The following is a 529,039-nucleotide window of genomic DNA, read 5'->3' as shown; positions in this document are numbered from 1 at the left end:
CTCACCGAGTCACTGAGTGCCTCCGGCAGCGCTGACCCACCGGTCCGCCCTCCTTCCGCCCAGAGGCTCCCTGTCCCTCGGCCCCTAGCACCGCCCACCCCGGGGCCCCTGGGACGCAGGCCCCAGTCTCCGTTCAGTCCTCGCTCACGCCCCGTGACCTCATCCGTGACTCTAGACATCCCGCCGTGCCAAGGACGCCCACACGTCCTGCAGGACACAGCCCCTGCTCTCCCAGCCTCTTCTTGGTTGACCCCCAGACGTGTCCCCCCACACCCATCCGGAAGTGACCTCTGGACCTGCCCTCCCCACTCCCACCCTCCCGCAGCAAATGGGCACCTCCCTTCCCAGCAGCTCCGGCCAAGCTCCCGCCTCACCTCTTCCCGACGGGGCTCCTGCGGGAGCCTAGACGCTCCACTCCCCGACAGCTGCGCGCCTCCCCCCCCCCCACCTCCACCCTGAACGCCCGCACAACCCGGGTCCCCGCAGGAGGCGGCTGCCTCTTCGCTGCTTTCCTGCCCCCGGAGCAGCCAGGGGTGGCTTCTCCCAAACTAGGGCACGACTCCCACCGCCCTGGCCTCCACCCCTTGCCCCCTCTCTGACCTCCCCCCACCCCCCCACCCCCGCCCTCCTGATTGTCCCTTTTTCTCTCATTCTAGCCTCCGAGGCTCTGCACGCGCTGTTTCCTCTGCCTGGGCTGCCCCCTCCTCCTGGTGATCACCTCTTGGGCGAGGGCCTCCCTCCAACCCCATCTGCAGGGGGCCTGGGACACTTCTCTGTGTCCTGATCAAGAGGCAGGATTGCCTGGTTAGCAGGGCTGTTCTCGGCTCCCCCTGCGCATAGTACATGCTCAGTAAACACTGCCTGAACAGATGGCCTTGAGCGGCCCTGTCCTGAGCCCCTCCAGGCTGGTGGGCAGACAGAGCTGGACCGGCACCCCCGTCCCTGTGGTCAGGGCCGGACACCCCACAGCCGGCTTCCAGGAGGCGGGGGGCAATCAAGCTGAGCGTGGGCTTGCCCAGCGAACGGCGGGGGGGGGGGGGCAGGCTGTTTATCGACCCCTCGGTGGCCCCATCTTCTCGAACCTGTTAGGAAGCCTCATGGGCAACAGCAAGGAGGCAGGGGAGGGGTGAGCACAGGGCCCCTGCTGCCTTCCTGCATGGGCAGGGTGAGGGGTCAGTGTGCCCATGATAAGCTGGGAAAGGCGGGGGTGATGAGGAGCCCTAGGGGGACCCTGTCCTTGCCAGTCCCCGGAAACAGCTGAGGTCCACTTGGAAGTGTCTCGGTGAGGAACCCTGCAGACCCCACTGTCCGGATGGGAAAATAAGTCACGGGGCGGGGGCACGCCCCTGTGCGAGAGGGTCTGGTTCCAAATCGCTGCTCAGCCTGGGAGGGCGGAAGGCAGGGTGGGGCACGTCCTCTGGTGACAGCAGTGCCCGGGAATGCTCCTGGAGGGGCTGGAAGGGGGCTCTCCGCCCCCCACGCCCGGCCCCTCGAGCTGAGCTTCTCCCATTGCATTGGGGCCCTGCTCTGGGGTGGCCGGGACCCGGAGTGGGAGCCTCAGGATTGCAACCGGGCGCGCGGGTTCCTCAGTAGGGTAACCTTGAGGGAGGCTTCGGGGGGCAGGACCAGGGGAGGGAGGTACTGACCGGGAATGGGGACCCTCGCGGGGACGCGATCTGGGCGTCGGTGGAAACGGGACAGCGTCCCGGACTCCCGGAACCACGGCAGGGCCACCTCGGTTCTCGCACATTCCCGGGCCCTGAGCGCGACGCCCGGAATAGCAGCCCCGGGGTGGAGGTGGGGGGGGGGGGTAGAGGCGGTCGGTTCCCTCACGTCTCCCCCGCCCCGGGGCTTTCCAAGGTCACCGGGATACGGACTCTGGAACACCAGGCCGTGGTCTGAGGCGCCGGCGCCCGCGCGGGGCAGTCCCCTGCCGTAGATCCGCGCCGAGGCGCGCAACCGCCGCGCGAGGGCGCACGGGGCTGCCCCTCAGCCGGACCCCGGCCTGGGCGCGCCCTGGGAGGCCGGGTGGGAGGGGCTGCTCGTGGCTCCCCCCGCCCCTCCCCGCGGGCCCCGCCGCTTCCGCCTGTCCTGCGGCCGCCCGGGGAGCCGGGACGTGCCGCCTGGGCTCTCCGTAGCCGGTAAGTCCCTCTTCCTATCCTCCCACAATCCCGGCCGGCGTCTCCTCCCCGTCCCCGGGCCCGGGCCGGTGAGGGGCTGGCCTGGCAGCGATCCCAGGGTGGGAGAGAGCTCATCCCCGCCCCCTCCTGGGGAAACTGAGGCCTAGAGGTGGGGCTTGCTCCGGGATCACACCTGCAGGCTGGGGCGCGGCCAAAACGGGATGTGTCATACTCCTCCGGGAGGGTTCTCTGGGGAGCAGAAAAATGGCGCTTCCAGCACCGGGTTTGGACTCCCACCCCAGGGGCTAGCGCTCGGTGTGTGTGATGCGAGGGGGCTGCGTGTGAAAAGGCCAAGCCCCCCCCCCCCGCCCCCATCTGAGCTCTCCAAGGCCAGCCCGGACTCGGGGTTCAGAGGGGCACAGATACAGCCGGCTACACAGCTCTGGGCAGAGAAGGGCCCTGCCCAGTGGTCCCCAAGGTTCTCAGCACCCGGGGCCACCATGCGTCCCAGCACCTGATGCCCCAGGTCCGAATGTCAGAGCCTGAGAACCAGGGAAACTGAGGCTGGAGAGGGTCCAGAGTCCATTGGTACAGGACCAGGGCCCTGAAACTCGGGGCTGGAAAACTCCAGCTGGTTCTTTCAGTCCTTTGGGCACCCTGGCCCTGGCCTGAGAAAGGACTCACGGGGTGGCCGCTTCCCTCCGCCTTTCTCTGGCAATGCCATGGTCACGAGGAGGGTATGGATGGCAAGGGACTTCACCCTTTCTCTGACAGATGGGGAAACTGAGGCCCTGGGGGACAAGTCTACCCCCAGTCCACGCACCCCCAGAGGCCTCCCTCTTTCCTGCACCACCCTCAGCAATGCCTCCTTTTCCTCTGCAGGCTGCCCTTGGTGGAGCCCACATCCTCTGCACATGAGGTCACGGGGCACTGGCTGGACTGGGGCCAGGTCAACCCGCCTTGTGACCTCCAATCCAGGGGCTTCCTGCCACCACAGGTCTGGGAGCCGAGGTGGCCCTGGAGGCCCAGGTGCAGCCAGGGGGCCACTGCCCGGGACTCAGCCCCGAGCCAGCCCCACCAGGCGCGCCTTCTCCACAGTCCCTCATACAGCGCTGGACTGAGACCAGCTGATCCCCAGTGTACAGATGGGGACACTGAGGCCTGGGGATGTGGAGTGGCTGGCCCTTGGCCACACAGAAAGGTAGACGCATTGACGGTGGGGAGAGTGGTGATGGGGTCCCGACGCTGGAGATTCGCGTGCACAGTCCTGGAGTGATTCCTTCCAAAATCAGACACAGATTCAGCACTTGCTGTGTGCATGTAATCAGACGACAAACAATAGCAATAAAAGCAGATAATTCTTCGAGCTCTCCCTCCCCCTCACCAGGCTCTGTGCAGCCTGCTTTTCTTATCTGGTCTGACGGACCCCTCAGATTTTCCTGTAACGGGGCCCTGTTATTACCCCACTTTTCAGAGACGAGAACAGAGGCCCAGAGAGGTTAAATGACTGCCCCACATCACACAGCCAGTGGGCACAGAGCTGGGGTTCCGACCCCGGCCTGCTGGCGCCCCCACTGCCGCGCCCTCTCTGCTCCCCCACACCCCGCCCCCTCCAGAACCTGCTTCTGCTGTGGACCCTCCTGAACTGTGGTTTAGGGGGCAGTGCCCAGGTAAGGGGGGACACGAGTCCAGGGAGCCAGTGGGCTTGGGGACCTGGCCGGCGGTGTGGGGGCCACTGGCTTCTCTCCAGGCCGATGGTGCCTCTCTCTCCCCAAGTAGGGTCCAGGTGAGTGGACCCCCTGGGGTTCCTGGAGTCGCTGTTCCAGCTCTTGTGGGCGGGGTGTCTCTGTACGCAGCCGTCGCTGCATCTGGTGAGCGCAGAAAGCTGGGGCTTAGCAGGGTGGGGTGGGAGGGGGGTGCCTGCCCCTCCTCTCCCGCCAGCCCGCCCCACTGCTGGCCGCACCCTCTGCCTGCCCACACATGCTGTGCCTTCTAATCCCACTGATCCGGCTGGAATGTGGGTGGGGGCGGCCGGGCCCCAGGGTGGGCAGGCCAGCTCTGGAAAGAGGGTTACTGGGGGTCCTGACCACACTCTGGCCCTCTTGTTCCTTGTAGGCCTCCCGGGTTAGACACATGCTGGGGAGACACCCATGAGTACCGCCCCTGCCATTTGCCGGTAAGTTCTGTCCGCCTCCGGGGCCCTCGGGTGCGCCTTGGAGACTTCCTGCTTCCCCACTCGTGCCCCCCAAATACACCTGCCACCCTGCCAGGCTCTCTGGGCTCCCCTGGGGCTCCCCCAGCCTCGGACCTACCCATCTTTGTCCTCAGGACTGTCCCCCAGGGGCCATTCCATTCCGAGACCTCCAGTGTGCCCTCTACAATGGCCACCCTGTCCTGGGCACCCAGAAGACTTACCAGTGGGTGCCCTTCTACGGTGGTGAGTAGCCTTGCCTCCTGTTGGTCCACAGGAGGCAGGGAGGAGGGGCTGCTGAGAAAGAAAGACGACCGGAGGACTGCAAGAGAACATCAGCACTGGGGCTTTGAAGGATGCATAGGAGTTGAAGTGGAGGGGAAACCACAGGGAGGCAGGGTTTGTTCTGCACGGGGTTGAACACAGCCTGAGGATTTGCGTGGAGCCGTATCCAGAGGCCAACAGTTCTCAAACTTATCCCGGTGGCAGGAATTGTTGCCGCATTTAGCTGAAAATAGCAAGTTATGTAACTGTGTGCCCGGGGCAATGTGCCTCCGCATTTAAGGGAAACGGACAGCTTTAGACACCATAGTGGAAGCAGATACAGATAAGAAAAGCTGACAATGGAGAAGATTCCATCGGTCAGCCTCGTGGGTGTTTTGGTTTTTTGTGTGTTTTTCCCCCCTAAGAATTAGAGGAAATTTGCCATGATCCCCCCCCCACCCCCCCCAGAGGCCCTCCAAGGCCAGCTTGGGCTCTGTGCCAGGCAGGGTCTGCCAGCCAGGCTCAGAGAAGTGGGAGCCAGGAGGAGCACGGATCCCTGCGGCTGTGAGCTTGAGCCTGTGACCACACTGTCCACTGTGCCCCACTGCCAGGCAGCCGGGAAACTGAGTCCGGGGGAGGGCCAGTGACACACCCAGCTGCTCCGCATTCAGTCAGTACTGAATACTCCTTTTTTAAAATTCTTTTCCCCCCAATGTTTATTTATGTTTGAGAGAGAGAGAGAGAGGAAGGGGCAGAGAGAGGGGGGGACAGAGGATTCAAAGCCAGCTCTGTGCCCACCGCAGAGAGCCCGGTGCAGGGCCCGAACTCACAAACTGTGAGATCATGACCTGAGCCGAAGTCAGACACGTAACGGACTGAGCCACCCAGGTGCTCCAGCACTGGGCACTTTTTACTGGACACATGCTGGGTGCAGGGCCCGTGTGCTGAGTGACTTCTGCCCACTGCCATACCCCAGAGCCTGGAACGGTGTCGGGAAAGTAGTAGGCGCTCTGTGAATGTTTGCAGGACGAAAGTATGAACAATGGGCTCCCTAATGTTAGGGCTTGACAGGAATGCACGCATGCATGCATGATGCGTCGGCCCCGGGTACTTGCCCCGGGTACTTGCTTGGGAGGGTCTGGGAGCTGAAGGCAGACGCCACCTAAGTTCCAATCCTGGCTCTAACCAAAGCCTCCAAGTGTGGCTTTGGCTGAGTCCCTGGGCCTCACATGCCTGAGGGGGAGGAGGCCAGAAGCCCCGACAGACGTCCTGGACTGGCCCAACAATTCCTTCTGTCCCCAGCGCCCAACCAGTGCGACCTTCACTGCCTGGCCGAGGGGCACGCCTTCTACCACACCTTCGGCCGCGTCCTGGACGGCACCCCCTGCAGTCCCGGGGCCCAGGGGCTCTGCGTGGCCGGCCGCTGCCTCGTAAGGCCTCGCCGGGCCCCGCCGGGCCCCGCCCCCCGTCCACCTCACATCCAGGCCCTGGCCACGGACCCCACTCCTTTCTCTCCCGGGTCCCGCCCCCTTCTCCAAGCCCCGCCCCCAGCACCGCACCCCCCCCCCCCCCGGCCCCCCGCCCCGTGTCCCGCCCATGCCAGGCTCCACTCCGCCCCCTTTCCCCTTAGGCCCCGCCCCGGCCCCGCCTCCTAGGGCTGTCCCAGGCCAGGGGCTGTCCGCGAAGCCGCGCTCGTCCTCCCCGCCCCTGTAGAGCGCCGGCTGTGACGGTTTGCTGGGCTCGGACGCCCGCGAAGATCACTGCGGCCGCTGCGGCGGCGCCAACGAGTCGTGCCTTTTCGTGCAGCGCGTGTTCCGTGACTCCGGTGACCGCCCTCCCCGTCGTACCCGCTTGCCCAGAGCGGGCCCTTTAACGAGCCTCGGGCCCGGAAGCGAAATCCCGAGCTGATTGGGCAGTCCGTGGCCCAGCCCCCTCCCTCTCTTCATTCTGACTGGTTACTGTCAGATGGTCCCGCCCTTCCCGGAACAGATGGGGTTTTAACTCTTTCCCAGCTGCACTTAAGCGAGAATAATCTTACCTCCAAAAGTTTACCGAGCGTTGTGGAGGTGCCAGGACCCTGGCTAACCTGCTTACCGCAGTATCTCATTTAATCCTCAACTCATCCCTCAAATACCCTCCCACTCGCGCCCAACGCCCTCCTTTCCTTCCGCTCAGGTGCCTTCGCTGGGTACTGGAACGTGACCTTGATCCCCGAGGGCGCCAGACACATCCGCGTAGCCCACCGGAGCCGCAACCACCTGGGTATCGCAGGACCCGAAGGGGGAGGCGTCTTGCTGGCCGCCTCGGATACAGCCGGGGAGGCTGCGGCTGCGGCTGGGGGGGAAGGGGTGCGGGAGGCGGAACGGGCCGGTTCCCGGAGCCCGGGCTGACCTTTCCCTTGCAGCGCTGGTAGGGGTCGACGGGCGCCACGTGCTCAACGGGAACTGGGCGGTCAGCCCACCCGGGACCTACGAGGCGGCGGGCACCCGTGTGGTCTACACCCGCGCTGCGGGGCCAGAGGAGACGCTGCGCGCGGCTGGGCCCACCTCCCAAGACCTGCTCCTGCAGGTGCGGCCCAGGCTCTGCGGGGGCAGCTGGGAGACGGAGGGGGCGGTTGGCTACTGGGTGGGGGCGGGGGGACGGGGGCCAGAGGGCGGAAGCTGGGCCATCGGGTCCGAGTGCGGCTCCCTCGGCGTGACGCCCCTCCAGGTCCTCCTGCAGGAGCCCAACCCCGGCATCGAGTTCGAGTTCTGGCTCCCGCGGGAGCGCTACGGCCCCTTCCAGGCGCAGGCGCAGGCCCTGGGCTGGTCCCTGCGGCAGCCGCAGCCTCGGGAGGTGGAGCCACAGCCCGCTGAAGCCCCCGCGGCCCCAGCTGCCGTTTCCCCGAGGACCCCGCCCCCCGCCCCAGGTGAGGCGGGGACGGCCCGGTGGGAGCCAGCAGGGAGCTGAGGTCCGTGCCCCTCACCGTGCGCCCCCCACAGACCCCTGCTCACCGTGCCCAGACACTCGAGGTCGCGCCCACCGGCTGCTCCACTATTGCGGCGGCGACTTCGGTGAGAGACTCCTAACCCCAACCGCTCCCTGACTCCTGGTTGACCTGACCTTCAGCCCTGTCCTGCTGACCCCTGACGGCGATCTGACTTTACCCTTGACTCCTTGACCTGACTCCAGCTTGACTCCTTCTGCCCCTAATGGGACTCCTTGATCTGACCCTTTGCCCTCATCTGAACTTGGACCCCTCATTGATCCCAGGCCCCTCTCCACAGTCCCCAGGGACCCCCAGTGCTCCATCTGGCCCCGGTTCCTTTCTCTGGCAACGGGGTGCACCTGGGGGGGGGGTGCCCAGGGTGGAGTGTCCAGTCGGCCTCAGCAAAGTCCTGCCCACAGTGTTCAGGGCCCGAGTGCTGAGCCGCCTCCAACAGGCCCAGGAGATGCGCTATGAGGTTCGCGTGCAGCTCATCTATAAGAACCGCTCGCCACTGCGGGCCCTGGAGTACGTGTGGGCCCTGGGTCGCTGCCCCTGCCCGCGGCTGGACCTCCATCGCGAGTACCTGCTGGCTGTCCAGCGCCTCATCAGCCCTGACGGCACTCAGGACCGGCTGCTGCTGCCCCACGCTGGCTACGCCCGAGCGTGGAGCCCTGCCGAGGACAGCCGCGTGCGCCTGGCTGCCCGACACTGCCCCGCCTGAGCCGCGGGACCGGGCCCCCGCCACCTACAGCAACAGAGGCATGCCTGACCGGGCTCAAACTCAGCATATTTCCCGTCTTGCCCCGGCTGCCAGGGGCTTCCCGCCTACTACACATGCTTAGCTGTCCCTGCACCCAGTCAGATCCACTGTCATGAGCAGGAGGCACTGGTGAGGGAGGACACACTGAAGAGACGCTCTTATTTCCTCTCTCACTCTGGCTGCCAGGAAGCTCATAGATGATTTAGACTTAGAAACTTTGTGTCTGCTTTTATTTGCTTTGCCCCATGCTCACTTTCGTAGAGACACTGTCACAAACGAGCATGGCCCAAAGGAAGACTGCCCAACAAGACCTTGGAATAGAGCAGTTTCCCCTCTTGCCCTGGCTGCCAGGACGTTCACTGCTGTTTACCTCCCTGACACTCTGTGCTCTCTCTTCTCACTGACACACGTACGCCTCATGTGTTCAGAGACACCGTCTCCAACAGACATGCTCCCTAGAAGACACGCCTACCCAGGCACTGTAAGGTACCCATTTCCCCTTTTGCCCCGGCCACCAGGAACTTCAGAGATAATCTTGAGCGCCTCAGCAAGTCTGGCTGGGTCTTTCTTTCTTTCCTTTCCTTTTTTTCCTTTTCTCCTCCTTCCTCCCTTCATCCCTTCGTCCCTTCCTTCCTTCCTTCCTTTCGATTTTATTTTTAAAATAATCTCTACGCCCGATGTGGGGCCCGAACCCACAACCCGGAGACCTAGAATCACATCCTCCCCCGACTGAGCTGGCCAGATGCCCCTGGCTGGGTTTCTTTCGGACAACACTGCTATCCATCCCTGTTTCTCCCTATTTAATCTTTGCGAGCCCTTTTACGACAAGGACAGCCCAGTGACACATACGCGGCTGCAGAAATTCCAGGATGTGCTGGTGGTCAGACCCACGGTCACGCTGTCACGATGTGTGCACAACACTCTCACGTGCACCCCAGCCCTCCTCCTCCTGGTGCCCCCTCCCCACGCCCCCTGAGGGCCACAATGCCATCTCATGCCACCCGGGGCCCTGGTCCCTGTCCTCCTGTGTTCTCCTGGATATGTTCTACTCATCAGTCTTCTGGGGCCAGGAGGGCAGACCTAGGCCAAGTGTGAATTGGAGGCACCTGGAGGGTGTCACCCAACAAACCTTCTGGGGGCACTCTGGAAGGGCCACCCTTTACCTTCTCTCCCTGGATGGGACACTCTGGTCTTCTGTACCGTCCGTGGTTGTGTTTTCCTTTAGGACACAGGACGCTCAACTGTGGGTCTCAGGCTCAGTGCCTGACCTTGCAGGTGACCTGTGGCCGGACCCTGCCCCTCCCTGGGCCTCAGTTTCCCCATCTGCGAGTATCCTTTCAGCCCCTCGCAGCTCTGAGCATGGGAACTGCATCCCTCGGACTCCTTCCCCTGCCTCTGGGTCCCAGACCTGGCCCCATCCCCCCACCAAGTACTGAAGCTGGGGCCCCCCTGGGGCCCCCCCACCCCACCCCCGCCGGTGTTATACGGGGCACAGCGCTGGAGGGTGGTGTGGGGCCTGGGCGCCCCCTGGTGGTAGGACGGGAAAGGAAGGGACGCTAGGCACCTGGTGATGCCTGCACCCAGAGGGCCCCTGCCTCTCCCCTGGGTGCTAGCCTTCCTCAGCAACACCTCTCCCCACACTCTGGCTTCCTGACACTGGCACCTACACCCAAGGCCCCTCTGTGCCCGTCAGGGCTGCCCGAGGTTGTCCCTGCACCTCTGTCACTGAGTAGGCTATGTCGGGGACTGGGGGGTCCACGGGGCAGCCCTGCCCGAGCTCCCGGACCGGCTGGCCCAGCCGGTGGAGCAGAGACCAGTGCGGGATGCGCCCTGGCAGACAGGACCCCTGAGTGGCACCCCGCTCTGTGAGGCAACATTGTTTCCAGGGCCGATCGCGTACCAGTCGCCGTGGACGGTCCCTTGATGTCCTGATTTGCTCTTTCGCTTTAAAAGAAACACGAGGGGGCGCCGGAGGGGCTCAGTCGGTTGAGCGTCCGACTTCGGCTCAGCTCATGATCTCACGGTCCGTGAGTTCGGGCCCCGCGTCGGGCTCTGTGCTGACCGCTCGGGGCCTGGAGCCTGCCTCGGGTTCTGTGTCTCCCCCTCTCTCTGCCCCTCCCCTGTTCATGCTCTGTCTCTCTCTGTCTCAAAAATAAATAAATAAATAAATAAGCATTTAAAAAATTAAAATAAAATGAAATAAAACAAACACTTGAACACTTGAGAGAAGACGCCGCTGGAATTGTACAGATGTTCAAATCCCGCACACGAACACGCACTCCAGGTGGTCAGAGAATGACAGAAACGGGGTGGCCCCAGGGCTGTGTCGTCCTCTCTACAATCCCCGGTCTCGGTTTTTAGCAGTCCCTGTGTCCCCATGGGGATACACAGTGCCCATGTGGTCGCCGGAAGGGACCGCGAGCGAGGACAGTCAGACTTCCCTGCAGCGAGCTCCCTTGGCCGCGACAGGTGGGTCATCACTGGGGCTTCTCTGAACCCACAGGGTCTGTTAAAGGGTAAAGAACACAAACGCGAGTTCGAAGCTTGCGTCCCGTCAGCAACATAGCGATTCTGGCAACGATTGTTGCCTTCGCCCCCTGAAGTTTTCCCCACGACATCGCAGAACGCTGGCTCTGGGGTCCTGATGCTTTTCTTACTATTTGTAATTCTCTGCGGCCAGCACCCCCCTAATGCCTGCCCCGGGCCCGCCTACTCTCTCTGACTCTGAGCCAGGGTTAACCCCATGGAGGGCCTGGGCCCCCACCGCTGCTGAGAGCCCCGGGCCGTCCTACAGCCCACAGGGTTACATGCGGGTCACAGGGGGCACTGGGGGGACCACTTTGGGGTACAGCTTGGCCACATCTGCTCCAGATGAAGGTACGTGCACAGTGACGGGCTGAATCCTCGTCTCCGGAACCTGTGACCAGGACCTTGTTTGGCAAAAGGGCCTTTTCAGACGTAACTAAGAGTCTGAAGACGAGATCATCCTGGATTACCAAGGTGAGCCCTAAACCCAGTGACAAGTGTCTTTGTTAGACGGAGACAGAGGAGACAGCCACATGGCCACAGAGGCAGGCACTGGAGGGACGCGGCCACGAGCCCAGGGACGCCTGGGGCCTCCAGGAGTTGGGACAGGTGGACAGGACCTTGCCCTGGAGCCTGCCGAGGGAGGAGCTCGGTCCTGCCACACCCTGACCTCCGCTTCCAGAATGTGGGAGAATAAACGTCTGTGACTTTTTTTTTTTTTTCAACGTTTATTTATTTTTGGGACAGAGAGAGACAGAGCATGAATGGGGGAGGGGCAGAGAGAGAGGGAGACACAGAATCGGAAACAGGCTCCAGACCCTGAGCCATCAGCCCAGAGCCTGACGCGGGGCTCGAACTCACGGACCGCGAGATCGTGACCTGGCTGAAGTCGGACGCTTAACCGACTGCGCCACCCAGGCGCCCCAAAACGTCTGTGACTTTAAGCCTCCCAGCGTGCTCGTGGCTCTTTCCAGCCACCCCACGACACTCGGAAACGCTCGCCCTGCACTGACAGGTGTGCGCCCCGAGGAAACCAGAGCTCTGCTCACCGAAGGCCGGTTCTAGAATGTTCCTGGCAGCTTGAGTCGCAGTAACCACAAGCTGGAGACCATTCCATCGACGGTGGATGGTGCGCACGAGCCAAATGAATCCTGTCCACCAGCCCCAGACACTACCGTGTGAGCAACCCCTCCAGCGACGCGGTGCGTCTGATGGACACGGCTCTGAGCCGGACAGGGAAGCACGTGGCCACTGCCGGGTGGCTGGGAGGGGCCATGTTGTCCCCGAGTCACTGCTTACACTCTTCCGTATGTTTAAGTGAAAAACAAATCAAGTCCGAGGGGCTAGATGTCATTGTTCCCACGTGGGGAGCTGACCCTGGGTGGGCCGGGGACCATCTTTGGAGGGACGCCTCTAGAGCCCATTGTGCTGTCCCCCTTGGATGGCGGGGGACAGTGCCAGGTGCAGAGAGAGCCCGGTACTGCCACCCTTTCCCCGGACTACGGCCACCCCACGTTGTTCAGACAGTTGGGCCAGTGAAAAGCAGTTTCCCAGATCCCTGTCCCCAAAACCCGTGTGGACCTCTCAGCAGGGGGGGGGGACTCATTAATGATTACCCTCGATCCCAGCGAAGCCTGCGTCCCCAAGCAAAACCCAAAGTCCTCACCATGCCTTCCGGGTGCCCGTGTGCTCAGGCTCACCCCAGACTCCTCTCCCTTCTCCCCCTCATTCAGCTCCATCCACGCTGACCACCCCACTCTTCCTCTAGCCCGCCAGGCACAGTCCTACCTCAGGACCTTTGCACGTGCTCTTCTCTCTGCCCGGATCACTTTTGCCCTGGCTTTCGCAAGACTCGTGCCTCTGACCTGACTTTCCTGTCTCCTTCATGCCTCTACTCAAATGTCACTCCCGCAGACAGGTCCTTCTCTGACTGTTCCTGATATTGTTGCCGCCACCCCCCACCTCCCCACTGCATGTTTCCCCAGAACATTCGCCTCCCTCTGACATCCATGTTTATCATGCTGATTGTCGCCTCCCCAAATCCTCAGGAGCAGAGATTTTTTCTCTCTCTGGGCCATCACTCTTCCCTTGACTGTTGGAACAGTGCCTGGCATACAGCGGGTGCTCAATAGTTGCTGAATGATCAAATGAATGAATCGGACCCATCCCTCGCCAGTGGCCACCATCAGCTGCGGACAAGCTGGGACTGCCGGGGCAGGGAGAGGGATTGTGGGACACGGCACAGACACCTCAAGTGTCTCCACATCGTCTGATGCCCCTGGGGCAGCATCACCCCCAGCGGAGCGCCACGGAGGTATAAGCCTTGTGAGCATCTGCCTCGTTCATCCTGACGCTCCTCCGTGTTTCTCCCAGGGCTGTGACCAACTGGGATCTTGGGGCAGCAGTGAGGGGCTGACCGAGCTGGACGCTGCGGGGCCCCGGGGCCTTCCTAGTGTGTCTGCAGATGTCTGGCTAGGGACTTGCCTTTGGATGGGACGAGCCATGAGCTTACAGCCCCCTCTCGGGTGGGGCTGAGGCTCTGCAGGAGACACAGGTGACACCCCGCCTGCCTCGGGCCGGAACTCCAGGGTGCACCTCCGGCTCAGGGTCGTGTCTCCCAGCCGAGACCAGCTCCTTGCTCAGCGGCCCCCCCACCCACCCAGCTTCCGACTCGGGCTCTGCTTCCAGGAACCCCACCTCGAATGGGGGGTGTTCGATTGTTTTGAAGACGCCGTTGGATTGAGTTTGCCCTTTCTTAGACTCTTCGCGTCTCTATCCACACAACGGGCTGGGCACCTTCCTTCCTTGTGTCTCTGCCTGGTTTTACGATCAGGGTCATGTTGGTGTCGAAAAAGAAACCGACTAGGGGCGCTGGGGGGGCTCAGCCGGTTAAGCGTCCAGCTCTCGGTTTCAGCTCAGGTCACGATTTCAGAGATCGTGAGTTCAAGCCGCGCGTCAGGCTCTGCGCTGGCAGCGGGGAGCCTGCTTGGGATTCTCTCTCAGGAGAAGTAAACTTTAAAAAAAAAAAAAAAAAGAAAGAAACCAACTAAAGACAAAACGAGACAGGAGAGGGGCCACGGGCTGTAGGAGGCCCTGCGGGCGACACCCCCTGTCTTCCCCCAGTCTCCGGCCCCCCACCTTGGCTGGAGGCGCCCTGTGGTCCCGGGGCCAGGTGCTGCTGGCAGGGGGCGCGGGCTGGAGGGGAGGACCACTGCCCCCCGGCCACCCCCGGTGGGACGGGGGCAGGGAAAGCCTCAGGCGTGTCTGTGAGCCTGGCCCCCAGAGCTCCTTTCTCCCCCCATCGCACACCCCGCCCCCTTCCGTCCTTTCCCCAGGACCCCCTCCCAAATAAAGGACTCAGATGCCAATTCTCTCCCGAGCTCTCCTCTGTGATCCTTCTCAGCCCCGTGGCAAGACCTCAGGCAGGCGGGGGCGCCTCTCCGGGCCTCAGTCTCCTCGTCTGCGAAGCGCGGCCCACGGCGTCGGCTCCGGATCAGGAGACGCCGGCCAGGAGCACCCCCACCCCCGAGGACATGGCCGGACGGGTCGTCGGATGAGCTTTATTGAGCGCCCCTAGCAGGCCAGATGCTTCAGCCGCCAGCAGTGCTGGAGGCAGCGAAGCTGGTGTCTGAGGTGGGGCCAGCTGCACGTGACCTCCGTGGTGGACTCGGACGTGTACTCGGCCGAGGACCCGCACGGGCAGGGGGCCGGCAGCTGGGGCGCCGAGGTGCTGCTGGTGGGCGGTGGGCTGCCCTTGGAGGCCTGGGGGGCCGGCTCCCCCGGCCCGTCCGAGGCCTTCCCGGGGGGCTGCGCCACGGGGGGACCCTGGCTGGGGGAGGTGCTGGTGCGCTGCTTGGGGCCCGCGGGCTGGGGGGCCGGCTGGGGTTGGCCCGAGGAGGTGACAGATGACGGGGGGCGCGGCTGGCCGGAGGAGCTCACTCGTGCCCGGAGCCGAAGCTGGCTCTGGGACTTGGAGGGCAGCCGGGAGCCGCCGGCCGGGGGGTCCGGCGGGGACTGGCCCGAGGTGGTCTGGGAGGCGCTCCCAGGGAGCGGCTTGCTCGGGGAGGCGGGACTGGCGGGGGGCTCCCCCGAGGCGTCAGTCGAGGAGTTCGTGGAGGGCTTGGGGTGTGATGTGCCCCCCCGCTCGCCAGGCGGCAGGTCTGCGTAGCGGCTGGACGAGGGTTTCACTTGTCCTTCTGGGGCTGGGTCACGCTGGCTTGGGCTGCAGAGAGATGGCCGTGAGGGGGTGAGGCAGGCCCGGCCCCGGGGCCGCAGGGAGTCAGTCGGGGGCGAGGCGGCCGGGGCCGGGGCCGTCTTCCCACCCTCCGTGGGGACAGCGCCCGCACACGCGGGCCTTGCCGCCCAGGCCCGGGAGTACGTACGCTGGGCTCCAAGGGCAGCGGCGGGGGTGACGAGAGCCCGGCCGCGGGCCAGGGTCTGCATGACTGGTTCCCGAAAGCGTGGGAGAAAGAGGCTGACAGTGAGGGGGTGCAGCCACACGGAGGCCAGACGGGGGCCGGGCAGGGGCAGGAGGGGAAGTGGGCAGGGGCGGGCGGGCGGACAGGGCCTGCGGCGGACCGACGCCCCCGCACCCTGCGAGCACACACCGTCCCGGGTTATTGCCACGGCCACGTCCAGGGCTCTCCCGCCGAGGTCTCTCACGACGCTGTCCACGGCCTCGTGGTGCTTTAGAAACAGCGGCCGTATCGCGCGATGATACAGCATGTGAGCCCCGTTCCAGGGCCCGGGAACCATGCAGAACAACAGGAAGGCGCACTGCGGGCACGGGGCGGGGGTCAAGACCCCGTGCGGGGCAGGCCTCCCCCACCAGATGGACCGCCTCCATGAGACGCCCCTGGGGGGGGGGCGGGGGGCTAGTTCCGCAGAGAAGGGGCCGGGTCTCCCCCTCACACCCCGGGCCTCCCGGGGGCCACCCACCTTGCCCGCGTAGTAGAAAGGGAACCAGGACAGGAGTAGGTCGCTGAAGAACTCGGCCAGCCCGAACAGTCCATACACCACCCAGTAGGTGAGCCACACCGTGTCGTCCTCTTTGCTTGGGCTCTCGATAGCTTTGATTCTGGGGGCGGGGAGGCGCGCAGAGTCAGGGGCCGTCCAGAGCCCCCGACACCCCCTCCCAGCGCCCGGACAGCCAGCGGGCACTCACGAAGCATATGCTGGGTACACAAATCCGATTACATTGCACAGTAGAGACGCCCCGAAGCCGAACAGAAGATACAGGCTTAGCAGAGTGGCGGCTCCTGCGGGAGGAGAGGAGAGGGTGTGGGCGGGGCGGCGCGCTCCGAGCCGACCCTGGCACCGGAGGCCTCCTCCTGGCCTGGCAGACCCAGGCTGCCACACTCGCTACGAGAGACCCCTCCGGGATAGGCCTGCTGCCCCCGCAGCGCCCCGGTGACGCCTACTATGGCCCTGAGCCCCGTGTCCCCTCGTATATGCAACCAGTTATCAGTCGGTCCCCCCCACCCCCGAACGGTGAACTCCCCAAGGGCAGGTGGGGACCTTGGCCCTGATGGGTAGAGTAGTTAGTTGCCCAATGAACACGTGTTGAATGAGTAAGTGACCACCTGCAATCCTAACTGCCTTACTCTGGGTCCCGAGGGGAGGGCCGGGCACAAAAGCCCAGCATTTGAATGCAAACAACGGGAGAAAAACCTAGAAGTAAGGCTGCTCATTCCTTCATTAAGATGTGATTCCCGGAGGCGCCTGGGCGGCTCAGGTCAAGATCTCGCAGCTCGTGAGTTCGAGCCCCGCATCGGGCTCTGTGCTGACAGCTCGGAGCCTGGACCCTGCTTCGGATTCTGTGTGTCTGTCTTTCTCTACTCCTCCCCCGCTCAAGCTCTGTCTCTCTCTCCCTCTCAAAAATAAATGAACATCAAAAAAAGAAGACTTGATTCCCAGTGAGCAGAGAAAGGCAACATTGGTAATCTTTATCTCAATACGGTTTTTCATCCTGGCCACCGCAGACGATCCGGGCCAGAACATCTTTCGTGGGGGCGCCCCGGGAACTGCGGGGGCTGAACAGCATCCCTGGCCCCCACTCATCCGTGCCAGGAGCGCCCCCAGCCGCGATGTCCCCAGACGTTGTTCAGTACCCCGAGGGGGACAGCATAGCCTCAAGTGAGGGCTGTTGTCTTAGTGGGAGACAGCTGAACGTGGCAGTGTCCCCCAGACCCAGGAGAGCCCTCTGCCTTTCCACTCACTGCGTGACACCGAGCAAGTCTTTCTCGCTGCTTGGAGCCTCAGTCTCCCCATCTGTCAATGGGGTGGTAATGACCCTGCCTCCTCAGGCGGCCTTGGGGATAGCTAATGCCACCCAACAGAGAGAGCTCCTCTCTTCTACAGGTTTGCTGAGCACCTTCTGGGGGGTACAAACACATTCCCAGTGACGGGCACACACTGCTGGGGGAGGTGGGGAGCCAGGAGTGTTAGCTGCTCTGCAAAGAGTCCTCGTGAACCCTGCCTTCATAAAGTGCTCAGGTCTCTGTGCTTCCCTGCTGTGTCTCACTCACTGGCCAGAACAACAGGGCAGCTGGGAGGAGGGGGGACCAAGGTCACTCAGAGAGCCTCTGGGCTCCTGGGAGCATTTTACAGCCTCCGGCCTCCTCCCCAGGCGGTTATCTGTAGAGACAGAGGTCACTTGCGTCCCAAAGGGCACCCCCTCCCTTCCCTCCACCTGGGTTAGTCTTTATCCCTCGGGTCTGGGGTCAGGACAGGGAAGGGGGCCTCCCCAGTTGGCCCCAGGAGGTCTGGTCACTGCCTCATCTGGGTTTCCTTTGTTACCTGGGCTGGGGATTTGACCATCTGGGGCGGGTGGGGCCCAAGGGGGATGTCACCCCCAATTGCTAGTTGGGGGGAGCAGGTTTCCCAGGGCACCTCTCCCTCAATCCCTATTCCTGCAGCCTCAGCAATGGGAGGATGAGCTTGGACATTTGACGGGGGGGGGCACCATCCCAGAGATCAGCAACAGACAGGGCTCAGGGAGGGGGGTGGGTAGGGAGGGGCGAATGCTCCAGACGGGGGGGGGGGGCAGAGGCAGCCTTCCACAAAGCCCCTGACTCTCTGGGCCTCAGTTTCCCCCCCCCCCCTGTGCCTCCCAGCTTCCCCGAGAGGCCCCTCCTCAGGGCTCTATGACTAAAGCCCCGCCCACGGGTATCAGGGATGTGGAAAGTCAGCAGAGAAGTCAGGGCCTGCTCCCAGGGACAGGTTCCTGGCTAGGCTGACATGGCCTGGGCACTGGAGGCCTGGGGGAGTAAACTGTGGACCTTCCCTGCCTGGCACGGATTCCCCAGCTGGGGGAAAATGGGAGGAAAGTGGACTGCTGGGATCAGTACATATGTCCCTGTCCTCACCCAAACCGCCCCCCCCCCCCCCACTTCTGGACAAAGTGTTCCTGGAATTCGCTCCAGGGGGCTTCCTGGAAGAGGTGGCATGGGGCCTGGGACATGGAAAAAGAGGGGAGGGAGCGTTTAAGGAGTACTTACTAGACAGTTTGGGAGAGTGGCAGGGGGCATCCAAGGCCACTGAGGAAGAGGAAGAGGAGGGGGACTGGAGGGGTAGCAGTCAGAAGGGCTGGCTCCCCGCTCTGTGGCCCCCCAGCCAATATTTGCCCAACCCCACCACAGGGTCAAACAACCCAGCCCAACCAGTTAGGCACAGTGGGCCAAAGCACAGGGTGGGAGAGGGACAGGGCACGCCAAGGGGAGGTGACTGGTAGGAAAACAATGGGGGGAGGGGAATGGGAGTGACCCTTCTCCTCCTGGCCTGGAGCATGGGGGGGGGGGGGGATGGAAAAATCTCTACACTTGCTTCCAGGCTGACGTTCCTGTGGGACGGGGGTGTGGCAAGACTCCCAGGGCGCTGGCTGTCTACCCGCCCGCTCTCCCCTCTCCCAGGGTGGACGGAGCAACTGGAAGAACCGGACTTTGGCCTGGAATTCACCCAGGGCCACGACGGAGGGGGCAGCGAACGGTCTCCGACCTGAGGACTGGAGTGGAGGTACTACTGGGCCCGAGAGAGGGAGTGACACTAGCCAGAGGTCGCAGGGCGGGGGCAGAGGAGGGGCTGCGGGCAGACGCAAAGTCCTGGTCCATGACCCCTCAGGATCTGTCTCACCAGGGGGGTGCTCCCCACCGTCCGAGCCCGGACCCTGCAGAAGACGCCGGCCGGAAGGGGCCAGGCCCGGGACCCCGTTGCCCCAGGGCCTCAGTGTGCCCATCGGCGAAATGGGACAGGAGCCCAGAGCGCCCCGGACTGCTCACCCGTGGCTAAGTACCGCTTGTCGACACCTGTCTTGGCTTCGAGCGCCCTTAGCGCTTCGGTGGCCAAGTTCCTTTGTTCCAGAAAGTGCTCGAAGCGCTGGCGCAGGCCGTCCATGACACCGGCGAGCCGGGGCCTGGCAGCCCGAGCTCGACCGCGGCCCCGCACACCTGCCCCGCAGCGCGCGTGCCGCTTTACCCAGGTGCGAGAAGCCCCGCTCCGCCCCCGAGCTGGTCTCCGCCCCTGCGCCGGTCTCCGCCCCCTGCCCCCCACTCCGGCCAATGGGAGGGCAGGGCGGACAAAGGAGGTGGGGCCTGCCCCTTCTCCCCCGCCGCATTGCCCTCTGGCGGGCCGCCGGCCGCCCCAGCTGCGACGCCGGGGGCAGAGGGCGGGGCGCGGGGGCCGAGGGTGCCGATTGGCGGAGCGGAAGCGGGACGTAGCTGATTGGAGGGGTGGGGTCATGGCCGGGGATTATTGGCTGAGCCGTTGCGGGGGTGGAGCTGGGGGAGGAGGAGAGAAGCGTGCCGAGGGGCGGAGCTGGCGGGAGGAACTGGAGAAAGACCAGAGCTGATTGGCGAGAACAGAGGAGGGGCGGGGTTGACCATAAAGGGGCGGGGGACAGGCTCTCGGAGGAGGGGGGGGAATGGGACGGAGCTAAACTGGGGAGGCGGGACTTACTCAGAAGAACAATTCCGGTTGGGCCGGGTAGGAGGCAGGACTAATTCTAGAGGGAGGGGTGGGCAGGCAAGGGGGCGGGGATAAGGGGGCGGGCCAGGGGTAGCAGCCTTGAACACTCTCCTCTAGGTCGGTCGGAAGTTTTGGTCACTGTACAAATGAGGGAGACTGAGGCTCCAGAGGGTTTGGATCTGTGGAAGACCAGGGCGGGGGTGTTCCCCGCCCCCCCCGCCCCGTCTTCGGCCGGATCTTCGCGCTCCTTGAGGTGGGGGGGGGGGGGGGAGAGAGACAGCCGCAAGGACCCCTGGGAGTTGACGCCTTTCAGGGGTTGCTATGGCCCCGGGGGCGGGGCGGGCGCTTGGGCCCACTCGGCGGTTTGGCCAGGGGGAGGGGTTTCGGAGGCCCCGCCCCGGCCCCGCCCCCCGCCGCCATGCGGCCCGCCTGGATTGCGCTCTGGCTGCGCCTTGCCTTGGCTCTGGGCCTGGCCCTCGTTGGCCCCCTGCCTGTGGGGTGGTCCTCGGCCCGGGTCCCCATCTATGTCAGCAGCTGGGCCGTGCGGGTGTCCCAGGGTTACCGGGAGGCCGAGCGCCTGGCGCTCAAATTCGGCTTCGTCTACCTGGGGCAGGTGGGTGGCACCCGAAGGGACAGGAGGGGCAGGGGCTGGACACCCCTCCGGCAGACGGGAGGGGTACCCAAGATATCAAGGACCCCCAGCTCACCCAGGCCTCGACCAGCTTCAGACTCTGGGACCCCCAGAGGGCACCTGAAGCCCCCAGCGGCGCACCTGGTTGGGGGAGGATGGTGGCCACTGTCCTGGGGACTCCGCCTCCGAGGCAGGTGCCATCGTTGTGGATGATCCCTCGCGTTCCCAGATCTTTCCTGACGGGCAGTTCTTCCACCTGCGGCACCGGGGCGTGGTCCAGCAGTCCCTGAGCCCACACTGGGGCCATCGCCTGCGCCTGAAAAAAGACCCCAAGGTGAGCCTGCTCAGCCACTTGTTATCCAAGCCACCTGCCCTCTCTGAGTCTCGGGTCCACTTGGTCCCCCAGTCTGTACGATAGGGACCATCCGTGGACAGCAACAGGGCACGTGTGCGTGCTGAGCTCACCTCGGGGCCTTGGCACACTGTCAGCATTTCTTTTTGGCCCCCCCCGCCCCCATCTTCTCTCTCCCCCTAAAGGTCAGGGTTCCCACATACTCTGTAAAGACGGCAGATAACGTTCTAGTTCACGGGATGGAGAGAAGGGAATTGGTCCTTTTTATGACCGGGAGTAGGAATCCTGCCTGAAGTCAGCCAGTGAGGCTGTGAGATGCTCAGAGAGGTGCCAGATTGGGAAAAGGCTTTAGATGCCAAGCTGGGGACTTGAGGCTGAGTTTGTAAACCCTCAGGAGCCCAGATGGGGTTTGGGCTGGGGGGGCTGATCAGCATGGAGGCGAGAGGCTTGATAACTTGAAACCCACTGGGAGCACTGGGAACGGGGAGAAGTTGCCAGTTCAAGGTGTGGTTTGCACGAGAGAGGCCAGGGCTTGCCAATGGATTAGACGTGTGGGACAGAGAGAAATTGGGGCCAGCTCCCGAGTCTGGAGCTGGGCACATGGGGAGACAATTGCACCATCACTGGGATGAGGGTGAGGGCACAAGAGCTAGTTCAGGGCGGGGCAGGGCGGGGGGAGGGAGATCAACAAGGAAGAAAGAAGGACAAAAAGGTCTGAGGAAGACCAACCTGGGGCGGGCAGAATGGCTGTGTGCAAAGGCCCTGGGGTGAGGCAGCCACTGTCACTGCAGCAGAGGGAGGCTGGTGGGGGCCAGAGAGGCAGGGCTTTGTGGGCCCTGGAGAGGGGGGCAGCATGGGAGGGGCTCTGCAGAGGGCGATGCTACTGTGTTGTAGAGAGGCAGGGGGGCAGGTGGGGAACCAGGGCGGAGGCAGGTATGGCCATCCAGGGATGTCTTACGAGGGGTGGCCGCTACAGCAGGGAGATGGGCAGGTCTTGGGCCGAAGGACCTAGAACAGGGACTGGGGAAGGGATAGGGCTGGGCCTCAAGAGCAGTGGGCCCTGGGGACTGGTGCTAGGGCCTTGGCCCCTCTGAAGGCAGAGCCCCAGGCACACGGGGACCCCAAGGAGCAGCCTCAGCAAGCACGAGGTCCCGGGCCCCGTCCCACACCATGACGGACCCAGGACAAGCAGCGGGCGACCCAGACACAGCCCCGCTCCAGCCGCGGCCCACACAGGGTCGTCCCCTGGTGGGCCTGGGGAGGAGACCTACGCAGGCCCTGGAGGCAGACTCGGGCCCCGCGGCCGGAATTGGTGGGAAAGGCTTGGTGGAGCCGGTCAGGGCCCCGCCAGGTGCGCGGGTGTGAGAGCCGCACCGGCGGGTGGAGGGGTGGGGGGCGGGCTGGCTCTGGGGGCCCGGCGCCCCCCTGCAGTGCGCGTCTGTCTGCAGGTGCAGTGGTTCGAGCAGCAGACGCTGCGGCGGCGTGTGAAGCGCTCGGTGGTGGTGCCCACGGACCCCTGGTTCTCCAAGCAGTGGTACATGGTGAGCGGGCCGGGCCGGGCGGTGGGGCGGGGCGGGGCCGGGGCCCCGCTGACCCCAGCCCCTGCCTTGCACAGAACAACAAGGTGCGGCCGGACCTGAACGTCCTGCAGGTCTGGAGCCAGGGGCTGTCGGGCCGGGGCATTGTGATCTCTGTCCTGGACGATGGCATCGAGAAGGACCACCCGGACCTCTGGGCCAACTACGTGAGACCGTGGGGACTGGGGTGGGGGCTGCGCCAGGTCCCGCGGCCTGCCCCCGTCCCTCACGTCCCCGCTCGGCCCCCAGGACCCCCTGGCCAGCTACGACTTCAATGACTACGACCCAGACCCCCAGCCGCGATACACGCCCGGCGACGAGAACCGGTGAGGGGCGGCGTCCTGCGGGGTGTGTGAGGGCGGCGCCAGTGCCTTGTGGGGAGCCGGGGGGTGGGGGGAGGTGTGGGACTGGCCGCCCTCTCTGCCTTGGCGCCAGGCACGGGACCCGCTGTGCCGGGGAAGTGGCCGCAATCGCAAACAACGGGTTCTGTGGAGCGGGTGTCGCCTACAATGCCCGGGTCGGAGGTATCGGGGCCCGGCTCCCGCACCCCGGGGACGGAGGGCGGCCCGGACGGCACGGGGCGCCCAGGGATTGCGGGCAGAGTTAGGCGGCTCTGGGGGATGCAGGGCCCAAGCTCAGGTAGGGGGAGAGCTGAGCCCCGCGCAGACGCCCCCGCTCCAGAGGGGGCCTGGGGGGGGGGGGCGGGACTGACCGCGGAGGCCGGACGCCCACCTCTGCAGGCGTGCGCATGCTGGACGGCACCATCACGGACGTCATCGAGGCCCAGTCGCTGAGCCTGCAGCCGCAGCACATCCACATCTACAGTGCCAGCTGGGGCCCCGAGGACGACGGCCGCACGGTGGACGGCCCGGGCGTCCTCACCCGCGAGGCCTTCAGGCGCGGCGTGACCAAGGTGAGCCCACCCCGGGGGCCTCGGAGGGCCTGGGCCGGCCCTGGAGGCCGACGCGCCCATCCGCTCCCTCGTGCCCACGTGCAGGGCCGCGGTGGGCTGGGCACTCTCTTCGTCTGGGCGTCGGGCAACGGCGGCCTGCACTACGACAATTGCAACTGCGACGGCTACACCAACAGCGTGTACACGCTCTCCGTGGGCAGCACCACCCGCGAGGGCCGCGTGCCCTGGTACAGCGAGGCCTGCGCCTCCACGCTGACCACCACCTACAGCAGCGGCGTGGCCACCGACCCGCAGATCGTGAGGGCCGGGGACGGGTCCTGGGGGCAGGGGGAGGCCCCCCCTCCGCGCCCGCCTCCCCCTCCCCTCCTCCCCTCCCTTCCCTCCCCCTGTCTCCTTTCCCTTCCCATCTGTCCTTGTCCCACCTTCCCCCCACGACCCTGTTGTCTTCCCCCTTGGCGCCTCCCCTCCCCCACCCCTCCCTGCCCGTCCCCTCCCCCCACCTTCCGTCCCGCCCCCCACTTTCCCCCCTCCCAGGGCTGCCCTGTGGCACCTGGAACACAGAGGGGTCCCAAGACCAGGCCCCAGTGTCCTCACCCCTTCGTCTACCCTCCTGTCTCTCTGGCGGGGCAGGCTCCCCAGCTGTGTGACCTGGGTGGCGCTCAGGGCCCCGTGCCTGGAGGTACCTCTGCGGCACCTTCTTGAATCCTTGATGCATTTTGCACAAAGGCCGGGTCTCCCTGTGCACCGGTCCCCCCCAAGCCCCCGTCTCTGCCCCTAGGTCACCACGGATCTGCACCACCGGTGCACGGACAAACACACGGGCACCTCGGCGTCGGCCCCGCTGGCCGCGGGCATGATCGCCCTGGCTCTGGAGGCCAAGTAGGTGCTGGAGGAGACCCCGCTTACTGCGCTCACCACCCCCCCCCCCCCACTCGGCCCGGCATGGCCCCAGCTCACCTACCCTCGCCTGCCCCCAGCCCGTTCTTGACATGGAGGGATATGCAGCACTTGGTGGTCCGTGCGTCCAGACCCGCGCAGCTCCAGGCTGAGGACTGGAGGACCAACGGCGTGGGGCGCCAAGGTGAGGCGGGGCCGGGCGGAGCGGGGGACGCCACGCCCCCAGGGCGAGTGACCGCCGCCCGTCCACGCAGTGAGCCACCACTATGGCTATGGGCTGCTGGATGCCAGGCTGCTGGTGGACATGGCTCGAACGTGGCTGCCCACACAGCGCCAGCAGAAGTGCGTCATCGAGATCGTACACACCCCCACGTGAGCAGCCCTCCGCCGCCGCGCCTCCGCCGTGTCCGCCTGTCCTCTCCCCGCACCCGTCATCGCCGCGGGGGAGGGGGTGACAGACGCGTGGGGCCCAGCACCCGTTGCCTCACTTTCCCCATCTATAAGATGAGAAAGAGGGTGGGCTCCACGACGTGAGCCCAGACCCCGGTGCCCCCCCCCCCCGCAGGCCCGCAGAAGGGGCGCTCACAGCCCGCGCCGCCCCCAGCCCCATCTTGCCGCTGACGCAAGTGAGGAGGAACGTGTCGGCGTGCGCTGGCCGAGCCAACCACATCCGCTCGCTGGAGCACGTGCAGGTGCAGCTCTCGCTGTCCTACAGTCGCCGCGGGGACCTGGAGATCTCGCTCACGAGCCCCATGGGCACCCGCTCCACGCTCGTCGCCATCAGGTGCAGGGGTGGGGTACCTGGCCCCGCGGCAGCCGCTCTGTCCTTCCCCGGGTGTGGGCAGTGCGCTGTGGGGTCGGGGGCGGGGGGGGGGGGGTCTGCTCAGGCCGGACACCCGGCGCGCTCCCCCCCTCGGGAGCCCTGCCAGCAGCCGTGCTCGGCCCTGCAGACCCCACTGTCCTCGGGGCTTTGAAGCCCCCCCTCCACCCCCGCCCACCCTGCCTCCTGCCCCAGACCCTTGGACGTCAGCGGCCAAGGCTACAACAACTGGATCTTTATGTCCACCCACTTCTGGGACGAGGACCCGCGGGGCCCGTGGACGCTGGGCCTGGAAAACAAGGGCTACTACTTCAACACGGGTGAGAGTGACACCCAGGCTGGGGCCTCGGGCCCTGGACCGGCCTGGGATCCCCCCCTGCAGAGGGGTCCGGGGTCTCCCTGGGGCACTGAGCGGGTATTTCGGAGAATAGTAGATGCCAGTTACCGGCGCCCGGTGGGCGTCCGGCCTGGGGGCCATCGGCGTCTGGGACTCCGGGGCGGGGCGGGGCGGCCGGGGAGAGGAGCCAGGAGGGCGGACCAGGTGCCGACAGCCTGTCCCCCTTTGCGCCGTGCCCCCCGCGACCCCCGCCCAGGGACGCTGTACCGCTACACGCTGCTGCTCTACGGGACGGCCGAGGACATGACGGCGCGGCCCCCGGGCCCCCAGGTGACCAGCAGCGCGTGCGTGCAGCGGGACACAGAGGGGCCGTGCCAGGGTGAGTGCCTGGCGCGGCACGGCCTGCTCGCTGGGGGGGCGGCAGCAGCGGGCAGTGTGCGTGTGCGGCCCGGGGCGGGAGGGCATACGGGTCAGCGGGCCCTGGCCTCACACCCCAACGTACGTGTGCCCCGTGCAGAACGCCACGGCCCCGCCCACGTCCTGGGCCACCTCCGCCTCTCCTACTGCCCGCCCAGGTACTTTGGCCACACCCGGCAGCCAGTGACCGCTCGGCCCGGCCGCTCCCGCCCTGTGCGTCTGCTCGAGCCGCCGCGCCTCCTGCTACACCTGCCTCGGCCGCTCCCCGCTCACCTGCACTGCCTGCCCCCCCGGCCTCCACACTGGACGAGCGTCGCGGCTCCTGCTCAGGACCCGTCCCTCCCAGCGGCCTCCCCCAGCCCGCCGCAGTCGCCCACCCCGGCCGCCACCGCGGCCGAGCCTGGGCCGTGGTACTGGCCCCGCTGGCCGTGGCCTTCGGGAGCCCCTCACTCCGCAGCGTCCTCGCTGTAGGCTGCCCACCGCTGTGTGCGGGGGCCCCCCCGCCACCACCCCAGGTCCAGCTGCTGGCCGGGACCTAGAGACACCTGAGTAGGGGGCAGACGTGTCTGTGCCGGCACTGCCATCCTGCTCCTTTGCTCCAGACTGGAACCTGGGCTGGGGGGTGCAGGGACCCGCCCCCGGAGGCTCTGGCTAATCACTGAGGCCCTCAGGCCAGGGGCGGCCTGCTGGAATCCCGAACCCGAAATTGGCAAGTCGCGGTGAAAGAGAGAGAGAGAGAGAGAGAGAGAGAAGTCTAGCTACACGGTTTGGGGTGGGGGCAGGGTGGGATGGGGCAGAGGCTGGGCTGTGACAGCCGTCCCTTCCCAGCCCCAGAAGTGGGGGGAGGGGCAAGGGGAACCAATGACAGCATCCAGAGTCTCTGGCACCATGTCAGACCTCGGAGTTTGCAAATAAAGGTTGAAGAGGAGGTGCCAAGTCTGTGGTCTCCTTTGGGGCAGGGGCAGGCCCCCGTCCCCGTGGCATGGTTGGGGGTTCCCCCGCACCCCGCTTGGAAACGGTCTTCTCCTGGAGGACCCTGTGGCCCACAAGGGAAAAGGGGCAGCTGGGACCCGGGGCCCCCAGTCTGCTGGGGGCAGGAGTGAAGTGGGGGGGTTCCCAGGGCGGCACGCTGCATTCCTAACTCCTCCTAAGTTTCCCTCGTCCTGTTGGGGTGTTTCTCTTTGACGCTGATCATTAAGAGAAGCATGATTCCCTTGGGGCGCCTGGGTGGCACAGTCGGTGAAGCGTCCGACTTCAGCCAGGTCACGATCTCGCGGTCCGTGAGTTCGAGCCCCGCGTCGGGCTCTGGGCTGATGGCTCAGAGCCTGGAGCCTGTTTCCGATTCTGTGTCTCCCTCTCTCTCTGCCCCTCCCCCGTTCATGCTCTGTCTCCCTCTGTCCCAAAAATAAATAAACGTTGAAAAAAAAATTAAAAAAAAAAAAAAGAGAAGCATGATTCCCAAATGAGCATGCGTGTGGCTGTTCCCCGCCCCGCAGGTAGGTCTGTGGAGTTATAACAATCGTGCTGCTTCTCTACTCCCCGAGCGAGAGTCGTGGGGAGGCCGAGGGAATTATGGGCTGGAGGCATGTTGCTTTCACTGGCCCCCAAGCTGGATTTTCCCGTTCTGGACGTTTCACACACGTGGACTCACACCCTGTGTGGCCTCTCGTGTCTGGTTCCCTCCCTGAGTTTTGTGTGTTCAGCCCTGAAGACGGCGGGTGTCCTCGCTCCTGCTCGCGGCCGAGTGGGCGGACAGTGTGTTGATCCATTCATCCATCCATGCACAGTTGGGCTGTTTCTACATCCCGTGAGTTGTGAATCGTGCTGCTGTGAGCGTGTGTGCGGATCTGAGCGCCTGCCAGGGCCGGGCCGTGCGTCCAGGGGTGCTTGGCCGCCTTCTTGCAGTTTTGGTGGCCTCATCTGTGCAACAGCACCAAGCCTAGCGCTTGCTTCACCCAACGTAAGATCGAGAGAGGTAGTTTTCCCACTGGCACACAGCAAGCACCCAAAATGTGCCCGCCGGGGGCAGACGCTTCGGGAAACCAGTTCTGTAAACCATTCATCAGAGTTGCCGTATGACCCCGCTTGGCAGAGTTGCCAAGTTCCGCTTCTAGGCATGTCCCCAAGAGAAACGAGAACATATATCTGCACAAAACCGTTACAGGGATATTCTCAGCAGGAGGAATCACGACAACCGAAGATGGAAACAACCGAGATGCCCATCAAGCGATGGACGGTCAATGTGCCCATCGCGCACGCGCACGTCACTCAGGTGTGTCCACGCACGCGCACGTCCACAGATAAACGTGTCCGCCGTGCACGCGCACGTCCCACGGCCGCCAACCCGCCGCCCCGCGCGGAAGGACCCTGAACACACGACGCTGAGGGAGGAAACCAGACGCGAGAGGCCACACGGGGTGTGAGTCCGAGTGTGTGAAACGTCCAGAACAGGCTCATCCACGGACACAAGGGGGGGCTCGTGGGGGCTGGGGAGGGGGGAGGTGCTAACTAATGGGGATGTCTTTTGGGTGATGGAATGTTCTGGAATTAGACTATGGTGGTGGTTGTACATCTCTCTCAAAACCATTGAATTGCACACTTTAAGCAGGTGGACTGTGTAATGTGTAGATAACATCCAGTAAAGCTGTTAAAAGGCACAAAGCCAGCCCTGGTCTCTGAGCCTGTCTTCCCGCCCTAGCTGTCAGGGGACGAACCAGGCAGGGCAGAGGTGGGAGGTGCTACGGACCAGAGGGGCAACTGTGATGGAATCTAGCAGGCTGAGCTCCGTCCGGCGTCTCTGGCCACCTCCCGGGGAATTGGCGCGGCCAGGCCAGCCCCCTCGAGAGGGCAGTTAACTTTGTTCCCACGGCAGCCACGTGGGTTGGGCGCCCTGCCCACTTTGGGCAGAAAACCGGGACTTGGGTGCTTTGTTACGCAGCGAGGGGAGCCGGGACAGGACCCCCTGCCCACCCCATGCTCTTCCAGGCCTGGCGCGCCGGGGAGGTTGAGGTCACGTACTTCCCAGGTCCAGTCAAACCATTGAGGACCTTTAGAGGCGCGGCGCCTTTAAGAGGGGGTGTGGCCTCCTGACAAGCGGCGGGCAGGTGCCGGAGGAGGCTCGAAGTACGCGTCACGTGCCTGCTGGGCGGGGCCGGGCTGCGACCGGAAGCGGAAGTGGGTTGTCGGCGGGGCCGGCGGCTCAGCGCGCGCGCCTGGGTCAGGCGGTAGTGCTTTCGGGGCATTAACGGGGAAACTGAGGCGGGGATGGAGTCGGATGCGGAAACCCCTGGCCCCAAGTTGTCGGTCGTTGGGCGGGCCAGGGGCGAGGCGAGCCCAGCGGGGCGGGGCAGGGTGGGCTTCCCCGGGCACGGGGCTCTGATGGGTGTGTAGGAGGAGTTCACTGGACGGAGGAAGGGCCCAGGGAAACGCCGAGAGGGAGACGCCCCCGACAACTGCCTTTTCTCTCGCCTCCAGGGATGGGTTCCAAGGCCAAGAAGCGGGTGGTACTGCCCACTCGCCCAGCGCCCCCCACGGTGGAGCAGATCCTGGAGGACGTGCGGGGTGCGCCCTCCGAGGACCCCGTTTTCACCGCCCTGGCCCTGGAAGGTAGGGGGGAGTCCGGGCACGAGCGGGGGGGGGGGGTGGGTCGACCCTGAGACCCCAGCGGCAAGGGGCGGGGAGAAGCGCTGTGCGGCCGAGGAGTTAGGAGCTTCGATTTCAGCGCGGTCCTTACCCTTTCTGAGCTTCCGCGGCACGTCTGTAAAGTGGGGCGCAGCTGCAGAGGGGCGTCTGGAACGGGGGTCCGCAGTCGGGTCCGCCGCCACATCCCGGTTGTCGCCTGTTCTGGTAAAAAGCCAGGGAGCTAGAAATGGATTTTTGACTCAGCCCGCGGAGCGCGCGGACTCTGGATCTCGGGGTTGTGGGTTCCTGCCCCACGCCGGGTGTGGAGATTATTTAAAAGTGAAATCCTAAAATTAAAAACACGAACAAACGGATTTTTCAGTGGCGGTGGGGGAGAATACTCGGTGAGAAGGGGAATGGCTTGAAGTTGGGATTTCGGTGGCCCTGTCGCTGTACTGGCACAGAGCCCGCTCGCTTAGCTGTGACCCTGATGAGGTTCGTTTACTCACTCGTTCAACCTTCCCGAAGAAGGTACCGGCCTCGTGCCAGGTGCTGCTCTGGGCACTGGGTCGGGACGTGAACAAAGTCGAGGCCAGTGCCCGCCCTCGGGCTGGTCTAGTGGGAGGAGAATTCACCCTTAAGTCTTGTGAAGCCATAGATGGTGAGAAACGTTTTGGGATTTTTTTTTTTTTAAGTTTATTTACCTATTTTGAGAGAGGGAGGGAGGAAGAGAGAGAATTTTAAGCAGGTGCCATGCTCAGCGCGGAGCCTGACGCGGGGCTGGAACTCTGGAACTGTGAGATCATGACCTGAGCTGAAATCAAGAGTTGGACGCTTGACCAACAGACTCATCCATCCGCCCCTGCTTTGGGAATTAAAAAAAAAAATTAAGAAGTAGTAAAAATTGGGTTCTTTGCTCCGTGTGGCCATGCTTCAGGTGCTCGAGAACCACTCCTGGCTGGCGGCTGGTTCTGTATTGGACAGCTCACCTGCAGGGCATTCCACCATCCAGAATGTTCTGGAAGGTGGGGCACAACTGGTGTTTATCCCTGTCCTGCAGCTGCTTCTTGGAAGGCTGCTTGAGCCCAGGGCCCCCAGCATCCTGACGGTGGGGAGACTGAGGCACGGGCTGCGTTCGGGCTCACTGAAGGGAGAGGGGCTCCCCCCGCTGGCGGGGCTCCTGTCCGAGACCACCTGCAGGCACGTCGGGAGCATCTGACATTTCTCTAGGAGACCTGAGCCCTGTGGAGTCTCTGCTGCTGGCCGGGCGTGGGCTGTTTTAGGAAGCGCCCTCGCTGGGAAACGCGTGTCCCAATCCTCCTCCCAACCCCGGGTCCTGGGTCTCACGAGGTCTCGAGAACGGGGAAAAGGTTGCGGGACGAGAGTGGGGTGGGAGCCAGCCTGCCCTGTGGCTCTGTTGTGGGCCCCCGCCCTCTGCGGGCGGACGAGGAGGCCGATCCCCAGGCAGGGCCTCAGGACAGGGGTGTCCCGCCCCTTCTGTGATCCGTGCCCCCAGCCGGATCCTCTCCCTGTCGCTCCCTGACTGGGGTGCTGTGTGCTGTCCCCAGACTCCCCAGGCCTCTCCGGGAGGGCGGAGGACGTGGAGGCCCAGCAGCAGCAGCTTTACCAGCAGAGCCGCGCCTACGTAGCCATGAATCAGCGTCTGCAGCAGGCGGGCGACGGGCTGAAGCAGAAGCGTGAGGACCTGTGGCGGGCTGGCGAGGGGCTGGAGCGGGAAGTCCGCCTGCTGAAGCAGGGGGCGCCCCCAGGGGCCGTGGCTGCCTCCTTGGGCTGACTGGCCCGCCAGCTCGCCTTAGCGCGCACCCCGGCAGGGCGCCCCGCGGCTCACCGGCACCTTTGGTCCCCCCCCCCCCGAGACACCTGACCCGGCACACCTCACACCTGGGCCCCTGGGTCGCATGGCCTGGGCTCGCCCCGGGGCCCGGAGAACCCGGGGCCCACAGCCTGCGTGGGGGGTGACAGACACAGCTGCCTCGCCGGGCGCGGGCCCCTTTCGAGGGGCGGGTCTGGGGCAGTGTGGGTGCCGCCCGCCCTGGCCGTGGAGCCCAGACCGGGCTTCGTGTGGGGTCCCCAGCACCCGAGGGCCGGTCCGTCCAACCTCTCTTTGCCTCTCGCGACCCTGCTTCCCCGCGTCATCGCAACGGAGATGGAACCCTGTGGAACCCCGGCTGTTTTCTCTCTCCGCCCATCTCTGCATGAAGTGCGGAGGGGGGGCCCCCAAGATTCCGGCAGAGCACCCCGTTCCCTCCAGACAGTGGCCGGCTGCTGGAGGAGCGCTTGCCCAGCAGGGCCCGGACCAGAGACGGGGCCTCTGGTGGTGCCCCTACCGAGCACCCTGATCCGAGGCCTGGGCGCTCCTGCGGGGCGGGTTACCCGTCGGGGTGCGGGACCCACCTGGGACTCACCCCATCACAGGGGTGCCTGGCCTGGGCTCCCGGGAGGGGACAAGCTGGCCAGTCTCCCACCCGAGCCCTCGCTGGCTGCCTTCATCCTGGAAGGCTTCGTCTACGGGCAGGTGTATGGAACAGGAGCGGATCTTGAAAAGGGCTTTTGACTCCAAAAGAGCAACTTTCAGGAGACTGGAGCAGAGGCGGCTGGCTGCGAGAGGCGTCCCAGAAGCCAGGCTGCTCGTGGCTGCGCGTCCGGCGCTCCGTGGGAGCTCCGAAGTGCCACAGCAGGACCCTGACACGGGGGACCCCGAGCATCCCCGGAGGTGTTTCTCTTTCCCTGAAGAAGGGGAGCCTGCTTAACCCTGAGACGCCCCAAAACCAAGACCCAGGAAGGGGGCCTTGGGGACGCTTGACCATCGCACGCCCGCCCCGCTGCTCGCGGCACGCCCTTGGTGAGAAGTTCTTCCGCTTTCCCTGCCTGGCCCTGGTCTCCAGCGCTTCCTGACTCCGGGGTGCTGTCCACTCGGAGTCCCCTGGGGTCAGGCAGGGGCACACCCGCTGGCCTCCCGGTGCTGTCGACCTGGGACCCCGGCCCACGCTCAGGCTCTGCGTCCAGGGACCTGCCCAAAGGGGCATCTGCCTGCTCCCGGCAGAAGCCAGGCTGGGCCATCACCCGGACCCCAGAAGGGGTGGGCAGGACAGAAGGCCCCGGAGTCCCCTCCTGGCCCCCCACCCCTTCCTCGCCCACTTGGAAACGCAGCCACAAGCAGCAGAGCGCGATTCAACAGCTGTTTATTAAAGGTGCATGTGAGACGCCTGGTTCCGTGGCTTCCTCCCGCCAGACGCCGGCTGCGTGGTCAGTGGGGGTGGATGGGCCGTATTTACACGTGGCCTGTGGTGCTGCAGAGACCCGGGACGGAGACACGAAGGGATGAGCCGGGACAACCACGCTCGGGCTGTGGGGTGCCGTGGCCGCCAACCGGGAGGCCGGCGGGGGCGGCAGGGGTGAGGTAATGCTGCGCCAGCGGGTGCGTCCGGCCGGCCCTGGGCCCGAAGTCACAGGCCTGGGGTCACAGTTGTCCCCCTCGGGCTCACCCCAGGAGTGCCCCAGAGGCGGATGGGTCCTTGACGTGTCCCCTTGGCGGGTGGCTGGGTTGGTCCTTTGGGTCCTGAGACCTTAGGTCTTCAGCCCCCGACTCAGGTCGATTGTCCGGTGACCGCCAACCGCCGCCTCCAGAAATCTGTGCCGCCAGGGCCCCTGCGGCCCGCCCAGGCTGGGTGATGAGGTGTGGCTGTGCCCCCAGTGCAGGGGGTTGGAAAAGGCAAAAGTGGCTGCCGGGCACGGGTGGGGAGGGAGCGCCTGTGTGCTGGCCCGCGTGGGGGCTGCCTTCCGGCCCCGCCCGTGGAGAGGCAGGCAGGGGGCGGCAGCGAGGTCTCTCCCCCAGTCTTGGTGGTCTCTCCGCTCGCCCAAGAGGTAGCTCTGGGAGTTCTCCCCACGGCCCACGTGGGGAGACTGAGGCACAGAGCGGCGAAAGCAGTGCCCAGGGTCTCACAGTGCGTGGGTGCTCGAAGCCCCGGGCCCTGTGGCTGGACGAGCCGCTGGCGGGCCTGCTGCCGCCCCTTCCCTCCCGCCAGGCCACTTCGGGGAAGCCTGGCCCGCGGGGACCGGAAGCACAGACAGTGTTTGGCAGTCCCCAAGTCCACAAACGAGCCGGGCGACCCCCAGTCCGGGCCCCACGGGCTACCGCGGGGACGGGGGCCGGGGGTCTCTGACACAGGCCTGTGTGGCCCGAGGGGCGGCCGAGGCCTTACGCGGGCTCACACGCCATCCCTGCCTGCCGGACGCTCAGGTCGGGCCCGGCTCCCGTCCCACGGGATGGGGCATCTGGGGGTGCGATGCAGCGGGGTGCGTGTGGCATCGGGGTCAGCATGGCTCCCAGGGGCTCCCCGAGCCGAGGGTGGTGGCCACTGGAACCCCTTCTGGGTGACGGGGAGGGTCAGTGGTGCCCGCGGGCGGGGGCTCTCCACTGCTCTTCAGAGAAGGGACTTGCGGCAGCCACGCTGTCTCCCCTGACGGCATCTGCCCCGGCGGGGGTGGCGCTCCGGCGGGGGCGGCTGTCTCAGCAGATCCGCTCGCCAGGATCAGCTTCTCCCCGGGGGGCCCCCGCGCCGCAGGAAAGAGGTCGCCGGCTCTCCCTGCAAGGAGGCGTTCTCGGGGCTGAGGCTGAACACGCGCGCACCCGGGGGCCCTGAGCTGCACGTGAGAGGGGAGAAGTGAGGCCTCGGGGCTCGCCGTCTGCCATCCGTCCCCCCCGCCCCCGACCCGGGGCCGGCATCTCCCGCAGCTGTGCCGTCCCTGGCGCGAGGCCCGTGGGGCCCAGCGCTTCGTGCGTGGCGAAGGAGAATGGAATAGAGAAGCGCGGCGGCGGTGGCCTTCGGGGGCGTCCCTCCACACGCTTCCTCCCGCCCGTTGCGGTCGCGCGCCCCCGCCCCAGCCGGGCTGTCTGACCACACCGTTGACCGTCCCCATCGTCCGGGCACCAGTCTCTCCCTGCAGTTCCCGGCCGCCCGGCGGCGGGGCGCTCCCGACTCGCTAGACGGCGCTGTCTGGGGCTCAGCCGCGCCCGCCCCCACACCCCCAGCTGGGGCCGAGGCGGCAAGCGAACCGGCAAAGCCATCATTAACCAATTACGCGGCCTCCGACGCTACAGGCTTCATCCCGGCGCGCGCTGGAGGGGGCCACCCTCCCCGCTCCGTCCCCCACCCCGGGCGGGTTGCCACTTCCCTGCGCCTCCCGAAACGGGAGGGTCTTGCCGAAGCTCGGGGCCACGAGCACACTGCGCAGGGCAGCCCGAGCTGGGAGGGTGGTCTCTGCGTGGGGGCCAGGTTGGGACCGCAGCTCCGGCCCTCAGCTCCACCTCCTTCCAGAGCCCCCGCGGCGCGGAGCAAGCATCTGTGCGTGAGATGTGAGGCCGATTCAGGCTGCAGGGGGGCTCCAAGGGCAGGGGCTCTGGAGGGTAGATGGACCGTGGGACCACCCCCTGGGCAGCCAGGCCAGCCCTCCACCGGGAGAGGATGTTCCAGAAGGCCAGCCCCGGCCACTATTCCAGAAGGCTGGCGGGGGCAGCGGTGGGGGCTTTCTCTGCGGCCAAGTCGGCGGCGGCTGCCACCATGGGGCTGGGCACATAGTTGAAGGGGGGCACGCGGGCCGCGCGGCTGGGGGAGCCGTGCCGGCTGGTGGGAAAGCCTCCCACGGCCACCCCCAGGCCCTCATGGACGAAGGGGGCAGAGGTGGGCGCCTTGGGGGGGCAGGGCCCATCCACATCGCTGCCAGGGAAGGGTGTGGGGCCGCCGCCCAGGGCCTGGGGGGGCCCCCTGCTCTCCAGGCTCGGAGACGTGCTGGAGTTGGTCTTGGCGGCAACGAAGTCCTCGGTCTGGACCACGGCGTCGCTGGTCTTGCGCTGCGGGGGCCCGCCGGGGCCCTCCTCGGGGGAGGCGCCCACCAGGGGCAGGGCGGTGGCGGGCAGCGTGCTCCGAAGGATGTGCGGAACGTCCTCGTCCCGGATGCGACGCCACGTGGTGCCCGGGGCCGCCACCCTCGGGAGCGGCCGGGCCTCCCCGTCGCTGCTGCGGCGGGCGGCGTCAGCCGCGGGCCCCGGCAGCGCGCTGATGTGCGGCAGGGAGGCGTAGCGCTTGACGGCCTCGGGCCGGGCGGCCGGCGTGCGGACGGGCAGGCGGGACGGGCTTTCGGAGCTGGGGCGCCGCGGCGGCCGCTCGCCGGGGCTGGGCCTGGCTGCAGGGGGTCGTCGGGGGGCCGCCCGCAGCTCGTCGCAGCGCGAGGAGCACAGGAAGACCGCGGGCAGGGCGGGCCGACCGCGCCGGGGGGAGCCACCCTGGGAGGCGGAGGTCGCGGCCTCGGGCGCGGCCACCTCTGAGCGGCGGCGGCGCGGCAGGCCCGCGGACTCCTTGACGAAGGTCAGCTGCCGCCGGAAACCCGAGCGGTCGGAGGACTCGCTGCCACTGGAGCGGGCGGAGGCCACGCGCACCAGGCCCAGGCGGCCCCCTCGGGCGCCCGGGCTTCCCTCGGCTCCTGCCCGGCCCCTGGGGCCCGGCTCCGGGGCTGCCCTGGCCAGGGCTGGCGGCCCCCGCCTGGCGGGCCTCTGCATGAAGGGGATCCGCACGGGTGACTTCTGCGTCTTGTGCTGCTTGGACAGTAGGGCCCGCGCGGGCGTCTGGGGCGCCAGAGACGCCCCGGGACCAGGTAGGGGCCCCGCAGCCTGGGGGCCCGAGGGCGGCCTCCTGGGCGGGGGCTGGGAGGCCGGGGAGGCCGGGGAGGAGCCGGATGAGGGGGCCTTGGCCAGGCGGGCGGGCGGCGTGGCGCTCCGCTGGGGGGGGCTCAGTGCCGCCAGCTCCGAGATCTTGCCCGGCCGGTGTAGGCTTCGAGACCGCTGCTGCTGCTGCTGCTGCTGCTGCTGCTGCCCGGGGCTGGGGGCTTTGGCCGGGGCTGCGGGCTGCGCAGGGGCTCCCACCTTCCTCGGTGCCACACGGGTGCTGGGGTTGCCTCTGGGCTGTGCCCGGGGGGCCGGGCTGGGCACATAGATCACGGTCCGTCCCCGGAGCACGGCCGGCACCCTGCACGCCGTCTTCTGAGCACCACGCGGCTTCTCGGGGCCACTGGGGCCGTGCTGGGCCACGGTTGAGTCCCGCTTCTCCGGCCTCGGCCTCGCGGCACCGCCCGCCTGCAGCCGCTGGCCCTTCCTGTGCACCGGCGGCTGCAGGGTGGAGCCCGACAGCCCCGACCCCGACAGGATGGAGTCAGAGCCCGATGAGGCCTCGTGGGTGGCCGCGGCCGCCGCCTGGTGCAGCCACGTGACGATGGAGTTGGCGCCCTCTTGGATGGCGCGCCACTCGACGCTGTCCAGGTCGGAGGCCTGGTCTGAGCCCGCCGCCTCGTCACCGCGCTCCTGGGGCCGCTCCGCTGGCCGCTTGTCTGGCCGGGCGGCCTGGGGCTTGCGGCGCCTCGGGCCTGATGCCTGGAGCCGGCGCCCGGGCACGGCTGACCCGACACAGCGCCGGAGCGGCCCCGGCCCCGGCCCCGTCCCCGCCCGCGGGCTGGGAGCGCCGCTGCACCCGCCCCCCGGGCCCACGACTTTGGCGACGGCCGGCTCGGGAGCACGGGGCCGGCTGGCCGGCTGCTCGGGGGGCTCAGGCTCGCTGAGGGAGCTGGCGGAGGAGCTCAGGGAATAGCATGGTGGGGTCTCGTCGGCGATGAGGCTGGGCTGGGCGCGGGCAGCGGGCAGGGCCTTGGCCGCGGCCTTGGGTGTGGCCTGTGCGTCCTTCCTGCCGGCCGGGTGCTCTCTCTTCACGGCACGGGGGATGGCCGACGCCCGCCGCGGGGGCGCCACCGCCTCGGACGGCTCTTCATCGGAGTCGTTGTCGTAGAAGCAGTACACGGCCTCCTCGGTGGGCGTCGTGAGGCACAGCGACTGCGGTGCCCCGCCCCCACGTGCCTGGCTCGGGCGGGGGCCGTCCCTGTCCGTGCAGGCGCTCGAGGGCTGGCGGAGGGGCAGCTCCAGCCCCGCCCGGCTCGTGCCCGCCCCCCGGGCCTGCTCTGCGCTCCGGCCCCCGCCCCACGCCCCGTGGCGGTGCCCGGTGGCCTGCCTGGCGGCGGCCTCCCGACCTGCGGTCTTCCGGCCGGCTGCCTGCCCGGCGGGTGGGTCCCTGGGAGGTCCCTGCAGCGTCTCGTCGCTGAGCGAGGTGGCACTGGAGAAGGTGACCGGCGTGCCCTCGGCTGAGTCGGTGCATGAGTCGTCCCCCCGGGCGGGGGCGGGCACCAGCATGTACACGGGCACGGGCAGCGCGCGGCGGCCGGGCACCAGGGCCGAGGCCACCTTGCGGAGCCTGGCGGGCACGGCTGCCCCCAGGCACTCGCGCAGCAGCTGCAGCTCCTGGTCGGCGGCTGCCGGCCCCTCCAGGCACCCAGCGGCCTCGTCCCGCCGGCGGTGCCCCGCGAGGTGCGGGCCGGGGCCGGGGCCGCCGCGATCCGGGCAGGCGGGGGGCAGCAGCCGCAGCTCCACATCCTTCTGCACGTAGTGCTCGTGCAGGGCCAGCGCGCTGAGGCTCGAGGCGCACGAGAAGTTCTCGTCCGGCTTCTCCACCGTGAAGCGGACGCTGCCGGCGTCGAGCTCCGACGGCAGCCGGCAGCGCTCCCGGCGGTCGGCGATGTCCAGGAATCGCTTCACGTAGCTCTCCCACTGCAAGCTGAACTGGGTGCTCTCGCGCTCGCCGGGGGGCGCAGGGGCCAGCGGGGGCGTCTTGCTGCGGCTGGGCGGCATGGTCTGCCCGGGGCTGTCGGGCAGCTCGCTGGGGCTGACCGTGCCGCTGCCCAGCCCGCTGCACGGGTCGCTGGGGACGGAGCTGGCGATGGACGGGCTCTCGAAACTGCTCAGGGAGCTCACGGAGCTGCAGCGGCTCAGCACCAGCGGCGTCTCCTGCACGCAGTTCTCGGAGGAGCTGGACGGCGTGGTGTCCTCCGCCCCCAGGCCGCGGCCCCGGTGCGGCGCCGGGATGGCCACGGGCAGGGAGGCGGCCCCAGGCCCGAGCCAGGCTCCGTCCAGGTCCGCCTGGCCGGGTCCCGCCTCCTCCAGTGCCTCCAGGGACGAGTCACTGTCCAGGTCCCCGGCCTCACTGGGGCCGGGGCGGCCGGCCGAGGACAGCGAGGACAGAGAGCTGCAGCGGGACAGGCGGAGGGGCGCCGTCTCTGCCGCCGGCTTCTCGGGCAGCTGGCTCAGGCCCTCCGTGGGCAGCCAGGCCTGCTTCCGGGCCCCGGCGGCCAGGGGCCCCGCGCCCGCCCCCGCCCTGGGGTGGCCCTCGAAGAGCGGCACGTGCTGGTAGGTGGGCGAGAGCTTGATGGTGCGCACGCAGGCGTCGGCCGCGGAGCCGTCCCTCCCGGCCGGCTCCCGGCCGCCCGGCAGGCTGAGGTCCAGCCGGCTGGGCCGCGCCTGGCTGCACGGGGCCCCCTCGTGGTGCTCGGCCAGCACGGCCAGCGGGCAGGGCCTCGTGTGCTCGCGGGGGCAGCGCCCGTCACCGGCGCTGCTGCCGCTGTTGAGACTGTCGTTGGACAGGCTGGCGTGGGCGGCCTGGAGCCGCAGCAGCGGGTGGGCCCGGCCGCCGGCCTCCTGCCGCCTGCCCTCCGGCCGCCGGCAAGGGGAGCAGGACTGGGCGCGGCCCTCCCGCGGGGCCTCCTGCCCGGGGTCCCCGGAGCTGAGGCTGAAGCTGTCGTCGGACGAGGTGTGCAGGGCCGAGATGTCCTCCACCAGCCGGTCGATCCGCGCCACCGCCAGCGCCAGCTTGGCCTTGGCCCTGGCCGCCACGGCCGCCTCCCCGCCGGCCTCCTTCTCCGCCTCCGGGCCGCTGCGGCGGGCGGGCGGGGCGCGGGCCAGAGCCTGTCCCTGCAGGAAGGGGCTGCCCAGGAAGAGGGACAGCACGGCGGGGCTGGCGGGCTCGGCGGTCGAGGCGGCAGCGGCCAGGGAGGGCGCCTCGTCGTCGTCGAAGCAGCCGGAGTCGGAGGCGTAGTCCCGGGCCAGCCCGTCCAGATGCCGCAGGGGCGGCAGCGGCTTCTTGGAGGCGGCCTCGGCCTCGGCCTCGGGCAGGCCCTGCTTCTCCAGGTGGTCGAGCGCCTGGGCCAGATGTCGCGTGTCCAGCTCGGCCTCCAGCGCCCGCTGCTTCCTCACGTACAGACTGGGTGCGCACGCGCCGGGGGACACGGCGGTGGCCGTCGCCTGGTACTTGGCGGGCCGGTGGGCCAGCAGGTTGCGCAGGGCCGCGGCGCTGCCCATGGCGATCATCTTGTGCTTGGAGTGCACCAGGTTCCGCAGCATGCCCACGGCCCCCAGGTCCCACAGCAGCTCCTGGTCGCGCGGGCTGCGGGCCGACAGGTTCCAGAGCGTGCCGCATGCGTTGCTCACGATGGTCAGGCTGTGGGACGTCAGGTGCTGCAGCAGCGTCTGCAGACAGTTGTGGTCCCGCAGCACCTGCCTGTGGCACGAGGGGGCGTCAGGCCTGCGCCCAGCGCCCGCCACCCCCCCCCCCCCGCCCCCGCAAATACGAGTCCGGGGCTCCCCAGGCGACTTTGCGTTTCAGGACACCGAATAAATACGTGGTGCGACGTCACATAGTGAAATGATAATACTTTCTTCTAGGGGCGCAGGGGGGCTCGGTCAGTTAGGTGTCCGACGGTTGATTTTGGCTCGGGTCACGATCTCACGTTTCATGGGTTCGAACCCAGGGTCGGGCTCTGCGCTGGTAGCATGGGGCCTTCTTGGGATTCTCTCGCCCTCTCTCTCTGCCCCTCCCCGCTCACATGCACTCCCTCAAAATAAATAGAGGGGCACCCGGGTGGCCCAGTCGGTTAAGCATCCGACTTCAGCCTGGGTCATGATCTCACAGTTCGTGGGTTCGAGCCCCACATCGGGCTCTGTGCTGACAGCTCAGAGCCTGGGGCCTGCTTCGGATTCTGTGTCCCCCTCTCTCTCTCTGCCCCACCCCTGCCTGTGCTCTCTGTCTTTCAAAAGTAAATAAACATTTTAAAAAATAACATTTAAAAAATAAGTAGACATTTAAAAAAATACTTTTTTTAAAGTGAACTTCAGTTTGACTTTACCTCATTTTAGCACAACTACATCTCATGATATTTGGGGTATACTTACGCTGAAGATAAGTTTTATCTGTTTTTAAAAATATTAGAGTGCCTGGCTGGCTCAGCGTGGTGAGTCTGAGCCTCATACCGGGTGTAGAGACTACTTAAAAATAAAATCTTTTAAGAAAAAAACCCCTAAGCATTGTTAATGATTAGTATTACCTAGTAAATAAGTGTTTTATTGATTTAATAAATAAAATCTTTAGCACAAGTAGAGCCCATGCAATATTTGGGATATACTTATATTGAAAACAAATGTTTTGTGTTTTCTTACATGAAAAACGTTACTGATTATCATCCAATAAACAATACTTTATTTTTATAAAGAGGAAGCATCGGGGCACCTGTGTGGCTCAGTCGGTTAAGCACCCGAGTCTTGCTCTCAGCTTGGGTCATGGTCTCGTATTCGTGGGTTTGAGTCCCACGTTGGGCCGTGCCCTGTCGGTGCAGAGCTTGCTTGGAATGCTGTGTCTCTCCCTCTCTGCCTCTCCCCTGCTTGCACTTTCTCTCTCTTGCAAAATTAATAAGTATTTTATTTTATTTTATTTTATTTAAAAAAAAATTTTTTTTAACGTTTTATTTATTTTTGAGACAGAGAGAGACAGAGCATGAACGGGGGAGGGGCAGAGAGAGAGGGAGACACAGAATCGGAAACAGGCTCCAGGCTCTGAGCCATCAGCCCAGAGCCCGACGCGGGGCTCGAACTCACGGACCGCGAGATCGTGACCTGGCTGAAGTCGGACGCTTAACCGACTGAGCCACCCAGGCGCCCCAATAAGTATTTTAAAAACAGGTTTTAATATTACTTAGTTAAGATTGTAATAAAGAACAAGTATTTATTAACATTATCTAAAAAATAATACGTTTTATTTTTATTTTACTTTGAAATGTTTATTTTGAGAGAGCACCTGTATGCGTGCGCACAGGGAAGGGGCAGAGAGAGACGGGGAACCCCAAGCAGGCGCCGTGCTCAGCACAGAGCCCGATGTGGGGCTCGATTTCCCGAACTGTGAGATCACGACCTGAGCCCAGATGAAGAGTCAGACGCTTAAATGACTGAGCCACCCAGGCGCCCCCATGTTTTCATTTTAATAAGTTAACTAAACGTTGATTATACGAGCACACCCCACACAAAATTTGGGGTATACTTATGTTAAAAAAAAAAAACCTTAGTCTCCAGGGACAAATCGGGACCGTTCATTCACAGCACAATCAGGGCTTGTCCTCGGTTCCCAGCAGAGTGGGATCTGCCAGCCCCACCCCGGTCTGCGCCTGGGGCCCAGCTGGGGCCCAGCTTCCCCCAGTGCCCCCCCCCCCCCCCGCACCCGTCCCAGAGCCCCGGCGGGGGGAGGGGGGGCGACCTGTAGTCCTCCCGCGTGGCGATGAGGCTGGACACGTTGCGCAGGATGCCGCCGCCACTCTCGATGACGGCCAGAGAGTTGCTCTGGCACTTGTAGGTCAGTGTCCTCACCAGGAAGCCCAGGGCGCCGTCCACCTGGCAGATGGCCGCCTTGTTCTCCGTGCTGTGCGCCGACAGGTTCCACAGGGCGCTGAGCACACTCTTCAGGGTGGACTCCTGGGCGCCGAGCGGGGCGGGGGGTGGGGGGTGAGCGGCGGGGGCCCAGCGAGCCGGCGCACCCGCCTCTCCCCCACCCCACCGAGCTGCGGACCCAACGCTGGCACCCAGACACGCCTTCGAGTGCGAGCGAGAAGCAATCACGTTGACCGTCACCGGGTTCTGAGACGCGGGGCCGGGGGCCCCAGGGCTGGGCCACCCGCTCAGCAGCGCTCGGTCCGGCCGGGCCCACCCCACGCCCGCGCCCGCCCCCACCCCACGCACGCGTCCCCGCCCCGCCCCCGTGCCCACCTTGGAGGCTCGAAGGACGCACCGCATCAGGGCGGTCATGCTGCCCACCTCCCTCAGCACCTTCTTGCTGTGGATGTCGGCCCGCCAGGACAGGTTGCGCAGGATGCTGGACACAACCTGGGGCGGGGCGGAGCGGGCGCGGTGGACCTGGGGCCCCGGCTCCCCGGGCGGCCGCAATCGCGTCCTCACCCCTGCGCCAGGCGGGGGCGCCCACCACGGGAGCCCCGTCACACCCAGAGGAGAGGGGACTTGGCCGGCAGAAAGGCCTCGGGCGGTGAGCCGCCCTGTGGGCCTCCCCCCACCCCCCCCCACCCCCCCACCCCGCCACGCCGCCCCCTGCCCCCGCACCTGGTGCAGCTCCTCGCTCTCAGAAGCCAGCTGGGCCACGATGGCCTCCATGCAGCCCCGGCGGGCACACAGTGCAGCCTGTTGACGTGACGGAGGAAAGTCGCGCCACAGCGGGCGGGGGAGGGGGGGGGCGAGAGGTAGACCTACTGTGTGCAAGGGCCCGAGCCCCGCCCCTCCTCACCCAGCGGCTCCAAGGAGGAAAGAGGCTCAGGGCGGCGCCGACGCCACCCAGCCTCCCCCAGCCCCGAGCGTGGCGGCCCCGCTGGCCACGTTCGGACACCAGCCTTCTGGGCCTCCGCCTGGAATTCGGGGACAACTGTCTCCCCCCTCAGGACCGTTTCAAGGCTGGCATGAGGTCGAGGCAGGCCCGGGCCTGGAGCGCCCTGACCCTGCCCGCCCTCCGGCCGGCCCCAGACACCTTGTTGGCGACGTCTCCAAAGGTGAGGTTGGTGAGGGTCATGCCGGCGTATCGACGGAGGGCGAGGTTCAGCGGGTCCCGGGTCATTCTGTGCATCTCGTAGTCAACTTGCAGTAACTCTGCCACGGCCTGCAGCCCACCTGCAGGGGTGCGGAAGGGGCACGGTGCGGCCCGGACAGGTGGTGAGCCCCGCCCCCGGCCCCCACAGCCCACCTGCCTTCTGCCCCCCTGGCCTCGGCAAGGGAGCGCCCCCTGCCCGGACGCCCTCGGCCACTTCCCGCCCCACCTCCGCCCTCGGCAGGTCTACCTGTGCAGCCGGCTCCGAGGGTTCTGCCCCAGTACCGAGCCTTCGCACAGCTGTTCCCTCGGCCCGAACGCTCTTCCCTATCTGCCCAGACTCCTGCCTGTACTCCCAGCGCCGGAGTCACGGAGCCGCTTTCGCAAGGACGCCCTCCAGCACCCCACGTGAGAATTCCCTCAGGACCATTAGAGCAGGAGCCACTGAGGGCAGGGTCTGCACGGCTCGAGCCCAGGAGCCACCGGCGGGGGGCCAGCGTGCCCAGCGTAGGGACGGGCGGACGGCCCTGGGAAGACCGGCCCGGGAGAGACGGCGGCAGGCAGAGAAGGGGCAGTCGCGGCACAGACTCAAGAAGCTTCTCCCTCTTCACGCAGCAAACGTGTGGGAGGCAACGTGCTCATCCCCGGGCCCGGGGCAGGCCGGCCGGGCACCCTCTGGGGACGTCAGCGGCCCGCGTGCACCTGAACACCCCGACGTCAACAGGCCACGTGCTCCGGCGCCACGGTCACAACAACCCGGGTGTCCGCCAGGGGACCAACCCGAGACCACAGTGTGTCCCGCCACTGGGGCAGCGGTGCTCAACCGTGACCGGGAGCCCTGCCACCTGCCGCCACACCTTGTGGGCACACCTTGGAGACATTCTGCCCGAGTTTACTTGTGTGACAGAAGGCAGACACAGGACGACACGTCCTGTGACCCCACGCACAGGGGGTCCCCAGAGGAGTCCCGTCCACAGAGACAGAGAGAGTAGACGGTGGGAGCCAGGGGTGGGGAGTCAGTGTTTCATGGGACAGAGTCTCGGTCCGGGGAGATGGAAAGTTCTGGAGACGGGTGGTGGGGGCGGGTGCAGGACAGCATGAGTGCCTGACGCCGCCGAGCTGTGCGCTTAGAGACGGTTACGATGGTGAATTTCAGGTTGTGTGTATGTTACCACAATTTAACTTTCTTAAGTAGGCTCCACACCCGATGTGGGGCTCGAACTCACAACCCTGAGATGAAGAGTCATGCGCCTTTCCAATGGAGCTGGCCTGACGCCCCTAAAAAATTTGTGATGTGTAATTGTAAGTTATTACAGGGGACACTTCTCAGGCCTTCAATGCTCCATAACGTGGAATTCTACGCTGCTGGAAACCCGCAGGACAGAAGCAAACAGGAGGAGGGAGAAAGGACTGCGAACTCGGCCGTGGGTGGGGTGCTTGTGCTGGGAGTGGGGGACCCCCCTGCTAGGGGGCCTCGGCGGACAACAGCGGCACGCAAGTGTTTTGGCCTCAGACCCCTGCATCCTCTGAACTTTTCTGAGGACCCCCAGAGAGATTCTGTTCTTGTGGGTGAAAGCTGTTCCATGCTAGAAATAAAAATGAAGCGTTTGGGGAGCCTGGGGAGCTCAGTCGGTTAAGGGTCCGATTTTGGCTCAGGTCATGATCTCACGGTTTGTGGGTTCGAGCCCTGTGTCAGGCTCTGTGCTGACAGCTCAGAGCCTGGGGCCTGCTTCGGATTCTGTGTCTCCCTCTCTCTGCCCCTCCCCTGCTCACTCTGTCTCTGTCTCGCTCTGTCTCTGTCTCTCTCTCAAAAATAAACACTTTAAAACATTTTTTTTATTAAAAAATAAAAAGAAGAAGCCTTTTAAACCCAAGAAGGTACAGCCCAGTGGTCCTCAGAGTAGGAGCCTCTGGAAACCCCACTGAACACACGCACGCACAAGAAAAAACGGGGGTGGCAAAGGCAAAAACAATTGCGACCTTGTGGCCCTCTGAGAAGGATCTCGGGAACCCCCAGGGGTCCCTGTGGGCCACACTCTGAGAACCAGTTTTATATGAAGTTCCGCCTGTTCATAGTACAAACGTTCACGGTCAGAAGGAGACAATGAAAACTGAAATCCTCCTTTTCCTGCCTGGCGTTGGCTGGGGGAAGTGTAGCCCAGGGCCACTCCGTTCTCCTGTCTACACTGCATTCCGGGCACATGTGTGCAGGTGCGTCGTGTAGAGAAGAGACCTTACCACCTCCTCCACTTTCCCCGGACGACACGAGGACTTACACAACAGGACTTACTGTTGGACACAGGCCGTTTCCGGGTCGGGGGTCCCGCGGGTTGCTTGCTGCCCGCCTGCCTTCCTATTTCTGTGTGTCTTACTTTGTAAATCCGGCCACGGGGCGCAGGGGTGCCCCAAAGGTGTGCACACTCCTAAAGAAGCCGCTGGTGCCAAAGCCCCTCACCATGTGCCCCCCTCACCAGGGCCGTGAGCCCCCCCCCTCCACGCAGCCAAACCGCACGGGACCTGACCCAACCTTGGGGCGCTCTGACCACCGGCTGGGTGAGAAGCAGTGTGTTTTGTAACCCTTACAGCCAAACTCAGCATATGGATGTGATGTTTGGCCTTTGCTATTTCTTTTTTCCGTGTTTTGATGACTTTTATATGGAAAAAGAGGATACTCGTAACGCCCCCCAACCTGAAACTTCACAAGGTCGAGCCCCCCACCCCCCCCACCCCCCCACCCCGTCCCCAGCCCCTCCACGAAACACAGAGGCATCGGGGCCCTCCTGCGGGAGGCGAGGGGGCACTCACCCAGCTCGTTCATGGCTCGGCGGTATTCCTCGTCAAAAGACAGCTTCATCACGGCACAGGTGGCCTGGCAGATCTGGGGCTCGATGGGGACGGGAGCTGTGGGCCAGGGGACCAGGTCAGCGCCCTCCCACTGCCGGTGGGTGCCCGCCCCGCCATGCCTTCTGCATCCCTGCGGAGACCCCAGGCCTTTTCAAAGGGCTGCACGCCTGGCTCGCAGAGCGGTGGGGCTCCTTCCCACACCTCCCGCCAACCCACGCAGGGGGTGCCACCTCAGCCGGGACGGCCAAGGGAGGGGAGGTGACGCCTGCGGCTTCTGTCATAAGGTAACTGCAATCAGCTGCAAACACCGGGAACCTCACTCTGGTCTCTGGGGACCCACGACCTATCCCTGCATTCGGCGGCGGTTGCCTGAGCACCCACCCCGTGTCATCAGGTGTCGGGGGCCACCCCTGTGCCCATCCGCCAAGACAACGTTCCCACAAGCCTCGCCGGCGCAGGCCACCGAGCAGGGGCCCGGCGGCGGCCCCCGTCGCTGGCTCACCGCCGCTGGCGCCGCCTCCCTCGGCGCCGTCCCTGGCCTGCAGCCAGTCCCAGCAGGTCTCACAATAGGCCCGGATCTGCTCCAGCACGTGCAGGACGCGCATCTCCTTGCGCGCCAGGCCCTGGTCAGGTTGCGAGAAGACGATGTTGTGCAGCGCCGCGTTGGCGCGCATGCGTGCGTCCTTGGCGCCCGTCGCCCCGGGGCTTCCGTCGCGACCCCCAGCGCCGGCCTCGGTGCCGTGCAGGATCTGCAGCAGCAGCGGCAGGCACCCCGAGCGGCGCATGGCCACGCAGCTCTCCGGCGAGCTGGACATGGCCAGCAGGGTGCGCGCCGTGTCCTCCTGGTCACGCGTTGCCAGCATGGACAGCAGCCAGAAGACCACCTCCACCTACAAGGGGCAGCGGACGGGGGTCAAGGGGGGCGGTGAACCACGCCCGGCTCACCTGGCCCCAGCCAGTCCCTGAACCCTCGGTGGGCCGCCCAGACACAGTGAGCGTCTTGTGACCCCAGCCCAGGACCGTCACTTGCTCACCCCCGACACCCTCACCCTGCATCTTCCTGTGGGCAGTGGCACACACCTGGGGAGGGCACTGGGGCGCCCCCGGTTGAGGAGGGCCAAGTTGACTGTCGTCCTCACGGGGTACTCCCGTGGGTGACCTCCTACCTCTAAGTCTAGGGTGCCGTCCCAACACACAGGACAGCTGTCCCCACCCACGTTCTGGCCCTGCCAGCGTCAGCACACACCCCACCCCAGGGTGGCCCTTCCACACCTGGGGCCGCTTTATGGAGACGGCGGAGGGAAGGCCCCCCACATCGGACAGAGAGGCAGGACCCAGGTCACCATGCACCTCAACCCAGCTGGCCATCTGCACCCCTTGCCTCAACCCACCGGCCTCCTCCCCCACAAACCTGGACGCCCCCTCACCTTGCTGTTGCCGGGCTGAGGGACACCGTCCTCAGGGTGTGTGGGGACTTCAGTCTCTGGATCCTCGTCCACCGGCACCGACTTCACCGCCAGCAGGGCCTGTGCGGAGAACGCCAGATCTGGGGGCTCTGTTGGGGAGCACCCCACAAAGCGCCCAGGCTGCTAATGCCGGCCACACCCCCGTGACGATGTGGGTGGGGGCTGCAGGCCCATTCCTGGACCCGGCAGAGCCCTAGCGGTCTCTTCACTGCCTAGACCCGTCACCACCCCAGGACCCTGGCGCCACCCCTCCCAGTACCTGGGGCTCTGTCTGTTGCACCCGGTCCTGTGCGGACAGCAGCTCCTGATCGATTTGCTCCAAGCGAGAAGCGCGGATCTGAGCCAAGAGAAAGATGCTCTGAGCCAAGAGAAAGATGCGCGCTGGGGCTGACCCCGCCCCCGGGACTGACTCCGCCCACTCCTGTATGACCCCACCCACTTCTCCATCGGCATTCTGCTTCTGCCCCACCCTGGCCCCACCCCCATTCCTCTGTATGGTCCCGCCCACCCTAAACACCGTCGCTGCAGTATCTCACTCCGCCCACAACCCGGCCCCACCCAGGCGCTGGCTCCACCCACTCTCTTGCTTGACCCCGCCCCACCCTTCCGGACCCGCCCACTCCCTCATCTCGTCCGGCCCACGGACCGCGGCCCAGGGCTGGCTCATACTCGGTTCCGCCCACTGACCGTCCCCTAACCCCCACAGTTCTCGGACCCTCCCTGCCTTCGGAGCCCGGCTCCGCCCTTCGCTCCCTCTGGCCCCACCCACAAAGGGCTCTACCCCTGGCTCCGCCTCCCGATCCAGACCCCTCCCACAGCAGTCCCTGCGCTCCGCCCAGTGACGCGCTCTTCCCCGGAAGAGCCTCCAGCGCCCCGCCCCGCCCGCCGCCTCACCTGCGCGCGCTGCACCATCTCGTCCGAGGTGCCGAAGCGTTCTTCCATCAGCGAGCGGATGTGCTGGGCCTCGAACTCCAGCTGCTGCCGGATCAGGTCCATCTGCATCGAGAACTGCTGGGAGGGGCGGGCGGGCCGCGGTGAGGGGGCGCCCGGGCCCGAGCCCCTTCCCCCCGCGCCGTCCCCCGCGCGCTCACCGTCTCCACGTGCGGGAGCTCGTCCAGGCGCTTGGACAGGCCCTGCAGCTGTGAGTAATACCAGAGCTTCTCCTTCTCCTCCTTCTCGATCTCGTTCAACAGGAAGCACCTGGGGAGGGGGCGGGCAGTCGGTGGGCGCAGGCTCGCAGGGCGGGAGCCGTCCTGCATGCGTTGTTTATTTTGATTTGTGTGATCACTTGTTGGGCGCCGTGTGCCAAGTTGAACGGCGTGGCAAAGTCTCGCCCTTGGCGCTCCCGGGACTGGGGTGGGGTGCAGAAAATCAATTCAACTTTATGAGTTGTGGTCCCCAGAGAAAGACCCCAAGGGGGCTGTGCTAACACCTCTCCCACGCTTGCTCATCTCCCTCTAGCCTACAAAGACCAAGTCAGGCTCAGGTTGCTCCGGGCGCAACAGGCTCCCTGTTAACCCTGTGCGGGGCGATGCTGCCATTCCCGTTTTACAGAGCTCCACGTTCAGGCTCAGGGTCTTTTTCTTTTTTCTTCAAATAAAAATTTATTGACTTTAAATAATTTTGTTACATAGAACTACAGAGCGGAAGCCTGGGGCTGGGAGGGGTGAGGAGACTGGCCTGAGGTCCTACAGCACAGCATGGCCTCAACTCCAAGCCGCTCTTGCACTGCCGCATCCGACCCCACACAACCCGGCCGAGCCGAGCTGGGCGCCCAGACCCTGCTTTCCTCTGCTGGCCCCCGGCCCAGGTTTCTTGGGCCACAGCCCTCTCTGCACAAAGGCTGCCTTGAGCCCTTCTGGCTCCAGTCCTGACCCTGGCAATGGACACAGCCCTGTCCCTCGCGAAGCCTGCATGCTGGGGACCCGTGGGGACATCTCCCAGGAGCCTTGCCCTGTGCCGGGGACTCCCCCTTCCTCTTCGTCCTCCAGCTGAGGTCCACTGGAGCCACGTGGAGTGGGCGTGGGCAAGGCCGACTCAGGAGGTGGGTGGAACACGTGCCGGTGGGCCAATCAGCGGGCAGAGGTGCTGGGGCGGAGCCGGCTGGGGGCGGAGCTACGTGACAGCTTCCAGCGGCCAGGTCCCGCCACCTGCCATCTCACCTCTCCCGGTCCAGTTCCTCCAGCAGCCGGATGGTCGCCCGGCTCAGCTCCCCAAAGCTGTCCTTAGAAGGCCCGGAGCCGTGTACTGGACTTCCTTCGGGGGTCCGGCCAGTGGGCTCAGGACCTAGGGCTGGGGGCTGGAACTTGAGGTTGTACAGGCTGGTGATGTCCATCTGCAGGGCTGCATGGGCGCGGAGGGAGAAGGCAAGGTCAGTGCCCCTTCCCGCCCCTCCTCCCAGCAACCTCTGGGGGCAAGCTGGGGATTGCCCCCCCGTGGGCCCCTCACCTTTCAGCTGTTCCAGCACCTCCGTCTGCCCCAAGGACACCAGCACTCCGGCCTCCTGCTCCAGCTTGCCTTGTAAGTGCTTCAGGACCTCCTAAGGTGGGGGCGGGAGAGGGTGTCCGGCAGCGTGAGCCTGCTGCCCCGGGCTGGCCTGTGGGTCTCTGGGTCCAGCACCCCGGCGTCTGTCCCGTAAGGGCAGCCCGAGGCCTCTGCCCAGCCCCACCCTCACCTTCATGCCGGACGTCTCCGTCTCTAGCTTGGACAGGTGGCTCGAGTTGTCTCGCAGCTCCTGCCTCAGGTGACTGTTCTCGGCCTTCAAGGCCTCCACCTGCCGCACCAGCTGCTCGTAGGGCGCCACGGAGCTCGTCATCTTCAGCTCCTGCAGCGCCTGGGGCCACAGGTCAGCGGGTTCACCCAGGGGTCTAGGGAGGGTGCCCTGATCTAAGCCCCAGCTCTCCCATCTGATCTTGGGGATGAATCCCAGCGGGAGCGCCAGGTGTGGACCGCTGCAGGCAGAACTCTGGCGTCCCGGAGGACAGGCACGGGCAGGGCCAACGGGAGGCAGAGGGGCAGAGCCCCGGGATGGACGTGGAGACACGCAGCCCCAACGCCCAGGTGGCCAGCAGACACGAGTACATGTCCACCCTCACTGCCGGGCTCCCAGACACACAGGCGGGCAGCTAGACAGACACACGGACATCCGAGGCCCTCTCCCACAGCAACGCAGCTGCCCCGAGGTTTGGTGGGCAGACCGCCAGCGGGCCCAGCCCAGGACGCTAGAACTGCTGTGGAGGCCAAGAACACGGCTCAGAGAGCCAGGGCCAGGTGATGGTGGGGCGCCCGGAGCTGGGCAGCCGGGCCGGCAGACCCAAGCCCACCACGGTCACCCCCCGCCACCCCCACACCCCCTCCACCAACAGCTGGAGCCCAGCAGCCACCTGCCTGGCCCGGCTCCCCTCTCGGCAGCCCTGCGCCAGCCCCCGGGCTCTCCCACTGCCACCCGCTTCTTTGTGTGTGGCTGTCCTCACTCTGGCCCAGCCTCCTCGGTCCAGCTGGCTGGCAGCTCCTCCTCTCTGGGCTTGGCCCTCCCCGGAGCTGTCCCACCTCCTCCCCACCCCCCCTTCCCTCTTTGTTCCCTTCCCATCGGCCCGCGCCCCCTCCCTCCGCCTTTGTCTGAGGCGCACCAGTGGCAGGCCGTGGTCTCCTCCACCTCCTCCCCACCTCCTCCCCGGAGCCCCTCCCCAGATCCGCCCGCCCTCCCCAGCCCACAGGGAGACACTTGCTCTCCGCCCCCCAGCCTGGCCACATGCACTCATTCACGTGCCCCGTCACTCACTGTCCGCCCTCTGCTCCTGCCCCCAGAACCCTCCCCACCCCACCCACCCTGGGACCACCAAGGGCTCGCTGGGCCTGGAATAAGCGTGGGGTGATGGGCTTGGGCCATCCTGACCCTTTGGGAGGACCTGCTGTATGCCTGACCCATCATCTGGCTCGCTGGCCACAGTCCCGAGCCTCAGGGACCGCCACTGGGCTGTGCTCAGAGGAAGAAACAGGCCCGGGTGACCGGCAAGGCACGACCGGGACCCGACACTGGGAGGACTCAGAAGTCCAGGCAGTGCTTTCTGGCCTCTGCGGGCCTCGCTTTGCCCATCTGAGGGTTGAGAAGAACTCGGCCCTGCGGGTCGGTGGGAGGGTCGGGCGTGGGAGGGCAGACAGGACAGTCAAGTGGGAGCAAATGTGTCAGGTAGGGAAGGCTGAGGGCCTTTGCCTCCCACCCCAATATCGACCCTGCCCCGAGGCTGGGGGCAGGGGGGGCGGGGAGCTCCCAGCTGGGACTCAGGCCCGGGGCTGTGGCAAGACTGCTGGGGTCCGGCTGCCACGCCCAGCACAGCCTCAGGGAAGCTCTAGGTGGTGTAGGACCCTGTTGAGTGTCCCTCCCACTCCCTAAACCCAGGCCGGCTCCTGGAGCCCCACCCAGGGCTGCCCATCCCCCCCACACACACACACCAGGTTTCCCTCGTCTTGGATGTTCCAGGCTAAGCCTGGGACACCTTCACTCCCCCGACGCCTGGTGGTCACTGCTGTATCCTCATCGCGCTGAGCTTGGCGGTAGGGCCACCCACCAGACTCCCCTCATTCCAGCCTGGCCTCCCCAACTCCACACTCCCACCAGCCCCGCAAGCTTTGCCCAGCCAGGCCCCCTCTCCCCCAGGCCCCCACACCCTTTCCATCAGGGCAGCCTCGCTGGCCTCCCACAGTCCACTCTCACGGAAAGCCAAAAGGAAGCTTGAAAGTCACGATTCGATTCCATCCCTCCCTCGCGCCAGTACCGCCCATGGCTCCCCAGTGCCCTCAAGACAAGAGCCAATTCCTCCACATGCGCCCTGCCTCGCTGACACCCAGCAGCCACACTGCAGTGTCCTTCCCCAGGCCTCTGCACGTGCAGTTTTCTGCCTGGAGCACCTTTCCTGACTCCTGCCACCCTTCAAGGTGCAGCTTCCTCCAGGAAGCCCTCCTGCCTGGACTTCATCCCCAGGCTGCGTCAGGGGACTCCTGGGAGCCTCCCCGAGAGATCTCCATTGCAGAAGGGAAGGCACCAATAGCTGGCAGTTCCCCTGGTTGAGCCGTGAGTGGCCAAATTTCAGGGGAGGACGGCAGATGTGGCCCAAAGGGGCCCTTCCTTCAAACCCCACGTTACAGAGAAGGGACCTGATGTCCAAGGAGGAGGAGCACTACCCCCCAAGCACACAGCAGGCCTGCCTGCAGACTGGGAGGTCCGAGTGTTGAACCCCGTGGGTGGGTGTGTGCGTGGGCCGGGCAGCAGCGACGCAGGGGCCCAACCTCCCTGGTTCTCAGTTTCCCTTTCTGGCTCCGCCCTGGAGAAACGAATTGTGTGCTGACAGGTGAAGCAGAGAGAAGGGGATGGCGACACCCCCGACCCCCCCACCCCCGCCCCCGGCTGAGGCGGAGGACGCGCCCCCTGCCCTCCACCCGGGGAACCGGCTTACTCTATGTCGGGCTGGGCCGGGCTGGCGGGGGCGCCGCGGGGCGGGGGCTCCGGGGTCTCGGCGGCGCAGGCAGAGGGCTCTGGGGCGGACAAAGCCCGGTCCCGGCCTGGCCAGGCGGCGCCGCCGCTCCCGGAGCTGGGCGAGACCACCGCGCGCGGGGGAGGATGCGGGATGCGGGATGCGGGCGCGGCGGCCAATTGCGGCGCGGGAAGACGGACTGGTGCCATGGCAACAGCCAATGGCGGCCCCGGGGCGGGGACCAGCGGCGGCAGCCGGACGTCGGGCCTCCGGGCGGGTTCAGGGACTGCGTGTGCAGGGCTTGCGGGGGGGGGGGGGGGGGGCGCCCCGAGGACGAGGACGAGGACGAGGACCCTGTGCCCTCCACCCGTTCCGGGGTAGAGCGATCAAGAACCTCCGGCGGCTGGATCCGGAGAATTTGAGAGTAAAAAAAAGCATGCGGTCTCGGATGTTACATCAGAATGGGGCGGGGGGGGGGGCAAGGGGGAGGCCAGCCCCTCCCGACGGATCCAGCCGAGCCTCGTGCGGACGGGTGAGGGCGGGGCAGGGCTCGGGATCCAGACTGCACTCCCCACCCCCTGCCAGCGGGGTCACGGCCAGCATGAAGGGGTGGGCGTGGGGGATGGGCGGGCAGGCTGAGAGGCGCTGGGGACCCCGGCGCCTCTGTCTCCCGCCTGACAGAGCTCTTCCAGGGGTGTCTGCCGCGACTCCCTGTCCACCCCATGTCGCTCGGTCTCTTTCAATCTGTCTCTCTGTCTCCCATTACACTATTTCACCCTCACAGAAGGTAAGCCCAAGAAGCCTGGGGTCCCAGCTGTCTCAGGTCCTCGGTGGGTCCAGAGAGCCAGAACTTTGCAGCTGGGGCCAGTCTTTACTGCCTCCGACACATGCACGCCCCAAGGAGGAAGGAGGCTCTGGGCCAGGAGACGTGGTTTAGGGGGCCTGCCTCTGTCTTTCCTGGCTGGGGGAGGGGGGGCCGTGGCAAACGTTTGCCTCGAGAACCTTGTTCCCCTCCCCCTCCCCCCGGTTAAGTGGGGTGGGGGGTGCAGCCTTTGTAAGGGCTGGTGCAAGGCAGGCAGCCAAGGGCACACACACCAAGTTGTGTTCTGTTGGGTCTGTGGCAGGAGGTCCCGTGTGCCCGCCCTGGACTAGCACTGCCGGGGGGGCCCTGAGAGGGGGCCTGGCAGTCCTGGAGCCTCCACGGCCAAAGGCAGCAGTCCCCAGCCTGTGGGCCCTGGGAAGGGGGTGTGGGGGGCAGCGGGGCTCTTTCTGGAAGCTGGGAAGGCTGCACAAAGGGACACCAGTGCTTGGCCTCTTCCGGATGAGTAAGAGTTGGCTATGGAAGCAAGGAGGGGAAAGGTATTCCCGGGGGCTGAAGGAATGACATGTGCCGTCCCTGGAGCTGAGTGGCCAGTCCCCTGTCAGGGGGCCTGGGCTTCTGGCGGGGCCGCGCCAGCTCACTACCAGGGGTTTAGAGCAGGGGCAGTCCAAGCTGATCACCGAGAGCAGAGCAGACTGGCCAGAGCCGGAATGGGGGCAGGGAGAGGACAGAGCCTAGGGCTCAGCTTCACCGTGACCTTGGCCGTCTCTCTCTTTGGCCTCAGTTTCCTGTTTTGCTGACTGGGAGGTGGGTTGGAGAATCCTTGCCTGCACAGAACTAAGTCCTATCCCCCCACCCAGTCTCAGGTGTGGCTGCTCCCCAGACCCCTCTCAGCCTGTCTGAGTGGTCTAATGGCCAGCCTTGCCCTCGTATGTGTGAGGACACTGAGGCTTAAGCCAGGGAGCACACTGCTTCAGTTCACTTGTGAGCCTCACCAGCCTTGGGCTTCCCCCTCCCTGAGGACCAGAAGGCTGAGGACACCAGGCACTGAGACTACAAGACAAGATGCCCTTGTCCCCAAGCCTCTGGAGCACCACATCTCTGAGACACCCTGTCCCTCATCTCCGAATATCCCTGACCCTTTAAATTCTTGAGCCACAGTCAGACTCAGGCATCACTGGAAATCCGAGAACCACAGAGCCTCGGGAAACCCCATGGCACCCCAGGACCCCAAGCCCAGTCTTGGGGGAATGAGGAGCCCCTCAAGGCACAGTACCCAGGCCTAATGGGGGGTGGGGGTGGGGTCCTCCCCAGGCGCCCTCCCTGGGATCCTCTGCGCTCCCTACCGCTGCTGGGCTCTCAAGGGGAGAGTTGAATCGTGGGGCTCGCTTATCCACATCCTCACCCTGAGACCATCCCTTCCCCCTGCCCCCGCCCCCCGCCCCATGCCAGCATCTGGCCCAGCACAACAGGGTCACTCAGAGGGCCTTTGAGTCTTCTGAGCCTGACCTCAGTGTCTCTTCCCACTTGATGGCCCGCGCTCTTCCACTGACCATCCACTGTGCTAGGGGCTCCGGGCAGAACCATGGGTGTCCCTCCCCCCACCCCGCGCCCAACTCGGAGCTGGGGTGGGGGTAGAGGGAAGCAGAGAGGCACCAGGTTGTCATGCGACCACAGAGATGGGGCGCGGGCTGGGTGACGGAGCAGAGCCCTGATGGAAAAGGGAATACTACTGGAGATGAGGGAGTGGTGGCGCCGTGCCCCCGAAACCGGATCCGGGGTGGATCCCCTGCCAGGTTTCCGGGCCTCAGTTTCCCGGGCAGGGAGAGGGCAAGAGAGCGTCCTGTCAGCACCGCGGACAGCTCCCCTCGGCCACCGGGCCTGGTCCTTTGCTGGCGCCTCCGCCCCGCGCTCAGGCTCCAACCCCGACGAAGGTTTGGGCTCCTCGCGGCGCCCCCAGTCTCAGTTTCCCGTTAAATCGGGAACGTGAGAGCCCCGAGGTTCAGAGCGATTACGGAGGCCGGCAAAGCTCTCAGGCCCGGTGGGATGCATATTGTGAACCTCAACGTCGGTGAAGGTCGGAGTCGGCCCTGCGCTGGGAGCCCAGAAAGGGAAACTGAGGCCCGAAGAGGTGCAGGGTGTGGCCCAGCCCCTATCCGCCAGTGCGGGACGGAGCCTCAGCTAGACGGTCCCCCGTCGCAGTCCCCATCGCCCCAGCTGCTCTCTGCGTCCGCGCAGTGGGGAGGGGTCGGGGGGGGGGTGGTCTTTCTCCGAGGCTGCGCTTGCGCAGACCCGGGGTGGGGGGGGATCCGCGGCGACGCCGGGGAGGGGCTCCCCCCCCCGGAGCACAGCCTGAAGCGGTTGCCCTGGCAACGGTCTCCGCGGCGACTGCGCGAGACCCCAGACCCGTCCAGCCCCGTGCGCGTGTCGGAGTGCCCCCCACGCCTTACCTGGTCCCCGAAGAAGGCTGAGTGCAGCAGGCTCAGCAGCCCCAAGAGCCCCATGGAGCCGCGGCCGCCCCGGACCAGCCTGCGCCCCGCCCTCAGCTGCTCGGGTAGGGGGGAGGCTCGGCCGAGACTCCCTGCGCCTGCGCGGAGCGACTACGGGGAGGGCTCGCACCGCGGGGCCGGGCGGGGACTCCTCCGGGAGGCAGCGGACGAGCGGGTCTGCGGGACTTCGCAGGAGCGGGGGGAGGGCGTCTCGTGGGACTGAGGACTCGGGTGGGCGGTGTGAGGAGGGGGACCTGAGTGAGCAGACGGGGGAGGGGGGACGAGGGAGAGCGGGGAGGGGTCCCGAGGAGAATGGCGATCTCGCAAGGATGGAGGGAGGCGCCGCCCTGTGGCCGCAATCGGCTGCCGGCCTGGATCGTGGGCCCGCAGCAGCCAGGCTCCGGCTGCGCGCTCAATCCATTAGTCATTCAGCAAACATTTGCGGTGCGCGTCCAGTTTGCCGGACTCAGTGATGGGACTTGTTGGCTCACACCACACGTCGACAGACATCCCTCCAAGTCATTCAAGCAGCCTCTGTTAAGCACCTACTGTGTGCCGGGCCTTGTGCAGTAAACAGTCGTTGCAACAGAATGCCCGTGGGAAACTAGCACACTGGGAGGAGAGGGAATGGCCGCCGACAAGAGGACAGTAACTTGGCCCGCGGTGAGCGGTGAAAACAGCAGGGAGGTGGGAGCGTGGAAGGCTGCTGGGAAGGACACTTAATAGACCCGAGTAACAGCATCCCGGTACATGTAACAGCCAGCGCAAAGGGAGGAGGTGTGTGTGTGTGAGGCGGGGGGGGGGAGGGGGTTGTGCAGGGTCCCAGGAACATGTGACGACCCCTGCGAGCCTTGGGGGGCGGTGGGCAGAGCAGGGACTTGCCGGACACGGTGCTCACCGGCGCCCTTTGGTGGCAGTGGGAGACCAGGGAGGAGGGGACTGTGTTAGTCCGGGAGGGATGGGGGCAGGGGTCGCGGAGGGTCATTTTTAGGAACTGTGCTAAGTCCTGGAACAGCAAAGGACAAGCAGCGAGAGAAAGGGGGCGCTGCCTTGGCCTCTGCAAGCAGGTGGCATGAACCAGTGGGTAGGTGTCCGGCAGAAAAGGCTGGACGTGAGAACAAGTCAGGACTCGGGGTGCTTTCTGGAGCCTAGGGAAGTCAGGGGGTGAATACTTTTTTTCAAATTGACCAACAGGTGAGAAATAGCGACCTGGCCAGATCTGGGACAGGCTCTGAAGGCAGCTGGCCCAGTTGGCTTGGGTGGGGGGGGGCGGGGGGAGAGGGGAACCCAGCACCAGGGTGGGGGCTGCCTGTGTGACTGAGGTCCTGGGGATGGCAGGTGGGTGCGAATGTGGGCTGCAACCCAGTGGACTGAACCAGAGCGTCAGACGCAGAAGGAAACAAAGGCAGGGATGTGACTGGGGGTCTGAAGGCAGAGCCTGAACCTCGGGCCATTAGAGGGGCCCGGTAGTGAGACAGCCCGGATGACTAAGGCCCCTACCCCACAGCCTGGGCTCTGGAGAGTGCATCCTGGCCTGGAGTGTCACTTGACGGCTGGGGTGGGCACTTCGGTCTGAGTGGGACACGATTGCTTTCACTTGTAACACTAATATGCATTGCCCCCCAATTACACGTAAGTGGTTGATAGAAATTCAAACTGCAATTAAAGAAAACAGTAATCGCTGATCCTTCCCTCCCTGAGCCCACCCAGGCCCACGGTGGCAGAGCTGGAAGCTTCCAGTGAGGGTTCCAAAGCCCTAAAGGGGGTGACGGCAGTATTACTGTCGGGGAGGGTCCTGCTGGTTTTTGTAGAACAAAATCTGTTATAAAGGCCCAACTGCGGCTGCACGGGCTAGTGGAGTGAACGCCAACAAAGGTTTACCCACAAGAACAGATGGCAAGCCCTTTGGCCTGAAGTCTGCCCGTCACTGGGTGCATGAGCCTGAGCCCTGGTTGGCACCCACCACCATCTGCACCAGGGATTCTCCCGTCCTCAAACAACGGTCTGCACGTGCACGTTGCTCCCCCAGGGAGGCCTAGTGCCTTAAAAGCTGTGTTTTAAGCAGACTTCATGCCCAGTGCAGGACCGGAACTCACAACCCTGAGACCCAGACCTGAGATCGAGTCCGATGCTCAACTGACTGAGCCACCCAAGCATGCTCTGCCCATTTTTATGGCTTTCCAAGCTCAGGGTCACAACCCACGTTCCAGTAAAGGGGCACAGCCGCCCTGGGCATTCTTCTCCCCGAGGCCAATCTTCCATGAAACAAGTTTCTTGTATTTTAAGGTGTTTTTTTTTTGTTTTGTGTTCGAGAGCATGTGCACGTGTGAGGAGTGGAGGCTAAACACTCAGTGTGGAACCGGACACGGGGCTCGATCCCACAACCCTGGGACGTAACCTGAGCTGGAATCAAGAGTCAATTGACTGAGCCACCCAGACACCCAACAGTTTTATTCTTTGAGGAGTGACACAGCGAACCCTCCCTCTTCTTGCTGGGCCTCGTGGGCAGTTTGCTAGCGGAGGTCACAGAGGCTTCTGCTGTTCCAAACGAAGGGAGTGTGGACAGCGTTGACCAGATGTCAGTCAACAGCTCTGACCACGGCCTTTAAACTGCAAAGCACCCAGTCACCTCAATTAAGGTCCCATCTAACGCACCCCAGTCATATTCCAACTTCACATGGTGAGTCGGCCTCTCTGCAGCGCGGCCAGACTCAGGGGGCTGTCCAAAAGGACCCCCGAGTCCCTGATCTTTGCCCCGATCAGCATCCCCACTGACAGCTCCAGGCCCCTCACATCAGCCCACGCAGCCTCCTGTGGCCTTGCTTCCTGCCACACCAGACACCCACCACTTGTGGCCCACGTCTCCCGGGCGACAGGGCTGCCTTATCAGGGATGGTGCCACACAGGCCACAGACGTACTTCCAGATCATCTGGTCCCAACACTGGTTCCTTCTGCCCACCTGGGGGAACCCGTTTAATCTGGTCACGCAAGCTGTCCGGCCGTTCCCCGTACTGCCTTCTGCTGTGGATTATAAACACAGCCCCCCACAACCCAAGAGAGAACAGCGAGCAAATCAAAATGCAGAGGAAGGAAGCCCGGAGGTGGTGGCAGTGGCCGCTAGGGGGAGGGCAGGGAGGCAGGAGCGCCTTTCCATTCCGCTGTCTCCCTCCCTTCCCCTCCTGGCCGGCCCTCACGGCCCCAACAGAGGCGCAGACATTGTGACCACTGTCACACATGCAGCAGGCAGCCAGCTTCACACTCTCCTGCTGACCAGGGTTCCCACCTCGACCATCCCCCCACACTATCCATCAGCGAGCCAAAGGGGCCACTGCCTGGCCAGTGCCTACCGAGGAGTCGCCCACCCTGGTCTGTAGGGCTTCCTCATCATGGAACAAATCTCGGCAGAAATACTTGAGGGGAGCAGGGTTGGGACCCTTCATCAGACCCTAGGGGCTGGCGTGACCCTGCCCCTGGAAACCGCATGAGACCCAGACCCGGACAGCACGTGAGGGTCACCGGGCTGGCGTGTGCAGACGCAGGAAGGGAGCGTTCAGGCTGCGCAAGGCCTCCTGCGGGCTGTGGACATCACCTGCGGGCACGCACGCCCCCAGGACCGGACAACAAGGGAGGAGGAGCCCTGAAGGGCATGGTGGCTCCAGGGGAGACACTGCCCCGGACCCAGGGGCGACCACCTGTATGGGCTGAAGCAGGCCTAGGGAAGGCCTGTGGCTGCAACTGTGCGATTTCGGTTGAAGGGTCCAGAGGCACAGAGGGGGCACAGACAAGACCGCGCAGAACCTGCACTGGTCACGGGGCCGAGGTCATTCATGCGGAGCCCCTACCCACAGAGCGCTGGGCCCTGCTGTTAGGCGGGGCCATCCCTGTGTCCACAGCAGGAAACCAGGGCCACCTGCTGCCCAGCCCTGGCCCAAATCACGCACCACCTGAGCCTCCGACTGGTGAGCAGGCCCAGCCCCACGGAAGGGAAGGAACAGCCAGAGTCGCGACCAGAAAAGGCTGCGTCTTTATTGGCCGAGCGGGCTACTTGAGGGGGATGAAGCGGGACGAGTGGGTGGCCCCTATGCCGGGCCTGCCGTGCTTCACCGGCTTGTAGGTGATGGAGAACTCGCCCAGGTAGTGGCCAATCATCTCGGGCTGCAGGGGGGAGGAGCAGGGCACGGAGTCAGGCCACCGTGAGCGGACACGCCCCCGCTGCCCGCCCCGCCCCTCCCCGCCCCGCGGGTACCTTGATTTCCACCTGGTTGAAGGTCTTGCCGTTGTAGACGCCCACCATGCTGCCCACCATCTCGGGCAGGATGATCATGTCCCGCAGGTGCGTCTTCACCACCTCGGGCTTCTCCATCGGGGGGGCCTCCTTCTTGGCCTTACGCAGGCGCTTCAGCAGCGAGTGCTGCTTCCGGCGCAGACCCCGGTTCAGCCTCCGCCGCTGCCGGGCGCTGTACAGCTGCATCAGCTGCTCGCTGGGGGGCAGGGCGCGATGGCGTGAGCGGCTGGGCCGCGACAGTCCCCAGGGTCCAGCCGCGAACGTCGCTGCTGCCCTGCACCGCCCCAAATCTGGGGAGAAGCCCCCAAGGTCAAGAGCTGCAGATGGGGAAACTGAGGCAGGCGGATACGTGGCCGGCACCTCGTGGGCAAACTGCTGCACCTCTAGCCAACTAGGCCTCTGCCGACCTGTGTCCCCGGAAGGTGGGGGGTGGGGGGGGCGGCCCCTCACGGCCCCGCTGACCCAAGCTCACGCTCAGGAAGGCTGCGGGGAATCCGAGAAGCCCGTGTCCCCTCACCCAAGCCAGACCCCCGCCACCCTGCCTAGGAGCTTCCGGCCACGTGCCACACCCCAGCCCGTTCTAGCTTCCCGCGTTTTCGGCGCGTGTAAACAGTGTCACGAGGGGACACCAGCAATTAGGTTCGACCCAAACGTCGCTGCGTCCAAACAGCGCCCCGGCCCCGCCCGGCCCCCTTACTAGGACATGTCCAGCAGCTGGTCCAGGTCCACGCCGCGGTAGGTGAACTTGCGGAAAGTACGCTTCTTCTTCTGTTCCACTTCCGCCTGCGCGGGCCCGGGGCGCCGGTCAGAGGGCGGCCGCAGACTCGCCTCCGACCCCCGCGGCCGCCCTCGGGCGCCCACGGGGGCCCGCGGGGACACACGGCCTCTGGCCCGTCCCCGGGGAGCGCGGGCGGCCCCGGGTCGCTGGGGCTCCGCCAGGACACGTCGGCCTGCGCGGGCCTTCCCCGCCCCGCGCCATCCCGACACCAGCCCGGCCCGCCCCGCACCCCGATAGGCGGCGGCCCCGGAGGCTCAAGAGATGGCTGCCGCAGCCGGGCGGCCTGACTCCGGCCTTCACGGCGCGGCCAGACCGCGGATGGCGCCCGATGAGTCGGGAACAGCCGCGCCAACCCGCGGCACTCACCATCTTGTCAGCTCTTCGGAAAAGACCGCCCCTCCGCGCCTGCGCGATTATCACGAGGTCGCCCATGAGCCCCGCCCCGCGCCCGACAGCTCGGACGCGCTTCCGCTTTCTCGGCTGATGAGCGCGCCCTCTGCTGGCGGGAGGGCCGAGCGCAGGCGGCGCTCGCTAAGGAGACGCTGCGGCTGGGGCCTCGGACACATCGCCGCCTCTCTCGGAACGTCGCGCGCCTGCGAGCAGCAGGTGCTCCCCGTGGGTTCGGGCCCAGCGCTCCGCCGGAGCTGGCGTCCTAGTGCGGGCGGCGGACAGCCGGGAGGGGCGGGGCGCTGGCTCCGCACAGGTGCCCCGAGAAGGCGGCCCTGACGGGGACCCGCCGCCTTTAACGGAGGGCCTCAGGTACAGTAGCAACCGTAGCGATGCACTACTAGGTTTCTGTAACGTCTGTGCACGTGACGTGTATAACGATGACAGAGAAAAAGGGACAAGGAATTAGAGCTATATAGTACTGTCCCACTTCTGGGTGTACACCCCAATAACTGAAAGCAGGGAGATTTACATGTCCACAGCAGCATGATCCACTACAGCCCAAGTATGCATCCGCGGACGAAGAATAAACACGATGTGGTCCATCCACACGCCGGAGTAGGATCCAGCCTTAGGAAGGACCACGTGGACGGACCCGCAGGACACTGTGTGCAGTGAGAGAAGCCAGACACAGAAGGACACGTCCCGCGTGACCCCACTCACAGGGGGTCCCCAGAGGAGTCCCGTCCACAGAGACAGAGAGTAGACGGTGGGAGCCAGGGGTGGGGCAGGGGGCGGGGAGTCCGTGTTTCATGGGGACAGGGTCTCAGTCTGGGGAGATGGAAAGTTCTGGAGACGGGTGGTGGGGGCGGGTGCAGGACACTGTTGAGTGTGCTTGATGTCACTGAGCTGTGCACTTAAGAGATGGTTACAATGGCAAGTCTTAATGCGCATTTTGCCACAATAAGGAAACAACCTGGCGCCTGGGTGGCTCAGTAGGTTAAGCGTCCGACTCCTGACTTCGGCTCAGGTCATGATCTCCTGATTCCGGAGTTGCAGCCCTGTGCCGGGCTCTGTGCTGACAGCGCAGAGCCTGCTTGGGATTCTGTCTCTCCCTCTCTCTGCACCTCCCCCACTCATGAGCTCTCACTCTGTCTCAAAATAAACATTAAAAAAAAAAAACAAAAACGGGGTGCCTGGGGGGGTCAGTCGGTTGAGCGTCCGACTTCGGCTCAGGTCATGATCTCACGGTTCGGGAGTTCGAGCCCCGCCATCGGGCTCTGGTGCTGACAGCTCGGAGCCTGGCGCCTGCTTTGGATTCTGTGTCCCCCTTTCTCTCCGCCCCTCCCCTGCGTGTGCTCTGTCTCTATCTTTCAAAAATGAATAAACGTAAACAAATTTTTAAAAAAAGAAAAAAAAAAAAACATGGTAAGCTCTAGAACAGCCTCAAAGAAAATAACTAAAAAAATATGACAAAAAAAATCATTAAAAGAAATAAAACGCTACCTTAGGAAATACTCATTTAACGCAAAAGCATGAACAGAGAAGCGTAAGAACAAAACAAGGCACACAGCACAGAGAAAAAGCGAAACGGCAGGGGTAAACCGAGCACCACACTGAACACCAGGGGATGGGAGAGACCACTGGCTGGAGGGTGAGTTCCGGGAAGAGGGAGCCAGCGTGCAAAGACCCTGCGGTAGGAAGGAGGTGGGTGCTGCCACCACCGCCCCACCACCCAGCTGACTCTACCGTGCCCACGGCCGCTACTGAGGCTTCAGCCCCTTCCTGGCCTCAAGCTGGATTGCTGGGTGGGGTCTGGCTTAGACCAGTGGCTTTGTGGGGAGGTGGGGCTGGCCTGGGGGGAACAGGAAGTCTGGAAAGAAGCTGGGCCTCCTCAACCATTTCTACAATCCTGTGGGTAGAGCCAATTAAACCCTCCCAAAGAAGGGGATGTCCCCCCCCGTCTGCGACGCAGCACAAGCACGGTGTTTGAGGGCTACGGGCTGTGTCCTTCAGGGTGTGAAGGGGGCTCGCCCGTGCCCAGCAGAGCGAGGTGGGGGTCCCAGGAGCTCCTGGCCAGCTGGAAATCCGTGCGCCGTTTGCATGACGGCCTCTCACCAGGGAACCCAAATTTTACAGAGAATTTCACAAGTGAAAGGAGCTCATGTTTAACGTCGCGATGGCACGCGGTGTGGATGGAAGGCCCAGTCCTGCTCGTCTGTAAACCGGCCGTGGCGGCACCTCCTGAGGGCAGGGAGAAGACTCTGGCGGGGGCGGGCAGGTGCGGCCCCGCAGGGGCATTCTGAGGGCTTCTCTTCGCCTTTGAGCTGAGGCACCCTCCCTGCCGCAGATCGAGGGCGGGCTGTGGGCGGGGACGAGGGCTCCTGGCTGTTTCCTTCAGTAGTTCATCTCCAGCCCCACGCACTGTGGTGGCACCCGGTGCATCTTGGACCGATCCGTTCTTTTTACGTTTTCAAAGCTTCATCGCGGTCTTTAGAATGAGACAATAACGGCCTCCAAAGACCCCAGACCTGGTTCTGGGACCAGGGATCTGTCACCTCACGCGATAGAGGGGACCTTAGCAAGGCCTGAGGCGGGGGTGACCCTGGGTACCCAGCGTCCACACGAGGTCCTCGTGAGAAGGGGACAGAGACGGGCGGACCCCGCACTGCTGGCCGTGAAAACGGAAGAGGGGCCTCTGGAAGCCGGGAAAGGTGGGAGACGGGGATCCCTGGGGCCCAGAACTGTCAAAGACAATTTGTGAGCGGCTTTCAGCCCTAGGTGGGTGGTGATCTGTCACAGGGGCCCTTAGACACCCCCCACATCAGAACAGGGGAGGACTGACCCATTTGGTTCATAGCGGATCCCCGGGGCCAGCCTCCCCCAGACCCAGGAGCCCCTCCCCACTCCCACAGGAAGTGGGGCCCAGAGCAGGAAGCCCTGTGTGCAGGCCAACGGACTCCCCCTCCCGTTGGGGCTGCAAATAGGGCCTTCGCCGAGCGTCAGCCCCTTCTCACTGGGGAAGGAGCAGTCAGGAAAAGGGACAGAAAGGTCCAGATATCCAGGGCTGGAAAGGCCTGGCAGACACCTGGTGGCCGCCGTGGGACGCTGGCCAGAGCTCAGCCCTCCCCACCTCCCGGCTCAGGCTTCCCTCCTCCCTCACCTCCACCGTTGGTCCTTGAGCTCTAGGAGCCGGGGCCATCACGCTGCCTCCCGTCCCGGCCACAGGACGGCCCCCACCCACCCGGACCCGTGGCATTCGGCGGGTGGCCGCTGCGCCCCGGGAGCCTGGGCCGGCAGCTCGCACCAGGCCCCCGGCTCCCCACTCCTCCCCACTCGAGCAGGTGGGGCCTGGCTCCTGAGCCCCGGGAGGCGGGGAGGGCCGGCACAGGTCTCCCGCGGGGACGGGCTCCTCCTGGACACAGAAGGGACGCACGGCCGACAGCAAGGAGGGAATAAAAGCACAAACGTGGGTTTCTAATCCAAACGCACTTCTCTTTATTCAAACCAGGGTCAAACTGGTCGGTAGGGACGCCCTGAAACCACGCGCGCGGGAGAGCGGCTGACAAGGCCTCCTTGTCCTTGCTGCCGGGGCGGGCGCGGCCCCCACGGCGCACCTGCGGGCGCTGCCAGGCAGGTCAGTCGACAAAAGCAAGGAAGAAACAAAAAACAAAACACGCTCAGTAGACTTTTTCTGTAAGCTCCCAGAGTTTCTGGACCAACAAGCCCCGACCCTCAAAGCCAGGAGTGAGGCACTGGAACGCCCCTCACTGCCACCAGTGCCGACGGAAACCCTGCTTTAAATTAAAAAATAAGCCAGTATACATCGTAGAAAATTTCTCTTAAAAATCTCACAATTTGTAAATGTATATTTTTTCTTTAACATAAAAGTTTACAATATACGGTAAAACAAAAGGCTCAGGAAAATAATTTCAAAAAAAAAAGGAGAAAAAGAAACCTGAAGTTCTGAATTAAAGCTGAAGACATTTTTTTTAAACCCTGTTGTTGAACCAGTGACTTTGTTTTATTGTGCTGATGGGTTAGAGAAAGAAATATGTTTAAAAACTTCAGTCCAGACACCCACAGCCGCCTCCAAAAGCCTCTCGCCCCCCTCCCCCCAACGGTGAGCCGCTATTTTTCTGCCAAGTTTGTGATTGTCACGAGTTCACAAGTTTTAAATCCTGGGTCTCGGCCGCCCTGACGTCCACACGGCGCCGGCCAGCTAGCGTCGGTACGGGTGGAATCCTTGCACGTTGTGGTTCTGACCTCGTCCAAAGCCACTTCCGCCGGCGGGGGGGCCCCCCGAGCCCGGCACTGAGGGGCCCCCATACGAGGGGGGCTGCTGGCTGGGATCTGAGAAGCCCTGTCCGAAGCCGGCCAAGTCCTGTCCGTAACCTGCAGGGAAGGAGCCCGGTGAGCTGCGGCGGGATGGCAGCTCTCGCCCTAACGGCCAGGGAGCGGTCCGTGCCCGCGGAGCCCGTCCCGACCCCCCGCAGGGCCCTGACCACGGTCTCTGTGCAGAAGGAAAAGCAGCTCAGAGACTTGGAGGACCCCACAGCCTGTCCCATCCGACCTCGGCCTCACCTCCCCACCCAGTCCCAAGGACCTGGGGTTGGGCCCTGGCCACTGGAGACCTTTGAGCTCAGAAATGTTAAGAAGACCCGGCCCGGCTCAGTAGACTGAGGGTTTCTAAAAAGTGTAATCTTCAGTGTGATGCACCTGGGTGGGGGTGGGGGGGGGGGGGAGGGGTGCAGGCAGGGAGCTCAGGCACAATTCCCAGCGATTAAGAAATGCAAGCCTAGCCCAGGCCCCTCCCTCCCGGGTGACGCCCAGACCCGAGACAGTCCTCTCTGCAGAGCTGACCCCACCTGGGATCTTCCCTAAGACCGACGGGGGTGAGGAAAGACTGTGTGCCCAACCCAACGCCAGGCGTAAGCGACTCGGCACCGTGCCTACAGAGCCTGCCCCAGGCGGGCCAGGGCCCTCCTCCGACCAGGGCCTAGAGCCTGCAGCTGACCTCAGAGTGCGTGGGAGGCACTCTGGAAAGGGGACCGGCACCAGCCTGCACACCTGGGGTGAAGGCGTGCCCCAAGGCCCCCGGATCCCCAGTAGAGGGTGCACAGGGGGCGCCGACGCCTGCTGCCCGCAGAGGCAGAGCTCTAGGGCCCACGGGGCTGTGGCCAGTTGAGGTCCTCACCCCGGCAAGGGCCCCGTCCCAGAGGGCACCGCCAGGTCCACCCCCGCCCAGGACGGCAGAGGAGGCCGTGCCCGCTGCCCGGTACAGGCAGAGTGGGGACCGTGGATGAGAAGGTGCCACCTACCTAGGCCACATCACTGCTCAGCCTGACCATAAGAGTGTAAACAAAGTATGGGCCCGAAGCCTGACGGGTCTTGAGAATAGGTAGCCAGGCCTGGCAAGAGACGAGACCAGGGTGACTACCCCAGGGCAGCCTCGGCAGAGGGGCGGGGCGGGGCCACGCTGGCGGTCAGCACACCCCCGCCCGGGGCTGCTCGTGCACCGGACACGTGTTCTGCTGGGGTGGGGGGTGGGGTGACAACCCACGCACTCAGGGACCGTGGCGTGGCACGGCGCCAAGGGGCCAAGCTGCTGCGATGCCGGGCTACTGGGAGCAGCCGGCCGACAACGGCAATCGAGGGCAAGGACACTGCAGTCTTGGGCGAAACGCAGTGTGAACAACCACGTGGGAGCAGGAGAGCCCCAGGCGGGGAGACGTGGGCCGAAGCCATGGCTCCCACAGGAGCCCCAGGAGCCCCCGAAGACAGGCAGCCCGCCTGCGTGGCCCCGCAGAGGTGGCAGGAGGCCCCAGGATGGAGGCCTGCTCTACCCAGGACACGGGGCCCAACCCCGTCCTCACGAGCCCCTCCCACGCAGGCCACGGGCCACCACCTCGTAGACCCCGGGGCTCAGAGGCACCTAGGCCACGGCCAGCCCCTCCGGTGAAGCATGGTGACGCCCTCGCCAGCGCCCACCACAGACCAGAGCCACGAGCCCACGTGGCCATCAGGTGCCCTCCCTGCACGCTGCACTTGGAAAACGAGACCACCAAGGAACGGTGCCTGCTGGGGGAGCCCCACTGAGCCCTTGCGCACCATCCTCCCGGGGGCCCGGTCACAGCCGCAGGCTCCCCAACCCACAGGCCCTGGGACTCCTGCCGCTCACGCGATGCGTTTCTCAGACAGCTCCCTAGCAAAACCCCAGGAAACCAAAATCCTTCTTTTCATTTTGCCGGACGCTCTCCGACAAGCCCCAGCAGAGCGGGCCTCCGTCACAGACGCTGGCAGGGAGGAAGGCGGAAGGTGGCGGGGCCAGATCCCCGGCCCCAGGCCTCGAACGCAGGTCTCCAGCGCAGGCGAGAGTTACAGCCACTCACCGTACTGGCTGTAGGGGAAGTCTGGCTGGGCCGTCGGGGGCTTGCTCATGTCGGGGGCGGCCTGAGACGGAGGCGGTGGGAAGGCCAGAGGTGCTGCCCCTGGAGTAGCAGGTGGAGGAGGGACCCCAGGTGGGGCAAACTGATCCGGCGGTGGAGGCGGGGGCCCGTAGCCAAAGCCTGCGGGCAAACAGGAGAGGAAGACACACACCCAGTGCACGACCGCGGCCCAGCCTACGGGAGCTGCCCGCGCCATTTCCTGCCTAGACGCACCAAGTGGCCAGGTCCTGGGGATGTGCCCCGGCTGGGAGAAGGCGGCATGCGGACTAGCGATGGTCTGGAAGGCTGGGGTGCCCGGGTGGGCCTGGGGCAGCCTGTCACCGCACCTCTGACAGCGAGTGTCAGACAGGAACTCCACAGGGAGTAACTGCACTGAAACACTCTTGAAAAAACCAAAACCAGGGGCGCCTGGGTGGCGCAGTCGGTGAAGCGTCCGACTTCAGCCAGGTCACGATCTCGCGGTCCGGGAGTTCGAGCCCCGCGTCGGGCTCTGGGCTGATGGCTCGGAGCCTGGAGCCTGTTTCCGATTCTGTGTCTCCCTCTCTCTCTGCCCCTCCCCCGTTCATGCTCTGTCTCTCTCTGTCCCAAAAATAAATAAACGTTGAAAAAAAAAAAATTAAAAAAAAAAAAAAAAGAAAAAACCAAAACCAGTTGCCTAACAAAGCACAATCTGTGCTCTGAGAAGACAAAAAGAATCACAGTGAGCCTTTCACGAGGGCGGGGGTCATGCCTGTCCACACTCTGTCCTGGGGGGCTCTAGAAAACCGGTTTCTATCCACCTGTGTTCTTGTTAGAAATAAAAATCTGGGGCACCTAGGTGGCTCAGTCAGTTAAGCGTCCGACTTAGGCTCAGATTATGATCTCACGGTTCGTGAATTCAAGCCCCACATCGGGCTCTCTGCTGACAGCTCAGAGTCTAGAGCCTGCCTCGGATTCTGTGTCTCCCCTTCTCTCTGCCCCTCCCCTGCTTGCACTGTCTCTCTCTCTCTCTCTCTCTCTCTCTCAAAAATAAATAAACATTAAAAAGAAAAAGAAAATCTGATGTGGTCCGGGCCACGGGCAGCCGTGGAGCCCGAAAAATGTGACTGACCCAAGCCTGTGGTGCATCCCAAAAGCAGAACACGTGTGGGCGCCCAAGGTCTTAACGGGAAGACCGGGGGACAGTCTGTGTGGGCCGCAGGGCAAGAGCAGTGGCCAGCCACACTCGATCAGGTGAGGGTCTCTTCCCTGCTGAAGACCCAGTCACCAGGAGTGGCCACACCCTTTTCTTTTTTCCTTTAAACACTCCCCCCCCCCCACCCCCGAGAGAAAAAGAAGCAGGGAGACAGCACACACGCACGAACAGGGGAGAGGGGCAGAGGGGACGAGAGTCACATGCTCAACCGACTGAGCCACCCAGGCGCCCTGGCCACACCCCTTCCTACCAGGGACGAGCACTGAACCTTGCAGGCCTGCCAGCCGCCAGCCGCCCGGGCACAAAGCAGAACAGAGGAGGACTAAGACTCCAGCTCGTATGCCCTCTAGCCCTTTGCTGCTTTGTTACAAGTTACAAGGTCAGGTCCAAAGGCCCCGTGCTGCGACCACTCGCAGGGCCCGCCCCAGTGACGTGGCACACTCATCTTGGACGACACAGGTGTCATCCACACGGCCCTCCGAGCAGAGGGGCATGGACACGCGGCACCCCAGCCTCCCTCCTGGGGCCCACAGGACTTACTGAACTGTGGAGGGGCACCGTAGCCCTGTGGGAAGCCCTGAGGAGGGGGGAAGCCTCCGGGAGGGGTGGACACAATGTACGAGGTGAACGGTGGCGGCGGTGGGGGGGCTCCTCTTCCCGCAGGGGGTGGTCCATAGCCACCTGTAACACAGGACACAGAGGTGAGGGCAAGGGCGTGGCACACGAGGCTCTGGGCCGCCCTGGCCCGCCCCATTTCAGACCCTGTTCCTTCTCAGTTGCCCATGACGAGGACTTACCGATTGCCTGTCCGGCTGGTACCCACATTCCTAAACAGGAAAACAGAGAGGGTGGTTGGTGCCCGTCAGCTGAGCCCCGCTCCCCTGACAGCACTGGCTGTGCCGGTGAGAAGCCCTTCTGGAAACGCACCCGAGGGGCCTGGCATCCTGTTGCACTGTGGGCACCAGGGCAGGATGTCCCAGCCCCGAGGAAGGCGTCAGAGGAGCCCGTGGTAGACCGGGAGCACAGGCGTGACCCCCAGAGCTTCTCCAGCACCTGGGTTTGGGGAAAGAGCTACCACTCGTGTCCTGCTTCTATGGGATGGGGGCCGGGGTGGGGGAGGGGCTCCCAAGAGAAGCCTGTTGGGTCAGGTGGCCCCGGCCCTTCCACAGAACCCACCAGAAAGGGTGGGAGGAACACCCACAGATCAGGGGCTGGGAGGCACAGGTGGGACCTCAGGCTGGGCGGTGGGGGCTTCGGGCCGGCCACCAGCCGAGCTAGTGGGCACGCGGGATAACTGGTTTTCTAGGGCTGTGTGTTCTTTTGCAATAAAGAATTTTTTAAAAGACGACTCTGTGAGCCCAGAGAGGGGGCGCCAGGTGCCTCTGGATGCAGACAGGCCCACCTGACCTCCTTCTGCCCCTCCTTGGACACTAAAGGGGGTAGAGGCTACCAGATCCTGTCCTGGAGCCCCTAGGCACCCCAATCCTTCTGCCAAGCTGTCCTTAACCACTCTGCTGATCCATCACGAGGATGTGACAGCCCAAGGAGCAGCAGCAGACCGAGAGGGTGAAGGAAACAGGACTCTGGGGCAAAAGTCCCAGTCTCCCTAAGAGCATCTTATCTTATCTGGGCCCCCGAGAGGGCCAGGCCAAGCCCACTAGAGGAGGTGATGGTGACAGTGACGGACTCTCAAACCCACCAGGTCCTTCTGCCCATCCCCCTACCCCCAAGGCACTGCCACAGACCCCGGGGACAGCAAAGGTGTCAGCACGAGGCATCGAACTGCTCCCTCAGGCCTGGGAGGCCCTCCTCCAGAGCACGGTACTTGGGAGTAAAGATGCTCACTGCCCTCTGCCAACTACGGTTGAGACTCATCTGCCCAAACCACAGACGGGGACTCAGCTACGGCCCGGACACACCACCGTCCTCCACACGGACCAGGTGACGACCTGGAACCTGGCCCCTTTCCCGTCTGCGTGCCGACCAGAAGGTGCCCCTCTAGGGGCGCGCGTGCCATCGGGGACCAGCATGGAGCCCGCACGCCAACCTGCTGGGCAGGAGACCCTGGGGCCGGACGAGCAGGGAGTACCACCTGTGCCCTCGTGGACCCACCACACCGCGGGCTTGGGACCCCGGCCCCCCGAGCAGAAATCCGAGGCGGCCACCTGGGGGCCCGGCCGGTTGTGGGTGCTGGGGCCTCACCTTGTGGGCCGTATCCTTGCTGCCACGTGGGTGGGGGCTGGCCTGCCCAGCCATTAGCAGCACTGGGCACGACCCGGCTGCCCCACTGGCTGGCACCTGGCTGTCCCGGCGCTTGGCTTTTGCTGTCGCGTGGCTCGGCCCGTTTAACTTCCACCTAGACAAATGGAGCTGTGGTTTAGGGAGATGCCGAGGGTCCCGGACCCCCTTCCCTTCAGACACACCCTTGATAACTTATGACTACACTTAGCATCTTATTATGACTTAAAACTAAAACTTAACTATAAACCTTAGGCCAGTATTCTCTTTTTCTTTAAAATTAATTTTTTTTTTCTTTTTTTTGCTTAAAACATGTTTCTCAGGTACAACAGATGCAACGTAAGACGTGTTAAGCCCCACCCGCTGCGGGGCACCGAATGAAGGCCAAGAACCCTCAAGAGTTCTGGGTAACAAGGGGTCTTTCAGTGAGGGTAAAATGACAGCTTTCTCCTTCGGTGGCCTCCTCATCCCAGGGACACAGAGATCAGGACCGCCCGGACAGTCATAGCCCTCTCCCCGGGCCTCCCAAGGGCCCCGGCGTGGCAGGAGCCCGCCGCTACGGGGCACGTCGGGGAGCAGCCGGGCCCACACGCACGAGGCCTCTCCGGAGCCCACCCGCCCTGCCCTGTGCCGTGAGCTCATACCTGAGAAACACAGTTGGTTTCCTTAGGTTTTTTATTTAAAATGTCTAATGGAGGATAAGGACTTACCTTCCCCAGGCTAACGCTTAAAGAATCTCAATTAACTCAAAATAATGTCAGAGGGAATGGATGTGATAAAGAGAATCTTACATTACATCTAACAAAAAAAGTAAACGAACATGCAATAAAATGGACATTTGAATCAGTAAGCAATCTTCATACTGTGTTAGGTCAGCAGCCCAGGACCCTTCCTCTGTCGGGTGTTGTCAGGAGCCACAGCAGTGGGGTGGGGGTGGGGGTGGGGGGACGGGGACCCAGAGGTGCCCTACCTTAGTGTCCTACCTGCACTAGGCGCTGTGGCCACCACACAGCACCCTCCCTTCCGCAGCCTCTGTCCCCCAATTATAGGGCTGCCTCGGCAGTTGAGAACCTTGAAAAATTTTTTTTTATGACAAGTTTTAATGAGAAGAGGCAATAAAGCCACTTGGAGTCCTCCTTGGAGTCTCATCGTCTGATGAGCTAATAAGCGTATGTATTCAAAGTTCCATCAGTGGCGCCCTAAGACCCCTTCCTGTCTAACACACAGGGAGTGGGACAGAGGCACAAAAACGCCACCTTCCTGGGGCCCCAAGGACACTCCACGGAGAGGAACAAAATCCCCGGTAGCTCAAGGCGATGTGACAGCAGGACCAAGGGACCCTTTCGAAGAACTCCCAACTAACGAGTCTTCACGCACCCTCCTTAGGGGAATTTGGTTCCTGCTGACAAAGCGAAGCAGCCCTCGTAATTTTTGTTTAAAAACGTCTGCCGTCCTCCTGTGGGAACGTGGGTGCAGTCACTCACCCTATTGCTTCTAACTGGAGGGACCCCCACTAAGGAGCCAGCCCGCCAGTGAAGGTCGGGCCGTGGGGACAGGGCGAGGGCTGGGGGCTCCCGCCCGTGTGCACCTTACTGTACAAGTTGAGCCCCACACCGAGAAGCCACCTCAGTCTCCGCTCTGTGCTCCGTGCAGACCAGACTCAGACACCGATGCGTCCTACAAAACCGGGGCGGGGACGGCCGCCTGGAGACGGGAGCAGATCCGTGCGCTTATCGGCCTTTCTGCCCCTAGAGTGGGCCCAGGCTCCGTCCAAGTTTTAAATGTCACGGTACCTTAAAGTATTGAACGCGGACTCCTTTGCACTTGTGTTCGTAACTGGCATGCGTCCTTGAGACCTGCATGCAAATTCTGAACTAAAAGCTTCAATGGACGTCGGAGCGAGACTTGTGTGTGCTCGCTTGGTTCAGATGGGATTAAGCCTGCGACAACACCTGCACTAGCCTCCTTTGGATGCACACAGCTGCGCACGCGGCCGTGCTTATCAACTTCCGGGGAGCGGGCTGCGGGGCTGGGGCGGGGGGCGGGGGGCAGGAGGGGCAGGAGGGGCAGGACCCCGTGGTGCCTCATTCCCCGCACGCCATCTTAACTGACAAAAACAGCCACGGCCCCGTCACCAGGCCTGGGCTTGGTGGCCGAGGGAACGAGGAAGTGCCGGCTTCGTGGCACCCACGTGGCCACCGGGCTGCACAGAGCAGGTTCTGAAAGGCCCGAGACGGGAGTCCTGCAAAGCCTCTGCTAACGCTAAGGGACCCCACGCTGCACAATTTCTACCAGCGATTTATTTGAGTGAGCACCCCCCACCACAGCTCCGAGCCGCCCGCGTCCGTGGCAGCAACACAGTATGAAGACAGGACAACCAGAGGTCACTTGACTGCACGGAGGTAAGTACTACCGAGAGCATGTGCTTGGGGCCGGAGTTTCACAGTAAGTGACCCAATTAAAAACAACCAATCCTTCAGGATGTTTACGTCTCTTTCGGTTTCACACGGAATCGGTTTTCAAGGGTTCGCCACCCCTCACGTTACGGGGCGGCTGAGACAATCGGAATGCGGGACAGACATCTGAAGGAGTGGTCACTGAAACCAAGCCTGAGACAACCTGCGATTTCACTGGAGGCCAGCCCACAAGACCCCCCCCCCTCCCCCACCGACTGAGCCCCTTGGCCGGGGCCCACCCCGCCCACCGGTCCCAGGGGGATCCAGAGCGAGGGGTGCCGGGAGCAGAGCCCCTCGGGCAGGATGGGCCCCCAGCTTTGGCAGACCCCCCCTGCCCCCCCCCCCCCCCCCCCACTGACTGACCCAGCCCCCTTTACCGTTAAGGAATCTGTGTTTCCAGTGAAATCCCTAAGTTGCCTAAGACTTGGTTTGGTCTTAAGGTAAAATAAAACTACAACTACACACTTTTTTGCCCATGATGTCGTGAAAATGCATGTTGACAGCCTGGTCCACTGATTGTTCGTCCTCGAAAGTAATAAATCCAAAACCTAGCCAACGACGAAGAGTGAATCAAGGTAGCAGGGCGTTGTGACACAAAACAGGGTGATGAACAGTATCAGGGCCGGGCCGAGGGGTCGCCCCAGGGTTTCAGGAAGCCGAGTGTGTGCGGCTGCGGTGACGCAGGCGGGGCTCCGTGTGGAAACACAGGGGGAGCCATGGGGGGGGGGGGGGGGGCCGTCGCGGAGCGCGGCAGCCCGAGTGGTAAGACGGCGGGCGCCGGGCCGGAGCCAGAGCGCACGGCGGAGGGGGCCGCCGTGCTCCCCCGGGGCAGGGGAGCGGGCCGAGAGCTCCGCCTCCGTCGGGGGGTGTGTGTGCCGTGGGTGCGCGTCTGCTTTTCTGAAACCCGGGATTCTCCCCCTCGGCTTGCAATTTGCTTTGCAACTAGTGCTGACAGCAGCCATATATCGTTCTAGCGCGTTAAACAGAAGTACGGTCTCTACACAGTTAGTGCCTCGCTAAGCTTATCCAACGCTGTTGGGTAAGCCCAAGGAGTCCTCTCGAAGTAACATACGTATGTATACAGGTGTCTATCTGCACGTATCTACTCAAGTAAAATACACAAAGATACAGGCCACAACGGGTTCCAGCAGGTCAAACTCTGCTGTCAGCAGCAAGGGCAAGAGGCACCGTGTCATCAAAGAGAGAATTTTCACGGGAAAAAAATTTGGCGTTTCCCAAACACGACAAAGTGGCAGTATAAACGAAGTTTGGTTGGTCTGGGTGAGTGTGACCGCCCGGCTAACGTGGCACGTCTGGTCCTTGGTCGACTGCACTGTCTCCCCCGGGGCCCGTCTGCTCTGAGCACAAAAGGACGCGTGCGGCACAGAGCCGCCAGAAGACCCCGGAGAACAAAAGGCAGCTGAGGGGAAGGGCTGGCAGCCGGACCGGACGGGCAGAAGAGGGGCGTGGGGCGGGGGCGGGGCTGATGGGAAGAGCCTGGGGGGAGGGGGGGGGAGTGCTGCCTGCCGCCCAGGCCTGGGCTGAGGAGTCAGAGCAGGCAGGGAGGGGGAGTTGGGGAGGAGCGGCCAATCCCAGGGCCCCTCAAGCTGATGGAGGAGGGACTCTGAGCTCTGAGGCTGCAGTGGCTGGAGCCGGACCAGGTGGGACCGGAGACAAAACCTTGCTGGAGAGGATGGGGGGGGGAAGACAGCTCAGAAACTTGGATGAGGCCGGAAGAGAGTGACACCCAGGATTCAGGAGGCTTCTGTGTCTGCACACGCGTGTGCCCGAGCGTGACTATGCACACACTCACACAAGAATCTGCACACGGCGTGCGAGAAGGAGCGGAATCGCGGCAGCGGAACGAGGACGAAAGACAAACAGGGGGAGCTAGAAGCTGGAGCGGGGAGACGCCGGAGAGGAAGGTGTGAGGCGAGCAGAGGCAGCGGCCGGGACCGGGGGGGGGGGGGGGTGTCAGAGTCTTGCTGCCCCCGGTGAGACACATGCAGAATCCCCCGGACACGGACAGGGATAGTGTCTTAAATGAGCAGAGAGGGAGGAAGGAGGCAGAGCCTTGGAAAAGACCTAGGAAGAGGAGAAAGCAGGATGGGCTGTCTGGGGCGCCCCCGCCCAGCCCACTGGGGGCTCCTGCGGTCGCTCCCGCCCTGTGCTGCCCTGTGCTGGTCTGGGTGCTCGCAGGGACTCAGAGCCTGATGCGGAGGAGGGCAGCGTGAGCCTCCACGGGAACGTGGGTCCCAAGGCCAAGCCCGAAGCGCTCTCCCCACCACCTCCTCCTGCCTGCACCCCCAGCCCACGGCAGCTCGGTGTGCTCCCTGGGCCCAGGGCCAGGCCTCAGGGGACCGACCAGGGGGTAGGAATCTAAGAGCAGCCCTCAGGATTCCACGTCCTGAAGTTTCACAAGACCCGAGGCAAATAGTGGAACACAACATGGGTGATGAACAGCAGGTTTAAAAATTAACATTTTCCCAAAGTGCAGGAGTGTCTGCAACCACAGGGCTGGCGTGGTCCGTTATAGCGCAAGAGGCGGTGAGTCTTGGGTAAGGAGCCCCGGGGCGGGGCGTCTAGGGACGCATCTGTCTGTCAAGAGGCGACATCACCACTGAGGAAGCGGACAGAAACACACTGAAACTTCGTTTACACCCCACTGGAGCAAAGCCCGTTCCCTCCTCTGACTGCGGGACTGGCCTGTACCTGTGTGATATAATTTAGCACCTGGAGAAGAGAAATCTAAAGAGATATCGTTAATCACAAACAATTCACAGAGAGAAAAGGAGAACAACTTACTTAACGTTACTGTACTTCACTATGAGACACTTAAGTACGTCACTAAGCATGTACGTCTACGTTAAAATTAAGCTAAGACTTAACAGCTTAATCGACATGAAGTGAGGATACGTCACTTATCATGGAGGAAGAGAAGGAAGGAAGTTCAAATGGCAAACTATTCTCCAGCATGGCGGGCGCATGCTGCGGCGGCGCCGGCTCAGTGCGCTAGGGGGGCCTCCGACGGGGCTGGGGCGCGGGCTGCACGGCGCCCAGACTGGCAGGGCAGCTCACACAGCCGGTCCAAAAGCGGTGGATGAACCAAATCATACGGGCGGGCAGACAGCAGCAGCCACAAAAAAAAAAAAAAAAAAAAAAAAAAAAAGAAGAAAAGAAGAAAAAAAGGGGGAAAAAAAAAGAAAGAAAAAAAGGAAAAGGGGGGGCACAGAAATTGGGTGCCCGCTGTCCCAGCCCCAGGAACCTCATGGGGATGCATTGAGGCAGCTCCTCACCCTCCTCCCGCTGCCCCAGTCTTAGGGGAACAGGGAACAAGAAAAACAACAAAAAAAAAGCATGGGATGAGTAAAGTCAAGTCACGTTCAAGCCGAGCTGGGGCAGACCTAGCCTGACGCCATGGAATGAGGCCTGCCGGGGCGGGGCGGGGCGGGGCGGGGGTGGCGGGGGGACTCCGAGCAGGACGCGGCCCTGAGTGACGAGCGCACCATTTGAAAAAAAGCACCGATCTTTCTGTACACATTTAAAAACAGAAACCGTGTTCAAATTCATGTCAAGTTGTAAAAACTTCAAAAGAACGAAGCAAAAAAACCCTAGGACGTCTGACCTCGGGAAGCAGACAGGCTGGGGCTGCACAGGAAGGGCCTACGTTTTAACCGTGTCTCCAGATCACCCTGCTACCACCAGCACCTCATCGCGAGATAGTTTGCCATCTGAAGGGGAAGGTCAAGGACAAACTCCATGTCTTTTACCTCGAGGCCTCTGCTTCTCTGCGTCGTAGATCATGACCACTTCTGTGACCTGCAAGAGAGACGGTGTTCGGGAATCCGGATGCCACGGGCGGCCACGAGCACAACTCCCGAGGCAACGGCAGCTCGGGGCTGCGTGCGGACACTCCCCGGGGAAGTCCAGAGGCCCCGAGGCCGGCCCGATGGGCTTTGACGCCCGAGACTCATGGGACCCGAGACAGGGAAGCACAGGCCACCTCTGCCCCAAGTGCTCACGCGGAGCCACCGGGACACCAGGGACCCAGCCCCGCACGCCAGCTGGAGGTGGGGGGGGGACCACAGCGCGCCTTTCCCTTCAGAGACCAGCCCAAAGGCTCAGGCGCCAGGATAGAAGGGCCCGTGTCCCGGTCAGCTCAGCTCAGCCCTCCCTGACAGACGCCCACCAGGACGGCATCTCTTCTCTCTCTGAGTGCACGACGCCACATGCTCTGGCGCCCTTCGTTCGGGGCCCGGGCCCTGGGCACACTCAGGTGCCCCCCCCCCCCCCCCGACAAACAGGCAGTAGGGAGGGCAAGGGGACTGCCCACCAACAGGGTGTGCGGCCCGTCGGGGTCCGGGGTGACCCCATGCCTTTGCTTCGGGTGACTGGGACGCCCCTCCTCCTCCCCCCACGAGCCTGCATGCTGTCCGTCTCCTCTTCTGCCTGCCCTACTAGAACCGAGCGCAAGTGATGCTAACCCCCCAGGAAGACTCGAATGGATTTCAGCCTCTTCCAGGGACAGAACCGGCCCGGGGAGAAGGTCTGCTGTCACTGAGGAAAAACCGAGCAGGTGACAGGTTCAAGAATCTCTCACGACACCTGGCCAGGGTATGAGTGCCCGGCGGCCCACAGGACGCGCGAGCTGCCGGAGCAGGGCAGCACAGGGCCCGAGGCGGCGCCCTCCCAGATGGCAGGGTCTGCACGGCTGCTCTGAGGACCTGGGCTAGAACATTCCTCCCGTGATGAGACACAGAAGTCTGGCTCCCACCGCCAGACCAACCCCTGCTTCTCCCCAACACTATCCTAGCACTCTACACTGTGGCACCTCCAGCTGACCGGAAGGGCCTTTCGGGAGGTCGGCCTGGCGAGCGACTGTGCACCTGGAAAAGCCGCACATCCCCTCTCCTGGGCTCGGGCCCGCTCTGGGGAAGACACAGGCCCCGAGGAGACAGCTGCCAGGCTTAACCTCTGTGGACACTCGGCTCCACCACTCCCGCCCCGCCCTGCCGTGCTCCGGCCCAGAACAACTCACCACTCCGAATTTCTTGAAGTATTCCCTGAGCTCTGTCTCACCGCAATTGTGAGGGATCCCACCGACAAATATCTTATTTGATTTGCTGTTGTCGCTCCTGGGTCCTTTCTGCTGTTTCAAGAGGGAAAAAATGGTCAGTCCGTGCAGGGAACCCTCACAACCCTCTCTACAGTGCGTACGTGAGCTACACTTGGCATTGGTTTTAGGAACCAGCGAAAAGCCAGACCCAAACAGTCCAAAACCCCACTAAATCCAAAGAGAATCACAATTGGCAAGCCATTGTAACTTTTCCCATTTTCCCAGGGAGTCCCAAGGTGACAGGGACCCGGCAGCACGGGCACCACTGCATTTCCAACGCGTGTGCACGGAGCGTGTGGTGGGTTCCGTGCCTAATTATTCCGAACGACAACGGCTGTAAAGCGTAAGGCTCTACGATCTGAAAAGCAAGGCCTCAGGAGGGCAAGGTGGCCGCGATGATGAAAACTAACAGCTTTCCAGGTTTTTAGTGGGTGACCGAAGAGGACCATGGGAAGTTGCAGTAACTGAGAAGCCACTTGCCTCAACTGACCCCAGCGATCCCTCCCTCTCTGCAGACAGCCTCACGCCTGGGAGGGAAGCGTTGCACTCCGGGTGGAGGACCAGACCTCAGCCCCTACTCCTAGGGGGCTGCCTCCCCACCGCATTCCTCACGTGCCCCTCATCCTTCCTGGCCACGGGGCTCCCAGACTACGTCGTCCTAGCCGCTCTGGACAACACGACTGAACTCTGGGGGTGGGCGAGCTCTCACAGGTCCACACAGGGCTCAAATGCCATCAAAATGCGGTTACCCTACGTGACCGTTCCGTCTTAGTAAAGAACACGAGTAACCAAATGGAATGTGAACGTGGCGGCCTCGGTTCCAGTCTGAAGACAAGAGGTAGGACAGCCACCTGTGGAAGAAGCCCAGAGCCGCGAGAGCACCGTCTGGACACAGGTGGCCCTGGGCACCACGGCTGCCGCTTCCGCTGTGGGGGTGGGTGTTCTGCGGGAGGACGTGCTTACAGGAGCTGCACGCTCCAGAACTTAGGAGCGGGAGATACAGAGATGAGACAGAAACACAGGCAACTTCAGGAAAATATTAACAACTGATGAAGCGAACAGATACATCTGACGTACTACTCTCCCGATCTTTCTGTAAAGTTCCTAGAAAGTTTCCTGATAGGAAATTGGGAAAACAAAAACTGTTTCAAGGGTCTGAAGCCCTTGTCTACAAGCAGCAATTGGACTCTGCTAGAAATTCAGGTTCTCGGGCCCTGGCCCAGACATGCTGATCAGATATGTGCCCTCTGCCTCCGGCCCGGCTCTGGCCAGGCCTCTCTGCTCGGACAAAGGCTTCCTGGATGACAGTCTTCTGAGACCTGCTGGGTGGTGGAAGGGGAGGTACGGGTGACAGTGGACGGAGGAAGGGTCTGCTCCAGTTGGCCAAGCACCAAGGGCCACACGCCGCTCAGAGAATCCCTGAGGAGCCGCCACACTGGTGGATCCTGACTCAGTTGTTCGAACAACCGGCAAGCAGGCTCTTGGACGCGGGCAAATGGCCCCTTGCCCCTGAGCCGCAGCACCTGGGCAGGCACGGCCAGCAAGCAGAGGGGGTGGGGGGCAGCTGCAGAGGGCGCTCTGACACGGGGTCCCCCCCTGGGGCAGGCGCGGAGCCACCACCAGTGAGGAGAAAACGGACCGTTCCGGATCACAAACGGGTGCGAGCAGTCTTTTTCCTCCCGTTAAGACAGACTAGTAAGAGCACTTCTCTCGGCTATGAGATGAACAACGTGTGCCATTGGATGGATCCGAGCAACCCTCGGCTGCTCAGATACCGAACTGGGCCTCTGTTGCTCTCAATCGTAAGGAGCAAAGACACCAGATCGGAGGTGTGTATTTCCTTCCGACTGTGGCCACGAACGCACACGACACACCGAGAGACCACCTCACCCAGCCCGGCCCCTTACCCATCCTTCCTTCGGCCGTGTCCTCTCCGGCTGCATCCCCCGAGGTGTGCATGGCTTTGGGTCGATCTGTAGAAGTTTCAAACGAGCCCATCGTGAGCACGAAGCTATTTCCTCCAGAAAAGGCGCCGGCACGGCCAGCAAGCACGTGCCCCCCGTCAATTCACCCCAAGTCCACGACCTGCTCCGTCATACAGCCTCAGCCCGGAGCTGCAACCCCTTAAGTCAACCCCGCTAAAACACCCCTTGGCGTGAGCACCTCTCAAGCCCAGCGGCAGACGCAGCTGAAGGGGCCACGCGCAGCAGGGCCGGGGGGGGGGGGGGGGGGGTTGGGGGGTAGACTCTGAGGAAGGACACTTACGTTTCGGCCGTCCAGCGTGTGTGGTCTGCTGGCCAGCACCGTCCCCACACAGTTTGGGTCTTTAAACTTGACAAACCCAAAGCCTCGAGACTGGTTGGTGGTTTTATCTTTCATGATCACGCAGTCTACAACTTCTCCATATTGGGAAAAGTAGCTGCGTAGAGTCTCTGCTCAGAGATTGGGACAAAAGCACAGACACACACACCAGGGCGTTAAGCACAGTATCACAGCAGTGTGTAAGCACACACGCACACGTGCTCCTGGCCCTTCGGCTGACCTGGGAAGTGCAACCAGCAACTTTTAAACTGGCACATCCGTGGACAGGGGTGGTTGAAGACGGAAAGGGCAGGAGGCCCCGGGGGAAGGACTGGGGATCCTAGACACGGACGCACACGTCTCTGCGTGAATTAGCGGGGGTGCGACTGACAACGGCAGTGGCCAAAGGCAATCTGAAAAGTGAAGTGTGAGGGGAGCCAGGCGGCCACCGGGAGCGTGGACTACCACAAGCTGCTTAGGGCCCCGCACGGGGCCTGAACTCGGCGGCTGCGCCAGCAAGCCTGCAGACCTCCACACTCGTCTCCTGCCCTCCACGTCCCTCCCCTACCTCTGCCAGGACTCCAGGACGACTCCCGGTCCAGCGCCCCTCCTCCCCGGAATTCAAGACAGTAAGCTAACCAAGAAGGAAAGAAACCCTTCCCCGCCAAAAGTAGGAGCTAGACACAAATTCACACGCGTTCACGACCAAGGGGAGGTACGGTGCCTGGCATACAGGCGGTCCCCGCCACCTACCTTGGGTGGTGCTCCAGTCAAGACCGCCCACGAAGAGCTTCCTGCAATTCAACAAGAACACGTTCAGGGTCAAGACAGTCCTTGCCTCAAACGTGTCAGCCACCTGCCCCCTCCTCAGATGGCAATCCACGAGAAGCTGGTGGAGACGTGCCTACATGTGCCATGTGATCGTGGCGACGTGTGTCCACCGTGGCCACCGCCCGGCCTTGCCAGCCGTAGACAGGAAAGACGCCATCAAGACCTACCAAGACGACGGGGAGCGAGGGTCACGACGCGTCAGCAAAGACGACACATCCAGAGCCACACACCGTCACTGACCAGACCGGTGAGAAAACGAGACCTCGCAAAATGCACCAACAGGAGCCCCCAAACTGCAGAGGATCTGGGGTGCGGCTACGGGGCACACTTCCCCACTGCTCTTGCAGACACCGTGGAGTTAGAAGCCGAGGTCTGAAGGCACACTCAACAAACCAGGGCGGCAGCAGGGGTGGGGGCTCTAGGTTAAAGCCTCAGGTATTTTCCACGTGGTCGTGAGCAAGGACCCACAGATCACCCAGTACTGGAACCCTGGCCCATACTTCTCGCCCCAAGGCAGCCTAGGCTGGAACCTTCAAGAGGAATCGCACTATCACCTACCTGCCTCTTCTGCACACCCCACCTCTAGCGGGGTCCAGAACGCCAACAGGCCACAGGGTGGTGTCCGCTGTTCCCAATGCCCCCGGGCTGGCCAGGCCTGGAAACTGAGGCACTGGGGCACGTCCCAGGACAGGCCAGCGTGCTACAGCTACTCCAGCCCTTACTGGGGCAGAGCTCACACGTATCTCCAAGACCCACAGGCCCCTTCAGGCACCACTAGGGCCCCCCACGAACCCAGAGAGCGGGTTCGGCAGAGGAGGGGCTTCAACTGCAGCGGTGGCGGCTCTGTGCTGCTGGCGTCCCCCAGGAAAAGGGGGCATGACCACTGTCACCCTCAGAGTGGGACCTGGATGCCGCCTGATTGATCTTCAGATGCCAGCAGGTGGCCAAGGCTCAGTCCGCATCTAGGACGCGGGGCTCCGCGGTCCCGGCGTCTGCAGCTGAGCGCGAGTTGAAGACAAATGCACTCCCGAGCAACCAAGAAGGGCTGCCAGACAGGGTGCCCCATCCTGCACCCCAGGACAAACCCCCGCGTGCCCGCCCTGGGCTCGTTCCTACCGTGGCCTGTTCTCTGAGAACAGGCAACTCACGCACGGTGCGTGAGAAACCATTCCCACCACCAGACAGGTACCCAGTGCCAGCCTCAAAATGCCCACAAGCCGGCCGCCACGGTCCAGGGAGGGGGGCACCGGGCAGGCACATCTGGCCGAGGCAGCTCCGTAAGGGGCAAGTTTCAGGGAACGTGCTGATCAAGCAGCAGGGGGAGGCCTCCATTTAGGCCTCATTAACTTAAGTCTGTGTCTCCTAGTATCCTTCAGAGCCAGGCCAGGCTCCTTCCCACCTCCAAACGCTCCCAGGGGAGGGAGGCCTCCCCAGAGGCCCAGGGCACTGCCCAGAGCAAGCCGGGACTCAGGACGGCCCGCCCTCGCAGGGCCCGGCTGGATGTGAGTGGCTGCAGGCCCCCAGGCCGGCTGGCACCCCGGAGGAGGAGCCGCCTCGGAGCCGCGTGCCGGCCCACCCCTTCCACACAGTAGCGAACAAGGGTTTGCTGTGAAAACGCAAATTCATGCAGGAAAAAGAGACCTCGAGCATTCTTCAACAAAACAAAACAAAACCTAACTTTCTGAGCCACACACCAGCCTCTATCTAGCATGCCTCCAGCCAAAACGGCAAGGTCATAAGCAGGTATCCTTCCAAGCAACCCAATCCTTCACCACCGGCAGGCCTAGGAAGGAAGGAAGGAACTCGTCTGACCAGTCTTGGTTCCAGCCCTTATTTAAATTTCAAAATCAGACATTAAGGAGAGAAGACCAGAAATACCATCACCCACACAACTGACAACCTAGACTGCCCTGTGGACCGGACGGTAAAGAGGCATCAACGCTGTGCTCTCGTTTTCTTGTGCTGTGCTGATTTCAGAGAATATTCTTGTTCACAAAGGGACACAGGGCTCTGCTCACTCCCCAACACTTCACAAAAGACGGACGCGGAGTATGGGAGGGGACGCACAAATGGGGCAAAATGTAAGCCTGGGGAGTCTGGCTGGGAAAGAGCATCTAGGGACCTTGGTGACCATTTTGCAATGTTCTGCAAGCTCAAGGTCTATAAAACCATGAGCTCCGAGAGACGTCCCTCGCTGCGGAAACAACAGGACTCCAGATCTCCCGGCTGCAGGCTCTAGGGGACCTGCCCCGACAGGCACAGCTGGTCACTCAGGGAAGAGAGCTCCAGGCTTCAGCACTAGCTGCTCTCTGACTTTCTACTTCCTCTCCTCCTGCTCCGAGGGCATACTTTCCCTGGTCCGCAGACAGAAGGTGCCAACAGGTTCCGGAAGGTCCTGCGTAGGGCCCCTCTAGAGCCCCAGCACAAAGCCCCAACCTCTGAGCCTCAGAGACCACAGTGCGTTTAGCAGGCCCAGCCGGGCCCGGCCAGGCACGGCTCCACTGCTGCCCGGGCAGCAAAACCCTGACCGGTCGACACGGATGTGCATGCACGCCTGGCGCCGAGTGTGAGACCGTTCGCCCCAGCAGCCATCCCGGGGCGGCCCAGACACGCTCACCTGGCAGCGTGTGGCTCTCAGGTGTCAACGGGTGCTCACACACGGGACCCTGCAGACGAAGCGGACGGCTGTGTGGTTCCCCCTCCAGCCCTTCCCTGCTCTTAAGCGCACGAGGGTCATTACTCAGCAGAAGCGGGAAGTCAGGGGCCCCCCACAGCCCCTGAACCCCGCAGACGGCCAAGGGGACCTCCTGGCTCTCCCAGGTGACCGAGAGTCAGGTTCTTGAGGGGGAATGGGCAATACCACCACCCAGAGAGCCAGGGAGAGGCCGTCCGTGCCCTCCTGCTGACCTCCTCTCGGAAGGGGCTCTGCAAGGGTAACCCGGGCACCAGGCCCTGGTGGACTCTCCCCCTTGCCCACCCACTGAGACCGAACCCTGCTCTGGAGCACGGCCCCGCTCCAGCTCCGTGTACTTAGGGCAGCCGCGTGCTGTTTCTGCCAGGAAGTAAATCTTCGGCAGCTTCCCCTGGCCCAGGCCAGCCACTGCAGGCTCTGCCCCTCGGCAGCACGCGTGCAGGCTTCAGAAAGTGCCACGGGGCCTGGTGAGACAGCCACCAGTAAGGCAGCAGTGCGACAGAGCTTAGCTCAGCTCTGGAGGGCGAGAAGCAGAGGGCCCAGGACTCATCCTGGTTGTTTAGCAACAGCCCTTTCAACTTAAAGACACACAACCCAGAGCCCATGCTCGCCCTTTCCTGCTCCTCTGGTGCGGTCACACTGGGACCCTGTGTCCCTAAGTATGTCCTGTTTCCCCATAGGGAGGGAAGCAGCCCGAGGAGGAACACACAGCACCGGCCCCGACGCCAGGGGGCCACCCCACTTCTGGCCTTCCCACTGCAACAAAAGACCCGGAAGGCAACTGTTGGGGCTCAGCCCTTACCCCAGAGCCTGCCTCTGCCGGCCCTGCCCTCAGCAGCTCAGGCTTCCCTCCTGCCAGCAAAGTGAGATCACCCCCCCTCCCGACCACTGTGGGGGTCGAGTGACACATTCAGGAGAGAACCCCAGGACACCCCCCGTGCCTGGCATTAACTCCCGACGCCTGCAGCCTTCCACTGTAAGCTCCTCCCCCGCCACACACCCTGGTACCCAGCAAGAGCCTCAAACAAGTGACCTCCTGCTGAAAACGCTACTCGCAATTCTGACAGGGTGTGACACTGTGGTGGAGACAGTCACCCTGTGACGACAGCACCACCTCACTGAGGGACAAAATGTACACATTTGGGCCTGGCCCCGATCCCTGCCATTCCCTACAAGGGCTCTCCTGGCTCACCAAGAGCACGGGACTCCCAGCTCTGGCTCGTCTTAGGGGTCCCTGGGCAAGTCCCCTGCCCTTCTAAACCTCGGTCTGCCCTGCAGAGGAAAGGGCTGGACCTGGGGGACAAAGTTCGGGCCCAGCTCCCAGCAGGTGCTCTCGGAAGGGTGTCACTGGTGAGGTACTCTGGGTGAGTTTCTGCTTGGGAGGAGGGCGCACCACCGGTCAAGGTGCTCGACCAGATGCGAACCCTGAAAACAGAACGAACTCGACCAGAGTCTCCCAACACCATGACCCCCTCTACAGGCGTCAGACTAGTTCCCACTGCGGGAAACGAGAGCTAAACCAGGGGAACAAGTGGCAGGGACACACTGGGAACCAGGCTGAAAAGAGTAGACATCAAACAGGTGTCTCACTTAGAGTGATCTTGCCCCCAGGTGACACTGCGCAATATCTGGGGACGTCTGAGATGATCACAAGCAGGGGTGCTCCTGGGACTGAGTGCGTGGGGGCCAGGGATGCTGCTCGCCCCCGCGGTGCCCAGGATGCCCCAAATGGCAGCAGGGCTGGGGAGAAACCCTGTCCCAGAACAGCTCCAAAATGCCAGTGGGAGCATCTCTACCCTCCACCCGTTCAGGTCTCGCCGCCCCTACGTTGCAAGAAATGGCCCCCTCCCCGAGCACGACCTCTCTGACCAGACCATCAGGACTCTTCCCACCTCCCAGGCGCTAGTGAAAGCGGGTAGTTAACGAGTCCCTGCCCCTCAAGGCCCAGGCCTCTGGCCCCATCCTGCCAGCACTCAGAGGATCACTGGGCTGCTGGGGCAGCTGGGGTCACCCACTTTCTGTGCTTCTGGCTCCAGCGGCCTCGGCCTCCCGCTGCCTGCCCGCACCACCTCTCAAAGTGACCCGGACGCCACTTTGCCTTCTCTCCCTGGAGTCAGTCCTCTCCCACAGACTCTCCCCTTGAGAGTGTCCAGTTGGCCCCGTCCTACTAGTAAGACACGCACCAGATGAAATCCTCCCCGGACCACTCTCCAGTTCCACCACACGAGCGGGCTCTGTCCTAACAGGAACCGACCCCTGCCGAGCGCTCACGAGCACCCACAAGATCCCAGGCGCCTTCGGGGTCCCTGAAGCCTTGTGCCCGCACCGGTTCCAGAGTCAGAATCGCGAGACCCTCCACGAAACCAACTTCCTGAGGTTACGGCAGGGGAACGAGGGCTCAGTGCCACCCCCAGCAAGGTGAGCGTCCGTCCCCGGGTCCCTGGCTCAGAAGGGAGGCTATCAGCCCGTCACACATCTGCTCCATGTGGCCACACGTGACGCTGCTGCTCCTATCACCCCTCTGCCCTCGAGACCCGGCCCTCCCTCTGGTCTGGCTGATTGGGACAGTCGGGACCCCGGTTCTCACCAGCTTCCTCTCTCCCCACAGCCTTCGCTTCAGAGGAACCTGAGCCAGCTCAGGTACGGTCACCACCTGGTGGGGCTGTCTTTCGTTGAAGACTCAAACTCACGAGTACATTCATACGCTGGTGGGCGCCCCACACACGGGGCTCCTGTTAGCAAAGGGGGAGCAAGCCCTTCCCACCTACCAAGAGCTCCCCCAGTACGAGGCTGGCCAAAGACCAGAGCAGAGGAGACTGGAGATGAAGATGCAGCTCACAGGACATCACTCAGACCTGTCACGTCCCGGTCACATCTGCCATCACCATCACCTGGCTCTAGGCACAAGAGGAGCTCCTGCGTGGGAACCACCCCAAAGCAGGCAGGTGCGGTCCCCTCACGGGAAACGGCATCAGGGCTCGTCAGGGGGCCCAAGGGACACCCACCCACCCCCCCCCGCCGCGGGATGTGATGGCAAGGAGACCAAAGCAGACCCCGAAACCCCACTGGACGGAGTAGACAAGCATACTCTGGGAAAAGAGACCGATCGATACTTCCTGGCAACAGATTTCCACTTGCAAAACACAAAGAGATTTTGGGGACCCCTGTCTTGACACCTTTCAAAGGTGGGCGATCGGGGTGGGTTTTCGAGGGGAGAGGGGAAGGGAACCAGGCCCACTGGCCCCCGGCCCCACCGCCAGCTCCACGGCCTCGGCAGACCCGGGCTCGGGCCCTGGCAGCACACCCGAGGGCAGGTCTCGGGGCGTCCAGGCTCCCTTCCCTCCTAACCGCCGCTGGCCCTTGTGAGGGACCCCGCACTTTGGGCAGCGCTCTGGAAGGCCACGGCCATGGGGAGGTGACAGGTGCACACTCTCTTGCGTCAGACTCTGCCCCATCTCTGGAGCACGGTGTCCCTGTTCCCTGGTTTCCAGTCGGACACACTGCGACCCCCCCCCACCTACCACCACCTACGTGGACCCGAAGAACACAGGTGTCCAGGCCCCCCCCCCCCCCCCCCCCCGACAAGCTCAGCGGGGAGCTAAGGGTCTCCCTCCTGGGCCGCTGCGGTGCTTGGGGGGGGGGGGGGGCACAACATGCCTGTCACGTCCGCCCCTGTAACCTGGACCTGGAGGCCGCACAAGGACTTACCGAACCCAGCGCTTGACCACAAACCCGCGCCTCTTCAAAGCTCCGGCCGTGGGGACACGCACACCCGCCCCGGGGCCGCCGGAGAAATGTAACCGAAAAACCACGCCGGCCGGGCAGGAGCCAGTGTCTGCAAAGAAAACCAGTCCGAGCCCCGAACTAGGACAGAAATGGATTTCCGAGCCCCTCGGGGATCTCGGGCTCCGCTCCGGGCCGCGTGAGCATCACACGGGCTGTAATTGCGACACGAACTCCCCACTAGTAGCTGCTCAAGCAGAGGCCCCGGGAAGCGGGCCTCTGCTGTCCACCACCCGGCACGTCTGTCGCGGGGCGCGAGCCGCAAGGGGCTCCAGCTGCAGACCCATCAGATGGCGCGGGCGCTCGGAGACGGACACGCTGCTGCCGAGGGCTCCGGCCCCGACCGCCCCCCCCCCCCCGGTGACCTTCGCCCCCGAGCCCTCGGTCTGCGAACCTTCCGCGTTCTTAGCACTTCGGGAAGGGGCCAAGAGCGGAAACGGGGCGAGCCGCCACCCCGAGTCCCGGCTGGAACAAGTTCTGCGCGGCGGCAGAACTGGCACTCCGGGGCCGGGCCCGCCACGTGCGCCGACCCGCCAAGTTGGTGCGCGGGCTGGGGGGGGGGGGGGGAGCCCCGGGCGCCCCAGAACCCTCCCGTTTCCGCTCGGGCTCCGCCACCGGGAAGTGCAAGCGAGGCGGAAGACAAGGCGCCCCAGACCCCTCCGGAGCTCCCGTTGCGGGTCCCGCTCGGCCAGGAAGCAGCGGGGCCCCTGCGGACGCTCCCAGAGCCCCGTTCCGGGTCCCCCAGCAAAAAATCCAGGCGCGGGGGGCGGACGAGACGACCCAGATCCCCAGTTTCCCGCGTCCGATCCCCCAGCGGGAAAGTCGGGCGCGGCGGCGGCGGCGGCGGCGGGGACGTCCTGACACCCCCCCACCCGCCGGGAGCTCCCGTTCCGAGTCCACCTCAGGCAGGAAGCAGCGGGGTCCCCCCCGACCCTCCCAGGGGCGCCCTGGCCAGGAAGCGGCGGGACGCCGGACTCCCAGGATCCCGCTCGCCACCCCCCCCCTCGCCGCGTCCCGGGTGCGCGGACCCCCAGGCCACCGGGCCCCAGCGCGGCCCGGCGGCGTGACCTTGACGGGGGCCGGGGCGGCGTCTGGGCGGCGACGGCGCAGGCCGGCGCGTCCTCACCCGATCTCGTCAGCGCCCGAGTTGTTCATGGCGGCGGCGCTCGGCGTCCCGGGCCCCCTGGCTCGCTCCCGCCTCCGGAAGGTCACCGGCCCCGGCGCCCTCCCCACAGCCGCGGCCCGGATCTGCGCAACGGCGGCGGCCGCGCTGCCTCCTCCCCTCAGCGCCAACGGTCACCGCGCGCCACCGCGCCCGCGCCGCCGCCCTGCGCACGCCCGGGCGCGCTCCCGCACGGGGCCTCCGGGGGCGGGGCCAGGGGTGCGCCCGCCTAAGTGCGTGCGTTCCTGCGTGCGTGCCTTGCGTGCGGTAGCCACCACCGCGCGGCGGCCTTGGTCCTCCTCGGCTCTCGGCGTCGCCGCAGGGTGTTCTGGGAAGTGGAGTCCCCCCCGCGCCGGCGTCGGCACCACCCCGCGGAGGGGGGCTCGCGGGCCGAGCCGCGTGCGTGCTGCGTGCTGCGTGCGTGCGCGTTCACGCTTAGGCGCTCCGAGCTAGGCACCGCGGGGCGCAGGCGCGGCTTGGCTTCCTTGTTTGAGTTCAGGTCGGAAGTGGCGCGCGGGGTCAACAGTGGGCAAAGGCCACGCCCGGCGCGGGGTCACGCCGGGTGGAGGCGCCCCTTCCCACGCCTGCACCTCCGCTACTTCCCGGAACTCGTCTCCCCGGAGGGGATGGCGGCTGCAGCGGTGGCTGTCGGCAAGACCGCGGTGACGGTGGGTGGGTGGGAGGGCCCGCCGGGCCCCGTCCGCAGATGGAACCGCGGGTGGACGCCGGGCACGCCCGTGAGCGCCCCGCAGGACGGCCCTGCAGCCCGGAGCTGGGCGCCCGGCGCGCGACCACGGGCGCTGGGGACAGTCGGGTCGTTCGGGTGACCTGTGCCGCGGGACTCCGCTTACTCCCCGCCTGCCATAAGTTCCCTTACTCGTCGTCGTAAAATTAAGTGAATGGAAGGAGTGAAGGAACTAGGTCGCAGGCAAACGGTACAAAACAAAACGTTTAAAATACAACTTCATCTCGCCCACTTTATAGTTTGCAAGGCATGTGGGCATCGGTGTCAATTTCAGTAGTCACCCGCTTGGAGTAGCTCAGTCCCCATTTGCAGATGGGAGAGGGAGGCCAGCAGGAGAGAAATGAGTGCGTGGTCCCAGGTAGCATCAGGCAGGCGTTGTGTCCCCCACCTGGGAACTGTCCTCGTGCGCGGTTTTTGTTTTGCTTTGCTTTGCTTTGCTTTTTTGCAGGTCGAAAGAAATCAGTAGCACTTGGCAGGGACCGGTAGCCCATTGTGGGGTCCCTGGGGAGCTGGACGGACATATCCAAGACATGTGGACATGAGTGCACTGGGGACAGGTGACGGGAAAGCAAACATGAGAGGCAGGGTGGCATTGTCCTTCCAATGGGGCCAGCTCCACAACCCCACTTTGAGGAATTTATCCCCCAAATGCTGGCCCCACTGTGTGCACAGAGATGTCCCAGGAAGCTAACAGTCTGCTATTAAAATCAGAAAACTTGGGGCGCCTGGGTGGCGCAGTCGGTTAAGCGTCCGACTTCAGCCAGGTCACGATCTCGCGGTCCGTGAGTTCGAGCCCCGCGTCGGGCTCTGGGCTGATGGCTCAGAGCCTGGAGCCTGTTTCCGATTCTGTGTCTCCCTCTCTCTCTGCCCCTCCCCCGTTCATGCTCTGTCTCTCTCTGTCCCAAAAATAAATAAACGTTGAAAAAAAAAATTAAAATTAAAAAAAATAAAAATAAAATCAGAAAACTTGAAGAAAAAAAAAAAAACCCCACATGTCCATCTACTGGTATCTGGATAAATAAACCATGAAGGGCATGAATGAAATACACAGCAAGTGGTTAAATGAAGGAAGCCAGACACAAACTTTTGAAAATAATATATTTTTAAAAATACAGACACTGGGGTGCCCAACTGGCTTGGTTGGTAGAACATGGGACCCTTGAACTCAGGTTTGAGAGTTCAAGCCCCACATTAGGTTTGGACCCTAATTAAAAACTACAACAAAAACATTAAAAGTACAGACACCAACCAGGAATAAAATAACTAAGACCCACGTATCTGCCACTGGAACAAATATATGTTAGTGTTACGTTTGCTTCCTATCTTTTTAAACTGAACTAGCCAGCTGGATTTTTCCCTCCTTTCTGACTCATTTCCTCCCTCCCACCCCATAGCAAATGCTGTGACAAAAATGGGTACGTGGACACTTCTGAATTTACTCCTATGAAAATGTGCATATTGAAGACACAAAATATGGTTTGGGTCCCTTTTTTATTGTAAAATACACATAACATAAAATTTAGCATTGTCACTATTTGTTTTATTTATTTATTTTTTTACGTTTATTTTTGAGAGAGAGAGAGATACAGAGTGCCAGCGGGGAAGGGGCAGAGAGACAGAATCGGAAGCAGGCTGTAGGGTCCAAGCTGTCAGCACAGAGCCCCATGTAGGGTTCGAACTCACCAACCACGAGATCATGACCTGAACTGAAGTCAGACATTTAATTGAGCCACCCAGGTGCCTCTAGCATTGTCACTATTTCTAAAGTGCACAGCTCGGTGGCACCAAGCACGCTGTCATGCAGCTGCCCCCACCATCCGTCTCCAGAACTTCCCATGTCCCCAAACTGAGACTCTGTCCCCATGAAACATGGACTCCCCACCCCTGGCTCCCCCCATCTACTCTCTGTCTCTGTGGACGGGACTCCTCTAGGGACCCCCTGTGAGTGGGGTCATGCAGGACGTGTCGTTCTGTGTCTGGCTTCTGTCACTGCGCACAGTGTCCTCTGGGTCCATCCACGTGGTGGCAGGCGGCAGGATGTCCTTCCATTTTATTTTATTTTATTTAAAAAAGTTTTACTTAGGGGCGCCTGGGTGGCGCAGTCGGTTAAGCGTCCGACTTCAGCCAGGTCACGATCTCGCGGTCCGTGAGTTCGAGCCCCGCGTCGGGCTCTGGGCTGATGGCTCAGAGCCTGGAGCCTGTTTCCGATTCTGTGTCTCCCTCTCTCTCTGCCCCTCCCCCGTTCATGCTCTGTTTCTCTCTGTCCCAAAAATAAATAAACGTTGAAAAAAAAAAAATTAAAAAAAAAAATAAAATAAAATAAAAAAGTTTTATTTAGGGGCACCTGGGTGGCTCAGTCGGTTGAGCGTCTGACTTCGGCTCAGGTCATGATCCCACAGCTTGTGAGTTCGAGCCCCACATCGGGCTCTGTGCTGACAGCTCAGAGCCTGGAGCCTACTTTGGATTTTGTGCTTCTCTCTCTCTCTCTGCCCCAACCCACTTGCATTCTGTCTCTGTCTCTTTCAAAAATAAATAAAAACAATTTTTTTTAGTTTTATTTATTTTAATTTTTATTTATTTTTGAGAGACGGAGACAGAGCGTGAGCGGGGGAGGGGCAGAGAGAGAGGGAGACACAGAATCGGAAACAGGCTCCAGACCCTGAGCCATCAGCCCAGAGCCCGACGCGGGGCTCGAACTCACAGACCGCGAGATCATGACCTGAGCTGAAGTCGCTCAACCGACTGAGCCACCCAGGCGCCCCAACGCTTATTTATTTTTGAGAGAGAGAGAGCACGAGCGGGGCAGGGGCAGAAAGAGAGGGAGACACAGAATCCGAAGCAGGCTCCAGGCTCCGAGCTGTCAGCACAGAGCCCGACGCGGGGCTCCAACTGCGAAATCATGACCTGAGCTGCAGTTCTCCCAACCAACTTACCCACCCAGGCGCCCCTGGTCCCTTTTCACTTAAAAAGTATAATTTTGTATATAATACTCTACGCACACACAAAAATACGGTGACAGGGACATTGCCTGGTAAAGCAGCTAGGCATGGGCCAGGAATCACGGGGAGAGTCCTGTCACAGCTGCCACGTGGCTTGTAGTAATCTCATTCACATATTGCTTATTTTTTACTTTAACTTTTTATTTTTTATTTTTTTAATTTTAAGTAGGTTCCATGCCCAATTTGGGGCTCAAACTCACGACCCTGACATCAAGAGTTGCATGTCCCACCGACCGAGCCAGCCAGGTGCCCCACTTATCCCTTATTCTTGTTCATCCCCCACAACGGGCTGTGAGCTCCAGGAGGGGCAGGATGGGACCACCAAAGCAAGCTACTCCATGTGTGTTTGACGAATGAATTTCGCTTCCCACGACCCGTTACTCTATAATGGGGCTGGTAGACTTTTTCTGTACAGGGCTAAATAGGAAATATTTTGGTTTTGTTGGCTGTAAGATCTTCATGGCGATGACTCACCTGTACTGTTATAGCCAGAAAACTCCCGAGTCCTAATTCTAACAAGCGGAGACGGCTATGTGCCAATGAAAGTATTTACCCACACGTAAACGTGAACGTCGTATGATTATCATGTGCTGTAAATTAGTCTTGTTTTGATTTTTTTCCAGCCATTTAAAAACACAAAGACCATTCTAAATTGTACCGAAACAACAGCAGGGGGATGCAGCCTACAGGCTGATGCCAACTCTGTAACTTTTTTTTTTTTTAATGTTTATTTATTTTTGAGAGAGACAGAGACAGAGTGCAAGTGGGGGAGGGGCAGAGAGAGGGGGAGACACAAAATCTGAAGCGGGCTACGGGCTCCAAGCTGTCAGCACAGCAGAGCCCGATGTGGGGTTTGAACCCGTGAACCATGAGAAAATGACCTGAGCTGAAGTTGGAGGCTCAACTGACTGAACCACCCAGGCGCCCCCCCGACTGTGTAACATTTGAAGGATTTGATCAAACATGTTACTTTTCTAGTCAGAAATATATATACTTCATATGTGTAATCTTTTAAGACTGCGGTCTGGAGTCAGACGCATCCCTCCTCCTATCGTCTCTGCCACTGATTCGCTGTACGGCCTCGAGGACGTCACTTTCCCTCTCTGATCCCAGGTCTGCAGGCTGTGAGATGCAGATGAGAACAGCACACCCTAGGGTCTCCCACGAAGAGCGGACACAAGGAATGACCATGTGTCATTCACTCACCCACATGAGAGGGAACAAGCATGGCCACCCCATTTGGGAGGAGAGGAAGGTGAACTTGGAACAGAAAGCACTTGGCTAAGTTGCCAGGCAGACCGTACTGGGCCCATGGCCACTTTTGGGGATGGAGCTCAGGTTGCATCTCGGTGACCCCTGGGAGGTCCCTCCTCTCTGGGGACACTGAAGCCACAGGGGAGGCTCCAAGCAGACTGCCTCTCATTGCTGTCACTTAGGGTCTGTGTAGGCAGCAGCCTCGGAGAATCCCCCCGTGATCCCTACTTAGCATTCGTGGCCTTGAGTGACCCCTGCCCTCGTGTGCCTGACTTCTAACCAATACAGTATGTCCGGGTGAAGAGATACGGCTTCTGTGACTAGATTCCAAGCAATTCTGACATTGCAGATTCTCTCGTTGGTTCTAATGAAGCATGCTGTCCGGTTGGGGAGGCTCATGTGGCCAGGGACTGAGGCCCTCCTACCAACAGCCCCAAAGGAACCGGCTGAGGCCAGCAGCCAGTCAATGAGCTTGAAAGTGGATCCTTCCCCGCATGAGCCTTCAGAGGAGCCCCCGGAACTGGCTGGCACCTTGCCTGCGGCATTGTGAGAGGTCGTGAAACAGAGGACCCGCTGAGCAGCACCTGGGGTCCTGACCCACAGAAACGGAGATAATAAACCCGTGTTGCTTGAAGTGGCTACGTTTGGGGTAATTGGTTATACAGCAATAGCTAGCAAATAGTAGCCTGCTTTCTCCTGCCTCAGGCAGGCCATCCCAGGGCATCCCTTAAGCTGGGTGACATTTAGGGGCACCTGGGCGGCTCAGTCAGCTGAGCGTCAGACTCTTTCTCGGGTCAGGTTATGAGTCGTGGGATCCCGCGGCACGAGCCTCTCTCCCTCCCTCTGCCTCTCTACCTCACTCACTCGCTCTGTCTCCCTGCCTCTCAAATAAAAAAGAAAACAAAACTGGGTAACTATTAGCCAGTGCCATCTGTTTTCACAGGATGCACAGGGCGCCTTTGGCCCAGTGGCCGCTAGAGGCCCATCAGACCTCCGTGCAATCCGCTCCCGGCTCCGCCCACCTGTCCCGGCCCCGCCCCTCCGGCCTGCGGGCCGCCCCGCCCCCTCTGGCCCGCGGCCCCGCCCCTCTGGCCTGCGGCCCCGCCCCGCCCCCGCCCCAGAAGGCCTCGCAGGGATCAGGCCCACGCGTCGCGAGCGGAGTCCAGTAGCTCGTCCCCGCCGCAGCATGAGCGTCCCCGCCGCGCCCCCCATCTTCGCCCCCGGCGAGAACTGCAGCCCCGCGTGGCAGATGGCGCCCGCGGCCTACGACGCGGCGGACATGCACCTGCAGATCCTGGGCAAGCCGGTGATGGAGCGCTGGGAGACCCCCTACATGCACGCGCTGGCGGCCGCCGCCTCCTCCAAAGGTAGCCGGGCAGCCACTTGTAACCCGAGGCCGCAGGACGCTCGGATCCGGGGTCCAGCCGGTTCTCCAGCCGGTGTGCATCGGAGCCTCTCCGTGTCTCTGGTTTTCCCGCCCGTAAAATGAGGCTAGCGGGGAGCAACGGGGGAAGTAAAGGGGGTGCTGCAGGCACGGGCTTGCACGCAGAAGGCGCCTCCTAAGTACCAGAAACTTCCAGATGGGGAAGGGTCTGGGTCGAGGGAATGGGCCCCACCATGACGACCTCGGGCGGAGCTCAGCCGCTGTCTTCCCGTGAAGTCGGGGACGCGGTGGGCTATCCCCCCATGAGGTCGGGGACGCGGTGGCGGCCAAGCGAGGGGGGGTGGGGGAGCGCTGCCCAGGAGTTCCCAGAAGCCCCGCCCCGGCTACGAATAGCTCTGGGAGAGCTGAGGCTGCCAAACAGCTGTCCCGGTGGCCCTGTGCCTCGTTCAGAGCCTGAGGGGTGCCGAGGGCTCCCCAGGTCCCCAGGGGCCAGGCATGGGTCCTCCAGGCCTTTGCACAAGCAGTGTCCCTGCGTGGTTGGGATGTTTCTATCACCCGTCTCTTGTCCAGTGGGGACCACTTCCTCCCCAACTGTTGCAGGCCTCAGGCCTCAAACTCACCCCCCTTCTCCTGCAGAAACTTCATTGCAGGGGGCAGGAGGGGGGAGGCCAGAGAAAAGTAACCGAATCAAGAGATAAGCACCACCAGGGATCAAAGTCCAGGATCTGACCTCCCCCCTGGGGCTGGGCCTAAAATCCGCTGCCCACGCCTCCCTGGCTTGCCACCCTCTCTGGCCCCTGGCCAGAGCCCACGCTGTTCCCTCTCAGGGCTAGTGTGTTCTGTGTCACCCTCCGCCTCTGCCCCACTTGTGCTCTCCTGTCCTTGGGGCAAACGTTTCTCTCTGTAAAGACCCTGCCCTCGGGCCCCCTCCTCCAGGCAGCTCCCCCAGCCCCAGCCCGGCGTGTGATGCTGGGATCTTTGCCCAGGGGGCCGGGTCCTGGAGGTGGGCTTCGGCATGGCGATCGCAGCTTCCAGGGTGCAAGAGGCCCCCATCGACGAACACTGGATCATCGAGTGCAACGACGGCGTCTTCCAGCGCCTTCAGGACTGGGCCCAGCGGCAGCCACACGAGGTGCCCGCCTCTGCCTGCACGTCCCCCCTCAGCACTACCCTGTGGGGTCGAGGCCCTTTCCTGGGAGGGGCTGGGGGCCCCGGGCGGTGCAAAAATGGAGGAAGTGGTCTTCTCCCTTGGGAGCTCCTCAGCCCTCTCCCTTGCAGCAGGTGGGAAGATCCCGGACCCCTGTGACTCCCGATCTGTTTTCTGTTTCTCCCCCGCCCCAAGGTGGTTCCCTTGAAAGGCCTGTGGGAGGAGGTGGCCCCTACCCTGCCAGACGGCCACTTTGATGGTGAGGGGGCTTGGGGGCTGGGGGGGGGGAGCCCATGCCTCATTTTCCACCACTAGCCCCTTCCTTGGCCTGCAGAGGGACCCTCTAAGGAACACACGCTGCAATGTTTCACTTGGGGGTACAGATCCGAGAGCCAGGGCCTGGCACTTGGCAGGCGTGTGGACAACTGAGCAGGACCCCGTTCCCAGAGGAGGCGGCACACTGAGCGCTGGGTGAAGCCTCTGGGGTCTAGTCTCCCTGTGCAGACACCGCTGGTGAGGCTGCACCCGGCCCTGACCGCGTAGCCTGTGACTTCCTATGCAGGTATCCTGTATGACACCTACCCCCTGTCCGAGGAGACCTGGCATACCCACCAGTTCGCCTTCATCAAGGTAGGACCCGCTGGGTGGGATGCTCACCCCCCAGGGCTGAGCGGGGGGGGGGGGGGCCTGCCATTTGCACACAGGACACTTCTTCCTGTCTCTCTGACCTGCTGGGATGCAGGAGGCCGCCCTGGGCGATCCCTCCTGATCGCTGTCCCCTGCCCAGGACCATGCCTTTCGCCTGCTGAAGCCCGGGGGCATTCTCACCTACTGCAACCTCACGTCGTGGGGGGAGCTGATGAAGTCCAAGTACTCGGACATCACCACCATGTTCCAGGTGCGGCAGCCTGGGAGCTCCCCGTGGGTCTCTGCCCCACCCCCCGAGCCAGGCAGCAGCTGGAGTAGCTTGTGACCTAGGGGGTGGTTCTTGACCTCAGGGGCTGATCTCTTGGGTGGAATGTGAGCTCCAGAAAGAAGTGTGTCAAGACTCTCCCCAGCTATGACACCTTCCTGGCTCCCCAGTGCCCTCAGGATACAGGGATATGGCCCAGCCTCCCCACCCAGGCATCCCCCTCCCTCTGCCCTCCTCCACCCAGCGTGTCTTTATTGGTTTAGCCACGCTGTCTCCGGCCTCGGCTCACGTTCTCCCCGCTGCCTGAGAGGATGTGCAGTAGGCAGCGGCTGGCACCCCATGACAGCAGGAAACTGCTGCCCGAGTCGAGACCCCTGGAGATGCCCCCCCCCCCAGACTGGGGCTCCCTCCCGGGGGCCTTGGCAATTACAAACGCTGTGCCAGGAAGAGTGGGTGCCGTGTGGGTCTCGTGTGGCCTGGTGGCTTGCAGTGACCTGGCCTGTCTCTCCCGCCGCCAGGAGACGCAGGTGCCGGCCCTGCTGGAAGCGGGCTTCAGGCGGGAGAACATCCACACGGAGGTGATGGAGCTGGTCCCGCCGGCCGAGTGCCGCTATTACGCCTTCCCTCGGATGATCACGCCCCTGGTCACCAAGCACTGAGCCCGCCTGGGCCTCCGGCTTGACCACGGGGGGGCCGCAGTCCCATCCCCGTGCCCCGCTCGGTGCCTTCGCAGTCGGGAGTGCAGGCTCTGGGCTCTCGTGGCCCTGGGTTCAAGTCCCGGCCCACACCCGCAGTGGGACGCAGGGCCAGCTTCCCTGACCTTCCCTGCGGGGGGATACCGCTACCTTCCTCTCAGGGGCACCGAGGGTGAAATAAACACGAACACTGGGCTTGCCCGGCACAGTGCGCCGCACCCGCACTTTCGTTTCCTTCTGCCCCCCAAGACCAAGAGCGGCACGTGTTAAATGGGTTTCTGGGGAGCCCCCGTGTCTCTGGGCCAGCACGTGAGCCTCCTGGCGCCCAGGCCGGTGGGCCGGAGTAGCCGTCAGAGCCCGTGAGCCCCTGCCTCCAGTCAGCAGCGGGGGTACAGACGGGGTGCGGAGCCGCATCAGGGCCACCGCGTCTCTGGTCCCACCGTCAGGCGGGGCCTCCGAGGAAAGCAAACCCTGGAAGCCCGGCCTTGCTGGCGAGGACCCACACCACGGCCCAAGGCGTGCCTCCCGAGGCTGGCCGCGCCCGCGTGGTCACCCGCTGCCCTCCTCCGTGCCCCTCCGCAGGCTCTCGGGCCCGTCCGCTCCCCTCCGTCGTCGGTCTTGGGGAGGCCGCGGCGCGGCCGGGGCAGCTCCTACACCTCCCCGAGGCCCCGCCGCCCGCACGTGGCACACAGAGAGGGTGGCGGCAAGGTGGCAGTAGCAGGTTTATTGGCCTCGGGGCCGCCGCAGGGGCCGGGGGGGGGCCGGCACTACCTGCGGTACCAGATGCGGAGCCTCTTCTCCCGCTTGATCTTCTTCTGCAGCTGCAGGATGCCGTAGAGCAGGGCCTCAGCCGTGGGCGGGCAGCCTGCGGGGGGGGGGGGGGGGGGGTGCCTCAGTTTCCCTGTGGCAGGGAGGGGGGCCCCTCGGCCCTAGGCTATCCTGGACCGGCGACTGCATTGCAGACCCCGTGCCCGTCCTCCCTGCCGGGGCCGCCGACCCTCATTTTCTGCCGCCGCTCGGCAGAGGGTGCCTGAGCCAGGATGCAAGTCACGGGGCCTCGCCGAGGGCTGCAGAGCCGGCTCCAGTACCTGCTTCCGTCGGTACCGCCTGGGTGGCGGGTCGGGCCCATCACGGGGCAGGAGCCAGCAAGATGGGCGGTGCCCGGGTCCTGACCCTGGCCTCCAAGCCCTGGGCAGTGGGGGGGCCGAGGCCACCCCTCCTGGGCCAAGCCGCCCTGCCCGCCATTGCCACGACCCGGCTCCGAGACCCCTGGCGGGACACGTGCGGCCTGCCTCCTGACCCTGGGTCACACTCGCCTGGTGGCGGGCCCTTCAGAGAGCGGGTGGGGGAGTTGAGGGGGCAGAGCGGCTGGGGGCGGGCAGGGAGGCCCATATGGTCCACAGACCAACGGGCAGCCCTGGAGAAATGCTCCCCTACAGTCCCTGTCCCCAGCAGGGGGACTGACCGGGGTCTGGCCCCTGGCCCGCAGGGGGGTCCTACGTGCCCTCCCTACCAGACCGGCTCCGTCCCCCTGGCCTGGGGGCGGCCCGGGGCCCGGCGTGGAGATCCGCAGAATGCGAAACGAATCAACACCATGTTACGGTGAACTCGACCCCAAAGTCAAAACCCCTTCCTCTGCCTCATGAGATGCCAGGCGGGACTTCGGCTTCTCGGGGGACGTGGAATTGCGGCCTTGAGCACCCCTGCTCCGCGGACACTCGGGTCGGGTGTTTGGCGCCGGCACTGAGAGCCCGTCCGCAGGCTACGCACCGACCCCTGACCTCCAACCACTGGCGGGGCGGATGCCTGGGGCCCACGGGTGGCAGGGTAACACACAGGACGCCAGTTACCGTGCACTTGAGACAGTCAGTGCTTCTCCAGTGTCCGTGTACCACACGCGTCGTAGGAGATGTATTTACTTACGCCAAGAAAACTATTACTCGTTTCCCGACAAATGTTACGGGGGGAGGGGGGGGGCCTGGATTTTTATTTCCTGAATCTGGCCACCCCGGCAATCTGGGGCCAGGGGAGTCTCGCTCTCCTTGGCGAGAATGAGAACCGTGCACACGGTTCCCTTATTTTTGGCTGTTTTTTTTTCTGGTTTTGTACACGAAACGTAGTTTAAAGCTGGCAGGTGCCTGCAGCCCCCCCCCCCCCCCCCCCCGGGCTGAGGCCAGGCTTCGGCAGCAGCCTGCTCCAACATCTGGATACAAGCTAAGACTCTTCGGGTGGGGAGACCTTCGAGGGGCAGGGGAGGGGGAGGCCGGGGATTCACCCTTCTGCCTGGACCGAAATCTGACCCTCCTTTTGATGGGGGGAGCCCACGGTCTCTGGAGTGCCGGCGCCCCATGGAGCGGGAGGGTGTGGGCAGGGCTCTGCCGCGGGGGCCGCGCGTGCCTACCTGGGACGTAGATGTCCACGGGCACGATGCGGTCACAGCCCCTCACGACGGAGTACGAGTAGTGGTAGTAGCCGCCTCCGTTGGCACAGCTGCAGGGGGGGCACGTGAGGGCCACGCTGGCCACCCCGGCCTGCCCTCCCTACCCGCCCCCCCAATCACGGCGGCCTTCCAGGGCACACAGGCGTCAGGAGCGGGCAGGTGCGCGGGTGGAGGCACAGAAAACAGAACGGCCACCTGACGCCTTCTGTGGGATCAGGCAGAGCAGAAGCAAATGGGCGGACCCCGAGCCCACGACGCTCAGGGAGGGAACCAGACGCGAGAGGCCACACGGGGCGTGAGTCCGCGTGTGTGAAACGTCCAGAACGGGCTCGTCCGGGGACAGGAGAGGGGCTCGTGGGGGCCGGGGGCCGGGGAGGGGGACAGGGTTTCCTTCTGGGATTAGAGAAAATCACGGACCCGCGCACGGTAACAGGATGAACTTAAGGCGGCTCGACACAAGAGCTGAGTGACGCGACCGCCTGACGACGCAGGGAGTGTGGTGAGTTGGCGGCACGCGGAGAGGCGAGGAGACAGAGTGCGCACGGGGCAGGCCGAGGCAGGCAGGCAGAATGGGAGCGACTGCGCGGACGGGAGGGACGTTCTGGGGCGGGCAGCGGACGCAGACCCGGGGCTCCAGGACCGCGACGGCGGGTAGCGGGCACAGGCCGGCGGGAAACGCGCCGGCACATCACGGGCGTGTCTGTGGCGGGCCCGCCCGGCACTCACCTGCCCATGGACACGACGTAGCGAGGCTCGGGCATCTGGTCATAGACCTGGAAGAGACGGCGGGGTCGGGGTGCGGCTCGGGCCGGGGCGGAGGGCGGGCCGCGGGGCCAGGCCTACCTTGCGCAGGGCCGGGGCCATCTTGTTGGTGAGCGTGCCGGCCACGATCATGACGTCCGCCTGGCGCGGGCTGGCGCGGAAGACCACGCCGAAGCGGTCCATGTCATAGCGGGGCGCCGCCATGTGCATCATCTCCACGGCGCAGCAGGCCAGGCCGAAGGTCATGGGCCACAGGGAACTCTGCCGGGGGCCAGGGCGGTCAGCCAGCCACGCCGCCCCCCTGCCCTCCACCACGTGACCTCTGGTGCCGGTCACTGGCCCAGTGTGCCCTCCAGGAAGGTGAAGTGAGCTACCCCGGGGCGGGGGGGGGAGGGGGGCGCAGCACTTCCTCCGTCTGGCAGTCGGGGACCGGGACGTGGCCCCCACTGCCCGCTTCGTGCTAATACAGGTGGCAGGGCTTAGGCCACACGGCAGGCCGACCCTGACAGCATCTCGGGGTTCCACCGCCACGAGCAATGCCGCGCGGGGCACCTCCGTGCTGTGGCTGCAGGCCCTGGCAGAATGTTCGCCGTGGCCCCACTCTTACACACAGACAGAAACAGCGGTGGCCGGCCCCTGGACACCCCCAGCACACCAAGAGGAGCTACTGTCCTGCGAAACAGGTGGTCAGTGGGCGGCGCAGACGCACACGATTCGAGGGAGGGAACCCAACACGGACTGCTCTGTGGTCGGTCCTGGGGGCGGGGGAGGGTGTTCAGGCTTTTCCCAGGAAGGAGCCCCTGTTCTTGGCCTGCACAACGCTCCCAATTACAAAAATCACTCCTATATTAGAAGAGGAAAGAGGGAGGGTGGGGCGCCCGGGCAGCTAAGTCAGCCAAGAGTCCAACTCTCGCCTTCGGCTCAGGTCATGATCTCAGTTTGTGAGTTCAAGCCCCGTGCCAGGCTCTGCGCTGACAAGGCGGGTCCTGCTTGGGGCTCTCACTCTCTGCCCCTCCTCCACTCGGTCTCCCTCTCCGTCTCTCAAAATAAATGAGCTTTAAATAAAAATTAAAAAAAAAAAAAAAAAAAGAAGAAGAAGAATGAACAGAAACAAAAAAACTACAGAGGGCAGGCAGGCCATCCTCTCTGGGGGCCAAGGGAGGGGCCAGGAAGCAGGGCAGGGGCACCGAGAGGACATCAGGGCCAGGAGCAGCCAGGGGCAGGTGCGCACGTGTGCACGCACACGCGGCAGGAGGCCCGAGGGACGGAGGAGGGGGCGGGGGCTCACCCGGCGGGCCCAGTTGATGAGGTCGTCCAGCTTGGCCACCACATACTCGCCCCGGCTGCTGGGAAGCGCGGTGGGTTTGGGGACCACGGCTCCAGCCTTGGACACAGCGGGCTGGGTGCTGGACACAGAACACAGAGTGCAGGGGAGGGAGGGGACGTCAGCCAGGCGGGCATCCAGACAGCCTGCAGCCCAGAGCAGCCTCTCAGAGGGCAGCACCAAGCTGGCCCCCAGCATCCGGGCAGCCAGGCCGGGGGCAGGACGTGCCTGCTGAGCGAAGGAAGGAAATGAAGGGCCCTTCTGGTCTGGGGAGGCGCAGCCGGAGTCTCAGGCGCGCCCTGAGGGCGGGGACCGCGCCGTATGACCCTCCTGGGCAGAGGGAGGGACTGGAGTCACCACGGGCAGCTGCCGTGCCAAGGGGAGGCTTTCGGGTGTGTGCAGGGGCCCAGGAAGGCTGGCCTCACCTGCTGGGGCTGTCAGCGGCCACGCTCGAATGGACACTTCGACCCTGCAGAGCCACGCCCACACCGGAGCTGCGGGGAGAGGGGGTGCACGTGAAGAGGAGCCTGGGGTGCCCCGCGACGCTGTCACAGGGGCCACACTAAGGGGGACACTTCACCCGGGGCCAAATCTGGCCCTCTGCCTGTTTTTGTAAATACAGTTTTATTGGCTGGCCACCACATCCACCCATTCCTGCTTTTTCGCAGCCCTTTTCACAAAGGCCGAGCTGAGTGGTCTCCACAGACACAACCTGGCCCTTCGTGGAAAAAGTCTGCTGAGCCCTGGGCTGCAAAGTATGTGGTTTTCGTTTTATAATTCTCTCATTTTCCCCTTTACTTCACACCGAGTGTGTATTTTATCCCCAGGAAAAAGTCCTTATCAAAACAGGGCAAACTCAGCCCAAATCTGTGTGCTTCTCCAAGCCTCCCAGCTCCCTCCATTAGGAAGAGCCTCTCCTTAGACTGGCCATGCCCCGGGTCCCATGGCACTGGAGGTTTGACTTCCGGGCTCCGTCCACCAAGAGGGCACGGTGGCCACCTGCCTCCCTGTCCTAAGGAGGCCTACCCGAGGCTGCGATCTGAGCAGATGCGCCAGACGCCTTCCTGCAACAGGCAACAAGCGAGTTGTGAGGGAACCCGGGCAGGCAGGTGCGGGTCTGAGTGACGGCTCTGCCACCACGTGGACGGTCCCCACTAAGGGGCCTGAACCCCACCTGCCGCGGGACACCGTCAGCCCCAGCGCTGCCCGACTCACTGTGTGACCTTCAGCAGCTGGGCCCCCTGCCTGATGCTGCTGAAGGGCCGGCCCAGCTCCGAGGTGCTCTGACCCACCCCCTGCCCCTCCCCTGGCCCCACTGTGCCCTCCGTGTCAGGGCCCTGAGGTGGGGGAGGGACACACAGACACTCACCGCAGAGCAAGGATCTGGCGGAGAAGGCCGGGAGCTGCGGAGAGAACCGTGTGGTGGAGGCGATGAGCCCAGGCAGCAACACTGGCAGTAAACCCGGGACCTAGATGGGCCTGCAGGGTCCGGCCTCCAGGAGCTTCCCCACAAGTTCCCCCCGCCTGGCATTTCCTTCCTCCTACCCTTGGTCTATCTAAATTCCACTTAACAAACCCTTGCGAAGAGAGGTCTTTCAGAGTATGAGCCACACGGTGTCACTGCCCTGCTCGATACCCCAAACCCTGAACGAAAAGCCAAACCACACCAGGACCATCCTCCCTTTCCTCAAGCAGGTCAGTGTCCCTCCTGCCCCAGGGCCTTTGCACTTGCAGCTTCCGCTGCCTGAAGCACCCTGCCCCACACGTGCACTTGGCCAGCGCTTCCTACGGGCAGGCTTCAGGTCTACACCAGCCCCCCAGACTCCCTAGATCCTGTCACCCTGTTGCGTCCCCATGTATGTGTTGTGCGGTGCCTGTCTCTCCCAAGATGCGGCTTCCCTGGGGTCCTGTGACTTGATGCCCCACAGGTGTGCGCGAGTAAACAAATCCGCAGACACCAGCGAGGCTCCGGGCTCCGGGCCCCGGGCCGGGGCTCTGAGGTTTCGGAAGCTGGGCCTGAAGACCAAGCTAACCGCCGGGGCTCCCCGGCGGGCCGCCTCTCTCTGTGCCTCGGTTTCCTCAGTTGGAGACTGAGGGCTCTGGATAAGCTCACAGCACAGTAAACGCCCTTCCCCCCTCAGGTGCCGCCAGATCTCGCCGCTCGGCCCTTGGACCACGAACGCACCACCCGGGTGTCGAAACAGAGTCCTGACAACGGTGTCTCCGCGCAACCGCCTTCCTTCGCGCTATGACTTCTGTCCTGCGCGTTCAATCCCTAATCCGGGGACGGGGGTCTCTGCAGCGGGACGGGCTGGACACCGGTCCCCGCCCGGCCGGACCGCGTGCCTGTTTCCTCGCCGTCCCCGCGCCGCTCCCCTCCCGGGACGCGGAGGGGCAGCCCCGCGACCCCGCGACCCCCGACGCACTCACCCGCCAGCGCCGCCATGTTGCCCTCGGCCTTCAAACAACCCCTGCGGTCCGTCCGCCTTAGCGCTCCGGGTCTCCAGGGCCGTCTCCCAAAGCGGCTCGGCCGGGGCGCGGAAGCGAGGAGCCGGGCCTGGGACGTTCCGCCCGCGCGGACTTCCTCCTGACGCGTGCCGCCAGACACCCCACGCGGGACGGGCTGACGCGGGTGGGGGGGGGTGTCGCGAGGAGCGTCCCGGCAAAAGAAGGGGGGTCGCTCGCCGTCTCCTTACCTCAGGAACAAAAGTCCAAAAGTGCGTCCCTGGGTGGGCTCGAACCACCAACCTTTCGGTTAACAGCCGAACGCGCTAACCGATTGCGCCACAGAGACGGCGCTGCCGCCCGGCGCCCCGCGAGGCTTTATGAGGCGCGCGAGGCCGGGACGCAAGGCGCCGGCCCAGGCGGCGCGCGGGCGGCGCGGTGCGGCGCGGCGCGGGGGAGGACTCCGGGTGAGAGCGGCCCCTGCCGCCCCGCCGAAATAGCTCAGCTGGGAGAGCGTTAGACTGAAGATCTAAAGGTCCCTGGTTCGATCCCGGGTTTCGGCAGCCGTTTTGACGCCCCTGCAGAGAGGGAGGGCCCCCCTCTGCTTGGCGGGCGGGGAGCTGCTTCCGCCCACCACCACCACCCCAAGGTCACCCCGGGCCAGCGTGGGTGGGACAGAACCCAGAACGGGACCCTCACAACCCTTGCCCCACCCCCTGGACCATGATTCCAGCCCATTCGGTCAAAACCCACCAAACAGAGTTCGCAGAAACACTTGCCGCTTGCGTGTCGCTTAATTCTTAAGATCCTTCTGCTGGATTTTACACTTGGGGACGAAGGCTCACACCTGCAAGCGCAGGTGAGCAGCAGGCTGGCCTCCAGGCAGGACAAGTCGGTCGGGTCCCGGAGCCCCCGCTGGGGCCGGTCAGGTCTGGCTCCAACGAGGAGCTCCAGGCCCCTTCCCATTTCCTTCCCACTACCCACTAGCCTGTGGAGCTGGATTTCTTTTTAAATTTAGATAAACGTTGCACTTCAGAATAATTTTAGGCACGGAAAAGTCGCCAACACAGAATTCCCATGTACCCAACACCCAGTCCCGTCTTCAGCACCTGCGGCAATTCGCGAACCAAAGTGAACATAGATAGTTTTAACGAAGTCTGAGCCTTATTCACCCTTTTCATTTTCCTGGGACGTCCTTGCCCCGTGAGCAAGGAGAGCAAGGGAGGAGAGCGAGCGACCCGGAGCGGAGCCCCCAGCCCATCTGACGGCTACCCCATGAGACGCCAGAGTCGTGGCCAGCCTGCTCTTGGGTTTCCAATCCACCGCTAGGTCCTGGGGTACTCCGTTATTCAAGAGAGGGCACCCGCAGGGGCAAAGGGCATGCGAGGCTGGTTGATGGAGGGGGAGGGGAGGTGCCCTCCCCCCGGAGCCTGATGGAGAACCCCCCCACAAGGGCAGGCCGGCTGGGGGAGCAGAACCCGGAGCCGGGACGGCACGCATCCGGCAGGGAACTGTGAATTGGGGATCGGGGGACCCGGGACGGTGGGGGATGGGCAGTTTCTTGAACAGATGTTCAGATTCTTACCCCGTACACGGTACATGACTTTTGTTTTTTATAAAGTTTGTTTTGAGAGACAGCGCCAGTGGAGGAGGGACAGAGGCAGAAGACAGAGGATTCCAAGCAGGCTCCGTGCTGTCACCTCAGAGCCCCACACAGGGCTCGAATCAATACGAACCTTGGGACCGGGCCTAAGCCAAAATCAAGGGTCAGATGCTTAACTGACTGAGCCACCCAGGCGCCCTGCTTCTAAGATTTTACTTTGAAGTAACCTCTAGTGGGCCCGATGGGGGGCTCTAACCTACCAAGAGTCAAGGCACTGCCTGGGCCAGCAAGGTATCCCCACCCCCACCCCCCAGCACCGAAATAATTCAAGATTCTTTTTTTAGATAAGCAGTAGACTTGAAGAGGTGCCGAGGTGCGTGCAAGGACATCCCCATCCCAAGAAGTAGGCATGGGGGCGAGCGGTGACCACAGGAAGAGGCGGGACCGTTGCTTTGCGCCTCCGGGCCGGGGTTTCGAAACGAACCTCCCCTCCGTGGACTTCCAAGTACAACCTTCCGTCCACTTACAGTAAATAATTCATTTGAGCACGGCTGTGACAGGTCGCCAGATGTCTGGGACTCTGTGCAAGGCCCGGCCAGGTGAAACTAAGTCAAGATCCTTTACGTGGCAGGTCACCAAAGGTCAGGGTCCCGAGCTGGGGACGCTCAGGCCATCGGGGTGACGAGACCCGCCTCCTTTCTCCTTTCTTTGTGTCGGGGCAGGAACGGGAGCCTGGCCTCCAGACGAAGGCCGTCGTCTGCAGGAACCGGCCGGGCCGGAGTGGCACTCGCGGCCCCCACGGCGCGACCCCACGGCCGCACACACAACGACCTCTGCCGTTGCGAGTATGACATCACAGTTCTCCAGGCAGATCAGCTCCCCCAGGGGCCTGCTGGTGAGACGATGCTCCGCGCCAGGCCAGACGCGGCCACGCGTGAAAATGCACGCGACGGGACGCTGTGGTGGCGGGCTCGCACTGTGACGCGCGCCCCACACGGGGACGGAGCGGAAAGAGGCCGTCGCCAAGTGTACGTTCCACGTGTTCTCGTGCACGAGGAGTCACAGAGAATGCGACAGCACGAGATACCGGAGCGACGCCGTGGACTCAGCGCCCACCTGGGGACAGACACAGGCGATCTGGAGGCAGACACGCACGTCGGGCTGTTTTAGAACTCTTTAATACCGGATACAATGCTTTTTAACATAAAAAAACAAATGTGCACCTTATGTTAAACAATACAGCACAGCACACTCACAAATAATAATAGGAGGGAAAATAAAAACATTTGCTTCAAAAACCTTTCAGGAACTGTACCTTCCAAAAAAAGCCAGGAAAACAGAAGCCACAGATGAGCAGCACGCACACTCCAGCCCCCGTGAGGGTGGCACGGACCCACCGGCCACAGGACCCGCGCAGCAGCCCCTCCAGCGTCAGCACCGCTGACTCCTTTCTTCCAGGAGCTGGTTATCAAACATTTCTTTTTCCCTTCAGAAAATAAAAGGAGATAACCTCATTTTAATAATTCATTGTGTCTTTTTTGTTTTTGTTTTTTTTTTGTTAGTGTTCGTTTATTCTTCAGAGACAGAGCGTGAGCAGGGGAGAGGCAGAGAGAGGAGACACAGAATCCCAAGCAGGCTCCAGGCTCTGAGCCCAACGCGGGGCTTGAACCCACGAGCCACAGGATCATGACCTGAGCAGAAGCCTCAGGCTTAACCGACTGAGCCACCCAGGTGCCCCAGGAATTCATCGTGTCTTCAAGAGTGGGAAAGAGTCGGTGTTCCATGGGGACAGGGTCTCAGTTTAGGGAGACAGAAAGTTCTGGAGACAGGCGCTGGGGGCAAGACAGCTGGGGGCAAGCCGCTGAGCTGTGCGTGTGGAGACAGTTGAAGAAGGCAAATTCTGTGTTATGCGCATCTCACGATTTTTTTTAAATAAACTCTTTAAAGAAAGTGAAATATCAGACTGTCCTCGCTAAGCACACCCTGCCGAGGAATCACATAGCCGAGGCACGGCGTGTCACACTTGTCCGGGTGGCCACAGTGACAGAAGTCACGGACGCAGACGGCGCCTAGCAAAGCGCCCGCAAGTCCACGTGAGCACGCGGCTCCGGCGGAACGTGAGGCCGCCCTGCCCTCGGTTCGAGGCCACGTCCCTGGGGTCCGTCATCGGCACGGCCAGCGTCATTTCCGTGGTGCCCGACACATTCATGGCAGGTAAAGGGTGCGGATGCTCCTGACGCTCCGACGCTGGCGACCCAGGGCAGCAGCAAAGCGTGAAGACGGAGCCGTCCTCGCCGGCGGAGCGGCCAGTCCCCGAGAGGCGCTCCGGACACGGGCGCCCCCGCCCCGCTCGCCCGAGAACACCGTTCCCTACTTGCGTGTGGCGGGCGCCACACTGGACAGAGACCCAGGGCCAGAAACACCGAGTTTCCCTGCTCCCAAAGGCCCTACTTGCTCTGCTTAGTGCGGCCGGGTCGACCCTCCCGCACACAGGGCCACGCTGGCTCTTCCGTGGACAGTGACGCAGGAGGCCTCCCCACCCACCGAGGCGCACACCAGCAGCCCGGGGCAGTGTGCCCAGCTGGCCCCGGACAGAGACCCTGGCCCGTGACTCTAGTTGAGTCTTCAGCCTGTCCCAGCCACGCGGGCCCCGCCTGTTCCCAGCAAGGCCTGGCAGCAAGCCCAGAGACAGGATTAGGGGCTCTGGGGGCCAAAAATCCAAGGGCGGTGAACTATGCCGACGGAAGAGAAACATCTTGATCACCACATTCTTCTGACCGGCTAGGAGTGGGCCAGGGCGAGTGCCGCCACGTAATCCTACTGTGTTTTCTCAGCGGCCACGGCATCGGGGCAAGGGGGAGAGGGTTTGAAATGAGTGACTGCAAACCGCGATTAGGCTCAGCAAGGCTGGCACGCGTCCAGGGAGCGGGCCCGGCGCACGGCCTGCGGACCGTGGCGCGGGCCTGGGCTTGGGTCCAGATCTGCCTGCCCTGAGCAGCTCGGGGACCCCGGGCCCCTGTCCAGACTCGCTAGCGGGGAACGTCCACCACTGGCTTCGCTGGGTCCCCCCGGCAACTCCCGGCCAAGCGCTAACGTGCATTTCGACCGTTCACGATTCATTCCCCCACCGGGAACCTGAGCCAGCGTGTCAGGAAGAGGGCCTGGGTCACAGCCGCCAGCGAACACGAGCCCTTCCAGACTCGCTGCCGCCGGTCGGGGTGGCGCCCGGAGCAGCCTACCGGTAGCTGAGCGAAGGTCCTCGGAGGTACTTCGCCTCGGCCGTCTCGTAATCCACGGCGTCCACCGCGGCGATCGCACAGATGATGGCCTGCAAGAGGGCAGGGGGCGTTCAGCCACGGGCGGTAGGCCCACGCCGCACAAGGGGCTCGAGGGATGGGCGTGGGGCCCGGGGCAACTTCGGACCAGCCTCCACAAACGCGCACAGATTCCCTGAAGTCTCTGGACGTTTTTGAATGGCGTCAGTAATGCCGTGTCTTGGGGACGAGGGAGAGAGTTCGTGTCACTAGCAGCAGAGAATGGAAGGCGGGACCCAAACCAACCGGGATGTTTTAGAAAAGTTGTAAGCTTACTGTTCACACCACAGGGAAAACTACAAGACTGATGGTCCGAGCACGCGGTACGTCTGGTGTTCAGTCCTCGTTCACTTTGTTAGATAACGGAATTGTGGTTACGTCAGAAAGCCTTTTCAAAAAGCCTGTACGGGGCGCCCGGCAGGCTGGGCTCGTGGACACCGTGACTCTTGGCTTCTGGGCCCCGAGCTTAGGCCGCCGTCAGGCATAGACGCTACTTGAAAATACAATCTTTAGGGGCGCTGGGGTGGCTCGGTCAGTCGAGCGTCCGACTCTGGCTCACACCACGATCTCGCGGTTTGTGATTTCAAGCCCCACCTCGGGCTCACTGCTGTCAGCGCAGACCCCACCTCGGATCCTCTGTCCTCCGCCCCTCTCCTGCTTACACTCTCCCAAAAATAAATACTGAAAAAAACCTTTACAGCCCCCCACCCCCACCCGGGCACTGCTGACGTCGGGGCACGTTACTCTTGGGGGTGTCCCGGGCACTGTGGGGGTGCAGCAGCATCCCAGGCCCCACCTGCTGGGTGGCTGGAGCCCCCTCAGCAGGAACCACAGCCGTCCCTGCACGGGGACCAGCATCTCTGGGGCAGAACCACCCTATTTGAGACACACACTGAAGTACTTCAGGACCAAGAACTGGAGATCTCCCCCCGTAGTTATGTGAAGAGAGAGCTACAGGTACAAACGGAGAGAGGCCACCATTCCGCACGGGCTACATGACAGTGTTTTACTTTTATACCAATCTGAAAGCTTCCCGTTTGTATAAAGTTACGGGTTTTTGAGCACGGTAATTTTCTGCACACACACGTACGCGTGAGCAAAGCCCCTGACCCTCCAGATAACCGGCGGGGTCTCGTGTGCTCCTGCCCGGCAAACCCCAGCTGCCGCATCTTCCCAAGCAGCTCCCGTTCTGGAAAAGTCCTCGCATGCATACACGGACAAAGCACTCAGCTCTCGTTCTCCCCTTCCCTCTCCCCCCACCGGCCATGAGGCTTAACCACAGAGGCCGTCACACCACCCACAGACAGGAGCAGACAGGGCGGGTGCCTGGCTCCACACCACGATGCCCCGCTCCCCCGCCCCCAGCAGACTTCCGGAGACCCCAGCCCCGCAGCAACCCCCCCCCCCCATACACTGTGGACGGCGCCCCGGCTTCCGGGCAGAGCTGGGAGGGGCTCTCGCCGGGCGCCGGCTGCCGACCCCCCACCCCTCACCGCACGGAACCGGCCTGCGGCCACTCACTTCAGGCAGAAGAACGTCCAGGACGAAGCGGATCCTGTCGGCGTTGATCCGCGCCAGCGCCCTGCTGCCCGTCTCCTGGTAGACGCCCTGGAGGTATTTCACCACCAGGTCCAGCTGCTCCTCATCCTCCAGGTACGTCTCCACGCAGGTCACGTACTGGCCCGAGTTCAGGAAGGTCTTCAGCCACCGGGACGGCTTCCTGTTCCTCAGGATGGCTCGTAGGTGGCCCTCGGCGCCCCTGGCCTTCACGATGTACTCCACCAGCTTCTGGTTGGCCCGGTCCCGGGCAGCCCGCGAGCGGTCGGGGAGGACCTTCCTGCGAGGCCGCCTCCTTCCCTGAGGGCTCCCTGCCACAGGCTCCTCAGGGTCCCCCTTGCTCAGCTGGGGAAACCTGGTCCCCAACACGTCCTGCTGGATGGACTTGCGGACAGGGTAACCTGCGGAGCACCGACACGTCCTGGGACCGCCGGCCCGGCTGAGAGGACTTCCCGCCACCTCCCGTCGCTAACTGTGGCGCCCGGGCTGCGGGGGAGAGGCCCCGGGCCCCCGGGGAGGGCCCAAGGCAACACGCACAAGGCCTCCTCCTCTGACGGGTCCCCACATCCCTCCCCAGCTCGGCCCGAGCTGAGCGTGGCCCAGGAGAGCGGAGCCGAGCGGAATCCCCGGGCCCCCCGAGGAAGCACGGACTCCTCCGGCCCCACACCGGCAGCCGGGGACAAGGGGGTGCGGCGTACCCGTCGGTTAACCGAAGACCCGGGCCACGGGGAAGGCGGGCGCGAAGCACCGCCAGCCACGCTTTAGAGGCGAGGCCCGGTGCCCAGCGGACAGGGGGCAGGAGGCACGGCGGGGCTTGCCCCTGGAGATCCAGGCTCAGGCTCGGGCTACGGCACGGCCCATCCACCCAGACATCCCCTCCCGAGCTTCAGACGCCAAAGACAGCTGCTTCGCGGCTCTGAAGAGGAGTCGGCGGACTTACTTATATCAGCCGCGTAATATTCCAGGAAGGAGCCAGCAAAAGAGCCACAGCCTGCAGAGGGGGCAGGGGGGAGCCCGGTCACCATCAGAGGCGGCTCTGGAAATGCCCCAGGGTGGCTGGGTCAGGACACCTGCGTCACGTCGGCACCACCCAAGACCGCTTCCAGCTGACGGAACCCAGCATTGCCGTCAGGGTGCCTCATGGCGCAGGGGGTGCCCAGAAGGGCCGCCGTCTAGACTCCCAACAACAGAACCTGGGGCACACAGAAGCCAGCTCGCCACCTCCCGTCCGCACCTAGCAGCTTGTCCCTCACCTCTGCCTGGGACGAGGCTGCCCCGGGCCCAGGCAGGGAACCCACGGAAGCAGGCCTGCGCCCCGGCGCCCAGGCCGCCCCTCTGCCTGAGGGCTCGCGGGCCCACCTACCAAGCCGGACCCTGTAGTCCGTGATCAGGGAGACGCACCAGCCGATGGCCTGGTCGAAGTCCTCCTTGGCTTCGTTCTGCAACGACAAGGCCCGGACGCAGACGTGAGCGGGAGGCCACAGGGGCTCCTGCGCCCGACTCCACGCCCCGGCTCCCGCGTCCGGTCAGCAGACGCATGCCAGGTGCGGCAATGCACGTGGAGGCCCAGGTCTGGGGCCCGAGCTGCTCGGAAAGGGGTCACGTGTGAGCTGAGCATTTCAGGACAGGAGAGCTGGGGACTCTACGGGACAGAGGCGGACGCCCCCACACGCGGCTGGCGTCACCCTCACACGGGCAAGACTTAAAAGTCACACAACGTAAACCTTTCCAAGGGGGCTCTCGGCGTCCTCTGCTCGGGACGGCGCCGGGTCCGTCGGGAGCAGGGCCGCCGGAGGAGGAAGGACACTTGGCCACCGGGGGGGCGGGGGGCGCCCGCCTAGGCCTCGAGGTTCTCGCCTGCCAAGCGAGGACCTCTGAGCCGGGACGGGGACCCACTACCTGAGCTCCACCTCCCGGGCCACCTCAGCCCGGCCTCCTCCTGTGGGACAGAGGCAGCGCAGGCGGCTCTGGAGGGAGGGGGGCTCTGGGCTCGGCTGGGCTTGCGGAGCGGCCCCTGGGACGGCGGGCGCTCATCAGGGAAGCACAGGGCACGGCCCATGGCCTTGACACCAGGGCCAAAGCGGTGCAGAGTCGCTCCAGGAGGGGGCGCTCCTTTGGCCAGACCGGCCTTGCGGAGACCCCGTGCTCCCACCCCACAGGTCAGCAGGAAGACAGGGAACAGGCACCATCCCAGCGTCTGGATCACGCGAGGCCACGTGCGATCTTTGTCACAAAACACAATTCTTCACGTGGTTAGAGCACGCAGCCCTCAAAGCAAGACTCCCATCCTCCTCTCCAACTCCTCCGCCCTGGGAAAGCTCCCGGAGCCCCGGCGGGGGACTGTGTTGCAGGGGGCGTGGAAGGTCCTGAGGCCACGGCAGGCCCCCTTAGAGAAAGAGACCCCGCCGACGGGCACCCGGACAGGGACAGGGAGCCCAGCGCAGGCTGCTGCTCAGGGGCCAAAGTGAGGTCACAGCAGATAGGACAGACGGACGGCAGGGCCACGGCACAGACATACGCCCATCAGCGGGAGGAGGAGGAGGAGGAGGAGGAGAAGGGTGCCACCTTCCAGACGCCACCCACAGTCCTCAGAACCACACAACCCCTGGGGGGCCTCCACCCTTGAGGCCCCGGGAAATCCTGGCAAACAGCGGGGACGAGCCGCTCCCCCTACAGGAGGCTTCACCGTGACCTGAACTCCAGGAAGCCGCTCCCCAGGCTGGGAAGAGACCGGCACCCGAGGGAGGCCAGCAGGCCCCTACCCCCCGCCCCCCAGCCGGCCTCGCGTTTTGAAAGCTGGCGTCTCAGAGTCAAACAGACCACGTGTTCTATGGACACGTGGCTCGTGGGCTCGTTGTACAATCAAGAGTCGACCACGGCGCTTCGGCGCGGGGTCTCGGCCACCGGGAAGCCCAGGAAGCCCCTGTGGGGCACCGTCGCGGTCTCTGTCACACGGGCAGCCTCTGCACGACGGCCCGCGGAAGGGGCCGGCCTCGCACCGGGCAAACTGTCCTCTGTGCCAAAGCCCCACCTGTACGACGAGGGGACGGCTGGCAACCTCCCCTGGGACCGTGGTCCCCACCAGGCACAGCGCCACGGACCAGATCACGCGGGGAGCAGGGCCACCAGCCGCCAAGGGAGTCGTTTATAGAAACGCCGACAATCCACCTACCAAGAGTTCCTGTTTCTCTTTGCAGTCAAAGTGCTTCAATCTCCGGAGAGACACGGTGATGCTAGAAGCAGACGAGCAAAGCTTCACACGAAGGAACCCGACCTCCCGACATGAGAAAACGCCTCCCTTTCCTCTGCTGAAACCAGTCAGGGCCACGGGGGCCTCTGCCAGCACCGGCTTCCGGATCGAAGGCCATCGCTCTCCGGGCTGCCCGAGGAAGCCCCTCAGAGACAGGCCCCGAGAGGACCCCTAGGGGACACAGCCGAGGACGCCCACGGGAGGCGGAGGCGGCAACCCAGGGCCAGAGGGTCAGAGGCCAGCTCTACGTGTTCGCCTCCAAAACGTGTTTCTGAAGTGCCCTTTGAGCAGAAGGGGATGTTCGTGTGCATTTTCATCCCGGGACAGAGGACCAGTAGAGGGTGACCAGACAACCAAGCAGATGGCGGAAGTCGGGGAGGCAGGCCGCCGCTCACGGCACCCGCCCGAGTCACAGTACGGTTTGTGGGGAATGGCGGGATCCAAGGGGTGTCCGGGCCTCACTTCAGAGCCGGCAGATAGAGCGCGGACAACTGGACCGTCTGACCGGTCCCTCTGTCTGGATTCCTCCCCCGGGAGCTGGATCACAGGGCCCGCCCGCCCCCGACCTCAGGGCCCCCGAGCGGCCAGGCCTTCACCGGGGAACCGTCTACAGAGAGCAGAGAGCTGGGTTACCCTCTCCCTTTCGGGTCCATGTGCCCCTCGATGAAGAGCACGCTGGCTTTCTTCTCCCTTCGCCGGACGCTCTTGACCTGTTGGCAAATCCGAGAAGACAAAGCATCAGGAACCCAGAAGAAGGCCCGGGTCTGAAACATGCTCGTGACACGTTGCCGTCGTGCAGACGGACGTGAGCGGCGCGTGGCCAGGAACGTGGCCGGCCGGGAGAACGGACCAAGTCCGCGTGGGACACGCTCAAACACCGCCCGGCCGTCAGCGCTCACAGGGGAGCAGGACCACGCGGGCTTTGCTTTCTTTCCTTTTGTGACACAGAGCGCGAAGCCCGCTGCTTCTGGCCACCTGTGTGTGTGAGACGTGGACCCTCCCCTGCCTCAGCAGGGCAAGCTCATCCTCATTTTCAGGACGAGAAACGTGAACAGAGAGAGTGGCGACCAGCCGAGGACACAGGGAGGCAGGGTGCCTGACTCTGGCCAGCCTCCCCACCCCCCCGGCACCCCTCCGGGTCCCCGGCTCAGCCATAAACCGAGGGCGCACCCCAGGAACCTGTGAGCTTGGAGATCCGCTCCCCAGCGGGGCCCCCAGGGCACTGGCGAAAAGGAGGAGGTCCGGGAAAAGGTGCCAATCGCAAGGGGCACGCGAGTGCTGAAAGTAAGCCGAGGGGCCCCGATCGACGACTCCCCACAACTGTGACAAGACGCCGACCCGAGGACCACCCCCCCCCCCCCTTCTACCTGAGCCTGTGCTCGAGCCACACATTCTGCCCGTATGCGAACCACACTTGCTGCTACGGCCAGTCAGCCCCATCCGCGGAGGCCAGCCTCGCAGCAACGGGAGCGTCTCCCGACTCCGGCAAACGTCTTCCTTATTACACGTCACTGTCTCCGACCGCGAGGTAAAGAGCTACAGCTAGCATTGCAGGGTCCCGTCCACACCGCAGGGGCACGGAGGAGGATACGGGATGGAGGGGCTGACAGCCAGGATGCTGCCTTTGCCCAAAAATAAACGGACGGCCTGCAGCGTCCCGGCCCGGAGAAAGCCAGGAGTTCGCTGCGCTGGGGCTCAGTCACCGCACGTGCACAACCGGCCCCTGCCCCAAAACCTCATCCAGCTCGACGCTCCCGCGGGGGAAAGGTTTCAAGCGCACAACGTCAGAAATGAGCAAATCGCAGACCTCCCTTCAGGCAGGTTTTCCTGAGCCTGCCCGGCAGAGACGGGGCCCGGGACCCTCACACTCAACCGCGCCCAAATGATCAAACACCCCTTACTCAGGCAAACGTCTCCAGAAACCTTGCTCGTAAGTACAAGCCCATCGGCTTTCCCCGGGGCAAATATCTGCCGGCGTCCAAGTGACAACCGCAGAGCGCGACTGAGCCGAAGGGTGGGGGTTGCTGCGGCGGCCCCCGGAGCCGGCCCCATGCTCACCACTGCTGGCCAGAAGGGGTACTTCTGGTGTTTCAGCCAGACCAGCATTCCTACTTCAAAGGAGCGTGGTTCTAGAATTAAAAAGAAACAAAGACAAAAAGAACATTAAGTCAGCTCCCTATCATGCACCAAACTCAACAACTTAAGAGAAAACAATTGTTGGGACTTGGTCTGAATCTGACGCGCCCTAACTCCGGTCAGAGACCCCAGCGGCTGGGACGGCATCCAAGGGCCAGTTGTGAGCACGCCCTGTGGTTAAGAGCTGGTTTCTTCACGGGACGATACGCCTGGTCACGCAGGTGGTGACGCAGGAAGGTGCCAGGCAGGGGGCACTCAGTACTACCTTTGCCACTTGCCTGTAAATCTCAAATTCTTCCAAAGTACAACATTTTTTAAAAAGCGTGGCACAGGGGAGCCTGGGTGGCTCAGTCGGTTGAGTGTCCGACTTCGGCTCAGGTCACGATCTCGCGGTCCGTGAGTTCGAGACCCGCGTCGGGCTCTGTGCTGACAGCTCGGAGCCTGGAGCCTGTTTCTGATTCTGGGTCTCCCTCTCTCTCTGCCCCTCCCCCGTTCATGCTCTGTCTCTCTCTGTCCCAAAAATAAATAAACGTTGAAAAAAAAAATTAAAAAAAAAAAAAAAAAAAAAAAGCGTGGCACAGAAACCCCAACGCGAGAACCAGATTCCTAGGAAGCTCCTCAGTCTGAAAAACGGGACTCTTAAAAAGCAAAAAAATAAAACATAAAAAAAAAAACCCAAAAGGAATCGCTGAAATCATCATTCGCTAACTCCGTGTTTGTGAACAAAGTTTGACAGGATTTCCGGCCCCCAACCACCACACTGCAGAACAGAATCACAGTTGGAACTGAGACAATCAGGTCACAAAACCCCGCAGACACGAGGCCGCCCTTCCCTGCCTGCGGAGCCGCCCCGGCGACCAGCGGGCGCAGCGACGGGAGCACGGCCGGCCGGCGAGCGGACGCCTGGCATCCATCTGGCGAGAAGCACCCAGTTTCTGAGAACCGTCAGGGCCCCGGGAGGACAAACAGGTCTCGGGAAACACCCAGACGGACGTCAGGCTGCCGGGGGGGGGGACGGGGAGAAGACCAAACCAGATGGAAGCACAAAACAGGGCCGAGAACAAGCTGTGGGGACCCGGCAACCCCCTCCGCTGGCAGCGGCCCAGAGGAAAACGCCCTTGAGGAAGAAGGCCCGGTGAGCTCTGCCCTGCTCCCTGCTCCCGGGAGCCAGGCCTACACAGAGCTCCCTCCCAGAGGTTTGTGCCCTGCAGGCTGCAGCCCCCCATGGTGGAACTATCTAGATAACTGAAGGTGGGGGAGGGCTCAGTAAGTAACAAATCGTTGCCATGAAGAGTCATCGGAAGACCATGTGGAAACGTAAAGCGTGTCCGGTCAACAAGTTACAAAAAGGAAAACCGCGCGGAACGGGGCATGTCTGGCGAAAAGAGCCGAGTCATAAGAGCGCGACCGGCACGGTGGCCTCCCGGGGTACGGTGGGGGGCGACCCTTGAAGGAGGGGTTCCCCCACACTGTACTCTTTCTGCGACATCTTGTGAATCTATAGATTTCATGACGAAAAGGCTAAAAAATATCGGACTACGTTCAAACAGATAGCTCAGGAGTAAGTCTAAACAGAAAATTCGTTCTGAACGATTTACTCCAGGAAACAGACTAACGTGCTGTCGGTCGCGGGTTCAGGATCCAGGTCCGTGCCTCCCACCCTTCCACAGGGGGCCAGGGCACCTCCCCGCACGCATGTTTGCCGGGGGCGCGCAGCACGTGTGGGAGGGGCCCCGGGCCGGAGACCCTGCGTCTCCGGACACGCGTGCAAACGCCATCCCCAAAGGTCCGCGGGCGGCACCGGGCCGCCCCCCCCCGCCGGAAGAGTGGCGACGGACCCCTCTCTCCACTTGGCAGTCCTTCCTTCCCACGGAGGGGACGGAGGGGACGGGACGACACAGAAAGGAAGCAGCGAGCAGGCAGGGAGGGCTGGCCCGTCTCCTCCCAGGGAGTCGCCCTCCCCTTTGTGTGGTGACCCTTGTCAAGACAGAGCGCGCAGAACGCGGCACTTCTGAAGCTTCCGAAGCTGTCAGTGCAGCAGGAGGAAACTGAACTGGCCGGGGGCCGTCAGCCCCCGCGCCCCGCGCCCCACGCCCCGCACCTTACCGTGGTACAACAGGATGCGGGGGGGCTCCTCTTCGTCATCCTCCTCCTCCAGAACAGAACGGATGGGCGCACGCTCCACGGACTCTCCCGAAGTCGGACGGGCTGCCAATGGCATCAGGTTACTTACTTTCATCTCTACCGTCCCAGGAACTCATCCCCAGAAACCGTGTCGGGATACGAGACCGTAAACGCAAAAATGAAAGGTCCCGCGTCACGCACGCTTTCACCTTGCCGGATTCAAACAGGGCTCACTTTGACTAACGTACGTTCCAAAGAAAAACAAACGAGAGGGAAAGGGGGTGGGGGAGAGGCAGACAGACCGAGGGACGGGAGAGGGCTCTCGGGCTCCGAGAACGGCCGGCACACAAAGCAGCGAGCTCCGGCAAGGCGAACAAACAGGGGCGGGGAGAACGCAGGGTCACAGGGAGAGGGGCGCAGCGCCCGCGGCCCCCGTAGGCGCTGGGACACGGCCTCGCCGAGTTTAAACTCACAGCAGAAACCCGAGTGTGCAGCCAGGGGATCTCGAGGTACCGAACCACGCAGAAATCAGTGGGATACCGCAACGGAAAGACCGGAAGGAGCCACGGTGCGTGACTGCACACACACACACACAAAAGTGTGTCTCCACAGGAATTCTTAAAAAGTCAGGAGCCCGGGGGCGCCTGGGTGGCTCAGTGGATTAAGTGTCCGACTTTGGCTCAGGTCACGATCTCACAGTTCGTGGGTTCAAGCCCCACGTCAGGCTCTCTGCTGACAGCACAGACCCTGCTTTGGATTCTGTGTCTCCCTCTCTACTGCCCCTTCCCCGCTTTCTCTCTCAAAAATAAATAAGCGTTAAAAAAAAAAAAAAGGTTGAAAGCGTTCCGAGTTAATCACTTCTGAGGTTCTCGCCCGTTCAACGGGACCGGCTCCTGCAGGTTTGAGCATCAGAGAGCGTGCGGGGTGCGGCCACAGCGTCCCTCAAGCACCAGGCCCGGCCTCCAGTGACCCGTCCCCTCTCCGGCTCAAAACAAAACCAAAAGCACAGGGATTTGGGAGGCGCTGGGCTAGTTACAACCTGGTGGGAAAGACCACCTAAACAGGAACCAGGAAACACCTGCCCTGCATTCCGATCTGCTCTCCGTAAGCTCTAGTTAGAAATACACCAGCAGCCGGAGCCGGCCCCGCACGGACCGCGGGAGAACCCCAATCCGCCCTCTGCCAGCACAAGGCGATTCTCGGCCACAGACCTTTAGCTTCCTCCACGAGGACTCCAAGATCTCCCGTCTCCTCCGTGGACGCCCGGGGGGCAGGCAGGTGGAGTCTGGCAGCGCTGGGCAGAGCCCTGCATTTCCCGGGCCCCTGCCTGGGGGACGCCACTGCCCCCGGCTCCAGCCGCGCCGCGGGTGGCCTCCGGCCACTATCGGGGCAAGGCCGCTTGGCAGGGAGGCCTTGGGCATCCGGGCAGGCTGGGCGCCCGGTGGGGCCAGGCAAAGGTAAGCTGGGGTCTCGTCCTTTGGCCCAGAGACCCTCCTCCTTCGCTGTGGGAGGTGAGCCGGGGGCTGGCAGGCGGCTTTCTTCATCGTCTCCCTCCGAGACGGAAGGTGCACTCTGACCCACGGTGGGCTCCCGAGCTAAGCTTCTTCCCCTTTTACTAGGGGTCGTCCGACTTGCACAGCGCGTTCCCGACCCACGACCCTCCTGAGAACCACCTCTGGCTGGTGGGACTACCAAGGCCTGTGGACTTCCACCTGTCCTGAGCTCCTTCTTGTGGTCCACCTGGCACTTGGGGTCCTTTTGACAAGTGGGGGAGCCCGACAGCCTCGGGTGGACACGTTCCCTCCTCTCGGGTCCAGATCTGCCCGGCACAGCCTCCTGGACGCAGGAAGAGGCAGGGTCACAGAGCAAGGAGGCCAGTTCCATGGGCTTCTCTCGTGAACACAGAGCAGTTCTTTCTTCCCTAGAAGGGCTTTCTTGAGGCAGACCTGTGCTCTCTTTCAAAACATCCAGGGCCACTCGAAGCGAGCGTCTGTAGGCCAGCTCCTCTAGGGGTTCAGCAGGAACCTCATCCTGGGAGGCTGCAAGAACGGGAAGCAGACAACGCCTGGTGACGACCGAGCCACCGGTCACCCAAGGTCCTCCAGGGTCCTCGGTGGCTTTCACACCTGAAGGGAGGTCTGCCCCTCCTCAGCCACATCTTCCCCAAAGGGGGACAAGGCCACAAAACAACAGCTATTGTTTGGGGCTGCGGGGGGGCGGGGTGCTCTGCTTTTCCAAAAACAACCTGACTGACCCTAACCTGCGTGGCTTACAAAGATAAATCCCTCCAGGTCACCAAACAATGCAGCCAGCTACTCAGGCGCTTCCTGCTTCCCGAATTGGCTCAGCCTCACAACTGCAAATTCAATCAGGTCAAGAAAAACCCTCGCCAACCCCACAAAAAGAACTCGCCAGCACCGAATTCTTGGGTGGCGCCCGTGAAAGGGACCCATTGTGGGCTGGTAGGTTTTCCATACTTCTTTGCAAAGCATTTCAAAGCCAGAAACGAGCATCACGAGCCTTGAGATTTTAGCCTGACCTCCCGGCTGCAATGGTTTTATTTATTCATTCCGACACACAGACCCGGACTGCTTATTTGAACAAGATGACGGGTGCGATGTCACAACTCAGCGGGCACAACACCTATTGGCACGGTATTTTTCCCTGTTGAATATTAAAGGCTCCTACAAATAACCGGCCCCCGACATGACTGGAACAAATGACGAGGAGCGTCCGAGAGGTGATGGCCAACGCCACCTAAGATGTGCCCAGTGGACGCTGCTTTGAACCAAAGCAGTTTTTCCAACGACATAGGAAAATAGATCCTATTTCCTAAACACCCCTGGAAGGACTCCCGGTCAGCCTTTTCACGAGACCAACAGCTCTCGGTATAGGGGGTGCGTGCCCCCACTCCAAGGCGACAGAAAACACTTCTGCTTGGTCTGCCGAGTGGCCACCAGGTGAGCAGGCACTCAGCCCCAGCACCGCGAGGCTCGGGTGCTCCCACCTAGGAAAGGCGAAGGGGTGGGTGTCGGCCTCCCATCTCCCACCGGCCTCGCCCCCACCCAGGAGGGCACTGGCACACGGGGGGCGTCCCACAGTGATGCTGGTCACATAGTCCTTTCTCCCCAGAGCCCAGCTAGGGAACGTAAATACGCAATCCACTGCGCTCAACCCCCGGGCAGAGAAAAGAGCCGCGCCAAGACCATTTTTGCAGTCTTGCTATGGGATGGGGGCGGGAGGAGAAAGGACGCGTCTTCCCCCCTCTCCTCGCGGAGGCAAACGCACTCCGGGTCTCATTCTTATGTACACCAGAGGCCACGGATGCGACCAGCAGATCCCAACGCTCGCAGACGGCCGCGCGGGGAGTTCCGGAACAGGATCGGTCCCAGGGTGGATTCTGCAAGGGTTTAAGACAGTGGATCCATTTTCTTCTCCTCCTTCAGCTCAGGGTCCCCTGGGAAGCGGGGTCTTTCCATTCTCCCACGCTGTCTCTGTTACCTAAAGACGTGCTCTTACCCAACGTGGAAGCGATTCGTTCGATGTGAGCCACCTTCAGGGCCTCCACTTTCGTGCTCCTCACCTTAATCCTGCGGGGACAGAAACGCCCGTTACCTGCTACCGGCCAAGGCCGCGAAGACATTTTCAAACGTGTTTTTCTTTCGATGACAAAAGAGTTACATTCATTTCCTTCCTTCTCAACCTTGCGCTTAAACCAAAAGTCGCGGCCAACTAGGAATTCACGTGCCTGGGGTTAGAGGCAGTAAGGACCCTGGTGAATGTGGCTTTTTTGCTTTTTTCCCTTTTAAGGCAGAAAAGGTTGGCTGGATTTAAGAGTAAAAATGAATTCAAATTGTGACTTTTATGAGGCAAATCCTACTTTCAACTACACAAACGACGCCGTTGTTAGGTTCTCAGAGTAGAAGATAATGTCACTAAAAGCTGTTTACAGCCCAGCAGGTGTGTTTTAGTTTAAAAGGATGCGCTTTCCTTTTAAACACGAGTATTCAATTACCTTCCCAGCCGCAGGGAAAGTGTGAGCTGGGGACCAAGTGAGCTTAGGAGGCGGCTCTGAAGAGGGATGGGGACCTGGGGAAGCTGTAACCAGAGCGGACGAGGTTTTATTCTCTCTGAATTGGGAATTCTCCCGTTAGACACAGCAATACCACAATCCTACGTGATCTGGGCATTTTAATCATTCTGGCCGATATTTTGTTCTTCTGTCACCGGATAACAAAGGACAGTAATGCTGCCCCGTAGCCGAGCATTTGCCGTCTGAATGCTAAATAATAGCTTCTTCCTGGACGGACAGGCTGAAACAGCAAACACGTCAAAACTGACAGGGGCCCGTCACACAAGTTTCTGAGAAAAACACACGCAAATCCACATGCGAACCCCAACAAGAGCTTCCCCTGCGTGTTATTTATGCTTGTTGTTTCTGTACCGCTCTCTCTCACACAGAGCCCTTCGTATAAATGTTCATTTCCAGACAGACGTAAAAAAAAAAAAAAAAAAAAAAAAAATCAGCGTTTGCCTCTTAAGGGTATTATGAACACAAGTCAGTTACAGTAACTAAAGAGTTAACAAGCCCTTAAGAGTTTACTTCACTTTTTGGCAGGGAAACAGTAAAAGAAATCCCATTCAGAAAAAAAGGTAACATTAAAAAAAAAAAAAAAAAAAAAAGACCCCACAACACTTAACTTTTCATCTAGGGAGAGTATTTGAACACTTAGAAAAAATTCCTTTTTCCTCTTATTTTTTGTTGCCACCTCCGTTCTGGCCAAAACCTGTATTTAAAAAATAAAGCAAAGCAAAACAAAACAAAACAAAACCAAAAAAAAACAAAATCCTTGTTACTAAGACACAACAAACAGTCGACGCAAAGCAGCACTGGGCAGCACAGCCGCAGCCGGTGACTCTTAAAATATACCACCCCCAGACCTCAGCAACCTCCTGTCTAATCCTGTCCTTTTACGGATGGGGAAACCAAGGCCCTCGAGGTCAGGGGCTGACCCAGGCGGGGAGCGGGGTCCCGGCCTGGCAGTGCAGCACTCTCCCTATTGCGTTGCTACAAAGTGTCCCCGAGGCACTCCCATCATTTACTACCACAAGGCTCCCTTCCAGATATTTCCTGGAATTACATACGGCCTCACAGGCCTTCTTAAAGCAGCGTCTGTTAATTTTCCTAAGTGTAGAAAAAAAGACACTTCTGGAAGCGTAACCTTGTAAGCAGCAGACCAGAAAGAACCCCATTAACCGGGGAATGCGCGAGGTTCGGTGCCAAGAGATCCGAGCGCCAACTGCTTGGGCTCAATTATTTCACCGAAAGAACTCCTAGCTTCCTCCCGATGAAGATTTTACTTGTCACCCAAAAGTCACTTCTAATTCCTGAAATTACGCAACAACGGCTGTCACCTTTGCAGGCCATAATCGCTTTTCCCATCTGCAGAGGACATACTTGGCGTCGGTCATGACTTAGACGCATGTGGCAGGTGGTAGTGATTTGGCACAAAGCACTTGAAGGTCTGACTCGATGTGCCCCTGCAACAAGATTCGCACAGTGGTTCATAAAAGCGATAGCTGGCCACGTTAGCACCGACGGCACCCTCAAGGGCAAGGGTCACTGGGGCTTCGCCTCGAGTTAAGAGGGTCACTCCTGTAATCTTGCGCGGAGATGCTCAGCGTCAAGAAGAAATGGCTGGCCGGGGTACCCGGGGAGGCGCCCGCACTTCTCTTGGAAATAAAATGCAGCCGCCGCCCCCCACCCCCAGGGTCTGTCTGGCTTCTGCCTAAGAGGCTCCCGAGCAACTCTTCTGCGTGAAGGCCTGCCTCCCCCCTTCGTACGGAAAGCGATTTACACAAAGCTTACAACCCTCCCCCGTTTGGGGAGTGAACAGTTGCCCCCAGTTGCAAAAACAATAAAATGGGAGGAAACGACCGCTCTTTTCGCCTGCTCTGGCCCTGGAAGGACGGGGACAGCTGCGGGCCGCTCGTCACCGCAGGGGACACACAGGCCTGGCTACGCACGGAGACCAGAGGGGGGCTCGTTCGCGCACAGAGGGGCGCAGGCTGCGGGCGAAGGCGGTTGCAGACAGGGACCCGGGGAGGGACGGGGGCGCACGCAGCCGACGAGGGGCCGCGGTGAACAGAGAAAGGGGCGAAAGCGGCGGCCCCCTCCCCCCGCGCTCAACGCCCCGGGGAGGGCCTCCTTTGGGGGTTCGCTCCTCCCCCCCAGGCCCGGCCCGGCCGCCTCAGCCCCCGCCCGCCAACCGCGGGCCGCGGGGCTCACCGGGCGGCCGGCCTCCCCAGCGCGGTGGCCCCGAGCCCCGAGCGGAGAGCGAGGAGGCCGTGGCGGCCCAACGGCGTCGGCACCCGAGCCTCCCCACCCGAGCCCGCGCTCACCGCCTCCGCCGCCGCAGCCGCCGCTCCCCGCGGGCCGGGGGCGGGGCCGGCCTGGCGGCGCCGCCAAGCTCCACCCCCGCCGCCGACCAATGGGGCGCACGCACCCGCCCAGGGCCCCGCCCCTTCCGCCTGGCGGGGCGTGAGCGCGCGGTTGACCGACAGGAGCTGGGCGGGCAGGCGGGCGCGCGCGCGCGCGCACGAGAGACAGAGTGACTGACGGGCGCCTGAAGGGCGCGCGGGCGCGAAGCCGAGGGGCGCGTAGCGGGCGGCGAGGGCGGCCGGCCCGGCACGCGAGCCTGTGAGAGGGTTCGGCCGAGTTCTCTTTGTGAACCCGCCTCCGGGCGGCGCGGCCTGTCGAAGGCGGCCTCCCGTGGCGCGAGAGAACCTTCCAGAGCCTTCCAGAACCTTCACGTTCCTGAGGCGCCACGTGCTGCCGCGGTTCCCACGGCGCAGCCTCGGGAGCGGCCCGGGAAGCAGGTACCAGCGCGTGGGCCGGGCCGCGGGGTCGCGTCGCTTCTCTCCAGCTTCATCCCCGGCGCTCGGCGAGGCATGACCCTCAGCAAGACGACCCCGGGGACCGCCCCCCCCCCCCCTCGCCTCACGTCCAGCCGCTGTCGGGGGCGGGGGGTGAGGGAGGAGGGGAAAGCTGACGACGGCGGGGGGGGGGGGGCAGAGGGGGAGGGGAGTGGACGCCCGGGGGGGCGGGGCGTAGCGGGCTGACCCCGGGGGCGGGGCTGCCCCGCGGGCAGAGGGAAGGCGCTTCCGGCGGGCTCCCGCCTGCGGGCGCGGGTCGTGCTCTAGGGCTCCGGGCCCCGTGCCCCTTCCAGGCCTGACCGGGGCTCGAATGGACTGAAACTCTGCTCGAGTGTAGCTTCGGAGGCGGTTTTGGAACCGCGGTCGAACCGTTTTAGGAAATTCGGACTCCGCTGTGGTTTAGCGGCTCGCCCCTGGGCTGCGTGTGTCCGTCGTAACCTTGGGTTTCGGGCGCTCCCGGCCCCCCGTCACGTTCACGGGGACGAGAGGGGTCGTCCCGCCGGGCGGGCCGGCCGCCGGGCGTTAGCGGGCAGTGCGAAGTCGGGGCCGCGGGCCTGGAGAGCCGCTTGACCAAGTTCTCGTCTGTGCCCTCCGAGGGTTCGGAGCCTCCAGCCGGGGTGAGTCGTGAGGATACGGGCGGATGTGCCCCAGGACGGATGGTTGTGCCCCAAGACGGGCGGATGTGCCCCAAGACTTGGGCGGAGGTACCCAAAGACCTAGTCGGATGTGCCCCCAGACCTGGTCAGATGCGCCCCAGGACGGGCGATGTGGCCCCAGGACCAGGTCGAATGTGCCCCCAGGACCTGGTTGGATGTGCCCCCAAGACAGTCGGATGTGCCCCCAAATCTGGTCAGATGTGCCCCAAGAGGGGCGGATGTGCCCCAAGACCTGGTCAGATGTGCCCCCAAGACGGGCGGATGTGGCCCCAAGACCAAGTCGGATGTGCCCCGGGACGGACGTGCTGCCGGTTTCGCCAGGGAAGACCTCGCGAGGCCCCTCAGTTTCCGGCAGCAGAAGCGTGGTTAGCCTTGTGTTCTGAACGCACGGAATAAGACAGGTGTTCGAGACATGGTTCCAGTAGGAGAAGGTTTTTAATTAAAGCCTTAAGTGATTCCAAGAAGGATATACCTTGTTAAAGAACGTTCTCTTGGCACATGTGCTGCTTTAGAAGCAGACCCTTTTATGCAGCTGTGAGTCTCAGGGATTTGGGTTGTATGTTTATTTTTTTTTTATTATTTTAATTTTTATATTAGAGCGTGTGGGGGACTTGGGCGGAGGGAGAGAGCGACACAGTCCCAAGCAGGCTCAATCCCTGAGGTCACAGCCTGAGCCAAAATCAAGAGTCCGACACTCAACTGAACCCCCCCCCCCCCCCCCCCCCCCCGCCACGGCCCTATGTTTTTATGTTTTATTTTTTTTTTAATTTTTTTTTCAACGTTTATTTATTTTTTTGGGGACAGAGAGAGACAGAGCATGAACGGGGGAGGGTCAGAGAGAGAGGGAGACACAGAATCGGAAACAGGCTCCAGGCTCTGAGCCATCAGCCCAGAGCCTGACGAGGGGCTCGAACTCCCGGACCGCGAGATCGTGACCTGGCTGAAGTCGGACTTTAACCGACTGCGCCACCCAGGCGCCCCTGTTTTTATGTTTTAAACAAGCATATGAGTGACTGCTTGGTGACGGGGACTGGGCATACGATGGTGAGGAAAATAACACTCAGGAAGCTCACAGGGTGACGGAGAGACATGTAATAAAGTAGTAACAGCAGGGGCGCCTGGGGGGCTCAGTCGGTTAAGCATCCGACTTCAGCTTAGGTCATGACCTCATGGTTCATGGGTTCGAGCCCTGCATCGGCTGTGTGCTGACAGCTTGGAGCCTGCAGCCTGCTTCAGATTCTGTGTCTCCCTCTCTCTCTGCCCCTTCTTGGCTCGCTCGCTCTCTCCCTCAAAAATAAATATACATTTAAAAAAAAAATAGGGGCGCCTGGGTGGCGCAGTCGGTTAAGCGTCCGACTTCAGCTCAGGTCACGATCTCGCGGTCCGTGAGTTCGAGCCCCGCGTCGGGCTCTGGGCGGATGGCTCAGAGCCTGGAGCCTGTTTCCGATTCTGTGTCTCCCTCTCTCTCTGACCCTCCCCCGTTCATGCTCTGTCTCTCTCTGTCCCAAAAAAAATAGACGTTGAAAAAAAAATTTTTTTTTTAAATAAAAAAAAAAAGTCTGACTGAGCCAGCCATGTGCCCCAAGTGTTTTCTGTTTTTGTTTTCTCATTTATTATTTTAAAATAATTATACATCCACGGAAATTTGCAGAATTAGTCCAGAGAGGTCCCTGGTACCTTTCTCTCTGCTTCCCCCAATGGTTATATTTTGTGTATCTATTACCGTAATATCAAAACCAGAACATTGATGTCACGTAGCGGTATGTTGAAGTCTGAGCCGGATGATGCATAGACTTGAATACTCACCACCCCAGTCAACATACAGGGCAGCTACCCTCCAGTTACCCCTGATAGACAGCCCCCCCCCCCACCGCCCACTGCCACCCCTCACCCCTGGGTGCCACAAATCTGCTGTCCATCTCTGTAATTCCCTGAGAATGCTCTGTAGATGCAACCACACAGCACCAACTTTTGGAGATCTGGTGATCCCACTCAGCACAATACTCCAGAGATGCCTTCAAATTCTCACATGGATCAGGAGTTCTTTCCTTTTTGTCTGAGTTGTGTTCCATGCTGTGCATGTAGCGGATAATCTCCCTATTTTTTGTTTTTTAATTTTTTTTTATCAAAAAAAGGAAATTATTCTGGGTGGGCCTGAGCTAATCAGGGGAGCCCTTTAGAAGAGGGACTGGGGTCCTCATGAGGTCACAGACTCTCCTCTGGCCTTGGGGAAGCAGGCCGTCACAAGGGATGCGGCTGCCAGCGAGGGAATTCTGTCATCGGCCTTGTGAGCCTGGAAGGGGACCCTGCCTCAGAGGCCGCACAGGCCCAGCCCGCTCCAGGTTCGCCACCGTGGCCATCGGAGCAGGATGCCGGGCCACGTGTGCCCTCGCTCTGGACCCACAGAGACGTTCAGAAGAGTGTTGCTTTCAGCCCCTCAGCTCGCGATAACTTGCTACGTGGTGGTAGAAGGCAAGTACGTGGCGTTCCTCTGTCCGCTGTGGTGGGGTTCCCGCGTTCCCTGACTTGCCTTCCTCGTGGTCCCCCCGCCACCTTGCCCCCCAGAGGCCCGGCTCAAGTTCCAGCTCCTTCGTGAGACCCTCCCTGGGGACCCACGGCCGGTCTGCACCTAAAGCGGGGTGGCCCCTGCCACAGTCTCCGTGTGTCCTGTGCCCGGGGCACGTGGCGACCGGCGCTTCCTGCCCCACTTAGCGCGGAGACGGCTGCGGCACGTATGCTGGCGGATGAAAGGTGAGCAAGGCATGGCGACCACACGTGTGTCCCCTCGCCCCTTTCTGTCCGCCCCAGGAGCCCGTTCTCCTCTTGAGGCTGGCGGCCCCCTCGGCCGGGCCCGAGAGCGAGGAGGACGGCGGTGCAGCCGAGCCCCGCCGACTGTAGTGGGGGACTGGCGTGGGAGCCCCTTTGGCTGCCGGAGCAGAGCATTGTAACCCAGTGTCTTAAAACCAGAGACACTTACGGTCTCGTGCTTCCGGAGAAGTCTGACCCTCTGTCAGCAGGATGGGTTCCTTCTGGGGCTCTGAGGCAGCATCTGTCCCACATCTGCCTCCCAGCTTCTGGGGGCTCCGGTGGTCCTTGGTTTGTGGACACGTCCCTCCTCTCTCTGCCTGTGTCTTCGCACGGGCTCCTTCCCTGCCGTGTGTCCCTGCTCCTTATAAGGGCACCAGTCATTGGCTGTAGGGCCCACCCCGATCCATTACAGTCTCATCTTCACCGTTGGCAAAGACCGAACTTCCGTCACATTCCGAGGTTCCTGGTGGATGTGAAAATGGGGGGAAGACCGTTTAACCCAGTCCTTGTAGTGCATGGGAGCAAATGAACCTTTGTTGTTCACGGACGCTGAGCTGCAGGGGGTTTGTTACGGCGGCCATTACGGGGCATAGCGTCGCTGATTGTCACCGTAACGTAATTTTTTGTCTACATACTTGTCTTCCCCAGACACTGACCTCCCGCCAATGGGAGATGGCGCGTCATTCACGACTGTATTGTACAGGATGGGGAAAAATTAGTTTTGCCAGCGGGCACCAGAACATACTTTAGACACACAAGTGGGCTTGTTTAGGGAAATACCTTAATTGGTCCTGGGGAACGGTCGGGAGGCCCTTAGGATGTGAGGCGAATGGGCTCACGGAGAAGCCACTAAGGTCCTCAGCGTGAGGGAATGGCCGCTGTTCTGGAGGAGAGGGCGAGGGGCCGTGAGGGCAGGGGCCCCACCAGAGGTCTCGGGACAGAGACATGGCTGGGAAACAAAGGCAGAGCAGATGGACGCCATGGCAACTGCCAACATCCCTTTCGGGGGCCCCTGTGCCTTATACCAGCAGTTGGCCAGACCCTCCCTGAACTGGTCCTGCTCCGCTCAAGCAGAGGGCAAGCCTGCCAGCCAGCCGCCGTCGGCGTGCGGCCAAGTCCGTCGGAGAGGCGAATGTTGACGTGTGCAAGGAGCCGGAGGAGACCCAAGCTACGGTTTAGACCAACAAAACCCTAACGTGCCTTCACGCTCCTCGGAGAACCAAGGCCCATAGACTTGACCCGGCCGCACGTTGTGCTGACGCAGGCCGGTCGGTGGGTGCAGGGCACTCCTGGAGGAGGGGGTGGATGGGACTCTGTCACATTCCTGAGCTTTGTCTGCTTACCTTGGGCCTGCGTTACTTCTGTTTTTTTGAAAAAGGTGACCAAAAAAGTAAAGATATATATATATATTAACGTTTACTTATTTGGAGGGAGAAAGAGAGAGAGAGAGGGTGAACCAGCCAGGGAGGGGCAGGGGGGCCGGGAGAATCCCAAACAGGTTCCATGCTGTCAGCACAGAGCCCAACTCAGGGCTCTACTCCACGAACCTGAGATCACGACCTGAGCCAAAATCAAGAGTCAGATGCTTGACCAACTGAGCCACCCAGGCGCCCCAGAAAGTAAAATGCCAGTAAAACCTTGGTTTGCAGTTGTGATTCGTTCCAGGGAGATGCTTATCGTCAAAAGCACTTGCATATCAAAGCGAGTTTCAAGAACTATTGGCTCCGTTGTGATCATGTGATGTTCAAGGTCACGTATTACTCGTGTTGCAAGACATCGCTCGTTTATGAAGTGAAAGTTTGTTAGAAACGTTCCCTTGTCATGCGGAACGCTTGCAGAACAAGTTACTCGCAATCCAAGGTTCTGCTGTATTTGAAGATCATCTGCATCGTGCTAGCCCTTCCCTGCTGGGACCGGCTCCCGCTGGCCCCCGTGGGGCGTGTAGCCCTGCTAACTAACCCTATGTGCCACACCTCGTTGACCTCCCTTCCCAGCACGCTGCCCCACCGTCAGCTCCTGGGGGCCCAGGCTCCCGACTTGGCCTTCAGGGCTTATCGGTGGCTTTGCTGACGGGCAGGAAGAAGGTGTACCCCCCCTTCAGCGCTGCCATTGGGGCCTCCTTGGGCATCGTGCGGGGTTGAGCAGCGTCCCTAGCCCCCACCCGCTCGATGTCGGGACCACCCCAGTCGCGTCAACCACAGATGTCCTCAGACATTGCCCGGTGTTCCCTGGAGGCAGGATCACTCTGGATGAGGCCTGTGGCCATAGACTAATTGCATTCCTGCCATCATTCCTAGAGGTAGCCTCAAATTGTCCAGCTTGCTCCCTCGGTGTCCTCAGGACAAGCCTGGCCCCTGCACCCAGTGTGGGCTCACTGCCTGGCGCGTGAAAAAACCAACGAAAAGACAGCCCTTCAGACAGCCTTCTTCTCGAGAACTTCCGCCTGTTCATCAGGACTTCTCTTTGGGCGCAGGCCACCGCGGGAGGAGAGGAGAGCCCCATCTTTCTCTCTCCGCCGTCTCCTGGCATTCGGAAGCTGATTTTGGTGAACAGAGCTTAGTTGATCCTTCCCCCCAAACATGGCTTTCTGAGAACCAAAACCTGTCCGCCTCAGGACCCTGCTGTTTACGTGCATTACGTGCATTTAGCACGTATGAGGTTAGTTCTCACAGGGGTCGTGACATGGTGTCATCCACAGGGACTGTCCTTTGGGATGTGCACGGGATTAGCACATGGAGAGGAAATACTAACGGGACAGCTTGAGGCCCTCGGCCGGGGTTTCTGCACTGGATGTGGATCATAGCCGTATTGCTTTTCTAGGACCGTGGTGACAAAACGCCTCAAGCAGAGATTGAGCATCTCCTAGTCAGGGAAGCCAGAAACCCAAACGGAAGGTGTGGCAGGGCCACCCTCCTCCTGGAGGCCCCTAGGGAGGAACCTTCCTGCCTCTTCCAGCCGCTCAGTGGCTCCGGTGTCCCCTGGTGTCTCTTGGCTTACAGGTGCTGTCTTTTCTCTGTGTCCGTGTCCACATTCCCTTCATCTTACAAGCACGCCGCCCAGTGGATTTCGGTCTCTCACCCACTGTGACCTCATCTTAACTAATTTCATCTTGGGATGCCTGCGTGGCTCAGTCGGTTGAGCTCTTGGTTTCGGCCCGACTCTTGGTTTCTGCTCGGGTCATGGCCTTGTGGTTCATGGGTTTGAGCCCCGAATCAGACTCTGCGCTGACACTGTGGGGCCTGCTTGGGATTCTCTCTCTGCCTCTCTCTCTCTCTCAAAACAAATAAATAAGGGGTGCCTGGGTGGCTCAGTCGTTTGAGTGTCCGACTTCGGCTCAGGTCATGATCTCGCGGTCTGTGAGTTCGAGCCCCGCGTCGGGCTCTGTGCTGACAGCTCGGGGACTGGAGCCTGCTTCGGATTCTGTGTCTCCCTCTCTCTCGGCCCCTCCCCCGCTCATGCTCTGTCTCTCTCTCTCTGTCGAAAATCAACATTAAAAATTTTTTTTTTCGGGGCGCCTGGGTGGCGCAGTCGGTTAAGCGTCCGACTTCAGCCAGGTCACGATCTCGGGGTCCGTGAGTTCGAGCCCCACGTCAGGCTCTGGGCTGATGGCTCAGAGCCTGGAGCCTGTTTCCGATTCTGTGTCTCCCTCTCTCTCTGCCCCTCCCCCGTTCATGCTCTGTCTCTCTCTGTCCCAAAAATAAATAAACGTTGAAAAAAAAAATTTAAAAAAAAAAAAAATTTTTTTTTCAAAATAAATAAACATTAAAAATTTTTAAAAAGAAAACTAATTACATCTGCAAAGACCTTCTTTCCAAATAAGGCCCCATTCATGGGTTCCTGAGGGTTAGGACTTCAACGTGACTTTCGGGAGACACGTTCAACCCATAAAAACATCACAGTTACCAAGTTCCTCACCATACCTCTTTTGGTCAGCGTTGCCAGGTAAAATAGGGGATTATATCGCTAGGTACATGTTACGTGCAAATTATACATGGTACACGTGAGACGCGGTATTAACACACAGCTACTGATTTACTCTGAGTCCCTCTTTATCGCATCCTAAAAAAATACTTGTTACGTATGTAAGTTTCATAGGTCACTGGGTGTTCTGTATTTTTATTTGGTAAATCTGGCAACCCTATTTATTAATCGGACTTGTGTAGACTTTTCTCCAAAGGGGCAAATGGAGCTTCTAGGAACATTACGTGGATTTGACTATTTCCGCGAGAACCTTTGGTGGCGTCAGTTGTTTTGGCTCATTTAACAGGGAGCTTTCAACAGGTGCACGTGTGTCACACAAGCCTCCAGAAACTGAGGAAAATTGGTTATGAGATAGATACGGATATATACGTGTGTGTGTATATATATGTATATGTATATATTTTTTTATTTTAGAGGGAGAGAGTGTGTGCACAGGAGTAGGGGAGAGGGGCAGAGGTGGAGAGAGAGAGAGAGAGAGAGAGAGAGAGAGAGAGAATCTCAAGCAGGCTTCATGCTCAGTGCCAAGCATGACACAGGGCTTGATCCCACGATCCTGGGATCATGAGTGACCTCAGCCGAAATCAGGAGTCAGGCGTTCGACCAACTGAGGCACCTAGGCGCCCCTGAGATACATGTGTATATATGTTTCATTTTATTTATTTATTTTCTTTATTTTGTCAGGGGAGGGATTTATTCTGCACACAGGTAAGCAATAGTAAAGATACACATTTGTAAACACTAAAACATTCTTTATGAATGTTACTATATTCCTACACTGAATTTGCATCAAGAAATTTAATTTATCTCAATTTCTCACTTATTCCAGGTCCTCCCTTTCATCAAGTCTTTTTTTTTTTAATTTACATCCAAATTAGTTAGCATATAGTGCAACAATTATTTCAAGAGTAGATTCCTTGGTGCCCCTTACCCATTTAGCCCATCCCCCCTCCCACAACCCCTCCAGGAACCCTCGGTTTGTTCTCCATATTTATGAGTCTCTTCTGTTTTGTCCCCCTCCCTGTTTTTATATTATTTTTGTTTCCCTTCCCTTATGTTCCTCTGTTTTTCTCTCAAAGTCCTCATATGAGTGAATTCGTGATTTTTGTCTTTCTCTGACTGACAAATTTCACTTAGCGTAATACCCTCCAGTTCCATCCACTTAGTTGCAAATGGCAAGATTTCATTCTTTTTGATTGCCGAGTAATACTCCATTGTGTGTGTGTGTGTGTGTGTGTGTGTCTTCTTTATCCATTCATCCATCGATGGACATTTGGGCTCTTTCCATACTTTGGCTATTGTCGATAGTGCTGCTGTAAACATGGGGGTACGTGTGTCCTTTTGAAACAGCACACCTTTATCTCTTGGATAAATGTCTAGTAGTGCAATTGCTGGGTTGTAGGGTAGTTTTATTTTTAATTTTTTGAGGAACCTCCATACTGTTTTCCAGACTGGCTGCACCAGCTTGCATTCCCATATATGTATACTTTAATGTTCATTTTTGAGAGAGAGAGAGCATGAGTGGGCAAGGGGCAGAGAGAGAGAGAGGGAGACACAGAATCTGAAGCAGGCTCCAGGCTCTGAGCTTTGAGCCAGGTGCCCCAGCTGCCCGTTTTTTTTTTTTTTAATCAAACACTTAAAACTAACTTTATTGCAATTTGAACAAACGTTAAGTGGGTTTATGCTGATAAAATTCACATATAATCCAACTTACCCACTTAAAGCGTTCAATTCAGTGGTATTATTCGCTATGTTGTGTAACCACTACCTCTGTCTAGTTCTAGAACATTCCATCACCCCCAAAAGAGTCCCCGTCTCCATTAGCATCCATCACCACCCCTTCCCCAGCCCCCAGCACCCACAGGCCCCCTTCCTGTCTGTGGACGAGTCTGTTCCGGACGTTTCGCTCACGTGGAATCGCACACCCTGTGGCCTCTCGCGTCTGGTCCCCTCCCTGAGTGTGTCCGGGGGCCATCTACAGGACGTGTATTAGCGCTCCATTGCTTTCCGTGGCTGAGCAGTGATCTCGGGGGTGGTGTGGTCAACTAAGTCGGCCACCAGAAGATACCCGCGTCCTAACTCCTGGAGCCTGTGAAATGTGTAGCAGAAGAGGAATAGTTTAGATGCGATTAAGGATTTGGACGGGACCTGTGCTTTTGACCCAGTGAGAATGACCGGGGACTTCTGACCTCTAGAACTGAGAGAATGGATTTATGTTTTTACCGCCCAGCGTGCGTGTGGCTAACTTGTTTCAGCGGCTGTTAGGAGGTTGCAAAGGTGGGCCCTAACCCGACGTGGCTGGCGTCCTTATAAGAGGAGGACGTTGGGACACAGGGGAGGCCACGTGAGGACGCGGGCAGAAGACCGCTGTGTACACGCCAAGGGGAGAGGCCTCGGGAGAAACCGTCGAGGCCGCTTTGAGGCAAACAGGCTTGAGCAATGGGACGTACAAAGGGCCACCGGACCGCCTGGCTGAATCCTGACAGGCCCTTCAGGGGGCTCACCCCGAAAATCCATAGGTCCTAACCGACCAGTGGGCTACCTGCAGCCAGGCAGCTACCACAAAGGGGAGAGATGGATGCGGTGCCACACCTCCTTTCCTTCCCGCTTAAAGTCGCCCGCACCCGCTGCCTCTCCTCTGCTGCCCTGCCCTCTGCCAGTTCGCTTCCGTTCTGTCTCCTCCGTTCTGCCCCAGGGGACCCTTTCACCGCCTGCGCCCCCAGCTAGCACATTTGGGGGCCCCCGTCCGATCAAGAGACACCCTACTTAGACAACGCAGAAACCGGCCCCGCCAACACCTCGGTCTCAGACTCCTGGTCTCCAGAGCTGGGAGAGAATGAACACCTAAGTCCCCCATCTGTGGTATTTTCTTACGGCTGGCCGGGCAGACCGATAGAGTCGCGGCCTCGGGTGACCGACACCGGCGCGCTTGTGTGCCCCAGCCACCGCAGGGACCCCCGCGCCGGGAGCCGGGCCTGGGATCTACCCTCCGCTGGCCCTGGCTGCTGGCTGAGCTCAGGCGTGGGGGCAAAGGCGCAGCTGCTGTGGAAAACAGTGTGGCAGCTCCTCAAAAAGTTAAAAATAGGATGACCATATGACCCAGCAGTCCCACTCCGGGCATCTACCCAGAAACGCGGAAAGCGCTGAAATATCGACGAGACATCTGCGCACCCATGTTCACAGCAGCACTATCTACGGGAGACCAGAGTTGAAATCAACCCAGGTGTCCGTCGACAAAGGAAAGGCGAACACGATGTGTCCGTCCGCACGCTGGAATGTGACCCAGCCTCGGGGAGGAAGGACGTCCTGCCAGCACGCGGAGGGACCCGGAGGCCACTGTGCGCAGTGACAGGAGCCAGACACAGGACACGTCCTGTGTGACCCCACTCACAGGGGGTCCCCAGAGGAGTCCCGTCCGCAGAGCCAGAGAATAGATGGCGGGAGCCAGGGCCGGGGCAGGGGCGGAGAGTCCGTGCTTCATGGGGGCAGGGTCAGTCTGGGGAGATGGAAAGTTCTGGAGACGGGTGGTGGGGGCGGCCGGAGGACACTGTGAGTGTGCCTGGTGCCGCTGAGCTGTGCGCCCAGACGTGGTTAGGATGTGGATGTTGTGTGCCTTGTACGACATTAAGAAACAATTTGAAGTCCGTGCCTCGAGTCCGGCATTTCCCATGCCATCTGGGATGTTTCCTGGCGTGTCCAGCAGTGGGGTCAGAGGGTGACAGACACCCTGTCAGGAACGCGACCCCTCTGCCGCCCCCTTCAGTTGCTCTCCGGTGGCTCCATCCTCCACACCACGGCGACACCTGCGTTCCCAGACCGGGATAGGGGGAGTCTCTTCAACAAAGAGTCAAGGATTAGGCCCCGTTGAGTTCCCATCCTGTCTGCCTTTGATTTTTTTAAAAAAGCCTTTCATTTCAACCATTAGGCATTTCAGGGCACGCTGCACACTGTCATCTGCATTTCAAACAGGCGCCTCTGGGGAGATTTGTTTCCTTCCTCCTTTCTGTTTCCTCCTTCTTCCCCCAGACGTGTAATCTACGGCTGCTTTTATTTGTTTTCTTCAAGGTCCTCCGTCCTATCGTCTCACATTGTTCCCAGACGGTCACACAGCCACCAGCCCCCACTCCCCACCCCTTCCAGTCCCCGCCCATGCCCATACGCGTGCTCCCCCTGGCACCCGGTACCCAGATTTCTCAGGGTCACCCCACCCTGTTTCATTTCCACCCGAGACACCAAGTGGAAATAAGGAATCTGCCTTTTGTTCTAACTGAGGTAGAGCTGACACCCGACGTGACATTAGTCTCAGGTGCACAGCCTAGTGATTTGTAGGTTACCCTGCGCTCACCACTCTTGCAACATCATTGTCTAGAGTCGGGGGGCTGTGCCTGTCATCCCCCAAGGGGACTCTGCCTTCCTAAGTCCCGAAGAACCTTGGCTCCCACTGATGCCTGGCAGATTGGTGAAGGAACCCCGAAAGCACTGACCGCACATCGAAGCCGGGTTTACACCCCCCCCCCCCCGAAGGCTGCACCGGGCTAGGAACCAGGTCCGGGTGCAGGTTTGTCCCCCGCTTTTGCAACTGTCTGCACCCGATCGCACCGACGGTGCGCCCTTCTCTCCAGGCAGGCGCGCTTTCAGAGCCGGCCGGCTCCAAGGGGCTGAGTGTGTTTCTACCCTGATCCTCACCCAGGGGCAGGTTTTTAAAATTGCGGTCAAATACGTTTGGCATAAAATTGCCATTTTAACCATTTTTCAGTGCACACCTCGGTGGCCTTGAGCATACTGTCGTGCAGCCACCCCCACCCTCCATCTCCTCAACTTTCCGTCTCCCCAGACTGAGACTGGGTCCCCATGGAACACTGAAACACACTACCCCCTCCCCAGGGGCAGGATTGAGACTTGGGCTCTACTTCTTACGTGCTGCTGTCCTCTGCACGGGACAGTTCCATCACGGATCTGGGCAGGAAGTTAAAAACGCAAGCGTCTGTTTTAGTTGACTTGTATTTCATATTTGCCACAGCCTGTGGGTCAGCTTATGAGGCAAACTGTAGTGTGTTTAGGCTTTTTAATTCTTTTAATAAAGACCAGATGAATTCACTCACAGTCTTCCGAAAATGAAGTGAAACACATGGTCAGGAAGCGTCGGTCTCCTTAGCATCCAAAATTTCATTCTCTGAATGTGAAACTGATCAATAAAATGTTTTAAAAACCGTAACTCCAGGGGCGCCTGGCTGGCTCATTCGGAGGAGCACGTGACTCTTGGTCTCAGGGTCGTGAGTCTGAGCCCCACGTTGGGTGTGGAGATTACTAAAAAAAATAAGCTAAAAATAAATAAAAACTCCACAGAATGTTGTGTTTCTGCAAACCCATGTCAAGGCCAGAGTCCCTTACACGGGAGACAGACTCCCTGTGTCCTTGCTAGAAAGAAGGAGGGTGTTAATATTCCACTGGAGAACCAAAGGTTCCGGAAGCATCAGGAAAACGCTGTTTGTTCTGAAATGCAGACTCGATGGAACCCACAGTCCTCCGGGCGAAAGGAGGCAACAGCTGAGAGGGGCTGTGGCTTGCAATGAAGTCCCCCTGTGCTCGCAGCACCCCGGAGCCGGTGGGTCCCCCAGCTGCCACACCCCATGCTCTTTTGGGGGGCCTGGAAGTGCAAAGCATCAGGGAAGGGCGGCATTCAGGGAGCCCGTCTGTCAGGACGCAGTCTCGGTGCCTGGGGGACAGGCAGCAGGCACGAGGCCTGTGAGGGGCCACGGCAGGACTGTGCCTTCTGGGATCAGGGTCCGTCCCGGCTCCTTAAACGGTGCAGTTGCAGGTTGGAGGTAGTGAGTTGAAAGGAAGCTTCTAAGTGCCGTCCCCTCCTCCCAAAGCAGGCGGTCCCCACACAGACGCACAGGGAAGACAGGCCTGGGCCCTGAGGGACCCCGACACGGTGCTTGACTTGACAGCACAGAGGCAGGGGGTCAAACGTGCACAGCGCAGGGGCTCCAGCTGTGACCTCCGAGCTCACAGGTTGGAGTCCGAGACTTCGGAACAGAACTTTATTTAGGAATAGGGCCACACAGATGTAATTAGTTCAGGTGACGTCACCCTGGAGCTTGGACGGTCCCCAATCCAATGATAATGTTTTTATAAAAGGGACATCTGGGCGCGGACACACACAGGACACTCCGTCAGTGGGGCAGGGTCTCCCCCCTCGGCAGTGCTGCCATCAGGGCATCTGGGCATCGCCGGCTCCCCCCCCCCCCCCAGTGGTCTTGATGACCACAGCCGTCCCAGACGCCACCTGCTGTCCCTGGGGCGGGACTGCCCAGTGAGCACCGCTGCCGTGGGCGGGTCTCCACTAAAGGGTCTCAGCTGATGTCATGTCTTTTTTCAGCTAAAAAACCCATACAGTGTATTCTAAAATGGTCCTAGAGAAAAGCCACCAGCTATTAAAAGTATTTACTTCTGAAATTCCAGACAGGGCATACATTTCAAAGTATATATACGAATGACCAGAACGTTTGAGTATTTTTTAAGGACACAGAGATGTTACTTTTTGTTTTCAGGCTCTGGGATCTGAGGTTTTCCTTTGTTTTTTCAGAGTATGATTCCTTTTATTTGAAGTTGAAAACCAGGGCAAAGTAGACATTTCAGTGAGGATTACAGACACAGGCAGTATCCTTCAATTTTTAAAGGTCATAAATATGAGTAAAACGCAAAACTCCAACACTGAATAACTCTAGGAAACCAAAGCGCCTCGGTTATCAGCACGGGGAGGTATGCGAGAAGCGCGGGGTGCGTCCTGGCCTCGGTCCGGGAGGGCAACTTGCGTCCCCCGAGAAGTTCGCGGAACCACACAGAAACGGGGGTGGGCCAGGGGGTCCTGCCCGAAACGGCCACCCCAGTCTAACCGTGGGAACACGAGCCGAGCCCCGGCAGAGCGGCGTCCTGCAAAACGCCACCGCCCAGGGCGCCGAAACGAGTCTGAGAAACGGTCTCAGCCCAGAGGGGCCAACAGAGATGTGACACCTGATGTCACGCGGGATCCCGGGGTGGAGAGGGCCTGGGACAGAGAAGGACATGACAGGAAACAGGAAGTCTGGATAGAGTGTGGACTTGAGTCCGGAATGGAGTACCGACATCGATTCGCTACTTGTGACAAACGTACCACGCCGAGGCCGGGTGTCAGGAGTACGGGAAACGGGCGGTGGGGACCACGAGAGCTCTCCGTGCCGTCTTCGCGGTTTTACTGTGCGCGGGACAGCTCTCCAAAACTCAGCATTTACCCCAGAGCAGCAAGAGAAGTGGACGTGGCCTTGAGAAACGGTTTGAGACACGTGAGGACAGGGACCAGAGGGAGGACCTGGGGGAAACGAACGGGGAGGCCAGGGCCACCCCTGCAGGGGAGGCGGGGATCGACCTCAGAGCAACCCCAAGGGAGGCCCGGGGTCTCGGAGCTGCGCGCGGTTCTCCACCTGGGGAACCCGAGGCCAGTGCGTGGCTTCCCCCCCCCCCCCGCACAACCGAAGGGCTGGGCGGCCTTTTCCCTGTCACAAGGTGTCCGCTGGTGGATCACTGCCTCCCAGGGTTGGTCTCCCGGAACGTTCTTCGGTCAGCTCCTATGGAGAAGGGCCTTCTGCCTACACTGCAGAGAGCCCTGACGAGACCCGGCGGGAGGTGGGGGCGTGGGGGAGGGGGCGGGGGGCTCTGTGCAGCGGCGTCCTCGGGGCCACACTCCCTGACGCACCGGAGCACCGGTCCCAGCCGCCTCCGTGTGCTGCTGCCCCCCCAGCCGTTTAGTGGTTTGCTTGCTGAGAGTCTGAACGTGGACGAGGAGCAGGTCTTACTTCTACAAGTAGTTTATTACGTTTTTAATTTGTTTAATGTTTATATATTTTTGAGAGAGAGAGAGACAGGATGTGAGTGGGTTAGGGGCAGAGAGAGAGGGAGACACAGAATCCGAAGCGGGCTCCAGGCTCCGAGCTGTCGGCACAGAGCCCGACACAGGGCTCGAACCCACGAGCTGTGAGCTCATGACCTGAGCTGAAGTCGGACGCTTAACCGACTGAGCCACCCAGGCGCCCCTCCACCCAGGCCCCCTATGAGTAACTTACTATTCATAAAAACAGACACCTGTGTTGGTTACCTGGGGCAGCTGTAACGAAGCACCACTGACCAGGCAGCCCAAATGGCGGTCATTTATTCTGTCCCGGCTCTGGAGCCACAAGTCCAAGATGAAGGTGTCACAGGGCTGTTCCTGCTGACGGAGAATCTGCCTCAGGCTCTCCCAGCATCACTGGGGGGATCACTGCGATCTTGGCGTCCCTTGGCCTGTAGAAGCATCACCCCATCTCGGCCCCATCGTCGCGGGGCTTCTCCCTGCTAGTGAGTCCCAACGTCCCCTTTTTAGAAGGACGCCAGTCATTGCTTTAGGGCCCACCCTACTCCAGCGTGACCTCACCCCAACTAACTATACCTGCAACAACCCTATTCCCAAATAAGGTCCCCTTCTGAGGTCTGAGGGTCAGGACTTCAACATACGGATCTGGGGGGAGGACACAGCACAACCCATAACAAGACCCAGACTCTAAGGACACAAATACACACACAGTTCATACCAACGCAGGCTGCCGTGTCCCCACGCGTTCTCTTCCCTTCTCCCGGGGCGCATGGCTGGAGGCCCCGCTTGCCTCGCAGCTCTGTGTGCCCACGTGATTTCTCACGCGTGGGATGTGGGCATCTCAGGATCTCCACGCCGCTTGCTGGATGCCCTGCCCACTCCTTCCCGTTGGCCGGACAAGGGTTCCAGTGCCCATCCTCGCATCCCGGGTCTAGATGACCGGCCCTCGCCTTCCACTGTGCGGTTTGAGGGCGCCTGCCGGGAGCTTGGCCCTCCTTCCGGGTGCCTCTGCCGCCGGCTTTGTGTGCAGCGGTGACAGATTCTCACCCCTCAGAAGCCTGCTTCTGTCTTCTGCCGGCCGGCAGCGAGGCGAGAGCAGCCCCGTGACCAGTAGCCCCTGAAGAGCCCGAAACGCACACACGGGACCAAGAGAGGGGAGAGTACTGAGCCCAGGGGTCCTCAATCACCGGCTCTAACCCTGTGCTCACGGCTTCCTCCTTAAACGGCCGCTCGGCACCTCCGCAGCAGCTGCCTGGTCCCCCCACTCGGGCACGCGTGGATGTAGCTTTTCTATCAGCAGGTTTTCCGGAGCCTGGGAGCTTTGCTGCCGATCTGTTCTCACGATGCCTCATCTGTGGTGCCTGAGACCGAGCCAGACCCCCACCTCTGAGGCAACCCAGGCCTCTGTGTGGGCCCCTGGAGGAGGCCTAGGGCTGGAGGGGTTCTCTGTATCTGCCCCCGGCCACTCCAAGCCTTCCCCGGACCCTCCTGGCCACCGGCTCATTCAAACCTGTGTATACAGCTTGTCTTGGGCACGTGAGATCTGGGCTGAGAGCCCAGAGGGAAAGAGAATGCTCTCGTTTCACTGAGTGGGCTTGGAACGCAGTCCCAGAGACGCCCCCATCCTGGTGTCAGGGCCTGGGACGTGCCGCGTCACACGGCAGAAGGACTTTGCAGGTGGGAGCAAGTCAAGGCCCCGAAGTGGGGGTGAGGTGACCCTGGGTGCCCGGGGGGCCCGGCGTCCTCACGAGGTCCTCACGAAGAGGGAGGCAGACCCCGACCCCGAGCCGCTGGCCACGAGGATGAGGAGGGGCCACCGGCCCAGGACACGGCGCCTCCGGGAGCCGGGAAAGGGAGGAGACGGGGCTCCCTGGGGTCCCGAGGGAATCCAGCCCTGCCCACGCCTCGGTGTTGGGACTAATGGCTCCGGGACCGTCAGAGAATCAATGTCTATGACTTTAAGCCACCGAGTTTATGATGGCTTGTGTAGAAAACTGAAAAGGCTTCTCTGCTAGGGAACCACACAGATGAGGAGTCCAGAGACACCAGGCTTAGGAATCACCCCTCAGCTCACTCCCCGTCAGAGGACCCCATGCTTCGATGGCAGCCTATTCTAAACAGCCCAGAGACAAAACCTGCCTGTAGAAAGCCCGTCCTGCTGGTAGCCGAGTCGGGGGACCAGGGAGCCACCGTGGAAGTGGCAGGCGGCTTTCAAGGAAGAAGCCGTGAGTGTGGGCCTGGGGTGGGGGCCCCGGAGTCGCCGGGCGGCTCCCGTAGTGCCCGCCCCCTCTCGCACTGATGTGAAACGGATCGTGCTTTTTTTGTCCAGTGGTTTCCAGTTGTTTTTACCGTCTTAGCAGCTCGCATTCCTTGGGAGTAGACCAGGAACTGAGACCCTGACCTACTTCCCAGGGACAGGGAGCGGGGCCCTGGTTGCACAGAGGGGCAGCGACGGACACGTGCGTGCTGCTCCCCAGTCTGGAAACACGTCTGCAGGATTTTGCCGGAAAAGGCTGATGAACCGTGTTCCGGAGAGCCCCGTCAGGCCGAGAAACGAGGGACCGTTCCAGAAAGATTATCGGAAGATCGGTAAGGAAGGAATTACAGGTGGCTGATGAGCTCGGGAGACCCGACATCTTTACGCTCTCTGGCAAATTAAAAACAAAAACCACATTGTCAGATATCTGCTGCGTGGCTGGTAGCTGCCCCGAGAGACTGGCCGTGGGACCGGGCCGGGTGCCGAGGGACACCGGGACTGTAATGAACGCCCCCGAATCGCACACCGGACGGTGGTTCAAATGGCACATTCTGTGTTACGTGTATTCTGCCACCGTGTTGAAACAATTAACGGTACAGTATTTCAAAAATAATTGGATGGTACATTCTAACCGGGCGACCTGTACAGAATGTGAATTATATCTCATAAAGATGTTTCTGAGAAAACAGTGCTGTGATACGGTCTTAATTTTTTTAAGTGTGTGTTTTACTTTTAAAACGCGCATATGGGGCGCCTGGGTGGCGCAGTCGGTTAAGCGTCCGACTTCAGCCAGGTCACGATCTCGCGGTCCGTGAGTTCGAGCCCCGCGTCGGGCTCTGGGCTGATGGCTCAGAGCCTGGAGCCTGTTTCCGATTCTGTGTCTCCCTCTCTCTCTGCCCCTCCCCCGTTCATGCTCTGTCTCTCTCTGTCCCAAAAATAAATAAATGTTGAAAAAAAAAATTAAAAAAAAAAAAAAAAAGAACGTGACGCTCCTTCCCGCCCTGCGCCCCCAAAATAAACGTTGTCCCAAAAATAAACGTTGTCCCAAAAATAAACGTTGGAAAAAAAAAAAAAACGCGCATATGCAAACCTACGTACACATGCGTTACGTATGTACGTGTGTGTGTGTGCGCGTGTGTGTGTGTGTGTGTGTGTGATTCAGTGGGTATATTCTCTTCTCTGAGTTTCGTTCTCTAAGAAACCTCCATCATTCAAGAATTTTGTAATTCAAAAAATTCTTCACGGACGCTTGATTTGTGTGGTATGTTGATCTTCCTCCCAAACCCACGACCCGGCCCGACCGTGAGAGCAGCACCGGACAAACCTCAGTAGGGGGCATCCCGTGAAATCACTGACCAGCTCTCCTCCAAGCCGTCCTGAGCGTAAAAACAAGGTCTCAGCCGGAGGGGCCTGTGGAGACGTCGTGGGGGAATCCCAACAGGTCCTGGGGCAGAGAGGGGCCGCAGGGAGACTGAGGGCCTCTGAGCAGTAACACAGCAGCCCGGCCGGCCGTCAGCGGTGGCAGAGAAGCCGAACCCTCGAGGGGCCTGGGTGTGACCAGGGGCTCTGTGCCGTCCCCACAGCTTTTCTGTGAGTCCGAGACTGTCCCAAAGATTAAAGCCTAGTAATAATAGCAATGATGATTGAAGATCAGAAAACGCTTTCAAAGCACAGCATTCCTCGGCCTGGGAAGCAGTGAGCCCTGTTGGTCCCTGGGGGCGCCTGGGGGTCCCTTTGGGACACGCTGGGTCACAGAGCTGAGGGCTTATACTGCACAGCCAGTCCCCTGGAACCAGAAACCACCTGCCTCTCGCTGCCCTCCACCTTCGCAGCGACCAGAGGCCGCCAGCCTGGACGTTGGGGTGGTGGCTCCAGGCCTGTATTGGGACATGGTGGGGGGGTCCCTCGGTGCCACGGGCAGCGGTGACACATCCCAGGCCCCGGGCAGCACACGGACATCTGTCTCCCTCGTCACCCACTGTGGCTTTGAGACTATTGACGTTTTCACCTCCAGGCAAATGATGTGTCTCACTCAGCGTTTGATTTGAGAAGCAGGTTTCTCTGCTGCCTTTTGCGTACCTGGGTCAGCCCTGGGTGGGCCAGGAGCCTGGTTCTTCCCGGCCGTGTGCAGAAGCTTCGTCAGCACGGGATGAGCCGTGTGTCCAGACCTGTGCCCGCCATGGCAGCTGGGTGGCTCCCGCCGCAGCCGGCGGCCAGACTTCCACAGGCCAGGGCCTTCAGGAGCCGTGTCCCCCGCACCCCCTCGCAGGTGCACAGAGAACGGGGCTGGCCAAGGCTCACGCCCTCGGCTTTTCAGATAAACTCCAGGAGAGCAGAAGTGACCCCCCCCCCAACAGGAACGGCCCCCAGTCTCCACAGCTGAGACCGGGCCCTGGGGTGGGGGTGGGGCTGCTTGTGGCACAGACGCGTGCTGGGAGAGTCCCAAAGGTGAGCAGGGGCCCCTCTCTAGGAGAGTGCCAGCCACCAGCCCCGTCCAGATGGGCGGCTGGGGGTAGTGAATAAGAATCCAGGACGACCAGCAGAACGTTTGAGATAAAAACAGATAACTTTTAGCGTAAGTATGTGCCGTGCAGTATTTGGGACCTCTTTACGCAAAGTGATTTCACTAATGTGAGATGTCGCGACAGGCCAGTCCACACAAGCAGAAAGTGGGTTCTTGGGCACCAAGGGCTGGGGAGGGGGAGTGACTGCTAATGCGGCCGGGCTCTCCTTTTGGGGTGATGGAATGTTCTGGAACTAGATAGAGGTGGTGGTGGCACAACCTTTCAGATGTACGAGACGTCACTAAGTTGTTCGCTTTAAAATGATTATGTTACGGAAATTTCACCTTGATTTTAAAAAAGACTTCAGGGACGATGTTAGAGGGGGAGTTTGTCTCCTCTCTGCCCCTTCCCCGAGCACGCATGTACACTCGCTCGCTCTCCCTCTCTCTTTCTCAAAAAAATAAACAAACCCAGAGGGGGAATTTGTCCCAGGAGCCAGGGCATTCCACAGGATCGGGGACACCAGCCGCCCTCACAAAGCCCTGTTTAGCCAGGCTGGAAGATGCCCTCCAGGTGGGGCGATCTGAGGTCCAGGCAGGGGGCCACGACACCCCCACCCAGGACTTCACGGCCAACAGGGACCACCCCGGGTGTGCGCACGGCGCCTTCCAGGCTCTGCCACCCCCTCTCCGCACAGAAACCCATCCTGTTTGCAAGCAGGGCCCACGCAACCGGCATCTGTCCTCCTGCCCCCAACCCCTCCCACCCCCGTCCCTGGTCGGATGAAACAGACTGCCCCTGAGGCAGAGGAGCGCAGCCCGGCCCTCTGGGGGCCACGGGGCAGCGGACCCCAGTGTCCCAGTCGGACCCGTGAGAGGGAGGGTGGGCTGCAGAGGCGAGGAGCAGAGCGCGGCCACCCCACACGAGCCCGGGTTGGGAAATGGGCTGACCCTGGTAGTTTCCAGAACCGACTGACTTTTTATTTTGCAGGTAAGATACTCGCTCTGGCTTCCTGCCGCCCGTGAGTCTTTGCCCTTTGGGGGGACGGTCCCCCAAGATGTGTCTGCCCGCTTTTCTTCCAGTCGGCTGAATGCTGCATTCTCCACAGTGTTGCCTCAGGCAGCTCCACGGAGATGGCCCTGAGCTGGGCTGCCGGGCTGTGGGTTCAGGGCCCGTATCCCACCCGACGCCGGGCCGGCCAGCCCAGGCTGCGGCTCTCGGGTATTTGCCAGGGTCTCCACCTCGCGCCCCTCGGCCCGACGCCATCTCCTGCGTCCAGCTGCTCTCGCGGCCGGTTAACGGCTACGGCGTCTGCAGACGCTTGCCATCGAGGGAGACCCGGTGACCCCAAGGGGAAATAGACACTGGTCACGGTTCAGGATTCTGCTGGGCGGGACAGCCAGTCCCCGCAGGGCCCGCAGGGGGAAGGAGCGGGTGCAAGGCCGGGAGCTGGCCCCCCCTCTCCCTAGAGAGCCCTCAAGTACCCAGACGCAAGAGGGTGCGACCGTGACCGCCGTCGGCAGAGAGCTGTTACCAGGCCTTGTCCAGAGGGTGGAAAGGAAAGTGTCCCCTATTGTCTCCCCAGAATGACACACAAAACAGGGACAAAGAGAGCCTGCCTGGCTGGAAGGGCTCTCGGCCCCCGATTTCCGCAGTGGCCCTGGGGACAGCAGACAACAGGCAGGGACAGCAGAAAACGTGGGACGACAGCCCGCTTTGTGCACCACCGGCTGGCCGCGAGAGAGGCTGAGGCTTTCTGCAGCCGTGTCCATCCAATTTCAGGAGAACCGGAACCGTGGGAGGGTTCAGCGGGCCCATTGTGCCCCTGCCCTGCCCCCCCCCACAACCCCCCCGGACTCCTGGGGCCCAGCCTCCCCGCGGGCAGTTAGCACAGCTTTTTGGGAGAAGGTCCTGCTGAGCACTGGGCCCTGGAACTGGGACGGGTCAGAGCTGGGGCCTAAGGCAGCTCGGAGAGGGTGGCCCCACAGCGAGTGCCCCGGGGCTGGATGTGGGGCCCTCGGCTTGCCCCTTGTCACTCGTTCCATCCCGCCCTCGTGACTTCCACCCCCTGACCCCACCGCGGCCTCCCTCCCCAACAGGGACACCCGTCTGCCGTCCTGTCAGCACCAGGACGGAGAAGGTTCTCCCTGCTTCCCGTGGGTTACCGAGCGGAGGGTTTGTTGGGGTTTTCTGGGTTTTGGTCTCAAGACTTTACTATAGTTTGCAGGGGGAAATTTCCAGAAGGGCAAGGAAGGCAGCACTCTGCTTGGAGCCAAAGAAAACACTCAGAACAAGACACGGCGTTTCTTGCCCGTAGGAGGAGTGGGCAGGCGGCCCTCCGGCCTGGGGGGCTGCCTGGGCAAGGGACAGGTTGGACAGCCGCCTGGCACCTACCCCCCGCCACCCGTCCCTCTGCTTCCGAGCGCTCGGCACGTGGGGCGGTCCCGGGGCCCTCGAGAAAGCAGGGTCCCGAGAGACGGCGGCGGCACCACGTGAGCCCCACGCCTCCCACACCCCCAGAGAAGCGCACGCAGGGCGGCCGGCCTGGCTGGAGCCGGACGAGAGCCCGGGCCCGGGGAGAGGAGCCCCGGGCAGCTAACGCTGACCACTGACCTGCGGAGGAGAAGGACGCCAGCCCGACGGCAGTCACGGGAGCTTGGGGTAGCAGCCTGCCTTCGGGGACTTTTAAGTCAGCCACCGCGGACAGATCACCTCCGGCCTGGCCAAGCGCGGGGCTCCGTTTCTCCAGGAGGTGACGTCTGTCCAGAGCCGGGCACCGGGGGCAGGCGGGCAGGGCTGCGAAGGCAGACCGCGGCCCAGCGGGGAGGACAGGACAGGGTGCGTGGGGGAGAGGCTGCGACAGTCAGCGGGGCCAAGTGACGCACGGGGTACACGTCTGTCGTCGGGGGAAAGAAAAGTGGTCCGTGAGCCCCGGGCCGGAGGCGTGGACACGGGCAGATGCGCCCGCTCGGGGCCAGCGTGGGTCCGGTGGACGCCTGGGCGCCGAGAACTGCGCGGGCGGCGTGGACGCCTTCCCGTCTTTCACGTTCTCGGCGTGCTCGTAGCGGCAAGAAGGCCACCAGTGTTCTGCCGGGGCCCGCCGGGGGTTGGTCGGCACGGGGAGGCGACAGGGCCGGGGTCCGGGAGCAGGTCCCGGCCCCGGGCCGGCTCTGACACTAATTCCCTGTCAGAGCAGGGGTTAGCGCTGCCCTTGCACGACCCTCCTGTGAGAAACAGTGCAACTGTAAAATCACAGACCGCTGGGTCCGGGGACCACAGACAGTGACGCGACCGTGCAACCACCCGGCGCGCTGAAAACCTAGCACACCGTCTCCCAGAATACAGGCGGATGTCTCCCAAAAATGTTGAACTGTTTTTTGTTTTTTTTTTTTTCTTTTTGTATCGTAAGAATACGTCCTCCTTAAAAATTTTTTTCTTCATTTTTTTTTAAGTAATTTCCATGCCCAACGTGGGGCTCAAACTCACAACCCCAAGATCAAGAGTCATGCGCTCCACTGACTGAGCCGGCCTGGCGCCCTGAACAACATTTTTTTTTTTCAACTCCGAAATGGACAAAGGAGGAAGGAAGAGACACCAGGAGACGCGGCCCCACAGTGGACCGATGTCAGCAGCCCGTGAGCGTCCTCAGGGAGTCTGTGTTTTTATGGGAATGGGATCATTTTTTTTTCGTGCTGCTGAAGGTTTTTTTTTTTTTTTTTTTTTTTTTACTCTTTCTTTAGAAATGACCACAGGTTCACGGGCACTCACAAAGGGCGTACAGGGAAGCCCCTACACCCGGCGCCCCCTCCGTCCGCGCTGACGCCTAGTGCGGGGCCGGCACGGGGTGGCCGGAGCTCTGAGCCGCTGTGCCGCGTGTCCGCGTGTGTGCCCGGCACCCCGTCAGGATACGGAGCGTTCCCGTCACCGCGGAGAGCCACCCCCAGCTGACCCGTTGCCACCCCCCACCGCCGGGCCCCACGGATCTGCCGTCCGTCCGTGTCCATGAGTCTGTCATCGTGAGAATGTTCTCTCCCCGCCTTTGGAGATGCGCTTCTCCCGTGGAGCACAAGCCCCGAGGGCCCGCCCGGCTGTTGCCCCTCCGTAGTGTGGCCTTTGTCTCGCCAGGCGGTTTTCCGCGGCGTGCGGGTGCCGGCTGGCTTACTGAGGGGCCCCTGGGTCGGTGCCCGTCGGGGGCCGTCGTGTTCGTGCACGGGCTCTGAGCGGATACGAAAGTCTCACTTCTCTGGGGTGAATGCCAGGGACGAATCGGGCAGTTGCCGGGTCACGGCCTATTTCCCACGCCGTCTGAAGGGCCGTTTCTTCCCTTCGTCCCCGGATACGGACGTGCGTTCTCGTTTAGAGCGGCCCCTCGGGATCCCTCCACGTGAAAGTGCCATCCCGAAGGTGAGCGCAGGCTGTTCTGGCTGCCGGCGGGGACACGGGCGCTGGACGCACAGAGCACATCCTTGAAGGGGGTGACTCCCGGATGACGAGTTTCTAGAAGTGGAGTCGCTGGGCCTGGGCCTCGGGGAACACGCACACATTGACGCGCATGCCACGAGCCCAACGGTGCATTTAAACTTTCTTTTCTGTTGCGTGTTTTTTTTTGTTTTTTGGTTTTTTTTTTGCAAACTGAGATATAATGGACGCGTGACACCATACTAGTCTCAGGCACACAACACAATGACTTGGTGTTCGTGTACGTGGCCAACCGATGTCAGCGGGCCTGGTCAGCGCCCGTCACCACGCACAGGTGCATGCCGTCTTCTCCAGGCCGTGCTCTCTTAGCAGCTTTCGAATTCACAATACAGTCTCGTGACCTATCCCACACGTGACAGGTGACCTCACTTTGTAACTGCAAGTCTGCACCTGTCGAGCCCCGTCACCCGTTTCCCGTGCCCCCGCCTCTGGCACCCGCCAGTCTGTTCTCTGTGCCCCCTGAGCTCGGTTTCTGTTTCAGATTCCACGCAGGAGTGAGATCACACAGGGTTTATCTTCCTCCGCCCGGCTTCCTTGACGCGGCATAATTTAAACTTTTTACAATAGATTATACGGACCGTTAGTAAAAAGTTATGCTTTATATCGGCGTGGGGCTCACCTATATAAGTGTGAAGGATGAATACACGCTGTGACCGGCTTAAAGCTTCATCAGCCACACGGCCACCCCTTCCCGGAAAAACAAAACGGAACACGAACGCCATCTCCCTTCGGGTGAGCTCTTTGGTCGCCAGTGCCGAAGGCCCCTTCCCGCTCATCCCACTGCTAAGAGCTGCATTTTCACACTCTGCTCTTTTTTTTTTTTTTTTTTTTTTTTGGCTTGGTCCTTGATGATTTACAAGAGGTGTTCTCAATTCAGGATATTCATCGTGCACCCGTATGTGTAATTGGTTTTAAACATGTCGATCGATGGTCAGATCGCGGACGGTTTCTGCCTATGGTTTCTGGCTTCTAGAGCGTGGTTACGAATGATTCTCTCACCCCAGGATTAAAAAAATATCCCTATGTGGAATTTCTTCTAGGACGTTATGGTTCAAGAATGACCCTGGCCCGTGTTTTCTAAGTGAGCTTTTCATTTCCGAATGATTTGCTCCCCCCGCCCCACGTCCACACCTGACCTTCCCTCCAGGAAGCGGCCCCGGCACACCGCTCGTTCTGGAGCCATGGGCTCAGGTTCAGAAAGGCCGCGTCTCTGCCGTTTCTCTGCTCAGCCCCAGCGACTCCCGCTCCGTAGCAACCCTTGCATCCGAGTAAGCCAGAGGTCTGTTCCCACTCCGTGGGGGAGGCGAGGAAGTTCGTGGTGGTCGTTCTCTACTTTCCTCCTCGCCCCCACACACCTGACGGCACCTGAAAAGACCCAGATCCCAGACGTGTTCCAGGACAATGGCAGTGCGCTTGGTTTCTACCCCTCGTGCAGCCGGGGACCCTCCCGGCTGGTCCTGCCGGGCTCCCTCGCGGTCCTCGGACTCGGCCTGCCTGTGTCATACAGAAATCCCAGCCTCAGGAAGTAGATTTCACCCATTTCTCCGGCAACGTCTTCTGTCTGCTCCCGGATCCCGTCCAGGATTTCACGTTGTGTTCTGTCGTCCTGCCTGCCCAGGCTCCTCTGGCCAGAACTTCTTGTCATCTAAGAATCTGCTTGGGGACGCCTGGATGGCTCGGTCGGTTAAGCGACCAACTCTTGATATCGGCTCTGGTCGTGATCTCTCAGTATCGAGTTTGAGCCCCACGTTGGGCCTGCTTGGGATTCTCTCTCTCGGCCCCTCCCCCTCTCGTGCTGTCACTCGCTGTCTCTAAATAAATAAACATTTAAATAAAAAAGAATTTGCTTGACTTTTTTCTCCCACTGGCATTTACGTGAATTCCTTCTAATCTCCAGAAGGTGGGTTTTCTCATCCCTCCGTGTTGTGGGTTCAGTTGTGTCCCCCAGAGACAAAGGTCCCCACGTCCCAACCCTTGGAACCTGTGAATGGGGCCTTATTTGCAAGTAGGGTCTTTGCAGAGGTAATTAGTTAAGATGGGGTCACACCGGAGCAGGGTGGGCCTGAATCTGATGATCGTGTCCTCATAAGAGGAGGGGCACTGGACACAGACGCACAGAGAAGCCACGTGTCGGCGGAGACGAGGATTGGAGTGACGTGTCCACAAGCCAAGGGGCGCCTGGGATGGCCAGGGAACCACCAGACGCTGGGAGAGAATCGTCCCCTGGAGGCTTCAGAGGGAGGGCGAGCCTGTGACACCCTGATTTTGAACTTTTGGCCTCCAGAACTGGGTGGGAACAAATTTCTGTTGTTTGAAGCCACTCTGTGTGGTCATTTGCCGTGGCAGCCGCGGGAAACTCACACACTCGGTCGCTCGGACCTGGTGCAGAGCACCAGCAGGGCCACAGGCTCGGGGACACAGGTCAGCCACATCGTACAGGAGGCACCCTCCCAAACGTTGCTTCGGAGCTGGCCCCGACAGGGAGCTCCCACGCGGGCATCTCTCCAAACGGACTGTCCCGCAGAGGGTCGTACCCGCTGGGGGCCGGTGCCCACGCCCGCGTTTACAGCAAAAGTGGTAGATACAGGCTCAGCAAGCAAACGTGGGATCTCTTCTGTAATAACACCACGGCAGCAAGGCTGGCACGGGAGCCGGTGCCCAGTGGAGAGACTTGACCTTGTGTGCAGCTGGGGACAACATGCCGTGGGGAGGGGTGTGCAAAGCAGCCGGCAGCTGCTCCAAAGTTACCCACGGAATCACCGCGCGACCGGCGACTCAGATCCTGGGCGTGCACCCGGGGAATGGAAAGCAGGGGCTGAGACAGACACCTGCACCCCCGCGGTCACGGCAGCATGATTCACAACGGCCGAAAGGTGGAAACACCCCATTGTCCCTCCGTGGATGAAGGACAAACACGGTGTGTCCACCCACACGCCGGAATGTGACCCAGCCCCAGGGAGGAAGGACGTCCTGCCGCCTGCCACCACGTGGACGGACCCGGAGGCCACTGTGCGCAGTGACAGGAGCCGGACACAGAAGGGCACGTCCCGCGTGACCCCACGCACAGGGGGTCCCCAGAGGAGTCCCGTCCACAGAGACAGAGAGTAGACGGTGGGAGCCAGGGGTGGGGCAGGGGGCGGGGAGTCCGTGCTTCATGGGGACAGGGTCTCAGTCTGGGGAGATGGAAAGTTCTGGAGACGGGTGCTGGGGGCGGCGGCACGGCAGCGTAAGCGTGCTTCGTGCTGCTGGGCTGTGAGTAATGGTTATGATGTCAAATAGAAAAAATGGAAAAAGGGGGCAGTTGGTGCTCAACCCAGGGTCCCAGGGTGGGGCTGGCTGCTCCCCGGGGCTGAGGCCTCCTGGTGTCGCCATCCATGCAGGTGGCCAACTCGGACTCAAGAACACCAGTTAAACACACACCTGTCTCGTTCTCTTCTCTCGTCCTATAGGCCACGTGCAGAATCCCAGGAGCTGTGGAGACAGCAGCACGGCAAACCCTGGGTGACATGATGCTCCGTGCTGTCCCGACACCAAGGTCGCATGACAGCGGCGACACCGGGCCTCTGGAACTTTCGGGGAACGACCCGAGTCGGCCCGCAAGCTGCAGAGAGGCCACAGAACATTTGGAAACATACCTGGCTCCCTAGGGATCCGGGCCTGCATGCCTGGCCTCTTCCTGCTCTGCCTGGGGACCCTCCCTGCCCCCAAAAAGATTCGTCCATGTTATAAACCCTGGAAACTGATTTTGAGCTTACTTCTTTTTTTAAAAAAATTTTTTTAATGTTTATTTATTTTTGACAGAGAGAACATAAGCCGGGAGGGCAGCGAGGGAGACACAGAATCTGAGGCAGACTCCAGGCTCCGGGCTGTCAGCGCAGAGCCCGACGTGGGGCTCGAACTCACGAACCAGGAGACCATGACCTGAGCCCAAGTCAGACTTGAGCTTACTTATAAAAAAAGGTTTTTTGCAGATGTTATTAAGGATCTCAAGAAGAGATCATCCTGATCAGGGTAGGTCCCAAACCCAGTGACAAGTGTTTTTCTAAAAGGCAGGAGAAGGGCACTTGACAACGGAGGCGGAGATTGGAGGGACAGGCCACCAGCCAAGGAACAATGGGACCCCAGGAGCTGGAAGAGGCAGGAAGAGCCTTCCCCTGGAGCCTCGGAGGAGGCGTGGCCCACCAACCTGATTCCCGGGAACCAGGCACAAGGCCCAGCACCCGGGAGGAGCTCGTGAAGCCTCTGAAAACCCACTGCAGGTCTGCCTTAATCTGCTTGCTGACCCACCGGCCACGGCCACGGCCACGGCCAGCCTGACTGGAAGGCCCCCAGGGCAGCCTGGGGCAATGGGTGACCCAGACACCTGTGGCCACAAACACCATCTGGGGCCCTCCGCCATCCCTGGGGCTCCCAGTTCACCCAGATGGCGAGTCCCTGGGAACCCTGTCCCAACACAAGTTTTCAAAAAACTTACCTTTTTATAACCACACACGGGCACGTCCCTAGGCCGCGAGCAGGAGTGAGGCGTCCACACCCGCCGCCCCGTGGACGGACCCCGAACACACGACGCTCAGGGAGGGAACGCGACACGAGAGGCCACACGGGGTGTGAGTCCGCGGGTGTGAAACGTCCAGAACAGGCCCATCCACGGACGGGAAAGGGCTCGTGGGGGCCAGAGACTGGAGAAGGTGGGGGGTGGGGAGTGACTAGCGATGGGGACGGAGTTTCCTTTGGGGGTGATGGAATGTTCCAGAAATGGATAGAGGTGATGGTTGCACAGCTCTGTGAATGTACTAAGTGCCACTGAATTGTACATATAAAAATGGTTGGTTGTATGTTGTGTGAATTCCATCTCCGTGAAAAAGCTGCCTTCCTAATTCCGCTGTTTACGCTGAAAGGGACAGGGAGGTCACTGTTCAACAACAATGGTCACAGACACTGTAGCCTAAGGTAAGTAGCCCCCCACCCCCCCCCCCCGAGTCCAGATGACCCTCCAGGGAGAGATGTAGACAATGCCGTGTATCCCAGCACAACTTCAGCAGAGGCCCCCAGTCGCCAGGGCTGATGCCCGCTCGCACCCAACCCCCAGCTGGCTGGGAAGGCCCTCAAATCCCGCACCCTGAACAGTGGCCACTGTCCGGGGTCTCTGGCCTGTGCCATCCCTCCTGGGGCCTCCTCCTTTGGGACCGCCGCCCTCAGGTCTGTGAATGTGAGCCTCCGGTCTGGTTCAGACCCAGAGGGGCTGCTGGGTCCCTGCCCTGGGCTCTAAGAAGGGGGACAGGGAACCCCGGCCTCCTTCGCGCGGCGGCTTGTCCTCATGGGGCGAGATACGGGGACTCTGGCCGAGCCCCCAGCCCCTCCCTGCCCCGCCTGCTCCCCCGGGGAGGGCGCCCCCCCCCCCGGGACTCTGCCCGTTCATCCCAACCCCAGACGGGCCCCGGGGGTCCCGCCCGGGTGTGGACACTGGCCCCCTTCCACAGCCGAGAACACCGAGGTGCACAGCGGCCTCAGCTGGGCCCCGGACAGGGCAGGGCCGAGATCTGCCCCCAGCCCCCAGGCCTCCTGAGCCCGCGGCCAGGCCCCTCGCACACGGGACGCACGGGAAGCACGGGACAGCCCAGCCCGAGGGGGGACCCGCTGTTCTTTTTAAGCCTCCATCTTTAAGCCCGCCGTTGCCTTGGCAACGGTCTGCGCCTGACCTTTTTGCAGAAAAAAAGGATGACCTTCCCGGTGCCGTCCCTCCTCCCGTCGCCGTTCACGCCCCCCCTGCGCCACCCCCCCCCACCCCCCCCACCCCTGCCGAGCGGTTTAAGGCATCTGTCTAAACAATGCATTCTGGATTTCTCCGCTGGCCTAGCACAGCTGAAGAATTTCAATTCAGACAGCTCCAGCTTTCCCAAACTTGCGGAAGGGAGAGCGTCCTGGGAGCGGAGGGGGACGGGGGGCGGGGGCGGGGGTCTGGGAATCCACGCCCCCCTCTGACGCCAGCCCCGGGGCTCCTCGGCCTCGGTCTCCCCATCTGTCAGGTGGAACAAGGATCCAGGGGCCGGGGGGCCAGTCAGCATGAGCCAGCCAGGCTGCGGCCAGTGACGGCGGGCTCCTGAGCCCCGCGCCACTGCCACTGTGGGGACCCCACGTCCCGCTGCGGGGACCGCGCTGCACTCTCCTGCCCAGGGGTGGGAAGGAGTGACTGGGGGCTGCCCCGCACAGCTGGACGCTTGTCCAGCTGAGTCATCGCTGGGCCCGGGTGCCAGGAGGGAAGGGGGTGCTTGGCCCAGCACCGTCCATCACCACCAAGAAGTGGACGGGGGGCACCTGGGCCCTCATCACGCGGCAGTCTGCCCGCCAAGGCCATGCTGTCCCATCTCTCAGCCGGTGGACACAGAAAGGGAGGGAGGGCAGGAGAGAAATTTCTTCCCAAACGTCCCTTAGCTGGATTTCTAGCCTGAACCCCTTCCCTGCCTGTGGGCAGCCCTCCCTGCGTGGCCCTTCTGATGGGCACGCAGCCTGATCACGTCCCTCCACTGCTGTCACCCTTGCTGTGGCTCCCCAGTGCCCGTGGGAGGAAAACCAAAGTCCTCCTCTGCCTCCCCCTGCTCCAGCAACACCGACCCCCTAGTGGCCCTGCAAACACACCAAGCCTCAGGGCCTTTGTGCTGCTGTTCCTTTTGCCTGGATGCTCGTCTTCACCACAAATATAGCCTCTTGGAGTCTCAGCTCAAATGACGCCTCCTCCGAGAAACCCTCCCGTCCCTTCCCTTAGAACTTGTCAAGTCAGAGAGAGAGGAGGACAGAGAGACAGACAGCTCCCTCGAGCTCATTTCCTACACGCTTCTTGAGGGCGGGCACTGGCTTTCTCTTTTCATTTCACATCACCTGCAGACACAACGCGGTTTATTTTGTGCCACGCGCTGCCCGGGCACTTGACAGATGCGAATTCATCGGACCCGTGACCACCAGCTGCCCTGACATCCAGCGGTGGAAACTGAGGCCCAGGGAGCAGATCGGTTTTGCCACCGCCGCCCGGCACCGGCTCTGGCACACGCCCCTGTGAACGCACACACCGTGGGGTACGGTCCCTGTCACCGGGCCGGGGCCTGGCCTCACGACCTTGTGTTAACGCAACCACATGCACGGGGACTGTCTCCAAATGATGGCCCACTCGAGGCGTTAGGACTTGGACACACCTTTCTAGGGGACACAGTTCCACCGTGACGGCATGTCTGGGCCCTCCCCTCTCTGTCCCCTACAGTGAGAACTTGGGCTCCTCATCTGAACCTGCAGGGTCCCCAGAGGTGCTGTCATATTCTGAGGGCAGTGCCTGAGGCTCCCGGGTCTGGGCTCCCAGCCTTTGAAATACCGGGACCGGGCCCCTCTCTGAGCTCCAGGATGAGGCCAGGTGGCCCTTCCTGGGGTCCTGGAGGGCTCAGGAGGGGCGGTCCCATGGGTGCCTGAACCCCGACCCCCAGCCTCTGTGGCCGTACCTCATACACAGCAGGCCTCCCGACGGGGATGCCCCAGAAGCTTTGGGATGCTGGGAGCAGCCGTCAGCCCCTGGGCCCCGGGACCCTGACCTGGCGGCTTATGCCCACCCTGGAAGCCAGAACCAGGGGAGCTGGGCAGCCTCCTGAGTCCGCAGAGCAGATCAGGGTGAGCACAGGCGTCGAGGTTCAAAGAGGTGGGCTCAGGGAGGCCAGGAAAGCCAGGACTGAGGCTGTTGGCCCCGAGACCTCACACACAGCCCGTCACCTGTCCCTCTCTGTGTGTCCCACCGCCACGTAACCCTTGGCCTTCCTGTGTCCCCTCCGGCCTCCCAGTGAAGTCTCTGCTCCGCTCAGAGACCACCTTCAGGAAGAGAAGGAGACGGACCCGTGTCGGCGGGACCTATGCATCCCCCTGCCCACCAAGGAACTGAAGGGACGTGGTCGCCGAGGATCCAGGGAGAGTCAGGCGCCCCCAGACACCCCCACGCCGAGCAGGGCAGCTCGCAGGGCGGGGTCTCGCCCCTGCTACCTGCCTCTGGCCCCAAAGCTGGTGGGCAAGGGGGCTTTGGTCCACCTGCCAGGCTGCAGCCAGGAACCCCCACCCGCCATCTGCCACCCGCCCTGGCTCCTTCCCCCCCGCCCCCAGCTCAAGTCTCTGGGGACCACAGGACTGTTGCCTCCTGCTGCTCTGGTTGGGAGACGGGGGGCTGCGGACGCGGCCCCCTTCACACACCTGGCTGCCCGCCGCCACGGAGGAGTACGGACTCGGGCGCCTTTACGGGGACAGGCGGGTGCGGGCTCAGGCGCTGCCCTGCGCTGAGAAGGCGCACCGAGCACGGTTAGGCGGCTGTGGCCGACAGTGACGCTGGGGTCTCGAGGACAGGGGTGGCAGCTGGAGCACCCTGCCGAGGACACCCACAGCCCACACTTGCAGCCCGTGGGGCTTCTCCCCGCTGCCCCCACACGCCCAAGCCCCGCAGGGACTCGCGCTTCGCTCTCGGCCCGGGGACCCCTGACCTCGCGTGAGGGCTTAAAGCCCAAGACATGGGCCGGTTCCAGTGTTTTCAGGAATAGCGTCCCCTTAATAAACACCTAGAGGGGACACAAGCCAACTGCCCACCAACGGGCGAACCAGCACGCACAGTGTGTCTCCCGCGGGCGCTCACGCGCACAGACGAACGTGCCCACCGCGCACGACACGTCCCTCGGCCGCCAGCAGGAGCGAGGCGCCCGCCCCCGCCACCCCGCAGATGGACCCTGAACACGCGACGCTCAGGGAGGGAACCCGACTCGAGAGGCCACACGGGTGGGGGGGGGGGAGTCCGTGTGTGTGAAACGTCCAGAACAGGCTCATCCGGGGACGGGAAGGGGGCTCGTGGGGGCCCGGGGCCGGGGGAGGGGGTGCTGGGGAGGTGACGGCTGATGGGGACGGGCTGCTTTAGGGGAGGAGGCAGGTGTTCTAGAATCAGCGTGTTGATGGACGAACAGCTCTGTGAATGTACTAGAACAAATGAAGTGTGCACTTGAAATGAATGAACTGGAAGGCAGTATCTTGAAGCGGTTTAAGAACGTGATGCTCCGGGGGTGCCTGGGTGGCGCAGTCGGTTAAGCGTCCGACTTCAGCCAGGTCACGATCTCGCGGTCCGTGGGTTCGAGCCCCGCGTCGGGCTCTGGGCTGATGGCTCAGAGCCTGGAGCCTTTTTCCGATTCTGTGTCTCCCTCTCTCTCTGCCCCTCCCCCGTTCATGCTCTGTCTCTGTCCCAAAAATAAATAAACGTTGAAAAAAAAAATTTTTTTTAAAAATTTAAAAAAAAAAAAGAACGTGACGCTCCTTCCCGCCCTGCTCCCCCTTTCCTCCCCGACCTCAGAAGTCCACCCGCAGGCGAGGCATGACTTCGCCGTCACCTGGGCCCACGTGCAAGGAAGCCTTGGCCGGAAGCCTTGAAGGTCGCGAGGGTCCGGTCCCCAGAGCTGTGTAAGCGGTGTTCAGCACGACGCCCTCCCGCCGGCACCCTGCGCCCTCCCGCCAGGTGCCACGGCCACGGGCGCTCGGCCGAGAAGGCACCTCGGGGCTGGAGCCTTGGGGGCGGCTGCCGGGGCCTCTGCCGCGGCTGGAGCCTGGCATATACACACGTGTTCACACGCACGTATACAACCGGGGATTTTCCCCCTTTTCCCTAAGTCAAGGGGCCTGTCACGGTCGCGGGGCATCGGTGACACCGTGGATTTCATGGTGCTTTCATCACCACCCGCCTGGCTCACAAAGGCGCCTCTAAGCCCCTCTGGTCGTATTCTCTATGTGGGAGCCTCCCCGCGTCCTCGTCACTTCAAACGTCCCGATCCTATTATGGCGGGGGGTGGGGAAACAGCCGAGTGGAAGAGGTGGCCTTTGTCCCCTGACCCAGGCAGGGCAGGGGCCCCCGGGCCCTCATGAGTCTCGTGACGTTCCTGCAGGTCTCAGAGGGTCGCTGAGCGCGTCCCACCGCACCTCACCGCCAGCCCGGAAGCAGCGGGGGGGGGGGGACCCCCGAGCCGCCCACAGGGCTGCTTCCCCTCCAGGCAGGAAGAAACGCCGAGCGGGCCCTGGGGTGTGGGCACCAAGGTGTCCCACTGACGTCGCTTCACGCAGCTGAGAATATGACTCACCGGGGCCCCGACTTAATCTTGTCCCCCAAGCCTAAGTTCCCTTCTCCAGGAAACGGGGACAATGCCCCCATCCCCCAGCCCTCTCCAGCCGCTACCCCTAGTGGAAGGAAGCTTCTGGGACCCTCCTGAGAATCTTCTGGCCTGGCCGTGTGGCCAGCAGGGATGTGTGTTCATGCCCCGGAATTCAGATTGACATGGAGGGTGTCAGGGAGCCACAGGGGACTTTAGGCACGGGAAGGTCACCGTCTGATTTTCAGTTTGTTTTTTTAAGTTCATTCACTTTTGAGAGAGAGAGAGAGAGAGAGTGCCAGCCGGGGAGGGGCAGAGAGAGAATCCCAAACAGGCTCCGCACTGTCAGCACAGAGCCCGACACGGGGCTCGATCCCGCAAACCACGAGATCATGACCTGAGCGAGATCAAGAGTTGGACGCTTAACTGACTGAGCCAGCCAGGCACCCCTGATTTTCAGTTCTGAAACGTCCCTAGAGGCCCCAAGAAGGAGGGAGTTTGGGGCAGTTACTGGGGTGAGGGCAGTGGGCACATGTCAGTGCTGCCCAGGCTGGGGCAGATGGGGCAGAGGTGGGTCCCTGCTGGACCCCAGCCCAGGGCACTGGCCCGGGGAGAGGAAGGGTCAGATTCAGCTGCCTGTGTATGGCGTCCAGGCTTGTGTGTCACCAGGACCCTGACCGACGTGGAGAAAAGGACAAGACAAAAAGAACGGGAACATCCACGTACACGCACGTCCCTCGGCCGCCAGCAAGAGCGAGGCGCCCGCCCCCGCCGCCCCACGGACGGACCCTGAACACACGACGCTCAGGGAGGGGCCCAGCCACGAGAGGCCACACGGGATGTGAGGCCACGCGAGTGGAACGTCCACAACAGGCTCATCCACGGACGGGAAGGGGGCTCGTGGGGGCCGGGGGCTGGGGGAGGGGGTGGAGAAATGGTAGCTAATGGGGACAGGCCTGCTCTTTCGGTTGCTAGAACATTCTGGAATTACAAAGAGGTGATGGTTACACAACACTGTGAATGTGCTAAAAACAGCTGAAACACACTTTATTTTTTATTTTTTTTTTTTAATTTTTTTTTTTCAACGTTTATTCATTTTTGGGACAGAGAGAGACAGAGCATGAACGGGGGAGGGGCAGAGAGAGAGGGAGACACAGAATCGGAAACAGGCTCCAGGCTCTGAGCCATCAGCCCAGAGCCCGACGCGGGGCTCGAACTCACGGACCGCGAGATCGTGACCTGGCTGAAGTCGGACGCCTAACCGACTGCGCCACCCAGGCGCCCCTGAAACACACTTTAAACAGGTGAACTGCACGATACACGAATTATACCTCAATTTAAAAGGCAGGAATCACTGGCTTTTCTGGACAAGAAATGATTTGCTCCTTCTGTTCGTGTGAGCTGCATGTTTTTTAAACGTATTTGCGTCTTGTACTTGATGTCACTTTCTGGAAGCAAGGGACTGTGCCTCATTCACCTATGGAAGCACCTTGGGGTGCTTGGTCATATTGTTGCACTGAAAATAAAAGTGGGTGTCAGCAGGTAGGCGAGGGTGCACGGGGCCACAGATGGGTGGCTGGTGGGGAGGGGGGGGCTGCTCTTTGCCTGGCTGGTCAAGGTGGACACACAGGGAAGGGTGCGGCCTGTGCAAAGGCCCTGAGGCAGGGGCAAGACCGGTGGGAGTATCTGAGGGAACAAAGGGGAGGGGTGGGGCCAGGTGCGCAGGGTCTGACCCTTGGCGCCTTAAACTCGTGTGGGAAGGGTGGCCAGGGACGCTGTTCAGGGGCAGAGCGGGACGGCGCCTTAGGCCGCCCCCTGCCTTCTGGAGCCTCAGGTTGGATCCAACACTGGACTGAAACCTAAGCCTGTTCGGGCCCCACAACAGGCTGCATCCTGAGGGAAGACCGGATTAAGGGCTTCTCCTCAAAGGGAACGTGACAATGGGGTCTAGAGCCATGTGGCCTTTCTGTGGCCCAGGACACAGAAAATGGCCCCCATATGTACTCATTACCCCAAAGGGGGCCCCCAGACACGCTAACACACAGAAGGCCATCCCAGCTGTGCTGATTCCCAGAAGGGCCCCCCAGATGTGCTGTGAGTGACCGAACCTTCTGTGCCTCAACTTCCTCTTGTGGAAAATGGGTCCCCCAAGGGGGTTGGGGTTGGATCCGACCCTGAGGCTCTGGTGGGTTCGGCCCGAAGACTTGCCCGCACCTGAGCTCACTCAGGCCACCCACATCTCTGAGCTGTCCTGCTCTGTCCCTGCCCGGACCCCCACCCAACCTCCCCCCGGGTCCTCACTGGCCTCCATTCTGCTCCGACAGCCCGTCCCGAGGCAGCCTCAGGGAGCTGTGAAACGAAGGAACGTAGATCGCATCACTCTCCTGCTCTCGCCCACCATGGCTCCCCGGTACCCTCCACGTAAAACTCAAGCCCCGCCAGAGCCTACAAGGCTGGCCCTGCCCCACCCCTCCCACCGGGTCTCCAGGACCCACACATTCAAGACGCCACCCGGGGCCCTGGCGAGGCTGCCCCTCTGTGCAGAATGCCGCCTCCCCCCGGTATCTCTCATTCTTTACGTTTCGGCCGAAGCTCGTCAGAGAAGCCCAGTTGTCCACCGTATCACCGGGTCCTTGCCTGTGGGCGGGAGGGCGTCCTGAGGAGTCCCACGCAGCCTCGGCAGTGCCTTCGCTCGAAAGGGCGCTCGCAGCCCCCACCCGCAAGCTGGGCATCCAGCCTTGGCTTCCCCGCCGTCAGGCGGCAGGAGGGTGCCGGAATGGCCGGTTCTGAACCCGCGCCCGGGCCGCTGCCCTGCGATCTGCACGTGGCAGCCGGGTCAGGGATGGGGGGGGGGTCAAGGTTGGGCCCCGTGGTGGGTCCTCTCCTTGCCCCGGACGCCGCCCCGCCCCGCCGTCTGTGTGCCTCCCTTGCGGACTGTCCGGCGGGCGCTGCACCCCTTTTAGGGCCGCTGTCCCCCGGACAGTGTGGAGGCTTCGTGGGAGCTCACCCAGAAGCCTTCGTGCGACCCGCCAGCTCCCGGCGTGGCCTCCGAGGCTCTGAAGCCAAGGCCGCCCACGCCCAGTCTCCGCCGGCCTCCTCGCTCCACCTAGTGGTGGCCCGAGCCGGGAGCCACAAGGGGCCCAAACAGGGCTCCCAGGGCGCGCAGCAGGGAAAAGGTCCCCCCTCTCCCACGGCTGCAGGGGGGTGGGGCCTGAGCAGGGCTGCGGGGCGCAGAGCCATACGGGGGGGGGGGCGCCTCTACCCTTCCCCCAGCTCACCTTAGAGAGAAGGGTGGCCCACAGTCTCCTTATAAGACTGGGAAACTGAGGCACAGAAGGGCTAGGTGGGTCCCAATCAAACTCCAAGAACTTGAGACCCCCGTTCATGTCCTTCCTCCGGACCCCAGAGATGGGCGGGGAGTGAGGCAGTGACTCCGGGGAGGACACGAGTGGCGGGTGGGGGTGTTGGCGAGGGGTCCACACCACCGTCTGCTTCCGTCTGAGTTGGGACCAAACCCAGTAGCTCTGGCCGGCAGCCTCGTCCCTGTGGCCTCCCGTTTCTTCCCTTACAAAGTGGGTGTGTAATGATAGGGGGGCTGTGAGGTTCCAGGGAGGTGAGGCAGGTGGAGCCCATAGGTCAAGGTTTGTATGCAGTAGGTGCTCAACAACTGTCGGCTGTTATCATTGGGTAATGTCATCACCAAGCTCCACCCGCCCGCCCCTCTGCTCCTCTTTTCTTACCTGCTTCCGGCACATGGGCCTCCTGTGCTCTCCCGGGGCCTGTGTTCCTTGCTGCCTCAGGGCCTTTGCACAGGCAATTCCCCTGGCAGGAAAGCCCTACACACCACCTGACCCTGATTAATTCAAGTTTTTCCACGTTGGTTCCCACTGGGTTCCTGGCATTCAACCTGGGATCCGGGACACAGTTGGCGCTCCAGAAACGCACAAGGTTGGCTGAGAGCAGAGCTGGCCCCAGACTGCCCTTCCCCACCCCCCCCCATCCCACCATTCTGGGGAAACTGAGGCCCAGAAAGGGGCAGCAACAGCAGAGCCCTCTTGTCACCAGACAGGTCCCGGGATCTAGCAGGGGAGGTCGGGGAAGTCACCGCTTCCTCCTCCCCAGCCCGAGCCCCCAAGGAGGGTTGGCTGCAGAGGCAGGGCCCGGGCCAAATTGAAATTGATTGTGGGGAACAGCTCGGCAGGGTGGAACAGACACGCGGCCGCCGGGGAGCACAGGGGCACCCGAGCGTGCGAACGCATTCCGGCCAGCAATGGAGCACGGTTTAATCTTCAGTGGAAGCTTCTAGCGGCGGCCCCCAAGGGGCTGGGAGGTGAGGGGCTAAGTTGCCGCGGCAGAAGCAAGGACACCACCCTCCCTCCACTCATTCACCCGGGCCTCTCTTCCCGGAGAGCCCTGACTCCGACGGTCGTAGCTCCTCCCCGGCCAGCCCTGCGGTGGCAGTGGAGGCAGAGAGGCGCCATCCAGCGGCCCCCTGAGGCACACCTGGCAGTGCCTGCTGTGTGCCTGGCCCTGGGCTCAGCCTGGTTAATGTGGCTCTTTGTGTTGTCCTCGCCCTCTCTGTCCACTGGGGAGGCCCGGAGAGGAGAGAGCTGGCCCGAGGAAGGGGAGCTGAGAGGTGAGCCCAGGTCACCAAGCTCGGTGGCCAGGCCTTGTCCAGGTGGGAAAAACCGTCTCGAAGACAGCGGGAGCTGCGGAGGACTGCAGAGCAGGGGAGGGCGGAGGTGGGAAAGCTCCTCCCTGTACTTCAGGGGAGTGATTCCTGGAGCCCTCTTAGAGGGGGCACCTAGGCCACGTACGCCCATAGCCATCCCCTGCCCCAGAAGGTTCCACTGAGGCACAGAGCCAGGTAGAGGCCAGATGCCCCCCATGGCGATAGGCTCCCTTCCAGGCGGGTCAGGCCGGACCTCCTGGAACGTCCCGTTTTGAGGCTCAGAGACGGCAGCTGTTGGCCCAGCGGTCACCCAGCCTGCAGGTGGCAGGGACCTGATTCCAGCCCGAACCCCCCCTCCCCCCGCCCGGGGCCTGGGGGCTTCTGAGAGCTCTGCCTGCCCTCAGTTTCTCCTGTGGGCTCCGCGGGGTGGTGACCAGACACGTGGCCAACGGGGCAGCTACGTTCCCCTGAAGCCCCTGCGACCCTCACCCGGAAGCCCCCCTCGGCGCCTGGGGCGGGGGGTCAGGCCCGGCCCCGCTCTCAGGGCCCCTCCCAGTGAGGGCCTCAGCCCAGGATTAGGGGGCCGGGGTCGGGGGTCAACAGTATTTGCGGCGGCGCCTTTCAGGCGGCGAGCAGATCCGTTCTCCCTGCCACCTCGCATTTCCCGGACAAAGGGTCGGTGGGGCGCCTGGGCGGAGGGGCGGCCGAGCACCCCTGGGAAAGGCCTCCGTGCCCCCCGCCGCCTCTGCCCACACAGCCCCCCTTCAGCCCTCAGCGGGCGCACCCATGCCACAGACGGGGAAACTGAGCCCGGAGAGGGCTGGAGCGCGGCCCCACGCGGGCCGCGGCTGCTTCGTGCCGGCCTTGGCCGCGGCTCGGTGGCCGGCGACGGGCGGCGCGGTTCAGCACCCGGGGCGCTGTCCGCGGCGGGGGGCGGGGCCGGGCGCAGACAAAGGCGCGCAGGCGGGGCCCGCGGGGGCGCGTTCCGCTCGTCAGCCTCGGTTCCACTTCAGTCCATCCTGGACAGGCTGGGTAATCCCTCCCCCGGCCACTGCTGGGCCGTGACGGCTTGAAGGGGCCCGGCGGGCCTGACTGACGGCCGGGAGGGGGGAGCGGGGCCCCCCAACATCCTCCCTCCGATCCCCCCCCCCCCCCGCCCCCGTGCTGGGAACAGCTTCCAGCCATCCGTGGTGGTGACAATGGGGAAACCGAGTCATGGGGAGGCGCGAACATCCGCTCACATCACACGGCGAGAGCTGGGCAGCCCAGCGAGGCCCAGAACCACCTGGGTCGGCCTTGCTGGGACCTCCCCACTCCCACTGGTCACACAATGTCACCTGGGCCCAGAGGGATCTGGGGGCCCGGGCCCAGGAATCGCTCACCTCCTGTTCACTCCCCAGCCCCCAAGCGGCAGGTTCACACGGGTGGCCGGACCAGAGACAGACCAGGGGCCCGGGGAGGGCCCGCCAGCTGCTGCCCCCAGCCCCATAGGAACGGCTGCAGCGCAGGGCCGGGTGGGCCTCCCCACACACCTGGGTGCCTGGAAGGGCTTCTGCAGGTGGAACTGTCATCCCAGGGGGAGGGAATCACTGGCAGGATAATTAGGGGGCGTGTAGACCTTGAGGGTTGGATGGGACTGGGGGAGCCGGGGGGGGGGGGACAAGCTGGGGAAACTGAGCCCCTGAGGGAAGTAGGGTCAATGTCCCCACAACAGATTCTGACGGAGGCCAGGACCCCTTGGGCTAACCCCCCACCCCCGCCCAGGGCCCCCTGTGACCCTCAGGAGGAGACACAAAATCCCTTTCTGCCAGCCCCTCCTCCCAGCCCAGCCTCTGCTCAGGCTGGGCCTCCACCTGGGGCTCCTGGGACTCGGGGTGGGAGGTGTGGGCACAGCCACCGTGCCCAGGGATCCCGTGCCTCCCCTGGGGGCTCCTCCTGGGCTGGGGGCGGGGCTCGCTGGCAGCTTTGTGGGGGCAAACGCCCCTGTCTGTGGTTCCCGATCTTTCAGACCATCCAGGCCACCTTGCCACCTCGGTGTGCCTCAAAGGGGGCAGCAGCAGGTGGGGACCGAGGCCACCGCTGGACAGGGGTGCACTCCGGGGCGCCCCGTGTGCAGTCCAGCAAGTGTGCTGGGTGAGGCTCCTCCGCTCTGGGTCTCGGCCTGTCGGGACTTCAGTTTCCCCATCTATAAAATGGGTGCTGGCTTCTGCAGAGGAAGACCTCTCTCCCTCTGCCCCGACTCCCGGGGACCGCTCCCCACAACCCCCGACAGACCCTGCTCCGTTAATCCACCAGCCGGCCCTCGCCTCGGTTTCCCCTCCCGGTGGCCTAATCCCTGGATTGTCAGAGGCTGGTTTTACATACATTTAGAGGCTTTTCATAATAGATTTACTGGGCCCCAGAACGGCCCTTGCTGCCTGGCGATTAGCTGCTCCTTAATTGAAAACTCCCTTCCCACTCCTCCGCCCCTACGGGCCAAGCTCCGGCAGAGGGAAGGGGCCAGGGAGGACCCCACAGCAGTGTGGGCCCCAACGGCGCCTCCCCTGCGTGCTTGAATGGGGTCTCCCTGGCGTCCAACATGATGGGGGGTGGGGGGAGGGGGGCACAACCAGGGGCCCCCAAGGAGGGTCTGCGGCTGATCCCCGCCCGTGAGGGGCCGAGCCGGGACTCAAACCTGGTCTGTTGCCCTGCCACAGCCTTCGGTGGCGGGGCAGAGTGTCCCCTGTTCGGATGGGGGCACGTGACTTACCCAGGGACCCCCAGCTGAGGAGCTGGCCTCGCCCCAAGCTGGGCCTGTGGGACCCCTGGACTCCACATCACGTCCTGATCCCCTAAGTGTCTCCCCAAGTGCCCAGCAGGCTGCAGGGCTGTGGGAACGTTCACCGACAGGAGTGGGGACAGGCAGAGAATGAAAACGGAGCCAGTGATGTTTCCCCACCCCTCCACCACTGCCCCCCCGCCCCCCAGCCATCGCTGCCAGGTCCCCAGCCGGGCGATTTAATTCTGCTTGTCACCAGGATGTGGGCCGGGTTTATTTATCTGGTGTATATATGTATTTTAATTTAAAGATCTGCCAGCCAGCATAGCTGACTCCCGCGGTGCCCCTGCTGCCCCCCTTATCGGAGAGAGGCTGTTCCCCGCCAACCCCCCCCCGCCCCATGCCAGGCATGCCCTAAGGAGTGAACAGTGGAGAATGAGGCCAGCACCTCCGGTCTCTCCCAGTTGGAGTGAAAGAGCACTTGATTCAGAGTCCATGCTCAAAACACTGAGTCATTCAACAAACATTCGCCGAGGGCCCTGACTTTGTGCCAGACGGTGGGGCCGCGCAGGGAGGGGGGCACCCAAAGGGCCACTCTTATGGGGGCAACTAGTCAGGTCATCAAGAACCCCAGGCTCTGGGGTCCTCTGGCTGGCCCTGTCTGAAGAGCGTGTGACTTTTGCTCCCCCGGTTGTGAGTTCGAGCCCCATGTCGGGTGTAGACATTACTCAAATAAATAAACTTTAAAAAAAAAAAAAAAGGAACCCCAGGCTCTGAGCTCCCACCTTGTGCCTCTACTGCACCGTTTTCCAGATGAGCAAACTGGGGGCTCGTCCACGGTAGGGGGGCCAGGGTTGTGCTGGAACCTGGAATTTGTCTCAGCCAGGGCAGCACCTAACCTCTCCGTGCCTCAGTTTCCCTTCCTGGCCACAGTGGCATCTGGGGGTGGGTGTGAGGGATGATGCTAATGACGCCCCCCAGGGTGCGGGGCTCCGGAAGCAGGTGCCTCATTAACACTCAGGCCGCACAGGGGAGCAGAGATATTGCAAACCATAATTCTGGTGCCTGGCAGGGGAGGGGCGGAGCGGGACAGGCAACGGCGCAGAGGGGGGCCTGAACGCCCTTCTGCCAGAGGCCAGTGGGCCTTGCCAAGCAGGCCCCAAAGAGAGGCCTTTGGGGGGGTGCCTGCCGCCCCCCCCCCACCCCGCAGCAGGGCAATCACAGGCTCTCATCTATGCAGCCCCACGAGGACAGTCCAGCCGTCCCCCCCGCCGGCCCCAGGCCTGCAGGCTCCTCAGAGCCCACACTGAATCCACATCGTAAGGACTTCCAGACTGCCGGTGCTGCCCTGCCCACCGGGGCTGCTGGGGCAGGAGGCTGGACTGAGGACATCAGGGCCTCCCCCATCGCCCCCCCCCCCCCCCAGCTAATGGGGCCAGCGGCAGCGGGGTGCCAGCTGTGGGGCCTGGGACTGGGCGCGACCCTCCTCTGGCCTCAGCCTTCCCATCTGTGAAACGGGTCTGAGCTGGGTTTCCTCTGCCGAGCAGAAAGGTAAACCGGGGGAGGGAGGTCCCACTGGAGGAAGGCGGGGTTGGGGCGGGACCCACTTTCCACAAGGCTGGCCCGGACCGGCCTCCCCTGCCGCCTCCTCCCTCCCCAGAGAGGGGAGCTCACGCCCGCCGGCCCGCCCGCCGCAGTCTGTAAATGGGGAAACTGAGGTCCCGGGCGAGGAGCTGGGACCCGAATGCGGAGCGCAGGGAACAACAGAGGGCCCGGTGGGGGGCCAGCGCGGGCAGAGGCACGGAGGCGGGAAGAGGGGGCTTGGGGGAGGCCCCGCGGGAGGGACCTGGGGGCGCGGCGCGGGGCGGGGGGGGGGGTCCGGGCCCTGTGTTCCGGGCGTGGGGTGCGGGGCGCGGGCGGCCCCTGGCCTCCCCGCCTGTCTCAGGCTCAAGGCCTTTGCCGGAGGGGCGCCCCGGGCCCCCTGCCAGCCCCCCGCCTCCACCCGCGCCGCTGCTCCCGGCCGCAGGAGGCTTTTAAGCACTTAGAGCCTGCAAACCGGCGCGGGGGAGGCGGCCGGGGAGGAGTCTTGGCGGGGGAGGGGGTGGGGGCTCGGGGAAGCGCCCACCGCAACCCACAGCCCCTCACGCCTCGCGGCCCCACTGCGCCACATCAGTGCGCCCCCTCGGGAGCTGGGGTTTGAGAGGCCAGGGGGAGGAGGGTCCTGGGAAATAACTTTTCTGGATCTCCCCTGGAAGCGTCCCCACCCTGGGAGCCCGGCCAGCGCCCCAGACCCAGAGGGCAAGGCCGCACCGCCTGTGGGGTGGTCTGGACCAGAACCACAGCACGGGGGCGGGGGGGGGGGTCTGGACCGGAACCACAGCCAGGCCCCTGGGCCCCTAAACCCCAACCCGCACAGCACATCAGAGCTTCAGGGAGAGGGAGGCCCCAGGGGTCCCCAACACAGGGACCCAAGGAATGTTTCCTGGCTGCTGGGGGAGTGGGGGGACCTCTGATCTCATGCCCTGGGCTGCCCCAGGCCAAATCCTGATCCCACAGAGGCCCGGGGTCACCCTGGACTCACTCCAAGGATCAGTGGGGCCTGGGGGGGCCTCTGTCCAATGAACAGGAGAGCCGCCTCCCCGACCACTCGGTGCCCCCCGAAGACTGCGTTGTCCATGAGGCCCCCCGCCTCTCAGCCTCTGTTTCTCCATCAGCCGGTGGGTCAGTACGCAGCCCCCCAGAGTTTCTCCCAGCCTCTGGCCGCAGCGGGAGGGGGCTCACCGTTAACAGCCTGGTCTCTGGCCCCTGAGCAACCCTGAGGTCCCGGTAAGTGTGGAGACGGCCTGCGGGGTGGGGGGGACACTGCGGGGGTTCTGCTCCAGCAGGTGAGGGTGGGGGTGCAGGTCCCGGTGCCCGGCAGCCCCCACCCTCCAGAGTCCATTCCTCTTGGCTTCCAGTCCTGCCCCACTGGCTCCCCCACCCACCCCCTCCTCTGCAGCCCCCCCCCCCCGCCACAGCCTCCCCTGCGGTCCCCCCGCCCCCCACAGCCTCCACCGCAGCCTGGGCTGTGCATCAGTCCTGTCTCTGTGCCTTTGTCTGTGCTGGACCTGCCATCTGCCCTGTGCTTGGCACTCGGGCCCCTCCCCCTCCGGCTCCTCCCCCTCCGGCCCACACCCCTGCCCCAGCCCGGTGACCTGGCCGGAGTTGTGCTATGTGCTAGTAGCGATGCCTGCGGCCCAGCAGCTGGGGTCGGGGACCTGGAGGGGACAGGAACCGCTCCCGGGGCAGTCTGCCCTGCTGGCCACACCTGCCTGGCTGCGTCCACTTAATTTCCGGCTTGTGTGTTACCGTGCAGTGATTGATGGCTCCTCGGGGGCTTCTGGGCTGTGAACTTGCTTTTCTCCTTGCCCATCAGTGGCCGCCTGGCCACCTGCAGCCTGGATCAGGGGCGCCAACCATGGCCCGAAAGTCCCCCGGATATTGGGCCCGGAGGCCACGCAGACCCAGGAAGGGCCCAGCACTGACCGTTGCACACAGTAGGTGCACACTTACTGCTCGTTGGGGGCGCCGACGCTGGCATTGGGAACACCATCCGTGTGTTACGTTCTGTCTCCTCATCAGGCAGCTGCCTCATCCATTCATTCATTCATTCATTCATTCATCAACAAGAATTCACGGAGCGCCTACTGTGTACCCGGCACATTCCAGGCACTGAGGACGCAGCGGCAACCAGGACAGACAAAATTCCGCACCCTCAGGGAGCTGACAGTCTAGAGGAGACAGACAAGATCTGGGGCCTTGAGGAGCAAGGGAGGGGGAGGGAGGGAAGCTAACTGGGAAGGTGCAGGCAGGGCAGTGGCCCTGGGGGGGGGGGGGGGCGCGCCCAGGGAGGCGGGGAGGAGCTGGGGTGAGGACCTTCCTTGACGCGGGATACAGGAGCAGGGGGTTCCAGCTGTGTCACGGGACCCCTAAAATCAGGGGGTCCCCGTCAGCCCTGAGTGTGAGGGGCACTGGGGCCTTGCGCCTTTTTCCCCAGTGGAGACGGAGAGGGGCAACCAGGCCCCCATCCTGAGGCTGAGGCCTGACCCCTCCCCCCAAAGCAACACAACAGCAAATCTAACCGGGTGCGCATGGCGAGGAGATACGCCTCCATCCCAGAGCAGCCGGAAGTGCTGGGGGGACTTCAGGACGCCCCCTCCCCACCTCCCAGACCCCCTTCCCATGGCAGGGCCCCCGGGCACCCCGGGAGGGAAATCAAGTCCCCTCTGCTCAGGGGCCCGCATACAGACGGCTGCCCAGGGGGCCTGCGGGGGGGCCGGGGTGGGGGCCACAGGGTCAGGGTCCCCACTGTGCACAACGCAGCCCCTCCTCATGTTGACGGTGGCCCCTGAGGCCGTGGATGGTGGCCAGTGACCCAGGCCCTGAATGCCAGTGTCCAGTAGTAAGGGGCGTGCGTGGGCGAGAGCGGCTGGGGGTTCCTCTGCACACGCGTGTACGTGCCTGTGCACATAGCAGATGACAAGCCCAAGGCGGGTCTCCCAAGTGTGGGCACTGGGTCCCGGTGACGACCAAGGACTGGCCCTGCCCCCTGGGAACTCCCAGTCTCCGGGGGAGAACAGGGAAGAATCAGAAATGCCACATTGAGGGTGGCGGGGGGGGGAGTGGCCACTCGGCCAGGGACGTCGAGAGAGAGGACGTGTGACCTAATCTGAAAGGTCTCAGGGAGAGAGCGGACCAGTGATCGGTGACCTGCAGGAAGGGGACACGACCCAGGGGGACAACACGTGCCAAGGCCCTGAGGTGGAACGAAGCTATTTTTGTCCTTACCCATCCGAGGTCCTTTGGTGCTAAAACTTTGTCTTAAAAAACTGGAAGTCCCTTAAATGTCCACAAGCTGGTGCCTAGATAAACAAAATGTGATATATCCACGCATGGGAACGTCCCTCGGCCGCGAGCAGGAGCGAGGCGCCCACCCCCGCCGCCCCGCGGACGGACCCCGAACACGCGACGCTCAGGGAGGGAGCCCGACACGAGAGGCCCCGCGGGGTGTGAGTCCGCGTGTGTGAAACGTCCAGAACAGGCCCATCCACGGATGGGAAGGGGGCTCGTGCTGGGGGATGGGGGTGACTGGTGATAGGGGCGGGGCTTCCTTTGGAGTGATGGAATTGGAGAGAGGTGATGGTTGCACCACTCTGTGAATGTACTAGAAATTGTGGAATTGTACTTAATTTTTTTTTTCATTTTAAAAAATGTCGTATTACTTATTTTTTTTTTAATTTTTTTTTTAACGTTTATTTATTTTTGAGACAGAGAGAGACAGAGCATGAGCGGGGGAGGGTCAGAGAGAGAGAGGGAGACGCAGAATCTGAAACAGGCTCCAGGCTCTGAGCTGTCAGCACAGAGCCCGACGTGGGGCTTGAACTCACGGACCGCGAGATCGTGACCTGAGCTGAAGTCGGCCTCCTAACCGACTGAGCCACCCAGGCACCCCTCGTATTACTTATTTTTGAGAGACAGAACACGGGTGGCGGGAGCTCGATGCGGGGCTCGAGCCCACAAGCCACGAGATCGTGACCGGAGCCGAAGTCGGACGCTTAACCGACCGAGCCCCCGAGCGCCCGGATTGTACTTGAAATGGATGGATGGTGTGCTATGTGAATTATATCTCAATAAGTTTTTTTGAAATAAGAAAATGAAGGTCACTTGCTAAGATCCCGCCCCACGATCCCTGCATTGAGTCCCCCCTCGGGCTCCCTCCCCGCGACGCGCGGTCTTGGGGAAAGCAGCCACGGGGGGCAGGCCTCCTCCCTACCTGAGCCTTGGGGGCCTCGCTGTGGAGTGGGGGATCCTCAGGGTGCGCAGCACGGGCGTCACCGTCCATCCGGGGACACCGGGCAGGGCGGGCGGGGCGCACACAGGGGTCTTTGTGTGGCTCCAGTGGCTTCATTAAGAGGCAGGTCCTGTCGTGGGGCCCAGCTCGGCCGAATTAATTAGCGGACAGCCTTTCCTCCCCGCTAACTGTGCCCCAGACGCTGGGTCCTGGACGTACCACCGAGGCGACAAGCATCTGAGCGGGTCTGCTGGGTGGCCCCCAGGCTCTCTGTGCCCCCACCTGGGGCTAGGCTGGGGTGAAGGCCCCTGGGACCCCAGCCCCGGACACGTGCCTTTTGCAAAGCCGGAAAGGGACTGTGAGGCAACAGACGGGGCGCCGGGGTGGCTCGGCCCCTTCAGCGTCCAACTCTTGATTTCGGCTCAGGTCACGCTCACACGGTTCCTGGGTTTGCGCCCCGCGTCGGGGTGCTTGGGATTCTCTCTCTGCCCCTCCCTGCACGCTCTTTCTCTCAAAGTACATAAACGTAAAATTTAAAAAAAAGAAAGGAAACGGACAGACCCTACCCTGGCCTGGTCAGTTAGGGAAACCGAGTCACACGGCGGTAGAGCTTGGCGACACGGATGTCACGGGACTTGATCGGACCCTGCAAGACCCGTCACAGGACGGGAGCCTTCGCGCCCCAAGCGGACGATGGAGCAGGAGGCCCTGAGCAGCCCTGGGGGTCCCGGCCTCCCAATGGCCCCTGCCATATCCCCACAGCCAGCCAGGCTCCCCTCTCCCCCTCCCAGCGGCCCCAGGGAGCAGAGGACTTGCTTCCGTTTGTCAGCGGGGGAAACTGAGGCCCACGGCACAGCACCCCGTGAAATGTCCATCCCAGGGCCCAGCCTCCAAACAAGCGAAGAAGCCGTCACGACCGATCCCGGAGGGCCCTCAAAGACGCCTCTGCCTGGCAGATTCCAGACCCGACTCCAAATTATTAGTTCCGAGCGCCCCTCCCAATCCGGGCCGAGGGCCCCGGACACACATGCACATCCTTGAAGTTTACGCTCATTTTATTATAAAAAAATACAGAATCCAAAGTTGATTGTAATGGAGGGGGAGGCGTGACGCCACCACCCGCCCACGATGCCCCCTACAAAAGCCCCCCACCCGGCAGCCAGGAGCCGTCTCCTGGCGGCCTCGCACCGTATATATTTATATATAATATATATAAAACACAGATCAGGAAAGGCGGGTAGGAAGTATGAAATCTGTATAAATGCGGTTTGCTTCTTTAAGGTGTCGGGGGGGTGTCTTTTCTTGGTGGTGGCCCCCGTGTTTCCTTGTGCCCTGTTTTCTTTTCTCTTACAAACGTTATTAGTTCGGAGAGTAGGGGCAGGGGCTCCGACAGACACACGAGCTTATTGCGAAGTGCGGCTTCTACTCTAAAAAGTCCCCCCACCCCCCCACCAAAATAAAAGTGCCCCCCCTCCCATGAAGGGGTAAGGAAAAAAGAAACTTTCCAGGCCATCCTTAGGAATACAGTAAAAATAAATCACAGTATATGCTTGCTGGCTCTATTTACAGAAATGTCACGTCTTCTGGGCCTCGGGGGCGAGCGGGTGAGGCTGGGGGGACCGGGCGGGGCCTAAGCGGTTCTGAGACGGGGGGCGGGGGCTCTGATGGGGCCAGGGCTCCACACGGGGCTCTCTGGTGAGGCACCCTGGAGGGAGGAGGTGGGGGGGGAGTGGGGGGTGGGGGGTGGGGGTGGGGGCCTGAGGTGGGCTCTGATTCCTGGGCCGGAATCAGGGGCACGCATCCCCGGCCCCTTCCGTCTCAGACCGACCGGCCTGTCCCAGGGCACCTGGAGGGCCGACCAGACCAGGGGTCTCCCGATCCCCGTGCCCCGGGGGGGGGGGCCAGGGACCCACGCAGCATCCACTCTGTCTCCTTCCCAAAGTTACCGGCAACAGCAAGGAATAAATTAAATTAAAAACTCAAGTCTTTCCGATTCCGCCGAAAAAGAAAAGCCGTAGCGAGAGGTGCTTGGGCTCTCCGGCACCCTGGGAGGAATGGCTTGGCCGGGAGGCTGGACAGACGCCCGGCCTCTCAGGCATCAGGGCCTTCAGCCGCGCCCCCCAGGGCTGGCCCTGGGGCGGTGGACAGCTCCCCCCTGCCTGGCAGGGCAGCACCAGTCGTGGGAGAAACGGAGTCTCTAGCTGGTCTCTAGGCGGGGCATCCAGGTGGGCCGGGACTAGGAGCCCAGGAGGGTCCACAGCACAGGGACAGTGCTGAGGACCAGCTGGCAGGCGCCCAAGCCACTGCACGAGTTATTGCTGGTGAAGATGGGCTCCGGGGCCTCGTACAGGGTCTCGTCTGGGGGGACACGGAGACAGGATGGTCAGCAGGTGGCCCCCCTCCCCACGGGGCTGCACCCCCACACCCACATTCTGCCTCAGCTGTCCCTCCCAGACCCGGAGATTTCTGTCCATCTCGGTCGGGGCTGTGCCTTTTGTGCAGAGCATGGCAAACAGCAGGTGCCAAATACGTGTCCGGCGCCTGGGTGAAGTCACAAGGCTGCGGAGACACCCCCCCCCCCCCCCCCCCCCCCGCTCTGCGTGTGGCTTTGATGTTTCAAGAGCTCAGAACGTGGGCCCTTTGGTCTATCTTGGGCCACCTTCCTGGTGTTCACTCTTGGATGAAAGGAGCTACGGCCTCAGCAGAGGGCCCGGTCACGGACTTCACCCTCAGTCCTGAAGGTCTGAAACGCCGTCCTCGTTCACACGTGAGGAAACTGAGGCTCGGGGTCAGGAGCCGCCCCCGCCATTGCTGAGGTTGAGGGACTCCCCGGGCTGTGTTGGGACCACCCCCTGGCTCTGCCGAGCCCTCCGTGGGCTCCGTGGGCTCGGGACACAAGGGTGGGGGATGAAACCCTGCACGATGCCCTGGGCACTTACTGGTTGGCCGCACGTAAACCTTCAGCCTCAGGCAGGGTCGGTCCACAGCATTGGGCGGTGTGGCAGCTGGAAGAGAGGGGGATGGGGGTTGTGGAGCAGGGGGCTCTCAGTGCCAGAGACCTCCTGGGCCTACATCCCCTTCCCCACACTGGTAACTCGACCCTGACCCAAGGCTCCGGGAGGTTCCGCCCATAAAACTCCTAACCGCACCTCAAAGCCCTAGACGCAATGCCCTCTATTTCTCAGAAGTCCTCCCGCATACTTCCCCTGCCCCTCCCTTTGCTGAACCCCGACCCCAGAGACTGGGGTGCCTGTGTCTGGTTCCACGTCACCCCAAGGCAGCACAGAGCAAAGTTCGAAGGTGTTGAATAAAAATGTTTTTAACCAGTCAGAAAAAAAAAAAAAAAAAATCAGCGTAACCAAACGACGGATCTGGGATCGAATACCTGCTCTCTGGTGTCTGTGGGCAACTCACCCCCTATCTGGGCCTCGTGCGTCGCACAGTAAGTGCTCTGGAAATGATTACTTCCATCTGGGAGCTCACAGAAGCCAGTCACCCCTGGGAGACAGGCTATGCGCCCACCTCGCGCGGAGAGGGACGCACCCTGCTGGAGGTCACAGGGAGGCCGGAGCGTTAGGTCCCCACGCCTCCAATTCCACCTTTCCTGCGCCCTGCCTCTCGGCCCACACGGCCCACGGAAGCTCCCGGCGGGGCCGGGGTCACACCACAGCAGTGAGTGAGTCATGCGGGAGGCGGCCTGGGGACCAGGGGAGGGAGGGGAAGGAGGCCTGAAGCCCAGTGGGGGCCACGGGGGTTCACGTGTGACAACGACACGGGCACACCCCCCCCCCACCCCGTGTGCACGACCCGGCACACAGACACGCTCAGGCCTGTCCCCCTGTCCTCCTGGCGGCCACTGCCTCTGCCCGCCCCCCAGAAGCCCCTCACGCTGGAAGACGAAGACAAAAAAGCATGTGATAAAAATAACATTCGTCATAGAGTAATTACAATAATTATCTTTAGGAAACTCCCGTCCTGGAAAGAAAAATGTGATTTTTCTTATATTACGAGGACTTAATTTAAACACCTTTTCCCTTCCTCCGCCTTCCTTCTTCCTTGAATTAAAAGGAAAAAAAATCCAAGTAGAGCAGAAAGAACGAAGCCTCACAGAGTTTAATGTGACGCAGCGGGGAGGAGGGTAGCGAGGGGCTGCGTCTCCCCACGGCCCCAGGGGCAGACCCCGCGCCCCACCTGGCCCCCTGCGGGCCCCCACGAGGCCGAGAGATGGGGATCTCCGTGCCCCTCGGGGTCTCAGTGGCTCTGCAGAGGCATCAGCCCCACACCAACGCGGGCTCCCCGACGCCCCCGTGCCGGTGGGGACAATGCCTAGACTCCCGTGTTCCTGGCTAAGTCCCTGCAGAGTAACGGGCTGCCAAGGGCACAGCAGCGTCCTGTCCCCAGACCCTGCCATTGGCACTTTAGGGGGAGGAAGAAGGATGCCCCTGGAATCCCTCCCCCCTCCCAGGTGCAGCAGAGCCAGGGACGGCCGCCCTCAGCCCCGCCCATTCGCCGCGGGGCTGTGCCTGAGGGTCCCCAAGCCCTGAAAAGCAGCTCCCACAGTCGTCCGGGAATCTTGGGCCAGGTGGGCCTGGTGGGGGGGACATGGTGGGGGAGGGTGGCCGGGGGAGGGCCTGGGAGCTCCCTGCCCAAGCCAGGGTGTGATGGGCAGAACCCGAGCTCTGCCTTCGACCCTGGCTTTGACCATGCTCCCCTCCCCCACCAGAGTCCCTACACCCATTTCCCTGGGGAGGGGAGGGGGGGAGGGGCAGTGACCACCCCTGATCTCAGTGCCCGCAAGTTGATGGTGGAGCCATCCGCTCCCCCAGCCCAAAGGTCCAGTGGCTTGATCCAGAGACAGGTCAGAGAGAGGCATCTGCGGGTTTGTGACCTCAGCCCCACTCTGAGCCTCAGTTTCCCCATCTGAAAATGGGAACTCTAGATAGTGAGGCCTCTGGGGCTTGCGAGAAGGATGATTCCATTCAAGCGCTTGACCCGGGAGACACAGAGGCCAAGGCTGGCCCAGACCCCATCTCCCCATACCAGGTCTCTGCTGCCCCCCAACCCCTGTGCCCCCCCCACCCGCTCTCCCCCCCTTCCACACTGCCACATTGTCTCTGCCTCCTCCTGCTCCCCCCACGCCCTGCTCCTCAGACCCCCCCCCCCCCCCGCACCCCCGCGCCCCCGCACTCACAGATGTAGTAGTACTCATGGCCCGGACGGAACTCGAAGCCGAGGGAGAAGGGCGTGAAGAGCTGGAACTTCTCCGAGAACTTGAGCGGCCCCCCGGGCGCCGCGGGCCGGTTGCACTCCCAGCGCTTGAAGCCGCGCTGCCGGTGGTCGCAGGACGCGTGGCCCTCGCCGTTGACCATGTACAGCACGTAGTGCTCCATGCGCTCGGCCGGCGGCAGCGGCGCCCCGTAGTGCGGGCAGTAGATGTCCAGGTAGTCGTTGATGCTGACCTCCACCGTGTAGCCCCCGCCGTCGTCCGCCGCGCCCGCGTGGAACCTGGGCCCCGCGGTCCGCGCGGGGAGGCCGGGGGGGGGGGGGGGGCGGGGAGCACGAGGGGCGCTGGGTCAGCGCGGGCGGTTGCGGGCCGGGCCGGGGGCGGGGCCGGCGCGGGGGAAACCGGGAGAAGGTCCGGGGCGCGGGCCCACGTGCCCCACCCCCACCCCCCTCCCCCCAGGCCGCCCCGGAGCCTCCCGCCCGCCGCGAGGCGGGCGTCGGGGGAGGAGGGGCGGTCGCCTCGCCGGGCATTCTGGGTAACCGCATGCAACGGAGCAGGTGCGGAGCCCCCCCCGGGGCCCAGCCTCCCTCCCGGAGGCCGCGCGTCCGGGGCCCTTCCGTGACGGGGGCCGGCACGAGCTGCCCCCGCTCCCCGTTACAAAGTCCCTCTCCAAATAAACGTTACTGCTTGACTGCCACGTCCCCTCCTCCAGGCAGTCCCCAGGCTGCCCACCACAGGCAGCCGCCGTAGCTTTTCCTCGGCAGATCTGACTGCCAAGGCGGCACAGGTGGGTGGGGCCTGGAGCTGGGGGTTCTGGACGCCTCTCCTAGCGTCAGTTTCCTTGCGGGGGGGGGGGGGGGCAGGGTTTGGCGTGAAGGTCGCCCCAGCCCGGCTCAGAGGTGCTCTGGGTCCCGCCCCCAGCCTCAACTCCTTACCTCCCGTGTGACCCCAGCAAGTCCGGGGATCTCCCTCCAGGGCCTCTGCGACTTGACAACTGCCCCCCCAACCTCCCGGTCACCTCACCAGGTTCCCCCACCCCTCAGCCCCTCAGCCCCGCTTCCCAGCCTTTGCCCTGGAGGTCCCAACTGTCAGGCAGCCTGTGCACGCAGCCTTGGGGAGCCCCCCCAGACCCAGCTTCGTCTGGCGAGGATGGAGGTCAGCTCCCCCCACCATCACCGCCTCAGGCCACAGCGACAGGAGCCCTTAGATCTCCCGGACGCGGTCTCCTGGGTCCCTGTCATGTAAACGCAGCCTGGACGGAGGAGGGACAAGGGGGCCTCCGGAGAGGAGCTTTATTAGCACATAAAAGCAGAGGAGGGGTGGGAAGCCCCTTCTCCCTCTCCGTACAGGCATGGAAACTGAGGCCCAGTGAGGGTCGACAGCAGAAGGGGCCCAGGCTGCTTGGACCCCAGCTTGGCCACGCCACGCCACGCCTCTGTGGCCCAGTCCGCGGGAGGGAGCCGAGGTGCGGCCCCCATGCCGGGCAACTGAGGCGGGGGTAGGATTATCAGCCGGCATTGGCTGCCCTCCTGCAGCCCGGAGGCTCTGCGCCAGGTCGGGGTGGCTCCGGGGACCCCAGAAGGGGGAGTGAGGCAGCGGGAGACCTTGCTCACTCGTGCCTCAGTTTCCCAACCTGACACAGGAGATCTCGTGGGGATGTCAAGTCTGCGGCTGAGGCGCAGACTCCCGAGAATTCCAGCTCAGAGAGTCGGAGGGAGCAGACTCACCTCCAGCCCTTCCCCGCTCTCGGACCGCCCAGGAATGGGGAGCTCTGCCCACCCCCACAGAAGTGGGATGCTGTTTGCAGATTCAGTGAATACAGCAGAGAGACTCGGGGAGTGGAGGTCAGTTGGGGGCTGCAGATAGTTCTGTGTTCAGGCTCGGGCTTGCACCCAGCTAGGTCTTGTGGTTCATTCTCGTCTCAAAGCCTCAGTTTCCAACTCTGTACAGCGGGGACAGTCCTTGAGAACGCCAGTCGTGTACATAGCAGGCCCTGCACAGAGGCAGGGCAGCCCAAAGTCAGGCTGGGACAGGGCAGGGTCAGGCTCACAGCAGGGTCCGGCTGGGACCAGGGTCAGGCTAGGTCAGGGTCAGGGCCAGGCTCATACCAGGGCCAGGCTGGGACAGGATCAGGCTGGAGCAGGGTCAGGGTCAGGCTGGGACAGGGACAGGGTCAGGCTGGGGTAGGGTCAGGCTGGAGCAGAGTCGGGGTCAGGCTCATAGCAGGGCCAGGCTGGGGCAGGGCCAGGCTGAGACAGGGTCAGGGTCAGACTTGGACAAGGTCAGGATCAGGCTGGGATAGGGACAGGGTCAGGCTCACAGCAGGGTCAGGATGGGACCAGGGTCAGGCTAGGTCAGGGTCAGGCTCACAGCAGGGCCAGGGTCAGGACCAGGGTCAGGCTCAAAGCAGGGTCAGGGTCAGGCTGGGACAGGGACAGGGTCAGGCTGGGGTAGGGTCAGGCTGGAGCAGAGTCGGGGTCAGGCTCATAGCAGGGCCAGGCTGGGGCAGGGCCAGGCTGAGACAGGGTCAGGGTCAGGCTTGGACAAGGTCAGGATCAGGCTGGGATAGGGACAGGGTCAGGCTCACAGCAGGGTCAGGATGGGACCAGGGTCAGGCTAGGTCAGGGTCAGACTGGGACCAGGGTCAGGCTAGGTCAGGGTCAGGCTCACAGCAGGGCCAGGGTCAGGACCAGGGTCAGGCTCAAAGCAGGGTCAGGGTCAGGCTGGGACAGGGGCAGGGTCAGGCTGGGGTAGGGTCAGGCTGGAGCAGAGTCAGGGTCAGGCTCACAGCAGGGTCAGGCTGGGGCAGGGTTAGGCAGCGACCCTGCCCATCCCTTGGGCTGCCCCTCGGCTGGCCAAGCACGGGTGTCTCATGGAGTGGCTGTGTTCTCTGGCCGCTTGGGCGAGATCGATGCAAAAGCCACTCCAGGCTTTTTCAAAAGTCGTTTTCGCTCCTTCCCAGCCCATTGAAAGCCCCATTGATCAGCCAATCGATGACAGCCGTGGCCAAGCGCCTGCCAGGACCACCCAGGCCCGACCCTGCAGGGGAGGTGGAGGTGGGGAATCCACGGTGTGGGGGGAGGGGGCGTAAAGGACCGGCCGCCGTGCTGGCCCCGGCCCCCTCTGGTCCTCAGTTTCCCCTCTCCTCCCTGGCCTCTGCTGCAGGGATGTATGCTCAGCCTGAAAGGGAAGAGCTCAGCTCTCTGCGGAGCCTCGCAAGACGAATGGACTCGAGGGTGGGGCTGCCGGGGCATCGCCGACTCCCCACCCCACCCCTGCCCGTGCCTCTCCATGGTGCCTGCCTCCCCTGCACTGGACCAACGTCGTTCTCCTCTCCCGTTAAATCTCCCGAAAAACGTCCAAAAGCGAGGCTGCTTTGCTGGCTCAGAGGCTGGATGCTTGGGCCCCGCCAGGCGGGCCAGGCTCCTGGCCTCCCTAAATCCGGGACTTGCTTTTCTGAATGTAAATCAGACCCACTGACTCACTGACTCAGAGCTCCCCCATCACTCAGAATAAAACCCACTCCTCCCGGGTCACGAGGCCCGTATGGCCTCACTGTTCCCACCCAAGTCGTCCTCCAACTGCCCCCAGCTCACTCCTTCCAGCCACACCAGCCTTCTGGCTGCTCCGGTTCCCACCCCAGGGCCTTTGCATGTGCTCCTCTGCCCAGCCTGCTCTCTCCCGCCTCCTCCACCTCATCACGTATCTCATTCCAACATCATCATATTTTTACCTTTACACAGTCTGCTGTCCGCCCCCCCCCCCCCCGGACCCTGGGGGCCAGCCTCCTTCTCCGCCCCTTTCCCTCACCGCCGGCACAGGCCTCGTGCACAGTGCCTCCACACGTTTGTTGATCAAACAAAGGCCAAAGATTCAAGGTCTTTGAGGTGCCAGAGTCACAGGGAGCAGACAGTGACCCACACATGGAGTGAGGACCCCTGGCAGGTGCGTCCCAGAAGAAGCCCCCACCCCTCCAGCTCTAGCTGCCTAAGCGGACCATTGTTTTCCCCTCCCCGGCTCTAAAATAGTGATGGCCTTGCTGCGTTGGCATTTCCCGGTTCCAAGTTGGCGGGCAAACCAGGGGCGGGCGCCTGGCCCCTACTCAGGGTGGCGCCTGTGCGGGGGAAGGGCCCAACCCCAAAACCAAGCCGGTGCAAGCAAGACAAAGCTTTCATTTTCTCCATTAGTGAGGAAGCCTGATATGCAAATGCTCCGTGGGAGCAACAGAGAGAGATAAAAACTCTCACTAAGGGGTTAATGACTGACTTGGGACGGGTTCCCAGACAGAGGGCTCCTGAGGCTTTCAGACGTACAGCCCTTCCCCTCCCGTGCCACACCTTTACCCCCACTCTCGTTCACCCTGCCGGCTGCCTGCCAACGTGCACTCCTCCAGGCAGCCCTCCCAGCCCCTGGCGGACCCCACCCTGCCCGCCAAACCCACCCCTACCCCGCAGCCACCCCCGGCGCGGCTAATTAGCTCCAATCGGGCCATTGTCAAGTCATTAGACGCTAATAGCAAAGCAACTAATTAGGAGTCTCGCCCAAAATGGGAGTGGGGAGGGCTGTGCCACCCCCCAGACTAGAAGTTGAGGCAGGGGTGAGGCGCCAGCAAGCTGAAGCCCACGCCACCCTGCCAGCTGCACTTGGGACCAGCTCCCTGGTCTGAACCCAGTCACGCCGCCTAGTGACCAAGACCCCAGGGAAGGACACACCCAGGCCGGCCCTGGGTGGGCAGCAGGGTCCCGAGGCCCAGGCCGGGGCAGGGTCAGCCCCTCCCCACCGCCATCCCCGGCGAGGCCCAAGACCTCGGCACGCACCCCCAGCTTTCTGAGGGGTCGAGAAGACATTCCCCCACCTGAGGCCTGGCCACCTTCCTTCTGCTGCGGCGAGGGGTGGGGGATGGGGGAGCTCCGGTGCTGGGGGGAGCCTCAGAGAAACCCGGGCCCCCAGGTGGTGCGGGGTCAGCCTCGAGGAGGGTGTGTGCGGAGGGGGTAGGTAACTGAAGCAACGACCCGACCCCGGAGCTGAAGCCAGAGGTCAGCCCCGCCTCTGGGCCCCGGGGTCAGCAGCACACAGGACGTGGCTGTCCTGGACCCCCCCCGCCCCCACCCCCCAGTGTCCTTAGCCGGCCTTGGACGCAGCAGCCTCCAGGACTGGGGACAGCCCGACCGGCCCGCCTTCCCCGGAGCCATGGGTGAGTCACTGTCTCCGGGTCCATGAAAGGGAGGCATAACGGGGTGGGCAGATCGGACGGGTGCATGGCTGTGGCTGGGCCGGCCGAGGGGGCAACTTGGCTCGTGTAGTGAACGGAGCCGCTTGAAACCAAAATCCCCAGGTCCGACAGGGCGACCGAGGCGTGGCGGCCGAGCCCCCAGGGCGCAAGAGAGCAGGCACGGGGGTGAGACCCCGGCCAGGGCTGGCCTGTCAAAGTGTGGCTGCGGTGGGGACCGAGCTGTGCCGGTGCGCCTAGCTGTCATCCGTGTGGAGACACAGACGTGGCATGGGGTCCGGGGCTGTGGGGGGGCACAGCTGAGCCCTCCCCCTGGACCCATCTCCAAAGGAGAGAAATCCCCCCAAAGCCACGCCACGGGGCAAGGCTGGCCGCGTCTCCCGCTCCTGAGGGTAAGGAGAGGGGTGCGGGCCTGGCTTAGGGGTTGCGGGACGGGCCGATGGAAGGAGACGGCCAGGGCCTCAGAAACACCGCCCCCCAGACCCCGTGAACGCATGTGCTGCCCCAAGAACCACGTCCACGGGTGACCCCGAGGGGCCCGCAGACCTCACGGAGACGTCTGGGGGGGCCCGGAGGTCAGAGCTGCCAGAGCCAACGCAGGCACAGCGCCCCAAGGGGAGGCACCGAGGCTGGGGACAGGGAAGGCCCGGCTGCCCATCTGACCCCAGAGGCAGACCCGGACAGAAGTTGCCCAGGCCCACGGTGGGGGGCGGGGGGGGGCGGCCCTCAGAACTGCCCCCTCAGCTGTTTCTCGCCCTGTCCTTCGGGCTGGACCGTCGCTGTCCATGCAGATTTGGGGTCCAGCCCCAGAAGCCCCTGTGTTCACCCGCAGGAGCTGCCTCGGTTTCCCTCTCTGTCGGGGACCTCTGAGCCCCTGGGGTCACGCCGGGGCCACAAGGGCCCTGCCACCGTCTACTGACCGCCACACCTGTCGGCCCCCACTTACGGAGACCCGGAGGCTCCGGGCGGCCAAGCCGCCTGCCTGAGCTCGGCCCGGGCTCCCCGCGGCACCCCCGGGCCCCACCCTCGGGCCCGGGTGCCCAGACCCAAGCGGTCTCGCCCTCCAAGCTCTGAAAGCCAGGCAGACTGACCTCTCTCGAACAAAACCAAAAACCCTCGTACAGCAAAATATGGCATCACCCGCGCAAAGCCACTTCTCCCCAGGCCCCGGGCAGGGCTGCAGCGCCACGGGGACCAGGGAGGCCCGACGCCTCCACCGCGGGAAAGACCCTCTCCGGTCGCCATTTTCCTATCTGCACCCCCACACGCGGAAGCACACGCAACCCCCTTCGAACGCTCCCGCGGCCCCGAGGCGCCCGCATCGGCACCACGCGCACGTGCAGGCCCGCGCTCGCCACTCGGGTGGGGGACTCGGGGACAGCGGGCGCCCTGCACAGTCCCCCGGCGAGGACCCACCCGGCTCGAGGAGGGGACAGAGGAGGAGAGCCAGCCGGGCCGCCATTGCGGGAACCGTCCGCCCCCTCACCGGGGGCCCTGGGACGGCCGGGGCCGCACGCGCAGCCACACGCGTGCACTCCGCTCACAGATGCGCTAAAGACACACGTGTGCGCCCCCCGCACACACACACACACACACACACACACACACACACAGCCCCCCCCCCCCCCCCCGTCCTCCCCGGTGCAGACACGCACACGCAGACGGGCACGCGCATTCCACGCGCAGACGCGCCGTGCGAACACGTGCACGCACTCTGGCACAATCACGCACACGCGTGTGCAAACATGCCAGAGCCGGGAGGCACATGCGTCACCCTGCCACGCAGGCGTGTGTGTGAGTGACCCCTGCACGCCGCGGGAAAAAGCACGCGAGTGCACGCGGCGACACAGGCGGAGACACGGAAGCCTGAGCCGGAGGCCGCACCCACCTTCCGCACACAGCACGAGCCCCCCGCGGCTGCACACGCGGCCCCGCCGGAGGGCCCAGCCCCACCCGGCCGCGGACAGGTGCAAGGACCAGGGAGGAGGCGGCGCGCGGCCGGCCTGCGGGGGTGACCCGGACAGCAGGGCCCCACCCTGCCGCGGCGGTGACGGTGGGTGCGGGGCTCGCTCGGCCACGTCCACCAGCCGCATGTGCGCAGGAAATGCGCTGCGCGGCAGGAGGATGTGACTGGGAAAACAGAGCCACATACTTATTACCTTGGTGCAGGTACGAGGCCGGGCGGGCACGCGTGGCCGGCCTCACCCCGGCACTGCCTGTCCGTTCCCCACGTGAGCACACCCGTCCGTCCCTCCAGCTCCTGCACGACCGCCTGTCTCCCACCAAAGTGTGCCCAGCCCTCCCTCTGACCCCTTCCCTGCTGTGCCTTTTGTGTGTGCCCCTTCTCTTGGGCACCCCCCCCCCCCATTCCTCCACCTGCCGCCGCACTGATCCGTTACTAACCCAGTCGGGTCTCTCGTCTCTACCCGCGGGACTGCCGCCAGCTCCGGGCCTGCTCGCGGACCCTGCACCTCTGCCCTGGGCAGCCGCCCCCGAGGAAATCACCATTCCTGGGTGCCCTTGGACCCGAGGCCCGACACCGCCCCTCCTCCCGTGTCCCACACGCACCCTGTCACCGGCTGCAGGTTCCAGGCCAGCCAGCCCCGGGCAGCGAACCTCCCGAGAGGTCCCTGGGCCACCGAGGCCCTCGGGCAGCTGGTCGGAACAGGACTGTCAGGTCAGCAGCAGGAGGCGCTCGGGTGTGAGGCCAGAGCCGGGCACCTGGGGCTGCCTCGTCCCCCCGGCCGGGATCCTGTCCACAGCCCTGTGGCAGGTGGGGCGGCAGGCAGCCCCAACCACCCCCTTCCGTCCCCATTCGACGCTCCTCGTGTGTTTGGCGTTTGCTAGAACAAAGGACAGGCCATGCCTGGGACGGAGATTCCAAAGCTGAAACCAAAAACTTGGGCCGGGGAGGCGCTGCCCGCTGGGCTCCCCCGCTCGGCCGCAGGGAAGAGCCTTAATCAAACCCACATGTGACCAGCAGGGCAAGGCGGCCAGGGAACCCGCTCCGCGGTGGCCTGACTGTCCCTGTGCAGCCCGGGGTCTCTGCCCTCAGCCCTGGGGCCCAACCCCACAGCTGAGCAACTGAGGGGGGCGTCTGGGTGCGCTCCCTGCCCCCCACGGCAGGACAGTGGCTACCCTTGTCCCAGAGCCTGCCTCAAAGACGGCCCTTTATGCAACTTTCTGCCCGACAGTAACGGGATGGCAGAGGACAGTGAGGGTGTCTTGACCGGCACTTGAAAGGGAGAGAAAGTGACCAGTGGCAGAGGGACAGGAAGCAGAGAGGCTGGCCTCCTCACCCCCATGCGCAGCCCAGCCGGCCCTGGGAACGCCGTGGGAGCCTGGGTGCTGGGGCTGACCCCTCGGAGTGCTGAGCTCCAAACCCCATCTCCCGTGGGCCCCCCCGGCCTTGGAGAGCCGGCGATGGCCCAGAGGCTTCTGCAGACGTCCAGGACATGGTCAGTTACCAGCAAACTTTTCTCAGTCGGATTAGCCAGGACTCCGGCTGCCCCCCAAATTGCACTTAGCGCTGGGCGCCGAAGGGGTTGCGCGGGCGGGCAGGACACCGCAGCCAGGCGTAGCAGGCTGGGCACGAGGCCACCTGGGTCCCCACCTCCGCTCCTCTCCCCTCACCGTGACCTTGAGCCAGCCACGCGTGCATTCTGTGCCTCAGTTTCCCCATCAGCACCAGGAGGACGGGAGAGGATGCCGCAGGGCCAAGACTCCCAGGACCGCTCCTGGGTGCCTCAGTCTCCCCACCTCTATAAAGCTAGGACCTTGGGCCCCCTGGAGCGAAGACGGTCCTGGTTTGGTAGGGAGGAACAGATCAACTTCCCCGAGTTCACGTGGGGACCCACCCGCAGGATGCGCCCACGGACCCCTTGCCCCGGGGGGAGGGGGAGGCCGCGATCCCCCGCCCGGCACAGTTCAGCGATGAGGTTCCCCGGGGGATCTCCACGAACTCCGACGCCGGCAGGCGTCCCCGGAGAGGCCCCAGGATGGGGGACCCCCAAGTCCGGGAAAGGAACTCGGGGCCGCCCAGCTTCGGAGGGTCCCCCCGAACTCCGGGGGCTGGCGGCGCTCTGGGCGCGCAGGGCGTCCGGTGGGGCGCCCTGCGCGTGTGCGGGGGGGGGGGGGGAGGATGCACGAGGAGCGGGAGCGCCCCGAACTCCGGGGCGCCGGAACTCCCTGGGGGCTCCTGCCGGGGCCCGCCGGCGCCCCCCGCCCCCGCCCCCGAGGCGGAGCGCGCTCGGGGGCCGCCCAGAGCCCGGGGCGCGGAGGCCCGGCCGGGGCGGGGGGCGCCCGGGGCCCCCGGCGCCGCCTCCCCGCGCGCGGCCGTGCTCACCTGGGGTTGCTGCGGTTCCAGTAGACGGCGTAGCGGTCCGAGTTGGCGCGGGCGGCGTCCTCGGCGCGCGCGAAGGGCGGCGGCGGCGGCAGCGGCAGCAGCAGCAGCAGCAGCGGCAGCAGCGGGCGCTGCGCGGGCGCCATGGCCCCGGTCCGGCCGCCGCGCTCGCCTGGCCGCCGCCTGCCAGCGGTCTCCGCCTCCTCCGCCGCCGCCGCCGAGCGGGCGGGCTCGGGGCGGGCGGGAGGAGGGCGCGCCGGCGCTTGGAGATCCCCGGCCGCCCCCCCCCGCCCGTGCGCGCGCGACCTCGGGCGCCGAGAAGGCAGGCGGCGGGCGGGCGGGGCGCCGGGGGTCCTCCCCGGGCGCCGGCCCCCCGGCCGCGCGGACTCTCGCAGCGCGGGCCGCCGCCGCAGCCGCCGGGGAGGGGCCGGGGCTCCGGCCTTTGTCCCGCCCGAGCGCCGGGAGGGCCGCGGGCGCCCCCTCCTGCCGTGCCCCGGCCACGCGGGGGCCGGGCGGGGGTGGGGGTGGGGGATGGCCCCCCTCCTGCCTCCGCCGCGCCCACCCCACCCCCCCACCCCGGGCCAGACCGTCCCCGACTCGTCCCTCGTCCCTCCCGGTGGGGCTGCCTGCCGTGGGCAGCCCTGGGGTCCTGCCCTCCCCCCCCCGGAGACGCCCAACTCCGGGGGGCCTCGAGCCACCACCACCGCCCCCATCATCCTCACAAGGGTCCCCTGCGCTCCTCTCCCTCAGGACAACAAGGCGGTCTGTGGAGCCTGGCCCCCGGGACAGGAGGAGGCACAGAGACGACTCACCCCCTCTCCGTCCCGCCGTCATTCAGTCATTCCAACCCAGACCCCCAATCCTAACCTAGGCGAGCTAACCAGCTTCATGCCTCCCTGTTCCTCCCGGGCAGGTGTTTTCGGCACGTGCTGGCCCGAGTCCAAAGGCTGGTCCACCACTGCCTCCCTGGGGGACCTCAGGGCAGTCACTTGTCCTCTGCGGGCCTCTGTTTCCTCTCCTGGGAAATGGAGCCAGAGTCTCTGCTTCAGCTCCTGAGCGTGGGGGGCACAGAACAGGTGCCCACTACACAAGGGATCCGCCCGAGCCACTCAGGGTGGGATCCAAGCCGCCCAAGGTAGGATCCAGGCCAACAGCAGATGAAGTCCATACACAGATGAAATCCGACCCGGGAGCAAGACAGAGAAGGGCATCTGGGCACAGTGCACGGCTTCAGCGGAGACCCAGAGTGGTCGCTCCTGGGGAGCTCACCGGGGGCCTGTTCCTTCGCTTTCCGGTCTTATGCATGCCACAGCCTCTGTCACCGGACTCTGAGTTTATAGAGGTACTCTGTCACCAAGTGCTGGCTGGAAACTGCCAGTGGTGCCCAGCTGGGGTCCACCTCTGGATTTGTTTCACTTGCCCAGGCCTGGTGAGAGTGAGACCAGAGCCCTTGAACTAGAAGGTCCCCACGGGAGGGAGTGTTGCAGGCCCTCGTAACAGGAACCATTAGAGGCCAGAGACCGGCAAACTAACCTTCACCCCAGCAAAGTGGATGGGCCCACGCCAGCCACCGTACCTCCAGGGTGTTGGGGGGGCACACGCCACAGGACCCCTGAGTTTTTCCCCCCCACCCCTTCCCAACCTTTGCTCAGGCTGTGCCCTGAGAGTACCTCCCTTTTTTGTGCCATTCAAATTCTGATCATCCATCAAGGCCGGTCCCTGCCCGTGCCGCTCCCCCCCCCCCCCCCTCGCCCCCGCCACGAGGAGGTTCTCGGTCCTCTGTCCCCTGGAGACCTCAGCCTGCCTGTCCTGGGTGTTGTTCTCTTACCTGACTGCAGGTACCCGAGTCCCAGGGCTGGCCCTTCAAATAGACTCTCCGGATACCCCTGGCGTGAGGGCCTGGGCTTCCAGCAACACAGGCCCAGCTCAGCCCAGGATGACGGGTCTGGCCCTTTGGAGAGCACAAGGGTGGTGGTGGCCCCCAGTGAGGAAGTCCCCCTTGCACAGCTACGGAGGTGGAGCCACAAGCCCAGGGCGCCAGCGGGCCTGGCCCAGCCCAGTGTCCCGCCTTCTGGAAGCTCCCACTGTTGTCCCACTTGATGGGACCTCACAGTTGGGGCTGGGGTCTCTCTCTTCCGTCAAAGCCAGCAGGACGTGAGCCTGCAGGGGGTAAGGGAAACAGAAAGGGCACACCACACAGGGAGGACGCCTCGGTGAAGGCCCAGCAATGGGGCTGCTCATTTGCATGCAGGGGCCACCAAGGCAAGAGCCGCCACGCCACTGCCGCTGCTGCCGGGCGGATTTGAGCTGAAGCTCTGTTTTCCTTCTGTTCTTGTCTCTCTCTCAAGGTCAGAGCCAGAGCAGGGACAGGAACAAAGGCGCGCGTCCCCCATTCAACCTCCCTGTGCCCGCCGGCCCGCTCCTGGAGGCGGGGCCCTGGGGAGGGGAGGGCAGGGCAGCTCCAAGGCCTGGCCCCAGGCAAGGTGGGGGTGGGGGCACAGGACCCACTGCTCCAGGGGACTCCTGCCTGCGGTGGGGGGGGGGGGGGGGCCACTGTGGGCACCTAGGAGGCCCTGTCCCCTCCCAGGGCCAGTGGCCACCCCAGCCTCCAGGCACAGCCAGTGTGTGTGTGTGTGGGGGGGGGGCGTCAGCTGGGGCCAGGGGTCATTCTGGAGTAAGCTTCCTCTGGAGTCAAGGGTCAGAGATCAGGTTTACTCTGGGGACAGGAGTCAGTCTGGGGTTCAAGGCTCAGTGAAAGTCAGGGGTCATTCAGGGTCGGCTGTCAGCCCTGGGCTCAGATCCAGGACAGGGTCTCCGATGGGGTCTGCCCCTGTCCACCCTGCTCTGCACTCTCGGGCTGGGGGGTCTGCTCCAGACTTGGGGAGGGTCCTGCCAAGGCCAAGCTCAGACTTGGCTCCTAGCCTGTGTCTGTCACCCCTGGTCCGGCACCTGCTGCCTGCTGCCGGCCGACCCCTGGCCCGCAGGGCGAGTCCCCACGGCTTGGGGTCAGTGTCCGACACCCTTGCCCCTTCAGAGGCCGCAGTGCCAGGGAATAAGCTAAAACCGCGTGGCGGAAGTGTCTCACTAAATAACCGATGGGACCGAATGTACCTGCCGCTCCGGCTCTGGTGGTCTTCAGAGGCCCCACTCCTCCCCGCGCGGCAGGTGCAAAGAGTGGAGCCAGCAGGGGAGCCCCCCAGGCCCCGGGAAGACGCCCCGCCTTGACCGCTGACGCGGGCCCAGCTCCCACCTGTCCCTGTTTCCCAGACGGGGGACTGAGGCCGGGGTCAGGCCGGGTCTCAAGCTGCACAGCGAGTCGTCAACCAGGAGCCCGAGACTCCAACCTGGCCGCTGGCCGCGTCCAGCATGTGTGGTGGCCTGCGGGGCAATCGAGGTACCGGGAGGGGCCGGGAAGGGCCGGGGCCGTGGGTCTGAACCCCCCGACCTGGCACAGGCTAGGGACCCGCTGCGGTGACCCCCGTGTGCGAACACGAGTGCATGTGCACATCCTGTGTGCCTCCCACACGTGAGCGTCTGCGCCGTGTACCGGGCCTGCCTGTGAGCACAGGAAGCCCCTCCCGCGCTCGCCCGCGTGCACACAGGGGCCCCCCTTTCATCCCGGGCTGACGGGCCCCTCTCCTGGCTTTTAGCCGCTGAGAACTTCCTGCTAACAGTGCATTAATCTCGGCGGGCGGGGGCTGCCGGTTACTCGGCACTAACGCTGGGGGGGGGCGGGGGGGGGCGCGGAGACCGCTGCTGACAGGCACGAGGGCTGGGAAGCGGGCAGCGCACCCACCCTGCCCGGACTGGGGTGGGCGCGCGGCGGCCGGGCTTGGAGCGGGGGACGGGGGACAGGCAGTGTGTTCCCAGCTCCGGATGGCAGAGCGCGGGGTCTCTCCTGACCTCATTAGAGTAATTAACGTGCCTTTTGAAGCTCAAAAAATCGCTCAGAGCTGTGGGAAGGGGGCGCAGATCACAGGGCGGGAGAGCCGGGGACGGTGTCTGCGTGCCTGTTAAAAGCGTGTCCCAGTGGGTCTGACGCAGAGAGACAGACGGAAACCAAGACCAAGTGAAAGAGACCACGCAGATGGAGAGAAACACAAAGGAGGTTCAGAGTCAGAGAAAGAAACGCAAGGACAAAAACAGAGAGACAGAGACGAGTGGAGAGACCCACGGTGGGGGGGACACGTGGAGAAAAGAGCCAGAGTCAGAAGGGCAGGGCGTGGGGGACATCTCTGGGGCCTGGCCTCATTTTTCCCACCTTCCCCAGAGGACCTGCTGGGCCCTCAGTGCGGGACCCTCCCAAAGAACAGCATGGGAGGAGCAGTCAGGGAGGACTTCCTGGAGGCAGCAACTGGTCAGCACAGGAGAAGGGTGAAACGTGAGATTTGGAGTGTGGGAAGGCCAAGAGAGAGGCCTAGGGAAGCAGACTAGGGACCTGAGCAGAACACCCCAGCTGGAGAGAAGGCTGGCCAGCTGACATGATGGAAATGGCTTCTCTACGCCCTGGCAGCAGGCAGGGAGGCAGGCTTGGCGTGGTAGGGCGGGCCAGCTGGCCTGAGCGGTGGACGGGCCCAAGAGCCGACAGATCCCTAGTAGGCAGCAGGCTCAGTCCACGCCACCATGGACACGGGGACAAGGCAGGGCTCAGGATGAAGCAGGGGACACCGAGAGCCCACCGGTACAACACCCTGGTTCCACCTCCCTCCCACCCAACCCTCTGCGGGCCAGCAGGGGACGCCGGACGGCACGAGGCTGCCACCTGGTGGCAGCTCCTCACAACGACACGGCTGTGGCAACTCTGGCCAACGGGCAGCCCCGGGGCGGGGCGAGGGAGACCTCGGGCTGGGCAGCCGCTGGCCAGTCCCTCCCCTCTGACTCTCCACCACCAAACTGAAGAGGGTGGGGGTGTCAGGCCACAACTGGAATCCACCCAGAAAGAGCAGCTCTCCAGGAAAGACGAGGCCCAAAGCGAAACCCACCAAACTCCTCGCCGGGGGTGGGAACTCAGGTGCGTCGGTGCCTCCACGGGAGCCTGACGGCGGAAAGAGCCCGGGAGGCACAGGGGTCCTGAGGCTGCAGGACGCTCCGGCCCCATTCGCTACTGACGGCGCTCCTTGGGAAACACCCCCGGAGGTGCTGGTGCCGTGAGCAGGGTCAGGTGGGGACACCAGAGGACGTGGCACTTGCAGGGCTCCAGGTTTAAGGTGGCACAGAGCAGGGAGCCCGAGCAAGGACCGTGACACGGGAACAGGAGTTCTGTCTGGGCCTTTACCCCAGCAGGTGAGCGCACGTCTCCCCCTTCTCTCCGTCTACCTCGTAGGATTCCTCACTGGGCCTTCGGGCAGCTGGGGGCAAGTCCAGAGAAGCCCAGCTTGGTCACAGGGGGGAGGACGGGGACCCAGGCGGAGCCCCGCTCTGTTGCCCACCCACCGCTTACGAGTTAGCACCCAGGGTCGGGCCCCACGCACAGATGAGCGCCGGCCACAGAACCACCGCTGCCTTTATTGTCTCCAGCCCGGTGGGAAGATGCTTCCAGACAGGCCGCTCAGGCTGCCCGGCCCCCGGCCCCCGCCCCCCCCCCCCCCCCCCCCCCGCCAGCAGGCTGTAGCTGGGGGCTGCCTCACCCCACAGAGGAGGACGAACGGCACAAGTCACGGCCCCACCAGTCTCAAGGTCCTGTGTAAGGCCTCCAGGGCCTCTCTGGTTCCCACCCAGCATCCTAGACAGTCCTGTCTGGGCGAGGGGCCAAGGCGGCCTCGGGCAGAGTAGGCGAGCTAGGCAGGACCCACGCGAGCTCGCAGAGTCTGCGTCACAGCCGGCAGGCGGTCAGTGGGGCACGCCAGACGCTAGGGAGCCGGTTCCGTCTCCTGTCCTCTCCCCGGAGCTTCTGGCAATGCTGCCTCCCTGACCTGAGCATCTGGAAGGTGAAGGGGACAGGGTGAGACCCCACCTGCCTAGGGTTATGAGCAGAGGCCTCAGCTGTCTGGTCCCTCCACTCTGCTCCACCAAGAGCTACCTCCTCCAGCCTGTTGGGTGCTGCTGTCCTGCCCATGGGGGCGGGGGGGAGGGGGGGGAGGGGTCCCCCACCCAGAGGAATTCCCGGATCACACCAGTACCTCCCTCCGGGGCCTGGAAAACCAGAACCGTGCCCTGGTCTCTCGGCCTCTGTGTCTGTGGCCTGCACCCCCCCCCCACACTGGGGTTGGACAGGCCCTCACTCCTGCTCAGGCACTGTTGCTACTGTGTGTCCAGGCCCCCCGTCCTCTTCCTGACCCACCCCGTCGGCAGCACCCTGGAGTTCATTCTCCACCCGACACAGATCGCGGCCTTCGTGGTCAGGCCAAGGCCAAGAGCACGCGCCCGCCGATTCGAGCGCTGCAGCCTCTTCCCACCTTAAAGAAACGGCTAATGGGAGCTGGGAGTAGGTGTGCCCGGCCCCGGCCACACGACCTGAAACCAGAAGGCCAGCACTGGGATGGCATGGACCTCACAGGCTGGCAGCCTCCCTGACTCTCCGACCGGGGCCCCTGCAGGCTGAGGGGAGGGCTGAGCTACCATCTCAGATTCCTTGTCTCAAAGACGATCTCCTCGTCGCTGTCCAGCGAAGCCATCTCCGTGGGGTCCTCCGTGTTGGCCAGAAGGCCGTACCTCTTCCGCTGTGGCTTCTTCAACCTGGAAGCAGACCCAGGCACGCTCAGTGGCCATCCTGGGCTGCCGTCCCAGGCGTGGCTGACGCCCTACCCTGCCGCGGTCCGGAGTCCTCCTCTGCCAGACCCTCAATGCCCTGCTGTGAAACCTCCCGGCCTAAAGTGTGTGTTTCTTTCGCCTCGTAACCACCACCTACAAGAGCGGCAGAAAACGGGCCCCTCCCTGGGCAGCTCCCACAGCTGAGGCCCAGGGGCCAGGGACCCCGGGGGCAGGGCGGGACGTCTCAGAGAACAGAGAAGAGTGTGAGAACGCGGCCTCGCACCGACTGGACTTGAGGGTCGGCCAGAGACGCCACCAGCAGAGCTGTCTCCGGCACAAGGCCCGCTCCTGACCCCCCAGCCCCGCCGCAGGAGAGGGAGGGGAGCCTTCCGCCGTGGACGCGTCCAGGGCCACGTACTCAGCGCAGTCACTGGAGGGCTGGCTGGGGCTCTCCGCGCACGGTCGGCTGTGCTGACAAAGGCCTCTGGAGGGGCAGCCCCGGAAAGGAGGCCGCACGGGGAAGCCCCTAGCGCGGGGGGCGGGGGGAGGGAGACAGCCCTCCACTCTCCGGCGGCAGAACAGAGAAACTGCACGCGGCCAGCCCCACGACGACACAGCCGAGGCCTGCGCGGCCGGCCGGGGGGAAGGACGCAAGGGGACAGACGAGGCCGCGGCCGGGGTCGCAAGCCCCGCTCGGGCGCCGAGGGACGCCCTCAACCTTGCGGCGCAGCAGCGCCCCCGCGTTCGGAGGCGGCGGGGTTGATGTCACCGCCGGGCCCCACCCACCCCGGCCACGTGACGGCCGCGCACCACGCCGGCGACTCCGCCCCCGCGGGGGCGGGGCTTCGCGGCCACCACGTGAGGCGCGAGGCGCACGCTGACTAGCCGCGCCGGGCGGCGTGCGCCTGACGCACCTGAACGCCCGGATGAGGAAGTAGAGCGCGGCCAGGCCGCTGAGGCCCGTGAGCACGTAGAAGGAGCGCAGCAGCGGCGAGCCCGGCGAGTCCGGCGGTCGCGAGTGCGTGCTGTTGTGCGGCGGGCCCGGCTGGCCCGGCTGGCCCGGCTGGCTCCCGTTCGTCACGGCGGGCGGTGGCGACAGCGTGGCCTGCACCGGGCGCGGCGACGGGGGCGCGGCCCCCTCGGCCCCGCACAGCAGCGCCGACAGCAGCAGCGCCCGCAGCAGCAGCAGCAGCAACAGGGGCGGCGGCGGCGGCGGCAGCACGCGCGGCCCCATGGCCCGGCGGAAGCGGTGGCTGCGCCCCGCCCGCGCGAGCGATTGTCACTCACCGGCGTGGGGGCGGCCCCAGCCAATGGCTCGCGGGGGTGGGGCTTAGTTCTCGCGAGCGCCCCGCCCCACCTCGCCTAACCCCGGCGGTCGTGGGCGTGGCCCACGGCGCCCAGCCCGGGCTGCGCGCGCACCTCCGGCTGCAGGCCCCGCCCCGGAGCCCACACCTCCTCCCGGGAGCAGCTTCCCCGAAGGCACGGTGGTGTCCGGGACCCTCGTGGGGGACCAAGCCGCGCCACGCAGGGCGGCCTGGCGCAGTGCTCTCCAGGCCCTCAGTCCCAGCCAGGGCCCCAGGAACTCCAGGGGCTCTCACCCTGGGAGGCGCCAGAGGCTTCCACCGGTGGGAGAACCGTGGGCACCTAGGCTGCCCCCCCCCCCCCCACACTGGCAGTGGAGGGGAGCCACCGAGGGCCGAAGGCAGTGGAACCAAGGGTCAACCCTAGTGCTCTGCATCCCTAGAGGGGGGCGGACGGCAAGCAGCTCAGCAAGCAAGCTCGCCCTGCAAGCAGCACAGGTGGGAGGCTCTGGGGGCCACTGCGCCAAGACCCTGGGGGAGAGGTGCCTGCCTCAGAGGAGGGAGCCGGTGCCCTCAGAACCTGAGAGAACTGCCCAAGGGGACAACAAAGAACCGGCTGGTGTTCCCGGCTCGGGGCCAGCTTGTGCCCTGAACAAGGGCAAAGAGGCTTTTCTCCGCAGACTCCCCCGAACCCCTTTCCCACCCAAGCTCCCTGGCCGCGTCCCAAGCCAGACTCAGATTTGTGTGGACACACCAGCCCTTTATTCAAATCCGACTTCCGTGTCCTGCTCCTGTCGAGGGGGGCGTCCTGGCTGCGGTGCGGTGCCTGCCGCCACACACCTGTCCTCCGAGAGCAATTCGAGTCGCTGCACCTCAGCCTCCCCAGTGACGCGCCTGCTGGAACAAACGGGAGAAAAGAGCTGGCTGCAGGAGAGCCCCGCAGAATGCTGCCCACCCCCGGCCCCCACTGGGGTTACAGGAGGGCAGACCAGGAAAGGAGAACCCACCGGCGGGGTCAAGCGGCAGGGCCAGAGAGCCTCACGTCACCCACCCCAAGAACCACTTACAGGGGACACGGTACGAAGACCGGTGGCTGTGCCTCTGGCTCTTGCTTCCAGATAAAGTCCCTTCTGGGACAGTGAGTCCCGGTCATCGCTGCTGTCTGGCCACACCTCCAAGTCACGCTGGCTTCCCTTCAACCTGCCAAAGCAAAGAAGCGTTACGCCCAGTGTCCCGGCCACAGGTCACGTCTGCCCCTCCCCACCTCCCCTGAAACCATCCACAGCTCCTAGGAGGGTCTCAAACTAGTCATCGGGCCGTCCCGGCAGAGGCCCCGTCACAGGCTGGCGTGCCCAGGGTGGGCCTTCGCCTTGCGGATGGGCCAGGCCACGTCCCACCCTTGAGCAGAGCCAGCTGCCCAACTGGGATGGAGCTTAGAGGACCGTGTGGGCTCTGGGAAAAACTCATGGCAGCAACAGACATCAGAGAACGCTAGTTGGGAGCCTGAGGGACGGAGGTCTGGCAAAGACTGTCAACTGATGAACAAAAATCCCAAAAGGCAGGGCGTTCGGTGGTCTCCAATCCTGCTTACGGATCAAACCTACTCCTGTGGCGTGACCGCCCAGGCCGCTCGCCGGGCTGCAGGCGGGGAAGGGCTAACTGCCCAGATCTGACTCTGGTTCGAGCTCGATTAAAAAAATTAAAAAAAAAAAAAAAAAAAAAAAGTAAAGAAAAATGGAAAAGGATAAACAGCCAAAGGAACATTCCCCAGGTACAGAACTTTACTCTCAAATGAGCTCTCGACAAGAGGAGGGATGCGGACACGAGCAAAAGGAGTTACCTCGAATTACAGGGCTATTTCCACATATGAGCTAGCCAAGGAGCAGCTTGCGTCTCAGAGGGTTCTGTTGGGCGCACAACACTTCTGTCCTCCGAGGGGCTGCAGCTTCCATAGGCTAGCGGTGAGAGCTCAGAACTCGTGAAGCGACAGCAGAGCTAGCTAACGAGCCGGTCGGTCCGTGGTCGCCCAGTGACGCTGCCTGCCGTCCGCTGTCTGGCCTGCTCCCCAGCTAAGGCGGTCCGGGTCAGCGTCACGTGCCCGGGCGTCCACCGTCCCCCGCTAAGCTGCCCACCCTGTCGCCCACCTTCTCACCTCACCAGGGCCGATGGCGGTCGGCTGTCAGGAGGGGCCCGGCCAGCGTCTGTCTATTCTGCCTTCCCTGTCTAGCTTTCTGAGAGCCTCAGGCGTCCGGCAGACCTACTTCTCGAACTGCCCTTTCCGCTCAGTTCTGACCGCCTCGAACCCGAGAGCAGGGAGTGTGTTGTGCAATGAAAGGGAAATTGTCAGAGCAAGGTTCGTTTCAGACGGTCTTTTAATCGGCTTCGTAAAGCCAAAGAAAACTGCGTACAAGAATTCCTTAACCGCTTCAGATACAACATCAATGGGTTATGCATACGTCTTCCGGTAAAAAAAGACAATATAAATAAACATTTTCAAGAACCTCTCGAAGGGACATCTGCAACTCTTGCTGTGTGTCATACACAGCACGGAAGGGCCGAACAGGCCAGGCCCGGGGCGGCGGGGCACCTCTGCCACAGCCCCGGCATGGGTCCTACCACGCTACACGCAGAAACAGTACACAGAGCTGGAAAAAAGCCACAGCTTGCTGAGCTTCCGGCAAAAAGCGGATTCAGAGTCCATTCAATCTTAAAGAGAAGTGAACCGGGGCACCCGACCTCACGGGCCGACCCCACTAAAAAGAGAAACAAAAAAGGCAACACAACCAAAACCAAAACCCACACAACCCCCAAAGATTTCCTAAAAAACTTATGGCTCAGGGCAAAAAGAAAAAAAAATAAAATCTGAAGTGCTTTTCAGGACATTTTTAAAACCCTTAAAAACTGACGCTTCCTTAAGAAGAGTAGTCTAGGAACGAAGCCATCTGGGGGTCAGAAGCAGTCAGGCTGTGTTTGACAAGATCAAAACGGATAGGACTACAAAAGTGGGGTACAAGGAGGTGTGTTCACTACACATGAACGATTCAGCGAAGCTCCCAAAATCTTTAAATATACAGCCATTGGAAGGACGATCTTGAGCAGGAAGGATTTTTACTCGTTGTGTGTAGCTGAGAACAAGAAGCAGGGACATGTAAAGGCACTGAAGCACGCGACAAGACGCAGCATCCGCTCCCGGGTCCAGACCTGGAGGGCGCGGCCCCGCAGCCTCAGGAGAAACCACCCCCCCCACCAGCTGAGGGCGGGGCGGCAGGCAGGGCGCACATGCACATCTGCTGCCTGCTCAGGGGGGAGGGGCCCTCACTCTCCCTTTCCTTCTTGGTCACTCTGGTTCTGCCTTTATGTTTTGTGGTAGAAATGGCTGCTGGCACAGAGACCGAGAGGGCGGGATCGCCCCTGAGAGGCAAGCACGGTGACAGAGTCTGAGTGTCGCTCGCAGAGGGCGCCAAGGCTTACTGAGCTCCCAGTGCAGGCCCCGGCGGCGAGGTGCCCTCGGAGCATGACTTACCGTAACTGTCGTAGCTGTCTCTGTAGGACCCGCCTGAGCTCCGGTCGCCATAGCCGCCACCTTGACTCCGGCTGCAAAAAAGACACTTGAGACTACTCAGGCCCGCGACAGCAGCAGAGCGGCCCGGCCTCAGGCACTGGCGCCCGCACGCCCTCACCTGCTGTAGTAGTCTCTGGAGCCTCCATAGCCCCCACTCCTGGACTCAAACCGGCTCCCTCCATAGCCTCGATCCCCTCCTCCTGCAGACAGGGACAGGAAGAGAGCGTCGGCGCCCACCAGCAGTGTCCCCACCGTGTTCCCAGGGGCCCCAGGCCCTGAGCATAGCACTTACCTCTGGAGAAGCCACGGCCCCGGCCTCGGCCCCCTCGGAAGAAGCCCCGGCCGCCAGCAGAGCCACCTCGATAGCCTCGGGATCGGTTGTCCGACGACTTGCCGGCCTGGTCGACTCGGATCTGCCGCCCGTCCACAGACTGGAAACCGGAGACCTGCACAGGTTAGTCTGTGCTCCCCCATCCTCGGAGGCGGGGTTCCCCTGAGCAAGGGGTTCTGCACCTTCCGCGACCCCGAGCGGCTGCCCTCACCTTCCCGTTCATGGCCATCATGGCGTCCTTGGCGTCGTCGATGTTCTCAAACGTGACAAACCCAAAGCCTCGCGACCGCTGGGTCTCCCGGTCCTTCACGACCACCACTGCACAGGAGACACGTGGAGTCTGCGCCCAGCCCTCCCCGCAAGCAGCCCCGCTCCGCCGCCGGCAGCAGCAGCCGCACCTTCCGAGATCTGTCCGTACTTTGAGAAGACCTGCTCCAGCGACTGCTCGTTGGTGTCGAAACTCAGCCCTCCGACGAAAAGCTTGCCTTCGTCTGATGCCATGGCGGCCTGCGGCAAACGCTGTTGAATTCCTCACGAGACCCTCCGGGGCTTCGCCGCTCCCCCCTCCTCCGTGCACACGCCACAGGGGCTTGTGGGGTAAGCCCTGGAGTGCGCCCCCTCTGCCCCCTCAAACCCACACCTACGACTTCTCAATCCCCAGCGCGCCCTTCGTTCCTGGACCCCCGGCCCCTCCTCCGTGCACAACCCAGCTCCGCCCGCGGACCGCGGGGCTCCACGGTTTCACCCGGTTGCCGGCCTCAGGGGACGCTTAAGGCTGGACACTCAAGGCAGGCGTCGGGCTCCGCCGGCACCGGCCGGGCGCACCTCGGGATTTCCGCTTTGTACGAGGGGTCAGACTAACTCCCACCCTGAGCACCGGGTGGGGAGTGGCAGAGTGCTTGGTCCACTGTAGGGCACCCGAGAGGGGTGACTACTCAGGTGTCACTGTAGGGCACCTGAGACCGGGTGACTGGGCACTGAGCGCGGGCAGAGGCTCCGACGTGGAGCCTGACGTGTGGGGCCGAGGCCAACTTGGACCGACTCGACGGGCTGGGGGAACCCCGCCCAAGGGCTCCGGAGACACAGGCCAGAGCAGAGAGAGACGCGGAACTGTGTTCCGCTCGCGCTCCTCCAGCGGGAAACCGGGAGCGGCGGCCCTGGCCAGGCAACGTGGCCCCGCCCACTGCCGCGCGCATGCGCCCCGCGCACGCCCTGCGCCACTTCATCCGGGCACCCAGCACTCCCGCCATTTCGCTGGGCGCTGCTGTGCGCCCGCGGCCGCCATTTTGCGGTGGCGTCCCGCTCGCGGAGGGCCTGGCCCGAGGGAAAGACGCCCTCCGGCCGCAGCTTGGCCCGGTGTCCCGCTGCCCATCTCCGCCGGCGGGGCGGACTCCACCCCGGGCCCGCCCCGGCGACGCCCCCGCCCAGGGGCGTGACGCCGCCGCCCCGCCTCCTCCGGCCGGCCGCAGGCCGCTCGCCGCCCCGGGCTCGCGGAGCCGGTGCCGCCAGGGCCCTCACCACTGAGCCGGGAAGGTCCCTGACGCAGGCGGGAACAAGGCGCAGCACACCGAGCCAAGCCTCCTAACGCTCGAGTGAGGGGGGGGCGCCGAGCGACCGGCCTTAAGTACGCCGCCGCGGGACCCCGCCCCCTGCACCGCGCCAGCCAATCCGAGGGCTCGGGGGCCGCAGCCGCACCTCATATTCATGAGATGGGGGCCGGGCCTTTTCTGGCTCCGCCCCCTCCCGGGCGCGCGGTTGCCGGGCGGAGTAATTGGTGGGGACGCGCCCCGGCCGCAGTCCCTCGCCCGAGAGCGGGGGGCGGGGCCGGCGCGCGAGGGGGCGGGGCTGACCCACTTCTGCTTGCCCGCCTCCATCCCCACCTCCTGGCCAGAGGCCGGGAACAAAAGGGCCTCCGGAGGCCAAGGGTCCAAACCTCCTGGGGATCCCCTGCTGTGCTCCAACCAGCTCTGACGTGTCAGCCTTAGCCAGGTCCCCATACCCACCGGAGCCCCAGCTGTCAGGACATCTGAACCCTGACATCATTCTGATACACTTGCCCACACAACACATACCCTGGTACTCCCAGGATCCCATGCTCCTGAATGAATACACAGCTTCACTTGGTCGGCCCCAAGGCCTACCCAAACCCCCGAGACTGAGACAGTCCCACCTCATGGACCCCAATATTCCCCAAGAGCCTAATTCCTCTTACTTTCCTACTTTGGGGCACCCCAACTTCACCCAGCCTAGTTTGCCTACAGACCTCCACCAGCACCCACACCTAACTTCCACCCCAACCCTGACTTTTCTGCTTGGCGTGGCGCCCGCACCCCTACACTCACCTTGACAGACACTTGTGCATTCCAGCTCTAGACTGCAGGCTGACCCCAACCTGGGACCCAACCCCACCACTGTGGCCAGCACTGCACCCCGACATTCGTCTCAGCCCTCCAGAATGTGCTCCAGCCTCCCGCCAGGGCTTAGTTCTGCTACCCCTGGTGGGGGCGGGGGCGGGGGGGGGGCGGCGAGCAATGCTTTGCTCCTCCCCCTGTGGCTTTTTCCTGTCTCTGTCCTGGGGGGTTCCAAGATCTCTGCTACAAGGCGAACCAGCTCTGCAGAGACCCTCACCCCCAGATTGCTCCTGGGGAGTCCCAAGTCCATTTTATGGGAACCGCCTTGTGACTGCCATTTGCTGCCTGCCCTGGTTTGGCTTATGTTGTCTCCTGGGGTCCTGGACCCCTCCATGGGGTGGAACAAACTGGTGAAGAACTCTGACTGCCCAAGTTCTGTTCTAGAATGTTTTCCAGAGGGTGGACCCTATGCAGAAGAGTTGGGGGGATTTGGGAACAGAGGACCCCCCCCGCCCCCCCCCACCACACACTTTCTTGCCCACCCCAGAGAAGTTCCAGCCCCACTCCAGGCCTCAGACTTGCTCCCACCCTAAGGTGGGTCCAGCTGAGAAAGGAAGGGACACAGGCAAGGACACGGTCTCCCATGACAAGGTTGCTGGGACCCCTCCTCAGCTCGGGAACCCACTCTCCCAGAGCAGCTCGTGAGTCATCACCACCCCCTCTGCACCGCCCAGCCCCGCCCCATGCCACAGCCCTCCCATAGACCCCCCGTCAGACACAGCCTGCTGCGTCAGCCTCTCACCAGGGTGGTTATTAAAAGGAGCAAAAAAAGACATCAGCTCTCGGCTCCCTCGGCCTTCCGCCGCCCGTGGAGGGGGGTGGGGAGCTGGGGGCAGGTATGCCCAGCCCAGGAACTCTGCCCCGCCGCCTTTCTGAGGCGCTCCCCTAGCAAGTCAGGTCAGCGGCTCCTTGCTCCAGTCCAGGCCAAGGTGGCCTGGAATCATCCTCTGCCCCCAGGCCCCCCACACCCACTGTTCTGTGGTAGTGACTCGGCCTTCTCCTGGTTCTGTGAAGTGCTCTGTTCGTTCGTTCATTCATTCATTCATTCATTCCGCCAGCACGCTATTATTAAGTGTTTACTACCAGTCCGTTGCCGGGTTACCAGTCTCCGTGTCTGCCCACGACTGTCCTGGGTTCCCATCACAGAATGGACCCATACCTGGGGACACCTGTCGCCAGGTGCGCCTGCTCTGGGCATTGTGTGCAAACTGTGAGCTTGCGTCTCAGGTGTGTGGCCTGTCTCCGTACCTGTGTTTCTGTGGTTTCCTGCATCTGCGTATCCGTGGTGGGGGCGGGGGGCTCCCAGGAGGTAGGGAAGACCTCATCGCTGCTGTGACCGCTGCGCCACGCTCTCCCCGCGGACGCGAGGGGGCGCTGCGGCCTCGCTGTCGCCCCAGCCGGGGGTTCCGGGTCCCGCCGCGGACTCCAGCGTTGGCGGGGGGAAGGGGGGGGGTGGAGGGGGAGCCTTCGTCCCGCCCACGGGCCTGCCCCCGCGCCTCCGCCAGTGCGCCGGGGATGGGGTGGCGGTGGTGGCGGGGCTGGGAGGATGCGGCTCAAAATAGCCCGGGGCACGGGAGAGGCTGCTATTCGCGGCCCGGACGCGCAGTGCTCGCCGCCTGCCCGGCGGGACTGGGATTAGGCCGTGAGGCCCCCGTCGGCGCTTTTACAAATCGCCTCTCCCCGGGCGGCCGCCGTGCCTGCCTCCGAGACCACTCCCCCCCCCCCCCCACCCCCAGAGGTCCAACACCTCCGGCGCTGAGAGCCCCACCCGCGGGCGTCGCCCTGGAGACGAGGCGCGGTCACCTCGCTCCCGCGGCGCCCCCTCCGCCTTCCCGCCGGGCCCGGCCGCTGGACGCCGGGTCCTCCCCCGACCCTGGTTAATGACCGGGCGGGAGGCGGTAATGAGCGTCTGGGTCCCGGACGGGCGTGGCCGGGATGAAAGGCGCGTGTGTGGGGGGGACCCTCAGGCCGCGTAATTATCGCCCCCTCCCGGCCGGCCAGGCGGGGGCCGGGACCGTGCACCTGGAGGCCTCCTGGCGGGGGCGCACAAGTGGGACCGTCCCGGCTGGCCCAAATCCGCAGGGCCCAGAGCCAGGGAGGGGGAAGCGGAGACCGGATGAGTGTGCGCGTTGCCAGGTGTGGTGCCCATGTGTGCCCGTGAGCTGCGGAGTCATGGGTAATGGCTGGGGACTGCGCTTGTGTGGACGCGAAAGTGGGGCTGTGTGCGTGTGCGGGTATTGAAGTGTGTGCAGGGAACGCACACGTGTGTGTGCGCACACGGGAACCCGCCTGCATGGTACTCTGTGTGCAGGAACACGAGGGACCCCTTGCGTGTGAGCCAAGCGGACCTCAAGCATGTGCATAAGGGGCATGGGTGTGGGCTCAGTCACAGACAGGTCTGGTGTGTGGGACCTGGGCGAGCCAGGGCTCACAGAGCATATGTGCCGGTGACTGATGGCGTGACGCATGCCCGCAGGGTGGGCACAAGTGCGCACCACGTGTCATCAGTGGCCAGGGTCTCCTGCGGCAGACATCAGCTCCTGGAGGCAGCAGCTGTTTGGTCCCTTGGGGAACCGGAGGGGACTGCCTCCTGGCCTCACTTTCCCTCCTGTTCCTGGAGAGGGGTGTCCACAGTGGAGGAGGATGTCTGGCGCTGGGGATGGCGGTACCCACCCACCAGGGAGCAGCCCCCTGCGACTCAAGGCCCAGGCATGTGGAGGCCTCCATTCTTACACCCTGATCACGCTCACATCCCAGGAACGCAAAGGGCCAGGCGGTGCACGGCTGGTGTTGGTGACCGCAGGCTGCACCAAGTACAAGAGTATGTGGGGGACTGTGGGGTGGGCCCCGCGGCCCACCCGTGGAAGGGCAGGAGGCCAGTGGGAGGCCCGTCCTGCCCCTTGGGTTACACACGTTTGTTCTTCCCGCACTCACCATGCCCCAGAGATCCGGGCGCTGACCCCTTCCTTTCTACCTGGGAAACTCGGCGCGGGTGTGGTGGCAGATGCACAGGGACTGGCACCCATCAGGCACGTGCGTAGAACCCACGTCAGGTGCCTGTGAAATGCCAGAGCAGGGGCACCCCCAGGTGGGAGGAGCTGACCCCCACGTGTCCCATCCACTCTCCTGACCTTGGCCCCACACAGGCTCCCTGCAGGCACAAGGTGGGGGGGGGGGGGGCGGGGAGCAGAGGGACTCCTGCCTGGGGCTTGTGGCATCTCCATGGCAACCCTGGAGGTCCATAAATGCTGAGTGCCCTGTCCTGTGGCAGCACACCTGCACCCCTTCCAGCTCTGTGTCCCCAGTACTAGTGTTGACGTCCCACGGCTGTCTGCCTCTAGAACGCCAGCGCTGGCCAGGTGCCTCTCTGGGCCTCAGCTGCCTCATCCGAGAAGTGGGTGTTGCAGCAGGGCTTCCTGGAGCCAGTGTGGGGGAGTGAGACGCTTGGGGTTCTCTGGTCTTTCTTGTACGGCAGGACACACAGAAAATGGTCTGTGATCCTCACACCCCCTTCCTCAGTGCGGAGTGAGTGAATGCAACCCCCCCCCCCCACCACCACCACCTATCCCCAATCCGGATTGGCAGGTCTCTGCTCCTCTGGGGGGCCTACAGCCAGGGAGGGTGTGTGGGCAGTGTGGGTGGCTGGAACCACAAGCTTGTGTTTCGGGGAGGGTGCACAGTCTCTGAGGACCTGAGTTCCTGCCCCTGCCCGGTGTGACTTTCAATTTTGCGGTTTTCTAAAGGGAGGTCTTGGTCCAGGGTGAGAGTGGGGGTGCCGTTGTTTTGAAAATCACACTGTTGGCTGAGGTTGTGCTGCCATCGAAGTGTAGGCGGGGGTCCGTATGTGTGTGTGTGTGGGGGGGGGGGGGTCTGTATCCGGCAGAGCCCAGCTGGGAGCCTGGCGTTCAGGTGGGGTCAGGATCTACCCCTTAGCTGTTGAGGGGTGCGCTTCTCCGAGCGTGGGCGAGAAGGCGGGCTGGTCGGTCCGGTGGCTGCTAGGGGCCCTGTGTGGGAGCAGGGGGTTGTGCAGATTCTCCGGGAGGCCCGGGGGCAGTGTTGAGGGGGTGGGGGTGGGGGTGGGGCGGGTGCGGCAAGGTCGTAGCCAGCTGTCTAGAGCCCCCCCTCCTCCAGCCTGCGGGTGATCGCCTCCCCTCGAGGGGAACGGGGAGGGCGGGCGGCCCCGCCCACATTCCGGAGGAGTTAGGGGGTGCCCTCTACGGCCCCAGCCTGCACGCTGACCTCTGACCCAGCCTGAGCCCACTCCCTCCGTCCTGGGCACCCAACGCAGCGGCAGCTGGCCCCAGGGAGGGGCAGCCAGACGGGGGTGGAGGCTGGAATGTGTGCCGGGGGTGAGGGAGGGGGCCCCAGAGAGGGGGCGGAAGTGGGGGAGGAGTCGGTGGGACGGAGACCGAGATAGCAATACAGACCGGCCGAGATACTGAGGGAGGCAACGGGGAAGAGAAACAGAGAAAAGGAAAAATAGAACCAGCCAGACGCAGGAGAGGCAGATGCAGAGAAGGAGACGGAGGGGCAGACACAGGGGGAGAAACAGAGGCAGCCAGCCCGGGATGGAGAGCCAGCGGGAGGGCAGTCGCGGGCAGGGCCCCAAGTGACAGGGCCCCGCCCCCACGCCAGGGCTGGGCTGCTCACCTGTCCCAGGTCACACGGGCGGCCGCCCGTCCCCTGCCCTCCCCGGGCTGGGCAGCTGTGGGTGGGGCTGGAGTCAAGACTCCTGGGTTGGGCCCCAGCGCCCTTGGCTGTGGCTTGGTAACTCCCATTCCCAAGGCGCCCCGGAGAAGTGGGCGGGTCCCGCGGGGCCTGGTGGGGGTGGCTGTGCCCCGGGCACCTGCCTGGTGCTGGGGGTGCAGAAGTCGGCTCCGACCGGGCACCGCTCACTCCCATCTCCCCAGAGGCCCGGCCCGACCCCAAGCCAGACCCTGACCCCGGCCTTTGGCGTTTCAGAACCGTGAAGCCGGCCCCAATTCCCCATTTGGCCGCCCCCAGGGCACTCCGGCCCCAAGCGGACTGCAGTGATCCCGGTGACCTGCTTCCGCTTGCCCACAGCCGTCTCATCACCCAGCAGCATCGCCCACGACCCAGGCCTCCAGTCCCGGCTCCACCCCTTGGCAGCCACGCCAGTGCACAGGGCCCGGCCGACCGACCCCCGACTCGGTGCTGGGCCCGCCCAGCCTGGGGCTGGCCTCGGACCGAAGGTTTCGGCGTGCATCCTCCCCAGCGGGCAGAGCCCGCTGCTGTTCACACTGGCCGCTGCCTTCTCTGAGAGGACTCCTGGTCACAGCGAAACTTGCTCCCTTCCTCCGAACGCCTAGCTCCCTGCAGCCCCCTGCCAGCCAGCGCCCCGTGAAGCGGAGGCCAGCTGCAGACAATGCCCCATCTGTCCCTCCTCAGGCCTCTCCTGTAAACCCAGGCCGAACGCCCAGCCATCCAGCCACCCCCTGGATGTTCTGGCCTCTGCTCCGCCCACCTGCTCCCCCTCCCTGGGGAGGGCGCCCTCTCCTCCCCAAGAGACAGACTCGGGGAGTCACCCCTTTCAGGTCCTCGCCTCTGCCTTTTCCTCCCACCTTTTGTCTTCTCTCCCCCAACTAACTTCGCAGCTGCCCCCCCCCCCCGCCCCAAGTACACCTGCTCGCGCTCCTCCAGGCCGCTCGTTGCACACGTTGTGCCTCCCACCTAGGGGCACCCCTTCCCCCTCCCAACGCTTGCAAACTCCTACTATTCCTTTGGTAAAGCCTCAGGCCAAGCGCTCTCCTCCCGCCGGCCCTCCTGCGTCCCCCAGCCCGGGGGCTGCAGTGCTGCCCCAATCCGGAGGTCGCGTCACCGAATCGAGGAGGAGGGGACAGCAGACAATGCTTGGACGTGGAAGGAGGGGTGCGAGCGAACGCGCCGGTGCGGGGCTCCACGTGCGGCGCCCTCCGGGACGCCCCCTCTTCCGTCCCGGCGCGGCCGAACCGTCAGACCCTCGGCGCGCCTCCCGCCCCCAAATTTGCAGACGCGCGACCACAGGGAGGAGGCCGCACGCCTCCGCGCTGCGCTTGCGCACTCAGCCGCCCAGGCGCAGTCCCACCTCCCGGCGTGAGCGCCGCGCTGTCATTGGTGCGTGCGCAGGAGCGAACGGCGCGGCCGCCAGTGAGGCGGCCCCCGCGGTGGGCGGGGCCCGGGCCTGCGGACGCGCGCACGGGGGCGAGCGGGGCGCCCTCCCCCCTTCGTGACGTCAGGCCCGTTTCGCGGCGCGTTGCCGTGGAAACCGCGATTCCATTTCTGCGGGTTTCCGGGGGCCACCCCCTCCCATTCAGCTTTTTCCTCAATGGGAGGAGGGGGCGGTGCGGGGTAGACTCCGCCCCCTGAGGTCTCCGCAGCATCTGCCCGCGCAGGGCCTCAGTTTACCTTTCCTTCACCTGGCCTGGCCAGCAGCCCCTCTGACCGCAGCTCCCTTCGGCCGGGCACTTCCCCCTGGGTAGGTGTGCGCGATGCGCGGCCGAGTAGGGGGAAGAGGCCAGTGGCCCGCAGCCCCCACCGGGGTGTTGTCCTCCTGGGACCCCAGGGCAGGGCCGTGACCCTTGGACTTCCGGGCTGGGCGCCAGGAAGCGCCCTGAGGGGTGGGTTCCCGGGCAGCAGGGCAAGTGCCCCCCGCCCTGCAGCGTGCAGACACAGCCTGCGATTCAGCGTGTGATTCAGAGGGTGGCCCAGGTGACACCTCCCTCCACAGCCCCTACCCAGCCCTGTGGAGTCACCTGCTTACAGCTCTCAGCCCTGACCCCCAGGGGCGGCTGCGTGGGCGGAAGTTTCCACCTGAGCTGTCTCACCCACGCCTCCAACCTGTGGCCCTCCTTACCTGCGGGAGCTTGTGCCCTTGACTTGGAGGTCTGGAAGGGTCAGCCTGCAACGTGCATGGTACCTTCCTGCCTGATTGTGTGTGTGCGTGCGTGCGTGTGTGTGTGAGAGAGAGAGAGAGAGAGTGTGTGTGGGTGAGAGAGAGAGAGAGAGAGAGGGAGAGACTGGGCTGGGGGAGGGGCAGAAGGGCCTCCCGGATACTTCCAGGACGCTCCTGGGACAGTCCTGGGGTTTCCCTTGCTCCTGGGGTCCTTGGAGCTGGGGCGCTGAGGGCAAGGCCTTGGGCTATCAGAAATCTGCCCAGGAGTGGGTGGTCACCAATATAACAAACACCCCCCATTCTTAGAGCAAGTGATGTTTCTCTCTGGGCTTGGGGTTTTCTCATCTATTAAATGGGAGTATAATTAGGTCTGTTAGGTGGCAGTGCTTGTTAACTGAGGAAATACATGTAAAATGATGCTATTAGTGTCCTGTCTGCCTAGCCCCAACATGGATGGAAGCAGGACCCCAGAGAGGAGTTGCCCCTGGCCAGGCCCTTGGGGAGATGCCAGTTGAGGAAGTCCCCTGGCAACGCAAGGGCGGCCAGCAGAGGGGTGTTCCTGCACTGGGCACGGCCCCGGACAAAGGCCTGGAGGCTTGAGGCATGACCGTCAGGGCTGGGGAGCGCTGGAATGCGAGGCCAGGGTGAGGCCACAGAAGGGTGAGAGTTCACCCCAGGCTGGGGCAAGGCCAGGCCAGAGGCCTTGAGCGCAAACCCTGGGCCCTGGGGAATCACTGATTCCTGCCAGAGAGCTTCTGGAGGCCCGGCAGGTAGGAAGGGGCTCTATCAGCCTTGAGGGAGGGAGAGGGCTCACGTCAGGGGGCCCACGCAGGCAGTACCTCCTGCTTGGCCCGGCAGTGGGAACAGTCTTCCTGTCTGTGGCTGGGGAAACCGAGGCCCGGTGTGTGGGTCAGGTATCCTGGAGACGGTTCCAGGGGTTAGTCCCCAGTCCACTTCCCAGGGCCGGGAACCGAGGCCCCGCCCAGGGCACACTGTGGGCAGGCAGCCCTGTGCCCACACCCTGTAGGACTTCCGGCCTTGGGTACTGGGAAGTGGCTGGCCCCTCCCTCCCCTGCTGGGGCAACTTCCTGCCCACCCTCACCTCCAGGCCCCGGAGGGAACCCGTGAACTACTGTGGGATCCCCGCCCCCCCTTCCAGCTCCCACGACCTGAGGTGGTGGGAGAACCTAACATCCTACCGGGTCTCCAGATCATCCCAAGCCCGTTCTCCGATAGAGACCACCCATCAGACCAGGGAGCCCCCTCTGTGATGGCCAAGACCGCTCCCCTGACCCCTGCAAAAGGGCAGCACAGTCACTCAGATTTCATTTTCTGTTTATTACTTGAAATCACGGTGTTTGTATGCGGCTTTCTTCCCAAATTTTTCATACAGGAAACTCACGCAAGGTGCCGGGACCCCCCCCCCCCAGCCCGACCCCCCGAGGGTGGGTAATGCTTTCTTGAGGGAGCCCTGGTGAGGGCAGAGGGGGGCGGGCTGGTTCCTGCCTGGACCTCCACCCTCAGACCCGCGGAGGCACAGGTGTTATTTAAAAATCGTTTAAAAAAACAAAACAAAAAAAACCCAAAACAGAACACATTTAAATAGGTATCCAAGACAGTTCTTGAAAAACAAACCCACTCCTTTTTTCTCCTTTTTTTTTTTTTTTTGGAAAATAAAAACAAACAAAAAACAAATCCTTGACCCCTACCCTCTGACCCCTCCCCACCCACCCCCCCACAAAAAAGTTTACAGAGCTACAGTTAACACATGATGTTCACATCTGAAACCATTAACTTTAAACACATAATGGGGGGTTCACCTAAGATAGGATGAAGGGAGGGACAGGGAGTGGGGGTGTCTGGAGGACAGAGAGGTGGGGCAAGGACAAGACTGGGTAAGGGGGGCAGGGCCCAATCATCTCCATTATCAGTAAAAATAAGTGAATGAACAAAAACTCCACCCCCATTGAAATGGCCCCAGTAGGGGGTTTGCCCCTCTGCCCCAGGGGGAATCTGGGGATGAGAGTGGGGAGGGTCCAATTAAGACCAGCAGCGAACCCCCCCCCAAGGGGGTTAATGCTACACAGCGTCACCCCTACTGGGGGCTTCACAGCTCAGCACCCCCTCCCCTCCTGGCTGCCAGAGGGCCTCCAGACACAGCCCACAGACCCAGATCCCTCAGGTTGGGCCAGGAAGGAGGGCTGGGGGTATTATTTCCCCTGTCCCCCCAACCATTTCTCTCCCGAGTTTTCAAGAGACTCCCAACCACTATTGGCTCAGAAAATTAATAGTCTATAAATACCCCAAGCTCAGAACAAAAGGGGGGCGGGGCAGGAGGAAAGGGCACAGTGCGTGGACTCGAAGGCTGGCATCTGGTCTGTTCCCCTCCCTCTCTCTCCTTTCCTACTAGGAAAGGGCCCCACACCCCCACCTGAACCCCAAGGCTGGCTGTGGCCAACCTGCTGAAGCGCTTTTTTTTTTTTTTTTTTTTTTTTTTTTTTCCTGGAAAAAGAGACCAAGAGAAAAAAAGCACAGATGTGGAGAAACGGCCCCGCGGGCGCAGGGCTCTCTGGTCGCTGTGGGGCCTGCTGGCCGCCCTGGAGGCCGGTGTGCACGGCAGGCCTTCCCTCCCGGGCCCTGCCCGTCTGTAAAGTGCATCATGAGGCATCTACATTTTTGACTTAAACCTGAAGGGACGGGGGCGGCTTCCTCGTCCCCACTCTCAACCATCTGGAGTGACTGCTACATATCTGGAGCTTGGGAAGTGGGCGGGGAGGGGCCCAGCTCGGCCGAGGCTCGAGCCGGCGGCGGCGGGAGGAAGAGGCGGGGAAGTGTGAGCTGAACCAAGGCGGCAGGAACCCAGTCCATGGAGAGTTCGGAAAACCACGGTTAAGAATGGAACTTAAAAGAAAAAAAAAAAAAAAAAAAAACACGAAAAACAAAAAATCAGAAGGAAGCTGGCCGGGGAGGGGGGGGGGGCCTCCTGCTGCCCTGACCGCCTGCCCTCCCGCGTGCAGGCCTCGCTGGGGGGGCGGGGGGGGGGGGACTCTCGGCCCAGGGTGGTCGGGCGAGGGACGCGGGTCCTAGGCCACCACGAACTCTGACTTAATGTCAGGATTGACTTCCGGCTTCCAAACGGAGTCCTCAAAGTCGAGGCCCAAGCCAGAGGCCTCGCTGGGGCCGCCGCCGCCGCCTCCCCCGCTGGTGTCGCTGCGGCCGGCCTTGCGGCTGGGCGGCCAGTGGTAGGGGCCGCGGGCGTCGCGTCGCGCCTTCCTGCGGAGCCGCTTCTGCTGAAGCAGCAGCTGTAGGCGCTCCACCTTGCAGCGGGTGGCCCGGTTCTCCGTCTGCCGCAGCCGGTCCCCTGGAAGGAGGCAGGGACCGTGACTCCTGAGCGCCCCCGCCCCCGCCCCCGCCGGGAGACACAGCCCGGACTCCTTTCCCGATGCACCGAGAGAGGGAGCCGGCCGAGGGGGGTCTTTGCGGCTCTGGCGGACCCCGGGGCCCCCCCCCCCGAGTGGACTCGAGGCGTCCGCTGCCTGTGTTAACCGCGAGCCGGGCGCTGGCAAGGCCGGGTCCGAGGCAGACGCGGAGCAACACTAGTGCCCGAGTTAGGTGGACCTCCAGCCCTGAGGCTGGTGCCTTGGTTTCCCCTTTGTGACCTGGGGGCTGGGGGTCTGCCCGGCAGAGAACAGTGTCGCTGTTCCACAGGTCTCAGGATTCATTGGGGATGACTGGGTCTCTGGGGGACACAGGCTACCCCCAGAGCAGCTCCAGCGCCCTCCCCTCCATCAGACTCGGCCATTCAGAGGCTCCACCTGCCATCTGGACAAGGTGCGGGGGGGGGGGGGGGGGGGGGGGGCGCGAGCAGGGAGGAAGTACCCCCCCAGGAGAGGACAAGGACACTTTGTGCCCCCAACACACATGCTCCCTTCTCTCCAGGCTCGTGCAGAGAGGGTGAACAGCAGCTGGTGCCCCCCCTCCTCCCCCAGCTCCCCGGTGGGTCAGCTGCTCTGAGCAGCCCACAGAGGGGCCTTGAACAGCCCAAGGGCGGGCGGGGCCAGCCGGTCACTTACCCAGAGGCTTGCACGTGCGGGCCTGGCTCAGGGAGGCGGGGGCTGCAGCCGCCAGCTTCTCACAGGAGGTAGTTTTGGGGGTGAGGTCCGGGGCGGGCGAGGCGGGCGCGCACTGGGCATGGCAGCGTAGCTGGGTCAGCGACGGGGGCATGCCCTGGTAGTGCCGCGTGGCACTCAGAAGGTCGTTGAGGATCTGCAGGATGGTGCCGATGTCACGCCGCGGCCGCCCGCTGCTATCCTGGCAGTTGGGGTGCAGCGTGCCTGCAGGAGGCAGGGGGGTTGCTGGTGAGTCCGAGTGACTGACACGCGGCCTCAGAAGGGCAGGGGGCCCCTCGTTCGTATATGGCGGGACCCCAGGGTGAGGGCCCAGACACGCAGACCCGCGCGGCCTCTGGGGTGGGGACGCGCCATGACACCTACCAGAGAAGGTCCCTGAGAACACCCCCGGGGCGTGGTTCACGAAGCTCTCAATGACAGCGCCGGGTTTGCGGGAGCGGGAGGCGGGGCTCCCGCCGGGGGTGGACGTGGGGCTCCCGCCGGGGGTGGACGCGAGGCTGCCAGCACTGGCCGGGGGCGAGCAGTCCATCTGCTGGTCAGGGGGAGGGAGGCATGGTAAGCTGCGGGGTGCAAGGACAGCCCTCGGGGGGCCAGGGTCTGAGGGTCACCCACCGGCCCAGGGTCTGGGGATGGCCCTCCGTACAGAGAACACCTCTGGGACCGCGGACAGCCACCTTCTGGGCCCCGAGGAGAAGCCTTCCGGGCAGGACTCACCTCGGGGCAGGTGGCAGCTGAGTGGGATCGGAAAGAGCCGGCTGTGACGGGTGAGGGGGACGCAGGGGCAGGGCTGCTGGACACCGGGGGCACTCGGGCGGCGCTGGACACTGGCCGGCAGGGAGAGGACACAGGGGCGGTCACGCTGGGGCCCCCCCGGGCGGCGGCGGCGGCGGCGGCGGCGGCCGCCAGCACGTGGCGGTGTTGCAGCGGGGTATGCTGGGCGGCCAGCTGCAGCTGGACGAACATCATGTGGTCACCCACGCGCAGCGCCAGGGTCAGCGGCGAGCGGCCGGACAAGAAGTCACTGACCTGTAGAGAGTGACTCGTCAGCGCCAGGGCCCCGGCCTGCTGCGCCCCCAGCCCGGCCCGGCCCCGGCCCCCCGCGCTGCGTGACCTGGGGCCTCTCGCCGCCCCTCTCTGGGCTCTGGGGTCCCTGTCGGTGCCACGGATGCTTAAATAAAATGAATCGGTATTTCCGGAAGACGCCTCCGCCAGCCCGGCCTGGCCCGGGCGCCACTGGGGGCTGTGGGGGACAGAGGCGGGTCAGATGGGGGGGCCTGGCCCTCCCTGGCCAGTTTGGTTCTTTCAAGGGGAAACCGAGGCCAGAGGGGGCAAGGCCCAGTCAGCGGTCGCTGTCCTCAAATAACCCCACCCTCCCAGCCCCCAATCCTCTGCCTGTGAATATGGGAGGGGGGCCGATCTCAGACCCCCTCCCAGTTAAGCCACCCAGGCAGCAAGTGGGCGGGAATTCCTGGACAAATTCTTCGTCCTAACCTTTGCTTTCTCAAGATAAATATTTATCTGTCCTGGGTGGGGCTGAGGCTGAAGGGGAGGTTTAGCTGCTGCGGGAGGGGGCCCTGATGGTTCTCTGAGGCCCGGGTCCCCTGAGAGCTCAACAGAGCCCCAGCACAAACCCTCAAAATCTGGCGGTGTGTGTGTGGGGGGGTTCGTCTGAGCCCAGGCTGCACTGGGCTCCACCTCTGGAGCCTGGCCAGCGCCGAGCTTTCCCCAAGGGCCAGGATGGTGGGGGGGGGGGGGGGTGGAGGTTTCTGAGAAGTGACATAGGCCAGGATGACTCAGAACCACCGCCTCCCAGCTCTCTGCTGGCAGCGGCTGGCGTAACCTTGGGGGCCGTGGGGAGGAGGAGAGGGAGGTGGGCAGTTTGCAGCCCCCACCCTGAAGCCTGGTCTTCATGGCATCCCCCCCCCCCCCCAGCCCCAGAGACTCCCCTTGCAGGAAGGGCCTGGGGTGGCTTCCCAAGGGCAGCTGGGGAGTCCCCCCCACCCCTCCGCCCTGCAACTTCCTCCCTGGGGAGGGCGAACAGGAGGGCATGACTCTGTGCCAGGCGGGGAAACAGCCCTGGGAGCTCAGTCACTCCGCCCAGTGGCCCCCCCCACTCCTGACGCAGGCACCCTGGGGCGGATGTGAACCAAAGACACCCCTGGCCCCCCCACCTCCGTCAACCGCAGGCCCCCCATGAGCAGAGCTCAGTTCAGGAAATGGAGCTCAGTTCCCACCTGGCTCCCGGGACCCCAGCTCTGCACTGCCCACCCCCCCTCCCCCCCCATGGCAGACCACCCAGCGCCAGGGCCCCTCCTCACTAGCTAGCTGCTGAGGACAGGATGCTACATGCCGGGGAGGGGGCGAGGGCCTCAGGGCAGGAGGAGGGAAGCCGCTGAGCAGGTTTCCTGCGGCCAGCCCAGCCCACCCCCTAGCTGGGGCGGGCAGCAGCAGGCGGATGGCTGAGGCCTGTGTCACCCTCCTGGGAGGAGGGACCCGCCGCCAGAAAAATGAGGAAAGGAGGAGGTTAAAAAAAAAAAAGAAAAGGCTGCAACAAAACCGGGAACCCGGGTGTGGGCCAGCCCCTGCCTCCCGCTTCACCTCCTGGCCAGTTACTAAATATTTTCCTAACATCCTGTCTAGGCTGCAGCCCTGGGGCTGGGTGCCCCCCTCCCCCTTTTGGGGCAGAGAACAAAGGCCAGAGGGAGGAGAGAGAGGAGTGACTCCGCACCCCTTACAATGGGGTCACAGAAGGCGGAAGGACTGTCACCAGGCTGGCCCTTCCAGGCCCCCCCCCTCCCCGCAGAAATTTTAAAAAGGTCACCCGAGGGAAACCGCAGTGGCTGCGGAGGGGGTGCTCCCCAGTGTGGGCCTGGGGACCCAGGCCCTGGTGTGGGAGCGTGGGCCAAGGTTACCCCCTCAGGCAGGCTTGTGAAAGCCCAGCCCCCTCCCCCATGGCAGCCACCGTGGGAGAGAAGGCCCTCAAGGTCAGGTGGTGAGTGCTGGGGGGGGGGGGGTGGGTAGGAAGGAGGAAGAGGAAGCTGGGTGACCAGGCTACACGGGCAGGAAAGCTGGGCTGCGCACCCCCTCCCTCCCCACGGGTCTCCAGGGAGCACAGACTGCCCCAGGCCCTCGCCCTGGGCTGGGAGGGACCGGCGAGGGTCTTACCTGTGTCTCAGTCAAGCTCTCCAGGGCCTGCATCACAGACTGCTCTGGCCTTGAGGCCTGCGACTGCAAACAGAGAAGCCGCTTTGAGCGTGCGCTTGGGTCAGAGGGCCCGGGCACCGGGGCAGGGGAGCCGCTTGCCGGCAGGGCCGCCCTGGCAGGGCGTGTGCTGGGAAGCGAGCTCTCAGGGGAGGGGGCTGCCCGCCTGTGCCAGAGCCTCCGGGGCACTGTGCCCCAGCCATTTACCATGAGGCCCGCCTCCACGGTGGGTACCAGCGTCAGCTTGCTGCCATCCCCCACGCCGAACTCCTGCAGCTTCCCCGAACTGAGCCGGCTGGGGGGAGGAAGGAAGAGGGTGAGGCCAGGAGACAAGGCAGGGACGCGGAAGCAGAGGCCGAGGGGGGAGGGCTGTGCTCCTGGGGGACACAGGGGAGCCCTTCCCACCCCTGTCCCTTCCCAGCCTTCCACACCCGGGGCCTGAACCTCCCGGTTCAGGGTGGGGGGGAGGGGGGGGCTGTCAGGCATCTGGCCCTGAGAGCCCCCAGGCAAGTGGCTCAAATCTCCTTCCCAGAAGCCCCAACTCTGTACTAGGGCACCACCTCTGCACCTCAACAAAGCACTTTTTCATCATCCGGGTGCCAGTGCGTCCTTGCCACCCTCTGCCACCCTCCCCTCACCCCAGGGTCGGCCCCAGCCAGTAATTCAGCTACACCGACCCGGGGCTCCTCTTTGTGGGCGCCACAGGGCTTAGCCTTTAGGGTCTTTTTGCGGGGCCGGGCTCCCCCTCCTCCCTCCCTCTCCCTGGCGCAGGCCGCCGCCGCTCAGACAAAGGAGACCCTCCCCCACCCGCCCCTCCCCCACTGGGGCCCCTCCGCTGGGGATGGACAGTGCGTGTCCCTGGAGGCCCGCGGGGGAGTGCTCCCCGGTCTGGAGGCGATTTAAATACCAGGGGGGAGGGGGAGGCTGCGGGAGTGCTCGGTGGTTAGAACAAAGGGGGGTAGAGAGACGCAAGTGGGGGAAGAACACAGCCAGACGTGGAGGGGGGCACCGAGCAGATGCGGAAGCCAGCCGGAACGCAGGCAGAGAAGGAGGTGGCCGCGCTTCCCTCCCCCGCAGCCGGGACCCCCACACTGACCCGGGACTGCTGCCTTCCCGGGAGGGGGGAGGGCCGCCCTCGCAGCCGCCTTTGTGCAGCGACCCCAGGCGGGGGAGGGGGCCGAGGCAGGCAAGGCCGAGCAGAGGGCGCCCGAGAGCGCGCGGCGCGCCCCCGCCCCCCGTCTGGCCGCCCCCTTCCTTCCCCGTGCGGCGCGCTCTTTGTTCCCGCCCGGGGGCCGGGGCCCGAGGGGGCGGCGGGCCCGGGGGCGGCGCGCGGTACCTACGTGTCTTTGTGGAGCAGTGCCAGGCGCTCCTTGGGCACTTTGAGCCTCTGGGACAGCCGCTTGCGCAGCCCCTCCACCGTTTCGTCCGGGGGCACCGACAGCTCGTAGCGGGTGCCCGTCGTGCTGTGGATGGCCAGGCTCATGGGAGCCGCCTCGGCCGCCGGGCCCAGCTCGCAGGCGCCGCCGGGGGCCCCGCGCCGGCAGCTCCGGGCGCCGCCGGGCTGCGGCTCCATCCCCGGCCCGCGCTGGAGGGATGGGGTCCGCGGGGCGCCGCCAATCCTCGCCGCGCCTCCGGGCAGTGCTGGGGGGCTCCCCGAACCGGGGTCCTCGGGGTTCCTAGGGGCAGCGCGCGTCCCCTTCGAGAAAGTCCCAGGAGCGGAAGGTGAAATCAGGAATCAAAATCCAAGCAGCGCTCCGGGGTCGCGTTGGCTCGTCGGGGCGCCTTCCGGGGGTGGGGACTGCACTCGCGGCTCCTTTCAAGGACAGTGGGCGCGGAGGAGGGTCCGGAGAGGGGGGTGCCGCTCGGGCTTCCGCGCTCGGTGCCGTCCGCCGCTCGGGCCGCGCTTCCCCGCGCGTCCCCTCCCTTAGCAACAGCCGCCGCCGCCGCCGCCGCCGCTTGGAAGATCTGGGGGTGAAAGTAACAAGAAAAAAAAGTTATAATGTATCAACGTTCCAAGGGGCGGGGCTGCCGCCCCCTCCCATTCACTACTTACTCCGCCGGCCCAGCGCCGGCCAATCGTCGCGCGCCGAACGCCCAGTCGGCCGCACGGGCGGGCCAATAGGAACCGCCGCGGCGCTGCCCCACGTGGCCGCGCGGGCCCGCCCCTCGCTCCGCCCCCGGCCCGGCGGCCAAGGGGAGCGCGGCGGGGGCGGGACTGGCGCCGCTCCGGCCCGCCCCCGCGCCCCACCCGCCCGCGCCGGGGGCCATTCATACGGCCCGCAACAAAGGGCAGGCGGCCGGAGGGAGACGGGGGAGGGGGACGGCCCGCAGGGTCCGGGCCCGGAGCCGCGCGGCGTGGGGGCGGGCACTGTCCCTGCGCTGGGAGGGGCAGGAAGCCGGGGGACACCCACCCCCCCCCCACCGTGTCTGTCCGGGAAGCCGCCGCGAGCGGAAGCGGGAGGCGATCCCCACGCTTCGTGGCCGGGCGGCTCTCGGGAGGTTCGGACGGCGGGCGTCCCCCACCTGTGGGGCGTGAGGTCCCGGCGAGGAGTGGGGCTGCGGGCGGGGCCTGCACCCTGGTGACGTGGGCCAGTGCCGGGAGGGCCCCTCCCGCGCCGGTACCACCTCGCGTCCCACCCCTGTCCCGCGGGCCGGGCCCGCTTCCCGAGTCGCGCCCGCCCGAGCCGTGACGTGACGCGGCGTCCCCGGCTGCGCCCGCGCGCGCCGCTTGGGGCTGCGGTGAGTCAGCAGCGCCGGCGCGCCCTCTGCCGGCCCCGCCCGGGAGCGCTGCCGGGAGTCCTGGGGAGGGGGCGCTGAAGCTGCCCTGGGGCCGGGAAGAGGCCGACGGCACTGCCGGCGAGCGGGGAGCTTCGCTAGGGGCTTGAAGCCTCTAGGGAAGGAAACTGGGGCCACACAACTGAAGAAACTCAGGCCGAACAGCAATTTGCTCAAGGTCACTCGCGGGGTAGGAAGAGTGCCCGGGAGGCGGGGCGGGGGCTGAGGTCCTGCCTGGGCGGTGCTGCTTGCGCCGAGCCCCTCCCATCCCACGACCCGAGGGGCTTGCCAGGGCTAGAGACACCCCGAACCCTGTCTGCCCACAGAACAAAGAAAAGTGGGACACCTTTAATAAAAGGCCTGAAGTGGGGACCCTCCTACTCGTCCCGTGAGATCCCACCCCGCACTCACCAGGCGCCGCCAGTCCGAGGTCCCAACCGTCCTGAGCTTACCCACGTCCGGGACTAGAGCGCGGTGGCGGGGCAGGTCTGGGACCGAGCGGGCGGCCCCCAAGCCTTTATCCGCACCGCCTTCCCTCGGGGTGGAGTTTGGGCGGGCAGGGGGCGGAGGGCCGGGCGGCCAGTGACGCAGGCGGGCCCCCGCCCCTGCCTGCAGGCCAGGGCCCTGGGGCGCCTTGGGGCCTGGCTCCCCACCCCTGAAGCCTCGCTGCGTCTATGGGGGGGGGGGGGGCTCTCCATGAATACTGTAGAACCTGGGGTCGGAGTCGGCTCAGCCGACCAGTAGTGTCCCCAAGACGAGGTTTCGGGGTGCACGAACTGACTCCCGCCCCGCCCCCTTTCCTGCCGCCCCAGGCCGGGTGCTTCCGCCTGGGGGCGCCCGAGTAGGGGAGCGTGAGCGGAGGGGGGCCTGAGTCAGTGGCCTCGATCCAGGAAAACAGGCCGGAGTCACCTGCCTGTTGTGGGGGTGCCCCAGCCAGCTGCCCAACTGCCTGGCCGCCTGCATCCCTTAACGGTGACCTCAGACGGCATTTATGGAGCGATTAACCTGCGCCAGGCCTGCCGAGTGCAGCCAGGCACCACCCGCCGCGCTATGACCTTTCTGAGCCTGTTTCTGTAGCTGGGCTATAGAGTGATAGGAGAATCCCGCGCGGGACTCTCTGGAGCCCCGGGGGTGTTGGGGCCGGCAGGACCACCCTACCCATCTCACAGACCAGTTAACTGACACCACACGGTAGCAGATGAAAATGTGTTATGCCCTGTTTTCCCCAGCATGCTGCTCTGGGTAGGGATGGTTTTGAGGAGGACCATGATTGGTGTGGGGCCTTCTCAGTCCTTCTGCTCCCTCTGCCCAGAGGAGGGGGACCTCAGGACCTACTGCCCTACCCCCTGTCCATTTATCTGCTGTCTCACTTTATCTGGCCTGACCACCTCCACCCCACCCTAGTCGGGGGCACCCCTCCCAGGGCTGTGTGCTTTTCCAGGTCTCCATCCTGCTCCCACCCAAAACTCTTGCAGCCTCTGCGCCCCCCCCCCCAGTCACACCCACGCAGGACACCCCGCCCCTCAGGGTCAGGGCTGGGCTGTAGGGAGAGGCGGAGCCAGCCCTTGGAAGGGGTCACTGAGGGGCTGGGGTTGAGGTGTGCGCTCCAGCAGGTGGGACTCCGGCTGGAGGCAGTGCTGGAGACTCAAGAGGGGATTGTGGGGCCAAAAGCGAGGGCCTTGCAGGGGCCAGACGGCCAGGTGGGCACCCCACCAGGCAGGGGTGGCCCAGGGAGTGGCGGACTTGAAGCTGGAGCATCGCGACGCTGGAGGGGCTGCGGGTGGAGTGAGTGGCGGGTCAGGGCTCCGCGGCTCAGGCGGGCAAGGCTGTGGTCTCGGGGCGCGGAGACCTAGTCCGTCAGGTTGCCGAGGGACTGGAATTGGGGCCCCGAAGGTCACGCGCTTTGGAGGAAGGGACCGCGGCCCCAGCCTGCCTCTACAGGTCCCACCTAATAAACACACTAAGCCCATCCACCTCCTACTTCCTTTCCTCTTCAGAGCATCCTCGTGCTCTAGATGGTTCCGGGGTGTGAGCACACACCAAGTGCGAGGGGACCCCCTTCCTGGGAGAGGAACGGACCCTTACGGGAGCCTGACCTCCAGGAAAGGACCCCTGGCTCCTGGTCACAGGGCCCACTCCACTCCACCCCAGGGCAAGGCCTGGGACAACACAGGCTGTTCCCGCAGGCCCACCTCAGGCAGAGGCATCCGGAAGGTTCCAAAGCTCACACCTCCCCCAGAGGCCCTGCACAGTGCTGAGGGGCCTTACCTACATCTGAGACTGCCCACCCTGCCCCCCCCCCCCCCCCCCGCCCCAGAGGCTGAGATCTCTTAGGGCACAGACAAGTACGGATAGGAGGATCACCGCTGTGGGTGGTGGCGGTCTGGCGGCCTCGTGAAGGCGCTGCTGTCTTGGTGGTGTCGCTGTACCCTCTCACCACCTCCTGGAGCCCCCACGGTGTCCTTGGTCTTATTTATAGCTCCCAGGGCCTGGCCAGGAACCCTAGGACCTAGACTCCAAAACGCTCCAAAACGGGGGACAGGGAGAAGTGATCCCATGGCTGTCACAGCGTTCTCTGGGCTGGGGGTTCCTGAAGTGGGGGCCAGCTGCTTGGGCCTACCCGCCTGAGGAGGGGGACCCAGCTAGGAGCCCTCCACAGCTGCGAGCTAGTCTGGAGGCCCCCACAAGCATGGCTCCACTACCTGGAGCCTCCAACACAGCCACAGGACAGTCACTCGCACGGGACAGTGACACACGAGCACAGAGCCCATCTGTGCTGACAACATGCCTGGGGGTGGCCTCCCCGTCACCTCCAGGCTGCCAATGACACACGGGGAGGCCCGGACTCTCCTGCACACTCACGCCCCTGGAATCCCCTTGCCCACCCTGCTGAGGCCCGGGGCTGAGGAAGGAGAAAAATGAGCCCCCTGCCCCAAAGTCTCCCGCGGGCCTCCTGGAGCCAGCGTCTGGGCCACCCCCACGGTTGCAAAAGGGAAGGAATGGAGCGGCTGCCCGGTGCCAGGGCTGCCCCCGCCCGGCTGCCCCACCCCATCTGGGGCCAGCCCAGGGGCCCGGATGCCACAGAGGTGCCAACACCGCCGAGGAGGAGGGCGCAAGGCCAGCCCAGGCCACCCACAGGCCGGGTGAGCAGAGGGCTGGGCCTCTGTGGGAGCAGGCAGGGCCCGCCTCTTCCCAGCGTGGCTGGGGCGGGCCGGGGAGCCCACAGGGCAGCCTGAAACCTGGCAGAGCCCCAGGGGGCTGTCCAGCAGCCCAGGCCCAGCCCAGGAACAGCGGCCACGCCCCCGCCTGCCGTGTCCCCAGGCCCCGCTGGCAACTTTGCCCACACCCACCCTCCTGGGATGATGGCAAACGCCCTGCCCACCACCCACCCTGGTTTCACTGAGTAAGCTCCCCGCTCCTCGGTTTACTCCAGACCCTCAAGGATCTCTTGGGCCACAGCTTCGACACCCTGGAGGCTGAGGCTGGTACTGAACGTCTTGTCACACTGCGGGGACAGGAGCACTGCGGTAAAGGCCAGGCAAGGTCCTGAAGCCACAGGCCCGGGCAGGAGACAAAACCAGCATACACGAGTCGGGTCCCTGGTTTTTAATGGGGGGCTCAAGCTGGGAGCGGGCTGTCCCAGGGGCAGGACTAGGAGCTGAGGGCTCCACAGCAGAGTCTACAAGGTTAGAGAGAAAGTGGGTGGCACGTCGGGTTGGGGCGGGGGGGGGGGGGAGCGGCTGGAAGGGTGAGACGCAGAGCAGGGTCTCAGCCGAGCCCCCCTTTGCTAGGAGGCCTGACAGTGTGCTGCCCCCTGGCGGCCTCTTGGCAAGACCGCTCCCTCCACCCAAGAATCCCCCAGGTGGCTCGCGGCCCCTCTCTCCCCACTTCCCCACCCCCAATCCGACGACCCACGCGAGCTGGTTCAGCCTGCCCGGGACATCCCCGGTCCGGTCCTGGGCCTCGGTTTCCCCGCTGGCAAGGGCCACGGACCGCCTACTCGAGAGCTTTCACCAGGGCCTCGTTGGCCTCGATGCGGATTTGGATCTCGGCCCTGGAGGCCTCGTCTGCTGCCCCTGACAGCTCCGACTGCGCCTTCTCCAAGTTCACCTTGGCGGCCTGCAGGAAGTGGGTAGCAGGTGAGAGCCAAGCAGCGACCCCGCCTGGTGCCCTGGCTCAGATGTGGCCTCCTGGGTCCATCGGCTTCCCCTGGAACACTCACCCCCACGTCCAGCATGTCCAAGGTCACGGCCTCTTCAGCCAACAGCTGCACTGAGGAATCAGCGTTCACCGTGACGGAGCCGCTACTCACTACGGGACAAGACAGCCGTGAGAGTTCCGTGTTCAGGTGCGGAGGACGCCGTCAGCCAGAGCCACAGAAGCGGCTCCAGAGAGGTCTAGCATGGGAGACAGGCCGATGCCCACAGGGCCCATGGTCGCCCGCTGGCACCTGCACACGGGGAACAGGGCCTCCTTCCTTCACCCACCAGCACCAGCCCATCAGCTGAGCCAGGGCCAGGGGTGAGCGGGGCGCCGGGTCTGCATCTTGGCTGTACCTCAGAGTTGTGCTGCTGCACGCTCTCCTTAGGATCCAGTACCCGCCCCCCACCCCCCCCCGCCCTCTCCATCGGCTCCTCTGCGACAGGACCGGACTTCCCTCTCAGACGCCTGGCCCCCACCGAGACCCTGACCCACCACAAGCTACTGGAGGCACGGGTTTGTCTCTCTCGTGGGCTCTGCTTCTATCCACACGGAGAAGCGAGACACTTGGGCCTGCTGAAGCACGTGGCCCCGCCCAGCCCCTTCCCGGCGCACTCACCAAAGTATTTGGAGGTGGTGCCGTCCTCGGCGTGGACAACAACCAGCCCCGGCCGCAGCACCTGCAAGGTGGGTACGTGGGCCGCCAGGATGCCAAAGGCTCCCGTCTGCGTGGGAACGTCCACTTGCCGGACGTTGGCACTGTTGAAAAATACCTGGAAGGACAGGCGGGGACTCCCTGCAGGCCGGTCCTCCCCGCGCGGATCTCCGTCTGCCCTGCAGTGAAACGGCCCAAGGCAAGACCCCACGGGGACAGAACACACACGGAAGCAGCCACGAGGCCGCGCGTGCTTGTTTTGGTTCTCTAGCAGCATCTTAGTGCGCAGAAGATAAAATCCAGACGGAGCCCGTCCCCACAGAAACGCTGCAAGAGCACGACGAGCCCGCCGACCCAGGAAGACACGAGACAACAAGTGTCTGAGGCTCGGGGTTCTGCGGGACGGGGCGAACGGTGAGGTCCAGCCCTGGGGCGTTGGATTCCAGGCGGAAGGCTCGGGAACTCGGCAAGCTTTATGGGGCTCGGATTCCACACCCCTTGGAAAGGCGTAGGGCGCGGGTCAACGACACAGGGGTTGGGGGGTGGCTCTCGGAGGGACACAGGTGGAGAGGGCATCGGTCCGGGGTCCTGGAGGGGGAGTTTGGGATCTCCGAGACTCGGAGGCTGGGGATCCCGGAGCCCTGACCACATTGGGGCGCCGACGCGGATCCGGGGTGCGGAATGAGGACATGGCTCCGGAGCAGGAGGCGGTGGCCTGGGGATGGATTTCGGACCACACGGGGAGGGGGCACAGGGAGCGGAATAAATGAGGGTCGACAACCCAAAGGTTGGAGGTCTCCGATTGCGGACCACAGCGGGTCCCGACTGGAGGTGGTGATCAAGGAGGGGTCCCGAGCCCGACCGGAGTCCGAACCTGCGTGGGTGAGGCGAAGGTGAAGGACATCTGGCCCGGGCCCGCAGCCGGGGCCGGCGCAGCCGCAGCCTCAGCGTAGGCGCGGGCCTGACGGACGAGGCAGCGCAGGCCGGGACGGCGCAGGACCGCGACGGGCAGCATGGCGACGGCTGCGAACGGACACCGGCCGAAAGCGGGCAACCAGGAGGACGAGGAGGACGACGCGCAGAGACGTCTGGGAAGAGGAGTCCGGGCGAAGGCGCACGCGCGAACTACGACCCCCAGCAAGCCGCAGGAGACTTTAACAACGACGCGCCGAGCTCCGCGCATAGCATGCTGGGGGTTGTAGTTGCCTTCCAGTCCCAGGAGCCTGCCGGTGGTAAGGGGGGGGGGGGGAGGGGGAGGACCGGAAGCCTGCGCGGAACAGGAGTCACTTGCGTTCAAAATTTGGGGGGACGTTCGTCGGATGCCAGGCGCTAGAGAGCCATCAAGGGAAATACCAAGATTCCGGCTCTGGTTTGGGATGGTGGGGACGTTTAACACTCAGTGTAACGAATACGCAAATCATACAGCGTGTTAGAAGTTAACAAATACCTAGAAAAGAAAAACAGGGGCGCCTGGCTGGCCCAGTCTGAAGAGCATGCAACTCTTGATCTCAGGGTTGTGAGTTCAAACCCCATGTTGGGTGCAGAGATGACTTAAAAATAAACTAAAAAAAAAAAAAAAAAGGAAAAAGAAAAGCAGAAGGGGGGGGTGGGGACGCGGCAGCGGGCAGCCAGCGGATTGTCAGAGACGCAGACGTTGCGGGGACTGCCAGCCGGCGCGGCTCGAATACAATCCCCAAGGACGCCAGCAGAGGGCGCCCCGCGACCGGAGATGCGCTCGCCCCAGCCCCGCCCGGCCACCGCCCCCGCGCGCCGGTGACGCACGGACGCGTGCGCGGGCGGCCCGGGGCTCTGCTGATGTCACCGCGGCTCGCGCAGCCTCGCTCACGGCGTTGACGTCACCACTCCGCCCCCGCGCACACGCAGGTGGCGCCCCAGGCCAGGCCCCCAGGCCCACATCTTGGTCTGAGGGAAAACGCGGAGTGCGGGATGCACGGGCCTGGGGCCCACGCCGGGAAGGGACTTGGCTCCCGAGCGAGGTATGCAGGCTGCGGAAGTGGTGTCGCACCTGGACGGGGTCGTTGCGTCAAGGTGTTGCTCCTTTGGCTCTCCAACCCCAGGGGCTGTCCGCGCCCTAGCTCCCTGCCTTCCAGCGCCTAGGCCGCCTGTGGTCTGCAAACGAGGGAGGACCCAGGCCTAGTGCCCAAGCCCCCGTCCCCTCTGGGCCAGCGCCGTGAGGGACATCCTGGCGCTGTGTGTGTGTGTGTGTGTGTGTGTGTGTGTGTGTGTGCAGACAGAAGCCCTACTCGCGTTTCTAGGGGTGCATCCTGTGTTCAGCCCAACTTTTCCCAGAGCTCTGGCCCCCACATGGAGGCAAGCCCAATCTGCCTAATCATTCGGCTCCTGGAACCCATCCATTGGACAATTTCTGTCCAGTTTCTACTCCATGGTGGCCAATGGGCAAAGGCACCACCTGTTACTCGAGTCCCAAACCCAGCGTTATTCTGGAAATCTCCAGTGGACCCATCGGCAGGACCTGTCCACTGAGTTGGGCCACTATGGCCACGATCACTGGTTTGGATGGCCCCAGCCTCCTCCCCTGGCCTCTCCTCGCTGCAGATGCCTTCCCACACAGCCAGAGGTACCAGGTCATTCTCCTGCTGGGAACCACAAGATGGCTTTCCTTGTTCCTTCCAACACATGTTGAGCTACAAACACGGTTTCTTACCTCAGGTCCTTTGCACATTCAGCTCCCACTCGCTTAAGCCAGCTTTGCTGAGTATTTACCCACTTAACAAGCACATTCTTGTCTCCAGTGTGCAAGCCCCTGGGGACCCAGCGCTTGACTTGGAACTCACCCCTGTAGTGGGGGAAGGGGTGAGGAGCGACACAATACACTGGAGCAAATAACAGACAACACGAGGACCGTGGAAAGAAGCAGGGGACTGAAACGTGGGGTGTGAGTTGCTGTGTTACCAAAGGTAGCCATGAAGAGATAGAACGGGACTTGGCCATTTGGGAGAGAGTTGAAGGAGGCCAAGAAGTGAATCTTGAAGCTGAGTGGAGAAAGAGCCGGACAGGCCCAGCACCTGCAAGTGCAAAGGCCCTGAGGTTCGACTGGCAGTGTCAGTTTTCACTGGAGAAAGACGTGCCATTGTGGGGTGCTGAGCGTAGGGCCAGGTGGGCTGGGCTAGGACCCAGGCCAGGCCAGTGCAGGCTGGTGTCCTAAGCATCTAGAAGGATGAAGCACTATTCTCTGAGGAGAAGGGGGAGCAGCTTTGGGATTCACCAGACATGGAGTTTCTGCCAGAGTAGTTCTGATGCCACCCCGGGGCTGCGAAGGCCCTGGTGGCACTCAGCACAGATTATAGTGACTACCTTGGCCCGTTGCTCGTCCCCACAGGCAGAGCGCCCGGTGAACCTGACAATGTCTGCAGCACATTGGGGGAGAAAGTGGGGGGCATGTGTCCAACACCGCCTAGACTGCATCCTGGGGGCCCCCAAGTTGGGGGAGGCGAAGGAGGGGAAGCCGACGCACCCGTCTCCTCGCCTACGTTCCCGGCCCCGGGTCCCTCGGACCCTGGCGAGGGTCCGGAGCAGTGCCGCAGGGGAGGGGGTGGAGACTCAGCAGCCGCGGGAGAGGGCGGCTCGGAGTGGGGAGGGGGCGTCCGGGAACGCAGGCTCCGCCCCCCACTCCCGCCGGAAGGGAAGGGGAGGCGGTGGCCGGCGCGCTGCGAGCCAGACGCGGCAGCGAGCGCGGCGGGGGCGGTCTGCCCGGGGCCGGGTGGCACCCAGCGGGTCGGAGCGGGCTCGCCGCCAACGCGGTCACGTGCGCGGTCCCTCCTCTTGCGCCCTGCCTCCCCCGCGCGCCGCGCTCTCCATTCATAAATTCTCCGCCTGCTCCGCGGCCACCGGGCACCGGAGCCCGCCGGGAACGCCGCGCAGCCGCCCGCCCGCCCGCCCCCCATGGGCCGCGCGCACCGGCGCTGAGGTAGGCGCGGCGGGCCCGGGGATACGCCGAGGCGGGCGGGGGCAGGCGGGGGGCCGTGCGGCCCGCGATCGCCGCCGGCTCCGGGGCCCGACCTGGCTCCGGACCACCGGCCCTTCCCGCGAGGCGGCGAGACCGGAGGGAGGGAGTGGGAGTGGGGGGCTGGGGCGGGCGTGGGGGGGGAGGGGCAACCTGCATCCCCCGTCGCGGCCTGGAAAGGAACATTCCCCCGCCCACGCCCTCCCCCGGCCTCAGTTTCCCCTGTGAGATCCAGCGAGGGTGATGGCGTCTGCGTCTCCGGGATTAGCCCGAAGCGGGGATGCGCCCGGAGTCTGGCTTCCTGCCTCTCCTCCAGGGCTCGCCATGCTCGTCCCCGGGGCCGGCCGGGGGCGCGGGGATGGGCGCGGTGGCGAGCGAGCTCGGGGAGGCCCGGCTGGACCTCAGGGGCGGGCCCGTGGGGAGCGTCCGCCCTCGGCTCCGGTCCCCGCCTACCCCCGCGGGTCCACCTCTCTTCCCCTTCGGCCTCCTGCCATCTTTTCTGGTCTCCTGTCACGGTCCCTGCGCTCCTGCCCCCTCCCCCTACAGCCGGAACTCATTTCCCGACCTACTTATGCGCGCCCCCTCCCCCAGAGGATACCCGGGAGCCGGGCCGTTCTCGGACCGCGGCGCTGAGGACACCTGGCTGTCGCCAGTGCCCACCGCCCCCCGTGTCCGGGCCTCTTTACCCCGCTGTCGAGTGGGGTTAAACCCGAAAGCGTCGGGCACGCGGGAGCCTGTGTACAGGTTCCCTCTTTCCTCTGGGGAAGGACCGAACGCACGCCCTGCCTACTGAGCGCTGCTGGTCATCCCGGCCCGGACTCTGCTCCCTGAGATCCCGGAGTGCAGTCCCCGGTCCTTCCCACCGGGAGGAGCTGGCGTTGGGGAGGGCCGTCAGGTGCAACGTGCGAGCAGTCCCTTTGCCGAGGGCTGAGCTCCCGTCCCCGGCCTCAGTTTACTCCTGGCGCCAGGCAGAGGTGGAGGCTGGCCTGCCCGCCCGCCGAGGCGCCGGGCCCCGCGCCGGGCACCGGCGGGGAGGCCGCTGCAGCAGCCATCTTGCCGCCCAGGACCGGCTCCAGCCGCCCTGCAGGAGGCCTCCCTCCCCCGCGCCCCCTCCTCTCCCCAGTGCTCCCTGGCAACCCCCCCCCCCACTTCCCCCTCCCCGCTCGGCCCGCTGGCTCGGTCGCCATGGGAACCAGATTCTTCAGGGCTGGGAACACATGCGCCTTCTTTGGCCTTTTCGCTCCCCCTAGCACCGGGTGGGGGGGGGGGGGACAGCTACCTCCGGGAGTCGTGACTTGGTAGTCCCTGAGCTCCGTGCCTCCGCCCCCCTCCACGGTCCCTGTACCGCTACCGCGGAACCAGCCTCTTGCGCTGGGGCAGCCCCTTCCTCTCCCGTGAGGGGGCAGGCAGGGCTCCTGGGTCTCGCGGGAGCGAGCTGACATCCTCAGTTTCCCTATTCCTCCTAGGAGTGCTTCCCCTTTTCCGGGCAGGCTTCCCGGCCAGCTCGCCCGGCCGGCCCCACCGGCTGGGGAGGTGGTGGAGAGCAGACGCCTCCCCCGTTTTGAGCAGGGGGAAACGGAGGTCCCGGCGTCGATCTAAGCGGGGTGGGGGCTGCCCCGGGGCTCTCCTCCACCTCTCCGTGAGTCACCGCCCCCCCCTGTGGACTCCCACTCCCACTCCCTCTCTCTGGGAGCCGGGAGGGAGAGCAGGCGGAGGAGCTGGTCTGAGCACGCCCTGCCCCCCCCCCCCCCAGGCCCCTCCTCCTAGCTTCAAGATGCAGCCCACGCCCACCATGGCCACCGCCGCCGCCAGCACCGCCGCCACGGCTGCCCTGACCTCGAGGTGGGACAACACCACCAGCAGCCCCACCGTGAGTGAGGGGGCCCGGAGTGGGGCTGCTGGGCGGGGCGGGGCGGGCCGGGCCTCCGGAGGCCGCCCCCAGCGGTCCTGACCCCTGCCGGCCCACAGGCGGAGCCTGACCCCATCCTCAACAACTACGTGCTGCTGGTGGTGGTCCTGTCGCTCTTTGTCGGTGGCACTCTCGTGGTGCTGTCCGGAGTCCTGCTCCTGTGCAGGCGCTGCTGGGAGGTCCACCGGCGCTTCAACAGGTGTGCAGCCCACCCAGCTGTGGGGCCCCCCTGGGAGCGCCAGCGGGGGGTGGGGAGGAGAGGGGACGTGTGCGCGCCCGCGCTTGCTCTGCGGGCAGCTGGGGCCCTGTGTGGGGCCGGGTGAGTGCGGGGTGCCTGGGCTGCGGCTTGGCGGGAGGAGCTCGGGCAGCACTGTCTGCCTGCCCCGTCCCACCTTGGGCCCCCCCCCCCCCCCGCGGTCTCTCCCCAGAGCCATGGAGGAAGCAGAGAAGACCACCACCACGTACCTGGACAGCAGCGCCCATCCAGCCCAAGGTGCGGCGCCCCGCCAGGCTCTGACCCCTGCCCACCTGCCCGCCCTCCTGCCCGCCCCCTTGGGCCGCCTGACCGGCTGTGTCTGTCTGTCTCCCCCACCAGACTGGGCGCAGCTCGATTCCGACTCATCTCTGTTTCCTTAGAGCCCGCGTAGGTGCTCACAGGCGCGTGCTGAGCGAGTGAGTGTGTGAGCGGATGTGTGAGTGCCCACCTCGCCCCTGCCCCGTCCCAGCGCTCAGTCGGGCCCCACCCCTCGACCCTTCCCCGACCCACCCCCCCAGCCAGTCGCCGGTCCAGCACCAGGCGAGGCCCGCCCGGGGCCCACCCTCTCGGCTCTCCTCGCAGACCCTGACTTCAGGGGGGAGGACCCCGAGGGCCAGGACGCAGAGACGGAGCGCTTCCTGTCCACCAGCTCCACGGGCCGCCGGGTGTCCTTCAACGAAGCAGCCCTGTTTGAGCAGAGTCGGAAGTCACAGGACAAGGGGCGCCGGTAAGGAGTGGCGCGGCACGAAGGGACCCGGTCCCTGGGGAGGGGTGGGAGCCTGGTGCCCTGTGATTGGGCTCCCTGGGAGTCGGGTCCTGCCTTCCACCCCCGACCCCAAACCAACAGGAACGGCAGCAGGGGCGGGCTCGGGGGTTCGGGCTGAGCACGGGGGGGGGGGGGCTGGCTGGCGTGGTGACGGGCAGGCGTGCCGGGCACAGGTACACCCTGACGGAGGGGGACTTCCACCACCTGAAGAATGCCCGCCTCACCCACCTGCACCTGCCGCCCCTCAAGATCATCACCATCCACGAGTGCGACTTGGGTGAAGCCAGCGCCAGCACCCCCCCACACGCCGCTGCCGCCCCCAAGGCTAGTCTCGCCATATTCCAGGTGAGCGTGCGGGCGGCCGCCAGCCTGGTGCTCAGCGGGCGGGACACCCACCCTCTGGGCTGGGCCCCGCACCTCAGGACAGGGAGGGGGCGCCTGGCTGGGGTGTGCAGAGGGCTGTGGGTCCAGCGCTCCCCCTCACGCACCCGTGCTCTTTGACCTGTTACTGCTTCCTCCCCCAGCCCCCGGGGAAGGCCCTCACCGGCCGCTCTGTGGGCCCCAGCTCCGCCCTGCCAGGTGACCCCTACAACTCGGCCGCGGGCCCTGCCGACTTCGAGATCAGCCCCTTGGCGTCCAGCGACTCCGGGGAAGGCGCCTGGGTGAGGGCCCCCGAGCGGCCCCTCCCCTCCCTGCCCCACTCCAGGACCGAGGTCAGCCTGTGGCCTCCCCCCTGCCATGGCTTCCCTTGCTCCTGCCCGGTCCCCCTGCGTGGGAGGGAGAGGGGCCGGCAGGGCGTAGAACACACGCGCGGGGCACTCGTCAGACCAGGGACGTGTGCTCTCGGACACTCGTCCTCAGGAGCCCGTCTGTCCGGGGCTGGGGGACCACAGAGCTGCCCAGCGCCTGGCCGAACCCCTGAGCTTAGTCCCACTGCCACCCACGCGCTGAGAGCTGTGTGTTCCCCCTCTGCACGGGGGGTGGGGAGGGGGGAGCGCAGAGCTGCGGCCCAGGCTGGGGCAGCACTGGGAGGGTCTTTGTGTCTGACCGCCTCCCTCCCTCCTTCCAGGCGGATGCAGGCGCCCGGAGCACCAAGCCCGTCGGGTCAGGGGCCACAGGGGGACCCGAGGAGGCAGGTCCAGGCTCCGGGGCAGGACCCGTCCTGCATTTCTTCACCCGCCTGCGGCGCCACACCAGCCTGGACGGGGCCAGCCCGTACTTCAAGGTCAAGAAATGGAAGCTGGACCCCAGCCAGCGGGCATCTAGTCTGGACACAAGAGGTGAGCGGCGGCCCTGGGTAGAGACCAGGGCCCGGAGAGTACAGCCCCAGGCAGCCTTACAGAGCGAGGTTCTGCACAGGGAGAGAGGTCACTGCTCCCCAGGGGCCTCGGGCTCCTGCCCCGGGCTGGCCAGCAGCACCCCTTGGCCACTGGGCATCTTGCCCCAGGGCTTACAGCTGGTTGGGCCGTGCGCTCTGCTCCAGTAAAGCAGGGGCGCCGTCAGACCACAACAGAGACGGGTGAGCTTTTTCTGTAAGCTACGAGACCGTAGCGGTTTTGGATCCGTGGTCTGTCTGGCCGGGCAGTGTGGGAGCAGCCGCAGACTGCGTGTCTAAGCGAACGCAGGGACGGGCCGGTGCGAAACGGTCTTCAGGATGATAGGTCATGGGCCCGTCTGGCCTGCGAGCCGTAGCGCACCCACCCCCGGACTAACGCGGCAGCTCTTCCCTCCTGTAGACCTCTGGTCACGTGGGGCCCTGGCTATAGGGCCTTCTTATCGTCAGCCCAGAGCAGGAGCACGTGTCGGGGGTGGGGAGGTGGCCTACTGCACTGCCGTCGGGAGCTGAGACGGAGCCCGTGGTCCCCGAGGGTGATTAGAGCCAGGCACAGGTGTACAAGTGCCTGGGGCCTGTTTGCCGGGTGACTGTCTCCCGCCGCCCCCCGCCCCCCCGCCCTTTCCCACCAGAGCTTCGCCTAGGCCCTCCAGGGGGCCCATGGGTGGAGGTCGAGCTGGCAGAAGAGGCCTCCCCTCTCTCCCCTCAGTGGCCCCCGCCAGCCTGTCCCTCGTCCTCCCACGCACGTGTCCCGGCTTCTGCCTCTTAGCTCAGCGGCGCCCGCCTCCACGTGCCCAGTGCAGACCTGCTCCGGCCGTGCTTGCGTGGCCAGAGCTGCTTGGGGGTCCCGCTACCGCCATGGCACCTCGGCGCACCCCTGAGCCAGGCGGCTCCTTGCGGCCCGGGGCCGGGAGGGACTCGGGCAGGCTGACGCGCCTTCCTCTGCACAGGCTCCCCCAAGCGGCACCACTTCCAGCGGCAGCGGGCAGCCAGCGAGAGCACCGAGCAGGAGGAGGGGGATGCCCCCCACATGGACTTCATCCAGTACATCGCCAGCGCAGGCGACACGGTGGCCTTCCCGCCCCCCCGTCCCTTTCTGGCCAGCCCCGCCAGCCCATCCCCCGCTCTCGGCAGGTATTTCGTAGTAGATAGAAGCGTCAGGGGTGGACCTGTGGGCCCCTGCCCCACCCAGTCCCCCTCTACGTGGCCTGGGGAGGGCTTTCCCCACCCTGCAGACATACCACATTCTTCCAGCTCCATCGTCCCTCCTGGAGACTGCCTCACTGGGGCCACCTCTCCAGCAAGGACCAGAAGAGGGAAACTGGGGGAGACTGGGTAAGGGCAGAGGGGCAGGTGGGGGCCCTGGACGATGGCCACAGGGTCCCCAGGACAGGACGCCTGCCCAGGCAGGGCTGCCAGGGGCGTGTGCCTGCTTGGATATTACTGCTTCCTGCTAAGAGTCCACGGCCCCGAGGGGTCCACTGTGGCCTGGTGCCCCTTCCTTCCTGCCCGTGTTCCTGAAGGCTGGATGGCCCCTTCTCAGAAATTGTGGCGACTTCTGCCAGCAGTACCCCCTCCCCCAGCCCCACAGACGGAGGTACTGGGGTGGTGAAGCTGCCTGAGTAGTCCCGCTGGGGAGTAGGGGCCGAGCCGGGCTCCCGCCTGGCCCCGTCCATCCCAGCCACTTCCTTCTCCGCTGAGGTGTTAGGAAGAGGGGAGCGCCACAGGGGAATGTTAACTCTGTGGGTGAGGCGCCAGCCACCTGCAACGCCAGCAGGTGCTTGGGTCAGATACTGTAAAAAAAAAAAAAAAAAAAAAAAAAAAAAAGCCACGATTGAAAGGCAGGTGCCAGGAAGGCTTGGGGTTTATCCAGAAACCACCCCCTGTAACAGGGACCGCCAGCATTTTCTTAAAATCCGCTCTCCGCAGAGCCTGGCCGAGCCTAGGGGGTCCCCACCGGCGCCCACCCTTCCGGACCCAGAGGCAGGGTGGCTGGGGAGAACATGCAGGGGCGCACACAGCCTTCTTGACTGCTGCGGCCTGGCTTGCAGGCTAGAGGCAGCGGAGGAGGCGGGCGCCGCGGGAGGAGCGAGCCCCGAGTCTCCCCCCGAGCGCAGTGGTGGTGCGGGGCCAGAGCAGCAGCAGGAATCTGATGGTGAGCGGGACTCGGGGCCAGAGCAGGCCCAGACCACCTACCGGGATATCTGGAGCCTGCGAGCCTCTCTTGAGCTGCACGCGGCTGCCGCCTCGGACCACAGCAGCAGTGGCAACGACCGCGACTCGGTGCGCAGCGGCGACAGCTCGGGCTCGGGCTCGGGCTCCGGGACCACCGTGCCCACTTTCCCACCGCCCTCGCCGCCCCCCACCCCCCGGCCGGCAGACAGCGAGGCGGGAGGTCCGCGAAAGCTGTTGCAGATGGACAGCGGCTACGCCAGCATTGAGGGCCGCGGCGCCGGCGAGGACGGGCTCCTCAGCGCGTCCGAGAAGCGCTCTTCCTTCACCAGCGCCGGCCGCACGGCCACTGTGGGCACCAGCTTCGAGGGGGCGCCGGCGCCCACCGAGGCGCCCGTCCGGCCCCGCAGCCCGCGCGCCTGGCCCCGCCGCGCCCCGCGCCGCGACTACAGCATTGACGAGAAGACAGATGCACTCTTCCACGAGTTCCTGCGCCACGACCCGCACTTCGACGACACGCTGCCCAGCGCCACGCGCCATCGCGTGCGCGCGCACCCCCACACGCGCAAGCAGTGGCAGCAGCGCGGCCGGCAGCACAGCGACCCCGGCGCGCGCGCCACGACCCCTGCCCCGCCCGCGGCCCCGTTCGGGGCCGACTCCCGCCCCACGCGCGCGCCTCTGCGCCGAGGCGACAGCGTCGACTGCCCCCCAGAGGGCCGCGCGGGCGACGAACCGGCCGCGCCCGCCATCCCGGTCATCGAGGAGGAGCCCGGCGGTGGCAGCAGCACCTGCCCCGGCTCGGGCCTGTGCGTCGGGCCCCCGGGGACGCTGCTGGACAAGCTGGCGGCTGGCCTCGATGACAGACTCTTCCCGCCGCGCCTCGCCCAGCCCATCGCCACCGCTCCCACGCTGGCCGCCGCCGCGCCCACGTCTCCCGACCACAGCCCTGCCTAAGCCCTGCCTCCTGCACCCACCTCGTCAGCTTCTCCGGCGCCGCCCGGGACCCCTGCCACGGGACCCGCCTGGGGCGCGACGCTCCAGGGCGCGAGCGCTGGGGCCGCGGGGCCTCGCGCGCGCACGCGCGCAGGTCTTCTGGCCACCCCCACGTGCGCGTGCTCGCGTCCTCGTGACACCCTCGAGCTGCCTCTGGTGGGCACGCGCACACGGTCCCCGTTGGGCACTTAGCAGGTGCCCTGCGGCTTCCCAAAGCGCGAGGCTGCAGGGCCCTGGCTCGGCTGGAGGGGGCGTGGCAGGCTCTCATCTTCGGGCTCCCGGGGAGAACGTTCACCTGCCTTCCACCCTAGACAGCAGCCTCTGAGTGGTGGTGGCGTCTCGGGCACAGAGCACCGGGAGGCGCTCGCGCAGGACCTGCTCCCTGGGGCAGGGGCGGGCGGTGCCGGGCGGTGCCGGGCGGCGCATGCGCAGGGCGCCCCTACCAGGACCGGTGGAGCCTCGAGGCGAGTCTGGGCTGCACGCGCTGAAGGCCTCCCCAGGGCGCATGCGCGGGCCCTCTAGGGCCCGGGGCTCCGGAGATGGGGGGCCGGCCCGGCGCCGGCTCTGCAGCGCAGGTCGGGTGGAGGCCGCAGCCGCCAAACCCCTGAAGCTGTTTACCTCACTGCGGCATGTGCTCCCGGCAGTCTGCGCCCCCTCCGAGCAATAAACAACGCCTCGCCGCCACCCCCTCCCGCCGAGTTCCCACGCCCACCCAAAGCATGTGAGTGGGCCACCCGCCCGCCCCGCAGGTGCACCGTCCAAAGAGCAGCCAGAACTCTGTCATGTTTTAAGACACAAAACCCAAATGGCCAAGGTTTCAAGTTTCCCAAGCTTTATTTATTGCCAAAAGATGGGGCAGCCCTCGCCTGCGGCCGAGTCGCCCCACCCCGCCCCTCCCCTCGGAGCTTCGTGCCGTCTGTGTACCATCCAGTGATGGGAGTTTCTTGTGTTTGTTTTCTGGTTGATTATAAATATTTACTGCACACTCTTGCTTAGTTCGGGTTTTCTCTGGGGACCCAGGGGCACAGAGAACTTGGAAAGACGGTCAGGGCCCTGCGATCAGGCCCCCGGCTGCAGCACTGGGGAGCCGAGGGCCCTGGGGAGCTTTGGGGAGACCGGTCACCACCGAGGGGACTCCTGTCCAGCGTGGCCAAAGACAGACCCCCTCGGAAGCCCCAGTTCCCACCACCCGGCCACCTGCCAGCCGGCAAGACCTGCAGAGCCCAGCCGGCCCCCCGGGCCGTGAAGCCCATGAGAGGACCACCCAACGGTTCCCAAACACCCTTCACAACCAGCTCAAATCCACCTGCTTTATTTTTTCTTAGAAAAAGGAAAAGGAACCAACCAAACAACAAAGACGAGGCAGCCGCCTGGCTCCCTTGGGCTCTGGGCATGCATCTTGGTTGACGGCCCTGTTCTTCTACTGGCTCCAGCTGTGGCTGTGGTTTGTCTGAACACATCACTAGGTGTGGGAGGCGCTAACGTGGAGCAGAGTAAAAAGAAGTCAGGGGTGGGGCGAGGACCAGTAGTCTGAACGTAAAGTGCATGGCAGGGGCTTCCCGCGGGGCCCGCGCGTGCCGGCGCTCTCCCTCCTCCCGAGGCCCGGGGAGGGGGCTCAGCACAGGGCTGCAAAGTCAATGAGAGGCCATGTTCACTGGCCATGAGGGGAAGGCCCGTCCCCAGTCCCTGCTGTCCCCCAGCCATGGCCCTCCAGGACCCCTGGATTCCTGAGGGGCAGTCGGCAAGGAGGGTGTGGTGGTGGCCTTTCTGGGCAGCAGACGTGGGCCAGCAGTCGGCGGGAAGACTGAGGACCTGGGCCGTGGCACCTGGATGAGACGGGCTGCAGACGGGAACAGATGGGTCACTCCTGGGCCGGCAAACACATTCTGTATCTCAGGAGGCAGGGCCCACCCTGGGGCCCGCTGACAGGGTGGGGGAAACCGAGGCCTGGTCACACGGAGCTGTCAGGCGTCCAGAGAGACCAGGCAAGATCGCACCGATCTGAAGGGCCACCCTGTAGTTCACTCCCTGCCCACTGGGGTTAAGCACCACCCTCCACAGACAGAACCAGGCCTCCCTAAAGAAGCAGTTTTCAGCCTGCCTGGCTGGTTCTGATGCTGGCAGATAAGCACTCCAGGGCCACTTGAGGGGGGGGGGTGGGGGCAGCACCCTGGGAGAGGGCACCCCACCTGCACCCTGAGCACACGATGGGCTCTCCTGCACCCCTGGGGCCTGATTCCCCTCCACACACACCTTCTTGGACTGGGGCAGGCAGGAGCAGGAAGAGGAAGTGGAGGAGGCCGAGCGGCCACCAGGATGACAGCCCGAGCCAAACCCAAGACGTCTCAACCTCCCACCCGGCCACCCGGCGCCTCATACACCTCTGGGCTGAGTCCAGCATCACCCAGGGCTGGCAGGACAGGCGGCTCCTGTGAGGGGCCCGCCTCCTGCTCGCAGGAGCTGCTGCCCAAGCCACCCCCCACCCCCGAACCTCTGGCCAGGGTCCTAGAGCAAGTGAGTTCCTCCACCTCTGGCCCAGATGCTGGTGGCGGTGGACGAAGACCGACAGAACGGTGAAGGGCAGAACCGGCCCCGGTCAACAGGGGTGGGCCGGTGCCCTCGGTGCGTCCCATTCCCCCCCCCAGGTCCCCGAGGCGGCCTACCTGCGGGCGGCGACCCTCACTGCTGCTTGCAGGCCGACAGCCGGCGGATCTTGCTGCTGGCCGAGCAGGCCTTGCGGGTGGGGTTGGAGGCGGCGCTGGCCCGGCGCTCCACCTTCGACTTGGCGCTCAGCTGCGCCGACTCCGTGCCGTTCACGCACACGACTTTGGGCGGGCCCCGGCTCTGCCCGTTCTGACTAGCCTCCTCTTCTGGGACCTGTCCTAGGAGGGAGAAGGCGAGTGTGGGCTGATGGGGGCCCAAGACCAACACCCCCAGGGCCCCCCAGCCCTCAGGCTAGGTCTCCGCCTGCCTGGGCTTAGGTCCTCTCTGCCCCACCCGATTCCTCCACCGCCTGCCCCGCCTGTCCCGCCCCGGCCCCTCCCGCAGGGCCCCTCATCCGGCTAGAGGGAGCCCACCGAGGTGGGGGCCCAGCCCACGCTCACCTGCCTGCTCAGGTTTGAGCCGGGTGTCTGCACCAGGTGGGCTGAGTGCTCACCATCCACCCCAGCACACGGGGAAGGGACCGGGGACCTGGGGCCTAGGGCCCTGGGCTCGGCCCGTTCGCCCCATGCAGAGGCCACAGCAGGCTGGGCCCTCGGGGCTTGGGAGGGGCTGGGCTCAGGCCAGGTGTGCGACAGGCATCTCTCCCACGAACGCCAGCCTCGACTCCCCGTGCCCGGCACGGGATGAAGAGATCAGGGCCCAGGGCCGGCCGGTCCCTACTCTCAACTGGGTGGCACCAGCCCTTGCTGGCCTCCGGGGAGCCATGGGCCTGGGGCTGCCTGCCTGAACTGTGGGGGCGGGGGAGGGGGAAAGCACATAGGAGCTGGCCAACCTGCCAGGGCCCAAGTGGCTCATTCGGTGCACATGGAGAATCGGCCTGCTGCCCAGAGTCCGCCCTCCTGCGACACAGGTGGAAAGCTGCCCACGGCTGCGGCCAGCCGACCTCTTCCCCAGCACAGAGCCCCCTCTGGGCCAAGAGTCCCACTGCCTGACAGCAGCTTCTGGAACATGGCATCTTAGGTCAGAGCGCCTCACTACTGACAGGCTCCTGCTGAGGAAAGCCCTTGGGGGGGCCAGGAACCCTGCTCTGATGGAGGAGGGGCCGTGGGGGGGGGGTGCGGGGGCAGCTCTGCACAGACCACCTGGAGCCCAGCCAGCGGCACAGCAGCTGTGGCTGAGGCGGCACAGGACCCGGCCTCCCTGCCCTCAAGGGACTGGGGCACGGCCGGCAAGCACCCACTGCACCCCAGCCCGAGGCCCGGCACCCAGCTGTCAGGGTGGGCGGCAGACCTCCACAGTGGGGCAGTCCGGGGAGAGCGAGGCCAAGCAGCTGAGAGCCTCTGAGCGGAAGCACCCCACCGGGACTGAAGCGAGGAGGGATCTTGGCCCCAGCACAGCCCACCGCTGACCCACAGGAGGTCAGAGAAAACCCCACTGGTCCTGAAGCAGGACTGTGCTACTTCCGACACGGACGGCATCGCCCGGCCAGGCATGTGGCTCCAAGCCTGGAGAGCTGCCCTCGGGTGCGCCCTCCCCTCCCCGTCAAAGGCAGCCCCTGGCCTCTCACACGGGCCAAAGGGCACACGGGAGCCAACATACACGGTCAGTATAGTCTGGCGAGGTTCTGGGGATTGGGCAGGGTCCTCACTCGGCCTTCCTGGGACAGCAGTCTGCCAGCGAGGGCCCCTCACGAGTTCCTGACACAACACCCCAGCGACCCTGAGAGGCAGGACGCCTTGTTCTCACTCTCCCCGGGAAACAGAAGCTCTGAAGGCCAGGGCTCCCAGAGCTAGGACTCCATACACATCACCTCCCGGGACTCCTGGAGCCCAGGACCCGGTAGGGAAACGGCTGAGCCAAAGCCACAGAAACTCAGGGTCCAGCAGGCGCCGGCTCTGAGATGACCCTGCGGCCGGCCACGATGGGCTGTCACAGAAACCCCAAGCACGCCCCCCGCAGGAGTGGGACCCATGACCCCCACCCCGGCTCTGGCAGGAAAGCGGCGCTGGGCCCACGGCGTTACTGCCCAGTGGGGTCTCCCGGGGGCCCACCCACCACACAGGCCACCTCCACACGCCAATTCTTTCTACAACAGAATCCTCACTCCTGGCAAACGAGCCAGCACAAAGGGAGACCGGCATCACCCCCACACGCACAGCGTGGCAAACCTTTATGACAGGAGCCGACAGGCTGGCCCCAGGACACAACAGAGCTGTGAGCACTGTGGAAGGGGGTTGGGGAGGGGCTGGGGGGGGCGCTCGGGCAGCTGCGCAGGCTTAAGGAGGGAGGCAGGGGCGCCGAGGCCTGGCCTCTACGGCACTGGAGCGGGGAGCAGCGCTACACTACGCCCCGAGCTGCTCTACGCCCCCGGCCTCAGCTTCCTCTCCAGAAAGGTCTGAACACTGGCTCCTCTGCGTGCCTCTCTCCTCTCTAAGCCCTGCCTCAGACGCCTCCTCGCCACCTGGGGAAGCAAGGCGACACGCATCAGGGCTGGCGGCCGGGCACCAGGAGGGCCACTGGACCCTCTCGGGCCGTCGGAGGGGCTTTCCCCCATCTCTCACCGCCCGGCGGGACGCGGTCTGCACTCCCCAGAACACAGGAGGGTCCCCTCCGGGGATGTGATCCCTGCTACCGCGGGCAGGGGCCCCTGGGCCAGGCCGCGAAGCGGCCGCACTCACCGGGCACCGTGAAGTCCTGAGTGTAGATGATGTCGTCCTCGATATCGAACAGATCCTCGTCCCCATTGTCATCCGCACAGCCATGCAGGTCCTCCAGGTAGGGCACCACTGTCATGCCTCGCCAGCGGTCCTTGCAGTCCGAGCTTGGCGGGATGGGCACGGGCTCCTCTGATGGCGGGTGCTTCTTCCGGAACCAGCTGTGGAAGTCACAGGTCAGGACAGTGCAGGGGCTCCCCCGCCCTCAACACGGGGCACCTCCCGACCTCAGGCCCAGCCTAAAAGCCGGGGGAAGAGAGCAGCCAGATAACCCAACCCTGCCCCCCGCTCACTCCCACCACGTGCACCCCCAACTCTCTCTCACCGTGCACAGCCCCTGCACCCCAACCCCCGACTCACTCCCACCACGCGTACCCCCCCGTGCCCCCAGACCCACCCCCACCACCACGGCTGGCCCCGCACGGGACACTCACCTGTGTTGTCTGATCTGCTGTATGGAGAACCTCCTGGCTGGCTCGTATTCCAGCATCCCTGACAGACCAGCAGGGCGTGGGGAGTCAGTGCTGGGGATGTGGCCCCAGCCCCAGCCCGTGTCAGCCTGTGCCCAGAGGACACCCCCAGGAGAAGGGGTGCAGGCATGTGCGAAGGGAGCCCCAGCTCGGTGCTCCAGGCACTCCCCCCACCGGCCAACCCCCCACAGGCCTGGCCTCCACCAGTAGGGCCGGCCCGGGCAACGGGGCAAACACGCAGAGTCCGTAACTGCAAACACTGGGTGCGCACAGCCCCGGGCCCCACGAGGCTGCCGGCAGGAAGGTGGACACCAGAGCCGCCGGGGAGCAGGGCAGGCCCGCCGCAGCGACGCAGGACCTGTCCGTGTGCTCAGGGAAGTCAAACACACAGGCCCACTCTCTGCTGGCCCCTGGCCGGCAAAAGGCAGGGGACGCTAGCGGTCGGCATTGCTAGCCAGGACCAGATGGACGGTCCCCGAGACGGCAGCCGGAGAGAACGGAGGCCAAGAGGGCGACGCGCTGTGGATGTTCGCACAAGGGTCTGGCGCTGGGGGGCAGGTCCCACCCCAGAGCCCGCAGCTTCCACATGGTGGTGGTGGGGGGGGGGGAACAGCTCTGAGAGCTCGGCACGTCCCACACCCGGAGGACAACTTTGTTCTCCAAACCGCACGGCGATTCGATCTGGAGAGCTGGTTGGACCCCAGGCCTCAGGGCCCGGATGGTACTCTCCAGGCCTGGCTGAAGTGCAGGGGCATCTGCAGACCATGAGCCCCGGGGCCACCTCGGCCTTAGGGCAGATGCCTTGGAGGTGAGGGACCGGACTACTGATGCCCTCTGCCATCTACCTAAGCTCCCCGATGGGGGCTGTTTCAAGCGCTGATACAAGTAAGGGCAGTAACGGACCTAGCAAAGGAAGCTTCCTTTAGAAAAACCGCCAACCAGCCGCTGCCTGTCAAGAGAAAGTGCGCCGTCTGCCACCTCAGCCGTGTCTGAAATGACCTTCGGTGGAGAAGAAAGCCCTCGTGGGGGGTGAGGGGAGGCGAGAGGGCCATGCTCTGGGCGCACTCGAGGACAAGGAGGGTGGACATCACAACCCTCCTCCAGAGTGCCCAGGAGCTTCCAGGGAGAACTGGGGGCGGGGGGTGGGGTGGGGGGAGAAGGCCAGGTCCAAGCAGCCGGCGGGCTGGGCCACAGCGCGTACCGGGAACAGGGCAGAGCTGCCTCCCCCGTTCCCAGAACACCCTGGGCTGCGTGCTCAGCCGCCTTCGCCTTCGCCTTCGCGGGTCCTGGGGTGGCTGTCCGGGCAGGGCCCCAGAGGGAGGGGGCGCCGCGCAGGCTGCCCAGCGCTTGGAGTTCGGCCGCTGCAGCCCCAGCCTCGTTTCATCTTAACGTAAACGTAAGCGCCGGCCTGCCTCAGTTATCGGGAAACTCTCAAGAGCACGTGAGGTAACGTGAACCTGCTCCTTCAACTGAAGTCACGGGAGGTCTAGAAACTGAACACCCAACGCGAGCCGAGCGTAGAGTCAGTTACACGCCTAAGGACTACAGGCAGAGACAGACCCCAAGGCGCTACCTTGGTGACAACTCTTAGGTACCACTCACACCTGAGGGGGTGCTCTGGATGAGCCAGATCATCACCCACCGGGCCCTGAAAACAAACATCCAGGAACCCCAGGAGGCCAGCTGTGGCAGCCCCGACCCTTGCGGGGCGGAGGGGAGGGGTCACCCTGGCCAGGGCCCTGCGGCAGATGCACAGCGCCCCCTGCTGCACGGCCTGGGACACGCAGCAGGAAGAAACCAGCGGGGGGGGGGGGGGGGGGGGGGGGGGGAGGGGGCCAGAAGAGGGTGGAACCAAGGCCCCAAGCAGGCAGTAGGGCCCAAGGAAGTCAGCAATGCCCCTCCCAGCCTCAGCCTCAGCCTCCAGAGCTGATCCTGCCAGCCACTCTCCACTAACTGGGCCCATTCCTTGGGTGGGTGGGGACAGGCTGGGCACGTGGGGCGTGCGGCTGCAGAGATGAAACCCAGCTCTCCAGAGGCCAGTGGTCTGTAGAAAGCCCCCAGGACCCCCAACACCCGCTGGCAGCCCGTTCCCGACGCCTCCAGCCCCACAGGTGCCGTCCCGAGGGCCTCACCTCTCAGCAAGTCCGAGAGCGGGGGGCCGCAGGCACCCGGGATCGTGTAGTCTCCCTTCCCGATGTTCTCAAACAGCTTGTAGATGTTGTCCCCCTCGAATGGGTACAGGCCTGTCGTGATGTTATAGCTTCGCCCCCAAGGGGAAGGAGAGAGGCCCGGTCAGTTGGGGCCTCTCCTGCAGCCCCAGCCTGGGACCAGCCTGGCACAGGAGCCTTAAACCACCCTCACCTGCAGGGCCTCACACTGGGTGACGGGAATGCTCTGGAATACCACTCTGAAAACACCAGAAACCACTGCACTGGACCCCTTAAAAGGGTGGCTCTGACAGCGCAGGAGAGATCTCTCAACAAAATAAAACGAACCAGGGGAGCCCGGGGGGCTCAGTCGTTTAAAGGTCCCACTCCTGATTGTGGCTCAGGTCGTGGTCTCACGGTTCGGGGGACTGAGCGCCGCGTCAGGCTTTGCACTGACAGCGCGGGGCCTGCTTGGGACTCGCTCTTTCCCTCTCTCTCTCTCTCTCTCTCTCCCTCTGCCCCTCTGCTCTCACTCCCTCAAAAACAGATAAATACTTAAAAAACAAAAATAAAACGAAATGAGACACCCATGTCGGCCGGCAGCCGCCCTGCAAGAAGCAGGAGGGAAGGTTCTGGAAAGTTAGGGCCTGCCCTCTGTGGCAGGCACCACGCTGACCGCTGCTCACGCAGAAGTGCTCGGGGATGTGCCCCGAGGGACGGACGAGCAGAACTGGGGGACACGGTCTGAGACTCCTCCGGGGTGACGGCGTAGAGTCGGGACAGAAACACTTGCTTCGAGACAACAGCAGTGGCCCTGGGGTGTGAACCGGGGCAAACGTACCAGTACGAGCCCTCACGACCGAGGAGGAAGGCGCGGCCGTGTGCACCCCCACACGGCTAATCCCGAGGACCCCACAAGGCGGGGAGCGGCCCCCTCTGCTCCTACCCACAGGGGGCTTCTCATCTTGGCACCATGGTTTCTCTGGCACTCTGGCCACCCGGCACAGCCCGGGAACGGTGTCTGGGGGACACACTAGGAGGGGCGGTTCTAGAGGCCTGAAGCCCAAACAGGCCTGAGACCTTGGCGGGCACAGGAGGGGCCCCTGGCGGGGGTGAAGCAGGGGGACCGAGGCCCACGGGCACTTACAGAGTAACCCCAGCCGACCAGATGTCCACCTTAAAGCCAGAGAAGGTGTCCAGGCCGTTGGCGATCTCGGGGGGCTGGAACGCTGGGGAGCCCTGGCTCGTCCGGCACGTGTCGTCCTCGGCAAAGGGGTGCAGGGCCTGCAGCATCGCCAGGTGGACCTCAGGGAGCAGCCCCCGCGGGAGCGCCCCCTCCCGCCCCCCGGGGCGCTAAGGGAGGCGCACCAACCTCGGCCACACCCAGGTCGGAGATCTTGAGGGTGCCGCCCGTGGTGAGCAGCAGGTTGCCTGGCTTGATGTCCTTGTGCACAATGCCCTGGCTGTGCAGGTACTCCAGGCCGTCCACCAGCTGGCAGAAGTACCTGGGGGGACATGACTTCTGTGACCTGCCCCACCAGGAACCTCGATCCTGCCCCCCGGGGCCCCCTCGGCACCGGGAGCGACCCCGCGGCACCAGAGACATCGGGGCCGCGCAAACAGAAAGGACAGGACGGGTGGCCCAGCAGGGAACCAGAGGGACGCTGACCAATCTGAGCCATTCCTGGTCCCACCTGGGGAAGGCAAGGAGGGCTCCCTGGCCCCCGCTGCCGCCCCACTCCAGGCAGCCCTTCTCTGCACTCCCCATCGGCCCGAGGGCCGTGCTGTGTCCCCACAATCACTCTGCCTGGACGTGACCACATGGCCCTAAAGGGGCCCCTTGGGGCCAGGGACCCAGGCTCGCTCTGCCAGCTTCCCGTTCCCTCACGACACAGGCCGGCAGCGGGGCTGGAGTGGTGTGACTCCCCAGGAGGGCCAGCTGACCCGTGGCAGTTCAGGTCACTGTCCTCGGCCTTTCAAGGACCAGGAGGTCCCAGAGTCTCAGGCAGCAAGCCCACCAGGGTCGGCAGACACAGCCGCTGGGCCGGGCAGGCTGCAAACTGGGCCCCCGAAGCTGAGCTTTAAAACACCCTGGAGCGTTCATCTCGCTGGTGATCAGAAAAACTCGTCTGAGTGCGGGACGGGCCCGAGTGTGGGTGACCCCACGGGAGGGGGGAGCCACGTGGGGCCCCCGCAGCAAGCACTCACCCGTGGGCCTGGCACACGGGGAAGCGCTTCTCGGGCACGCTGTCCAGCATCTCCTGCATGCCGCACACGCAGTACTCCATCACCATATACGTGCGGGGCTAAGGAAACCATGGGCTGACAGGGACCCCCACCCCAGGCAGGGCCTGCCCCCTGGGAACAGCCAGCCGGACGCTCGCGGGAAGGGTTTGGGGGAGAAGGCCGCATCAACAGAGACAAGCGGTAGTGCGCCAAGACCACGACAAAGACCAGAGAGATTACAGAGCCCGTAGGGCGCCTCTGCCCCTCCGCTGACCTCCCCAGGGTCAACTTGTAGAGGTCTGTGGTCGCCTAGTCTGGGCTCGGTCCTCTGGCCCACGACAAGCTCTCAACACCCTGAGGGGCTCCCGCCTCACCCCCAGCCCCACAGGAAGCCCCACACCAAGAGGAGACAAAGCTTGCAGGGCAGGAGGGAGGGGCGGGGTGGGCAGAGGGGAGGGAAGCCTGGGGGCTGCCAGGCCAGGCCGGAAGCGGCTGTGTCTCAGGCCAGCAGGAGAGAAGGTCGAGGCCCCCGCCACATCTCCCCCAGAGGTGGCCTTGAGTGCACCATGCCGGAGAGAGCCACGTGCTGGAAAGCCCACCACTCTGTGCCCAGCAAGTCAGTGACAGGCGCCTTTGTGGAAAGACATCAGTCCCTTGGCTAGACCTGAGCCCCACCCCCCCGCCCCCTAGAGCTGGAGCCGGCGGGGGCCACACTGCCCTGAAGACACAGGGCCCACCCCCAGAGAGAAAAGGGCAGAGCCAAGGACCGTCCCAGTGAAGCGCCCCTGCAGTGACACTCCCCGCCCCACCCCACGTTCTACCCTAAACGGAGCGGCCGTGCAGGGCAAGGTGCGGCCGGAATGCCAGACGCAAGGCGAGCGCCCTCCACGAGGCCCCCGGACTTAGGGGTGGGGCCTGGGACCCGGTACTCCCAGCCCAGGGCACAGGGCGAAGGGAGGGCACAGCACCCACACAAGCGAAGATCGGAAGACACCCTGCGGACCTGGCAGGCGGCACCAGCTGGACAAGGCCGCCCTCAGGCTGGTGCTGCCTCGGCAGCCCCCCGGGGTTTGCCAGCCCACCACCCAGGGTCACCGAGGGAGGTCTGGGGTCCCCAGGCCCTACAACTCCGCCCGACCCTGCAGCCCTGACCCGGCGCTCGCAGAGGGGCCGGGCTGCCAGAAGGATATATTTTTTGCTTCTCTTCGTTGTACAACACGTCCACCAGCTGGATGACGTTTTTGTGCCGCAACCTCCTCAGAAGTTGGATTTCCCTGAAGACACAAAACAGAGGCGTCAGCGGAGCCGCCAGCGAGAACGGCTCAGAACACCCTGCTCCCCGCTCCGCTCGCTCGGGAAGGAGAGCGCTTGCCCTGGGGGCGCCGTGCAGGGGTGCAGGGGTGCAGGGGCCGCAGGCTCTGAGGCGGCAGTGAGCAGCCACCACGTGCAGGAGCCGGGGCTCGGTTACACGGCAAGGCCAGGCTGTGACTGTCCCCGCCGCCCCGCATCCCTTCCGCGCCTCTTGGTGGGGACGAAGCCCCAGGCGGTGCGCCACAGCTGGAACGTGCCCGCAAGGCCCCCTTGCTCTCCCTGGCGCCCCGCAGCCCCTGGGGAAGGGCAGAGAGCCCAGGAGACCTCCGCGGCTCCCGTCCGGGCACAGGCCCCACCAGAGTGGACGCCACGGCCCACCCGGCGCCACGCACGCCCCCAGCCCGTGCCCAGTGCTGCCCGCTCTGCGGACGGCCCCCCGACGCCTCACCTCTCCGGGGTCTGAACAGGGGAGGGGCCCTCACAGCTGGCAGGTACAGGGGGAGCGGTCGGCGGCCCCTCGGGAGGCCGCGGGCCAGCAGCTGAACCCACGGTGCCACTCCAGGTGCGTGCCGTGCCCGCGAGAACTGAAAACACGTCCACACAGAAGGCTGCACCTGCCTGGCCAGGGCAGCGCCGGCCACACAAACCTCCAAACTGGAACCACCCCGGTGCCCACCACACACGCGTATGTCCACAGACGACTGTGCCCACCGCGCACGCGCACGCCCCCCCAGGCGCATCCACCGCGCACGCGCACATCGCTCAGCCGCGAGCAGGGGCGAGGCGCCCACCCCCGCCACCCCCAGGCCGGACCCCGGACACACGACGCTCAGGGAGGGAACCCGACACGAGAGGCCACGCGGGGTGTGAGTCCACGTGCGTGAAACGTCCAGAACGGGCCCGTCCACAGACAGGAGGGGGGCTCATGGGGGCTGGGGGAGGGGCAGGGAGTGACTGCTGATGGGGGCCTTTAGGTTGCTTCAGGGTTGCCCTAGGGATGACGAACTAGATAAGCGCGTGGCAGGTGCCCATCCCCACGAATACATTAAATGCCATCACACCGTACGGAAAGTCTAGGAAGTCCTCGGCAGAAAGCTCAGGCATGGGCTGGAGAGCCCACCGTCCTCACAGACCCAGGCCCCGCCGCCACCTCCAGGGGGCCTCTCCTGACAACCCCCCCCTCCCCAGGTCAGGTCCTCTGCGGTGTGGTGCCTGGAACCACCCAGGGCCCTGGACTCGGCGTGTGTGCACAGCCCCGCACCCCAGACCGGAGACCCCAGGCCCAGAGGCCATAGCCTCACAGAACAAAGCACAGGCTTGCAGGCACTTCCCCCACAAACTCACCGACCAAACCCTGTCCCCACGTCCCCACCCCCCCACCCCTCCACCCCCCGCAGAGTTCTGGGCTCAAGGAGATTTCTACCCTCGGTTTCCTGTTTTTCCACAGTATCCCTATCCATCTGACTACTGAGGCCCAGGGATGCTGCACATATAGAAATACACACACTGAGTGGGAGGGAGAGGGGGTGAAAAGCAGAAGCTGGGGCGGCCCTGCTTGTACCCTCTGAGCCCTGGGGACTTACTCTGCCGTCCCTCATGAGCAGAGATCAGAATCCCTTTTTATCCCCCCAAATAATTAACGCAGGGTGTCTCCCCCTCGGCACTTCTAATGTTCTGGGCAGGTCGCTCTCGAGTGGGGGCGTCCTGGGCCCTAGTTCAGTAGTATCCCTGCCTCCACCGCCCCCCCCCCCCCGCCACTCCTGACAGCCACAGATGTCCCCAGACAGGGCCCACTGTCCTCTGGGGGTGGGCGGTGTCATGTGAGGGACGGTGCCCTGCTGTAAAGGATCAAGGTCCGTGACGAGCAGGAGCGGAACCTCAGGCCACCCCTATCCTCGCCTCTGAGCCCCTCTGGGCCAGCACAGGGCATCCCCTGGAACTCAGGCCTCATCTCCCTCCCTCAGCCCTTCCTCCACCCCCTCCCCCCTCAAACCATCCCACTCCCCTGCCTGCCCCAGCCCTGCTCCGTGTGTCCAGAGGGACTCTCCGCCCACTGGCCCATCACCCTCCATTTCTACCCAACGGGCACGGGGTGGCAGCAAATACCCATTTATGGGGGGGCGGCCGACCATCAGCCCCCAGCCACCAGCACAGCGGTGTGCGGCCCGGGAGACAACCGTGCCAAAACGGGAAGGATGTGCAGTCTTGTCTACACCTGCACAAAACCCCACTGGCAGGACACACGCCAGCAGACCCCTCTGGGGTCACCGCCACGTACTGCCTGGACTCCTGTCAAGGGGTCGGCAGCCCAGGTGGATTTAGCAAAAGGGGCAGGAGTGAGACAGCCCCAGAGGAGAAGGGCATCCGTGCACGGCGGGAGCTAAGTTAGCAAGCCCTGCATGCCCGGTGGGGACCGACGGGGTCAGCCCAAGAGACAGACCCCGACTCCTCCAAGCTCTCGCTTCCTGGGACCGCACACAGGACTGGGAACAATCAGCACAGACCCCAGCACCGGAATGAGATTCTCCAACACATCGGGATATCTCCGGTCAGCTGCCTTCACTACAGCCTGGTGAGTCAAATGCTTCCTCGACCTGTCCGTGCCACCCTCTTGGCCCTGGAAACTTCCTCAGGGCCCTCTTCATCCAAAGAGATCGCTTTCAGGTACCTGCAACGTAACTAAAATGCATGCGTTAATGGGGCACCTGGCTGGATCGGCCGGTGGAGTGTGTGACCCTTGATCTCAAGGTTGTGAGTTTGAGCCCCATGTTGGGTGTGGCGCCTACTTAAAAATAAATAAAATAAAAATAAAACCCATGTGTTGAGACCAGGAGGCCTTTCCTTCATCCAGCCAAATGGCGGCCACCTGTAGGGGATGTGGGGCAGCAGGACCGCAGCATCTATAGCAGAGCTCCACGCAGAGGCAGGGGGACGGAGCCTGGGACCACACTTCTAATCCCACACTGAGAGTCAAGGGGCCCCGGGAAAGCCCACCCCAGGTCCTCACTGATAGGAAGGCGAGCCCCCCGCTCTGCATCGTCCTCGTGTGCCTCCCCCTCCACCCGCTGCCATCAGGATGAAACCACCACCCATGTCCATCCTCTACAAGATGGTCACAGCACCAGCTCTGAACCAAACCAGAGGGCAGCACCCTTGCCTCTGCAGTGAAACAGCTCAACACTCCTACTCCGACGTCCAAAAAGTTTGTTCTTAAAAATAAAAGTCCACACTCTGACATAAACAGGCGGATCCACCGTGGGCATGCTGGGCTGTCCACTTGTTTGTTTGGTTCACTGTGATCAAAGCACCGTGAGTGAGCACTCGAGTCAGTCACCTTATCTCTACCAGGAAAGGACGGACACAATGTCAGGCAGTCCCCGAACAGAAGGGGCAGTCCCCGAACACAGCTGGCAGCGGCCAGAGCTCCAGGACAGAGAGTGCAGGAGGAGGGCACGCCAAGCCATCTGCCCAGGGACCCCCGAGCGTCCTGGGGGTTCCTATCACCTCTGTACTTTCCGTGTCCCCTACAGGTTACATCGTGGGTCTAAACACAAGGAAAAACAAAGTGTAAAGAAAAAGGAAAGGCGAGGAGCTCAGCCCGGATGCAGGAAGTGGAGGCAGAGGAAGTGGTGCCTTCCGCCCCCCCCCCCCCCCGCCCCGGTCTCAGTGCCTGTGGTCACAAGCCCCCCCCCCCCCCCCCCCCCGGCTGCTGCCTGGGACCTGCCCAGGGTTGCTGCCCAACCCAAGTGGACTGCTTAGCCGACTTGTCGATTAACTGGAGGAAAAACCGAATGAGGGTCATAAAGCCATTGAAGCTTACAGAGAAATGGAGAGTCACTGCCTTCACGGTCACATCGGCCCCAAACAAAACACACAGTGACAAACAGGCCCACTGCCCTGAGAAGCACCAGCTCCATGCATCCCCGAGCGAGGCCCGCGCGTCACTCCCCGTCAGATGAGGAGGGGTCCGCTGGGCTCCGAGGGGCAGACCAGGGGCCACGGCAGCACTGGCAGAGGGACACTGAGCAAGATCCCGTCACCTCTCAGCCCCGCTGTTGACGCTTCTGAACGCTGTCCCAGGAGGGAGACTGAAACAAGGGGAAGTTGCTCGTAGGACGGTACACACATGTCACCAACAGCACAGGAGGCGTCAAGTGGACACGACCTGAACACCCCACTGGCAGGTAAGTGGACAAACATGACGTGGTCGATCTGTACACGTGCACGTCCCTCAGCTGCGAGCAGGAGCGAGGCGCCCACACCCGCCGCCTCGCGGACGGACCCCGAACACACGACGCTCAGGGAGGGAACCCGCCACGAGAGGCCACACAGGGTGTGAGTCCACGTGTGTGAAACGTTCAGAGCAGGCTCATCCACGGACAGGAAGGGGCTCGTGGGGGCTGGAGGAGGGGAGGAAGATGGCTGATGGGGACCGGGTTGCTTTCGGGGAGGCGGACCGTTCCCCCAGCCACGCAGCGTTGAGAGTTTCACAATCCGTGTAAGTATTCAATGCCACCGAATCACACCTTATCGCCACCAATGTCGGTATGTGAGTTCCGTGTCAATAAAGCTGTTCGAATAAACTGCAGTCCGGCCACATGGTGGGCCCAGAATAAAGGGCGGCTCTGCCAGCGTCCTGTACACTGTGAGGCTTGGCTCACGACCTACTGCCCCAAGCTCCCACATTTCAGAATGAGCCCCGCACCAGGGAAGGAGCGGACATCCAGGGAGGACGCCAGGACGGTCCCCGTGAGTTGCAGTGGATGGACCACGCCCTCCCGAGGCCACCTCTGGCAGCCAGCCAGCCCGGGGTTAAAGTGGAACCCTTCCCGACACGGGGCGGGGCACCCCAGCAGACGCTGGGACCTTGTCGAGGCCACCTGGGACAAGACCAGGAGCCGACAAAGTCCAGGGCTCTGATCCTGGACACACTACAATCCCAACCATTCACCACCCAGATCCAACTATCTGCCAGTCACCGCGAGGCGGCCCGGCCTGGAAGCCGGCGCCTGCCTGCGTACGGAGCAGCCGCCCCCGTGCCGAGGACCCGCTGCTCCTGGGGCTCACTCGGGATACGGCAGCTGGCTGGATGAGACTGGCTGCGGAGGCCGGGGGACCGGCAGTCGGGACACAGCTTGTCAGAGGCACACACGCTCCCTTTGACCCCAAGACTCCACTTGTGGTGACGTGCCCTTCCAGCACCCTTGCGCTTATCACGGCACGTGGCAAGAAGTAACTCGCCAACGTAGCAAACAGAGCCACCAGCACGAGGTGGGTCAGACCCGGCCACGGAGCCCTGCCGCCCCAACAAGACCACCACCGAGACGCGTAGTGGAGGCCCGACGACTGGCAGGGGTCCGAGAGCCACAGCCTGAGGGGCAGAGTGACCACCCCGTGACTTTATACGCCGACTTTGTATGCCGGTAAGCAGCAAGTGAATTTTATGATCCCAAACATCTCATGGAAAAGAGCCCACAAAGAACATTTTGTGGCGCATGCGACTCTCCGGGAAGTGAGTTGCAGCGTCTGTCGTGGTCGTGGGCACAGCCAGTCAGCCAGCCGCGCACCTGCCGCCCGCAGCTGCCTTCCCGCGGCTCCAGCACGGATGCACAGCGGTGCGCAGCCCAGGAGACAACCGTGTCAAAACGGGAAGGATGAGCAGTCTTGTATACACCTGCACAAAACCCCACTGGCAGGACACACACCAGCAGATCACGCCGGCTGCCCCCGGAGAAGCGGGAGAGAGGGAGACCCCACCAAATACCCTCTGCCCAGCGTTTACAGGTTCAGTCCATGTGATTTACTGCCCGTTAGAAAAACAAGACCACTTTCTTCCTAAAGACGATCAGGGTGTATAAAAAGCGCTTGAACAGGTTTAAAGAAAAAACACGCAAAAGGACTTGATGAGGTCACAAGTGACTCTTTTTCCTACTTGATGCTTTCTGAAACTTTCTCACTCCATAGAAAGAACCTGCTAGTTTCTAGAAGCAAGAAGGAGAGGGGAGCAAGTGCAGACCCCAGGCGGTCTTCCCGGGAGGAAGCCACGTGACGGGAGGGCCACCCTGGGCCACCCCCACCACCTTTACCACAGGCATCATTCTTTAGGCAAAAGGCTTCTGATCCACACTGGGACTCCAGAGGCTTGTCTGGACGGTTCCGGACACTTCACTCGGAGAAGAGCTATTGGGGTTTATTAAGCCTCTCAAAGACAAAGGAGCCTTTTTTCCCCGCAGCCGGCTGGCAGCATGGCCGGCCAAGGAGTACAGACTTCCCCATGCAAGGACACCCCTTTCCTTCCCCCGAGAGCCGGGCCCTGAGCTGATGAAACGGGCACTGGCACGGGGCCCCACAGCTGGGACACCTTATGCGAACGGCCAAGCCAGCTGGGGACCCCGAGCCACTCCACCTCCCTGGCCTCGGTTTCCCCTCAGGTTCTTCTCAGGGACGCTGCGGGACCGAGCCCCTTGCAGCCCCAACACGGCACGCTCACGTGTCTCCACAAGCTCTTGGGGCCCTGACTGGCCATTCAGGAGTGCGGAGACTGGGACGCCGGGCTCAGCAAACCACCCCCCCCGCCCCCCACCATCAGGTTCTGGTCGTTCGTGTCTCCCGCAAGTACAAGGGAGCTCTCGGAGGTGGTGGAACGCCCTCTAACTTGACCTTGGGTGTGTGCATTCGTCAGGACTCACACTGCGTCTGGCGGACAAGTGTCTCTACGACCCCTGCACTGTGCCTCAGCAGAGCGGGCACTCGCCCACCGCAGCACCACCCCTGTGTCCCAGCAGGGGTCCGCGGAGTCCTGCTGCCACCAGGAGCCCCAGGACAGTCAGCAGGGTGGGCGTGGGGGACTCTCGCCACGGATCAGTTGGTGCCAGAACGCAGCCCAGGCCCTTGAGAGGGACTCTGGGAACCTTAGGATGCTGTTCCCAAGAGGCTGGGGGGCCACAGCGGCACGGAGTCCAGTGGCCAGCCCCAGGGATGCTCCGTGGACCCGTGCCGCCTCCAAGCAGGAGAGCTCAGCCACGGGCGGGCCCTGTTCCCCAGACACATCAGGGGATGAGGAGAGGAGCCAGTGGGACAGAGATGGACCCTGGACATTGGGAGAGGGGCTGTGCCAGGAGTGGGATCCAAGAAGCAGGAGCTCGTGCAGCCCCACACCCCGCAGGAGTGCCGGCAGGCTGAGGACACGCAACCCCTAGGTGCTGCTGGCTTAACGAGAAAACACCTAGAAGGCAGCCGTTGAATGGGGATTCCTGACTCAGGGGTGAGGGGTCGCTTGGACCTCAGGAGGGTGCCGGTGCCCCCCCCCCCCCCCGCCGCCTCAGTCTCCCCCCGCATGCAGGTGGCCCCTGTCCAACCCCATGTCACAGGTAAGAGACTGGCACAGAGGACTCGGGCATCCGGCCATCCCTTCTCCACGTCCACAGGCCGGGGCATGAAGACCAGAAGAAGGCCTCATCGATACACAGCCCGCCCTGCCTCTGGACCACACTGTCCAGAGGCCGGGCACCAACACAGGAGCCAGTCCGGTCTCTGTCCTCAGCCCATCCACAGTTTCACCACACCCAGACCTGGGCCGGCCCGGGGCAAGTGAACACAGCTCAGCTTCTGCGTGAGAGCAGGCTGGGCCAGGAAGGGGGAGGGGAAAGCGGACAGAGGAGCAGCACTTTCCAGGATGGGCCTGGCGGGAGGGCCGACACCGGGACGTCCAAGGTCGTCAGTCAGTCCTGCCACCTGGCCGCGTTAGATAAACCCCTTCTTGGAAACTGGAGGCTGGGAGGAGCACGAGCCCAGGCAGGGCGGGGTCCCAGGGGCCGGCAGCCGACAAGAGGGGCACCTCCTCCTGAAACCAGCAAGAGGGATGGAGACACGGCTCCCACCATCTGTGGGGAGCCTCCTGCATGCAGACTCCGAGACCTCTGCAAAGCCCAAGAGCGGACAGGCGCCCGGGAAAGTCTGGATAAAAAGTTTGTCAGGACCTGGGCTGATTCCTCTCCCAGGGAGTCACAGATGCATCTAGTGTCACATCCCAAACGAGCAAGAAAGGGCTAAGTTACCCCCTGCTGACCGATAAGCCAGTGCAAACAATTATTTTTGGCAACCGCAGGGCTCCCCTCCAACAGGATAAACAAATCGCATTTCGCCCGGCCCTAGTAACAGCTGCACGCTGCGCAGAAAACCCGCTGGTGGCGGCCAGGGCCGTTTAGGAACACGGCGTCTCGGGGCCAAATAAACATTGGCTGGTTCCACTGGGCACCTAAATTCTTTGGACAGCTGGGGGGGCGGGGGGGAGGCGCGCCCCCCTCCGAAAAAGGCTCTGACACCGCATCCTAAGAAACGGGACACCCGGCTGCAACAAGCCGGCCTGACTTCGTGAAAGTAACAAGGCAGGTTTCCACCGACACCTTCCCTGTCAAGGAGGACTCGGGAGCTGAGGGGACAGGAGGGAAGGGAGGAGGAAGGAAAGGAGAAAGGGAAGGACGGAAGGTGACCACCCTCGCTGGCTGGCCGCTCGCTGACCCAGGAAGCCCACACTTACTTCTTCACGTTGGCCTCCCCATTGGGGATCCTTCGCAACTTCTTCTTCTTGAGGATTTTGACGGCTCTCCTGCAGAGCGTCTCCGAGTCCAGCACCTCCTTCACCTTGCCGTAGGACCCCTCCCCCAGCAGGTCCCCCATCAAGTACTTGCCGATGAGCTTGGCCCGCTTGCGACGTGGCTGGTAGATGACCTCCGTGGAGTCGATGCGGTGGATGAACGTGTCCATCCCCACGGACATCAGCTCCCCCTCTGTAAACATGCCCAGCTGCTGCGGGTCGGCCACATCCATCCTGGACTCTCGCGGGCGGTCCCTTTATCTTCCTTATCTACTCCCCCCCGAAGAGCGGTTCTTCCTTTTGTCCCCCTAAAGTTCCCTTCTCCAAGGAAAAAAAAAAAAAAAAACGCAAAAAACAACAATCAACAAAAAACGCAAAAAACAAAAACAAACAAAAAAAAAAAGGGAAATCCTTCTTCGAAAAGAAACGATTGTACTCGTCGTGAGTTCAAGAGGCGCGCCTGGCCCAGAACCCCGGCACCCGAGGGTGCGGAGGGTCGCAAGTCTGGGTGCCTGCCCGCCTCGCAGCTTCGGGTCGGGCCGGCGCGTCCACGGGGGCCCTCAGGAGGCCGGTGGGGCTTGCAAGTGCTAGGTCATCCTCCAGGGACTTTAGACCCTCGGACAAACACCGCTGCAGCCAAACCAAGTCTTCTCCGGGACGGGCATTACCAGCGGGTCGTGGCGCGCGCCCAGAGAGGGCCCCGCGGCGGCCGGCCGGCCCCAGGGCCCCAGGCTGGGCAGCCGAGCTTCGCTGGGGGCCGGGCGCGCTGCTGGGGGCGGCTCCCGGCGGGGCCCGCCGTCCCGGGGGCCCGCGGTTGCGGCAGGTGCCTGTCCGGAAGGCGCGGGGGGCACCGAGGTCCGCCCCCGCCAGCCCCGAGCGCGCGTCGGGGGGCCGGGGGCTGCCCGGGGCCCTCCCGCCGCGGGGAGCAACTTCCGTCGGAGCCGGCCGCCGCCGGGGCGCCCCCACACCGGCCTGGGACCCCGGAGCGGCCGTCCCCCGCCCCAAACGGCAGCCCGCGCTCGCTCTCCGCCGAGAACGCCGTCGGCCGCGGGGCGCGGGGCGCGGGGACCCGCAGGGCTCCGGGCGGCTGAGGCGGCGCAGGCCGAAGGCCCGGGCCGGGGGTTCCCGAGGCCGCCGGGGCCCGGACAGCGCGTGCCCCCGCCGCAGCCGCCGCACGTGTGGAGCAGGCGGGGCGGCGCGGGGGCCCAGCCCATGCAAGGCGGCGCGGAGCCGGCCGGCGCCCGCCGCCGCTGCCGCCCGCTCCCCGCCTCAGTCGCGGACGCCCCGGGCCGCCTCCCCCTTCCGCGCCCGACACGCCGCCGCCATCTTGTTTACCTCCCGCCCCCGCCCTGCGCCGCCGCGCCGCCGCACGCCCGCCGGGGGGGCCCGCCCCTCCCGCCGCTGACGTGCCCGCCTGTTGGCTGGGCCGTGAGGCCCCGCCCCGCGGCCCGCCCCACCACCGCTGCCGATTGGGCCGTTTGGACACAGGCAGGCGCCCAAACGGGGATTGGTTCACTCTCGGCCCCGCCCCGGGGGGTGGATACAGCTTGGCTCATTGGCCCGCGGAGGAGCCCGTCATGGGGTGGGGGGGTTGGCGGGAAGCGGGCGCGGGGAGCCAGCAGCGTCGACCTCTGAGGGGCTCGGGGCTGGCGTCGGCGGTCGAGAGCGACAACGGCCACCTGGGAACGGCTGTGCCGCGGGCAGAGCCCTCGAGGAGCCCCTCACCCACAGACCCCCTCGGAGGCCAGGGCAAGGGTCACACAGTAGCCCCCAGGGAGGGGCGACCGGCCGACTCTGTCGGTGGAACGTGCGAGCTCTGCTGTTGGGGATCTTTGAGTTCCAGCCCGACGTTGGGTGGGCTTAGAGCTTACTTTAGACATCAGTAAATTAAAAAGTGCCCCAGGGGGCTCCTGGGGGGCTCAGTCGGTTAAGCGTCCGACTTTGGGTTCGTGAGTTGGAGCCCCGCGTTGGGCTCTGTGCTGAGCCTGGAGCCTGCTTTGCATTCCGTGTCTCGCTCCCTCTCTGCCCCTCCCCTGCGCTCTCTCGCGCGCGCGCGCGCTCTCTCTCTCTCTCTCTCCCAAAAATAAGCATTAAAAAAAAAAAGTTTTCTTTCTGAGTCGCCCAAAGTGGAACGTTCCAGGCCAGAGACCCTTGCAGAGTCTCTGCACCCAGAGGGGACCCACTGCGGGAAAGCAGTGGCCCAGGTGCCAGCAGAGTGCTGTGGGTACAGAGTGGACAAAGTGGGCGGATGAGGTTGAAAATACCTCCCTTCCGTTGCCCAGCACTGTATTCTTAGCTCTGCACAAACTGTTCATCTCATCTGGTGTGACCCTCCTGGTTCACGACAGCCAGAAAAGTGGGACCTAGGGGAGCAGCGCCATCAGGTCGGGACTCCAGGCTGGCGACCTGTGAACGCCCTGAGCCTCTGTGCAAACTTGGTGTGCCCGAGAGTGGTGGTTGGACATACCCCATGAGTGTCTTCACCGTCTCCGGCACCCATGGAGGGGGACTGATGTGACTCTGCAGGGAAGGGGTCACGCGCCACATCGGCAGGACCAGCAAACCCCAAAATTCTGCTGAGAAGGGAATCCTACATACCAGAGCAGAAGCCAGTAAAATACAATAGAAAACAAATAGGGAAAATAGATGAAGCCAAAAGATTGTTCCTTGAAAAGATTTTTTTTTTTTTTAAAGACAAAACTCCATGTTCACCAAGAATAAAAGATGACCCATACCAGGAATCAAAAAAGGGATACCGCTATAGACCCTAAAGATATTAAAAAGCGGGGCGCCTGGGTAGCTCAGTTGGTTAAGCCTCCGACACTTGAGTTCAGCTCAGGTGGTGGTCTCACCTTGATTTTCTTTTTTATATATATATTTTTTTATTTTTGGGACAGAGAGAGACAGAGCATGAACGGGGGAGGGGCAGAGAGAGAGGGAGACACAGAATCGGAAACAGGCTCCAGGCTCCGAGCCATCAGCCCAGAGCCTGACGCGGGGCTCGAACTCACGGACCGCAAGATCGTGACCTGGCTGAAGTCGGACGCTCAACCGACTGCGCCACCCAGGCGCCCCATCACCTTGATTTTCTTTCCAAAACTCGTCACCATGAGGGGTGCCTGGGTGGCTCAGTCAGTTAAGCATCTGACTTCAGCTCAGGTCATGATCTCACAGCTGGTGAGTTTGAGCCCCACGTCATCGGGCCCTGTGGTGACAGCTGGGAACCTGGAGCCTGCCTCAGATTCTGTGTCTCCCTTTCTCTGCCCCTCCCCCTCTCACTCTGTCTCTTTCTCTCTCTCAAAAATAAACATTTAAAAAATTTATTTTTTATTTTTTATTTTTTTTTACGTTTTATTTATTTTGGAGACAGAGAGAGACAGAGCATGAACAGGGGAGGGTCAGAGAGAGGGAGACACAGAATCTGAAACAGGCTCCAGGCTCTGAGCTGTCAGCACAGAGCCCGACGCGGGGCTCGAACTCACAGACCGCGAGATCATGACCTGAGCCAAAGTCGGCCACTTAACCGACTGAGCCACCCAGGCGCCCCAGCATTTAAAAAAATTTTAAAAACAACGGCCAATAAGTGTTGGCAAGGATGTGGAGACACTGGAAATCTCGTACAGATTGTGCAGCCACTTTGGAAAAAGCCAAAAGGTTAAAAGCAGTGTTTCCATGCGGCCCAGCTACTGTTATCCTGGGTTAGCACACACAGGTCCAAACTTGTACACTGTGTGTTCACCGCAGCAGGATTCACGACAGCCAAAACCGGGGGGAAAAAAACAAAATATCCATCCACAGATGAACATACAAACACAACGTGTCCCCCGAGCACGCGCACGTCACTCGGCCGCGAGCAGGAGCGAGGTGCCCACCCCCGCCGCCCCGCGGACGGACCCCGAACACACGACGCTCAGGGAGGGAACCAGACACGAGAGGCCACGCGGGGTGTGAGGCCACGTGGGTGAAACGTCCCGAGCAGGCCCATCCACAGACGGGAAGGGGGCTCATGGGGGCTGGGGGGAGGAGTGGGGAGTGACTGTTGATGGGGACCGGTTGCTTTTGGGGTGATGGAATGTTCTATGACAGGTGAACTGACTGAGGCTTACAGGAAGGAAGCCACCTGTCCAGGTCCACAGTGGATCTGGGACTCCAGGTTATGGGGGTGGGGAGGCAGGTTATAGTAGGAGACCCCAGGCTATATGTGGAGGCTCTAGGTTGTAGGTGGGGGGCAAGGTTATGGAGGGCCCCATATTACAGATAAAGATCCCCAAGTTACAGGTGGGGGACCCCAGGTTATTGAAAGGCAGCCTCAGATTATAAGTGGAGGGCTTTGGTTTACACACAGGAGCCCTGGCTTACAGGTAAGAGCTCCAGATTATAAATGGTAGCCCCAGGTAATGGCAGAGGGCCCCAGACAACAGGCAGGGACCCCAGGCTATAGGTCAGGGCCCACCAGCCCCTCCGGGGCTCAGGCCTGTAGCCTCTGCCTTCCTCTCCTCCCACGATCTCTCCCTCACACCCCTCATTTCTCCTGCCCACCCCATGACCCCCCTACACACAAACACTTGTGCCCAGTTGGCCCCCTTGCAGCCCCCGCTGACCCTCTGACATCCTCCCTTTACCCGCCCCCCCAATGGAGGACAGAGGAAGCCCGCGGTCCTCCTGGGCACACGACCAGCTGGCGCTCCATCCCAGGTCTCCACCCACTCAACGGGTATCCTACATGTCAGGTTCCTGACCCTAGCCCCTTCCTCTCCATGGACCCGGCTCAACCCCATATCCATCGAATAAGGGCCCAGGAGCCAGACGGGTCCTTCCAAATTGAGGTGAGCCCCCACTGGGAATCCAGCCATGGTTCCAGGTTAGGGGGTGGCTGGGATCGGTGGGGGGGGGGGGGGGCATGTGGGCCTCTCTGCCGCCACCAGGGGGCGGGCAGGTACTGCAACCGAGGTTTCTGGACTGCGGGCGTGTGTGTGTGTGTGTGTGTGTGTGTGTGTGTGTGTGTGTGTGAATGAGGTGTCAAAACCACAGGGTTGGAAGCCCACACATGATCCCTCAGGGTGGTGACACTCTGGACCATCATTGTCACCCTTATTGGACCTTGTTACACGCCTGGTCACAGACAGGGCAGGGATGCCCACCGTCACACGCCTACAGTTGACTGTCCCCCTTCCCCCGGCACTGTGGACACTGGGGGGCTGGTGTCATCCTCTCTGGGGGCCCTGGGCACTGCAGGGGTTGAGCAGCGTCCCCAGCCCCCACTCAAGCGATGCCCCCAGTCCTGACCGCAAGTGTCGCCAGACATCGCCTGGGGTACCCTGGAGCAGAACTGTCCCCAGTCGACAATCTGCTTTAGAGATACACGCTGAAGCATTTATGGCTGAAAGGCTATGAGTCTAGGATTCTGCTTCAAACATCCCCAGGCAGAATGTACATCTGAAGTGTTTGTTTGGGAGAAAGTGTCCTAAGGGGGCCCCTCAAGTGTTCTTAACTTAAGCAAGGTTTATTGGGGTGAATGGTGGTCCCTGAAGGAGGTTTCCCCATCCAACTTCCCAGAGCCTGTGAACGTGACCTCACTCGCTGTTGTCACCAAGCTAGGGATCTTGAGATGAGATCATCCTGGATTACTTAAGTGGGCCCTAGATCTAATGACAATTGTCCTTATAAGACACACACAGGGGACATTTGACAGAGAGGACCAGGTATCGATGGACGCTGTGATGGAGGGATTCTCGGCTGCCTGGAGCCCCCAGAGGCTGGAGGAAAGGGGAAGGGCCTCCTGGAGCCTCTGGAAGGAGCTCGGCCCCCCACACCTGGCTCCAGAATGGGGAGCGGATGAATTTCTCTTGTTTAAGTCACCCAGTGAGCGGTCATTGGTCTCAGCCGTCCTAGGAGACTAACACAGAAGCTTCCTGAGAATGGCGAGGTGGGCAGTTTGATGAATCTTGACGAAAGCATGTAATCACCACTGTACTTGAGGAATAAAATCTTTTCCTCCCTCCCGAACCCCCCTCACACGCCTTTGTAGGGGCCATCGCTTCCCTCTGCCTTCCCTCCCAGGAAAGGATCGAGTTTTGCCCCTTGTAACTCGGTCTTTTCCGGGTGTCCCATAAATGGGGTCACACGGCAAGGCGTACTTCACTTGAGATTCATTCGCGTTCCTGCGACCCTTAGAGACGTGTTGTCCCTGCGCTCCTGGAACGCCCTTGTATGGACGGGCCGCGTCTCTTTCGCCCACTTGGGTGGTTTTCCGTTTTTGGCGACTGTGAGTCGTGCGGCGGTGAACACGTGTGTGCAGGTTTTTGTAGGGACAGAAACTTCCATTTCTCTCGGGTGACGCCTAGGGCTGGGATGGCCGGATCCCACGGCCGTTCTGAGCAAAGCGTCCTCCAGAAGGGCCGCACCCCCACCGGCAACGTTCGAGAGTTCTGGGCGTCCTGCGTCCTCGCCGGCTCTTGGTTTTGTCCGTTTCGGGGGTTCCGTTGGACCATTCCGACGGGTGACACATTATTTTTTATTTGTAATTTTTGTTTTAATTTTTTTTTCAACGTTTATTCATTTTTGGGACAGAGAGAGACAGAGCATGAACGGGGGAGGGGCAGAGAGAGAGGGAGACACAGAATCGGAAACAGGCTCCAGGCTCCGAGCCATCAGCCCAGAGCCCGACGCGGGGCTCGAACTCACGGACCGCGAGATCGTGACCTGGCTGAAGTCGGACGCTTCACCGACTGCGCCACCCAGGCGCCCCATGTAATTTTTTTTTTTTAAGGAACTTAAAAAAAATTTTTTTAAAGGCTCATTTTCTGAGAGAGAGAGGGTCCCGGCTGCAGCTGAACTGTCACCTCCTCAAAAGCTCCTCCCCTGAGGCTCCCAGCTAAGCGCCCCCACCCGGGCACACACGTCACCCCACGAATTCAAGGTGCGGGACACGGTCACCGCAGCCTGCTGAAGACCGGTCCTGCCTTCTCCCACCTGCCTCCGGACGCCGACGAAGCACCCCCTCCAGGCTACCCGAGGGGTGACCGAAATGATCATGGTTGACACACGCTGACACTCAAAGTTCACTGCTGGCTGGCCTCCAGGCTGAGGTCCTTCCTCCCTCTCACCATCCTCCGGTCAACAAGGGAGACTCCTGGGCTCGGAGAGGTACCTGTGTCATTGTCCAGGGACATAAGAGCAGGGGTCAGCTGACCTGTTCTGTGAGGGACCAGAGGTCAAGTGTGTTCAGCTGTACGGGCCCAACGGTCTCTGTCACAACCGCTCCACCCTGCTGGTGGGGACAGGAAAACAGCCGCAGGCAATACGCAAACGACCGCGTGTGTCTGTGCCAAGAAAACTTTATTGACACCAATGTCGTATGGCTTCACGCGTCACAAAACAACCCTTCTTCTGAAATGTTTTCAGCCACGTAAACACAAACATCTCGGGGCGCCCGGCTGGCTCAGTGGGTAGAGCGCGTGACTCTAGATCTCAGGGTCGTGAGTTCAAGCTCCGCTTTGGGCGTAGAGCTCACTTTAAAACACAGAAAAGGGGGGGGGGGTGCCTGGGTGGCTCAGATGGTTGAGCGTCCGACTTCGGCTCAGGTCCTGATCTCATGGGTTCGTGGGTTCGAGCCCCGCGTCGGGCCCTGTGCTGACGGCTCGGAGCCTGGAGCCTGCTTCCGATTCTGTGTCTCCCTCTCTCTGTCTCCCTCTCGCTCTCTGGCCCTCCCCCACTCTCCCTCTGCGTCTCAAAACTAAAAATAAATAAACACCTAAATACATAAGTAAATAACATTAAAACAAGAAATAAACATTAAAAGAGAAAGGAGACAAAACATAAAGGTTTCAGTGCCATGCGGTCTGTCTGCGCCAAGAAGGCGACAGGCTGGACGGTGCCTCTCGGGGCGCTGTACTCTCCGTCACATTCAAGCCTTGAGCTGCTCTCCAGAGGCGTGGGAAGGAGCCTAGAGGTGCAGGCTTGTGTCAGTCTTTGAGACACTCCCAGAAGGTGCCGGATCTGGCCGTGCCTGCTGGATCAGCTGGTCTCATCTGTGGCTGTCACGCCAGGGGTCTCCTGGTGTCCGGTGGGTGGGGACCCGGAGGGCTGCTCAACACAAGGAACCACCTGGCCCCAAATGTCAGCGGGGCCGGCGGGGAGAGCCCAGTGCTAGGTCTATCCCTGGACCTTTCCGTACCGTGAACAAAAAATTCCCATGTACAGAAAAAAGCTGGTTTCGGTTGCAGTTTCTGTCACTTGCAACCAAAAGGTTGTGACGATGTGGGATATGAGACTCGAGTAGGGGGTTTTGGACACAGGAGTGCGGACGGCAGCTGGCCAGGGCTGGGGCGGGCCTCACCCCCACGGGGCAGAGAGCCCCAGCAGGACGGAAGCAGGGTGGGAGGACAGGGGCTGGGCCGTGCCATACCGTTCTATCCATTTCCTCGAAGATCTGCAGGGAGGTTGCGAAGACAGCGTGGGGCGCCCTCCCCTTGCTGTGCGTGTGTCACGTGAGTGGGGGACGTTTGTCACCGATACGTTAGCAACAAATCTCCTCCGTGTGCTTAAGATTTTTTGGGGCGCCTGGGTGGCTCAGCCCGTGAAGCGTCTGACCGCGGCTCAGGTCGTGATCTCACGGTTCATGGGTTCGAGCCTCACTCACATCAGGCTCCACAATGACAGCGCGGAGCCTGCTTGGGGTTCTCTCTCTCCCTCTCTCAAAATAAATAAACGTTAAAAAAAAAAAGAACTTCCTTATTATATGATACGTATCGCAGAGTAAGTTACATGCCACAACTTCATTACTCAGGACTCGTGTGATCTGCTTTGTTGACAAGACCAGGGTCCAGCAAAGTGTTCCCGGGAAGGGCCAGATGGTCACTATTTTTGGCTTTGTGGGTCAGGTGGTCTCTGTCACTACTGCTCGCTCGACGTGGCTGCAGGAGACAAACAGGTGCGGTCACGTGCCAATAAAACTTTATTTACAGGGGCACCTGGGGGGCTCAGTCGGTAACGTGTGCGACTTCGGCTCGGGTCACCATCTCACGGTTCGTGGGTTCGAGCCCCGCGTCGGGCTCTGTGCTGACATCTCAGAGCCTGGAACCTGCTTCAGATTCTGTGTCTCCCTCTCTCTCTCTTGGCCCCTCCCCTGCTCATGCTCTGTCTCTGTCTCTCAAAAAATAAATAGACACTAAAAAGAAAGAGTTCTGTAGTTTCCCCCTCATGTCCCTTTTCTGCACCAGCACCCCATCAGGACCCCACATGACACCCAGCTGTCACGTCTCCTCGGGCCCCTCTGGGGTGTGACAGTTTATCAGACTTCCCTTGAGTGTGAGGCCTGGACCGTGTTGAGGTTGGGTATTTTAGAAAATGTCCCCTGACTGGGGTCTGTCCGGTGTTACTCTGTGGGTCAGGCCAGGGTGAGGGGTTTGGGGCGGAATGGCACAGAGGCGATGTGCCCTTTACGTCCGGTCACGTCAGGGGCCCCTGTCCACACGGCAGATCGGGACGGGGCCTGGTCATCAGAGCCGGGGCCCCGCCCTGACCCGCCAGCGTATTTGTGACTTTGGGGTATAAGCACAGACGTGCTGTGTCAGCCATCACCCCTCTCATTGCCAGAGTAGACCGTCTTCCTTTTAAGTTCTTTTTTCTTTTTTTTAATTAAGTAGGCTCCAGGCCCAACGTGGGGCTTGAATTCAGGATCCCGAGATCAAGAGTCACGTGCTGACTGAGCCAGCGAGGCGGTGGGGGGGGGGGGCACCCCGGGGCTGGGGCTTCTGGCTTCTTCCTCAGTTGGAGGCGTGGAGGATGGTGGGGTCCCTTGAAGTTCTCCAAGCGCCCCAGACGTCCCTTGTCCCTCAGGAGCCTAGGCGTCTGGGACCTGGATGTGAGTCAGCCAGCCCCAGGCGCCCTGCAGTCCCCTTCAGGGCAGGGCAGACCCAAGGTGAAGGTTCAGGAAGTGCCAGCACAGGTGACCGCAGTGCTCCTTGCTGGCTGCTAAGCAGGAGGACAGCCTGGGGAGGGCCAGCACCTTGTGCCCGTCGGGGGATGTCCTGCCCCTCTGCAGCCTGGGACACCACGGGGCATGCTCTGATGCTCTGTTCTCTGTGTCCCCGGACTCGATCAGCATTGTCTCTCTCTCTCTCTCTCTCTCTCTCTCTCTCACACACACACACACAGGCCCGTCCACCTTGTAGCCCAACCCACTTCCTTCCTGCACTCACTCACCTGCGCCCTCCTGCACCCGCACCGCCTCCTATGCCTGCTCTGCCCTAGCTGCAGCTCTGTCCATGCTCTATAATCTCCATGGCTCCCCGTGGCTCTGGGGACAGAGCCAAGCCAAGTCCCCCTCTGACTTGGGGCTGGGGTGAGTACTGGTGAGGGGACATCCTGAAGGTCCTCACCCTCTCAGCTCTGGCCCAGCTCTTGCCTGGCTCACTATAGACCCTGACAGAAAAAAAATGCAGAGTGTGGCTCCTTCGTCTGGCTTCGGGGCAGGAGTTCTGCCTCCTCAGACCTCTGTCTTGCCACCAGAGGGGCGTGAAACGTGGCCCCTGTGTCCCGCCCCCTCCAGCACACCCAGGCAGATGGAGCCTCCTCCAGCCCCGCCCTTACCCCCCCACCCCATTGCTCCATCACCTACAGTGGCTCCCTACTGCCCCCAGGATACAGGCCTTGCCCTAGCTTTCCGGGCACACCCCCGCCCCCTTAGCCCACTTGGCCCTTTCCGGTCTCACTCCCTTGCTGCCCTGGACCCCTGCACATGCTCCCTGGATGCTTTCCCCACTTGGGGCCTTTGCACATGCTGCCTTCTCCCCGACCGTCCTTCCCCTCTTCCTTCTCCTTCCTGCCCGCTCACAGCCTTGCAGCCTCAGGGCCCAGCCCTCGCCCAGCCTGAGGGCTGCTCCGTCAGACGTCACATTTAGCCTGTGCAGCCTTGGCTTCCCATTTTCAGTGCAGAGGTGGGAGGTCCTGTCTGGGGCGGATCTCAGACCCACCGGACAGGTTTGCTGTTCCCTGCAGTTGTCCTGGCTCAGAGGCAGCCCTGGCCGGCCTAGGCAAGATCCTACGCTGGCTCAGGCAGGGCCGGGAGGCAGCCAGCACTGCCGGGGGACTTGCGAGGGCAAGTGGCAGTGGCGGGTGGGCCTTGGGTGTGGGGAGGTGGCTGGACAGGGCAGGGTCAGCTGGGGAGGCGGGCGAGGCCAGCAGGAGACAGGAAGTGATGCAGGAGGAGATACGCACATGGCTGGTGCGACGTGGGCCGGCTGGTTGCTCCTGCCTCAGTTTCCCCTTCTACACCACAGGGAGGGCTGGAGAGGGAGGGCAAAGAGGGGCGCGGTAGGAGGGAGGGGAAAAGGAGGGGGGGGGGATGAGAGGCAGGAGGCGGGGCAGGAGCCGAGCCACAGGGGCTGGGGGGCAGCCAGGGGAAGTGGGTGCAGAAAGGAGAAGTGTGGTGAGGGACCCAGCGCCAGGAGGCGGGCAGGGAGGTGCTCCCACTGCTGGGGAACGCTGGGGCTTTCCAGAATGTGGAGAAACAGGAAGCGCCCCGGCCCCGCCCCCACCCCCTGGGCAGGGCCAGGCCGACCCACCTGCCCCACCTCACCTGCCCAGGTCCGGGGTGGGGGTCTCCACTCCCTGGGTGAGCCCTCCGCCTGCCTCAGTCTCCCAGTCTGCACGCTGGAGTCCTCCCCAGGAGGGAAACTGAGGGGTAGGCCCAAGAAGCTCCCCATGGACCCACAGGGAACCCCCCCCCCCCCGCCGGGGGACCTGACATTGGGGTCTGACTTTTCTGCTGTTTGAAACAATTGAAAGGGCAAGAGTTGTCGCACTCTGTGAGCACGCCTGTGCGGAAGGTGCGTCAGTCCCAGGGCCGTGCCCATTTGGCAGATGAGAACACTGAGGTCCAGAGGGGCCCCTGGCCTGGCTCTGGGACGCCGTTTCTGCTGTGGTCTCCCCACACCGGGCTGCCCGATCTCACCAATAGAAACAGGACTCCCGGTTTCGCCGGAGGCTACTTTCTTTTGCATAAGTATATCCCAGACACTGCGCGGGACATACTTAAACATGAGAGATTCTTCTTCACGTACATGGAATTCAAATTTAACTGAGTGTTCTGTATGTTACATGGTGGCCTACTTCCTCAAGGCTGGTTGAAATGTCTGGGGGGATATTTAGGGGGTCCCTGCATGGGACTGAGACAGAGGGAGGGCTTGGGGAAGGCTCTTGGACCAAAAACAGACCCTCACCGGACAGACCTCTGGTCTTCTGTGAGCCTTTTCCCCACCGGAGGAGGGGACCTTGGGCACATCTGATGAGACCTGGGCGTGTTCCCACCCTCTGAGCCTCTGAGCGTGACAACTTCTGCAACCTGAGCCATGAAACCTGGGGCTGCCCAGGGCCCCCATCCCAGCCTTTTATCACCATTAAAAAAAAAAAAAAAAAAAAAAAAAAAATCCCTCCTCTCCAGACCTCCAACCTCAGGCTTCGTCGTCATTATTATCTCATAGAACACTCACTTAGGTGGCTCTGTGGACTTTTGTGAGGAAATATCCAGAAGTGCATCTGGAAACATTCCTAAAACCCAAACACAAGAAACTGTTCATTTTGCTATCTTAATAACCTAGAAGGTACCCGCCCCGAATTTACAGGTGGGGAAATGGAGGCACAGAGAGATTGAGTAACTTTCTGAGGGTCACACAGCACACCGGCAAAGCCGCTGCCCTGCAGAGCACTGTGCCTTCCGCTCTCCCGGGCGGCCTCTTGCAATTCCCTGGAAATCCCCAAATCTGACTAATTCCCTAGACATCCCCAGACTTGGCAGATTACTCCATGCTGAGATGGCTGGACCCACCCCGGCCTGGGCAAACTGCCCCCATTTCAGGCAAAATTACCCATAGAAACCTTGTGGTTTCCTGAGGTGGACGTGGCAGAGGTCAAGTCCATGCCTCCCTGCGCTCCGTGACCCTGCGCCGGCTACTGGACGGTTCTGCGCTGCCGTTTACCCGCCAGCAACACACAGGTAATAGCGGTCCTGACCTCGGAAGGTCATGGTGGGAACAGGGCCGGCTCTGCGGGCGTGTGACTCAGGGCTTTGCCCGGGCTCCGTGTTCAGGGGGACCCGTAGTCCGTTTAATGCTCTGCTGTCGCCATATTGAAATCCTCACTATTTGAACGGGGGGCCCTCTGCCTTCATTTCTCACTGGGCTCGACAGATTATGTGGCTGGCCCTGTGTGGGAGGAAATGGGAAAACACAACCGGAAGCCATCTATCCCCTCATGTCAGCTTCTTTGTGCTTTTGAATTTTAACTGTCTGTTGCTCAATAGGACTTATTTTCATTAGTTATGAAAAATAGTTTCAAAGTCAAGGCTACAACCCAAATTGCCAAAAACTACACATACCGAAGCAAAGCTCACTCTGAATAAATCATTTCTCCTCTCTCGACCTCAGTTTCCCCTGCTTCCTTGTAGGCTTGGCTACAGGCGGTCTCTGACCTGGATTTTTGTAGGTCAAACGGGTTTTAAACAGACCCTTACAAGTCTGTGAACAGCTTTCATTTGCCTGGACTGCCCTTCCTACTCTTGTCTATCTGGCAACCTCCTACTTGAACTTCAAAGCCCCAGCTTCAGTACCCCTTCCTCCATAATGTGTTAGGCAGAGACTTCAGCCCTCCCTGGGCCCCAGGCCCAGTCTTGCAGATGGGAGTGTCTGGTCCAGCCTCCATTCCCCCTAGATTGGGAGCTTCCTGAGGGCAGGCCTGGGAACTGAGTCCTCTGGAGCCCCAGCTTTGTTCAGCTCGAGACCAGGCAGAGACTGGAATCCGTAAGGGTTTACTTAATGAGTAAACAAGCACACGGGGAGGTAACCTCTAATTTCAGGGGGCTGGAATGGGCACAGGAGGCCTCTGGCTGGTGGCGAGCCGGGGCTTTCTTTACTGACAACCCAGCTAGGGAAGGGGTGGTGCCTCCCAGACTGGATCTGCCTGAACCCGCCTGGCCCAGCCCACAGTGGGTCCAGTGGGTTCAAGTCACAGGAAATCTACAGTCTGTGCCAAAGTCCCACCCTCTTCCTGGCAGTGCAGCAAATCTGGCCTCGTTTGCATCAGGCCCCTGGGAGCCCTAACGGGGAGGGAGCCAGCTGGGGAGCAACCCAGATCCCAGCGCCTCTCTCTTGGGACTCGTCAGACCCCACCACGTACTGGGCTCCACGCTGGGGCTTCCGCTAGGTCCCAAGACTCCTCCTGGGGTGGAGACAGACTAATGGGCAGACAACTATTGGTGGGGAGGCAATTAAGGGAGAGCGCAGGACTGGGTGGGGGTAGGGCCGTGTCAGATGGTTTTTAGGGAGTATCTGAGGAGGGGGCTTTAGAGCTAACATCCGGGTTATACGAGAGCTCCAGTGGCTTAAAGCTCAGGTGTGAGAGTGCAGGGATGGAAAGGGCCCGGAGGTGGGAGTGATTCAATTTGATCTCCATGTTTGCATAGGAGGAAACTGAGGCTCGCGAGTAAGCCAGGAGCCGGGGTCCCAACATAAACAGGAGAGGGTGGGATTGGAACCCGTGGCCCACTGAGTACTAACCCTGCAGGGCCCCCTGGGGCCCCGCCCACGACCACGCCCACTCACCCGCCCACTAGAGGCTCCGCCCCGCGGCATGACCGGAAGTGAGCGGGGCCCCCAAGATGGCGCCCGAAACCCGGAAGTGAGCGCGGCTGAGGCGAAGCTCGGAGAGACGGCGGCGCCGCGGGCTCCGCGCCCGGCCGGACCCAGGACGGAGGTGAGGCGCGTCTGGCCCGACCCTCGCTCCGACTCCGCCGACCCCGCCCAGCCCGAGCCGCGCTCCCCGGCCCGCTCGGGCCCCGGCCTTTCCCCCCCCTCCTCCCCCCCTCCCCCCCCCCCCGCCCCGCGGCCGCCTGCGTCCTGGGCCGGGGGTTCCGGGGTTCCGGGGCCGCGGGCGGAGGGAGCGCGGCGGCCTGTCCCCGCCCTCCTCGGCGACCCCCCCCCCGACCCCGCCCTCTGCCGCGAGCCTTGACCCCGCCCTCCTAAGCGACCCCCCGACCCCGCCCTCCGCCGTAAGCCCCGTGCGCGCTCAGCTGTGAGCCCTGAAGTCGCCCTGCTCCGCGACCCCCGACCCTGTGCTGCTGCGTGACCCCCCTTCCCGACCCGCCTCCGCGTGAACCTTGACCCCATCCTCCGCGGCGACACACCAACCTTTACTTCCCTCCCTCTTCGGTACCCCCGTCCCCACCCATTAGTGATTCCCTTACCCCTCCCTACCGGGACCCCCATCCCGCGCTCTTTAGTGATCCCCAAACTTTACTTTTTCGGTGACCTTTGACCCTGCACTTCTCGGCGACCCTCCAGCACTGTGTGACCACCCCCTTCACAACCGCTTCTCCGTCATTCCCTGACTGCCCCTTTTTGTGACCCCCCCCCCCCCCCCCCCCCCCCGGCCTCCGCGACCCAGCCCCTTCCTCCGGGTGCCTCCTGACCTCTCCTATGTTGGTGACCCCTGACCCCGGGCTCCTTGGCGCTTCCTGCCCTCTCCTGCTTTCCTAGCGGCTCTGTCCAGACACCCCTGTTGCCCACGGCCTTGGGATGGGGGCCTTCCTGGGGTCGGCTGACTGGGCCCAGAGTGTTGGGTGGGAGTCTTGCCTCTGCTGGCATCGGAACCTGGCCTCCAAGGACAGGAGGACGGGAGGAGGTGGGCAGAGAGCTGGAGGTGGGCGGGTGCGCAAGGGGATGCCCGCGGTGGGTCCTGCCCATGCCGGGCTGCTCCCCAGCACCCAGGTCCCTGGAGCAGGAGGCTGGGGGACCCAGAGTCAGGGAGTACGGGTGTGGACAGCCACGGAGGAGCTCCTGGGAGGCGGTGGCTCCCTGAATAATGTGGTTAATGGTCTGAAGGGGAAGAAAATCTGAGTCTGTAAGATGTGTGTCTGGGGCACCCCTGGCTTCTGCTTCCCAGCACGGACATCGGTCCTGCCTGCCCTGAAGGACTTTCCTGCCTGGCCGCTGCCTGGCCACGCTAGCTTGGCGCCATGTGTTTGCACCCCACGCAGGAGGGTGCCTGGCCTGGAAGCCGACCAAGGTGAAGCTTCATCTGGCAGTTTGGGGGGTAGTGAGTGTTTCATGGCAGGGCTAGGGGGGCTGGTGTAGGACAGGCTTCAGCTGGGAGCCTGCTTACCTGCTGCTGGGCATGGCGGATGTTTGGATCTTCCCCATAGATGCTTAGGAAAGGCTGAAGGAAGATGGGGCTCGGGCCCCGGGGACTGCAGACCCTGCAGGGAGGACAGATGGCCACCTGTCAAAGGCACCGTACTCCAGAGACTGTCTGAGGCCAGTGTGGGTTGGGATGTGAGGCCTGGCCCTTCCTCCAGGGCTGGACCTGACCCTGCGCCTCTCTTTTCCCTCCCTGCCTGGCTGTGGGGGGCGCTGTGCAGTCGTGGACCCTTGTGAGCACAGCTGCTGGGTGCTCCTTTCTTGGACGCTGAGACCAGGGCCCACTGGCCAGCCTATCTGTGTTCTTTCTTCCCAAGCACCCTGGATTTTCCCAGGGGAGGCCCCAGAGGTGGGTGAGTGCAGCCCAGAGCTGTGTGCTTAGGGCCACGGTCCTCTTAGGACATCCATTTCCAGAGGCTTCATAGAGAATGCTGAATATGAAGTCTGGGCCACTGGGTGGGTGGGCCAGAGAAGGCAGGATAGGTGAATGGCCCCAGGGTCCCACCTGGTCGGGAAGATGCCGGCAGGTATGCAGAAGGCCCCCAAGCAGCCTGGCAGATGCAAGACCGCCCGCCCAGGGACAAGCCGCTGTGGGGACTGAGGGGAAGGCGTTCTGTGATTTCAGACGGGGGAGGGCGCTTTTGATTAGCTCAGAGTATCTGAGCAGACACCTATTCACACCTGCCCGGAGCCAGCATCTGCCTGGTGTGTGTGTGTGTGTGTGTGTGTGTGTGTGTGTGCACGTGTCTTAGAAGACGGGTGGGGGGACCAGATTTCCAGGAGAGCCTGTGGGACTGAGTGCAGCAGGGGGCTAGGTCCCTTGGAGACTGAGTGGGGCGGGGCCAGCCACAAGTGTGCAGGCAGCAGCCCAGAGCCAGTGTTCTCCAGCCGCGTGACCTTGGGCCAGTCACTGCCCTGATCTGGGGGGACACCGAGGCTGGATTCCCGGACCCCGCAGGCCTGGCCCCCACTGGGGCGAGAGACCAGCTGAGGCTGGCCCAGCTCAGTTCTAGCAAAGTCCCTGAGGCCCCTCAGCAGGGGCCAGGCCGGAAACGCTGACCGAGTGAGTTCGGCCGGGAATAAAGAGGCAACTGTGTCCAGTCCCCAGAGGCCACCTCCCTCCCAGGATGGCCTCCTCTGGGTAACAGGCCTTTATGGCCGCGGGTGGGGGTGGGGACCTGCTTGTTCCTCTGCTGGTGGGTAACGTAACCTCAAGTACAAACACCGTGAGGCTGATGTGCAGAGTGGGGGGCACCCTCCAAGGTGCCAGCAGCGTCCAGGGCGTGCCCGTGTGTGCGTGTGCGCGCCCACCTGTGAGGGTGCTGGGAGTGTGTGCAGCATGTGTCCTGCGACCCGTGCGCGCCTCTGCTGCGTGCCCAGTTGTGTACATGTGCCCACGTGAGTGTGCTCTCAGCGCTGAGTGTGTTTGCCTACACGCGTGTGTGTCTTGTATGTACATGAGAGAGCGTGCGTCACGTTCGTGGGATTTGTCAGCGGCAGGTTGGAGTGTCACAGCCAGGGTGTAGCAGGCCTCCCGGGGCAGCCAGAAGGCACAGTCACCCGGACCATCCCAGGCCTGGCCTTACTCCTGCTCACCTGCCGTCCGCCCTGCCCTGCCCGGGCCCAAGTGCAGGCCCGAGCCCTGGTGTCCATGACGTGCCTCGCGAGTGTGGGTCCCCTCTCCCCTGAGTGGGGTCCCTTGGAGCGGCCCTTTCCCCCGCTCCTGCTGTGCAAATTTCCTTCATCTTCTTGCCGTTGGGGACAGCTGGCCCGCAGGTCCCCTGCTTCCCTTTCTGCCAGGCGGATGACTCAGGCGAGGGCTGAGACCGTGATTTCTGATGCTCAGGCTCTGTCACCTGCTGCTCGGTCTTGCCAGGCCCCGAGGGGAGGCAGAGATAAGGCTTGTCATTTGCTTATGTATCGCCCCGCGGACGGACCCTGAACATGCGACGCTCAGGGAGGGAACCCGACACGAGAGGCCACACGGGGTGTGAGTCCATGTGTGCGAAACGTCCAGAGCAGGCTCATCCAGGGACAGGAAGGGGCTCGAAGGGGCCGGGGGCTGGGGAGGAGGTGGGGGTGAGGGGGACAGGGTTTCCTTTGGCTGATGGAATGTTCTGGCACTCGATAGAGGTGATGGTTGCACAACTCTGTGAATGTACTGAAAACCACTGAATTGTATACTGTAAATATGCGAAGTATACGGTTTGTGAACTGTGCCTTCACAGAACAAAACAGCAAGGCCTGTCCTTGGTCAGATGCCCATGTGCTGTGGCCTGGGGGTGAGCGGGTGTCGGGGAGCGGGCCCCTTCCAGCCCCACGAGGAAGTCGAGAAGAGACATCTCCTCACTGTATGAAGGGTGGGAGCCGCCCCTGAACCCCAGCGCTGTCTGGGACGTGCAGATGGACGTGGTGTGCAACGTGCATCACGTAAGAAGTCCTGGGGGTGTTTGGACTTCTGGTGTAGGGGTGCCTTGGGCGGGAGGCCCCGGGGGAGCTCCCCCGTAAAGCCTGGGCCCTGTAGGAGATAGGGGAAGGGGTGCTGGACTGCGCTGCCCTGGCTGTCCTTCGACGGCCCTGATTGCCCGGGGACCTCCCTGCCGGGAGGCCAGGTGACAGTGGGGAGCGTAGCGACCCCAGGGAGTTGGTCCCATCTAAAGTCATCTGTGGACTCTAACTCCTCCTGGGCCATCTGCAGGGGGTGCCCTCCAGCTGTGTGGTCCTCAGCATGGTGGGCGGGGACATGGCCCAGGGAGGCCCACAAAGCACCTGTCGTGTGGGGGGGGGGGGAGAGGGGGAAGGAGTTTGTGTGGCCCCTGCTGTGTGATGGCAGATTTGGGCTTTAGTCTGACCCTGGGGCTCGTGGTCTGTGTGCCTCTCAGGTGCCCCTGCGGAACCGGGTACCTGCTGGCCCTTCCCTGGGACTCCTGTCCCTAGAGCCCCATGGCAAGGGAGTCACCAGGTCTGGTGGCACTGAGAGCAGACAGCCAGACTCCCCATTGGGACTGGCCTCCGTCTCCTTTGCTCCAAGGCCTGCTGCGTTTCAAAAGCGACCTGTGCCACACTCTGGAGGCAGGTCACCTGCATTTCCTTGCAGTCACAACCCAGAGGGTCAGAGGCCACTGACACAGGATAGGGGGATGGCAGGAGGAAGGGAGCGGGTCTGCAGAGAGCAGTAAACCTTTATGGCACTGACTCACCAGGTGGGGCAGAAATCCCTGCCCTCAGAGTGGCGTCTTCCTCTGCATGTTGTAAGGTATGGTACGTAAGGTACGTTCAGGAAAGGCTGCCCCCGCCCCCCCCCCCCGGCCCCGACAGCTGCACGTGTGAGCGGCAGGTGTGGACGTGGGAAGGTGGACCCGTTGACCTGCTCAAACCCTTGTCTCCTGCTGGGGTGCCGTGGGCATCCGAATCTGTGTCTGGGTTCGCGCATGGTCTGCACGGGGCCAGAGCTCAGCAGCGTTTCTGGAAGGTCCTCCTCGGCCACTTGCCCTGAAAGCTGTGAGGTGGGGGTGTAGCCACCCCCCCCCACGCCCCCGCCTAGTCCCAGGGTGGTTCCGAGCTTGGCACTTGTGGCCCAAGGCATCGGAGCCTCTCCTGGCATCGTTCAGGCATGTGTGAGCTGCCTGGGGGCGTGTCAGGATTGGATCCTGGCCCTGTAGGTGCTCTGCCACCTGAGGGCGGGGCTCAGAGTGAATGAGCCCCTGGGTCCATGTCGGGGACTGTCAGGGACAGGGGCGAATGAGCCCCCGGGTCCATCTTGGGGACCGTCAGGGACAGGGGCGAATGAGCCCCCGGGTCTGTGTTGGGGACCATCAGGGACAGCCTTGCAGAGGGGTTCTGCATTGTCACAGGGGGACTGGGTGGTCCCACCCCCAGCACTGTGGGAACCTGCAGGAAGTCACCCACATAAGGAGGATGTGACATGAAGGCTGGATTGCCAACTTTGAGAAATCAGGGGCTGCCACCCCCAAATGTAGGTCTGCCGCGTCTCTCAAAGAATCAGCCCGTCGGGAAGCCCGGGCCACATTCCTGCATAGTGTAGGCTGTGCTGTCCCCGCCGCCCCCCGCCCCCCCACCCGGCTCCTCTGAGGACTCCGGGAGGCTTCCCCGAGAAGGGGTTGTGGGGGCTTCTGTTCTCCACAAACTGTTATTATGGGGGACACTGGGCCAGCCTGGTTGCCCGCTGGTCCGTTATGAGCTATGCTCTACTCGACTTGTGTGGTTGGCTCAGAAATGGTCCCAGAGACCAGGTCCCTCGAGGCCCCTGAGGTGGGGGTGACCCTGGATTCCCCAGGGACCCAGCATTCTCCCGAGGTCCTCAAAAGCAGAGCACCTTTAGGGGCGCCTGGCTGGCTCACTCGGTTAAGCACCCGACTCTCGGCTTCGGCTCAGGCCACGATCTCACGGTTCGTGGGTCTGAGCCTTGTGTTGGGCTCTGTGCTGACGGTGGAGCCTGCTTGGGATTCTCTCTCTCCCTCTGTCTCTGCCCCTCCCCCCCAAAAAAAGGAGAAAACCTTCTCACTGGAGGCCGAAGGGGAGCGAGAGGCTCGAACTTGAGGGAGGCTTCCGTGTGCTGCTGCCGGCGACAGGGACGCGGGCCTGTGTCCCGTGGACGCTGCGTCTGCCCGCGAGAGGGACCCAGCATGAAGCCCGGGCCTTGTGACACCCAGAGCTTGGGGTTCTTGCGGCTGCGACGTGGGGGCCTCTGCTGTCTTCCCAGAGGCGGGCACGGCCCGGTGCCGGCGTTTGCTCGGGACGGGGCGCGTGAGACCGGCCCGAGCCCGGAGGAGTCCTCCCCCTCTCGCGGGACACCATTTGCTCTTTGGGTTTGGGTGAAGGTCCCTGGCGATGGTCTTGCACCAGGCTGGCCTGCGGGAGCCTGAGGAGGGTGTGGACGGGTCAGGCCGCACACCTGGGACCGGCGTGACCCCGCGTGGGCAGCGGTAGCCCTGTCCTGCTCAGGGTTCCCTGGGGGCTCAGGAGACACCTGGCATGCCAGCCGGCCTGAAGCAAGCCCGACACTAGCAGGGGTGACAGCAAGCACCGGGACAGACAGACCACCCTCCACACGGACAGACCGCGCGGGGCACGTCGCTGTCAAGGGACCGGGACGTCGGGCCGGTGGGCTTTGGCCCTAAAACCTGCTCGCGGGAAGAAGACGTGGGTGTCAGAGGAGACCACAAGCTCAGTGTGTGCGATGCCTCTCAAAAACCGCGAGCGAGCGCAGACCTGAAGAGGCACTTCCCAGAAGAAGCCACGTGGGGGGTGCTCAGCGCCTGTAGGAGGTGTTGGTGTCGGGGACAGAGGTTTGAAGGCCTACCACCCTTAAGCGGCGCTCCAGTGGCGGGAGCGGGCTGGCCGGCGCAACAGCGGTCCCCAGCCGTGGGCAGGTGGGTCGGTGCAGCACCGTGGGAAACCATTGGACCACACCCGGAAGTGAGCCCCCTCGGGCTCAGGGGGCCCCTCCCGAGACCCAGACTCCAGCGTCCTCAGCCATGACCGAGGAGGCTCCCTGTTCCGGTCCCCATTCCCCTCTGGGCCCTTGGATGGGTTGCGCAGGGCTGTGTGCCCCCAAAGCTGTGCCTGTGGGGCTGGCAGAGCACCCTCCCTGGCCTCCCCGGGGCTGCCGTCAACCCGGCGTCTGTCACAGGCTGCTTTATAAAGCGCCCGCCCCGCCGCGGGGCTGTCCTTCCACCCTGACCTTCGTGGGCCGTCACAGGCGCTGCTGCTGACTTGGCCAGGCTACCCTGGACCCACGGGCTGGGGTCCGTGGGCACAGGGCCAGCAGAGGTGCTGCCCGGAGAGGCGGACGGAGAGCCGCAGGCAACCCCGAGGCTCCCCCAGAGCTCAGCTCCAGGCTCTCTGTGCCTCACAGGGTATCGTCCCGTCCCTCTGGGGTTGGTCCCGCTTCCCCGGATGCAGCTTTCCCGCCCTCCTGGCTGGCCCTCGCCCGGGCGAGCGAGAGGACACTGACACGTGCCGAGTGCTCCGCCGGGCCGGGTCTGTCGCCCCCGCCTGGCCCCCCCCCACCGACCCCAGGTGGCGAGCGGGGCCCTGCGTGCTGCTGTCACTCCTGGGCGTCAGGTTGGGGTCACGGGCCTGTGGTGTCCCTCCTGCCGGAGCCACCTGCACTTTCTGTCCACTTCCGGGCCTCGCACCGAGCCGCGTGCTGACCACGCAGGCCAGGGCCGGGGCGTCCGGGCTCCCCATCCAGCCCGGTGTGGCCGCCGCCCGTGCTAGCCACAGCTCGGCCCCCCAGGCGAAGGTGTGCGGGGGCACCGGGCCTCACGTCCCCGCAGGACGGCAGGACCGGAGATTCGCGGGAGCCCCATCAGTTGAGACGTGGCCTCCGGGGAATGGGGTGTGGGTGGGCCTCTGGGGGCCCGTTGAAGACAGAACTGGAAATTGAACCCCTGGACAGCTGTGCTCTCAAGTGGGGATTCTGGGCCAGCCCACCTTGTCCTTGTCTCAGATGCAGGGGCTCCCCCTTCCTGCGCTGCCTGACCTGGGCACCGGGCGCCGGGGCTCCTGCCCTGTCTTCGGCATCTCAGAGCTGTTGCGTTCCGGATGCCTCCTGGGAACTCTAGAAATCCGAGGTCACGTGCTTGCCGCCAGCGTCGCCCAGAGCTCCTGGTCGGCAGTGCTCCCGGGGTCACAGGGACTCGGACTGAGGGTTGGGGTGGCTCCAGCTGGGGTTTGCTTTCCCCTCCAGTCGGAGTGTCCTGGGGTGACCTTACCAACTGACCACACAGTGGGCCGCTTAAACCACGGAGCTTTATTCTCTTCCAGTCCTGGAGCCCAGAGGTCTGAGGTCAAGGTGTGGCAGGGCCTGGGCTGTGACCCAAGGTCACATGGCCATCTCCTCTGGGTCTGTGTTTGAATCTCCCTCTTATAAGGTACCAGTCTTTGCAGCAGGGCCCACTCTACCCCAGTATGGCCCCATCTTTGCTGATTGCATCAACTAAAACCCTATTTCCAGGCGAGGCCCCGTTCACAGGTTCCCAGTGGATGTGAATTTAGGGAATGGCCGTGGCCCGCACCTCTCCTGCCCCATTGCTGGCACCCTGTCCGGCCCCCGCCCCCTTTGCTGTTTGCCTGCCACTCTGGCCTCAGCAGATGAGGGAGGCAGGAGCCCCCCACAACGTCTTCCCTGGGGACCCTAGCCCCTCCCTCCCCTTCCTTTTTGTCCTTGGGCCCAGCGCACCCATGAAGGCCACTCTCTGGGGGGTGTGCTCCCTCGGAGGGCCTGGGAGAGCTGAGCTATGCCTGGAGCCCAGGTAGGATCTCTGCTCTGGACTGGGGCCCCCAGCACAGGCCGTGGAGTCTCCCCTCCACGTGGAACCCTGCCCGGCTGCCTGCCTCCTGCTGACACCTGCACGGCCCATCTTGGCCGGGCCCCTCTGTCTGGGAGCAGAGGAGTTCTCTGGATGCCCCTGCCCGTGTCCCTTCCTGGGCACCCCCACTGGGACAGCCCCAGGCCGGCTCTGACCCGCGGCTCCCCACCCGTCGCTCGGTGTGGAGTCCACAGGCAGACCCTCCCCAGACAGTCCTGGTTGGCCAAGTTGGGGTCTCATCAGGCCTCTGGATTTTACCAGGGCCTCTGCCCTGAGAGCCGAGCCTCACAGAGCCCTGGCCAGCCTCTGTTGGGCCCCCGGCCCCCCTCCCTACCTCCCCCACCTGACCCCTGCTGGTATCCCTGGATCGTCACTCAGAGCCAGGTGGAAGGACGGCCAGAGAGGCCACCATCTTGTGCCCTGTGGCAGGCCAGCCAGTCCCTGCTGCCCAGAGACACAGTTCCCAGGGCGGGGGACGACATCGTCCTGGCCTGGCGGGGTCCAGACAAGGTAACAGGTGGGAGCGGGCAGGCAGTCTGGGCAGCCATCAGGGTCGGGACAGCCTGCTCACAGCATCCGGGGGGCAGGCCCACAGGGCTGAGGGGGTTGGCAGAGAGGCTGGGTGCCCGCAGGTGCCTGCCGGCCGGGGCGTATGAGAAAGACGGGCTCTTCCAGGCCTTGGCCTCCCTCCATGCTGCGCTGCCCCGTTGTCCTGTCTGGCCCACTGATTCCTTGATCTTTTTCTTTCACAATGACTCATTCGAAAACCTGATCTCAAAAGGAAATTGTCTGAACACAAACCACGATTGTGAAGCGTAGGCCTCTGTGAGCACCCACGCTTCACCTGTCACGGGATGTTCTAAAAATACACGCCGGGCCCACCACATGGGTGCTGAGCTCTGACCCAGCGGGCCAGCCTTTGTTACCTCCCCTCGTGCCCCAAGACCCCACCTGGTACCCACGGGGCTGGTCCTGGGGCAGCTGGAAAGTCCCAGGCATGCAGCGCGTTAGTGCTCTGGGGTCCGGGGCCTAGGGCAGGGTTCAAAGGGCAGGAGGTAGGGGAGGTCAGCAGAGGCCAGAAATCGGGGGGGGGGGGTCAGGACAGCTGGAGTCTGAGGGAACTGAAGGAGGGCTGTTTGGGGGCTGCCCCAGGGCTTTGGGGGGATGGGGGAACAGGAAGCCTGAGGCTGTGGAGGTGCGGCAGCGGTGACAGGTAACACTGGCCCCCGGGGGTTTGGAGGAAGGGGGCACTGTAGGGTGGCCTCTGGGGGCACGGGGTGGTGGTGGGCACAGTGTGAAATTCGTAGTGTAAAACTGGGTCTTTCAACGTGTACGATTCAGTGTTTTCCACTATACGATGTACGAACATCCCCGTCACCTCATTCCAGAACCCCGCCCCCAGCCATCACCCCCACTCCTCCCCCGGCGCCCCGAGCCCCGCTCCTGTCCGTGGATGGGCCTGTTCTGGACGTTTCATACACGTGGACTCACCCCGTGTGGCGTCTGGTGTCGGGTTTCCTCCCTGAGCGTCATGCGTTCAGGGTCTGCTCGCGGGGCGGCGGGGGTGGGCGCCTCGCTCCTGCTCGGGGGGCTGAGTGATGTGCGCGTGCGCGGTAGGTGCACCTGAGGGGCGTGCGCGTGCGCGGTGGGCACATTGTGTTTATCCTCTCGCCAGTTTACGACATTGGGTTCTGCCATCCTCACACCTTGTGACTCACGCTGCTGTGAACGTGTGTGTATAGGTTTTATGTCGATAAGTATTTTCGTTTCTTCTCGGGTTCCTGGGAAGCTGCCCACAGCACCACCGTGCTCCTTGGCCTGTGGCCTCTGGATGGTGCTTTTCTAAAGGGGCAGCCCGGGGCTCAGTGGCTGCAGAGCCTGGAAGCACCTGTTTGTGGGAGGGGTTCAGCTTCACTCCGGGACACGTGGGGCACGGACAGGGTTTAACAGGTGGCCTCGGGTGGAGGACACATCTCAAGCACCTGCTGCAGAGAAGGGGCGGGCGGTCGAACCCCAGGGCTGAGGGGATGCTGGCCAATGCCTGTGGTCAGCTATATGTTTCCTCTGTTGAATTAAGGTCATTCCTGCCTGCCTTCTGTCCCAGGTGCTGGGGGCAGAGCCCCCTCGAGGGGTATCCCCCAAATCCAGGAGATTTCCTGGGGCCTCAGTGAAACCAGTGGTCACCTAACTGGTCCCTGGATTGCTGGGGCCTTGGGCTCTGCTGAGTGCCTGACCAGCCTTGCCCATGTACCTCCAAACAACTCAGTTCTCCTGTTGAGCAAAACTGGGGCTCAGAGGAGCTGAGGTGTCCCTGAGTTGTCAAATAATAATCTAGTTGTTAGAAGGCTGAGCTGGGTTTGACCACCTCTGCCTGAGCCCGAAATCTTTAAAAGGAAGGGCTGAGACCCCAAATCACCGAGCAGCTGTGTGTTTGTTTATGGAGCGAGACCTCAGGACTTCACACTCCCGGCTTCCAGGTCTGTGTCCCACCAGGTCCCCAGCCAGGAGCCTGGAGGGCACAGGCCGGAGCAGGCCAGGGCCACCGAGGCAGGGGGAAGTGCTGTCTTCCCGGCAGGTGTGAGCCCGTGGCTCGCCCAGAGCAGTGGAGGCGAGCAGGGCAGCACCAAGGCTTGGAGCTGGCTGGAGCTTGGCCCCGCGGGCCCCTTCTCTGGCCAGGAGCTTGGGGTGAAGGCAACCCTCCCCACCCCCTGAGGGATTGCATAAGCTGCCCGTGTGCGGACAGTGATTACTGGAAGTCCCGAGGATTTCTTCATCCAGGGCTTGGCCGGGAGTGGCAGCTGCCTCCCCTTCCTGCCCCCCTCGGTGATTAATGTCCTCAGCCACTGCCTGACTGAGGAGCACAGGGGCCGGCCTAGGGTCCGGGCTCAGCCAGGAGCAGTGGTGCGGGGGGGGGGGGGGGTGGTGGGGCCGGGGAGCCTAGGCCACAGTCCACGGGGCAGATGGAAATCGTGTGGGAAATCCCGTGTATCTGTTGTCGGCTCCTATGGCAGGCATGTTCCCGGCTGGGTCTGCCTGCATTCGAGAACAGGAACATTCTCAGTGGGGATGCTGTGTGTCCTTACCACTTCCTGGCTCAGCTTGGCCCTGACTCCCCCAGAGCCCCTTCTGCAAACCTGCTCTGGCTGCAGGGGGACAGGACTGGCCCCTAGCCTGGAGGTGCTTGCTGAGTTGGACTTTGCCTCACAGCCTCAGACATGCCAGGTCACAGAGCCAGGCCCGCGGGATCAGCTGAGTCTCCGCTACTGGCCGTGGGGCCCAGATGGCCGGAGCATCCCCCCAGGGCCTGAGCTGGTCGCGTGATGGGCAGGGAGGGAAAGCGGTCGGGTGGCCCAGCCTCACCGGAAGGGCTGCCACCGTCCTGAAGATCTGTCCCTGGGGCTGGTCTTCTTTCTGTCTCAGGCCCCCTCTGTGGCCAGGAGCCCCACTTGGTGGCGCTTGATGCCTGGGTGGGACCTGCGGTCGGAGGTCCAGGCGCAGCGTCCCCAGGAGGGGCTGCCAGGCAGCAGCTAGGGTCCCCTGGTGCGCTTGGAGCACGGGGGCCGCGTGCGCTCCTGTCCCAGCAGCCGAGGGGTTGCTTGAGCACGCTAGCACGCTCGCACGCTCAGGCTGAGCTGGGGTCCGGGCCCCCTCCCTGCGCCAGCACAGCCCCCGGGAAGAGTCCAGGAACCCAGAGGGGCGCCTGTCACCGCTGTGACATCGGGGGAGCCTCGGCTCACACCCTCCCGGATCAGGGGCCTGCTGTGCTGACCCCACCCCCTCGGCGCCAGCCTCGCGGGGACTCCAGAGGTTGACCTCTCCCCCCAGGTCATGATGCCGTCTCTCCCCCCAGGTCATGATGCCGCCGCCCAGGAGCAAGAAGCCCAGATAGACGCCTCGGCGGCCTGGGTCGTGGAGCCGCCCGATGCTGGCGGCAGGGCCCGCCATGGACGGCGAGTTTCCTCAGCGCGAACCTCCGCCAGCGGGCGGCATCCTGTATAGCCCGCCGCCGCTGCAGAGCCCGCTGTGCGGGTCCGGCGTCCAGGTGAGCCCCCGCCGTCCGCGGTCGGCCTCGGGGCAGGACGCTGCCCTCGCGGGCGGGTGCGGCCGCAGCTGCCCTTTCCAGGGCCTCGAGCGGACGTCCCAGTCCCCGGCCCGGCAGGGGGACGCCTTGGGGTGCCCGCCTGCCATCAGGTCTGTTTGCCAAGGCCGTGACGGGCCCTCAGGGAGACGCTCGGGCCTGGGCTGCCGCCGCCTTCCCTGCAGGACAGGGGCTGGGGCCTCTGTGACGTGGACTTTTTTACCAAGGTTTCCTATTTTCAATTTAATGGACTTTGTGTCTCAAGCAGTTTAGGGTTTATAGAAAAATTGGACAGAAAGTTTCCACCTCTCCCACTTTCCCCATCGATAACGTTTTTCATCAGTGACCCTGCTGAGTTATCACAACGGATGAGCCAGCACCGAACGTGACGAACCACGGTCCACAGCGGACACGAGGTCACTCCCGGTGCGGCACACCCCGTGGGTTCGGACGAATGTCACGGACACCTGCCCACCACCACGGTGTCGTCCGGAGTAGACCCACGGCCCCGAAATTCCCGTGCTCCTCCCATTCACCCTCCCCCACCCCGGCAGCCGTGCCTCCGTGGTCCTGCCTTGTCCAGAACAGCCTGGACTTGGAACCACCCCGTGTGTCGCCTGCTCAGCCTGGCTTCTGTCACCCAGTGCTGTGCGTCTGAAGCTCCTCTGTGGCTCTGCATGGCTCGATGGCCCGTTTTTAGTGCCGAGTAATATTCCCTCGTCTGGGCCGGGCCACTGCGTGTTTATGGACCGGTTTACCTGCTGGAGGGCGTCTCAGTTGCTCCTAGGTCCTGACAGCTAGTGAAGTGTCTCAAGTAAAAGCACCACAGGTTCCAGCAGCTGCAAAGGGCCCCGTGGAGAGAAGGGTTCAGAATTGTGCACCAAGTCAGGCCTGGAGCGCCCCCGCTCCCGGTTTCTGGGGCGAAACCAGGGTTCTTTCTCCTGTAGAAAAGCGAACGGTGTTTCTGAGTAGAGAGACTTGAGCTGCCAGGAAGGGAGGGAGAAGGGTGTCGGGACACAGTGGCAAGGGGTGCACGTGGCTGGGGCTGCCACGGGGTCCCTCCTTCAGGAAAGCGTCAGCTGCCGCCTGCCCCTCGGTCCTGCTGGTTTGGGGCCGGGAGGAGGGCCAGGTGGCAAGAGAGAGCAAGGATCGAGCCTGGGTTTGAGAGGAGCCGGGAAGTGGGCCGCTGGGGTCAGGCTAGCTCAGGGCCCGATGCCCAGAACCATCAGGAGGAACCTGGGAGAGCAGCATTCAGTCTCCGTCCAGATGTGCCCACGTGGTGCCCTCACGTAAGAGGCGCGGGACAGAAGTGGTGTAGGTGAGCCATCAGTCTGGGGAAGGCAGAAATGAGTTACCCCCGAAGGTAACACTTCCAGGCCTCGGCTGACGTCCAGCGCCTCTGGCCAGGGTCCCAGACGTCACCGTGTGCCTCCTCTCTCCCCCTTTCCTGTTGGAGCTGTGTCCACATGTCCCCTGACTCCGTGTCCCCCTGCTCCCCTCTGAACTTCTGCCCGCGTCGTCATGGCGATGCCTTCCTGTTCCCCACGTGCCATCTGGCCCCTGGCAGTCAGTGTGTGGGCTCTATGTCCCGCCACTTTGTAGTCTCAGACCGTGCGTTTGTCATTCTTAACAGCGCTGCAGGATTCCTTCTTGTCGGCATCCCATAACTTGCTTAATGATTTCCCTGTTGTTGGGCCTTTGGGGTGATTCCAGTTTTCTGCTGCTATAAATAGCACTGTGTGCCCCCCCCCCCCCCCCCCGTCCCCATGGATTGGGCAGGAGGGTGTCCTTCTGAATCAATTCCTGGGTCGGAAGGAGTACTGGGTAGGATCACAGATTCTGGGCTGGGGCCACACCCTCTCAATGGTGGCCAGTATGCCGACGGGGAGGAGGGGGCACGCCTGGGCTGCCGTGGGGACCCATTGCAAGGGATGTGCCTCTCCGAGCCCGACTCTGGCTCTTTCTGAGGCTGGGCCACTCCTCCCCAGGCTGCACGCTGAGCCTGTCCCTGGTGGGCTACCAGCTGTGAGGGCTGCCCCCTACCCGGGCCACTCTGGGTGCAGCTCCCGCTGACGCTGAGCGTGTATGTGGTCGGTGTGGTCAGGATACTTTGTGCCACTCCCCTTCATCTGTCCTGGCTGGGCTGAGCCACCGTCAGGAGAAGGAGACCTACCCCGGGACTGCCAGTGTCATTGAGGTGGCCAGGTTTAGCAACCGAAACTGCAGACCTTTAATGAAACGTAAGTTTCACATAACCGCAAATGATATTTTAGTGTGTGTGTTCTATGCAACGTTTACACTAAAGATTGTCGTTTATCAGAAATGCCAATTTCGCTGGACACCCCGTATTTTATGTGGCAGCCTTATTTTATCTGCTGCCCTAGTGAAAGTGTTCTCTTCTTACATCAACTTACAGGTGGCCTGGGCAGCCTTGGATTAATGTCCCAGGGCCTGCCTCTCCCCAGGAGAGGCCAGCCTCTCTGTCTCCACCTGAAATCCCCAGGCAGGCTCGAATGGGCTGGTAGGGGTCAGGCATCCATCTCTGGACCGATCATGCCCCAGGGGCCTGCCCTCTAAAGGCAAAGACGTACCTCTGGCCTTAAGTGGAAAATCCCAAGGAAACCTCTGATTGGCTGGCTGGGTTCAGGGGCTCCTCTCTGGACCAGTCATGACCCAGGGGCCTGCCCTCTAAAGGTGTGGCCACCCTTCTGGCCTCAAGTGGGAAAGACCGAGGTGGGCTCTGATTGGCAGCTGCGTGGTGCCCCTGAGCTGGGGGAGGAGTGACCTCCCACCCTCCGGCTTCCTGGCTGAAGCCCCAAGGTCCGAGAAGACCTGGGGTCCTGGGTGCGGCGGCGAAGGTTGAGTAAATGAAGGCCCTCCACCGCCGGGAGCCCCCCGAAGCCTTGAGGCCGGCCCTGCCTGCTGTGTGCCCACGGTGCCACGTGTGCGCCTGGGACGGTTTATGCCAGTTCGTTGAAGCGGCTGAGTATGGTCTCTGCTGTGGAAGTGTTCCGGGAGTGCCCTGGAGGGGGAGCCTTCCGGAGGCTTCCACGGCGATTCCTCCATGATTCCTCCAGCCTTCGTGCCGGAGCTGCTCTGATCTTACAGCCCGGGCAGGTGCCGGAGGAGCGTGCGTCTCTCCTTCCGAAGTTCTGGCTCTCTGCGGCTGGACGTGTGGACACCGACCGCCCTGCAGGGGTGGGGTGTTGGGGGGAAACGCACAGGGATGGGAAGTCGGGGCCGGCTCCTCCCTCCCAGACACAGGCGCCATACATAGAAGGGCGCCTGGTCTCCCAGCCATCTGGGCTGGTTCCGGGCCAGCTGTCGTTCACGGGTCCCGTGAGCGGGAGGAAGCGGTGGCTGGGGGATCGGTTCCCGGTGGCCTCGCTGAGGAGCGGGACCCGCGTGGACCAGCGGGAAGGCCGCTGCGCTCCCGTCTCTGGACATGCCGTCTGGCAGAGCCAGCTAGGACGAGTAGGGGACGGTGACGGCCGCCAGCAGGCCTCTCCCCACCGCAGGTCGGGGACCTCCCCGACATGGTCCCATGTGGGCCACGTTGTGGGTCAGGGGAGGGACCCCTGCTCGGCAGGCTGCGGGACCAGCCACTTCTTTCGTACGGAAGGCGGGGGGCGTGAGTGTCCGCAGCCCTCCACCCTGAGTCGGTCTGGTCAGAGCCCAGTGCAGGGCCCCCTCAAGTCCTCGCTGACCTCAGGCTCATTCTTGCAGCCCCCCATCAGTGTTTCTCAAAGCAGGCTCCCCAGGACCCCTACCTGTGCTGCACTCTTGGGCCAGACGGGCTTGGGGGTTTCCCGGAACACCCTTGGCCAGAGGGAGTTCTCAGAAGGCCAGGCTCTTGTCCCTTCTCCCCCCTCCCGGGAGGGGGCTGGGGCGGGGACCGGTCCTTGGCGCCGGTGGGAGCCCCTCCAAAGAAGTCCTCTTTGCCACACGGGCGCCTCCCTCGGGGCTGGATTGGAGGGGGGAGCTCATGCGGCCTTGCTTCTCGCCCAGTCCCACCCTGCGCTTTCTAGAACCGGGGGGCCTCCATGCAGAGTCCCTGGCCCACCAGCACGCCTGGATCCTGGGTGAAACGGGGGCTCCCGGTCAGACCCTCGGATGGGCTGCCCAGGCCCCTTCAGGGGTTCTGGAGGCACTCCAGTCCGGAGGTGGGTCACACCTGCCCACCCCCGCCCTGCCCACAGAGGGGCTTACAGCAGCGGCACACCAGGCCCGGGCCCGAGCCCTTCGCGGCTGTGGACGAGTTCCCCTCGGTGGGCTCTCCCATGCAGATGGGCAAACTGAGGCCCCGAGCTGTCAAGTGGTTAAGTGACTCCTAGGTGACCCAGGTGGGACGCCACAGGGTGACGTTTCTACCTGGACGGGGTCGCAGAGTCCTCACCCCCTCCTCGCTGAGGAGCCCCCCGCCCCTTCCACAGGGCAGCCCCTCCTGACGCTCTTGGTCTGTTCCAGAACACCATGCTGCACTACCCGTGGTGGAGCTCCTTCTCGCCCACGCCGTACCCAGCCTTCTCCAGCGAAAGCCAGTAAGTTCCTCTGGCCTCCAGGGTCCGAGCCAGCCCCGCCACGTCCCGCTGGGTGGCCACAGTGCCCTCGAGGCCTTCCGTGGCTCTGTAGCCACTGGTGAAACAAAACCAGAGCTCGTGGCAAGTGAGGGGCTTCGGTGTCCTGCTGAGGGGGCCGTGGGCTGCACCCCGGCCACACGGAGGCAGCCGAGACTGACCGGCCGTGACTTGTCTTAGAAAGAGCCCGCCAGGAAAAAGGGCAAAGGTGGTGGGGATGAAGAATCCTGGGAGGGCTCCGTGGGTACCCTCTGGGCAGGGGGTGGCCCTGGGCAGCGGGGGAGAACTTTGGGGGCAAAGGAGCGGGGAGGGCACTTTCCTGCAGAGGGCAATGGCGACCTGGGTTTTGAAGAGTCCGTAGGAGTTTGCCGGGGGAGCCGGCGCACAACCAGGCCAAGGAATGGCCTATGGAAAGGACCCAGAGCACGGAGCCAGAGGCTTGAGGTCTCTCCGGGGCACTGTGTTCCGGGACGGGGGCGCGGGGGCCTCTGCTCTGAGCTGAGTGTCTCGGATGCCAGAGCCCTCCCTTAGGCTCCTGATGGCTGACCTTCCCTGTCTGCCTGCAGCCAGTTCGTGAACTCCACCTCCTTCATCGTCAGCCAGCCCTGCGCGGACACCAGCTGCGGACCTTCCGCCGCCACCCCCAGCTTCCTGCCAAAGACAGGCGACTTTCCTCAGGTAGGGACCTGGAGCCAGAGTCCCCCTTCGATCCCCACGTGCTCCCGGAGGCCCGTGCCACGCACCGGTGGCCTCGGCCGGGCCCTGGGCTGGGCTCAGGGCCACGTGGAGCCACGGCTTGTACTTGGGAATAGCCAGTGCTCCCCTCTACTGCAGGCCTGGCCCGAGGGCTCCCGACTCACAGCCACGCCCGCGTGGGCCTGTCAGGGCGGCTTCCGGGCAGCGAGAGAGCTGGGCTAGGGGCCACACCTGTCCCCGTGCTGCTCACGCCCCCGCCGTGGGTTGTGGGGCGGTACCGTGGAGCATCTGATGCGCTTTTCCCAGACCTTAGCGCCTTCCTCTCCTGGGCGGAGGCCCCCGCGCCTGCTCCGTCTGGGTGCCTTACTTAGCGTCTCGGCAAGGGTCTGCCGTGTTCCCCGCGCCCCTGGCCAGAACGACGTTCCGTCCGGCACAAACCCCGTTGTTGGCATTTATGTCCCCAAACGGCAACTGTTTGGAGAGCGCCACCCACCCAAACCGAAGGAAGAGATACGTGTGATCTCTTTTTTTGGAGAATCGGGGGGACCCTCCCCGGCAGGCGTCTCTAATGGCACGCGACTTCTCGTGGCGGCCCGGACACCGGGCGCCTCACGAAGATTCGTGGGAAGGAGCCCAGTGCGATCGGAAGCTGGGGCTGGCAGCAGCCGGGCAGCGTGGTCTCCCTGGGAAGTTTGGAATCCATGGCCCCAGTGGTTTCGCTGTGGCACGCAGTTTGGGAACCGGCCAGCTTGGAGGGCCCCAGAGGCTCAGCTGCCCTGAGCATGTTTTCCCTGTGAAGTGGGGGCCTGTGGGGGTGGCAGTCCGGGAGGCTGTGGCTCGGACCTGTCAGCTCAAACCCGCTAGAGCCAGACAAGCGCAGTTCAGGAGGCTGGCCGTTGTCCACGCGGCCTGGCCGGGCGGGGATCTGGAGCCTGGACCAGTGTCCCCCAAATCCGGGTCCACCCAGAGCCTCGGAATGAGACCGTTTTTGGAAACAGGGTCTTTGTGGGTGTCATTTCGCTGAAGATGGAGATGAGGTGATCCCAGATCACGATGGCCCTAACCCTAAAGGAGGAGAGACACAGACACAGAGGAAGCACGTGACCCCGAGGCAGAGTGAGCCACGCGGCCACGAGCAGGGATGCCAGGAGCTGGGCGAGGCAGGAGGGGCCTCCCCTGGAGCCTCCCGGGGATCGCGGCCCGTGACACCTTGACCTGGGGTGTCTCCCCCGCGGGGCCTCGGGGCACACCGGTGTGTTGTTGAAGTCCTCCCTCTCCATCTGGGACGCTTTGTGGCCGCCCAGGGAACGACTTGGCCAGGCCTGGAGGAGATGGGAGCACAGGGGCCCCCCCGGCCCTTGGGGGCGCACGCCGGCCTCGTCTGGCCCCCAGACCTCCCAGGGTGAGGAGTCAGTGGGAGGGGGATGGGAGGGCCCTGTGGACGGGGCCCCGTCCCGCAAGGGATGCCCCGGCCCCTCTGTTTGGCGGCCGCCATCGCCCAGCCCGGGACGCAGCTGGTCCGTCCGTGGCCCGAGACCCTCTCTGGCCCGCCGTGCCTCGGGGCTGGCGGCCCTGCCTGGCTCTGAGCCCCGATGAAGTTCCTCCGTACGTGTCCCCAACACGGCTCCACATCCAGACGTGGCGTCCCGTGATGCTGACGCCCACGCTGGGGCGTCACCTGCCGCACGGACGGGGAAGCTGAGGCTCGGGTGCACGCAGGCCCCGCCCCAGTAGCCCCCCCCCGCCCCCCGCCCCCCTGGCCCCAGTCCCCCGACTGTGTCTCATGCACTCAGCTTGCACAGCTGCTCCTGGCTCTGCCCGGAGCAGACGCGCTTTCTTCCACCAAGACCCCCTCGGGGCCACCGCGCCCTTTTCTCATCACGTGCAGGGGAGCTCGGCTGCACCCATCCCGCGGAGCATCCGCTGAACGTGGCGGGCGCCTACCCTGCCGGGGGCACCTTGAACCAGGTCTTTTTTCTAAAGCCGCTTCTTCAGACAAAATCTCACCCTGTGCCAAGCGTGGGATTGACAGATGTGAGACCAAAGTTCAGATGCGGTGAAGGGTCTTGAGGCCCTGTCGGTCTCTATCACCTCCCTCGTGACCCCTGGGCCTGTGGGCGAGGACAGGAAGGGGGCCAGACCGAGCTTGGCATTCGAGGCCCTTCACAGCTGTGCCTCAGCCAGTGGACCCACCGCAGACACCCTCCGTTCCTAACTGACCAGATAACATCACCATGGTGACAGGCAAAGGGACAGCCTCAAAGACGTCCCCGTCCCGATCGTGGGACTGGGGACCTGTCCCCTCACACAGCAGAGGGGACCTTGTCAAGGCCCCCCAGGCGGGGGTAGCCCTGGGTACTCCGGGGGGCCCGGCGGCCTCACGAGGCCCTCTCGAGAGGGAGGCAGAGAATCAGAGGCAGAGAGACAGGCAGACCCCGTGCTGCTGGCCGCGAGGATGAGGAGGGGCTGTGGGCCCAGGATGCGCCCGCTCTGGAAGCCAGAAAAGGGGGGAGAGGGCTGTCCCTGGGGCCCCGGGGAGGAACATAGCTCTCCATTTTGGACTTCTGATTTCCAGAACCATAAGGTAATAAGCGTGTGCTATTTTAAGCCATGAGGTTTGTGGTAGTTCATTACAGTGGCAAGAGGAGTCTGATGGACCATGTGAAGCCCTCACGTGGCCCCTGGCACGCTCTCGAAATGTCCCCACTGTTGTAGAAGTCAGAAGAAATTGGAATAGAAAAGCCAGAGCTGGGCTGGGGCAAGGAGTGGACGTAGGCCTGCAGGCCTTAACGTACCTCCTCCTAACTAAACCTGAGCTCTGAGTTTCCTATCAGCCAAAGCAAAAAGAGAAAGGAGAGGAGCTGTGTGACTCTTGTTGCCTGCAAAGAGAAAGCTTCTCCCCCAATGTCCTCCTGGGGCACGGAGCAGCTCCTTGGGGTCGGCATCCCGCGCCCATCTCCCCGGGGACTGCTTATGGCGTTGGTTCCCAGCCCTGTGGTTGGTCTTGGCTCTAGCTTTCTGTCTCAGGGCCTTTGTTCCTCCTGTTGTGACTAGGGCTGAATCATTGGACGTTAGGGGTACCGGGCTCTGTACCAGGAACCAGGAACCTCCCCTGGTTCTGTACGTGAGCCGACCCAGACCCAGGACCGTTGGTGGCAGGTTGGTCTCGCCTTGTTGTGGGATCCTTGTTTTATTTTTGTTGTTGTTGTTGTTTTAATTTTAATTTTAATTTTATTTTTAAGTAAACTGTGTGTCCGAAATGGGGCTTGAACTCGTGACCCCAAGATCAAGAGTTGCATGCTCTACTGGCTGAGTCCGTCAGGCATGCCAGGGTTCCTGTTTTATAGACACCCAGGTGGGGCCCACATCCTGTGGGACCCTGCTGTCAGGAATGCAGCAGGTCAAGGCTAACCCCCACTCCGAGGTGGCTCTGCCCTGCGGGGTGGGCCTGGCGTTCAAACCACGAGCCCCCTGCAGAGGCCCAGAGCCCAGGGGCCCAGGTTCCAGTTCGGAAGGCCCATGCACCCAGGGGTTATCTATAAATTCCAGGTCTGATACTCTCTTTTTCTGTTTGTTCGTTAAGGTTTTCGTGACAAGATGACTTTCAAAGCACTTTAGGTTATAGGGAGGTTGCAAAAACAGTACCAGCACTTCTCGAACACTGTCACTCGTTTGCCCAGTGTCCTGGCACGTTGTCGTCTTCTGGAACCACGGTCCATTGTCACGGCGCAGAGAGTAGCCCCCGCACAGCACCAGTGACTGACCAGAGGGCCGGGGCTGGGGCCCCGAGGCCTCTGTAGAGAGCTGGTCGGTCGCCGCCGAGGGCCCCTGCCTGGGCTGGCCTGGGGCCCTCACGCTAAGGAGGGGTTCTGTCTTGTTGACGGGAGTCCCGCAGACGGGGCGCTGTGTCCTCCTGGGGCGTCACTTCCAAGCCTGCTGGCGTGGGTGTGCCTTACCGCTGACGGTCCTGCCCTCCAGCCCCGGTTGGGGACCGCCCCGCGCCTCCCTGTCCCCCATCCGCTGTCCGGTCGCTGCCATTTTCCCCTCTCCCCCTGCGAGGGTGCGTCAGGGACCCTGGTCCCTTGTGGTGGGGAGGGGGGGTGGATTTCCCCAGGCACTGGTAGCCATTGCCTGCAGTGACCGCCGCCATGGGGTCTGGCTGGCAGACGTTTCTATCCTTGCTCCGCCGTGTCGATCCGCCGGAGGTCTTCTGTCGGGAGAGCTGTGCCTTCCCTTACTCAGTCACGTTGGTGACAACACGGGCTACGGTCAGGTGCTATCCGCTGCTTCTGCGTTGGCTGTCGGAGCATCTGTCCCTCTGTGTTCTCCCTTGTACCCCCTAGGGATGGCCCAGGCTCACTCCCTGAAGTCCCTGCCTCAGCCTTCATGCCACCTGCTTCCCCAGGGAAGGGCCCCTTCTCTGTGCATGGCACGGAGCCACTGAGGCTCCCACGTCTGTGAGCGACCTCGATAGTCGAGGGGCCCCACGTGGCGTCTCCCACCGCCCGGGAGCACTGTGTGTTGGGTGTGAGTGCGTGGCTTTTCATTCGTTCTTTACTTTCAGGTGAGGTATGATTTGCATATCGCACAGTCCACTGACTTAGCAAATTCACCGGGTTATGCAAGTACCATCTCCATGGAATTCCAGAATGTTCCATCACCCCAAAAGGAAACCCCCTTCCCGGCAGCGGATGAGCCTGTTCTGGACGCTTCACACACGCGGAGTCACACGCCGTGTGGCCTCTCGAGTCGGGTTCCCTCCCTGAGCGTCGCGTGTTCAGGGTCCGTCCGCGAGGCGGCGGGGGCGGGAGCCTCGCCCCTGCTCGCGGCCGAGGGACGTGTGCGTGCGCGGTGGACACGGTCCTCAGCGGACGTGCGCGTCCGTGGTGGATGTGTTGTGTGTGTCCGTTTATCCCTCGTTGGGCATCTGGGTTGTTCCCACGGCGCGGATTTGGGTGACTGTGAATTGTGCTGCTGTGAACATCGGTAACCGGCTTCTTTGTGGACCTGAATCTGATTGGGGGGAGGTACTTGGGGAAATGTTGAAGTCGCGGCGGCGGGTGAGGGACTCAACGTCGCAGAGCGGCCCTCCCGGCCTCGTGCCTGCAGCCCTCGCTGCCCCGCCCCTCAGGCCCTCCCCCGCGTTCTCCCCACCCTGGTATCTGGGGTCCTGGTTGTGGGTGTGACCACCCGACCCTCCCTGCTACACCCCCAGGGCTCATCCTCACTGCATCCCCCCCTCTCCTCCCCCCCCCCCCCCCCCCCCCCCGCAGACGCGTTCCCTGGGAGTAGGGGCTGCCCCGACCCCTCCTCCCAAAGTCACCTGGACCCCTAACGTCTCAGCTGGACTCTGGGGGAGGGCACTTCTTTACGCACTGAGCCCCCCTCGCTCTGTCATTGGAGCGGGCGTCCACCCTGAGAGTCCAGGCGTCTCGGGTGGGTCCCGCATCCACCCAGTGAGGACACTTTCCGTCTGCCGGCCTGGGGCTTCTGGGAAGCCAGGATGAGGTCACAGCTCAGAAAAGTGCTTTGCGAACTCTCAGCAGCTCTCCAGTGAGGGGCGGGCGGCACGGAGGCTCTGCAAATGGATTTCAGCGGGGATCAGAGGCCCGGCACGCCCCGCCAGCAGGCTCCCCGGAGTTACCGGCATCGGCAAACCGAGCGAGCGGGAGGTTTCCTCTCAAAGGAAGCCCGTTGGTTCACACTGAGCCACGGCGGAGAACCCGCCCCCGCCCCCAGCTCCGCGGTCCATGCCGAGGGCCGCGGCCGAGGAAGCCCCGCTCTGTGATCTGTCCTAAGGGCCGCAGACAGGTGGCGACAGGGAGCACAGGTGTCTCCAGAGGGTCTCTGCACAGAAACTGGGACACCGGGGACAGGGGACAGGGACGAGGACGGGAGGGAGGGGCTGTGAGTCCTGCAGAAAAGCCCTTGGTCGGGATCTGGCCACAGGGAGCAGAGCTCCAGCCTCTCCTGATGGCGACAGGGTGGTCAGGGTCAGTTTTCTGGCTGAGGCCGCTGTCCCCACGATAGTGGGCTATGGCAGCAGTGTCTTAGGGGGCCGTGGGAGCTGGGGCGGCCCCCAGAGAGCACCGCAAGCAGGGAGACCTGGCGCCAGTTCTGGGGCCACAAGTCCTAGATCAGAGGGAGGGTCCCTTGGCCTGTGCCACCTGCAGCGGCACCTGCCCCCGTGGCCTATGGTTGCCTCCCCACACACCTGTGTCTGGGTTTCCCTCCTGCAAGGACACCAGTCACCGGATTGGGCCCACCTGACTCCTGCACGACCTTATCTTAACTGATTGTATTTGCAAAGATTCTATACCCAAATAAGGTCCCCTTCACAGGCACTAGGGGGTCAAGACTTGGACATGTCATTTGGGGGGGACACAATTCACCCCTCAACAGGAACATTCCAGCCATGCAGTGTGCCTGAGGGGAGCCTGCAATGCCCACCACACCCTCTGCCGTAAGTCAGGACAAACAGGCCACCTGGGCACAGGCTTGCTGTGGGGGCCTAGTGGGGAGGGGAGAGCCCAAAACAGACCGGGAGGGTCTTGGGAATCCCGGGGCAGCTGGGCCTCGCCCGCCCCTCTGTACGTGGCCTGGCCACAGGGCAGAGGGTCAGTCTGGGGCCAGAGAGAGGGTCCCACCAGACAGCACTGCGGCCCAGACGCAGCCAGACGGGGACGGAACCAGTCACGTCCCTGGTCACGACCCCACTCACACTGGTGCCGGGGCCTCTGCCCAGACCCCCACTCGGCCCCTCCACCCCTGTCCAGACTCGTAGCAGACCCACACAGCCTGCGGCCACCGGGGGCGGGGGGGTGGGGGTGGGGGTGCGCAGGACAGCCCTGAGGGTGCTGACTTCTTGGTGTGGGAACCCCCACCCGGTTTCCCTGTCTCCTCAGGGCCACCCTTGCCCATCAGTCTGGTGCCGAGATTTGGGGGACAGATACTCAAAGGTCAGTAACTGTGCTGGAAACTTGATGGACTTTATGCTAAATCTAATAATGAGAGCCTGGCCCAGGCACTGCGTTCATCTTTTATTTCAGTTCCCAGTGATTATTTTTAAACGGAGTCAGAACTGGGGCGCCTGGGGGGCTTGGTCGGTTGAGGGTCCGACTTCGGCTCAGGTCATGATCTCACAGTTTGTAGGTTCGAGCCCCGCGTTGGGCTGTCAGCACAGAGCTTGCTTGGGATCTTCTGTCCCCTTCTCTGCCCCATGTGTGTCTCTCAGAAATACACATTTAAAACTGAGTCGGGCGCCTGGGTGGCTCAGTTGGTTAAGCATGCAACTCTTGGTTTCGGCTCAGGTCGTGATCTCACGGTTCGTCAGCTGAAGCCCAGCATCAGGCTCTGTGCTGACATGGGAGCCTGCTTGGGATTCTCTCCCTCTCTCTGTCCCTCCCCTGCTCACACTGTCTCTGTGTCTCTCTAAATAAATAAACAAACGAACTTTAAAAAATCAATAAACGAAAATAAAACTGAGAATTCATATGCCTTAAAATCCATGCTTTTGGGGCGCCTGGCTGGCTCCACTGGTAGAGTGCGTGACTCTTGATCTCAGTGTGGTGAGTTCAAGCCCCATACTGGGTGTAGAGCCTACTTAAAAAAAAAAAAAAAAAAAAAAAAAAAAAGAATAAAAACTGTTATAAAAAAATAGTAAAAGCCACTCTTTTAAGTAAATTCACAGAATTGTGCAACCACCACCCCTAATTCCAGAACATTCCTCATCTAAAAGCAACCCTGTCCCCATTAGCCATCACCTCCCCATCCCCGGCCCCCATGAGCCCCCTTCGCGTCGTGGATGAGCCCGTCCTGGACGTTTCACACACTCGGACTCACACCCCGTGGGGCCTCTCGTGTCTGGTTGGCTCCTTGAGCGTCGTGTGTTCAGGGTTCGTCCGCGGGGGGGGGGGGGGGGGGGGGGTGCCACGCCCCTGCTGGCGGCTGAGGGGCGTGCGCAGTGGACCCGGTCATCTGTGCGCGTGCGCGGGGGACGTGGTCATGTGTGGGCGTGCGGGTCGGGGTTTCGTGGACGTGAGTGTTCATGTCTCTCGGGTGTGGACCCGGCAGTGGGGTCGCGGGGTCGTGTGGTGACCCTGGGGTTGACCTGATGAGGAACTGACCGCGGGCCTGTCTTCCAGAGAGACCGCCCCGCTCTCGTCCCTACCGCCAGCCGGGGCTTCTGGTTCCTCCACTTCCGCTGACGCTTAGCCATAGTCAGCTGAGTGTCGCGGTCCCGGCGGCCGGCCGGGAGGTGGTGTCTCACGGGTTTTGGTTTGCGTTTGCTCGTTGCCTGACGGTGTCGAGCGGCTCTCTGCCGGCTGGTCGCCCTTTGCGCTTCCCCTGCACACGCGGTGGCCCCAGCCAGGCCCGGCCCTCCCCTCCCGTTGTTGGGGTTCGGGCGTCTGCCGGCCGTGAGGTGCGGGCAGGACGGGGGCAGCCACGGTGGCCTTGTTGCGTCTGCAGCATTGGACCCCGCGGTCCCTCATTGTCCCTGACCAGGCCCGCGGCCCGGGGTCTCTCCCCAGCGAGAGCCCGTCGTGTGTCCATGCCCCCCCAGCCTATGCTGCGAGGCTCGCCTCACCAGCTTGCTCCTCTCAGCCAAGTGACGGCTACGTGGCACAAACACCCTACCAGGTGGGTTTGCTGTTCTCTTAAAAAAATTTTAAGCATATTTATTTTTGAGAGACAGCGCGCGCGCGCACACACACGCATGCATGCACACCCCAGTGGGGGAGGGGCAGAGAGAGGGGGAGACACAGAACCCGAAGCAGGCTCCAGTCCCCGAGCTGTCAGCACAGAGCCGGACGTGGGGCTCGAACCCACGAACCGTGAGATCATGACCTGAGCCGAAGTCGGAGGCTCAACCGACTGAGCCACCCAGGCGCCCCCAAAGTGGGTTTTCTAAAAGCAACAGTTGCTTCCCGGGGAAGGGGACACCTGACCCCACAGGGTACGCCAGGGCCTCGCACCCCCTGCCTGCAAGCCCTGCCTGTGTCCCACCCTCTGTGCGGGGCCGAGGGGTGCAGGCGCAGGCCCGGAGAGGAAAGACTGGGGGTGTCAGGGGCAGCCATACCCCTTGGCAAAGCTCCAGGAGAAGGAGCGCGGTGGGGGCCGGGTTCCCGAGGGGGACGCGCGCACACTCCAGGTGAGGCGGTAGCGTGAGCGAAGGCCCGGGGCTGGGGGGTGTGAGCCCAGGCAGGCGGTGGAGACGGCTGCCGGGTGCTTGGGGGGCAGCTGGCGGAGGCCCCTGTCCAAGCCCGGGAGCTGCCCGGAGGGGGCATGAAGGCACCGGACCGGCCACCCTGTGGTCTGGGGAAACCGAGGCGGGCCGGCCGGCCGGGAGGGGCCCCCCGCGTTCCCCCGTCCCCCGGCGGGGTGGGCGGTGGGGGGCGCCGGGGCGGCAGGGTGCGAGCCGGCGGGCGGGGGCCGGCCCCGCCGAGAGGTCTGTGGCTAGATTCCGCCCAGTACAGGAATTCTCGCTCTGCCAGTAATCACCCTGACTTCCCAGGCGGCCATCATTTCCTGAAAGTCAGCCGCCTTAGGGGAAGTCGGCGCTGGCGGTGACTAAACCAACATGCAAATGCAGCCGGGCTGAGAGCGGCCGGGCGGCCGCGGTCCGGAGGGAGCCGCCCGCCGCCTTCCCGGGACCCGCCGCGGCCGCGCCATGTCCCAGCTGCGGCTCTGGCTGCACCTCGCGGCTCTCAACAAGGTAACCCTCCGCGCCGCCCGCGGGGCTCCGGGCGGGGAAGGCGGCCGCCCGCGTCCTCGGAGCGGGGCCGCGGGGCCTGGGGCGCGCAGGTGCGCGGCCGGCACCTTCCGGGCTGCGCCCGGCCGCCCCCAGGGCTCAGCGCCCGACCTTGACAGCGTCTGGGGTGCCCCGGGACAGAGCTGGCAGAGTGCCGTCCGCTCGGGCTCCGATTGGCCAGGTAGGAGCGCCCCGGCCCTCCGGCCCTCCTCCGGCCCCCCAGGGCTCCGGGAAGGGGTCCAGCCCCTCCCCGGGGCCCGCGTGACAGAGCCTGTCTGTGCAGGGCATTCCTGGGGTCTGAGTGTGTGCAGCGACCCCCCCTCGCCCCAGGGAAGGCCCAGAGCAGGTCTGGGGTGGGGGCCATCCTGTCCCCACCCACCAGTCTGTGGCCAGAGCGGGGCCACTATTTGGCAGCTCCCCCGGGTCCCGCCAGGTCTTCGCCTGGTGCGGGGAACCCCCAAATGCTGCGAGACAGTAACCACAGCAGGTGACCCCCAAAACTGTCAGGGTGACCAGCTTGCTCCCGCCCCACTGAAACAGCAGATGGGGCCAGGTGGAGCCTGGGGTCTGAGGGGCAGGCGCTTTGCGGGGCGCCCACAGAGGGTTCGTTTGGATTTGGCTTGTCTTGGAGGTCTGCTTGGTGGCTGCTGGGCCTCAGGTCCCGACAGGGGGGCTGCTGGGTGAGCCGCCCCTGGGTGGGGTCAGCTCCTGCCCCATCCTGCCGCCAACTCCTTATAGGGAGTGGAGCTGGGAGGGACTCTTGGTGACCCGCTTTGAGGCCCTGCCTCCCTTTGGCCCAGGAATCAAGGTGAGGGCTGCCGAGGGCAGCATCCCCACCGTTTTTTGTTTTTGTTTTTGTTTTTTAAGAGAGGGTGAGTGAGGATGAGCAGGGGAGAGGGGGCAGAGGGAGAGAGAGTTCGGGAGCAGTCTCCACGCCCAGCTCTAAGCCCAGCTCTAAGCCCAACGGTGGGCTCACTCACTCGCTCTGTGGGGATCCTGGGATCACAACCTGAGCCAAAATCAGGAGTCGCTGGCTCAGTTGACTGAGCCACCCAGGCGCCCCCATCCCCGCTCGTTAAATACCTTTTGTCTTGGAGCAGCGTGACGAGCACAGTCACCTCACCGAAGGTTGCGCGGTTCCCGCGCCCCGGCCCCTGTTCACACCGCACCTCAGCACGATGCGTCTGTCGGTGGGACAGGCAGGCGCCCATACGTTATTATCGACCAAAGATCCCTCGGCCTCCCGTGTCCTCGTTCTGTCCCACGACCCCATCGGGACACCGCGTGAATCGGGTTCTCACTCTCCTTAGGCCCCACTGGGCTGAGATGCTCTCTCCACCTCTTCTCCGGTGGATGCCCCGGGCAGGCGGTCAGGAGGAGGACTGGACAGGCTTCCTGCAGGATGTCCCGTCCCCTCCTCTCCCCCCCCCCCCCCCGGGTTCGTCCCACGACGGCGCTGAGCGAAGTGTCTGGCTCATGCCGTCACACCTGGGGCCCCCGCTGCCCACGAGGTTCCTCACCGCTGACGTTGACCTTGGTCTCTGGCCGGGTGTGCCGGCCGGGCTCCACACGGTCCTTGTGGGCAGGGGTCGCCGTGTGCAGCCCATGCGGGGCTATGGTCCCCCTGAGCACCCCCCTCATCGGGGCTCCTCCCCACCTGCCCATGCTACTGCTGGTGACCGTTTTCCCTATAGGAAGCCGGGCCACCCCTCAGGGCCCCTTGGGGCTGCCAGCTTCATGGGCTCAGGGGCTGTTGTCACTCTGACCAGGCTTGGTTGGCGCCCTCTGGGAAGGCCACCCTCAGATGCGGTCCCAGAGAGATTTTAGCCAGGACACACAGCAACCCCCACCCCTACCCAGCCCCCACCCCAGGCAGCCTGCAGGGGTCCGTGCTCCATGCTGTTTCATAGGGAGCGGGCGGCCAGCTTCTGTGGCCCAGCCTCTCCTGGCGTTATCTGCCAGACTCGGGCTCGGTCACCTCTGACCCCAGCTGCCCCGGGATGGGGCAGAGTCCATAGGAGGTCCTGGTGGGCAGAGAGCAGTCCTCATGGTCAGCCAGGCCAGACGCCACGCTGCCACCTGAGTCCTCCCCCAACCCACAGATGGCTGCTGTGGCCTGGTGAGCTACTGGGCTCTCACGTGAGGGTGATGGGCGTCCCAAGCGTCCGGTGTGCCTTTTCCCACTGTGAGCATGGTGTTCCCTGCTTCTGACCCAGCGCTGCGGACTTTTGCAGACCTTCCCTGGGCCACCACCTGCCTGAGCTGGTCTTGCCAGCCGCTGTCTGCCTCCTCGCCGGGACTTGCCCAGGCTGGCAGGTCCTACCGGGGTCCGCCTCCCACGGGTCTGGGCTTGGTGCCGCTGAGGGGCGGGAGCGAGTGGCAGTCCCTCTGGCTTCCCATATGCTATCTGCCACCAGGGCACCTCGGGGTGGCATCCAGTCAAGGCACACCAGCTGACGTGGGCACGGGTGGTCTTTGCAGCACAGGTCCTGAGTCCCAGCCTGGCTCTGGGACCAGCCCCATCTGGTAGAGAGTCTCCTGCATTTAGTCTCCCTCAGGGGGGCCTGACCCCCTCCGTGCCCACCCCCTCCCGAGGGCACAACGGGCCGGAGCCTGCACAGTCCTGGGGCTGTGTGTGCTCTGGCATCGGAGCGAGCTGGACGTTATCACTTAGAGACACCCCCCCACCCAGGAATGGGCATGTGACGCCAACACAGATCAATGGGAGGGGAGCTCCAGAAACAGCCCTCAGATGGAGTGGGGCAGGAGCACCAGCCGAGACCAGGGGCCTGTTCTCAGGGACCTGGGGGCTGCAAGGATGCCACCTCCACCCCCAGAAGCCAGTTCAACTGTGGTCTTGGAGGCCGAGCCAGCTGCATACAGGCGGGCTCCAGGCCCACACATCCCCAGAGCCCAAGACGCCCGCTGGCCAGCCCTGCCTGTCTGCCTCGCCGTCCCCCCGTGCCTATGCACTGGCATCCCACCCGGCTGGCCCTGGCCTTCCAGTGGCCCCGACAGCCCGAGACACGTAGACGGTGCACAGGGCCTGGGGACTCCGTTGCTCCCACATGCGGCCTCATCCAACCCCACTGGCCTCTGCCCTGCTCACAAAATGCCCCCACTGACTGACCTGAGATGTCAGCGTGATCTGGTCCTCTGTTGTGGAGGTCCGGCTGGAAGGGCCTCGTCTGGGCGGGGCTGTGGGACTCCCTCCCCATGAGGCGTCGGCTGAGGGCTGTGCCCCCACCCCCTGACCCAGGCCTGCAGGGCCTCAGGGATGGGGAAGGAGGCCTGCCCCTCCCCAGCTTCAGGCACCCAGGGTCCCTGTGTGCAAAACTGGACACCTACTGCCCCCTCCTGGTGGCTAGTGGTATGAACACCGGAACCCAGCAGGGCACCACGGGGGGTCTCTGGCTGGGGGGGCTCACTCCAGGCTGGCCCAGGAGCCCTTGGGGGCTGGTCTCCGAGTGTCCTTGGTATCCGGTGCAAACCGGGTATACACAGCTCCTCAGTGCCTGTGGACCAGGGGTGGGAGGGAGGGCGACGTGGGAACACCCCGCACTGCGTCCAATTTTCTTTAAATTTAGGTTTCTGAATTGTGCGTGCCGTGTACAGCACGCCAGCTCCTGGAAGGCATGGGGCTCTCTGTGTTCTGACATCCGTGCGCTGGTGTCACATGTGCCCAGTGTCACCTAATTCCAGAACGTTCCGTCTCCCCAAACGCAACCCCGTCCCCATCAGCCGTCGCCTCCACCCCTTCAGCCCCTCCCCCGTCCCCATGAGCCCCCTTCCTGTCCGTGGATGAGTCTGTTCTGGACGTTTCCCAGACGCGGACTCACACCCCGCGTGGCCTCTCGTGTCTGGTTCCCTCCCTGAGCGTTGTGCGTTCGGGGAATGCCCGCGGGGCGGTGGGGGTGGGTGCCTGGCTCCTGCTGGCAGCAGGCGTGTCCACTGTGTGGCTGCCCCCAGCCCCGGCCGCTTCTCATCCCGCCCGTCTCACAGGACTCCACGTACCTCGACGACCTCTCCAACGCCTCCATTTTCTCCTCGTCCGTGGACTCCCTCTCAGACATCGCGGACACACCTGACTTCCTGCCGGCCGACAGCCTCAGCCAGGTGCCCACCATCTGGGATGTGAGCACTGGCCCCTCCGCCCAGGACAAGGTCAGCGCCCTCTGAGGGCCCCCCCCCCCGTCCACAGGCCGGGGGCGGGGCCGGGTTGTTCACAGACGGCAGTGAGGTCACAGGTCAGGCGTCCTCGTGTTTCCCCGCACAGCCCGGAAACGCACGCCTTCTGTGAAAGGTCCTGTGGCGGTCAGGCACCAAGCCCGCTGCCTCCCCTGGCTCAGCGCCCACACTCTGCCCTGCTGGGGACCTTCCCCAGGAGGTGGGCAGCAAGCAGCTTCTAACGCTGCTGCTTCTCACCCTGGCGCTTCTGCGCCCGGGACCTTGGGCAGTGGCTGGAGGCACCGGAGGGGGCGCCCCCGGCCAGCCTTCCGCAGGGGGTAGAGAGCGCTGGGTTGGCGTCTGTGAAGCTGCTTCCTCGGGACACGGGCAGGGGCGGGGAAGACGAGGCCAGGCAGGAGTCGCCAGAGGTGAGCAGGGTCTCCGCGTGCACCAGGCCCAGACTCCGGTTCGTTCCCAGGCCCGGGGCAGCAGGCACATCGGTGAGGAAGACCGGGGCTAATGCCGGGCTTGGGGAGCCCTCGCCCATCCAGGCCTCTTAGGGTTGTCTGCTGGGAGAGAAGCCTCTAGCTTTCGGGGGCCAGAACCCCCATTCAGGGCTGACGGGCAGCACCGGAAACACGGATGGGGGCCACGCGTGTCCGAGGGGGAGCAGCCCCTTCCATCCAGAGCCAGCCGGGTGGAGCCCGGGGGGCCCTGCCAGGTGGTGCACAGTACTGGACACGATGCCCGCCCGGCCACTTCGATGTTCCTCAGGCAGCGTCCACGGCCCAGACGCAGAAGAGCCGGGCCTGGGAAGCCTGGGGCCCGGCATGGGGCCAGCAGAGGGACGGGAAGTGCCCGAGGCAGCCTGGCACGGTCCCTGCCCTGGACAGCCATGATGGCGACCCCGGCCCCCTCCTGCGTCTGCTCCCGGTGGAGAACGTGAGGCACGGTGGCTTGGAGCGGACGGCAGGGCGCGCCAGCACCCACACCCCGCTGCTTGCCAGCCCGCCGGCCTGACTCAGCCTTCCAGGAACCCGGGCCAGGCTGTTTGTTTTTGTTCATTCAGAAGAAGGGGACTGGGGGTTGAGGAAAGGTTCCTGGCCTGCTGGCATCTTGCTCTCGTTACATTTTCTTCTTTGAAAACAGCGGGGGGTTGTAAAAATCAGGTGGGGTGTCTTGGGACCAAATGCCTTGGGGGCCCGTGCCATCCCGGAGACCGCAAAGGACACCCGAGCTCCGTGTGTGCTCAGGAATGGGCACCTGGCACTCACAGTCACTGGCCTTGGGGTGGTGGGAGTCCCAGGGGAGACGGGGTCTGGAAGGGATTTCTTCAGTTCCATCCTGTTCCTCACCTGTCCTTAGGGTGGCCACGTGATTGTCATGTTTTTATTTTAACGGTAAGCGTGTTTTGGAATTGCACGGACCCTGGTCTGGTCCGTGCTGTGTCCTCACTGCGTGTCCTGGGGGCCGAGAAGTCACCCCACCCAGGCTCTCTGTGACTGTTCAGACATGGGCGTAACCACTCCCTGAGGGTGGGCAGGTCAGGGGCCAGGTGCGACATGGCCCCAGAGCATTTGGGTCTCCCGTCCTGGCCCATCTGTGGGCTGGATCTGCCCAGAGCTGAATTTGCTCTGAATCTGTGGGCTGAATTCTTTTTTTTTTTTTAAGTTTATTTATTTTCGAGAGGGAGAGAGCGCGAGTGGGGTTGGGGGAGGGGCAGAGAGGAGGAGAGAGAATCCCAAGCGGACTCTGAGCTCTCAGCCAGATCCTGATGCGGCGCTGGCACTCGTGAGGTGCGACCGTGACCTGAGCCGAAATCAAGAGTCGGCTGCTTAACCGACAGAGCCACCCAGGCTCCCCGGACACCACACGAGTCCTAGTCCCAGGTGGGCTTCATGCCCCCATGGCTGATGGACCCCCACCCAGGCACAGCTTTGCCTATCAGGTTCTTGGTTCCCTCGGGCCAGACTCAGGTGCTCAGTCTCTGCCGGGTGTGACTGCGGTTGGGGACGTGGGACGTGTCCTTGCTCTGTTTATCTGTGTGATGGGAATTCTAGCCTGTTGCTCAAACGAACCAGCTGGCGGGCAGCAGGGAGGGGGCAGGAAGACCACGTGGTTCCCCCCCGCCGGAGGCCGGGTCAGGGGGCTCGGGGAGGCGCTTCCCCCCCCCCCCACGTCTTGTCTGCAGGCTCATGTCCACTGTCCCCTCCAGCTGCTCCTGCCCCGCGGGCCGTGGACGGGCGTCGAGGACCCCGTGTCCTCTCTCTCCAGCACCCCGCTCCTCGTCAGCTACCAGGTGAGCCAGGCCCTCTCCCCAGCCCTGCCCACCTCTTGTAGGGACTAGAACGCTCAGAGGCAGCCTTTTGGAAGCAAGATCTGCCCGTTTTACAGATGGGGAAATGGGCCCTTGGGAGGCAGCACACTGGGGGCGGGTGGGCCACTCCCCACCCCTCTTGTTCACTGGCCTGGCTGCCCCTTGGGGGAAGGCCGGCCGTGCTGGGCAGGACAGGGCCATCCAGCCCTGACCACAGCTCCTGCACTGACCTTCAGTCTCAAAGTCAGCCTGAGGAGGAGGAGGAGGCAGAGGAGGAGGAGGGGGACGAGCTGGGCCACGCAGAGACCTACGCCGACTACGTGCCCTCCAAATGTGAGTGCCCTGCCCTGCAAAACCCCAGCAGGGGCGGGGGGAGGGGCTTGGGAGCTGTGGGCTGGCCTTGGGGCCACTTCTGTAATCCCTGCTCGGCACAGCGCCTGAGACAGCACAGAGCGTACCGTGAAAAGCCCACTTCCTCCCCGCTTAGGATTGTATGGATCTGTCCCGCACCCCTTTGTGTGAAGCACGGATAGGTTCCACCCCCCCCCCCCCCCCCCCCCCCCGCAGCCAACCCTGAGACTCCGACCACGCCCCTGACCTGTCCCTGGCCACACTCCTGACTTGCCCCCGGCCCTGCCTCCGCAGCCAAGATCGGGAAGCAGCACCCTGACCGCGTGGTGGAGACTAGCACGCTGTCCAGTGTCCCACCGCCAGACATCACCTACACCCTTGCCCTGCCCACCTCGGACAGCGGGGCCCTGTCTGCCCTGCAGCTGGAGGCCATCACCTACGCCTGCCAGGTAACCTCGGTCTCCCACCCGGCCCACGTCCCGCGTGGGGGCCTCCTGCCAGGCCCTGACCGCCATCCCTTGGCCCGCAGCAACACGAGGTCCTGCTCCCCAGCGGGCAGCGGGCCGGCTTCCTCATTGGCGACGGTGCGGGCGTCGGCAAGGGGCGCACGGTGGCTGGCATCATCCTGGAGAATTTCCTGCGGGGCCGGAAGAAGTCACTGTGGTGAGTGTGCCGTCCCGCCCTGCGCACGTGGGCAGGGAGGGGAGGGGGCGCCATGGCACCCACCGGCCCTCACCCCTAGGTTCAGCGTCTCCAACGATCTCAAGTATGACGCGGAGCGCGACCTTCGGGACATCGACGCCCCCGGCATCGCGGTGCACGCGCTGAGCAAGGTGGGTGGGGTGGCCCCCTCCTCGGGCGGGGTCCCGGAGTGAGCCCGGCTGCACCCCCACGCCCGCCTCTCTCCCCCAGATCAAGTACGGCGACAACACTACCTCAGAGGGCGTCCTCTTTGCCACCTACTCCGCCCTGATCGGGGAGAGCCAGGCCGGCGGGCAGCACCGTACGCGCATCCGCCAGATCTTGGAGTGGTGCGGGGAGGCCTTCGACGGAGTCGTATCCTGAACCAGAGGGGGCGGGGCAGGGGCGGGGCAGGGGCGGGGCTGCGCAGTACGGGGACCTCCCTCCCCTCCTCCCGTCCCGGATGCCAGCCCGCCACCCGCTGGAAGGCATTCCCGGCAGGACGCTCGCCCTCAGTGCCCGCCCTTGTCCTCTTGCGGTCTGGCTCGGTGGCGTCCCGGCTCCGGCGAGCTGGACCGCGACCACAGGCGCGGGGGCGCCGAGGGGCCCCAGGGCGGGAAGGTGCCTGTGACCAAGGAATGGGGCAGAGGGCGCTTCCTTCCTCTGCCCCCCTCCTCCTCTCCCTCCCCTCCCTCTCCTCCCTCCTCCTCCCTCCTCTAAATCCTCCCGCTCCTCCTCCCTCCTCCTTTTCCCCTCCTCCCTCTCCTCCCTCCTCCTCCCTCCTCTTCACCCTTCCCCTCCTCTTTCCTCCTTTGCCTTCCCCCTTCTCTTCCTCTCCTCCCTCTTTTTCCTTCATCTTCGGCCTCCCCCTCCTTCTTCCTCTGCCTCCCCCTTCTCTTCCTGCCTCCTCCTCCTCCCCCCTCCTCCCTCCTCCTCTTCTCTTCTCTCTCCCCCCTCTTCCTCTGTCTCCCCCCTCCCCCCTCCTCCTCTTCCTCACCCTCTCCCTCCCCGTCGGTTGTGGGCTCCATGCAGGTGGGCAGGCCAGGCTGGGCCAGCTGGAGGACAGCTGGGCCAAAAGCCAGGCTGCTGGGGTTAAGGAGCTCTGCTGACCGGTTGGTCAGTTGAGGGGTATCCGTACCGGTATTGGCTCTAGATCCTTCCCGACTGTGGCAGGAACTTCATGGATTGGAGGAGTTTCTGCCTTTCTCTCCTCCCTTGGAATTTAGAAAGCTCGGTTTTGTGCTTCTCCCAAACTGTAGAAAAGCGACGCGGGGACCGGTACAGGCAAGAGCAGGACAGTCTGTTGTGGGTCGTGTGTGAGCCGTTGAATCACACACGTCAGGCACCAGCACACGCCCCTGTCTCCCCTGGTGAGGTGCTGGGCGGGGGCCACGGTTTTTCCTGGATTTCTGCACTGGCGCCTGTGAAGGGTTCCCTGAGCCCACCCCACCCCCTCCCCCGCCAGGGAGTCTGCCCCGTGGTGCGCACAGCGGGCTCGGCACTCCTCACGGTGCTGGGGGGCCCGGCCTGGCCCCCCCCGAAGGGCGCTCATCTTCCTGCGCGCTGTCCCCAGGGCTGTCCCCGTCCTCCCCGCCTGAGCCTGGGTATGTCTGCACGTCACGTACTGTGCCGCCCTGTCCCCGGGGCCTGGAGGCAGCTTCCGGCCTCTCTCTCTGGGTCATAAACAACCCTGAGTGACTGGGCCCGGCCAGGGTGCCCCATCACCCCTTCTCACTTTCCTTGGGCCCGTTCCCAGAAGTGGGGTGACCGGCCCCAGGGCCGCCCGGAACTCTCCAAAAGTCCTCCTCTCTCCTGGTCCCGGTCACAGATAGGAAGAGGGACACCGGCCCCGTGTGTCCTTCCCGCTTAGCTGGGCGAGCTCCCGGGTTTACCGCCGTCAGATGCCAGCTGTCCTATGGAGCAAGTCTCTCGTGCCGAACCGGCACCGGCACCGGAGGGCGCTGTGCTGGCCGTGGGACCGCTCGCACGGCCTGGGGCGAAGGCCCCACACAGCCTGGGGCAAATGACGGCCGGCCCACCTGGAGGCTGTGCGCTCACCTCCACGCTCCTGTTTCCCAGTGTCACTCCCGCAGGGCCACGTAAAGCGGGCTTCACGTGAGGCGTGTGCGTGCCCGCCTGCGTGTGTGAGGAGAAGCGTGTCTTGTGTTTAAAACACCTCGTGGCGCGCGTCCTCGCCTGTAACTGGTTCCTTCCCTCTTAAAATACAAAGACCTTCCCCGGTGCTCTGCTTCGTCGAGCGTCTCCAGGATCTGTGAGAAGTTACGCAGAGACCCCCCCCCCCCCTCCAGGGGACCCGTCACAGCTGGGATGCCTGCCTGCTCCCAGCCCAGCCCTCTTCCTCAGAGACCCCCGTTTCGCCGTGCTCCTTGGCACGAGTGTCTGTGTGACTGTGCACTGTCTACCCGGCACGCGTCCTCAGCAGTCGAGAGGGGGCCCTGAGGCTGTTTCCCACTGCCCTGGCGGTGACATTCCCAGGCTCCCACCCCGAGGCTGCATACCCCCCCAGGCACCTTGCCGAGCTCCCCTTCAGAACGGGGTGGCCTGGGGCATCCGGCCAGGGTCCCCGGGGCTGTCCATCTCCCAGAACAGTCCTTGACCCCTGCCCGCACCAGATCGTGTTTGACGAGTGTCACAAAGCCAAGAATGCCAGCTCCACGAAGATGGGCAAGGCTGTCCTGGATCTGCAGAACAAGCTGCCCCTGGCCAGGGTGGTCTACGCCAGCGCCACAGGTGGGGGGGCAGGCGCGGGGCGGGGGGGTGGGCCCGGGGGGCCTTGGGAGCACCTGGTCCAGAGGCAGGGCTTCTCTCCCCAGGCAGATGCCAGACCCGTTCGGGGCTCCCTCTGTCATCTGCCTCCGCCCGCTCGGCACCCCTGGCTGTGAGCCTCCCGGCCCCCGTTCCTGGGCCTCCATTCGAGTCATTCCCGGGCGTTCAAGGCCCCTGACCTTGCCGGCTCCCCCAACCCAGGTGCCTCTGAGCCCCGGAACATGATCTACATGAGCCGCCTGGGCATCTGGGGGGACGGCACGCCCTTCCGAACCTTCGAGGAGTTTCTGCATGCCATCGAGAAGAGGTGGGTGCCCTTCCCTGCCCGAGACTGGGGCTGGCGAGGGACCCACAGAGGGTGCTGCTTCTCACGCCCCAGGGCCCAGCGTCAGGTGTGTCTGCTCTGCACCCTGGCCTGTGCTCGTCCAGCCACCAGAGGGACCTAAAACTCACTCTTGTGCCTCCTGCTGCCCATCATCACTCCAGGACAAGGAGCCCCCCTCACTCCTGCTTTTCTTGCACCGCCCCCCACGCCTCTCGGGCCCGGGCAGATGGGAGCACAGGGCCTTTGCGTGTGCTGCCGCCTCTGCTCTCTGCGTGCTTGGCCCTTCCTCACCCTCCAGGGCTCAGCTCCCGGTATCAGCCCCTCCCCGAGTCACTCTTGTTCCGTGGGACCCAGCATGTGGTCAGGTGGCCCTGTCCTTGTCCGCAGGGGCGTGGGCGCCATGGAGATCGTGGCCATGGACATGAAAGTCAGCGGCATGTACATCGCACGCCAGCTCAGCTTCTCCGGCGTCACCTTCCGCATCGAGGAGATCCCGCTGGCCCCAGCCTTCGAGCGCGTCTACAACCGCGCGGCCCTGCTGGTAAGCAGGGTGTCCGGGCTCTGTGACCACACGGACACGAGTGTGCGTGTCCCTTGGGAATTATGCTCCCGTCCCTTCAGCATCTGTCCTCGCGGGTGCCACGGGGAGTTGGCCCGTCGAGACTCACTCCTGCCGCCAGTTCTCCTGTGACCGTAATGACGGGGCCTCGTTGTTCCCGGAGCTCACGGCCGCTGCCGGCGTCCACGTTTCCGTCCCTGTGGCGTGGCCCCATCTTCGTTGGCATTCCTGTGTCGTGGACGGGCTCCGCTGTTCTCACGGTCCCATCTCGCCCACGCGGGACGAGCCCTGGGTGTCAGCCCTGACGGTGTCGATTTGAACTACAGTTCAAACCTAGTTTGGGCCGTCTGCCCCATCCGCCAGCACTGCTGACACGGGGTGGGGGTGGGGGGTCGTTCTCTCTGGGGCGTCCCGGGCACTGGGGGAGGGGGAGCAGCATCCCCGGCCCCACCCACTCGATGGGGTCCTCAGTCGTGAGGGCCACAGTTGTCGCCAGGCACGGTCCTGGGTGAGACGCCCCGGTCTGAAGTGTCAAGAGCCAAGTGGCTGCTGGCAGAAGGCGGTCACTGCAGGTGTCCCCACCCCTTAGCAGAAGCAGCGTCTCCTCGCCTCCCGCGCTGAGTCTGGGAGCGACGTACATGCGCGTCCTCACCGTGGCCTCGCCAGAATCGCACGTTTTGGTTTTCTAACATTTCTTACTGTTTGGTACCAGCAGCACCTCTGCGTTGCTCCGCTTACCACCCCCTCGCCCCCCGCGATGAATCCCAGCCGGGATGGGAGCCGGGTGGCGGGGAGCGGCTGGGCCGCAGCGAGCTGAGCTGGGCGTGTCCTTGCAGTGGGCCGAGGCCCTGGGCGTGTTCCAGCAGGCCGCCGACTGGATTGGCCTGGAGTCCCGCAAGTCCCTGTGGGGCCAGTTCTGGTCGGCCCACCAGCGCTTCTTCAAGTATCTCTGTGTGGCCGCCAAAGTGCACCGGCTGGTGGAGCTGGCCCGGGAGGAGCTGGCCCGGGACAAGGTGAGCCGGCAGGCGCAGCGTCCAGGTCGGCGGGGCCGGCGAGGCCGGCGAGGCGCTCTTCCCTTGTCGCCTCGAGAGCCGGGCAGGGCTTAGGGCTTTGCGGTCACACCAGGAGCCCTGCACTCTTGTGTGGCTGGGCCGAGTCTGTGAGGACAGAGTGTGGCCTGGAAGGGTCCAGTCCTGCCTGAGCCAGCCCCCCCTGAAGCAGGTGACAGGCATGGCCTGGCCCCCGGTTTTCCATGTCCAGGCAGGGCTGGCAGGAGCCAGGGCAGAGGGTGATGAGAGGGTCCAGGAGGGCTGAGGCTGTGTGGAGTCTCAGGGTAGACTCAGGTGTGTTGGGGGCCTGGCAGCCAGCAGGACACCAGGGGCGGAAAGAGAAAGAAACTGAGGCCAACTTGGTTTCTGACGACCAGGGGCTTCCCTGTGGGCCCCTCTGGGGCCACGCTCCTGGGCTGGCCAGTGGGAGTCTCAGAGCCCAGCTCACCCCCGACCTCCCCCCACTCCCCAAGTGTGTGGTCATCGGGCTGCAGTCCACGGGTGAGGCTCGGACCCGGGAGGTGCTGGACCAGAAGGACGGGCAGCTCGATTGCTTTGTCTCCGCCGCCGAGTGAGTGATGCTCGAAGCCCCCAGGGTGGGCGGGGACGGTCCCCGCCCCCCCCTTGCGCCCCCACCCTCCGTTCTCCCTACGTGGCAGCCAGTGCCCTGTGACCCCAGCCGTGAGAACCCAGGTGTGCATCTGCTCAGACACTGCCCCAGCCCTCAGAGACGACAGGCCGGGACGATGAGCCACGGGTGACCCCAAGGCTCAGAGGGTGCCAGCAAAGGGACCTGGGATTTCGGAACAAGGCTTCCAGGTGCCCATCCCCCACATGGCTGCAGCGCTGTTTCAAGGACAGCGCAGGTTTTAGGCACTAGCCTTTGGGGGTCCTAAAGCTGCAGGCCTCTCTTCCCAAGGCTGGAAAGCCTCCTGGGCCCAGGGCCCCTCAGAGCTGGTTAGTCTGCACACAGAGCCCTTGATGGTTGGAGGAGGGAGCCCCACTCAGGGCCCCACCCCACGCCCAGGCCCTCACAGTGAAACTGTGGCCCTGGGCCTACCCTCACCCTGCACCCCTGCAGTCTCCACACCCTCCCTCCCTGCCCCCACCCCCCCAGTCCTCACACCCTCCCTCCCCGCCCCTGCCTGCCTTCTCCAAACCCCAGGCACCCTCCCCAGAGCTACTCCAGGTGTGATTTCTCTTGTACTGGGAATAATTTCGCTTCTTGATTTTAGGGGTGTCTTTTTGTCACTAATTCAGAAGCACTTTCCTTCAACCAAAAGAAAGCGAGAGAGAGGAGTTGGCAATAAGAGAAAACGTAAGCTCCCCCCACACCCCCCAGCCTCTGATCTCTCTTCCATCTCCCAGGCACAGCCTGGCTCGAAATCGAATCGTCCCTGGTCTCCCTCCCGTCCTCACTCGCTCATTCCTCTGCCCCACTGTCCCGTCTGAGCATCGACCCCTCTGCTGCTCGCTGCAGAGCCAGGAGGGTTCTGTCTCTGAGCAGGCCCAACTTGGGCGCCCCCCCCCCCCACCGCCACCCACGTGTCCAAGGGATAGCAGGTGCAGAGGCACTCGGCCAAGCTTCCCAAGAGAAACCCCGTGGGTGGCAGCCTCCAGGGTGCACTCGCTGCACGGGAGACGCAGACCCCAGCAGGGCCTCTTCGCAGCCTCCCAGTTGGCCAAAGACCAAACCCCGGTTCCACGGGACGGCGTGGCTAGCTCGTCCTCGGGCAGCAGCCACCTGTGGCCCCCAGCGTCGCCCTCGGATGGGGGAGCTTAAGATTCTGGTTCTCGGCCTCGCGCTCCCTAGGTGGAAACCAGTCCAGCGCCCTCACCGCGCTAGCTCGTGGGCCACGATGGGGCTCAGGAAGCGCATCCCAGGAGGGAGGTCACCCTCCCGGCGGTGCCTGCATGGGCCGCTTTCCAGCAGAGGCTGGGCATCAGCTCACTGTGGGAAGCGAGGCTCAGAGAGGCCAGGCAACCCAGCTGAGGTCACACAGCCAGACGCGGGGCATCCCCGACTATGGCAGTGTACGTCAGATGCCCAGACCACCATCCCCTCGGGACCTGGGTACGTCCTTTGGCCGACCCAACCAGGCAACCGGGGTTGCCGTGAGAGGTCAGGCACCTGGCCTCCCCAGGCACCAGCCAAGAGTAAACTGAAGCATCAGGAAGTCAGACAGGGACGCTAAAACTGCTTTGCACCACGTCCTGGCTGACGGCAGGACCTGGGAGAGCAGTCCAAAGCCGGACGGAGCAAGAGGCTCAGGCCACTCGGTCCCGGCTCGTGGGTGTGGCCCCGGACCGCCCCCTTCCCCTCCTGAGCCGTCGCCGTGAGCTGGGCCCCTCAGGAGGGAGGAGCGGGCCGGGCCTCCATGAGCCTGGTTCCTCCTGTGCAGGGCGGCCACGGGGCCGTGGGGCCAAGGCGCCCAGGCTGGTGTGCGAGGTGGCGGGCGTGATCCGGATCAGTGACGACAGCAGCACCGAGTCAGATGCCGGCCTGGACAGTGACTTCCACTCCTCCCCTGAGTCCGTGCTGGATGACGACGTAGTCATTCTGGACGCCATCGGGCTGCCGGCCGATGACCGCGGTGAGGCCCGCAGCCCAGCATTTGCCACCTTACAGACAGGGGAGTCGGGCTCAGAGAGCCATCAGGGCCACGCGCCTGGCCTGAGGCAGAGGGGGTTCACACCAGCAGTCTGGGGTGAGAGAACATTCCAGATCCCTACACCCCCGTGCACGCGACTGTGCCCCACTCCTCAGGGACCCCTTCACTGCTTCCAGTGGGGCTGTGGGCAGGTGGGCTGGCCGGCACCCCCTGACCTCTGGCCCTGCAGGGCCCCTGTGCCCCCTGCAGCGAGACCCACACGGCCCCGGTGTCCTGGAGCGTGTGGAGCGGCTGAGGCAGGACCTCCTGGCCAAGGTGCGGGCGCTGGGCCGGGAGCTGCCCGTCAACACTCTGGACGAGCTCATCGACCAGCTTGGGGGTCCCGAGCACGTGGCTGAGGTGAGCTTCCACGGGGCCCCCTCGTGGCCACCCCGGAGTCCCCGCGCAGCACCGTGACATGGGGTTGGAGCTGGGAAGACCCCAGGTCCAGCATCCAGTGTGCAGCCCAGGAGGCCGGGCCGGCTGGTGGTGGACTCCCCTCCCACAGCCGCTGTCGCCCTGCCCCCCGCTCCCCAGCCCGGCCTGGCACCCGCCTTCCCCACACGCCCCCGTGTGCTCTTTGTCCCCAGGCCTGTCCCCCTGTGTCTCCTCCCTATCCTCCCCACCTGCAAACTGTCCCCTTTCTTGGGATGTCCCTGTGGTGACAGCCCAGGCTCTGGTTTTGCCCCAGGGAGCAGGTTTATAATAGAAGACGTAGGACGGAGTGAAAATCCTGCTGTCTGCCCCTGGGCGGCCCGGGCCTGGCACCAAGGCTGTCCTGGCCCAGGGTCCACAGCGTCCCTAGCACACACACACTCAGGAGCTCCGGGCACCCAGGCAAGGGGCCAGGGAAACAGGCATGCGGGGGCCAGTCCCTGACGGCCTCACCGGCTGACTGCTGTTCCCCCTTCCCCCACCCCAGATGACTGGCAGGAAGGGCCGTGTGGTGTCCAGGCCCGATGGGACAGTGGCCTTTGAGTCTCGGGCAGAGCAAGGCCTCTCCATCGACCATGTGAACCTCAGAGAGAAGGAGCGCTTCATGAGTGGGGAGAAGGTGGGGGCGTGAGGCCGGGGCCCGGGGGGCGCAGGGGATGGGCTGTGTCAACAGGTGCCCCCCGTGTGGGGGGAGCGGGTGGGGACCCCGCGTGACCAGGGAGGTGCAGAGTTCCTGAGGGGCTGGCCCCGGGACCACGGCCCATCGCGGCCCCCGCTGGGCGTGTGTGTGCACGAGTGCCTGAGCGGGGCCCCCACAGGCCTCCCTGGCCGTCCCAGCCTCCAGTCACTGTCACGCTGCTGTCTGTCACTGCCCAGGGGCCGCCGTGAGGCCCTCCACTGGAACTCAGTGTGGGCTGCTCCTCTCCACCCAGGGCAGGCCAGGGGTGGCCCACGGTCCGTTCTGAGCCCACGTGGGCTCCCCCACGGGCGCACACCTACTCCTCCCGTACTCACCTTAAACGAGTCCCAGTGACCCACGTGAGGCGCGCAAGGCACAGAGGAGCAGGCAGGGTTCCGACTGTTCCGTCCGTGTCCCCCAGCTCGTGGCCATCATCTCCGAGGCCTCCAGCTCTGGCATCTCCCTCCAAGCGGACCGCCGCGTCCAGAACCAGCGACGCCGGGTCCACATGACACTGGAGCTGCCCTGGAGCGCGGACCGGGCCATCCAGCAGTTCGGTGAGTCCCATCCCAGGCTGCCCCGCCCCCGGGCTGCCCCCCCCGCCCCCCCCCTCCCCCCCGCGGTCCCTGAGAGCCCTCTTCCGCCTTCAGGCCGGACCCACAGGTCCAACCAGGTCTCTGCCCCCGAGTACGTCTTCCTCATCTCCAAGCTGGCCGGGGAGCGAAGGTTCGCCTCCATCGTCGCCAAGCGGCTGGAGAGCCTGGTGAGCGGGGCTGGGCGGGCTCCCCGAGGCGGGGGGGGGGCGCCGGGAGGAAGGAGCGGGACAGCTCCTGACGGCCTTCCCCATCCGGGGCAGGGGGCTCTGACCCATGGGGACCGCCGCGCCACTGAGTCCCGTGACCTGAGCAAGTACAACTTTGAGAACAAGGTACCTGGGGAGGGGGAGGGGGCAGGAGGGGATGTGTCCATGCCCAGGGTCCCCTAACGCCCCTCCTCTCTGCACTCAGTACGGCGCCCGGGCCCTCAGCTGCATCCTCACCACCATCCTGAGCCAGACTGAGAACAAGGTGCCGCTGCCCCAGGGCTACCCCGGAGGAGATGCCGCCTTTTTCCGGGGTGAGCTGGGGCTGAGTGAAGGTCTCTGCGGTGTGGGGACAGCTTGACCCGGAGCAGTCTGGAGCACTGGGATTGGCAGGCTACATTTGTGTCCAAAGACCCCCCTTTCTGCACAAGCTTACCAAGGGGACACTGGTGGCAGGGCGGGCTCCCCGGGCTGGCTGGAGGGCTGGCACGGGGCAGAAGACATTCGAGGCCCCCCCTTCTGCAGATATGAAGCAGGGCCTGCTGTCGGTTGGCATTGGTGGGCGTGAGTCCCGGTCTGGCTGTCTGGATGTGGAGAAGGGTGAGTCCTCCACGCAGAGCCCCCCCCCGCCCCCCCCCCAAATCCATGGGAAGGCCCCCACACCTCCCAGGCAAAGCCCCCGGGACCCTGCTGGGGCTCCCGACGCCCTGAGCTCCCCCCTGCCCCCCCCAGACTGCTCCATCAAGTTCTTGAGTACCCCCCCGCCCCCCCCAGACTTCTCCATCACCAAGATCCTGAGCCCCGCCCCCCCAGACTGCTCCATCAAGTTCTTGAGCAACCCCCAACCCCCAGACTGCTCCATCACCAAGTTCCTGAGCACCCCCCGCCCCCCCAGACTGCTCCATCAAGTTCTTGAGCACCCCCCGCCCCCCCAGACTGCTCCATCAAGTTCTTGAGCAACCCCCAACCCCCAGACTGTTCCATCACCAAGTTCCTGAGCACCCCCCGCCCCCCCAGACTGCTCCATCACCAAGTTCCTGAACCGCATCCTGGGGCTAGAGGTGCACAAGCAGAACGCGCTGTTCCAGTATTTCTCCGACACCTTCGACCACCTCATCGATGTGGACAAGAAGGAGGGCAAATACGACATGGGCATCCTGGGTGAGGGCTGTGGCCTCCCCGGGGCGGGGGCCTGTCGGGGGTGGGGGTCTCCAGAGCCCGAAATGGCCCTGACAGTGTTGCCCCTGTCCCTGCTCCAGCCTCCTAATGGAGGGACTGTGGCCGTGCTGGGGTGATCCCCACCCCGGTGAGCAACTGGGAGGGCCCTGGAGGGGCAGGACTTGGGGCACCAAGAAGACTCTGTCTCGGGGAGGGGGGCTGCTGCAGCCTAGTGCCATTCCCTGAGGACCAGAAGGTTTGATTTAGGCCTGAGGGGTGCATCCACAGGCTCCACGTGCTGGTGGTGAGCCTGGCGCGTTTGCTCTCCTCATGCCAAAGGAACCTGACGGCTGATACCCCGCAGCAGGGGCCGGGGGGGGGCCACGGGCCCTCCTGAGAGAGACCAGAGTCTGTATTTTCAGCTTCGAGGACCAGTCTCTGCCCGAGCGTACAACTTGGCCGTGGTTGTGAAAGCACGGACCACGGGAAACTGGGTGGTCACGGCTACGTGCCAATAAAACTTTATTTATAAAATCGGTGGCAGGGTTAGTGTGCTGACTCCTAGGTAACCCTCCCCACAAGGGCCTTGCAGAGCTGGGGCCCTGAGGGGCATGTTGTCTGTAGTCACATCTAGTGTGAGTGTCCAGTGGGGGCCGGGGAGGCGGCTTGGACCCCAGGCCGCCACGGGAGGGGCCGCTTGCCATCCGGGCCGTCTCTGCCGGGGGAGCATCCACCGCACTCCCTAGTGGACGTCTCTGGGGTGTCCCCAAGAACTTGGGACGGACGGCTCCCGAAAGCCCAGAGCCTGGAGCCTCGTGGCCCCCGGATGGGAGGGTCTCACCCCGGCTCGTCCTCTCTGCAGACCTGGCGCCAGGCGTTGATGAGATCTATGAGGAGAGCCAGCAGGTGTTCCTTGCCCCTGGGCACCCACAGGACGGGCAGGTGGTCTTCTATAAGGTGAGTGGGCGCCAAGACGCCCAGCGCGTGCAGGCCCGGCCCCAGCTCCCCTCCCCCCGCTCTGAGCCCGCATGCTCTTGCAGATCAGCGTGGACCGCGGCCTGAAATGGGACGAGGCTTTCGCCAAGTCCCTGGAGCTGACGGGCCCCCACGACGGCTTCTACCTCTCCTACAAGGTGGGTGGCTCGGGGGGGCCCCCAACATGTCCCCAGGCGCGGGACCCCAGCCGGTGGGGAGGGGAAGGGGAGGGGAGGGGGAGGGAGGGGCAGGCAGCATCGCCCCCACCTCCCCCCCTCCCCACCCCCCGCGCACCCCTGCCCAGGTCCGGGACAACAAGCCCAGCTGCCTCCTGGCGGAGCAGAACCGCGGCAAGCACTTCACGGTGTACAAGCCTAACGTGGGCCGGCAGAGCCAGCTGGAGACCTTCGACAGCCTGTGCCGGAAGTTCCACTGGGTAGGCGCCGGCTGACGGGCCGGGGGGGGGGGGGGGGGCGCGGTGGGGGGTGGGGGGTGCCTGTGCCCCCCGGCGCACGTGCTCCACTTTCGGCAGGTCCCCAGGCCAGCCCTCCGTGCCCAGCTCACCCGGCTGCCGGTGCAGGAGGAGCAGGCCTGGGGCACCGTGGACCTTAGCTTCCCGCTCGTGCGCTGGGAATCGTGGATGGATGGCCAGCCCATGCGGGTGGCTCACGCGGCTGTGTGTCCCCAGGTGACAGCGGAGGAGGCCAGGGAGCACTGGGAGAACAGCTACGCCTTCTCGCTGACGCACTGCAGCCACACCGCATGGTGAGGGCCGGGGTCGGACCGGGACGGGGGCGCGACAGCTTTGCACGGCCGGGCCCTGGCCTCTCTGCAAAGCACGTGTACGAGCAGGGTCCCTACAAATGGCACAGGGCAAAGGGGGGAGGGGGGCCGCGTCGGGCGTCCGGGGCGTTCAGGGAGCTCGGAGGCGGCGAGCAGGACGGCGTGTGGGGCCCGTGGGATCCGAGCCTCCCCTCCCCCGCCCCGGCGCAGGAACCGGCACTGCCGGCTGGTGCAGGAGGGCAAGGACTGCGTGCAGGGCCTGCGGCTGCGCCACCACTACATGCTGTGCGGGGCCCTGCTGCGCGTGTGGGGCCGCATCGCCGCCGTCATGGCCGACGTCACCAGCAGCAGCTACCTGCAGATCGTGCGCCTCAAGACCAAGGACCAGAAGAAGCAAGTCGGTGAGCAGGTGGGCACGCCAGAGGGGCCGGGCGGGAGCAGGCACCGCTTCGGAGGCCCTGACCCGCCCCGGCCCCCAGGCATCAAGATCCCCGAGGGCTGCGTGCGCCGCGTGCTGCAGGAGCTACAGCTCATGGACGACGACGTCAAGCGCAAGCACGCGCGGGGCCGGGGCCTCCCCGCGCCGCCTCCACCGCCCGCCCTGCGCCCACTCGAGCTGCCTTGCGGCCCCGGCGAGGTCCTGGACCTCACCTACAGCCCGCCGGCCCAGGCCTTCCCGCAGCCCCCGCCCTTTGCCTTCCCGCCCCCCGACCCCGTGCCGGCCCCCGGCGGCCTGCCCCTGGGCGCCCCGGACTCCGCAGCCGACGCCGCCGCCGCGGCCTTGGCACACCAGCGCCGTGACATCAACTTCAAGGAGGTGCTGGAGGACATGCTGCGCTCCCTCAACGCCGGGCCAGGCGCCGGGGCAGCCGGAGCGCCCGCGGGGAGCGGGGGGCCCGAGCGGCAGAGCGTCATCCAGTTCGGCCCCCCCTTTCCCAGCTCATAGGCCCGGCAAGCGGCCCACAGCCGGCGTCCGAGGGGAAACTTACTTTATCTGCAATACGCACGTCTCCGTGGACTCGAACTTCTCTCCTGCCGGCCTGGGTGGCGGGCGGGTGGTGAGCCGGGGCCCAGGGCCCCCCTGCTGACTTCCGGGGAGGGGCTGCCGCGCCCCCCCCACCCTCCCCACCCCCCGCCCCCAGCTTCCAGAGGCCTCCACTGTAGTGCCTTCCCTACCGGGCAGACCCCTCAAAATGCTGCCCGCCCTTCGGGGCCCTCCCAGGCAGCACAGGTCCCACTCAGGATGTCGCGGGGTCCAGGCTTGGGCAGGGCCCGGGGGTGAGGGGCACATCCTGCCCGTGCCTCTGCCCTCTCCTGCCCTCCTCCAGGCCTAGGCAGGAGCTCCCCATCCCACCTCACCCCACCCACCCTCAGGGCCTGGTCTGACCAGAAACCCCTGAAATCCACAAAACTGGGTGGCCCCAAGAGCTGGAAACTCAGGAAACCCCAGGTGCTCAGGGCCCTGCCTTCTCTGGGGGACTCCATGGGACAGACCCCACCCCCATTAATATATGCAATTCTTCCCCACTCTCTCTGCTCCCTAAATTATTGCCCCGCCCTCTCTCCCAGGCCCCAGAACCTGCCGTGGAGCTGGCGGTGTGGGTGGGTCCCTGGTTTCTATGTGTATTTATAATTAATGCAGGTGTACATATGTAAAGAGATCTTTTTTTAAATATATGTGCCTTTTCACTACCTCCCAGATTGTCTGCTTCTCCAGCCTGCAGAGACCATGGGGAGAGGAAGGCACGGTGTGTCTCCTCCAGGAACGTTTAGCGGATGCCCACGGCAGCCCCACTCAGAGGAGGTCGAGGGGGCTGTTGCCTGTGGAGGGAGCCAGGCGGGTGAGACCAGCCCACTCCTCTCCCAGACCCGTGGGAGGCCGAGGCCAGGGTAGAGGTCTAGGGCCAGGCTGAGGAGACAGACCCACGCTACAAGGGGCCGTTGTGTACAAGGTTCCTGGCACCAGCGTGGCAGGCCAGCTGCCTTGGCCCAACCCGTGCCAGCCCTGCTGTGTCTTGGGCCCGTCACTGGTTGCCTCCTGCCTGCCGGGGAGACCCAACCCCCGCCCCCCCCGACACCCCGGGACACTCAGGGTGGTGGTGCTCTCCAGAGCAGTTCCCCTAGTCTCTGGTGTGCACAGCTGCGGCCCCTGCTCTGGTTTATTCCCAAGGCTCCCTCACGGTGTTGGTTCAGGTGGGTGGGGTAGCCCAGGACAGGAAGGCCAAGAGCTGGGCCCTGGGGAAGGCAGGAACGCACGCCAGGCCCTTCCCAGAAGCCACGGAAGCACACCTGGGTCTGGTCCTCAGGTTAGAAGGGTCTCCCACCAGCCAGGACATGGACAGGTGAGGAGCCGGGAGACCCAGGGGAAGCAGCTCTAGGGTGGCTGGGGTTCTCAGCGTGGCTACTGCAGCCCTCCAGCCCCATCTCTCTGCTGCTGACCTTCGCTGGAAATTGGTGGGGGCTGGGGAGGGACAGGACAGACCCAACTGCTCTCCAGCCATGCCACCCTCTACGCCCTTGCCAGGATGGCCCAGGCAGCTACAGGCAGGAAGCTGTGACCATGCCTCCCAGGCCCCCCAGACCGTGGATGAGCATTGGTCTGCAGGACTGATGGCCTCAGGCTATTCCCACCCCTTCCTGGGGCGGGGGGACACCAGATGAGGCCCCGTGGGCAGGCCTGGATGCCCTGGCTCAGTGTCCAACAGTGAGGCCTGTCTATTGCATAGGCCCTGCCTGGCACGGCTCTGTGCCCAGACCAGCTCGGCCTGATGCTCAGCCCACCCCACGTGCCTAGTCCCTCCAGTGGGCAGAGCCACAAGGCCCCAGCCCCCTTGGCCTCCCATTTAGGCACTGGGGAAGACCGGCCACAGGCAGGCCCTGAGCAGCGGGCTAATACTCTGGATGAGTCACAGCCAGTAATTCCTATCACCTCCCGCAGGATCAGCCTGTGCCCAGCAGGCGGGGCTGCTAAGATTAGCGGGCGCAGACGCAGCCCTAGGAAGCCAGAGAACTCCTGAACTCACAAGAGCCTGGGGAGCTAACACCACCCTCCTGCCCCTGAACCAGAAGGCCCCCAGGGCAAAAGGCTTCCCCGCCTACCCCCCAAACCCACCCCAGGGAGGCAGGAACTTGCAGCAGGCCAATTTGTACGTTTTATTCCCACAAGATAACCGGGGTGGGGGGGGGCGCTGAGCCACGAGCCGGGCCGAGGAACCTTCCTCCGGCAGGGGGTGCACGCCGGGTTCTCGGGTCTGCCCCACCAGCAGGCTGGTTTTCAGGCAGACCGTCATGGGTGCCGGGTAGAAGGCTCCGAGGGGCAGGGGCGGCGCATCCTTGTGGAGCTAGAGGTAGCAGGGCAAGTCCTTCTCGATCACCTGTGGGGAGAAAGGGGGTCAGCGCTGGCCTCTTCCTTGGCCCCCCCCCCCCCCAGCGGGCCCCTGCAGAGGAACCTACCAGGGGCTCTTCCATGGGACCGTACCGCTTCACCACGCAGCCGTTCTTGTCAATGAGGAACTGCAGGAAGGAGCCCGTGTCAAAACAGGGACCCCGCAGCTCTTGGGGGGGGGGGGGGAATGCGGCCCCTGGGGCCGGGGCTGGAGTCCCTTTGGGCAGGGCACTGAGCTGTGGCTGAATAAACGGACCCAGGGGCAGGAGCTGGCCCTGGACACGGTCCTAGCCTGTCCCCCCTTCCCCCTTCTTACCTTGGTGAAGTTCCATTTGATGGCACTAGAAGACAAATGTGAGATCATGAGAAATCTGTGGCGATTGCGGACCCCCCGGGGTCCCTGCGGACCACCCTGCCCCCTCCTTTGCCCTGCACTCACTTTCCCAAGATGCCCCTCCCCTTGGGCTGGACTTTCATCCACTTCCACAGCGGGTGGGCATCATCCCCGTTCACACAGATCTTGCTGAACATATCGAACTTGACATTATAGCCAGCAGCGAACTCCTTGATCTCCGCGTTACTCCCTGGTTCCTGGGGCAAGCAGGGGCATTGGGGTGAGTGAGGACAAGCCTGGACTCCCCCTGGTCCCCGCTGCCACAGGCCCGACCCAGATCTCCCCACACCCGCCCACCCTAGTCTCGACCATCCCGACACAGGGACACCTAGGGACACAGCTGGCCAAGTACGTACCTGCCTCCCGAACTGGTTGCAAGGGAAGGCCAGGATCCGTAAACCACACTCAGCGTATCTGGCGTGCAGGTCGACAAGCTGAGTATAGTTTACCTCCGTTTTGCCTCATTGCGAGGCCACGTTGGTGACTATGCACACGAAGCCCCTGGAGGAGAGATGGTGCAGTCAGGCCAGGTCAGGGCCATCGACCTTTTCCCCTGCCTCTCCCACCAGGCAGGTATGTACCCACCGGTACTTGTCCAGGTTGACCATGTGTCCATCGATGTCCTTGGCTGAGAACTCGTGCATGGACTGAGCACAGCGCCAGTCGTCTCGGGAGGCACACTGTAAGGCAAGGGCACCATGAGGGGCCTGTGGACCTCACTGCCACCTGGCCCATCGCCCAGCTCGGGGTCCCCAGAGGAAGGACTCCCAGGCGGATCCGCGTCCCCGAGAGAAGGAAAAACTGAGAACTCCTCCTCCTCGAAGGCGCCCGCCGCTTGCGCTGCAGGGCGCATTTGACAGAGGACACTTGAGACCCAAAGAGGGTTTGGGACCCCGCCAGGTGGCTCCAGCGGCGGGTGTGGGGGCCCCGCGCGCACCGGATCCCGGGAATCGGCGCCACAGCCGCTATCACAGGTCGCGAGCGCCGCCTGCCCCGCTCTCTCTAGACGCGGCTCCTTCCGTCGGGGGCGCGCCCTCTTGCGCCCGCAAGCCCCAGCCTTCCGCCGCGGGGGGACTCGGCGCCGCCGCCGCCTGCCCGGCAACCGGCGCCGCTGCCCGCGGCGACCCGGGGAGCCGGCGGCTGTGCGGCCCATGCCGGACCGTTTCCGGCCGCGCCTGTGCCCGAGGGCCGCGCCGGGGGGACAAAGGGCCGGTAGCCAGGGCGCCCGGCCGCCTGTCTGTGACGCCACCGCGCGGGGCCCAGGGGAGCACGGGGCGGGGGAGGGGCGGTGACGCCCCGCGGCGCGTGACCCGGGGTTTCCAGCCCACCGGGCGCCCCCCGTTCGCCGGGCCCCGGCCGGAGGCGCCAGCGGCCGAGGGTGCCCAAGCCCCCCCAGCCCCCTCGACGCAACCCGGAGGCGCCCATCGGGGGTCCCTCCTGCCCAGGCCTGCTCCCGAACGCCCCCCGCCCGAGTTCTCCGCGGCCCCGCGCGCCTGCCCAACGGCCCGTCGGCCCGCCTCCGGTGCCCAGCTCACCATGGTGCCGGCCAGGCCGGGTGCGGCCAGGGCTCCGCACAGCAGCGCCGGCTTCAGCAGGCGGCACAGGCGGCTGAGGTTCATCGCGGCGGCGGCGGGGGCGCCGGAGGCAGCGACTCCTCCCGTCGCCGAGCCAACCAATGGACGCGCGCCGGCGGGCCTGGCCTCCCCGCCCTAGGCCACGCCCAACAGAGCCCTCATTGGTTGTACGCGCAGGCGGGGCGGACGCGTGGTGACACCAGCCAATGGGAGGCCGGGGTGAGGGGCGGGCGGGGTCGGGGCCGGGCCGGGCTGGGCTGCGGCTCCGCGGCTCTGCGCCACTGCGCATGCTCGCCGGCGGGGAGGGCTGCGAGGTCGGCGCAGGCGGCGCGGCGCGTTGGCGAGTTTAGGACGGTTATCCGGCTGGCTGACCTCGGCACCGCGGGATGCCTGACCACTTGAGATAGTACTGGAAACGCGTGGTGGGGGGCTCGAGCTCCCAGAAATATCGCCCAGCTCTTTGAACACTGGAGGTTTTCTTTTAAAAGTAAATAAAGTCAGTCGGGGTCAGACTCCCGCTCACTGGAGACTGCGGTGTCGCTGCGGGGGCGCCCCGCCCGTGGGCCCAGCGAAGGCCGGGGACCACCCAGCGGCGAGCGCCCGCCGTTACAAGCAGCGCGTGAGCCCGGGGCCACTAACCAGGCGACGGTTAGCGGGCCCCTGTGGCCGCGAGGACGCGCAGGTGTGTGCGGGGCAGCGGCGGCACACGCCGGGGGAGTAGTCTGCACACAGTGCAGGCGTGCTCGGGCATTTGGCCGAGTTGGTCCAGAAGACAGAACCGCCCGCTCTTGGGAATTGAGCCAAGGAATTCCTCAGCGGCCCGGCCGCCCCCACTCCCAACCCTGCCTGGACTTTGACCTGTGGACGAGTGGGTGTTTTCAGCTTGTGCTACAGCGCACTTCTTATCCCCTTCTCGGATCCTCCCGTGAACGTTGCTGCAGAGACGGGGGTGGGGGGGGGGTGGTAGGACTCTCGGCTTGGTTCACTTGGGGGGCGCCAGTGAGACCCCCTCCCACCCAGGCTTGCCGAAGGGCAGAGCTGGGGCCCTTGGCCTTGCGCCACGCTTCGAGGTAGAAGTGCAATGAAATGAGGAAGCCCATTCCAACGGCCAGGCCCTGTCTTGCACAATGGCCTTCACGTGGCCTCCTCCCTCCAGTGCGGCTACCAGAGGCCCACTTGTCTGAGTCACCTCCTGGAAGAGAGCCCCCATAGTCCCACCTGGGCAGCCTCACTTCTCAAGAAGGAGCACACCCCCCACCCCCACCCCCGCGTGCCGCCCATATTGCTTCCTCCCTGGAACCGCGGGGTGTCAAGGCCACATTGGGGAAGGAGCCTGTCTGGCCCTGGGGGAAGACTGCTGTTTTCACTTTTGCCGCAGTTGTGACCTATAACTTTGTCATAACGATGGCCCCTGAGGCTGTTGGTTATTGCAGGATGGGCCAGAAAAACAGCTCAGGGCAACGCCCTTGTGCCCACCCCGCAGGAGGAGAGAGGTGGAGCGAGCTGGCAGCACCCATGTCCTGAGGTGGCCAGAGGCGGAGACAACAACCCACGTGGAGGCCAGCCGGAGCTGCCGGCGGGGCGTCCGGGCTTCACGGCTTCTGCCAGAGACACTCCGTCTCACAGAGGGGGCCGTGGAGTCTTGGGAAAGTCTCAAGGCTCCAGGAAGGCTTCCCTGTGGTGGCCTCAGTTCCTGTGTGTCCCCAGTGAGGGGGCTCAGCTGGCCACTGGCGAGAGGCCTTTTCAAAGTGGAAAGTTTTTCTAATTGAGATAAAATTCACATAACATAAAATCCACTATTAGCCCTTTTGAAGTGCACGCTTTTTTAAGATATTTAAAATGTACAACCATCTCCGCTAGGTAATTCCAGAACATCCCATCACCCCAAAGGAAACCCAGTCCCCATCATCAGTCACTCCCTGTCCCCTCCCCCAGCCCCCGGCCCCCACGAGCCCCTTCCTGTCCGTGGAAGAGCCTGTTCTGGAAATTTCACACACGTGGACTCACACCCCGTGTGGCGTCTGGTGTTGGGTTCCCTCCCTGAGCGTCGTGTGTTCGGGGTCCGTCCGCGGGGCGGCGGGTGTGGGCGCCTCGCTCCTGCTCTGCTCGTGGCCAAGTAATGTTCCCATGTGTGGTGGACACAGTGTTCACCTGTTCATACATTGATGGAATTTGGTTGTTTTGAACTTTTGCCTTTGTAATGCTGTACAAGTGTTTGTATGGGCATACATTTTCATTTTTTAAATTAAAAAAAATTTTTTTTTCTTTAATTTACATCCAAATTAGTTAGCATATAGCGCAACAATGATTTCCAGGAGTAGATTCCTTAATGCCCCTTTCCCATTTAGCCCATGCCCCCTCCCACAGCCCCTCCAGCAAGCCTCTGTTTGTTCCCCGTATTTATGAGTCTCTTCTGTTTTGTCCCCCTCCCTCTTTTCGTACGTTTTCATTTCTCCTTGGTATGCACCTCGGAGTGGAATTGCCGGGTCAGATGGTAAGTCTCGTTTAACCTTGTGAGCAGCTGCCGGACTGTTTTCCATCCACTCCATTTTATATCCCCACCCAGGAGCGTGTGGATGGCGGCCAGAGTTCTGGACTCAGCCTCGGCCATGCGATACGGCATGGCGAGAGGTGCGAAGGAGCCGCTTGCCACTCTGTGTCTCTGTGTCCTGGCGCTGAGGGCACAGTCACTGGACTCTGAATCATCAGAATGATGCTCAGGCCTTGGCAGCCTCTCTGGGGTCCTGAGGCCCACCTGGCCCCGTGAGCCCTTTCTCCTGTCTCTTCTGTGCCCTGTGGAACAGCAAGACTGCCTAACATCTACACACTCACTACTGTATTCACCTGCCACCCGTGCCTGGGCCCTCTTGGGGTACTATCCGGGCCACCTTTCCTTGGAGCCGGCCTCCCCCCGCCCCCAGGTTCCAACAGTCCTGCCTTCTCCCCTTGCCAGATCTGCCTTCACGCCAGCAACCTAGACAGATGCCATTTCTCCCATCTTAAAACCGCTCCTAGCTCCCTCTCCCTCCGCCTCTGGCCCCCCTCCCCTTGGCATTCACGTCCACATCTCCAACTCCTTTCCTCTCATCCATCCCACCCTGGCCAGGCCCCCTCCTGATCTGCCCTCCTTGGGGTCACCAACCTCCCGTCCAACCTTCACATCTGCTCAGACTCAAACTGCTGTTTCGTGGCTTTGATGGTTGCTCTCTCCCTCCTCCTCCTCCAGACGCTTTCTTCACCCGGTTCCAGGGCCCCTGGCAACCTCCTACCGCCCTTTATTCTACTAAGGAGCACTCATGTAACACTGCTGGTGCCAGGCACTGCCATCATTAGTCAAGCGCCCTGAGAAGTGGGTGCTGTTTTTGTCCCTGTTCTACGAGGCAGGGGGAAGGGAGGCATTTAGGTACAAAATGGTTAAGGGATGTGCCTCGGTGCACACGGCCAGGACCGGAGGCCAGGCCACTGCTTCAGGATCTGTGCCCCGCTCTGTGCCCTTCTGCTCCTTCTTCCCTCTCCTCGGCCTCCACGTCTTGGCAAGGCTCCAGTCCTGGTCTCGGATCTGTTTGGTGACCGCGCCCAGCCTCCGATCTCCATTGACTCCCACAAGTCTGCTGCACCGCCCCCCCCCCCACCTCCACCTCCCAACCTTGGACTTTGCCCTGGATTCCACTCATATCCCAAGGTCTCCTTGATCTCTCTCCTTGGGCCGCAAGGAGATCATTTCTTCTTTCTTTTCTTTCTTTTTTCTTTATTCTTATTTCTTAAGTAATCTCTATGCCCAATGTGGAGCTTGAACTTCTCCTCCACCAACTGAGCCAGCCAGGTGCCCCCAGAGCCCCTTTCTTTCTTTTTTTTAATTTTTAAATTTTTCAATTTATTTTTGGGAGACAGAGAGAGACAGAGCACGAACAGGGGAGGGGCAGAGAGAGAGGGAGACACAGAATCTGAAGCAGGTTCCGGGCTCCGAGCTGTCAGCACAGAGCCCGACATGGGACCCCAACCCACAAACCGCAAGATCATGACCTGAGCTGAAGTCACACGCTCAACCGACTGGGCCACCCAGGCGCCCCTCCAGAGCCCCTTTCTAATCTGTCACCCACACCTGTCTCTCCCTGGCCTGTTGGCCCCAGTCAGGGCCGCTCTGTTCTCCCTCCTCCCTCTCTCTCTCTTCTCCGTGTCCCGTCCATCTGCAAATCTGTGGGCTCCACCTTCAGAATACCAGGACTCTGCCCACTGCTCTGCCCAGGTCATCCTCTCCACCCCTCCTTGGTCTCCCTGCTCAAACACTGAGAGTGACTGACAAAGTTAACCCAAGCTTTTCAACCCAAGCAACAAGGCCTCCCAGGGGTTGCCTCACTGCACTCTTTAACCTCCTGTCCTCCCCTCCCCCTACAGGCCTCCTTGCTGCCAACTCACCAGGCAAAGTGCAGCCTCAGGGCCTTTGCACACGCTGTACCTTTTGATAGACCTTTCTATAGACATTCCCACAGCTTCCTCCTCCTCTTTGGGCTTTTGCCAGAGTCTCTCTCGCTCCTTGCCTTCCCTGACCTCCTCCCCATTTGAAACTGAAAGTCTCCCACGTTGCTTAGCGTGGTCTACCTTTTCTTCCATAGCATTGTCAGCTTGTAACATTATCGTCTGTTGTGCTCACCGTTTCTGTCCTGTGTCTCCCTGGAATGTCTGTCTCTGTGAACGTATCGCTCAATGAGAAGCTCCTGATGGGCCTCCAATGGGGCGAGCGCTGAGCTGGGGGCAGGGGTGGATGCGCAGTGGGGGTTGCGGGGAGACACAGGTGGGAGCACCTCATGAGCCCAGGAGCTATGCCAGGCTCCTCCCAAGCACGGCCGTCCCTTTAGACTCTCACCTAACCCTCTAAAACGGGGACACTTTATTTCCATTGCACAGAAGGGAACACCAAGGCTCATGGGCATTGAGTTGGACGCGGCTCGCAGCACCTGGATGCATATTTACAAAGGGCCTACAAAGTTGCCCGGCCCTCTCTGGGAAGCGAGGAGACCGCTGCGTCCGTCCGGCCTCAGTTTCCCCTCCCGTAGCTCGCCTCCGCCTCCCACGATTCTAAATCCAACTCACAGAGACCCGCGTTGAGCGGAAACCACAACTCCCGAGAGGCCCTGCGGCCAAGGCCACGCGAGAACTGCCGAGGCGAGAGTGGGCGGTCCCGTTCGCACGCCTCTCGCGCAGCCAACCGCCGCTCTCTGAAGGCCCGGGCTGCCCTTGGCGCTGCCGCTCCCGAAGGTGTCTGGATTCAGGCGTTCGCTGTCGACAGCCCTCCACGAGAAGGACTGGGGGCTTGACAATGGCTCGGCGCAGGCGCAGTCGGCGAGGGTACTGCCGGGCTGGGGCGCGTTGACGCGGAGCGGCGGCGGCCATGGACGACGAGGAGGAGACGTACCGGCTGTGGAAGATCCGCAAGACCATCATGCAGGTGAGCCTGCTCGGCTAACGCGGCGAGGTCGGACCAGGACGAGGTCCCGGCGGCGCGCAGCGGGGCCGGGGCGCGTGGAGGACGGAGGGGCCGACGGCCTGTGGCCGAGCCGGGAGTCCGGCGGTCCCGGGGCGGGGCGGGGGGGGGGCGGGGAGGAGGGGGTCTCCCTCGAGCTGGAGAGAGACGGCGGACCCCTGTTCTCCCATTTGGGCCTGTTCCTGGAAGGCTTGGGCTCTAGCCCGGGTGCCTGACAGAATCCCAGAATCGGGGCTTGGGGGGAGCCCTGCTGGTCAGTGAGGGCGTCTGACTGATGTTTCTGTTCGGCGGCTACTTCACGGCCTCGGCTGCCACCTTTGAGCTCCTCGCGTTGTTCGGGACAACTAACAGCGACAGTCTGGCTGAGCGTTCACTGCAAGGCGTGCGGTTTAGCCGCCCGGTGGGAGGGGACCCGTGCGATCCCAGGCCTGGGAGAAATCCCGCCGGAACTAAGCCCAGGCGGCCGCATTCAGCCTCTTCTTACCGCTTCGCAAAGCTGCTCTAAGGCAGGGACCAGAGCAGCCGTGCCCAGGGGCTGCGCTGGGGGCCCTGCAGGCTCTGGAGGGACAATCAGGCCAGGGGTCTCATGGAGAAAAGGGATGGGCGCAGGGCTGGGTAGCAGCTCTGACCTTCCCTCTCTCCGTCTGGATACCGTTCACCCACTGGAGGAGCCCTGGCCAGCCCAGCAGTGCCCCTCCCACCCAGACCCCAGGGCCGTAGCTCTGCGCCACCGCTTCCAGGTCACGGCCAGTCCCCGAGGCTCAGGATAAGGTGACAGTTGCGTGTGTGGCAGCTGGTTGTCTGGAGCAGCGCAGGGGCTCTCTTGGGGTGTGCCCTGGTCTGTGTCCCCACCTGCCCATTTCCGTCTGACGTCTACACGCACCTGTCGCATCAGGCCCCCAAACCGCGTGTCCTTGTCTGCAGTGGCCTCATCTGGCCCGAGCTCTTCCCGCCAGCTCTCTCTCTCTGAGGTCACTGGGCTAGCTCTCTCTCTCTCTCTCTCTGCAGCTCTGCCATGACCGTGGCTACCTGGTGACCCAGGATGAGCTGGACCAGACACTGGAAGAGTTCAAGGCCCAGTTTGGGGACAAGCCGAGTGAAGGGCGGCCACGGCGCACGGACCTCACGGTGCTGGTGGCTCACAACGACGACCCCACTGACCAGATGTTCGTCTTCTTTCCAGGTGAGGGCCGTGTTGGCTGTGTGTGTCCTGGGGGTCACGGTCCTAGTAGAGCCATCCGAGGGCCTGCTCGGGGGTCACATGGTAGCAGCTGCATGCTGTGTGACCAGTGTCTACACTGACCCTTTTTATTCTTCCCAGCCTGGAAAGAGAGCACACACCGCCCCCGCCCCCCCGCCCTTTCACTGCAGACGATGACATTGATCTCTGACTTCTCTGAGCACTTTTTCCAGCTTCCTTCTCCTCGATCCCCTTCCCCAGTTTTTCTTCCTTGGCTGTGTTCTCCACCAGGATCGTCACAGGCCTCCCAGGGGGGGCCCCCAGACCCCTCATGACCTGAGACTCACCTGTGTCCTGTCTGGCCCCCACCCATCAGCCCAGCCTCCAGTCTCCAAGCCTCCCGTTCTCTGCAGCCCCTTCCTGTGCTGCTGCAGGGTTCTGGCCCCGTCCCGGGCCCTGTCCATGCCCCTCACCGAGCTCGGGTGCCCCCTCTTCCAGGTCGAGCGAAGAGCCCACCAAGGGGTGTCCCGGGCCCCCTGCGTCCCTCTTAGTACCTGCTCCACTGAGGCAGCCCGACTCTAAGCCCCATAAGGGTCGGGAGACCGTGTTGTGGGGTGAGCACTTGGGGGCCCAGCCCACTGCCTGGAATCAAGGGGGGTGGCACACGTTTACAGAATGGACCCAGCTGGTGCTTTGACAGGAGGCGTCCCCGTGTGCGAGGCGTGGTTATTGGAGGCATTGGTGCTTAACCGCCTGCGTCCCTGTGGCGCTGTCTCAGCCTCCTGAGAGTGGGGGCGTCCGTGTTCTCCTGTGGGCCATAGCTCAGGACCGGGGTTCCTGCCGTGTTAGTCCACACAGCGCCCCCGACCTGGCGGCTTGAGCATCCGCGACCGCTCCGCTCCCAGCGCCGGAGGCACGAAGTCTGACACCAGGTATCAGCAGGGCTGGTGGTCTGTGAGGTGTCTCCTGGCGTGTGGGTGGCCGCCTTCTCCCTGTGTCCTCACACGGCCGCTTGCTCTTTGCGTCTCTGTCTTCGTGTCCTAGAAGGACAGCAGTTGGTTGGATTCGGGTCTGCCCCGATGACCTTGCGTAAATTTAGCGGTTTCCAAGTGCAGTCACGTTCGAGGTATTGGGGGTTGGGACTCTGACGTAAGGGCTCAGGGGGGACACGACTCAGCCCACGATACCGCCCGTCGGTGGAGCGAGGGTTTCAGGAGGGTGCCATGATGGAGCAGCGGGCAGGGTCCTGGCACCAGCGGCTGCCCGTCTGCTGGGCTCCCGGAGTCCAGAGGTCCCATAGTGCCGGGCTCCGGGCCTGTGCGCCGTGGTGACCCAGCACCCCACCGGCAGTGCAGGGACGGGAGGTAGTCTCCGTGGTGGGACCTCGGGCTCCCGTAGACCAGACGAAGCGCTTGATGTGGGCGTTCCCAAGCCCTGGAACCACTGAGGCCCTGGACCACGTGAGTCCCAGATCCTCCTTCCAGGAAGGGGTCCAGTAAGTCCAGGGTGCCAGGCCCCTTTCAGCTCCCCAGGTGACGTGGAGGCGGCCAGCCCCCTGCTCTGGGAGCCAGCAGCCAGGTTCCTGTCGTGCGTGTGGGGAAGCTGAGGCCTCAGAGAGAGGGGCCGTTCCGGAGTGGCACAGGGACCCCTCGGCAAAGCAGAGCTAGCACCCGGGTGCCCGAGAGGGCGAGGGAGCCGGGCCCGCACGGCGAGAGGGGCCCCGGCAGTGCAGACCACCGTGCGTTCTGTCCGCAGAGGAGCCTAAGGTCGGCATCAAGACCATCAAGGTGTACTGCCAGCGGATGCAGGAGGAGAACATCACCCGCGCCCTCATCGTGGTGCAGCAGGGCATGACCCCCTCCGCCAAGCAGGTGGGTGGGGGCCCCGCCCAGGTGCTGAGCCCCGCTGCCTCTCGTTCAGCCCTGAGCACCTCGCTTCCCTTCCTGCCACAGCTCCTCACGGGGCCCTTCGCCCATCCCGAGGGGACCCCCGGGGACTGGGATCTGAGAAGGAGCGGTTGTCCCTCGCTGAGGGGCAGGGCCAGGGTGGCAGGGCGGTCGGCCCCCCGTCTGTGACGGGACGGGACGGAGGACCAGTAAGCACTCTCGTCCTGTGCTTGGGGGCTGCAGGACACTCCCAGCCCCATCGGCTCGAGGATGAGCCCCGGGAGCGTTTTGTCAGATGGAAACACGCAAGCATCACCTGGTTGTCACCGTGACACCAGGCCGAGGCCCCTGTTGGGTGGGCGGGCTCTCCCTGCGGAGGAGCCCGGCTGCCTGGTGGTGGGTTTTGCTGAATTGCAGCGCTTGGCGGTTTATTGGGGCGTGAAAGCAAACCCTCTCTGGCTTCCCGCCCCCCGCCAGCCTCCAGGGAGCGAACGGTGGGGTGGTCCTGGCTCTTGGCTGTGCCTGAGGGCGGTCTCTCTTCCAGTCGCTGGTTGACATGGCCCCCAAGTACGTCCTGGAGCAGTTTTTGCAACAGGAGCTGCTCATCAACATCACAGAGCACGAGGTGGGGGCCTCAGGTGGGGGCTGCGGGGAATGGGCCCTCCCCCCCAGCAGGGGCTAGCGAGGGATGAAAGGAGGCTGGGAAGGCAGTGCGGGGGCCCCACAGTCCCTCATCCGCTGGGGGATGGCAGGGATGTGGGCGTTTGCCTGAGAGTAGGAAGACAGTGGGGACGCGTCCCCGGGGCTGGATGCTCCCGCTTTGGGGAGAGCCGGTCTGGTGATGGAAGTAGGCCAGGGGTCCCTGAGTGTGGTCCCGGACGGGCCGCGGCAACATCACCTGGGAACTCAACCAGGAATGCGGAAACCCAGGCCTGCTTGGCCTGCACAGTCAGGAAGCCCCGGGGGGTGGGGGCGGGACCCCAGGGCTGGTCCGCAGGAGGCACAGTCTGGGGACCCCCGTCCACATGTGGAGGCGGGAGCAGGATGGGGCTGCACCAGGACATCTGTAAACCCCGGCCCCTCTGGTGAACGTGGCGCGGCAAGGCAGCTGGCCAGGGCCCGCCCCGCACCCCTTCTCTGTGTGGGGGCTCAGCGGGGCCTGTCCTCAGCTCCTCCTCTTGGCAGCTGGTCCCGGAGCATGTCGTCATGACCAAGGAGGAGGTGACCGAGCTCCTGGCCCGGTAGTATCCTTTCGGCCCCCTCCCCTGGGCCCCCGCACCTCAGTCACCCCCACCCCCGTCAGCTGAGCCTGGCTTTTTCCCTGACTGAGCTGCTCAGTAAACTCCGAGAGAACCAGCTGCCCAGGATCCAGGCTGGAGACCCGGTGGCCCGCTACTTTGGGATAAAGCGAGGGCAGGTGAGGACTCGCCCCCCCCCCCCGCCCCCCCCCTGACCTGGGGCTCCCCCAAGGGCAGGTGAGGAGTCCTGCCCCCCCGTCACCCAGGGCCCCCCCCACCCCAGATCCAGGGTGGGCTGTGACTTCAGCCTGTGGGGAGGCCCCAGCCCCTGTTCTGCTTTGGCACCTGCGCAGGTGGTGAAGATCATCCGGCCCAGCGAGACTGCGGGCAGGTACATCACCTACCGGCTGGTGCAGTAGCCGCCCTGCTCGCAGGTGAGATGGCGCCTCTCGGTGGGGGGGGGCTGAGCGGGAGGGCCTGTCCGTCTCCGGCCCGGGAGGGAGGGAGCGCACCGTTCCCGCCCACCGGGTTGTGGCCGGAGAGCCCCTTCTCCCCGCTGCCCGCGGTCCTTCGTGTGTCATCCACTTGTCGCCGGGCTTGGAGGCAGCTGGCTCAGGCTCGCAGGACCGACTAACACACCTTCGTCCTTCCTCTCGTCCAGCGGCCCGGAGTCCCTCACCCAGGCTGAGGGCGGCAGCCAGCCCGCCCTGTGGGAACAGTCACCCCAGGAACCTCCTCGCTGCTGCTTCTCCACACCCCTGGGCTGAAGGTCTGTGTGTGGCCTCACCTGGACCCCGCGTGAGGGCGCCTCCGGAGCGAACGGGACGGCGCAGGGAGGCCCTCCGGCGCCCGGTGACAAACTGCAGTCCTGGGTCCAAGCCTCTGGCCCCCACACCTTGCTGTCGCCGTGTCCTATAGGGTGGCCCCGGGGACATCTGTGAGCCGCGCCCGTGGCGGCAGAGAGCGAGTTGCTACTTGCTGCCGGGTGTTTTTAAGAATTAAAAGTATTGGAGTAAATAAAGCGGCCTGTCTGGAGGTCAGAACGACCGTTTGTGACGAGTGGCCTTGCTCGAGGCTGTAGGCCCTAGGCCCCGCCGGGGGGACTCAGCCCCCTTGTTCTGTGACGCCTGCTGTCCCGGAGGGTGGCCATCCTCTCTCGTCCCTGTACCGAGCCCGCAGGGGGGTGGACGGCGGGCATCGGGCCCTGTCCACGGGCGCGAGGCAGGCAGTGCTGCCGTGTTGCTTCGACTTGGTTTGCTGCTGCTTTTCTCGCGCAGAAGTTTGCAGTGAGATCACCCAGCTTCCTCCCGTTACCGTCTGATTTCAGGAAGTCTTCCCCAGGTTTGCTTTTCTTTCTGTTTTATTAACTGCTTTATCGGGGTATAACTTATGTGCCACACAAGTCGCCCATTCGCAGCGCACCGTTCAGTGGCTTTTAGTGTTGTCAGTGTTAGAACTTGTCACCCCAGAGGAAACCCCGTCCCCATCACCACTCATTCCTCCCCACCACCACCCCGGCCCCCCACGAGCCCCCTTCCTGTCCGTGGAGGAGCCCGTTCTGGACGTTTCACACCCGTGGACTCCCGCCCCGCGTGGCCTCTCGTGTCGGGTTCCCTCCCTGAGCGTCGTGCGTTCGGGGCCCGTCCGCGGGGTGGCGGGGGTGGGCGCCTGCTCCTTCTCGCGGTCGAGGGATGCGCGCGTGTGCCGTGGACGTGTGTATCCATTTGCCTGCCATTGGACAGCGAGTTCTTCCACGTTTTGGCAGTTACGGATAATGTTGCTGTGGGCATTCACCATGAGTTTCGCGTGGACGTGTGTTTTCAGTTTTCTCGGGCATGTATCTGGGAGTAGAATTGGCCGGGTCGCCTGGAGGCTGGTTGCCCGTTGGAGGAACCGCCCGGCGGTCAGCACCGCAGCCGCCCCATGTCTCGTCCGCACACCCCTGCCCTCTGCGGCTCTCCTGGCGGGGCGGGCTGCGTCCTCGCCGTCACCCGGGCTGCTTTTCCCTGACGCCTGGCCACGCTGAGCAGCGTTTGTGTGCTTACTGGCCACTTCAGCGTCATCTTTGGAGGGAGGTCTGTTCAGATCCTTCGTCCGTGGCAGGATCGGGCTGCCTGTCTGTCTGTCTGTCCGACCAGGCTGCAGGTGCTGTTGGTTCCTGTGTGCAGGTGTGTTATATACGCTTAACACGTACAAGTCCCTGGTCAGTTACGCAGTTTGAGAGAGCTTTTTCCGTTTTTTGTTTTTGCAAACGTCTGTTCCTAACGTTGGTGTTTACACGTGGCCTTGACATCTGGGATTTGCTCCTGGGCTTGGTATGACTTGGGGATGTATCTTTTCTCCCTGGGATAGATGGTGCTCTTGATACTGTGAATGCCTAGCGGGTCCTTACTGCCCGAATTGCCACACTCCTCTGGATTCCCAGGTGGACATGGGTCTGTTTCGAGCTCCTCTTGTCTGTGGATCAATCCTGGTTTTCCAAGTGACAGCTTTGTAGCATGTCTAACGGTGGGTGGTACACGTGTCCCCTGTGCCTCCAAACGTCCATACGTTGTTTGCCAAAGGAAGCCAGACACAGAAGGTCACGTCCCATGTGACTCCACTCACGGGGGGGTCCCGTCCACAGAGACAGTAGATGGTGGGAGTGGGGGGTGTGGTGGGGGGCGGGGAGTCAGTGCTTCGTGGGGACAGAGTCTCAGTTTCGGGAGATGGAAAGTTCTAGAGACGGATGGAGGGGGTGGCTGCATGACAGTGTGAGTGTGCTTGCCGCCCGTGAGCCGTGCATTTAGATGTGGTATGTATTCCGTACATTTTAACCACAGTGAAAAAAACAAAAAACGACTTGGTTGTTGTGTCCTTCCCCCCACAGTGGAGTTTTGTGTTTTGTTTCGGTTTATCGATACTTAGTTTGTGTGTTTTGGGGGGGAGCATAGCTAGTTACTGAGGTGTAGCTGACAGGGTGTCACCGGTTGTGCACCTGAAGTTAACGTGACTCTTGGCTGTCCTTGAACATGGACTTCGTACAAGAACAGGGGTGCCTGGGGGGCTCCGTTGGTCAAGTGTCCGGCTCTTGACTTCGGCTCAGGTCACCGTCTCACGGTCCCGGGAGAATCGGGCTCTGCACTGTGGGATTGTTTCTCCCTGTTTGCCCCTCCCCTGCTCATGCCACGCTTTCTCAAAACAAATGAACTTAAAGCGAATATGTAAAAAATCCTTTTGCTTTTGGTTGAGTTTGCTTGGTCTCTGAAGCTGGGTGCAAACCTCTGGCCCATCTGCACACGAAGGACTTTGAACAACTTTGAAGCTCCGTTCGAAGTCGGCAGAGTTTCGGGCGTAGAGGCCGTGGACGTTCCTGTCATTCTGGTGCAGGGGGTTTTTTGCCGCCTCAACCTCCATGCCCTCCTTCCAGCAGCACGTGGCCTTCCTTTGAGAATTCGTCCCTTTTGGGGACCGGATCCTGCCTGTGCCATTGAGTATAACCTCCCTAAGATTGGTTCAGGTTGGGCTGTTGCTCAGACACCTGCCTCAGGCCTCATGGAAGAGGTGCCCCCTCCTTGGATACGGGTGGATTGAGGAGGGGGGCCCCAGCGTTCACATGGCCCCAGGCCCCTGTGACATGCTGTGAGCTGGGTCAAGCCTGGCCTGAAGCTGGCCCCAAACCAGTAAATTACCAGGCACCTCATGAACAGCATCCAGAGGCCTTCGTTTACAGGCCTGGCCAGACTTCAGGGGGAGGCTTTTCATGACCCTTGCTGTTTGAATAATGCCCGTAAGTGGAAAGCTGCCGTCTGGCTGAACACGGAATACAGGTAAATGGTCTTATCTGAGCTTTTTAATTTTTTTTTTTTTTTTTAATTTACTTATTTTGAGAGAGAGCCCACGAGCTGGGAGGGGCAGAGAGGGGGAGAGAGAATCCCAAGCAGACCCTGTCAGCGTAGAGCCTGACGTGGTGCTCGATCCCATGAACCAGGAGATGATGACCTGAGCAGAAGTCGAGAGTCTAAAGTTTATTTTGAGAGAGCAGGCAGGGAAGGGGCAGAGAGAGAGAGAGAGAGACAGAATCCCAAGCAGGCTCCACACTGTCAGCACAGAGCCCAACGCAGGGCTCAGTCTCACAAACCGAGATCATGACCTGAGCCGAAATCAAGAGTCAGACGCTTAACCAACTGAGCCAGCCAGGCGCCCCTCTTCTGACCCTCTTAAAGCATATATCGGGTGGGCGTGCTCTTTTCCGTGAAGAGCCAGGCCATAGGTATTCTCGGCCCCGGGCCAGACGGCCCCTGGGTGCTTACTCGGCTCTGCGGGGACATGGGCAGCGCGTGACGAGGTTTGGCTGCGTGCAGCTCCGCGTTGGGCTGTTTGCCGGCTCGGTGATCTCCTTTTCCAGATCTTTCTTAGCTAACCCTAAGGGGGTTCACAGTGCCGTCTCCGAAGGTGGCCACAGAATTTAAACCTGTTCCTCAGGCACACTGGCCCCGTTTCCAGGGCTGGCGGCTGCCACACTGGATGGTGAACGGACAGCATTTCTTTCATCTGGAAGGTTCTACCGAACGGTGCTGGGCTAGAAGTTTCTACGAAGTGGTTGTTTGAGGTTGTGTCTGCACAGCTGGTCTCAAAGGCCACTGGAGCTCACACAGCTACAGTGGAACTTCTGTGTCCTCTGTGTCCGTACCCCCAGCCTGCCACCACCAGAGAAGATAGGCTCGGATTTTAAACTTTATTTTAAGCAGAGTAAATGTGCATGTGAAAGACGTACATCGTGAGCAGATGCGCCTAAACCCCCAGCGTCCCGACTCGGTTTTCCAGGAAAGCAAGGGCGTGGTGCTGCCACTGGCCGCTGCGGTCTGGCTTTCAGAGTGGCCTTCGGTGGTGGCCCAGCGGTGAGCGGTCAAGGCAGAGCTCGTAGGCCCACAGGGCAGCTGGCCCCGGGGGCAGGGCCACGCGGCAGGGACGTCCGAGGCTTCTCTGAGCACACAGTCAGTCCCCAGACGACTGGACAGCAGGATCTCCCAGCGTGGCTGGGTCGGGTCGCCAGGGCACACAGGCAGACGGAGCGGGCTTCGGCCTCACCCAGTGCCCCGGAAGCTTCTGGAAGAGGCAGCCGGCAATGCCCTCACCGGTACGGGCTTGAAGGAACAGGCCTCCCGTGGCCTCCCGGTGACTGGACACCCACAGGGATGGGAGCCGGGAACACACGGCGTGCCCCGCGCCCCAGCTACACAAACTCGGGCTGCCTCTCGTGGCCGGTGCCCGCTGCGATCTGCCCACCGTGGAGCCACGTGACGGGCAGTCCGACCTCGGCCACATTGTTGCACTGATTGGTGTTGAACTCGGAAAGCTGCTCTGCCAGGCCCTCCCCGGCCCCGGCCCCCAGCTGCTCCTCACTGCCGCTGCCACTGCCCTGGGCCTCCTCCACGCTGGCCTCGCTGCCCTGCTTCTCCAGGAAGCTGAGGCGGTACGCGCCCCTGCCCGCCGGGGACGGCAACTCCGAGGCCTCCTCCCCCTCGGAGTCGGAGTCGTTGGAGGCCAGTTGGGATTCTGCGAAGCCAAGGAAGGTGGGGTGGGGGCAGAGAGGCCAGTTGCGCCGTGACCAGGAGGGACCTGGGGTCCACCGCCTGACCTGCCGTCCTCTCGCCCGGCCCGCTCCCCACCCTGGGACCACCCACCCGCAGGCCGAGGTGCGGGCTCAAGGCCCAGGGCACCCACGTCGGTGTCTACAGAATACCGCAAAAAGGCGTCTCTTTGCTGGTATTTGCAACAAATCAAGTTAATATAGGAGATGTCCCTGCCCATGGGGCATGTGGCCTCCAAAGCCCCTGACGTGGCCCCCTAACACCACACGGTCTGCCAGCGGGCACCCAGGCTGCCCCGCTCACCTGGACCCCCGTCTGCAGCCTCCTCCCGCAGCGGGAGGGCAGCCCCTGCACCCGCCTCTGGGCATGGCACCTGCACCCCATCCTCAGCCCGCCGGTCATCCGCATCCTCCTGTGGGCGGCAGAATGTGGTCAGCCAGGGTCCGGGATTCTGGTCCCTCCCAGGCTCTGTTCTCCATCTGGTTAACTAAACACCCGGCGCGCGGATGGCCTGATGCCACTGTGCCTGGTGTCGCTAAGCAGCTGCGACTCGCCCACGTGGGGCAGAAGGCCATGGCAGGCAAGGCCGAGGTCTCGTGTGGATGCCAGTGTGCCCTGCCGCCCCGAACACACACCCCCTGGAAGAGGGCCTTCCACGGGGACGGGAGCACGGGAGCACGAGGCTCGAGAGCAGAGCAGACGGGGCTGGCAGACAGGAGAACGGTGGCACGAGATTAAAACCCAGCAGCCAGGTGAGCTGGCAGGTTGGACCCAGCTGGGCAGCACGCGAGCGTGAGGACTTGCTGTAGGCGGCACGGAGACGGGAGACCCACGGGGCCAGGCCGAACGCGAGGTCTGAGGTGGGCTCCGGGGGGGGGCACGGCCACAGGGCCTTTGCACCAACAGTGGCTCTCCCTCAAGGGTCGAGCCTTTCCTCCATCAGTTCTTTGCTTAAAAGATGCCTCCAAGGCCACTTTTGACCACCCGGCCCAAAGCAAGCGCGTCAGTCATTCTGTCTCTGGCCCGGCCCCCTGCTCAGAGCGGGTCGCCCTGCAGTCCACCAACACCCTCCCCTGGCCCCCAGGCACCTCAGGCTCCTCCTCGAAGACCAGGTCGTAGTGGGTGATGAGGGTCTCCACGATGCGGGCCTGGTGGGGGTAGTCCACCAGGGAGGACAGGGACACGGTGGCCTCGGTGGGCCTTGGCCGCAGCAGCGTGGGTCCAAACACGATGCCCAGGTTCCCCGGGGTCATCTTGTTGTCCTGCTCCACCTCCACGATCCTGGGGGCCACGCGGGTGCGGGAGCAGGTGTGAATGGCTCCCCCAGGCCCCCCACGACCCGGACCCCTGCCAGGCCGGCCCTCACCTGCGCAGGTGTCGCAGCAGGTACCGCAGTGTGGCCCTGTTCTCGGGCGGCAGGCCCTGCAGGCGCTCCCGCAGCCGGCCCGCCACGGCCACGGCTGCAGCCTCGCTCTCGGCGGCGTCGGGCCGGCCCCGTGACGCTGCCTTGGCCTCGGCCTCCGCCTTCAGACTGTCCTTGGCCAGCCCCACGAGCTCGTGGTAGAGGCGGAAGGAGATGAGCGGTTCGGGCAGCTGTGGGCGACGGGTCGGACGGGGTCAGAGGCCCCCAGCCCAGCGGTACCCCCCCCGCCCACCCCCGGTCCCGGCTCAGCCGGCACTCGGCCCCACCTGGCGCAGGTAGAGTTTGAGGACGTTGCTGACGTCGTGGGGCGAGGCCTGGGACAGTTCCACCAGCTCCTTGCCGTTCTCGAAGTCCTGGCACAGCTTCTCCACGCGTGTTTTCACCCCGTTGACACGGTAGATGCCCTGTGGGGGCCGCGGTCAGCACGGCCCCCGCCCGCCGCGCCGCTGCCCCCCCCCCACCCCGGGACGAACCCCCCGCTGCTGCCCGGGGGCTGGTCACCTTGGTGTGCAGCGCCCGCCGCTCGATCTCACAGATGCACTTCTTGACGATGAAGGGCACGCCGTCGGGCGTGCCACGGGCCGCCTGGCCGAAGTCCTGGCCGAAGAGCTGCAGGCGGCCTTGGAGCTTCTTGTGGCCGCACTGGATGGCCAGCGTCTCCAGGCACTTCTTGTGGCAGGCCAGGCAGCACTGCGGCGGGCGGCGGGTCAGAGACCCCCGCCCAGCGCCCTCCTGACCCTCACTCCCTCGCGGCGTCTCCAGAAGCGCCACCGCTCCCGGCTCACTCTGTCTCCTCGGCTGGGGGACACGCCTGCCTCGGCGGGTGCCTGCCACCCCAGCTCCTTCCTTCCAGACGCCTCGCTTTGCCTGCCGACAGCCCGGCGGTCCTGCCTCCGGGCCTTGGGCGCTGCCCCCCGGGGCCCTCCGGTCTCCAGCTGCTCCCCTCTGCTCCCGGCCGAGCGGACCCCCTCGAGCACGTAGCCCCAGCCGTCCCCCGAGCTCGACCCACCTCCTCGCACTCGGCGCCCTGGAAGTAGACGTAGCTGTTGCACTCCCTGCACTTGGCTGGCGTGCGCAGCTTCCGCAGCCGGTGCGTTCGCGCCGCCTTGGACAGCCCCACGTGGCGGAAGGGCCCGCTGGGCACGGCCACCGGCAGCTCGGGGGCCATGCCGTTGAGGTCGGCTGCGGGGCGGGGCAAGCAGTGAGCCTCGCGGCCGCAGGCCACCACCGGGCCCACCGGCCTCCCCCTGACACCGGGCCCGGGGGCCCCTCACCCTGCTCGAAGGCTGAGGACTCTGCGCTGCCGTCCTGGTCCGCCAGCTCCTCGCCGGATGACATCCGCTGCAGCTTCTTAAAGTCCCCTGCACGGGAGACCGGCGTCAGGCACCCCGAGCCACGAGGGACCCTCCCCAGAGGGCTCACGGCCGCCACGGCGTCCCACCACCCCCCGGCTGCCCCAGACGCCCGGCAGGCGGGGGCCCCCTCACCTGAGCCAGGGCCGGGGTCCAGGCTGCCGTCGGAGTCCGCAGTGCTGCTGGGCCACGACTTGTGCACCTGGTGGCCACGCCCACCTGCGGAAGGAGGCGTCTCCAGTGGGGGCCGCGGGGAAGCCACACCCACCCCGCCCTGCGCCAGGCGCTCACCCCTGCGGTCCTTGGCCGGCGCCCCCTCGGTGGGCCCGCCTTCCTCCTCGGGACCGCCGGCGGCCTCTGTCCCCACGGCGTCGCTGACGTTGAGGCTACCCTTCCGGGTGCGCATGACCGGAGACCTGGTGGACCGAGCCAGAGGCAGGGGACGGGACGGGACGGGACGGGGGTCACAGAGGCACTGCAGGCGGGAAGCCCGGCCCCCCCCCCCCCCCCCCCCCCGCGGGGCCCGTGCCCCTGGCCGTACCAGGTGTTGGTGGAGACGTAGGGCTCGAAGTCGTAGCGCACGTCCGGCTCATCGCCCCGCTGCAGCTGGCACACGTGGGAGGCGTACTGCTGGCCGGGGTCGTATAGCTTGCTGCTCTCGCACAGCATCTGGAAGTGCACGGGCAGCGGGGCCGTCTGCATGTGCATCATCTGGTAGTAGGAGATGGTGGCCTGCGGGCGGGCGGGCGGGCGGGTAAGCCGCACCGACCGGGCCCAGGGCCCCCCTGCCCCCCGTGGCCAGAGCGCGGGGCCGCACCGACTTGATGGTCTGGTCGCTCTGCCGAATGACCTCTTGGATCTGCCGCAGCACCGTCACCTTGGCGTCCTCCAGCTCCTGCTTCTGCGTCTTGGCATCGGCCACACACGTGCGGTAAGTGGCCATGGCCTCCTCCGCCTGCGTGGGGGCAGAGCGGTGCCCAGAGATGCCTCAGCCCGGCCTCGGCCCCCGGGACGTCGCCAGGCCGGCCGCAGGAACCGAGGCAGCAGAACGGGCTGGGACGCGTTCCCACGGGACACGCAGCCTGGGCCGGCGCCGCGGGCTTCTGCCGCCAGGGCCCCCTCCTTGTCTGCGCTCACCTTGTTCTTGGCCTCCTCCTCCAGACGCCTCCGCTTGTCCAGGGTCTTGGAGGCCGCGGCCCCGGGCCCCGTGCCTGCCTGCTCCTCCTCGGCCTTGGCCGCCAGGAAGCGGGCCTTGCTGTGGTCCTCACAGCGCTGCCCGTAGCCCTGCTTGGCCTTGCGAAGGTTGGACTCGGCCTCTTGCTGCGGGCAGGAGGGTGAGGGCGCCAGTCCGGAGCCGGGCTCCAGCTGGGCTCCGCCTCCCGGCCCCTGTCCCCAACCACCCCCATCAGCCACCCACACATCTTGTGCCCACGGCCCTGCGGGGCAGACAGAGGCCCTACCCAAGAGTGGACAGGAGAACAGGAGGGGACGCCTGCCTACGGACGCCTGGGAGGAACGGGCGTCCGGTGTGCCCACATCACAGCCCCCGCAGCTGAGACCTCTACCCGCCCCTGCCAGAGTGGTGGCCACCCTCCCGTCTCTCACTTCCCCTCTTACGCAGGAGAGGTGTAAAGCCGCCCCGGCAGGAAGCCGGGCGCCCTGAGGGTTGGTCAGAAACATGGCGAGTCTTCTGGGGGCCACGCCCCAGCCTGCGCTGTCAGAGGCTTAAACGTACAGAAACTAGCTCGTGCAAATACCAGGGGAAACGTGGAGAGGGTCTGAAAACCATTTTGCTGTGGGAGGGCCTTGAACATGGGACACAGACCCAGAAACCACACAAGAAAAGGCTACCGCTGACACGCTCAGGCTTCTGGCTGGCAAAACAGGCCAAAGGTAGAGTCAAAAGTCAAAGACGATAAACCGGGGGGGGGGGGGGGGGGGGATCCGTAACTCACATCAGCAAGGGCTGAGATCTCTAGTACGTCAAGAGCTCTGACAAATCAGTAAGAAAGAAAGAAGGCATCATCCAGCCCCAAATGAGCAAAGGGCAGGAAACAAGTGTTTCGAGGAGGGAAGCAGAGGGAGCTCAGGAGAGGCTCACACGTTCACACCCTCCCCCGGCCGTCCCGCTTTGGGCACCCGTCGGAGATAAGTGTCCGGTCACAGGTCCGAGAGATGGACGCAAGCTGTCGCAGCGCTGGTGTCTGAAACACCAACAGCCCAGCGGTGACGGGAAGGTAGCGGTAGGATTTAGTGAACTCAGTCCAGTGGCCTCCACAGCTGAGCGCCTGGAGCGGAAGACGCGCCCCCCGCCCCCAGATTGAGGTGCCCAGGCCTCCGGCCACGGGACGGGGTGTGAAGGGCCAGGAGCAGAAGAGCCAGCCCGACGCGCTGGCGAGCATACGGAAGGGGAGGGGCGCTTGCTGGAAGGCGGTGGGGGGGAGGTTTTCAGCGAAGGCCCCGTTAACGTAGCTGGGAAACACACAGATGCCTCCCGCTTTGGAAAAGTCTAAAACCAAACTGGGGGGGGGAGACGCAAAGGAAGCTGGCGCTCGCACCAGACCCGCTGCGCCTGCGCGGGGGGCGCACTGGCTCCCCACTCCTCCCCGCACCCCCGCGGGTGGCGGCCCGGGATCTCTTCCACGCAGGGCCTGCGCCCCCCTCGGGCGCCACTGCCAGCCTCCTGCGGGCACGGGAGGCCACAGCGCCGGGCCCCTCCCACCACCCCGTCCCCGCCGGCCTACCAGCTTCCTCTGGGCACGGTGCCACGACTCCTTAATCTCCTTCCTGCGCTTCTCATGCTCAAGCCGCCTCAGGCTCAGGGGCTGGCGGGGGGCACAGACCGTGAGCGAGGGGGGCCCCGGCGCACCCCCGGCCGGCCCACCCGCCCGCCCGCCCGGCCCACCTGGATGAAGGTCTGGTTCTGCAGCGTGCCCACCGCCTGCACCATGTTGTGGCCGAACTCCAGCTCCTGCTCCAGCGCCAGGGAGTAGATGGACAGGAGGGGCATGTGCGGCTGCGGGGCGGGGGCGGCGGTCACGGAGGAGGGCCTGGCACCCACGGCGCAGGCGGGGGGCCCCTTCCCTGTGGCCCCTCTGGGGGGCGTGGAGACGCACACCCAGGCCCCAGGGACCCCACCTCCTGCATGACGCTCTGTCTGCAGCTGTGCACGATTTTCTGCAGGCCTTTGGCGAAGTCCATCTCTGCGGGCGGGGGCGGCGTGAGTGCGGGGCTGTGGGGGCGGCGCCTCCCCCCGGCCCCGCACCCCGGGCCGCCCTTACCCAGCATCGTCCGCTTCTCCAGGTAGCCGATGAGGTCCTTCATGTACTTGGCCATGTTCTTGGCATACAGCAGCGCGGCATCCACGCCGCCTTCGCAGCGCTGCAGCAACATGTCCACCTCCTCGGGGGGCAGGCAGCCTGCGGGGCGCCCGCTTAGCCCGGCCCGACGCCCCCCTCCCTCCCCGCCCGCCGGGCCAGCGCCCGCCCGCCCGACGTGTCTCACCGTCACAGTCCTCGGTGCTGGGGGTGGAGCCCTCGCTCCCCTGCGAGTACAGGCTCTCCATGGTCTGTGTGGGCGGGGGACGCGGGTGAGTCGCCCCCCCCCCCGCCACCCCCTGGCAGAGAGGGACGGCCCCCAGAGGACACGGGAGTGACTCACCCCACCCTGCTCACCTGGCTGGGGTCCCCAGGGGGCACCGACAGGAGGGTGCTGCTGTCCACTTCCCCCATGAGGAACTCGGACACGCTGCAGGGCAGGGCAGGGCAGGGCAGGGCAGGGTGAGTGCCGAGACACACGCAGCCCCGGGCCCCCCAGCCTCGCCCCAGCAGCCCCACGGCACTCACGTGCTACTGAAGGAGACAGCGATGGTCTCCAGGGCCTTCTCAAACTCCCGCTTGTCAGACTCATTGTTGCACTCGTAATGGAAGGCTGGCGGGCAGAGACAAGGACGAGGCGGCTGACCCACTTCTGGAGGTGACCACCCCTGCCTGCGGCCACCTGAAGGGAGCTCCCAGACCAGGGGAGCAGGAGGGCAGCTGTGCCTGTCAAACTGCCGTGCGCCCTTCACAACCCGCTTCGAACGCCCCCTCCCCCCCGGGCAGCCCTCCCCGGGGCCGCTGGAGCCCTCGCCACCCTGCCCCAGCTGGCTGACCTCTGATCTTGGCAATGAGGGTGCCCGCGGCAGTGAGCGTCTCCACCGTGTTGAGCAGCGGGAACCTGGAGATGATCTGTCGCATCACACGAAGGGCCTCCCCCAGGCACTCGTGGGCCAGGGGCCGGCGGGCCTCCAGCAGGTCTGTGGGGCACGGTGGGTGTGAGCAGGGAGGAAGCGCCTGCCCCCTGCTCAGGGCTCCTGTCCCAGGATGGGGAGACGGAGGCAGAGGTGGGGAGGGCAAAGCTCACTGTGGGGCCTCAGGTGAGGCACGGTCCCTCTGGGCTGCGGGCCAGGGCCACAAAGGCCAGACCACGGCTCAGGCAGTCCCTTCTCAGAACTTTCTCTTCCTGTCCTTCAAGAGACCAAACTCCTGCTCGTCCTTCAAGCTGCAGGCCTGGTGCCCCCTCCTCCGTGCAGCCCACCAGGCCCCTTTCCTGCCACAAGCTCACACGGCTGCTCAAGTTTCTGTCCAGCTCTGGACCTGCCCTGCCTCCTGCCACCATCTGCTCTCCCCTGCCAACCACCCCGTGAGGCAGGTGCGGTCACCATCCCCATTCTGTAGACGAGGAAGCTGAGGCACAGAGAGGGGCAGGCCGTTCTCAAGGATGATGGAGCTTTTCTGTGTTCACTAGCTCTGCAGGTATGAGAACTCCAGACAGGAGGACCCCAGGTGGCCTTATCTCCAGGGCAGTGGGGAGCCATAGAAGGTGCTACAGCAAAGCAGGGCAAGGTCAGATCTGTGTTTTGGAACGTGCCTTTCAGTGCCCTCCGTGAACAGTTTTGTTTTGCTTTTTTAAGATTTTAGTTTTAAGTTATCTCTGTACCCAACCTGGAGCTTGAACTCACAACCCCAAGATCAAGAGGCACACACTCTGGGCACCCGGGTGGCTCAGTCTTAGGTTAAGCACCCAGTTTTGGCTCGGGTCGTGATCTCGTGATTCGTGGGTTCAAGCCCCACATCAGGCTCTGTCTGCCTGGAGCCTACACTGGATTCTGTGTCTCCCTCTCTCTCTAACCCTCCCCTGCTCACTCTCTGTCTCTGTCTCTTAAAAATAAACATAAGAGAAAAAAAAAATACAAAAAAGCCACACGTCTACGGGCGGAGCCAGCCAGGCGCTCCCCCCCAGTCTTCGTTACCGTGTGTGCGGACGACACCGTGTGCAAAACACACGCCGTTAGAACCACAGGAGTCAGTGGAAGGAGAAGGGCCGACTGCAGACACAAGACACGGAGGCAGCCTCACCTCCTGCGGCCCCCGCGCCCCGACTGCGAGCCTGGCAGACGACGTTCAAGACACCAGGTAGAGCCTCGTGGGCACGGAGGACCCCACCGAAAGCCACCTCCGGGGCGACCCCAGCACCTCACGCCCAAGCACACGCTCGCTGCCTAAGATGACTTGGGCGGGGCGGGGGGGGCTTCAGGAAGCCAGGGAAGCCAGCCACGGGGGGCGGGGGGCACAGGCACACCCCTTCCCGAGAAGGTCCTTCCCCACACCTGCACCTGCCCCGGCCCCGCAAAGCCCAGGTGCCCCGGACGTGCTGCCAGCCGGACCAGGGGACCCTGCACTGTCGCCTCACTTGGGGCTCCACCCAGAGTGGGCCTTACTGTCCTCACAACCATCACGACATGCCGAGGACGTCAGACCCCCGCCAGCTACCCCGCAGGCCCCGTCGAGGCCCCATTTCACAGAAGAGACACCTGAGCTCAGAGGAGGAGGCCCAGCAGGGGAAGGGCCCAGACTCAACCCACATCCTCTCTCGCAGGTGCCCAAAGCGGGTAGAAGGGCGCCCCTGCCCCGGGGCCCAACCTCCCTCAGGACGCAGCCTGGCTCGGCCCCGCCCAGGCCCAGGCCCGGCCTCCGAGGAGGCACAGGGATGGGATCGAGAGGAACCAGGAACTGAGATTAGAGAGTTTCCCCAGGAAACAGCTCCGGCCCCCGCCTGGACCAGACAACCCTGGGGGGCTCCCACCTCCCGACCAGCAGGGCCAGGCCTCCCAGCTCCCGCCCCGCCTTGGCTGGAAGAGCCGGGGGTCAGGGCCCGACGAGGGGCCTCTGTTTCCTCATCTGTAAAGCAGGCGCCTGGGGGAGCGCGTCAGGGCACTCGGCACGGTCCTGGCACTGCGGTTTCTGGGAGGAGCGGGCAGGGCCACGGGCTGCGCACGAGGTGCCAGGGACAAACAGGAAGCGGATGAAAATAACTCGGCAGGAAGCTGGGCCGTCAGCGCCGCACGCAGGAGAAAACGGAACTGCCATCCCGCAGGCCACTGGCTCCCCCTCGTCCCCCCGAATCTGTCCCCGGCCAGACCTCAGCCCACCTCCAGTCCACGCGGGTTCCAACCTGCAGGGCGGACCTTGTCCAGCCCCGGTTCTGACACTTCCTGTGGTCCCCCATTGCCCGCAGGATCACGTCTGGGGTCCTTCACCACACGCTTGACACACCCCGAAACCTGTTCCCCTAAGCACATCTCCATCTTGGGTCTGAGCTTGCACACGTGACGTTCCCTCTGCCCCGGCGCCTTTCTCTCCTGGTGGCCACCCAACTCCTACACACCCCTCGGAGCCCTAGCTGCGGTGGCATCGCCTTCCGAGCCTCGCTGACCCCCCACCCAGGCCCCGGGGCCCCTGCCGCTTCTCACCGTCGTGCAGAACGCACTCCTTGAGCTTCTCCAAGCCTTCGGCAAAGCGGCCCACGTCGGCCAGCAGGTGGGAGATGTCCTCCACGGTGTCGGGGCACGGCCCCTCGGGGGGCAGCTCGGCAGGGCTGCTGGTGGTCAGAGGGCTGCGGTGGCCCCGGCCTAGCGTCCAGGTGCTGGATCCGGACAGCGGGAAGCCAGCAGCGCTGGCATGGCGGCTCAGGCTGGTGGGCCGCTTGAGTGTACCCGTGGCCTTGGCATTTGAGGCTGCGCCTGGTGGCTCCAGGCTGGGGCCGAGGGACACATCAGCCCCGTCTTTCCTGGGCAGCTCCTGGGAGGGCGGGGGAGGAGGGTGACGCAGGTGCTCCGGCCCGGGCACCGCCTCAGTTTCCCCAGAAGTACAGCGGGGCTCCGGAGGGTCTTCGGCCTGACCCCACGGGGATCAGAGGCCAGAGGTCAGAGGGCTGAGATTTGGTGCCCTGCCCCGCCCACACCTGTTACCCAACATCCTCTTCCCCAGCTCTTTCACAAACAACCGTCTTTGCCCAAACCACAGCCAGGGGTGGGGCCTGCGAGGGCGTGGGGGAGGGGCACCCCACTTCCTGGTGGGGCCGGGAGGGCTGGGAGGGGGTCCTCAGCCCCTGCAGCCCCCTCTGGCTGCTGCACACACACCTCCTCCCTGGCGGAGACACCTCTGTCGATTCCTGTAGACCCCCAAGCCCCACGGACACGCCCAGGCCTTGTAGAGTATCCCCAAACTTCGTGGCTCTCCAGACCCGAGAGAGGCACCCCCGGCCCTACACCCCACGGGTCCTGTGTTGTGCTCTGCACCTCTAACCCTTGGGCCCAGTGGTTGTGCTATGGCTCTCAAACCCCGACGGCACCACTGCCCCCAGGTTCCCTGACCACCGCCCTGCGGAGCCCCAGGCCCAATGCCGCCCTGACCCGGACACCCTCCCACCTACTCCCCGGGCCCCACGGCCGGGCCCCGGTCCAAGCAGAGGGATGTGGGGGTCGACCCAAAGCGCTCCTACCGTGAGCTGAACGCCAGGGTCCCGGCCTTTCCTGCGCGGCCCATGCAGTCCAGCCCGGTGGGGGCTGTAGATGGCGTGGGTCCCCCGCCTGCCCAGCATGGAGCTGCTGGGCCCCCAGCACAAGGCGCGCGCCCCTGGGCCCCTGCCGCCTGGGGGTTACTCCAAGGCCCCCGCCCGCTCTGCGCTCCCCAGAGAGGCTCACTCACCCCCAAGGGCTGTGGGCTGGGGCTTCCCGCCCGGTTCTTTTTGGAGATGGAAGGGGTTTTCATAAGCTCCCGCTTCTTCCTGGAGAACATGGTGGGACCTGGGCCCAGTGGCCCAAGACGGGCGGGCCGGGGTCACGCGGGCTGGGGGTCTCAGCGCTGCAGCTCTCCCTCCTGGCTGCCTCGGGGCCACATTGCCGCCGGCCACCCCCTCCCCAGCTGTCAGGCCCACGTGACAGGCCCAGCCCTCATTGGCGGGCCCTCCCTCCGACAGGAAAAGGCCTCCGGAGGCGGTGAGTGACAGAGACGCAGACCTGCCCCCCACCCTCCCTGGCCTCAGCCTGGCCCTCCTCACAGTGGGCTTGAAGGTGGGGTCCCGGGTGCCACCCCCAGCTTCCGCTTTCGGGAGCTCTGCGCATGTGCTGGCCAGGGTGCCTGCGCCCTGCACTGATGCCCCGGTGCGTGGCCAGGGCACACGCAGACGCCCAGGCGCGGCCAGGAGTACGCACACACGCGTGCACGAGGACACGTGCTCGGACGTCATGAAGCCCGCACGTGGAACGGACGAGCCAGGGCTTCCCTCTCAGACCCTGAGCTTGGACACACGCTATCCAGGCCGCCCGTCCTCCCTCCTCTGGCCACCGGGCAGCACAGGGCACAGCAGGCCACCGTCCCCAGCCCTATTCCCACAGTCCGGGGACACACACAGACCATCACACTTGCCAAGCAGCAGCGCTGACGAGGCGTCTTTGGAAACAAGCCTGAGGCTACCCAGCCACGAGACCAGCCACGTGTAGGGACCCCTGCCTTCTTCCCCCCTCCCCAGACCCCCGCTCCCCTCCTCCAACCACCTCTTCTCTTGAAGACCCCTCACCAGGCAGAGGCTTCTCCCCTCCCCCATTCTTCTCACTTCTGGAGTCCCACCCCATCCCCAAACCCCAACAACCCCTTTTCCCTCCCCAACACTGACCCCACTGACCTCTGGTGGGAGGGGCAGGTCTACAGGGCAAAGGGCCCAAAGACCACAGCCTCTGGTGCCAAACCCGCCTCTCCAGGCCCGGGTCCATCCACACACCCAGCTGGGAAGCCCCTTGAGGATCCTAGCACCCACTGCTCTGGGGCCTAGTTTCAGGGGTGAGGGCTGGCTGGCAGACTGCTGGCCTGGTCAGGGCACCTGAGGTCTGGGCCACCCCCAATGGGCTTTTCCAAGTCTTCTGGAACATTCCCCAGCCTTGACCTCCTCCTCCCCACCAGGCTCTCCTAGGTACTGCCCTCAGCCGCCAGGCCCACATGGGCACGTGGGGGCCAGTGACCAGTGTCCAAGCTCTATGGAAGGTCACCCTTGCACGTGAGACCCCTCGTCCCCAGTCCACCAGGGGCCCCCAGAGCTGGGGGTCCAGTCGGCCACAGCCAGACTCTCACATGTACCCTACAAAATTGCACCAGTGTCGGGGGACACGTGGGGGACACGTGGGGGACACGTGGGGGACACGTGGGGGACACTCGGGGAACAGGGGCCAGTGTCCAGACGCATATGGAGAGCCGTGTTTGGACTGACCTGCAGCCTGTGCGCGCGCACGCGCGCGGTTTCACCCCATAAGTTCTCTATTTCCTCCAGGGCGATGGATCCTCTGAGAGCCTGCGACTGGGCTGCCGGAGTCTCCCAGCAACCCCACACAGGAGGTGCCGGGGTCCTCGAGGAGCCCAGTGAGGAGTCGGGGTGCTGTGGGCGTGGCACGAGGCCTGCCCCCACTCCCGCCTCCTACCCGTCCCCCTCCTCTTCCCCCTGGTCCTTGGAGAAGTACAGGAGCACCTGGGGGAGGGCGGCCGGAGGGGCGGTCAGCCCCCGGCCCGGCCCCCAGCCCCACCTTATCCTCAGCCCCGTCCAGGCGCGGCGGGCGCCCGCGCCAACGTGGTCTGGCTCCCTGAGAAGTGCACGCCGCGCTCCTCCCCGCGCCACGCCAGCTCTCCGAAGACGCGAGCCAGGGCGCAGCGCCCTCCCGGCGGCACCTGGAAGCGCGGGCGGCCCCCGGGAACGCGGCCGCCTCGAAGGCCTCCGCCAACTCGGACCGCGCTGCGGGCCCCGCAGGGTCAGCGTGTGGCCGGCGCCAAACCCGGGTGGGTGGGTGGGTGGGTGGGGCCGGGGGCTGCTGGCCACGCCCGAGGCCCGCCCACACCACCCTCCAGCTCGCTCTGGCCCTGCCCCCCGAGACCTGGCCCCTCCGGACGCCCCCCTCCTCCTGCCGGGCCTCGCCCGCCTGTAGGCCCATCCCTTCCCTAGCCCCGCCCCCTCGGGCCGCGCCCGCCCCAGGCCCCGCCCCCTTCCCTCCCGGGCCCGCCCCTTCCCCGGACCCACCCTCGTCCGGCAGCCCCGGGACCCGTCCCGGTTCCGTTCGGCCCCGCCGCCAGCCCTCGAGCCTCGCCTCCGCTCAGGGTAGAGCCAGGTGGGCGTCGCGTGGCCGTGTCTGCGCTCTTGTGGCCCCGCTCACCTGCTCTCGAGGGGCTGCGCGCCGCCCGGACAGCGGACCCGCCCGTCACCGTGATGGCCGGGCGCGTGCAGAGCGCCACACACTCTCCCTTGCAGCCCGGGGCCCGGCGCCGTCAGCTCCCGCCAGGCTGGGGCCACCTGGGGCCACCTGGGGCCACCTGGGCCCGCCCCCCCCCCCCCAGCCCAGCCCGCTCGGGCCCTCGGGACCGGGCATCACCGTCCCCGGCGTGCCCTCCTCCCAAAGGTCGGGGCCGCTCCAGCTCTGACGGCCTCCCGCTGGGGCCTGACCCACCTTGACCCTGGACCTCGGGCGCTGGGGACCCACCTGTGTGCGGTAAAGCACCACGGAGCGGCCCTCCCGCGCCACGGCCGGGAGGGAGGCTACTCCAGAGAAAGCGCCGGGAGCGGGGTCCGTGCCCGTGGTGGACTCGTCCTCGGGGGGTTCGGGGGGGGGGGGGAATGCCGTCATCAGCCGAGCCCGAGCCCTCTCCCCCAGGCCCGCCCCCACGCACCAGAAAGACCACAGCCGGGTCCCCCACCAGCGCCACGGCTGTCGCCAGCTTCCGCTTGTTGCCTCCGCTGTAGGTGCCCGCAGGTGGGTCCAGCTCGCTGTCTGTGGGACGGGGCGGGAGGGAGGGGGGGAGGGGGGGCAGTACACGGGAGCGGGGGGCACCAGATGGGGGGGCACAGTGAGCGAGGGGGAGGGACCAGATGGGGGGGGCAGTACACGGGAGGGGGACTAGGGTAAAAATGGGGGAAGGTAAATAAAGAGAGTGGAGCCAGGGTGAAAGAGGGGGGATGTGACTTGGCCAGAAGTTCGGGAAGCCCTCAGTGGGCGGTGGGGTCATGGCCGGGGAAAGTCAGGTGCGGTAGGAAGGGGGCAGGTACAGAGCACAGGAGCTGGGGGGCGGCTAGTGGGGAGAGGCGGACCCCGACTCGGGGCAGGGCCAAAGGAGCCAGGGTAGGGCTGTGATCCTGGAAGGAGGGAGGGGGAGGTCACCTGGGAAACCTGAGCTTCCGGCGAAGAGTTCCAGGTGCTGGCGGCCGGCCAGCAGCTCGAAGACTGAGGCATTAGCCCCTGTGGCGGTGCGCAGCGGAAGGTTCCCGGCCATGCTGGCAATGGGGGATGGGGGATGGGGCACAGGGGACGGGGGGCTCAGGGAATTGGCTAGGCCCTGGCCACTCGGGGGAGGGGGGGGGAAACAGGGGCCTCAAGGCTCACCCACCCTGGAGCACCATGGTAAGAGATGGGTGGGGGGCGTCTCAGGGCCCGGCCCACACGCGGGGGTGTGGGTGGTCGTGCCTGGGAGAGCGCCGCGTGGGGACGCACACGGGCTTGGGGGCCCGAGCCCGCTCACCTGTAGCCAGCCGGCACAGCCTCGCCACCACCGGGCAGCGCGTCCCCCGCCAGCATGCGAAACGTGGACGTCTTCCCTGCTCCGTTCACTCGCACCGGCCCGAAACACCGCGGGTGCCCCGCAGACGGCACTCGGCAAGGTCTCAGATCCCTGCCCCACTGTCCCTCATCCCGGGGTGGGGTTCCAAGTTTCTGCAGGACGGCCGTGGCAAGGGGGCTCCCGGGGGCAGATCCCGAGGGCGAGCAGGTGAACATAACGCTGTCACTTAGCCGGGAACGGTTGGTGGCACGCGGGATGAATTTAAACAATTCCGGCGGCGGCAGGTACCCTGTCAAGCGCTCCGTAAATAGCAGAACGGCTCCCGACGGACAGACACCCAGCGAGTGCGGAACGACTGCAACTGACACCGACGCTCCACGCTGGCTTCCAGCCGCGTCGGCCCCCCGCGCGTGACCGATACGTAGCACTCAGCATCAGCACGTGGGCTGGCACAAGCAGCTGCGTGGATGTGAACTGGTGCAAAGCGCGTGCTCGATAAATGCCGGCTGTGAGCACTCCTCGGGTAACACACACACACACACACACACACACACACACCTCAGACTCAGCAGTACCGCTGGTTCTCCAACGTAGTAGGTGTTCGATTAACGTTGCGGCCACGCGTGTGGGCACCCCACCCCATAGGTGCTCAACAATCATCTGCTTGGTCTCCATAGGGCCCAAGACCTTACTACACACAGTAGGACTCGGTAAGTGAAACATGCAGTAGGAGCTCAACGAGCGTTTGCTGGCCCGAAACAGGGGCTCAAGCGTTGGCAGTCGGGAGTTGCTCAGCGCGCGGGCACCTGTGCTCGGTTGTTCAGTAAAGGGCAGTGGGCGCACAGTAGGGCAGCCCCTCACTGCCCCTGCCTCAGGACCTTCACCCTGGACTCTCACCTCACCAGGGGGGATCGACAGCTGGTGTCCCTCTGCCCACGGCACGCCTGGGAGGTGTTCAGGTCCCTGAGGGTGGGTGGGCCAGCGGGAGCCCCCAACCCAGCACTGCGCCCACCTCGGTCAGGTCTCTCGACACCAGCATGTCCCCCTCGGTGGCCCCTTGGGCCACCCGCTCCCGACACGGGCCACATCCTCATCCTCCTGCCCCGGGGCGGGGGTGGGGGGCAGCGACCTCAGCTGGGGTCTGAGGACAGGAGAGAGATCAGTGGGCCCAGAGCCAGCCCCGGCCCCTCCCACCCTTACCCAGCCCCCACTGACCGTGGCAGCAGGCGGTCGCCAAGAGCATGAGGAGGAGGAGGAGGGGCCCCTGTACCACCACGGCCAAGAGGTTCTTACCAACCTCCTCCCAGCGCAGGGGGGACTGGAACTGCCCGTCTCCTGTGTTGACAGGAAGGAGGAACTGGGTCACAGGGGGAGGTGCTTGGTTTCTGGGCCCATCCCCACCCAGGTCACCTCGGGCTTCTAAGGGAAAAGACCAAGAACTGAATGGGCCACTCAACTGAGGTCTAACTGGTACAGGCCACAGTGGCATTACCATCTCCTTTGTTAGGACCTCTTGTGATAGGACCCAGGACGTAAGTAGCTTTTACGACTACTTTGCCGTACCTCTAACTTGGCCCAAACTTGGGGCCCCCTAACACCTCTAGTTCTCTTCCTGGGAGCTGCTGTTTGTCCCCACCCTGCGTTATCGACTTGGGTGGCACTCCCCCACCTCGAGGGAAGTTCTCACCTAAGCGCTCGAAGGCGTCAGCCACGGCCTCGTCTCATGCCATGTCAACGCGCCCCCGGCCCAGGCAGAAGTGGGGGAACACCAGGAAGACCCTTTTTCCGGATGCGGCTCATTTCCTGCAGCTTCTGCTCAGGGACAGGAAGAGGGACGTGCGTCCGGAGCTGAGGCCCAGACTTGCAGAGCGCCACCCGACCAGAGAAGTGTTGGAGCACGAAGGTGGCCGTGCCGCCGTCGATGCCGACGAAGAGGTTGACACAGGTGAGCACCACACAGGCCGTGCCGGGCACACGACTGGCGTGATCGACCAGCTGAGGGGGCAACAGGGGTCCCCGGGTAACCACCCAGACAGCAGGCTGAGTAGCCCTAAGAGGGAGGCCTCTGTATCCAGTCGGTTAAGGGTCTAAGTCTTGTTTTGGGCTCAGATCACGACCCCGGGGTCGCATGGGGCTCCGTGCTGGGTGCGGAGCCTGCTTGAGATTCTCTCCCTCTCCCTCTGCCCCTCTCCCCTGCTTGCACTCTCTCGCTCTAAAATAAAATTCTTAAAAAAATTTTTAAAAATTAGAAACAAAAGACAAAAGAGTTGTTTTGTTTGTTTGTTTGAAAGTCAACTCTACCCTTGGGACACCTGGGTGGCTCAGTCAGTTGAGCGTCCGGCTTCGGCTCGGGTCACGATCTCGCAGTTCGTGGGTTCGAGCCCCGCGTCGGGCTCTGTGCTGACAGCTCGGAGCCTGGAGCCTGCTTCGGATTGTGTGTGTGTGTGTGTGTGTGTGTGTGTGTGTGTGTCTGCTCCTCCCCTGCTTGTGCTCTCTCGAAAATGAATAAACATTAAAAAAAATTTAAAGTAAACTCTACCCTCAACGTGGGGCTCGAACTCACGACCCCAAGGTCAAGAGTCGCACACACTACCCCCTGAGCCAGCCAGGTGCCCCAGGACAAGATGAGCTTTTAAGGCCACCTCAGCATGTCCTTAAATTAGATTCCACTTGGGACCACCTCGGATCTGTTCTGTCCTCGGGAGCTGGGACAGAGCCCTGGCTCCCTCGATGGCATCAGGCGTCGGGGTAGGGCGGCAAGAATGGGCTCCGAGGGAGGCGGAGGCCTCACCCGCAGAGCAGTAACAGCGGCAGGAGGGCAGGCGGGTTGGCGGGAGCCACGTACGCCCTCTGCTGGAAAGCCAGAAAGGTGAGCGCCGCCACGCACGCTGGCACCAGGTAGTTCCACTGCGTCGGAGGCGGAGTTACGCCCATCAGTTTGCAGGTCCCCTGGGCCCCATCCCAACCCCCCGCGTTTCAGGTGGCCAGAGGCGCAGTCTCCCAGATCCCCAGACTTCACCCAGACCATCCCGACAAGCGCCTGGCGGGAAGGGGCAGCGAAGGGGCAGCAATGAGAGGCGGCCGGACCTCCCCCCCACCAGCACTCCCCGCACCACGTCCCAGAGAAAGTTGCTGAGCCAGTGAAGAGTGGGAGGAGGGCCCCCCATAAACTGCAGAGGCCCGGCTCGTCGAGGAGAACAAGGGTGACGCTGGCTGGGACGAAAGACACGGTGAAGACCGCGCAGATGGAGACAGGCACGTCCACCGAGGCGGCCGTCCTGCGGGCAAGGGCGCACGTGCGCCTCAGAGGACACCTCTGCCCACGCCGACGGGACAAGGACCCACGCGCTGGTCACCGGGCGGGGAGACGAGCGGGGCCGTGTGGGGTCGGTGGGGGCTGGGCTGCCGGCCGGACAGACGCGCAGACCGCGCGGTGGGGTCCCAGCGGACGCGGTGAGGATGCGTGGGCTGCCGGGGGAGCCTGACAACGTCCGGCCGTCCGGGCCTGGGGAGCAGAGAGCCGCAGCCCCTGTGCGCGTACTCAGCAGGGGCGTGGCAGAGCGCAGAAAGGCCGAGGTGGGGGGCGGGGCATAGGGACTCGGCGCAGCCGCGGACAGCTGCTCCTTGGTGAGGTTCAGGGGGTGGCTGAGCGTGGTGATGCTGTGGGCGTGGCGGGCAGGGCCTGGGGGCAGGTGGGCACGTAGGAGCGCGTTGTTGGCCCTGCCGATGAAGGCCACCACGGCGTGCCGGCCCTTGTTGTTGAACCAGATCTGGGGTGGGGGTGGGGGTGGGGTCGGGGCCGAGGGGTCAGAGCGCCGCGGTGAGACCTGCCCTACCAGCCACCTGCCCACCCCCTCACCCGAGCGCCCACCTTGAGGCTGTCCTCGGTGTCCGGGCCGTGAGCCCAGGCTGTGGGGTTGCTCAGGACACGGTCGAGGGGGCCCCGCCGGGTCGGGGCTTCGGCAGCACCGGCAGCCCCCACACTGAGTGGCTCCCCTCTTGCCCTGACGGCAGGCCTGGGTCTCGGCCCCCCAGGGAGAAGCGCCCATACCTGCGGGGCAGTGGGCTCAGGGAGGGCGGGGCAGGAAAGCCTCCTAGCGGGTGGGCAGCGGGCGCGGGAACGGCCCTCCTCACCTGACCTCGTTCACCCACTTCTTGGTCTTCAGGCTGCGGGAGATGCAGGGGCGGGGGGGTGCGGGGGCACGGAGCGCCGCTCGGAGCGCCGGCCCCCTCCTCTGGGCAAACTGAACGCGAGCAGGTGGCGGCTGGCCCCTGGCGCACCAGGCGGGGGTGGGTCTGGACCAGGAAGTCGGGACAGGTTCCGGCCGTCAGGAGGCGCGAGGAGACTGAGCACGGGCACCAGGCCCCCAAAGAGGACAGGCACCATCTCCCCGGAGAGCCGCTGCCCTCCCTGCGCACCCCCCGGGCTGCCCGGGACCCTCCCTGTTCCTGCTCTACAATCATCCGTGGCTCCCCGGTGCTCTCAGGAAAGGTGCTCAGACTGGGGGAGACTTCTCGGGTTCACCGCTGAGTGGGTGACGGGAGTAGAAAACAGGCACCCGGGGCTGCCCGCGCACCCTCCTCTGGCGCCCGCTCCCCCTCACCTGCGTAAACGGGCCACGGCGGCCGCGGCAGGCAAGCAGAAAGCGCTTGAGAAGCAGGGCCCGGAGCCGCCGGCGGGTCAGCGCCCAGCCCTGTCCCCGGCCCGCGGGGTCTGGCCCGAAGCCCTGCAGGACCCGTGTTTCCGGGGCAGCCGTCGCGGTGGGGGATGGGAGGGTCAGTGCGCAGGCTCCGGGGGACAGGGAGGGACCGCAGGCTCGAGGCGGGACAACTCACCTAGCTCCGCGTTCTCCAGGGCCGACTCTTCCGGCAGAACCTTGAGCCGTGAGGTCACGTCTGGGGGAGCGAGGCCCGCGCCCAAGTGCCGCTGGTGGCTGGTGATCTGTGGGGCCATCAGGGGTGCGTTCGGGTTTGAGGGTCGCCGTTCAGCCGAGGGTCTGGGTCAAGGTCCTGGATCGCAGACAGAGGGGGTCGGGAATCAGGGGCGGAGGTCGAGGCTGTGCCTTGAGATGCAACCAAGGCTGGGGCCTCGCCGTAAAGTCAAGTCTAACTCTGAACCAAGGCGCGGGGTCAAGGACAGGGACCTGTGGCCGCGTCCTCTGGGTCCGCGTCTGCAGCACAAGCCTCTACCACCTTCGGGAAGACCCGGGGAGACAGAGCGGGGGCTCAGCCCGGGACCCCACAGGAGTCGCCCGCGCCCAAGACGCCGTGGGGCCCTCTGCGTGCGCCTGCCTCCTCCCCAGGGTGTGCTGCTGGGGGAGACCGTAGGGCAGCTCCTTTACCAGCCGCGCCCCGGGCACCAGGCACCGCACGAGCGACAGCAGCTGGGCGGGACCTGGGCGGACGGGGGCGCGTCAACCGGGGACGCAGCCGGCTGTCCTCGGGGAAGGGGCTGGAGTGACCCACGGGAGCCTGTCTCTGCAGGCAGAGGAGGTTAGGGTTAAGCACCTGAGGGCAAGAGGTGACCGGAGATCGGGCCCGCAGTCCACATGAGGTCAGGGGTCCGGGCTGGAGTTACGGAGCCTGTTGCCCTGAGTCAAGCCCCCCACTGGCCCTTCCCTCAGGCTCTCCCAGCCCGTTCCCGCCAGCCGTGCTGCCCTGTTTGGCATCCAACTCCTATTCATCCCTCAAAACCCCACTCCAAGCACTTCTTTGTCACAAACGTCTTCTGGCCGCTGAATCACAATCTAGGGGATCCTCGTGCCTCCCCCAACTCCTACCTTTTCGGTATTTGAGCAGCAGCTCCCAGATGCTGCAGCGGGAAGCAGGGTCGACACCAGCCGTGGGTTCATCCAGAATGACAACCCGGGAGCCTCCCACAAAGGTGATGGCCACTGAAAGCTGCTGCTGCGTCCCACCTGGGCAGAGGCAGGTGCGGGGGTCCCAGCACCGTCCCCTCAGTCTTGGGCAGGGCTGCGTCCCTTCCCCGTGCCCCCTTTCCCCACCCCCTGGATCTCCCTGCCTAGCCCCTCTGGGCCTCCCGGATCTGGTGTCTCCTTTGGCTTCGCACGGCCCTTGGGGTAAAGTCCCAACCCCCTTCCCAGCACCATTTCCACCGACCCGGATGCTCCTCCCCGGCTGGGCTCACCAGAGAGGCAGCTGGTCTGCGCACGACGCGTGGGGACAAGCCCCACATCCTGCAGTAGACGGGCCTCCTCGGGGCTCACGGCTCCTGCACTCAGGCCCTTTGACCGCCCAGATGTGCTCCTCCAAGGTCAGCCTGCAGCCACGCGCTGGAACAACGGCCCCCGTGGCAGGCAGAGCCCCAAGAACACCCAGCCCCGCCACCCCTGATGCTGCACCCCCGGGCCCGCCGAGACGCACGTCAGACAGCACGTTGTATTGCGGGCAGACGCCCAGGTGGGGCCGGACGGCTTCCGTTCTGGACTGGACATCGTGGCCCAGGATGCGGGCAGAGCCACCAGTGGGTGGAAAGAGGCCACACAGTAGGGACCTGGGGGTGAAGGGGTCTCAGAGCAGCTGCCCCTTCAGAGGAGGAAACGGAGACCCCCAGAGAAGGAGCAAAAGCACTTAAAAGGCACCTACTGTGTGCCCAGACTCAAGGTGTGTTATGTCCCCGTTCTATAAAGGAGGAAAACTGAGGCTCGGAGAACACGGTTGTCTATCTGCCGTGTACCCCAAGTGGATTGGGGGTCATCCCGACTGCCCTGTGGAGACCCCAGACACCTCTCCCATTGAGCAGATGTGACAGCTGAGGCCGGGGGGAAATTAGGACAGTGGCAACCGCCCACAGCATGGTGGCCTTGCCGTCTCCGTTGTGGCCCAGCAGGGCGGTGATCTGGCCCTGGCAGAAGTCCAGGCTGAGCCCACGCAGGGCTGGCTGGGGGTTGCCAGGAAAGCGTTTCTCCAGGCCCCGTACGGAGACCCCGGAATCCAGCCGGGTGGGACCTCTTCCGTCGGCACTGCGGGAGGAGGGCAGGATCAACCACGGGAGCCCTTTGTAGGGGGGTCTCTGCGGGACCTGGGAGGCCGCAAACGCTGGCCCGTGGAGTCAGGGACCCATCAGGGCTGGGGCCTATGGGCATTAGGGGAGCCCCACGGAGCCTGGGGGGGGTGGAGGTGTGCAGAGGACCGGGCTCTGTAGGAACCTGGGTCTTTGGGGGACAGGGGGCATACAGACAGGGAAGCGGCCATCAGGTCTCCTCGTGCCTCACCCTCTGGGTCCTTCAGGGTGGGAGGCGGGGTGGAGCCCTTGGGAGAACGAGGTCCAAACCAATAGCTCCTCCGAAAGGGAAAGTTCCACGGCTTGGGGATCCCATACTGGCCTGGGAGGAGCGGTGCTCTCTTACCCCTTGAGCTCATCACCCTGGGGTGTGCCAGCTTCTGACCACGCGCCCGGGATCAGGGCATCCAAGTGGGAGGGCCCGGCCAGGACCCCATCGGCCTGCCTCAGGCCGTCCCTCGAACGCAGCCCCCCGGGCCTAGATGCCGGGAAGAGCCGCCCAGGACGGCCTCCAGGCACCAAGCGGCCCCTCAGCCCTGCCCCGGCTCGCCAAGGCCCTCAGCCCGGCCGCCCTTCTGCAGGTACGCCCCTGCCCTGTGTCCCTACCCCACCCTCCGTCCCCACCCACCCGGGGGGACGGCCTCCAGGTACCAAGTGGCGAGGCCATAGAGCACAGCGTCGAGCAGCAGGATGCCAGAGACCTGGGCCGGGCTGAAGACGCCAGGGGCGGGCCCGGTGCCCGCCCTGTGCCACGGGGCGCCTTCACCCTGCTCCTTCGGCAGCGCCAGGCTCTTGCAGCCAAACCCAGAGGCCACAGGCGACAGAAGACTGCGGTGGGGACAGGGGCGTCAGCGAGCAAACACAGCGCAGCGCCCCCCCGCACCCGGCCACCCCGGGTCTCACCACAGCCAGAGACCACCCGCAGGCAGCCGGTCTCGCCAGGCCACCCACAGCACGTAGGGCGGACAGAGCACGAAGTAGGCCAGGCCTCCGTACGCAGCCACCAGGTTGGCGCGGGGGAAGCGGGCGCTCAGAAGGAAGCTCTGGACCACGGTGGCCACGGCGAAAGCCGCCAAGAACAAGACCACGGCCGGGTGGCTATGGGGGAGGATGTCCCCGAGCTGCGAAGGGCGAATACAGCTCCTCAGGCTCCGGGATTTGCCCAGGGGCCCGCGCGCGCACAGCCACCCCGCGGCCGGGAAGGCCGAGGCGTGCGCACCTTGGGCACCAGCACGAGCAGCGCCGTGCTGCCGAGGAAGGGCGAGTGGCAGCTGAGGAACCAGCCGAGCCACAGCACCGCGCTGCCGAGTCCCAGGGCCTGCATCGCGTAGCGCAGCCTCCTTTCCTTCCCTCGCTCCACAGCCTTCACCGCCGGCGCCACGGAGTGGATCCAGGCGTCAGGAAAAGCGGCAGCGACTGGCTCTGTACACGCAGGACCCTGAGGCAGGGGCGCGGCTGCGGTGGAGGCCAGAGGCCCCGCGCAGCCCCCACGGGCACTGGAGATCCAAAGGCGCAGCTGGGCCCCGGATGTCCCCTGACCCGTTCCAGCCTTAGGATCCCAGCTGTCCTCACAGGCCGCGTTCTTCCTGCCCCCGGGGACCCCAGCCCCTCCGGGATCCCGGTTCCTCCCGCTACAGGTCACAGGGAGTGGTCCTTCCAAACCAGTGGCTCGCAGCCTCGACCGTATGAACGTTCCAAACGGAGCCAGAGCCGAGATCCGGCCGCAGAAGGGGGGTGGATGCGCAGGGAGGGGGCGCTCACACGTCATCCGCGTAGCACGGGGAGGGCGTCTGCTGCGGGTAGAGGCCTGCACGGGCCTCGGTGCGGCTGAGCCACACCACACATAGCGCAGGTCTGTCAAGGGGTCAGCAGCCGGGCCCGGGTCCCAGAACCTGCATGGGGCACGGTGGTGGGCTGCGGGGAGAGGCCGGGGAGTCCCACGGCCCCGCCCATCACCGCCTTAACTCTCGAGCACACACGTCTGTGCCCGCCTGCCTCTCGTCCGGGAGCGCGTGGTGCTGCCCCCGCCCCGGAAGCCCTGGGCCACGCCCCACGGAGACCCCACACACAGTAGACCCCAATTGGCCCAAGGAGTCCTGGGCTCCACCCATCCCAGGCTCTAGGCAGGGATGGCCCCGCCCACCACGCTCGGGTCCACCCCCACCTGTTCCTGATCTTCTTGGTTCTCGCGAAGGCGTCGATATCCCTGCGGACCTTGATGCGCAGGTGACCAGGGCCCGCGAGCTGTGCGGGGTCCAAAGGTCCCTCGGGCCCCAGAAGACGATGCCGGCCCAGAAGTGGTGCTCCGCGAGCAACTCCAGGGCCCGCGCCATCAGGGCTGCCTCTGAGGGTGCCGCCTCCAGCTTGTCCAGGGTCACACACTGAGGAAGGGCCTGGGTGTGGGTCCTGGGTGCCCGGATCCTCCCCTGAACCTCAGGGCCAGGCGGCGCTTCTTCCTCGGGGACCCCAGGGCGCGGCCCAGCTCGGCCATCAGATTTCTGCAGGGCCAAGCTGTGGCCCTCCTCAGGCTTTCCTTGGAATGGGGCACTGCTCCAAGTTGGGTCCCCCCTCCCTGAGCTCCCCTGGATTCCACAAGCCGCCTGCACACTCGCCCCCACATCCTGGGCAGGGACGATGTGCCCAGGGAGGCCCTGGATGAACCTGCTGTCCTCCGACCTGGGCTAACCTGCCACATGGCCGCGTTTGTACTGTGGTTCAAGTAGTTGAAGAGCTGGGGTCCCAGCACACCCCACACCTCCTGGAGGCCCTTCAGCAGAGCCAGCTTCTAGAAGGTCCGGTTCCCCTGTGGCAGGTGGGCACCAAGATAAATGCCAGGCCAGCCCTTTCTCGACCCTCCCCTGCTCTGAGGACCCCTGCCCACCTCTCCCGTTTTGCTCCAGCCCGTGGCTCTGAGCACTGGTGCATTCTGTTCCTCTGCCCGCAATCTGGGAAACTCTAACTTCTTCAAAAACCTGGAGTCCACCACCCATCTCAGGAAGCCTCCGGGGTCGGGGCCCCCCTCTGGCCTGGCACAGCCTCCCTGGGTTAAGGGAGGGACCCAGGACCACTCCTGCCCTTACCTGGGCCGTGAGCCGCCTGGTGAAGCCACTTTCCCCAGGACTAGCAGCTTCAGGCGCCTCCAGAGCAGGAGGGGCAGTGGGTGGGTTTCCAGCGACCCCATCAGCTCAGCACAGGCAGGGCCCGGGATGGGGGCACCGTGAGGCCCTGCCCCCATTCCCACTGCCCCACTTCCCAGACTAGAGGTCAGTCACTCACTCAGGCTGCTGTCGGGCAGGCCCGGGATGGGCTCCTGCCCCACCAACTCCTTCAGGTGGGTGGCCTCATACCAGTCGAGGGAGGGCCCCCCTGGGATGCCAGGGCCCTTGGCACCGCAGAGGACTTCCGACACGGCCTCCAGGGGCCGGCTAGTCCCTTGAGGTCTCCGCAGCAGCGCCCACAGCTCCACCAGGCCGGGCAGTGCCAGGAGCTGGAGAGGTCACCAAGGATGCCACCCAGCCTCGACCGGGGAAGGACCCTGCCAGGAGCACCTTCTCCCTCGCCCCTTCTGCCCAAGCCCTCCCAGGACCTCCCCATCCCGGCAGCTTCCCCTCTCGGCCTCCCGGCTGGGGTGGAGGGTGAGTGGGCCGCTTACCTCCTGGGCCACGTTCTCTGCTGCCTCCAGGAAGCTCCTCACGGACTCCCGGGTTTGGTCCAGCCCAGACCCCAGGGATTGCTGGGGAGAAAGCCCACCAGGGTGATAATGACCTTGATGGCATTCTCACTGGGGGTGTAGCAGTTTGCCCAGCTCCCGAGGATCCCGTTTTACAAATAGGGAAACTGAGGCTCTGAGAGGTACGTGGACTCATGCAAGGTCTCACGGGCCGGACACTTCACCGCCATGCTGGACACAGCCCCTCTGGGCACCCGTCCCTCGTCCCTCCAGGAGCCAGGGACAGCCCAGGAAAAGGCCTGGAAGCCGGAACCAGAGGCCCCTGGCCAGGATGGGGAAGCCCAGAAGGCCACGGTGGGAGCTGAGCAGAGCACGTGACCGAGGGTCAGGCTGAGGACCCTGAGGGCAGCATCCCAGAGTCACCTGGTCTCGCCCCACCCCATCTCATCTCTCGAAGCAGTGTCCCCCGTAGCTCAGTGGTCAGGGGCAGGCGGTCCCACAGCCGGTCGCTTGGCTGAGGCCGGGCTGGGAGAGGGACACACAGAAGCACGAGTTTAGGCAAAGCTGGGCCCGAGACAGCTCCCGCCCTGTGCCCGTGACACAGCCGGGCAGGTGGAGGCGCAGAGAGCACCCCTGCCGGCCACAGGGCCCTGGCCTCCTCACCTGCCCCGCCCGCCGCTCTCAGCATTGGCATTAGCTTTCCCAGGCTGGCCAGCATCCTGTGGGCTCTCGTCCCCCACCCCCAAGGATGGTGTGGGCACCTGCCAGGAGCCAGAGGACGCTGGGGGCAGAGAGAACACCAGGTGGAGGCTCGGCAGACACCCTCGTGCCTGTGGCTGCCGCACCCACCCCCGCTCGCTCACAGGGTGTCCTTGAAGTTGCCGAGGACACCTGGCGGCTCGGCGGGCGCGGATTGCGGGAAGCAGGTGTCGTTCGTGCTGCAGATGAGACCCTGGAGCCGGGTAGGGTGCCGGCCGGGGGCAGCGGCTTGTTGGGGAAGTGGCCCGTGGGGACGTTGGGCGTGGGGAGCTTTGCCTGCACCCCCATCGTGTCTGCACCCTCGCGGACAGAGCGCTCACTCAGACTCGTGCTCTCTGACGCTCACGGGACCCTGTGGATAGGGTGACCCGGTGCCTCCCCTCTCCCCCGCAAAGGGCCTGGTCCCTGGGGGGCGGGGGGAGGGGGGGGCTTACACTCATGTTGCTCCGGTCGGGGGTGGGAGTGGCACCCAGGATGAAGAAGAGAAACAGAGGCCCCGGCAACTCCACCAAGAGCTGGATCTGGGAGAGGGGCAGAAGAGGCGGGGGAGTGGGGGACCGTGGGGGACACCGGGGCCTCCCCGCCCTGGCCCATCTGTCCTGGCATTACCGGCTGTCTCCTGCGATACAGGACATTTTTCCAAAGCAGCAGCATTAGCTGTGTCCAGGAGGCCATGGTGGGAATGCACAGAGCACACGACGGAGGGTCCGGCTGAGACGCGCTGTGTGGCCGCGGGCAACCCCTGGCCCTCCCTGAACCTCGTTCCTCTAGCTCATGGCGCAGGGTCGCTGGAAGCTCTGCTTGGAGCCGAACAGCAGGCACTTATTTAAGGGTCCCTTCTGTCCCTGGAGGGGCGGAGCGGGCCAATGGGAGCCCTGCCCGAAGCCGTCCCCGCACCTGATTGGTTGCCTGGGCTGTCGCTCGCTGCAGGGCTGGGGTCCAAAAGGCTATCAACTAATTCCTGAGGCGGAGGAGCCTCGGCTTGACCCCTCACGACTCCACTTTGAGCCCCTTTGGGGGCTGCCAGGTCCTGGCCCCCAGCCTCATCCCGCGTCCTGGGAAAGACCCCCGCCCCCCAGCCCCAGCTCTAACCCAATGATAACAGCAAAGTGTTCACCGTGCTGAACATTTTACACACCAGGCCCCCAGAGACAGGCAGAGCCACCCCGCGGGAGCAGGGCCCCAGCTCCACCCACCCCTTATGTATCATTTATCGTTAAGAACCACAAGACGCAGAGAAAGAGTTAGGCGGAGAGGCAGCTCTGCGGCTCCTGGAACCAGCAATTCCTGATCCCCGCTTTGGTTACAACTGTCCAGCTCTGGCCTACTTCATTATTGTGCTGCCGGGGGGCAGGGCGTTGCCACAGGCCCCGGTCGAGGCTGGAACTAGGACCCGGGACCCCCGACCCCCCACTGGAGGACTCTACATCGGGTGGGAGCTGGGGTGGGGGAAGCCTCCGTTTTTCCAGCGGGGCAGAGGGCTTGTCGGAGTTCTAACGCGGAGAGGGGCTGCAGGTGTCTGTCGGCAAATACCCGTCAGGTGAGTCCAATGCCCTGCAGAATTAGTGCCCGGTTCTGCCGCCCCTCGCCGCTCACACCCACCGGGGGCGGGAGGTGAGTGTGGACTCCGCCCTCACCCCCTAATTCCCAGGGAACCTGCCTCCCTCCCACCCATCCACCCCCCGGGACCCTCTCACCTTTCCAGCCCTCATCTCTGGCCGCCTTCCCTGCGCCCCCGACAGGAGCCCGGGGTCGCGGCCCCTTTAAGAGGCGTCTCCCGCAATGAGCCCTAAACCCCAGCAGGTCACCTCCTGGGCCTGGGAAGCCCGCGGCCGCGCCCGGCCCCGCCCCCGCCCCCTACTATTGGCTGCCATCCCTGCCACTCACAGGCCGGGCCCGCCCGACCCACGCGCGCCGTGGAAGGAGGCCGCGCAGAGCCGGGTTTCTTAAAGGGGCCGCTCTCCTCTTGCTGCGTCGCCTTGGGGCGCCGGGGCGCCGGCTCACCCCGCGCTGGCCGACCGGGCTGTCTCCCCACATTGTGTACCCGCCTGCAGTGCAGCAGCTCCCCGTCTTACGAGGTCCCTTTCTCCCCACTCTATTCTGGGGGACCCCGGCCTAGCCAGACTCGCTTCGTGACCCTGGGACTCCACTTGCCCCTCCACAAGGTGGGGGTTCCATTGGTCATCATTTGTCAATCCCACAAACATTCCTTTGGTCCCTACAGTGGGCCCGGCCATGGTGGAAGGGGGAAGGGGGAAGGGGGACCCAGCATTCCAAGATTAGAGTCCTGGGTCATAACGGTCACTGCATTTTGAGGAATACCTCCGAGTCCCTTTCTAGAAGACTGGGTAGATTTCCCAAGACCATGGGGAAGACGAAGCGCGTGTATGGACCCACAGCTCTGAAGGCACCGACAGCGGAGCAAGCAGATATACTGGGAGGATCCCTGAGAAAAGGGAGGTGGGCTTGGCGTTGGGGCTTTGAGGATGTGTAGGAGTTCGCCGCTTCCGGAACTGCGGGCCTAGTGACCAGCCCGAGCAACCCCTGGGGGCTGCAGGTGGAGCTGTCTGTGGGCTGGGACACGGGGTTGCGGGGCTCACCTTTCTAGCCAGCAGGCAGGCCCGCCTCTTTCCCCCACGCAGGTCCTGACCCGCAAACACTTTTTCAACCCACACTCACCTGCGCCCTGGGCCTCCGCTCTTAGCTCCGATGCGCAGCCCTGAGGACCTCCTTAGATGCTGGTCCAGTGCCCACCCCCAGGGCCCCCCGCCACACCCCCACCCCCAGGTTGCCGCAGACTCCCAACTCTCCCAGTAGTTTCTTCCTAAAAAGAGGTTTTTATTGCCTTTGGTCCACAGTTGACATTTCACATTATCTCTTGGTCCCAGGGCTCCTGGATGGGGGCCAGTCCCCAGGGAGGACCTCCGGGTGGGGATCCCTGTGCAGTACTTGGCAGAGGAATGCGGACAAGTAGGGGAAGGGTGGGGGCGGGCCTGGCTTTGTGTCAACCAGGCAGAACTCTGTTGTCCTGCCTGGGCCTCAGTTTCTCCGCTAGGCCCTGGGGGGGGGGGGCGGGCTACGGGTGACTGTCTGAGACTGCTAGGTCCTCACAAGACCTAAAATACTTGGGGACTGTGGCCCTGCCCTCTCCCAGGGGACCTGCTTCCTTCTCGGCATCCCCTTCCACCATCTCCAAACCCCGCCCCCCACTCCCCTGCAAAAAAAAATTATTTTTCTTTCATTAAAACTGCCCGAAGCTTCTGTGGGCACAGAAACCACAAACTGATCGGCAGAGAAAAGGGAAGAGAGGGAAAGGCGACCGGAAACCATACGGGGCAGGGCCCCTCCCTGCCCGGGTTTCTTCCCCCAACACCTCCACCCCCCAGGCCAGCCCAAAGCCTGCTGGGAAACTCGCTGGCGGGAGGTGCTCCGGCGGACGCCCCGCCCCCCGACCTACCCCCGCCCCTTCCCCACAGACAAGCAGAAACACAAGACGAAAACAGAAAAACGCGAGAAGCAGACAGGGTGATGTGGGGAGGCGCCCCGCTCCGGCGGCTCAGTGGCCCGCCTCCTCCTGGCGGTAGGGGGCGTATTCCGGGGCCTCCGCTGGGCCGTCGCCTGCAGCCACCGCACCCCCATCGGCCGCGGGGCCCTGCGGGCAGTACTTGGCGTCATAGATCTGCCGGCCCAGGCCGAACACCTGGCCGCTCTGGTTGGCGCCCTGAGTGTAGCCCATCTGCAGGGACAGGGACGAGTTGTCACACTTGTCGGTCCCCAGCTTGGTGTCGTAGATGTGCCGCCGGGTCCCGGGGGCCGTCATGCCCACCTGCACAGGGGGAGAGACAGTTTGAGGGCGGCGGAGGAGGGCCAACGGAGGCCACACCCACCCCTGACCCCCCCGCACCAACTCCGTCTGGGTCTGGTCTGGGTCTGAACGTAGCGCAGGCTCCCGTGGGTCCCCCCCAGCCCTGCCTGGACGCCCTCTCTCGCCCTCTGTGCCAACTGTATGGGCCTGGCTCTCCCTGCCGGCCAGGGAGCTCCCCAGGTGAGGGACGAGGCGTCCCAAGGACCCAAGACTTCCAAGACCATCGTACTGGCACATGCCAGGTGGCAGGAAAGTGAGAATCGGCAGATCCGAAGATACCAGGGTTGCACGGAGCCCCTGGGCAATCCTGGGGGGGGGGGCGGGTGAGGCACAGGGCCGGCTAGTAACTTCCCCGGGACACACAGCAAGCTGGCAGAGAGGTCGGAGGGAACTCCAGAGCGGGACTCTCAGTGACAGGCACGCATGGGGACAAGGATAAGAGCACGCAGGGAGGTGGGGCCCGGGGGGCCCGGGGCACCCCACCTGGCTGGCACACTTGTTTGTGCCCATCTGGAGGCTGATGGTTGAGTGGTCCATGGGTGGCAGGATGTGGTTCTTTGGGTCATACAGATGCCTTCTCGTCCCATAAGCTGTCATGCCCGACTGGCTGGCACACTTGTTTGTGCCCATCTGCAGGGAGGCAGGCAGGAGAGGTCAGGTGCCCCCGCCAGGCCTCTAGACCCCGCCCTGAACTTGAGGGGACACGGGGCTCATCGGGCCCGGGTCACATTAGAAGCCCCCACCCCACCGGGGCGGGCCAGGGTCAGAGGCACCGGGAGGCCACCTGGAGCCCAATGACGCACTGGCCCGCCTTCATGGTGGCGTCATCAAAGTTGCGTTCCTGTTTCTCTGAGTATTTGACGCCAATGTCCACGCCGCTCTGCAGCCCCTTCGTCTTGGCCTGGAGGGGAGGGGTGTTGGGAGCATCAAAGGGGTGGGGGGCAGCGGAGACCCTTGCACCAGCCCAGACTGTGCAACTCTGGGGGAGGCACGAGGACGGGCTCCCACCCGCCCCCACCCACCAGCCACCCAGCGCCTCAGCCACCAGCGGTCTGACAGCTCAGGACAAGGACTCGGGGGGCGGGGGGCATCCTCACTGCCAGCCCCTCCTACCCGACCCGCCAGCAGCTCGCCGGGCAGGGACACCTGCCCCTCCCTCCTCCCTGGTCACCAGACCCCACACGCTGGCCGGATCCTCCTGTGCTCAGGGTGTTTCCCACAACATGTAACGTATTTCTAATCTACCCAGAGTGACTCGGGGATGAACTCTGGCTGACAATGGCGTGTCCACGGAGCTTCACGCATTGTGACAAATGTCCCCTGCGGGACACAGTGCCACCCAAGGGGGCAGCCGTGCGCGCGGGGCCAGGAGGCACGCGGCAAATCTCAGCACCTTCCTCTCAACTTTGCTGCGAACCTAAAACTGCTCTCAAATATAAAGCTTGGTTTTTTATTTTTTAAGTGAAAGATTTGTTCCTCGTCTCCTCCCTTGAGACCATGAGTCCGCGACTGGGTGGACCGTGCCTGCCTTGTCCAGCGCGCAGTCCGAGGTGCCTGGTGCTGTCTCTGGGCCTCACCTTCCCGGCCAGGGCCAGAAGGGACACCTGCACCTGAGTCATGTTCCCGCTCTCGAACAGGTCGTTGGCCTCGAACAGGTCCACGGGGTTCATGCCGTAGCTGACCATGGCCTTGATGAAGTTCGAGAGGTTCTCCAGCTGGGAGGAGGCGGGAGAAGGAGCGTGAGGCCACCCGGCCCACCCACCCGCCCGCCACACGTGGTGGGTCAGCCGCCCCCTCCTGCCGCCCGCGGGCGCCTCACCTGGTGCCAGTTCTGCATGGAGCGGTTGATCTTGGGCACAGAGCCCGGCTGAAGCTTATTCATGAGTCTGGGGAGGGGGGACAGGACCCTCCGTTAGCGCAGGGGAGCCTCAGAGACCCGAGAAACGAATTGTACTCTTGCCACACTCATGCCTTCCCAAGCAACCTCACTCCAGGCCTCAGTTTCCCCGCCTGTGATGTAATCTTCACCCGCAAGGGAGCAGAGGGCCCGAGTGTGGCAACCACTGTCGTGGGGGGCGAGTCTGCGGACCTGCACGCCCAGGGATGTCCAAAGCCACCCGAGCAGGACGCAGGGAGGAAGGGCCCAGGAACGCGGAGGCTCCCACCAGGGGGCGGGTGTGAGGTGAGAACGTTGGCCGCCAGAGAGCCGCCCCCAAGCGGCCACGCGAGAAGGCGAAAGACAAGCGGGACCCAGACCCGCTGCGGGGAAAGCCAGCCCTGGGACCGTGTGACCTCGAAGCGCACACCGTCAGGGCCACCGGCACCTGCCCACACCGCACTCACGTGCACAAGACAACGCCGTCCTTGAGACCCTTCTGGAAGTCGGGCCCAATCGAGAGGCCGGTGAGTCCCTCGATCCAGCTACGGAGCTCGGCCTCCTTCTGGGGGTCATATTTGGACAGGAGCTGGGTGAGCAGAGGACACGGGGTGCGGTCAGCTGGGGAGCTCCGGGAGGGCGGGGCCGCTCCCCCTTCGCAGGCTCAGACACGCCCCCACCTCTGGCGACAAACACCTGCTCTCGGCTCCTTCCGGTCCCGCCCCCACGCCCCGCCCCGGCGGCGCCCTGCTCTCCCCGCACTGGAGAACCCCGCTCTTGTCTGTTGTCTATTTATTGTTTTAATGCTTATTTTTGAGACACACACACACACACACACACACACACAGAATCCGAAGCAGCTCCAGGCTCCGAGCTGTCAGCACAGAGCCCAACGCGGGGCTCGAACCTACAAACCATGAGATCATAACCTGAGCCGAAGTCCGCCGCTTACCTGACTGAGCCACCCAGGCGCCCCTATTTTATTTATTAAAAAAAACCTTTTTTGCAAGTAATCTCTACACCCAACGTGGGGCTGGAACTCAGACCCCAAGGTCAAGAGTCACATGCTCTACGGACTGAGCCGGCCAGACGCCCCTCTGTTGCGGTTTTTAAATTGTGGTGAGATAACAATAACATAACATTTATCATCTTAACCATGTTTAAGTGAACGGCTCAGGGACGCCTGGGTGGCTCGGTTGAGCATCCAACTCTTGATTTCAGCTCAGGTCATGATCCCGGGGTCGTGAGATCAAGCCCTGAATTAGCCTCTGCGCTGAGTGTGGAGCCTGCTTAACATTGTCTCTCTTTCTCCCTGGCTCGTGAGCATGCTCTCGAAAAAAAAACAGTAAACGATCAGTAGTTTTTAACATACAACATTGTGCAACCACCGCCATAGTCTAATTCCAGAACATTCCATGTCTCCAAAAGAAACCCTGTCCCCAATAGCAGTCACCCCCCACCCCCTGGCCCCCACGAGCCCCTTCCTGCCCGTGGATGAGCCTGTTCCGGACGTTTCACACACGTGGACTCACACCCCGTGTGGCCTCTCGTGTCGGGTTCCCTCCCTGAGCGTCGTGTGTTCAGGGTCCGCCCGCAGGGCGGTGGGTGTGGGCGCCTCACTCCTGTTTACGGCTGAGTAACGTTTCAGTGTGTGGATGGACCCGTTGTATTTACCCATTCATCCATGGATGGACATTTGGGTTGCTTCCACCTTTGACTACAGTGAAGGACACTGCCATGAATATTCACATACGATTCTTTTGGATGTGTCTCTAGGAGTGAAATTGCCGGGTCACATGGTAACCCTATGTTAAACTTACTGAGGAACCACTAAAATTTTCTCTGCTCCTTACACTGACCATACCACTTACTGCCTCAGGACCCTTGCACAAGCTGTCACTTTTGGCTCAGACGTTTGCATGGCTGGGTCCCTCCCTTCAACCTAGTCACCGATCCAGCTTAAAGGTTACCTCCTTGGAGAGGGTTTCCCTGAGTACCCTGGCTAGGAAAGCCCTCCTCATGCCCTTCTTTCCCCACTCTGCCTTATTTTCCTTCTAGCTTTTACCTTTATACGATATACCTCCTTGCTTACGATCTACCCCTCAAACTCTGCTGCCCAGCTCAGTGCTGTCTCTCTCTCTCTCACACACACACACACACACACACACACACACACACACACACACACACACCATGTTCCCCTCGGGGCACCCAAGGCCAAGAAAGCCAGGATAGCAGGATAGCTGGGGCCCAGAGAAGCCACAGCAAGTCAGGGGGACCCAAGCCAGTGTGTGGGCAGACACGGACAGCCCCGGGCGGCTGCTGAGATGCCCGCACACATTTGCCCACACAGATCCCTGCCCCGGACGCTCTCCCTTCCTGTCCTTCCACCCCTACCCCCCTACCAGGGGACCAGGACCCCAGAGCCACCCTCTGCAGACCCCACTTCTACTCTCACCTCTGCTCCCAACTCCCTTACGAGCATGGACACAGTTCTCACCCTGTGCCTCAGTTTCCCCAGCTGTGCAGAATTGTCTGCGTCGGGGCCTCCTGAACTGGGCCCCGCCTCTTGGTTCCTGCATAGAAACCTCACGACATGGGATCAGGGCTGAGCTGACCAGAGCACAGCAGAGACAAAGGCGGGGAGGCTGGCCCGCTAACCCGATCCTCCTGGCCCACCCCCCATCTCCTGGCTCCCACAGCCCCGCGGCCCTGCCCTGAGAAGGAGAAGCTGAGCCTGAGACAGGCCAGCTGGTCTGCACACCGCGCGTGCCTGCGGGGCTGGCCCCTGATGGCTCCTGGGGGCCGCGGTCCTGGGCAGAGGCGCCCGGCCAGCCCCACCCGCGGCCGCCGCCTCCCCCCTCCCCCCACTGGACAGCGGCCTTCAGCACATTCCTCCTCACCGCAAACTGCCAGGAATGCAGCCGCTGCCTCCCTGCTAAATCGGGACCAGCTGTTCCCAGAGGTCTAGACCGCCCCCCCCCCCCCGCCGGCCGGAAATTGAGTGACTGCTCAGAGGGACGCTGCACATCAGCCTGCCTTCATGCCATCCAGCCAGGGGTAAACTGAGGCACGGGGGGCCAGGCAGAGGTGTCTGTCCGGAGGCCTTAACCTCCTCTTAAGTAGCTGGTAAAGTGGACGCGGCGTGGATCTGAAGCCACAGGAAGCTGGTTTCCCCTTCTGCTGCGGCCCCAGTGACCCTGGCAAGCTAGTCACTGCCCTGCCCATTCTCCAGACCTGCAAGCTGAGGGCTGCTCACCGGGTGCCTTCTGACCTCATCCCAGACACAGCAGGTCTCAACCTGCCCCTTCCGGCTGCGGAAACTGCCTGTGCACGGGCCGGGTGCCACGCCCTCACCCACTTCCTGCCGCCCCGGGAGACGCAGGGGGGTGGCCATCAGGCACTGGGTGCAGCAGGTCTGGGTTCCAGCCCTGACTCTGCCGCTCGCAGGCCGTGTGACATCTCTTGGGAGCCCCACACACAGACCCGGCTCTTAACCTCCCTTGGGGCTGAGTGGGCCACTCACCAGCACCAGCACGGCGGTGTAAACGGTCACCCCATCCAGCGATTGCTGGAGTGGAGAACGCGGTTTCAGGAAGGCTCGGGAGCCTTAGCCTGCTCACTGCGCCTTAGTTCCCCAAGGCTCTGCCTCCCTCTGTCCGAGGGGCTGAGGCCAGCTCCTCGGAGCTCAGGAGGCCCCCGCGGTCCCCCTCCTGTCCGCGATCCCCGGGCTGCCATTGGGACAGGTGCCGGTCCCTGGCTGGCAAGGCTATGCCTTCCGCATGCCCAGGCAGGCTCCCGGGGGGGCTGCTGGCTGTGGGGCCACATTCCCAGGTGCCCGGTGGGAGGGACAAGCTCCCCTCCTGCTGGAAGGGCCCAGAGTGACTGGCCTGGGCCAGGGCCATCTCCCTGGGTCAGGGGTCACCCGCTGCTCTCCGTTCCGTAGGCTGGACCCGCTGTGTGACCCTCCAGAAGTGTCTGCTGCTCTCTGAGCCAGCCAACAAGTGCTTTCTCAAACAGTGTCTCCCCCAGGCCCCATCCCGGGTCTCGGGACCCCCAGCATCCCGAACACGCCTTTGCCACCACCTTAACTTGGCCAGATGGGGACAAAGGGAAGTCAGCAAGAAGCAGCTGAGCAGGGGCACCCCCCCCCCAGGTCCAACTTCCCCCTTGGTCCTGCCCCCCCACCCCAGGTGTTAGAGGTGGGGAAATTCCTGAGGGGGGGCCACACCCTTGGAAAACAACTGCGGACTGGCCCCGCTCCCTTCCCCTTCCCCGCCTGAAGCCCGAGTGGCCGGGGAATGAGGAGGGGGCTGCTGGGGTCCCCTCGGGGCACTCTCGGGCCTGGAAACGCCGGAAGGGCCGTGGGGCTGAGAGTGAGGGAGGGGTTCAGGTGGGGGAGCCCTAGGGGAAGGGGTTAGACCCAAGCACTCCTAGATGCGGGGGGATGCCAGACCGCTCCCCCACACTTGGGGCCGGGAGGGGGGCTCGGGAGGGTGCCCCCGGGGACCCCGGGAGGTAGGGGGTCGGAGGGCCACCCTCCTCCCGGGTCTGGGCGCTCGCTGCCCGCCCCACGTTGGAGAGCCCGGCGGGCGCGGAGGGCGCGCCCTCACTCACCCGGTTTTTGACCTCGGCCGAGAGCCCGTACGAGGGCCCCTTGTTGAACTGCGTGGAGCTCATGGCTGGCGGCGGGACGGGCCGGGCCGGGACGGGACGGGACGAGCCCGCGGGGCGGCGGGGGACGCGCGGGGCCCGGCGCCACGCCCCCGCCGCTGATTGGCCCCCGCGCACTTGTCCTTATAAGGCCGGGCCGCGTCGGATTCCTGCGGCCCGATTTCCTGAGCCCCTCGCGGCCCCCGACCCCCGCCCCGCCCCGCCCCCGCCCCGGCGGGGCGCCCCGTCCCCAGGGCTGGAGGGGCCCCCTCGTCCCGTCCGAGCCGCCGGGAAGCGGACGCGGGGAGGGGCAGGGGCTCCGGACGGCCCAGACGAGGCCCCCCTGCCCTCTCCCTGCTGGAAGACCCCAGGCGGCGCCGGCACCCTTCCTGCGTCTAAGTTTGCCCCTCTGCGCGAGGACGCGAAGGGGGGCACTGTTGGGTGGGACTCTGGCACCTTGGAGCAGGGACGAGGACCCCTCTCTGTCACACTGAGGCGCCTCCCGGTCCACCCGGGTCCTGGGACTCCCACAGCTGGGTGGTGGACTAGGGAACTAGGGCAGGCTCCTCCAAGGAGGGGCCGCTGCAGCTGGGGCTTTGATGGATGAGTAGGAGTTTGCCAGCCCAAAAGGGATAGTGTTCCCGGCAGAACCAAAGGTTCCAAGCCCTGCAGAGACCGTCAGTGCTTGAAAGCACGTGGGGATCAACCCGATGGGCCGGGGAAGGCGAGCAATGACAAGGGGCCTCGAATGTCCCACCGAGGGATGACAGGGAGTGGGGAGACAGTGGGACAGAGACGAGAGGTCGACATGTCCTGGGGTACGGCTGAGGCTGCCAAGTTCTCCAGGCCGGGCACGCACGTGCTTCTCGACAGGCGGCGTGCGCTTGTACCGATAGATCAGGAAATTCACAAATAGGTGACGGAATGAATGAATTCACTTACTCAGCAGCTCACTCTCCCTCATTCATCCACTCACCCGACTATTCACTCCTCAAATGCTCCCCAGCCTGGCTTCTGGGCCAGTCCCTTTGCTAGGAGATGCTGTCTCACAGGAGACCCTAGCTCTGGTCCAGCCCGTCCTTAGAACGACTGAGCCAGGCCCAGACCCCACCCCTGCCCCAGTGGGCAGGCCCAGACCCCACCCCTGCCCCGGTGGGCAGGTACAGGACAGAAAGACAAGCCTGAAAGAGGGACGAAGGAAACTGGAGGGAAGCCAAGGCACCACGAGAGGTGTCAAGGAAAGCTGCGTGTAAAAGGGGTCATGGGAGACGGGGTTTAAAAGCATGAGTAGGAGTTTGGCACCCGTGACAAGCAGCTGGTTGGGCTCCGTGAGGGCTCAGAGGTGACTCACCCCTACCCCTTCCCCCAGGAGCACACCTGCCTGGCCCCCACTTCCTGGATATCTGTCAACCCTTCCGATTCCTTCCATCTGAAGGTCCTTTCTTCAGGGTTCAAGTCCTAGCCGGTGGTCTCGGGTGAGTCCCTTCCCTTTTGGGTCTCAGCTTCCCCGTCTGTGAAAGGGGGGACCAGTGCATGGCGGAGAGCCAACAACGGGAAGCTGCAGCTCTGAGTGTGGGAGTAATGTGGCTTGTTGGTGTCGAGGTGGGGCGCTCTGAGGGCGGCAGGGCCCTGGGGGGGCAGCCGGATGGCCCCCCTGCGGGTCCTGCTGGGGCACGGGAATCCGTGGGACCCAGGGCCCTGTGCGGCTGGCGGCGGGAAGGCGGCTCAAGCCGCTCCCCTGGGCCCCTGCCCCGGCCTGCGGTGGTCAGCGGCTGCCAGCAACATGCCCAGCCCCCCGGTGCTTGTCCAGGAGCCGCCAGTGACTCTGGGGACCCCACCCTGCCCTGGGAGGCTCTGAGACGGACAAGATGGACCGGACGCTTGCCTGTGTGTGCAGCCCTACGTCCACGCCGTGCCCGCTCGGGCAAGTTCTCGGGGCGAGTGAGCGCTCGAGGCAGGGCCCCCCATCCCCCCGGCAGCCAGGGAGCGGAGGCTTCGTCCTAGATTTTAATTCATCCTGACTTAAAAGTAAATTCCATTTGGGGAAAACATCTGAGGAGATTTGAAACAACCCGGGAACATACGCGCTTTGCTGTTAGGTGTAAGTTTTGCACACCCCAGCTATGCGTGAGTGTTTCCACGCTATGTCAGCGTGGGAAGTGAGGCGTGCTGGGCATGGGAAGCCCAGCCCGGATTTGGAAAAGGGTGTAAATTAACACCTCGGGAATTTTTCACATACGTTGCATGTTGAAATGGTAATATTTTCAAGATAACGAGTTATGTGAAACGTATTACTAACACCGTTCTCTTTTAGTTCTTTTAATGTGGCTTCGAATTTAAAACCATGGGTCCGGTTGGTCTTATAAATTTCTATCAGCCAGCGCTGTTCTGGACCCGGGGGCCAAATCCAGATCCCAGATTTATGTATTTATTTTTTTGGTCTGGCCCTTGAGATAACGATGTTTTCTGACATTCTTAACCATCATTTTTTTTTTTTTTAAATGTTTATTTCTCTTTGAGAGGGAGAGAGACAGAGTGTGAGCAGGGGAGGGGCAGAGAGAGAGGGAGACACAGAATCTGAAGCAGGCTCTGGCCTCCAAGCCGGCAGCCCAGAGCCCGACGCGGGGCTGGAACTCACGGACCGCGGGATCACGACCTGAGCTGAAGTCGGATGCTTAACCGACTGAGCCCCCCAGGTGCCCCTCCAACATTTTTAAGTGGGTGAAAGGAATAGGACTCTGCGACACGTGGGAATCATATAATTTTAAAATGTGTGTCGCACAAAAGTTTTATTGGCACTCAGCTGTGCCCAGTCGTCTCCAGCTGCCGTTGTGTCACACGGTGAGCTAAGTGCTCTGTCCGCCGCGAGGCTGAGAACATTGGCTTCTGGCCCTTCGCAGAAGACAGTTTGCTGACCTGGGTGCTAGGCACTCAACCTCCCGGAACCCAAGACATCCAGACACCCCAAAATTCAACACCTCAGGTTTATGGAATTGTATAATTCTGTATAATTCCTTGGCCTCGGCGCCCCCACTTGGAGCCTGGGTTCAAATCCCGACTCCCCGCTTGGCCACGTGATTTTATGCGGCAATCACAGCTGGGCTCTCCATGCGTCCGGGTCCCCGTCTGGAAAGCTCCTCACTGCCCTCAGGTTCGCTGTCAGCGTGCAACAGGTTAACATGTACGTGCTTCTGAGCAGCCACAGGGAGCCAGCCTGACTTAAGTGTAGTTGAGTGAACACGAGTCAGTATCTTAGGAATGTTGGCGTCCATCAGGAACCTGGCAAAGAGGTCTGGGGCCCCTGCAGCTGTCCTCTGCCCTTGACTCCCTGGCACTCACTCGTTTTCCAGGACCCACCCCTGGGGAGAATGCAGGGGATGAGTAATGATGAAGGGCTCACAGGGCAGGGGAGCTCCAGGGACTCTGGGGTGGGACCTCGGTGATGCCGGTGGGACGGGGACCACAGCTGGAGGACCTGGGGCTGCAGGGGCCCCTTCAGGTTCTGGGCTGAGGGCTCGGGCCCTGGGGTGTTGGTGGCCGGGCATGGGGGCTGCAGGTGCGGCAGGGGCCCCGGGCCCTTTCCCCACAGCCACCTCTTGGGCCCCCCCATCCCCTCAGTGCCTGAGCTTTCTGAGTGGGACCCCGGGGCGTCAGGGCAGGACCCCGGGTTGGGCCCCTCTGTCGGGTCGGTGGGCGCCTTCTGGGTGGGCTCCCCTTGCTCTCGGCAAACAATCACTTCAGTCTTTTTTTTTTTTTTTAATATTTTTTAACATTTATTTATGAGACAGAGAGAGAGCATGAACAGGGGAGGGTCAGAGAAAGAGGGAGACACACAGAATCTGAAACAGGCTCCAGGCTCTGAGCTGTCAGCACAGAGCCCGATGCGGGGCTCGAACCCACGGACCGCGAGATCATGACCTGAGCCGAAGTCGGACGCTCAACCGACTGAGCCACCCAGGCGCCCCAACAATCACTTCAGTCTTGTTGCCTGTGTTGGTCCTGGCCGGCGGGATGCAGACAGAACATACTGTGACAAAACAGTAACAGTAACAACAGCATCTCAAAGCAGGGAGTGGGGGGACCTGTTAACTCAGGTCAGGAGCCTCCCTTTCTCAAAATCTGCCATGGCTCCCCACTGCCCCCTCAGCCAAGATGTCCTCCAGGACCCCACCCCCTGCCGGGTGAACTCTCCACCAGGCATGCCCTCTCTGTGCCCCCACGTGTTCAGCCCCAGGACTGTCTCAGGGCCTTTGCCCTGGCTGTGCTCTCTGCTGATGCTCTGGTCACCTGGCTCGTTCACTGCCCTCCCTCCTACTTGAGGGTCAGCTCCTCAGGAGCCTCCTCCCTGCAGCCCCATTTAACTCCCAACCTGCCCCAGCCCAGCCTCCTGCCGGATACCACCAGCACACCTAGAGGAGCAGCGGTGATGCCCACAGCACCCTGGGAAATCCAGCCCGTCTGCTAATTTCCCGGCTGTGCCCAGAAGCATGGGTGTGGTGTTTGGTCCTTCTCTTATCTCCTTGGGTTTAGACCTAGAACTTTCCTTGGCCATTTCTTCTTTCTTTTTCTTCCTTCCTTCCTTCCTTCCTTCCTTCCTTCCTTCCTTCCTTCCTTCCTTCCTTCCTTCTTTCCTTCCTTCCTTCCTTTTCTTTCTTTTTATTTTCATGACCGTGGCTTTCCAGGGATGCTGGTGGCTGTCCAGCGGCTAGCCATGCAGTGTGGACGCTGGTTGAAATTGCACTGGCTTTGGTGAGTTTCTAGAACACGGCAGTAAACTCTAGACTGTACGCGACCTTTTCAATGTAAATTACACTAATAAAAACAAGTTGCTACATTTCACATGCTCAGGAGCCCAGTGGGCTGGGACCTCTGCTGGACACGTGAGAAACTCACAGAGCCTCCCCACAGCCAGGCTGGATTTACTCTCCAGGTCAAAGGGACATCTGCCTGCCTCTCCGCTGGGAAAAAAATTTTTTCCCTCCTTTGCAAGTAACAGGTGATTTAAGGGTGAACCCAATAATTTCAAGAGTGTGCATTTCTTGAGCCGTTAGCCAGGCCCTGTGCAGGGTACTCGACGAAACAGGAAGCGAAGGATTTCAGTCTCCTGGTCACGGAGGAGTAGAACGCCACCCGTCCGTCCATCTCCTGGGTGTGGTGCACACCTGCCTGACAGGTGTCTGGGCGGCGCGAGGTGACCGCCCCGAGACACCCAGTTCCCAGAAGGAAGAAATAGTATTTGCTGTTAGGGGCACAGCTGTCAGGGGCTGGAACGGAGCTCAGCCTGAGCGCGTCCTGGGGGACGGGAGCGGGGAGGGGCGACGCAGGATCAGGGGGACATCCGAGCGGTCGCCCACTTCCGCGGGAGCTGGATTTGGTACCAAAATATGGAACGCTTCACGAATTTGCGTGTCATCCTTGCGCAGGGGCCATGCTAATCTTCTCTGTATCGTTCCAATTTTAGTATATGTGCTGCCGAAGCGAGCACGACTGCTAGGGCCCCAGCAGAGCTATTTAAAGACCAAAATCAAAATCATTTTACAGTTAGGCTAAACTGAGATGGCCGCATTGAACAAGTTTTCTAGAGCGCCATGCAAATGAATATCTCCTACCATCATGCATGCTTTGAGTGTCTGTTATCACGCTAAAACCCTCAGATGTTGACGAATTTAATAGTCCAAATTCCGCCTCGCAGCCGCTGAGGCTTGTGGGGGATAATATGCAAAACACCTGGGCCAGACACCACCCCGCCTTGGCGCTCCGGGCCCGGCGACCAGGGGGGAGGGCGGGGCTGCAGTGGGCGGGCCGCCGCCATCCCAGCGTTCTCCGCGAGCGCAGGGAAGCCGCTCTTGCCGGCGCGGCGACTCGCTGGCGTCAGCAGGCCGCGGAGGCGGAAGATGGCGGCGGCGGCAGCGGCCGGGCGTCGGTGAGCAGCGCGGCCGCGGTGAGGACGGCCGATGGCGGCCGGGAGACGCCCTCGGGGACCCGCGGGCCGTTAGGGCGCGACGCTGGGCGGCATGTCGGAGCACGCGGCGCCCGGGGCCCCGGGGCCCGGGCCCAACGGCGGCGGCGGCCCGGTCCCCGCGCGCGGGCCTCGCACCCCCAACCTCAACCCCAACCCTCTCATCAACGTGCGCGACCGGCTTTTCCACGCGCTCTTCTTCAAGATGGCTGTCACCTACTCGCGGCTCTTCCCGCCCGCCTTCCGACGACTCTTCGAGTTCTTCGTGCTGCTCAAGGTGACCGAGGTCCCGACCCCTGACCCTTGACCCTAGCGGCCGGACCCTCCATCCAGGTCTGCGACCTCTGACCGCGACCCCAGCGGGGCGGCGAACCCCCTTCCTCCGGGCCTCTTAATCTTGCGATCCCAGCCCCCGTGCCCGTGCGACTTCTACCCGGGAGGCCCGAGTCTCACTCGCCCGGTTAGCGGCCCCTGATCCCGACTCCGGAAACTCACTGCCAGCTCTGTCCAGACTGCCCCCCACTCCTGGCCCTTCCCTTTCCCAGGACCCTCACCTCGGGAGGCAGGAGCCCGGGAGCCCAGCCCTGTGACCCTGACCGTGCTGCCTGGCCTCCTCCGCTCTGGAGGAGGCTTCCAGACCTGTCCTGGCCCTGACCAAACCCCCAGTCTCGGGCTTCCCCAAATCGGGAGGTTCCGGGCCTCCCTCTCCCAGGACAGGACACAGCCCATGCCCATCTTCCTGCACTGGAAGCCACACCCCATTTCCATCTCCCTCTGAGCCTCTCCGGGGAATGTGACCTAGCCCAGGACATAGCCCAGGACATGTCGCCCGGGTTAGTGGCAAAGTTATGACTTAGCAAGGGGCCATGCGCAAACCCCCTTGCCATCCTCCCTCGGGTGGCACAGAGGTTTCAGCCATGGGCACAGCTCAGTGGGGACTGGCACTGGCCTAGGTCCTTCTACGACAGGATCTCCGATGACAGCTGGCAGCCCTTCAAAGAAGGTTCCGGGTTCCTGCGCAGCATGGTGGTCCCGGTTGGGCAGATGGCCATTTCGTTTCCCAACAGCATGCTGCCCACTGGGGCGGGGTGTGTAGCATCCCCTAGGGAGCTCTGGGCTCCTTGTCTGCAGAGAGGGGGCTGGTGCTAGCATTCGAGGCTCTTGGGGTGCAGACCAGACCAGGTGGGTCAGGAGCTGACAGCACTTTGGGTTTTGGTGGGAGGAGTGCAGTCATAGCTGCCCAACAGACCCGCGTGCTGGTTCTGGCCTGCCAGTGTCTCCGGGGAGTCCCTCCCCCCGCCCACCAGAGTCCCCCTGTCCCTTGTCTTTGGGAGTGCCTGATGGCACGAGGAGGCGGTCTTCCTCCTCCTCTCTCCCCAGAGCCCCTCTAGAACATCACGGGTCCCCTGTGGAGGATTCCTGAATCGGGGTTCCTTTATTGGGCTCCTGAGTGTGTGTGGGTGTGATTTCCCTGCGGGGAGGAAGTGCCGCTTGCCCCAAGTGGTCAGTCGGAGCTCAGCCTTCCCGGAGCAGGTCCTGGTCGCGTCAGTTCTGTCCCGCCACTTCCTGACATGGGAGCAGGACAGCCCGGCATACCAGGTGTCCCCGGAGTAGGTGGTCAGGTGTCCCGGGGGGTTCTGACTCCTGAGTTCTCCTCTCTGGGTTGTGCTGCTGGGCCGAGCGATCTCTGGGCCAAAGCCTGGAGGCCCCACGGACATCTCGAGTCTGCCCGACCCCTGGTTCCTTTTGTTTCCCTCATCTGCTCAGTGAGGGCTGGGACTGGCTGGTTTGTGCGGCTGCTGCAAGTTCCAGAAAGCTCCGTGCCTTTACTTCCTGCCTGCCCAGCTTCCGGCACTCTGGCTGCAGATACGGAGGTCCCTTGGTGACTTCCTCAGAGCTGCGTCTTTCTGTGGCTCACAGCCAGGAGCCAGCCCAGACCACCTGATTCCCCACCGGGCCAGCCTTTGGGGGATGAGAGGCAGTGGCCGGGCCCGCGTTCCGGCAGCCTTGGCTTCCACCTCTGCTGGTTTTCCTGGCATCGAGGCCAGACTGGGACCTCCGAGTCCTGGAGCGGGGGGCACTAGGTGCCCCCGCCTGTCTCTGAACCTGGGGCAGCCTGACCGTGCAGCCACCGAGCGATGCTGGCAGGGTCAGCAGGGCTCTGGCATTCAGTGTTTCTGCCGCTCTTTCCCTCGGAAAAACGGAGGTGACCTCCGGGGTCGTTGTGACGTGCGATAGTGTGGAGTGCCGCCAGGGTCCTTGCTGTGAATGGGAGTCCCTGAGCACACCTCTGTGCCACCTCCCGCCTGGTTCGGGGGCCCAGCAACGAAGAGGGCGGAGCAGGAGGGAGGGGGAGACCAGGGCATGGGGTGCAGCGGTGGCCCAGCAGGGTCTGTGTGACGTTAGGCAGACTCAGGCCTGCTGCCCCCGGCAGAGGCCCCGGCTCCGCTCGTAGCTTCCACGTCTGTCTGCGGTGACCTGGACACGGGGGCTCTGCATCCGTGTCAACGCCGCCCGCGTCACCGTCTCCCGGGGGCACTGCAGGCCAAGGAGGCACGGTCCGCGTTGGCCCAACAGGGGTGGCGCAGATAACACGTCTGAGGAGTCTGGGCGGGCTCCCGGCTTCACGCGTACCTGGGCCCGGGGTCGCAGCAGCACGCTCGGACGCTGGGCTCCTCCGTCCCCTGGCTCTGCGCCCCCTCAGGTCCCGGCCCCCGTGGCCCGGCGGGGATGGGAGTGTGTGCCCCTCTGCCCGTCTGCAGGGCTGGCTCCGGCGGGGAGGTCAGGCGGTCTGTGGCTGGCACTGGTAGATGTGCAGGGCTCGTGGAGAGCGTGGGAGGGACGAGGTCCTGGTGGCCCTGCCGGTGGCCCCGTAGCCACGGGTAGCGGGCCTGTAAAGTGTGCACCGGCTCCTCCGAGGAAACACCTTGTCTTTGGCCGAGCAGCCCCTGGGCTCGCCGGCTCCTGGACGGCCTCTTTTTCCAGAACAGCGCTGGGCGTCCCATCGGGCCAGCTGGACCCTTTCCCTGGGGGCGGGGGCAGTGGGTGATACACGGGAGTGAAGCCCCAGACGCAGTGCCCAGTCTGGGGGTGACCCGTGGCCAAAGGCCCCTGAGAAACTTGGCCGTCAGACAGTGAGATGGGCTCTCAGGGAGGGGGGCGGCCCTCTCGACGCTCCTCCAAGCTGGGTAAAAGGTGCTGCTGGTGAGGTGCCGTGGGGCAGAGTCCCTTCTCACCCTGGCGACAAGGGGCAGGTCGTTTTCTGTGGTGGGGGCCATTCTGGGTGCCGTGGGGGTAGAGCAGCCCCCTTCCCCCACCCGGCCATGCCAGGAGTGCCCCACCTTAGCCAGTCCCAGACGCTGCCCAGTGTTCTCCGCGGGCAAGATCGCCCTGGGAGAGGCTGCACCGTCCCCACAAGCTGGCCCTGCCAGCCCAGGAGCGGTGCAGAGGGCGCGGCCGGTGAGGTCAGGGGTGCCCTGAGGACAAGGCGGAGCGCGGGGCTGCCCTGCGGGCCTCCAGGCGGGGGGGCGGTCACCGGTGTCACCATGTGCTCTGCGGGGTCCTCTGTCAGGTGGGCCCAGGCCCAGTGTGCCCTGTCCCCGGGTGAGGGTCCTGCAGTGTCTGAGAGGGCATCCCTGCTTCCCTGGGCCGTCACGGGACTTGCCCACGTCCCTGGGACTTCTTCCTCCCCCGGAGCCAGCTCAGCATAGCCCCTGCCCAGGAGGGTCCCCCGAGCGCCGGGGGCTCCCGCACTGACCGCCCTCCCTCCCACAGGCCCTGTTTGTGCTCTTTGTCCTGGCCTACATCCACATCGTGTTCTCCCGCTCGCCCATCAACTGCCTGGAGCACGTGCGGGACAAGTGGCCTCGGGAGGGCATCTTGCGCGTGGAGGTCCAACACAACTCGAGCCGCGCACCCGTCTTCCTGCAGTTTTGTGATGGTGGCCGCCGCGGCAGCTTCCCTGGCCTGGCCGTGGAGCCGGGCAGCTTGGAGCTGGAGGAGGAGGAGGAGGAGCTGGCCGTGGAGATGTTTGGGAACACCTCCGTCAAGGTGAGCTGGCCGGGAGGGCCCTGCACGGGAGGCGCCTGGTGAGCGCACGGCGAACCAGTGACTCGTCTGGTGGCAGGCCCAGCGCTTGACCTGGCGCACGCCTGCAGGTGCAGCGTCGGGGCAGGGACTGTGCTGGGAGGTTCGGGGCCCTGGGCCATTTCCCAGCCCTTACTCGGAAAGGATTGGTCTGATTCTGGGGGCACCGAGGGCAGACACAGCTGACAAGGAGCCCCCTGGAAACGCTGGGCCCAGTGCTCAAAGCCGGTCCCGGCTGTCCCAGGTGGAGTGGCCGTCTGTGGGGTGGTGAGCGCCGTCACTGGAGACGTGCAGGGGCCCCCGGCACCCGCGGGGGTCAGGTGGATGTGTGGGGCCCACAGCCTGGAAGGAAGGACGCGCTCAAGCAAGTTCGAGGCCAGAGTCCCACAGTTGAGGGGCTGGCGTCCGTGGGGCGTGGGTGCCTACCTTGCCAGGTGGCCCCATCCCACCGATCCTGCCCCTGTCCCCGGCTTCAGAGTGCAGACCCTCACCCGGAGGTGGCCGCTCGGGGGGAGCTCGGTGTTGGGGGTCCTTGGTGGGTTACAGGGCAGAGGCTGGCGGTCACGGAGGCCGGGGTGGAGTCTGCGTCTTTCAGTCAGCAGGGGAAAGGGGCCTCTGGGCCCGGCCGCTGACCCCTGTCTTGGCGCTCCACAGTTCGAGTTGGACATTGAGCCCAAAGTGTTGAAGCCACCGGGTGGTGCCGAGGCCCTGAATGACAGCCAGGAGTCCCCCTTCCCAGAGACGCCCTCTAAAGGTACATGCCCGGGGCGTCTGGCCGGCTCAGTCCGGAGAGCGCATCACTCTCGATCTCAGGGTTGTGAGTTCCGGCCCCACGTTGGGTGTAGAGATGACTTAAGAAATAAAACCTTAAAAAAAGTACACCCCGCGTGGGCTGCTGAGGTGTGCTTGGCGCCTCATGACAGCGGGTCACCGTCTAGGGCTGCACCCCTGCCCAGAGGGTTGAGGGTCTGAGCAGCCAGATCGGTATTGGAGAATGGCCACTCTGTGCCTCAGTTTCTCCATCTGTCGGCAGTGTGTGCGACTCCTTCTCTGGGGGCCCCGAAGGCCCCGTGGGGGGTGTGGTGCAAAGCAGCTCTACCTGGCGACCCCCTCCCTCGAGCCTGGCCTGCCCCTCCCCCTTTCCCCAACCCCCCTCCCCCCCCCCCCCCCCCCCCCCCAGCCCTCCAGGGGCGGCCCCGAGACTCACTGAGCTTGCCCCGGCAGCATGGCCACAGGATGAATATGTCGTGGAGTACTCGCTGGAGTACGGCTTCCTCCGGCTGTCCCAGGCCACACGACAGCGACTCAGCATCCCCGTCATGGTGGTCACTCTGGGTGAGTGTCCCCCAGGGTGAGGCAGAGGGGATTTGGGGCAGCCTGAAGCCCTTGGGACCCGGGTTGGGGGGCTGTCTCCACCCTCTGGCTACAAGAAGTCTCCTTCCTCCAAGGCATCCTGGGGCGGGAGGGTCCCGGTGCTGCCTGGGAGGGGGCCCCGGCCAGACGCGCCCCATCCTGTGCCCGCCCGCAGACCCCTCGCGAGACCAGTGCTTCGGGGACCGCTTCAGCCGCCTGCTGTTGGCCGAGTTCCTGGGCTACGACGACATCCTCATGTCCAGCGTCAAAGGCCTGGCCGAGAACGAGGAGAACAAGGGTGCGGCGGGCGGCAGCAGGTGGGGGCTGGGTGCGGGGCGGTGGCCGGGTGGGCGCTCACGGCTCGCCCCGCCCCCACCCCCACGCAGGCTTCCTGCGGAACGTGGTGTCCGGTGAGCACTACCGTTTCGTGAGCATGTGGATGGCTCGCACGTCCTACCTGGCCGCCTTCGTCATCATGGTCATCTTCGTGAGTGCCCCGGGGGCGGCGGGCGGGGTGGGGGCGGGGTGGGCGTGCGGGCCACCCCCCCCTGAGGCATCTCACGGCCCTCGCCTGCAGACCCTCAGCGTCTCCATGCTGCTCCGATACTCCCACCACCAGATTTTTGTCTTCATTGGTGAGTCTCCCTGCTGGGCCAGCCGGGCCGGAGGGGTGGGCTCAGCCCCAGGCCCCCCCCCCCCCCCCCCCCCGCCCCGTGGCCCCCTGCCCACCTTCCCCCCGCCCCCGGGCACCTCACCCGGTCTGCCCGCCCGCCGCTCTCTGCCCGCAGTGGACCTGCTGCAGATGCTGGAGATGAACATGGCCATCGCCTTCCCCGCCGCGCCCCTGCTGACCGTCATCCTGGCCCTCGTAGGTGAGGACTCCGCCCTCCCGGCCCCGCCCCAGCCCCCGCCCCGCCCCCACTCCCGGGGTGCCCCGCCCCCAGCGCCCCGCCCCCAGCCCAGCCGCCAGGCCTTCCCGCAGGCATGGAAGCCATCATGTCCGAGTTCTTCAACGACACCACCACGGCCTTCTACATCATCCTCATCGTCTGGCTGGCCGACCAGTACGACGCCATCTGCTGCCACACCAGCACCAGCAAGAGACACTGGCTGCGGTGAGCAGGAGGGTCCGAGGGGGTCCGGGGTGGGCTCGGCGGGCGGCGCCTCACTCTGCTCCCTCCAGGTTCTTCTACCTGTACCACTTCGCCTTCTACGCCTACCACTACCGCTTCAACGGCCAGTACAGCAGCCTGGCCCTGGTCACGTCCTGGCTCTTCATCCAGGTGAGGACTCGCGGCCGAGGCGCCGGCCTCTGCGGGGCCCGGGTTCCCGCGGGGGGCCCGCCTGACTCCGAGCCCGCCCTCCGCCCTCCAGCATTCCATGATCTACTTCTTCCACCACTACGAGCTGCCCGCCATCCTGCAGCAGATTCGCATCCAGGAAGTGCTGCTGCAGACCCCGCCCCTGGGCCCCGGCGCCCCCACGGCCCTTCCGGACGACCTCAACAACAACGGAGGTGCCCCGGCCACCGCGCCTGACCCTGCTGGCCAGGCCCCTGCCCTGGGCCCCGGCTCGCCGGGGGCTAGCGGGGGGCCCGGGCCCGTGCCTGAGGCGCCCAGCTCCCTGGTGGCCGCGGCGGCCTCGGTGGCGGCGGCGGCCAGCGGTGACCTGGGCTGGATGGCAGAGACGGCCGCCATGATCACAGACGCCTCCTTCTTGTCTGGCTTGAGTGCCTCCCTCCTGGAGCGACGGCCCGCCGGCCCACTGAGCCCCAGTGGAGGGCCCCCCCGAGTCCCCCAGGACAGTGCCCCCTCCAGCAACTCCCTGGCGCGTGACGCGGCGCCCCCAGCCGTCGGGGTGAGTGGGCCCAGCCCTGCACCCACAGCCCCAGTGGACCCGCCCCCGGAGGTCGGCTCCTGAGCCTTGGGCAGCTGACCGCCCCCACCCCGTCCCTGGCCATGCGGGCCCACTGGGCATGACCTGGCCGGAGCCCTCGGGTGTCGGGGAGGATGTCCCGGTGGTTCTTGGGACCGCCCAGCCTGCCTCGGGGTGGTGTCAGGGTCCGTTGGGTTCGCCCAGAGGTGGCCGTCTCTTCCCCAGGGTGGGGCCTGCCGGAGGCCTGTCCCTGCTACGTTAGTGGTGGGCCCCCTCAGCCGGCAGATGGAGGCAGGCCGATGAGAGTGGGGTGGGGGCTCCGTGGAAGGTTCTGGAAGGGGCTGGTGAAACGTGTGGAGTGAGCTGTCCCTCAGTAGCAGAGCTGGGCAAGTCTCTGATCAGGTGAATGCCGGCGGGGGCCACCCTCGCTGTCCCGGCCTGCTTGGCTGGTGCTGCATCATGCTCAGTGCCTTCTCCACGGCACCTGACCCCGGGTGTGCGTACCAGGGCTGGGGTCCCGGGAGGGCAGAGTTGGCACCTTGGGGTTGGGGACGCGGACACAGGCGCCCACCTGGAAGGCAGCGGCCGGGCACAGGCGTCCAGCCCTGCTTGGGTGGGAGCGGGACAGGGCTGGTGGCCAAACCGAGTCCCTCGGTGAGGAATGCACAAAGGCGCTCATTCCATCCTATTTAATTGCAGTGTACAAAATCGTGTTTGTATATAGAATAAACTGTTGACGGCGGCCTGGCGGCGTCTGTGTGTGCGGTCAGGGAGGGGCCTCCGTGCTTCCTCCCGTCGGGCTAGGACGGCTTCTGTGCAGGCTCCGGAGTGGGGGCCGCCCCGTCCAGGCCGGCAGGGGTGGGGGGGGCGTTCCCTGGGAGGAGTCACCCGTGACTTCAGGTGCTTCGGCTGCTTCGGAGCAGGCCTCGGGCAGGTGCAGAGGCTGGTCGCCGGGGCCATCCCCGAGCTGGGCCAGGAGCTCTCGGCGCCGCACCAGGGCCTGGTGGAGCCGCTTCTGCGCGCTCCTGATGCGCTGCTCCAGCTGCTCCAGCTCACCGGGGCCTGGGGCGCCCGAGGACAGGCGGCCGTTGGAGCAGAGCCAGACGGGGCCTTCCGGGGGCCCGGCCTCCGAGTCCGGCGCTGCGGCGGCCACGCCGGGCTCCAGTAGGAAGCGCACACGACGCTCCCTCGCCGCGGCCCGGCGCACGTGTGTCCAGCCCCCCTTACCTGCAGAGGCCGTGGGCGTGTCCTGCTGCTGCTCGGGAGCCCTGGGGACATGGGGTGGATGGGGCTGCGCCAGTGTCCTGGCGCTCGGCCCCTGGGGTCAGGGTCCCTCCCCGTCGGTGTGGGGCTTCCTTGTCCTTCCGGGGAGGGCCGAGGCGACAAGCGGTCAGCTTGAGGGTGGGGGTCAGAGCTGGCAGGGGGCCGGGGGGTGGCCTTCGGGGCCCCTTACCTTGGCTCTGGCTCCTCGTGACCTTCCGGAGGCTCTGTGTTGAGCGCGCGGTGGATTCTCTACGAGTCCGGACAGGCGCTTTGTCGGGGTCCCGGGAGGCCGCCGTCGCCCGCCCGCGCAGCCCGCCCGTCCGCGCAACCCGCCCCTCACCTGGCTGGTGTGCAGCCAGTACTGCAGCCTGTTGCCTCTTCGCATGCGCGGGAGCACCAGGTGGTAGAAGACGTGCTCCCCCAGAGAGCTGAGCAGGGCGCTGCCGAGGCCCAGGCAGAACAGCACGAAGAGTCCCGAGAAGTGGTAGATGCCCACCTGCAGCGTCTGGGGGGGGGGGAGGGGAGGGGGTACGACACAGGCACAAACCCTCCGCGGGCGAGGCCGGAAGGGGAGCCCCGGCCGAGGCTTCCACGTTCGTGGGGAGGACACCGGAGCTGGGCTTTGGTAGGATGCGTAGGAGCGCACACATCTTGGCAACCACCGGAGCGGGGGCCGTGCAGGCTCAGGGTGCGCCCCCGCCTGCCCCCACCCCGTGTCCCCTGGCCCTGCCGCACCTCGGTAACGGCGAAGACGCGCTTCCCACAAGGCACCATCTTGTACCACTTGTCGTGCAGCAAGTCGATGAAGCCGGAGGACTTGTAGCGGCTGATGAACTCGGACAGGTTGGAAGTGAGCGGCGAGTTCTGAGGGAGTCCGATGCCGTAGCCTGGGGGAGGCCAGGGGTGGGGTTGGGGCCAGGCTGGACGCAGCCCCCAGAGGAGCCATCCGTGGGGCCACCGCTCCCCGCGGCCCCTCACCCTCCATGGCGAAAGGCTTGCCCACGGTCAGTAGTTTGCAGTCGGCGTCGATGGAGACCTCGTAGTCCAGGAGCGACTTGTCCATGATGAAGGCGTTGAGCTTGGGGGGGTCGCTCCTGCGGGGTGGGGGCAGTGGGGTGAGAGGCTCCGCCCACCCCGGGGTCCCGCCCTCCCGGGTCCGGCTCCGTCGCCCCCGCCTCGCAGGCTCCGCCCCGTAGGCCCCGCCCACCCCGGGGTCACGGCTCGCGCCCCCCCCGCCCCCCCGATGGTTCGTCCCCGTAGTCGCCGGCCCCGCCCCCGGTGCTCCGCCTCGCCCCTCGGGCCCCGCCCACCCCGGAGCCCCGCTCCGGCCTCCCCCCCCCCCCCCCCACCGTCCTGCCCCGTCGCCCCCGCCCCCCTCACGGTCCCCGGTGCTCCGCCTCGCCCCGTCAGGTCCCGCCCCCTCGGCCCGACCCAACCCCCGCATGCCCCGCCCCTGCAGGGTCGGGCCCGCCCCCCCGCGGCCTCACGTGAGCATGGAGACGCCGTGGGGCGTGGTGGGCGCGCTGTGGCGCCGCATGTGCGCGTACATGTCGGGGAAGCTCTTTTTGATGTAGGCCTCGGCGCTGCTCTCCCACACGGTGCCCACGCGGAAGCCCTGGGACGGGTGGTGCAGCTGCGGGGGCAGCTCGTCAGCCCGGGCCGCTGTCGCCCTGGCCTCCGGCTGCCCCGCGTCCCCAGGGCTCTCGCCCAGCTCCTCCCGCCGCCGCCGCCGCCGCCGCCGCCGCCGGCCCGACTGGGGCCCCTCTGGGCGCCGAGAGGGGGTCAGCAGCACCCCTGCCCCACCCGCTCGGTGCCAGGAGCTCCCCAGTCGTGATGTTCCGCGACATGGCCCTCTCTCTGTCCCTGGGGGGCAGGATCGCCAGGGTGAGGGCCGCTCTCCTCGGTGCCCACTGTCCGTCTCCACGCAGACCTGGCCCCGAGCCCGAGCCCGCACCCCAGACCTCCTCCTCCGCCTCTTCTCACCACCTCCTCCGTGGCTGCCCTGGGGGCCCGCGGGAATCCCTTGGGATCAGGCCCCCCCACACCTGTCCTCCCGGCCCTTCCTGCCCCAGTCGGCCCTGCGCTGCCTCTTCTCACCCTGTTTCTCTGGTCTCCACGCCACGCGGGTCTGCAAATCCTGTGGCTCCACTTTCTGAACCACCCGGAACCCCGCAGCCCTGCCGGCCGCTCCTCCCTGTCCTGGCTCCCCAGCGCCGCCCACAGTCTGCAAACTCCTAAGGGATGAGGGAGTGGTTACACTGACCCACGGGTCCTGCTGTGGCCACAGCCCTCCGGAAAAGCCGGACCCTTGTCCTGTGGAGCGTCTAGAGCGGTCCTGTCTGGAACCTTCCGACGAGGAGACCCTGTACCTGTGCTGTTCTCAGTGGCTGTTGGGCACTTACAGTTAATTAAATGTTGAAAGTGGCCGCGTGTGAGTGGCTAGCACATCACAGAGCACTGGGCCCAGGCTGTCGTACCAATTTACAAAGATACGGGGCTTATCAGGGTGTAGCAACCCTCAGGACACAGTCAGCCGGATCCGAACAGTGGGAGCTGCTACGGGACAAAAACAATTTCTCCAGCAAACACATTTTTGGGCAAGAAGTAAGTGGAGAGGAAATGTACCCACAGTGCCTGCGTGTTTAGGACCAGATTCAAACAAGCCATGGGGGGAGAAAAGACAACTGGGAAAAGGGGACCCCGAGGTGTGTGAAAGCTTCCAGAAAACCGGTGAAATGACAGTCCAGTGGCTGGGACTGGCCTGGGGGGCGGGGAGTTGACTTAGGAGCTGGACAATGGGTTCATCCATGGTGCTCACTGCTCCCTGTTCAGGAATAAACTTTTTCATTAAAAAAAGAGACATAAAGGGGCGCCTGGGTGGCGCAGTCGGTTAGGCGTCCGACTTCAGCCAGGTCACGATCTCGCGGTCCGTGAGTTCGAGCCCCGCGTCAGGATCTGGGCTGATGGCTCAAAGCCTGGAGCCTGTTTCCGATTCTGTGTCTCCCTCTCTCTCTCTGCCCCTCCCCCGTTCATGCTCTGTCTCTCTCTGTCCCAAAAATAAATAAACGTTGAAAAAAAAAAATTAAAAAAAAAGAGACATATGTAGACTGGGGCACACTGCTCTGCCCGCAAGCCGCCAGGGCTCCGACAGAAAGTTCTGTCTCAGAAAGAACTGCTTTAGACACCCTGCAGGACCTGCCCCGGGGCCTTTGCACCTGCTCTGCCTTCTCTCCCATCATTCCTCCCTGATCTCTACATAAAAGTCTCTCGAATGTCACCCCCTCCCAGAGTTATTTCCTCACCCTCGTTTCAGAAAACGCCCCTCCCGGGACTCCCTGTGTTCTCACTCTGCCTCATTTTCCTTCCTGGCCCTTTATAGCCATCTCACACACCAAGCCGGCGTGCTTCTCTTGACCGCGACACCTCTCCCTGGGGGCACGGAGACCCTTGCCTGTTTGGTCCCGGCCGGGTCCCCTACGCCCGGCGCACACACCGAGCGCTCGATAAATGTTTTCAGGAGCAGGTGGCTGCCGGCGGCTGGGTCTCGGGGCGGGAACCGGGGGAGTGGGAGACCTCCCGGCCCCACGGCTGCCCACCTTGGGGTCATGGATCCCCGACAGCTCCTCGAAAGTCTTGTCCCCGACCATGACGGCGGCCAGGTTGGCCGTGTAGCTGGACAGCACGAGCAGGCAGAAGATGGCCCACAGGTTCATGAGGAAGCGGCCCGTGGGGCACTTGGGCGTCTTGCTGGAGACCGTGCGTCCGAACAGGATGGCGTAGCAGAGGTTGAGCGCCGAGGAGTAGGAGAACACGGTGGCCCGGTTGCGGCCGCGGGGCGTGAGGCCGTAGGGGCTGCGCCACTCGTACAGCGTGAGGAAGAGCGCGGTGAGGTGCAGGGCCGCGAAGACGCCCAGCCACATGGACCAGTGCAGCGGCCACGTGAAGGCGCCGATGGGCGAGGCCGCGTCCCGGGCGCGCACCATGATGCCCAGGCTGGTGGAGAAGAAGGGGCTGCTGAAGTCCAGCACCTGGGAGCGCGCCGAGTTGATGCTGAAGCTGGTGACGGCCATGTGGGCCCTGCCGGCCAGCAGGTCGCCCACCAGGCCGGTCCAGCGGCCGTCCCGCAGGGCGCCATACTTGCCGTCGCCCACGATGTACAGCTCGAAGTCGAAGGGCGCGTCCTCCGCCAGGCGCTCCAGCAGGTCGATGCAGTAGCCGTAGCAACACTTGCGCAGCGCCCGCGGCGCCGAGCCGTTGGCCAGGGCGGCGAACAGCGCGTCCAGCGCGGCCGAGTCGTTGGTGCCGGGGGCCAGACACAGCCGCCCCGCGGGGCACTGCCCGTCCTCGTCCGGCTCGCGGGTGAACACGAACGGGTGCTCCACCAGCGTCACCACGCGCAGCTTGGGCCGGCCTCCGGCTCCCGGCGCCGGCGGGGGCCGCGCGGCCGCGCCGCCCGGCTCCGACTCCAGCCGCCCGGCCCGCCAGCTGCCCACCGTGGCCCAGGCCGGGGCGCCCCGCGGGTCCTGGCGCAGGCTCCACACTCGGAAGAGCCGCGACACGTGCACCTGGGAGGAGCCGGTCACCCACACTGGCCCCGTGCGGCCCTGGAAGGACGTGTTGGCCAGGAACCTGGCGGGGGGGGGGGGGGGGGCACCGTCAGGCAGCGGGGGCCGGACCCCTTGCCAGCGTGGCACCCGCGCCACGGGGGCGGTGACGGTGCCCCCCGCCCGAAAGCGACGGCTTCCCGCTTCTCATGCCCGGCGAGGCCGCCTGGCTGGTTCACTTCCCCTGCCCTGCACGCTGCCCCCAGAGCGCCCTAAGCCCCCGCCTGCCCCTTCCCCTGCCCTGCTCCCACCTTAGGGTCAAAACCCGCTTTCTCGGGAGGATACGATGCCCGGTATACAGCAAGGACCCAACGATGGTGCCTTTCCCGACTCACAGACGGGACCCGCACACCCCTCACTCACCGTGCCAGCAAGCGGCCCGAGGACGGGGACCCGGCCGGGCGTGGGTCGTGGCAGTTGACCGTGGCGGGGGGGAGGGCGCGCTCCGGTTCCGCACGGGCCGCGCTTCCCAGGGCGCGAGCCACCAGCTCCACGGCGTCATGAATGGCGGCCTCCAGCGGGGGCCGAGCCACCTCGCCCAGCGCCAGCAGCCCGAGGGGCAGGCCGTCCGTGGGCAGTACCTCAGGGGACAGTGGTGTGCCCAGCAGCCAGCGGGGCCCCGGGGGCGCGGCCCGCAGCACCCGGAGGGCGCGGGCCGCGTCACAGCCGAGGAGCGCAGCCACGGGCACTGGGGCCGAGCCCCCCGTCGGGGCCCCCAGGGGGGCCAGGCGTGCCCGCAGCCCCGCGGCACCCGGCTCCGGCCGACCCAGGTCCAGCACAAGCTTTGGGGCCCCGCCGGCCCGGGCGGTCCAGAGGGCCACCAGCCCAGCAGGGTCCCGCACGCGGCAGAGCACCAGGCCGACGTCCTCCCAGGCATGGGCCTGCAGCACAGACACCAGCACGTCGAGCAGCGTCTCCAGGGGGCTGGCCCAGTCCAGCTGCAGGTGGAACGGATTCTGGAAAGGGGGTGGGCACAGTTGGGGCTGGCGACCTGTGACCCACCGCACCCTCCCCACCCCCACGAGTAGGTGCTCGATAAACAGACGTCCTCTTTAAGACCGGGCGGCATGCCTGCCTCCGCCAGCCCGCCCCTGCTCTAAACCCTCTCTGTCTCCCCACTGCCATTAGCACAAAGCCCAGCCTCCTTGGCCTGACACGCAGGGCCTACTCGCTTGGCTCTGGCCACCCTGGTCGCACCCCACTTTGGGGCTTTTCGCATTTCCCAGCTGGAACACCTCTCTCTCTCTCTCTGGCACCCAACTCCTACACATCCTTCAAAACCCAGGTCCATCACCCATCCCCTATTCAGACTTCCCTGGCGAGCCAGGGGCCGAGGGACTCCTCTATGCCCTGTGGCACCCAGAACGTTCTCCGGGACTTGCTCTTAGCCTGTGAAGGATGAGAGAGAGGGCAATGCCAGACACCTAAGGCGAGCAGGGTGTTGCCCGGGTGAGGACAGGATGCCCAGGGCTGAGGCTGCTGTTCAGTCCCTGGGGGTCCAAGCGAGTCCTCCCAAAAGACCGACGTAAATAGCAGGGGCTCCGGGCCTGGAGGCGGCAGCAGAGGGCGCCACAGGCCTGGCTTTGAGTTCTGTATCTTTCCCACAAGGTCGGCGCAGGGGGCCCGCCTCGAGGCAGGGACAGCGGGGTTAAGGAGACCCCAGGCTTCCTCTACAGTCGAGGTCTCCCCTCCCTGAGGAGAAGGACGGCCTGGAGGGGCTTCAAGCTGCGTTCGGAAGGCGGGAGGCCCCTACCAGTCCCCATATCTCTAGGTTGGGCCCCTCCCCGCTGTCCTTGTAAGGGGGCCTTTCCCAGAGGCACCACGGGGGTCCCCAGAGCCCTCTCAGTCACCCCTCATCCGGATCCGGCTTTCTGCTTCTTCGGGCCCAGATCCAGGCCCAGAGGCGGAATCAAGGAGAGAATAAACTCCAGAGATGCGGAGGGAGGGGTCTGACTGACAGGGAGGGTGGCCCGTCGCGGGGAGGAGACTGGGGAGACCAGCAGACCCCGGAACTGCACCCCAGAAACGGGCAGAAAGACCCGCTTCCCCTCCCAGCCCGGGGCCCTGCTCGGTGGGGCTGGGGGGCGCCCTCGGACCGGGGAGGGGCTTCTGGGGCCCACAAGGGCAGCAGCCACGGTGGGGAGACCCCCATCACCAAAGCCCAGGAAGGGGGTCTGCGCAGGAGTTGCGGCCCCACCGCCCCCCACCGCCCCCCACCGCCCCCCTCGAGGGGGGCCTCGTGTGGGTTTGGCCATCCTGGGTCCAGAAGCATCGCACCGGGTCGGCCGCCGTTTCTGGGTCCCCGCGCCCTGGGGGGCATCCGGGGTCAGGCGTCCACGTGCCGCGAACCCCGGGGACTCCTGTGCCAGCGCCCCCCGGCGCCTCTGGCGTCGGACCCCCGGCCCCCGCCCCCCAGGGCGTCCCGGGGCCCCCCTCGTCCGGCCCCCGGGCGTCCCCGCGTACCGGGTCTCCGAGGGGCGCGCGCGCCTCCCGCCGCAGCACGCTGAGCACGGGGGTCTCGGCGGCGGCCGCCAGGAAGTGCAGCTGCCGCAGCTCGGGCCGCGCCCCCGGGAAAGCGAGCACGGCCCGCACGCCCGGCGCCGCCAGCGCCTGGCACAGGCCGCGGGCCAGTGAGGCGGGGTCGCGGGCAGGGGGCGCGGCGGCCACCAGCTCCAGGCTCAGGTTGTGCGGCAGCCGCGGCGCCAGGGCGGCCCGGGCCAGGGCGGCGCGGACGCGGGCGCGGGCGGCGGGCGCGCGGGGCAGGAGGGCGCCCAGGCGCACCGAGCCCCCCAGGCGCTCCAGGACGCCGCACGGCTGCGGGTGGCCCCCCGCGGGCCCCGGCCCCGGCCCCAGCGCCAGCGCCAGGCCGAGCCACAGCGTCCGCACAAACTCCATCCCAAAGTTGCCGGCCGCGCCGCCGCGGGGCGGAGCCGCCGGGGCCACCGCGCAGGAGGCGGGGTCTGGGGCCCGGCCCCCGCCGCTCGCTGCCCCGCCCCCCGCGCGCCCCCGCCCCCCACGCCGCCGGCCGACCTGCGCCTGCCCTCGCTCCGTCCGGTTCCCCAGGGTCAGCAAGCCTCTAGGGAGGAGTGGGACCCACTACCCAGGGCGGGAAACTGAGGCTCAGATGGCCACGCCGCGCGGGGGTGGGGGTGGGGTGTGGTCCCCAACCACTGCTCTTCCCAGCTCCGTGCCAGGTGAGTTATTTCCCCATTCTACAGACGAGGAAACCGAGGCTTAGCACCAGGAAGGGCATTTGTGTCCAAATCTGTCCCCACACTCATCCCCGTTCCACCCCAGAATCGCTCATGCCCCAGCCTGGGAACGCTGCCCGTTGATGTCAGGGGAGCTGAGGCCCAGGAGGGGTCACACAGCAATACTGCCCACCTCCAGCTCTACCTAGACCAGCCCATTCGAGTGCGCTCTGACGTTGTGTGCACCCTGGGGAAACGGAGGCAGATCACGTCTGCTAGGAACCTACAGGGTAGATCTCCTGCCTTCCAGTTGCGGTCAGGGAGGTAACTTGGAGCAGAGAACTCCTCACCCTTCAAGACCCAGTACCAAATGCCCTTGTTCCGAAAAACATTTCTTGCTGGTCACCCAGAAAGATACAGAACTTCCTCCCCACCCCCACCCAGTGAAGCCCCCCCCCCCCCCCCCCGCGCCTACGTGATCATATGCCGTCAAACTTTTGTTGGTTTATCTGCTTTATTTAGTGGCACCTTCCCTACTCCACAGTGGGAGGGCAAGAGTGGGTCTGGCTTGCTAATGTGGTCTCTGATGCTCGCACACAGTGGGCACTCTGTAATTGATGCTTGAGCTCAGACAGGACAGTTACATCACCCTCCACTGCTCCAGAAGCTTCCATAGCTCCCTGCCCCCTACCATCCCCCGAGCCTTCTCCCGTGCTCTGACCAGGTTCTTCCCGTGACCCTGGCATGCAGCAGGTACTCACTAAACACTGGCTGACCCAGGCCCACCAGCACCCTGCACGGAATCCTCTCAGCCCGTCCTCCCCAAGGTTGGGGGGCGGGGGGAAGTGTCTCAACACCTCTCAGGGCACAGAACATTCCCGTGCTAATGAGCGAATCTACACTCGGCCGATTCTTCACACACAAAACCATCTCCTTTTGGAGCCAGTGTTACAGAGGCAGGAATAAAATTCCATCAGATAAATAAAAATGCCAAACGGCAGCCAACAGTGCGGATCCAATTTGGAGATGAGCGTCCAGAGCTGTGTGCCTGGGTTCCGGCCGACAAGGCCACCGTGTCCAGCCACCCGAGGACAGGGAAGGTCCCAGGTTGCAGGCTCGCGCCCTGGCCTGAGTCACTGCTGTCCTGCCAGGGGCCCCTGGCACCAGGGAGCCCACCCACCTGCCCTGGTCCTGGCTGAGGCACCAGGAGGTAAAGAGCCCACAGGCACCGCCCGGGCTCTGCCCACCCTGTGGTGAGGTCCCTCTGACAGCACGACTCCTCAGGATGAGGGGCCCGTCCTGGGCAGGGGACGGTCCCTCACCCCAAGCCAGCTCAGCAGATGCCAGCCGGCCGCCCTTGGCCCTCCGAGGGCGCACACACACGGGTGCCCTCTGAAGCTGCCCGTTTCCACTACCCTTCTGCCTTTTCTGCATCCTCTCCCCACGGTCAGCGGCCGGGACAAAGAGCCCAGACTCTGCGGGGATCTAGAACTGCCACTTCTCAGCTGTATGACCCAGCATCAGCTCCCTGACCACCGTGCCTCAGTTTCCCCATACTTACAAGGCGATAATAGTTCCCATCTCCCGGCTGCCGAGCAGACTCGACAAGTGAACACACGGGAGGTGTTTTTCCCAATTGTGGTAAAATGCGTAATAAAATTTAACACGTTAACCATTTTTCTGTTTTGTTTTTTTTTTTTTTTTTTAAGAGACAGAAGACAAACTGGGAAGGGCAGAGAGAAGGAGTGAGAATCTCAAGCAGGCTCCATGGAGCCTGACGCAGGGCTGGACCCCGGGAACCACAAGATCACGACCTAAGCCAAAAATCAAGTCGACGTTTAACCGACCGAGCCACCCAGGTGCCCCTCATGGCGACCACTTCCAAGGGCACAGCTCAGTGACATCAGGCGCACTCACACAGTCGTGCGGCCGCCCCCACCATCCATCTCCAGAACTTTCCATCTCCCCAGACTGAGACTCTGTCCCCAAGCAGCACAGACTCCCCGCCCCCTGCCCACCCCTGGCTCCCCCAGTCTGCTCTCTGGCTCTGTGGACGCGACTCCTCAGGGGACCCCCGTGCGTGGGGTCACGCAGGACGTGTCCTTCTGTGTCTGGCTTCCGTCACCGCGCAGTGTCCTCGGGGTCCGTCCATGTGGTGGCAGGTGGCACTTTCTAAGGCTGGATCACATTCGGGCGTGTGGATGGACCACGGAGTGTGTCTACCCTTCGTGCGTGGACGGGCACCGGGGATGTCCGGTGACTAAGGACCGTGCTGCTGTGAACGTGGGTGTGCAGGTACCTCTTTGCGCCCCGACGTGCATCTCCTGCGGGTGAGAGGGAGCCCGGGCACGGGAGTGTGGTGAGAGCCGGGACACAGGCCTGCTGGAGCGCGGGGAGGCCCGATTCCCGAGGACCCTCCGGACTTTGCTACGCCAGCACCCGCCCCACGTCCCCACCAGCGCACCCCGCGGTTCCCTCCTGGAACACGGCCAGCGGGCACCGGGTGTCGCCGGCCTCGTCCCCTCGGCAGTGACTGCGCAGGATTTGGGGTCAGCTTGTGCTACGGAACGTGCACGTGAACCTCAGCCCGGACCTGATGGTTCGGCCCGTGCCACGCACCTGCCACACGCCAGCTGTGCACAAGCTCTGAGGCCTCCCTGCGGACCCAGAAGGGCCATGTCCCGTTTTACAGATATGGAAACTGAGTCTGGGCCCGAGTGCAGCTTCTCTGAGGCTGCAGTGACCAGATGGAGAGGCCAGCGGGGACCAAGCGTCCCCTGATGCTCTCGGGCCTGAGTCAGATCACAGCCCCCCCGCCCCTCCCCTCAGCCCTGCAGGAACCAGGAAGGTCGGCTGCCTCTGCCCCGGGCCAGAGGGCGGGAGGAGTGACACGGCAGGAGGAAACCCCAGGACCCACGGAGTCAGCAGCGGAAGGTCCAGAGTGGTGCTGGGCGGGGCCTCTGACCCTGTGAATCCTTGGGAGGTCAGGGCAGGGGGAACAGCACCCCCGAGGCAAGAATCCAGAGCCAGGAAGGGCGGCCTCCAGACGAAGGTCGAAACGCTCAGCCCATCTCGTGGCCACCTGCCAGCTCCCTTCCCAGCACCCGGCCCCCAGAACCAGCGACACATCTCCTTCTGAAACATTTACTCCTGGAAATGTACAGGCAGCCAAGGGCATGGAGGGCACAGGGGCACAGGCCCCAGGGGCTCCGAGGGACCCTCACTTGCGTCTGGGCACCAGAGCCTCAGTCAAACCAGATCTTCCAGACTTTCTGGAGACCCGAGGGTGAGGACAGCCTGGGCCCAGCCTACAGATGGGAAAACAGAGACCCTGGCACTCTGGGGAGGGGGCTGGCACCCTTGGGACCCTGGCCAAGCCCCTCCCTGCCCTCCGCTGCTGATGGGAACCCCAGAGGCCCAGGGCCTGCTGTAACCCCATTCTGGCCTCAAGGGGCTGATGGAGCCCAACTGAAAGCTGTGGGGGTGGGGGGCTTACAACGTGGTGTCCCCAGTTAGCCAGCAGGACCCCATCTCACGCCCTATCAGCTGCCGTGTGGCGAGACCCGTGGCCAGGGTGCACAGCCAGAGGAAGGGGCCATCCCTGAGCCCAGGAGCGGGATCCCAGCTGGGTTCTCCAGCACCTGCTCAACCACGTGGATTTTCTAGGTCATTAAGCCGAGCTGTTAGGGGTGGGCAGCCTTCTGGAAAGTTCCGAGGATGGCCATGGGGCCCACGTGTCTGAGCTGGGCTCCAGGTGCCGGCTGACCACTGGCCACATCCCCAGGGCAGGTGTCCCTGGCCTCTCTCAGGCCCTTTCAGGCCAAGGGACGTTCTCATCGGGCCGTGTGGGCACACGTCCTTCTGGAGGACTCTGGCCCAGAACCGCCACCACGTGAGCCAGGCTGGGGGCACCCTTGCTGGAAGGCCATCAAAGGGCTGGGACCGGTGGGACCACACTGCACTCTCTGAACCATTCCTGCCCCGGGTAACCTCCACCCGCACCTCAGAAGCCACCCCTGCCCCAGCACACCCTCCCACCGAGTGTGGCCTGGTCCTCACGGTCGAGCGAAAGCCCTGGGGCAGCCGACCAGTCTCTGAAAAGAACCATATCTTCTTGACAAGGTTTTAAAAACCTGGGGCGCCTGGGTGGCGCAGTCGGTTAAGCATCCGACTTCAGCCAGGTCACGATCTCGCAGCCCGTGAGTTCGAGCCCCGCGTCAGGCTCTGGGCTGATGGCTCAGAGCCTGGAGCCTGTTTCCGATTCTGTGTCTCCCTCTCTCTCTGCCCCTCCCCCGTTCATGCTCTGTCTCTCTCTGTCCCAAAAATAAATAAACGTTGAAAAAAAAAAAAATAAAAAACCGGACTCAGGGGGCTCTGCTGAAACAGGTCCCGCTAGGAGTCCTGGGGCCACCACGCGGGACCTGGGACCACCCCCCGCCACCGCCAGGGCACACAGAGGGTTGAAGAGAAGAGGCTTTTAGCCCTTTTGTTAAAGACAGAGCAGCACCAGAAGCCGCACGGAGGCACCGGTGGCCAACACGTGGGACACAAGGCTCCTCGAGGGGGCAACACGTCCAGGGGCCGCTCGGCGGGCGGGGGGCTCACTTGGCCGGCCGCGTGATGATGCGCGTGGAGAAGTCGAACAGGTCGCGGTTGACCTTCCGCAGGTTCCGCACCTCGTCCTCCAGCTCGGCCACACGGATCCGCAGCTGGTCCTGGCCGCCCAGGACGCTCTGGGGAAGGACAGGGAGCCGGGTCGCCTGCGGGTCCCGGACGGGGCGGGGGCTCGGGGGCGTCCCCTGCCCGCCCCGTGGCCCCGGCCCACCTTCTCCATCGTGCCGCTCATCACCGCGTGCAGCTGCTCTGCCCGCTCCAGGTGGCTGGGCTCCGAGCCCTGCAACACGGAAGGAGCCACGTGGCAGCGGCCCTGCCGGGGAGGTGCCTTCCTGACACCCGCTGGCCGAGGGGACGCTGAGGTTTGCGGAAACGACCGCCAGACGCCGGGCTGGGGCGCGCGACGTCTCTACTGAGGTCACGGGCTCCAACCCCCCGGCTGGACGGGTGCAACGTACTCCCAACGTGGCCCGGGGGCAGGGACACCCAAGGCCACGCCGTGGGCACAGCGCTGGGCCCTGACGGTCGTGCAGAGAGCAAGGCCAAGGAGGCCCAGGAGACGGGCCGGCCGGTCAGCCGAGGCCTCCAGCCCCGGCACACCGTGGGCTGGACGCCACTACTGCTGCGGGGAGGCCGTCTGTCTCCTGCTGGACAGCATCCGGGCACGCGGCCCTCGTTGGCACAGCCAGAGGCCAGCTGTCTGCAGGAGGGCTCCAGACACCCCGAGGGGCTTGTGCAGTTCACGGCCCAGAACGGTGGGCGGAGCACGGCCCGAGCGTGCCAGGCAAGGACCTGTAGAGCAGGCGGGTGCCCCCGGACCTGGGGCGGCAGACGGGCGATCCCTGGGGGCTCCCCTCTCCACCCCCCAGCAGAGAAGCGGCCGGACACACGGTACTTTCAGGCCAAGCTCTGCTCCGCAATGCGCCCTCGTTCCAAACGCCCTGGGTTTCCTGAGCTCACCTGCCAAGCCCCCGCCTGGGCTCAGTCGCCAGGTCAGAGACGCCCCCTCCCCGGGAGCGCCGGTGCCCGAGGCAGGTCACCACCCTGAACCCGACAGAACGTGCAGAGCCGGGCAGAGGAAGGTCTTCCCGAGGGAGGGGACGCCTGTGTGGGGACGGGGACGTACCTGCTGGTGGAGGCCCAGGCGCAGCGTGAAGCCCCCTCGGTGGGGCTCGTCCCCGTGCTCGGCGCCCAGTAGGTGCTTGTTGAAGTGGGGCAGGGGCAGGCCCGGCCTGAAGTCCGAGCTCAGCATGCTGAGCGGTGCCAGCATGATGGAGGCGTTGGTCACAGGGCCTGTGGCAGGGCAGGCCGCGGTCCGAAGCCGCCCCAGGCCACGCAGGCGGCTCCCACGGGCCCCCAGTCCTCACCCCCCCAGCTGTCCAGGAGCGGCACCGCCCGGCCCCCGGGCCTCTCCTCGCTGCACAGGCCCCAGGGCGGCCAACTCGCCGGGGAAAAACCGTGGTGTGGACAAACCGGCGAAGCCGCGCGCCTTCGAGAGCCCCCGGGGGAGCTGGCTGCCCCGTGCCCCCGCACCCAGGGCGCCTCACCTTTGAGGGTCACCGTCCTGATGCACTGCTTGCTCTGGACGTCCCACAGGCGCACGGTCTCGTCGTGGGAGCCGGAGAGCAGCACGCTGCCGTCGGTAGACACGGACAGGCAGGTCACCTGGTTCCTGGGGACGACGAGCCCCACGGAGGGCGGCACGGGTGACCCCAGGCCGAGAGCCCGAGCGCGGGACCCCTCCCGCTCCTGGCCCCGCCCCGCACCTGTGCCCTCTGAACGCCTTCCCGCTGTCCTGCTCCGGCTGGAAGGTCTTCTCTCTCTGCCCAGGCTGTGGAGGCCAAGAGGGCCCGGGGCCGCGCCTCAGCCCGGGGGCCCCAGGCAGCGGGGCGGGGGGAACCTGGGGTCCCACGGCCCAGTGAGCACCCCGGCCCCGGGCCCAGGCACCCCCTCCCCCCACGTGTCCACTCACCCAGGCGCAAAGGTCGACCTGGAAGATGGAACCGTCGCTGCCGCCACAGAACAGGTGGTGCTCGGCCAGGTCCATGGTCACGGCCACGATGGCCACGTCGAACAGCACAGAGAGCAGGAGCTCGCCCGACGAGACCTCCCACAGCTGGGGGTGTGGGTGCGATAGGAGCTCTGGCCGCTCTGGACCCCGGGGAACTGGGGCCGCAGCCGTGGCCCCGGGGGGCGGGGATGCGGAGAGACCCGGCCTTCCCGGGGGCAGAACTCGCCTCTCAGGCCCACGACCCCTCCCCCCACCTGCTTTAGCCGCCGCCGGCCCCCGCCCACCGCCAAGCCCAAAGGGCCAGTGTGCCCTCAAATCCCCTGAGGTCTGGCCAGGGAGCCGCCAGGCACAGGCAGCCAACTGGGAATTTCCAAGCCGACGCAGGCCTGGACCGTCCACCCTCTGGCCGTCCTTGAGGCGGGAGGCATCAGGGGGATTAGGAGCTGTCTGGAGCTGCCAGCCTGGGGAAAGGAGGCGACTCACTGGCTCACGCTGGCCAAGAGCCTGCCAGCTGCCAGGACGTGACTCACAGATCCACTTGGGGGAGGGGGTCCCTACCTTCACCGTCTGGTCCAGCGAAGAGGTGGCCACCCGGGCCAGGGGCCCCCCAAAGCCACAGTGCAGGTCTGTGATGGGGAGGGTGTGACGAGACCAGACATGCCGGGGGGCTGGGGTCCTGGAGGGGTCCACCTGCAGCACGCTGTGTGCAAGAAACAGACCTCAGCAAGGGGGGGGAGGGGGCCCACACCCTGATGCCCCGCCTGGCTCTCAGCCCCCTCCCACCCTGGGGCCCCGGCACGGCTCTTGCCACGTGCGCTGTGGCCAGACCCGACCCGAGAGGGCCCGAGGCCCCACCTGCACAGGCTCCACACCAGCACCAGGCAGTCTTTGCCCCCCGAGAGGAAGTGGCTGCTGTCCCCAGTGAACCGCAAGCATGACACATCCTGATAGTGGCGGCTCAGGATGACCAGAAGGTTCCCCGTGGAGACCTGTGGAGGGTGCACACAGGTCAGGGCAGGAAACGGGTGCTGCCCCCGCCCCCCGGCCGCCAGGTCACACGGGGGCACTGGGGGGAGAGCCTGTCCACACTGACTGTCCCAGCGCTCGGGTCAGGGGTTCACGGCCAGGGTGTCTGGGAGGAATACTGAGGCCTGGTGGGAGGCCATGCCTCTTCCCGGCTGTCCTGCCTAGGACATCCCCAAATGGATGATGATCTTGTTGGAGCTCCCACCCCCTCGTCCACAGTCACCCTGACCTCTGAGCCCTGTGCGTCAGCTGGCCCGAGGACCCCTGTCCAGTGCGGGACAAGGCCGTCACGTAACCATGGGGTCCGGGGAGGGCATGGGCTGTCTGCATGGAGGAGAGTGACAAGGCCACAGAAGAGGCTGGTGAGACCGTGGGCCCTTCCCTCCAGAACCAGCCAGACCTGGGACCCAGAAGCGGGAAGTCACCGTCTTCAGATGCCACCGCAGGGGGATGGGCCAGTGGCCGGGGGCAAGGGGGAGGCCCCTGGCGGCACGGACAGGTGAGCCTGGGAAGGTGGGGTGGGCTGGGGGGCCAAGACTCTGTTGCGAGTTGACCGGTGTTCCCCTAATACACAGATTCACGTTCTAACTCCTGAGACCTGAGACCTTACTTGAACACGGGGTCTTTGCAAGTCTAACCACACACCAGAGGGTGGCCCTGAATCTAACCATTGGTGTCTTACATAAGGAAAAGCCAGAGAAACACACAGCCTCCCCCTGAGGCCCCTGCTCTGAGGATTTCCAGCTTTCCTCCCCCCTCACCACACAGATGGAAGGGGGGAAAGGTGGACAGTGGCAGATATCGGAGTCAGGTCCTCAGGCGGAGTTGCTGCCTTGGGTTGGCTGTGGGGGGCGCCCCCTTGTGTCCATGGCCCGCACCGGTCAAGAATTCGCCCGGAGGGTGGGGGAGCCAGGGTCAGACCACAGAGCCCACCAGCCAAGACCCAAGACGTCCCTCATTAGAGAGGGAAGGGGGACATTGATTTCTGCCCACGCTCCCTGCACCAGGGCAAGGATTTCTACCATGATGGGCAACCTTTGAAGAAACCGCCCCGCCCCAGTTTCCCTCCCTGCACCAGAGCAACCACTTCCTAGTTTTAGAATCATTAAAAATCGTTCAAATCATTAAAAGCCTCTGGGGTGAAATAACTAAGCCCCCTCGTATCTCTGTGGCCCTCAGACCTCTGGGGGAAGTACAAAGGCCGTTTTACAAGTACGGACAAGGTCAAGAAAGGCAGAGCGTGATTATGTGTCCATCTTCTGGCTCCAAACCCTGTGCTGTCTGTGCAGGAGGTGACGCGGGTGTCCCCCGCCCAAACATAAGCAACTGTTGGTGACAACACGGTCTAATTAACCCAGCGCCCTGAGACCAAATCCCACTACCTTGGTTTTACACCTGCTCTTACCTCCCACAGGTATATGCTCTCTGCAATCCCCGCCAGGACATACAGGCCATTGGGCGATGTGGTCAGACAGGTGACAGGTCCGGGACACATGATCTTCTGCTGGAGCTGGTCCTAGAGAGACATAAGAAGCCTCTGAGCTTCACGTGGAACTCGGAAGCTAGGGGACAGTGAGGAGAAAAGTCCGAGAGAGCTGGAAAGAAGGGCAGGAACAGGGGTGATTTGAACTAATCAAGGGTCATCAAGAAGGCACCTGATCCAGCCCAGGCTTTGCAGGCTGGAGGGGGAGGCCTGCAGATTGCTGGGTCAAAGCAGAACGGTGCTCACTCTGGGTGGGGGTAGGGGTGGGCAAGCCACAGAAGGTCCAGGAAGGAGCTGGAGAGCCCAATGGCCAGGCGGCTTGTGCCACAACCCCGCCTTCCGTAACATCCAGCCTGTGATCCTGACGGTCAGTTTTCTCATCTCTTTAAAGGGAAAACTTCCTGAGTATGAGTGGACCACACCAGGTAAAGCCAGAACACAGAGCTTGTCCCGAGAAACTTCAGCTGTCAGAGCCGGGCAGCAAGAAACTTCAGGGGCTGCACTTTGGGTGTTTATAAGAAGAGACCAATGGGCCCTTGGGATGAAGGGTAGTATCTCTTTGGGGGGGGGGGGGGCGGGGGGAAATAAATGCATGACTCTCCTGGGCCTCTGATATTCACCTTCCAAGAACAACAGACCCGTGGAACCCCACAGAAAATCCTTTTTTCCCCCCTTCTCCTTAAATGAACAGCAAACAAGTTTATTAGCGTGTTAAGATCAGAAAGCTCTCTTTACAGAGAGAGAGCATTCAAGAGCGAACACTCTGAAAGTCCTTTACTTAAACTTCGCTCCCCAAGCTCCCTCCCACTTCCCCAGCCCATCAAGGGTGCCTGCCCCACAGACGCTCCTCACTCTCCCCAGTGGCCCACCCTCAGCCCAGCGCCAACGATCCCACCCAACCCAGAGCGAGCCTCCCTCCTCGCCCACCGCCCCCAGACCCGCCCGCGCATGCGCAGCGCACCCTAACCGAGACCACCCCCGCCCCGGTTCAGGGACCCCGCGGGCCCCACCGACCCTTCCCCCGACCCCACTCTGGGGCGCCCCGCGCACTCTCCGACGAAGCCCGGGCCGGGGCGCGCGCCGCCGCACCTTCCGCTGCAGCTCCCAGGCGCTGATGTAGTTCTTGCCCAGCTGCGCCGCCAGCAGGTACTCGCCATTGAGCAGCGCCAGGCCGCGGGGTCCGGCCTGGCCGCCGCGGTACGTGAGCAAATTGGCGCCCGAGTGCAGCTCCCACACGATGCAGCTCCACAGCTGGGCCGCCGAGTCCGTACACACGGCCACTTCCATGGGAGCCGCCATCTTGCCTTCCCCCCCCTCCACCGCCCCGGAAGTACGTCACGCCAGCGAGACTCCGGCACCGGCGCCGCGGCGGCTAGAGCGGCGCCCACGTCTCCTCGCCCGGGCTGGCGCGTGACCACGTGCTCGACCGGGGGCTAGATCCCCGCCCCGCGGCGGTGGGGGCGCGTGCCGTGGAGTCGGTGACCGTGGAAGGAGACCTCGCCCCCAGATAGGTGGGGGAAGTCGGGGCTCAGGGTCTCCTGCAGAGAACTTCAGAGCCCGGAGGTCGCCTGGCCATTCCCGCTGGGCGCCTTTGACCAAGTGACACGGTCTCTCGGATTCCTTTTCTTTTTTTTAATGTGCGAATAGTAAAGTCCCGAGCTCGCAGGCCTCGATAATCATTTGCACGAAAAACGCGCACTGCGTACCTAACCTGTCTAGCTGAACGCCCCCGGGTCCACCGTCCGCCGCCCCCAGACTCCTCTTCTCTGGGGCCACGAAGTGCACCTGTACATTTCAGGAACGTGGTGCAGGCCAAACAAGTCGCGATCTCAGTCTGAGGGGCGCCTACCCTCCACTACAGCTGCCGGCCCCAGGCCAGGTCTCCAAACAGCGCCTTTCAAAAACGTGGAATTAGTTGGAAACCTGTGAAGTCAATCCACTTAGCCGGTGAGGCCTTGGCGTCTATTCCCAGCGACACTGGAGGGTTCCGGATGCCCGGGGTCTTGCAACAGTGCCGGAAGCGCCCGCCCCAAGCAGCCGAGGGCGTTATGGGAGCAGGTGTCCTAGAGCAGAGCGGAGACCGTGCGCCCCCAACCCCGCTTCATATCCAGGAGACGATGGGTGGATGGAGGGAGGGAACCGCCTGAGCGAGGAACGGAAGCTCGGGGCGTGGGGTATCCGCGGCTCCAGCCCGACCGCCAGGTGGCAGGCGCGAGCCTCGGACCGGGAGGCCGGACCCGGAAAGGGCTTTTGCCCAGGGCGGCTGCTCCCAGCCCTGGGGCCACAGCAAGAAGCAGTTACGGGGGTGAAGGGCTGCCACGGGGGCCCTGCCTAGTTTGGGGGGGTCTGGAAGAGGGGCTTCCGAAAGCAGGTGTCACTTGAGCAGGGAATTAACAACTTGGAGGGAAAGGTGGGCAGAGGAACGTGCAAAGGCCCTGAGGCAGACCATGGAAGATGGAGCTAGGCAGTGCAGGACTCTTGTAAATTGACGTGAGGAGAGCTGAGTGTGCAGGGACCTCCTAGTTCAGACAGGTTGCAAGTGGAACCAGGGCTCCCTGATTTCCACCCTCACAACGAGTTGATGCTCCTAGGTTCCTCAAATGTTTTTTTCTTTTTTTTTAATATTTAAAAAAAAATTAATGTTTATTTTTGAGAGAGAGCTTGTGCAAGCGGGAGAAGGGCAGAGAGAAAGGGTGACACAGGATCAGAAGCAGGGACAGGAGAGCCGATGCAGGGCTCGAACTTGCAAACTGAGAGATCGTGACCTGAGCCAAAGTCAGATGCTTAACCAACCGAGCCACCCAGGCGCCTTTTTTATTTTCTTTAAATGTTCATTTATTTTTCTGAGATCTAGAGCATGAGCGGGGGAGGGGCAGAGAGAGTGTGGGACAGAGGATCTGAAGGAGGCTTTGCGCTGACAGCACAGAGCCCCGTGGGAGGGGGGCTCAGACTCAAGGACTAAACCACGAGGTCATGACCTGAGCTGATGTCGGGTGCTCAGCTGAGCCACCCACGTGCCCCCTCAAATATTATTTTAAACACTGGGTGGCTCGGTCGGTTAAGCGCCTGCCTTCTGTTCAGGTCATGATCTCCGGTTCATGAGTTCAAGCCCTGCGTCGGGCTCTGTGTCTCCCTCTCTCTCTGCCCCTCCCCCGCTCACACTGTCTCTCTCAAAAATAAATAAACATAGGGGCGCCTGGGTGGCTCAGTCGGTGAAGCGTCCGACTTTGGCTCAGGTCACGATCTCGCGGTCCGGGAGTTCGAGCCCCGCGTCAGGCTCTGGGCTGATGGCTCGGAGCCTGGAGCCTGTTTCCGATTCTGTGTCTCCCTCTCTCTCTGCCCCTCCCCCGTTCATGCTCTGTCTCTCTCTGTCCCAAAAATAAATAAACATTGAAAAAAAAATTTTAAAAAAAATAAACATTAAAAAAAAAAGTGTGAATAAGAAAAACAAAATGCCTGGAATGCTAATTTACGCTTTTCAAACATTGGTTTCCCAAAATCAAATCTTTGAATCCTGAGTCCCTGGCGCTCCGTGGAATCTGGTTTGAGAATGTGTTTGAGAATGTCACTGTGGGGCTCCCAGGAGTGGACCCTGATGGCCTTTCTTCTAAACATCGGCTCAAGGCTTGAATCTGCACTTTTTTTTTTTTTTTTCAATTTTTAAAAATTTTTGAGAGAGAGAGAGAGTGTGAGCCTGGGAGGGGCCAAGAGAGAGGAGGAGACAACGCAACGCAGGCTCCAGGCTCTGAGCTGTCAGCACAGAGCCCGACATGGGGCTTGAACTCATGAACCGAGAGATTGTCGTGGCCTGAGCCATAGTCCGGACACTCGATCGCCACCCAGGCGCCCCTTGAACCTGCACTTCTGAGCTGTGAGGCAAATCACTGTGAAGTTCTGGGCCTCAGTTTCCCCACATGCACAGCCACTGCAGCTACTGTAGTTTCCCGTAGCTACGGGATCTGGGTCCTGGGTCTGCGTCTGCTTCCAGGAAGTCTGGCCTGGAAGTCTCCAGATCCCTGGGATCCAGGACACAGGGGCAGGCCCAGCAGATGTGGGTTGCAGAACGACCAACTGTGCAGACGGGTGCCAGAGTGTGAGGGGGCTTGATGCCCGGAGGATGCTGGTTGCTGGCACTCAGGCAGGGGCAGGCCCAAGCGACAGCTGGATCGCAGTCCTGGCCCCTCACAGGCCTCCTTCCCCCTCCTCTCCTCACAGGAGGTCAGAGGTCACCCCACCCCCAGCCCAGCCAGCGTGGAATGAGGACAGACCAGTTGTGTCAGAAGAGAAAGGCTACAGCCACACTTTGGGGGGGGGGGAGGGGGCGTCCAGGGACCTCCCCTGTCACCAGACCTCCTTGGTGCCAGCTGGATGCCTGGTCCCAAATCCAAGTCTGTAGTGTGTGGCTAGAGGGGCAGAAGCAGGATGGGGGAAACCGAGGCACAGATACGGTTCCCCCACCGCCACCCCAGTAAGCCCCGAATTCTTTTTTGTTTTTGAGAGAAAGAGAGCGCAAGGGAGCAGGGGAGGGGCAGAGGGAGAGAGGGAGAGAATCCCACGGAGCCGGACACGGGGCTCAGTCCCACGAACCGTGAGATCGTAACCTGAGTGGAAATCAGGAGCCGGACGCTTAATCGACTGAGCCGTGCAGGTGCCCCTAAGCCCCGAGTTCTCATTCGTTATTATTTTTTCATTATTGAGCACCTCCCGTTTGTAGGCAGTGGGTACACGCTGAAGAAACAAACCGACCGCCCTTTCTGGCGTCCTGGCCCACAGGCCCCTTCCCAGGGCAGCCCCGTCAGGGCCACGCGTGGTGGGAGGGAAGGCAGAGGACTCGGTGAGAACCCTCTTGCTCAGGCATCCCTTCCGGCACCGGCTCCGAGCCCTGGTGCCTTGCAGGTTCCCTCAGCTCTGCTGGCTGGACGCGGAGCGGGAGGCCAGGGGGACAGAGGCTGCCGGGTTCCGGGAGGCGGGGCGGGCGGTGACGGGGGGCCTGCCGCCTCCCTGGTCCCCCAGGGGCCGTGTGACCTCAGGGGCTCTTCGGCGGAGGAATGAAGGGGAGCACCGGCCGGGCCGGTTTGCAAGAAGGAGCGTTTTCCCTTTTTAAAGGATTTTGCTTTATCTCCGGTGTGTGAGGGGGAGGGGCCCTAGAGGAAGGTGGGTGACCTGTCCTCCGACCTCTCCTGGCCCCCAGGCCCATGGAGGCTGGGCCCAGGACGTACTTCTAGCAGGTGCGGAAAGCGTGTGGATGAACCAGGGCAACCGCCAGCTCGGACCGGAGGGGTGGCTGGCTGTCCCCCGTTCCTGGTGCGGCCTTGGGGGGGCTGACCCGGGCGGGAGGGGCCGGCCAGGGGGAGGTGGGGCGTGCCCGCTGCAGGCCTCGCTGACCTTGAGCCCGGCACAGCCTGTGTGCGGGTGTCACGAGGGCGAGTGGGGCGGACGTCCCAGAAAATCTCTCCCAGCCACAAAGCTGCGGAGCCAGTGTGGTTTGGGTTCGGAGGCAGGGCGCCCGGGGGGGCCCCCTTCCGTCTGCGCGGAGGCCCGACCCCACCCCTGGGGTCTGGTTTCTCAGGCCGCACCAACGAATCCTACAACGTGAAACCTCGAGCCAAAGCACAGAGGGCGGGAAGGCAGGTGGGGGCAGGCCGGGCCCTGCTCCAGTGGGGTGGGGGACTCCACGCGGGCACCCCCCACGCGCCTGTCCGGCCAGTCGAGCTGAGGGGCGCCCCGGGTGGCCCAGAAGCAGAGGCAGCAGAAACAAGGCAGAGTGCTGCGGAAGTTTCCAGATGGATGAGGGACTGGCAGAGAAGGCCGCGCCCAGGGGGCCTAGGTTAGAAATCCCACAGTGACAGCGCTGGGGGCCAAGGGACCCTGCAGGCAGGAGAGCTGGCCTGAGGGGGGGAAAGGCTGGGAGGCCCGGCCCTGCCACCGAGGTCCCCCCCCCATCCCTAAAACAGCCTTTGTACCACCAAGTCCCCAGAGACGAGCAAATGGCCACACGCCCACTCTCAGAAGGGGGATGCCGAGGAATGGCTTAGCCAGGGCCCGTCCCCCGGACACAGCTGGCATTTGGGGGCGGGGGGCTCCTGGGCCCCACCCCTTGGTGCCAGGAGTTCCCTAGTGTGACAACCTCTGATGCCCCCCCCCCCCCACGAAAAAAACCACCACAGGACGCATTTTCTGTTAAAAGTCAGAAGTGTTTTGTCTTGTTTTAATACCTCATCAGCTTTACAGGGTTACAATTGTCTTAAATATTTTTGAAGTTTAAATACAATCTGCATAATAATGTTATAAAATGTAAACTTTCAGTGTTCTTTTAAATTTCAAAATCACACACCTTTTTTTTCTTTCTTTCCTTTTTTTTTTTTTTTTTTTGGTCTTTCATCTTTTTTTTTTTTTTTTTTTTTTTTTTTCCCTTTTAATACCTGAATGTTCTGCAAACACTGAAGTCTTACCAGGGCGCGACAGGCCGGGCCCGGCCAGAGGTAGAGTCGTTTTAAACCTTTTTTTTTTTTTTTTTTTTTGGAAGTTTTTTTCACTTTAACCTGAGTCCTGGCGCGGTACCCACGCCGTCTGACAAACCCCAGAGAAACTGAAATTTCTGTCAGGAATGAAAGGCTGAATTCATGTTTGCCAAGAAAAAACGCAGAAGCAAAGTTAAGGGGGAAAAAAGGAGACAGTGGGCAAAAGTGATACAGTGAAAGTGGGTTTACAAATGCAGAGGAATGGAGACTACCGCGCCTGCCCGCCCCCAGACAGCCCAGCCCCCAGCTCGGGGGTGGGCACACGGAAGATTCTAGAAGCAACACCTCCAGCAAGACAGCCCCAGGGAGCCCCTCTCCGCCCTGAGTCTGGGGTCCACCCGCTCTGGAACCAACAGTGCACCAGCCAGGACATAGCCGCCCCCGTCCCCACCCGGGTTTGCATAAGGGGGTGCCCATCCGCACCCCAGAAAGCCTCCCCTTCCCTGAGCCCAGAGACCGCAGTGGCAGGGGGCTGAACGCGGGCACCTAAGGCAGAGGCAGGGGAGGGCCCCACCGGCTCGCAGGCCCACAGCCGCCCCTGCCGTGGCCTGGAGGGTGGGACCCGGCCCCGAGCCCCGCCCAAGCCCCGCCCCCACCTGTCCCTACAGTCACCCCTGGAACAGCGGGCCACACCCTGCGTTACATCCGGGAGGCCACACCACCCACAAGACACACGTGGACACACGGCACACGCACGAACAAAGCGAGCGCACAGGCTTTCCAGGGGGAGGGGGCCCACGGGCGGGGGTGGGGGGGGGAGTCGAGGGGACAGGTGCACGTCCCTGCGGAGACCCTGGGCCGGCCGCAGAGGGCCAGGCCCGGGCACGGGTTTTGGCATCAAGAGTCAGACCTGAGGTAGGAAGAAAGCGCTGCAGAGCCCCCCCCCCCCCCCCCCCCGCCCACGTGGGCCCAGGGCGCCCACGGGGCAGTTCGGGGCGGGAGGAGAGAAGGGGCAGGGGCTCCCAGGTTCTCGCGTGGAGCCCGACTGTGCCCGGGGACAAGGGATCCCCCTCCCACAATGATTGTGCTGCTGCAGTGACAGACGGGAAGGGCAGAACCTTCTAGAAGGAAAAGCAGAGAGGAAACCCCACTCCTGCCACCCACTCCTGAAAGGGTGGGGTGTGGGGGTGTCAACGACCCTGAGATATCCCAAAGAAAGGGGTTGCCTTCCAAACACACACCAAAGCCCCACATAACAGAAAACCCAGACCTGGGGGGCTCAGGACCTCCCCCTGCCCCCAGGTCTCCAAGGCTACAGGGTGATGCCTGCGTGGGGGAAGCTGGGAGGCCGCCAGGCTGGCACTGCCCCTCAGCCTCCTGAAGCTGGGCTCCTGAGCCCAAGTAGAGAGTACAGCCTCGCCCCGGGAACAGCCCAGCCACCCCCTCCCCAAACGAAAATCCCGCACCGTGTGAAAACACTACCCAACACCACCTGGTCCACGGGGACACGGGACGGCAGGGCAGCCAAGAAAGTCCCCAGACCCGCCTGGGGCAGACACTGCCGCCTCCTGAGGCCCATCACCAGCCACTGCAATAACCCCCTCCCTCCAGCGGTGCCCCTCCCCCCCCCTCCCCCCCCGACACCCACCTTCTAACCAGGAGGACGGGGGCGTGTGGGGACCTGGTGTGGTCTCCATTCAGTTACTTTAGTTCCTGCGGGGAGGTGTGGCCCCAAGCAAAAGGGGCCAAGAGAGAAAAAGGCGACAGTTAAGGAGAAGAGAATTGGGGGGGGGGGGGGGGTTCAGGATGCCGTGGCCCCAAAAACCTCGCCCTGAGCTAAGCCCGGCTCACCCCGTCCCCAGTATGGATAATCTCCCGGAGTAGCCCTTTCACTCGGGAGCCCCCAGGCCACATTCATCCCTGAGACAGGAGCCCGGGGGCTGGCCAGGCGGAGGGAGCCCCCTCCCTCGCCGAGGTCCTTCACCCGGCGCTTTCTACTTAAGACTTCCAGCCTCTGCCTGCCGCAGCGCCAGCACGAAAAGCACGGCAAACAAACAGGACCACGGATGTCACGGTCGCCTCGCCGGTCACCGGTCTGAATTCGCGCCTGCCCCCACCCCCCCACCCCCCGTAGCACCTGAGTTCATCACCTCTCCTGGCTCTGGGCCTGCCAGCCGCCCACTGCGCTACAGGAAACGCACAGGGAACCCGAATCAGTTATGGGAAAATAAAAAGGGTATTACTTTTCTTTCTTTTTTTTTTTTTTTTGCATTTTCAAGTCCAGTTTCCCTGAATGAACACAAATATATAGATATATATATATATCCTTTTCCTAAGGTTTGATTCCTCCCCCAAGAATAAAATAGATTATTTACAAAACAAAACCCCGAAACCTCTTAAAAACCCTATAGAGTTTGACTATCACTGTTTCTTAAAAAAAAAAAAAAAAAAAAGAAAAAAAAGTTCCCAAAAAGCAACGAGAAAAAAAACTCTACTGATCGTGGCTCAGGGGTTTCATTCAACACAAGGAGCTGGGTGTGGTGTGTGATGAATAGGAAAAAAAAAAAGGCAAAAAAAAAAAAAAAAAAAAAAAAAAAAAACAGACAAAAATGAAAACACACAGTGCAGAGATGTATGAGGTAAACAGGATTGGCCTCCCATGGCAACTGGTCCAAACACACCCCAGACCCCAGACCCCAGTCAGTCGGTCGGTCCGGCAGGGCTGCAGGAAAGCCTAGGAGATATATGCCTCTCTCTTTTCCGATTTCCTTTGCTGTTCTCACAATTCGTGTCTCTGAATGTCCGAAACCTGAGTAATTCAAGTGTTCCTTGGTTTTCCCCTGTTTTATTAAATTTTCTTTATATATATATATATATGTATATATTTTTTTCTTTTCTTTTTGGCGTTAGCTGTGGCTCCTTTGTGGATACCTCCCCTCCCCACCCGTATCTTCCGCCGTCCCGGTCCCTGCGTGGCCCACCTCGACCCCCCACCCAGGCAGGGGCGGGGGGGGGGTGGCAGGTGGGGAGTGGTGCGGTTAAGGCAATGAGTTATTTGAGGTAGAAGACGTGGCAGGTGTGGACAAGCCCGCCGGCCCGGCCTGGCTGCCCGTGCTGCTGCTGCTGCTGCTGCTGCTGCTGCTGCTGGTGGTCCCGCTGGTCCCTCCCCGGCTGCCACCACCACCGCCTTTGCTGGGAGCGGACGGTGGCTGAGCAAACAGCACTCCTAATGCGAGGACAGGAGGAGAAACACGTCACCGACTCGAAAGGTCCTGAGCACTGACACCCCACAAAGTCACCCATGGGGGCTGTGGGGAGAGGGAGGCCACAGGTCCCCCCCTTCTCCGTCCCTGGGAGTCGCCCTCCCTTAGCAGCGGAGCCGCTCTGTGTCCACGGCACCTCCCGGTGGCCCGGGGGAGCTCCTGGCTGACTACTCGGGTTGCTGAGAAGGAACTCGTCAATACCACCTGCCACAGGACGAACGCGACAAGGGGTCTGCCTTCTGAGCAGCTGCTGTGGGCCCAGCACCGTGCTACGGACGCCGTGCGGACCACCTCGCTGCGGTCTCATGTGGGCGCCGGCCGGCCGGCCCGGGGGATAGGGGCGACCCGGGGCTCCCGAGTTAACGGGGAGACAAGCGCCCAAGGACGGCGTGGGGCCCGGCTGGTCCTACCTGTGTACATGATCCCGTTAATCTCCACCGACATGCTAATACTGTTGCTGCCATTGGGGCTGGTCAAGTTCGCAGCCGAGTCCTGGCGGCTCTCGCAGGCTGTGGGAAGAAGAAACACAGCCATCCGCAGTCACACACACGTCTGTGCGAGGGCCTGCTTCCGTCACCCCCGCTGGACTTCACGAGTCACCGAGCGCGGACCGGATCTGTCACCGGCACACACAGTAGGTAGTCAATAAATATTTACCGAGGAAGAACGTATCTGCCTAAAACTGGCTTTTGTCGTGATGACGGGTCTTAACGGCCACAGAGCCGTCTAGACTTGACTCGTTCCATCCCCTGCTGATGGACACACGAGTGGCTTCAAGGCTCCACTATCACAAGCAGCATCACGCCAGTGACCGCAGGGAAGCGCCCTCGGCTACGTGTGCTTCCTGGAGCGTCTGCGGCAGATCCCAGGAGAACCACTGGGCCGCAGGGCAAGAATGTTTTCTATTTTGGGAAGAGGTTGCCCAACTGTCACCTCCTTAGACTCCCACCAGCGAGACCGGGTGGGCCCACGTTCCCGTATCCTGACCGACATTCCATACTATCAAACTCCGACGGGCGTCTCCTCGCTAACGCGCAGATCCCCGAGTCGGCTTTCCACGTGAACTTACTACTCGTCACCGCTGCCCGGGTCTTTTATGGGGTTAGCTTTTTTTTTTTCTTATTGGTTTGCAGGCACTCTTTACATATGTTGACTACGAGGCCCTTACTTTGTTACGGGCGCACGCAGCAGGGAGGGTTCGGGCCCCGGGTTGCTACCTTGGCTGTTGATGCGGATGCTCATGGGCAGCTGGGCCGTCATGGCCAAGAAGTTCTGCTGCAGGGCCCGCTGCACAAGCCGCTGCTGCTCCTCAGTCACGAGGGCCATCTTCTTCTCAGGCGGCTCCCCGGACTCCAGCTTCTCCCGAAGCTGCTCCAGGGCGGCCGCCTGGGCCGCCACGGCCGCCTGGGCCGCCGCCGCTTGCACCGCTGCCGCCTGGGCGGCCACCACAGGGTGACCCGCCAGGGAGACCGGCAGGCGGCCGGGCACCGTGATAGGGATGGCCGAGTCCTCCTCTAGACGGGAGAGAAGAAGAGTCGGTGGGCAGGAGGGACCCGCAGCGGCCCGGTGCGGCCCTCCGCCCGCGGCAGGACCGCGCATGCGCCTGGACACCTCCGCCCACGGGGTGCGCACGTCCTCTCCGCGGAAGCAGGCGAGCGCTGCCAGATCTAAGGTCAGCCCGACACCGGGTACCGCCGCGACGGGACCGACAGTGTCACTGTCGCATCCAGCACGGACGTCGCACGGAGACACTGTCACAGCACTTGCTGCGGACGGCACTAGTTGGAGCAACTGGGAAGCGCCACGTGTCTCGTCTGACGCGCTCGGCTCGAACCGCCTCGAGAGGCTGTCTCGACACTCGCGCGCCTGCCTCCACCCTCTTACGGCCGCTTCACGGGGGAGGCAGCTCGGAGGATGTGGAAATGTTGCCAAAGCCACAGGGGGTGGGGGTGGGGGGCGCGGAGCCGGGACTCGAACCCAGAACCAGCTGCCAACCATTCACCTCCTCTGTGGTCGAAGCAAATGTCCCCATCGCGGTTTCTACCCGCTGGTCCCACCGTGACCTGCTGTCTTTTCTTTTCCCGACTCTTCTGCCCATGCCTGTCCCGGCGCTGCCTGCATGCTGGGCGACCCCCCCCCCCCGCCCCCACCTCTGCCAGGGTCTTTGGCACTCTCTCCTTTGTCCCCGTCTTCTGGGCTCACTCAAACACCACCTCAGCCATCAGAAAACCCTCCTCCCTGCCGGCCAGCACCTCCCCAGCTCCCGCATGAGGCCTCACGCCCGGCGGACGTTTATACTGACTCGTGGGCATCACCGGAGCTCCCCAGGGGTGGGGGTAGGTAAACTGAGGTCCACAGAGGGCTGAGTGACGCTAATGGGACCCCATTCGCCTAGGATCTGACCAGGCCTAAGTCGCGGGGATCACGCTGGATCCCCCGGCCACCCCAGGAGGCAGGGAGTCCCAGCCCAGGTGGCAGGTGAGAGACACGCAGCGGGCTTCGCCTGCTTGAGGCCACACCGCCACGTGTGCCGTTGGTGTTTCCGTGCTAGGAAGGATTCAGAGGCCCGCTGGGTGAGAAGGCTGTGATCGGCTGGTGGTGCCTGCCACGAATGGGGGGGCCCCCTACCAGGCATTCGAAAACTGGGCCCGCTGCCCGCTGGGGGCCGGACACACCAAAGGCTCTCCTTCCACAAACCCACAAAGAAGGGATCGCTTTCCCGTTTCCCCAGCAGGAAAGCCGGGCCCAGGAGGGGCCAGTGAGCTGCCCAGACACACCCAGCACTAGGTTCGGGGAAGGTTGAAGGGCCAGTGGGGTGGGCCCACACCACACCCCTGACGGTCCCTGCTGGACAGTGTTGAGAAGGTCCTGAAGCTCAAAGGGAAAAGAATTCAGCAATCGGCTAGTAAGGTCTGCCGTGGGCAAGGGACCGGAAAAACTCCGGCCATCAATACTGCCGCCCACAGGCAGAACTCGGGCGACGCTACAGTAATTTGCTAGTAACACCGGCCAAGGGATTGGGAAGGAACCGGGCGCCCAGTCAGAAACGGGTGCAGCAGCTCCGACTGGGGAAGCGGTGCTCGATTAGTAATGTCTGCCGCAGGCACGGGCTGGGAAACGGTGCCCGATCCTGAACGATTAGTGATGTCTGCTTGCTCTGGGGTTGGGAGAAGGGCCCGGCTTAGTCACGCCCACTGGGGGGCGCAGCACCCAGAGGGGGGTCAGAAAGCCCGGGCCGCAGCAGAATGGGGTCCGGGCCCCAGGGACGCGCGGGCCCTTACCTTTCTTGATCTTGGGGGCCGGGGTGATGGAGCTGCCGTTGGTGCTGGCGGCCAGGCCCAGGGAGGGCACGGGCAGCTTGGGCGAGGACAGCATGCCGTGGGCCCCGCCCGGCGAGTAGGCGAACAGGGAGCCCCCGAAACTCTGGCGCCGGCCCTCCCGCCGGTTGCTGTCGATGGCCGCCTGCAGCTCGTTGGGGTTGCTGAGGCCGCGCTTCTCACACTCGTAGGGATACAAGTACTTCATGTACCTGCGGCGGGGGCAGGGGCAGGGACAGGATGGCGCCGGGGCCCCCCCAGGACCGCCCTCGCCAATCCCGCCACCCAGCCGAGTGAGCTCGGGGCGGACCGTCCTCAACCCGCACCCTGACGTCAGGACTGGCTCTCCGCGGCCCCCCGGCCCCTCCCGCCCCTCCCGCCTCCCCTATGCGGGGCGCCGGCGGGCACTCACTGGGTCCGCAGGGTGAAGGCAGCGCTGGTGATGGACGTGGGCAGGTTGAGGCCTTTGGTGATCTCCCTCCACAGCTTCTTGTTGATGACCTCCACCAGGCCGCCCTTCTCCGTCACCAGCACGTACAGCATGAACAGGTCAAGCACCTGCTTGGCCATGATGGGGATGCGGTTCACGGGCGTCCCTGCAGGGGCGGGGCAGGGAGTGCAGGTTTAGTGGGGGGGGGGGGGGGGGCAGAGCCACAGGCGCAGCAGACGGCATGTGTACAGCCAACCGCCTGTCCAGAGAGGTCTCTCCTGTCGCGGGCACACGGGGGCAGGATATCCTCTGCGGGGCCTCAGCAGCTCCCCGGCCCCGCCCCCTCGAGGCCAGGCGCTCTCCGGTCATGACAACCACAGACATCCATGTGTCTCCTGGGGGTAGAATCGCCGGGGGAACCCCCCCTTGAGAGAGCACAAGGGGGCCCGTGTCTCCATCAGAGGCTCACCCGGGGGTACAGAGACCCGGGACAGGCTGCGGGGCCAACCTGGGGACGTGTGTGAGAAACATGGCCCTTGTGAGTGTGGCTCCATCAACAAGCACAGTGGCCAAAACAACCCGCCTGCGTCCCCGAGGCCGGTGCCCTCGGGGTCCCGGGGTTCCCAGGGGTTTGCAGCCGTGAGGAGGCAGCACTTGGCTAATCCACCCTGCAGCTGAGAGAGCGGGGTGGCGGGCCGGTCCCCTTTTCCACCCACACCGACCCTCATAACTGCTGCCGTCCCTGTCCTCCTCACGTGCCCCTGATGCAGAAGCCCGTGGCCCAGCCTGTCTGGCACCTTCTCGGCCGAGAGTGGAGAAGCCCCCGTTTCGACTCTCCCTGCCGCTGAAACTCTGCTGTACCATCTGGCCCCTGGCTGCTGTCCTGGTCAGCTGGGGTCGCCCGGCTCAGATCCCCTGGAGCCCAGTCTGGCACATGGCGTGGGCTCAGGAAACAACAGTGAGATGTGACCGGCCCGCGTCACAGCCTACAGGGCACGTCGTCGCACCCCAGAGATGGGCAAACGGAGGCCCCGGGCTGTGGCTCCTGGAGAAGGGCCAGCCCAGCTTCACGCGAGGGGCCAGCCGGTCCACGCTCCTGGGACCCTGGTTCCTGGGCCTCAGAGCCAGATGCTCTGGGGTCACCTCCTGCCACTTCTGTCCTTTCCAGGTTTCAAGACCCCCACTAACTGAGGACAACCCGGAGAGGGTGGAGAAAGCTGGAGCTCAGACTACCCCCCCCCGCTGGCCGATCCTACACAATTCCATGTTTCAGCCCGAGAGGGAGAGAGGAAAAAGCGACAAGTGTCAGGGGCTCACCCAGCCCCGGCCCACCTGGGACACTGGTTCAGGTTCTGCACTGAGAACAGAAAGAATCACACAAAAGACCCTCTGGGGACCCCGCGCCCTGGCTCTGCACAGGGCCTGGACGGATGTTTACAGAAGGAGCAGGGTGGAGAGCAGAGGGGCACCGGTGGAGGACAGGGGCAGTGGGGGCAGCAGGGAGATAAGGAGGGTGGGGAGGTCTTCAAGGAAACAGCAGGAGGGTGGGGCGCAGCCAGGACCCCTCCCGCGTGAGACGTTCCCAGCCCCCAGAGAATTCTCAGAGCCTTCTCCTTTGTGACGTGAAAAAAAATTACTTTCTCTGTGTCTGGAGTGAAGGAGGGCTCGTGGGATGCAGGGCATGGTGTCCGGGGCCCAGGGGGGAGGGGTCTACCGCACTCTCAGCCCCAAAGCCTGCCAGTTACAGAAGGGGAGGGTCCAAGAAGATGGCAAGGGACAGGGGCACTTGGGGCTGGGTTCTGAGGGTTGCAGAGGAGTTTGTCGCTCCCTGCCCTCCAGGGGAGCCCGGCTCGGCGACCCTCACGGTCCCGTGCGGCCCCCGCCTCACCCATACCCAAGGGCGGCTCACGGTACTTCCCGACCTCCAGGACATCAGGCCCAGTCTCGGGCGGGATGAGTGGGCTCTGGGCCGGGGAGCTCGGGGCCCCACGGCAGGGTGGTGGGGGCGGGGGGGGGGGGAGGGGGGCTCCGGCAGGTGTGGACGGGTCGATAAAGCGAGTGGGGGAGGATCTCTCTGACCACACGGTGGGCAGCGGGCCCTGGATGTGACTGGTCCCAGTGATAACAAGGAGGGGGCCCCCACCCCAGGACCGGGTCTGGATTCCCCCAGCCCCGGCACGGGAGGGGTTAATGCGAAGGCCGCAGCCCCCTGCCCTTCCCTTCCGCTGGGCGGCTGGGCCTGTGTTTACAGAGGCTGTTCGAGAGGGAGGGGCGCAAAGAGGCCCTGGACAAAGCCAGCGGCGGCCAGCCCCTGCAGCGGCCCCAGGTGGACCCTGCAGCACCCCAGCTGGGCCCGCCCCTTCCTGCCTCAGGGCTCGGAGGATGCATCCCCTCCCCGGCCTCAGTTTCCTTCCCTGAACGGCCCACGAGGCGGGCTGTCTAGCAGGCAGAGGAATGAGCTCCACCGTGCAGTGGGTGCCCTCAGGGCCCCCGGCCGGCCAGGCCTCTCGCCCCGTGGCAGCTCAGAGCCGAGGCCACGCGTGGGGGTGTGCGGGGGACCCCCTGGGGTCTGGGTCTCAGCTTCCCCACCGGGACGTCCACCCAGACCGGTCCCTGCCCCTTGGGCCTTTGCTCCCGGTCATCTTCCTGTTCTCCAGGCCTCGGTCACCAGGCATTTCCCGGCCGGGCCGTGTTCGGCATCCACGACACCCCAGACCCAGGGGGTGGGACGGGCTGCAGAGGCGGGGGCTTGGCCTGGTACGCTGTTGGCACTTCATAAATGCAGCCCTGTGCTCAGCATGTGTGGGGTGCCGCCACACAGTGGCAACTGTTCCTGGCCCGTCTTACAGACGGGGGAACTGAGCCCCCCGCCCACCCCGTAGGCACAGGGGAGGGGCCGGGACTGGCCTTGCACCAGCAGCCACGGAACACCAGTGTCAAGACCACGAAGGCCGGGAAGCCAACCCGAGGAACTTCTATCCTATTGTCCCGGGGCCCAGCTGCCCTCCTGGCCGTCCACCTCTGCTCCCTGGAGGCCAGCTCTGCTGCAGGGGACCCTGGGGGCGGCGGCTGGGGGTCCCTGGGAGCCAGGACTCCATCGCACCACGGGTCTCGGCAGCAAAAAAAGGCCTGACCTGACGGTTCTGGGTTGGGGACCAGACACCTCCTACCCAAGGACCTACCCCTTAGACGCTCCCACCTGTGCCTCCCCCATCAGACCCGACTGCCAAGCAGGCGCCAGTCCCCAGGACCCCCGTGGGCGAGCCTCACCTCGCTTCTGCATGAAGCTGAACAAGTCGTCCAGGAACTCCTTCCTCTTGGGGTCCCCGTCCAGTTCGTAGAGCTGTGGGGTCAGGGAGGGGAAGGGTCAGCCGGTGTCAGCGCTTGGGCACGGGCACCACATCCCCACTGAGGGGCGGCCGGCAGAGGCAGGTCCGAGGTCCTGAGGCCCCACGGAGCCTAAAGAGCCCGGCCCCAGGTTCAGATGAAGACACAGGTACCCGCGTGTGTCTCCCACGGTGGTTGGCCGCCTCCAAGCCACATGCTGGGCCCCTCAGAACAAAGGTTGAGTCTCCTGCAGCCCTGAAGGGCAGCGCCCAGACCCAGGGGTCTCCTGAGGCGGGTCCCTCCTGCTGGCCCGCTCCTGGAGCCCCAGGTGTCCTCCGTGCACCTGTCGGAACCCTGCTTCTTTGAGGACACCCCCCACTGGATTGGGCCCCCTCGTCTCCCCCTTAACTAACGACACCTGCAAAGACCCTGCTCCCCACAGGAGCTCGTTCTCGGGCCGGGAGCTGGGTCTTGACATGTCACTTGGGAGACACCATTCGTCCCAGACAGACAACGCCGGTGGTGCTGCCCCCCGAGAGGCGGCTCTGTTTTGTAGATGAGGAAATTGAGGCCCGGAGGCAGGCGAGAACCCAGAGCCTGGGAATGTCAGGGCCCTTTGGCCCAGACTCTGCCCTGGGCTCTCCAGTCATTGGGTGAGGGGCTCGGGGGTCCCCGGCTGCACTGACCACCTGCTCCCAGGGGCCGGCAGCAGAGGTGACTGGAGAGTGAAGTTGGAGGGGGGCGGCGGCAAAGAGCAACCTTCACGTTAAGCCCTGGGGAATGGACCCAGAGGGATCAGGCCTGTGGGGGGCCTTGAAACCACCAATCAGCCCCGGCTGGGACAGTCCATCATTAGGGCCCAAGAACACGCCAACGCCCAGCGCCTGCCGCCTGCCACATCCCCAGGGGCTTCGGAGGCAGGGTCTCCGGGGCTGGCCGCCCCTCGGCCTCCCTCCCCTCTCTGGGGCTTGGTTCCCCCAGCGGTGGAACAGAGACAACAACGCGAGGCCTCCGGGCACAGGCCGGGGTGGTCCAGGCTGAGTCTTTGTCTCTGCCCTGCCCCAGCCAGGCTGGCCAGCTACATTCCTGTGCTGATTTATGGTGGTCAGGGAGGCCCCACGCCTCCCCCTGCCTGAGGGTGTGTGGCCTGCAGGTGGACCTCGGCCATCCTCCCCTGCCCCGTCCCCGCCTCTCCCGCCCACACACCCTGCCACGCACACCCCCCTCCTGGGACCTCACACCCACTCTCCTCCCTGACCCTTCCTGCACCATGTCCCGTGGGACTACACGCCGGTCGGGTCTCCTGTCGGCCCGCTCGTGTGGGATGTGGGGGCTTCGTGTGGTTTGTCACTAGTGTCTAGGTGGGGTCAAGCACACGGCAGTCGGTGAATAAATGGTCGTTGGGTGATCCCTGACTTGCCTCAGTGTGGGCCAGCCTGGGCAGAGGGGCATCAGCACGTTTTGGAGTCCCCAGGTTCACCTCCACCCGAACCCCCACCTGTGCGATCTGATCTGGAAATGGGGTCGTGGAGGATGTGGTCAGTTAAGCTGAGGTCGTACTCGGGATAGGGTGGCCCTAATCCCACAACACGTGTCCTTCTAGGAGAAGAGACACAGCCACAGAGAAGGCCGTGTGAGGACGAGGCCACAACTGAGGGCCGCCAGGGGCCGCCGGCCACACCAGAGGCGGCAAGAGGCAGGAAAGACCCTCCTTGGAGCCGCGGGGGAGCATGGCCCCGCCCCACCCGGATCTCGGACACCTGGCTCCAGAATTCGGGAAAACAAATTCCTGCTGTTTCAGTCTCACGGTCTGTGGTCATTGCCACGGCCGCGCACACGGGCCCCTCCTGATAGGCGGCAACATCTGTGAGATCCCGACCTGGGGCGGGGGCGGGGGGGGGTGGTGTCCACCCTGCCTGAACCTCCCTGGACCCGGTCCCGAGAGACCTCAGTGCCCCTCCTGCCTCAGTCCTCCCATTCGTGAGGACAGCTCACCATGAACACGACCGCTTCACCTGGAGCTCCAGGAACCGTCGTGACCCCTGTATCCCAGGCGGGGAAACTGAGGCTCAGGATGGAGACCAGCTCCCCCGAGACCTCGCGGCTGGCTAGAGGGGGGAGCTGTTAGCCCCCAGGCCAAATGGTGGGTGGACAGGCCTGTGGCAGGGCCTAGTCAGACCCCGTGGGGCCAGGGTATTGTTCGAGGCCGTAAAGGGGGATGTGCCGGGCCCCCGGCTGCCGGGGGGAGGCCGCTTTAACGGCTGTTGCTGTGGGCAGCTGACAACAAAGGCAGGCAGTAAAGGCCACCCCAGCTTTATGGGGCTCAGGCCCCAAGTTCCGCTCCCCTGCTGCCCCGGCCAGGCCGGAGGGACGGGGGCATGGGGGGCGGTGTCCGGGCCCCACTGCAGGCCGGCACGCCCACCGCCTGTCCTCACGAGGCTCCAACTCACGGCGCGGGGACACGACACATCCCGCGCTCGGCCCAGGCCTCTGCCCCGCTTGAGGTGGGCCAGGGGGCACTGAAACCAGTCGCCTGCCACGGCCGCAAACCCAGGCTGGACACCCGCGAAGCCGCCGGAGCCCCTCCCTCGGGCCGAGGGCCGAGACAGACGACCCGCGCCGGTCTCGGGATCTCACCCTGGCCCCGCCTGACCTAGTGGCACCAGCCACCCTCCAACGGCCCTGCAGCCCACGAGGGCCCCGGAGACCCCCCCCGCCCCTCCCACTTCCTCCAGCTTCCAAACCAGTCCCACGTCGGCGCCTCTGCCCCAGCAGCGCCTCCCGCCTGGACCGCCCCCGCTGGCTTCTCGAGTCCCGCTCTCTCCTCAAACCCGCCCCCCCTACGGGGCCCCCGCCCCCCGGGGTCACGGCTGCTGCCCCGTCTCCGTGGCACACGCTCTGCTCCCACTGGAACATGTTTACTGACCGTGGGCGACTTTCTCGTTTACTGACGCTCTTCCCCTGCCCTCCCACTGCCCGAGCCACGTGGATTTACACGTGGGGCTGGCCACAGGCCCGTGTGCCCCAGCAGAAGGTCACATAGACCCTGTCTGCTTCGTCCCCAATGTCTACAACCGGGTCCCAGGCGGCTGCTTAACACACGGGCCTTGATTTCTCAGTGTGCCACGGGATGGGGCCACTAACCCTTTTCCAGAGCTGTTCTGTGCCCCACAAGGCTCATGCTGTGGGCGAGTGACATCCTACGCTGGGCAGACGGGCAGCTGGGGGCCCCAGCTTTCCGCCAGGGAAAGGGGCAGCCATGCCCCTCCCTGGGCCCCAGCCGGCCGCGTCAGGGGGGTACACCCAGCCCCCCACGGGCCCCCTGCCTGTCTCTCGGCTGTGGCGGAGGGTGATGGAGGCCGGGGGACCCCTTGTTGCCAAGTGGTCTTCCCCACCCCAGCCCCACCCACTTCACAGAAAAGGAAACTGAGGCACAGAGCGGGTAGGGCCAAGCCTCCCTGGTCACCCCACGCAGCAGCCAGAGGGCTTTCTCCCGGCAGTCTGAGCATGAGCTCCTGTCCCATCCCGTGTCCCCCACCCGAGACCTGGCTGCGCACACTGGCCGCCCCTCCTGCCCTCACCCCTTCCCGAGTGCTCTCACTGAGGGGCAGCCGTGTGGGAGGCCCAGGTAGTGGCAAAAACAAGGTAAGTGCTCCCCACCCCCAAGCGCAGGATGGGCAAACAGGAAATTCTTGTTTGTGGTTAAAGAGCATTGTCTGTGCTAGGAGACTCCTTGTTGGTCAGCGGGCCATACCGCTGACCAGGTCAAGTTGTGTATCTGGGAGCTGGGGTGGGGGCCTTCAGCTGCCCTGCAGAGGCCAGGGAGCTCACCCTCGGCGGGGGACCCCTCCCCCCCTCCCCCCACCCTTGGCCACCAAGACCGCAAAGCGAGGGGCCTGGCCTGGGGACGTGCTTGTGCGGGGAGGGCACCAAGCGGCCCCCTCCCCAGGCATGAGGCTCCGACAAGATCACATCCCCAGGAGGCCCCACCTGGGCAACCCCAAGCCGGTTCCCAGCCCACCACGGGGGCCGGGGGGGGGGGGGGGGGGGCGGCGTCCAGCCCAAGGCCGAGGGGCCCAGGCTGTAAAGCAACCGCCAACTGCAGGGCCCCTGGGAGGACCTTTGCCCCTTTAACGGTGTCTGCTCAGGCCCCCTCCTGCCACCCAGGCGGCTCCAAAGTCCGCAGGGCTCCACCTGAGGAGGAGGCTGCTGGGCCCGCAGGGAGACCCGGGGTTGGGTGGGGGGGGCGGTGGAGGCCGCCGCTGTCCTTACAAGGCAGAGAGAGGAACCAAAATTAGGAAACATCAAGAAAGCCCGGTGCCTGCCGTTCCGGGGCCCGTGAGCCCCAAGCCACCAAGGAAGGGAAGGCAGAGCAATGCCAAGGACAGGAAGCCAGTTAGAAAGGCTTGCTGTTGCAGTGCCCAACACGGCTTACAGGACACCAGGAGTGTGTCCTCCTCCATGGCCCGGAACCAGGGTCGGTGGGTGGCAGCGTCACAGGCAGGGCCGGGGGGCCCAGGACGCTAAGTGTGTAACCTCACCTACTTGTCTCTAAACCTGGAAAAAAAGGATCCACAGGAGTGAGATCCACATCACACAGAATTCACCATCTCCAAGTATTTCGGCGGCATCGAGTGTGTTCACGGAGTTACGCCACCACCATCTCTATGTAATTCCAGAACATTCCATCTTCCCAAACCCAACCGGGTCAGCCAGGCCCCGCCCCCACGAGCCCCCTTCCCGCCTGTGGACGCGCCTGCTGGAGGCGAGTGGCATTCCCGCGCGTGTGGGTGGACGCGCTGCTTGTCCGTTACCCGCCGGTGGGCGCAGGGCTGTCCTTACGGGCCTGCTGCTAACACACATCGGTATACCCTCGCCTGTCTTTACATCCTCAGGGTTTGGGAGAAGGATTTATTCACCGTAACTCCTGAAGGCAAAGTGAAACAGCAGAGAAGCTGGCAACAGCTTTTTATCCCCCGCACCCCCCCCCCGGAGACTGACCAGGACAGTAAACCAGATGCAGGCTCCCAGGGGCAGAGGGTCCAGGGACCTTTCATCTCTACAGACAGATGCCATCGGGTCTCCTCTGCTCTAAAGCCGACCATGGCTCCCTATCGCTGTCAGGATAAAGCCCAGGCTTCCTGCTTTCCAGGCCCAGCAGCTGCTCCCCGAGGCACCTCTGCCCCACCACACCGGCCCCTCTGCAGTATAACGCCAGGTCCAGCTGGAGCCCTCCTCCCACCGAAGCCTCTGCTCCCGCGGCCGGGTCTGACCCCCGGGCCGGGGCAGCACGGCCAGTGAGGCTCCGCACCCCCACCGCCCCCAGCGTCTGTCACCGGGCATACGACTGTGCTCGTTCGGCGAAGGGCTGCCCCCACACCCAGACGAGAGCCCCCAAGGGCAGGTCTGGGGGCTGCGGGTGCTGGGCTCGGCGCCCGCTAACGAAGGAAGGAAGGAGGCTCACCGAGGCTCTCGGCCCTGGGCCCCCTCCCATCCCCCCGCACAAAGCCTCTCCCCACCGACCGAGATGACTCAGCACGTCCAGCCTTGTCGCCGGGGCCCCAGGTGGGCCGGGAACAGAGTCCCTGGGGGCCGCCCCAGCCTCCCCCATTCACAGAAAGAGCCGCAGGTGCTGGGGCCGGGCAGGCAGGGCGGCAACCACTGGGCCTCCCCACCACTCCTCCAGGCCACTGTGCACCTGGGGAAACGGAGGTGGGCAGAGGGCAGGTCTCCTGGCAGCATCTGTGGACCGCCAACAGCTCGCCTCGTCCAAGGTGGCACGGCCCCAACGTGGCAACGCTCGGGCCCCACCCCTCGCGACAGTGACCCCGGAGCCACGTGCTGAACGAAGAAAGGTTGGAGCTCAGCGGGCAACTGGCGGGGAGGTGGGTCGGGTGGGAGAACCCAGAGTGGGGAACCCTCCCTGTCTGTGCTCCGAGCCCCAGTCTACCCACCGCAGGGGGCAGGGATGACGTGACCAGGAAGCCGGTGCCCCGTCCCTGCGCTGCAAGCACGCAGGCCAGCGGACGGCCCGGCCGGGCTCCCGGGGAGTTTTGCACCTGAGGGAAAATTCTGCCGTGGAAACTCCCACGACACCTCTCGGAAGAGGTGGACGCCGCGCGGGAGCTGGGTCAGCCCACAGGCGTCGGCCGAGACAACCCGTTTTGCAGCCACGTTGAGCACCTTCTGTACGTCGAGGCTGCTGCTGGACGCTGCCCAAGAGAACCGCAGGCCAGTGGGGGACACGGCGGGATCCGAGGCAGGCGCAGTGGCCCCGGGGGCGGGGGTCACTGGCTGCCGCACGCAGCAGGGCCTTAGGCGACGTCTGGGCGACCTCGCGCCCTTCCCGTGAGCCGCCCTCCTGGTGCACCTGACCCCTGGGGCACCCGCCTGGGCGACCAGGCCGCCTTTCATTTCCCGTCAGCGCCGGCTCAGCCTCCTCCACACAGATGTGGTGAGCCCACGGGGCTCGCAGGAGATTGAGGAAGTGATTCTGGGCAGGGCACAAACATCTGTCCGCTCGGCCTCGCACCCCCGGCCGGCCATGTGCCCCTCTCTGAAAAGACGGCACCCCACCCATGACAGATATTAATAAAAAGCTCCAGAAACGAGTCATAAGGCTTAACGTGGAACTGAAGCTTAGGGGCACTTCTTTCTGGATTTCCAGATTGTGCGGGCCGGGCATGTGCCCCGACACCACACTGCCGTCCTCTCCCGGTCGGCCTTCTGCACGGCCAGGGCCACCCCGGGGCCTCAGTGAAGTGGGCAGGGGCGCCTGCGGCATCGAGGTGGGGACCTGGGGGACCAGGATGTAGCTGGGGGTGGGGGACGGGGGAGGAACCACCTTGATGGCCAGACAAGCTGATCGCCCGCCAGCACCATGCCAAAGCTGGGGAAACCGAGGCCCACGGGGGCATACCCACAGGTCCAGCCCTGAGAACGCACCCTCGATGGAGGGCGGCTGAGGAACAATTCTAGGAAGAGGTGGGGAAGCGGCAATTCCTCGCCCCACGCAGCATGCAAATGACAGGCAAATCCCGCCGGCCTCCAGTCCCTGTGGGGGCCCCTCACCCACTGGCCGAGGGGAGCCCACCTCGGACCAGGAAGCAGGGGGGCTGAGAGAAACCTGCAGGGCAGCCCGGAACCCAGGACCCGGCCCTCGGGTGCCCCAGGCCGTGTGGAGCCTCGCAGGGCTGGGGAGAGACCCTGCCCTAAAGCACCTGGCACTCTGGGCAAATGCTTCAGGCCAAAAAGCCAAGAATCCTGAATCTTCTCCCCTCAACCCCAAGCAGTTAGATACCCAATGTCGCACTCGGCCTTGGGGCATTTCGTACAAGGGTCACCAAACAGCCTCGCTGCTCCCACCTGGCTCCCGGCTCCGAGCGGCCAGGGGTCCAGTGCTGTGGCCAGGGCCCGGCGCCCAGAAACTAAAAGTCCCATCACGGGGTTTTCTCTGAAAGGGAATTTCCTGGTGGCTGGGAAGGCTCAGAAAGATGTCCCTGCCCTGGCTGTGCTGTCCCCGTCCTGCCATCGCCGGCCAGCCTGCGCCCAGTGCAGAGAGCCAGGGGGCTGCCCCCCGCCTCCCTCCCTCCGCCCAGGAGTCGAGAGGAAGGGGCCCCGGGGTCCCCGCTGGGCACACCCACAGGAGCCTCTGCCAGAACCCGAATGGAGGACACAAGGAAGGATTGGGTCTGCCCCGGGGAGGCCAGCGGCTGAGCGGGACCACCAGAGCTTACCTCCTGGGCATCCCACCTCCGCGTGGGCCACCGTCCTAGGGACAAGAGGAGCCGGACACGGAGGGGCAGCCCCAGGCAGCACGCGGCTGGCGCCCGCTCCGCCCCACCACTCCTCTGCCAGGACGCCCGAGTGCTAATTAACTACAGCAACAACCAGCACTCGCTCTAACGCTGCCCGGTTCACAGACAGGGAAACTGAGGCTCGCAGGGGGGGCACAGACAGCAATGGGCCGGTGGCTGGGCCCTCTGGCCCCTTGCGGGGGCCAGAGAGAGATGAGAGACCTCAAGCCCCGCTGTCCTTCCCAGAATCCGGCACCCAGTCAGCGAGTGCGTAGACTGTCCCCAGGCCACCATGGGCAGGGGCCACCTGGGAAAGTGGCAGCTGAGGAGAAAGCATGGTGCGGGGGGGGGGGGGGGGGGGGGCCGGGGGAGGCAGAGCAACCAGGGACCCGGCTCCAGGCCCAGCTCCCCCGGCAAGAAGCCAGGTGACCCTGGCAGGCCACACTGGTTCCAGCCAGCCCGAATCCTGGGGAAACATCTGTGCATCTGGTCACAAAGTGGGGGGCGATGAAAAACACTAGGAAAGTTAGCAGCCCCCACCTGGCCTGCCACGGGGAGCCCCTGGGGCCGGGGGACTGGGCAGGTGCCACCGGGGGGGGGGGGACCCTCAGAGACCCCTCACGAAGCAGACAGGGACACAGCTGGACCAGGAACTAGGGCCCAAGGCCACCCCCCACCACGCCAGCCTGGGCAGATGTGAGACCCACCCCCAGGGGCCACCGCACCTAGAGAGAAACCCCAAGACCCACCACCCTGCCCAGACACACCCACAGCCCCCGTACACGGCCAAGGGCGCACACAGACCCACGGCCTTCCCCATGGATTGGCAGGCCACGCCACCTCAACGTGGTCCCTGGCACAGGCACAGACACTCCCTTCCAGCCAGACACACAAACAAGACACACCCTCACTCTCTCGAAGATAATGGCCCCAGACAGCCCGCCCTTGCCACGGTGCCAGCCCAGCCCACTGGGCCCCACACCCCCACGCCGCGGGACGGCCTCCTCTGCCTGCTTTGTCCACGGATGCGTCCCCAGGGCCCAGGACGCAGGCTGGTTCACAGCAGACACCCCGCGCTCTCGTGGAAGGACCAGGCTCAGGCAGGCACACTCGCGGGGGCACAGCCTGGCACTTCCCGCCCGAATCCCGGCCGCGACCCCGCCCCCAACCAATCCCCACGGAGGGTCCACAGGAGGCCAGGCCTCCCGCGGCTGCCTGAGGTCCGCCCGCAAGGCTCTCTTCTTACAGGGACACGGGTCATCGGACTCAGGGCCCCCCCCCCACTCCAGCACAGGCTCATCTCAACTAACGACACCCGAGGAGACCGTTCCCAAACCCACGTCCTGGCGTCCCTGCAGACGTGGAGTCCGGGGGACTGACTACCCTCAGCGCACAGCGCGTTTCTTCCTGGAATGTTTCTGTTTGTCCCCTTTCCTTGTCAGGGAGGACCAGAGTGTGGCCCCGAGGTGCCGGGCCTGGTCTGGAGGGGGTGGTGGGTGGTGCTGGCTCTGTGCCCCACCCCCCCACACACCCGACAAGACCCCTGCCAGCGGGGCAAGGCCGCGTCCCGTGCTGGGGCCTTCAATAGGCAGACTGGTTACCGTTTAACCCCGTGACCCCCCCAATTGTCCTCGGCCGCGTGCAGCCTGGCCAGCGGAGAAGGGGCGGTCCGTGCCCCGCCCTCTGCGCGTGCCCACCCACCAGCCTGCACCCCCAGCCGCTCCCCTGACCCAGCAGGGCGACAGCGTCTGTAAATGGGGTCACGGGGCGGCTGCAAACAGCCAGGGAGACGCCCCTCCACGTCCCCAGGGGCGATGCCGGCCCCGGGATCTGGAAACTTAGGGACAGGGGGTTTACGAAGCAGACAGGGAAACTAAGGCACGGAGAGGGCAGAGCCCCACCCAGCAGCCCCCCCCCCCCCCCCACGACACCTCTGGGTCAGGGAGAGCTTGTCCCTGCCCAAGATCCCACAGAGCTGAAGAAGGAATTGAGCTTGGCAGCGCCCCCCCTCGCCCCCGCAACCTGCCCCCAGGCCCTGTTCACACCTCAGGGCTCCCTGGGGAGCATCAGCAGGGGGCAGGCAGGTTCGGAGGTTGAGCTGACCCCAGGGCCAGTTGAAGCCATCACTGACTTGGATAATGTGACTTTCTGGGTAATGGCTAATGGGTCGCACCTCGACCTCACGCTTCAGGGCCAAGGTGAGCCCATCGCGGGGGGTGGGGGGGGGGCGTGGACACACCAGGCTCACACGTACGCGGGCCTCCAGCTCCCTGTATTTGCACACAGCCACGGGGGATGGTCAGCCCATCACACAGGGACCCAGGGGACATGCAATGCACTGGGCTCCCCACACTCTGAAACACATGGGCCCGGCCTTCCACAAGCACATCCAGACCTCAGGACATACACCAACACGTCCACGAAGGGGAGGGACCCGTCACGCGGTGCCCGTGCACATGTGCACGATCACAGCAGGCGAGGGGACGCACAAACACACCTCCGAGGCGACAGATACGCATAAAAGACGCTGCAGGGGAGTTCGCATGGCTCCAGGACGTTCAGATGAACACACAGGAAAGCCTCAGCATCAGCACACGCGTGGGTTACAAACACCCGGAGGGCCCCAGGATGCCCCCAGACCCCCCGCTCCGGTGAACACAGATGCCAGCAAACACGGGGCCCTTGGAGACTGCCCCCCCCGCCCCCCAGGTCCCGGGGACCCCGTACCTGCCCCCCCCACACCCCCACGTCTGAGGGCTGCACCCTGTGTGGCTCACCCGTGCCCATCCCCTAACCGGACACAGAACGTGGACACTGCCCGCTGGGCACCACTCCCTGCAGTGGCTGCGTGTGTTATTAGAAAGCGTGGGGCGGGCCGGGAGCTTGGCAGCGGCCACTAGGGTGGGGAACGGGTGGTGGGCGTGGGGCCAGGCCCCGGCGGCCGTGACCCCACGGCGGTGACTGGGTGGCTGGTGGCGGCGCAGGGGCCAGATAAGGTTCTTCCGCTGAGTCAGTGCGGTTCCCAGGGCTGGCACGGGCAGGGGCACAGTGCCAGGGGCTGGCGGGCGGGCACCCTCCCCATGCCCGCCACGGCCCGCTGGCTCCGTGCCAGCAGCCACAGCGGCTTTGATGAGGCAGGCGCTGCCCCAGGCGGGGTAGGCCAAGTTCCCAGGGGCTTCTCAACACCCTCCCCGCCCCCAAGCACACGGCCCTGGGCTCCTGGCGCCACAGGAAGAGGCTGGGCATCAGAGACAGGCCCCAGGACACACAGGGCCTGGCCTGCTGCCCACTCTGTTCCAAGCACGGCAGACGGATGTCGCCAGGTTCAGGACCTACTGTCTGACCTCTAAACCTTTGCCCAGGCTGTGCCCTCTGTTCAGGACACCCTCTTCCACCAGAAACATTTTCATCCTTCGCCCCTGGCCCAGCAGACTGAGCCTCTTCCAGTCCTGTCCGGACCACAGGCCCAGAGGGGTCCGCCCATATCGCTCACTTGCCCCACTCCAGACCCTGCCAAGGCTCCCCTAGAGCCCACCTTTCGTCTGCCCTAATGTCTGCTCACCCCCACCCCTCCTACTGGATGTTCCAGCCACATGGTTCCCAGACGCACACTCTATCTCTCTCTCTCCATCTAGCAAACTCTTACGTATCCCGCAAAGCCCCAGCCCCAGAGCATCTGGGCAACCTTCTCCTCAACCTTCCCCCTGGCCCAGCCCTAATCCCTAAGGGCTCCCTGCAGCCTCGGGGGCTCCCAGGCAAGACAAAGAAAATCTGTCAGCTCCTCCCCAAATCCCCACCCCCACCCTACGTTGCCCAGGGCCAAAGATGTTCATGGCAGCATCATTTACAACAGGCAAGCAGGGAAACAGACACTGTTGTCGTCAGCCCCACGAGGAAACCACAGTAGCTAAGGAGAAGCCAGCGACGGGGAGCGCTCGGATCCACAGAGACACTGAGTGAGGACAGGAGCAGCGGCCAGCCTGGCAGCCCGAGACACAGCACTTTGACACCTTACAGGACACATTTCTGGACATGAATGGCCAAAGGAAGGCCAGCAAATTCCCTTTCTCCTTCCATGAGACTGGTAGCCGGTGTTATTTCTGGAATCAAAAATGGGAGTTAAAAAAGCAGCCTTGTATCTTCTACAACTAGGAAAAAACAAAATACGAAAAAAAACCTAACCGAGATGAAAGGGCCAGAAAACAAATGAAATGTGACCCCAGCCTCACTCTGCGTTGGGCCGGGCCTGCTGTAGGGAAGCAGGACACCCACAGGCATAAAATGGGTCCCAGGAGGCCTGGGCAGGGTCCCCAGCGAGGACACAGAGGCCCCTGGGGCCTGGAGCCTGAGGCAGCAGGTGGCCCTTCCTACCTAAGTGCCCGTGTGTGTCCAGGCCCCAGGTCCTGACACCTGATGTGAAGCCCTGGACCCGTCACCTCCACTGCAGACAAAGGGGACAGAGGCCCAGGGGTCCCCAGAGCCCCAAAGCCGAGGTAGGGCTCACCCCCGCGCACCCTGGAGTCCAGTCCCAGCGCAGACACCTCATCCGTGTCACTGGGCGGTCGACCCAGCCACCCCACACCAATCTCCGTCAGAACAACAGGTCCAGCACTCAAGTGCCCTCCCCGGCAGGATCCAGGGTGTGTGCAGGGGACCCCGGTGAGAGGCCCATCAGCTTCCCGCACGGTTAGGTGACGTGCCAGCCGGAGCTGTCACCCTACGTGTACAGGGTAGGCAGCGGAAGGACATCACCTTGAAAAGCGGGGGGAAGACACCCCTACGTTTAACACCAACCCAAACCACAGTGAGACCTCACCCCACCTTGACTTGGGCGCCAAAGTCGTCATCGCTGGTGATCACAAGTGTTGGTGAGGACGTGGGGAGGCCAGAGCCTCGTGCGGCCATGGGGAGGAAAACGGTGGTGCCGCTGTGGGGGAAGCGGTCAACGGGTCCTCGAAAGGTCAGACAGAGTTACCGCCTGACCCAGCGATCCCACTCCTGGGGTTGTGCCCACGAGGGCTGAAAACACACATCCACACAAAACGCGCACACGTGCTCACAGCAGCACGACTCACAAAAGCCCAAGGCGTGAGCAACGCCACCCACAGGTGAGGGCAGACACACGGTGCACCCACTGCGCACGCGCACACCCACAGACGACCGCGTCCACCGTGCACGCGCACATCTGCAGACGAACGCATCCACGGCGCACGCCACTCCGGTGTGTCCACTGCGCACGCGCACGTCCACAGGGGGGGGGGGAACCATGTCTACCGCGCACGCGCACATCCACAGTTGAACGTGTCCGCCGTGCGCGTGCACACCCCTCAGGTGCATCCACCACGCACGCGCACGTCCCTCGGCCGCAGCAGAAGTGAGGCGCGCACACCCGCCGCCCCGCGGTCGGACCCTGAACACACGACGCTCAGAGACGGAACCAGACGCGAGAGTCCACACGGGGTGTGGGCCCACGTGTGTGAAACGTCCAGAACAGGCTCATCCAGGCACAGGAAGGGGGCTGGTGGGGGAGGGGCTGGGAGAGGGGGTGGGGGCGTAAGAACTAAAAGATGCATTTACAAAAGTTCATTTTTGAGGTGACCAAAATGTTCTGAAATAGACGGGTGATGGACGCATAACTCCGGGAAGACGCTAGGAGCCACCGAGTCGCACACTTTGGGTGGATCACGTGCTATGAGACTTGATATCAGTAAAGCTGTTGAAAACAGTCCCCTCGTTTGAGGAGCTGAGACCAGGGATCCCGATCCTTAAGCAGCCAAAGATCTGAGGTTAAAAGTCTGCTGGAGGGGGGGCAGGGTTAAGTTTAAAAAAAAAAAAAAAAAAAAAAAGACTGGTGTAAAACCCTGCAATGCCAGTTTCTAGAGCCCAGGCACACTGTGTTGGGGACAGGAAGCCACCAGGATGCCACGTGTGATGCCAGGAGCCTAAGATCCTAATGGCTGCTGCAGCTGCCCGATCCTGGCCATGGACTCCAGGCGTGTGGGCCCCGTCCCCGCGTGTTCCCAGGGCCCTACAGCGGGGAGGCCCCAGTGATTCAAGGGAAGGTTCCGTGGCCACGAGCCTGCTGCTCCGGGTCCCTCCCCGCCCTGGCCGCCCCGGGACCTGCAGCCACCCGGAACTTCACGGCTATCGAGGGTTCGTAGGGGAAGTCGGCCCAGGCCCTGCCAAGACTGGGGAGGAAGAGGCAGAGACAGTGCCAAGTGGGCGGCCGGCCGGCCCGGCTGCCACGTGCCAGGAAGGCTGTGGGGCAGGCGCCAGAGTCAACATGGCCCAGGACAGTGCCGACACTGGCGACACAGGTGCTCGGCCAGCTGGACCTGCCGCGGCTGGGCGGGAACGAGTCCCCGTACTGCAGAGAGGCCCTCCCCTCCCCCCGCCCGCACCTCCCGCAGCCCCATCGCCCGGGGACCTGATTCCGTCTCCTGCGGGGCCCAGCCTGGCAACATCTGGCCTCCACACACCAGCAAGTCTGGGTCCCGCCTCAGAGCCTTTGCCCAAGCCGTCTTCTCCGCCAGGCGCACCATCCCTCGGTGTGCGTGCACCTGACCCTCACGGCACAGCCCGAGAGGCTTCTCCCACCTGGCCCCCCACGTGTCCCCCCCCGACCGCCTCAGCAGTTTCAGTGTTTCCTGGTATACGGACCTCCACACCACAGCACGGGGGCTCTGTCGGTAGGGGCTCAGGATGACCCTGACACTGACCACATGCACGTGGCTTGGGGTTCCCTGACCCCCTCTGGCTTCCGTTTCCCCACCCCTGGGCATCCCTGAAATATCACCGTCGTGTTCCAGACAAGTGCGGGTGGCTGCCGTGGCCCTTTGTTCCTGACACGCCCGGGGGCTTTGGGGTCTGAGCCTGTGACCTGCCTCCAGTCAGTGTCGAGCCCCAGGGGCTGAGGCCACTGAGCAGGGGTAGGAGGTTAGGGGTCCTGTCAAACTCCGACTGTGGCCTTGAGTCTCCCTTGGGGCCTGGCCATGACCCTAGAATGCTGGGTGCATCTATGCAGCTCTCCAGCCCCCGAGCCTGGAGCTCTCTGTAAATGTTCCGTGAACAAATAAATACAACTTGCCCACACCGTGCCCATTTATGTTATTTTGGACCCAGAGGACGTTAAGAGCAACACCGTGGCTCAGTTTTCCCATCTGCAAAATGGGACAGGCAGGAACCCAGCCCGCTGGTGTCTCCTTCTGAAGGGGAGAGACACTGAGGCAGGGAGCAGGCTCGCGTCCACACGCAGGGGTGGAGCCTCCAGCAGGAAGGGGGTGTGGGGGGCACCATCCCCCCTCTACACCCCTCCCCTCCTCATAGCTCCTGGCCTGTCCCCCTCCGCACGCGGCCGATCTCAGGTCCGCTACTTTACGGGTCCTGTCTCTGCCTGAGGCAGGTCTCGGAGGACTGCAGGATGCACACAGCTCCTCCCCAAGAGAGGCTGGAGCCCATGCCCTTGTCCCCGGAGGCCAGTTCCTGGTCCATTCCTCCAGAGCTCCGCCAAGAGGGGCCCACAGCCAATTCTGGGAGGCCACTCGTAGCCACCTCCCAGCTCTCACACGCTGGCCTGTCCAGTGGAGCCCTTCGAGGCTCAGGCCCTGGGCCGGGGCACGCCAGGTCCCCCGCCGGCCACTCCTGGAGGTCGGGGCAGGGCCCAGCTGGCCACGGACTGGAATGTGAGCCCGGCCGGACGCCATCTGGTTTCCATCTGCCCAGCCCAGCTCGGCCCAACTTCAAAGGGTCCCCCGCCCGGCCACTTCCTCTGCCCCGGCCGCCCGCAGGGAAGGCACCAGGACGGCCCTGCTTCCTCCCCGCCCCTCTGTAGCCCCAGGGAGCCGCTCTGCTCTGCAGTCCACAGCGACGTGGCCACCCCCGGCTCAACCAACGGCTGTGGCCTCGACACGCCAGACTCCACGCTGACCGGCAAGGCCTCCGGCCCGTATGCCCCAGCCCCCACCTCTCTGCCCACACGTCCACCCGCTGGGCCTCGCCCCGAACGCGCAACCTAGGCCGAGCCCGGTCGGGTCGCGTGGCCTCTGCCTGGGCCCCTTTCCTTGCTGTCTCTCTGCGGGTCCTCCTGGTACACACTCCGTGCCCGAGCAGCCCCCACGCTTCTCTCTCCTGGCTTTGCTCCCTCCCCCACATCCGCGCATTCCACGGCCGGCCGGTCCCACCCACGGGCCCCCATCTCAGCCGGCGTTCTGCAGGGCTCCCGGCGTGCAGCTGGGTGCCGCCCGCCCCGAGGCCCCCGTCACGACGCGCGGCCCACCTGCTTGAACTGCTCCTCGTACGTCCAGTCCCCGTGGTCCGGCGGCTGCAGCTGGGGCGCCACGTGGGCGGCCCCTCCAGCGTGGGCCAGGCCGGCCCCTGGGCGCTCCTGGCTGCCCAGCACCCGGGGCCCGCCGTCACCCCGGAAAGCCTGGGACGGCGGGGCCCTGCGGGGGATGAGAGCCGCGGGACCCAGGCCGGAAGAGCCCGGGGGCCCCAGCCCCTCCTCGTCCTCGTACTCCGCCTCCTCGTCCTCGTCCTCCTCGTCCTCCTCCTCCTCGTCCTCCTCCTCGTCCAGCTCTTCCTCCAGCTCCTCCTCCTCCTCCTCCTCCTCCCACTTTGGCTTCCTGGGGCAGGCAGAGGGCACAGGTCAGGGGAGATGGCGCCAGCTCACTGCAGCCGCAGGGCAGGGTCTGCTCCTCGCCAGAGCCTCGATTTCCCTCTCTCTGCACAGAAGAGCGGCCCCACCCCACTGCAGGTGCTGGGAGGGGCGTGGGCCGTAGTTTACCCTGTCTTGTTTCCCGTCGGCACAGAGCCCCACCTGCTAACCCCTCCTGCACTCGCTGCACAGGCTTCCTTGGCGGGCCTGGAGGATCGCCCAGCCAGTTCCTGCCGCAGGGCCTTTGCTCAGGCTGTTCCTTCTGCCAGGCATGCTGTTCCCAGCCCCAGACACCTCTCCCCACCCCCATCCTTCGTCTTCTCGGCACTCCTTATCACAACCCACAATCACCCTGTTTCTCTGCTCGTTAAATGTAATCCCAGAAGGGTCCCACCGGGGCCCTGCCAGCACTCAGCTCGGGGCCTGCGCGCGACCCAGGCGGAACGCACCAGCGGGCCAGCCAGCACCCGTTCTGTGCAGGTTCCCCCCGGGGCCACTGAACCTGCTGTAGCCTCGCCGGGCCCGGGGCTCCTGGCCACACGTGGTCAGTGCCCTTAGATCAAGATGGCATAAAGCTACAAACTCAGGGCCCCGCCATTCGATCGGTGGCTCCTATCCTGGTTGGTACGTGTCCACCGTCCTCCAGAAGGTTCTAAGGGACAGCACGGATCTCAGCAGTCGGCAGGACAGTGTCTGGTCCTGCCCGCACAGCTGTGTCCCCAGGGCCCAGAGCTGCCTGGTACGCATCGAACGCTCACCCACCACTTGCTCGCGGCTAGCCCGCAGACCCCCGACTCACAGGTCGCCGTCGGAGCCCGCGTCCTCCAAGCGCTCATCACCTTCGGCACGTCCTGGTGCCTCCCGGCCTCGGCCCGGGGCTGCAGGTGAGCCTGGCGCCCCTTCCCGGGCCGTGTCCTCGTCCTCCAGGCCGGGGGGCCCGTCCTCAGAGCCGCCGGGGCTGGGCGGGTGTCCGAGGCCCGCAGCAGCGGCCCGCATGGCGGCCAGCGCGGCCATCTGGGCCCGCTGCATCCGGGCCTTCTCTGGCTCTCTGTCCTCGTCCGGGGCAGCCCTGGCCCGGGCCGGGGGGCCGGCAGGCAGCTCGGGCGGCAGGGGCGGTGGGGGCTGCCGGGCCTCCAGCTCCTGGCGTGCCCGCTGCTGCCGCTGCAGGAGTGTCTCCATCACCGCCTGCAGCTTCATGGCCCTGCGGGCCGGGCCGCCCCGGGCACCAGACGTGGGCGGCAGGGGCGGCCCCTGCGGGGAGGGGGCCTGGCCGCACTGCAGTGTGGGGGCCTCAGGGGAGCCGGGACAGTGCAGGGTGGCGGGGGGTGGGGGCGGGGGCCGCCGTGCTCAGGCTGAGGGCATGCCAGCGGTGCCTCCTTCTCACGCCAGGCACCAGGCAACGGCGGCTGGTGTCTGGCTCATTCACGGGTTTGCAGAGACCTGGGGGCAGCAGGAAAGACCGTCAGACCACACTCCAGGGCTCCTCGGTCCCATCCTCCCGATTGAGGTCAGACCGCAAAGGCCTCTGGGAAAATCTCTCCCAACCATTCCCATCAGGGTGCAGACCTGGAGGCCTCCCTGGAGGTGGCGGATGGTGCTCTCCCCATCCGCCCCCCCCTCTGTCTGCCCTCCGGGAGGCTGGGAAGCGGGGTCACCCCGCACTGAACCCCTGAGGGTCTGAAGGTGGCCCCCACCAGTCTGGGCCACAAAGAAACATGCGGTTCCTGACCCCACCTCCTGGGGAAGACCTTGGATTATTGCTTCATAAACACAGCAGGGGGACGGGGCATTCCCGGCCTCCGATTGGCCACAGCCAGCTACCAGGCACCAGAGTCCAGATGGGTTCCGGGTTCTGGTTCCGAGCTCCAGGTGCTGCTTGGACCCCTGCTGGTGCAGCCCCGTCCAGACGGCTCCAGGCGCCACCCCCCCTCCACTCAGGCTAACCAAGACCGTGGCTGGCCCAGACTGAGGGCTTCCTGCATGCAGGTCCTGCGATCACCCTCCTCACTCACGCTCCCATCCCATTCCTCAGCCTTGACCTCTCTAGGCCTCAGTTTCCCCATCTGCAAGATGGTGTCCTGACAGCGCCCACCTCTGTGCTCAAGCAGGGACGAAGCAAGTTTGTGACGGTAAAGGCAGGCACATGTCGTGTTAGGGAAGGAGGCGCTGGATGGTCCCCATGTTACGGATGAGAAAAACTGAGGCCAGGAGATGCCCTGTTGGAGGACACACAGCACGTTCCCGGCAAGGCTGGGATTTGAACCAGGATCTGAGTGACATCAGAGCCTCCCTCACCACCCCACGTGATCTCTGCAGGGGAGTCCTCCTGCCCTTTGGGACCCCAAATGGGGCCAACGCCCCCAGAAGGCAAGGAGCTGCGCCCCAGCCTGGGGTCTCCTCAAACCACCACCAACCCTAATTGCCAAGGTCTCAGGCAGGGACACCCGGAACCTGGCATTGCTAGGCCTCACCAAACAGAAGGAGGCAGGTCCCACCCCAGCTCCCCGCCCCCCCCCCAAGCCCAGGCCACACCCCCACCCGCCCAGACCGCCAGTAAAACAAACCGGGCAGAAGCCAACAGGCCCAGTAGTGACAACACAGATGGCACATCATGGGGAAGGGGGACGGGAGACTGCCCCTAACCCAGCAAATGAACCCCCAAGCCACTCCGGGGGCAGACAGGGACCCACACACAGGAGGGGCCGGGGGGCAGAGGCTCCCGGTCGCTAGCTAGCTCACACCCGTTCCCCAGGCTGGCCACCTTCCCAACTCCCATAGTGACCTCCTAATCCGAGCCTGACGCCACTCAGGGGAGTCTTGCAGTATAGACCCCCCCCCCCAAACACACCCAGTCAGGGGAGGGGCCCTGCAGAGCCACAGGGACCCAGTGGCCCTCTGCTTTCTCCCCAGACCCCCTGCTGCTTCCATCTGGATAGGTGAAAGGGCAGGGGGGGGGGAGCGGTGGGTGACCCCTGTGGGAAATGGGAGAGGGTCATGTCCCCAAAGGACCTTGGTATCCAGTAGGGACGGGGTCTCAGGGCACAAAGACCCTCTCAGAGGCCACAGTGCAAGAGGGTGACCAGTACAGTGTCCTTAGGGGCAGCGAAGTAGCACCCACCCCCCCACTCTCCACCCCTCCCAGGACTGGTGGTCCCCCCCCCCACCAGCCCTAAGAAGTGCTGAGGGGACATTTCACGCCCAGTGTCTAGTCTGGTCCACTACCCCTCCCCCACATTTGACAACTTCAAGACAAGCCCCCCCCTCCCTACGGAAACGCTCCAGGCAACACCCCCCTCCTCTTTGGGGGGCAGAAGGAAGAGGCCAGAGGAAGCCACTCCCCCCCCCAGCCTCCCCCCCCCAGGCCTGCTGGGTTTAATGACCCTTCCGGGTCGCCCAGTGGGGGAGGGGAGCAGGGCAGGCCTCCACGTTGGGGTTGGTGGAGGGGGCAGGTGGGAACCCCAGAGCTCCCCTGGGCCTTGCCTGGGGCCCCCATGGCCGCCATTAACCCTAAGCTGGCGACGCCCACCCCCTCCAGACCCCTCCCCCAAGAGCCCTTTGTCCTCGGCCCCTACCCCCCACTTTATGACAACCCTAAGGGAGAGGCATTCCCAGGCCAGGACCAGGCAGGGGTGGGGGTGTGCTGGGTGGTCGCTGGAACCTGACTAGGGGGCCAGAGGGATCCTGGGCCACACCCTCCCCCCAATGCCTCCCGGAGAGAGAGGTCACCCGCTTGGGCCGGGGCCTTGCAAAACACGGTTATTTAAAGAGTTGTGCAAGGCTGGGGCCCGCGGGTGGCGAAAGGGGCCCCTCACTCCACGAAAGGAAGAGGGGGGTGGGGTGGGGCAGAAAGCTGGGGAGGGGGCTAGGAGAGTCGGGAGTGGGGCGGCCCGGAGGAAGTGAGAAAAGAAAAACCGAAGAAAGAGAAGAAATAAGACGACAAAAACCCCAGTCCGGATTTCAAAGCCTTCTTGGAAAGCGACCGATTTGCATGGGGGGGGGGGGGGCAACCCCTCCGGCCCGGGCGACTAAAAACGGAAGATTATTGACAAATCCGCCGCCTGGGGTCGGACGCCGAACGTTGGAGTTGACAAACGCGCGCTCCCCGCGCTTCCTGCGCCCGCTTTTGTGTCTGGGGGGCACTGACCGAGGCGGGGGGGCTTTTCCCGGGGATCCCCGCCAGAGCGCTGGCTGCCCGGCGGAACCCACGCCAGGGCGCGGGCATGGGGGGGGGGTCCCCCTCCAGGGGTCCCTTTCACCTCCGGAGCCGACACTTTATAAGTAAGCCCTCCAAGCTGGCGAGGGTCGCTAGGGAACTGCCCTCCCCACCCGGCGTTCCCACTCCGCTCGGGGGTCGGGAATAAAGCACCCGATTCCGGGGAGAAAAAAAAAATGAGATAAGAACCCGGAGCGCAGCCCCCCGCGCGCGCCTAGAGACCATTTCCTTCCGCTGGGGGGTGGGGGGCGGCGCTCACTCGGGACCCCCGACGGCCCTAGCGCAATGTGGTAGGGGGTGAGGTCTCCGAGGGGGGGTCGCGGAGAAAACCACCCCAACTCGGACCCACCGGAGTCGCCTTCCCGGTCCTGGGCCCCCACCCTTGTCCCTGCCCAACTTTGGAGACCCCCCTCACTGGCTTCCCGGGCGCACTGCGCCCACCCGGGACCGGAACCCGCAACTTAAAAGGCCAGCCTCCCCCCCGCCTCACCGCGCAGGGCCCGCTCGGGGGGCGCATGCCCTGCGCCTGGCGTCCGGCCCTGCCCCGGCCGCGCCTGGCCTCCGGCCCGGGCCGCGAGCTGCGCGCTGCTGGCTCCCGGCCGCCGCCGGGTTTGTGCCGCGCGCCGACTCACCGAGCCGCCCGCCGAGTCCGCGTCTACACCCCCATCCGACCCGATTGGTAAGAGTCTCCCCGCGCGCGGCCTCCCCCGCCCCTCCCCTCCCCCCGCCGGCGCGCTCACCGCCCCGCAGACAAATCACCGGGTGACAAATCGCTCTCAGATGCAAATACCTCGCCGGTGATTCAGCGCTGCGGCCCGGGACGCGGGGAGGGGTCTCGTGAGGCCCCCTCCCCCTTCCCGGACGCCCCCTCGACCCCCGCGCTCGGTCCGAGGACGCACCGCCAGCCCAGGAGTGTTGGGGAGGGGGAGAGAGTGGCCAGAAATTTTCAGGTCACGGCCCCTTTAAATGATAATAAATAATAAAAGGGAAGGGGAACAGCTTCGCGGGAGGCCCCGCCCCCTGCTTAGGGACGGTGGGCAAAGTGCGCGCCGTGGCCCCGAGCGCACAGGACGCCGAGGGCGCGGGAGGGACTGGGAGCATCCGAGGGGGAGGGGAGGGCTTTAGACCTCCGCCAGGGCGGGCTGGAGGGACCCGAGCCGGGTCGGGGACCCCTTCACCAGCTCTCCCGGCATCTAGGACGGGCCTGCCCTTCCAGGCTCGGAGTTTCACTCCTGTCCCATAGCCCAGCGACCTGGCGCTAGAGACTTCGCCCCTCCCCCCCACCCCACCCCCAACAGAGCCTCTGTTGCCACATCTGTAAAATGGGGATTAAAGACCCCGTGATGACTGGAGCTACAAGGAAGAGAAATGAGAGCAGGCCGGGGGCTAAGGGAGGAGGCCAGGGCCCTCGTTGGGGGTGCTGCAGGGTGGGGAGAGGCCTAGGAGAGGGAAAGCTGCCTGGGGGGGGGGGGGGGCAGCGCTGCTTGGACACTAGCGTGGGGGTGGGGGTGGGGGTGGGGGAGTGCGTGCCGGTCCTCGGGAAGACTCCTTGTGAAATCGTGACGACCCCTGCCCCCGGCTGTCACCCTCTAGGAGGAGAGACAAGATAATCTCCTTGGTAATAATAACTTGATAATAATTTTCATATTCTGAGCCTCCCCTTGCCCGCCATGTGCCCTATGCATGTTCACATCTCTGTGGAGGAGAGACTCTTAATGTCCTCATTTCAAGGAGAGCGACGCCGAGGCACAGAGTAGGGCGCCTCGAAGGTGGGGATGTGGATGTGGGCTCTGCTGGGAGGTCTGAGGTCCAGGGGCCACCCTCGGGACTAATTGCAGGGGCCCGGCTGCAGCCCAGATGTGAACCAAGTGGGAGCACGGGTGGGCAGTTGGCCTGGGGGCCACTTGTGCACAGTCCTACCGGGTGGAGCTTGGGCCCCTGGTTTTCAGGGTTGGTTTCATGGACCCTGAGGCTCACGATACTGACATCTTTTCAGGACCTCAAGCCTCCAGTGCAAAGTGCAGGTTTCCTGCTTCAGGTGGGAGGTGGGGGGTGGGATTCCCAAGCCCAGGGGATGAGGGCCTGGAGGCTGCCCCCACCCCGGGGCTGGAGTCCTGCCCACCGCTTTCCGGAACCCAGCCCTCGAGCCCCAGGGCCTCCTGTAGCCTAATGGCAGCAGGTGGTGAGAGGCCTCCACCTTTAGGCTATTAAACACCCAGTCCCAGCTGCCTGCTCATCCACAACCCCCTCCAGTGGGAGGGGCAGAGACATCTGCCCAAAGAGGGGAAGTTCGGAGAGACCCAGGTGAGCTGGGGAGGAAAGCCACCATAAGGGTCCAGGCACCACCCCCCCCCCCCCAGGAGCCACTTCTCCCAAGTGCAAGAAAGCCTCTTCCCCATCATAGAGCCGAGGACATCAGAATGCACTCCCTGCCCCACCCAGGTTAGATTCCTGAGCCTCTCTGCCTCCGTCTTCCCCCGTAAAAGGAGCCCATGTTTTGTTTGTTTTTTATACTTTTTTTTTTTTTTTAGAGAGGGAGCGCACGTGTACACGGAGGGGCAGAGGGAGAGAAAGAGAATCTTAAGCAGGCTCCACGCTCAGTGGGGAGCCCAACGCAGGGCTGGATCCCATGGCCTCCCCATCACGTAGGACCACAACTTGAGCCAAAATCAAGAGTCCGGACGTTCAAAGGCTGAGCCACCCAGGCACCCCCAAATGAGTCCACGTTAATTCATTCCTTGTATACTCATTTTGAGGGTTCCGTTTCCTTCTGCTCAAAAGGAGGGGCACGGCGGGGTACTCTCAAAGGCGGGGTGGGGGGTGCTGCCCTTCCCCCATTTCCCTGGGGAAGTTGTCCATACATAGCGACTTCCCCAGAGGTGCCCAGTCCTAGAGGGTGAGGGGCTGCAGGATTCCCAGCTGCCTCCAGTGAGGCCATCCTATTTTTAGCCCAGGGAGGGAGCTGGGAATTGATTCACAGACTTGCTGGCTCCACTGGGAGTGGGCAGCAGGCCCTGGTTCTACCTCGGTCCTCCTGGTCCTGCTATGTGATTTCCAGTTGGTGCTGACCCTTCTTTGGTCTCTGTTTTGCAAGCTGGGAAATGGGTACAGAGACCCAAGTCCTATAAGGTTTCCTGTCCAGACCATGTTGCAAGACCCCTGCGGGTTTGGGACACCCCCCCCCCCGGGGAGAAAGTAGCCAGCTCCCCACTCAGGGGTGGGGGAGGGTGGGGGAAGCACCCTCTTAAAAATTCACCCAGATCCCAAACAGTCCACCTCCCCATGTTCTTCCTCCTCAAACATGTTCCCACATCTGGGCCTTTGCACTGGCCAGTCCTTCTGTGTGGCGTCCCCTTTCCAGGTCACCCCATGGCCCGTGCCCTCTCCTGCTTCACACTGGAGCCTCTGCTCCTCAGAGGGTCCCTCCCTGACCTCTCAGGGTCAGGCGTGACCCCATCATGTCACCCTGTTTTGTCTTCATCCAGGTGCTTCTGTTTTTGAAATGTCCGGTATTCACTTCCGGTATTCATTTGACCCACTCTTCCTTGCTTGAAGCAGGGTTTCCAGGCCTGAGGCTGTGCCTGGCACATAGTAGTTGCTCAGTAAATGTTGGTTGAATGAATGAATTCGTGTGTTCCCTCCCTCATCCCACAGGATTTTTGGCGTCTGTCCATACAGAGGTGGAGGGGAACAATTCGCCGCCCGGACAGGGGTGCTGGGCCCCGTGGAAACGACTCAACCCTGTTTTCCGTCACTTGCACCTGGCTCCCGGGTTGCCCTGGGCCTGCAAGTCGGGGTCCACGAAAATGCGATTTTAACAACTTTTAAAATAAGAGAAAAGCAAATGTACCAATAACGGATGTATATTAATGAATCCAGCCTAAATTATATTAGGTTTTATAAAAACAGTAAAATATCACGTTTAATATTTTCTCATAGACAAGACCCAGGAGACGAAAGTGCCTGCGACCCAGGAAGTTCATGATGCGGCTCGCTTGACCCATTCCGCATCGGGGAGACGCTGGGCCGGGGTCTGGGATGGGGTTCGCATGAGCGACCGCCCCTTAGCGCTGGCGGCTCCTTTGTGGGGGTCGAGCCGGGAGCCTCGGTGGGGTGCGCGCCCCACCTGCCGGGCACCCACGGGACTGCAGTCAGGGGAGGGGCCGGCGCCTGAGGCCGCCAGGTGGCGCCGTGTCCCCTGAAAACGACTTTCCCGGGTCAGACGGGGAAACTGAGGCCCGCGGAGTTATTGGCTCCTTCTGAATGTTCTACGGTAGAATTGCCAGATAAATACCGGATTCGCGGTTATATTTTAAGCGTATCCTAAGTTTTGCACAGGACCTACTTATACTAAAAAGGTTTTCATTGTTTATCGGAAATGGAAATTAGCCCCTTTCCCTACCCCAGACCCCCAGGGTTTATCCCCATCAGGTGACCCTGGGGCCCATCCCACCCGCTCTCTCGGGTGCGCTGGCATATGCCTGTTCCTGGCAGCTCAAAAGGCAAGACCCGTGGTAGTAATGAAATAATAAACTGGAAAAGTCTCCACCTACCTTGGACCGTGTCCCTCCCTGCTTAGGAGCCTCCATGGCTCCCATCACCCTCAGGAAAGATCCGGCTTATCCCTGCAGCTGGCAATCTTCCCACTGCACTCTCCTCTGGCCCCGCAGGCCTTCCAGCTGTTTCTCACCAGATGTTTCCTGCCCCAGGGCCTTTACACCGTCTGTGCTCCCCATCTGTTGTGCTCTTCCCCCACCTCCGAGCTGCGTTCACACTTCCCAGACTTGCCTGCTCCAGGAAGCCTTCCCGGACTCACCCCCACCAAGGTCAGGCTCCCAGTGACCCACGAGGGGGCACACACGTCTTTCTCATGACCCTTTCTGCTGCTCTAACTCTGCATCTCTCCAGGTAGTCTGGCCCTTCCGTCCAAGACCAGGCAGGGACTGTGTACAGGACGCCCCTCCTCACTGCCGTGGCCCGACCCCCAGCGCAGAGCCTGGCACACGGGAGGGGCTCCAAAAACGAGGTCCAGCTAACTGGGCCCCAAACGACTCCTCTTCCTAGACCTCCCTTTCAGCCCTTCAACTTTGTGTGTTTTCCTGAGATCATCGTGAATCCTGACGCAGAACTTCGCCAGGCTTCCCCCGACAGTGACATTTTGTAACACGGCACTACGGTATCACAACCGGGATTTTGACACTGATGCGACCCGCCCACCTTCTTCGGATTTCCCAGTTTTATGGGACGGGAGTGTGCCATCACGAGGGTCCCTCCTGCTGCCCGCCCGCCCACCTCGCTCACCGGCCCTACCGCCCTCACCCCCGCAACCACCGGTCTCTTCTGCATCCCCATAACGCTCTCTCCTCCAGGTGCTGTTAGAAGCACACGTCGTCGTGTAACCTTGGGGGTTGCCTGATTTTCCCCGCGTGCTTCTGGGAGATGCGTGTCTGCCCCGCGCCCACAACTGTCTGCTGCTGAGTTGTGTCCCATGGTGTGGGTGGGCGAGTGTGCCCGCCCACACGCGTGTCGTGGACGCCCGAGTTACCGCGTGTCGGCTGCCGCAGGTGAGCTAAGTGTGCGGGTTTTCTGTCCCGGAGCTTTTATTTCTCTGACATGAATACCCCAGAGCCCCCTTCGCCTTCTTTAAAAAAAAGCAAAACAAAAACCGTTTTTCCCGCAGAAACTGTGCCACTCCCTCTGCGCACACTTTCTCTCTTCACCCCCACAACACACTTGGTCATTCATCCCGCAAATATCTAATCAGCCCGGCCACGCGCTGGGCGCTGGGGATACGTGGGGGACCACGTGAGACAGGCAGCCAGCAGGTACAACACAGGGACATCAGAACCGTGATGGGGGCAGCGCTGGGCGCAGAGAGCTCCAGGAAGGCTTCCCGGAGGAGGAGGAGCCAGCTGAGCTGAGACTTGATGGATGAGTGAGGCACAGCTGGCACGACAGCCAGACCTGCATGTGCAGAGGCCCAGAGGCCAGAGGGATGGCAGCAGTTCAAGCAGCTGCAGAGAGAGGGTGTGTTTGGAGGGCAGGGGGTGGGCGGGGGCGGCAGGGCCTGTGGGCAAAGGGGAGAATTCCACCCTCTTGTCCTGCCCGGTCTGGAGGCTGGCGTTGAAGCCAAGAACAAGCCAGCTTCAGGCCAATGTCGAAATGACCCTGTGTTTTGGCCTCTTGGTCTCACATTAACATCGCTGCCAATTTGGATTCCTTGCAGGGCCGTGCTGTTTCCAGATAAGTTGGGAGCCCTGGAGCCCTCCCAGAGATGGGCGGGGGTCCTGCGGGAGTGACTAAGCCTCAGCCGGCAGGGCTGTTGGGGGAAGGCTGAACTAATCCTGCGCAGGCAGCCCCACCCAAGCGACATCTGGGCGGGGCGAGGCTCTGACAGCTCGCAGCAATCCGGTGCAAACGGCGGTGTGGGGCTTCTGAGCCCGGGCCTCCAGGCTCTTCCTGGAACCTGTGCCAAGGGATCAGCCTGACTTTCCGGGAGCACCATGCGGCGGGAGGAAGCCCAACAGCCACACGGCGGGGGGGGGGGGGGGGGGGGGGGGGGGGGAAGAGGACTGCTCCGCCACTAGGCCTGCCAGGAAGGCCTTCTGGGGCCTTCCAGGTCCGGCCGCTAGGTGCGCCCGTCCAGCCCAGCCGAGCCCGGTGACCCCACAGACCCGGGAGTGAGAATCGGCCGCTCTTCTGCCTCCCTCCGCTGTGGGGCGCTTTCTCAAGGAGCCGTCCGTCCGCCCGCCCGTCCGTCCGTCCCGCGAGCGGCTCTGTGCACGTGCTCCAGGGAGCATCTGTGCACTCCGTGACACCCGCCCTTTCCCCAGCCGGGACGCTGGACACTCACCGGGTAGCAGTAACACTACTTTATTTCGGCACTTTAAAAATCGCACGCCGTTCACATGTCCGTATTTCTGAAAATGGGACGAAGCTTATAACGTTACGATTGCAAGGCAGTGTGCGAAAGACGTCCGTCGGTGTTTTGGGGGAACGTTCCAGAGAATGCCAGTATCAAAGTGTCTTCAATTTCAGGAAATTACCGAAGTAATTAGGATATCAGTGGGAGCAGACATCACAGCAAATTCGTACCGAGGGGACATGGGGGGGGGACGTTTTCACTATGATTATCTTGCACAGAAACCGAGATATTAATAACCACATACGAGCGGTTGCTGTTCAAACGGCACCTGTCCCCGCAGAATCCGCCCGGAGAGGGGCAGGACGCTCCCTCAGGACACCCGCACTCTCCCGGGCTTCGGGGGCCCGGCGGTGGCCGGGGTGGGGGGCGCGGCCAGGCGGCGCAGCTCCGTCGGGGGGGCGGCGGGGGCGGGCAGCCCGGGGCCCCGGGGCCGGCGGGGCCGCCGCGGGGCGCAGGGGCAGACCCGGCGGAAGGCCTGCCGGAAGTGGGAGCCCAGGAACGCGTAGAGCAGCGGGTTCAGCGCCGAGTTGCCGTAGGACATGCAGTGCGCCCAGATCTTGAGCGCGTAGGCGGTGTAGCTGCGCGGGTGCCAGGCGCCCGCCGGGCCCAGCGCCTGCAGCACCAGGAACAGCTGGATGGGGCCCCAGCAGGCGGCGAAGAGCAGGACCACCGCGGCCACCAGCCGCGAGACCTTGGCCCGCACGGCGCCGGCCCGCTCTGCCAGCAGCCGGCCCTGCGGGGTGGAGGGGTGGTGAGGAAAGGCTGCGGGCTGGCCGGGGCCACCCCGCAGAGCCCCCCTCCGTGGTCGCTCGCTCTTAAAGTAAGCTCCGGGGCCCAGCGTGGGGCCTGAACTCGCGACCCCGTGAGCAAAAGCGCCTGCTCTCCTCGCTGAGCCGGCCGGGCGCCCCCCGAGCTCCCCTTCTCGAGAGCCTGGCACGTCCTCCCCCCCCACTTCGCCGCCCCCGCGGCTCCTCCAGACGCGCGTCCCCCACACCGTGCCTCCACCCAGCCAGCCAGCCGGCCGGCGGCCGCTCACCTGCAGGGCGCCGTCGGCGGCCGCGGGGCGCACGGCGGTGCGGCCCAGGTGGCGCAGCATGGCCCCGTAGCAGGCGCAGGTGGCGACCAGCGGCAGCAGGTAGAGCGCCAACAGGTTGTAGAGCGCGAAGGCGCGCTCCAGGGCCCGGCTGGGGAAGACCTCGCTGCAGTAGGTGCGGGGCCCGGGCGAGAGGCGGTGCAGGGCGAGCACCGGCGCGGACACGGTGGCCGAGCCTGCGCCACACGACAGGGTGAAGACCCTGCCCCGGGGACGAGGGACGCCGGGAGGCCCGGACCCCCTACCCTCAGGTGCCCCCTGGGGCAGCGTCACTGGGCGCGCCTCGTAGGCGCGCGTCGTCCGGGGTCCGCGCCTTCGGCGGCTCTTCGGAGGGAGAGCGCATTTCCCAGATGTACGCACGGCCGAAGCCCAGCGAGGGGCGGTTGGCGGGGCGGGGGGCGGGGGGTGGGGGGCGCCCAGGGCACGAAGGCTTGTCGTCCCACCCCCACCCCCGCCCCGTGCGGCGCTCGCGCTGCACTCACCCACCCAGATGCCGAGGCTGACCGCCAGAGCCAGGCGGGGTGTGCGGCGGCGCAGGGCGCGCAGTGGGAACACGGTCACGTACCAGCGGTCCACGCTCATGGCCGTCAGGGTGGCGCACGTGGCCTGCACGGAGACCTGGGGGAGGGGGGAGAGCGGGCGTTTCGTCCCGTGTGCGGTGTGGGGCCCGCCCCGTCTGCGCCCACCCCGCGGGTGCCCCCACAGGTCCAAACCCCCGGGCACAAACGGGACATGTCGCGGGAGGGCCTCCAGGGGCAGAGAGGGGGGATCCCCGCGCGGGTTTGACCGGGCCGCTGGGGGTCCGCTGAGATGGGCAGAGGCACAGCCATCCTAGGATGGCGGGACAGGCGCGCGAGAAGGCGCCGGCCCACCTCCGCAAGCCCGGTCCCTAACTGTATCTCTGCCTTTTACGCGGTCCCCTTTCCTGTCCCCAGGCCCAGGCTCCACCCCCTCCTCGGCTCCGCCCCTGGACTCCGCGGCCCCTTCCCCAGCCCGCGCACCTGCTGCATATAGTTGACGAACTTGCACATGAAGTCGCCCAGCACCCAGGCGGGCAGCGGGTAGAGCAGGGCCGTGAAGGGCACGCAGCACAACAGGAAGGTCACGTCCGTGGCCGCCAAGTTGGCTGCAGGAGGGAACACGCGGGGGCCTCAGCCACCCCACAGCCCGGCCCAGCCCCCACCCTTTCCTTGCCTTTCTCCCAGTAACCCGAGTAACCCGCAAGACCGCCTGGAAGATCCCCCGGCGTCCTTCGGCGGAGAAATTGGGGCGCCCTCCAGTCCCCCATTTGTACACGTCAAACATCCCCTCAGTACGGGTTTCGTGGCCATTCGAGCGACAGTCATTGCGCCCTGCGCGCCCCCGTCCGGGCTGGAGAGCCGGAGCGCGTTCCCGTCGCGGCTGGGAGAGCCGGGGTTGCGCCCCCGTCGAGGCTGGGAGAGCCGGGGAGCGCCCCCGTGGAGGCTGGGAGAGCCGGGGTGCGCCCCCGTGGAGGCTGGGAGAGCCGGGGTTGCGCCCCCGTGGAGGCTGGGAGAGCCGGGGAGCGCCCCCGTGGAGGCTGGGAGAGCCGGGGTGCGCCCCCGTCGAGGCTGGGAGAGCCGGGGTTGCGCCCCCGTGGAGGCTGGGAGAGCCGGGGTTGCGCCCCCGTGGAGGCTGGCAGAGCCGGGGTTGCGCCCCCGTCGAGGCTGGGAGAGCCTGGGCGCGCCCCCGTCGAGGCTGGGAGAGCCGGAGTTGCGCCCCCGTGGAGGCTGGCAGAGCCGGGTTGCGCCTCCGTCGCGGCTGGGAGAGCCGGGGCGCGCCCCCGTCCGAGCTGGGAGAGCCGGGGCGCGCCCCCGTCGCGGCTGGGAGAGCTGGTGTTGTCCCCGTCCGGGTCGGGAGAGCCGGGGTTGCGCCCCCGTGGAGGCTGGCAGAGGCGGGGTTGCGCCCCCGTAGAGGCTGGGAGAGCTGGGGTTGCGCCCCCGTGGAGGCTGGGAGAGCCGGGGCGCACCCCTGTCCGGGCTGGGAGAGCTAGGGTTGCGTCCCCGTCCGAGCTGGGAGAGCCGGGGCGCGCCCCCGTCGGGGCTGGGAGAGCCGCGCACGCCCCCGTCCCCTCTGAACCTGCCTCCCGGTCTGCAAGCTGGAGACAGTGGCGCTGCCCAGCAGCCACCACAGAATAGAGGAAAACGAGCACTCTCACCTGAGCCAAGTCGGTCGGCCCATCATACAAATGTGTGAACCGAGCCTTTCGTTGGCGCAAGGGTCGCAAACCGGGCTCCCGCGGGCCTAGCAGCCCCTCTCCCTACTTTCATTCATAGGACACGGTGTCACAAGAACCACGTTTTAACCAGACACCTTCCTCAGGGCCAGGCCAAGCTCTCCACAGGCCACTGTCCAGACTCCAGCGTTCTCGAGCTCTAGCCCAAGAGTCAGGGACAGTAGGGACGGGACCTGCTCCCTGCACGGGGCGGGGGGCGGGGGTGCCGTCTGGGAGAGCACAGCGCGCTAGGAGGCCCCCTGGGCCTCTCTCTGGGGACCCCCGGAGTGGTCGGCAGGTGCCCGGGCGCTCACCTATGTAAAAGTTGGTCACCGTCCGCATCTGCTTGTGGCGGCAGATGACGAAAATGACGAGCAAGTTCCCTGCCAGCCCGAGCAGCATCAGCGCCACGAAGGAAACCGGCACAAGCCAGGCGTCCACCGGCCGCGGCACAGGGGCCCGGCCGTCCGAGGCGTCGGCGCCACAGCCCGGGCAGACCGTCGCGTTGGCCGGCGCCCACCAGGACGCGTTGGGCGCGGACGGGGCCACGGCGCGCATGGCTTCGCCGACCTCTTCCCCCAGGCCGCCCGCCGGATTGCGCCCAGGCGGCGACCTTCCTCGTCGCTGCCTGCTGGGGACACGCCCGCGGAGCCTGGGAAGGGTCTCGGCTGCAGGCCGCCAGCCAGACCCGGAGGGCGACTCCGCCGGGCAGGGCGGCTTCTCTGCTGCCGACGCAGCCGCGGCCACTTTATACCCTGCGCCCCCTGGTCCCCGCCTCCTCGCCTCTCCCGCAGCCGCTGGCCACCCCTTCACCTGCCCGTGCGCCCTCCACTCACGTGCACAGCCACCTTCTCCCCCTTTCGCTCTCCTTGCACAGTCTGGCCCCGGAGCCCTGGAGGGGACAGGCTGGAGGTGGGGCTCGGGGGACCAGGGGAGAGGGGAGGGGGGAGGCTGTGTGGAGGCTGCTGTGGGCCCTGGAGGGCGAGCCTAACCAGGGGGTTGAGACTCAGAGGACAGGCAAGAGGCGGGGACAAAACAGAGACCAGAGAAGGCGCCCTGTTAGCCTTCTGCGTGGCCGGGGCTCCGGGTGGGTGGGCCCTGGCTGGCAGGGAGGCCGGCCCCCATCAGAGGCTGGGAGAAGGGGCACCGGAGAGCCATGGAAGGCTCAGAGCAGGGCAGGTCCGCCGGGGAACTGGCTGTTGGAAGACACCCGTTCTTTTTCATATATATTTTTTTCACGTTAATTATTTTTGAGAGAGAGAGAGAGGGACAGAGCACAAGCAGGGGTGGGGGGGGGGTGGGACAGACAGAGAGGGAGACAGAGAATCTGAAGCAGGCTCCAGGCTCTGAGCTGTCAGCGCAGAGCCCAAGGTGGGCACAAGATCATGGCCTGAGCCAGAATCAGACGCTAACCGACTGAGCCACCGGGCGCCCCTAGAAGATGCTTGTTCTTGAAGTACACAGCCTGCGGGGACTCCTTGGCTGTGGATGGGGGTGTCGCCCCCTGCCTGACTGGCTGCCCCTATTGGACGCTCGCACTGGGGGCGTGGGCACCTGTGCGCTGGGAGTAGGAACCAGGTGGAGGGCAGTTTGCAAGGACACGTGTACCCCACGTACCCCAGATACTTTTTCTGTCCCCCCGCTTTCCGTCTTGAGGACGATTCTGGACAACAGCTTAAACAATCAGAAAAGGAAGAGAAACTTCTTTGAGGTGGGGGCTGTGGGGAGAGCAGCGGCAGCTCTTGGGGCGGCCGAGGGTCCAGGCGGGTGTCAGGAGGGTACCAACCCAGGTTCCCCAGAAAGGAGACCCCAGAAGGGGGGGGAGGCCCGGTTGCATGCTCTAGAATTAGCACATTTATTGGGCAGTTAGTTCTCAGGGGCGGGAGCAGGAACCAATCCCCGCCCCCCAGAACCAGCGGGAACCAACCCCCCCAGGACCCCCTGCTGGCCGCTCCCCCCCTCAGGCGCCTTCTCTCTGGTTTATATCACCTTTGATTCATTTGGCTCTTTTCACATTTCTCTGTATGATGCCACATAGTGGGCGCTTTGGGGGCTCTTTTAGCAGCCCCTCCTCCGTACCCTGGGTGATTGTTAAAGTGACCCGGTCATTCCCCGGCACAATTTCCAACAGGCTGTCTGCGGCCGCTGTCTCCCTGTGGCGTCTCTTCACGTGGTCCTGGTTTCCACTTTTCTTGTAGACTGAACGGTGGATTCCAGCCAGATTCCACAGGTTCGATTCTCTGCTCCCAACCCTCCCACAGCTCCCCGTTGCCAGACCCGCCATCCCAGGACTGCAGGGCTCACGGGTCCACCCTCGGCCCTGTGCCTCCTTCCCCTCATGCTCACTCATCACCCTGCTCTGGTCACTCTGGATACCTCAGGGCCTTTGCACTGGCTGTCCTCTCTGCCTGACACACTCTTCTCACTCTGCAGCCTGCCAGTCCCTCTCTCCCGGAGAACTCCTCTTTCCTGCCCCAATCCGAAGGGAAAGGGTCTGTCCTGGCCACTGCCACACCCCAGAGCCCATCACTGGGCCCTGCTGACAGTGGACATTGGTTAAATGAACAAATCCTCAGGGGTGAAAGGGGGTGGGAACTGATGTTGCCCTATGTAAAAAAAAAATTTTTTTTATTAAAAAAAATTTTAATTATTATGCTTATTTATTTTGAGAGGGAGACAGAGTGTGAGTGGGGGAGGAGCAGAGAGAGAGGAAGACACAGAATCTGAAGCAGCTCCAGGCTCGGAGCTGTCAGCACAGAGTCCCAACAGGGCTCGAACCCACTGACCGCGAGATCATGACCCAAGCCCAAGTCAGAGCTTAATCGACTGAGCCACCTAGGCGCCCCCCCCCCCCCGCCCCTTTTTAACGTCTATTTTCAGAGATGAGTAAACAGGACTGGGAGGGTCTGGTGGACTCGGGGCTGGGGGCTGGGGTGGGGGCGCGGCTTGGGTCATTTCATCTGTCTCCTGCCTCTGAAATGGATGCCCCCCTCTTTCCTAGCTGCCCAGGCCTCGGTTTCCCCGACCAGCCCCTGGAGGCTGGGTGCCCCGCCCACCGGCCTCCGGGCTTCGGGGGCGGGGATCTCGCTACCCGCCGCCTCGGTCTCCCCGTCTGTGCCCCGGGATCTGGCTGGCCCTGCGGCCTCGGTCCCCGCCCCGCGCGTCCAGCCTCCAGGCCCCGCCCCGGCCCGCCTCTGGGCGCCCGTCACTTCCTGCTCGGCCCGAGAAGGCCCTGCCGGGCGGCGGCGGCGGCAGCAGCGTCCGAGCCATGGTCGCGCTGGAGAACCCGGAGGGCGGCTCGGAGGCGGCGGCGGTGGGAAGCGCCCCCGGCGGGCGGCGGACGCTGTGAGCGCGGCGGGGCGGGCGGGGCACGCCCTCCAGGACTCCGGGGCCCCTCCCCTCTCCCCTCTCCCCTCTCCCCTCTCCCCTCTCCCCTCGGGTCCGGCTGCAGCCCCAGGCCCGCCCCGCCCCTTTTCCTTGGGGGTGCCCCGGACCGTGGTGGGGGTGGGAGGAGGGGGCTTTGTCGTCCCCCGGGGGGATCCCACCCCCGGCCGGCCCGCGCGTCTGCTGGGCGGAGGGAGGCACCCGGTTCGTGCGTTGGCGTGCCCCCGGGGCCCAGAAGTGCCCCCTCAGCCCCGCGCCCGCGTGTGGTCTCGCTTTGGGGGTGTCGTGCGCCTGGCCGCCCGCTCGGGTGAGGTGGCGAGGTGGTGTCGCTGCGCGCCGCGTCCCCCGAGTCCGTTTTGGTGTTGCGGGCGCTAACGCAGGAGCCGCTGTCCCCCCACGCGGGGTCTGCACCCCACAGCCAGTCCTGTGCGCGCCCCATGGGGTTTTCCAGCCCCCACCCCCCGAGGACACAGGGCTCTTTGATCGTGTCTGAGTACTTAACGGGGGGGGGGGGGGGTGCTTCAACACCGGGTCAGCGGGAGCGGGAGGGGGCGGGGCCGCCGCTGCAGGTAGGACCCCAGAGGGGCCGGGCACACTTCCGCGGAAGCGGGGTGTTTACGCCGGAAACCGCGCTGTCGCCCCCTGGTCCTGGGGGGGGGGGGGCGGGGAGCGAGGATTCGGCTGGCTCGTCGTCCGTCCGTGTGCCGGTCACTCCAGCTTCTGTGCCTCAGTTTCTCCATCTGTACAACGAGATAGACCAGCGGCCTCTTCTCGCAGTGCCTGGGACGAGGTGGGGGGTGTCAGGGACCCCGCGCTGAGAGGTGCCCCGCAAAAGGACGCGCGCATTCTGTGTTGTCCCAAGCGTCTCATTCTGTTTCGTTGCCGCTGTGCTGTTACGATTTCCGCCCGGTCCCTGCCCGGAGGCCACATGGGTCTCCACAGACGTGGGACTTCCCTTCTTTGAAGGGGCCTTAAGCACCCAGAGCGGGTATTAACTTGCCAGGTGGGTGCCACCGCGGCACCCCGTGTCCCCCGGGGTGTGGCCGCTGCTGGGGGCCGCGGGGCCCCGCCCCAGCCTGAGTCACCTCCGCTCGGAGCCCTCCCCCCTTGGTTTCCTGCTTCGGGAAGTAGGTTCCTCTCTTGCGTGTTCCTGGGGGAGGGGGACCGGTGCGAGAGAAGGTACCCTGGAGCCCAACAGAGCAGGTGGCAAGAGGCCCCCTTTCAGAACCCGCGGGGAACAGAACTGGGGGAGACAAAGGAGGCTGGTCTCCCCAGACCCAAGCTGACTTAGCAGCCGTTTCTACCTGGGGCCTGTCCACCCTCACTGGACAGGCACCTTGAGGACACGGACATTTCCTGAGGCCTGTCAGGTCCAGGAAGCCTAAGGCACCCGGTCTGCGTTGCCGGTTTCCCCATCCGTAAAGCGGTCTCTGTGGGCAGGTGCCGGGGCCACAGCAGGGGTGGGGCCGACCCCATCCCGTCTGCAAGCGTGCAGTTCGGGAAAGGAGGGTTAAACAGTAAATAGATGAGTAGACCAGCTGGTTCTGGGCAGCAACAGGTGAGGCGGGGTAATGGGGCTGGTCGGGCTGTCCAGGAGGTTTCTGGCGGTTTCTCCCAGGAGGTGGCATTTGAGCCGACGGCAGACTGTGCCAAGAAAGGGTACTTCCGGCAGAAGGCTCAGCAAAGGCCCTGAGGTAGACTGTTCCTGGGGGCCTTGGGGCACGGTGAAGGGACCGGAGGATGGGGTGAGGCACTGATTTTTGATGTGTAGGTGTGTTTTACACAACCTTTGTGCTGCCACACGTCCCTCTCCCGTCAGCCTTCGTTACAGATCCGATTTGCTGGGCACTTGGGGGCTGCCACGTCTGTCCCGCCCGCTTCTGCTGTCCTCTCTTCCTCGAGTGGGGACCAGGCCCGGTCGTTGGCCCTGGAGACCACACGTTTCTTGTCTCCTGCTGGAATTTGGTTGCGGTCAGCAAGCTTGAGTTGGTGGTGGGACTCGATTTCCAGTGCTCGGCTCAGCGCAGGAGGCCCACGAGAGGGTGGTGAGCCCTCCAGAAGCCTATGGGGCCGGACACAGGCCCCTGTGGTCCCGGTGCAGGGCAGAGCAGGGCTTCTGATGCTGGGCCTTGCCCTCAGGGTTCTGGGGAGCCATGCATGGTGGTGGAGCAAGGGAGCGGCCCGTTGGGTCTCAACCAGGTGTGGGGGGTGGTCTGAGGGGCCCAGAGGGAAGCAGGAGGCTGAATGGTTCAAGGGGGTGTTGCTGTTCCGACCGGGTTCAAATCCTGGCTCTGCCACTCTCAAGAGGTGATGGGGAAGCCCCATTTCTCCGAGCCCCAGGTCCTGAGGACTCAGCCCTGCTCTGACATCTCCTGATAACCACCCCCCGCGCCGGATGCAGACTCTGTTATCAGCCCCACCAGGCTGCCGTTCTGGACGCTGTCCAGCTGCCAAGGTGGAGACGTAGGCATTGGAGCCCGGGGAGAGCTACGGTGAACTGGGGCTTGGGGTGGGCCTCAGGGAGGCAGCCCTCAGTTTGGATCCAGCCTCACAGTCACTGGCTCTGTGCTGACTTGATTTACCTCTCCCCGTGCCGGCCGGCCGCCTTCCTCGTGACTGTGGGATCTTGAGATAATGACTTTGTGTCTCAGTTGCTAATTTAACGGGCCTCAACATAGTATCACCAGCCTCCTGCATGATAGTGATGGTGAAAATGAATATTCACAACAGCGTGGCAGAGGGGGTGAGCTCCCCATGACAGGAGGAAACCAAGCAAGTTGCAGCTGGGTTGATGTCTGCCCTGGGGACACTTTACATATGTATAGACCCCACGGAGCACTCGCTTCATTCCTAACCCCTACAAGGTCTCTGCCACAGTCCTGGAGTTTCACGGTTTTCTAGAGCCTCCTGGTGGCTTGGAGGGAAGAGGCCACACTTCTGTTTTTAATCTGTGTCCTGGGAACTTTGGGTACCAGAAAGTTTGGGGGGCATTTTGGACTCGGAGTCCTACTCAGTCTTGGAATTGTGGGATTTTTTTGAGAACCGATGCGGCAGTCGGTTTTCGGACCACCTGCTGGGTGCCAGGCTTGGTGGGTGAGTGTCTGCGTGGGGACTTTGGTGGACGAGGCTGGCAGTCTACGGTCATCAGGAAAACGAAGCGGTGACCTATTACATAAGGGGGCCGGGGTCTCCCTGACAGGTTAGAACAGAGCCAAAGGAGATGTTCGAAGGAGTGAGCCATTCAGACGCAGGGGAGCGTGCACCGGGCAGGGGGTACAGGCCGGCGGGTGGGACGGCGTGTGGCATTGCTGGAGGGGCGGTGAGGAGACCCTGTGGCTGGAGCAGACGGAGGGAGGGGGAGTTAGGACACGGGAGGGGCCATCCTGGCGCCCAGACCCTCTGAGGGTCGGGATCCACCATTGCCCCTGCAGTGTGAGGGTTTTGTGGCCCAGTGGGGACCATCCCCCCTGTGGTCTGGGGGTCGTCAGGGGCTGACCTAGAAGCCCGGAACCTGCCAGGATGTTTCCATCTAGCGCTCCGTCCCGGCCCCGTGTCGTGTCTGCAGCTGGCCCGTGGGTCCCCAGTGGGACGCCTGGCCATGCGGCTAATTCATCTACACATTAATGCCATTTGCTTGGAGGACAGCAGATTAGTTCCAAAGGGGGCACATTTCGGGGGGACTCCAGGGACAGAAGGCAGATAGACTTGGCCGTCACCTTCAGCTTCCGGGGGATGTTTCTCGGTGTATCTGCTGCTGGCATGGGGGTTGCTCCATTAAATCAAGTCTTTTGATGGGGTGCCCGGCTGGGAGCCCCACATTGGGTACAGAGATTGCTTAAATAAATAAACTTTTAAAAAGTCTCAAAAATAATAATAATAATAATAATAATAATAATAATAATAATAAGTCCTCTTGAGAAACTCCAAGAGGAGGGCAGTGTTCAAACCTGGAGACTCTGGGTCCCACTAGCTTGCGGTAAGATCCGGAAGCCTGGGAACTTTTCTTGGCCACCCACCCAAGGTGTGAATGCAGGCCAGTGTCTGCTCCTTTCCGAGCCCCAGTTTACTAATCTGTCATCACGACTGCACGGGCCTCCTGGGTGACGTGACCATGAAACAAACGGCAATTTTAAGGGTCTAGGGCTCCCGTAGCTGAGGGAAACCAAGCGGCAGTGGCCATGGTGGGGGTCCTGGCCTGTGTTGGCCCTGAGGCCTGCCTCCCCACCCCAACCCTGGCCCACAGGCCCCTTCCGGGCTGCCTGCCCGCTCTAGCTGGCTCCCAGGTGAAGAGGCTGTCAGCATCCAAGCGGAAGCAACACTTCATCAACCAGGCCGTGCGGAACTCAGACCTCGTGCCCAAGGCCAAGGGGCGGAAGAGCCTTCAGCGTCTAGAGAACAGTGAGCGGGGGCTGGGGGCACCTCCTGGGGGGTTCCTGGGGCCCAGATGAGAACTGTGTGTCTGTTGGTATCACCTGGTGCTTTTACCCTGAGTCTGACCCTGAGCTGGCAATGCTGGCGGTGGGCTAGAAGGAGCTCTGGGCGTTGGAGCTCAGGTTTTGAAAGATGTATAGGAGTTCAACGAGCCAGGGAGAAGGAGGAGTTCTGGAGGTGGAGGCTAGATGGTTTCTGCGCCTTCTGGGAAAGACAGGTGGAGCACAGGGGTGGGGAGACCAGTGTGAGCCAGAGCGTAAAGGCCCTACATACAGAGGCCAGGGGAGGAAACATGGTCCTTGGGTTTCTAAGGAGACTGGGGGGCCCCAAGTGCCACCCCCCAGCCCAGAGACCATCTGTTTCCATCTAGCCCAGTACCTCCTAACGCTGTTGGAGACAGACGGGGGCACAGCTGGTCTGGACGATGGGGACCTGGCCCCCCCCGCAGCACCCGGCATCTTCGCAGAGGCCTGCAGCAATGAGACCTACATGGAGGTGGGGCCCCCGTGCCCTGGTCACTGCCTCCCTCTGCTCCGGCCACACGGGCCTCCTCTCTGTTCTCGCTTCTGCTGCCGCACGTGGCCTATGCTGGTCCCTCGGTCAGGAGCACCCATCTGCACCCATCCCCCTCTGGTTCCTCTATGCCCACCCTCTCTGTTTCCCTGGGGATCCCCAGACAAAGCCAGAACTCCCACGTACCCCAGAAGTTTCCGGCACTCCCGATTCATCTGCCCCTCATTGGGAATGAAGGACTCCACCGAGGGCACATTTGGTCCATACCAATCCCTGCCAGAGGAGCGGTCTGCGGGTACCCTGTAGCGGGCAAACGTGTCTACAAGGGGTATTTCCGCACACTTTGTGGCCCTCTGTGTGCATTGGCCATGTGGAGAACCCGGGGCTGAGGACGCCTGGGTCCAGCGCGCCTCTCTTCTAGGTCTGGAATGACTTCATGAACCGCTCTGGGGAGGAGCAGGAACGGGTTCTCCGCTACCTGGAGGATGAGGGCAAGAGCAAGGCACGGAGGAGGGGGCCCGGCCGCGGGGAGGATCGAAGGAGAGGTGCGGGCCTGGACGGGAGGTTGGGGGGACCAGAGGTACGGAGGGTGGACGCCTAGCTGATCCTGTGTGGGCGGGCCAGGGATGGGGAGGAGCCAGGTGTGTGGGCGGTGCTCGGGGCAGAGGAGGGGAGGAGCCAGTGTGTGGGTGGTGTCCGGGCAGAGGTGGGGAGGGGCCTGGTGTGTGGGCGGGCCAGGGACGGGGAGGAGCCAATATGTGGGCGGGGCCCGGGGGAGAGGAGGGGAGGAGCCAGTGTGTGGGCGGTGCTGGGGGGGAGAGGGGATGAGCCAGTGTGTGGGCGGTGCTCGGGGGGGGGGGGGAGGAGGGGAGGAGCCAGGTGTGTGGGCGGGGCCCGGGGGAGAGGAGGGGAGGAGCCAGTGTGTGGGTGGTGCCCGGGCAGAGGTGGGGAGGGGCCTGGTGTGTGGGCGGGCCAGGGATGGGGAGGAGCCAATGTGTGGGCGGGGCCCGGGGGAGAGGAGGGGAGGAGCCAGTGTGTGGGTGGTGTCCGGGCAGAGGTGGGGAGGGGCCTGGTGTGTGGGCGGGCCAGGGATGGGGAGGAGCCAATGTGTGGGCGGGGCCCGGGGGATAGGAGGGGAGGAGCCAGTGTGTGGGCGGTACTCGGGGGGGGGGGGAGAGGAGGAGAGGAGCCAGGTGTGTGGGCGGTGCTCGGGGGAGAGGAGGGGAGGAGCCAGTGTGTGGGTGGTGCCCGGGCAGAGGTGGGGAGGGGCCTGGTGTGTGGGCGGGCCAGGGACGGGGAGGGGCCAATGTGTGGGCGGGGCCCGGGGGAGAGGAGGGGAGGAGCCAGTGTGTGGGCGGTGCTGGGGGGGAGAGGGGATGAGCCAGTGTGTGGGCGGTGCTCGGGGGGGGGGGGAGAGGAGGGGAGGAGCCAGGTGTGTGGGCGGGGCCCGGGGGAGAGGAGGGGAGGAGCCAGTGTGTGGGTGGTGCCCGGGCAGAGGTGGGGAGGGGCCTGGTGTGTGGGTGGTGCCCAGGGACGGGTGTGGAGGAGCCGGTGTGTGGGGCGGGCCAGGGGCTTGCTCTAGACGCTGCCCCAAGCCCAGAACTCTTGCAGAGGACCCAGCCTACACACCCCGTGAGTGCTTCCAGCGCATCAGCCGGCGTCTGAGAACTGTCCTCAAGCGGAGCCGCATCCCCATGGTGAATACCAGGCCAGGCCTCATCTTTTTCCACCTGCCTGTTTTTTTTTAATTACCTTTTTTTCCTCACTTTCTCAATTGGTGGTGGTGTCAGGGGTAGTCCGTTACCCAGTGCAGGTGGTATTGGAGACAAGGCAGTACACAGGCCAGTGTGATCAGAGTGCAGGAACTGGGCCGGGAATGGGCTTTCCATGAGGGTGGGAGGGGCAGGGGCAATGACAGTGGGTACTGCCGGATGTGTAGGAGTTCACCAGGAGGCGGACACAGGGGTTCAGAAGCATGGGGATATCTCAGTGCCTGGTATCTTCGGAAAGGGTTATGTAGCTTCATATAGCAGGTCAGAAGCCACGTTTGAACCCAGGGGCTTTGGGCTCCAGAGGCTCCCCTGGGCATGGGGCGTAGACAGCTTGGCCCCAGCCTCACAGTTGGCCTCACCCCTAGACCTGTTTCCCCTGCAGGAAACTCTGGAGACCTGGGAGGAGAGGCTGCTGAGGTTTTTCTCTGTGTCTCCCCAGGCCGTGTACACGGCCATGCTGGACAACAGGTGACAGGGTGGGGATGAGCCCAATGTGCCCCTCCAGGGACTGGCTCTGGCTCTCCACTGCTTACCTTCCGTTCCTCTCCAGTTTCGAGAGACTCCTGCTTCACGCCATCTGTCAGTACATGGACCTCATCTCAGCCAGTAAGTGCTGCCGACCCACGGGGCCCCAGCTGGCTGAGGCACCCTGGGGACACCAAGGCCCGAGTCACAGAGGGTCTGGGTACTGGGGGGGCGGTGCTTCTGGAGGAGGAGGGGCAGCATGAGCAAAGGCTCCTGCGCGAGTTCAAGTTCTTTGGAAGCTCCCTGTGCGTCTGGCTCCATGCTGGGTGCAAGGTTGTTTAGCTGCAGCTCTCCCTGCAGCCCCCCTCCGCCGGGCCACCCAGGTGACTTCGGCGAGTCCCCCTCCTGGGGCCTGTGTCTCCGCTTTTACCACGGGGGTGTTCTCAGGACACAGTGCCCCAGGGAGAGTCCTCACTGCCTCTGGGTGCGTCGCCTCCTTGCTCCTCTGCTCCGCCTCCTGCCCGGAGTTGCTGAGGTGACGGTTTCCATGGCAACTCAGGGACGGCCCCTCCCACGCTCCCTTCCCTTTGTTCCCACAGACTCGGGACGGAGGGACTGGGCTGGGGGTGCTTCCCCGCAGGAGTTGGGCCACGGCCCGGACACGGAGGAGGAGGGGCCCTGGCAAGATGGGAGGAGGGGAGATGGAATGAGCTCGGGTGTGCATGGCTGGTTCGGGTTCGGGAGTGAAGGGAGGTGGGGCGGGTGGGGGTTGGGCCACTCGAGCCCTGATGCGGAAGCAGCCCCCCCACCCCGCCACCCCCCGTGAGGGCAGGGATGGAGGCGGTGACCTCGTGTGCCCTTCCCCCATGCTGCCCTCATCGTTGCGCCCCCTGCCCCTTACAGGTGCCGACCTGGAGGGCAAGAGGCAGATGAAAGTCAGCAACCGCCACCTGGACTTCCTGCCACCAGGACTGCTCCTGTCCGCGTATCTGGAGCAGCGCAGCTGATGGGCGCCCCCCCCTCCCCCGCCCCCAGCCTCCCCTCCCCCAGGCCTCCCGTGCCATTCGCTAAAGTATCTTTATTATTTGGAGGATTTGTCCCTGCAGACGTGCTCTACCCCTGGGGGGGGGGGCTATCACTCTGACCCCTTCCCCGCCCACCTCTCCCAGATAAACGCGGGGCCCTGGCCCTCCACACCGGACTGTCCTGGCCTTGCAGCTCCCCGCTCCGGGACTCGAGTTTGAGCGAGGAGACCCGGCCTGGTCACTTCCGTGTTCCTTCTTCGTTCAGCTTTTTCGGCCCCGTCTGAAACTTAAGCAAGGAGCGACAGGCTGGGTTTTTATCACTTTTAATGAATTTGGCATGATTTGTTGTAGATTTTTAAAGTTCCCTTTTGGGAAGAAAAACCAAAAACTTGCCCCAACTGATAAATCGGGGGACTTTGTTCCAGTCCCTGTTTGATCCTCCCCCATCCCCCAGCTTTTGGCTTGGATGTGGGGGGGGGGGGGGGCCTGGGGCTCCGCCCCTTTTTCCAGGTGTGTTCTGTCGTGTGTGCCTGCGCGTGTGCCCCACGCCCTGGGACAGGGGCTGCATCTTAAAGGCTGGTCTTGCCACCCTTTTGGAACATGTTTGACCTCCACGGGTGGCTTTTGGTGGCTCTTGGGGCCCCATTTGCTCTACACACCTCCTCCCTTCATCCTGCGGGATCAGGACTTCCAGCCAGAAGCCTCTGCCCTAGGACTGCCCCATTCCCCTGTCCGTGTCCCTTTGCCCTTCCCCTAGCCTAGCTCTGGCCTGTTGCCTTGGGCTGACCTCTCACTGGCCACCCTGGCATGTCCCACAAGAGCAGGGCTGGGGGACCCTCCCGTGTGTGTGTGTGTGTGTCTAGTTGTGCTTTGGGAAAAGTGGAGAGTTCAATAAATTTCTGGTGCTCTGGTCTCTGGTCTCCGGCTGTGGGGCTTTTCTTGGGGGTATGGCTGGGGGGGTGGGGGCGGGTGCACAGAGGTGCTCGGGATGTTTGGAGTCTCAGTCGCTGAGGGCCGCAGGCCTGGGGATGAAGCCTTACACTGAGGAGGCGTGTAGGGAGAGGCCGCTGGTTCTGCCGCCTGGCTCGTGCCCTTCCCAGGTGCCCACGTTCCAACCCCAGCTCCACCATTTCCCAGCTGCCCACCGTCCAAAAAGTCACTTGTGTGATCGTCCTGGGGTGGCCAGGACAAAGTTCCCCAGCTGTGGCTTAAAACCACAGGAATTTCTTGTCTCCCAGTCCTGGAAGCCGGAGTCCAAACCCGACCTGTGGCAGGGCTGTGAAGCTCCAGGGGAGGGGCCTTCTTGCCTCTTCGAGCTTCTGGGGGTCGCTGGCATTCTTTGGCCTGTGGCCAGCCCCTGCCTGCGTCTTCACGTGGCCGCCCTGTGTGTGTCCGGGATTGGCCCAGTGTCCTGCAGAATGAACCCAGCGGGGGGTTCAGACGCTGAGGGAAGGGTCGCTGGTGCCATCACATTGGGGGCCCCGCTGCCCACGAGGCTCCTCACTGCTGACATTGACCCTGGTCTCCCGGCTGGGGGTGCTGGTGGGGCTCCACACTGGGAAGCTCCTTCCCCGCCACACTATCCTGGCCGGAAGGCGTTACTGCGTGCCCCCCACACAGAGGACTGGGGGCTGGGAACCACCTCCCTGAGGACAGAAGATCTATGTTAATTATTGAGAATGCTGCAGGGACATTTGTCTCTTCTCCCCCAGGCGTTCACTTATGCAACCATTTGGGACACATGAAGATTTACTTTCTAGTTCGATGGGCCATCCGGTATTATTTATCCTGGTCACGGTCCAGGTTTGGCCCTCGCAGCCTTGGGTCTCTCTGAGGCACCCCCATCGTTGTGGGGCTTTTATACATGAGCCCCGGGATGCTCCAGCTAGGCCTGTGTGTTTCTGCACGGAGCCTGGTTCCTTCTCTCGGGCCAGGTCTGGGCGCTTGGGTGTGCGAGGGCCCGTTTAACAGGCATCCTAAGAGTCTTAAGGGCAGACACTAAATCGCGGAAGTCCCACGTGGCTGGCACGGACGCCGGAGCCCGGGGTCCCAGAGGGTGCAGCCACTTGCACGAGGACCCTTTCCCCCTGCCCGCGGGGCGCCCCGGCCCGAAGCCTCCTGCCCTCCCCTGCAGCCCGCGGGAGGACCTGAAAATCGGGGAAGGGCCTCCAAAGGGAGAGTCGCTTCACCTGTGGAGCCTCAGTTTCCCCGCTCGGGAGAGCCCAGAGCAGAGCAGCAAAATATGGAACGCTTCACGAATTTGCGTGTCATCCTTGCGCAGGGGCCATGCTAATCTTCTCTGTATCGTTCCAATTTTAGTATATGTGCTGCCGAAGCGAGCACGAACCCACGGGCTAGCCGGAGGATATTTATAGTGCCCTGAGAAAATGTCTTTACACAAAGGGTGAATTCTCTTAAAAGGAGTCAGCGATCCATCTTTCTCCTAGATTACTACAACATATAGTGCGATCAAATGCGATCACTCACTGAAACTGAAAAAGTGGTTCATTGTTCCACCAAATATAACTCAGGTGGCTGCTGGGACGCTGTAAAGTCCCATATACAAATATCCCGGAAGAGGGGCGGAGTCGCTGCCGTCCCAGAAGCCTCTGGGAAGCGGCCGCGCTGCGCGGGCGACTCGTTGGTCCCGGGGAAGATGGCGGCGCCGGAACCGGGGAGCTAGAGAGACTCGGGGCCGCGGCCGCCTGCTCGGCTTGGCGCCTGGGCCGGCCTGGTGAGCGCGGGGCAGCGGGGCCCGCAGGGGACAGCCAGCGTCCGCTCGGCGCCCGCGGCAGGGGAGGGTGGGAACGCAGCCCGGAGGAGGCGGGGACCCGCGGGCCCGGGGCGGGGCCTGAGGGGTCAGAGGGCGCCGGGCGCGCGGCTGGCGGGGGTCGATGGGCGGGGTCTGGGGGTTGTGGCAGAAACTTGCGTGGAGCCGGGGACTAACTGGGGGTCTGGCCCGGGCTGGGGGTGAGGCTCGAGGATAATGGGGGATTTGGCGGTGGGACCAGGAGGGCCCCGTGAACACCTGGCAGGTGAAGGGTTTGGGGTCCCTGGGGTGGAGTCTGAGAGCTTAGGCCGGGCTCGGGGGCTCAAGGGGTAAACTGGGAGGGGATTCTGGAAAGGAAAGATTGTAGGGGATGGGGACTGGGGCTTTGAGGGCAGAACTTAAAAGACTTGCGGGGGGCTTGTGGGAGGGGCCTTGGTGTCCCTGGTCTGGGCTCGAAGACGTAGCGGGACCTGGGGGTCATGACTCAGAGAAAGGGAGCTGATGGCACTTCTGTGAAAGAAGGAGTAACCTGTAATCGGTGCCTGCGCGTAGAGCATTGTCATTGTTGGGCTCAGCAAGTCCCGCCTCGGGCACGACTTTCTGCCCCCACTGGATGGGGTCTCCTAGGTCTTCCCCCAGGATGGACCCAGGCCCGACCTCTGCATGCGCTTCCCACTGCCTTTATTGCTGCCTACGGGACCAGTGCACTCCCCTCCGCCCCACCCCTGGTGGTGCACTCCAGCCCGCCAGAGGGGTCCTGCGCAAATGTAAATAGTTCACCGCCCTCCCTGGGCTCCCCCCCCAGGCCTCCAGCGCCCCCACCACCCACCCTCATCACCTCTGGCCCCCTTTCCCTTCACTCATCTGCTCTAGCTGCCTGGGCTGCTTGGCCACTCCTTGAACACCCCAGGCTCGGTCCAGCCTCTGGGCCTTTGCGTTTGCTGTCCCCTCCACCTTCCCCCAGACATCGTGTGTCTTGCTCCCTCACACCTCTGCTTTGATGTCGTCTCCCTGATGAGACCTCCCCGTCCCCCTGTTTAAAATTCAGCTTCAATCACACAGCACACGAGACCCAAGAGCAGGGAGTCGTAGAGAATCGGTTGGGTTCCTTTCATTCCCCGTGGGAACCGGGTGTCCAGTGTGGAGCTCGGCATCCTGCAGGCACTCAGTGAATGTCACTGATGAGCCAGTCTCCGCCGCCCCCCCCCCCCCAGCCCCAGGAGCTGGTGACTGTCCTCGGGGTGTGACCTGTGGCCTGTGGGCGCAATGGATCTGGCTTACGTCTGCGAGTGGGAGAGATGGCCCAAGAGTACCCACTGTCCGTCGGTGCCTCTGGCCTGTGCCTGGTCCTGCCGTAACCTCATTGCCTTCACCACCGACCTTCGAAATGACGACCAGGGTGTGTGCTTCCTTGACCCCAGCCCCGCTCCTGTGTGTCCCTGTGGGGGAACTTTGGGTCTCCAGGCCTGCCTGGGAGCTGCCCCTCACCCATGTGGGCCCTCTCAGGGTTTTCTCATCCATAACGGGGTAGTGAGGACGCCAGGCTCGCAGGTGTGCAGAGGCCAGACGCTGTGCTCCCCATACCTGGTGCTGGAATCACCCCCGAGGGATGAAATGGGGCAAGGGGAGCGGGGTCCACTAAGGCTTCCAGACCGTCCATGTTACTATCTTGCATTTGAAAACGTCTAAGGTACTTAGTTGGGGGCTGTTTTCCCTTTACTGTCTGGGTAATATGTATTGGGAAAAAAATAGAAAAGCAGAGAAATTTAAAGGGGAAGAGACCGTGGAGAGATGCCCGTCATTAGCCTTTGGGGATCATTTTCTCCCTGTTCTATTTTCTGTGTCTCTTGTAAAAACACCATGACGCTAGTGGCCAGGTTCAGGCCTGCTTCGGTTTCCAAGGGAACACAGAAGCCGCTTCCTCCATAGCACCTGTGTGGAGGCTGTCTGTGTGGTCGGCAGCAGATGCCCCTGACTCCCCCGTGGGTGGCATGGTCGCTGGATTCAATCCTGACCCCTCCCGGGGTTGTCGTAGCTTCCCGGTTGTTACCGCTGCTGTGCTGTGTGCTGTCCCCGCAGACCTCACCCGCATGATCCACATCCTGGACACGGAACACCCCTGGGATGTGCACTCCGTCAACTCAGAGCACAGCGAGGCCATCACCTGCCTGGAGTGGGACCAGTCAGGTGAGGCCCGGCCTGGGCATGGGGGGGGTCCTGCATGACTGAGGGGGACAGCGATGCTCTCCCTCGATCCTGAATCTCAGGGTAACACACTCTGTCTCTTCCTGGTCACGTCCCCAGAGTTCACAGCTGGGACTCGAACCCTCAATCTGTCACAATTGTCACGTCCCCGCGAACACACCTTATGCCACTCCCCTGCTCAGCCTCCACCAGCTTGCCCCTCCCAGGCCCTGAACGCACTGGAATCGCTGCCCCTGTGCACCCTGAGGGTTTGCGGTGTGGGTTTGTGGTCCACAGGCTCCCGGCTCCTGTCGGCTGATGCTGACGGGCAGATCAAGTGTTGGAGCATGGCCGACCACCTGGCCAACAGCTGGGAGAGCTCTGTGGGCAGCTTGGTGGAGGGGGACCCCATCGTGGCGCTGTCCTGGCTGCACAATGGGGTGAAGCTGGCATTGCACGTGGAGAAGGTGGGTGTTCACCCGAGCAAGCCGGTGCCATTGCAGTAGGTGAGACCGTGCACCCTGCCTGTCCCCCCGCCATCTGGCTCCTCCTCTCCCGCCACCAGCACCCTTTGGTTTTTGTAGTCCCGGCCCAACTCGCCCGATTCATGCCTTCGATCAGGCTGTCAGCACCTGTGTTTTCTGTGAGCCCCCATTTAACTGATGGCTGCTGTTCTCAATGAACCTTCCATTCAGCTGGTGGCTGGTATCCTCAGTGAACCGTTTATTTAACTGACAGCTGTTCTCAGAATCCAGCGCACCCCAGAATTCCTCTTTCTGCACCCCAAGGGGGGGTTGTCAGGTCACAAAGGGCAGACCCCTAAAGTCTGGGCAGGCCATCTGTTGCTGACGTCCTCAGCTGGGTCCAGCATCGGCAGTAAGCAGACCCCGTGCTCCCTTCTCCCCCCACAGTCGGGCGCCTCCAGCTTTGGCGAGAAGTTCTCCCGCGTCAAATTCTCGCCGTCCCTCACGCTGTTCGGCGGCAAGCCAATGGAGGGCTGGATCGCAGTGACGGTCAGCGGCCTGGTCACCGTGTCCCTGCTCAAGCCCAGCGGGCAGGTGCTGACGTCAACGGAGAGTCTGTGCCGGCTGCGCGGCCGCGTGGCCCTGGCGGACATCGCCTTCACGGGCGGCGGCAACATCGTGGTGGCCACCGCGGACGGCAGCAGCGCCTCCCCCGTGCAGTTCTACAAGGTGTGCGTGAGCGTGGTCAGCGAGAAGTGCCGCATCGACACCGAGATCCTGCCCTCGCTGTTCATGCGCTGCACCACCGACCTCAACCGCAAGGACAAGTTCCCCGCCATCACCCACCTCAAGTTCCTGGCCCGTGACATGTCAGAGCAGGTGAGTCCCGCCCCGGGCCCGCTCCCCTGGCCGCACGCTCCTCCCCGCGAGTTCTGGGGTCCGGGGTCGGACGTGGGGCTAACACCCCCCCCCCCGGGGCCCCAGGGAGCCCTGTGTCCCCCTCTTCTGGCTTCCCGAGGCGCCCCATCCTGGGCTCGCGGCCCCTCCTCATCCTCACGGCCAGCAGCGTGGGGTCCGCCCGGCTCTCTGCCTCTGACCCTTTGCCCCACCCTCGTGGGGACCTCGTGAGGACGCTGGGCCCCACAGCCTGCGGGTCCCGGGACCAGGACGGGGACGTCTCTGGGGCAGTTGTCCAGCGGTCACCCCGGGTTCCAGTGTAAGGCCCCGGCTTCGTGAAGCTTCCCCCTTGCTCTCCCCTGGGGGAAATGTGCCATTCCGGCTCCACACTCCTGACCAGCGGCCGCCTCCGCAGGTGCTCCTGTGTGCGTCCAGCCAGACGAGCAGCATCGTGGAATGTTGGTCTCTGCGGAAGGAGGGGCTTCCCGTGAACAACGTCTTCCAGCAGATCTCGCCTGTGGGTGAGTCTCCCCGTTCCCGGGGCAGCGCGAGGGAGCTGCTCCGAGCAGCCAGGCTGTGTCAGCCTGCCCCACCCTCTTCACCCCTGCCGATGCAGCCTCTTCGCTCCTGTCCCAGACAGCCACCTGACCCGGGGCTCAGAGAGGCAAGGTCCTACCCGGTCATCCGACAGGCGGGTCGCCTGACTGCCTCACTCTCACACCTCCTGCGGGGAGCATGTGCCTGCTTGAGGGAGCTGTGGTGCAAAGGTCCTGGGGCGTGAGGCAGGAGCTAGAGCGGGGGGAGCAAAGGGGAGCAAGCAGGTGCGGCAGGGCTGGGGGTACACAGTCCCCTGGGCCACAGAGGGCACTTAATCCTAAAAACAGAACCCTCCGGAAACCCTGGTTTACGGTGAGGAAACAGACCCAGAGGGGGTGACGGAGTTTCCCCAGGACGTACCCAATGGCTCACCTCCCCCTCCCCTGTCCCTGCACTCAATGTGGAGCCCCCGGTGGCTCCAGATGGTGCCAGCCTCCCTGAAGACCGTGCCCGCTCCCCGACAGAGCTCGGGACGTGCTGGCCCAGCCTTTAATGACTGCGAAGTCGGAAAAGCCACTTGATTTTCACCGCCGGAGCTCAGAGGGGATGAAGGCCCCCGGGGCCCACAAATAGCATTTCCAGCTGATGAGAGCAGGGCTCTCTGCTGATTAGCGCTAATGGACCCGGGAGCGGTTGGCTGCTCGGGAGGGTGCTAAGCGGGAACTACGAATGAAGCCATGTCAAGAGGCCCCGCAGCTCCTGCCCCCCACGGGGGCCACGGGGTGGTTACAGAAGCTGCCCGCTGCGGGGGCCCAGTGGTTAGCATGAAGCACCTTCCCCGGACCCCGCGTCCCGAGTGAGCTCGTAGCTGGCGGCCGGCATGACCGTGTGTGGCGGGCAGGGCCACACAGGTCTGCACGGTCCCTATGCCCCAGTGCAGTGGGCGACCAGCCCCAGGGCCAGCCTGGCCACAGCCATCATGTAGCATTTGTGCAGTGCTCGGTGTGACCACTGGCCCGCGGGTGCTGTCTGGACGTCATCCTTGTTAGATGCGAAATTACACTCTGGCCTCAGGCAGTCTCAGTGCTCCCTGGGCCTCAGTTTCCCCTGGGGGGCTCGGGTCTGCGGCAGGTTTATGAGCTGTGGCAAGTCGTTCAGAGCCGAGCTCTCGAGACAGGTGGGCGGCTGGGAGACGCTGTTTGACGGTTGGTTGTGCCGTGTAACAACCAGCTCAACTTGGCTCACAGCCGTGGCCCCGCGCGGCTCTGGGGGGGGGCGCCGCCTCCGCCGCTCCTACCTGGTTTGTGTGCCCGCCGTCACCTTCCGGCAGCGTGGGCCGTGCACCTGATCTCCCCCCCATGGCCACGTGCCCCTGCAGGCTTGCCCAGGCACGTCCCGGCAAATCCACCCTGTATCTCCTCTTGCGTTATGTTGGCCTGCGCCCTCTAACCACGCCGGGACTCCCGGAAACCACTCTGCCTGTTGCTGGGGGTGTGGGTGCAGGGGGCGCGGATCTGTGGCCCCTTGACCGTCCAGCTCAAGCCTTAGCAGGCGGGCCGAGCTGGGCTCCGCCCAGGACCTGCCCTGTCACGAGAAAACGCACCGCGAGCTGGCTGTGTCGCCGGGGCTTGTGGTGGCCGGGAGTGGGGTGCACCCCGCTTCTCTGCTCCAGCTTCAGCCAGGGTCACGGCGGCCTCCCTCCCACTGCCGGTGGCCTCCTGGTCCGCCGAGGTCCCAGGGCAGGACTGGTGGTCCACGTGTGTCACGTGCCTGCCGTGGACCGTTCCGCTGCCTGGGCTATGGAGTGCTTTGAGGGACGGAACGGGGCCGGGTCCCCAGCGCAGGGCCGGAGACGGGGGTGCTGGGGCGGCCGTGCCTGGCGTCCCCGGCGGGGGTCCACCATGTGGCATTTCTCATTCTGTTGTTGTTTTCCCGTTCCCCCGGCCCCCTTTTCAGTTGGTGACAAACAGCCCATGATTCTCAAGTGGCGGATCCTGTCGGCCACCAACGACCTGGACCGCGTGTCTGCCGTGGCGCTGCCTAAGCTGCCCATCTCGCTCACCAACACTGACCTGAAGGTGGCCAGCGACACCCAGTTCTACCCCGGCCTCGGTACAGCTGGCGCGAGCCCCTGGGGGCGGTGGGCTCTGAGCCCGGGGCTCAAGTCTTAGGGCTGTGGGGCCCGCCCCTGGGCCCCGCTTCCGGGATCCCACACGCTCCCAGGCCGTGAGACTGGCTAACGGAACACCGCGTGCATAAAGGGCTGTTAGTGACCAGTAAGGACGAGGCTAGGAACTTGGGGCGGACTTTTTAGGTAGGCAGCGCTCTGTTATGGCGCCTCAGGTGTCGGTCCTGGGCTCAGTTGCAGGTGTCCCTGACCTCAAGTGAGTCAGGACTCAACGTGAGCCCTAACCCTGCCGCCCACTGGTCGTGGGGGTTAGGCCTCCCCACCCCCCATCCTCCCCTCGAGGCCCCTGTGTGCTCCTGGGCCCCGGGGCCTTTGCATTCACCGTCCCCTCCCACCGTCTCCCTGGAAGGGACCCATTTGCTCGCGTCAGCCACACCTTGGGGAGGAGGTGGGGCGTAGCCCGAACCTGGGGCTGTTGGCAAAGGATGCGGGGAAAGCGGCTGGCTGTGGGGGACGGCTGGTGGGCTGTGGGTGGCCTGGGGCCACGCCTCTCCCCTGGGCGGCCCCTTCCCACCGTGGGGAGCCGGGCAGGCCCCCAGGCGGCTGAGCGGCCTGTGCTGTGGCCTGTAGGGCTGGCCCTGGCCTTTCACGACGGCAGCGTCCACATCGTGCACCGGCTGTCGCTGCAGAGCATGGCCGTCTTCTACAGTTCTGCGGCCCCGCGCTCCGCGGACGAGCCGGCCATCAAGCGCCCGCGGACCACCGGCCCCGCCGTCCACTTCAAGGCCATGCAGCTCTCCTGGACGTCTCTGGCCCTGGTCGGCATCGACAACCACGGGAAGGTAAGCTTCAGAGCCGCCTCCCTGCTGCTCGCCGGCCCGAGGCCGTCGCCTCTGAGGTCTGATCAAAGCTCCGGCGCGGTCTGTGGCGCCTAGTGGGTGCTCAGCAGGAGCCGTTGGGGTGGTTGCTGTTCACGTAGGATTTCTGGAATCAAGTGTGGTGAAGCACGTAAGCGTAAGCGTAGCGGGTGCTCAGCGGGTGTCCTTGTTCCTGGAGGGACTTGGCCTTGGCCTGGAGGAAGGCCTGGAGGAAGGGGGCCTGGAGGAAGGGGCGAGCTGTGTGCGCTCACCCTGTGGCCGTGCCCGCCCATCCCCCCGCCTCCCATGCTGACTGGGAAACCGGATTCTGCATTCACTTTGAGACTCCTGACTCGTGAGCGAATCCCTTGCTCATTTGCTCCGCCCTTGGGGTCTCCAGGAGACGGGGCCCGGCCTGGCGTGAGGCGTTCCGCTTCTGGAGAACAGGGTCTGTGTCTCTGTGGAGACCCCCGCGGCCCTCGAGTGGATCCGCGCCGGCCACGCAGCCTGGTGACAGGCCGGTCCCCCAGAAGCCCCGTGCGGGTGTGGCGGGGCCTCGGAGATGCCGCCGCAGCGCAGACACAGCGCGTGCGGCCTCCCCACCCCCTGGCCGGCGGGACGGCCCGGGGAGGGGGTGCGGGGTCCCGCAGCGCTCCCCGCCCCGTCCTCCCCTGCAGCTGAGCATGCTCCGCATCTCGCCCTCCATGGGCCACGCGCTGGACGTGAGCCTGGCCCTGCGGCACTTGCTCTTCCTGCTGGAGTACTGCATGGTGACCGGCTACGACTGGTGGGACACCCTCCTGCACGTGCAGCCCGCCATGGTGCAGAGCCTGGTGGAGAGGCTGCACGAGGAGTACACGCGCCAGAACGCCGCCCTGCAGCAGGTGGAGGGCGTCTTTGGAGACGGGCGGGGCGGGGGGACGGGGGGGGGGGGGGGGGGGGGCGCCCCGCCCCTCGCACTTGCCGCGCCCCGCCCCTCGCACTTGCCGCCCCGCCCCTCGGGGGCCGCCCCGCCCCGCCCCTCGCACTTGCCGCGCCCCGCCCCTCGGGGGCCGCCCCGCCCCGCCCCTCGCACTTGCCGCCCCGCCCCGCGGGGGAGGGTGCCGCTTCCCCGGGCCCCTCAGGGGCCGCCCGCTCACGCCACCTGCCCGCCCAGGTCCTGTCCACCCGGATCCTGGCCATGAAGGCCTCGCTGTGCAAGCTGTCGCCCTGCACGGTGGCCCGCGTGTGCGACTACCACGCCAAGCTCTTCCTCGTGGCCGTCAGCTCCACGCTCAAGTCCCTCCTGCGCCCACACTTCCTCAACACGCCCGACAAGAGCCCCGGCGACCGGCTGACCGAGGTCTGCGCCAAGATCACGGACGCCGGTGGGTGCCGCCCGGGCCCCCACCGGGCTCGCCCCAGGGGAGCATCGGCCGGGCCAGGGGGGCGGGGCGGGGCCGGAGAGGGGCCGCTCTGACCCAGGGCCTGGGTCTCGCAGTGGGTGCTGCCGGGCGTCGGCGCTGCCCCCGTGTGCGTGCACCGTGAGGCCGGGGGGCGCCTGACCTCCCATCTCCTCCCAGACATCGACAAGGTCATGATCAACCTCAAGACGGAAGAGTTCGTCCTGGACATGAACACGCTGCAGGCGCTCCAGCAGCTGCTGCAGTGGGTGGGCGACTTCGTGCTCTACTTGCTGGCCAGTCTGCCCAACCAGGTGCGGCCCCTCCCCCCCAGCCGCCTCCATGGTCCCGCCTGCGCGGCCGGAGCCAGCGGGCCGCATCCCTGCCCCCGCACGCGTTACCTGCCAGGGGGGACCGCCTCCCGTCCCCTGCTGGCACTGCGCGGCGTCCAGGAGCCGGAGCCGTACGTTGCGCGTCAGAAAAGCCGGGGGCCGGTGCCCGGGGGCTCCCCCGGCCTGTGCGAGGGAAGCCGGCCCATCTCCCCGCACACCGGGGTCCTAGGATGGCGCACTCGCTTAGGCCTGTGGCCCGGGTGCCTCCCCCACAGGGCTCCCCGCTGCGGCCGGGACACAGCTTCCTGCGGGACGGCACCTCGCTGGGCATGCTGCGGGAGCTGATGGTCGTCATCCGGATCTGGGGCCTGCTAAAGCCCAGCTGCTTGCCCGTGTACACGGCCACCTCGGACACCCAAGACAGCATGTCCCTGCTCTTCCGCCTGCTCACCAAGCTCTGGATCTGCTGTAAGACGCCAGCCCTCGGCTCTCGTCCCCCCATCAAAATACGAGTCCTGGCTGAGACGCCCCACTCCCCAAATGCAGGCTCCCCAGCTTAAACGTTTGGTCGTGGTCCCCAGCGCCCAGCACAGGTGCTCGCTGAACGTCTGCGCCCGTTTGCTTGTCTTGTGTCACCGGGCCGCGTGTTTGCGGCAGGCCCTGTTCTCGGAAGGACACCCAGCGCTCCCTGTGTACTTGTTAAACGAATAAGCGGGTCCTGACGCTCGGGAGGTCAGGGTAGAGCTGGGGCCTGAGCCCGGGACCGCTGCTCCAAGCTCCAAGGAGGCCTCGGTGCCCCGCCCCCGGCAGGCGGCGCTCCGGGCAGGGCCGCCCCGCACGACGTCCCCACGGTCCCCTCCCCGCAGGCCGTGACGAGGGCCCCACGAGTGAGCCGGACGAGGCGCTCGTCGACGAGTGCTGCCTGCTGCCCAGCCAGCTGCTCATTCCCAGCCTGGACTGGCTGCCCGTCAGCGACGGCCTCGTCAGCCGCCTGCAGCCCAAGCAGCCTCTGCGCCTGCAGTTCGGCAAGGCCCCCGCCCTGCCTGCCTGCGCCACCGTGCAGCCCGACGGCCTCAGCAGGTGTGTGCCCGCCTCCGCCTCGCCCCCTGCGCGTGCGCCCTGCTGGTGCCGCCTTCGGGGCTCCGCCTGAACGCCGTCCCCGAGAGACGCCCCGCTCGGTCCCCGACTCCCCCGCCGCCTTTCTCCGTCTTTGCGCTCGGCCGTGTCCTGCCCTCCGTCTGGCGCGTCACCCCTGCGTGGAGTGCCGTGTGCTTGACCTTGAGGTCCCGGGCTGCGGCCTCTGCCCCCGTAAGGGGGCAGTCACCCTAGCGTAGACTCCCGTGTGAGCCCTCGCTGCGCAGCAGCACCACGGGGCAGGGGTTTGTCCCCACTTTTCAGGCGAGAAAGGTGCGGTCACTGACCCCAGGTCGCGCAAGGTGCTTCCCCGTTTTGGACGCTCACGTGGTGAAGAGAGACCCGTGACTCCTCCGCGAGGTCTGTTACTTTGGGTGGAAATTTCACAAATCGCAGATGAGCCGAAGGAGGAAAGTCAGCACCCGGGGGCCCCCTTTGGGTGTAATGCTTCGGGCATTGGGCCCGCCCCCTTCTGGCAGCTTCCTTCTTGTGTTGCCGTGGGAGGGACCGCCTGACTCATTTGGGTTTGGGTTTCGGGAAAAACTTTAAGAGAAGAGCAGGTCGATCACAACGAGATTTAAAACGCGTTGTTTTGGAAACATTCAAACGCAGTTCTCGGCCCCTCCCCGCGGGTTCTCGGTGGCTTCCAGAGCTTTCCGGCGCCGTTGAGTGTGCGGGCAGAGGGCACGCGTCAGAGATGACCCGTGTCTGGTGTGTGCGCGCCTCACGTGTCCCCTCTCGTCCGCCAGGGCGCCGGGCCAGCCCAAGATCGACCACCTGCGGAGGCTGCACCTGGGAGCCTACCCCACGGAGGAGTGCAAGGCCTGCACCCGGTGAGCGCCCGCCGCGCGGACCCGCCCTCGGCCCTTCCCCCGGGGCCGGTGGCTTCCCGCCACGAGCCTGTCTCCCTGCCTGTGAACACGGGTCGTGGGAGCGCCTCCCAGCGAGGGCCGCGGCCGCCTTGAGGGGTCCTGAGCACCCTCTCCTGGGGCATCGGTGGCGAGCTGTGCCCGCAGCCTGAGCCTGCCCCGGGGGAGCTCTCCATCTCCCAGCGGGTACGGAAACGAAGGCCGGGCGCTTTGCAGACGCAGCCCCGCTTGCCGCCACACAACCCCGGGACCGGGAGCAGGTTCTGGCGCTCGGGGTCACGCCGCCGGGGAGCGGCCAGGCCGGGCCTCGAAAAGCCCACACCCGCGGCCGCTCACGGGGCTGAGCCGGGGCGCAGGGGTGTGGCGGAGCCAGCTCGGTGTCGGGCGGCTCCGGGAACGGCACTCTGGCGGTGGGGGTGCAGCACGTGCAGAGGACCAGCGGCAGGGCGGAGGGCAGGCCCCCCCCCACCCCCCACCCCCCCGCGCCTCACCCTGCCGGCTCTGCCCCCAGGTGTGGCTGCGTCACCATGCTCCGGTCACCCAATAAGACTACGGCCGTCAAGCAGTGGGAACAGCGCTGGATCAAGAACTGCCTGTGTGGGGGGCTCTGGCGGCGGGTGCCCCTCAGCTACCCCTGACCGGGGGCCCCGCGGCCCTCTCGGCGACAGAACGTTCACACACCCCCGACCTTCATCGGGTACACCAAGAAACGGGCATCCTTGAAGCACGGCCTTCCGGGCCTTATCGGCCAAGGTCGTGTCCCGTCAACAGACGGGGCAGGGGTGGACGCGGCCTGAAGCCGCGAGTTGGTGCCTGTCGGCCCAGCCGGGACTGCTTTCTGTCCCTCGGAGCCTAGCGGTGGTTCCAGGAGGAGGGCCGGCCCCCTGTCCACGTGCCCCAGGCGGCCACCGAGACAGACCTGTGGGTCTCACGGCCTCACGTACTGCCCTCCCTGGACCCCAGCGGCCCCTCCGGAGGCCCCAGGTCCTGGCTCGGAGGGTCCAGGGTGGCCTGGGGTCTCTGTTCTTTAGAACGTCCCCCGTGAACTTGTCCAGTGTCTGGGTGGGTACTGCCCATGACACCTGCCTCGGTGTCCTCCCTGTTCCTGCCCGTGCGTCCGCGTGGTTCTGACGTCAGCAGGCCCAATAAACGTCCTGCCAGGTCGCAGGTGTCCTGTCCCTGCCAAGGGTGCTCTCCTCCCCTGGGCTCCCGTGCCCGGTGACTCTCTTGCTCTGTCAGCATTTATCAAGCACCTAGTGTATGCCAGTCACCGAGGTCCCTGCAGGGGGCAGCAGGCCGGGCACCGGTGGGCAATGGGCAGGTCTCTCTCTCTCCTTTTTCTCTGCCTCCCTCTAGCCTCCCTGCTGCAGGCCCTGAGCTGCTCCCGCCCCTGGGCTTCTGGGAGCTCAGGGCTGGTCCCCAGGGGGTCCCGCCTTCTGCCAACGAGCACTTTCCCAATCACGTCCGGCTTATGTCCTGCTCCCCAGGCCTCCTGACGCGGCGCCCTGCCTGTGGAGTGCTAATGGCTTCTCTGGTTTTCTTGCTGGAAGGTGCAGGGAGGGTGGGGCGGGTGGATGCCCCGCGGGGGTCAGACCCTGCACCTGTGCTTGTGGGGCTCCCCGGGCAGTGGGGGCTCGGAGCCCCTTACCGAGGCCCGGGCCGTGTTGCCCCGGAGGGCCTGTTGTCTGAGCCGTGGGCCTTGATGGTGGGCACGTGGTGGGGGCGGACAAGGGCAGGGAGCCGGCCCTTGGCTGGGCCTCTGCCAGCCGCCTCGCCTCCCACCCTGCTGGTCACCACTGCCCGGTGCCCCTTTAGTGACACGGGGACCCCGGGGGCAGCCCCCCCCCGGTTGAGTGGTCACTGCTGACAGAGCCATCCGTGAGCCGGTGGAGGGGAGGCTCTGTGTAAGTTGCTCATCTAACAGGTGTAGGCGGAGAGCAGGGGAGAGGCCTCTCCTCCGTGGGGATCCGCTTCGGGGGCCCTTTCCCCCTGACCGTGCCCACACCGCTGCTGTGCCGTCCGCGTGGCTGAGGTGGGGGTCGCCTGTCGTGGCGTCCCTGCACCCCTCTCGGGCCCCCACGCCGTGCTGCCCATGTCCCTCACGCGGCCGCGGCCTCCAGCCACTCCGCCAGTGCTGTCAGCCGTCTGCGTTGGGACAAAGGGCCCGCTGTCCTGCACCCCTGTTTCACCCGCTCCAGGTTAACTTGTGGTTTTAGGACACGGACACGACTCACCCCTACGGGTGACACGTGGGGTCCGCGTCCCCCCCCCCCCCCGGGTCTGGGTGGGCTCACGCCTGCGCCCAGCCCTGCGCAGAAGTGGTGCGTGTGACCCCCGAGCTGTTGGAAGTCGCCTTGCTCCCGGCCCCCCACCCCCACCTGGAGCCTGTGCCTCCCTGCCGAGAGCACGCCGCCCCGCTGTGCCGTCCGCTTCCGGACCCGCAGAAGCTGAGCACGGTGACCCGGGGGTGGCTCTCTGTCCCCAGGTTTGGGGTGGACGAGAACAGCCCGCGAACCGGGATGAGCACGGTCGCGTGGGTGCGCCCGGCCGTCCCGGTGGCCAGTCCCCCGTGGGCCCTGCCGAGCCCCGGATGAGCTCGCCAGGCGGGTTAGGTCAGCCGGGTCCGCGTTCCCGTCCCTGTCCTGTGCCCGCCAGGGGTTACCATAACACCCGTGTGTCCCCACAGCGCCTGCCTCTGGGGTCAACAGCAAGGCCCTGTTCTAGTTAGTACGTGAAGACAGCTCAGTCCGGCCGGCTGGGTGTGCGGCCAGCCTCGTCAGAGCGGAGGCCCTGTGTCACAGAGGCGGCCACCGGGACCACGTTCGGAAGACGTGTGTGCTGCTGTGGGCTTAGTGCCCACCGAGCTCATGGCCCGCCTCCCCACACTATTCACCGGAACCTTCTGTGGCTCCCACACTGACCACGGGAGGGGGGTGAAGATGCCCTGGGAGATGTCACACTGGCCAGCCCCTAGTCAGACACGAACCACCACTCCTACCCCCTGCCCTGGGCCCACTGGGGCCCTGACCTCCAGAAACAAGCGGGAAAGCAGGACCGGGGCGGCCTTTGGCTTCCTATTCTCGAGCCGTGCTCCCTGGACACCCAGGTCGTTCCTGTGCCTGCCCGGGGCTCGGGGTCATCCCGCTGCCCCTGACGGGCCGACCACACTCACTGGCACCTGAGAACCCGCCCGTCTGGGGAAGCTGCTGGAAGGGGCCCTCCAGGGTGAGTGGGCTGCGGTTTCCCTCGTGGCTGCAGAAGCTACAAGGTCTCCCGCCAGGCCCTCGCCCGAACTGTGCCTCCAGCCCGGAAACCCGCCCCCTTCTTGTGGGGCACACCCTCCTGCCCCCAGCCCTTCCCCAGGCCCTGCTCTGACCCTCCAGGTGCCAGGTCGTCAGCGGGGCAGCTGCATTTGAGTTTCAAACGAACAACAAATACCGTTTCAGTACAAGGCCGTCCCACATACCACGGGACACTCATCATGCGAAAGTAGTTGTTGTTTTTCTGAAATTCCCGTTTAACTGGACGTGTGTGTTTATTTGCTGAATCTAGTCATCGTAGCCACACCCACACTTTCCCCCCAAACTGGATCATCTCAAAGCCACTCCCTGACATCACTTCATCCAGGAAATACCTATTGAATGAATGAGTCTCCGGGGTCTGGATGGCCAGCAATTGTCTCTCCCCCCCCCTCTTATTTAAATGTGTCCAGTTTCTTAAATTACACACGAGATTCCTGAGCCTCGTGTCCATCATCAGAAGGGCTGAGTGAGTTACATCCTGTGTAATGGGATATTTGAGTTACTATGAGCAGGTCTTAGTGACCATGGTGCCCAGCCCAGGACCGTGCACCCAGCAGGTGCTCCGTAAATGCTTTTGTAGGCATGAGCATATGACTCCAAGGTAAACACTCTGTGGTGGAAAAGTAAAACTTGGCCACCGGTTCCAACCCCCCCCATTCACTAATCCCCAGGGGTGGGCACATGACTTCACCTCTCAGATGCTGTCTTCTTTTCAACAAAAGGGAAGTCGTGAGCCCCCTTTGTGGGCCACGCTTACCACCTGGGCCCCAGCAGGTGTGGGTCTCGATGGCCCCTCATCCAGGTGGGAGAAAGGACGGGGCCTCGGGGCCTGGGGAAACTGGACCCTTTACCAGAAAGGGTAAACTGAGACCCAGGAGGGCAGGGAGTCCCTCAGACCCCCAGTGTGACTGCTCTAGGACAGGCATCAGCCTTCCTCATTCTGGGAGCCCCCAAGCCCCCGGAAGTGACTATGAACGCCGGGGCTGTGATCCTGGGTTCGAATCCAGGCTTTGCCCAGGAGCTTCCCCCGACCTGAGCCTCCGTTTCCCGATGCGGGACGGGGGTCATAGAACAGAGTGACTCGAGAGGGTCTGTGAAGCTGAAGCTCCCCCCAGAGCAGGGTCTCGCCCGCAGGGCGGCTTCCCCGCCACCTCCCGGGACCGCGGGTGGAGGAACACGGGCGCCCCCGCGCGGCCGCGCGTGCTCAGGACGGGCAGGAAGCGTGCAGGAGAGGATGCTTTATTGCGCGACCCCGGTCGGCCGCCCCTCGGGGCCTCGTCAAGCGGCCGCGCCCTCGGCCATCACGCCGTCGATCCAGGCCACGTAGCTCGCCAGGCGCGTGTAGATGCCGGGCTTCTTGCGGTTGCCGCACACGCGCGAGCCCGACGTGACCACGGCCTCGGCCACGCCCCCGCACACCAGCGGGCCCCCGGAGTCGCCCTGCGGGGACAGGACGGCGGGCCGGGCCGTGAGCGCTGCAGCCGCGCCTGCGGGGACCCCCGCCCGCGCACCTTGCAGGTGTCCCAACGGTTAATCTCCCCGCACCCCAACCCCCGCACCCCCCACCCCTTGCAGGTGTCCCGGCGGTTGCTCCCCCCGCACCCCTCGCCCGCCCCCCCACCTTGCAGGTGTCCCGGCGGTTGCTCTCCCCACACATCATGCTCTGGGTGATGGTGCCGTCGTGGTACGTGCGCTGGTTGCAGGTGGCGCGGTCGAGGACCCGCAGTTGCAATTGCTGCAGGCGGTCCGGCCGGCGGCCCGCGTGGGTGACCACACCCCAGCCGGCCACGTCGCAGAGCGTGCCGGCCGCCACGTCGCGGTCCAAGCGCTGCCAGGCCAGGGGCTGCACGGCGGGGCCCAGCTCGGCCTTCTCTGACAGCTACGGGAAGGGGCGGGAGCGGGGGGTCAGGGCGGGGGGGTGGGGGGGTGGGGGGGGTGGGCAGCGGGGGTCGCGTGCAGCAGGTGGGACTGAGGCTGGGCTCGGCAGACCTGCAGCAGGAGGAGGTCGTGGTCGATTGTGTCGGGCCGGCTGTCTGGGTGGGGCACTGCGCGGAGCACGTCGTACAGGCGCTTGGAGGGCTCGGGCTGCGACAGGGAGTGTGCGCCCAGGAGCACCTGCAGCTTCCCGTCGGCCCTGGGCGTGGGGGGGTCCACATGAGAGCCGCGTCCCCCCCCCCCCCCAGCCCCTCCCAGCTCCCCGCTGGCTCCGGACACTCACAAGTCCTCCAGCCCCGCCCCCCCCAGCCCCCCCGCTGGCTCCGGACACTCACAAGTCCTCCAGCCCCGCCCCCCCCAGCCCCCCGCTGGCTCCGGACACTCACAAGTCCTCCACGCAGTGTGCCGCGCTCAGCACCCATCGCTCCGACACCAGGAAGCCGCCGCACAGGTGCTTGCCTTTGACCTGCACCGACGCCATGTAGGGCCGCGCGTGGGACTCGGCCTCGCGGCCGCCCAGGATTCGCCCACGGGGCTGCGCCGCTGGGGGAGGGAGGGCAGGTGTGTGCTTCAGGGGGCCGGCCTCCCTGCCCCACCCGGCCCTCGGTCCGCCCAGGCCTGGAGTCTGGTCGGAGCAGGGTTGGGGGGGGGGGGGCCCAGGCCTGGAGTCCGTGGGGGGGGCAGGCCTGGAGTCCAGTCCGGTCAGAGGGGGGGGGCCCAGGCCTGGAGTCTGGTCGGAGGTGGGTGGCAGGCCTGGAGTCCGGTTGGAAGGGGGGGCAGGCCTGGAGTCCAGTCCGGTGGGGGGGGTGCCCAGCCTGGAGTCCGGTCAGAGGGGGGACAGGCCTGGAGTCCGGTCGGAGGGGGGGGGCAGGCCTGGAGTCCAGTCCGGTGGGGGGGGTGCCCAGGCCTGGAGTCCGGTCAGAGGGGGGACAGGCCTGGAGTCCGGTCGGAGGGGGGGGCAGGCCTGGAGTCCAGTCCGGTGGGGGGGGTGCCCAGGCCTGGAGTCCGGTCAGAGGGGGGACAGGCCTGGAGTCCGGTCGGAGGGGGGGGGCAGGCCTGGAGTCCAGTCCGGTGGGGGGGGTGCCCAGGCCTGGAGTCCGGTCAGAGGGGGGACAGGCCTGGAGTCCGGTCGGAGGGGGGGGGCAGGCCTGGAGTCCAGTCCGGTGGGGGGGGTGCCCAGCCTGGAGTCCGGTCAGAGGGGGGACAGGCCTGGAGTCCGGTCGGAGGGGGGGGGCAGGCCTGGAGTCCAGTCCGGTGGGGGGGGTGCCCAGGCCTGGAGTCCGGTCAGAGGGGGGACAGGCCTGGAGTCCGGTGGGGGGGGGGGCAGGCCTGGAGTCCAGTCTGGTGGGGGGGGTGCCCAGGCCTGGAGTCCGGTCGGAGGGGGGGGCCCCAGGCCTGGAGTCCGGTCGGAGGGGGGGGGCAGGCCTGGAGTCCAGTCCGGTGGGGGGGGTGCCCAGCCTGGAGTCCGGTCAGAGGGGGGACAGGCCTGGAGTCCAGTCCGGGCCCACTGGGAGCAGGGGACCCTAGGGCAAATTCGCTAAGTGTGGCTGACCAGACCCAGCAGTCCCGGCCGTTTGCACCGACAACTTGACCCTCACTGGAGGCCGAGCTTGGACTCTGAGAGCTCAGGCTTCATATTCGAAGTTTGGGGGAAAATCCTTCCTTTTCAGAGTTTTCCATTCACCTGCTGGAGCCGGGGACACTCCTGCTTGATGGCCGGGGGGGGGGGGGGGGGCAGCTGACCGCCCTCCAGACGGGTGGCTCCCAGCTGTCCCCGGTAGGCCCAGGCCCTGTCACTCACCACACGCGGCTGCGCCCAGGAGGACCAGCGTCACCAGGTGCACCAGGCAGGCGGTCATGCTGCTGCTGTGGCCTGAGCGGGGACTCAGGCTGGGGCCCCCAGGCACTGACACTTGTATGAGCGGGCAAGGGGGCGGGGCTCCCAAGGCTGGCTCTGCTGCGCGGCCGCCGTCCAGCAGGGCAAAGGGGAGCCTGCCTGTTCCGTGCCCACCCTCCACGGGAGCCCCGCACCGAGAGGACAGGCGGCTGGAGGGGACTCCTGCCTCTGTGTCAGGTCCAGGGCTGGTCCCCGTGCGGGCCGCAGACCCTCGGGCGGACCCACTCTCAGCCCCCCAGCCCAGGCTCCCCAGAGCGCCCTTCCCGCCCCCAACGTTTTGCAACAGCAGCTGGAGGCCACAGTTTGTAAACAACCAACTTCCTCTGTGTTTCTGCCCCTCCCTTCTTTCTCTTCCTCCTCCAACTAAGAGAGGAGGTCCGTGGGGGTGGGAAGGTCACCTGACAGCCTTGTCCCTATTGGCTCTGGGGCCCAACACCCCAACAAATGGAATGTTAGAAACGGGGTGTGTCAGATGCAAGTGACAGAAAAAACAAGTTGAACTGGGTGGGGTCTTCAACGAGGAAATGTAAATGGAAAGTTCAGGGACTACTTTCAGGTGCAGCTTGATCCAGGTGCCTGACCGCTATCAGGTGTCTCTGTCTCTAGTTCGTCCTTTCCTCCTTGGTGATTTTTCTCCTCACCGGGCTCCCCTGTTGTGGGCCCAGGGGCCCCAGACTCAGCCCAGTGGCTCAGTGGGCCCCTCCCCCAATTCCCCATCACTCCAGCCAGCTTCTCAAGGCTGCCTCCGGTTAGCTGAGCTTTGATCACATGGCCCTTCCCAAGCCAATCACTGCGAGCAAGGGTTGGCAGGTTCTGATGAGCAGAGTGGGTTGCGTGACTCTTTATAAGGTCAGGATGATGGATCAACGTCTCATGAACCCATGGAGGGGGGCAGTGCTGGGAACACAAGGGTGGGCCGGGCCTTGGACATCCCCAGTGGGCACATTGCACAGTATCTTCCCTCTACGCTTTCCCCTTTGCTGTGGACTGTTTCAGGCACAGAGAATAGAAAAAATGTAGCCAGTGTGATTTGTTAGATCCTAACATGTTTCCTTATTGAAATCAGAAACTCGAAACAAAAGCCCATTAGGCTATGGAGTCCAGGTTATGTAAGAGTTGGAAACTGCAACAAAATTTGGAACGTCTTCAATAAATAACCCTGAACACTCCCCACCCGGGCGCCCAACGAACCAACGACGGCCAGCGTGCAGGGCTAGGTTGGAAGAGTGACTGACCGACTGACCCCCGGCCAGTGCTTGGGCGGAGCTGTGGGAGGGGAGCACCCCAAGGCAGAGGGAGCCCCAGAGGCCAGAACCGTGCGGCAGGGCCCCGGCCGTTGACCTCCAGTGCGGGGGCGGGCAGGGTTCGTGAGGCCGAGGCCGGTGTGGGACCCGAACCCCTCCCCTCACTCCTCCCTGCAGGGAAACCGAGGCTCAGGGAAAGACAGGTGCCCAACGTAGCTGGGACTCAAACCTAGGCTGCCGAGCACAGCTTCACACCTGTCTCTACCTTGACTTCTTTGCCTGTAAAATGGGGCAGGGCTAGGACTCGCCTCAAGGGCCGGAGAGAGGGCCGGATGAGTGAACGGTGGCAGAGACTTGGACCGGTCCCTGTGCCGCGTGAGCAGTGACTCAATCCGGTGACGCTGGGAACCCGGGTGGCAGCTGGCATCCTTTGTGGAGGGTGGGGAAGGTCTTCTTACCCCAGGGCCCCGAACTTGCTGCCGTTTGGAGGCGACACGCCCACGAGACACACTTTCCGGGCCACTCTGGGGCCCCCGTTGTACAACCAAGAAACACACGCATTCTTACGAAAACCAAGAGGCTTTTATTGTCACCGTGGGCAGGGCCCAGCCAGCGGCGCCCTTTCTAGAGGGTCCTGCTCGCGGGGTCCCTGGGATGCACCGAGGGGCGGTCGTCCTGGCGACGGATGATGGAGTTGATCCAGTTGGCGAACTGTGCCACCGGAGCGAAGGCGTCTGGGTAGAAGCCGGAGCCACAACTTCCACGGATGAAGGAGTCGATGCCCTGAATCAGCCCGTTGCAGACCAGGGGCCCCCCCGAGTCCCCCTGCGGACACAGACAGGGTCGGAAGGCTGGCCTTCCAGGGCTCTGGCCGCGGCCCAGGCGGGAGCGGGGGGGAGGGGGGACCCAGGGGGGGACCGGGGTGGGGACCGGGGGACCCGGGTACGTACAAAGCAGATGCCGGCCTGCCGGCGTGGCACCAGCGTGCACACGTTGGAACGGGGGCACAGGGTGGTCACCACGGTCACGTTGAGCTCCTGCAGGATGTTGGGCGGTGGCTGGGTTGTGCCCAGCTGGCCCCAGCCCATGGCCAGGCACTGCACCCCACTGCCCACACCTTGATTCTGGGCAGGCAGCCTGGCCACCCGCACGTTGCTGTTGATGGTGGCTGACCCATTGAGCTGTGGCGGGTGGAACAGAGAGCGTCACGGGGTGGTGGGCCATGACCTTCCCCTCCCCGGGCCTCAGTTTCCCCATCTGTCTAGTGGGAGCAGCCGCAGTGGTTCAGAGCATCTCTGGACATGTCTTTGTTTAAATATTAAAAAAAAAAATTAATGTTTATTTATTTTTGAGAGCGGGAGACAGAGCCTGAGCATGAGCAGGGGAGGGGCAGAGAGAGAGACACAGAGACACAGAATCCGAAGCAGCTCCAGACCCTGAGCTGTCAGCACAGAGCTGACGCGGGGTCCAAACGCACGAACTGTGAGATCACGACCTGAGCTGAAGTCGGACGCTCAACCGACTGAGCCCCTCAGGCGCCCTCGGCCATGTCTGTATGCAGTGGGTAACCAATAAAACACTGGGCAACAGCGGCGACACTTCCCTTGTTCTAGAACATTCCCAGAGAATAACCCTTAAGTTTGCAAGCAGTGGGGAAGGGAGTCTCCCGCCGGCTGAATGTGGGGAATGTCACCCCATGTCACAAAGACAGGAGCGGTCCCCGTGCGCGGCCACACGGATAATACGTCTGCCCACGGACAGCGGCTCACAGCCTCCCTCACCCTGTGCCCTCAGCAGCCCGCCAGGTGGGATTGGTTTCTCCACGTCACGGGGTGGGGGCTGAGGCACAGAGAGGCGACCTACCCAGCTGGAGCGGGGGTTTGACGCAGGCCTCCCGTTCTGGGCCCCCCAGTCTTCCTGCCTCTGCACCCTCCCCAAGCCTCCTGCCCCCTGGGTGTCCCCTCCCCGCCCAGCCGGCCTTGCACCTGGAGAATCACGATGTCGTTCAGCAGCCTCTGGGGGTCGAAGCCGTTTTCAAAGACCCGCTGGATGGTGAACATTTGCCTGGTGGGCTCTCGCTGCCGCAGGTCATGTGCCCCCAGCACCGCCACCACCGACCGGAAGTTCCTGCAGCAAGGAAGAGGCAGGAGGCGATTCGAGGCGGCCCTGGTGGTTGGGAGCGCGGAGAGACCCCGAGCTCAGCTGTGACCCCCACCCAGGAGGGCCTGGCCTGCCCCCGCCAGCCCAGGAGGGCCTGGCCTGACCACTTCCCCCCGCCAGCCCAGGAGGGCCCAGCCTGCCCCCCACCCAGCTCAGGAGGGCCCAGCCCGACCACTTACCCCCAGCCCAGGAGGGCCTGGCCTGCCCCCCGCCAGCCCAGGAGGGCCCAGCCTGACCCCCCCAGCCCAGGACGGCCTGGCCTGGACCACCCCCCCAGCCCAGGAGGGCCCGGCCTGAACCCCCCCCCAGCCCAGGAGGGCCCGGCCTGCCCCCCACCCAGCTCAGGAGGGCCCAGCCTGACTACTTCCCCCCCCAGCCCAGGAGGGCCCGGCCTGACCCCCCCAGCCCAGGAGGGCCCGGCCTGACCCCCACCCAGCTCAGGAGGGCCCGGCCTGCCCCCCGCCAGCCCAGGAGGGCCCAGCCTGACACCCCCCCCAGCCCAGGAGGGCCCAGCCTGCCCCCCACCCAGGTCAGGAGGGCCCAGCCTGACCACTTACCCCCAGCCCAGGAGGGCCCGGCCTGCCCCCAACCCAGCTCAGGAGGGCCCAGCCTGACTACTTCCCCCCCCAGCCCAGGAGGGCCCGGCCTGACCCCCCCAGCCCAGGAGGGCCCGGCCTGTCCCCCACCCAGCTCAGGAGGGCCCAGCCTGACTACTTCCCCCCCCAGCCCAGGAGGGCCCGGCCTGACCCCCCCAGCCCAGGAGGGCCCGGCCTGACCCCCACCCAGCTCAGGAGGGCCCGGCCTGCCCCCCGCCAGCCCAGGAGGGCCCAGCCTGACACCCCCCCCAGCCCAGGAGGGCCCAGCCTGCCCCCCACCCAGGTCAGGAGGGCCCAGCCTGACCACTTACCCCCAGCCCAGGAGGGCCCGGCCTGCCCCCCACCCAGCTCAGGAGGGCCCAGCCTGACTACTTCCCCCCCCAGCCCAGGAGGGCCTGGCCTGACCCCCCCAGCCCAGGAGGGCCCGGCCTGCCCCCACCCAGCTCAGGAGGGCCCAGCCTGACTACTTCCCCCCCCAGCCCAGGAGGGCCCGGCCTGTCCCCCGCAACCCAGGAGGGCCTGGCCTGGCAGGTGCGCTAATGCGGCCCCGCCCCTGGGAGGTCTCACTTCCTTCCCGTTAGATACATGCGGCAACGGGGCTGTGAGAAAGGGAGGCGTGAGCTGGGGTGACTCACAGGCCGTCCACGCAGTGGGCAGCCGACATGACGAAGTTCGGGGCGATGAGTGTGCCACCACAGAAGTGGCCTCCACGCAGCTGCAGAGACACCATGAAGGGCCATGCGTGGGGCCGGGCCGGGCGGCCGCCCACGATCTCGGAGGCCAGTGCAGGGCCTGAGGACACACGGGGGGAGGGTGGTGAGTACCATGCAGGAGTCCCGGCCCGCGGCCGATGCATCCAGTTGAGGAAACTGAGGCACGGGGAGGGGGGGGGGTGCCTGCCACCACCCTACCACCCCGCCAGAGCACAGCTCTTTAGACATAGTGGCTTTGGGGTCCCCAGAGGGTTCGCACCCCAGCTCTGGGCTCCCGTGCCGGCCTCGCCACCCACAGCCTCACTGTCCTGCTCTGGAAACAGGCCTGCTCGTCACGGTGGTCCCCTTCCCACGAGGATGAGGGGCCACGAGGGCCCAGGACAAGCAGAGAGGCCAAGATGCCTGGGGACAGACAGACGGACAGACACGTGGCCGCACTCACCACCCAGCAGCATGGCCAGCAGCACGGGGGCGAGGGCAGGGCCGGTGGATCTGCGGCGTGGGGTCATGGTCGGGCTGGGGCTCTGGCGTCTCTGACCCCTGTGCCCACCTGCCCCTCTTATAGCCCCCATCCCCGGAGGCCGTTGCCCTTGCCCCACGGTGGGGCCAGGTGTCCCCACTTCCTCTCCCCCGCCCAGGGTTGGGGGGGTGCAAGGGGCCGGGGTTGGCTCCAGCAGGGTCACTGGATGAGTTCCACGGCCAGGACCACACAATTAAATGGGAAGGTCAGATACGCAATGTCTTTCAGTAGAAGTGTATCCCCAGTTCCGCACAGGACACCCCCGCCCCCGCCACGAAGTTAGTCCTCGCTTCCCCGACACTCACATTGACCTGGGCGTCCTGTGTTTTTACTGAATCTGGCACCCTAGGCCCAGAGGACGCTGGCTGGGGCCCCCGCGTGCCTCAGTTTACCCTGGGCACTATCATAGTGTCAACAATGCTGCACGGTCTGTGTCCTGACGTTCCGCAGGGACGGGAGACTGAGGCAGGGCGGGGGCTTCCCCCACGGGCTCCTGCCCACACGGGGGATCCGGGGTCCACACCCAGCCCCCAGGGCTCACAGCAGGACGGCCGTGTGCGGCCCGTCCCCTCTGGCTGTCGCTCACAGGAACTCACTGTCACGGGGTCAGCATCTGGAGTCTGGCACAAGTCCTGGGAAGGGGCTCCCACCCCCAGCCCCCCTGAGCTTCCCTGAAGCCCCACCCCTCCCCCCCCCCCGCCGAGCCTGGCCGGGCCAGTGCCCTGGCCCCAGCTGGGCCTGACCTCCAGTTAGCCCGAGTGCTCTGCCCGGGGGCAGCCGAGGGTCCCCAGGGCCCAGCCCCCTCCCCCGTGACCCCTGTTTCACTTCCCGCCTCCCCCAGGATGCTCCAACGGCCGCTGTCGCAATAGGCAACGTCCTCGGGGCTCGGGGCTCGGGCAGGGTGCGGGGAGGGAGCCAACGGATCCGCTGTGGGAATGGGCGGGCCGGGGCCCCAGGGACGCCCAGAGCCAGCGCCTCGGCCGGGGCCCAGTTGGTCCCCGGGCTCCCTCAGCCTGTGGCCACAGGCGAGCCAACCCCACGGCCCCCAGCGATGAGGGTGATGGCCCTGCCCTCCGGAGCCCTGCATACAGCGGGTGCTCAGCACCTGCCCTTTCTTCCTGCCTTGGCCTGAGGCACATCAACCCTCCTGTCCCCGTGGCAGGGTCCCCCCACCCACAGAGCACTTAGCCCGCGCTTGCAGTCTGGGGATGGGGGAGGAGGACGTGGCTCTGGCAGGGAGAGCAGGTTTAACCAAAGCTGCCTCTATCGAGCACCACCTGTATACTAGGTTCATCCGTGTCGTGGTGGTTACGTGTTGACTCTGGGCTCGTTCCCTAGTGTGGCCACTTGCCCACTGCACCAGCCCCGGCCACCGACTCGACCCCTCCCCGCCTCCGTGTCCTCGCCCATCGGATGGAGGTCTGAACACTAGGCTCCATCTGAGGCCGGACGCGGGGATTAAATGAAGGTTTGCAGAGTCCGCAGCTGAGAAAGTGCCGTCCTTGAGGGCCTGTTAGCCATTAACCGCCATCAGGAGGGCAGGGTGCTGCTGGCCTGGAGGGCTGCAGGCTGGGAAGCTTCTAATTCGAGATCACAGGGGTGGTGACCGGGTGCAGTGCCCGCACGACAGGCACTGGGTTCACGAGGCGGCCCCTGTATTGTTCCTGTGGTTTTGTGGCTGCCTGAATCTGCACCACCCCAGCCAAGCTCTGGCCAATCCACCCGAAGCCCCGGTCCTCGCCTCCCCGCCGGGCTCTCGTCTTTGCCTTGTGCAGACCGATCCTGGCCAGCTTCACACGCCTGAGCCCATGGGAAACACCGGGGGCCGCATTTTCTGGGTCTTTCTGTTCCCAGCAATGAGCTCAGTCGACATCCCCTCCAACAAGCCTCGTTCACCCCCATCTCTGGGCACCAAAGGCCCCTCTGGGCTTTTTATAGGAACCGCTTCCCTGCCTTGGGCTCCTGGGAAATTCGGGAAATTCCTGGCCTCCTCCGACGCTCACCAGCATACATTTCCTGGGGTTTGGCAACGATTTGTTCCTGGCACCGCGGCTGTGAACCGTAGCAGCTCCTCCCCTGGGGTGGTTGGAGAGAGGGCCGGCCCAGAGCTCTCGCTCTTGCTTGAATTTGCATGCTGCCACCAGGTGGCAGCAGAGTAAATCAATAAGGAAAGGGCTGCCTTCCAATTCTGTGTCCCCTCAGCGGGTCGGCCCCTCTCTGAGCCTTAATGGCCTCATCGCTACGACCAGTCTCCTGCTCCACAGCTGGCCGATGACCTTCACCTCTTCCTGCCTCAGACCTCGCCTCCAGGCCCACCCTACTTCCTTTCCGCGGCCCCGCATGCCGTCCCCTCCCCGACCCGCTCTCCTCCTCTGCCCCCCCCCCCCCCCCCCCCCCCGCCTTGCTGCCTTCCAGCCGCACCGAACAGCCTGGCAACCCTCCAGAGAGTCCTGTTCGTGCGGGGCACTCAGCCCAGGCATCACCACCTCCTCCAGGAAGCTTCCCTAATAACCCCTGTACCGTCCCCGCTTGGATCAAGAGCCCCCCAGGCCCCGGGCACTCCATGTTCTCACGGCCTGGTCCTCAAGCAGTCCCCGAGCTGGGAGACGGACGCAGCGGTGGACACAGTGTCACCGTCCCTGAGGGCCAGGGCGGGGCTCCTTGGACAGTTCTGGGAAATGCCTGGGGTGACTCCAGACAAGGAAACTGAGGCACAGAGATGGGCATCGACTTAACCAGGGTCGCCCGGGCAGGGCTGGATTAAAACCCCCATCTGTGTGCGTCTGGTCAGTGAGAGCGCCGTGACCTGGGCCCTCTACTGATCTCCAGGCCTCTCCCCAGCCCCCCAGCCCGAGTTTGGGGCTCAGGCGAGCAGCCCTCGGCCCTCTCCCCACGCGGGAAGGACAGACAGGAACCCGGGGCTCCTGAGAGCCCCGTAGGGGTGGGCGGTGCAAAGGGCCGTCTGTGGGCCCAGGCGTGGAAGAAGTCCCTTTCTGAGGCCACCCTGTGTCCAAGCTCCCACCTCAGGGCTCGCTGGCCTCATGCTTGGGGCCCCCGTGGGAGGGGGCGGCCCTCCCCCCTGCACTGCTCGGCACAGCCCCAGTTTAGCCCCTGTACGTATGGGAGGCGGGAGCAAAGAAGTTGGAGCGCTCCTGGGAAGTCCATTCCTGGACCACGGAGGGTAGCGGCTGCTGAGTCCCCCAGGCGGGGAGGGAACCGGTCGGTCAGTCGCCCAGGCTGGGCGAGGTGGCCAGGATGTGACTACGTCAGGGAAAGGGGGCTGGGAGTGGTCTTGCGCCACTCAGGGGTGAAATGTGTTGAGTCTGGAATTTTCTTTAGGACACGGGGACAAGGAAAGAGATAGGGCCACGCCAGAGGGGAGCATGTGTTTACTGGCCTCCTACTGTATACCTGGACCCCTGGATTCTGGGTGTGGCTGCCAGAAAACACTGGACTGGTCACCCACACCTGCCCCCGAGGTGGGAGAGCCCCCAGACCCACGAAGGCTGTGGGGGTGAGGCCGCTCCACACGTCAGCCCGCTGAAGCCCCCCCCACTTCCCCCCCGCTTCCCCTGGGCCTCTCGTGAGTTCCTCCAGCCATGGGACCGAGGCCCCAGGTGCTGAGAGCCAGGTGGGCATGGCCACAGCAGATGCCGGAGCTGTGACACGCACGCGTTCCGTGGCCACAGTGCCTTTGGGCTCCTGTACAACCTGAGCAAGGTGCCCGAACCCCCCACCACGGCCAGGCGCCGGGTGCCATGGGCCCCCACGACCTGGGCATAGAGGGTGGCTGGAGGTCCAGCTGGGGCCGAGTGCTGGCAGGAAGTACCTCCTCCAGGGACCCTGCCACGTGGAGCCCCTCTTTGTAACATTTGTCACTGGCACATTAATTCACTTACAAAACCAACCGTATTCTTGGTCCTGTGCTGGCCCTGGGGTCCTGCCTCTGCCCAGGCGCCTGGTTTTCAGGGTGGCAGGGCCGGGAGGAGGTGGAGGGAAGGTATAGTTGGAGGAAGTATGGCCCGATGGTCAACGTAACCCAGAGGAGGGCGGAGTCGCACCAAATAGAGTGAGGGTGACACCAAGACTTGGGTGAGGTCTCCGGGGGCGGCCTGGGCAGGGCTGGGAGGTGGGGCGGGGGGCGGGGTCCCATGTGCCCAAAGGGCAATTCTGGGCTCCCCTGGGTGGCTCTCTCCCCACCAAGCCTGCTGTATGCCAGGCTGTGTCCCTGCATCTGCACAGGGCTTTGTATACAGTAGGCGCTCCATAAATGTTTACTGCAGGATGAATGACAGAGATCCCACGGGCCTGCTGGCTCTGCCCACCCACCTATAGGAGGGGAATGTCTTTGAGCTTCTGCTCTGGGTCCTGGACTGTAGTTGATTTCAAACAGGTGAGTGACGCTGACCTTGGCCGGATGGGCTGGGGGTCTGTAGGTGGAGGGCCCGGGCACCGCACTCACCAGGATGGAGCTTCTGAGGGACCGGGGTGCCCATCCCTTGGCCCCCCCCCCCCACTCACTGGTGCCCCCTGCCCTGTGAGACCCAAAGCACAGCCCCCTCGGTGACTCCCCACAGCCTCCGCAGGACGTCCTGACAGCCTGCTCTGCACCCTTGGCCCTGAGTTGCCAACAAGAGGGACGCTGGGGCCTGAGGTCAGGACACCTGTGAGCCCAGCCCTCCCGGGGCCTTGTCCCGATACCAGGGGGAGGAGCGGCTCAGGCTGCAGAGCAGGGGAAGTGCGTCGCCCAGTTTGGAATGGGGTGACCCAGGGCAGGGCTGCCTGCACGCATTCATGGGTCCCCAGGCAGTGGGCAGTGGGCAGCACGGAGCTTGGGTGGATGCCCGCCAAGGAGGGCCGTGAGTGGGGCTCAGCTTTGTGCCCACCCATGGTCTCTGGGGGGTGGGGCGGGCAGAGCCACGGTGCGACCTCGACCCTGGCGCATGGCCTCTCAGAGTCTGTGTCCCCATCTGCAAAATGGGTGTCCTGTGGCTTACAGCACAGGGGGCTGCGGTCTGCTGGTGGAAGGGGGCCGGGCCTGGCAGGCAGCCACTGCTGGGGCCAGAGAGCCTGGCAGCTGGGATCCTTGCTGTTTCAGAAGGTTCCCTGGGGATGGTGGCACCCGGTCTGGAAGGCCAGGGAGGTTTCTAAGAAGGATGGGGGGGGGGGGGGGGAAAGCCGGTGAGGCGACCCATTTTGCAGATGAACAAACTGAGTCATGGAACATCTTCATCAGGATGAGGGCTCTGGAGGGCCTCTGGCTCCTGCCCCTCCTCTGGCACTTACATCATTCACCTGCCCCCGCGCGTCCCCCCCACCCAGACCCACACACACTCACTGAGCACTTGCTGTGCCGGTCAAGGCTCAGGAGCTCATGGCTTGCGTGTAACTTGCCCGTTTTACAGGCGGGGAAACAGTCGAATGGCCCAGAGACGCCCCATTCTCTTTTCTTCCCCTCCCCTTGGGGCACGCATCCCAAAGGGCAGACAGAGTCCTGGTCTGGTCCCGCCTCAGTGTCCCCATTTCACTGGCTGGCCTGAGTGGACACTCCCCCAGAACCAGCAGCGCCCAGACAGACAGATGGACGTGTGGCCCGACACACTGCCAGTGAGACGGGTGCGAGGGCAGAGCCACAGAGTAGGTGGCTGTGGGCCGTGGTTGGGTCACCCCGCCTGCCACCCTTCCTGCCCCCTCCCCAGCTGGGGAGGCCGGTGGGGCGGTCCCACACCTGAGCTGCTGTCCTCACATCCTCCTTGCGTCTTTGGGGCCACAGGGGTCCGAAGCACAGTCCGCGGAGCATGCAGGGGCTGGGCCCAGGGGTCCTGGCTCCAAGAGGCATCTCTCGGACGCCCTGCGCCCCTTCCCTCTCAGGGTCCCTGCGGCCCCAGCAAGGCAGAACGTGGCCTGCATGTCTAGGGACTGGGGTGGGCCCCGCTCAGGTGGGTGCTGGGGGCCACAGAGCTGCGTGCCCTCCTGAGACCCACAGACACATCTCTGCCACCTTACCCATTACAGATTCACTTTGCCTTCTCAGGCAGGGGCTCTTTCCTGGGGTGATTCTGCCCCAGGGGACCCCTGGGCAATGTCTGTGGTTCTCACGGGGGTCGGGGGGACTCCTGGCATCGAGGGGGTGGGGTTCAGGGATTCTGTTCCACCCCCACAGCGTCCAGGATGCCCCCACAGAGAACACTCCAGGGGCTGCAGGGCCCAGAGGGAGAAGCCAGGCAAGAAGGAGATATTAGGGCTTATTTATAAAGATTCATTATTATGAAAAGCACAAACATACAGAAACAGAGAGAGAAGAGCTCACCAAACTTGGGGACCAAAAAAATGCTTTTTAACGTTTCATTTTGAAATGGTTTCAAGCTCACAGAAGTCCCCAGAATTCCCAGGTTTGCCACCCCCAGCTTCCCTGGAAACGCGGCCGGAGTGAAGGCTGGTTCCGATCGGCTCCTCGTGGATCTCCTGCAGCTCGGGCACCGTTCCCCGGCTGGTCCTGGTGTCTCCTCCGCGCGGGACGGCCCGCAGCCTTTCCTGTCCCTTGTGATGCGTCAGGAGTCCCATGGGCGGGTGGCCGCGTCCTCCCGGGCACCACCTCCCCGCCCCGGGCGACCATCAACTTACTGCTGACGGTACTGACCTTGGGGCTTTCCCCTCGGAACGCATGCAGCCTGTTTCTGGAATGTTCGCCCCCGGGTCTGCTGCCCACGGCAAGCAGGGCTGGTTCCCCTCCTCCTGTCCTCCTGCAGACATTGGCTGAACCCTTGCATCAGTCCAGCCACCTCGGGGCGCTCCCCTCGTGTGCCCCCGGGCCCGCCGGCGAGCCGTGAAGTGGGCAGGGATGGGCTGGTTGTTTGGAAAGTGCTCCGCCAACGGGGAGGGTGAGGGAAGCGGGGGCGCTGCCTGCCACCGTCACCACCACCCGTCGCTGCCACCTATCACTATCATCACCACCCCCACCGTCCCCTCCCTTCCCGGCAGGTCACACGGCCCCTCCTCATTCCCAGGCTCTTCTGGGAGTAGACATGCACCTGCCGCCTGGGTTCAAATTCTGCCGGGCTGTGTGATTCTGGGCTGGAAATACCGCCTCTTGAGCCTCAGTTTCCCCACCCGCTAAGTGGGAACGATGAGAACAGCCCTCCGCCACAGGGCTTCAATTACCCAGTACAAATAGGCGTGGAACAGGGATGACGGACAAACACAACGTGTCCGCCGCGCACGCGCACGTCCCTCAGGTGCAGCCACCGTGCACGCGCACGCGCACTGATGACCGCGTCCCCGAGCACGCGCACGTCCCTCGGCCGCGAGCAGGAGCGAGGCGCCCACCCCCGCCGCCCCGCGGACGGACCCCGGACCCGCGACGCTCAGGGAGGGAGCCCGACACGAGAGGCCACGCGGGGTGTGAGTCCGCGTGCGCGAAACGTCCAGAACGGGCTCGTCCACGGACGGGAAGGGGGCTCGCGGGGGCAGGGGGCTGCGGGGGGTTTGCTGGGGGAGGTGATGGCTGATGGCGCTGGCGGAGGGGGCTGTGACTGCTGGTGGAGATGGGGCTTCCTTTTGGCGGGGGTGGTGGAATGTTCTGGAATCAGAGGTGGTGGTTGCACAACTTTGTGAATGTACCGTATGCCACGGAATCGTTAAATGGATCAGCTCTACGGAACGTGAAGTGCAATTAAATAAAACCTAAGGAAAAAAAAAAAAAAGACAGACCTGCCGGAAAGCGGGCGGGCCCTGGCCCTCCTGACCCCCTGCAAGCGCTCTGCTCTGGGTGTGCAGCGCACGGAGACCTGGGGGGCAGGCAGGCGACCGCAGGGCCAGGGGCGGCCTGGAGGCGGAGGCGTGGTGTGCGGCGGTGTGGAGCCCTGGGGGCTCCTCCAAGGGGCTGGGCTGGGCTGGGCTGGCGGAGGGGAAGTGGGGCCTGGAGGCTGCGGCCTCGGCCCCCCTCCGGCTCCAACTGTGGGTGACGCAACAGGCAACGGCCGAGGGCTGGGCCGGGTGGCCGGTGGGGGCCGGCGGGACCCGAGCGAACGCCCCGGCGTCCAGGGAAAGTGCGGGAGGCTCAGCCTGTAGTGTCTTCCCTCCCGAGTGTGTCCGTGTGGGGCCCCCACCCCCTCAGCCTCAGTTCCCCTTCTGAACAATGAGCGGGCAGGGACTGACCTCTGTTGGGTCCAGGCGGGGCCCCTGAACCAATCTAGGTTCACGCACCCTGACATTCCTCTCTGGGCCTCAGCCTCTCCCTCTGCCAAGTGGGTTAATGGCAACTCGACTAACCTTGGCGGCCAGTCTGGGTGAGCACCGGGGGCTTCTGGGGGTGCTGGGGTGGCATTGGGACACACGGGGTCAGGGCTGGGGGCCGGGAGACCACTGCGGGCAGAGGGTTGGCCCCCGCGGGCCCCTTTCCTCACGATCGAGTTGGAGAATAAGCACGGAGCCCCCACGCAGCTGCTGGGAGAGGGCAGAGCCCCGGGGTCTGAGGCCCGTGTTTGCCTCGGACCCCAGGTGATCTCTGGTGACCTCAGGTCGGCAGCGCTGACAGCTGTCTGGACACAGCATCACCCAAGTCCTGGCCCCGCCGGGCGCACGCCGGTGCGTTGCTGCTCTTTACTCTTCATTTTTAAATTTTACTTCTACCCTCGGAAGGTTCAACGGTCTAAAAAATGTGTAAACAGTCCCCGCTGGAAAGATGGGGGTCACCGTGCAATCCGCGCCCCTCTGCCCACCTCACCCCGCATGTTCGCGGGCTTCCTGGTTGGTGCTTGGAGCAGCCGGCGACAGGTGTCCCCCCGCCACACACACTGCTCTCCGCTGTCCCATGAAGACCCCTCAGGGCAGTGACCCGAGGACTCTGTACCTTCCACACGGCTGTGACTCCCCTGGTGGCCTCCTGCTGGGAACACGGACTGTTTGCAGCCGGAAGATGCCTCGTCGCCCGCCGAGGGGGACGCCCGCACTGTTCTCAGCAGCTTCGTGTCTGTGTCCTCGTCAAAAGACAGGGTCTCCGGGGAGGTTGCTCAGTCTCTCGTGCAAACCAGTGAGGGGGAGGCTGTCCCCACATCGTCTCGAGGCTTTTGTGTTTCTCTGCTCTGAACGGTCTGCTTACAGCCTCTACCTGTACGATCGACCGGGCTGTTGTTATTGGCTTTAGGCACTCTTTATATATGAGCTTCACTGTCATATTTTATCATATGTTATGAAGTATACATGTTGTAGACATTATAGTGATTTATAATAAATATGTATGATCTATTTCAATAGAATTTTATTTAGCTTAAGAAACTATAATACATAGTATATAATTATTTTCACATTAGTACATTATTTTAATATGAGTAATATTTATACTTTAGGTCTTTCTACGCGGCACACACTAGCCTCCTGTGACTCAAGTGGCCAAGAGTCTGTCACCAGTTTCTCGTGTGTCCTTTGACCTTGCTGTACAATATATTCTCCGCACAAACGAGAGATGGTCCAGGGGAATCTGACTTGGGATCAAGGCTCACGCTGGCTGTGTGTCTGCAGGCGAGTTACCCAACCTCTCTGAGCCGTGGTGGCCCCTCCCTCTGTCTGCTGGAGAGAACAGCCCCCGCCTCTCAGGACTGCGAGAGAATTCAGGGAACACAGGCCCCTCGGGGTGGAGACCACACTGCCAGTTAGCGTCCATGAACTCCTGCTGCCAGCCCCGCCCGCCCAGCAAAGCAGGAATCGGTGTCGAGAAGAGGTTGGGCATCGCTTCTTAATGTTTATTAGTTATTTTTTGAGAGAGAGCATGAGCAGGGGAGGGACAGAGAGAGGGACACAGAGTCGGAAGCAGGCTCCAGGCTCCGAGCTGTCGTCACAGACCCCGACGCGGGGCTCAAACCCACAGACCGTGAGATCTTGACCTGAGCCGCGACGCTTAACTGACCGAGCCCCCCAGGCGCCTCGGGAATCACTTATTAGGGTCACAGCCACGGGGTCAAGGGCAGGGAGGCCCAGTGGTGTGCTGGGCACACGAAGGGCCGAGGATATAGGCACAGTGTGGGAGGTGGGGCCGGTGATGGTCAGCTGGGCCCCAGAGGAGGTCACAGCACCCCCAGGCTTGTCTGCTCTGATGGGGGCTGAGAACAGAATCTAGCCTGGGAAGAGACCACTCCAGCGAAGACATCAGGGCTCCTGCCACAAGGCCCCAGGGAGAAAGAGGCTGTGCCATGTGCCAGGCTGTTCCAGACAAGATCCCCACCCCCCATCTCCCTGCACGGGTAGCAGGAGACTCAGGCCAGCCCCCTGGCTCCACCTCAGAACTACTCACCTGGCAGCTGCTCTGACAACTTGAGCCTTCCTCCTGCAACCCACCAATCTTGTTCCAACCCCAGGGTCTTTGCACATGCCGTTCCATCTCTGCATGCTTCTCCCCCCTCTTTTCCTGATGAACTCTTCCTTGACGTTCGGGCCCCAGACGCCTCCAGGAACTTTCTGATGCTCGTGGGCCGGGTCAGGAGGCATGCCCCCAAAGAGAATCACAACGTCCTGTGCACATCTCTATTTTTTTGTATTACTTTTTGTTTGTTTGGCACCCAGGTGGGCACAAACCCCCAACCCCTGGCACACCCCTATCTTCACACATGTCTGGCCCCCCCGCCCACAGGGTCTGGGAGCACCACAGGGCAGGTCCTTCTCTGTCTTGTCCCTCATCGTCTCCAGCCCCACCCACGGGGCTTGGCACGTGGTGTTTAATAAATGCTGTTTCCCACACTGTTAAGATGCTCAAATATTTGAGACATCCAATTCCAATTCCACACTCGGTCCTGGGGCCTCATCCTGGATGTCCCCCGCCCTGCTGCCGGCTTCCCCCCAGGCGGTCTGCGGGGGCCTCCGTGAGGCCGACTGGACATGAAGTCAGGAGAGGGGAGAACTGCGGACCAGGGCCCGAAGGGTTCAAATCCCAGCTCTCAGTAGTAGTAACCTGCCGCGGGCCCCTGGCCAAGTCACTTTAGCTCTGCACCTCGGTCCCTCTGCCACAGAAAACGAAGAGTCGGTCGGTTCCAAACCCAGTGGGTCTGTGATGGTGGGAGAGAGCAGGGTGCTTTCTCCAGGAAGTGGGTGACCTGGGAAGAGGGTGGACAGACGTCCCAGAGACCACTTCCCCATCGGCGAAGGGGGCGCTGCGAGCGAGGGGAGCCCCACGGGGTCAGCAGACCCTGAACAGGCTTGCTGGCATCTGAGTGAGACGGGTGTCCCCAAGGGCCATCAGGCCTTATCTTCTGGGAAAGCCTGGCCTTCAGTCCTCGAGGCCGGTCGTCTGCAAATCTCAAGGGACAGGGGTTGGTTCTGCCACAGACCCAGGGCTTCGGGCGGCAAGCAGGATGCACACGCTGGGAGCAAGTCCACCCGTGGGGCGCTGACGGATCCACGAAGGTGGTCCTGAGGGTAAACCAAGGCACGGAAGGCACCGGGCTTGCCCAGGAAACACAGATAAAAGCAGAATACCCTTCCTGGATAACAAGTGGCAGAAAATGCCAGAACGGCCAGTGTCAGGAAAGATGTGAGGACATGGGCAGTGCTCAGTTCTGCGGGAGGGGAGGGCAGGTTGGCCCGGCTGCTGTGACCGCCCCGGAGAGGCTTCTGCAGGGAAACACGCACAAAACAGCTCGTCGTGACAAAACATCTGGAAACGTGTCTGCCGGCAGAAGGCTGGATAACTGGACCGTGTGACCAGGCCCCGGACGAGGCACCTGTCTCTCTTAGCCCTGTCCCCCAGCCCCCTCCCCCGGGCACTGATCCCCCCCTCCCCCTGCACCTCCCCATGGCGCCCCCAGCATCGGTCCCTGGCCCCCCCACCACTGACCCCTCTCCCCCCTCCACCCCCCTACCCCACCCCGCCCTGCCCCCCCTCTTCACTGCTCTTCCCACCTCTGCCTGGGGACCACCGCCACACCTCGTGGCCCCCCCAGCAGCAGGGCCAGGACCTGAAGGCTTCGGGGCAAAGTGGAGACACCAGGCTGGGGGCCTCGACCTCAGCCCCCACCCTGGGAAGAGGCTTGCAGGGCAGGCAGGAAAACCGGCCCCAGGGGGACACCCACTCACCCTCCAGGTCGCCCTCCAGGTCGCAGACAGCACAGGGTGGGCTGGGGGTGGCTGGGGAGGGCAGCGGGACCCAGGCACCCCCCACCCCCTGCAGGGGGCCAGCCTCTCCCAGCAGGAAACAGGAAGTTGCCCAAGGCCTCCACCACCAACCGCTCCCAGGGCCTGCCTGGACTCCGGCAACGGCCCCGTTCTGTGCCTCAGTTTCCCCCTCCGTAAAGCGAGCCACAGCTCCAGGTTTGGGTGAGGGCGATGTTAACTAACCGTTGCTGAGACCCAGCGCGTGGCACGCCTGAAGCAGACACCCAGCATGGTAACAAAATGGTGAAAGCCACTCACGACGCGGGCTTAGGCCTCAGTTTCCCCGGCCTGAGTGCTGGAGAACCCAACGTGCCGGCTGGGCCTGTGCAGGCAGCAGACGGGGGGCTGGGTCCTGCTGGCTTCGGGGAGTATGTTTCAATACTTCTGCTTTCCCAAGAGTCCCACTGGGATCTCATTCTCACGCGTCATTCAGTTCCCCCATTTAAAGAGCACACTTCAACGGCTTTTAGTGTCTTCACAGAGGCGTGCACCCCCGCCCCCCACGATTAGGGGTAAAACAACCCATCATCCCAAAAAGAACCCCCCCCCCATCCCTGCCGACCACTAGTGATCACTCCCCAGCCCCCAGCCCCACGAGCCTCTTCCCGTCTGTGGATGAGCCCCTTCCGGATGTTTCACACACGGGGGATCACACGCTGTGTGATCAGCTTTTCGTGACCAGCTTTTCACTTTTTAACCTGTGAGAACTTGGGTGGGTCGCTCACCTGCCCGCAGTCTGGGCATCTGTCAAGTGGGTGGGAGTGGCCGTGGGGCCGCCGAGCTGGGTGGCGCTGGAGAAGTGGCCTCACCGTCCCATCTTTGGAGCAGGGCCTTCCGAGCTGTGACACCCAGGACGGCGGCAAGAGAGAGGGACCACGGACAGGGAAGGACGAGGCTGGGTTGCAGAATGCACACAGAAGTCTTACAAGTCAACAAAAAAACAGCCGAGTTTAGAAACAGGCAAAGAAGCTGAACAGACACTTCCCCTACAAAGTAACCAAAGGCCAAGAAGCCATGAAAAGATGCACAAAGTTATCAGTCATTAGGGAAACGCAAACCAAAGCCACAATGAGACACCACTGCATACCCACCAGGACAGCTCGACTGAAGGACAGAAAATACCAAGTGTCATCCAGGATGTGGGCAAATCGGGACCACTGAGATGGGGCAGCCGCTGCGGAGAGCAGTCTGGTGGTGGTTCCTCAGAAAGTTCCACGCAGCAACCATTTCTAGGCGCGTGTCCGAAAGAGCCGGGTTGGGGAGGCAACGGGGGGCCCCGATAAGCACGCACGACGTTCACAGCAGCCTGATGCACAGCAACCGAGACGCAAACGTCCGTCGACGTGTGAACATATACCCAGCACACGTCTTCTGCGCACGCGCACGTCCACAGACGACCGGGTCCACCGCGCACGCGCACGCCCCTCAGGTGCGTCCACCACGCACGCGCACGTCCACAGACGAACGTGTCTCCCGCGCACGCGCACATCCCTCGGCCGCGAGCAGGAGCGAGGCGCCCACCCCCCGCCGCCCCGCGGACGGACCCTGAACACGTGGCGCTCAGGGAGGGAACCAGACACGAGAGGCCACACAGGGTGTGAGTCCACATGTGTGAACGTCCAGAATAGGCCCATCCACAGATGGGGAGGGGGCTTGCGGGGGCTAGGGGGAGGGGGTGATGGCTGATGAGGCCGGGGTTACTTTCTGGTGTGGTGGAATGTTCTGGAATGAGACAAGGGTGGTGGTTGCACATCTCCGTGAAGATGCTAACAATACCGTTGCATGCTACAGTGTAAGGCAGCTAACTTTGTTAATCAAATGCCAGCCCAACTTTTTAAAAGTGGTATTCGTTTCCAAGGTGAGACTCGGAGTTTGACAAGGGTGGTGGCCACCCGCGCCTCGGGGTTGCCACTTTGTGTCTGGGGCTGTGGAAGGCTCTTCCAGGCTGGTTTTGCTCCCAAAGGCAGATGTGGGGTGGTTTGGGGCTTGGGAGTCAGGGTAGGATGTTGGGGTCCTGGGGGCTTAGGCCCCGCCTTGGTCCTCACCAAGCCACACGGCGCAGCTGCCTAAGTGTCCCCTGCACGTCCCTCAGGCCTGCTTCCCGCTCCCCCGCTCCCGCCTGCCCACCTGGGTGGCCAGAGCACAGCGGGAGACAGGACTGGCTCCGGAGATCACACCATCCCTTCCCTTGGGTGACCTCAGTGTTCCCTCTCAGCAGACCTGCTGCCTCATCTATGCAACAGGGACATGAACAGGCAGCCCCCCGCCGCCCAAGAGCTTAACGTGGGCAAGTTTCTGAGCAGCATCTGGTGCGCTCAACCCCTCTTTCCCCCTCTAAACTCTCCCATGGCTCCCTCGTGTCCCAGACTCAAGTCCAGACTCCGCAGCTGGGCAGTGTGCCACCACAGCCGAGCCTTGCCCCATCACCACCGGGGGCTCCGATGGGACAAGGACCCCCCACCCCTGATCCTTAGATTGCCTGACACCCTCTCCCAGACCCCCGAGACATCAGGAGGGTCCCCGGAGACAACGCTTCCCGCTTCTGCCCCCAGAAAGCACCCAGGAGCGATTGCCCCATTTTCTCCTTCTCTTGCTGTTTGTGGACAACTGTCAACATCAGGACTCCCAACCGCTGCCCTGGCTCCGCCCCTGGAGAGCAAACTGAGGCCCACCTCGAGGTCCTGGGAAGGGGGAACAGCCAGCGGGCTCAGGGCAGAGGAAGCGGAGGCCCCAGTGGGGTCCGAACCTTCTGGGTCCCACTCTTCACCACACATAGAATCGTCTTTCAAAACCCATGGAGCTCTTTCTTTCTCAATGTACGTATTGTAAGTAATCTCTACACCCAACATGGGGCACGAGGGGCATGAACTCACGACCCCCCCCCCCGCCCCCCGCGCGTCAAGTGGGATACATGCTCTTCTGAGCCAGCCTGGCGCCCTGGAGCTGTCGCTTGCAAAACAAGAAGGGTCAAGGCGACGAACTGTAGGTGCTCAATTAATGCAGCCTCACCCCTACTCTAATGAGACGCTTACTTCAGGACTGATAGGGTCTGCCCTGCTTCCCAGTGGCTCCCCGGTGACTGTTCAGGGTCGAGTAACACAGTGGGTGCTCAGGAGATGGTGAATACACCAGCCAAATACAATCCTGTCGTTTGGGGCCTGGCGACCTTGGACGGGGAACGAAGTTCCCACGGCCTCAGTTTCCCCATTCATAACACCAAGGCTCAGCCAGTCCCTAGCCTCCGTGGTTGTGGGTGTTACGGAGGAAACACCTGTCTACGGCGTCCATGCGCGGCCGGCGGTACCCGCCACCCCCGCGCCCCGGGGCATCCCGCCGCGCGCCCTGGGAGCCTGGCGAGGGGCCTGGAGGCCCGCAGAGCGGACCCGGCGGGGGCGCCCGGGCCGAGGGTGAGGGGGCCGAGGGCGGAGGGGGGGGGCGGGGCGGGGACGGTAGGGAAAGCACCCCACCCCCCACCCCGGGCTCTTTTGTCTCCGGACTGCGCCGGCGCTCGGCGCCCTCGCCATGGAAACGCGCGCCGGGGAGCGGCGGGCCCCGGGAAGGGGACGACACGGGGGGGAGACCCGGGGAGACACGAGGATAGCCGGGGCCCCAGGGGTCCGGACGCCCCGCCCCCGCCCCCGCCGTCCACGGGGCTCCCGAGGCCGAGCCGGGAGGGGAGGGGGGCGGCGCAGACTCCGGTCCCAGCCCGCCCCTACGGGGGCCCGAGACCCCCCCGACTCCCCGGGGCCGAGGGAGCGGGAGCCCCGCGCGCGGCGAGCGCACGCCGGGGGACCGGCCCGGCGAGGAACGCGCGCGGCGCCCCGGACGCGCCGAGACAAAGAGCCCCCGCCCCTCGCGCCGCACGCAGGCCGCGGCGGGCGCGGGGTCTCGGGCCGGGCGGGGCCCCCTCCCCTCCCCTCCCCTCCCCGCGCTCCCGCTCGCCGCTCCCCCCGCCCCCGCGGAGGAGGGGCCGCGCTTTGTGCTCGCCGCGCCGCAGCCCCCGCCCCGCGCGCCCGCCGGCTCCGCCCTCCGAGCGCCCGCGCGCCAGGTGAGGGGCCTGCGGGCCGAAGGCCGGGGCCGCACCCCTCTTCGGGCCGCCGGGACCCTCCCTTCGCTCCCGCGCCCCCCCCCGCCGCGGGCCTCCCCACCGTCCAGACGCCGGGGAACGGCCCCCGTCCGGGGACTCCTAAACCAGGCCGGCCCCGCCCTCTGCCGGGCCCCTCCCGACCCCCGATCTGGGGTGTAGGGGTGCCGGGCAGCTGGGTTGTTGGGCAGGGCCGCAGTGCGCGGAGGGGAGGCCGCGGGGACACCCCTCTCCCCCAGCCTCAGTTTCCCTGGGCGGTACGGCGCATCCTTGCCCGCCCCTCCCCCGCAGGCGCTGGGCACCGGGTCCCCCCAGGGCTCAGACTGCGCCTCCCCTCCTCCAGCGCGTCTTTGTCCCCTCCAACCACGGCCTGTGGAGCCCGCGGCACCATGATCGCGACCAAGGAGAAGAATAAAACCCCAAAGGACAGCATGACGCTTCTGCCCTGCTTCTACTTCGTGGAGGTGAGGGGGGGCGGGGCAGAGGCCTCTGTGGCACACGCCATCGGGGACCACCGCCCTGAAGGACACGGGTGGGCGCAGCGAGGGTGCCTGGTGAGGGGGGCTGGGGGGGACTCGGGTTCTGCAGGATGAGTAGGAGTTCCAGAGGCACACCCAAAGCAGCAGCCGGGGCAAATGCTGGGGAGTGGGACCTCCAGACTGAGGTAGGGGTCAGTGGCTCACCTGGAGGGGCTGGAGCAAGGCGCGGGGGTGGGGGGCACCCATGAAGGGGCTGGGGGGATGCCGGCTCTTCATGCAGCACGTGGGCTGTGCAGCCTGAGGGTGCAAGTTCAAATCCCTCCTCTGTTAAGGGGCCGGTGCCCTTCCCATAAGCGCGCTCACAGAACAGGCCTGGCCCGCAGTGAGGGCTCCGTGAACGTTCAGAAAAATAAAATGTAATAAACGCAGTCACCCGGCACATACTAAGTGCTGATGGTGGCATAGGGTGACATTTACCCATCCTGGGACAGATCCTTCAGCACCTACTAGGACGTTCCTGTAGCCATAGTCTTCCCCACTTGACGTGCCAGGAAGACCCCAGTCTGTTGAGCGGTCCAGGCAGGGCGTGGGTGGAGGAGTGGGGTCCCCAGTCCCGAGCAGACAGCCCTCCACGCGAGTCACAAAGCCAGTGGCTCACCCCCCCCCCCCCCCCCCCCCGGCCAGTGGGTCCCTGCGCACAGGCAGAAAAGCTGTTTGTCAAATTTGTATTTAAATCCCCGTTATAGTAGCTTATACCTTCTCAGGGTGTCAACGTCCTTGCAAAGCAGCTCCCTCCCTGCGTCCTCCTCAACCCCCTGCTGTCACCTGGGTCCTTCCAAAAAGTGTCCCACACCCACTCAAGTCTGTTAGATCTGTAACCCCTCCCCTTTTAAGACAGGTTTCTGCTCTTGGCTTTTTTCTAGTGGAAATCTTTGCTCACGGCTGACTCCGTCCCTTTTCACTGCCGTGTAGTACTCGAGCCCTGAGTCACCGTCCCCACGGAGCTGGGCCTTCAGGGGCTGCCTGGCCTTTGCTCGTGTCACGCACGTCCCCGTAAGGAAAGCCCTTTGGTCTGTCTCACCTCGAACCAAGAGTGAGCTTATCTGCAGATAACATCCCTGGGGAGCACGCTTGGTGGCTCAGGAAGCGCCCCAAATTCCCCCCTCCCCCCCCCCCCCACCGCCACCGCCACCTTCGAGGCCACGGTGTTTTCCTTACCGTCTGCGCCAGCACTGTGTTAGCGGTGTTTGGAGCCTGGCCGGCCCGTGGGACGCAGAACCGTGTGTGTGCCTGCTCTCATCCGCCTTTGCCTTATCGTGAGTCTCACTTAAGCGTGTTTACGCACACGCACACACGCGTTAAGTCCGTGGGCAGGACGTGCTCGTGGATCGTTTTCCTCTGGGCCTGATATGCCGTCAGTGTTCCTTCCCGTGCCTGGGTGAGGGTCTGTCTCCAGATGCGAGGACAAGTGGGGTGGCACACAGAGACCCTCTGGGGCTGGTTCCGCCTCCGGCGTGGTCCAGCGGGGAGGAGATGGGGCCGAGGGCCGAATTGGGGAGCCAGGCCGGCGTCACGGCCGTGGCCACGCCGCCTGGGAGCTCGGAGTGCCACGGGGGCATCGTCAGAATCACAGTTTGAAGGACCCTCTTGCCGAAGGAGTTGATTTGATGTGCCCGGGCCCCACGCAGACCCCTGCCCGCAGCCTGGAGTGCCCTGCCCGCCGCGGCCCATTTGTGCTAACGGCCACGGGGAGGGAATCACGAGCTAGCATTGACGAAAGGCTGGTACTGTCTGTGTACTTACTCACCCGGTCCTACGTCGAACCTGGAAGGTGGTGACCCTGTCATTCCGTTACCAGCTGGGGAAACTGAGGCACAGGGAAGCAGTGGAGCCAGGATTCAAGCCTGGGCAGATGGCTGTGAACCCCTCCACTCAGCTGCCTTGGGCCACATTCCTGCATGCAGCAGGCACTCAGTAAGTGCTCTCTGGACTAGAGCCCAGCTCCCGCGGACCCAGCTTCGGCAGTTTCCCTCTGGGGACCCCCCCGGCCAGGGCTGGACAGAGGCCGAGGTGCCGTCCAAGGCAGGAGTTAACGCGGAGGCCTCTTGTGGGCCCCACCCCTGTCTGTTTCCTCCGTCCATCAAATGGAGACGGGCATCTCCTGAGGCAGCCAGGCCCCCCCACCAGGCGCCCGCTCACGGTGGTTCCCCCCCCGGCACCCGCCCCAGCCTGGACCCCGCAGGTGTTCGGGTTTGAGACCCTTGGAGCGGAGGAGGGAAGGTGCAGGTCACTGGGAGTCAGCTCCGCCCAGATCTGAGCCCAGTAGCTGCTCGTGGCCCCAGCGAGCCGGAGGCAGGCCGTGACGGGTGCCTGGACGGCGTGCGGGGCGGGCAGGTGGCTGGACGGCCCGGCGGACGGACGGATGGACGGCAGCGTGGGTGGCGGACGGGACCGAGCTCACGTGGTGAGCAGGGCTGGGGTGACGCCGGCCTCCGTGCCCCGCAGCTCCCCATCGTGGCGTCCTCCGTCGTGTCCCTGTACTTCCTGGAGCTGACCGACCTCTTCAAGCCGGCCAAGGTGGGATTCCAGTGCTACGACCGGACGCTCTCCATGCCCTACGTGGAGACCAACGAGGAGCTCATCCCCCTGCTCATGCTCCTCAGCTTGGCCTTCGCTGCCCCTGCGGCCTCGGTGAGTCCCCGGCGCCCGGCGCGGGCCGGCCTGCGGGCACCGCCCTGCGGGGCGCCGGGCTGAGCGCCTGCCTCCCTGTCGCGCAGATCATGGTCGGCGAGGGCATGCTGTACTGCGTGCAGTCCCGGCTGTGGGGCCGCGGCGGGGGCTCGGGCGGCGCCGAGGGCAGCATCAACGCTGGCGGCTGCAACTTCAACTCCTTCTTGCGGCGCACCGTGCGCTTCGTGGGTGAGTAGAGGCCCGCGGTCTGCACGCGGCGGTCGGGCGGGGCGGGGCGGGGCGGGGCGGGACCCGGGGCCCCCCCGCCAGCTCCCGGCCCTCACCCCGCCGCCCCGCAGGCGTCCACGTGTTCGGCCTGTGTGCCACGGCCCTGGTGACCGACGTCATCCAGCTGGCCACGGGCTACCACGCGCCCTTCTTCCTGACGGTCTGCAAGCCCAACTACACGCTGCTGGGCACGTCGTGTGAGGCCAACCCTTACGTCACACAGGACATCTGCTCCGGCCGCGACGCGCACGCCATCCTGTCTGCACGGTGAGCTGCCCCCCCACCCCCCCACACCCCCCCCGGCAGATGGCGGGGTCCCGAGGCGCGCGGGGCCGGGCCGGCGAGGCTCACCTGTGGCCTCTTGCAGGAAGACCTTCCCGTCGCAGCACGCCACGCTGTCCGCCTTCGCTGCGGTCTACGTGTCGGTGAGTCCTGGACCGCCCTGAGCCCGCCGCCTGCGGGGAGCCCGCCGCTCGGCTCTGACCCGCCCCCCCCCCCCCCCCAGATGTACTTCAACTCCATCATCTCGGACACCACCAAGCTGCTCAAGCCCATCCTGGTGTTCGGCTTTGCCATCGCAGCGGGCGTCTGCGGCCTCACCCAGATCACGCAGTACCGCAGCCACCCCGTGGACGTGTACGCTGGCTTCCTCATCGGCGCTGGCATCGCGGCCTACCTGGTGAGGGGGCGGGGGCGGCCCCCGGGGTGGGGGCAGCTCTGAGGGAGCGGGGTTGCCCCCATGGGGAGGTTCTGGGGAGGGGGGGGGAGGCCGGCTGGCGGGGGGGGCGGGGGGCAGGGGGTGGCGATAGGGGGAAGAGGTGTGAAGGGGGAGGCTGGATGGGGGTGGGGGTGGGGTGCGGTGAGGAGGTCTCGCGGGGAAGGCCGGCCCCGGGCGAGGTCGGGGGTGGGGGGCTCCGAAGGGGGAGACCTGGCCCTGCCTTGGGGACTCTGAGGAGTCTCCTCCCTCGGAACGCCGGAGTCAGAATCTCGGGGGCTCAGACCTGCCGAGCGCGCGCAGAGCGGGAGCGGCCTGAGCGGAATCTGCCCCCGCGGGAAGGGAGCGGGACTCCCCGCTCTGACCGCACGGGGAGGCCAGGCTTCCCGCTCCGACCACCTCGCAAGCCTGCCGCCCGGGGAGAACCCTGGTCTTCAGCCCTCGCCTCACCCTCAGGCCTGCCACGCGGTCGGCAACTTCCAGGCCCCGACGGCAGAGAAGCCGATGGCGCTGGCCCCCGCCAAGGATGCGCTGCGGGCCCTGACCCAGCGGGGCCACGACTCGGTGTACCAGCAGAACAAGTCCGTGAGCACCGACGAGCTGGGGCCGCCAGGGCGGCTGGACGGCGTGCCCCGGCCCGTAGCCCGGGAGAAGGCCTCGCTGGGCAGCCTGAAGCGGGCCAGCGTGGACGTGGACCTGCTGGCCCCACGCAGCCCCATGGGCAAGGAGAACATGGTCACCTTCAGCCACACGCTGCCCCGCGTCAGCACGCCCTCGCTCGACGACCCTGCTCGCCGCCACATGACCATCCACGTGCCACTCGACGCTTCTCGCTCCAAGCAGCTCATCAGCGAGTGGAAGCAGAAGTCGCTGGAGGGCCGTGGCCTAGGGCTGCCCGATGAGGCCGGCCCCGGGCACCTGCGGGCGCCCGCAGAGCCCATGGCGGAGGAGGAAGAGGAGGAGGAGGAAGAGGAGGAGGAGGAGGAGGAGGAGGAGGAGGGGGAGGAGGAGGAGGGGGAGGAAGGGGGGCCGGCCCCGCCCTCACTCTACCCCACGGTGCAGGCCCGGCCGGGGCTCGGGCCTCGGGTCCTCCTGCCGCCGCGGGCCGGGCCGCAGCCGCTGGTGCACATCCCCGAGGAGGGGGCACAGGCGGCTGGCGGCCTGTCTCCCAAGAGCAGCGCCGCCGTGCGGGCCAAGTGGCTCATGATGGCGGAGAAGAGCGGGGCCGCTGTGGCCGTGGCCTCGGCCCAGCCCCGCGTGGCCAACCCGCCGCGGCTGCTGCAGGTGATCGCCATGTCCAAGGCGCCGGGCGGGCCGGGCCCCAAGGTGGCGGAGACCGCCTCGTCCTCCAGCGCCAGCTCCGACTCCTCGCAGTACAGATCGCCCTCGGACCGCGACTCGGCCAGCATCGTCACCATCGACGCGCACGCGCCCCACCACCCCGTGGTCCACCTGTCCTCGGGTAACGGGCCCTGGGAGTGGAAGACGGCGGGGGGCACGGCCAAGGGGGCAGAGGGCGAGGGTGGCTACGAGCTGGGGGACCTGGCCCGTGGCTTCCGCGGTGGGCCCAAGCCGCCAGGTGTGTCCCCCGGCTCGTCCATCAGCGACGTGGACCAAGAGGAGCCGCGATTTGGGGCCGTGGCCACGGTCAACCTGGCCACGGGCGAGGGGCTGCCCCCACCGGGCATGGCTGACGGGGCCCTGGGCCCAGGCAGCCGGGAGTCCACGCTGAGGCGCAAAGCTGGCGGCCTGGTGCTGGGGGAGCGGGAGGCCACGGGGGAGGCGGAGGCCGAGGGCTACTATCGCAAGATGCAGGCGGCCCGCAGGTTCAAGGACTGAGGGGGAGGGGTGGGGACCACTGGGCGGGCGGGGGTGGGGGAAAGGCGCTTCGTGACCAGACAATAAAATGTCGACACCCACTGGAGTCCCGGCTGAGTCACTGTGGTCCAGGGCCCCCACGCACATGAGGGCTGGGGGGGTACGGGACACAGATCTCACGCTCCTGGACTGAGGCTCATGCACGCGGAGTGGGGGGTGGGTCCGGCAACCCCACACTTCCCTGGGCTGGGCGGGGGTGGGCAGTGGCGTGCGGCCTTTGCCCCTGGGAGGAGACCCTTGCCCCCGCCCCCCCCCACCATACACACACCTCATCAGCTCCCCCAAACCCCATCCCCGTCAGAAAGGAGAAGGCTAAATTCACAGAGGAGGAAACAGCAGTGAAGACAGGCGGAATAAACAGGGAATCGAGTGCAGGATGCAGAGACATTTATTCCAAGTCCAGCAGACAGACTGGCCAGCCGCCCTCTACAACGTGAACAGGAAGAAAGAGCCTACAGAAAAGGTAGGAGTTGTAAAATCGCTTTAATTCGGTTCTCTCTGCATTACAAGCCGTCGGGGCGGGCAGTGGAGTGCCTCGCTCCCGGCACAATACTGAGCCTGTAACTGCGGTTATCAAAATATACATCTGCGTCACCTTTATAAAAAACCACGTTTGCTGCCCCTCGTTTTACAACAGGTATAAAAAATTATAAATATTTACACCCTTGTTCCAACCCAACACGGAAACTCGAGGGTCCAGGCCCGAGGGAGGGGGCTGGCCAGCACGGGGTCTGCTCGCAGGGGAGCCCCTTGGACCCGTGAGTGCAGGACGACGTGTGGGAGACAGTTAAGACTCAGGGGCCGCTGTCCCACCTTCTGGGGCCCCAGCATTAGAGGCAGACAAAAAAACAAACAAAACTTTGGTCCAAAATTTGCAGGAGAAAGGAAACCCTGAAAAGTTTACAAGTTTAAGAGCGCTTTTCCCCTGGACAGGGAACAGGTTAGGTGTGAGTAAGGCATCTGGAGGTGGTGGGCAGGGCCGGCTCGGGGCCTTGCGGGAAGGGCCGGGGCCCCAGCGGGTCTGCCCTGGAAACTAGATCCTGCCCTGCGACTTAATTACAAGGAATAAAATAAAAAAGGACAGTATGTAAGGTCATACCACGAGGAGGAAATTGAGATTATACTCATACCATTTTTATCATCTTGCTATATAAAAAGTTACTTAAAACTATTTCTTTTGCATATAAATGAAAAAAAGATTAGAATATTTGGTCAACTGGAAATATTGCTAGGCACAGATGTCTGCAACTGCATCAAAGCACAATACAGAGATTACGGTGAAAACAGAGCTCTGAGCTGAAGGAGGACGGGGCCGGTGCCCTTGGGGTCTTGCCCCAAGTTGGGGTGCCGGGGCAGGGGTGGGGAGAATCACACACTTGATTAAACAGATCAGGGGGTGCCGGCTGGTCCCTGCAGCTCGCAGCCTCCTGCTGCGTCAGGCACATGATCCCACGCGGGAGGCCGACCCACCAGCCCCCACACCCCCGCCCCCCCCGCCGAGGGCCCTGCCAGAGCAGCTGGTTTTAAGGCACAAGAAAGCCGAGGTTTGGGAGCGCCCACCCCACAGGGGCTGCAGAAGGCACGGGCTTGGGGGGCTGGGGAGGGAGCGGGGGGCGCACTGTCCACTCGTCACCAGGAGCCTCAGGCCGGCACCCCATCTCCCCAGGGTGAGCAGGGTCGATCAGATTTAATTTTTTTAAAAACAGGTAAACTGATTTCTCTTTTAAAAAAATAAAATCTCTGGTCTTTTAAGGTCACTTCAGCTGCTTTTTAAAGTGGCTTTTCTCTGGAATGATGGAAGTTGTGGCCAGGCGCCAGCAGGCCGGTCCCTGGCGGCCCTAGATGGTGGACTTGGAGAAGGACACCCGCAGGTGGTGGTTCTCGCCCAGGTCGTGGTTGTGAAGGTCAATGAGCGCCTGGATGGCCTCCTCCACCGAGCCCATCTGGATCAGGGCCATCTTGCGGTCCTTCCTGAGGGACAGACAGGGCCAGGGGCATTGGGGGGGGTGGGTCGGGGCATCGGGCAGGGCAAGGAGCTTGGGGGTGGGGCGGCACTCACTGGAAGAACTTGAACCCCTTGACGATCCCGCCGTTGCTGGAAAAGAGGATCTTCAGATCGTCCTCAGACACAGAGGGCCTGCGGGCAGAAGAGGGGTCGAGGGGTCGGACGCTGGTTCTCGGGGAGGGCCCGGGGGGCCCCAGCCCACACCCTGCACATACGGGATGTTGGAGAGGTGCAGGGTGGCCGAGGGCGGGAAGATGTTCTGGAAGTTCTTGGAGCCCGGCTTCTTGAAGCGGTGCAGGGGGGAGTTGCCGTAGTCCTTGGTCAGGCCCTGGTCCTCCTGGCCCTCGCGGGGCAGCTGCACGTTCTGGTGCTTGGACAGCGTGATGCGCACCGGCTTCCCGTGCAGCTTGTGGCCGTTGAGGTGGCTCATGGCTGCGGAGGCGGTACGCTCGTGACCCCGGGCCCCACGCCCACGCCCGGCAGTGCCCGCCCGCCTGCCCCGCAGGCCCCGGCCGCCTACCCAGCTGCGCCTGGCTCCCGTCCGCCATCTGCACCAGCGCGTTCTCCTTCTTGTTGAACAAGATCTTCACCCGCTGCACGTCGCCGTACACGCCTTCGAGAGCGCGGGGACAGGGGCGCTGAGCCGCCTGCAGCCCCGCCGCCACCTCCCCCGCCAGCCCCCACGCCCCGCACACCCCTCGCAGGGCTGGCTCTCCCCGAAGGTTTGCTTATTCTGCCTCTGGCACCTGCGTCTAGTCACAGGGAACGGTACCAGAAAACTACCTTCAGCAGAGAGGTCGTAAACTCCAGGAAAGGTCCACGGCCAAGAACCGGCACTTTAGCATGCTACCAACACGTTTAACTCTTCGAAAAGCATGCAGGGCAATAAACCATGCGTCTACCGAGTCAGAATAAATACGCAAACCGAAGGCAAGCCACGTAACGAGGCAGAATGCCCGACTGCAAACTCATAGTACATCTTAGGGCGTAAAAAATAACCTCAATTAAATGAAAACAAGGTAATAAAAGTGTGAATGATAACATACCGAAAAGAATAAAGAGGCTTTGGGGTGTGACTCTCTTTAGAGGACAGCAGAGCAAGGCAGCGAGGGACAGGGAAAGGGAGAGGTCAGGGGGCGAGTTGCCAATCGTCCACCACGAGGAGGCAGCCCCACAGGCGTGCAGGTTGATGGATGATGAAGTTGTCAGGATGTTAATATTCAAGGGCAGGTTGGTTTCCGGAGAGCAGGGTTTGAGGGGGAATTTTGTTTTTTATTTATTTATGTTTTGTTTTGTTTCAAGCAACAACAGGAAGCAGAAGTGCCGTGCAGTCAGTTGGCAAAGAAATTCCGGATCAGGGCAAGAAAAAAAATTGGGAAAGGGGAAGGGGAGAAAAGAAAAAAAGTAGCAAAAAAACACAGGTCAGTAAATACATAAGAAACACGAGTGCTCCATCAGTCCAGATCTACACACATTACAAGTCACAGGTCCACCTCGCAAACACAGGCAGGAAAGCGCCCCCCTCCCCGCAGCGAGCAGCAGGAGGGCGCGGCCGGGACCCCCAGGCGGCAGCCCGGCTCCCAGGGGCCCTGGCCTCCTGCTCGCTGCGGCGGGCGGGCCTCCGAACAACGCTCACACAAGCACGAGGCGGAGCGAGTCTGTTAGTGGAGGCTTCGCTAGGGTCCGGCCGCCCCCGGGCCAGGAAGTCACAGGAGGGGCAGACAGATGAGAGACAGTCTGAAACGCTCCTTAAAGGCGGTCCCATCTTTCCAGAGTGAGGGACCCTGAGCCCTTCTCAGCTCACCCGAGCTCTCTCTGAGCCAAACTCTGCCACTGGGACGGGCACGGGTTTCGCCATCCTGGGGACCTCAGCTGCAGGGCAGCGTCCCCCCGACAGAGGCACCCGGCGGGCGTCCAGACCGCGTCGTGTCTGGCTGGAAATTTTAAGGACTGCTTTCCCGTATCAAAGCGTGTCTCGACCCTGCGTCTTACGGAATCGGAGACGTAAGCCGAGGTGCAAAGGAAAACGAGAGAACACTGAGCGCGGAGGCGGCGGCAGCGAGCGGACCGGCACAGAGGGGTGCCGCGACCGGCGGGACCCCGGCGCCTGGGGCCAACAGGAGCTCAGCCCGCTCCCCTCTGCACTAAGACCCACTAGTGTAACACCCCCGCTTGTGCTTCTGGGAACGACAGCCTGGAGGGAAGAGGCACGTACCTCGGGGTTGAGGTTGCTGACCAGCAGGACAGAGTTTCCCGCCCCTGCCAGGCCGGGGATGGCGATCCGGCCCGCCGCTGCCGCCGCCGCCGCCGCCGACGGGATGGCCAGAGGAGCCAGGGCCCCGTGCACGTTAGGAACAGAGAGGCCTGGAAAGGGAAGGGCGGTCGGGATGTGAGCAGCAGGGCCGGGGGTTCTGCTGGGAGGCGAGTGCAGGTCCTGCCCGTCTTCACGCAGGAGGAAACACAGGAGGCGGCCGCGGCCGTGCTCGGCCCGGTGCCCGCTTGGGCGGCCTGCCGGCTCCTCCTGCCTCTCCTCGTGGCACAGACCGTGCCTGCCAGGTTTGGCCCCATCTACATGCGCCCAACGGTACGGAAGCTCCACTCGGTGGATGCGCAACGGAGCCCCGGACGGGCCTCGGCCGTGCGCGCATGCAGGCGCCCGTCACCATGCAGACGACACCCGGGCGGGACGCAGCAGGCCCGTGCCTGTCACAGGAGGGCAGGCTGGCCCCCTGGGAGGGACGCTCAGGTGTGCCCCCGCCCCGGTTCATGCCGCTCTGCTTACCGGGCCACTTAAATTCATCTACTAGGGACACATCCCTCCAACCACCGTGCGCGCTCGTCCTCGCCCGGGAGGTGCTTTAAGGGAACCAGACCAGAGACTCTGGGGTTAGCGGATTCTCTGCACAGCCCTGTCCTAAGACTGCCCTGTCCAGGCTCCTCAGGGAACCCAGAGACCCGCACCCAGGGAGGCGGGCTCCCCCCGAGACCGAGCCCACGTCAGCTGCCCGTGGAAGCACAGCTACTGGAAAGGTGTGTGGGCATGCACGATCGACGGTGGGGACCAAGGTCAAGTGTTTGAGTACCTGCAGCTTGAGGAATTGCAAAGGTGGGAGGGAAACCAGCTCCTGCATACGGAGAGGCTGACATTATACCAGGCGCACCTAGAAACAAATGAGACACTAATCATCGCACCCACCACCTCCGCCGCGAGCAAGGGCTGCGTGTGTGCGTGACCCCACACCCAGCGGGCAGTCTGGGCCGGGTGCCGTGCTGGCCATCTAAGGAGCAAAACAGGCACCAACCTCCCTGGGCACAGAGTCGGCGTCACGGGGTGCCTGGGGCACGGACACTGAGCTACGTACACATCCTCGCCTCCCACGGCACACGGTGGTCCTGGGCACCTTGCCGGGCGTCTTACCGAAGGCAGCGGCCATGGTCTGGTCTAGCGAAGGCTGGCTGTCCCCGGAGGGCAGGTCAGGGCGTGTGTAGTCACGACTCTTGTCGTTGTTGTACTTGACGTTGAGGCTGGTGAGCTTGGAGAAGTCGATACGGAGGGTACAGCAAGCGTTGTAGATGTTCTGCCCGTCCAGCGACTGCAAGGAGACAAGCCGTGAGGCGCTGGGGGCCGGGGGGCCGGCCAGGGAGGCAGCCCGGGGACCCTACTCACCAGCTTGGCGTGCTGCGCGCTCACAGGGTCGGCGTACTGCAGCAGGGCTTGAAACTGGTTGTTCTTGGTAAACGTGATGATTTTCAGAACCGTGCCAAACTTGGAGAAGATCTGCAAGAGAAGAGAGTGGTCCCGACCTCCGCCCAGGGAACCCCACGGTCGGCAACAGGACCGGGGGCGGCCGCACGCCCCCAGCCACCTCACCTGGTGGAGCACGTCCAAAGTCACCGGGTAGAAGAGGTTCTCCACGATGATCCGGAGCACCGGGCTCTGGCCAGCCATGGCCATCCCCGCGTCCACCGCGGCAGCCGAGGCGGCCAGGGCCAAGTTTCCTGACTGCACCGAGTTCACCGCCTGCAGCGCCGCCTGGGCCCGCTGTGGGGGCAGGGGGGAGGGGGGGGGGGAGTTACGGCCGGCTACTTTCTCCCCAACTCCACCCCGCCGCGCCCCAGGCCCGGCCACGCACCGCCTGGTTGGGTGAGCTGTCCGTCTTGAGCTCCTTGTGGTTGGAGAACTGGATGTAGATGGGCTGGCCGCGCAGCACAGGGGTCACGGACGTGTAGTAGTTCACCATGGTGTTGGCGGCCTCCTCCGTGTTCATCTCGATGAAAGCCTGGCAGGACAGGAGCGTGAGCCAGGCCCGGACTCCTGAGCCTTCCCAGGAAGGGCACTTGCCTGGCTATCAGCAGATACCTGATTTTTCCCTTTCAGCATCAGGAGATTGGTGACCTTCCCGAAGGGCAGCCCCAGAGAAATGACCTCGCCCTCGGTGACGTCACTGGGAAGCTTCCGGATGTGGATCACTCTGGAGGGCACACCTGCACTCCTGTTGTCACCCTTGAACTTCTTACTGTCGTTCCCATTTGCTGACAGAAAAGCGGTGTGTGAGGCATAAAGCACCGTCCAGATCGAAAAACCCTGTGCCCGGAACCGGCTTCCTCCGCGACTCCAGGAGGCCGCCAGCCGATGTCCCCTGCCCACCCACAGCCAGGGGACCGGGGACTGCGCGCAGAGTTACCTGCAGAAGCCGAGTTGCTGCTCATGATAAAGGGTCCGTTAGTGACACAGGCAGAGAAGAGCTCGTCGGATCCCCGCTGAAAGAAACGGGGGGTGTGTGGAGCAGAGCAGAAGACCAGACGCCCTCCCCAACACCCGTGTCCACCTCTCCTGTGTGACCTGCTCTTGAGAAAAGGCCGCACCCCAAACTGACCATCTCTCCCCGCGATGTCCTCGCAACCCTAATCCCAAGACACACTGCTCCTCGACAGAGCAGGGGCGGGGGGCCCAACGCCTACGGCGTGCGTTCGCGCGTCACGTCCACCCCACGCTCTGCAGGACCTTCCTGCGCACACAGGGCCTCGTGCCAAGGGCCACACGGGGCTGAGCCCGGCCCGGCTGTCCTAGAGAGCTCGGCTGTAGCCCTGCCCACGTCAAGACCGTGGGACCGTCTTCGATGACCACGGGGCCGCTGGCAGACTCGAGAAACAAAGCCCCCTTGTCGCACTGCAGCCACCTGCTCGGCCACAGGGCCCTGCCCCAGTTTCCAGGCGTCCAAGGAAACCTGAGCCTTGCTCTAGTCGCTGTCGGACGGAAACACTACCTGCTCTCCCTCCGTGCTGTGGGCGGCGCTGTGCAGTGAGGGGCGGGGACCCCGGCTCCCTGGGACTTGTGACCTGCCCCTCTCTCTTGCCACGTGCTGGGCTCCATGTACTGGAGTCAACCCCCCAGCACCACGTGAGACCGACCCTGGGTCCAGACACCAGGAGGCGTCCCTGCTGCCAGGTGAGGCCCGAGGGCAGAACCAGCCTACACTAAGGTGAGGAACCGCAGGGGGCCAGCATTCCTCAGCTGGGGGCCCCGCGGGCCCAAGGACCCAGCTCCGGCCACACACTCCCGCCGCTCGAGGCTCACGGGCTTTAGGACCGCGCCACCAGGAACCACAAGTAACCCCTCAGATTCCCTGGATTCCAAACTGGCAGCCAGAGAGGGTCTCGGGGCCTCGGCTGCCCTGGCAGAAGGGGAAAGAGCAGCCCACCTGGGCCCCCGGGCCTCCCCCTTCTCCACGGGCTTCCTCCTCAAGGACACCGTATCTTTGCTCCTCTGCTGAGCTGCCTGCAAACATGAGCGCACAGCACCCGGTGCCCCAAACCCTCCAGAACCTCCCAGCCCAGCAGCTGATGACAGCGGCCAAAGGAAGCCACAGGTTTACAAACTGCCCTTTGGGACAAGGACCGGGAACTGGCTGCCCCAGCTACTGAGACGGCTAATGTGGGCCTGTCCCCAAACCCAAACCCCTGGACAAGCAGGAACCCACACAGGTCCCCCACAGCCCAGAGCCCTGGAGCCCAGCGATGTGGAGGTAAGCGTCCACAGATCCGAGGGAGGACCCACGTGGCTCCACCTGAGGAGCCGCCGTGGCTCAGGAAGAAGACAGTCAGACTCCCTTCCAGGCTGAGGTCTGGCACGGTAAAGGGAAGTGTTAACCACCAGCCAGCTGCAGCCTATCACACCCCAAGCCTCCCGAGTCACGGAGGCCAAGAGAAAAGCCGGCAGGGACCCCAGGCAGGCCTGTCCACATCCTACCCGTCAGAGCCACAGGACAGCCCCTTCCTGCCGCGGGACTCAGGGGCCCGGGCCCTGACCTGCCCCCATCTGCTGGCCACACAACCCTCACAAGGGCATCTTGGCCCCTGCCGAGGACCAGCAATAGGTGGGACCGGGACTCCCATGAGCGGCTGCATCCACGTCTGTGGGCATCGTGCTCCCTTGCCTACTTACACTCTGCTCCTCTCCCAGGACACAGACCCCCCCCCCCCCACACACATACAGCGCGGGGACACGCACGGACCCCCAGCTCAAGAGGCGCGGATGTTTCGCAGCGCAGAACCTCAGGCACCAGAACACCACAGGCCTTGTGACTGGGGCACAGCTGGGCCAGGCCCGGGGACCACCCAACTGCCTCCAGCAGAGTTCTTCCCACCCCACACTCGGGGAGGCCACTGGGCATCAGCCCTCAAGTCAACTAAGCTTCGAGAAAAACCAACCCTCAAGCGTGTACTTGCTACTGGACACAGCGTGGGACAGCACACGGCAGGACAACCTTTCCTTCCCCCAAACACCAAGTATCCCTGACACCTGGACGCCACTCACTCCCCGCATAGCCGCTTCTAAACCCAGGAAGAAGCACACTGCCCTCCCAGTGGGCCGGGGGTGCAGGTTCAGGGGGGCTGTACTGGCAGGAAGCCCCTGCCCACACCCCCCCAAGAGCTTCTGTCTGTGCAGGTGGGATTCTGGAAGCACAGGTCTCCTGGGAACAGGGTGGCCAGAAGGAGACCGTTCCGACAACAGCCGTGCTAGAGCTGTTCCGGCTGGAAAGCGGCTCCCACAGTAAGGGGAGGACAGTCTGCAACCCAGGCGTCTTCTGGGATCGTTACAACCCCCTCAGACGACAGTCCCTCTCCCCTCTCACCACCTGACAAACAGGTTTTATCTGCAGGAAGATCAGGACAGGCAGCGTGTGAAGACAAGAATCCACTTGGGAAAAGTGAAACCCAGCCCAGGCACGGCTGCCGACTGACCAGAAACCAGCTGGCTGCCTGCTCGGGTCACTTGAGCCACCTGCAGGGAGCCCAGGAGCCATGGCCCGAGGAGACTCCCCCACCTCCCAGCACAGAGCCCAGGAGGTGACCAACTGACCGGCAGTGCTTACCGATCATCGGGCCCAGGGTTCCCCCGGAGGCCACGTCCCTGCGCGTGCACATGCCTGGCCTGCAACCGGGAGGGAGAAGCACGTGGCCCCCCAACTTCCCGTGGGGACCACTCTGCGTTCCTTCGTCCACCTTTCTTGCCATCGGCGTTGAGAGCTAACACCTTCCGCAAGAAGGGACACAGCGCTCTCGGTGTCCCTCAGCTCACAAACACCAGAATTTCTCAAAACAGACAACTACCCAAACCACGACGCCATCAGAAGGAGCCCCAAACTGCCCCAGAGCCCCCATACCCCCTCCAATCTCACCCCCCACTCCACAAAGGGCTTGGAGCGTAACCAGATCTTGACTTTTCCCACATCAAACCAAGGGCACTCAGAACTTTCTGGGGCAGACGCCCCCGTCAACCCCACTGCACACATCCCTCCTAACCCGTGAGCCGTAAAGCAGGGCTCTCACGGGCTCTGAATTTCAAGGCAGGTGCCTTTTCTTCTGAGCTAGTGAGCCCACTGGGCAGAGGACAGGGCCTGCAGCCTGGATGCCTCAGGAGCACCGGAGTCAGAGGTGGCGCGGGCAGATGGGCCCAGGCCACGAGCACAAACTCAGGCTGAGCCGGAAGTACCTACCTTTGTACCAACTGCTATGTCTGGGACGATGCTGCAGAGAGAGAAAGAAGAAAGCTGTTAGACAGGTGCACTACCGGTGTCCCCACTGTCCCAGGGGTGGGGAAAGCCCACAGCCCCTGCCACTAGGGTGTCGGGAGTTCCCCATGGCCACCGGTGTGGCTCGTGGCTCGCTGCTGACTGCACACCCCCACCCCCACTAGAACCCTTCAGGCAGGGAAGTGAGCCGTCATCCAACTAATCTCAACTTGAAAAGGAGCCACCATTGTCTTCCAGCCCCCTCCCTCCCAGCAGGACCCCAGGCCCCGCCTCTGGACCTGTGCGAGGACAAAGCTGCCCCCTTCAAAAGCCCCAGGAGGGACCCTTGACGTTGTTACTGGGGTTCAAGTGCTGTGGTCTGCTTTCTAAACACTGGAAGCGCTTAGGAACATTTCTGAGCAGGGACGGGGCCACTGAAAAGGCAGCTCTCAGGCCCCAGGTCAGAGCTTTGGCTCCAAGGGGAAGACAAGGGACTCCACGTCCCACGCATGGAAGGTTCCCGGGAAGGTGGCAGCTCGGCTCCAGTGAACAGATAACATTAACACAGGTTACTTATCAACCTGGCTCCGCGTGACTGGACTTTCTCCCGCCTCGGGGGCTGGACGGAAGCAGGGCTACCTGAGGGTCCCCGCAGCCCCATGCGCCTCAGCTGCGCGCCAGCTCCTAGAACAGCACGGCGAAACCCTCTCCAAGGGCTGGTGCGCGGCAACCGTGAACCAGCGAGGTCCTAAGTGACTCACGGAGCATCCGTCCAGAAAGGGAACTGAGTCAGCAACGCCCCCCACCGGGCCACCCGCCTGCCCGGCGGATGGAGCCACCCGCCTCAGCACACAATGGCCCCCGTCACCTGGCCGAGGACAGGTGGTCCCAGACCCCGCGGCAGGCCCTGGGGCAGCCACGCGCACCCCCTCCCTGCACAAAGGCCAGCTTCCCTGTCCAGCTGGGAGCCCCTGGTTCCTGCCCTCCGGGAGGCAACTCCCAGGACCCAAACCCTGGGGTGTCGGGACCCCAAAGCACCAGCCTAGTCCTGCTGCCTGCAGCTGTGGCCTGCTGTCTTGCCATCATTCCCCTCGAGGCAGGACCTTTGCCTCCTCACCACTAAAAAAAAGAACAAAAAACACCTCACACCCCGACAGCAACACGTTCTTAAAAACCCTAGTGAGCCAAGAAAAAACTTCCCAGAAAAACCGAAAGAATGAAAAGCATGCAGCTTCCCGGCCACTAACCCAGGGCGACTCGCGGCCTCCTAGTCCCCTGGGGGGGGGGGGGGACGCTCCCACAGGAAGTGTTTCACGGAGGCCGGCCTTTCCTCACGCGGGATCTGAGCCCTGGCGGCCCGCCGAACCGGCACGCGGCCTCGGAGCGCCGTTTCCCGAGACTCCAGACGGCGACCCCGCCCGGAGAGCTGGCTCGCTGGGGAGGGGGTCCCAGGGGGAGGTCCATCCCAGGCAACATGGAGGACGGACCGCGAGATCATGCCCACCACGCCGCAGCAATCTTTCTAAGCGGCTGGATTAGATTCCGCCCGAAACCTATCATTTCAGGCACGTGACCCTCCAGGCATTTTAACCAGCTCGCCCCGCCCCGAGGGCCAGACGGGGAGGAAGGAGGGCTCGAAGCCCACTATCAAAGTTAAGCAGAACTCTTGGGAAGCCTCAAACTTTAATAAAAGTGGCACCTCCCCCTCGCCCACGGGGATACGACAAACGGTCCCCCGGACACGCGGGATGGAAGTCACACTTTGAAGCGAACTTCATTTTCCGCAGGTCCTGGCATTTCTCCCCCAAGACCAGAAACCTAACATCTGAGAACAGTTCTCGGCGCCGCGGGCAGGCCCGGTCTCCGCGCTCGGCTCCGGCTCGGGGAACCGCCGGCCCGGGGCGCCCCGCAGGCGGGAACAAAGGGGGGCGGACGGGCCCCTCCCCGGCCCCCGGCTCGGGCGCGCGGCCATCCTTTGTGGGTAGCCGGGGAGGGGCCGGGCGGCCGGCGGGGGCGGAGGAGGGCCCGCGCCCTTCCGGGCAGGAGGGCGGCGTCTCCGGGCCGCGCCTGGGCCCGCGGCGGGCTGGGGGGGAGCTGGAGGGGGGCGAGGGCAGAGTCCGCGCGGCGGGAAAGACCGCGCACGCGCAAAGCCCGACAGGGGCGCGAAGAGCTGCGCACGCAAGCGCGGGGGCTCGACGGGGAACGGGAAGGGCCACACGGGGCACGCGCAGCGGGGGGGGTACGGGGAGCTGGAAGGCTCACACGGGGCGCGCGAACACTGGCGCGTGCGCGCGGGACATGGACGGGAAGCGGGAAGGGCCTCACGACTGCCGCGTGCGTTCGGGTTGAGGCGCGCGGAGGCCGGAAACGAGCAGGGCTCGAGGGCTTGGCCTGCACCACTCTTCTAAGCCCAGGGGGCACTGCCCGCCTGGCGCTTCCCTCCCCCCCCCCCCCGCCGCCTCCGGCAGCCTGCCCCGCGCACGCACCCCAGGCTCAGGGAAGGGAGGGACCCCGGAGGCGCCCGCGAACCCGGGCGGAGGAGCGACGCGCGGGCCACGGCCCCGAGGAGACCCGGGCGGCGGCGAGGGGAAAGCTGGATCGCCGGGAGGTCGTCGGAAACCGCGGAGAAGCAATACTTACCCGTCCATTGCACACAGAGGAGACCCGCAGGGGACGGAGTGGAGGCGCCGGAATAGCAGGAACCGACCCAACGGCTCCGAGTTATAGACTCACAAAATGGCGGAGACGCCCGAACACGTCCCCCGCGCGCTCTGCCCATTGGCTCCCGCCACGGAGAGGGGGCGGGGCGGGCGCCGCGGGGCCCTGCCAGCACCTCCCAATGGCTAGGAGGTCGCTCGAGGGGTGGAGCCAAGGGGGATGGCAGGCGACCATTGGAGAAGGCTGCCGTCCGTCGGGGCTCGAGACGGAAACGACCCGTGGAGACGGGGGGAGGGGAGAAAAGGCGGGATCACGTCACGGAGCTTGAGCCAGTAAGCTAGCTGCGCTCCTGCGTGGGGCTTTGCGGGAGAAGCCATCTTGAGAGTGGGTACGTGGCGAGTCCGGCCGCGGGAAGCGTGCTTTCTACCAGGCTGCCGCCATC

At 64.1% G+C, this 529,039-nt stretch overlaps 34 protein-coding genes, 8 long non-coding RNA genes and 4 other non-coding genes across 129 annotated transcripts; 18 read left to right on the top strand and 28 right to left on the bottom strand.

The window, feature by feature from the left end:
* The first annotated feature begins 1,434 nt into the window (after nt 1-1,434).
* Nucleotides 1,435-8,640, top strand: ADAMTSL5 (ADAMTS like 5). Of its 4 annotated transcripts, XM_045491237.1 has the most exons (14): nt 1,445-1,594; nt 1,861-2,141; nt 3,003-3,321; nt 3,595-3,790; nt 3,900-3,991; nt 4,236-4,296; nt 4,449-4,557; nt 5,878-6,005; nt 6,289-6,400; nt 6,751-6,837; nt 6,980-7,143; nt 7,285-7,483; nt 7,557-7,628; nt 7,963-8,640. In XM_045491237.1, the coding sequence occupies exons 3-14, from the start codon at nt 3,266-3,268 to the stop codon at nt 8,262-8,264; spliced, it is 1,578 nt and encodes a 525-aa protein (XP_045347193.1). In that variant the 5' UTR covers nt 1,445-1,594; nt 1,861-2,141; nt 3,003-3,265; the 3' UTR covers nt 8,265-8,640. The 4 variants fall into 4 exon arrangements, with proteins under 4 accessions (XP_045347194.1, XP_045347195.1, XP_045347193.1 ...); XM_045491238.1 differs by having other exon boundaries at nt 1,435-2,141; nt 7,297-7,483; XM_045491236.1 differs by having other exon boundaries at nt 1,445-2,141.
* A 1,853-nt stretch (nt 8,641-10,493) lies between these two features.
* Nucleotides 10,494-12,517, bottom strand: LOC123605017. Its single transcript, XR_006715548.1, has 2 exons — nt 11,769-12,517; nt 10,494-11,536 (listed from the first exon to the last, which is right to left on the bottom strand). It is a non-coding gene; the product is annotated as an uncharacterized LOC123605017 (long non-coding RNA).
* A 1,858-nt stretch (nt 12,518-14,375) lies between these two features.
* Nucleotides 14,376-19,317, bottom strand: REEP6 (receptor accessory protein 6). Of its 2 annotated transcripts, XM_045491256.1 has the most exons (6): nt 19,106-19,317; nt 15,994-16,087; nt 15,768-15,906; nt 15,437-15,605; nt 15,212-15,274; nt 14,895-15,051 (listed from the first exon to the last, which is right to left on the bottom strand). In XM_045491256.1, exons 1-6 carry the CDS (start codon nt 19,218-19,220, stop codon nt 15,014-15,016), a joined length of 618 nt encoding a protein of 205 aa, XP_045347212.1. In that variant the 5' UTR covers nt 19,221-19,317; the 3' UTR covers nt 14,895-15,013. The 2 variants fall into 2 exon arrangements, with proteins under 2 accessions (XP_045347214.1, XP_045347212.1); XM_045491258.1 differs by lacking the exon at nt 15,212-15,274 and having other exon boundaries at nt 14,376-15,051; nt 19,106-19,316.
* A 733-nt stretch (nt 19,318-20,050) lies between these two features.
* On the top strand, nt 20,051-26,662 carry PCSK4 (proprotein convertase subtilisin/kexin type 4). The gene is given in 17 exon segments (XM_045491232.1): nt 20,051-20,403; nt 20,651-20,755; nt 22,222-22,314; nt 22,389-22,517; nt 22,600-22,676; nt 22,786-22,874; nt 23,091-23,263; nt 23,348-23,560; nt 24,042-24,142; nt 24,241-24,344; nt 24,415-24,532; nt 24,765-24,944; nt 25,176-25,300; nt 25,574-25,696; nt 25,835-25,934; nt 25,936-26,020; nt 26,022-26,662. Coding segments are annotated over 17 exon segments (2,262 nt in total). The 5' UTR covers nt 20,051-20,208; the 3' UTR covers nt 26,274-26,662.
* A 1,472-nt stretch (nt 26,663-28,134) lies between these two features.
* Nucleotides 28,135-31,605, top strand: CA2H19orf25 (chromosome A2 C19orf25 homolog). 3 transcript variants are annotated; one of them, XM_045491262.1, is made up of 3 exons: nt 28,135-28,153; nt 29,209-29,340; nt 30,924-31,605. In XM_045491262.1, exons 2-3 carry the CDS (start codon nt 29,211-29,213, stop codon nt 31,148-31,150), a joined length of 357 nt encoding a protein of 118 aa, XP_045347218.1. In that variant the 5' UTR covers nt 28,135-28,153; nt 29,209-29,210; the 3' UTR covers nt 31,151-31,605. The 3 variants fall into 3 exon arrangements, with proteins under 3 accessions (XP_045347218.1, XP_045347217.1, XP_045347216.1); XM_045491261.1 differs by lacking the exon at nt 28,135-28,153 and adding an exon at nt 28,755-28,958; XM_045491260.1 differs by lacking the exon at nt 28,135-28,153 and adding an exon at nt 28,759-28,950.
* Nucleotides 31,606-32,541: 936 nt separating this feature from the next.
* APC2 (APC regulator of WNT signaling pathway 2) lies at nt 32,542-65,387 on the bottom strand. 4 transcript variants are annotated; one of them, XM_045491231.1, is made up of 16 exons: nt 65,285-65,387; nt 52,918-52,993; nt 50,139-50,297; nt 49,913-50,003; nt 49,627-49,807; nt 48,556-48,664; nt 48,359-48,475; nt 47,724-47,801; nt 47,426-47,524; nt 46,501-46,888; nt 45,960-46,055; nt 43,098-43,237; nt 42,680-42,757; nt 42,332-42,448; nt 41,826-42,040; nt 32,542-39,803 (listed from the first exon to the last, which is right to left on the bottom strand). In XM_045491231.1, exons 3-16 carry the CDS (start codon nt 50,277-50,279, stop codon nt 34,868-34,870), a joined length of 6,786 nt encoding a protein of 2,261 aa, XP_045347187.1. In that variant the 5' UTR covers nt 50,280-50,297; nt 52,918-52,993; nt 65,285-65,387; the 3' UTR covers nt 32,542-34,867. The 4 variants fall into 4 exon arrangements, with proteins under 4 accessions (XP_045347187.1, XP_045347186.1, XP_045347184.1 ...); XM_045491230.1 differs by lacking the exons at nt 52,918-52,993; nt 65,285-65,387 and adding an exon at nt 56,206-56,333; XM_045491228.1 differs by lacking the exons at nt 52,918-52,993; nt 65,285-65,387 and adding an exon at nt 50,848-51,034.
* LOC123605015 lies at nt 43,323-44,768 on the top strand. The gene is made up of 2 exons (XR_006715547.1): nt 43,323-43,661; nt 43,770-44,768. It is a non-coding gene; the product is annotated as an uncharacterized LOC123605015 (long non-coding RNA).
* RPS15 (ribosomal protein S15) lies at nt 60,252-61,768 on the bottom strand. Its single transcript, XM_045491259.1, has 4 exons — nt 61,675-61,768; nt 61,228-61,313; nt 60,492-60,726; nt 60,252-60,400 (listed from the first exon to the last, which is right to left on the bottom strand). The coding sequence occupies exons 1-4, from the start codon at nt 61,738-61,740 to the stop codon at nt 60,287-60,289; spliced, it is 501 nt and encodes a 166-aa protein (XP_045347215.1). The 5' UTR covers nt 61,741-61,768; the 3' UTR covers nt 60,252-60,286.
* DAZAP1 (DAZ associated protein 1) lies at nt 65,170-90,402 on the bottom strand. 10 transcript variants are annotated; one of them, XM_045491243.1, is made up of 14 exons: nt 89,130-89,854; nt 88,661-88,787; nt 82,183-82,223; nt 81,394-81,560; nt 81,036-81,101; nt 79,051-79,161; nt 77,783-77,831; nt 74,478-74,560; nt 71,521-71,674; nt 70,116-70,145; nt 69,859-69,999; nt 68,088-68,264; nt 67,017-67,106; nt 66,030-66,090 (listed from the first exon to the last, which is right to left on the bottom strand). In XM_045491243.1, the coding sequence occupies exons 4-13, from the start codon at nt 81,505-81,507 to the stop codon at nt 67,027-67,029; spliced, it is 1,005 nt and encodes a 334-aa protein (XP_045347199.1). In that variant the 5' UTR covers nt 81,508-81,560; nt 82,183-82,223; nt 88,661-88,787; nt 89,130-89,854; the 3' UTR covers nt 66,030-66,090; nt 67,017-67,026. The 10 variants fall into 10 exon arrangements, with proteins under 10 accessions (XP_045347205.1, XP_045347196.1, XP_045347197.1 ...); XM_045491249.1 differs by lacking the exons at nt 67,017-67,106; nt 89,130-89,854 and adding an exon at nt 89,862-90,087 and having other exon boundaries at nt 65,170-66,090; nt 79,051-79,158; XM_045491240.1 differs by lacking the exon at nt 67,017-67,106 and having other exon boundaries at nt 65,170-66,090.
* Nucleotides 90,403-96,003: 5,601 nt separating this feature from the next.
* GAMT (guanidinoacetate N-methyltransferase) lies at nt 96,004-99,252 on the top strand. The gene is made up of 6 exons (XM_045491226.1): nt 96,004-96,262; nt 97,266-97,411; nt 97,622-97,685; nt 97,989-98,056; nt 98,214-98,324; nt 98,858-99,252. The coding sequence occupies exons 1-6, from the start codon at nt 96,082-96,084 to the stop codon at nt 98,996-98,998; spliced, it is 711 nt and encodes a 236-aa protein (XP_045347182.1). The 5' UTR covers nt 96,004-96,081; the 3' UTR covers nt 98,999-99,252.
* Nucleotides 99,253-99,736: 484 nt separating this feature from the next.
* NDUFS7 (NADH:ubiquinone oxidoreductase core subunit S7) lies at nt 99,737-106,091 on the bottom strand. Its single transcript, XM_045491227.1, has 8 exons — nt 105,991-106,091; nt 104,930-104,963; nt 103,986-104,054; nt 103,525-103,642; nt 102,318-102,497; nt 102,201-102,247; nt 101,436-101,524; nt 99,737-99,899 (listed from the first exon to the last, which is right to left on the bottom strand). The coding sequence occupies exons 1-8, from the start codon at nt 106,004-106,006 to the stop codon at nt 99,802-99,804; spliced, it is 651 nt and encodes a 216-aa protein (XP_045347183.1). The 5' UTR covers nt 106,007-106,091; the 3' UTR covers nt 99,737-99,801.
* Nucleotides 106,092-106,280: 189 nt separating this feature from the next.
* On the bottom strand, nt 106,281-106,354 carry TRNAN-GUU. Its single transcript has one exon. It is a non-coding gene; the product is annotated as a tRNA-Asn (tRNA).
* Nucleotides 106,355-106,495: 141 nt separating this feature from the next.
* Nucleotides 106,496-106,568, top strand: TRNAF-GAA. The gene has a single exon. It is a non-coding gene; the product is annotated as a tRNA-Phe (tRNA).
* Nucleotides 106,569-108,764: 2,196 nt separating this feature from the next.
* PWWP3A (PWWP domain containing 3A, DNA repair factor) lies at nt 108,765-126,517 on the bottom strand. 9 transcript variants are annotated; one of them, XM_045491218.1, is made up of 14 exons: nt 126,392-126,517; nt 125,405-125,530; nt 124,691-124,776; nt 123,509-123,579; nt 121,201-122,028; nt 119,972-120,073; nt 117,788-117,858; nt 116,363-116,439; nt 115,652-115,712; nt 113,843-113,918; nt 113,420-113,470; nt 112,444-112,880; nt 110,848-110,936; nt 108,765-109,094 (listed from the first exon to the last, which is right to left on the bottom strand). In XM_045491218.1, the coding sequence occupies exons 2-14, from the start codon at nt 125,459-125,461 to the stop codon at nt 109,040-109,042; spliced, it is 2,061 nt and encodes a 686-aa protein (XP_045347174.1). In that variant the 5' UTR covers nt 125,462-125,530; nt 126,392-126,517; the 3' UTR covers nt 108,765-109,039. The 9 variants fall into 9 exon arrangements, 7 of the variants coding, with proteins under 7 accessions (XP_045347174.1, XP_045347175.1, XP_045347176.1 ...); XM_045491219.1 differs by lacking the exon at nt 126,392-126,517 and adding an exon at nt 126,279-126,391; XM_045491220.1 differs by lacking the exon at nt 126,392-126,517 and adding an exon at nt 126,017-126,219.
* Nucleotides 126,518-127,376: 859 nt separating this feature from the next.
* LOC123604999 lies at nt 127,377-155,238 on the top strand. Of its 2 annotated transcripts, none has more exons than XR_006715544.1 (3): nt 127,377-128,002; nt 148,007-148,237; nt 154,945-155,238. It is a non-coding gene; the product is annotated as an uncharacterized LOC123604999 (long non-coding RNA). The 2 variants fall into 2 exon arrangements; XR_006715543.1 differs by lacking the exon at nt 154,945-155,238 and adding an exon at nt 150,469-150,511 and having other exon boundaries at nt 148,007-149,854.
* A 21,694-nt stretch (nt 155,239-176,932) lies between these two features.
* EFNA2 (ephrin A2) lies at nt 176,933-191,938 on the bottom strand. 2 transcript variants are annotated; one of them, XM_045491207.1, is made up of 5 exons: nt 191,519-191,938; nt 190,558-190,708; nt 180,086-180,399; nt 177,834-177,899; nt 176,933-177,252 (listed from the first exon to the last, which is right to left on the bottom strand). In XM_045491207.1, the coding sequence occupies exons 2-5, from the start codon at nt 190,578-190,580 to the stop codon at nt 177,131-177,133; spliced, it is 525 nt and encodes a 174-aa protein (XP_045347163.1). In that variant the 5' UTR covers nt 190,581-190,708; nt 191,519-191,938; the 3' UTR covers nt 176,933-177,130. The 2 variants fall into 2 exon arrangements, with proteins under 2 accessions (XP_045347163.1, XP_045347162.1); XM_045491206.1 differs by lacking the exons at nt 190,558-190,708; nt 191,519-191,938 and adding an exon at nt 189,694-189,915.
* On the top strand, nt 180,818-183,168 carry LOC123604997. Its single transcript, XR_006715540.1, has 3 exons — nt 180,818-180,905; nt 181,761-181,962; nt 183,081-183,168. It is a non-coding gene; the product is annotated as an uncharacterized LOC123604997 (long non-coding RNA).
* LOC123604995 lies at nt 182,233-182,880 on the top strand. The gene is made up of 3 exons (XR_006715539.1): nt 182,233-182,322; nt 182,472-182,589; nt 182,772-182,880. It is a non-coding gene; the product is annotated as an uncharacterized LOC123604995 (long non-coding RNA).
* Nucleotides 191,939-195,175: 3,237 nt separating the features above from the next.
* Nucleotides 195,176-197,653, bottom strand: FAM174C (family with sequence similarity 174 member C). Of its 2 annotated transcripts, XM_045491210.1 has the most exons (4): nt 197,295-197,653; nt 196,249-196,365; nt 195,971-196,085; nt 195,176-195,610 (listed from the first exon to the last, which is right to left on the bottom strand). In XM_045491210.1, exons 1-4 carry the CDS (start codon nt 197,612-197,614, stop codon nt 195,503-195,505), a joined length of 660 nt encoding a protein of 219 aa, XP_045347166.1. In that variant the 5' UTR covers nt 197,615-197,653; the 3' UTR covers nt 195,176-195,502. The 2 variants fall into 2 exon arrangements, with proteins under 2 accessions (XP_045347166.1, XP_045347167.1); XM_045491211.1 differs by lacking the exon at nt 195,971-196,085.
* A 776-nt stretch (nt 197,654-198,429) lies between these two features.
* On the bottom strand, nt 198,430-205,685 carry LOC123604994 (cold inducible RNA binding protein). 6 transcript variants are annotated; one of them, XM_045491215.1, is made up of 8 exons: nt 205,234-205,679; nt 201,973-202,081; nt 201,786-201,892; nt 201,536-201,689; nt 201,362-201,443; nt 201,205-201,275; nt 198,749-198,881; nt 198,430-198,575 (listed from the first exon to the last, which is right to left on the bottom strand). In XM_045491215.1, the coding sequence occupies exons 1-7, from the start codon at nt 205,255-205,257 to the stop codon at nt 198,877-198,879; spliced, it is 552 nt and encodes a 183-aa protein (XP_045347171.1). In that variant the 5' UTR covers nt 205,258-205,679; the 3' UTR covers nt 198,430-198,575; nt 198,749-198,876. The 6 variants fall into 6 exon arrangements, with proteins under 6 accessions (XP_045347171.1, XP_045347173.1, XP_045347169.1 ...); XM_045491217.1 differs by having other exon boundaries at nt 201,536-201,674; nt 205,234-205,668; XM_045491213.1 differs by lacking the exons at nt 198,430-198,575; nt 198,749-198,881 and adding an exon at nt 200,036-200,806 and having other exon boundaries at nt 205,234-205,673.
* A 6,510-nt stretch (nt 205,686-212,195) lies between these two features.
* Nucleotides 212,196-221,517, bottom strand: MIDN (midnolin). 4 transcript variants are annotated; one of them, XM_045491199.1, is made up of 9 exons: nt 221,395-221,517; nt 219,549-220,173; nt 218,416-218,503; nt 218,173-218,235; nt 216,119-216,247; nt 215,722-216,033; nt 215,371-215,536; nt 214,951-215,211; nt 212,196-214,238 (listed from the first exon to the last, which is right to left on the bottom strand). In XM_045491199.1, exons 2-9 carry the CDS (start codon nt 219,779-219,781, stop codon nt 213,961-213,963), a joined length of 1,530 nt encoding a protein of 509 aa, XP_045347155.1. In that variant the 5' UTR covers nt 219,782-220,173; nt 221,395-221,517; the 3' UTR covers nt 212,196-213,960. The 4 variants fall into 4 exon arrangements, with proteins under 4 accessions (XP_045347155.1, XP_045347154.1, XP_045347157.1 ...); XM_045491198.1 differs by having other exon boundaries at nt 215,371-215,539; nt 221,395-221,516; XM_045491201.1 differs by lacking the exon at nt 216,119-216,247 and having other exon boundaries at nt 221,395-221,516.
* A 3,060-nt stretch (nt 221,518-224,577) lies between these two features.
* On the bottom strand, nt 224,578-226,962 carry ATP5F1D (ATP synthase F1 subunit delta). Its single transcript, XM_045491208.1, has 4 exons — nt 226,713-226,962; nt 225,803-225,956; nt 225,206-225,294; nt 224,578-225,102 (listed from the first exon to the last, which is right to left on the bottom strand). The coding sequence occupies exons 1-4, from the start codon at nt 226,851-226,853 to the stop codon at nt 224,980-224,982; spliced, it is 507 nt and encodes a 168-aa protein (XP_045347164.1). The 5' UTR covers nt 226,854-226,962; the 3' UTR covers nt 224,578-224,979.
* Nucleotides 226,963-227,811: 849 nt separating this feature from the next.
* LOC123604986 (CACN subunit beta associated regulatory protein) lies at nt 227,812-238,237 on the top strand. Of its 10 annotated transcripts, none has more exons than XM_045491189.1 (10): nt 227,812-227,835; nt 231,577-231,693; nt 231,792-231,931; nt 232,161-232,225; nt 232,571-232,715; nt 232,928-233,099; nt 233,279-233,467; nt 233,824-234,034; nt 235,038-235,422; nt 236,139-238,237. In XM_045491189.1, exons 2-10 carry the CDS (start codon nt 231,598-231,600, stop codon nt 237,211-237,213), a joined length of 2,478 nt encoding a protein of 825 aa, XP_045347145.1. In that variant the 5' UTR covers nt 227,812-227,835; nt 231,577-231,597; the 3' UTR covers nt 237,214-238,237. The 10 variants fall into 10 exon arrangements, with proteins under 10 accessions (XP_045347145.1, XP_045347143.1, XP_045347144.1 ...); XM_045491187.1 differs by lacking the exon at nt 227,812-227,835 and adding an exon at nt 229,551-229,787; XM_045491188.1 differs by lacking the exon at nt 227,812-227,835 and adding an exon at nt 230,261-230,718.
* Nucleotides 238,238-238,548: 311 nt separating this feature from the next.
* On the bottom strand, nt 238,549-258,418 carry STK11 (serine/threonine kinase 11). 4 transcript variants are annotated; one of them, XM_045491203.1, is made up of 11 exons: nt 257,324-258,418; nt 248,664-248,747; nt 247,456-247,545; nt 246,620-246,752; nt 246,395-246,531; nt 245,233-245,360; nt 243,065-243,122; nt 242,595-242,791; nt 242,336-242,377; nt 239,916-240,134; nt 238,549-239,092 (listed from the first exon to the last, which is right to left on the bottom strand). In XM_045491203.1, exons 1-10 carry the CDS (start codon nt 257,611-257,613, stop codon nt 239,932-239,934), a joined length of 1,362 nt encoding a protein of 453 aa, XP_045347159.1. In that variant the 5' UTR covers nt 257,614-258,418; the 3' UTR covers nt 238,549-239,092; nt 239,916-239,931. The 4 variants fall into 4 exon arrangements, with proteins under 4 accessions (XP_045347159.1, XP_045347158.1, XP_045347161.1 ...); XM_045491202.1 differs by lacking the exon at nt 257,324-258,418 and adding an exon at nt 249,233-249,579; XM_045491205.1 differs by lacking the exon at nt 242,336-242,377 and having other exon boundaries at nt 257,324-258,401.
* An 11,838-nt stretch (nt 258,419-270,256) lies between these two features.
* Nucleotides 270,257-321,423, top strand: SBNO2 (strawberry notch homolog 2). 3 transcript variants are annotated; one of them, XM_045491183.1, is made up of 32 exons: nt 270,257-270,377; nt 284,761-284,952; nt 289,456-289,529; nt 290,132-290,243; nt 304,015-304,176; nt 306,395-306,478; nt 306,733-306,829; nt 307,142-307,296; nt 307,377-307,510; nt 307,590-307,680; nt 307,760-307,903; nt 310,162-310,279; nt 310,517-310,622; nt 311,028-311,181; nt 312,036-312,212; nt 312,722-312,819; nt 313,484-313,566; nt 314,651-314,842; nt 315,090-315,259; nt 315,822-315,953; nt 316,435-316,570; nt 316,664-316,776; nt 316,870-316,941; nt 317,021-317,129; nt 317,341-317,415; nt 317,833-317,976; nt 318,836-318,930; nt 319,014-319,106; nt 319,253-319,384; nt 319,637-319,713; nt 319,942-320,132; nt 320,211-321,423. In XM_045491183.1, exons 2-32 carry the CDS (start codon nt 284,833-284,835, stop codon nt 320,675-320,677), a joined length of 4,107 nt encoding a protein of 1,368 aa, XP_045347139.1. In that variant the 5' UTR covers nt 270,257-270,377; nt 284,761-284,832; the 3' UTR covers nt 320,678-321,423. The 3 variants fall into 3 exon arrangements, with proteins under 3 accessions (XP_045347139.1, XP_045347138.1, XP_045347140.1); XM_045491182.1 differs by lacking the exon at nt 270,257-270,377 and adding an exon at nt 271,997-272,131; XM_045491184.1 differs by lacking the exons at nt 270,257-270,377; nt 284,761-284,952; nt 289,456-289,529; nt 290,132-290,243 and adding an exon at nt 299,710-299,976.
* A 1,447-nt stretch (nt 321,424-322,870) lies between these two features.
* On the bottom strand, nt 322,871-325,202 carry GPX4 (glutathione peroxidase 4). 2 transcript variants are annotated; one of them, XM_045491186.1, is made up of 7 exons: nt 325,046-325,202; nt 324,096-324,190; nt 323,867-324,011; nt 323,556-323,707; nt 323,433-323,457; nt 323,185-323,244; nt 322,871-323,105 (listed from the first exon to the last, which is right to left on the bottom strand). In XM_045491186.1, the coding sequence occupies exons 1-7, from the start codon at nt 325,127-325,129 to the stop codon at nt 323,073-323,075; spliced, it is 594 nt and encodes a 197-aa protein (XP_045347142.1). In that variant the 5' UTR covers nt 325,130-325,202; the 3' UTR covers nt 322,871-323,072. The 2 variants fall into 2 exon arrangements, with proteins under 2 accessions (XP_045347142.1, XP_045347141.1); XM_045491185.1 differs by lacking the exon at nt 325,046-325,202 and adding an exon at nt 324,448-324,705.
* Nucleotides 325,203-325,596: 394 nt separating this feature from the next.
* On the top strand, nt 325,597-326,894 carry LOC123604985. Its single transcript, XR_006715538.1, has 2 exons — nt 325,597-325,952; nt 326,568-326,894. It is a non-coding gene; the product is annotated as an uncharacterized LOC123604985 (long non-coding RNA).
* Nucleotides 326,895-330,382: 3,488 nt separating this feature from the next.
* On the top strand, nt 330,383-335,905 carry POLR2E (RNA polymerase II, I and III subunit E). Its single transcript, XM_045491180.1, has 8 exons — nt 330,383-330,530; nt 331,575-331,749; nt 333,502-333,617; nt 334,177-334,257; nt 334,818-334,876; nt 334,971-335,049; nt 335,224-335,304; nt 335,532-335,905. Exons 1-7 carry the CDS (start codon nt 330,474-330,476, stop codon nt 335,287-335,289), a joined length of 633 nt encoding a protein of 210 aa, XP_045347136.1. The 5' UTR covers nt 330,383-330,473; the 3' UTR covers nt 335,290-335,304; nt 335,532-335,905.
* A 3,668-nt stretch (nt 335,906-339,573) lies between these two features.
* Nucleotides 339,574-352,039, bottom strand: ARHGAP45 (Rho GTPase activating protein 45). 2 transcript variants are annotated; one of them, XM_045491179.1, is made up of 23 exons: nt 351,249-352,039; nt 350,012-350,339; nt 347,372-347,515; nt 347,064-347,148; nt 346,893-346,965; nt 346,723-346,786; nt 346,500-346,637; nt 346,357-346,421; nt 346,124-346,234; nt 345,963-346,043; nt 344,356-344,538; nt 344,036-344,173; nt 343,760-343,950; nt 343,510-343,634; nt 343,354-343,437; nt 343,141-343,227; nt 342,876-343,048; nt 342,368-342,556; nt 342,133-342,270; nt 341,810-342,036; nt 341,532-341,724; nt 340,747-340,855; nt 339,574-340,408 (listed from the first exon to the last, which is right to left on the bottom strand). In XM_045491179.1, the coding sequence occupies exons 1-23, from the start codon at nt 351,336-351,338 to the stop codon at nt 340,086-340,088; spliced, it is 3,339 nt and encodes a 1,112-aa protein (XP_045347135.1). In that variant the 5' UTR covers nt 351,339-352,039; the 3' UTR covers nt 339,574-340,085. The 2 variants fall into 2 exon arrangements, with proteins under 2 accessions (XP_045347135.1, XP_045347134.1); XM_045491178.1 differs by lacking the exon at nt 351,249-352,039 and adding an exon at nt 351,043-351,192.
* Nucleotides 352,040-352,821: 782 nt separating this feature from the next.
* ABCA7 (ATP binding cassette subfamily A member 7) lies at nt 352,822-367,960 on the bottom strand. Its single transcript, XM_045491035.1, is given in 53 exon segments — nt 352,822-353,266; nt 353,269-353,328; nt 353,331-353,729; nt 354,022-354,166; nt 354,246-354,342; nt 354,646-354,846; nt 355,092-355,199; nt 356,029-356,074; nt 356,127-356,207; nt 356,210-356,271; nt 356,346-356,364; nt 356,367-356,465; nt 356,818-356,914; nt 356,916-356,942; nt 357,006-357,108; nt 357,889-358,037; nt 358,244-358,320; nt 358,323-358,408; nt 358,734-358,882; nt 359,002-359,067; nt 359,070-359,628; nt 359,631-359,892; nt 359,970-360,129; nt 360,374-360,525; nt 360,854-361,048; nt 361,279-361,385; nt 361,387-361,410; nt 361,513-361,644; nt 361,943-362,087; nt 362,090-362,113; nt 362,366-362,476; nt 362,783-362,995; nt 363,068-363,275; nt 363,374-363,549; nt 363,552-363,592; nt 363,916-363,985; nt 363,988-364,046; nt 364,319-364,415; nt 364,418-364,775; nt 364,841-364,957; nt 365,235-365,260; nt 365,263-365,355; nt 365,431-365,641; nt 365,807-365,887; nt 366,049-366,185; nt 366,263-366,349; nt 366,488-366,554; nt 366,557-366,605; nt 366,688-366,784; nt 366,787-366,828; nt 367,018-367,053; nt 367,056-367,104; nt 367,193-367,960. Coding segments are annotated over 53 exon segments (6,468 nt in total). The 5' UTR covers nt 367,259-367,960; the 3' UTR covers nt 352,822-353,120.
* Nucleotides 367,961-369,400: 1,440 nt separating this feature from the next.
* CNN2 (calponin 2) lies at nt 369,401-377,093 on the bottom strand. Of its 2 annotated transcripts, none has more exons than XM_045491176.1 (7): nt 376,942-377,093; nt 372,792-372,913; nt 372,268-372,334; nt 372,026-372,163; nt 371,233-371,349; nt 370,932-371,078; nt 369,401-370,409 (listed from the first exon to the last, which is right to left on the bottom strand). In XM_045491176.1, exons 1-7 carry the CDS (start codon nt 377,002-377,004, stop codon nt 370,140-370,142), a joined length of 924 nt encoding a protein of 307 aa, XP_045347132.1. In that variant the 5' UTR covers nt 377,005-377,093; the 3' UTR covers nt 369,401-370,139. The 2 variants fall into 2 exon arrangements, with proteins under 2 accessions (XP_045347132.1, XP_045347133.1); XM_045491177.1 differs by having other exon boundaries at nt 370,932-370,958; nt 376,942-377,074.
* Nucleotides 377,094-382,355: 5,262 nt separating this feature from the next.
* On the bottom strand, nt 382,356-382,462 carry LOC123607838. Its single transcript, XR_006716953.1, has one exon. It is a non-coding gene; the product is annotated as a U6 spliceosomal RNA (small nuclear RNA).
* A 373-nt stretch (nt 382,463-382,835) lies between these two features.
* TMEM259 (transmembrane protein 259) lies at nt 382,836-390,992 on the top strand. 9 transcript variants are annotated; one of them, XM_045491172.1, is made up of 11 exons: nt 382,836-383,213; nt 386,711-386,986; nt 387,677-387,776; nt 388,247-388,357; nt 388,551-388,673; nt 388,762-388,862; nt 388,995-389,010; nt 389,167-389,247; nt 389,334-389,490; nt 389,559-389,658; nt 389,750-390,992. In XM_045491172.1, exons 1-11 carry the CDS (start codon nt 382,992-382,994, stop codon nt 390,293-390,295), a joined length of 1,833 nt encoding a protein of 610 aa, XP_045347128.1. In that variant the 5' UTR covers nt 382,836-382,991; the 3' UTR covers nt 390,296-390,992. The 9 variants fall into 9 exon arrangements, with proteins under 9 accessions (XP_045347128.1, XP_045347127.1, XP_045347130.1 ...); XM_045491171.1 differs by having other exon boundaries at nt 389,164-389,247; XM_045491173.1 differs by having other exon boundaries at nt 382,837-383,213; nt 389,164-389,247; nt 389,358-389,490.
* Nucleotides 390,925-399,025, bottom strand: GRIN3B (glutamate ionotropic receptor NMDA type subunit 3B). 5 transcript variants are annotated; one of them, XM_045491164.1, is made up of 10 exons: nt 398,581-399,025; nt 396,481-397,073; nt 395,110-396,142; nt 393,001-393,146; nt 392,492-392,607; nt 392,249-392,400; nt 391,854-392,018; nt 391,704-391,762; nt 391,478-391,518; nt 390,925-391,312 (listed from the first exon to the last, which is right to left on the bottom strand). In XM_045491164.1, the coding sequence occupies exons 1-10, from the start codon at nt 399,010-399,012 to the stop codon at nt 391,017-391,019; spliced, it is 3,033 nt and encodes a 1,010-aa protein (XP_045347120.1). In that variant the 5' UTR covers nt 399,013-399,025; the 3' UTR covers nt 390,925-391,016. The 5 variants fall into 5 exon arrangements, with proteins under 5 accessions (XP_045347120.1, XP_045347118.1, XP_045347119.1 ...); XM_045491162.1 differs by having other exon boundaries at nt 390,925-391,518; XM_045491163.1 differs by having other exon boundaries at nt 390,925-391,518; nt 393,061-393,146.
* Nucleotides 399,026-399,808: 783 nt separating this feature from the next.
* On the bottom strand, nt 399,809-410,590 carry WDR18 (WD repeat domain 18). Of its 5 annotated transcripts, none has more exons than XM_045491159.1 (11): nt 409,532-410,582; nt 408,365-408,475; nt 406,789-406,922; nt 406,492-406,633; nt 405,895-406,038; nt 405,689-405,753; nt 405,470-405,594; nt 405,049-405,215; nt 404,134-404,202; nt 403,914-404,041; nt 399,809-401,632 (listed from the first exon to the last, which is right to left on the bottom strand). In XM_045491159.1, the coding sequence occupies exons 1-11, from the start codon at nt 409,739-409,741 to the stop codon at nt 401,569-401,571; spliced, it is 1,359 nt and encodes a 452-aa protein (XP_045347115.1). In that variant the 5' UTR covers nt 409,742-410,582; the 3' UTR covers nt 399,809-401,568. The 5 variants fall into 5 exon arrangements, with proteins under 5 accessions (XP_045347115.1, XP_045347113.1, XP_045347112.1 ...); XM_045491160.1 differs by lacking the exon at nt 399,809-401,632 and adding an exon at nt 402,439-403,441 and having other exon boundaries at nt 403,668-404,041; nt 409,532-410,576; XM_045491157.1 differs by having other exon boundaries at nt 405,895-406,633; nt 409,532-410,585.
* Nucleotides 410,591-414,615: 4,025 nt separating this feature from the next.
* Nucleotides 414,616-446,878, bottom strand: ARID3A (AT-rich interaction domain 3A). 8 transcript variants are annotated; one of them, XM_045491151.1, is made up of 10 exons: nt 446,693-446,868; nt 443,782-443,905; nt 442,489-443,129; nt 441,312-441,657; nt 425,184-425,256; nt 421,896-422,079; nt 421,448-421,695; nt 419,384-419,680; nt 418,577-418,675; nt 414,616-418,129 (listed from the first exon to the last, which is right to left on the bottom strand). In XM_045491151.1, the coding sequence occupies exons 3-10, from the start codon at nt 442,884-442,886 to the stop codon at nt 417,942-417,944; spliced, it is 1,833 nt and encodes a 610-aa protein (XP_045347107.1). In that variant the 5' UTR covers nt 442,887-443,129; nt 443,782-443,905; nt 446,693-446,868; the 3' UTR covers nt 414,616-417,941. The 8 variants fall into 8 exon arrangements, with proteins under 8 accessions (XP_045347107.1, XP_045347109.1, XP_045347108.1 ...); XM_045491153.1 differs by lacking the exon at nt 446,693-446,868 and adding an exon at nt 446,535-446,549; XM_045491152.1 differs by lacking the exon at nt 446,693-446,868 and adding an exon at nt 446,393-446,504.
* Nucleotides 446,879-449,843: 2,965 nt separating this feature from the next.
* LOC123604974 lies at nt 449,844-456,614 on the top strand. The gene is made up of 3 exons (XR_006715537.1): nt 449,844-451,929; nt 452,129-452,952; nt 454,856-456,614. It is a non-coding gene; the product is annotated as an uncharacterized LOC123604974 (long non-coding RNA).
* Nucleotides 453,099-456,973, bottom strand: KISS1R (KISS1 receptor). Its single transcript, XM_045491155.1, has 5 exons — nt 456,468-456,973; nt 454,922-455,046; nt 454,403-454,538; nt 453,864-454,096; nt 453,099-453,560 (listed from the first exon to the last, which is right to left on the bottom strand). The coding sequence occupies exons 1-5, from the start codon at nt 456,709-456,711 to the stop codon at nt 453,138-453,140; spliced, it is 1,161 nt and encodes a 386-aa protein (XP_045347111.1). The 5' UTR covers nt 456,712-456,973; the 3' UTR covers nt 453,099-453,137.
* Nucleotides 456,974-459,354: 2,381 nt separating this feature from the next.
* Nucleotides 459,355-468,656, top strand: R3HDM4 (R3H domain containing 4). Its single transcript, XM_045491143.1, has 8 exons — nt 459,355-459,498; nt 463,781-463,935; nt 464,339-464,463; nt 464,903-465,026; nt 466,093-466,178; nt 466,636-466,721; nt 466,804-466,859; nt 467,622-468,656. Exons 1-8 carry the CDS (start codon nt 459,422-459,424, stop codon nt 467,723-467,725), a joined length of 813 nt encoding a protein of 270 aa, XP_045347099.1. The 5' UTR covers nt 459,355-459,421; the 3' UTR covers nt 467,726-468,656.
* A 1,323-nt stretch (nt 468,657-469,979) lies between these two features.
* Nucleotides 469,980-470,086, bottom strand: LOC123607837. The gene has a single exon (XR_006716952.1). It is a non-coding gene; the product is annotated as a U6 spliceosomal RNA (small nuclear RNA).
* Nucleotides 470,087-470,335: 249 nt separating this feature from the next.
* MED16 (mediator complex subunit 16) lies at nt 470,336-482,461 on the top strand. Of its 3 annotated transcripts, none has more exons than XM_045491139.1 (15): nt 470,336-470,477; nt 471,728-471,912; nt 472,593-472,700; nt 472,995-473,164; nt 473,609-474,040; nt 474,474-474,579; nt 476,552-476,707; nt 477,354-477,565; nt 478,258-478,464; nt 478,737-478,947; nt 479,143-479,276; nt 479,570-479,762; nt 480,161-480,374; nt 481,178-481,261; nt 481,809-482,461. In XM_045491139.1, the coding sequence occupies exons 2-15, from the start codon at nt 471,780-471,782 to the stop codon at nt 481,933-481,935; spliced, it is 2,487 nt and encodes an 828-aa protein (XP_045347095.1). In that variant the 5' UTR covers nt 470,336-470,477; nt 471,728-471,779; the 3' UTR covers nt 481,936-482,461. The 3 variants fall into 3 exon arrangements, with proteins under 3 accessions (XP_045347095.1, XP_045347096.1, XP_045347097.1); XM_045491140.1 differs by lacking the exon at nt 470,336-470,477 and adding an exon at nt 470,630-470,713; XM_045491141.1 differs by lacking the exon at nt 470,336-470,477 and adding an exon at nt 470,754-470,778.
* A 3,361-nt stretch (nt 482,462-485,822) lies between these two features.
* CFD (complement factor D) lies at nt 485,823-488,692 on the bottom strand. Of its 2 annotated transcripts, none has more exons than XM_045491144.1 (5): nt 488,336-488,692; nt 486,921-487,077; nt 486,589-486,733; nt 486,166-486,478; nt 485,823-486,037 (listed from the first exon to the last, which is right to left on the bottom strand). In XM_045491144.1, the coding sequence occupies exons 1-5, from the start codon at nt 488,391-488,393 to the stop codon at nt 485,901-485,903; spliced, it is 810 nt and encodes a 269-aa protein (XP_045347100.1). In that variant the 5' UTR covers nt 488,394-488,692; the 3' UTR covers nt 485,823-485,900. The 2 variants fall into 2 exon arrangements, with proteins under 2 accessions (XP_045347100.1, XP_045347101.1); XM_045491145.1 differs by having other exon boundaries at nt 485,823-486,039; nt 486,221-486,478; nt 488,336-488,688.
* A 1,546-nt stretch (nt 488,693-490,238) lies between these two features.
* Nucleotides 490,239-493,713, bottom strand: LOC123604967 (neutrophil elastase-like). The gene is made up of 5 exons (XM_045491142.1): nt 493,587-493,713; nt 493,067-493,223; nt 491,661-491,802; nt 490,626-490,856; nt 490,239-490,500 (listed from the first exon to the last, which is right to left on the bottom strand). Exons 1-5 carry the CDS (start codon nt 493,651-493,653, stop codon nt 490,300-490,302), a joined length of 798 nt encoding a protein of 265 aa, XP_045347098.1. The 5' UTR covers nt 493,654-493,713; the 3' UTR covers nt 490,239-490,299.
* Nucleotides 493,714-499,995: 6,282 nt separating this feature from the next.
* Nucleotides 499,996-500,457, bottom strand: LOC123607546. Its single transcript, XR_006716777.1, has 2 exons — nt 500,305-500,457; nt 499,996-500,204 (listed from the first exon to the last, which is right to left on the bottom strand). It is a non-coding gene; the product is annotated as an uncharacterized LOC123607546 (long non-coding RNA).
* An 8,892-nt stretch (nt 500,458-509,349) lies between these two features.
* PLPPR3 (phospholipid phosphatase related 3) lies at nt 509,350-515,889 on the top strand. The gene is made up of 8 exons (XM_045491120.1): nt 509,350-509,853; nt 510,233-510,353; nt 512,874-513,059; nt 513,146-513,287; nt 513,398-513,593; nt 513,694-513,751; nt 513,832-514,005; nt 514,498-515,889. The coding sequence occupies exons 2-8, from the start codon at nt 510,279-510,281 to the stop codon at nt 515,878-515,880; spliced, it is 2,214 nt and encodes a 737-aa protein (XP_045347076.1). The 5' UTR covers nt 509,350-509,853; nt 510,233-510,278; the 3' UTR covers nt 515,881-515,889.
* Nucleotides 515,890-516,289: 400 nt separating this feature from the next.
* On the bottom strand, nt 516,290-528,721 carry PTBP1 (polypyrimidine tract binding protein 1). Of its 4 annotated transcripts, XM_045491128.1 has the most exons (15): nt 528,580-528,721; nt 525,925-525,955; nt 522,610-522,685; nt 522,285-522,457; nt 522,058-522,204; nt 521,796-521,966; nt 521,592-521,702; nt 521,343-521,517; nt 521,008-521,085; nt 520,140-520,288; nt 518,971-519,004; nt 518,445-518,537; nt 518,140-518,356; nt 517,979-518,056; nt 516,290-517,890 (listed from the first exon to the last, which is right to left on the bottom strand). In XM_045491128.1, the coding sequence occupies exons 1-15, from the start codon at nt 528,585-528,587 to the stop codon at nt 517,758-517,760; spliced, it is 1,674 nt and encodes a 557-aa protein (XP_045347084.1). In that variant the 5' UTR covers nt 528,588-528,721; the 3' UTR covers nt 516,290-517,757. The 4 variants fall into 4 exon arrangements, with proteins under 4 accessions (XP_045347084.1, XP_045347082.1, XP_045347085.1 ...); XM_045491126.1 differs by having other exon boundaries at nt 521,592-521,966; nt 528,580-528,700; XM_045491129.1 differs by lacking the exon at nt 521,008-521,085 and having other exon boundaries at nt 528,580-528,698.
* Nucleotides 528,722-529,039: the final 318 nt, after the last annotated feature.

The sequence above is a fragment of the Leopardus geoffroyi genome, chromosome A2 (genome assembly GCF_018350155.1).
Source record: "Leopardus geoffroyi isolate Oge1 chromosome A2, O.geoffroyi_Oge1_pat1.0, whole genome shotgun sequence".
In the NCBI taxonomy this organism is placed as follows: domain Eukaryota; kingdom Metazoa; phylum Chordata; class Mammalia; order Carnivora; family Felidae; genus Leopardus; species Leopardus geoffroyi.
This window is presented reverse-complemented; position numbering and strand designations above follow the sequence as displayed.

Excerpts from the sequence above, each read along its gene's own strand:
- ADAMTSL5 (XM_045491237.1), top strand. The coding sequence starts at position 3,266 with ATGGGGACACTGAGGCCTGGGGATGTGGAGTGGCTGGCCCTTGGCCAC. Across the intron at positions 3,791-3,899 it reads GTTTAGGGGGCAGTGCCCAG|GGTCCAGGTGAGTGGACCCC; the intron begins GTAAGGGGGGAC and ends CTCCCCAAGTAG. Across the intron at positions 6,006-6,288 it reads GCGTGGCCGGCCGCTGCCTC|AGCGCCGGCTGTGACGGTTT; the intron begins GTAAGGCCTCGC and ends CCGCCCCTGTAG.
- REEP6 (XM_045491256.1), bottom strand. The coding sequence starts at position 19,220 with ATGGACGGCCTGCGCCAGCGCTTCGAGCACTTTCTGGAACAAAGGAAC. Across the intron at positions 16,088-19,105 it reads CAAGCGGTACTTAGCCACGG|GAGCCGCCACTCTGCTAAGC; the intron begins GTGAGCAGTCCG and ends CTCCTCCCGCAG. Across the intron at positions 15,275-15,436 it reads CGTGGCAATAACCCGGGACG|TCATGCAGACCCTGGCCCGC; the intron begins GTGTGTGCTCGC and ends TTCGGGAACCAG.
- CA2H19orf25 (XM_045491262.1), top strand. The coding sequence starts at position 29,211 with ATGGGTTCCAAGGCCAAGAAGCGGGTGGTACTGCCCACTCGCCCAGCG. Across the intron at positions 29,341-30,923 it reads CACCGCCCTGGCCCTGGAAG|ACTCCCCAGGCCTCTCCGGG; the intron begins GTAGGGGGGAGT and ends TGCTGTCCCCAG.
- APC2 (XM_045491230.1), bottom strand. The coding sequence starts at position 56,259 with ATGGGGCTCTTGGGGCTGCTGAGCCTGCTGCACTCAGCCTTCTTCGGG. Across the intron at positions 46,056-46,500 it reads GGGAGGCGGCGCCAGCGGCG|CTCCCGTCCCCATCGAGCCC; the intron begins GTGAGCCAGCGA and ends CCTGGCCCACAG. Across the intron at positions 42,041-42,331 it reads GCGTCCTTCGAGCCTCCAAG|GAGTCCACCCTGAAGAGTGT; the intron begins GTGGGCACGGGG and ends CTCGGCGCCCAG.
- RPS15 (XM_045491259.1), bottom strand. The coding sequence starts at position 61,740 with ATGGGCGACCTCGTGATAATCGCGCAGGCGCGGAGGGGCGGTCTTTTC. Across the intron at positions 61,314-61,674 it reads TCCGAAGAGCTGACAAGATG|GCGGAAGTGGAACAGAAGAA; the intron begins GTGAGTGCCGCG and ends GGGCCCGCGCAG. Across the intron at positions 60,727-61,227 it reads CAGCTGCTGGACATGTCCTA|CGAGCAGCTGATGCAGCTGT; the intron begins GTAAGGGGGCCG and ends CCTGCCCCCCAG.
- DAZAP1 (XM_045491244.1), bottom strand. The coding sequence starts at position 89,890 with ATGAACAACTCGGGCGCTGACGAGATCGG. Across the intron at positions 82,224-89,861 it reads TCGGGCGCTGACGAGATCGG|GAAGCTCTTCGTGGGCGGTC; the intron begins GTGAGGACGCGC and ends GTTGAATTGCAG. Across the intron at positions 77,832-79,050 it reads ACTTCAAGAAATTCGGAGTG|GTCACAGAAGTGGTCATGAT; the intron begins GTGAGTTGTTCT and ends TCTCTCTTGCAG.
- GAMT (XM_045491226.1), top strand. The coding sequence starts at position 96,082 with ATGAGCGTCCCCGCCGCGCCCCCCATCTTCGCCCCCGGCGAGAACTGC. Across the intron at positions 97,686-97,988 it reads GCCAGACGGCCACTTTGATG|GTATCCTGTATGACACCTAC; the intron begins GTGAGGGGGCTT and ends CTTCCTATGCAG. Across the intron at positions 98,325-98,857 it reads ACATCACCACCATGTTCCAG|GAGACGCAGGTGCCGGCCCT; the intron begins GTGCGGCAGCCT and ends TCCCGCCGCCAG.
- NDUFS7 (XM_045491227.1), bottom strand. Across the intron at positions 103,643-103,985 it reads GCCGCTGACAGCCCCAGCAG|CACCCAGCCCGCTGTGTCCA; the intron begins GTGAGGCCAGCC and ends TTCTGTGTCCAG. Across the intron at positions 99,900-101,435 it reads CGTGGACATCTACGTCCCAG|GCTGCCCGCCCACGGCTGAG; the intron begins GTAGGCACGCGC and ends CCCCCCCCGCAG.
- PWWP3A (XM_045491218.1), bottom strand. The coding sequence starts at position 125,461 with ATGACCGACGCCAAGTATGTCCTCTGCAGATGGGAAAAGCGATTATGG. Across the intron at positions 124,777-125,404 it reads AGCGATTATGGCCTGCAAAG|GTTTTGGCCAGAACGGAGGT; the intron begins GTGACAGCCGTT and ends TTTTAAATACAG. Across the intron at positions 113,471-113,842 it reads GGACTACAGGGTCCGGCTTG|GCTGTGGCTCTTTTGCTGGC; the intron begins GTAGGTGGGCCC and ends CCCCCTCTGCAG.
- EFNA2 (XM_045491206.1), bottom strand. The coding sequence starts at position 189,836 with ATGGCGCCCGCGCAGCGCCCGCTGCTGCCGCTGCTGCTGCTGCTGCTG. Across the intron at positions 180,400-189,693 it reads TGGAACCGCAGCAACCCCAG|GTTCCACGCGGGCGCGGCGG; the intron begins GTGAGCACGGCC and ends CGCGGGGCCCAG. Across the intron at positions 177,253-177,833 it reads GGTTTACGTGCGGCCAACCA|ACGAGACCCTGTACGAGGCC; the intron begins GTAAGTGCCCAG and ends GTGTCCCCCCAG.
- FAM174C (XM_045491210.1), bottom strand. The coding sequence starts at position 197,614 with ATGGGGCCGCGCGTGCTGCCGCCGCCGCCGCCGCCCCTGTTGCTGCTG. Across the intron at positions 196,366-197,294 it reads TTCCTCATCCGGGCGTTCAG|GTTGAAGAAGCCACAGCGGA; the intron begins GTGCGTCAGGCG and ends GTCTGCTTCCAG. Across the intron at positions 195,611-195,970 it reads TCCAGGGTGCTGCCGACGGG|ATGCTCAGGTCAGGGAGGCA; the intron begins GTGGGTCAGGAA and ends TTCACCTTCCAG.
- LOC123604994 (XM_045491212.1), bottom strand. The coding sequence starts at position 205,257 with ATGCAGGAAACCACAGAAACACAG. Across the intron at positions 201,675-201,785 it reads TGATGGCCATGAACGGGAAG|TCTGTGGACGGGCGGCAGAT; the intron begins GTGAGGGCAGCC and ends TCCGGTTTCCAG. Across the intron at positions 201,276-201,361 it reads TCCAGAGACTACTACAGCAG|CCGGAGTCAAGGTGGCGGCT; the intron begins GTGAGGGCGTGC and ends TCTTTTTTGCAG.
- MIDN (XM_045491198.1), bottom strand. The coding sequence starts at position 219,781 with ATGGAGCCGCAGCCCGGCGGCGCCCGGAGCTGCCGGCGCGGGGCCCCC. Across the intron at positions 218,236-218,415 it reads CCGTGGAGGCGGGCCTCATG|TCGCAGGCCTCAAGGCCAGA; the intron begins GTAAATGGCTGG and ends CTCTGTTTGCAG. Across the intron at positions 215,540-215,721 it reads CAGCTGCCACCTGCCCCGAG|CAGATGGACTGCTCGCCCCC; the intron begins GTGAGTCCTGCC and ends CCCCCTGACCAG.
- ATP5F1D (XM_045491208.1), bottom strand. The coding sequence starts at position 226,853 with ATGCTGCCCGTCGCGGTCCTGCGCCGTCCCGGCCTGCGCTGCCTCGTC. Across the intron at positions 225,295-225,802 it reads CACCACCTCCAAATACTTTG|TGAGTAGCGGCTCCGTCACG; the intron begins GTGAGTGCGCCG and ends CTTGTCCCGTAG. Across the intron at positions 225,103-225,205 it reads TGGACATGCTGGACGTGGGG|GCCGCCAAGGTGAACTTGGA; the intron begins GTGAGTGTTCCA and ends CACTTCCTGCAG.
- LOC123604986 (XM_045491189.1), top strand. The coding sequence starts at position 231,598 with ATGCAGCCCACGCCCACCATGGCCACCGCCGCCGCCAGCACCGCCGCC. Across the intron at positions 234,035-235,037 it reads ATCTAGTCTGGACACAAGAG|GCTCCCCCAAGCGGCACCAC; the intron begins GTGAGCGGCGGC and ends TCCTCTGCACAG. Across the intron at positions 235,423-236,138 it reads GGGAAACTGGGGGAGACTGG|GCTAGAGGCAGCGGAGGAGG; the intron begins GTAAGGGCAGAG and ends CCTGGCTTGCAG.
- STK11 (XM_045491202.1), bottom strand. The coding sequence starts at position 249,543 with ATGTGCGCGTGCGCGGTGGATGCGCCTGGGGGGGCGTGCGCGTGCGCG. Across the intron at positions 247,546-248,663 it reads AACGAAGAGAAGCAAAAAAT|GTATATGGTGATGGAGTACT; the intron begins ATATCCTTCTGG and ends TTAGCCCCGCAC. Across the intron at positions 245,361-246,394 it reads TGGTCGGCTGGGGTTACTCT|CTATAACATCACGACAGGCC; the intron begins GTAAGTGCCCGT and ends TTGGGGGCGAAG.
- SBNO2 (XM_045491183.1), top strand. The coding sequence starts at position 284,833 with ATGCTGGCGGCAGGGCCCGCCATGGACGGCGAGTTTCCTCAGCGCGAA. Across the intron at positions 312,213-312,721 it reads AGGAGCTGGCCCGGGACAAG|TGTGTGGTCATCGGGCTGCA; the intron begins GTGAGCCGGCAG and ends CCACTCCCCAAG. Across the intron at positions 319,385-319,636 it reads TGTGCCGGAAGTTCCACTGG|GTGACAGCGGAGGAGGCCAG; the intron begins GTAGGCGCCGGC and ends GTGTGTCCCCAG.
- POLR2E (XM_045491180.1), top strand. The coding sequence starts at position 330,474 with ATGGACGACGAGGAGGAGACGTACCGGCTGTGGAAGATCCGCAAGACC. Across the intron at positions 331,750-333,501 it reads GATGTTCGTCTTCTTTCCAG|AGGAGCCTAAGGTCGGCATC; the intron begins GTGAGGGCCGTG and ends TTCTGTCCGCAG. Across the intron at positions 334,877-334,970 it reads ACCGAGCTCCTGGCCCGGTA|TAAACTCCGAGAGAACCAGC; the intron begins GTATCCTTTCGG and ends TGAGCTGCTCAG.
- ARHGAP45 (XM_045491178.1), bottom strand. The coding sequence starts at position 351,141 with ATGCTGGGCAGGCGGGGGACCCACGCCATCTACAGCCCCCACCGGGCT. Across the intron at positions 346,235-346,356 it reads GACAGAGCGTCATGCAGGAG|CCGCACATGCCCCTCCTGTC; the intron begins GTGGGGTCCCTG and ends CCCGCCCCGCAG. Across the intron at positions 343,635-343,759 it reads TACGTCTCCACCAACACCTG|GTCTCCGGTCATGCGCACCC; the intron begins GTACGGCCAGGG and ends TCGGTCCACCAG.
- CNN2 (XM_045491176.1), bottom strand. The coding sequence starts at position 377,004 with ATGAGCTCCACGCAGTTCAACAAGGGGCCCTCGTACGGGCTCTCGGCC. Across the intron at positions 372,914-376,941 it reads CGGCCGAGGTCAAAAACCGG|CTCCTGTCCAAATATGACCC; the intron begins GTGAGTGAGGGC and ends CTGCTCACCCAG. Across the intron at positions 372,164-372,267 it reads CCATGCAGAACTGGCACCAG|CTGGAGAACCTCTCGAACTT; the intron begins GTGAGGCGCCCG and ends GCCTCCTCCCAG.
- TMEM259 (XM_045491166.1), top strand. The coding sequence starts at position 382,992 with ATGTCGGAGCACGCGGCGCCCGGGGCCCCGGGGCCCGGGCCCAACGGC. Across the intron at positions 387,777-388,246 it reads CCCAGAGACGCCCTCTAAAG|CATGGCCACAGGATGAATAT; the intron begins GTACATGCCCGG and ends TTGCCCCGGCAG. Across the intron at positions 389,011-389,163 it reads CCAGATTTTTGTCTTCATTG|TGGACCTGCTGCAGATGCTG; the intron begins GTGAGTCTCCCT and ends CTCTGCCCGCAG.
- GRIN3B (XM_045491161.1), bottom strand. The coding sequence starts at position 399,012 with ATGGAGTTTGTGCGGACGCTGTGGCTCGGCCTGGCGCTGGCGCTGGGG. Across the intron at positions 396,143-396,480 it reads TCGGGCCGCTTGCTGGCACG|GTTCCTGGCCAACACGTCCT; the intron begins GTGAGTGAGGGG and ends CCCCCCCGCCAG. Across the intron at positions 391,519-391,703 it reads CACGAGGAGCCAGAGCCAAG|GGCTCCCGAGCAGCAGCAGG; the intron begins GTAAGGGGCCCC and ends CCATGTCCCCAG.
- WDR18 (XM_045491156.1), bottom strand. The coding sequence starts at position 409,741 with ATGGCGGCTCCCATGGAAGTGGCCGTGTGTACGGACTCGGCGGCCCAG. Across the intron at positions 406,923-408,364 it reads AGAGCATATACCTGTGGGAG|GTCTCCACGGGGAACCTTCT; the intron begins GTAAGAGCAGGT and ends CACCCTCCACAG. Across the intron at positions 404,203-405,048 it reads GCCTGGGCCTCCACCAGCAG|GGCTCGGAGCCCAGCCACCT; the intron begins GTACGTCCCCGT and ends TCCGTGTTGCAG.
- ARID3A (XM_045491147.1), bottom strand. The coding sequence starts at position 442,886 with ATGAAGCTGCAGGCGGTGATGGAGACACTCCTGCAGCGGCAGCAGCGG. Across the intron at positions 422,080-425,183 it reads CAGCTTCATGCAGAAGCGAG|GGACGCCCGTGAACCGCATC; the intron begins GTGAGGCTCGCC and ends CCGCCCCTGCAG. Across the intron at positions 419,681-421,447 it reads GGCCCCCAAGATCAAGAAAG|AGGAGGACTCGGCCATCCCT; the intron begins GTAAGGGCCCGC and ends TCTCCCGTCTAG.
- KISS1R (XM_045491155.1), bottom strand. The coding sequence starts at position 456,711 with ATGCGCGCCGTGGCCCCGTCCGCGCCCAACGCGTCCTGGTGGGCGCCG. Across the intron at positions 454,539-454,921 it reads TCGTCAACTATATGCAGCAG|GTCTCCGTGCAGGCCACGTG; the intron begins GTGCGCGGGCTG and ends CCCCTCCCCCAG. Across the intron at positions 454,097-454,402 it reads CAGCCTCGGCATCTGGGTGG|GCTCGGCCACCGTGTCCGCG; the intron begins GTGAGTGCAGCG and ends CGTGTGGCGCAG.
- R3HDM4 (XM_045491143.1), top strand. The coding sequence starts at position 459,422 with ATGGTCGCGCTGGAGAACCCGGAGGGCGGCTCGGAGGCGGCGGCGGTG. Across the intron at positions 465,027-466,092 it reads CGGGGAGGATCGAAGGAGAG|AGGACCCAGCCTACACACCC; the intron begins GTGCGGGCCTGG and ends GAACTCTTGCAG. Across the intron at positions 466,722-466,803 it reads ACGGCCATGCTGGACAACAG|TTTCGAGAGACTCCTGCTTC; the intron begins GTGACAGGGTGG and ends GTTCCTCTCCAG.
- MED16 (XM_045491139.1), top strand. The coding sequence starts at position 471,780 with ATGGATCTGGCTTACGTCTGCGAGTGGGAGAGATGGCCCAAGAGTACC. Across the intron at positions 472,701-472,994 it reads CCTGGAGTGGGACCAGTCAG|GCTCCCGGCTCCTGTCGGCT; the intron begins GTGAGGCCCGGC and ends TGTGGTCCACAG. Across the intron at positions 474,041-474,473 it reads CCCGTGACATGTCAGAGCAG|GTGCTCCTGTGTGCGTCCAG; the intron begins GTGAGTCCCGCC and ends CCGCCTCCGCAG.
- CFD (XM_045491144.1), bottom strand. The coding sequence starts at position 488,393 with ATGACCGCCTGCCTGGTGCACCTGGTGACGCTGGTCCTCCTGGGCGCA. Across the intron at positions 486,734-486,920 it reads GCACACTGCGTGGAGGACTT|GGCCGACGGGAAGCTGCAGG; the intron begins GTGAGTGTCCGG and ends CCCCACGCCCAG. Across the intron at positions 486,479-486,588 it reads ACGACCTCCTCCTGCTGCAG|CTGTCAGAGAAGGCCGAGCT; the intron begins GTCTGCCGAGCC and ends CCCTTCCCGTAG.
- LOC123604967 (XM_045491142.1), bottom strand. The coding sequence starts at position 493,653 with ATGACCCCACGCCGCAGATCCACCGGCCCTGCCCTCGCCCCCGTGCTG. Across the intron at positions 493,224-493,586 it reads GCTGGCCATGCTGCTGGGTG|GCCCTGCACTGGCCTCCGAG; the intron begins GTGAGTGCGGCC and ends GTGTGTCCTCAG. Across the intron at positions 490,857-491,660 it reads ACGACATCGTGATTCTCCAG|CTCAATGGGTCAGCCACCAT; the intron begins GTGCAAGGCCGG and ends CACCCGCCACAG.
- PLPPR3 (XM_045491120.1), top strand. The coding sequence starts at position 510,279 with ATGATCGCGACCAAGGAGAAGAATAAAACCCCAAAGGACAGCATGACG. Across the intron at positions 513,594-513,693 it reads CACGCCATCCTGTCTGCACG|GAAGACCTTCCCGTCGCAGC; the intron begins GTGAGCTGCCCC and ends GGCCTCTTGCAG. Across the intron at positions 513,752-513,831 it reads TCGCTGCGGTCTACGTGTCG|ATGTACTTCAACTCCATCAT; the intron begins GTGAGTCCTGGA and ends CCCCCCCCCCAG.
- PTBP1 (XM_045491126.1), bottom strand. Across the intron at positions 522,458-522,609 it reads CAGCAACTCGGCTTCTGCAG|CAAATGGGAACGACAGTAAG; the intron begins GTAACTCTGCGC and ends CTTTTCTGTCAG. Across the intron at positions 522,205-522,284 it reads TGCTGAAAGGGAAAAATCAG|GCTTTCATCGAGATGAACAC; the intron begins GTATCTGCTGAT and ends CTGTCCTGCCAG.